Source organism: Coloeus monedula (assembly GCF_965178545.1).
Source record: "Coloeus monedula genome assembly, chromosome: 2".
Classification (NCBI taxonomy): Eukaryota; Metazoa; Chordata; class Aves; order Passeriformes; family Corvidae; genus Coloeus; species Coloeus monedula.
The window spans coordinates 90,716,185-91,216,478 of NC_138782.1; the positions used below are offsets into that span (position 1 = coordinate 90,716,185).

At 36.7% G+C, this 500,294-nt stretch overlaps 1 protein-coding gene across 1 annotated transcript; it reads right to left on the reverse strand.

Moving 5' to 3' along the window:
* Window positions 1–1,552: 1,552 nt before the first annotated feature.
* On the reverse strand, window positions 1,553–448,856 carry ADGRB3 (adhesion G protein-coupled receptor B3; the record flags this gene model as incomplete). Its single annotated transcript, XM_082302615.1, has 30 exons — window positions 1,553–1,741; window positions 3,682–3,786; window positions 12,033–12,068; window positions 21,199–21,842; window positions 24,391–24,430; window positions 25,763–25,858; window positions 32,733–32,904; window positions 33,226–33,324; window positions 36,789–36,874; window positions 38,995–39,061; window positions 43,840–43,909; window positions 44,473–44,623; window positions 92,790–92,892; window positions 95,625–95,728; window positions 97,341–97,467; window positions 176,268–176,311; window positions 182,160–182,262; window positions 191,024–191,099; window positions 191,834–191,980; window positions 219,674–219,782; window positions 224,298–224,366; window positions 230,856–231,050; window positions 245,864–245,970; window positions 246,559–246,660; window positions 252,954–253,118; window positions 254,004–254,168; window positions 257,653–257,817; window positions 265,050–265,211; window positions 270,416–270,526; window positions 448,103–448,856. The coding sequence occupies 30 exons, from the start codon at window positions 448,854–448,856 to the stop codon at window positions 1,553–1,555; spliced, it is 4,563 nt and encodes a 1,520-aa protein (XP_082158741.1).
* Window positions 448,857–500,294: the final 51,438 nt, after the last annotated feature.

A 500,294-nucleotide genomic window follows, 5' to 3' on the forward strand; every position in this document is an offset into this window, starting at 1 on the left:
GCCTGGAGAAAAGATTGTCAAACTGAAACACTTTCCTGAAGGTTGGTCCTAAGGTTGATCCTAACTACTTTTCTCTTAACAGATGGATGCTGATCTTCCTCTTCCAACGCTCTGGGTTAAGTTTGCACTGGCAAGCCTCTATTCTTGTCTTTTTTCTTCCTAGGCAGATTGGTGGTCATGTTTTCTTCCTCTCTAAGATTTCTCCAGCTAGTAGGCTGCACCATATTCAGTTTTGTAAAGCAGGAACCAAAATAGTTTTTGAAACTTTTTTCTAGAACTATGACTTCTGAAGATTTGAGATATCCTTCATCTATGTCCCTTACAGCTATGCTGTAGATGAGAGTCTTGAAGACTGGCTTTGATTCTGTGCATGGAAAAGGAGATTTAATCTTCCTTTTCCTAATTGTTTAACTGTATTTTCAATACAAATCATACTCTTCTCTTGATTTATAATGAAACTGACTAATTTTTTTGGGATTTGGTTCATTGTTTTTTTTTTTTTTTTTAATCTAAAATACTCAGGATTTTTTAAATCTTGAGATTATTTTTTGTTATACAGCAACAAGACCATGCACAAGACATAATGATTCTAAGTGTTTTCTTTGGGTGCTGTGCAATGAAACTTAACTTATTTTCTATTATTTGTCTTTCTACAACAAGATAAAATTTCTTATAAAACAGAACAATTGTAATATAATTCTGACAAGTCCAATTTATATGGTACACTGTCAGAAAAGAATACCTAAGAAAATGCAGAATGGCTACAAGCCTACTAATATGATTTAGAAACTTGCAGAAGCTACATACAACATGCTATTAAAACTGCAAATACCTATTCAATATTTGTGCTTTTAAAGAAAATTTTATAAATATTCAAATTTAAGAGAAACAGTATGGAATAAAATGCACTAGGAAACTGATATGTAGACAAAGGTTTATTTACACCATACAACATTTTAAATATTTTATACACAGCTGCAGCAGAGAAAGCTATTCTGAGCTTTCCAGAGAAAACTGCAATAATAAAGATGTGAAATATATTATTCATATAAAAGTGAGATTATTACTTTATTGCATTTAAAGCAATGAAGAATGTAGCTCAACAGACATTCATTTAATGACAAAAACTTTGCTTTTATATTATAAAGTAAAAAGTGTAGTAATGGCCAAACAGACTGTTATAAACTTTAAAAACTGCATAAATATATACATTGTGCTTCATGGTGAAGTTTTTTGAAAACTAAACCAAATGAAGCTGTTACAACATGAATCGTTGCTTGAGGTTTATCTATAAAGATTACCTTACAAATCCATTCCACGGGTACTTACAACACACGATGGTAAGAATTGTACACCTGGTTCTCCACTAGCCACACTAGTGGGAATATACTGTACGAAAAAACCACTGACATTTGGCACAGGAAGAGCCTGACATAAAGGAGTTGCAATGTTCAGACAGGAGTGTCAGGATCGTCAGGATTCCCGAAGTCTTTTTACTGTCAGTGCAATGAATTATTTTTACTTTGTTTCTGTTTTGTTCAGTTCGCTTTTGTTAAACTTCTGTTTGAAAGTCACCTTCTTGCACGTCTAAAGGCAAGTTCAGACACTTCTCCCATTCTGCTGGTCTGAGTTCTAAAGCATCTTTTGCCTCTGTGTCTAATACATTTATCGTTGTATAGTGTTGGTAGTCACCTGTGGTTTTGAAACTGTCCCATGGAGCCTTGCTCGGTCCTGAGTTCTCCTGAAGACCAAACAAAGAAGAATTAAAATCAAAGATGAAATAAAGCATTTTCCATTTATAAGGCTGATTGCTGACGTGCTCTCACGAGAGACAGAAGCTTGAGAGGGGAAATGGCTTTGCAGGGAGCCAGGCTGGCGGGTGCTCGGCACCGCTGAGACTCTTTCTTTGAGAGCAATCAACACTTTGGCAGGCTCCTCACCTGAGCTGCCAGCGAAGCCCTTTCTTTCACAAGAACCAATATACGTGAGGAATGGGCTGAGAGATCCAGTACCGATAGACATCTTTCTAACAGTGGGAGAAAAGTGGGAGAAGAGTGTAGAAAAGAGGGAGAAGAGAAAGGAAGGTAACTGAGAAGAGTTTGTTGCCTGAAATATGGAGTGATTTAAAATAGAGACTGCCAGCTGGATTTTGAATTGCGGCAGGTGCACGGCAGAACGACAGAAACCTTGAAAATGCTGTGAGAGCCACCTTGCCTTACAGGCTGATGAGCTCATGTATATTAGGATTAACAGACTGAAAGGTGGTTATTTTCTACTGAATGATTTTTTTTTTTTTTAATGCTAGGTTTTATAAGGTAAAGACTTTATGGACCAATTTAATTAGAGATTTCTGCTGTGGCATGATGGGTGGGATTTAGTTGCTAAAATCCAATATTTTTGCACCATCTAAGAGGCTGTTAGACTTTCTGGTTGATCTCCAACTATCTTTCATGAGAGGTGCAGATCTCCTTTGAGTCCTGTATCGTCACTGCCTATACTGTGCTGTAAACCAAGACCTCTGTCTAAAATAGCCTGAGATGCCTATATTTAGGTACCTGGATCACTCTCTGACTGTCTCACAAACAGACCATTCCTCTAGGCAGCTTTTATTAGCAGAGCTTTCAAAAGCACAGCACCGACGTGAAACAGAGTAAACACAACTCTTCCACTGAGATTCCCTTTGAGATTTTTAATTAATTCAAGCTTTATGTGAATAGCAAATCTCAAGTAGGGAGACAAATGAAAACTTTACATGTCAGCTGATCTCAAAAGGGGGAGTGAGTGAGAACTTGATACAAAATAACACATATCACAGATAAAGGTTCATCAAAGAATCAGGGCTAAATTTCTGCTGGATTAAGATGATGTAAATGATGTAAATCCATTGGCCTCACATCTGCTTAATACCTCTTCTTCATGTCTGAGAGCAGCTCTTCTGAAAAAGTTATACAATACAATGATTCTAGCTCAATTCCATTTAATATACAATTTTCACATTATAAAATTATATAAAATTATTTATAATCAAAATATTACCGATAAAAAATATGTCAGACTAAATTAGCTGTTTTAATTAGGCAGAATCAACTATTTCCTTGCTCTCATTATCAGATGTAGTCAGGGTGTTATGCATGTGCATATGAGTGTGTGTGGATAAATTTGAATCATGATGATAGCAGCCTCAACTCAGGATGATTTAATTTTTGCTTTTCCCATGGTAAATATTTATAAACCTATTATGGAAAAGACATGGCATTACAGAGATTTCATGTGCTTTCTGGACCATTGCATATATAGGTAAATCTATCTGGACTTGTTTGTAAGTATCTAATTTATTATCCCTTGCCTAGCTAGAGGAAAAGCCCTATTGGTCAAATTATATCAGTGAGCTGCTTTCTCTATATAAAGCCCCTTAGACACAGTAGGCACATACAGATTTGAAATGCGTTCCCTACAGTTCAATTACTTGTCATCTACAATGATGTTAGTGAGTTAGTTATGGTCTAATTGTGGAACGTAATGAGTCTCATCATAGGTTGGATTACTGAAAATAGCTTTTGTTCTCATTTCTGAGGTACCTAAAGGTGAGGTCTTCTTGGGAAATGTACTGAAGTCAAAGGGCTCTTGTTTCCTTGTTGTTTAGGATCCACCATATTTTAAATATAATAGAAGGACACTTACCATACTGCCTGATTTTGGTACATCCCGAAATCTGTCCAGAGTCTGAAATTTCTGATTTAACTCTTGAAACAATTCCATATGCCTCTTTCTTGTATGCATGACCTTCTGCAAAACGGAATATACTTGCTTATATTTATAATTGCGTCTAGGTTTTTTTTTAAGAGAAGCATTCGTTTTTCCAACATAATAAAGTAAATTGAATTTGGCAGGGCCATCTTTTCCCTATAGATTTGACCAATGGAAGTGAATTGCCCTGGCCCTTCTCTCTGCTGCGTTTAATGATCCTCCTGTGTACAAGAGACTGTTTTAACTCTACATTTATCAAGTTGCTGAAATTAGGGACCACTAGCTTGGAAGTATCCTGAAAGTAATGGCAATTTCTCAGAAGAGTATTTCTCTTGCACATCAAGAATATTTTCTAGAATTTCTCTTTTCAGCATGGATGCTTATATTTTAATTTCTACAGGAAAGCAACAGCACTTTGTAATGGTCCCTGTTGGAATAATTTTTATGAGAACGCTGAACTCGGAAATCTTGGCTCAAAATGGAAAATCCCCAAATGCTATGTCTTTTTACTTAGACGTCTTCTTGTCATTCAAATAATAAAATGCATTCATATTGAACTGCATTCATATTAGGAAAAGAAGCACATTTTTTCAATTTTACTTGCTTTCTTATTTCATGTACAAATAAATTGGAAACCACCCTCCTTCTAGCCCATGCCGAGGGCACTCTTCCACAGAAACTAATTATATGGCACTCCTGTGGAAGAGGGGGAGACCCCAAAGAGCCCCCACAATTCTCATGGCCTCAGCTATTTATCTGCCTGGGCAGATACTTGGAGAGTGAAGCCTGTTTTCAAGCCTAGATTGTAAACTATGCCCATCAGAGCTGTTTTCAAAGGAATTCATGCTCAGTTATGGATTCAGGGCAGCCTCTGGAGCAAAGCTGAAGGCTGCTTACTGTTTGACCAGTCTCTTAGTTCTGTGGTCTGGATGGTCTGGGGGTGGGAGGGTCTGAAGATGCTTCACCTCAGTCCAACAGTGGATGGGCTCGGCTTTCTCTTAAGCTTTTGTAACTGCTTGAACTTGAATTACAGCCAGGGCAGCAGCCAGGAATGCTGATAGAAGAGGTGCAGGACACAGGTCTTTGTGCAAGTCTACTAATTGTCAAGCCTGATTTTCCCTGGAGTTGTGAGTGAAACCCTGCAAACTTACATGTGTGGTGCCTGACTGTGACCCTTTCCATCAAGTAACGCTCCTGCCAAGCCTAGGTTAATACCTTTTAAAACAGACTGGCAATACCTGACTCTCAATATTCCTTTATCAATGCCATCTTTATTTTTCGTTTGCATTATGTCTTTAGAGATTTCATGAAACGTGGCTGCTCTTTTGGCCAGGCATTTCTACTGCCATGCTGTAAGAACCATATTAGTCTTAATACAGCCACACAGTATCTTGAGAACTTGTTCCTTTCTGAGAAAAGGAGTTTGGCAACATGTTTCACCAGAGAGAGATGGGACATCAGCAATTAAAGATCTATTAACTTGAGTTGTGGGGTGAATAAGGGAAAACCTTTTGCAGTATTTGGTAATAAACTCCTCACAAAAGGTAATTTAACTAGCCATAGCTGATCTAAATTTGTGAGGGGAGTTTCACTTAAGTGTCTTCCTAGGGATTCTTTTAAGATATTACTGCGATGGTAGACAGGAGTATATGGCAATTTTCATATATATAAATATAAAAAAGAAAGGTTCTACTTCAAAGATTATTATTGTCTGAAATAAGGAGACATGGTCATGGGAATAAAACATTTTTGGTGGGTTAAAACACTAGCTCTAAAGACCAGGAAATAGCATGAGGCTGTGAAACAAGTATCTCCATTTGGAAACTTTTTAGTAGAAGGCTGGGAATATAGAGAATGCTACTTTCTGATATATTTTCCTTAATCATGTACCCAAGATGTGATTAAATAGCAAATATGAATAATGCAAATGTCTTACTCAGTTCATTACATTATTCCTGAGGAGAAGCAGGTGGGAGGAGAAATAAAACACTTGCACTGGGAAGTCAGCCAGAAAAAAAAGTCTTTACATTTTATTCTTAATAGCAGCATGACTGGTATGAACATGTACCTATGGATCTTTTGGTTACTTTGTGTTTTCCTAGCTTCCATTCCATAATTCCTACCCACTGACACCCACCCCCTCCCTATTGCTTATAAAGAACAATCTGAACTGAAGGTGCAGTAACTTAAATTTCCAACTTTAACTCTCAAGTTCTAGATTTCTTTTAAATTCTTGGTTAGAAAGCACCATCTTATCTTCTTTCTAGAAAATATGCTCTGTTGGGTAACTCTTTCTCTTTTACGAGAAAAAAACCTACAAAGTATTGTAGGGTGTTATTCTGTTTCCTCTATTAAATGGGCAATGTGGACAACACCCCATTATTAATATTAGAATTAATAACTTTTAACAATACAAAGCTGGAGATCTTGACAACTAATACTAGAATGACTGCGGTAGCATCAGGATCTGAAAAGGATGGAAACTGAACTTGTGCTGCCCTTCTTTCTTTAGGTGCAGCTGCGCAGTTGCCCATTGATGTGGCATCCCTGCCAGAAGCACCAGAGTCACCCACCAGGCTCCAGACACACATCTTCTTGGGGTGTCTCCTGCAGGTTCCATAACTCCTGTGCCCCATACCCTAAAGGGGGTCAAGCTGAATCGACACCCCTTCCACATTTCTACCCCCACTCTTAAGTCAGATAGAGAGTGTGTTTTGAAAAGACTACACCTTACTCTGATGACCACCTACTCACAGAAAAGGATTCAGAGTGTGCATGGCTGTCATCAAGATGGGGAGAACTTCAAACATAACTCTGTATCCAGTTTCCTTTTTTATTTATGATAGGGCTTTAGCTGAACTCTAATTCAAGACAAATATACTCATGAATATTTCATGACACCCCACCTGGAGTACTGTATTCAGCTTTGGGGTTCCCAACATAAGATCGATATAGACCTGTTGGAGTGAGTGTAGTGGAGGGTGACAAAGGTGATCAGCAGGCTGGAGGACCTCTCATATGAATTCAGACTGAGAGAGTTGGGGCTGTTCAGCCTGGAGATGAAAAGGCTTCAGGGAGATCTTACAGCAGCCTTGCAGTACCTAAGGGGGCCTACAAGAAAGCTGGAGAAGGACTTTTTACAGTAACATATAGTGATAGGACAAGTGGTGGTGTCTTTAAGCTGAAACAGGGTAGGTTTAGATTAGATATAGAAAAAAACTTCTATGATGAGGGTGATGAGACACTGGAACAGACTAGAGAAGTTGTGGATGCCCCATTCCTGGAAGTGTTAAAGGCCAGGTTGGATGAGGCTCAACCTGGTCCAGTGGAAGGTGTTCCTGCCAGTGGCTGGGGCTTGGCTCTTGATGATCTCTAAGGCCCCTTTCAACCTAGGCTATTTTGTGATTCTATGATTTGTAGTCAATCTTATAAATAACTATATCATCATCATCATCATCATCATCATCATCATCATCATCATCGCTACAAGGTCATTTAATTTGCCTTGGAGATTTTCTACATTGTCACAGTTAAAAATGTTCTCTCTCAAATACTGTACAAAGCAGCTAAGTTAAAAGAACAGATGGGGAATGCCTTCTCAGTCCTCTAATGGAAACATGCTGTGTTTTCAAGATGTTATAGGTATGATCATTTGCCAAACTTGGGAACAGGAAAGAATTTTTCCCTGTAGGCATATTTTTTTTTTACCTTTGCTTTCAAGAGATGTCTTCAGGTTAGTAAGAGAATGATTTTAAACTTTTGTGAGTTATAATGGTATTATAATAAATAGCTATGGCAGATGAAATTCTGAAAGAATGCAGCTCCAGCAATCAGTGGTCAATTCAGCATTTTTGTTGGTAAAAGTCTACTGATCTGTGGAAAGAAGACAGTCTGGTATTCACACTTGTCCTGTGTATCCCTGCTCTCCCTCAGAGCTAGAGATGACTTGAATCCTGGGGATCAGGGTAATAAGGCACTTCTCTGAATTATTTGGCATAAACGTTGTTAACAGAGTAGATCCAATGAGTGGCTTATAGAAATGAGAGAGTGGGGTTAGTGGGGAAATCCAAAAGTCAGACTCTCTCATAGAATTTAAAGGTAATTGTGATCTTCAATCCTAAAACGCATGCCAATAGTACTGTTTAGCTCCCTCGTATGTTTTGTAATTGCCAGCATACACCTATTATAAAGCCCTCCTGGGAATTTCTACAGCATCTGTATTTCTGTTCAACATAATTAGAATGAATTTTATTTGATCTGACAGCTAACTGTTAGTGCTGAGACTCAATAAAAAAGCTACCTGTCCAGCTCTAGAGAAAAAATGACAGCAGTTGGAGGGCACTTAGCTGGGGTTAGCACAGCCTGTGGCAGCAAGGATCCAAAATGTCCAGACCAATAATTTTGCTCGTGTTTTGGACATCAAACTGCATGAATGAGTCCAAACTTATCTTTATTAATAGCAAGAAAAGAGATGTAAAGTTGTTTCATGTTGACTGTTCATTTAGCAAACTTCAAAGTTCAACTAGATTAGTCAGTGTTTTACAAAATCTGTGGACAGTATATTATGCAGCAGAAATACTTCCTGATGACAGACTAAGCCCTGTTTGTGACACTCTGTGGTTTTTTTTCTTTTTTCCTACATGAAGGGATATTTTAAGAATGTAATGGTAAATTATTTAAAAAGGAAAACAAGATACAGGTGTCCAGTTTTGAGATCCAACCCCCCTAACCAGCTTGAGATCTATAAGTGCTTGCCAATTTTGATGTCATCTTTTTCTCTCTCCCTTTTCTTTCACTGAGACACAAGTTTTCTGTAACAGAACCCATGCAGTCACAGGACTTTCATTATTTATAATCCATTGCAAAGGCCCTTAAAACTACGTCTGTACTCCTGCATGTATTGAGGATAACAGAGACAGAGTATTCTGTGGTATTGTGTAGTCTTAGTCTGGCTGTGTTCACATTACATAGCAGCTGGCTTTGAGTTTCTTCTGGGGCTCTTGGAGAAAAATGGCCTTTCTCAAGTTTATTTTTATGCATGTTTTTTCTTCATATTATTTATATTAAGGTGAATGTTCCATTGGAAGACACTAGAACAGTCTTTTCTTCTTTTCTTCTTTTCTTCTTTTCTTCTTAAGTATGGAACCATGACTCTATACTAATAAGTCAAACATGTCTGAGACTGTTCTCTGGCAACATCTAACATGGAATGTTCTCCATGAATACTAAATTCTATTAAATTCTCTTAGTTTCCCAAATAAAAAGTCTAAAACCAAATTGTCTGTTGTGAATGGTAGCCTGATTGAGTTGAGTCCCTAATGACACTCAAGAACTTTTTGGAGAGACAAGGCCAGACTAAAATAGTGAAGGTCTTTCTAAAAATTAATCCATATAAAAGCTGGTATTTTGGCACCTAGGAATATTCCCTCAAATGTCTAATTTAGTAAGATAGACATAGCCTGAGTATTTGTCTTGTATGTATATAGAGACATGTGTGAAAGGTTGAGGGTGTAGAGACTGCTGAGAGAGTGTTAAAAGGACAAGGACAGAGGTAGCCAAACTTGTCCCAGCCTTGTCCACACTGCATACTTAACATTTGTTATCTTCAGAACCACATCCATGTCATTCTGTGATTTTGCATCCTCAGAAATGTGGAAGGTCATTGTCTCAGGGAGTGCCAGCTGGCACTGGTCACAGACAAAGCAAAGAAAGTGTTAAACATTTAAGTAGTATGTTCAATCCCTTTGGCTCAATCTTACCACCAGACTGTGTTCTATTTTGCAGCGAAACTGCTTTGGGGTATCCAAAGAGAAGCATTTTGGCCATGCCACACTATCTCAACACTTTTTGGCTTTTTAATTTTATTTTACCTTAGACAGACAGCCATGCTATGTGTAAAGATACAGGAAAGCCCACAGACTTAATCAGATGGATCTTAAAGCTGGGAGGTGAGATGGGTTTAGTCTGCATCAATATTTGTAAAACACAGTAGCAACTGGCACAGTATTGCTGTTGGTCTCAGTTCCTCAGCAGTCACTCCCAGTGGCCCCATCCTTTCCTTGCTATTAAAAAATATATTTTCCTGCATTGTAATTGTAATTCTAAAAATCTTAGGCCATGGAACAGCAATATTGCAAACAAGTTAAGACAAAGGTGTAAATAAACAACAATACAAAGCTGGGAGGAGCGGCTGATACCCCAGATGGCTATGCTTCCCTTCAGAAGGACCAGGACAGGTTATAGAGAGGGGCAGAGAAGAACTGTCTGAAACTCAACAGAGGAAAGTGCAGGGTCCTGCACCTGGGGAAGAATAGTTCCCTGCACCAGGAGAGGCAGGGCACTGACCTGCTGGAAAGAGAAGGCCTGCAGAGAAGGCCCTGGGTGTCCTAGTGGACAACAAGCTCTCCATGAGCCAGCAGTGGCCAAAAGGCCAATGGTGTCCTGGGGTACCTTAGGAAGAGCACTGATAGCAGGGAGAAGGAGGTGATCCTGCCCCTCTACTCAGCCCTGGTGAGGCCACATCTGGAGTGTTGTGTCCAGTTCAGGGCTCCTCAGTAAAAGAGAGACATGGAGCTCCTGGAGTGAGTCCAGTGGCAGGCAACAAATATGATTAAGGGATTGGAGAACCTCTCTTATGAGGAAAGATTGAGGGAATTGGGCCTGTTCAGCCTTGAAAACAGACAACTGAGAGTGGACCTTATCACTGTCTGTAAGTATATAAACAGTGGTGTTGAAGAGGTTTCCAGGCTCTTCTTGGTGGTGCCAAGCAATAGGACAAGAGAAAATGGGCAGAAACTGATGCACAAGAAGTTCCACCCGAATATGAGGAAGAATTTCTTTGCTGTGCAGGTGACTGAGCACTGGAACAGATTGACCAGGGAGGTTGTAGAGTCTCCCTGACTGGAGATATTCAAGAAATGCCTGGACGCAATCCTGTGCCATGTACTCTAGGATGACCCTGTTGAGCAGGGAAGTTGGACCACATGACCCACTGTGGTCTCTTCCAACATGACCCATTCTGTGAGTCTGTGAAACCATGTGAATCAAGAGAAAATATGTAATGTGAATTGTGTTTCTTGAGATCAGAATGTGTACTGCATTGGTGTTTATTTGGTGTTGGATTATATTCCTGAGTGACAGGAAGAATGTTTTAGTATCTGTTGCCACAGAGAATGCTCTCATTGTGAACAGCACGATATTTCTTTTCAATAAAAAAATCCAGTAAAGTTTAGAATTCTTGTATCAATCTAGTTATAAAACTTCTGATTTAATTTAATTTTAGAGTTGCTTGCTCATCACAAATTTGTTATTGTTTAATGTTTTTCTTCTTCTTTTCTATGCATTTATCCTAAAGCATATTTAGGGTAATTGCAAACAGGGGAATTTTTGGCATTATGATTGATATGTGCTGATCACGGGCTTTCAAATTTTAGCCCAAGATCTATAGGTTCCATACAAATATAATTGTTCAGTTTCTTTGGAGACACTCGTAATGAATTATATCAAGCTATTTCTATGCATGAATAGACAACCCCAAATTATTGTGAAAACCCCAAATTATGAACAGCCCCTTGAAAACTAACTGCTGTATTCCTTCTGGTAGAAATCAGAGAAAAAACCCGCAAACAAATCTCTAGGAGACTTAATCATATTGACCGAGATAGAACAAAATGGTCATTAATGAACACAACTAAACCTCACTCAGCAGGATCTAAGTCGGAAATTGTGGATATCCATCCTAAAGAACCTTACATGAACTTAGTTTTTTATATAGCATGTGATCCATACGCTTTGACACTTGTAGCACTTCACCATTTGAAATTTGACACATTCATAATCACTACTTGGATGTGAAACTTGTACTTCTGTAAAGTAGTATTGAAGAAAGATTAAAAGAAATTATTGAAAATCTCTTGAACAGAGCAACCTTCTGCAATGATGTCGCCTGTCCTATACTTATTTTTCAATAAGTAGATAGCCAGCCAAAAAGAAAGAAAAAAAAAACCAAAAAAACCAAACCCAGATGAAAATGAAGAGGCAAAGAATTTAAAAACTGAAATCATGATGGTTAATACTGCAATATGACAGTTTGATCTCAGAATATTTTGCAAACAAGTTGCACCAAAGTAGTTTTAATGAATTGTTCATCATGTTCTGTACAGTACCAATTGAACAACCCTATTGCATCTACTATGCCAGAAGGCTAAAATCTGCTAAAATGAACACTTCACATTTACTTTTAGGAAAATACTTTTAATAATCAGGAATAATTCAGTAAAACTTACTTCAAAGTCAAGGTCCGAATAACGTGATTTTCTTCTCTATTAAGCAGTAAAAAAAAAGAAAAAAGAGGTTTTATTAACAAGGGGACTATTCAATTCATATTAATGAGTCTAAATAACATTCTTGTTCTCCTATCAGGTATATATTAGGTATTCTGTAGGAAGATATAGATTTTATCTTGATAATTTAAGATTAATGTATGACTTTGCATAGTTTATTAGACCAGTATCAACATATTTTCTCTGAAATAAACCAGACTTCATTTCACTGGGATGCATAATGTGCATGTTATTTGCATGCAATTGAACCTGTTGGTGTATAAAATATATCTATTTCTATACTTTCTGTGGTATTTGAAAATTATCATCATATTTATACATTTTTACACAGGTACCTATACATATCTATGTTTTAGATTTTTATAGGTTTACAGAAATTGATTCCTACATCAGGCTTACATTGGTACAACTCCATTGATTTTAATGGAATAAATGACAGCAAAATCAAGCCGAAGCCATAGTTTCAGCTTGTTTGTTTGCAATGACAATCTGAATGGAGAAAGCAATGACTTTGTTTTAAACTTATGACAAATCTGATTCAAAGCATCTGATATAAAGCAAGAATGATTTACTAGTGAAGTAATCACTTGTATAAAATGCAACAGAATATGATTGCTTAGACATGTCACAAATAATTTAGCACAGAATTTTTTAGATACCAAAAGAAACCAATTATAAAGTCAAATTATATTGAAAAGAAGCAGAACTATTAAAAAGAAGGGATAAAAATATATTTTTTCTTTTAAAGTTGGGAATTAAATGTCTTGCAATAGATTAAAGAGATGTAGAAAGAAGAAGATAGGTTGAGAGAGCTGAAAAGAATGCAAAAAACTTGAGAATGAAAATAAAAGATACATTCATCTTCAGGAAGGAGGGCTAAAGAAGGAAAGAGTACTCCCAAACCCAAAAAGGCTTGTTGCTGAAGTATAACCCTAACTTATATGATAAGGTATGATGGCTTTAAGTTGTGGCGAAGGAACCTTTTCACACTGCACTTAATTTCTTCAGTGAAGAAGAATCAAACCATTAAGTCAAGAGGAATAATGTTTCTGATTTTGATTTTACTTGGTTTAACAAATCTGCAGGTTTTAGTAAGCTGCTTTGTTTTCCTGAAATTGAAAGGAATGACTTTACAAGTCTTCCAGCTGTAAAAAGTGAAGATGTTTTGTCTTTGAGCCCTTGATTATACCACTTTGTGACATGTTGTCTGGTTTTGTAGTAAAATTTTAATGCTCCAATCCATAATAATATAAGGAATATTATTGCAACACTGTCAACACTCTGATGCCTAAAGGGCTCTGAGGCTCTATAAAAGAACAGTCTAAGTTAAAACAACCAACAAAACAAGCTTTGGAGAAGGTATCTTTAATCATCAAGGCTTGATTTAAAGAAAATCTATGCATTTGTGATTAGGAATGGTCTACTTTTAAGGTACAACTAGACCACATCTACCACTGAAAAGGCTCAGTGGTTACAAAAGGGGAAACGTACAAAGAGGTGTAGTTTACAGGAGTAGCTTTCAAAAATGTTTGAAAAAGCTATTTTTAAGCTAGAGTTCAGTAATAAACCTGATACCATTGAATCCTAAGTAAAAATAAAGCAAATTCTGGAAGAAATGTGCAGTTTTCTAGGAACTGTGGTTTGTAAAATTGAAACATTTGTATTTTGCTTTAAGTATGCTTGACTGCAGTGAAAATATTCCTGGCATAGCTGGATTATTAGGTTTTGCACCCAGACAACTCTATCACTGCTTACATGGTGAAAATATATATCTAACAGACTGCAAAATATTCCGTTGTGCTACTGTCAGAGAGAGGCAAGGATTGCAATTTTGCTGTTAGTTCACACCAGTTATAACCAAACAGGTCATATACCACAGGTTTTTCTCAGTGAGGATTTTTCTAGGGCTTAACAAGAATCTATCACAGAAACATTTATTTTAAACTTATATAGTAAAGAACATCTGCTCTGTGCTTGTGCTTCACTTTTTTCCATGGCTGCATACAATGAAATACACCACGAGTGCTGCCTGAGCATATTCTCTTAAGACACAAAATGCATGTAACTGCCAAGGGAGCAGCAAAGATCTGCAAGTTTTGAAAACCAAAGGATGCTTGTTATGAATGTGATCCTGAATCACTGAAAGTTATTTGCAATATTGTCACTAACACCACTAGGTACATGATCAGGTCCTCCTGGCTGCTACATCATTGTCCTGAAATGACTGCAGTGTTATTTTTTGAGAGAGGGAACATACTCAGAAGCATGAAATTACTGGGAAACTTATAAGGATGAAGGAGTTTTCCTTTAGTCTCAGTTGGAAGTTGACATTTTACTCAATTGTTCTTCTAGTTTCTGTATGATATATAACAGCCATGAAAATAATTACATTAATTGAGACTGCATTTATTCTTTTTTTCTCATATGAAGTTTGTTGTGTCTCTTTTGGCTGAGGAAAATGGAGTTTTCCACACATAACCTAAATGCTTTCAGAAATCAACCATCTAGCTCATTCTACACATTAAACTAGCAAAAGGCAACTGAGTGGAGTAAGGGGGGAAATTTCCTTGTGTCAAATGAGCTGCTGGACTGGTCACACCAATATGTTTCTTTTCAAAAAGCTGTTCCCTTTATGCACCTGCAAAACTGAGAATTATTTTAGCAACATAAGAGTTACAATAGAAGTTGGTGGATTTTTTCCAAGGATCAGATGGAGATTCACTTGAGTATTAATGTTAATATAAGTAATAAATAACTGTAAAGGATATTATCTATGGTTTGCCTCATTTAATATTTTGTATTTGACCAGGTTCTGCTATGATGTTTCAGGAATGATATAGACAAGGGCAAGTATAAAATGACATTTCTACTGCAACACCCTCCCTAAGTCTTCAGTAGTTTAAGAATTTCCTTGTGTTGGGAAATGTGCTGGGGTAGTGAATTCCACAATTTCAATATGTAAAATATGACAAAGGAAATTATTTTGTTCATCCCTTTGACATTTCATTTGATGTTCCTCTTTTTGGTGTTATAGGAGATACAAATAATCGTTTCCTATTCACTCCTCACTGTTCTCCAAGCCGAAGAGCCCCAAAACAGTATAAAAAACTGAAGATCCATGCAATTAGTCAGTGTCAGGAAGTTAGCTGGCATAACTCTGAAAGAAAATGAGGGGTATGGGTAAGCAGTGAACTGCAATCCATGTACAATTACAAATGCTACAGAAAAAGAGATCAATTTAAGCAGGCAAGGGTGTGATAGACCTCTTCGTGCAGCTCCAGTGACAGTTCTGCATTGGTGCTCTACTCTTCAAGAAGCCAGATCATGCCTGTAAACTGGGGAAATTTCAGAGGAGAGTAGCAGCAAAAAGTACTTTTAGGAGGAAAGGATAAAAGAGTGATGCAGATTTGTTTAACACTGTATCTGGAAGAAGCAAACACAGAAGCTTATACAGAAACCTTAGAAGGATATAAACACTGATAAACAAAACTGGTATGGGAAAAACCCAGAAACAAAATCAGAATTGGTATTGGGAAAAAAGTATGTTTATGTAACTATGCAATAATTGCTAAGAGAAACAGTGGAAGCCCTTCACTCTAGTCTTGAAAGTGAAGTTTGACTGTGTTTTAGAGAAATAGATTGTAGAAAGTGTTCTTGCACTGATAGAAAAGATGACCTAACAAGAATTTTTCCATCTCTGGTTTCTATGGCTCTTTAATCTTAATTGATAAAACCCATTTTATGTAGGAAAAAACCCCTACCCTTCATGCCAGAGCCAAAATAAATTGCTGTAGTAATTTATTTTAAATCAATTTTACTTTGTGCCAATCATGTATAGCTTCTCTGTGTAATTCCAGAACAACTTTAAACTCTGCTGAGGGACAAAAATAGAATTTTGAAGAATAATTTCCATACACCAGCACACACTAAGCCGTTGGCACCAGGAAAGAGCTGCTCCTACTAAAAGACTAATAAAATCCCTTTCCATGTCTGTAAAACGACAAATGCCTGGTTTTCTCCTTATTCTATTCTGCATTACACCACTATCTGATTAATTACATCAGATACTCCTAAAGATATATTGCATTGTGCAAAGCATAATTGAAACCAGAGATACCCTATTATAGTGAGGGCTATAACCATGCTTCCATTAATATAAAGTCTTATTATCAGCAGTTTATAATTCACTCTGAGATGACGTTTGACATACAAGATCTTAGCCTGAGGAGGATTTTTTTCCCAGAACAAAAGTAAAGAAAAATCTTTTTTGGCCCTCAGAGATTATATGAGAGATATAAAGGTGGAATGTGGATAGATGTTTTTGATTTCAAATGCCTTTTATGTGTATATAACTGGAAAACACTCCAGTTTCTGAATAGAAGATTGTTGGCTGCTAGTCCATAACATGAGCTAACATAAAGCCAGAAAATTTTCATGAAAAAGTGAATTTAATATGGGAATTTTTAAATCTTTAAAACATGCTAGAAAATTTAATACATCAACACACGGCGCAAACATAACTTCAAAGATCTCACTTTAAAAGTATTCTGACAAATTATTGTGCCCTGCTTCTCCCTTTTTTTTATAGGGCAGCCTGCATATGTATTTACTCAATCAACTAAGATCACTTGCTTTGTGTTTCTGAATGCTTTTGGGGAAAATGTAACACTTGTAAAATAGACAATTATAATATAAAGCCTGCAATATATGCTTCACTTTATAATACTAACTAAAATTTCAGTTCTTCACATCTTCAGTTACTACAATAAACTCTGCCTGATTCTACCCCCACTTCTGCATGGTAACCCGACAATAAGTTGCATCAATTTCTGAAGTCAGAGGACTCTGAGACCTACTCACTCAAGTGAAAGAAATAGAGGGTTGTTATAGGGCTAGACTTCATTTCCCTGAGAGTCACAAAATTGGCAAGAGCTGTCTCCACAGCTTATTGAAGAATGAAATGAGGAATAGGAGGGATAAAAATCTGAGATACAGAATGCCTGAAAATAAATGCAATGTGGAAATAGGATAAAGAAGAAATTCCTGTGGTGCTCGTCTCTCTATTTTGTTCTTTTTTTTACTTCTCATGTCATAAATCAAAATGACTTCACACCATTTTGCTTTTGTTCTGCCTGATGCTCTGGTATTTTATTGATGAGATTGACTATTTTAACTTTGTATTTTTTATTTTTTCTCTCCTTTCCTGGTTTGGGGATTTTATTATTATTATTTTAGAACTTGTTCCTTCCCTGCTGTTTTTATCTCATTCTTCTTAATACCTTCATTTTAAGTTTTTTCTCCATTTCTACCATATTCCCCTCCCCCTTTTTTAATGTCTTTTTTTTTTGCCTCTTTTTCTTTACCTATCTTTGCTTTTTATTTGCACTTCACTATCTCTAACATTATCTCATACTTCTTCCTCCATTTTTTTTTGCCCAATAAAAAAAGATGAATTACTTATCCTGGAGATATGTTTCCCAGATCAGCTTCTTCCTCTACCTTTAAACCTCCAAACTTTTCTCTGCATCTAATGTCTGGGAACGCAATACTTCACTTCAAAGTAATTTCATTTTAATGAGCATACGACTCAGAGTACATTTTCAAAACAAAAATCATTCCAAAAGATTGTATTGAGTGTTTTCTTCATTAAAATCAAAACACTTTGAACTGAAGGAGCATACTCCAAGCCACTTTGATGCCAAGGTAGCAAAGCAAGTTTTAATCCATGCATATAAGGGATGTGCAGGAGATTAACCGGATGTTTGATTAGTTCTCCTCAGAAACTCCGTGATGTGCTAATATGCCTGCCTGTGCCTATAATCGCATAACTACTGTTGCGTGCATACCAAATAAAATAAAAATCACCAATTTGCACATTGTGAATCTGCATATCCCTAAATTTATACTTATCTGGGCAATACTTGTATGTAAATATTATGGCATTCTCAACTATCTTTTCAAACCTGAAATTCTTCCACATGTAATAAAGCATTTAATTGTTCACATCTAAGCCTTTCCTTCAGAAAAAAAAATATAGATACAAAAGTTTTAGAAGAAACTTTGTGACACACTGTAGGATTCATCTAATTAAATTAGGACACCAACATTTTTGATGCTTGTGTTTGAACTACTCATTCTGGCTTCCTCTATGGAATCTGAAGAGACACACCTGCACTGAGGCATGTCATTTACTTCATCCTGGAGCAGATGTCTAAAAGTGGCCTAAAAATGGCTATTTGTCTTAATTGAATCTAAAGAAGAGCCAAGTGTGAAGAGCTCTTTCCATTTCAGAAGGAGAATGCCTACATTTAGATATATAATGGTAGGGGTGGTGGATCCTCCCTTCAGAAGGATAGAAGTCAGGATATACATTTATTGTGCTGATACTGTAGTTGTGTTCCAACTATAAGCTGAAAGGACAGGGAAGCTTTCTACTGCTCAGGATCTTCTCCTTTAGAACTGGCCTAGTCATGCTCTGTCAGGAGAAAGGTGGGCAGGGTGATCTTGAATGTCCTGCTGCAGGTTTTGCTGCTCCACAAGTCTGACAAAGCCCTGTCTTTTTAAAAGTCTTGCAGTCTTCTAAAAAAAAAAAAAAATCTCTTGCCCTCCCTGTTTTACTTTGTTTAATGCAGCAACAAAAGTTAATCCAGCTGGTCAGTTCTAGACAATAACATTTTGGGCTTTACCTCAACCCTTGCTTCTTACACACTGAATATGCAAAAACACAATCACATTCTTTATCTGGCTGGATCTGCTTATCAGGATTTGCCTGAGACTCTGATTTTATTCTATATACAATTTTCTTTCATTTTCCTATCTTCAATTCCGTGCAGTACATCTTCATCAAGTAATGTTGAGAAACACAAAGGCAGACACAAAAGCTGAAACAGTTCCTTTCATTTCTGACCTACCCTAATATCTGTGGTTTTTTCCCAATACATGGGATTATGCTGGGTTGGATGAGGTTTACAAATAAAACTGGCTTTCTGGATCAAAATACAGCCTGCTAAACCTAATATGTTTCCCAAGTTAGAAGGGACGAAATATTTACTATCTTATTATATTTTACTACATTTTCTACTACATACTTAGTAGTCTCTTCTGAGCATAAAACTTACATACAGAATGGTGACTGAGATTCTGTGTCTACATCCCATCTTAGAGGTAAACTTAAAATATGATACAAATACAGTTTAAAAAATAACCCTAAAGGAGCAGTATATGATTTTCAGGCCTATATTCCAAAGTGGCATCAGGAACTATAATTTTGTGTATGATGAAGTAACTATTGTTATGCTTTTTACAACTTAACTAAGATCTGCTTTTTTTTTTTTTTTCCCCCAGGTGTCCTTGATGAACTTTGTCACCAATGGAGGGAAAGAGGCATCACCAGAAATTAATTTAGAGTGGATGGTATGGTGGCATATATGTCCATCCTCTCAAAGAATTACGAAACTTCCTCACATATCTCATCCATATGTCTAATCTTAACTGGACTGTATTTAAGCCTATCTGACAAAAATGATCTTAAAGACAGTATTGTAGATAGGTGGGAGAGGATACTGCTGGAACGTGACCTTAGATATTCTGCTTTTGGGGTTGCATTAAATTTGGGAACTCCTGTGCACTACCTAAGATCTATTAACTAATATATCTGAACTGAGGGCAGGAATTTCTTTCACCACGCAGACTTGCTTTGAAAGAGCCTGTCTATTTGAGCACTGAACAGGCAAGCACTTAAACTACCTTTTAGAAACAAGTTTGAAAATTTGTTCAAGATTATACATAATCACTTTAACAACAACCAAAGCATGGGTAATTTTTGATTCATTGCAGATCCCCATGCTTCATTTTCTATTCATTTTGAAGTTAAATCGAATCTTGTAAAACTTATGCTAGTACACACAATATAAACAGCATGGAAAATACTTCGCTTTCAAAGCCTGGAAAGATATCTCTTGAAAAGAAACTAAATTCTGATCTTCTGCCCAGACTCTTCATAAAACTTCACCTACATTAAACTTCAACTCAATTTTAAAAGAAATATCCATAAGTATCCACCATTTATGAAGTATCAACTACAGCTGCATCTAAACATTGAAAAACCAGGCTGAGTCTCTGTTTCCCTACACAGACGGGTCCAAACATTGTAGAGGAATAGCTAATGGCTTCAAGTTTGCACATACAGTAGAATTTTTTTCCATGTGTAACTTCTTTCAGAGAATGAATGAGTACCATGTTTTTCCCATTTGTCTTTCTCTGTCCCACAAAATGCCATTTTTCACAACACTTGACATGCTGGTGAAATGTACTCCCAGTTCTTAAGGAGGCCCAAGTATGACATTAAGTCCAGCTCACTCCTGGCTTTCATAGGTAAAAGCTTAATAAAAACAGCAGTATTTGATGCTTAGGTCTTGAGAAATTGTTTAAATAGTCTTCACCTTGAAAATGCTTAAATCCTACAGACAGATTGTAGTAATAACTGAAAGCCTTTTAAAGGCTTTCCAGTTCACTTTTGCAATCTGACTGAAATCTATGATACTCCACACGAAGCCCACCTGTTCCTACGGCACACGTCGGTTGTACCAATGCCTGCATGCACATGCAAACAAAACTAAATCAGTAAATGGTGAACTACTGGATGGAAGAATCCAAGATTTATACCAATGAGAGCAGAATCAGACCTATCATATCTGACATAGATATGATTGTCAGCAATAAAATGGCAAATATTTTCAACTGCATGTGCTTGCAGGTAGGGCCAATGATTAGCACTTGTATCTTGCAGGAATAGCTTTTCTTCTCATAGCAACACAGAATTTTCCAGTGGACTTTACCTGGTAGGTCACGAAATCCTCGGCAGTCGTGTGGAATGTTAAATCTCCAGAACTATATTGTTTCATACAGACTGGCTCTGAAACTTTAGTCTTGTTTTCTAGGTATAAACACTTCTGATAATAAGAGAAATATGAACAGCAGTGTATGATCCCAAACAATAATTTATACTGAATTAAAACATTAGCTTCACCCCTTAGACACAAGACACAATTTATTGTCTTATCATAAAATTAGAACAACAGAGCATGCAATTTGTTTATGCATCACTGACCTCTAAAGAGCTCATTGATATTGTGGATCCAGTTTCGCTTCTTGATAATCCTGCATTGTCATCCAGCTCTGAGGCAATGAAATTCTTCACTGCTGTGCGGGGCTCAAATGGCAAATTCTGCATATGTTCTTGGGTGGGAAGATGCTGGTCTAAATTGATATTAAATTGGTCCATTACAGAGGGATTCATATTGAACTCTGGATTAACTTTGTAGTGCAACAGCCTTTCATGAGGCAAGGTATCCATGCCTATATTCATTTTGCTTTCATCTTTCAGTGATGGCTGGGTATTTACTGAGCCCCGGGGCATGACTATATAGTCGCTTTCTATCATTCGTTCTTGAGGATGGACTATGTCCATATCCGCACCTCTCAAATTATCATCAGTGCATAAATACACAGTCCTCCGCAGCTCACTGTTGTCTTTTTTCAAGCACTGATTGGCCAGTTCACTCATACTCATAGGCATGTGGAGACCTGTTGGTTGCTGGATGATGACTTTGGAGATGATGTTTCCAGGCAAGGTTGAATAGCTCATTCCTTCAGGGCTTGGTCCCTTTTCCTCTTCTTCATCATTTAGTGAAATTCTAGAAAGTGTTCCTGTTATAGTGGCTGCTCTGCAAGGTCCAATGTCTTTATGCAGAACTGTGGGTCAGAGAAGAGGATTCTTACAGCATGAAACCATGTCAACCTAGCACTGCTTTTTCTTGTGGCTTTATCTAGCAGTGCTTCCTTTACCAGTGCACCTTCTAAAATACTTTTCTTTCCACTTATTAAGTTTCATTTTATAAATATTATTTTTGCAACAGCTTTTCTGTGGTTTTGGTTTTTTGGGTTTTTTTTTCTCTTAATCTACTGTGCATAACTGATCTCTGACTAGCTTTAGTCATTTATATAAATTAAAAACACTTCTTCATTTATTCCTACTGACTTAACATAGATTTTAGGTGACTTACAGCTTAAGCAAAAGCCTGCCATGTGGAACTCATTAAGGGTTTTCCAAAAAAATACACTATGACATCTGTAGTGCCATTATTAACTCCACATAACCTCCTGGAAAATGTCAAACAGATTGTAAGGCAGAATAATTTTGTCAATCCATTGTAATGACCTACTGTAAGATTACAACTATGAGCATGTGTTCCTAAACTCCTAAATGTTCCTTTTCACTGACTTTTAAAAACTCTTCTCTGTTAAATTATGTTTTAAATTAAAGTGATGAGAGAATTACCACATTGGGAAGAAATTGCACTGGTATCAGAAAGAATATTTTGCTGCATCTGGAAAGGTTATAAAGAACATAAACATGTTTTATAGAAGAGTCATAATTCACTTTTGTTCTAGGCCTGACCTTCCTGGTCAAACTTGTAGCAACATCCAGCAATTTTTGTTGGGGTGAGTTCCACATGTAAAAGTTAATAATCCTGTCATAAAATCAAAATTTCAAGAAGAACTGAAGAATGGCTTCAAAAAAAAAAGCATCTATTCAGTCACAATTACTCATCTTAAAAAAATAAATGTAAGTCTATAATTCAACATCTGTAATGAAATAAAAAGGATAGAAAGACAAAAATTAAAGTAACCAATTACTGGGCTTGTTCCATCTGGCTGCAGGGATTTCCTGGTCCTCTTGAAAGTATTTTAATTCACACCAGTGCCATTTTATACAACAAAACCCACCTCATGGGCTAAGACAGAAAGACAACTTGAAGTATCTCAGGTATTACATCTGCATACCTTCTGGTTGCCCAAGGGCTCTGATGACCCAGATCCCCCAGTATCCCCGAGTGCCTGCCTGTCAGTTCACTGCCTTTTTCCATAGCAAGCAGCTCGTAAGACATCGGACTCTCCTTCCTCACACAAAACTAACTGCCATTTTTCCATTATGAAAAGAATAACTTAATTCTAAACAACAGTGCACAAATACTTGAATTCGGTGGCTGCTTCAATGTTTCCAGTGGCACTTGTTCAGACATTTCAAACAGTGATCTATCCTTAAACTTTTCATTATCAGAAAGTAGTTCAAATGCTTATCTAGTTAAGCCTGTTCATTACTGCATTCAAATCAATCTCCTTTAGGATGCCTCTGCCAAGGCCCTCTGTATTGCAGAGCTATGTTATCAGAGGTAAGAAGTGCAAACTACATGGATCAATGCTGGATTTTTGTCTGCATTGGATGGTGACACACATGCATTTGTGTTACAATGTACGATCCTGATTCCTTCGAAATACATGTGCATATTAAAACTGATCTGTAGGGAAGAACTAAGTCTATATTGCAAGAAATTCGGCAGTTTTTAAAGGTGGGTGACTGGAAACTGAAACTTCACCGTAATGAGATCAGCTTTCTTGGCACCTCATATAGCCAGTGAAGGGAGAGAGTGTCCTTCAGGTGGGTGATGCAGAACAGCTAAATCAGGCTTCTGCTCTGACTCACCCTGCAGAGAGGACACACTCTCTCTTTCCCCTTATTGAAAAGTGATGGTGTTTAGGAAAGACTATTTCCCTAGGAAAAACTGTCCTTTGGAAATATCTCCTAGATTAAAAAAATTCTGTAGAATTTAAATGGTCATTTATTTTACACTGCACTTTATTTAAACAAGTTTGGCAAATAAATGGCTGAAAATGCATTATCTTTAATATATGGAAACAAACATAGCTGACTGATTAAAGATCACGCTACTGAAATATCTTTTAAAAACCCACAACTTTTCTCAGTAACATGGAATGAAACTTTATTTTCTTAAGCTATTGTTGATTTCACTTTGAGTCCTAAAAATCATACCCTCTTTAAAATCAATGCAAATTGATGCATCCTTCATATAAACAGCTGTCAAGGTACACTATTTTGTATTTTTTTGTTAAAGCAAAATTATGTTTTCACATTTGCTTGTGTACTGGGGAAAGAAAGCTTAATATGTGAAGAACTATCTTCTTTCCACAACTATTTGCTTTTAAATAGACAGTCACACCTTTGACTGCTTTCCAACTGCTGAATTCTAGTTAAAGACCTTAGTAAGAAAATCATATAAATGTATTCATACAGTGGCATAATTTTTCACATTTTCTTTTGTTTAAATTCATAAATGTAACCTATAAACAGCTAAATCCCAATATTTTTCTGGTTTTCACTTCACAAGGAACTTGTACAAGACCACTTTTTGTTGGCTAAATACTCTCTCAATGTTCTTACCTGACCGACAAGCAATGTCCACATCCTTCTCAAAATCAGTCTGTAACAAGAAACAGTGAAACAGAACAGCCATTATTAATTTAAAAAAAAACCCCACAATACCTTTTTGCCAACTAGCGCTTCCAAAATGTCCTACTTACAGGGTCACAGTCTCTTAAAAGTGGTTTCTTGTTGCTGAGAAGGTGAAGTGTATTGTTTTACAACAGCAGAGCTTTACAAAGTTTCCTAAAGTATAACTGGGTGGTTTTCAAAGTATGCTGCCTGACCAGAAAAAATAAAATAAAATAGGTCGAAGTAGAGTATATAATTTTAATAAAATGATACAGTGTATAGTTTTTAATGTATATGGAAGAATAACTTCTACATCTCATCAAAGGGCCTTCTTTAAGGAAGATTTATGAAAAGAAGTATGAAAAATAGCCTGCAATACAAATTACTGTGAATAAGTGTAATCCAAGTAGTCCATCCTTTTTGAAACTTCATTAATTTGTTATGAAGTGCTTATTTGTTATAAAACATTCTGTCATTTCTTGCTACTAATGTAGTCATATAAAATTTTTGTACTCCCTGATAACAACTATTATTTATTTCATTGTGCAAAAATTAATTGTGAGAACTAAGGAAGAATTTTAACAGTTGGAAATCAAAGTACACTTTTCCTAGTTGAACAAAACTATTCTGCTAGACAATTTAGTTACTTTTTATTTTCACAATAAGTTTATTCCATGCTAAATATCCAGTGAAAGTGATCTCTTTCTTGCTTGTGAAGTCCAAACAATAAATTCATTTTTTGAGTCATCATTTTGAAGGGCATCTGCTTGCTGTACCTTGAATTTTTGTTGATCCTTGCATGTCTCTATGGCCTGATTCTGTCCCCATTATAGTCAATGACAAACTGTTGTTCAAAGTGAAGAGACCAATATGTTGTCTGAATATACTAACAGTATTATCCAAATTCACTATCTCTTATTTTAACACACTAAATAGATTCCCCTTGTAGAATGTCTAGCACTCTCTCGTTTTGTTTGAGAACACTTTTCAAGGCCTTGTGAAGGGAAATACATCAGTACTCTGCACCAACACTAGAAAAAGTCACAATATATTGTTAAATTATTTTTTATTACCTTATGTAAGAATTTTTTTGTCCCAAAGAGCACTGGTGGAAGATACTAATTCACTGTGCTCCACTAAATAATCACACCAATAATTTAAAACTAGATAAGATATTTAAGCAAGCAGATAATGACCTAAACTGTCTTTTGCTTAGGTGTTAATATTTCAGCTATGCAAACTTGTCACATACAAATCATTAATTTTTTTCTTTTTGTTAGGAACACTAAATTCATAGCCAAAGAAGAAAATAAAAGCTAACCATGATTTGAGCATGTCCATTAGGAAAAGAACTTGAAGAATCTGCATTGATTGGATCTTGGCAATTTCTTAGTCGACATCTGAATGCATCTTGAACCTGTGAAAAAAATACCTTATACTGACTCTTGTGTAACATCATATTAGAGATTAAATAAAACCATATCAAATACAATGCATGGATTTTCTTTAGCCCACTTAATAAATCAGAGGCAATAAACATAAATGCTTATTTCTGCCATTTCATACGTTTGTTATAGTTTGTGGCTGCTACAAATTCTGTCCGTCTGTGACATCAAGACCACAGAATTAGATTTATACATGGCCAGAACTAGCTACTAGACAGTGATTATATGGTATTTAAGCCAAGTCTGTCTTGGTGATAATATTTGGCTTTGTCTTCTCATTCATTTTGGTACAGGCCTGATAAAAGGATTAATAGATATACTGCTAACCACTGCAAGATAAACTGTATCTTCTTGATAAATGTATGATTCTTGAAAGACAGTTCTTTACAGTTATTGTAATAATTTCATAACAGTTATTGTAATCTCCCAATTGTACTTCAAAACATAAGTCTATTTGAACTGATTCCAGCAATAATCTTTAACTCCACGTACAGGGAATCTAGCGCATCTCTTCTAGGACTAAGCTCTTCAGATGAGAGAAATATCTTCAATGTGAGCACAAGAAGAAAAGTGGACTATTTGCACATAGATTTCTTAAAATACAAAAGGAAATTATCAGAAATTACTGTTTATTAATATGATCCATAAAGTAAATTCAAAGACTTGCCCCTAAAACACAGCATATTTGAGGAATCATTTTTCATAGGAAATGCTTTTTTTACTTTCATTTTGGACAGAGTGTATGTTTAAAGAAATACTATTATTCAGTACTTCTGTTAGAAATGTGTTTCAACAGAGAGCTACATTCAAAAGGAAAATGCAGTTCCTGTTTGTTGACAGCAGTATACAAACATATTTTACTGCTTTCTCACACAATAAGGATGGCAAGGCAACTTTAGGAATATGTTTTATAATGTGAACTCTAGTTCCAGAAATGCAAGTGTCTATATTAAATATATAATATATTCCTGATTGCAAGATTTAAAAAAAAAAAAAAAAAAAAAAAAATTTCAAACAATTTCTGGTTTCACTATAACAGTACTATGAATGAAATGCTTATAAAAAATGACATTCCATTTATTATCTGTAAAAATTACATCATATCTTATTCAGAATAATTAAAAGGGAGAAAACTGTCTTTATTCATGGAATTTTGTGAATAGCAGAAGAGGATAATTAATTAATTGTTGCTTATGAGAAGCTTTCCCCTTTAAACGTATCATATTCTATTGCTCTCACAACAGCGAAAATGAAATAAAAAAATATTGTGATTGGAAAGCATTTTTTTAAAGGGCTCAACCCTTAAATGAACAGGAGTGCTCTGCAGTCTTGATAAGTGACTGTTGCAGGTGGAGGGACCCAAATATAGGGCAGAAAGAAGAACGAAGCAAGATGGGAAGGTTTGTATTGATTTCAAAACACCGAGACTTACCACATATTGTAATTTAAAGTGTGCTGTATCAAGACTCAGATTCTGATTTTAGGCACTACACTTGCTTTGGTCTTCCATGTGTTTGATGTTAATTTAATTTGGCATCTCCCACTTGCTGCAAATTTAATCTAAGTCTTCTCTCACTTTATCAATGCTGAAGTTAGGCCACACTTCAGAGTTTTATACTCTTGGATAAGCACTGGCACAGTGATTTGACAAAAAATATAACAAAAAATACCTCCTTCAAAGCATCCCCAGCTGTGAATCTCATCTCAAGGCATATGATGATTGACCCCAAAGCATTGTTACTTCAGAACATACTGTTTATCTCACTGCACTCTGTGCAGTGGGCCTCCTCATTTTTGGGACTCTGCTCATGGAGGTTCCCCAGTTCTAATACTCCAGCGACCTTAAGAATCTCATGTCATACTTTCAGTGCCTTCTACATTAAAGCCGTGAATTTTGATCTTAGGATCCTCTTAAATGTGCATGTTTCTTACAAAGCTTCTGAGGTGCAAGCAGCATATGATTTGAACATGTTAACAGAATGTCAGATTTAGCATTATCCATGATACTGACATATGTTGCAATTTCTAGATGTCCTCACCCAAGTCAGATTCAAAATGGTTGAACTTTCTAAATACCAGCTTACTCTTCTAGACTGCTTGTTCAAAATTGTTGTTTGAGTATGTAAAGACTGTGCTGTCTTTACATTTTACTTTGAAACATAATCTTGTTTTTTCCCCCTGCCTTTTAACATCAAGTTACAAGATTTTCTTAGAGTCAGGCAGAGAAGGAGAGACAGATGTGATGAACGTGCAGATACCAGGGAAGTAGTTTCCTTAGCAACAGCAATCAGCTCCAAGCTTTTGTAACTTACCCTTGCCCTACTCATGTACTTTTTATTTTTCTCTTGCAATTCTGAAATGTGGGCTCTAGACGCCAACGATGAATTTAATCCAAATGCTCTCTGCTCCGCAGAGCACAGCTAAAGAAAAAAATACGTGTGGGTTCCTCCCATCGCCAGCATTAACCTAAGTTACTCAGTGTGATTCAGATCAGCTTTAAAGCATCTTGTGTTCAAGCAGATCAGGCAAACTGTTTTGCTGAGATAGATGAGCTTCAACACTAATCCCTTGTATCATTCTCTGTTCTGCGACACATTCATCACCATTTTCCAATGCCCAATTAGGTGTTTAAACAGCAAGGTGAGGGGAAAAAAAAGAACAACTGTGGGCTCTCTGGGCTAAGAAGGCAACACAAAGCAATAATATCTAACTACTTTGCATTTTTCTTCCAAAATTTCCAAATAGTCTTACTCTTAAAAAGTATTGTATTTATTTTAGGAGTTAGGAAATAGAAATCTAGAAAGATTTAATGTCTTTCCAAGATACACTGAATTGATGGTGGACAGAAATAGATGACATATCACTTAGTTCTCTTCCAGTTGTACATCTTAGTTGGTAAAAATCCCTGGCTTCCTAATGCAGCCCCTATCACACAAGGTCTTCCATACAGTGTGTTAGAGAAAGTAACAAATGTTTCCATCATTTATGTTTATATCAATGTAACTAAGAAGAAGAAAAGGGGCTTTTATATATAATTGTAGAAGTCTGTGTCTTTTTGTGATGTAATGACAATAAAGGCATAGTAAAACAGGGTTGTCCTCTTTGTTTGGATTTTATGGTGATATATTCCTCCCCAATTTTTTTTTCCCCTGACAGTCAGAATTATTGTTTTGCCTGTGCTGGCATGCTATAAATACTAGATCAATCTTATAGGCTATAACTGAGATAGCTTTGTAGCTGTCGTCAGGAGTGACAAATATACTGGCAGGACTTCCTTGACAGGCACTGGCAGAGCTAAATGCTTTTGCAGACAACCACAAGTACTAGACTATTCTTTCAGCTGGGAGGTACCACGTGCAGTGCAAAAACGGCATTGCCCACTCTGCATGATGGCCATTCTCTTGCCCTGTACTCACCTGAGGGTCTCTGGAGCTGGAAAGCCAGACTCTAGAGCCAGAGTGAAACATAACTCACTGGACTTACATCTCTTTCTGTGTAGTAGACAACTATGACTTTGCTGCTGCAAACTGAACCAAGTAAGTGCAGACCATACACATTTTTGAAATTAAAACTGATTTACGTGCATCAACATTTACTTCTTTGTGCTTCTTGAAGAAATTTCTATGAATTTTCTTTTCCCATATCAAAAAGATTGCCTTAATTCATTCCTCAAGAGTTTTGACCAGTTTGCAATTTAGTCTGGAGGACTAAAAAAGATTAAATGTGTTCTGTCAGATAGAGTTCAGTCAGCAATATTCCTAGACTTCTTCATCTTCCACCAACACCACTATCATCATTTTGGCTGGAGATAATCTTTTGATCAGTGAATAAGTTGTCTCTGTACATTTATTTCTGCCTAAGTTGTCATGACTGAAGATGAAACACCTCCTCCACTTTGATAAGGGAGAATCTTATCAAACCTTGGTGCTTTTTGGGCCTCACTGGGAAGTCTTCTCATGAGGTAATTTTTTAAAATACCACGTAAACAGATTATTTAGATGCTTTATAAAATGCCTATCTTCTAGAATTTTGATGTTAGAGCTGGGACGTGTAACTGCTAAGACTGACGTGCTGGAACAACTTCTGTTAGTTGTTAAACAGAGCAATGATTCTTTGCAGTTAGATTATATATATATATATATTTATAAATACATATATCTGCAATTTGCTAAAAAAGCAGTGAATAAAATAAACCATAAATAGCTGATTTCCTACACATAAACAGTTAAGATTCTAAATTCCTGTATCAACATATTCACAATCTGGTATTTTTGCATATTGCTTAAATTAGAAACAGTGAGCTAAAAGTGGTTCCCACCAAGGTACCCCACAAATTTGAAAATTGAGCTTGCACGTAGAAAAGACTAATTCCACCTTAATCACCACAGTTCTACTGGGGAGTATGGTCAGACAAGAATTTTTCTATGAGATGTTCAGCATTATTGAAGCATTCCCTGGGAATGAAGCATTGGCAGCAAAGAGCTATCATTAGAATAGGAAACCTGTCTTTAATTCAAGGCTTAGGGCATTGTTGGAAGATGAGTGTTGATTTTCATCTCTCACCAACAGTCAAAATACATTTTTTTTCCAAATAAGCTTCTGCTTTACTTGCTTTACTGCACTGATGCAGACTTTTTTTAAAAATTTTATTTTATATAGTGCTATGCTAAATTTTGTTAAGAATTTCTTAAAGATTTTGGTCTTTTTTTGACAAAATCAATGACTGGTAACCAGGTATATGGTTCAGCCTCTTTGGATCCTTACAAAAGAAACAAGAAAATGGAATTAGGACACAAGGATATGGAGTTAGAACATGAGGAAATTAAATGAATATGAGAATTCAGATTGGACATTACAAAAAGGTTCTTCGCCCTGAGGGTGGTTGGTCACTGGAACATACGTAGTCACGGCTCCAAGCCATGGCCAGAGTGCGAGGAGTGTCTGGACAACACTGAGTCATATGGTTTAGTTTTAGGTAGTTTTGTGGGGAGCAGGGAGTTGGACTCAATGATCCTTATGGGTTTCTTCCTACTGACAATATTCTATGACTTTGTGAACGATAATGCTGTTCATATTGCTTTGGTTTTGAATGTTTCACATGCAACCTTGAGCAAAAGGTATCTATTTTAAAATAAAAATGATTCCCTAGGACAGTGAGCGGGAGGTGGTGTGCCCTTTCTAGGCTAATTAATATATCCCAATGGATAAAAAAATTTCAGAGACAGGAAAACCAGGATGAAATCACAATTCTTCCTATTGAAAATAGATGCAGTGTCTTACCAGACACTGTTCTTGTAGTAACAAAAATATGTGAAATGATGGCTTTCAGATTTACAGATGAGTCTACCCTCTTTCACAGATGTAAATCATATTGGGAAAGAAACTGCTGAAGAAAATAAGGGGACTGCACAACAGTTCCACATAAAATGGATTTTTCTTGAGTATTATCTCTTACCCTGCACATATTTTTATCCTGAACAAAAGGAAAAGCCAAAGGAAGAAAAACGAAAACGTATTAAATGAGGTAAGCCCCTTCCAATATGAGAGCTGACAAACCAATAAATACAAAAGTTCATAGCCCCTAACAGTGTGATTAAAATGAGAAGGAATCAGCACAATGTAAGCTGCTGTATTCTGCAAGATACTGATTTTTTCTTTAAAAATTGAAGACTTCATTATTTGATAAGATAATCACATATGCATACTGTGAAGGACAGCGATATAAATCTCATGCAAAGTGGTACAATACTGAAAGTATTGAATAAATTATGTCACTCATAATTATTTTTCATTAATATACTGACTTTTAAAGGGTGTCAGTGGTGGGAAGGGAAACCCCTGTGTGAGATTCCTCACTCAGCATTCCTCACTCAAACCTTTCTTGAAACATCTTCCTTGGGTTTTTTTAGTCCTGAGGTGCTTTCAAATAACTTTTGTCCATCCCAGGCAAATATGCTGGGCAGTATAATTTGGTTTACTGGTGTGGTAAATATCCTGAAGTTAATAAATGACTAGCACATAGGGATGCCCATGGACCAGAAACTACTCTCCAGTCCAGCTCCACCTGCTCATTTTTGATGGAGGGCTCCATTACCACAGATCTGCCAACAAAGCTGTTATGCTACTGCTCTCAAACCCGTCTCAATAAAATGTGGGGTTAGTTAGCAGGTTAGGCAGGTTAGAGAAGCTGTCACCAGAGCCAGATTAAAGAGCACTTGTGTAGGAGCTTTGCCATCAGATTTCAGTGGTGATGAATCCTGTGGCAGGTGGCACTGAGCTGTGAAGGGCAGGCCAGGGTACTGCTTGTCCTTGCTGTTCTCACAGCACTCATCTGTCTTCATCCTTGCAGTCCCCATAATTTTCGTATGAACCTGAGTTTGTACAACGGAAATGGTAGATCTTCACCAACACAAGACATCATCTCCTTGTGTCCTCTTTCACGGACAGTATAAGCACAAAAAATGTTGTGTTTGAATCTGTTTTAGAGAGCATAAAAGTCAACAGCTTTTGGTCTTCAGAAGGGCATTCATGTTTGCATTTTCCTATACTCACTGGGAAATACTAAAACTTAGAAATAAACTGTACTTGGGATTGATAAAAAAGACACCTTGAATTAAGTTGGTAAAGTTTTATACTGATATTTTGCACTTGGAAATAACTGATCTTCCCCCTCTCTTTCACTTTTTCTCTTTTCCTCTTTCACTTGTTCCTATACATGTCACCATAAATTATTTTTCTCTTTCCATGAAATATATACCTGCAGAGCAAGCCATATATAACCCTAAAGAGCAGTTGAGAGATTAACAGGAGCACAGTCCTTAGGAAAACCAGGAAGCCATTCCTCACCTCCCTTCGGAGAATACAATGGACCATGACAATAACAAAGCCTTGTAATGAATCAAATACTGCAAAAAGTATCTGAAATAATATTGATCTTTTGTCTGTCATGGCCAGAACTGCAGACATCCAAGTCAGTGCTAGAAGTGGCAACACCACACAGGAGCTCCAAAGGGATGCCCTATTGAAAAAAAGAGAAAAGCAGCATTGTAATATTGTAAAAAAATATTAAAAGCTCACTATTAAAATAAAACATATTTAAGGATGTCACTTTATCAATTTAACTTGAAAATCATAGAAAAGAATGTAACAGTTACACTTTATGTTCTAAAGAATATCCCGTGTTCAGTTAATAAACACATTTGCAAAATTTTTTTTAAAGTATTTAAATGTGCTTAGCACTTTATACAGTGTTAGCAAACACAGTTGTCATCATCAAACTATTGTCTCACATGCACTGCATAAGATTTGTAACAAGAAGATGTAAATGATCAGGACTAACATGGCATTACTGGCGGTGGTGGCTGACAAAGCTGTTGTTGAAACTACTCCACACTTGGCACATTTGAGCGTCAAACCGCTATGAGGCTCACTCATCTGACTGCAAACAAACAGAACACCCACAAAAAGAACAAAATATTGAATCGTCACCAAAAAACGTTGCTACTGAAATTTAGCTTTTAAATATGACGTCATGCAAAAAAAGTAAGTAGACTTATTCGAGATGAATGCTCTATATTGCTGAAAACCTGTATTTTGTACCTTACATTATTGTTAGCTTTAAATGTTAATGCTATGGGGCTTAATTTCATGCAAACTGTATTTCTTCTATTTAATCTAAAAAAGGCCCCAAATGTGATCAAAACTGCTCAGTACACTGAAGTAAACATAAGCACGTGCTAGGATAGACACACAAAGTGAAATCCCTCTATTCAGACCTGATGAAAGACTGTTGGATCCAAACATGCTTGAGAAAGAGCACAGGTCACTTAAAAGAGGAGTGTGAAGTATGGATCATTACAGAGCATTAATAAGGAAGGAAACTCGCAAAATTTATTCAAGCATCAAATCAGTATATGCATACTGTATAGTCAGATTTAGCAACCTGCATGGCCCACTAATATCTGGAATGGTTTTATTCATGCCATATGAAGGTCTGAATACAGGGTTTTGAAACATATGGAATCTGATGAAATAAATATCAGTTGGTACTAAAAAAAGGGTAACCCCTTTTGCCTTTTAATAAAACACAGTACACAAGCATTAAGCTCAAAGCATTTTGTATAGACACTTGTACCTCTGCACCTGTCAGAAGAGTTAAAGGACAAAACCTGGAATTTAAGTTTTCTTTTCCATACAGCATGCATTTAGCTTCTTGAATCAACTAAATAAATTTTCCTATTTTTTCTATTCCTTCTCTTTCTGCTATCAGAACCAGGAATAACCGTAGATGACCAAGATGTGATATAGCTGACAGGACGGATGTTCTACCTATTTCCAGCTGTAAAGTGGTAAGCAGGGTGAAGATAAGTAACATTTTGGGTTTTTTCCCAGTTATTTCAACCAACTGAACTTTTTGCTATTGCCAAATCCAGCACACACTAGACTTCTAACATACTGCCCAAAACAACATTGAAATCCAGTGTTTTCCACTTTGATAAACCAAATGATGATTTTCCATTAAAAAGTGCAGTATATTTCCCATAAAAAGGCAGTTTCTTCCATAAGAAAACAGTGAGAACCATGATCTTTTATAAGACAATTTTGGGGTGAGAAAATAACTCAGTGAATCCACATCAGTTGGCATCAATTAAAAATATAGATTAAAGAATGAACTAGAGAAATGCCTTGGGTAAGTATAAACTAAGCTTGCAAAAGTACTTTCTGTCTTTTCCTGGCAGTGTTTTAGCATTATTAGACTGGATCATTCTCTTTACTTCTACAAAACTGCTGTGGATCTTGCCAATAATAATAGAACTTTATGTGTGCATAAGCCGAATGCAAATTTTCAGCCTGGGCATTTGCATATTCTTCCTCTTTTACTAGGAAAAGGATTGAGACCATGATTGAGATCCATCAACATATTTTTTACCACTTGTTGATTCTCCATATGCTTATTAAGGTGGTAAAAAGCATATGGAGTTAGTATATTTTGCCCCATTCACTTGTTTTAAATCCTAGAGCTGAACTTTTGACTGAACTTTTGACAAATATAGGTTCAATGTTTGCCAGGAAGAATGAAATTGTCTTCCTTAGCATGGCTGGCAAAAGATGCTTCAGGAATGAGCAACAATCACCTTTCTAGAGGAGATCAAACGATGAACCAATTTCTATGCCCCAAAGAATGACTCAAGAGATGTCATCTGCCAAGTAGTATCAAGGAATGCTGTTGCCAAGCCACCATCTCATAATATCACACAAGTCAAGATTGTTTCTCATTAAGGTATCTACATCTTTTCCCAAAATATCTGGATTATTTCTAACAGAACAATCTCTGATTCTTTAGCCATTTGTTTTAAAGTTAGATTATTTTAAAATAAAATACTTCTTTACTAAGTTGCACGATTAGAAAGCGAGTTATTTGTTTCATCAGGAAAATAAAGTATAAGCAAATAGATTTCTATAGCCAACAACTGAGTAGCTGGGAAAAAAAAAAAAAAAAAGGCAGTTAAATCTAAATTGAATATCCTTGCAAAATGTACAAAGCCAAACCTGTGGCTCTCCCAGCTCCATATATCACTGGAATTAGAGCATATGTGAATTTGATTTAGTGATTACTATGTCATTGCTACTTTTGAAATAATTTGGGTAGTTTTATACTATTCCAGATTTCACTAGTGCTGTTACAGAGTTAAGAATGTGATGGAGGAATGTAGACAAAAGTAAGGTAATGAAATTAATACTTTCTAATGAAAAATATGAAAACAGAAGAAATGGAATTACAGGGTTTAGAATGTTTGTCAAAATGGTGGAAGAACTGAAAACCAGAAAGACTTAATTGAATTCATATGAAATGCAAATCACACCAGCTGAAGCATAAGAGTACTCATCTAACTTATTAGAAATGCTACTGTTAGTTACATGGTAAAATAATTAAAAGTGAAACTGCAAGAAATTTACCCATAGCAGAAATACACAATAAAATTAAGATACCATCATTTATCATTGTTAGAAATTCAGATACTGGTGAAGTTAAACTACAACCTGGCCCAAAATACAATACATGAAAATATAGCTGTAAAAATCATTATTCAAAGTTTAAATATACTTTCATAAGCATTAAGAAGGTGATGATGCAGTTCTGAAATATTTTTCTCCCATATGCAATGAATCTAGGTTTGCTGCTGCAGTACTTCATTTTCACCCACTGAAAAAAGTTTCTGATACCAGCACTGTCATAATCTTTTCTTCTCATGATAATAAACAGAATTTTAATGTAAATTCAAGTAAATAATCAATAAGAAACATTTACCTTTTTCTTTTTCTTTTTTAAATCTTAAACCATGGGCGTTTTTTTACTTTGATGTTCTTTTACACTAATTTAGAAAATACACCTATGTAGATGTTATGTGGATACAAGAACAAAGGCAAATTCTTAATGTAGACAAATTGGCAGAATAACATTGACCTAAGTAAGGGACATATTGTTATAAAATATATAACAGTTAACACAAATGAATAACATTTATTGCCATAGTAATTAAATTTGACAGCTAGACAAAACCAATCAGCTCCTGCAGTGCACACAGTTCATAAAACTGTTTTCCTAGATGCAACAGCTTTACACATGTAACCATCTTGTGAAAACTCTGCTCAGATTTGTTTAAGCCTCATTCTTATTAACTTAATACTGTTGTACTTGTGTTTTATTATATTTAGTTTGTTTAGTTGCATTCCCTCAGGGTAACACAACAGCAGCTTTTGAGATTAATGGAATCTGTTAGAAACACATTACACTGATATAAAAGTTCACAGCACCATCAAAAGCTTTTTTGGTGAATATCTGTAATTGAAAATTGGTGATACAATTTTAATATGCTTTAAAATAATCCAGTGGTTGCTTACCCCGCTCTGTGTTTGAGTTTTTTATCTAGGATTCCATCTCTGGAAACAAGTTTATTAAATACCAAAATGCCAATCACCATGTTGACCTGTCAAACAGAAAACAAACAGTTGATCTTTCAGTGCCTAAAAGAAAATATTGCATCCTGGCCGTATTGTACTACAGGCCTGCAAAATGCCTCCTCTTACATTTCTGAGTATTCCTTCAGAAATCGTGTAGTGACCAAAAGGCCATATTCTCAGAAAGGTGACATATACACACCCCCTGCAATTGGCTCGGTTTTGAACCTTGAATTATGCCTGGTATCAAGCTATTTATGTGTACATGTCTGATGGCCAGAAGCTTGAGTAAGATAACTTTAATATTTCATCAGTTTTCATTGCAACAATATATCCTATTCCAGGAAAACCACCGCAATTTGAGTTCTCTGCACAGGGAAGAGCAAGTCAGAGCATAGCTCCTTTTTAAACAATTATGGTCCATGTGTGCGTTCCCACTTACGCAGAACCAGGCTGTGGTTTTCCATAACTTCCTGCACATTAATCACTGCCTATGTCATTCACCAAAATGTCAGTTTTGAGCCTTGTTTGGCTGCAATTTACTATATTTGTGGGCCAGAAGAATTCCTGGGATGTCTGTTTAGCTCCATTAAAGTAAATGGTGTTATGATCACATACATGGGTTGAAGATCTAACCGAAAAAACATTCAAGTGTTTCAGCAGTTGGACTTTGGCTCTTAATGGACATACTAATGGCATTTAATGGACAACTTAATGACTGTTATTATCCATTTGTATTATTGAACTGAACTCTACGAACCTGTCTCTTCACGGCCCTGAAAATAGGTAATACCAATTTTTGAATCTATTAAATAAATGCTCCTTTTTTTATTTATTAGGAAAGGATAATCCTTTTTTCTTTTCAAACTGGTTTTCCAATTCTTGTGCCAAAATACCTAATTGTTACTAGTCTGCCCTGCCAATTCTTTTTCAACTCTATTTTCAGCATTAACATTTTTTAGCTGATGTTATATAATTCTTTGGCTTCATATGCTTAGGCTTAAGTGGCTGCATGGAACAGCTCCTTCCACAGCTACCAGCTAATGGTAGGGCAAAATGCGACTGTGAACTTCAAACATCTCCGAACAAAGACTTGCCAATTAAACAGAGAACATACAGTTACTTCCATGTGAAAATTATAACTGGCTTTTTGTAAACATCCTTGGCTCCTCTGCCGTGACAGAGACTGTGAGTTGTACAAAAGGATCCTGGCTTGACTCCAGGCAATGATGAGACAAACTCTATGGGAGTAGTAAACATCCATTTCAGGAAAATTCACGTAGCTGAATAGCTATATCTTTGATCACTAGTAAGACTGATTCCTTTTTACAAGAGAAAATCAGAAATAACCAGTGCTGATAGAGTTATCATAGTACAAAATTTTTGGATTCAAAATCTGTAAGGGAAAAATGCTAAATAAATTGTTGTAAAACATCCATACAGACTGCAGAGCAGATGACTGATAGCTGATGGCACAGGTAGGATGTAACTCATCTTACCCTGAAGTAGACATCTGAAATACCTCTGATGGTTTGATCTCTAAAAATATGTTTTTTTCTTCACTGACAATGAAATATGGCTGGGGTAACTAGCTTAGATGCAGAAATCTACATTCCAGATGTCTACAATTAAGCAGAAATGAATCCCACACCTAAATGCATGTCCAGAGATGTGGAAGATTAATACACAAACGAGTAACATTTCCCAGCTATGACAATTTTTTTCTTTGCGTTCAAAAGCAGTAGCCATGGAGAACTCGCTGGCAGGTTCCACTCCTGTTGCTTTTGCTGGCACAGCAATCCACTGTCAAGCAGCACTCTATCAAGACTGTCACTGAGTTTCACAAGGCAGTGACAATTGCGTAGATGCTGCTGATAATAACTCAGTGATGCCTGTAACAAGTTTTCTGTGCCACTAATCAGTACATTATTCTTTCACAGCTTACTGTGTAAACATGGAGAGATAATTGGTATAAAGAAGTGATATAATCAAATGAATCATGCATTCAAAATACCAAAGGTATATTAAACAACAGTGATCTCAGTATTTACAGCAAAATGCAATGTTACTTTATAGCTAAACTTTTATAATGGAAATGGCACTTTCTATCATTTCATACAAAAATACTGGAAATTATTTTAATGTTTACCAAGACAACAGCAGCTGCAGGTCCAACGAAAGCATAAAGTAGCCCTCCTTCCAGAGACAGCCAGCAGCTGGAAAGAACATTAGAGAAGAACTAACACAAATTAAAAATCAGTATAACACATTGTCAAGAAAGCATTACTAATCACTACAGCATGTTTTTCCGATGTATGAGATTCATATGCACATACAAAAAATAATTGCTTTGTTGATATGAGGTAGAGAGCTGAAAGATATTTCCATTACCAGAGGTTAACAGTTAAAAATCTTTAATGTGAGTTATACATAAACTGAAATGCCTAAAATGTACAAAAAGCAAAAGAGAAAGTAAGTCGGCAAATATTTATTGAATCTTCTCTAACCATGTATGATGAGTTAAATGAACAGGTCTTGCCAAGTAGGTATCTAGAAACATTTCTAGCTTACCATATCTGATACTTCTATACTTCAAAGTGATGAAATGGCCAAGTACATGTAATAAAGAACTTCAGAAAAAAACAGGTTTCTGCATATCCTGTCATTTAATAATTGATACTAGAACTACACCTTAAAGATAATATTTCCCTTAGAGGAAAATAATATATGATCTAACTGTTCTGCATTCCCTGTAATATTTTGCAAACAATTTAAATGTATATTTTAAAGCATCTGAAAACTGTATTTTCTGGAGACCTCCTAATCTCAGAGTTTGTCATTCTGCATCAGGGCTTTCACTGAAAACCATCAGATTTCCAAACACAGAGCACTTACAGAATCAAATTCTAAATATTTGATATACTATGATGTAAAGCTTTTCATATCTGCAAAAGATCAGGAGCTTCACCCACTGAAGTAAATGCAGCTGTGCTATTTTCCCAGTGATTACGCATTCAAAGAACAGCATGTTTATTTGAATGCATGATCACACCTACATATAAGGAAACTCAAGTGTATACATTCAAATAATTTACTTGGATTTCACATGCAGAAACATTCACATCAGAATCACACATATCTTCTTTATTTTCCAGTACTGGGTTTTTACTTTTAAAATCCAAGTAAAACAAATGCAAGCACATCATAATATTAATGGCCTGCTAGGGCTGGTATTCTCACTGCAAAGAATAAAAGCGTTTTCCATTGCAGTGAAGCCATCTGAAAACTGTCACATGAACCCAACTGCACCAGTGTTCTAAATTCTGGAATGATAAATGGATGCAAATAGTTCCTATCTGCTTCACTGTTAAAAAGGTAATACACGCCAAGCTATTTTACATCCTACCTCAAAAATCAAATACAACACTAATGTTCAATTTATTTTTGCAATGTCAAAGAAAAATGCTTTCAAAATTTCTGCAGTTTTTCTTACTATTCTTTCAAAAGCTAGGTTATTATTGTCAGTCTGGGAAGACAGACTTCTGAGAGGGGGAAATGCATTCGTAGTGCACTTCCTCACCAGTATGAACTTTTAAACTTCGTGAAGATGACCACTCTGAGTAATTAGGACTTGTAATTAAATTTTTCATGTTTATTGGGAGACAGAAGCATCAGTTCATAAAAATAGTTGATGTATTGTAGTTTGAAAGTAATTTCAGTTACCTGTGTTGAAAAAAGGGTCAATGACAGGTTTTTTTCTTAATTAAAAAAAAATCAGTTTCTAACACAAAACTTTTTGAGACCAAGGGAGAATTGTTCCTTCCCATTTCCATGTTGTAAATGGCTGTTCAAAAGAGTGATTTCCATTTAGAGGCAGAGATGGGAAAAAAATGTAGAGGTTGTCCTTTTTTACACTTAGCCTCTTTTTTACACAACCTGAATTTTCAACAATCTGGATTTTCACCAATGTGTGACATCTTATTGCAATGTATTCAACATTTCCTAGTTGATGACTGAAATTCATTTTTCCTCAATCTTCTGTTGAAGACTTTCTGAAGATAGATTTTCAGGTGCCTTCCTACACCAAAAGGCAATTCTTTTCAATTTTTTACTATTTTTTCCTTCTCCTCTTCCTTTGTTCTGATAGCTTTTTTTTCCCCTGTGCTTTATAGTTGTTTTTATTTTGTTCTCTTGTTCTGTCTTCTTTCTCCCTGATGTGCACATAGCAGAAAACCATATAAATTGATTAGTGTTAAGAGCAGCCACTGGTGGCTTTATGGGACCATGTTACATGGTCATAAAATTCTGCTGAGTGATGAAGCATCTGTACACTTGCTCCTGTGTCCTGTACATTTTGTGAGTTTTTTGATGCTCTCCAGGAGATTGGTTCCTTCTCTTAAGAGAACATGGCAAGATCGTGACTATGACAGAGTTTTAATTTTTGCTGAGGCAATAAATTCCTAGAACTTATCCGCACTCTATGTTAACATGAGCAGTTCACACAGGTTTATTAACTATAAGTTTTAGTAGTGGTGCTTTCATAGCTCTGATTTTCTAAAAAGAGATAGCAACAATATTTATTACAGAAATGGCTGGAAAAAGCTATTAAGCTTTCAGACACACTAATCTTTTCCAGATAACCTGAAATATCTAAAAACTTGTCTCTGTGGGTTTTTTTATTATTTTTAGGAAATCCCTTCAGCTTCTGCATCTCTATCACTACAAGTATCTGGGTGAAATATTTTCCTTATGTAGTTTTAAAAATACAGCAATTGAACTGTCTAATAATTTGGACTCAGAAAAAAGACAGAAATCAGAGACTGATGATCACAGAAACGGCTCCAGTGTGAACAATTCAAGCACTCTCATCATACATATACCATACAAAATTGAGAGGTGCTGCAAAGATCCTTGGACCTTCTCCCTTTCCATGAATCTCTTCATGTGTGGGATTATGGAACTGGAATTAATTCCTTAATTTTCACTTTTAATGTTCTCCATTTAAAAGCTTCATTTTCAAAATGAGCATCTTACAGACCATGAATAGTTTGCAACAGGGCATGTTTCTGAAAGCAGCATGTGTGTAATTACTGCAGCCAAATAGGCAAAATACAGTGTAAGCAATTAAAAACCTTACACAAGTGCTTTAGTTATGGTGGGAGGAGCAGGACAGGAGCTCTGCTTTTACACTGCCCAGCAGTTGTCATGCGACACAATTCTTTACTGCCTTCTGGAGTGGGACAGCACATCAGCTGGTGATGGAGGAGGAAATCTCCATTCCTTGTCTTCACTGTTTTCCTTATGTAATTCTGATGTCAAATGCAAAGAAAACATATTTCCAAAAAGATGAGAAAGCTGAACTATGGTTCTATTTGTCCCTTGTATGCCTTCATTTGTTCTTTTCTCCCACAGTACCATATCAGCTGGATTTGGATCCTGGGAGAAGAGCTGTTACATGTATAGAAACCCGCTCTTTTTTACTTTCCAGGTTACTCTTAATGAATGATTTGTTGCTTTGTCTGAATATTTCAGAATATCCTCTTTTAAAAATGCATTCAGTCCAGGAAGGAAGCAGGAAGCAATGTTAACTAAAGCAAGTCCTCACACATGAATGAATTCAGTAGAGCAAATGTAATGGGATTAATCCTGCAAGGGACAGAGCTACATCCCCAGTGGGGTCTGGACATTGTTATTTTGTGATTTGTAATTCTCACAGACTAAATAGTTTTCCAGTTGTGGTTCAAGGACTAAATAATAAAAAAGACAGCAAGATGAGTACATAGTTGAAAAAAAAAAATCGGAAGAGTTGGTTCTCAACATAACCTTGAAAAGAGGGCTAAGACCACTGTTGCACTTGCCAGCTCTAAGTGCAATTAAGCATTTCAGTTACATAAGACATTCCTCATTAAAAAACTCAAGATGCACACTGTCACAGTTTAAAACTACAGATCTTAGTGGTTGGAGCCAGTACTCAGAAGGAGATTTGGTTTTGAATTCTTACCCACCCAGAGCTGAAGTGCCAAGATGGTGAGACATACAAGGAAGGGAGGGGGAATCCTGATCTCACCCAGTGATGATGCTAAGGAGAATAATTAAATATTCATTGAAGCGAGGACTTGACCTAACTCATCCACATCTCTGATGAATGCCCTCATTGCCAGTCTACAGAGTTATATTTCCTCTCTTTCTGTCCAGATGCATACTCAATTTCTTAGGCAACGTGAGGAGAGCTCCAAACAGCCTGCCCAGAGAAAACACACTCTTGCATACATAATGGTGGTTGGAGCACACCACTGGCAGAAGGAAGGCCCAGCTCCTTCTTCATCAGAAGACCGCAGGGCAGCCTCTCTGAGGAGTTAATTTTCCGAGGTGCTAAATACACACTGGAACCAGCTAGGTGGCTAAACAGGACCTGTATTAGTTGAGACTAAATGAAGCACACAGATTTCCTCTTTTCTGTCTCTCAAATACAGCACAGCCCAGGAAATGGGCTGGATTAGGGTGTCCAGGAGACAGAAAGGATGGATGGGGGAACTGTTTTGAGATGTTTGAAGGGCTTTGGCTCCAAGCTGCTCAGGGGCATTAAAGTTGAGGTACCTGCTTGGTGTGCAGAAACCTGGGTGCCAAAGAGACTCTTGCCAGTACAGTTTTGGACATGTTTAAAGGCTGGCAAAGGCTACCTATAACATTTAAAATTCTCTTTTGTAAATCTACATAAATGTTAGGTGTCTAAGTGTATCTAATGATCAGTGTTCCTTAAAAGTTTACTATTTCAAAATCTCAAACAAAATCTAGGATTCCTGGTGCTTTGCTGAGCTCATTCCAAGACTGGCATGCTGTTTTCTCTTTGTTCTTTTGTGGATCACTCAGTGACTCTCAGGGCAATTCCAAGTGTGAATGGATACCTGTAGAGCCTTTAGAGTGTGCTATGCAGTTGATGGATATGACAATCTTGGTAATTAAAAACATAATTTATCATTTCAGATTGACTTACTAGTGAGCTGTTCCATATCCTTTTGTCTTGGTAAAGCCTATTGATATTGCAACCACTAATGCTGGCAGTCCTGAAAAAAACCAAAACAGTAATAATCATCAGATGCTGAGTAAAATATTGTTGTTCTGCCTGGACAAAAAAATGACAGGGCAAGCTAATGCAAAATGGACAATTTTACATGGAATGAATTATTTAATGAAGCACATTGCTATTGTAGGATTTGTTTTCTGAAGCACTGGCAGGGAGGAGGACACTGTTTTCTGCCCACAGTGTACCACTTTGATGTAGCTAAATTACTGGTACATTTGACAGGTCTTAACTAGAAAGAGCTTTCATGAATATTCAGAGAGTGTTTTTTTCTTGTTTTATTTTGATTTCTTGATATTACACTACTTTGCTGAAAATCTTCTAAAATTTTGTTAAAATATATTTATAAACGAATGCTACGATACACATCAGCATACCTTGAGCCTGAGATACAGTGGAAAGGCTTCTAACCTAGTTTTCCTTTTAGTAACATTGCTGTCTACTATCTTTCAGTTTTACTGAAGAAAATGATGATATTCTTGACATTGCCACTGCATTAAATGTTTCATTCCAATGATTCTTAGGAAATTAATTTTACTGACTTACCCCATCCAAGGCACAAGAAACGCTTCCTTATGAGCCGTGTCCTAATTTTTCCAGTAACAGCCATATATGACTGCCACGCTTCTGTCAAAACCCAACAGAATGAAGCTAAGAAGAAGAAGTGTAAAAATGCGGTGGTTGTGGTGCAGATGCCCTGCAGGGAGCAAAGAGAAGCTCATGCTGAATACTTAGGGACACTCATTTCTGTTTTCAATTCAAAGAGTTGTCATATTCTATCATCTTGACCTTTATCCTTAGCATCAACTCTCCCTTTTCTCCCTTTATGATGTGGTGGCCACAAAGAGCGAGAGAAAGAAAGAGAAATGTTGATGGGGATTAGGCAGAAGAGGTTTTGACTTGTCTTCCCAAACACTGAGTGTTCTGAGCAGGGACAAAGACACAAAATAAATCATTCCAGCAGATTTTTCTCTACACATTTACTTTGACCAGGGATCATTGCAAAGACATTCTGGTAAACCAGTTACAAAATTACTGATTATAAAATCACACTGAGCTGAACAGAGAAAATGTGGGGATACAAATGCTCCTAATTGCAAGTTAAATTTTATTCCCCTCCATGAAGAAAGACCCTGATTACAAATCTAAATTTGATTTTTTGATTTTTTATTTAAATTTTATAGAACTTTAACCTCTTGGAATACACTGCCTTAGATATTTTTAGGCAGGTTTAAGTATCATAACCTTAACAATTACCCGGGATATTGTTTTTATGGGCATCAGTAATTTGTCATCTGAAAAGTATTTTGAGCACATGCAGTTGGCTTTCCTTTGTCACTGAAGCCCTTAATTAAACTTCACATTGTAGCTTACATAAATGAGCTTCCTGGCATAAATGATGATCTGCCCTCCACTTTGTTGCTTAAAATGCCAGTAGCAGGCTATAAAATGCAGTCTGCATAGCACCCCAGAACCAAAACCACACCAGTAATGTTGAGAATATCCTTAGCACAATTTATCCTTAGCACAATCTAAAGTGTCAAATTATGTTAAAATTAAAAGAAAAAACAATTCACACCCCAAACATCAATGATGTAAATTCATGAAAAAATGAAAAATGTAGATATTATTTTATGCATCATACACATGTAACGGCTACCTTACACTTAGCTTTTTATTAAGGCTAGGTAAAATTTTTTACTAAAATCCCAACTGAGCAAACTATTTAGGGAGTGAATATGTATGTTCCTACTTATATATAGGTGATTGTATATATTGATTCAAGGCTGATAGGAAGGATATGACATATATGATACCCATATATTACACCATGCATCTTTTTTAGTTCATTTTACATTCTTAATAACTTTCCAATATGTTTTGGTTTGAATTTTCCATGGTGTTAATTTTTCCAGATTCTTATCTGTAATCAGTTGTGCTGGTTAACTCCAATAGCTATCTGGAATACATATCTGATAGCTGATAGCTGATACCAGCTGATATTAGTATTAGCTGACATCAACCTCTGAACTTTCAAAAATTTATGCACTTGAAGAGTCAAACATAATGATTTCCTGCTTTGAAATTACAGATGTGACAAACACATTGTCTTCAAATCCTGAATCAAATTGTCTATTTAAATCCAGAGGAAAGGGGCTCTGTACAATTGTATACAAGAGAACTGTTAATTTAAAAAAAGCAAGTAATGTAAACTGGAAAAAAACAACAGATCTTGAAAATGCACTAGTTATTCCATCCTATGCTTTGCCATTAATTCTTATGTTTAGATGTTGCTAAGGTATATGTATTCATAAAATCTAGCCAGTTAAAGCCTGACTAGTAGCAGTATTTCCTGAATATGAAACCCCTCCACCCCACTTACTTAAAATGAAAGTTCTGCAATGAAACACACAATAAGTACAATAGAAAAATCACAAATGTCCTTTCTTTAACTGCTGCTTCATACGTTATGAATTCCTACTACGCAATTTTAATTTGCTTTCCTATCAATGTTCTTGCAAAAGCTAGAGAGTTCTGTTGGAGCAAGAATTTGACAACAAAATTACTTTTGAGGAATAGTACAGAATTTTTTATGGAGGAACTGCATAGATAAAAACATACCCTGACAAAAAAAAAGGTGAATATACAATTTCCCTTGTAAATAATGCAAATACAAACAAATCCTGAACTTTTGGTGAAAACACTGCTAACTCTTATGGTTGACTTGAGTGCATACGTAGGATTTAATTCATAATTTATCCTCTATACTGAAAAAAAGGAGAAGATGATAATCTGAGACAAATGTGGACACAGCTACTGTGGAAGAAAGAACTGTGATGAAAATGTTAATGATTGTGTTGAGCACAAAATGAGAAAACAGCAGCAAGTTTTATGAGAAGCAATCTGTGCTCTAGCTGGAATATATGACTGCTGATTATATCTAACTTCTGAGTGGCAGACAGGGGTCTTTAATGAACAACAACAGTAAGCCTGTATCACTGATATAACAGTGTATTTGCATCACATGCCATCAGAAAGATGCAAATCAGCCTCAAAACATCGCCAAACAACCGCTGTGGGATTGTGATTACAGATTCACGTGCAGGCAGTGCTTGCAGTGATCTCAGCCTCCCTCCCTGCAAGAGAGCCATGGCAAACAGAACTGCCCCCTCCCAGACACAGCCATGGGCTCAGCACAGTTGTCCAATACCCCACTGGAAATCTGGCTTTTATGTACTTCCTTATTTTTCCACTTTGATAAATAAATAGGGAAACAATGCTGCTCTGTCTGGGAAAGCACTGTATCTGGGAAGCCAATTTCCACATAGAAACAAAAATTCATTTTCACCAAAGGTTGTTATTAAATGGGCCATTGAATATGTCTAATTTTAGAAAGTACATATCAGCATTTTTTCTTTCTCACCAGGTTATGGACTACTGCCAATTGCTCCTTCCTCTCCTCTTCTTCCTTGGCCAGGGACCACCACCTCCCCTCACCTTCCTGCAGCATCACTCAAACCTTGTGGCCCATCACTCACAGAAAACCACAGTATATCAGCCTGCCTGCACCAAGAGATAGTGGCACACATCTTCCCCATTGCTTTAGGAGATGCTTTGCATTTGCTTCTAATTCTAGTTTATTAAAACTCACTGAATTAATTACCTGTGCTGAGCACCTGTCAACCTGCAACAAAATTAATTTTAACAGCCTAATTTATTCACTATTTCTTCAAGCTTCTGAAATTAATTTAACTGTTACTCTAACCTCCTCTTCCTCCCATTGCTCTTGTTCTTGGCCCCCCATATGTACTTGTAAGTGGGGGAAGGGAGTTCTTCTGTCCTCAGAATGCATAGTTTCATGAACTTTAGTTGAGTCTCAGGTGTTTAGCTACCTGGAATATCTAAGTAAGACCACTCATCCCATTTTAATAAACAATATACTATTGAAAGCAAGAACACACATCAGGTATCAAATTATTTACTTCTCTGATACTTGTAAGACACCTACTTCATATGAGTGTACCAAAGCACAGCTTAGATATGTAAAAAAAAATGCAAATTCAAAGCTATGTGTTCTAGTGATTCATATTTTTAACGTAATAATGATGAGTAAAGTAGAGAATGCATAATTTTTTATGACCTGTAAATGTAGGTCATAAATGTAACCTCAAAATAAGAATTTATCAGTATTCTTTGAGCATCTGGCTGTTATGTTTTGGGTTTTATTAACAGAACAATGGTATTTTTTTAACAGAATAATGTATGGAATTTTTTTTAATAGCAGTGTCTTCCACACAAAGGCAAAGAGAAGCAAGAACACCTGATTTGTGCTCTTGCCCCAAAACAGGTTCTTTTTCCTTCAATGAACTTGTGGGTCCTGATAAACAGTATAAGAATCAAAGGTATTTGAAAATGAACATGAAAATGAAATCTGTACTGGTGATAGAAAAATGAACAGGGCAAAAATCCACTTGGATTATTTAATGAAGTAGAAATGAGAGGTAGTAGAAAACCATTTAAATAATAAAATTTCTTAGAGATTGTAATCTTGCCCTTGACTTATCTCTGAGGAGATAAACCTAAGGAGAAAAATTAAATGGGTACTATTCTTATGATGTTCTGATCATGCACTGAGTTCACAAACAGCACTTAAAGACCACAATAATGAATAAATGAAACAAAGAACAAACAAAGCAAAGATAATGCCAAGGACACAGTAAAAAGCAGAAAAGTAATCCTATGACAAAATGTGTATATTTTATTGTCTTTTGGGGATTCTTAAGCCATGAACTCTCAAACAGTGTCTTTTTCTTCTTTAAATCAAAAATGTAAATTCACAAAAGAAAATACTGCTTAATATTCTGAATTTTATTTCTTTATTATCACTTATTTTGAAACAGATTTGGGAAATACAGTATCTTTACCTCAAGAACAGCAGACTGTCAGAATATAGGGAGACAGTATATTGGTCAGATAATATTGAATGCTAGATTAAATACTGCTTTACAGAGTAAAGTGACATTAAAATAGATGGACATTCAGAGACTGTGGGGCAAAGAAGCAAGAACTTTCTTTTCAGGAGTGGTTTTCTGGAAGAGAGATAGATTTTCAATGAGAAAAAAATATGGCAAGGGAGGCTGCCTCTTCAGTTGGAAACATATTTGAAACTCTTAGGATCTTAAATGCCTGAGAAATCATAGCTGAAATCTTTCAGGTTTTTCTTCCAGGATCATTAATGTTGCTGAGACCATAAAGCTTTGATGATACCATTTAAAAAATCCCATGTTCCTTTCTTTTTGGCAGACTCCAGTGCTGCTAACACCACTTGCTCAAGCAAAGAACCCAGGAAATCTGATACTGATATTGAAAATAGCAATATAGTGGAAATAATTGTTCTAAAATAATGTTATTTGTGTTTTCAACCAACAGCTATGAAACTCTTTAATTAACACAAAGAAAAATTTAGGGATCTTCTAAAAGTTTTTTCCATTGTCCTTAGCAGTTGCAGACTCAAGTGGTTTAACTTTATTACATTTTGTTCTGATATCTCACATGATAGCCCAGAATAATTATCATTTGACTTCATGTGCATTTGTGTGATGAGATATGCATAGTTAATCATTATATTGAAGGATTCTATATGTGGTACAAGACAATGTGACTGGGAGACTTTACCTGGATTTTTAAAGCAAGCCACTTTTTCAGTGCAACAGCAGTAATCTTAGAGTAGTTAGGCGATCTGCCTCAAAAAGATAATGAGTAGTAACTAAGGACACCCAATTTTCTGTCCTTCTACTCAATCATTTTGTTTACACACAACAAGCAAGATGCCTTTCTAGGTTCTGATAAATAGCATATAAGCTGGCTGTAAATGACCCAGCTCCTTCTACAGTTCCTTTGATTTAGTTTACAATTACACTCCCATCTTTATCAACAGCACAGCAATCTCACAGCAAATTTTTTCCAGTATCCAATTTTATTTTTCTTTTCTTTTTGGTATCATAGGCAAATTATCACAGCATTTGCTAACCTTTGGGACCATTTCATGCACCGAGTGTCAGGGTGCAATATAATTTGTTCAGCTACTTTGATTTAAGGTTTGTTTTTATTCACTTCTGGAATCTGTCCTTTTATCTGACCATATAACCACAGCGATCCTACTGCAGTAGTATAAGTGAATCCGGAAGTAAACTTACAGTTTGAATTGTATTTTTTCTCTGCATTTGTGCTTTCCATATATACTTTTAATGTCTGTCTTACTATTTTCACCTAAAGTTTCTTCAGATACTTTACTAACAAATTCAGTTTCTGCTCCTCTTTTACCTAGATTTACCTTAAAGGTATTTCTAAAAACTACTCATCTATGAGTAAAGCATTTACAATCTCTTTTCACATTTATTTATGAAGACCAGTCAGAATGTCTCACATTTTTTCCCAGGTGCAGATCCCAGCAAGAGAAGTGCTGTTTATATCTGATCCACTAGAAGTATATGGAGCCTTCTTTTTAACTTCTGCCCTTTGCAGCTACCTTTCTTCAAAGTTCTCCCTTAATAGCTGTTGCCTCTATAACTCATATCAACAACCTCTGCACTTAAATCTTTCACAGTATAGCTGTACTTTGGCATCCCTCATGTTATGTCTATAGAGAACTGCTGGGTTGTATGCAAAATAATTCCTCTGCTAGCCCCTATTCTTCTCCAGATCTTATAATACACATAGCACAAAATTCCAGCAACTAGATGTGAAGGGATAGTCTCCTGTCTTTTGGCCTGGAAAAGAATCCATTAAAATTGCTAGCTGCATGTGCAAACCTTCCTCACTCTGTCATGTGGCAGAATGTCTACACCAGTAACAGCAAAGGTATCCTTTATGCATTGGCATGCGCATAAATTGTTAGGGAATTCCTTGGCACAGTTTTGACCTGAGCCAAAAATTGTTCTCCCAGCCCAGGCGCACACAGAGACTGAAAGAGGGCCTGGGCCAGGAACCCTTCCTGACAGTCAGATTGCACTCAGTGTCCTCCTGCCCTGGAGGGCTCGGGTGTATGGGATGGAAGCCATGCTGTGCTAATTTGCCTTGGGACTACAGAAATATTTGTGGCTCGTTTTGGTGACTAGGCTGGATAGAGGCAAGAAGTCCAGCTGGATAATTCATATTATGCTGAGCTATGACTAATATATGAGACAGTAAAATTCATTCCATGTTGTTTACCACATTCTCTGGAGACTGTCAGTTCAAAGCTCAAGTTTTTATTGTTTAACTCGGGATTGCTTTCTTGGTGACATGCCTACAGTAAAAGCCAGGTGGAATACAGTTCTCATACAATTTCCTTACACTCATACTCATTTTAGTCCTCCTCCTGGTTTGGATTGTTATTGCCAGGTTATATTTAAGCAAATGAGGTCTGAACAAGCAGTATCACAGAACAGGTTACTCAGAGGCAATTTAATTTCTTCGATTACAAAACCTGGCAACAGAATCTCTTCCCTTTCTGCCTTTGTGCTGTGAAGATGTAAATTTTTCTGGGCAGGCAGGAAATGAAGGAATAGGATCCTCTATTTGTTTATAGGATTAATTCAGAAGTCAGTGGAAAGACTCCCATTAATTTAAGTGGGTTTTATACTGGGTGTTACACCTATAGAATAAGGGAGGAAAGGTGCATGAGCAGAGGCTTGTGATCTCGCTTCTCATCTTAAGTGCTTTAAATGTTTACAAAGTATTGGATGAGCATTTTTTCTGGTAAGTGAATTTGGCCTACTTCACATCATGAATTTATTGTATTGGCTTTGATGCTAAACACTTTAAACAAGGAAAACATCAGCTCTGTCAGGACAAAATAACAATATTTTAACTGTGACCTCAAATAAGTGTGTTTTGAAGTTTTTGAAGCTCAGAACAAGAGGTTTACAGGCAGATATAAAAGAAAATAAGAAGCCCTTTAAAACTCTAAGGCATAAAATCAATTTATATAAAAGTTTTTCAATTCCTTCCTGACTAATTAGTCTCAAATTGCTATCACAGTGTTGTAATAGTGATGCTTCCCTGTGCCAGAGAAGACCCTTTCCTAATTGTCTTTTTTTTCTTGGTGGTGGGTTTTTTTTTTTGGCTTTTTTCTTTTTTTTAAACAAAACAAAGTGATAATGCTCAGTTTAGGTAAAAAAGTGGAAATCACCGGTATGCTTTCTCAAAACAACTGCTTCATTACTGAGCAACTGAGGAATGAGAATTAAAAAATTAAATTGAAATTGACACTATCTTGAAAAATTGCTCTATAAAAATAGCTTTGTGAGGTTTTGCATTACCAAGTCTGAAAGATTTATTATTTAAAGAAGGATAAAATATAGATTTGTGGATAAAATATAGATTTGTTTTTTGAATTGATGGGCGAGCAAAATCAACCTGGTCTCTGAACACCATTGAAAAATTAGTTATGTTTTTGTATATCATTGCAGATAACAGCAATATAGAAGCAGAACTGAAGGTGCAGTGTGAACAGAAGAGACTGCATTCATATCGATGAATGCACAGTTTGGCCTGAAAAGTCTCTGCAACTGGGTGTGACTCAGAGGAGAAAAGAAAATGCATGCTGGCTGTCAGAGTGCTTCTACTGGGCTGTCAGAAACACTTCTATTTACTTGGGAACTATGCAAATTAAGGTATAGATTATGGATCAATAATGAAAAAGCTTCACTGATGTTATTACACTTTGGTTTTCAGGTTGTTTCTCAGGGACTGTTTCTAGGCTCTGAAAATTCCATATTCCTTTAATTTTAAAATATGGAATGTGGGGTGTGCTCTCTTAAATGAAGACAAATGTTCTTGGCAGGTTTGAAGAGATATAATAATGAGACAACTACATTAACAGTGAAGAAAAAGCTGTTTGACTGTAACATATGATGTGCTGTATAATCACTTCAGCTTACTACATAAAGATATTCAGCTTTTTAAATCTCTCTTTGGGTTTTTGCAAGTAGAAATACTTGTCTGCATTAGCTATATGGCTATACCCGTTTGGAGAAGAATAGAGAATACAAGAGCCAGTAGTCAATTAGCACGATGAGCAACTCATGTTCCAAAGGTCCTGAGTCTTCCTAGCTTTAATTTATTTAAAAGTTCGAGATGGGGGCTGTGTGAGTAGCTAGGGGCAGTGAGCCAGGATTGGTAATGAAGAGGTGGCTGAGCTGAGCACAAGGGTTACACGAGTCAGCAATGTCAGCAAAGAACAGAGTTGTTCAGAGCACAGTTGAGAGGGATCTCCCTACAGAGTTTGGAGAAAAACAGGAGGAGGTGTCGAGGCACAGACAAAGGCAAGGAATTGAAGCAGCTTCCTTGAAAAGATGGTGTAACATAAGAGGGTAGTAGAATGGATACTGATATATGAGATTTCAAATTCCCACAGGAGGATCCAAATGCAGCAGTGCCAACTGATGTCCTGGTGAAACAAATTACCAGGAAAAGCTGCCATTAGGTAGACAGAAAATACTGCCTTGTGTAGCCCCATAGTGCAACATATTCTTGTAAAAGAATTTTTTCTTCTAAGAAAATGTGGTTATCACTTGAGTATTGCTACTCTTAAATCTGATCATCTGTTTGCTCTATTTTAGATTTTTATCTTATTTGCTAACAATAAAATTGCTGTAATTTTAGGGAGCTTCCTCAGCAATCAAAATGATGCCTAGAATGAGAAGTTCAACAACAAAGCCTGCAGTTGGCTTTCAGTGAGTCTGACTGTGATGATTATAATGCTGCCATATGAAAACAGTCCATCCTCTTGTCTGGGATACTGGTGTCAGCAAAGATTCCTTCTCTGCATATCTGTAAGAGTTTCATCCCTTTACATGATTGACTGAAACCATTGAAGCGAGAGCTTTGCAATGCTATTACAAGGCCATATGTCACCTACCTTCATTCTTTTTCTGATTTTTTAAAAAATCATAGTTATATACATACGTCTTAAAAGTCTTTATATAAGAATAATAACATGAAAAGGATGATTTTGCCCCTAAGAGCATCCTCAATTTCAAGCATGCTCAGTTTTCCTCCAAGGAAAATGTCTTTTAGGATTAGCAGTATGGAGACAGTAAGAAATTGTCTTTTTGAAAGAAGTAGTTTAAGTCCAAAACAGAAAGAATCCAGGAAAGGGAGATAGTATGTACATTATTGTGGCAATCCAAAGTCTTCTCATATCACATAACTTCAGTTTATTTTTCAAAAATAACAGATAAAACAAATTTTTTAAAGATATGCTATGGTTACATATATTTGTACTTGCTAACAAAATGGGTAACAAAGCACTCACTTGTCCTGCAGCCAGCTGGAATGGTATAGAAAATGTCTATATTAGTACATTTCTTTCTACTCCAAAATAAGGTGGCCACATCCAAACTGGTCCCTTGCCAGTTCCAAGTATCCCAAGCTCAGGGAATTGACTGGGATAATGCTAGCTAGTGTGGGACAAAATCATGCCAAGAGGCATGCTAATTAATCCAGAGTATGGATGACTTTATGCCAGTGCTTGGGGTCATGCCACCCACAGAGGCATGTAGAACACTTTGACTTTGTTCTCTTATGCAGTAAAACATGAAGTGGGCTTGAGCAAATATGGTGGGCTGACCTGGGCCAGCAGCTAAGCACCCACCCAGTCACTTGATCACTCCCCCAGCAACATGGGGAAGAGAATCAGAACAGCAAAAGTGAGAAAAACCTGTGGGTCGAGATGGTTTAGATGGTTTAATAAGTGAAAGGAAAAAAAGCCTGCACCAAGTGATGCAAAAGCAGTCACTCACCACCTCCCACCAGCAGACTGTTGCCCAGCCAGTCTCCAAGCAACAGCCACCTTTAAAAGTCCAATGCTGGTTGTATTGCTGAGCATGTTGTCATACAGTATGGGATAACCCTTGGTCATTTGGGGTCAGCTATCCTGGCTCTGTTCCCTCCCAACTTCTTGCCCACCCCAGCCTACTCTCTGCCAGGGCAGCTGAGAAACAGTGAAGGTCTTGATGCTGTGTAATCACTGCTCAGCAATAGCTAAAACATCAGTGTCTTAGCAACACTCTTTATTCAGAAATCCAAAACACAGTGCCATACAGGATTCTGTGAGGAAAATTAGCTACATCCCAGCCAAATCCAGCACAGAAACCTAACAATGAGCCCAAATGGAGGCTGTGTGTGCATGTGTCCCCACACATGCCTATGAACAAAGGGTAACAGATGCTTTTGAATGTGTTCATATAATGTGTAGACATACACACACAAACAGGCACTTTTAAAAAAATTAATGCAACTGCATTTGAAAGTTGTTAATGGGATGTACATACGTATTTATGTAGTTCACCAATTTTTACTGTTCCTTTTAATTGAAAACCTAAATTTATTTTTTTATTCAGAAATAACATATTCTTTCCCTTTAGCCTTAAAATCAGAGCATATTATCACACTAGAAAAGCAAGTGGAGGTAGTGTGACCCTTGGATGGTTTGTGCATTGCAAAACAGTATTTTCAGCAGACAGAAGACAGAGGCGACTGCTTTACAGCTCTGTATCAGATCTTGTCAACCTGTGTACATGAGAGTGAATGCAGAATGAGCAGAAAGAACAGAATCTCCATTTTGGGCAACTGGCAGTGTCAATGCAAACTTATTATACAATAGCATCATGATCACATTAATTCCTCTTATGGTAATGATATTAATTTCTAATGCCTTTAATGCATTAGCCATGGGTTGTTTCAGAGGCCATCCATTATTTTGTTCATGCAGAGATACATGTAATGGTAATGAAGCTCCCTCATCCTCAGGATTAAATTTCATTTGGAAGAAAGAAATTCTTAATGAAGGGCTTTATTTAATACAAAAAATAGCTTAAAAAAAAGGTTATAAATTTATTGTCCCTCTAAATACAGAAGAGGGAAAACATTGAGTTTCTGTGGGTGGGCATGACCCCCGTGTGTTTCTAATGATATTAATGAAATCTCATAATTTTTGCTGGATGGAAGATTGTAGAGCTATGGATGCATGTGCACACTGAGGAAATCAAAGGAGTCAGTTTCTTGTCATTTTATACCATGGCTAGCAGGATGATGGAAAATTCATGGATGTTGAAAGAGAAAAGCAATAGCATCCACAACCAGAGAGAAGCAGCTGTGACCACACATGTATATGGAAGTTTGATTAAGAATGGGAAGGTGAACAATAGGTTAAAAATCAGCTAATATTTTGATATTAATTTCTATTCATTGCTTTCACAAGAAGGAAAAATGTCAAGAATTTTTTTCTTATAAAAGGTGAAAGCACTTATGCTGTTAATACTTTTGCATTGTCTTCCAGAAAGGCGGAAATTCTGTGTGGTATCACATTCATTCAATTCTCTTTATCTGATATGTTAAACCAGTAGGATAAAAGGTTTAATATTTATGACAAAGCAGTGTGGAAACTCTCATAATGATTCCTTTAGCATGATTTAAAAAATTTGTAAAGTTGTGATTATTAAAGAAGAACACTATGACAACCTGGCTGTTTTAAAGGAACAAAGAATGAAATGGTTTTCTAGAACACTCATATGCAGCGGAAGGAGTTGTAACTAATAAAAGCTCTTCCATCATGTTACTTCAAGCCAGGTTTCTTGAAAAAGGGGAATAGCAGCCTTTTTATTGGCTTTGGCTTTCATGCCTGTACTCCACTTCCCTCTTGCTTCTTCTCATAGAGCCACAGAAAAGGTTTAGCTGAGTTAGTCCATACTTATGATGTAATGTAACATGTCAGCACAATCTGGAGGAGGAATCTGGGGCATCATTACTTTTAGGACAGCACTGGTTCCTCACAGATACCAGTAGGAAGAAGGTTCTTCCTCCTGTATGTTCTAAATACATTCTCCTTATGGAAGTCACTGTAAGGAGCCTTGTGAGGACCCAAAGCTCTCTGCAAGGCCTCATATCTACTGGTTTCACTTTTGTTTAACTGCTAGGGAGTCTAAGAACATGAGCTTCCTGCTGGGAACAAAAGAGGTTTCCAAATGAGGATGGAAAAATATTGTGGAGAGAGTGCCCGGAGATTTCAGCAAGACGATTTACAGAGAACTAGCACCTAGCAACATGATAGCTTTCTTCGGGAGGGCATTATCTATGCTCAGGTAACACTTTCCAAGAAATTTGAAGAGCTTCCCATTAAAGATGCCTACAACAGTAAAAGAGTTACAGTGTCTCAGTATTTCAGGAAGCAGGAGGAAACCAGAAAGTCGACATGATCAATTTAATACAAATTAAATTCAATATAAATTTCTGAGCAGTGGACACCTAAGCAGTGACAAGAGGAAGCAGAGAGTGTAAAAATTCCCCATTATGAACACTCATTTAAAACTTATTTTATTCTTGTATCACATGAAAGAAGATGGCCTGAGATCACCATAGTTATCTGGGCTATTTAATCTGCTGCTCCACTCATAACATAATAGTGGCCACTTAAACACACAGAGAGAAGATATTAATGTTTTATAAGAAGGTGTTTTGTAGTCTTTAATAAAGTGTTTGAGATCACTGTGTGAATGAGCATATATTTTACCAGAGAGGATGGAATTACACAAGCCTACACCTTCATGGACTGTATATGCTCTGTGCCTGACTCAGGCTGCAGTCTCCTTGAGAGAGGAGGACCTGGTGCTCTCCCTCTGTGTTGGTACAGAGCCCAGCACTCCAGGACACCTGATAAACGTGATTGCCAATAACATAATCACTCAGGGCAATGCCTTGACAAAGTTTAATTCTAGTAGTGTCTGTACCCCAGGGGATTTAATATAGCTTTCGGCATTAAGTACATCAGTGAAAGTCAGGTAGTAAAAGAGCAAGTGCATTTCTTGAAGGCTTGTTTTATATATTAGTCAAAGGGCAAACAGAATTGCTCAGTTTACAAAACTGCTAATTTATCTTCACCCCACATATCTGAAGAAGGACTGATTTTGCAGTGCTACTTACCCAAATCTATCACTGCTTAATAAATTACTCATGTGTTTTTGGCTGCCTCTTGTCATTGATTTTAGTTCTAGTCAGCTTTAAGTGTGCTGCTATTTCCTTGTTCTTTCCTTCATTAATATTACCTTCTCAATCCACACTAGGAACGTAGTTTCTAAAGATAAATTGTTTTCAGCCCTTGAAGGTGGCAATGCTGTGACAGCTTTATGGTAAGTGCTTGCTACTAACTACCTTAGAACTACTGTTGAATAAACTTCATCCAGATGAAGTGGCTATTTAGCGACTTTTCTTCCTCCTCTCCTGTAAATAACTTTGCTAATTTTAGCCATTAAAAATGTTTTTTTAAATTTTTTTTTACTATTTTATTCTGCATTTTGTTGGCCAGTTGTAAGACAGCTTGCTGTCTATATGTGGCACGAAAGGATTGGTTGATATTACTGACATTCTTTTTTTAAAAAAAACTTTTCTGGTGAGAACACCCATTTTAATTACTCGATTGATCTCAATAAACTACCACCAATATATTTCAAAACTTCCTCTTAGAGTTTCTTATTCTAAATAAAAAACTATCTAATATTAAATATTCAATTAAATAAATTGCAGAGTTCATAGTATTTGTAAGAAAATTGCTGGTGCTTAAAAATATAAGCACATTCTGATGAAGCTGAAATGATGACACTTTGGCTTGTATCACAGTGCTCTGGTTTTTGCATAAAACATAACAGCCAACAGGATGCAGCCGATCAACTGCAATTTTGTCTGAGTGTTGGATACACATGAATCAGTCTCATCTGTGGTGCTTTTTAAAATTTACTTCCAGTTATTGTGAGTGACTGTAAAGACAAACAACTCTGCTCAGGATACAAATAATGTAATTTGCATTCAAATAAAATTTTAAGTGTTAGAACTAGGATGCTCAACCTATTATTTTATTTTTATGTCATTGATACACAACAAAAATTGAAATGTGGAACTCACTGCTTTAGGATTTGAAGGTAGCCAAAGAGATAAATGAGTTTAAAGTGGATTAGAGAATAGCCTGACTGATGGATGCTTTGGATGGAGTCCTAGCTCAGAAAATCTTTAAACTGCTGACTGCAAAAAGTCATGAAGTGATATCAGAGATAGGATCACTCATTCCCTGTTTCTGTAGTCCTTCCTGTATGTCGGGTTAATGTAGACAACACAGTGAATAAGGTAGATCACTGAACTGAGCGGATACTGCTGTTTTTATGTTCTAAAGCTGGCAGAGAGCAAAATTATACCAGATAATTTTAAAAATTAGGTCACTTCATGAGGGATAAGAATTCTTCCAGTGTGAAGAAAACCCCTTTCTTCTACACGGTGAAAACAAACCCTCCTCTATTGTCTGTTTACACCAAGGTCCAGATTCTCAGTAAAACTCTTCTGTGTAGGTAGCCCAGACCAGCACCAGCTGCTTTCAGTCCAGTACTGCACAGGACTATCAACCCCACTTCATCACAGCCATCACTCTTCAGTGTTAGCTTTTTTTCCTCCAAAAAATAACATAAGCTTCAGACCTACTATTCTTACATGAAACTTTGGTTTATTATAGCTAAATAGGATTTTCAGAAACAAATTTCCTCCACTTTCATAAAGATTTCTTTTTCTCTGTGAATTTAATGGCCTTTTCACGCAGTCATTTTGGCAGTTCTTGGGGAATAGTCCTATTTCCTGCTTGTTTGTGGGCATTTTTCATATAACAGCAGAAGGGAGAGGCAAGTATAGAGTGAGCCAGATATGTAAACCTGCCAAATAAGGAGAGCTCAGGTATGATGTGTAATATCAGAAACCACTTGTTAACGTACTTAGAATGTGTAAATCTGCTACTACAGACAGTGAAACTGCTAGCTGGCTGGATGACCTTGGAAAACTATTTTATTTTCCTGCCTGTATTTGCCTCCCTCAACTATAAAACAGTGATGCTGACACACACACTACCCTCATCAAACACAAACTCAAAACATTTTATGTCCATGCATGTTTGCAGTAACTGGATTGCAAGTTGAATGTATCTTTCTTTTTTCCTAGTAACTTTTCCTCAAAGAACATGAAAGAAGTTTAGTGGGATGTCTTTGAAATATCTATTTAAGGGAAAGGTCAAATATAAAGCAAACAAGCACCTACTCTTCCAAACTCGACAGGTGTTTGTATGTGGACATTGTGCTTATCTTTCTATCCATATTGGTCACTCAGCAGAATAATGCAAGAAGGGGAAGAGAGAGACAGAGATTTTTAGAAAAATCTAAATAGGTTAGAAAATGTTGCCATAGAGACCGATTCAGACACCATAAAAATAGCTTCATGTATTGTTGATATTGTCCTTTTGCCTTCTGCTATTCTATCCGACTGAAGTAGACAGCCTCAGCAAGATGCCCAGAGTCATCAAAGGCAAAATAACAAGTCCATGAAGGATCTCCCAGGTTACTTTGCATGCCTATCAGCAAATTTGGGTTTAATTACTTGATTCAAAACCTAGTAATATAGCTTCTGGAAGACAGGCCAAGAAATTTGGCTCTTTACAGCTGCTTTGTTTTATAGGAGCTTCCTGAAAATTCTATAAATTCTCTTCTTTTAAAATAAAAAACTGTATGTGCTTACATTTTGGGGTTTGGTTTACTTTTGTGAGTTGAAAACATAAGTAGCATTCTTGAAATTGAGGGCTGGTGATATTTATCTCTCATAGTCTGCATATTTTTAGCCAGTAAAAGCTATTTGGAGGTTTGGGTTTGTTTGGGTTTTTTTCGTTTGGTTGGGGTTTTTTTTGGTGTGTTTTTTGGTTTTGTGTTTTTTTGTTTGTTTGTTTGGTTGGTTGGTTTTTTGTTTTTTTTTTTTTAGCAAAAGAACAAACTGATGATAAGAACATTAATTTAGGATAAATTTTCTGTTAACAGAAATATTGGTTTCACATTCAATTTTGTCACAAGAATCATTGCCTGGTCTTTCTTGTATATGCTAGACACATTTCTTTGACACATTTTTCTAATTTAAAGATATATTTTATTTTATGTATTTTTAAAATAAGTTTTTAGGAAAGGAATGCTTCAGGCACTAAAACAGGCATCTTCAGAAAAAAATTCTTATACAAATAAAAAAGAGAAGGAATACACATTACCATGTTTGTAATAAAAATGCACAACTGAGAATAGTAGCTGCACTGCTTCCCACTCCTCCTGTGGCTTAACCCCATTAAACAGGACCAAGTGAGCACTTGTTTATTTTATCCCAGTTTATCCCATTGGACTGCTTCACCTTGTTGTAACCCCATTTTCTAGTCCCTCTTTTGAAATTGATATGACAGGCATATTTATACATCAGTTCTTCCAGAAGTGAGGGATATGAGACCTGTGCTTTGTTTTGTTAACAAAGCCACTAGAATTAATGGAATTATATCTGCCAAACCATGGTGATAAATTTTGAAGTAATCTTCCTAGGGCAACTGAAACTAAATGGGCAGGATCTTTGCTCTGTGTGTGCCTTTTTTTACGGGCAAGGGGATGGTTTGCCATAGGAAATTCCAAAGCCATAATACTGACAGATATTTCATCCCCTTTGCCTGTGTGTTTGAGGTTTGGTAAAAGGAGGTTTGCAAGGCTCATCTGGCCCTCACAGCTGGGCCTGGGTTAGAACTCCTGCTAGGTACAGATGGGTTTGAGTGCAAAGCTCACCCTGATCCACAGCTGTTGCCCATACTGTCTGGTCAAGAGATTTGTTTTGACTGTTATTTCTGACATTGGAAAATTTCAGTTTGACCACTAGAAATGAGTTGTGTCTTTGTATCAGAAGATGAAACAATGGGCTGGGCAGTGGTCTGTGCAGCTTTTTAGAGGGGAAGACTACAACATGCAAAAAGATGAGGACAGTAAGCAGAAAGAATGTCCATATTTGAGAATTTTTTCAGCTGAAGCTCAAATATTAAGCATCTTATACTAGGCCACCCATAAGGAGTGGAAAGAAGCATGCTATCCAAAGGAGGAATAAAGAAAAAGAAACCTTGCAACACCACTGCAAAGGTGAATTAACAGGAAAAGAGGAGACTTCTGAAAGAAACTCAAATCCAACTCTCTGCAGTAATGAAGCCAAGATTACAAATGTCTGTGTGATAAAGGCTACTATGAGGGCCTTGCTCTGTCTAGAGACTTCAGCAGCATCAGGGGCTTGTAATATAGTTGGCAATATCCAGGCAAACATTCTGATCCATGACACAGGTGACACTGCAGAAGACCCTATATGTCCCGTCCCAGAGAGTCACTGGAAGAAAAGGATACAACTAAATACAAGGAAGTTTTCATATTAATAAGCTAGGCAGAAAAAAAGATTTGATAATGCCAAAGCTATTGGAGGGTTCCAGGAGTAAGAGAGGGGGAAAAAAAAGAAACAGATTTTAGCTGCTGCAGTTCAGTCTTGCTGAACCCTGCAAAAACAGAACGTTAAAAGCAGACACTAATAAAAGACAAGATAGCTGATAGCATCAGAGATGCTAGTTTGCCAGCACAGCTTTATTTAGACCCAGATCTCACACCAGGAAAAGTGAGGTCTCACGAAGCCTTAAAAAATAGCAACACAGTTTACGTGTTAGCAGCAAAAGAGGGATTTTATCAGGCAATATTGAGGAAAAGAGAAAGTCACAACTGTGAAGAATTAACTGAAGCCCATCAGGGAAGCTGAGCATTTATAAGGACATGCAGACAAAACCATTTGCTGTCTGTAGCTCACTGGGCATTAAATTGAATGTCAGTGACCAAAGTGTTATCACAGTCAGATGTTAATGCAGGTTCCTGGCAAATCCACCCAGCTAAACAATCACTGTACACCTGCTGGAAAGCCCTTGTAAGGAAGCTGTGTATCTAATGGGTGTTGGTCACAGACCTTCACCACCTGAGCACCTCTAGAACAACCATTCAGGCTGTCTAACTGCTAGTGCTTGTCCCCTCCCTGTAAGCAGAACTGGTTGTGGCTCAGACATGATTTCATCTATAGTTCTAAATAGCCAAATATATGACCAGAATATGTGCATTTACAGCAGAGATGTTAACCAATATGGTACATCAGTAAATATAGATTTGAGGTCCAAAAAATGGGTATCTCTCTGACTGGAAATATGAATTAGGAAATTCATAAGTGTGACACAAATAAATAGGAAATGCAGACATTTTCAGAAAAACCTTAACTATCAAGAGTGTTTCTAATTTTAGACAATACCTGACTATGATGAATAAATGGAGAAAATCATGAAGACTATTTTTAATTTTTACATTTATAGAGTCACATACATGACTTACAAAGTTACAGGAAATGTAAAATAAAAGAGCCATTCTAAGACTATATTTTTTTACAGAGTTGTGCTATAACAACAACAATGTTGGGTACAGTATCTTGTAATCAGCATGCCATAGGAAAACACATAGAGAGAGTAGTTGGAAGAAGACCAGGCAAGAGTTATGGCCACGTGAAAAGTCTTTACAGAAAATGGAAAAGGAGATACTAGCCGTTTTTTTTTTTTTCCTATCACATTATAATATTGAAAAAAATATGAACACTCAGTGGAATTCTCTGGTTCAAAATTTTTGCATGACATTCTACATTAGACTTTAAGATTTTGACTGATTTTTTTTAGCACTGAATGCAGAGGCAAAAAACTTTTGTGACAGTGGCCACTATCCACTGCTTAAATTAAGCAGCTACCAATACAGGGAAAAAAGGCTTTAAAGAAAGATTTTCAGGTTTACATTGACCTTGTCTTGGAAACAATCCCAGCATTTTACAGTTAATTTCAGCAAATTAAGAGATTAATAATGAATGGACTAGATTTGCCAGAAACCTGTCAAATTCTGCCAAATAGGGAATTATTAGTGAAGTCAGCATTTAACAAACATACTATTGTTTGGAAAGACTGAATTGATTGCACACAACTGATAGCCAAATGTTGAAGAGACAGCACTATCTAATCCATATTGTAATTCAGGAAGGGATGTCTTCCAAAATTTGAGTGACACCAGGCTATAAGCAAAATCAGTGCACCAAGAACAATAACCTATATTGCTCTAATTGAGTTCAGACACTAGAAGAATAAAGTGATGGAAATAAGCAAACAAAAAAATATACTTTGTCGGATTCTAGAAAACTCTTTGGCAAGGGGTATGGGGAGTTTTAGACTTTGCTTTTGGACTTGTTTTGTTTGGGGTTTGGTTTGTTTGGTTTGTTTTTCCTAAGAAGAACATGGGAAAATTCCTGTAGCAGTGACTTTGCTAGATATACTAACTTGATTACAGTTTCAAGACTTCACCACATGCACACAAATCAAGTCAATATTTCCAAAATGCAGACCATAACTAGACTACCAAGCTGAGGAGGGATAGGCTATGGGTTCCAATACCTGGTAGGGGGCTATCCATATTGCTGGAATGCTGGCAAGGTCTCTGCCAAGCAATACCACTCTGTGCGATACTCATCACACTTCACTGGACAGCACAGGCCAAAAAGCTGCATGGATACAACTTGCTTCTTCTGGAAGGCAAGAGCTTTTATGGATTACCCTCAGAGCCAGAGAACAGGTCTTGGCCCATTTAATTAATTGCAGATGTATAGATAAAGCCAAAGTCTCTGAAACCCTTGTAACAAAACATGGATCTTATTTTCTCTTTCTGAAAACATTTGATTAATGCTTCCCTTATTGCCTCAAGGCTTAATTTAGACGCCAAAATTTTCAGAAAGTTTTCTATCATTTCTTTTTGCTCAAACATGCCTGGGTACTTATTATATGAAATATTACTGACAGCCCCTCTCTCCCCCTGCATTTGTGAAGTGAGAAAAATAATATTTCCCTCCACAAGGACTGTAAGGACAAATACAGTGATGAATGTGAAACTCCCAGACAGTGAATTACGAGAACTACATACCTTTCTTTGTGTCAGAGGATTTTAGGGAATTTTAAGACAAAGACGAAACTAACGCATTTCCTAATTATCACTAATATCTTCATGGAAAATGTTATAAAAACAAGACAGCTTGCTTCATCCTCTTCCAGATGCATGCTGTCAGGAAATAATTTATATTTCATTTACATACTTATTAGCTAGTTTTTATGGTAAAAGACTTATACTCTTTTCAGTTTTTTCAGATTCAGCAGTAGTAACATTTGTACTTCTCCCCTTACCTTGACTGTGTATTACCTGTGTGTGGTTCAACTAAAGCTGCAATCTTTTCAAATTTTCTACTACTTGAACTTCTCTGGCCATTGCATGTCTTCATACTTATCCTTTCTCTTCACGAATAAGCACTAAGTGCCTTTGTATTTGTATACCTATATTTTTTTTTTTCTTAACTCTTGTTTAATATGAGTTAGAAGTTGGAATACTCTTGTTCTCATTTTGTGGCACTTAGACCTGTTTTGAACAGGAATAAATGGTTTTGTGAAGACTTTGACAGTAAACATCCAAGTCTTTTATTTAAGTCTTCCAAATAACTCCAATTTTTCATAGTGTAGCACTTTCAACTAAAATGTTTTCGATGTCCGATGGCAGATTCCCATCTTTTAAACACCTCCTTTCTTTCATCCCTGCACTGCTGTGTGCGATTACTATAGAATTAAATAGGGATTTGGAATATAGCAAACCTCACAGTCCAAATTCTTACAGTTTATTGCCCTTCATAACTGCTGATGCTATGCAAAATATATTAAGGGACTAGTTCAGAGCAATTAAACTGGAATATTATGCAAAAGCACTTTCACCTTCTGTATTCAAATATTAGGTATCAATTATGCTTTTATTCACTGTAGATAAAACAAAAAGATTATATGAAAGCAGGAAAAATTTAGATCATCTAATAGGAGAAAAACTTTTGGTCATGTATTTGCATTTACATTCTACAGACAATTACAGAAAAATCCGTATTCAAAAATTGTTTCTACAGGTGAGATTCAACAATAGTAAAGTCATTCTAGGTGCAAAATGATGGATAAGATGGTGTCAAACAAAAAATTGAAGAACTGTAATTAAAGCCTTATGTAAAGTGTTGTGTGTAAAATGGTCTTAAATTCTGCAGTATTCTTGTTGTTTGAAAACTGTTCTCTATATTTGAAGTGGATGGCCAGTATCAGTATCAGCTCACAAAAAGGCAAGAGTAAGCAACTCAAAGTAGAGATGAGAAGACCAAGTCTGCATCTATAGGATGAACTTCTCACTGATGCACCTCTAAATGCCTAAGCACCAGTAATAATTTGGTCTTCTCTTTGGAAAATCCCTCCTGTATTACACATGTAAATCCCCTTCTTTCTAGAGGGCGTGTGTGTGTAAGGGTGTGGGTGTTGCTTTGGGTTTGCTACAAACTCATTTCTCATACTGGTGAATGGGTGATGGTTGTGTCAGATGGCAGATTTCTTCTGTTACAAAAGAAAAACAGGAGCATTGTTTCTTCCTCTTTTACACTAGTTGGTTTTGCTGGTCTAGCAACTTCACATTTCAAATTGTCGTGTTGTCTGTCAATACAAAAGTTTACTGTACAGTAATGGGAAACATCCTATTTATTACAAACAAGGGGCAAGATGGCTTACTCAACACTCAAAGGTACACTGATCAAAGTCACTTGCCTATTATTGCTACTGTTACCGGCTATTTTATGCAAACACAGCTTCACTGCTGCTTCACCTGATATTTGTATCTCTTATGTCTAGAATTTTATATTCTCTATTCTCCACTGCAAAAAGAAAACTACAGGTTTGCATTTGAAGACAATGAAAATTGGTATCTGGCTTTTGACAATTTTGATACTTGTATATTCCCAAGGGTGTAATAACAATTTAAAGCACTAATATAAATCTATGTGCCTTTTACATCAACATTAACTTTTTAATTGAATTTATGATTTTTTGCTGTATTTTAAATTATTTTTCCTTTAATCTTTCTAGGTTTTGTTTAACCTTTGTTGTTCTATTCTTTCCTTTATTTCTGTTACAGCTATCAATCTCCTCTGAATAGACTCTTCAGTACTGACATTCTCCTACTCTCTTCTATAGTCCTTTTAGCCTTATTTGCCCCAAGCACACTTCTCTGTCACAGAAAAACAACCTTAGTATTCCTTATGGAAATCCCAGATTCTTAACCAGTGAGGGACACAGCCAAAAAAAGGTGTATTTATCTAAAGGTTCATTCTGGAAAGATGGATTTGAAATTTATGTCCTATACAAAAAACTTATATTTTACCATACAGTTGTAACCATAAGCAATTAAGTCTTGTAACCATTAAAGAAGGACAATACCCTGTCATTCCAATACCCTGTCCAAAAAAAGCCTAAGGCTTGAAAATTCTGCTGCTAGCTTCTACTTGTTCTATGTGTGTTATTGTATTTTCTCCAGAAACCAGATTTCATGAAGGATGGACAACACATCATTGCACTGAGTGCCAAGACAGCTAGACAATGCGTTGGTACTCCTCCTGTATTAATGGTACACCCACTTTACTTTACATCATCTTCTCCACTTTCACTTGAAATGCTTGAGTGTCTCTCCTGCATTCTCACCAAATATGAGCTGCCAACTCCCTCAGATTAGAGGACTGGGCAGTCACCAGTCATATGAAGTTCAACAAGGGTAAGTGCTGGATTCTGCACCTGGGCCAGAGCAACCCTGCATGTATGGACAGACCGGGGAATGAGATGCTGGTAAGCAGTGCCACAGAAAGGGACCTGGGGGTCCTGGTCGGTGGCAAGTTGAACATGAGTCAGCAGTGCCCTGGCAGCCAGGAGGGCCAAGAGTGTCCTGGGGGGCATCAGGCACAGCATCACCAGCCGGGCAAGGCAGGGGATTGTCCCGCTCTACTCTGCACTGGAGCAGGCTCACCTCGAGTGCTGGGGGCAGTTTTGGGTGCCACAATGTAAAAAAGACATTAAACTGTTAGAGAGTGTCCAAAGGAGGGCAGCAAAGATGGTGAAGGGCCTTGAGGGGAAGCTGTGTGAGGAGCAGCTGAGGGCACTTGGTCTGTTCAGCCTGGAGAAGAGGAGACTGAGGGGAGACCTCACTGCAGTTACAACTTCCTCATGAGGGGAAGAGGAGGGACAGGCACTGATCTCCTCTCTGTGCTGACCAGTGACAGGACCCAAGGGAATGGCCTGAAGTTGTGTCAGGGGAGGTTTAGGTTGGATATTAGAGAAAGGTTCTTCACCCAGAGGGTGGCTGGGCACTGGAACAGGCTCCCCAGGGAAGTGGTCACAGCACCAAGCCTGACAGAGCTCAAGATGCATTTGGACAACACTCTTGGGCACATGGTGTGACTCCTGGGCGTTGTCCTGTGCAGGGCCAGAAGCTGGAGTCAAAGATCCTTATGGGTCCCTTCCAACTCAGTGTATCCTGTGATTCTGTCATTCTGGGATCATGCCATATTAAACTTCCTTCAATTACTATGATAACCTTCCTGCTTAAGTAGGAATTTAGGCCGCTTCTATTCATCTGGTTTTGGTTGTCTGGCTTGCCTTGTGGCTGAAATGCTAATATATGTGATGTGCTTACATTGATCAAAAATAGGAAGAAAGCATAATGGAGCCATGACCTTGCTTCACAGTGAGAGAACTTGCATAAGATATTAGAAAACTTCACAGATATAGATGGACTTTTGTCTAATCAATTAATTATACAGTTCTGAGGTTCCTTACTCTATTTGTGTAGGTTAACTGATAAATCTATACAAATACAAGAATCAGATTTTAATGGTTTTTCCAAAAGATGTCCTTGTTGAACTCTTTAGTTATACAGAATTATAACAAAATACTTAATGACCTTCTTGGTCTTAAAAACATAATACAAGTATAGCTTATTTCTTTAAAATGTTAAGGAAAAGGTTTTCTTATTGATCAGAATAGGGTTTTCTTATACAACAGTCTATACAGCATTTTGTAATGAGATCTTCAGGAAATAATGCAAGTCATATGCTGTAAGATAAATGGGGAAATGAGAAGTGAAAAAATGTAATGCACCATATCATGCTCTTTGCACAGCAACTCAGCCAAGCAAATATGAACAGGTAGAAACCTCTTGTTTTACTTTCTATGAAGAAGGTGGGGAAATAGTGTTCAGACTTGGACAAGAAGGATAAATAATATTTCACATGTTAAAATTTGGGTTTTGTGCTGTAAGGTCCTTCAGTTAGTCCTACCATTCAACTGATGACTCTAAGAAGTACTTAACATGACAAAACTTCAGAGGCAGCTACGATCAAGTCATTAAAATATTAACTGATTATGTCTTTTGCAAGAGTAAAGAACAAAAATATTGCTGCCTCTCGCCATTTGAGAAAACCCACATTCCCTTTTTAATCTTTATAAATGGTGAACTTTGAGGCTTACTTTTCCCTCACCAGATGAAACCTGAGCTAGTAAGGCCAGCCTGGAAAATCTCTTTATGTCATAATTTTCAAAAGAGTTTACAAGTTTTTACTTATCTGTTACTTATGAGAGTGATGTGAATTGTTGTAATGACAGAGATACAAGTGATATTACTTGCACAGCATGCGTGGGCAAGTAGAGAGAAAACTGCAAGTCTGATTCTTGAAATGGAAAAGCTTGTATAATATTGTCAAGATAAGGACAAAGACTGTTATAAGCAGGGATTTGTAGGTATGAGAGAGAACACAATATTCCCAGTATTGGCAGATGCTTCTCTCTGAGTGGCTGTCATTAGTCTCTAAGTATGTGAAAATAAACTGTCATTCTCTACTTTGGAAAGGATGAGTTTGGTGTAGGAAAGAAACACAGCCAAGCTGATAGTGGGATCTCATCATTAAGCTATATAATGTATAAATAAGTTAATTTTGAAGAAAAAACAACCTTAAGGCTTCAAGAAATTGTCAGCGCCTGGTGTTCATTCAGAGGGATTTGCTACGCGGTTTACTCTGCAAGACTCAATATGCTCCTATTGCAATAAGTCTTCTTTGCCAGTCGATCAAAGAGAAAATTGAGAGAGAGAGTAGCTGTAAAAAAAATTTGCCAGCAGTTGATGGAGTGTAATCGAGTGAAGCTGATAGACTACCAGTAGCTTGCTATGCATTCTTCCCTTTAAACAAGACACTGCCATGGTTCAGGCATAACAAGGAGGAGTTTCAAAACTTCATTTACTAGCAGACTTAGCCAGTAGCTTTAACAAGCTAGTGATTCTAGGTACTCTAGTGCTAGAATGGGGAATCTTATTGCATTTGGGTTTGAGGAGACTCCCTCTTCCCTGGAGGCTCCATGGGGCAGGTTCTCTCAGACAAACTGCTCTTCCTCTGCCAGGACTGTGGCCCTATCCACAGCCTGCAGCTATGTGTCTTCAGTGAATATTTCACATCTGGGTCTTTTCTCAGTGGGGAAGACTGAAAAGGGGTATTTTTTGAATGAAAGTTGAAAAGATACTTAATTGCAGCAGAGTAGCAGGCTATACACTAGCAATAAATCTCTAAATTGCTAAATAGGCATTTCTACAAGGCTTTGTATGGCATCTCTCTACTCATCAGGGCAGGTCACTAAATGAGTTTCCCCTGTTGGACTTGACAAAGGATGAAGGCAGGAAAAAAGCTCAGTGAGAGAAGCTAGTGATGTACTGAAGTCATGCTAGTGAAGTACTAAAGTCGTGTTTGTTGCATGTTCTAATTGTGTTTGATAGGACGGAAAAGGAAGGTATCTCCTGCCATTGTAATGCTGAATTAGGAAAATGGAGAAACCTTGCTGCCTATACAGAGGTGGATAATGACAACTGCCATTGCACAGGTCATTCTGAAATATTATGGTATCTGGTTGTGACTTTGCTATGTTCAGGTCTCCCATTTTTCTCAGTTAGTCAGGTAAAAATTAATAACTTCTCTCCATTATTGTGTTAGCCTATATGATAGAAGGGATGAATGCAAATAAATGCAGAAGTGTAAGCTTAATCAATTGCTGGAGACTCAGTAAAGCTTTAAAGATGTGTAGAAGATACTGGAGACTGTCCTGAAAGGAACATGTTGCCATTGATTTAATTTAGTCATAAATGGCTGCGAAGATTTGCAGTAAAAGCAATATTCTTCTTACAATTTCAGTAGTTTACACTCAGACTTGTCTTCAAGATATTTTAGAATAAACTTGACATTTATGGAAAATATTCTGGCAGTAACTGAATAATTTTGATTTTGAGAAACAGATCCTTTCATAGTTTCCCCCTTTAAATGTCAGAATGTTTTAATCTTCATTATTTTTATACTTGGAAAGGATATGAGAAACCTTAAAGAACACCATGATTGATACATTTACTGATCAACTCAGAGCGCAGGAAAACTTGAAATCAGTGTAGAAATATAAAACAGGAGATATAATACTGTGCTACCTATGAGATGGTTTTCTAGTTTTACTTTTCTCCCACGAACTTTAATGATTTAAAACAAATTTTTAGTGCAACATTTCTTGTTAATTGCTGTTGCAAGAGGGTGACTGTTTCATTCTGCTGTGACTTCTGGGAGACTATCTCAGATACTAACCAAGCTGGCTCACCTTGGCAGGGAACTTGTTAGCTCTCTCCAGAGGAGGTAGGAAAGACAATTTTTTCTCAGATTTCTGAGAATGCAGCCAAAGAAAGGGAGATGGAATGAGCTGGAGTTCATTGTTCATTTCTGATTAATTTTGTGCTAATACAAACTTCCAGTAATGGATGAATTCTGATCCAGAAAAGCCCGTGTTGAGGCCTTAAGGACCTTCTGCTCAGAATCTGAAATTATCACTACCTTTAATATATTTTATTTTTTAAAGACTTTAAATTATATTTTCCAAATAGGTTAATTGTCTTCTCTAAGGCTTTAACTCTGCATCAATCATATTCCATCAATACTAAGAGGCACCAAAAAGTCAATAATTACCATAAAACACACTGTCATTTGTTCAAAACTCGGACTCAAAATAAGATTACAATAATGTCCCCACACATTTATGAGCTGTGTGCTGTTGGTACCTGCACACTTCTGTTGCTCTGCTTGTCACCATAGTTTCAAAATGTGAAACAGTTTAATCTTATGGCCAGAACAATATCCTGACAATGCATGCCCTCTGCACCCTTATGTAGTTACGCACTTTGTAAACATCTCCCCACATTCTTTCACAAAAGGTGGAAAACTAGTGTGCATTTTCTCTCTTTCTCAGGAGTCTGCCTTGCTTTAAGAACCACAGAGCAATCTGGCCTCAGCCTATGCATCTGCTTTGAAGTCAGTGGAGTAAGCTTATTTCACGTAAGTGGAAACTCTAGCACTGTGTTTTAATTCTACTGGTCACTAGATTTCTGTGAATATTTTGTAGCCTTTACTTTATTATGCATCTAGTTAGTAAATTTCAGATGTTTCAGGACAGATCTTCATTTGTGGTGACAGTGTATAGGGCACAATTCAGGAACAGATGCAGCAGATGCACACACACACAAATCTTTCCCTGTAATAACTTTGGTGCTGGTCTACACACAGCTGTGGTTGGAACATCCCATGAATTGGTGTATTAGAAACAGGGCTGCTAGGGGTCCCACGCAGAGCCCTTGGTCACTAAGGGACAGGGGCAAGGGAGGAATGGAGAACAATGTCCCCTCTTTCTTAGTCCTATGGTCTCAGCTGGTCCAGCTGTTGGCTCTGAGATGGGTCTTATGCTACTGCAATACTGCTACACTGGGCTGAGAAGATGGTATTGAAATGATCCTACAAGGGCTGTTAGACATAGCCTTGTGACCATTTTAACTCTGCAACTTGATGATAGAGGAGTGCACCATTTCAGAAAAAAACCCCAAAAACCCCAGCATGAGCAGCCACAGTTAGTTACTAACCTAAAACTGTTAAATCAAAAGCAAAGTACATAGACTGATGGGATGTTCTTTGTCAGATGAAATGATATAAGCCAAATCTGACACTACCATAAATTGGCCCGATGCTGGCAAAGTCAATGGAATTTAGCCTGCTTAGTCCAATAATCTACTTGGCTCAGTGCCTCATGATCTTGCCTCATGAGGCACTCACAGCACTAAAAATTGCTCCATTTTAAAGAAAAGTGATGATATATACAAAAGTAGAAAATATGTATTGCTGAAAATATGTTGTCACCAAAAGGTGCAGAAAACAGAAGAAAAAATATTTACACTGGTTGGTAGTTGGTGAGATCAAACACAAACAGTCAAGGTAATTAAAAGATTTCAGTGGATTAAAATGTTGTCACAGGATAACAGTCTTCCAATGATAGACTCTGAGGATATTTACTTTCAAAGTAAGAAATATTGAACAGTAGCAAAATACTTAAACCATCAATTATTTTCTACTGTACTGAGGAATTAATCAATTAAAAAAGAAAGAGAGTAAATTAATTGGTGATGGGTTGGTGGAGTTACCAGTTAAAATAAAGATGAATTTTAAGGTTGAAAAGTCATGTTTTGTCTAATTAGAACTCAAGCCTTGCACACAGTCGTGACAAGGCAAGATGAGAGCCAGGGACAGAAATAAACGTGTGTCTTGCTCCCCCCACAAAGTGGGAGGACTGACCTGACCTTGGAAAGGGCTTTCTGTGATTTTAGAGCAAGCAGAAGTGCTAAGCTTGCAGTGGTGACCTGCAAACCTCTCCTCAATGCTTTCTCATTTTCCAGTTTAGACACTGCTGACTCAGCACACATATCTGTACACACATTTTTTCAAGACTCCCAACATTTTATACACTTTGAGCAGTGGAGTCTAGCCATCTGATGTAAGGGCACACAGATGGCATTACCTTCTATGCCTTTTCTGACTAAAAACTTCCATATTACTGAATTAATACCTACATTATTGTTGCCTGAGATAACATACTGGGCCTGAGATAACAGCTGGCTCAAACACTGCTTAATAGATATAAAAGATATGGGATTTTAGACTGCCATTGAATTAACTCAGTACAAATTAATGTGCATAACATGACAAAACATGATTCACATGACGTTTTACTTGTTTTTCTCTGTCTGTTTCTCTAATATAGTTATTTTTTCGGTTGGTCATATTTTTAAATTCTTAACTTCACTGTTGCTGTGCAAGACAGAAGTATTAAGAAGTCATATTTTTAAAGATTATAGTAGTTACACTTCACTTACGTACAAATATATATTTTACCATATAAAGGGCATATTTATATATGGCAAAAACGTGCAGAAATTTAAATAAAAATAGAATTTTGTGGTTTTGATAACTCAAATAACTTGTTTTACTGTAATGTAAACTGAAAACAGTACAAAATACACTTTTAAAAACTCTACAGACATCTTTCTTCTCTATGTCCTCACACACAAGAATAGAACTCTGAATAAGGTTCATAATAAAGTTCTGAGTCAGCAAAAATTGAAACTCTCTAGAGTCTATTCTCTGTGCTGCTAGTGCATTACCAATGGTATGCTCATTTAGCACTTAACAGACAATTGTACTTGACTCTATGGACAAAAAGCTCTAATCCTGAAAGCTTGAGTAATCTAAAACCCATCCCTGACAAGATTTCACTGCTGGAAGCCTAATTTCAAAATGTCAGCCAAGGCTGAGGAGCCATATATTGCATGTTCATTAAATGTAATAAATCCATTACAAACTTTTCAAAATCTGCTATAATCTTGCCTGCAACCCTGGAATGGGTGTGAGACCATACAAAAATGAAAAAATGTTGCCTTTCTTGCTATGTGATATATGAAAATGAGGCTAAATAAGGCTAACAGCTTTCATTTGCTTAATTGTATAGTCTTCAGCCAAGATTCATCTTTCTGTGAATTAAATGATACTTCTCAACTATTTATGTGATTGGAAATCTATAAAAGCTCTGCCTTAAAATAAAACTGTGAAAGTTCACATTTTAAAAGTGTATTTCTTTATCTCAGAGTATATCATAACTACATCACAAGAGAAAGATAATAATGACACTCCAAAATTTAGAAAGAATCCGAATGTCAACAGCTTTATCAGCCTGATTTCTTTTTCATTTAAATGAAACCTGACAGTGTGGTTAAGAATCTAAACAAATCTGACATATATGTTAAATGTACCATTTGAATGGTCATATTTTGCTGCAAAATGTGTATAGAAACCAGTGTTAGAAAATAATACTGATGAGCACGCAGACCAGTTGGTGTGAAAAACAGGGTACATACATTTAGTTCCTCCACGTGCCAGGGAGCAGTGCTGTGCACCAGTCCCAAGGCATCCCTGGATCACTGGCAGCAGTGGAGCTGTGTACAAATCTTTGACCAAGGAGCAGCCTAGCTGCTGCTGAAGGAGTGTAGCTGATGTGTATTTAGATAAGATTGAAAATTCTCTAAAGGTATGATTATATCCTACTACAATCAACCAACAGCACATTCCTGTTATGGGAAGATAATTAATATCAACACTTTCATGCATAAATGCTTATGCATTTATGTTATAATCTTCGTTTAAGAAGGTGTTACTAACAGGCAGTTTAGTTTCACACAGGATCAGAAGGGGAAAACAGTTTTAAAAATTTAAATTATCTCAAGTTATCATTTGAATTCCACAGATGCTGTTTTGTGTAAATTAGTCCGGAGCTTTACCTTCCACTGGTTTCAGAAAAGCAGGAGACTCCTAACCACATAAGAACCAAGAGCAGAGCTTCAAGGGGGAAAAAAAATGCAGTTTTAGGTATTTTTTGTTGGGAGGTTTACTCTGTCACTGCAGTTTTCGTGTGCTCTCAGAACACAGAATAAATTGGGCCCTTCAGAGCTGGTGCTTGGGAGAATATCTGGTTTCTGTAACATACATGGGTTTGGAGGCAAGCAAAATGCTGAACAGTTCAACTCCACAAAGGGGGTACATTTTGAAGCAAGTCTGAAATTGTAACCTGAAAGTCTTGAGATATAAAAAAACATATACTCAAAAAAAAAATTTAATTAAAGATGTCTGGATTTAATTTCTGAATATACTGCAGTAATTTCAAGTGTTTCAGTCCTTCCAGAAAGGGCAAAGCCATGAAGTTACTAGAGTTGGCACAGAATTTTCACTAACTTCATTAAGTCTAGACTACTGAAGTTTGAATGATATTTCACACATATCATTGGGGATATACCCTGTGAAGCATGCTTAATACTTAAAACACAAACCATTTTAAAACCTATCATCTATGCATCTGTGGTATCTTTTGCTACTATAAGTTAAGCTGCCACAACATAAGTGGGTTTCAGGGCTAGTGTGCCAGCATATTAGTATTTTCAAGAAAAGAGTAAGTAAAATCCCAGGTTAAATGCTAAGTACCATCCTAAACTCTCTAGCTAGATCAAGAAATAAATCAATTCTTTCTTCCCTAAATGTAGAGAAGGTACTGAGAATCAGGCTAAGCCCTCTATGTTACATGAACTTGTGCTTATGCATGGCAAGACCAGTAACAGAAAAGCTGCAAAGTTAAAGTTAAATCAGTTTAATATTACACTGCAAATCTATACTAATGTTTCTCCTGCTGAGATGGAGGAATCTAGAGGCATAAAGAAAGTGGCACAGTCACTTAAGAGAGCCCAACTTGTCACTTCTCTTTGTAAAAGGATTGGAACACCCACTGTCCCCTGGGAGCCTTTAGGCAAATCAGCCCCACCAGCTGCTTAAAAATGTGAATATGGCAGCCTTGTCAGTATTGTGATTGCTCACAGAAAAACTTAATAGAAAGAATAATAAATTCATCAGGATATAATGCCATGACTACTTAACATAAGACATGATTCGATTCTCAGATCACTGAAAAGCAACTGCATCACTGTGCAAAATAAGATCAATTCAAGCTGCTTGCCCACGGACCTGTAACACATTCACAGCTTCTTATTGCCATAAAAAATTGCTGATACTTCTAACAAAATTTAAAATTCCATGAATGTGAGACAAATGATGCAGGAAAACACATGATGTATGGAACCAGGTGTCAAATATGTAGAAAGATATCCAGTGTGCTGGTAGAACAAAAACTTCACCTGCCACTGTTACCCTCATTGAAAGTCTAAACATTATTTTGAACTCTGAAATATTTTTGAACTAAGGAAGGTTTATTACTAATTGAATTCTTCTATTTGGTTGATATTAACTCACCTCAAATGAGACTTAAGGAATATATAAATGACATTATGCATTCATATGCATTAGAATATTGCAATATTAAACAAAACATTTTGATTTTTTGCTATGTTTTCAAAAGAAAATAGACATTTTAATAATTTTCAAATGTATCTTCAAACAAAGGAAAAAAGGATAATAAAGCATATTATCTTTGGATTCAACAGCATATATTGTAGGTTCCCCATGTCCCTGTGTTCAGATATTTTTGTGAATTCTTTATATGTATCTAGCACATTGCCTTTGTTTTCATCATTTGCTCATATTGGAAATGCATCAGAGTTGCATTTTGACCTCAGGATTCTGTGCCTGGTTGATCTAGTCACTAATGAACTTTATTCTACTCTCCTACACACTTGTAGATCCCATCACAATCAAAGGAAGTTATGTATTTAAAAAAATATTATATATTATATGACAGACTCCTGTTTGGAAAATCCTAGACACATCAGCGTACACAGGCACACATGCACACACAAACACATGCACAAAGAAATGTTCTATAGGATTTAATGGAGTTCTTTACAATTTATTCCAAACTGCTCTGAAATTGTGTCTTTTCAAGAGATGCACCAAATATTCTCTTGAAATATAAAACAAAGATACAATAATTTTTTAAACAGTAATGGAATTACAAAACATTTCCCCTGTTGAAAGAAATATACAGGATTTTCCACAAGGGTGTTAAGTTTGTGGACCGTGAATTATTGCTCAGGAACAACTTGAAAACGAATTGGTTCACCTAGCTGGGTGATAATGGTTACTTTAGGTTTTCTTACCCTGTCACAGGCATTGCAACAAAAGACTTATCTTAAATGGAATTGTTGCACAGGTCCCAGAGCTTTGGAGGAGCAAGAATTCACTTCAGAATTAAAGTCTGATTCAGTAGTAGGTGCTACTGGCTATCAAATTCTCTTGACTCAATGCACCACTTACTAGCTTTGTATATACAAATGATTAGATCCTTCAATTTCAAATCCACTCTACAACTCAGAGTATACAGAAAACTGTCCCATAAGAAAAGATGGCTTAAAAAGAATTAAAAAACAAAAGGGATTGCAAAGAACAAGAAAACAAGTTAATACACAAGAAAACAAGTTAATACAATGTAAATATAAATTTTGCTTCTGTGTTTGATCTACCACAATTAATTTTTTATGACATTTTGTAAAAGTATAGCGAATGTGTGGTGTGCTGTTATTTTGGCAGGCATAGTAAATACAAAATGGTGTTCCTTGGATGGGTCCTATCTGGAACACCTTAGTCCTGTCCCAGCAATATTTGTGAAACTCCTGGGCCTTTCTCCACTCGTCCTCCAACTTGCTGCTGAATACATAGCCATCATCTCCAAAGCACGGCAGGGTTTTAAGCTTAATTTCGAAGCTCTGCAGGATTTCATGCTGCACAGCCCCCAGTATAATCTGGGTGTATTGTGCAGCTTAGAAAGCACTGTATGGAAAATCTGCCCCTAAATGAGAGCTGGGAGGGAATGAAACCCTTATTTGGAATTAGAGAAACCAAGAGAACAGCACCCATTCTATTACTCTGACAAGCAGCTAGAAGAAATGAAGAAGGACATATTTGCTAGTGTATTCAAGCTACTTTGTGCTGAGCCCTTGAAACAAAGCACTTGTAGACTGCTTAACTAGGCAGCAGAGGCTTTATGGCCTGTTTGCATTTTAAAAGGAATGCAAAGGAGTTGAATTAGACTTCAGGATTAATTTTCACTGTTTTTCACTTTACCTAGTGATTCATACTGATGTGTGCTGATCGTGATGGTTTTCAAGCAGCTCTGCTGTTACACTTTTCCTGTCATTTAACAAGGATTTACTGGCTGCAGGTACAAGTTAACATCCAGCCCTGTTTAACGTTCTTCAACCAGCCCATAGTTTAACACTGATTTTAAAAGGTAGATTTTAGTAAACACAGAAACATGGAAGTGACATGATGGTCTGAGCATCAATCTAATGATCTCAATCTCTGATAACACAGAGATAAAAAAAAGGCCTAAGATCAGCCTGGAAAGTGGGTGTTTAATAAACAATCTATTTATTTACTGAGTTCAATTTTGTCTCTTTAAAAACTTTCATTCTGTTAACAGATTAAAACAATACACCACAATTTTATAAAAGTAGATTTGATTTTAAAAGGTAGTATTAGCCATAAATTTAGCAAAGAATGCCTGGCCTACTTTAGAACATAACAGAGTACTTGAAGATATGAGTACTGGAAGGGAGATCGTGATGGTCAGTTTGCTAAAGAAAAAACTGCTGTATAGTGTGATTTCCCATAATAGCATAAAGCCACACAGGAACAGGACAGCCACATACCAGAATGGATGGTTTCGTGAAGGGACTTCAGAACAGGCTCTTACATCATTAGGTTATTTTGTACCTGTGCAAGAGGCAGTTTCTCAGTCCTACTCTGTGCCATGGGGCTGCAAAAGTGTCAGTGATGCATTAGATTGCTGGCTGGCTTAGGATAAAACCCCCCAGCTAAATTACTGGGGGGCAATTAAAATACTATTAAAGCACTTAATTTTGAGCGGAAGCCTCCTTAATTGATTCCACAATATGCAAAATATATACTATATATATGACATCATTGCATACTGTAATTCTATATTAAATATATAGTAATATAATCCCTGCTCCCCACTGTCTTTTAAACTATAGCTCAATAACAGAAAGAAGAACAAAACATTTCTTATGAGAAGCACTGCAATGGATAACTGCTTGCACACAATATATGTCCCTCTGGCACATGGTAAGAGTCTTACTGAGCTATCACATCTCATAACCACACTTTATTTCTCATTTTTCTATCTATGAGGCAGAGCTACTGCATTCAGTTTTTATAACTGAGCTTGAAATTTCAACTTATCCTGGCTGAGAAAGGGAATTTGGTAATTTGAAGGCAACAACAGAAGAGGATAGACATTACTCTAAAGAGATTATCTGCTGAGAAGATTGACAGTTGAGTGAAAAAGTGGACAAGAAATGTAGAGGGACAAAGCGAACAGGAAGATCTCTGCCTCTTAATTTAGAAAATTAAAGAGAGGCAGAAAAAGGGGGTGGAAATAGAACAGGCAAGGAACTTTCCTTCTTCTAACATGCAAATCCTTGAGGAAGCTGCTTCTGTCAGAGTCCAGGTTGGAGCAATGGGCAAACCCTCCAAAAGTCCAGGAATGTGATGAGCTCCTCTGTAAGAAATTATCTGGAAACAAAACATGCCCAGCTGGCCAGAGCCATTATAGACTTGAATAATGTAGTTGGATGCTGCTTCTCTTTCTTATGAGTTTCAGTTCCTAACTACCATCAGAAAAATTTTCTCCAGTGAAATACAAATACTGAAGAAAACCTATACGATCAGGAGGGAAAGCTGGTATCCCACAAGCTGTCCTTCTATTTGAAAATGGAGAAGCCCTGTGTAGAAGTCCATTAATTCCCAAATATTGGCTTTGATCATAATGTTGGATGACAAAGAAACGAAGAATTGGCATCAATGGAAAGGATGAGGAAAGCCAGACCAAAAGCAGAAGATCACAAATCATAAAAGCCAGACAACCAATTAATGAAGATGAAAGAATAAAGAATTGAAGGGAAGAAAATAAAAAGAAAGGATGACTGTTGACATCAGAGACTAATGGTAATTTTTCTTTCTTAATCTTTAATTTGAAAACAGATTATTTTTTCCACATGCAGGCCTGAAAGAGAAATCTCCAGTCACTATGAACACTCCTTGCAAGGAGTAGATAAGGATGGAAAATGCAGCCTTCAAAACTAGGATCACGCCTCAGAGCAGGGGCAGTGTAAAGTGGTGGTTGGCTGCTACCAAGACAGTTTGGCTGAAAAATTCTCTCTCCTCCTTTTTGACAGCCAATGACAGACATTATACACTGTCCAATAATCAAAAAATCATAGAATTGTTAAGGTTAGACCTCTGAGATTATCAAGTCCAATTGTCAACGTAGCACCACCACCATGCTCACAAGTTACCTGCATTTTTCACAGTAACTAGGAAATAAAATAATTTTACTGTGACACCCTTCTCCACAGTTAGAAGTACCACAGGTCTGTTTACACAAGAAGGAATTTTCCTTGGTGTTCAAGAGGAGACGAATGGGTGGCTGTCTTGTCTACTGAGCATGTTGGTCTGTTCTCCACTCAAATTCTCTATGGCCTGGAAGGCACTGCTTATAATTAAAGGCACAGTAACTGTATTGCTAGTAACACATTATCTTCGTTTCTAGTATTTTTATTCCTAATTAGAAGTCATTAGCATATATAAACATTCTTTTTCCAAAATGCTTTGAGCTCTGTTCCAATTTAGTTTTTGCTATTTGAAAGGTAAATAACGATAAAAATATTAAGCAAAATGCAACATGTCCCATAAAGCTCAAAGAAACATAGATGTTTACCATAGAGCTTCAGATGGGAAGCAAATGCTTCTGTATTGTTCTAAGAGTGTGTGAATTCAAATTGTTCCTAAGTAGCAAAATTATCATTGACTGAGCCCAGGCATTTTATTACACACAAATTATGACTTATTAAAGAATGCATTAGTAGTCTTTTAAAGGAAATAAAATCTCTTCAGTTATTTTAAGTCATTAAGCGCATGGCTAACCACATGATTAACCCCTGGCTCCATGTCTCACTGAGTCTTCTATTAAAAGTTTAATGTATATGGGATGCAAACTGTTTCCATTTAAAACAATATGTACTAAAAGACTATCTGCAGAAAAAAAAAGCGCCTCAGTGAGGGGAGATGAATTTTTATCTGGCACAGAGCTATCCATGTGGAATGCACCAAAATCAGAGAAGATCTAAGAGCAGGTAGTATCTTAGGGAAGTTAGAAATGTGCTCAACTCATTGTGACCACACATGTGGCCTTTTAACTTGTCATTCCTAACTTTTAACTTGTAAATCCCCAAAGAGGTTTATTCTGTCAGATTCCAGGTTGGAGCAACAGACAAAGCCTACAATAGTCCATGAACATGGTGGGCTCCTCTGTAAGAAATACCCAGCTGGCCAGAGCATCTAGAGATCGGAATATTCTTGTTGGATGCTGCCTCTCTTTCTTATGAGTTCCTGTGCTCTGCCATCATCACAAAATTTTCAATAGTGAAACTGAAATGCTGAAAAATCCTACATGATCAGAAGGTAAAGCTGGTATCCTGTAAGCTGTCTTCTTTATTTGAAAGTGGAAAAAGCCTGTCAGGAAGCCCCTGAACTCCAAAGTGTCAGCTTTTATCACAGTACTGTTATTTGTACACATTAGTATATAGAGTAAAAGTTGTGACCTTTCTTCTCTGCTATGTGATTCACTGGTGTATCAGCTTTTGAGGCCTAAATATTTAACCACTCTAATCTGCTCTACATGCGGAGTGCTCGGTGGGTGACACTTCCAGACCAGTCAGAAACCTCTGCTAATGAAAAAAAAATTAATTAATTCTTTGGTTCCTCTCATGTGTGACTGTAATCAATAAGAGCAAAGTTTGTCCCCTACACAGCACTACTGCTTCTAGTACAGCTTTTCCCTGTAGGCGACCCTACCCTCACTGCTGGGAGGAAACAAAGCATCTTTTTGCTCCATTTTATCTGTCAGAGTTTCATGTCCAGCCTTCTTCATAGCATCCACTGTTTCTGTGTACCAATCAACACTTCTATGGTCAAAATCCTCATTAATGGAGAGAATACAGTCTAAGTACAGCTAAATGGGTCCTCACTGTTTCTACAGGAGAGCTGGCAGATCTCAATGGGCTGACATTGAGAACAGAGTGCAAGGCTGATACATTTACTCAAGCTTTTTCCTATGGGAGGGGGAAGTATGAAATAACTTGAGGTTCTGAACGGAGGGAAATATAAAATAAAAATATTTATATCCATTAATAAATCAAATGGAAAATTTGTTGATGCTGGAAATACTCCCAGAGCCTTAATGATAGGTTTATTTTTATCAACAACAACAATAATTAATAATTAATGCTATATGTCTCTCAGATGCATCTTGGCAACTAAAAATAGCAAGTATAAAACGTTGCATTTTAAATTATATTCTTAGCAGGGATGTCTCCTACCGAATCTTCCAGACTATATAGATGTCCATCACACTCTGGATGACACAATATAGCCAAATTACCTCTGGAAAGTTTATTTGTATTCTCTCTGCTCCTCTGCAGGGAATTCCCTTACTGATGCTCTCTGATCTGCACAGATCAGATAACTCTGCCTGCAGAGCCAACCACTGCAATCATTGCCATCCTCTGAACATAGAGCAGCATATCTAAACCAACTGATACTTACAGGTTTAGAACAGTCTAGATAATGCTTTATAGTAGATCAATTCTCATGTTTTAGAAGCTCCAGAAAACAAAAGCCTCTAGCAGACCATGGTGAGAGAACTGGAGTGCCACAGGGGAGTATTCTACATATGAGCCTAACAAGAAGTTTGGAGAAGTAGGAAGCTAGGGACTGCATTGGAGGGCTACTTGTTTTGTGCATTCTTAATCATCCATTTTTATTTCCTAGTTTTCAACACCATTTAGACAAATTCCTTCCAGAAGTTTAATCTTTCATAGCACTAGGAGATTTCTGCCCATCAATTTCTAAGGGAGACAAGTGAATCCGAGTGACCTAAACCAGTCCTTCTAGATGACATATGATGACAGGTTTAAATACAGAGAACAGAAGGACCATGAGCTGAGATTAGCAAAACCCATGTGAGTTCTTATTATTTAACACTAAGAGAGTGTATCACTAACAGATAACAAGATCCAGTTGCACTGAGTGTAGCATACACGTATCTTGAATGGCAATTCTGTAAAGGGCTCCTTTGACAAAAAACCCCTGATTTGTTTCTTTGGCTCTGCTTTGCTCATCATACCTATCCACTGAAATATTGAAACTTCAATGAACTGAGATCTCCAGAGGCTCCAACACATAATGAAGTCATCATGGCATAACGAGTGTCATATGAGCTGTATCAATAACTTGTGTGCATGCTCCTAGCCATGGGAACTGCAAGGCAATGCAATTTGGCTTAGCTCTGATTCATTTCAGGCTTTGCATTTGCTACTGGAAAAATGTGTGCACTGGGATTAATGCCACAACTCAAAGTTTTGAACGCTTCCTATTTGCAATTGGCAGAAAATTTCCTACAGTTAAAAAGATATGTTTGATTGCTTAATGGCTAATGTTTAACAAGGACAGATACATTCTTTAGGTATTCGTGGACTGTGACTGAATCATCTTGCTAAGGTTTAAAAATCTGTCTAGAAAATGTTTTTACTAATGTCAGGTGTTATTGTTGAATCTTCTTTCCAAAAGGAAGAATCCTTTAGAAACGAATGGAAGTAGACACTTGATCAGGTTTAAGTCTTACATATTTGTTTCTGCAGTGATTTTATCACCTGTGGTTTCTGAATAACTACAGGAGACAAACTGAGTCTAACAACAGTCCTTGTCCATCCTTAACACAGTCTTCATACTGAGGTCTAACTATTATTCCTAGCAAAACCATTTTTCTTCCATTTTAGTACAACTACAATGCCTTGTCAGATCATTCAGTTCAGTAAAATGCTATTACTATTCTGTATTTACTTTAAAAGATAAGCAGTGTCAAAATTAAGGTTTTATAGCAATAATTAAATTGCTAACACTCAAGCCTGACCGCTGATGGACTTGACATAAGAGGATATACAATAAAAGACAGAGAATTAAAAGCCCTCTTAAATATAAGAAGTGTCAAATCTAAATGCAAATAACAACAGCTTTGCAATTAATCCCTTCTTTTTAAAACCCAGGTTTCAATAGCTGTACATTCTGACACATCAGGTTCTGCTGTCCTGTATGGCTCAGCTAAGCTTGTTAAGGCAGCCATTCTCTTTCTAATCTTTCACCTAACTTTAAGTGGTCTTTAAAGAATAATACATCCATTTAGATTTCCAGCTTAAAGAAATTATTTAGCAAATATGTGATAGGTTGCAAATGCAATTTTTCATGAAATGAAAAGCATAGAGCACAAATTATATGCCATGCTACTAATTAGAGACAGATATATAATCACTTACTAATGGAACAACATTTTGTGCCAACCTTATTCATACTTCCTTCCAACTGCTGGACTCCTTGTGCCAGATATATTTCAATTTTCTTCAGGAGAGAGAGATACTAACATGTTTTCCATCCTGTTTTTAAACCCAGAAGTCTAGTGCAAACTGAACTTTCTTGACATTACAGGAATTCTATCAGTTTTAACAGCTTGAGGCCTTTTTATTACAAACATGTACACCTCCCTGCAGGGTTCTGGAAATCTCACAATTACATTCATTAAAAATGTCCATGATTGTAGCCAAATGCATGCTTTAGAAATTTACCTTTACCATTTTCTTTCAACAATTATTTGGAGGATAATTTTCTATTAAATTCCACAAAATACCTACTTATTCATCCACAATGTCAGTTTGATATGAATTTTGACTAAACCATTAGAAGAAAAAAATACCAGAGCACATTTACTGTCAAATTTTTCAGTACCAGGCTTAATGTCTATGGCATGACTCACTGAGACTCAACAAAATAAGCATGTATGTCCATGAAAACAAGCATAAAAAGGTCATATTTCAGCAGCAGTGTAAAATTTAGAAGTAGTACATACCTTTTACATTAGCACCAAGAGGATCTCTAGGTACATAATTTTGGGTCCCTGGTCATACGTAGGAGTCCCTTTATTTGACAAGCTAGCATCCCTCTCTTGACAAAACCCTGCTGTGATCCAGAGTCTACCAACACTGGTCTCTCTCATGTCATAAATATGCTCAGATCACACTTGCCGAATGCTGACTTCATTGACTTGGGCACACAATGACCACCATTTCTTTCTCAGAAAGAAAAAGCAGGAAAGGTCAGAACTCGTGTGATCATCCTTGTCTTTCCATTTTACTGTTAGCCTCAGTCTACAACACAGATTTGCATACTGCTTGTCCCACTTCCCATGAAATTTCACTTAACATCACCTTGAAGAAAAGATAGGAAGTGGAAATGAGAATGAAACTCTGATCAGACCAGTCAGAGAATCAGATCAATCCAACATCTCACTTGATGTGATTGCAAGACATAGGGCCTAAAACCCGTGACCTGGGAGAATAAAAGGAAAAAATGCAGAACTGTACAAATGAACTTCATAGTGCATGTCAAGGTTAAAGCATACCATATGTTCCTAAAAATATGCAGACCCAACAGGGAGGTGTAGCAATGTATAAATAAAATCCAGTACAATAGGCAGACAGTATTTTGCACCAAATTTACACTATTATTTGTTATATTATAGTCCTTTAAAAGTGATTTTGTTCTCTATAGTTTCATTCTGTTATACAGAAAGAATAATGATGTAATAATTATTGTTGTAGGGCATAAGACTTACATAGCACTTATCTTAGAGTTGTGATTTTTGATGTATTATTTTACCAGCTATCTATTACAAAAAAAAATCTTACTGTGTTTCTGTATCTGTTTAGGTTTTTGTGGCAAAGGGTTTCTATGCCTAGATTCTTAGAGTAATTCACATAAGAAAATCCATTAGAAATTCAACTTTTAAATTAGAATGAAAATAACCAAGTAACTTGGTTTTGATGTTGCTGTTGTTATATTATTACTTAAACCCTTAATCTTGTGATGTCAATTGCCATGGTAACTCCATTTTTAAACAATTTACTATTGTTTAGAATCATTATTGTTTCCTCTTTCTTAAAAGTAAGATTATGTAAGTGAAAGACATGAACATTTAACTGTAGATTGATCTACTTCCCATTGACTACTTTTCTATTTCCACTGAAATTCAAAAAATAGGCAAAAGAGAGGTGTGAAAAAGGTGTGAAAAACATCTGCTTGAGTCATCAACAGATTGAAATTATTCAGAAAGGTGTTTGTTAGAGAATGAACTATTTTCCTTAGGGCTGTGGGGGTGAATTTCGGAAGAGAAAAAACTACTCTAAACAGGTCGTGAAGATCAAGGAAGAAAAACCACACAATTTTGGGAAGAGTAGGACAGCAAAGAGTTACCTCAGGAAAGTCTGAGCTAACAGCATCTAAGAGCAACCTGTCAGTGACTATAGAGAGGTCATTGACAAGATGAAGCCAGGTTCTTCAGTGATGTGTAGTGAGATGACGAGGGACAATAGGCATAAAAAGAAACAAGAGGAGGTCTATACCAGTTATATGGAAACACATTTTGACTATGAGGACAGTCAAGCAGTGGATGAAGTTTCCCAAGGAAGATGTGCCATCATGCCTGGAGGTTTTCAAGACTTGATTATGATATTAAGTCCTGAGCAACCCATTTTGACCTAACAGCTGACCCTGCCTTGAGAATGAGGTTGGACAGATTTTCCAACCTGAACAATTCTGCGATTCTAAAATAGCTCAAACAGCTTTTTAAGAGGTTCTGGGGATTGGAGACAGAGAACACATGCTCCTAATATCTAACCAATTTCTTCCCTGTAACCTGCTTACAATCAAAATGTCTGTTTTGTTTAGATATAGCAAACTGAATGACAAAGTTGATGTATTTTGAGAAACAGTCTGACAGGCACTTTTGAGAAGAATGTTACCTTCTCCTCTGAGGCAGGTAACAGTAACATGAATGACAATGTTTAGTGATCTTGGGTAAGAAAGATCTGCTCCCAGAGGTTCTCCTGAGAATCTAAAAGCAGGTAGTTAATTCAGCTGATGTTAACAGGTTTTGTCAGAATTTGGCATGGTAAAACAGCATTGCTTAAACAGACCTACTCCTGTAATAGTTATTCAGTTAAATTGGCTTTTCTCCCTTTGGTTGTTTCTGAGTTTCAAAACACAAAGCAGACAGATGCGTGTGGTGCAGTGCACTCTGACTTCTGACCTATTTACTGGTGTGTTTCTGGGATGGATGACCCATACCAGAGACTCTCTGGGTCAGCTGTTCAAAAAGCTGCTACACAAAGAAAAAGATGACAATCAGCAGAGTAGGTGCTAATTTGGAAGTTGGATACTGACAAAAATGGATGGATATATTTTCCCAGGCTTCAACTGCTTAAAAGGAAAGTATTCCCTTGAAGTTCTACAGAAAGACTTGAAATATGGAGTGCTACTGCTTGACATACTGAATTCCCTACTTCCTCATTGATTTTCTAACACAACCTTAATGCTGTGTTAGCATCACTTCTCTGTTCATTCCATCTGCTCTGAGGTCTCCCCCGCTGTTTCCTAGGAGATATATTGCCACAATGCCTGCATCTGTAAGTCAGTGGCAGATATGGGGCAAGAGCCACGTGGTTAGAGGCAGCATTAGTATCACCTGAACAGTTGCAGGTTTCTCAGGGGATCCCACCACCCACCGTCTCTCAAAACCTAAGGGAGCTCTAGTTTCGCAGTCAGCTACTTCAGAGTGCTATGGGAATGGGATGCTTGGCTTCTCAGCTTCTTTCCACTTCTATTTGTTTCTTTTAACCTAACACCTCTATTAAAAAAAATACTAAAAGTGGGTTCTTTTTGTCCAGTCAGTCTATTTAGTGCACATTCTAATCTTATTATCTACACATTTTTATGGGGTTTTGCTTATTTACAGTGTCAGGCCACTGACAGTTTATGTTAAGGTGATGAGGACAGGCCTTTTTCATATCCCTTAAGGTATGGTCTAAGAGATTAATTTCAAAATAAAATAGTAAGCATAATAAATTGAATATTGCAATTAAACATGGATGACACAAAATATCAGGGTTACTAAATCTTGCATTAACATATTCCCTGTTCTTTCCATGGCAGGCACATAGAAATCTGACTATGGCAAACAAAACGTACTGAGTCTTATGGCATTTTTAAAAATACATTTTAAAAATATTTAAAAATACGACACTTTCTCACAAGTGACCCAAACTTCAGCCATGAACCCTTAATTATAGCCAGAATCAGATTATATAGAAAATAATTAACTTTTTCTCATATGTATAAGGAATTCTACTGTTTATTTCAAATTGTATTTATCTTTGTTTACTTCACAGGAAAAATAGATATACAGGAATTGTTTATATCAAAAAGCAAATATGTTTTTGTTTAGGCAAAACTGTGAAAAAAACAGGATATTTTCTGAGTGTATACAAAAGGAAAGAGAATTTATGAAAAAAATCCACATAATATTAATCAATAACGTATGGGGGGTAGAGAATCTATTCATTAAATGGGATCAGAAGCAGAGTAAAAGTTTATAGCTTAAGTGTTAAAGGTCCACATATAGAAGAAATACAGCCATTTTTATTGATGGCAAGAAGAACATTAGGAAACATAATATAGCAAGAGTTATCATACAGTGAAAGCTACAAATCACTGATAGATATTTCCTAAAAATACCTGTCAGTCTCTTCAAAGTAAATATGTAATGCTTTTGTAGATGTTAGGGACACCTCACAGGATTTGTGAAATAACAGATTTTTGAGCAATTAGGTTATAAATGAGAAGTTTTACCTTTCCTTAATTCAGGAAACTTAATTTCAGAGTTAAAACTAAATTCAGTTGTTAAAGTGTAGCAATTGCAAATTGTCAAGATTAAATATGATTATGTGGCTAACATTTAACAGTGGAAAGAAAGAGACAAAAAGAAATACTAAAGTAAACTAATATGCTTCTCATACACAGTATAACACCAACAATATTTAAACAAGATACATAATTAATTTCATAATATTTTTTTATTTCAGCCTTCAGTGACCTGTATTTCAAAACAGGATCTGGCAAAACAGAAATCTTTTGCACAGTCTGAAACATTAAGAAAGCTTTGAATAAAGTTCTGTGTTTTGAAAGGTTTGGGGAAACATAATGAAAAAAGCAGAACATTTCTCAGCTGTGTCCTTCAAAAAAGTGTGCATGTTTTGCCAAGAAGGAACAAAGGGGCAAAGCTTTGCTGTTGACAAAAGGCTTTTTGCTATCCCAATCCAAATCTTACAAGAGAAACCCTACTCCTCTCCCTGACTTCAATCATGAACTACTCTAAAACAAGCTGAAAAGACCCTTGACCTAGACCTCTGTTCTACAGTTGGTATCCTCAGGTTACTAAAACTGGACAAAAAAGTCACGTTTAACCAGGTAATACAAGAAATGGAAAATCTATTCTAGTCTGAAAGAATGTAAATTCCTTCTACATGTCTTCAGTAAATATTTTATCCATTTATGCCCATGGGAGGTGATCTTTTCTACTGAAAAAAAGTCAGAACTTAGTTGAACCAAAGAGAATGCAATATTCAAACTCACTTAGCTTTCATTAAAAGAAGCTTTTGCAAAAACATCGATGATATACTCAGCTTTCAAAGAGCAGAGCCAAACCTAACATTTTAGAATATCTATGATTTATTTAAACCAGACAGAAAATAACAAAAAACCAGCACTTATCTAGACCAAGACACTCTGTATTTTTTTTCTTTGTCATAGATGTCAACGGGTGTACTAAAATTTCTTGGAGATTGAATAGCATTGAAGTGAATAAAAGTAGTTGGTGAAGTGTTTAATACAGATAAAGTAAACCACTAACTGCAAGCAAATCAACAATATGCTGTTTGCTATAAATACATCTTTGGTATGCTTAATTTACACACTGTTCAACTTTAAACTGGAATTCAGCTTTGACGACATTAATGAGGACCTACTCAAAAAGGAAATATACACAAATACAGATCTACAGACAATTTAAACTCAGAGCAAACCTAAAGCCTAGAAAAAAGGGATATGCTTCAGTACTGTGATATTAACATCATCATGTGGATGTTAACTAGGTGCCTCAATAATATAAGAATAGTATAAACAGAAGAATGAGAATGGAACAGAAAAAACAAACCCAAACCTGGCATATTATGTTTCTCAAATTTCTCCAATACACTAAAAAAAGAAGAAGAGCTCATCTTCTTGCCATAAAATATTACTTCAGCCTTTATTCATCAAACAATTTTTGCTGACTTGAATATTATACTGTTGTAATAAAATATTCCCAAGATTTCTCCCAAAATTTTCAAACACTAAAAACTCATATGGCTTCACTTCTAGTAAATCATGAAATCTCAGAAACAAATCAATGTAAATGTATCAAAAGCAAGATGTGGACTCAAAAAGAAGACAAATGTAGCAAGAAGTGTTCTTCTACAGTAATTTTTCAGACTGCATATTAAAAAGATAAACTTTGTGATGTGTATTTTTCTGTCAGTTATTTCCTTTGACATCTGTATTTTTGGATCTTTGGTCTCAGAAATATGCCAGTGTAATATCTCTGTATTTTGAGAAGTTCAGGAAGCAGAAGTGAGTGAGCTCAAATAGATTAAGATTAATAGAAAGGAACTGGATTAAGGGTGTGTTTTAGTTCAGAGTTCCCAGAGTAAAGCATCAGAGAAAGTCTGCCAGCATACCTAGGAAGGGGGTTATCCAACACAGTTGTTCTGATGCCCTCAAACTCTGGTTCTACAGTGGCAATGTACAAAGGAACTTGCAGCTACTGAACCATATCTATTCTTGAAATGCATAATAAAATAGTATATATGACTATGTATGTTAGTGCTGAAATTCTAGGGAGGATTAATCTTCTGTACTCTGGTACTCTGAATATGTTAGTGCATTGCTTTTTTCCCTCCTGAATAAAATCTGTGAGAGTTACATGGGTTTCTTCTGGAAATCCATATTTTGTTTATTTGTACCTCTACACACTTGAAAAACTTTAAAAGCACATTAATATCTTGACTTCAATAATTTTCTTATCTTATGTGCTGGAAATGGCTATGCTTGGTTTGGATATGTTTTACAAGGTACAGCTATGTGCCTCGCATTGAATTTATGAGACTTCTGGCAGCTAAACCGCTAAGCACTTATTTGAAAAGAAGTCATGATTAATTACAGGTGTGTTGTAGAAAAATCAGTTATCCTATAGAAGATGATGAACATTATTTTGTTCGATATCAGAAAAATTAAGATGAGCAGTGCATTAAGTAGTTTAACACAGTGGGAAAATGAACTACTTTACAAGCACTTGCTTACTCCAAAACTTAACAGCATTCTATCACATACTGCCCAGTTAACCAACTAAACACTGTTTTCTATTCCAAGCAATCCTGTAGTTAAGGTTGATTTTAAGCAACCACCTATTGCCACATGTGAGAGCTGCCTAGCATCACCAGGCATTGGGTGATTCCTCAAAACACTGGCAAGCCTGCAGTTCTACAGGAGAGGCACAAATTACAATGATGTTTGGGGAACAATTTATTAATAAATCAGCAATACCTCACTAACTAAGGTATGCAGGTTTATTACTTTCTTATAGCTACATCAGTCAGAGATCTAAAGTTCTATGGCTTGTTATTATGTCTCTTTCTGCACATTTTCAAGAGTCATACTCTAACTTCTAAGCAATTTCTATTTGCCTTTCGAGTACCAGTGTGTTAATAAAAAGACAAAAACACTGTAGCACAATCCTATTACAACTATTATAATGAACCAGAATTTGCGCTTTTGATGTTGAGCCTTTGAACTTTTTTGCTTTGAAATTTAGTTATAAAACACACAAGTCTACCACAGAGAACACAGCTTATCTAGAGGGAACAATACCAAAAGGGATTTTTGGAAGGGAAAAAAAGACTATGAGAGATGGTAAATATTTTCCCTTGTCTCTTAATATTTTACCAAAACCACCAAGTCCTATGAGTATAGGACTAAATGGATATAATTATTTTAAGCTAAAAACAAATAAAACAACAATATTAATCTTTAAGGAAAATTTAATACAATCCATCTCATACCTTGTTATGTGTCTGAGTTTGTCCAACCAGGATAAGGATATTTGATGAGATAATTGACAGGCAGAAATTGATTAGAATTATGGACCTCTCAGATCTGATGTACCTGTTCAAAAAAAACAAAGAGAACGTACAACTTATCTAAAAGGAAAACAACTAGTAAGTCACACAAAGCTTTGATTTAGTTCTTGCATTAAATATTGGAGGTACTCTGAAAGAGAGGTGCTCTCTTTCATGTGCTCAGAAAGAGTATTTAAGAGCTATTACAGTACAAACATGAGAACTACGATATTTTGATAGATATTCCACAATTTCCTCTTAGTATCTTTATATATTTTAAAAATAATCTACCAATGCTTCTTTTGAAAACCATTGCCTATTCTAACACTATACTGATAATAACGGGCTTACATGCATTCATGTCAGGAACTTCCTATGCTCTCTGCTTGTCCCTGGGAATATCCACAGCTGGCACAGGCCACTCATAATTACTAACTTCAGCAAAAATACGGTGATTTACATAAACAGAAGATCTGGTCCATGATGCATAAATAAGATGCAGGTTGGTGGATAATACTATGGCAGTGAATTTTGAAACACGTTATTGGGATAAGGATAACAATAATCTTGATGTTCCAATAGTACTGATATCTTCATAAGACTGAACGCCAAAAAATAGCCAAATGTGTACAGAAAGATTAAATTATAGCAGTGAACATCACAATGTCTGTTGCAAACGTATCATATTCATTTTACATATATATTTAAGATGAAAAAGTCAAATAGTCTTATCACATATTTCCTTTCAAGGTACAAGTGTTTCCATTTTTCTGTATACAGCCTTTTATATGCTACAGGACAGAAAGAGAATGATTATGTTTACAAGTGAAGTACCTTTCTGACCTGATTTTTAGAGCTGTTAACAGTAAATGTTGACTACTAAAATAAATGAAAGTTAAGGCTGCTCAGCTCCTCTGAAGATCATGCCATATCTTTATATATTCTATGACCTGTACTATATGCTTCTCACTGGAGTTCAGTTAATATTGCTGTCTTCTCCTGAGCTGTACACCCATACAGCTGAGGAAGTAGTAAAAAAGGCTGTTGAACCCACAAGAAATGCTGAGCTTTGGACATGGAAATAATTTTAGTCCTTTTTGCTTTCATATCAAGAGATACAGCATTACATTTTTTCAGTTAGACAGAACAAACCTGATACCACAATCCACGTTTTTCCTTAAAATATATCAACATTCTTAAGGCTAGTTCTATGTATTTGCAAACAACTACAAAAAGTCCAGTGCCTTTGTTCACACAGACAGCACACTGCTACTTTCTAACTTGTTAACTATTGATTCACCTGGGTCAATTCCCAACACTGAATGTCCATGGATTACAAAGGACCTTAGTGAGTGAGCAAATACAGTGCAAGCAGGAGCTCACAGAATTGACTAAAGCCATAACACATAACATTTTCTCTCCACTTAGAAGTTCACAGAACCATAGAAACATAGAATCACTTAGGTTGGAAGGGAACTTAAAATCATCTAGTTACAACCCCCTGCCACAGGCAGGGACACCTTCCACTAGACCAGGTTGCTCAAAACCCCATCCGAACTGGCCTTGAAAACATCCAGGGATGCAGCATCCAACTTCTATGGACAACCTGTTCCAGTGCCCCACTACACTCACAGTAAAGAATTTCTTTCTTGTATCTAATTTAAGTAATGGAGTAGACCATGCTTAGTTCCACTGAGCATGACAGTATTTCTATCCAAGTGCTAAATATATCAGGGAGTGAAAAAATAACACTATAATTCTTCAGATGGGAATTAGATCCTGAAATACTCTCATTCTTAGTTTTGACAGACAAGAACTGATAATTTTTATAGTCTTTTATCATAACTTATGTAACTAGATATTCTTAATAATTATATATATTTCTAATCCGGTGAGACTCTGTGGTACAGAAGAGTGATAGAGAAATGGGTGTAAAATTATCAAGTTACTTCTAAAAGTAAAATTTTATTGGTTGATTTTATATTACTCTAAAATTTATCGTTTCATCTCCTTGTTTCTTATTACTTTCATAGGAACCAATTTCTCTTTAATTATTGAAAAAAGTTAAATGAGAATCCATGTTGATTTTTTAAAAGTATTTATTACTTTGCATGACTTTTCATCTTACTTTTTTCTTTCTTCTGCACTTAGATATCATGCTATTTCTCATTACTTCTCAAATTAATTTACTCCATAAGTATTTATTGCACTTTTAAGTCAATATAATATTTTAATATTGTAAACTAAGGACAGAAGGAAAATCTATCATTGGAATGTACCACCACACTATTTAAGACTATTTAATTTTGTGCTCTTTATTCAAACTTACAACTGATGTGAACAAACTCAAAACCAGTTGACTGAACCTCCCCAAATGTGCCACTTTGATACGCTTATTTTATCACATAGAAGTTTTGTTTAAGAATGTAAATGGGAGAAAAGCAGTTAAAGGTACAGCCCAGAAGTCTCACATGAAATATATCATATAAAAGAATCCTGTTTTCATTCAGCACTATGAATACCCCACCAAAAGAGCAATACCATTCACACTGAAGAGGAGAAAGAGAAGAGTGGGCTATGCCATCGTCAGCAGGCCAAGACAGTAAAACTTATCAATCACATCAACAAATTTAGGCATCAAACCATGCACGACATTTTCCTCTTTTTTTTCTTTTAACTTTCCAAACAATAAATGTGGGATCTAACGCTCTCTTTAAACTGCAATTCAAATAAATATAACAATGTATTTACATTTAGCTTTCTCAACCCATTACATACCTCCATAACGCTGCATAGACAACTGCTAGAGTGATCAAGGCCAAGCAGGAAAGACCACTGCCTACTATTAAGGTCACTGAGGGTGTACCAGATGATTCCATGATCTGTAAGTTACAACAGACAACCATGAAGAAAAAACATCCTCCAGCAATTAAACCAACAAGTCACACAGAAAAAAAAAAAAAGCAGAAAAACTGTCACAGATAGTTTCAGTAATATCATTTATGAAGAAGAAATCAAATTAATTCCAAAACGGATCCCCACATAACTCTGAGATCTGCTTAATACATTCCTCAGAGGCCTCTGAGCTTTAAAATGCCTTGTAATACCTGCCCAATACTTTGAAAAATAAACTATTAATATTACCATGTAGCAGGTGACTATGATGTTAGCACAAGTTTAAATGAGTCTCCAGTTAGCATTAATTAAAATACATATTTCTCTTCAGAAGTAGCAATATTTATAACTGTGCATTAAGAAAACAGCTTGGTTTCACTCTAATATATTAAAGATCATCCAGTAATTTGTCCCAGAATTTGATTCATGCTTGTTGCAGAATGACCAAACTTTCCGACTTTTAATAACTTTGACTTCAATCCACTATTCTCACATGCTTAATTTCCTTGGGCCTATGATTGCCTAGAAGGAATGGCAGGATATCTATGGCAACAGTATCATAAGCCTTCATAAAAAAACCCCTAAAAATTCAGAATAATTTCATTTTTACTCTGTGTAATAATAAAAAATGAAAATAAATGAATGACCTTGAGAACAAACTAGCTTTCCCTGCTGTAAGGGAAACTATTACCCTCAGATATCAGGTCAGTTTTTTCCTCTGTACGTATATGTGCTCATGTTCTGAAATAGAGATGGGTTTTGCTAATACATATGGAAAAAATTTAGATCTAAAAGTTTTAAAGGATATCATGCCTGGTTTACCAAAATGTTTTTTAAGCTTCAGGGATGTATTGTAAATTACATTTATCAAGATATGTTTTGTCACCCAAATAGAATACAAGACAGATGTACTTTTAGGCCAGATCTCAGGCAGAAAGCTGTATTTTATTTCAACCACTTTTTTTCCAAATGGATTTACTTTGCTATTAAAAAGAGTCTGTTCATATGTTTCCGAAACCAGGAAAATGAAATCATGCTTTAGCAGGATAACTTCACAAATATTTGCTTTTCAGCTATTTTTACATTCAATAATATTGGGAGTGTCTGCTTATACACTTAATGTCCCCTCTTTCTTATGAAAACTTGATTATTTTTCTTACATCATATCAACAGACTACATAGAAAATCTGTGCTGAAAATGTCCAATGCAGATCTGCAATCTGTTTAACTACAGTATCTAGGATTTTCCTACCAAGAGGAATAATAGAGACCTGTACCTTCCCTTAATTGTTCAATACAAAAGTTTTCTAGACATTTGCACCACAATTACGAGGCTTTCTCTAAATATAGAGTTTGAGAGCATGCAAATTTCACTAGGATTTAGTTATATCACAGAATCTGGAATTCATTTATCTGAGACACTGTAGACACCAGGGGACTAACATTTGACTACCTGCAATATTAAACAATTCCTCAATGCAACGTCTGCAATATACCTGAGAGGAAAGCTGGACCAGCCCCCCCCCGCCCCCCCGCGCAGTACCCCCCGCATTCCCTTTTGCATTAAAACTGGATTTTTCCCCCCTCTTTGTTACTTACTATTTCTCTAGGTTGCTGAGCCAAAATGGCGAAGGTAGAGAGACGATCACATAAGCATTTCGTATGGGATGCATCGGTAAGCACAGTTTTACATCCCTGGGTGGACCAGGTTCCCAAAGAGTCGTTCCTGCAAAGGAGAGAGAGAGGAGGGGGTGGGGGAAATGGGGGTAATTACTCCTGACGGCCGGTTCCGTGAGGAGACAATGCAGTGGGACCGCGAGGAGCGCGCCGCGGAGTTCCCGGACAGCGGCGGGGACTTGTTGTGGGGCAGGGCGGGCGCGGAGCTGTCCGGGCGGCGGTGCTGAGCGTCCGGGCGCTGCTGCGCGGAGCCCCGCCAGCCGCGGCAGCAGCCGCCCCCTGCGCTGCCAGCCACCTCCGAGCCTCACCAGAGCACTGCGAAAAACTCATCGGGGGAAGAGGGGGAGGCTTTTCCTCTCTCTCTGTTTCTCCCTCTTTTTTTTTTTTTTTTTTTTTTTTTTCCCTTTTCCTACCGGCTCTGTTTCTGGCCTTTTGTGAGAAATGTGATGTTCGGTAGTTGCAGCGTCTTTTTTGGTCCCTTTCTTTTTGCACTCCCCACCCCCCTCTCCCCTCCCCCCTTTCGTGTGTGTGGCTAGGTTAAAAGCATGTGGTTCTCAAACGTCTGTCTGGGTTATGCCAGTTGGACCGGGAGATGCCGGATCTTCTGTTCTGACTGCTATTTTTGCTGAGGATTTAGGGTTTTTTTGGTTGTTTTTAGCTAGCAGCCTTAGAAATTTCACCCTGGAAACGGCAGCATCAGATGCCTCCAACTCTTGCCTTAGCTCCAGCAGAGGGGTGGATTTCAGTACAGCAGCACACATCACCAAAGAGACACACGAGTTCGCCCTCCAGACATCACTCAGTCAACTCGCCTTTCCCTGGCTCCCTCCCTACTCGGTTCTTTTTCTTGGGGTGGCAGCACCAAGCTAACCCCAAGCCAAAGCAATCGTTTGCTGGCACCTTTCACCAACCACCACTAAACAAAACAAGATGATTAACACAGCCCCCGAATTCAATTAGATATTCAATATGCTAATGCGAGGTCTGAAACCCACCCCAGCAGAACAATAAAAATGGTATCAACCCACGTTTTCTTTGTGCAAGCAAGGAGAAGGAGAGGGAGAGACAAAAAATCATCTCTCTGTTTTCCTGAACTGCAGTGGGGGGGGTGGGGGGGGTGGGGGAGAGGGGGGAACATTTTCTACAGGAAAAAGGGGTTGGTTTCAACTAAAGCAAACATATTATCTTTACATGTGTTATATTTAGAGAACAACTGGGTTTCTTTCATCTTTTTTCCTCTCCTTTCATGTCCAAGGAGCAACTGCAGTGATTCTGCTGCCAGAAGCAGCATGTGTGCTGTCAATTCCTGTCCATTTCACCTCAGGTCACTAAATGACTTAAAAAAAAAGAAAAATGAAGGTCGAAGAAACAAGGTGGGGGAATAATAATTTCCAGTCCCTGTGACCACCCTTGGTTCACCTCTTCTGCCTTGACAACACACCTCTGTAAGTGATTCTATATGCCAGGGCCCTCATGCAAAGGCAATTTGTTATCCCAAGCCTGCTCTCAGACTGCAGTTCACCCCAGGCCACCTCAGCATTTTGTGCCACTAGTTTTTGAACACACCAGATGTAACCCTTACACACTATTGTCTTCGAAACAGAATCCTATAATAAACAAAACAAACAGCGACTGAGGGAAACAATTGAGAGAAAATGACCAATTCTTCAAGCCACTAAAGCAGTTTATTAGCTTTCCCTCACGAATTGTGTCTTTCAGAGGGCCACAGGCTAAAACAACATCCACTATGAAAAATAGAGTTACATATTTTAAACTCAGAAGCCTTATCTTCTGGATAACTTAAACCAATTTATTTTATTAGCTTTCTTGTCTCTTCTCTTATTGTGACACACAGTTAAGGCCAAATGAAATGCATTTATCTTTGCTGATTAAATATTAAGGATTGATAGCTTAAGAGAAATTGACATATTTAAAAAGCAAAGGATGGTATTATTCATCCTGAGAATAAGATTTAATAAATTGAATTCACCTTATGCTGAAAAGCATTGGATGCACAATTGATCCAGTTAGCACTAAATCCTTGCTGATGGTGTCCAATGCATGAGAGTTAAACAACTTCTAATTATAAAATCACAGACACCAGTTTAGTTTAAAACAAAGCATCTGTTAAAAGTATCATTATATTTAAAGTACTATAAATCATGGGCAGTCCAGCAGGTTTAGACTGGCTCATTCAGTTCTTGAAGTCACTTGCACAAATACAACTTTCCAGTCACAGAGTAGCTGAGCCACAAATACACTACATATTTTGCGAAACTTTTTCAGTACTACCCAAAATTTTGTAAAATTTCCAAAATCAATCTGAAACGAACAAAGCAGTCTAATTGGATTCCAAAATAAGACATAATGGCAGGAGCAGAGTCAGTCAAACATGGACACTTCTAACATTTTATTGTTCATTTTTTTCAGTGATACACTTTAAGTTCTTGCTTAACAGCATTATGTTTTTATAAGTTGCAGATGAAAATTCATTAAATAAGTTTGTTCTCTCTCTTCTAATCAGTGCAGTTAAAAAGAAAAATAAATATATAAAATATATTTGTAATCTGTTGAAATTATGGCTAACAGAAGCTGCACCTAATGTTACACTAAGTCCATGAAGGAGACCAAGTAATGAACAGAACAAAAGTGTGACTGCAACTTGTTACATGAGGCTTATGTCAGCAGAACAGCAAATGCATGATTACTAATTCCCTCAGAGATGCTGGTAATTTTGACTTGCTGACATAAAGTAACAATATGGTTTTAGGTATAAAGAAAATAAGGAATGAAAATACGGAATTAAAACGGATAAATGCATTTAGTACATCTCAATGCAACACTTTTTATGAAGTCCTCCATCTATGATCTGTCCCTCATATAATGCAACTCTTCTTGTCTAATCAGAATCCATCGCCCGCTTAGAAGTTTCATTCCTTTTTGGTGTGATTTTCTTTGACTATGTGTCTAACATTTGGGGTTATTATATGAATATGCAAAAGGACACCTATTATTCCTGTGGATCTTTCTTGTTATGAAGAAAGCCATAAAGGAGTGACAGGTACTGTTAACACATGTTCTATTTATATCAAGGGAAATTATTGAATTGAAAATATGTAGCAAATATAGATGTAGGTTCATGCCCATTACTGGCAATTTTTGTACTCTTCTACTGAGCTACAGATGATTTAATCAACCTGGCAGAATTCCCATGATAGAAGCAAAGGAATTCCCAAGAAGCATAGATTCACCATTGCAGATCTTGTGTCATCCTGCAGTTGAGGCAGGGAAAAAAGCAGGGGAATTAGAGAAGTAGGGGGAGAAGTTCTAAATAGGATGTAACTTGGGCCTAAAAATCTATGGCTAATATGGCATATGCACCAAGAACACCCTCAGCTCCAATATTTATCTGTAAGGGTGCCTTTCTGTGAGTAATCTTACAGCTAGTGGAATGTTGGAGTGTCTTTTCAGTACTCTTTCAGAGTTTAAGGTGAACTTCTTAGTTCTATGCAACAAAAACGATGGCCAAATGATGTACAGAAAATTATTTGAATTGTGTATTATATAGGAGGAAAAAAAAAAGTGAGTTTTACTCTTTGATAATGTATTATACAATATTGCATAATTATGCTTACTACTGAAAACAATGTTTTTACTACCTCAGACATCAAAATTGAAATGTGGTTTATAAGACAGGACCATCTTTGTAAAACAAAAACCTCACTCATGACACAATTGCCTATCTGACAAAGACTGACAATCAGGCCACATTTCGTCACTTACTATTGATTTTTTTTATAATTAATAGTATACATCTCTTACTAATTGCATAGGTTTGTTCACTTTAACTTCCTGATGTATAAAAATCAGTTTTGACTTTGTTATCAGACTCACTTAATAAAGGACTTCACCTCATACCATACACTGTATACTTTATTAGCTTATTTTGAAGAAATGTTTTTCAAATGAAAGATTTAAATTTTTTTTTTTTTGAGATTCTGTGAGACAAAGGAAGCTAACAACACCTAAGTGAACACTTTTCCCCAGACTAGCAACTAGTGATCCAAGTAGTTGCCTGGGTTTTTATAATAAACAAAGAGTTGACATCTTGCTACACATCTATGATGGTAGCCTACTTGAGTCATTTCTTTGCTGATTGATAACTGTGTTTAAACTAGGATAAGAAAGCTTTTTGACCATTAAGTTATATTACTTAAATACAGCAAGAATCTGTTATTTAAGTATTTAATTACAGCTTTGCAGAAAGAAAACTACACAAGTTAAGAAATTATAATATTTCTGCTGAGATTATTTTAATTCTTCTTAATTCTTGTGTATGTACATTTCTATAAATTTATTTTCTGTTCAACTAGGTGCTGTTTTTCCTGTAGGACAGACTTCAGTATTCCAACTCCATTCACAGTAAAGAAATGACATATAATGATAAGAAGCACATGGAAAATGCAGACATAAAATTTCTTTAGCCTAGCAAAAGGCGAGAAAGAAGCTCATGGCCCTTATGAATAGCAGGTTATATATATCACTGTGTCTGTTCAGAAGTGCTAGCTGGCACATTAGTGAAGATAAAGTCCTTCCAACACCTGCTTGCTTCTTTACACCTGGACCTAAAGTCCCAGGGAAGTCATAGGGAAGGCTCAGCTGCAGGAGTCTCCTTTCCGTTGTGCATGTTCATACATCTGAGACATGACCTAACTCTTAGCATGCACAATTTATTCCGTGATCAGTCTTATTCCTATCAGCAGTGTATGGCAACATCTGGTTTATCGCCACAGTTTTTCCTAAAGTAAAAAAAAAAAGTAATATAAAGGAAAAAGAGAAAAGAAATAGGACAAAGAAAATGTAGAGATGAACACACTTTCCTTAATAATGTCACACATAAAATTGCAGTTTAAAAAAGTATTGTTTACCCTGAAATTGTTAATACATTTAACATTAGGTCATTATGATTTAGGGCTTTCCTTCCCCTCATATGATTAGAAAAACAATGCATGAAATTGTGGAAATGAAAATAAATAAACAAAACCAACTGCCTTATGACTATGTCTAAAATACTGCAAATGTCCAACAAAGGATGTCTGCATTTGTGTGGTATCAGAAGAATGAGCTGGGTGATGAATATATCGCAATTGGATCTCCAACCAGGTTACTATAGGGAGTTCATTTTCCTAAAGACTGAGGCCACTTTTCCAATTCAGACACTGAATTGTTCAATTGTCCTCAAAGATGTACTTGTGAATATCTTTTTTTTGTCAAAGAAAATAGAAGTCTTTGAGAATTTAATTTTCTCGCTGATCTTTATATTAAACATAAATCCTATATGAATAATTGTTTTGTAAAAAAAATGTGCATCTGGGCTGGAAACCAAATTTTATTTTAATGTGATTTAAACTAGATGAGCTATTAAACCCTAAAGAGTAGGATTTGTAACAGAGCCCTTGTAGTTATAAGCATACATTGTTAGATCAACTTTCTAATAATGTACAACTTAAAGAAAGTTCCATTGGACGGACCAAAAATTGGCTTCGTTATCTGTTTGGCTACTATAAATAAATGATTCATCAACAGGATAGTTGTGGAAGTGCGTATTAGTGCTTGTGGTATTATTTTATTACTTCCTGTATTTCCCTGTCCATACAGTTTAGGGCATGATCTAGCACACCATATGTTTGAACTGTGCTGTAATCAATAGTTGCCCTTCTATCAGACTAGTGCAAGTGTGTCAATGTGCAAAATGAAAAGAAATTCTAAATAAATTATATGACCAAACCAGGATGAAACAAATACTAGGCGTTTCCTGCCTCCTACTGCATAGTTCTTGATTAGTGGTCCTCTGTACTACTGCTACTGCACAGACTTATCATTATTTGAGTTATGGGATTCATTCATGTTTTTGAACAACACTGGAAAACCACAATCCTTCAACTCTATTTCTGTATCTTAACAAGCCTAGTGGATTGCATTTGAATAAGAACACTTTCCTCCCTTTCTCAAAATTATAGAAAAAATCTCCTAAGAAGATGAGTATCAGTGCATCAAAAAAATTGGAGGGAGACCTATCATGTTCCATAGCTTTATCTCTGTCTGCCTTTGTAGATGGTCTTGGAGAAAGTACAGTTGAAGGGCTTTGGCAGTACACGCTGCCAAAGGATGTTGGTATCTATTTAGAATTTTTGAGAACTATGTCTTCTTTCCTCATGGACCTCCAGAATGACTGGAGCAGACAAGAGGCCCCACTTCGCTTCCAAGTTATCTTGTCCCTTCCTATCTTGTCTAGGAAATCTTGTCGAGTTCTTAGAAACTATGTGAAGCAGAGTTCTTATCGAACTCAACCAGACTTATTGTGTAAAATTGGCAAACCATACTATTTGTGAATCTGTGTTCATGAAAGTTCCTATTGAACTCAATCAGGCTTACAGTGTTTGAGCAGTAAACCACATCACTTGTGAATCTGTTCATGAAAGTTCTTATTGACCTTGACCAGATTTATAGTGTTGAACTGGTAAACCACACAATTTGTGAATCTGCCATTGAGAATGATACGCACAGTACTGGTGCATCTGAGATCTCATTGAATGCAATCAGACTTACAGCACTGAATTGGTTATAATCAGAAATTAAGCCTAGCTGCACCCAACCCCTTTGATCTCTGAGGACTAGCTGGAAAGTAATAGCATTTATTTTCTGCCAAATTTCTGTACTCTTAATGCAACACACTCCTCACAAAATCAGTAAAATCTTTCATGTTCTTTTGTTTAGACTATAAATATGTATGTAGCTTTATGGCGAAGTAAGGAAAAATTGTCATGTAGTGCTTTCCAATTGATCAACCTACAAAATCTTTCATACTGTTATATTATTCACATGGACTCCTAGCAAAAAGGAACCTTGTAAATTGTCTATTGCTGGAGGCTGGGAAAGGTTAGGGGCTCAGAAGTTTGTCCTGGAAATTAAGAATGTCAAAGCCTGGATGAGGGTGGTAACTATTGTTAACATTTCTTCCAAAAGACAAGCAATAAAGCACAGTATCATTAGTTTAAGTTTCAAGGCCAGCATGACCAGCAGGGAGAGGAACAGATGTGAAACAGAACTGAGGGGAAGAAAAGAGATTTGGCTTCCATCAGTGTTACTGTTACAACATCCTGTGCTATCCTACATTATATGGGCAGATATAACTAAAACTAGTACATGTCCAACCTCTTCAGTGCATGCTTTGGATTAGGCACCAGATATATGACCATAATCTAGGAAAAAGGTTAAGCCACAAAATAAGAATGGCAGAAGCAAATATGTTAAGTGATCAGACCCTGAAATGATGCTCATTGCTCTGGTGATGCATAAGAGAGCTGAGCTCTCCTTTGGAGCTAGATGCTTACACACTACCTTTCAATATCTCAGGTTAGGTTCACCTCGAAGACGGACAGTGGATATTTTATCTCACAGCTCAATGGTTCTGAGATAGAAGAGGTGAGTTCAATTGCCTGCTGTTTTTGAGGGGTGTTGAATAGATAAATATTTGCAGCACATGACCTAACCCCAAACTACAGCATATTCTAGTGTAAGAGTACCCTCACCCCTTGTTGAAGTAGAATTATGCATTGGACCAGAAGGTAAAGCAAAGCATGGACTTTGTAGGCATATTGGGAAGGGACAGGGTTTGGCATCTGCATTCCAGTTCCTGCCCCATTCAGTGTTACCTACTCTGCAGATTGATCATTTAAATACCAGTATTACACGTTCTCTGAAGATCCTCAAGTCCTTCAGATATTTGTTTCTTCATATCTTAGCTGCATGACTAAGAACCCTCATAGTTGTCAGCATCTCCTCCCCTGTATCTTGTGATACCACCTGCTGCTCTTACACAATCCTACTGTGTATCCTACAACTGTTACCCATGGGTTCTCTGAAGAACACGTTGTGGGCTATGGCAGTTGGAGGTAAATTATTGCCTTAGTATACAATTTTTAAAGAAAGAAGTAAAGACATTTTTCTGTCTCTTTACACTTTGAAAACAAACTTAACTCAAGCCAGATTGAGATAAAACAACCAACCAATCAAAAAATAGGACACAGTTACAAATGTTTATAACTCAAAACCAAACCAAAACAAAATAAAACTGGCATTTGCTCTACTGACATGGAGATTATGTCTCCCCTTTTATCCAGCTGTTAGTGTGCAAGATTTCTTAAGAATTCAGTTTATGAAGAGTCCTATTTTCTCTATATGTTAGACCCCAGGTTATGTCCTTTTCTTGTGTAAGACACTTGCATTTTATAACAAGTCCTTTTTTGTAAATCCTTCCCAGAAGCTTAAACAGATCTAATCTCTTTTTCTTCAAATTCATTGATTTCTTTTTTATTTGGGAGATTATCTGACCACCCCTTTTAATTAAAATAAGTATTCTTTTTCTTCCTTAGAGATGTCTCTTCTTTAGATCAGATGTTATCTTTTGTACCTGACTGGCCAATTAACAACTGCTTCAATAAGAGTAATCCTTATCTCCCTATTCTCTCTTTGGTGAGTCAGCATGCATCCTGACTGAATCTGCACCAAATCTTTTACTGGTTATCAGGCTGCACATTAAAAACACATTTGATACAAATACCTCAGTAGGACGAAGGCATGTAGCTTGCTATTGGCTCTTGACTGAGACTGGACACGTAGTAATTAGCCAGTTTGAGGTGACAAGGGGTTGTAGGGACTGATACTTAACATCTCTGATTAGGTACTTTCTCTTCAGCAAAAACCTTAATTACAGAATGTAAAACAAAGTAGTCTTTCCCTTTGAGATACTCAATATTTAGTTATAATAGGAAAGAATAGGACTAATGGTGAATAGAGGGAATTAGAGTACCTTCCGTACTCCAAAATGCCTATTTCATTCTTATAGCATGGAGATTTCATTCTTACAGCACAGAGATTCATTCCTCTTGAAAATGTTCTGAATCTTGCAATGATGAGACCACACCTTGTGTCTCTCCCATCCTTGGTGAGGTTTCTAACCATGGAACTATTAGACAAAAAACCTCTTCATACATGTGCTGTCCACGTTTTATGTACCAGCCAATTTATGATTAAGTAAAGGCCACAGTCAAGACTGACAGAGAGATGACCTGCTTAAGTACCTTGATGAGAGTTGCTGCTAAGGTTCTTCTGAGCATGGTAGAAGAAAGACTTGATGGCCAAAACAGACTAACAAAGAACTCATAAGAACCTCTGGATTTAAGATTCTCCAGAGTTGTACAATGGCTGGAGAGGGGGTCTGGCAAAGCCCATGAAGGATTGAGTGGTGGGTATCTCCCTTTCTCATATAATAACTGAAAAAATTAAAATGGGGCAATGCAACAAATCTGAGCACGCAGTTGAGATGCAGTGACTTTATATATGCCCAACTAAGAGCAAATCTAATGCAGTACAGCTAAACACAAAGCTTTTTTATAGTTTTTATGATATGGTTAAAAACCAAAACCAAACAATTCAGATGTCGCTAAGCTGGTAGATGTAAGGTGTATATTGAAAACTCTATAATTCACAGACCTAATTTCTATATCATTATAAAGTAATGCATCTTTTTTGTCTTAACAATTTTCACTTTTATTTTAAGATGTGGGAATATCACTGTGGTTACAGAATCAAATAAAGCCAAGTACAGACTTAAGGAATGGAGATTCTCTTGTTAAAGAAAAAGAAGATGCAAGAGACACCTCCTTAGTGTATACTTTAGACTCTTCTAAGTTAGTCTTAGCCCTGAGGTTCTTGTCTTTTGGTCAGGTTTATTACCTCAGGACTCAATGTGTCTGCTCAGCTTCCAATCTCAAAATGGTTTGAATGTAGCCTCTTTGGAGTCAAGCCATGTGAGGTACTGCTCATCTGAATCTGAGTGTTTTTATTTACCAACCAACTGCCCAGAAAGGTAAACTACAGCTAACCGATTTGTTTTTAATACCACTTCACACCTGTGTAATGATAGTGTTGCCTAAAAAAAAAAAAAACAGCTGACGTTAATAATCTCTGGAGATAACACCTAAAGTGTTTCACTGAGGTTTTGGCTAGGAGTGCATGGGAGAAGTACATGTGCATCACACTGCACAAAACATGAAAGCAGACTCTGGGGAAAGAGTGGTGGTCTGCACTGTGCCATGTCTGAACAGTGAGCTTTATGTTCCTAGGGACTGTGGCCGCTCTATAGTAAAAGGGCATGTATTGCAGAGGAGGCCACTGTGGTCCTCAAGACCCACAAATGGATTCTGTGGACATGCTTCAAATTTAATCTGCACATGTACAATATGTTTGATGCATTCACAATGCAACAGATAATTTGCATTTGTAATGACAGTATATCTGGAAGTCTCAGAAAAATTTACTGCACTGAAAAATACAGGATTTAAGTCCTCTTACTCCTCTGGTAAATCCACTTCAGCTAGTCACATGCCAGATAGAATGTTTAGACAAATGTGACTGCTGGCATTAAAAACTGAATAAATTGGTTAAGAGATTGGACAAGTGCTTTTTTTCACAGTCTAAAAAAAGGGGATAGAGGAGGTGTTGGGGAGTATGTGCCTGAAGTAGGTGCCAAAAAAGTGCCTGTCTGAACAAATGAGTGAAGATTACTAGCCTATCCACTTCCATCTCCTGAGAAATTTTTTGTTTGTGTGTGCTTTCCTGATGGGAAACAGCATCAATACTCTGCAGGTACAAGAGCTGTAACAATGAGATTGTCTTCTGTCCACTGACAAAGCTGGCATAGTCTTCAGCCTTCAGATATGGTAGAAAAGGACTGAAAAAAGTGTCCTACAATAATCAGTGTTAATACACTAATGATTATATAGCTTTCATCTGAAAGCCTTGAGAGACAGAGAGTCATCCTGAATGTCAACATAAGGCAGAGATCAGCCCTAGGACTGAAGGCCAAAAACAAAATATGAAGGTAAATTACTTACAGGTTCAAAAGAAAATACAACCAAATACAGCGCTATACTTATTTCCTTCTATCTCCACATAGAGGTAGAGATGCTTGCAGTACTTTTGATGTTTACAACACTGTATCACTTATGATATTGAAAATATATGTATCTAAAACATATACAGCAAAATTATTCAGTTAATGTTGCTGTTTTTGCAGAGTGGAATCAACTCTCATTGTCATTACAGGCATATCACAAGATGTCTGTCTGTCTGTGGTGTGTCACACAGATGTGGCATGCTTTAGCTGAAAACTCCAAATCTGAAATGCCTTTCCCTTCAGTCAGACATAGTATTGCAAAGAGAAACTGCTACAGAGCCTTCTTACATTTTGAAGTAATTTGCATTCTGTTACGTTCTCACGCTACTTGATGTTTTAAAAGTGCAATAAATAAAGAATACAATTAATTTGGATTACACTACTTGATCTGAATTATACACAGACTACTTAGTACATGAAACTTATTAGCTAGAATATATCTCCTAGAAATTACATAATGAGAGCAGATGCAATTATTGTCTGTGCATGTATAGTATGCAGGGAATGTCATGAATCCACCTCATGTCAGTGCATGCTGTATATTGATTGGACCTGTCAACTTCAATGGATTATCCTCAGTATAACTCCCTTCAGAACCTGGCACTATATTTTGATCTCTCAGACAGCTAAATGATATCTAAAATTACATATAAGCAAACATCTTTCTATTGACTATGCACTGGAGAAAACTCGTGTATATTTTAATTCAAAGATGCTTGAGCATGTCAAGTGCATGATGTGTTCTTCAGTTATATTAGCTTTCTGCAGGGGTTTGGAAATAGCAAAACAGAAAATATGACTACACTGCTCTAAAAAAGTCTGTGGTATGCCCACATTTTGAATGCAGTACGCAGTTCTGATCTCTTCCTAACTCTAACAGATCTAGTGGAACTAGAGGGATTCTGGAGGACATGGGACAGCTTCTATAAGGTAAGTCCCTCCACTCTGGGTAAGAGGTGGTCAAGGGAGGTCTGATAATGTTTGTAAGAGTGCCATGGTGAAAGTGAACCAGAAGTGATTGTTATTTCTTGTAATATACGATCTAAAGGCATTAAATGAAGTTATTAGGTTGTATATTTAAAACAAACAATAGGAGGCTTTTTTTTTCTCACAGGGCACAGTTAAACGATGGAAATTGTCACCACAGGAGGTTATAAATGACAGAAGATTATGTGAAAAGAAAGAGCAATTAGATAAATTCACAGAGAAAAAGATCTTTTAAGGCTACAGCACACAAAGATAAAAAATATGACTGTACATCCCAAACCTGTTGGAATTTAGGATGCATACCAGGGAAATAGCTACTAAATAAGTACCTTGCTATTAAGCACTCTTCTAGGCATTTGTTAGCAGGCTCTGTAGCAGGCAGGATGTTGGGGCTAGACTAATCTTTTGCCTGTTCAGCCCAGCTTATGCTTAAATTATTATTCCTGGTTTAAAGGACTTGCTTTCAAATGAATTACATTTCAGTTTGCTGCTTGTTTCACATCGCATATAAGTCGCTGAGGTGAGCATCTCCACTGCTGGCACAAATGGCAGTGGAGCTCTCTGGCACAGTGCACAATGGGGTTTCCCAAACCAGGGGAATATCAGTGGAGCTAAGACAGCTGCCAGGAGCCCACAGCTTGTGTGGCAGTGGCTGACAAGACCTGGGCAGGGCCAGAAGCAACAGTGACCAAGCTCCATCCCCCCATAAAAGAATCTCTCAGGGAGCACTACCAGTCAGGGCATGGCATGGCAGTTGGTGCAGGGCATGCAGGAAGGGCACAGAAGCCCTGCAAACTCAGCCAGGAAGCAGTGGCATCCACCTGGCAGAAAGCTACAGGCTGTCTAAGCTCTGCACCCAGCACGACTGATGCACAGTGCTCCGGGGGGAACATGCTGACACCCAGGAGTCAGCTGCAGAGTGTGCTCTGTGGAAGGAAGGAGTGAGCACACCTGTGGGAGGTGCACCCAGGTAGAAGAACTCCCTTTGATTACTTACAGAGCATGAAAGAGAGAGAGAGAGATCACTGGAATTTCACCCTACTTTCCCTGTGGCAGGCCTGACAGGCAGACAGGATGCACAACATGGAGGATTCCCTGTCCACTTTTCCCCTGCTGAACACAGTTACTTAAGAGACAGGGAGCAATGGCAACAAGTTCCTGCCTAGAACAGCAGGCACATTTTCTATGTGGCTTTTCAGGTGAACTGGCATAATAGCATGAGGCTTTGCAAGTGGAACTGAACGACTGCAAGGACAATGGTTCATCTAGCTTGGAAGTGTCATCAAAGTCCTGAAGGGAAAAGGAGTTCAGGAAGACCAGACATTCCTCATGAAGGAAATCTTAAAGAGGGAGGAGCAGGCCATTACCATGTGCCAAAAGACAAATTGGAGGAGAAGACTGGTCTGTTTGAACAGAAAGCTGTGGCTGGAACTCAGGGTAAAAAAGGGACTGTATCACCTTTGAAAGAAGGGGTGGGCGACTCAGGAAGACTACAAGGATGTAATGAGGTTACATAAGGAGAAAATTAAAAGGGCCAAAGCCCAAGTCGAACTTATTCTGGCTACTGCTGTAAAAGACAACTAAAAAACACATCATCAAAAGATGGAATCCACTAAAGGGTACTGAAGGAGTTGGTGAAAGTGTTCACCAATATACTTACAATTATTTACCAGCATTCCTGGCTAACCAGGGTGGTGTCAGCTGACTGGAAGTTGACAAATGTGACTTCCAGCTACAAGGTGGACCAGAAGGAGGCTATAGAGAACTACCGGCCTGTCAGCATGGCCTTGGTGCTGGGAAGGTCATGGAACAGATCATCCTAAGTGCCATCACACAGCAGGTACAGGGCAACGAGGGGATGAGGCCCAGCAAACATAGGTTTGGAAAAGCCAGGTCCTGCTTAACCAACCTGATAGTTTGCAACCAGGTGACCTACCTAGTGGATAAGGAAAAGACTACAGATGTAGATTTCCTGGACATTAATAAAGCCTTTGACACTGTCTCCCACAGGATTGTCTTGAAGAAATTGGCTACTTATGGCTTGGATGGATGGACTGTTTGCTGCATAAAAACTGTCTGGATGGCTGGGCCCAGAGAGTGGTGGTCAATGGAGTCAAATCCTGTTTGCGAACAGTCACTAGTGGAGTTTCTCAGTTCTCAGTATTGGGACTGGTCCTGTTTAAAATCTTTATCAATGTTCTGGATGAGGGAATTGAACTCAATTAGTTCACAGATGACACCAGTTTGGGCAGTAGTGTTGATCTGCTGGAGGGTGGGAAGGCTGTACAGAAGATCTTGACAGACTGAATTGATGGGCTGAGAATGAGAGCATGAGGTTCAATGAGGCAAACTTCCAAATCCTTCACTTTGGTTACAACAACCACCGGCAGTGCTACGAGCTTGGGGTAGAGCGGCTGGAAAGCTGCTCAGCAGAAAGGGACCTGGGGCTGCTGAATGACAGCGGCTGAACATGAGCCAGCAGAGTGCCTGGATGGCCAAGAAGGCCCATGTCATTCTTGCCTGTACCAGTAATAGTGTGGCCAGCAGGGCCAGAGAAGTGATTGCACTCACACTGGTGAGGCCACACCTCAAATCCTGTGTCCAGGTCTGGGCCCTTCACTACCAGGAAGACATTGAGGTGATGGAGTGTGTCCAGAGAAGGGCAACAAGGCTGGCGAAGAGTCTGGAGCACAAGTCCTGTGAGGAGTGGCTGAGGAAGCTGCAGTTGTTTAGCCTGGAGAAAAGGAGCTGCTCTCTACAATTCCCTGAAAGGAGGGTGTAGTGAAGTGGGAGTCAGTCTCTTTTCCCAAGTAACAGGTGACAGGGCAAGAGGAAATGGCTTGAAGTTGCACCAGGGGAGGTTCATATTTTACATTAGGAAAGATTAGGCTAGTCAAACAATGCAATAGGATGCCCAAGGAAGTGATGGACTCACCCTTCTTGGAGTTATTTAAGATTTGTAGATGTGGCATTTAGGGACATGGTATAGTGGTGGACTTGGCAGTGATGGCTTAATAGTTGAATTTAATGATTTTAGAGGTCTTTTCCCACCTTAGTAATTCTATGATCCTATGGTTCTATAGGCATATTAAACCAAAAACATAGTGCTGAGACAGCAGTATCTTAGCTGTGTCTCAATATAAAGTTGAGGTGCTATGACATCCTAAATTGACATATTTAATTTCTTGGCATGACATAAGTGGGCATTGAACAGAATTTAATCTTTATTGCTTTGAATTAATGTTTTATCTCATATGAGAGAGAATTTCTTATGTCCTTAAATTTATAGGGTAGAATTGGGGTTTTACAAGTAAAATACTGTAATACATTTCATCCTGAAATGTATTACAGTATTCTATTGAGATATATATTTGTATATATATATACATAATAGATGTTGCAGTAGAGATATTTGTTATTGTATCTTGTCTGATTTTGATATACTTCATAAGGTCTACTTTTAGATTTACCCTATCGATGGCTTCACACTTTTTATTCTGTGCACGATCTTAACTGTTAAGCACTTGTAAAAATATTTGCTGCTTTTCTTCACAGCATTTCCTTTTTCTCTATAAAATTATACCTCCTGACCCTTAGAATGGTCAAGTTTTAATCCTAAGCCAGTAACATCTACTCTGTATTTAAAAATGTCACTGCTTTTAAGTCCAATACCTACTAGTACTGCAGGGCTAGAGGCAATAACTTGTAAAGGGAAAAATCCTCAGCTTTGCAACTGGACTCACAGACCTTGCTTCTAACCCTGCAGGCCTGTCAGCTATCAAACTTGGAAGTCATGACATTTTAAAGAAAATGTACAGAGGAGTTATTTTATAGAAACAGGAAACCATTTTTAACTTACCTCAGAAAATTTTTATTGCTCTTTCTTGCTCTATGCTTTCAATAAGTAAGATATTTAGTTTTACAGGTGGGTGCATATGAAAATAGTACTAGTAAAAGTTTTAAAGGGTAACTTGTTCTAAAGGTTATATGATAGAAACTCATGCAAATATGTTAGCACTTTTGGAAAAATGGAGGAATGAAACATTCACTCAAGGTCAGAAATACAGAAACAATGACCTCAGCTGTAACTTTTCTCGTGTTTTAATATCTAATATCTTTTTATCTTTCAGGCCATCTAACATTAAAACTAATTAAAATGATTGCAGCATCAGTTGAATTAAACCATCCTTCATTTAAAATGATATCTTAATTAATACTAATATGTAGTACAGTGAAAACTGCAATTTCCTGCAGATTCCTGTAAAAGAATTATAAGAACACTAGTACTAGTACCTCTTGATGAGATTTTTAAAAAGTTCTGCTTCAGAAAATTATTAATTCGATCACTTTAAAATTGCAAATATTTGACAGCTCCATTTTTCTGTTTCACAAATTTCCAATTTTTAACTCACTTGAACATATATTAAAAAAATCAAAATTAATAGATTTTAAACAGAATTAATTCCACTTCTACTGAACTTACTGTCTTCAAAGTCTGTGTTGTTTTTCATTTTGTCAGTTTTAACTCTGGAATAACTTTCTGTGAAGTAAAGTTCAGATTTTTAGTGTAGAAAATGGAATTCACAAATGCCATAATCCATTGCTTCTTTGAGACCATAGAACAGCATAATATTTAAATATGTCTATAACTTAATGTATCAGTGATTTCAGCAGATTTGCTCATATATAATCAAAGGTATTCATATGCTCAAGTTTCTTGTGAAATCACAGACATTTCCATCTCAGAATCACAAAATATCAATGAACTAAAATTCAAAAGTAAGGATCAGCGGTCACATATTCTAGATGGCAAAATACTATGCTGCTGTACTTGATAATTAGAGCAGATCATTCTTGAATTTTAATCCTGATGACCTTTAAAAAAATGTAAATTCAAATAAATGATCTTTATAGTATCACTATAACTTCTATTAATAATATAAATTATTATTCATGATTAAACCCAGAGTGCAGCAAATACTGTAAACAGATTTATGTTAATTTAATTGCTTTTTGCAACAATTGCAGAATTAGCAATCAATTCCAACTTGATTGTAAATAATAATGATAATCACAGAAACATGCTTCTCTATCAAAACATGCTTTAAAGGCCACTCTGTACAGGTAAAGTAATTAGTCTCCCTCAACAGCCCCTCCTCTCCAATTTCTAAAGCAAAAATGACTGATAACACATTCCAACCTTGTCATTTCCATGATCTAGAACTATTTGTCTTGATGTTTCTCAAATGCTTCAGTTCCTAAGAGAAGTCACTTGAAGTCTAGAGTACCTATACAAGATTATTAGCATGACTTGTACTGAACATCCAGGAAAAGACACCCCACCTTATTTATTTGTTGACAATATTAATAGGCAATTAAATATTTGCTAGTAGTTGCAAAAAATGTTTCCTTGTTAAGCTAAGTTCATGCTAACATTGTCCCACTTAATTGTCAGTCATTACTGTTCACTGTCATTGGAAAAGGTACATTTACTGGGAGAATACTGGTACAAGTCCTGGCAGAAGTCAGTAGATGGTAAGAGATGCTGCTCTACTTTCTACCTGGATACTGTAGTTCTTCCATGTGTGAAACCATGAGGAACTCATGTGAATTCTCACTGCCGACACGAAATGGTTTGACTGGAGGGTGTTCCATGGAAGTACCCATTAGAAAAATGAATGCTTCCATCTGAGAGAAAATATTATTGATGCAGCTGCCCCTGTGCTACCCCCAGTGTAAAAGTGAGAACTGTGGCATGAAAGGGAGGACTTATTGACAGGGTATAGCTGGGGATACAAGGATGGCAATGCAACTCAAGAAAGACCATGGCCTGGAGCAGCTATGAGGAAAAGAAACACTGCACTACTTGAGATGGGTGTCAGGAAGAAGCAAAGCTTATTGCATAATGCCTCTGTGCATATTCTGTCCAAGAAATTCTTTTATGTCTGTACATAGCAGATGGCACTTTAATTAAAAGTTCTGTAAACTTTCCTAAAACATCTTTGTGATTTCTGTGTTCAGCATGTTTATGTACCTCCCCCAGCAAATTAACAGGTTTTCAAATATCTTATCCTCATTTAACAGTGATGTATGTGAACTTCTGCTTCACGATGAAGGACAAATCCAGCACTACCTGCACGATGTTAATATAAGTTTTGCTCAAGCCTGTAGTAAATGTGGCGTGTATGAAAGGTGATGGCAAAAGTGAGGAATGGGATAAGAACATGAGGGAAAAAGTTCTTGGATGTGAGGAATAAATATTTAAGAGTTTTTGACAAATGAGGTTAATACCAATTTATGCTTGTAGTAGCATTAGAATTTAATTAGAAAAAAATAGCAAAATTCTGTGAACAGGATTTTCTCTCAAATCATGAAAAACAGGTGTGTTTTTAAGTACAATATTTTCCTCAAAACACTTAATTCCTGATTTAAAAGTAAATTGATGTAGCCTTTTAATCAACTTTGTAAAAATTACTTTAGAGAGAAATGTAAAGACTAAAAAACAAGCTGCAACATTGATTTCATTAATGCTTCAAAAATAGTCTGACATTAAATCTTTTTTTTCTCTTGAAATTAAATTGTTTATATAGTATTTTTGTTCCTTTGAATTGATAAGAGAAACCTTGATATACAGGACATCACCATTCATATAACTGAGAATCTGAGCATTCACACAGTTGTCTATGCAATGTTATACATGCAGATAGTCCCATCTTTAGATCTTTTTAAGTCCATGAAGAATCTGGTTCTAACGCTACCACGTATACAATGAAGTGGTGTTTTTGAAAGCTGAAATGCAAACGACAACAGCAACCTGATTGTTTGCTAATTCTGTGGATTGTTTCACAGAATTTATATAAGAATTTATCTGAGTATGTTCTAGTGTAGTCAGCACACAAGTCTGCTTCTTTATCTGTACTGGTGTTTAGAGATTTCCTGTGAAAATGCTGCCAGAACCTCCAAAGGTCACACGAAGGTTTTGTGAAGGTCTTTCTGGATATGTTGCTTCTGTGTCTGTGAGGCAACGTATCAAATATAGCCATAAATGCATGTACTGTAAGCACTGTTTTCTGTGACAACGAAGTCATCATATTAATGAAGGGAAGAGGCCTCCAGCTGTCGAGTGACTCCTACATTTTTTGTTTTACCAGCTTTGCGTCCTTTCACAAATGCACACCACGCATTATACACAGAGAACTAGAATAATTGTTTTAACTGTTCATTTTTTCCTTTTGGTAAATGAAAGGAGGTTGCTTCATAAAAGAAAAGACAGTATATAAAATTACCAAAGATTTCTTTTGGAAAAGCAAATTCTTCACTAACTCCCAAGGGAATTGTGTGGAAAGCTCATGCAAACAGAATGTGTATATATTTATGACTCTAGCTATGAAGTTACAGCCACATACGGTATTTCATTTTGTATTCACTATCAACCATGATTGTTCCTCTTTCCAGCTAATCTTTCATCTTTGCAGTTCCTCTTTGGAGTCTCATTAGATTAATAGGTCACCAAAACATTGTTTGATCATATTTCTCAACCACTTTTCTTCAGCTTATGAGTCAACTCTGCAACATATGAAAGCAACATCATTTTTGCACTCATTTCCTCAAACATATTTAAAAAATTTAGTGCTAAGAAAAGATCTATTTCTTCCCACCTTCTCTTCTGTGTCACAACGTAGTAGGTATTTTAATTCAAGACTAATATGAAAAATAGCGAATTACACAGATTTCAAACTCATCTGACTGAAAGATGTGCAAAATCCAACATCCAAAAGATAGGACGGTCGGAGAATATGCAGAAAAAAATTAACTCTTGAAAGACAACCAACAGCAGCCTGAACTGAATTACTGGAATCTTATCTACCAAAGTAGACCTGGGTCAACACCTGGCATTTGGTTATATATTGTTGACAAATTTTGTGATCTGATGTTTGGACTTACTGTCTTCTACTCTGCTTAGTGTCCTAAGAAATGTGAGACATGAAATATTCCCCTTCCTTTTCAAGTCCAATGAAAATAGAAATATATATGAGATGGTATGAGATGTCTACAGAATATTTTGATAGTTTAATCCTCTACTGAAACCAGGCATCAGGGCAATGTCCCATTTAACACACAATGTTTGATGAAAAGGCAAAACAATTGGAGAGAGCACAGAAAAGAGCAACATAGAAGATAAAATATCCAGAAAACATGACCTATGAGAAAAGCTGTAACAACTGGCTTATTCAATAGAGAAAAAAGGAAACCTGAGAGGAAACATGACAATAGTTTTCTCGTGTATATGGGGTTGCCAGGAAGAGAAAGAACTGTCCTGCTCTTTTCTGCCAGAGACTGGAAAAAAAGGTCTGAGCTTAGAAGTAGGAGCTCCTACTTCCCAGCTGCAGACACAGAGAAGCCTTGATCATACCACCTTGGGGAGCTGTGGAATCTCCACCATCTCTAGGTTTAAGAGCAGCCTACAGAACAGTCCACTGCGAATGGCTCAGAGGCAAGGGTCTCTTGAGTAACCTCCTTCACTATGTGCTACGAGCCCGTGATTTCCTCTAAAGGGAGCTGCCCTCCTGAAAATGCTGAAGTGACTTCCACTATCAATGATTGTAATAGGAGTGTGCTGTATCTGGTACATTTGAGCACAAAATTGGGAACTGGACAAGGTAACACTTGGCAGTTTATCCTCATGGCTTAGAAAGCTGTATGACTTTTTAAAAATGTTTTTATTGTTGTATGCTTGTTTCAGGATTTGCACAGATGTGACCTATTACATTTCAGAACTGAGCAGAACTGTTTTACAAATGCAAATGTAAGATCCAAAACCAGCTGAAGTAAGCAGAAGAGTTTCAACTGGCTTTGATGGCTTTGGAGCAGTCTGCAGTGTGTTTGTTCAAGGTCGTATATGGGCTTCTGTGTGTGTGTGTGCTGGAAGAGAAGGAAGGAGACATTTGTGTAGCCACTTACCCTGACTTTGAAGTGTTGGCTTTGTGTAATTGACTCAGGGGTGTATTTAAACTGCCTAATTTAGGAATAGAAATTACTGTGGCATTCAGGCTCAGAAGTGAAACAGCCTAATCTCTGGGGTGGACAGGCTCCCCATTTGCCAGTTAAGAGACTTAATCTCTACATTCATATGAAACACTTATTATAATCTGAATACATACTTTACAATCAAATTGAACATGTTTTTAAGCATGGGGCTTATCTTAAGTGTCTGAACAGTGCTTCAACAGGAACATAATATGGAACATAAACAAGAGTATCATGACTCACAAAAAAGGGAAGTAAAGTTTAAAAGGTCATATTTCACTTTTAGATGATCCAGAAACTATATGTTCATAACAATCAATTGGAAGCAGTTGAATTTTCTTAGTAATTTGTGGAGCTAATTAGATGACACACTGAGAAATCCAAGCTATAAAGCATACCATAGTCAAATCAATGATAATAAGAAATATTTTTTCAGTTTTATTGTTCTATGCAGGAACACAATAATATTGCAGAAAATTGATTTTCTGTGGAAAAATTCCCTTGTTAAGCATTGTATTCATCATATTGAAAAACAATGAGATTTGTAAAAGGGACTAATAAATAGTTCAAACAGTATTAACAAGCTTCTTTCAGTCACAGAGTTAAACTCAGTCTGTGAAACTGAATCATGAAGTGGGTCAGTGATCAAATGCCTAATTTTCTTACACAGTGCCCTCCTGTGAGGTACAGTGTTCTCTGGGAAGTTATTTAGAGTTGACAAGCCATATCACCTCCAAGAAGATGAATAAGGCCCTATACTACACATTTATAATCCTGAAAAAAACATTTTTTAAAAAATCATTGACTTCTGCAAGCAACTCCTGTTGAGTTAAATAGAAACTTTGTGGACCAAAGAAGATGTATGCTAATACTGTAGTATATTACATATAAACAATTAAAAAACCAAAGTGACAGGCACTTAGAAAGGATACTTTTATAAAAGTTTTATTTCCTTAACAAGTGTCAGAGCCCTGATTTCGCCAACAGGCTTTGATTATTCTGATGAGTTTCTAACTGTCTTTTTCCATAAACCTCCTCTGTGACCTCTTCTGCCCCCCATACTTCCCAGAGGCTTGGCTTCCTGTGCTCAAGGTCACTTCTGATCTGCCAGAACTGCATGCCTTTTTGACTGCTGGGGAAACACCTATGCTATAAGGAAAAAGGTGTGAAAACTAGGACCTCCAAGCACACACACTTCACCCATTGTCTCAGGGGTTGCACTGAAGCCCAGGCCCCTGCCCTTGGTTCATGTCTGTGCTATGCTGTCACTGTGATGTGCTTGGCCTTGCAGCATACCAGTCCTCACCTTGCCTTGCTGACTTGACTTCCCAGCTTGATCTCAGACCTGTCACATCACTACAATCCATCTGGTGATCAGTGGGCTATGGCTGAACCTGCACCTTTCCTCAGAGGTTTTGCTGTCAGCCCCACCTTCCTTTGTGGACCTACCCCCTCCTGATGCTCTCTGAGGTCAAGGTGCTGTACCACAATCCAAGTACATGCAGACAGGGGACATGTATAATGACTACAGCCCTGAAAAAGATCCTTATTAAGCAGCTTTAGGAAAAACTGTATTATCCAGTACAATGAGCAATATTTATGCAAATTAATACAATACATTGAACAGGGAGGACCTTGAGATGTCTTTTCCTATTGTGTTGCAAGAATGGATTACAAATATCCATTAATTAATGATACTAATCACAGCTTTTTTTTTTTTTTTTTTTTTCCCCCTGTATCACAGGAAACATTCAAGTTCTGTTAGATTCCTTCACACTTTCTTTGAAATCTTGGCTGGGCAGCAGGACAGGGTGCTGTCACACAAGGCTGATAAAGCATCCTTCCAGATTTGCATACTAACAGCACAATGAACATTTTCCAATGCATCTTATTCTATAAGCTGATCCCAGTGTAATTAAAAAAAAATTATTTGTGCTACTAAGATTTCCTTTTCTTCATTTAAGAAGAATTTTCTCTATCACTCATATTTTACATATCTATCCTGAACTCTGGTTTAAGGCAGGTCTATAAACACAGGACTCTATAATGATCCTATGTACAATGAATCCCACAGATAGCTTCAGCATTAATAGAAAAGAACTGCTTTCTTAATGGAGGTGAGATGAGCATCAGGAAATTTCTCTTTGCTCCCTGCTAAAACATGGTGGGATGCCGTGTAGATACTAGGCATCTCTGGCTTAGCCTGTTGGAAATGACTGGAGAATGCTTATTACCCTCAGTTTGCTGTGGCAGATCTAAAGCTTTTTGTTTGGGATGGGCCCCAGATGATCCAGGACTACTGGGTAGGCACTGTGTATTTATGTTGTATTGATCTCCTTAGCGCAGGAGGAAAATCAGACACAGAAAGTCATAGTTTTGGTATGTGTGAGGGATGTGGCCCTTAATATTTGCACTGGCATTAGCACAATGGGAAAAAAAATTTAAAACATCTATGTGTATTATGAAAAGGAGAGAAATTTCTCAGATTCGTGCTCTGTGAGGGGACTGAGTTACCTGTATCTCACCTCCCAGCATTGTGAGCCTTGCAGCACCAAGCTGCAAGTAGAGACCTAGGCACATTTCAGGCTGAAATGAACCATAGACAGAACACCAGAATTATGGAACCAGTAAATAAAGTAGATTATGACTGTCTGTAGAAACACAGGTATGCCCCATTCTTGCAATTTGAAACAGTCTTTGACTGTGTCCTGCTTTCAGGGCTCTGTCAGAATTGCTGATAGAGAAGACACCCAGAATGCAAACAGGATGCAAACGAGCCCAGAATCCAGAATTTTCCCCTCATTCTGTTCTCTTGGAAATCAATTTGGCTACAGAAACAGGATTTATTTAATTTGATCCCTCCACACCTAGGAAAGCTATTTTATTTTTTTCAGAATGACTCAACTTCAACAACAGTAAAAGTGGTTGTGGTTGAAACTCATCTTTGAGAAGGAAGCTCCAGAAGGAAAGCATTCAGAAGGAAAATGAGGATAGAATTATAGCTTCAAAAGCAAATACTCTTAAAGGCCATCACAGAGTTCATCATATAAAAGGCCGTCATAAAAATCCATAATCTCATAGATGCGTGCCTCATTGATCCTCTTTAATAAAAGCAGCTAGACAATTGTCCATAAACATGTAATGCCATCTACAACTGTAAAGTATTGAATTAAGCTTCACTGAGATGTCTGATTCTCCATGTCTATTTCTACTTATGTACCCAACACTGAAAAGAAAAATATTTCAGGTACCCTTCTTCAGTATTTCATACTGTCTGATGTAGTCGTCTCTCTGTCCACTGCATTGCCTCTTATGAATCACATTATGAGACAATAGTTTTCATCCTTTTCTGTTGATTTGGGTTTGGGTTTGGTTTTTTGTTTCACTTTCTCCTGTTGTTTCTGGCTTTGGTGTTGGGGTTTTTTTTTTGTTTGACAAATTAATTTCAATTTCTCTAATTTTTGCCTAAATCCTCATGTATGAGGGACTTGTTTGGGTTTTGCTCAATTGGAACAAAGCTGGTGAAGAATATCTCAAGCCTGCCTTGAAGTTCCTCTTAGCAGACAAAAAATGAAAAATGGTCTGCTGACTAACTGTGGGAAGGGTTTTCCTTTCCTTTCTCTGTAAGTTTACTGCAACATTTGATATTACAAACCGTGAAATTTTGTTTTCTACTCCTGAAACATGTCTGGGAATTACTTGTATTACACTTGAATGCTTCTAATAGATTTAACACCCTACAGACAACTTTTAATCATCCATATGGAGCCAGACTTGAGGCATCCCCAGGGCTCAATAATCAGCCCTTTGTTATCTATTATCAATGTGTAACCACTGGATATTTATCAGTCATTATACTAATTACAGCATGGGAAAATGCTTTCACTTTTGGGCATACACTTACATGGATTGATTGATTCCTCTGCTACAGTTGTAAAAACTTGAAGGTAACCTGGGAGTCCTTTCTAGCATCTGTGACAAATTGCTTTTATTATCTTAGTAACAAAGTAACCTCCTCTCAGACGTTCCTATTTTTTTGGCTAGGATTTGGTACTTTTTCTCCTCAAAACAGCAGGTGATCATGTCCTTATTACTCTTCATGTTTTTCCTGTTTCTTGTACTCAAGCTGATGGTTAAATTAAACAGTGCTTTAAACCCAAGGAAATATTCACTGTCAGGTCTCCTCAAAACCAGCTATCAATTTGATAGGATTAGATCAGAAATTGTGTGGCCAGCAGGACCAGGGAGTGATTTTTTTGCCCTGTACTCGGCACTGGTGAGGTCACGCCTCAAGTCCTGTGTCCAGTTCTGGGCCCCTCACTACACTGAGGTGCTGGAGCAAGTCCAGAGAAGGGCAAAGGAGCTGAGGAAGGATGTGGAGCACAAGTCCAGTCAGGAGTGGCTGAGGAAGCTGGGGGTGTTTAACCTGGAGAAAAGGAGGCTCTGGGGGAGTCTTATTGCTTTCTACAACTGCCTGAAAGGAGGGTGTAATGTGGTGGGAGTCAGTCTCCTTCTGCAAGTAACAAGTGACAGGGCAAGAGGAAATGGGTTCATGTTGCATTAGGGGAGGTTTAGATTGGCTATTATGAAAAACCTCTTCACAGAAAGGATTGCCAGGCATTGGAATGGGCTGCCAAGGGAAGTGGTTAAGTGAGTACCCCTAGAGGTATTTAAAAGATGTGTAGATGTGGCACTGAGGGACATGGTTTAGTGTTGGACTTGTCAGTGTTACATCAATGATTGGACCCAATGATCTTAGAGGTCTTTTGCAACCTAAATGATTCTTTGATTCTATTTGCTCTGTTAATATCCTAACTTTGGTTCAGGAAAACTTATTCATATTTGTTAGTCACTGTAAAAACTTGTATAGGACACTGAAATTAATTTTAACTTTCATTTCTCTTATAATTAGATCATTTTTGTGATAATCTGGGGCTTTTCTGCTAATTCTCTTGAATTGATAGGTGTTCATTTGCCTTCTGATGGGCACTTCCTCTTTTAGGACTAGTTTGGTTTCAGACCACAATACATTACCAAACTTTCAGCATTACAGTCACCAGCAACTCCTTGAGAATAGACACTGATTTTTTTCTAGTTAGCCTCCTACTTATAATAGCTGTCTTTGACATAAGTAGATACTCAATTCTTGTAAGAGGTCCTTTGAAGTGTTATATCTTGGTTCTACTTAATTCTATCCAAATGAGATTGTCTTACCTCCTGTGGCTTGATCAGTTCCACAAAAATTTCTCTGCAGGTGTCACACAGGTTTCTCTTCTCAAGGCCATGATTTTTAATCTGTACCTGCTTCTCTTCAATAATCTGATCTGTCAATGTGGGCCTAAATTTCATTTATATGCTGATTAAAAACAGATTGATGTTATAAAATTAGCCCTTAATATTCCTTCTGTCACATCTGTGCTGCCTGCATGCCAAGCTGATGACAAGGTTTGGACATTTATAAATTTCGTACAATTTAATGCCTCTGAAATATACAATGCTTAGGAGGAATAGACACCATTTTAAATCCTCATTATTTTCTAAATCTGTCATTGTGGGCTCACTATAAAGAATTCTGCAACAGTGAGGACCAAGAATCCAGATATCATAGCACTAAAATCATGTGTCTTTTATAAATCAAAAAGTGGTGGTAGGTGTTCCAAACCAATATGATACACACCCAATAACAATAGTGAGAATAGCCACTGGCAATTTTGAGCTGAAGAAACTGAATTTAAATTCAAGAACTATTTTGGCACAATTTTCAGAGTATCTTTTAATTTTAGGTAATTATAGATAGAGACTTTCGGAGCATGTGTTTTAAAACTTATTTGGAGAGTTGCAGTGTTCTTAAAGTGATTTTTGCACAAGTAGATTAATATTAGTAGACGGTATCAAACTCAGATGCAATCCCAGTGGACATAAAATGAAGAGTGTCTCTTCAAAAGATAGTTTCTGGTAGAGCTCTTTGAAGAGGTTACAGTAAAATCTGAAGCCATGTTAATGTTTACTGGTTTTGTGTTTTATCTGAATATCAAACACAAGGCAGAACTTTTGTCTGTTGAGTTTGACTTCCTCAACAAACAGTCACTTAGTTTTAACAAAAAGCAGAGCCTACTTTTTCAATTAGTTCATATTTAAAAGAATCAAACCAGCCAAAATCTGAGGAATTTTAGTCTAAAATTTGAAAATCAATGTTTCTGTCAATAGGGTCTGGAATTCAAGGCAGACTGAAATATTTGCATAAAATTTACACAGTCTTCATTTCCAGCTTTCTATTTCTTTGTATGTGAAATAAATTTCTAAAAACTCCCAAACAAGTCCATAAAATTAATCTCTTTTCTCTAGATGAAACGAGGTCAGCTGATTATAGGTTCTCTCTCACATGTCAGAACAGGAACAGTATGTTCAGATGGTCTGCTGTGAATAAATGCAACATGTACTTTTCATGCGACAAGTTGTTTACTCAATATGTAAGGTTCCCCCTGAGGATTTCTAGACAAGAAATTTTTAGGTATATTAAGTGATTTCCTGTTTGTCAGCATGAGAGGAATTATTTTCCTTTCTTTTCTGAAGCATGGGTATTTAAGACTTAAAATTCCTGAATATTAACCAAAATTGGCTCAAAACTCTCTAGTTATGATGTTATTGGTTTCCCTTAAACTCTATAAATTTTTATAGAAAAATGAATTTAACTACTATTCCAAAATGAAAACTTCTGTGAACATGTCTTCGGAACAAATATTTTTATTGTGAGTAGTTGTTTCTCCTGCTGCTCATCTGATTAATTTTGTTCCTCTTCTTAACTCATTTCTTTGTAAATGGAATAGGGGAAAATGACTGGAAAACATAGGGGAAAAGTAAATCCTAAAATAACTATACTGCTTGCATGTAATTTCTCACATCCCATTGCTCACCGCATTGATTTTCTCTGTGTTAAAAGCAGGGTTTCCTGTTCAAACAGAGCTGATGGTGGCAGAGAGCCAACTTGCAGCTGGGCTGGGGACTCCCACTGGCAGGTCAGTGGAGTAGGAGAGTTTAAAACAACACATCACTGCACTGCCCTTCTTTTCCTGGTGATAAGAATGGCATCTGGTTCAGGATCTCATCAGGAAGAGTCTCTGGGTCAAATCCACAGCTACGACATAATCCTTAACTGTAAGACTTTGGGTTAAAGCCAGCAGACAAAGTGAGTAATGTGGTTATTGGCTGAAGCTGGACTCGCCAGAAAAGAGAAGAGGAACTAAGAAAGTTGGGAACTATTTAATTCTATCTGCTTACAGATGTGGTGCAAAAAGAGAGCTATCTTCACTTCCAGGATAAACTGTGAGCATTTTGGAGGTGCCTTTGGTGTGAAGAAATGTCACTGGGTACCAAGTACATGCAAAAGTATTGTTCTTATGTAGCCAACCTGGACCATAAACTTTCCATGAAAACTGTAAAACCATGCATATGCATGGATATGCTTGGCATTTATTTATAACAGGAGCCTGTACCATCTTTGGCATTGAAACAAATATTTTTACACCAATTTTTGTCATCCAAGGTCTTAAGTTAGCCCCAGGCAGTTCAGAGCTGCATGGAGTTTAGGCTTGAAAGGGAGGGCAGACAGCTGAGAAAGGGGCTTCACTCCATTCTCTAAGATGAAAATATTTCACTACATTTGCATCATCATTCAGATTAAAAGTCTCAACTTTTGGTGTTTATGTTAGCATATTCTTTTAAAGGTAATGGAAAGTATATATCAATGTAAAAGAAGCTTTAACAGAAGAATGAAGAATCACTGTTCCAACTACTTATTGTTAAGAGAAGACATAGAAATCAATTTTTAGCCAGGGTCAAATAAAATTCAATACCAGGATACCTGCACATCTCCTCAATTTTTATTCTATTCGCTTAGCATTTAAACCTAATGCCTTTTTAATGTTATTCATAAAATTTTGAGCCAGTTTTGCTGGTGGACTTTGCTTTGCTTGTTTGTACCTCTTCAGTTATGCACAGCAGGCATGAACTGAGTTTATTCAGCTGATTAAGGTGATTGGCATCAATGGAGCACTGCGAGACTGAATGTACCAGGTAAGTGTGGCCCTTTAAAAAATCAATGTCAAGTTTTGAATCCCTTCTACATCTTTAGCAGGCTAAGGAGGAATATGTTGTTCCTTATTTTAAATATGAAGAAGGTCACATACTTGTTTGCATTTTTCTGTGACTATGGTAATATGTTTGTAGTTGGATGAAATTCTGGGGAATTTGACACATTTAAGGGGAAAATCATGTGTGTATATAGCAAATTCAAATGCCAACATATGAATTCAACCAAGTGTGCATTCAGATTTCACTGTTGCTCCCTCACATTTCTGAGCATTCAGACGTTTTTTTATGGAATTATACAAGTGCTATGCATAAAATTTTCCATGGGATGCTGCTCCACATTCTGCTTTACAAATGTCCAGAAAATTCTGGGTCAATGGTTTTACACAAAAAATATGCATAATAGGGCTGAGCATCCAGCAGATTTTATCTGGATAGAAGAGAAACTGTTTTCTCAGACTTTATATTTGTTTTATGCCTAAACACTGGTACACTATGTATTGGTCCTTCATAACTCAGGATAGGTTGTGGACAGACAGCAAAAATCATGCACATACATGACCAAATCTTGCATTCTAAAGCCTTAAAAGTAAAGGTTCAATATACATTCTTGCTGCTTTGCAAGACAAAAGGAAGAATTGGGGAAATAGCCAGCTCTCCAAATGTTGATCATCTTCTGCTTCTGGCTTTCCCAGCCTACCACAGGAGATCATCAGATGGTTCTGTCTATGGTAACTACAGACAAGTTTTTTGTGGGCCATATACAGAAAAACTTAACAACCTGCAAGTAGTCTGAAGTCTATACATATTGTGTGATAGAAAATGAAGAAATAGTCCCTTTCAAAAACATACTAAAGGATTCAGCTTTTCCCAACAATACTTTGACATTTGCAATAATTAAACAGAAAGTTTTTAACATGATCATGAAAAATTCAAGAGCATCAGAAACTGAACATATGATATGAGTTTATACTTATGTAGTTGGTTCAGATAAGGATTTTTTAAAATTAAGGATTTAAAATAAAAATAAATTGAAATTCTAGTCATGTATCTGTAATTTAATTCAGAATTATTTCAGCAGTTTTATAAGGTCTTCACTTTGGAAAGTTTAGAGTTTGGATCAAGAGTACACAGCAATTTAAAGTTATTGGAGCGCTTCACAAATTGGAATTCTAATTTGGAAGAATGAAGGTCTCCTAAAAATATGAAGCACACCAATAATTTAAAATTATTTTCTCATTTGCAAGCCCAGAACCCCTACCATTTAAAAGAAAGACACGTATTACAAAAAGTGAACTGCTGCAATAATTTCAGATCAGTGAGTATGGTGTAAAGCCATCCTGAGGCACTGAAGTGCTACACTTTTTTTTATGGAAGACTTCCAATCTTAAAAAAAAGCACGTCTAAGAATTTCTCCTCTGCAAAGCCAAAGACACTGAAGCTGTTTAAGATAAGCAACATCCATAATATAAAGGAGTGAGTAAACATTTCAGATGCACACAAAAACCACGTGGGTATCTGTGAATACAGTTGATAACTTAGTTTTTCCTTATTTATATTCTTATTTATAGGTGTGGTCATTTATCATCATTTGTATTATATATAAAATCAGTAGATCAGCCTTCTTTTTTAACCTCCACTAGATATTTTTCTCTCTGTGTAGAACTGTCACTATTTCCCTAGTTTTGGAAACCATACATATTTGACCTCATAATCTCTAACCTCTTCTTATGCAAACCCAGTAACCATCCTCCCTGTTCCCTGACTAGCTTTTACAACATAGATTCCTTCATTATTTTAAACTTCGTTTTCAGTCCTCACTGTACTCAGAACGTTTCTTTTACAGGTTCTTTATGATCTATCATGTGATTCTGACGATAGCTTTCTGAGGTTTTTTTTCCTTCCACTGTGATCTCTATATTATTGATCCTTCTTGAGTATCTCAAAAAGAAGGTCAATATCTACAGCTTTTTCATCTCTTAAGAGCCTCATCTAACTGTTCTTTAGGAAGCTTCTTTGGAGTTCCTGTTTTCTTTGCCCCATCAATTATGAAAATTTTGAAAGCTCTCCTCTTTTCTGCCATATCTGCATATGAGTAGCTCTGAATATCACATTTATTCAGGTCACACTGAGCTTGCAACATTTCCAGCTAATTTTCTTTTCCCTTTACAAGTTTTGAGAAAAATATTTGGAAAAAGGAACAGGGACAAAGCAGGTAAAGTGGGCCAGAGAACAAAATCAACCTGAAGAAACTGATCACTGAGTGGAGTTAGTTTCTAGCTAACTAAATAACTTGCTGTTGAAATGAATAAACACATCACCAAAGTCACTGAAAATGAGGGAAAATTAAGAGAGTTGTACAACTCTGTATCTGAAAAGAAGTTTGCAAGTGAGGTCAAAGTTATTTACATGTCAGAGGTGGTAAAGCTTTTGCACAGAAAAGAGAAGTCATTTTCCCAGGGTCATTCAGTATTGCTGGGAATATAAAGTGTGTTCCCAGCCAACTGACCTCTTTGCTTGGCAACTCTGCTACCAGTGCAATCTATCCATATCACCTGCAAAACTACAAGCTTCAGAGGAAGCAGAGACAGGATTAACACACAGTGAACAAGTATTCACTGGATCCAACAGTGCATTCCTGAGATGCTCAAGAACACCCAAGGGAAAAAACTGGAATGGTAATACCGGCTTCAGTTTTAATGTTGCTGGAGAAAACAGATTCAGAAAAGGATTGGAGTATATTAACGAAGGACTTGATAGGCACAATGAATTATGAACTTTGTACTTTGGAGAAACTCCACAGTTCACAAAGTTACATTAAAAAAACCCCATTAGATTTCCCTTATGTGTCTGTTATATTTTCAAAATGGCAAAGGCTTAGGATAAGCCCAAAGTTTTATATGTATTCTGTTTATATCTGTATTCCAGTTTCTACCTACAGTGGCTAACTCTGAACTTGCTTTTCTCTCCCTCTGCCATTCATTCAATTAACACTTCTTTTCCAGGCCTGTCCTTTCTACATATCTCATCTCTAAGTAGATGGTGTAGCCTTCACTTCTACCCCACCAATCTGGAAATGTCTCTTCATTTACTTTGAGTCGCTTCCATTTCACAGTTATGTCTCTTGTCCATGACTCTTGTACGACCTACACGAAGAAGAAAAGTATATACTTGGAGCATCTCTTGAATATATAACCAAAGAAACTCTTGGTGCTTGAAAAAGAAAAACAGTCCTGCTTCCAAAATCCTACAATATAAGAGAGAAAAAAATGCTGTCTTTGTCAATGTCTTGAAGAAATTCAATTGATACAGTTTTAACTTTGCTTACAACATGTTAATTTAGGTGTCTAACTAGCAGAGTCTGTTTTTCCACAGAAGTTCACACTTTGTTTGAATATTTTCTTTTCCTGAATACTTCCCAGTTAATTACAGTATAAGACACTTCTCCCACAGAGACAGGTTCTCAGCCTTGCCTCTAGCACACGTTGTGGTGTATCTTGTCAGCGTTTTGCTTGTTGTTTTCCATGCTGTGCCTGGAGTCAGTCCAGCCTATTGTCTTTCTTTGAGTCTGCTTTCAGCCTCACCCACCTGCTCTGTTCCTTCCCTCCTATCTGTCTGCCACTGTGAGTTGTGCTTTTATTTCTACTGACCTAAATATTGATGACTCACCTTTTCCCCCTGAGTTGTTTCTCCTTAGCTTCCACAGAAAAACACCCTTACTTTCTTTACAGTGCTTCTTATTTCTGTGTGCTTAAGATGGTTAAGATCTTTCTAAGAAGCACAACACATATATTAAAAATCCTGTACTAATAAATAGAATAATAATAATAATAATACTACAATAGAAGTAGTCAAAAATGTAGGTACAGTTTTGTCAAAATCACAGTATAATTTCAGTTAATTTTAAAAGAACAGGGTGTTTGAATACAAAGATAAAACATAGGCCTGACCTCTGTGAAGTCAGTGATAGTAACATTTGTTTACCAGAATCAGATCTTTGACCACCAGGTTATCCCTACAAGGAATTTAGGTACTCCTGAAACTTGTACTTCATTGTGTTGGAGATGCTGATTAATACTTTTGTGCTTCTACCCATTTGTCTAGTATTTCCGGGTGACCTAAACAAAATTCTGAAGGAATAAACAAAGAATAGTTTAATTTTCCTCATTTTAGTGCAGATATACAATCTGGATTCTCAAGAATTCTTTTAAATTAAACTTCTGAAGTGCAAATACAGATTCTGCCTATCTCAAAGCTGTTGTAAATTGAACTTACAGATGTATTGTAATACAAGGCAACTGAAGATCTGAACAAGATTTGACAGCAATCAGCAGTAACTTTTCCATTTGTGTCTGTAAATACCCATTTACACACATTGGTGCAAGGAAACTGTGTGCTGAAATATTGACAGTTCGGTACTCATAAAAATCAGAGTTAATTTTAAAAAAGACATTATTTTGTTTATATATATTTATAGATTACTTTTTTTTTTTATTAAGACTCCAGTTGGCTTTTGTTTAAATGTGACTCAACTTCATTTTAAGTATCCAACTTAGCCAGAGAAGAAGTGCACAGGAGATCCTATTAAGCCATGGCCTAATCAAGGAGAATTCTATTTACATAAGTAATTTTTTGTATTTATTTTGCTACCATTTTGCTATTTAAGTGAATAATCTTCTTATAATTTAAAAAAAAAAAAAATCATTAAAAAAAAAAAAACCTCCAAGAATTTCTTGTTGACTGAGGAAAAGTGTTGTTCTTCCAGACATTTTGTGTCAGAGAAGTAGGTAATGAATCTCTTTGATCTATCTTTGGAGCATTCCAGATAACTCTGAACAGGTTGAATCAGATGTCAGACAGATCAATAGCTTAGAGGTGACAGAGTCATTGGACAAGCTCAGCACTAGCAGAAGAAAAGAAATGGTCACAGGAAATGCTTATGGGGACATAGAAGTGATTTCAAAGTAACATAATAAAGGAAAATTAAAACTTTTGCTACGGATAGATTCTGTACTACTATATACACTCTCTCTCCAGTGTAAGCCACATTCCCACTAAAGATGCACAGTGATTTATATAAACAGCATTGTAACTGAGGGATAGAAACAGCTGATCACAACAAAAATACAGTAAACTGAGAGTGTTTGGAAAAAATTAAAAGTTCACATGCTGTTCATCACCTTTTTCATATTAGTCCTCACATCTTTGCATTAACTATATTGAGGCTTCCTGGATCATCTCCAGCTAAAGTATACTTTCTTAATAGTGAGCTGACCAAAATTATACCCAATAAAGTAAAAGTCTTAGAACACCAAATGCTATGCAAACACTCAGTTAGTTTCAAGTAGACTTTTCTCATGTGGCCACTACTGTACTATCTGCACAGTTCTGTGAAACAATCGGAGAGATAGGTTGTGGTTAATGATGCTTGGAGATATGAACTTAGATTAATAAACATTTTTTTTTCTTTCTTTTTATGTTGTAGTGCCTGTGAAAATATCCTGAAACTATTTGAAAATGCAGGTTGAATTTTCTGGGCAGATTTGTCTGGAAAAAGTATTGCAGAGAAAATTCACAAAAATTGTAGCCAAAGAGATGTAGTTCTCTTTTTTCCTATCCTCTGGGTTAAAGCACTGCCATAGGATATAGAAGGCCTTGGGCCCCATTCCTCTATATTTCTGGAGGAATTTGAATGCCCTACTTCTCAACAGAGTGTCTTACTCTTCTGAAAGAGAATTTTGGAGCAAAGCCTCTTAGTGCCTCAGGCTGAAGCAAAAGATATCAGCAATCAGTGAGACAGAGAACAGGCATGTTTCATTGGCACTTTTACCTAGAAGTTAGGAGGTAGGTAATTTCCCATATTAAAGGAGGGAGGTTTATAATCTATTCTCCTGTGAATCTCTAATTATAGGTATGAAACAGAGCTGTACCAATACTGACACTGAAATAATTTTCTCACTTTCATTAATTCAGTTCAGTAAGAGTTGTTTATAGTTTCAAACACATCTTTTTGCCCTTTCCATTTATATAACTAGCTCTCTTTCCTTTCTCCATCCTCAAGATGTATTCATGGTCCCAATTCAATTTACCATTGTGTAATTGTGATGTAGAGCTTTTGGGAAGCAGATTGCCGGGTTTTATGAGATCACCCACAAAGTGTGGTTATCTTAAATACAAAGGTGCTTGTTACTTCCCAGCAGCATGCTTTCCTTCATGGTACTCGTTTGCAGACGTTTTTTTTTTTTAAAAAAAAAAACCATGGTGAGATTTGTGAGCCTCTTTCCTTCACTAGAAAGATAGTGTGAAACAGAGTGAAACTATATAACAAAATAATCATGGCCTGATATCTTGACATTTCGGTTCAACACTTATAAGTGAAACAGCACTGATACATGATAACTTTGTAATACATCTATGTAACATTATAATGTATGTATCAGTAAGTTGTAACTGGGTATCACTTCGCCATGACTGGCTGCAATTTCATCCACTGAAAAAGCAGCTCTTGCAGCTCTGTGAGTCTGCAGAATTCAGACTCAGTGCAGCAGAATCCAACTTTCTGACAGTGATGTACATCTACAGAGGACACAAAGGTTTCCTTCATATAAAAGAAAAAAGAGCAAGCTATTTCACTTTTTGTCATCAGAGAAATAGCACAGTTTAAAGATATCCATATCTAAAGATGAAAACTTGTACTGATAAATTCACACAAGCTGTATTTTGGCCTTCTGTGATCTGTTGTTTTGTAATAGGAAGACAGCTTTTTATGAGCATAACCTGTCTTTAATTATAGAGACTGCTACACCAGTGTCTATAATTTATCCAAATTTTCTTGCATTCAGGATTTTTTCTTTTGTGCTCAGAATATGTTTACTGTTTCTTACCTTTGAGACCACACTCAATTTACTAGTTAAAACCACACTGTGACACAAATGAAACAGATAATGGATGGAAAGTATACATTTGATCTCTCTGACATCCCTATGGAGGGGGTATGTAAGAACCAGTTAACAGAAATTATGTGTGTGAAACTATTATTCTGCTCCTATGCAGATGGAAAATCTTAGTCATCTCCTTCTACAGCAGCTACTGATTACTGGCTTAGTTAGAAACCTGCATGGGCTTTGAGGGAGAACACAACCATACAAGTGTTGTAAGCAGCATTATGCCTGCTCCTTCAACTTTGAACACCAAGGAAATGCTTTTTGCTGAAATACACTATAAACAATGCTGCAGCAACAAACAGTTATATTTGTTAACTCCTCATTTTTTGCAATCATCTAGTTAACAAAAAGTCTTTACCTAAATGCTGTATCCATTTCTAAATTGATACTTTGACAAGCTTTTACCAGGAGATGTATTTTTAAGATTGACAGAATTCAGCATGAGTTGTCTTGATTTTAGGTTTGACTTCAATATCTTTGGGACAATTTAAACCAGCATCAGCCAAGTTTAACATGATTTCAAGGGAATTCACCATATTCTCTGGCAAAAAAAAAATTATAGTTGAAGCAACTCCAGTGATGTGTGCATTTAGTGTAACTGTGCTGACAAACTTAACAGGGCAGAATGTTAACATGAGAGTTACTTCCCCCCTATAATAATCACACTCATGTAAGTGGAGGAGCTAGTTAGGCATTTCTTAGGCTACTTCATACCATGCTATCCATTGTGGTGGTAACTCCAAGATGTGTCACTTCCTGAAATGCATAGGACTGGATAGCAGGAGTCCAGTTGCTGTTACAGGTTTTGAGGAGATAAAATTTAGAGTGTTCTCTTCTCAAGGTCATTTGACACCTGTAAAAAACAAAGTGGTTTCCATGCATCCCTGAGCATAAGGCCAACAACTTTGCCTGGATCTGACATGAAAATAACTTGTTCAGTACTGCAGTGGTCTGGAGCCAAATGCAGTATCTACATTCAAAAAGCTGAAGTTGCTCTTCAGCATTTTAAAAATGCAAATGGTTGCTGCTCAAGGGAAACCACATGAGATTCACTCTACCTGCCTTGCACAGATCTCACTGTACCAAGCAGTCGGGCTTACAGATGTTCTCCATGGCTGAGACAATGTAGCACAGCCAGAGCATACCAGTAAACTGAACCCTGAAGCTACAATTGGGGTAAATAGTTCATTTGGGTTAAGAAAGTTTATTTTATACTTGATAGTTATTCTCTTGTTGGAAGAATGGACAATAATGGGGCACAATATTTGCCTCACTCATTTTTTAAGTCTGGAAAAACTACGGCCGACCCCCAACAACAAAACCTGCTTCACTATCACCAGGAATGTAACAAGCATTTACTACACTGTTTACAGACAGGGCTAAGTGGTTAAAATATTGCAGACTAGCTTCCCTCCCTCCAAATTAAAATTGCCATTGCTCTCAAAAATTAAATGATCAAAGAATCAGCTTTTTAAAAATACTTTAATGTCATTAGGATCAAGTAAGAGTCACTATTACCATAGTGGGAAGCCCCCACCATAATCTGTTTATTTGTTTGTTATTAAGACAAAGTAATTTTGAAGTGAAAGAAAAAAGATAAAATAGTGTAGACAGGAATCACTCTGAAATGAATCCTTTACAACAGTTGTAAGAACATGATTCTACACAGTAGAGTAGAAAAATGTCTAATTTAGCTCAGCATCCTTTCTGATGTGGAAGACAGCACAGAAACAAGGTAAGCCTACGGTGATGTATCTCTGGATATCCTTTGAGATGTCAGGGACTTGGGGACTTCCTGACCTGGAGGTTCCTTTTGAACCTGCTGTACTTAATAGCATTTATAGATCTGACATATGTGAACATGCCTAGTAGGTTTTGGAATTCATTTAGATTTTTGGCTTCTAGAACATCCAGCACATTCAGCTCGACAATTTAATTACACGCTAAGTGAAAAAGTGCTTTGTTTATTTTAAACCTCTTACCTGATAATTTCATTAAGTGCCTACTCATCTTCCATTATTGCTATGTTTTCTGCCTTTGCAGTATTTGTAGTTATTCACAGTGCTCCAGAGCCACTGCCACTATCTCATTTGGTTAATTGACAACATAAGCTTAAAGTCATATTCCTTCTATTCAGGCATTAAAGTTCATTTCATAGAGATCCTATGCTACATTTTGACACAAACTTAACCCTATGTTAGATTTTAAGGTAACAGTGAACCCCGCTACTACATTACCATTATCACTCACTCACAACATTTCTTACATATTTATTATACAGAAAGCTGCAATTCAATTCTTGCATCTTACTGCTTAGGCTCCCAACATATAAAAAGAATTACTGATACCACTGGTGTTTTGCTGCCTGTTTAATTTAATCTTTTTCATTGGAATTACTTTTTTTTTTTTTGAGTAGTTCTTCACTGCTATTCTTTTTTCCTAAGACAGCTTTACCTTCACATTTGCAGGTATGTATTATTATTAAATATATGCTGTTCTATATCTAACAATTTTTCACACATTTTAACCTTCCCTATAATGTTTGCATTTGAAGTGCAAGTAGCATAACTTATTCAGACTTAGGGGAAAGTCCATGTCTTTTAGTTGGTTTTAGTCTAAATGTCTTCCCAGTCTGTATCTTCATATAGCAAATGTGCATGATTCTCTACATGTAATATGGTTTCCTATGTCTTGGGAAGGAAACTGGGAACATTTCAAGTCTTTTAACAAAGGAAATCTCACCTTTTTACATTTGGTTAGCATTTTACTTTTGGGTCTATCTTTTACTCCTTTTTATGTCCAATATCCTACACATCACAGTGAAGATGATGTCTAAATGCTTTGGATGCTCCAGCACATTTTCATTTAGTACAGAAGCCAGTCATCAATAAAAATTCAGACCTGTCTGTGTGCATTGTATCAACTGCTATTTACCTAAAAATGTTCCACTCCTCTTATCAGTGAATGCAACAAATTCATTCTGAAGGTGTTTGGGTGTTCTCTATCTCTTTGAAAATATTTTCAGAACAGCAGTCAGAAGCAAATGAAATATAAAAATGTCTTAAAACAGTTTTGGGAGAAAGGCATTAAATTTATGTCTGGTAGCACCAAAAATGCTTTAAGACAAAATAAAAATAATATTTTTTTTGTGTGTGTTCTTCCTTAGTGGTTTCAACAGGTTTGGAAGACTATCTCTTGAAACAGAGAGACGAATGATTATGTAATTTTCTTTCACTGGTATGGATTTAAAATAAACAAATTGCTTTTTTTCCTCTCTGTATGTAAGATTTTGCTTTTTTATGATCAGTAACTCTATTTCTTTCAATCATATTGAGATGCTCAAAAAGTCCAGTGCTCTGTTGGAGGCTTCATTATTACACTCCATTATTTGATAGCTGGAAGCATTAAGCATGTAGAACAAGAAAGAAAAGTAATTTTCCAAAATTTTACAACATCCTCCTAGGAGAACACTCCTAAGAATGTTGTAAGGAAGAGGCAATATATGCATTCAATTTATGCTGAGTTTGTTAATAAAAGGACTGGTTCAGATCCAACGAATTCTGACTGAGTACGACCACAAAGGCTCTAACTGAACTGCAGTGATGACTTCCCACGCAACTCAACCACCTCTAACCAGAAAGGGGGCTGCTAGGCACAGTGTGCCTGACTTCAAGGAAGAAAGTGCATATTAGGAAGAAATTAATATTCTTAGGGCTTTTTTACTACAGATATTCAGATATTTGTCTTCTTTTCTCCTTCTGTTTTTGGTTACAATCTCTCAATTTCAGTAGTTTTCACCTGTGGGCTTCCTTCAGTCATATAAATGTGTCAAGGAAGATGTTTACCTTTGAAAAGAGCATTGGGCTTTTTTAGCTGAAAATTAAAACCAGAGTATTTTTCATCATTTAAAATTTACATGGAACCACATCTGTTTAGCATCCTAAAGCCATATTGTCTTGTGAAAAGATGGCAATAATCTCTTGCACTCATACATGAAATGATTCCTAGCTATTCCTACCTGCAACTATACTTCAATAATTACAAGAGTAACAACAAAGATGAATATGAACCATAATGTTAAATAAAACCCCCACAGAAATAATGGAAATTCTTGAATTATTCCTTCTGACAAATGTGTATCTAACAGTTAAAATAAGGCTAATATAACCAAATTTTAGAGATGCATGACGGATAAGAATGAGATGGTATATGTGGCCATTTAGCTTCCTCTCTCATTTTTGCAACTCACAATTTGTATTTTAAGAATCCCAATGTCCACTGGATAGTGCATGTGATTCAAAAAAAAGCAGTGAAGAGTCAAGTTCTGTGAAGCACCAGCTCATAAATGATACTTAGGAGTGTCAGATGAGAAAACGTTGTTGTTTTCAGAGTTCATGAAAGTTGTTTTCCTTTTAGATAGTAGCATTAAACTGACTGAATAAGATGGATAGAAACATCTCTACATTCACAGGCCAGTAATGCCTCAATTTTTCTTTTGCCTTTAGTGTTTTTTCCTTAATAAAGTGGCAGCTTACTGTTCTTTATGATGTGGATTTTATAAAGCACTTTTATAAAGCATCAATTTTTTATATATATGAAGCAGATACATTTATGGAACTTAGTGACAGCACAGTATCAGTTACCACATCTTATGCAAAGTTAAGAAAGCTCTCCAAGAAGTGCTGTTATTTAGTTTGTCAGGCAGAGCAAACAGGCAGTATCTACCTGGTGACCCTGGCTGCATTGCCTTAGGCTGAATTATGGAAGGCAAAGTTTTGTGGTGATGATATTTTTCAGTAAATATGCCATTATTAGTAAGGCCACAAAGTTTGTGTTAATCTGACAGTGTGAGGACTCCCTATATTGTTTCAGTTGTGAAAGCAGCTTTATAGCAGCCTAAATGTGTGTTCGCTTATCTTTAGCTTACAGTAAATGCAAGTAGTTATTTTGTGTGTGAACTGAACTTTCTGATTGCAGAATAAAATGCACTTTGGGTGCGTGGAGACACAGGATAATGCCAGAGTTCCCACACAAGAAACACAAACTGCAGTTAATACAGCCACAAAACACAGTCACAACAAATCGCAGTCAATTAGTGGTCAGTCACTACATGCTTGTGGCTTTGTAACTCAAGTAAAGCCAGCAGTGGAGCTAACAGAGGACTGATTGATTTGGAACCAAAGAAAAGAAAGGGCATGTGAGCAGAATGTGTTAAAACACATATAAAAATAAAACCAAGCATACTCAACACCAAGGAAGCAGCAGCTTCCACCCTGAATATTGCACTTTTCCTGTGGATGCCCCAGAATGCTGGTATCTCACTGTACCCCTTCCCCCTGTTCTTCTTGAGGAATGAGACAACATCAGCTTAGGACACAGGAATATTGTACAGGGAGTCCAATACCGGAGAAAAGGTGACGATAGCAGGAATTTTTTGTATACCAATTTTACCTGTATTACTAAAGAAGTTTTTCTGCTTTAATTTGGTTTGTGATTGCTGGTAGCATTGTAGCTGAACTAATGATAGATTTTTGTCTTTTGATAAGCCTGTTAAAATTTCAATTAGATTAACCCCTTAGTTCCACATATGTTTGTTCCACATATGTTTGTTCCCTTTTGCCTGCAACAAGATTTTGAGTGTTATAATAGACACCAAAATGGCAACGGAAGAAGCTTCAAAAGTTTCTCCTGGTATTATCCACAGAGTAAATTTCAGATTATTAGTAGTACTTGCTGGGGAGAGGGACTATTCTAAGTAGCTGGCTGAAGGTAATGCATACTTCTGAGTCAGTCACACAGTATAACTGTAGAAAATGCAGAGGAGAGTAGCTTCATCGTTTTGATGTGTGGACCTTGTTTCATTTTTATTTTTTTGCAGCTATGCTATGTTTCCTTCTGAGAATGGGGCAGAACAGCTGGCAGAAATGTAACTGCTTGCTTTGTCTTAGCCATCAAAGTGGCAAGAGAGTATCTGAAGAGAAGGATGATCATTTATTGTCCAGCAGCATTTGGGCATACACAGCTATATCTTCTAAAGGTGCTACAAAGAGTGTGAAAGCTCAGATAACAGGCAGCCTGGAACAAGATTAAGGAATCTTGCAAAGACAAAAGCGGATACACAGACTCTGAAGTGACATTTTAGAAAGAACTGTTCCAGGGACCCAGCAGGAATCACAGTTTTCTGTAATGGAGCATTTGCCTTTTAAAAAATTTATTTATTGTTTATTTCTTGCATTACTTAATATCACACATGTTATTCCTCTTTTACTTTACTCCACTTGCTGATATTTAAATTTATTTAAGCACAAGATTGGTACTTGATTCACAGCTGCGCTTCCTGCATTTGCCTTTTTGAGATCCCATATTTTCTAAGAACAGTAAAACCATCCCTACAATAATAAAATGTCCTAGGCAATGTCCATTCAAGGGATGCTTTCATCACTGGAAAATACACAAAAGGTGGTAAGTTTGTCTTAAGTATGTTCAATCTATTAGTTAGAAAACTCTTCAGTGAACCAGCTGAACTCTGAGCTGTTTTAGTCACTGCTTGCACATTGTCTTAGCTTCCTTATCCTTCCTTCCTTTACCCTTTCCTGTGCATGCATCTCATTTAACAACGTCTTCCAGCTTAGTTGCATCACCTGAATTGAAACTTATTTTCATGCACATTTGGAGGAACTATTGTTACTGTCCCATAAACTCACTGTTATATATACTAATGGTAATACATCATGGAATTTTCTGATTTACCTTCTGTTTTACAAATACCAATATCCTCCAACGTATCAGTGTTTCATATTCTTACCTCAAGAGGAACAGGCTTTCATATTTCTAGGATGAATAGCATTTTTCAGTTTTACCACTGAATCTGTAATTTCTCAAAATCCTCAATCTTTTTTCTTTAATTTCTGCACCTCCTTCAAATTTAATATCATCTTCAGATTTCATTAGTGTGCTCTTTTCTTTTTCTCTCAGACTACTAATGCAGACATTAAACAAATATAACTCTTGCCAACTCTTGCTAACAAATGCCAACTCTTAGATTCCACTTCCTAATATGCTGCTGTTTATTATTTCTGATTTTTGTTCTCATTTGGGCAGGTTACAGCCTGCATGGTTATGATCTTATTGAAGGCAATACTGAATCAAATTTTAAAATTGAAAATTCTGAAGATGCCATATCAAATGCCTCACTAGAATCCAAATGTATATGATCTACTTCATTACCATTGCCCATTAATTTTGTTATTGCATCAAAATAAGAAATGATGTTTGACTGATGAATTCTAAATTCTCACTTCCTCTCTTGTCCCAGTTGTTAATGATGGAATATTTATTTCATTGCTTTACAAGGCACTCAGATAATATTTATGGCACCATAGTTGTCAGTAGCAATCTTTTATTTTTCAGGAAATATGTACCACATTTATTTTTCTCAATCTATTCAGTACATTTTCCTTCATCTATAAGTTTTTAGAAATGAGCATTTGTAGGCTTACTGAATTCTTTTGATCTAAAAGAAAGCATGTCCTTGCTTGTGTTTGGAGTATATCATCAACATCTTCAGGAACAGAGCTTTTGGAGGGCGTTCTTTCATAGGTATGTAGGTTGCAAGGTCAGCTGGTATATACTGATTATTAATCCATGGACATTGGGTCCTGTTTACAAATATATCAACACTCTCTTGAGAACAAATATGCCAATTTTCAACCTTTATTTCCACAGAATTTCTAAAATTTGATGTCTCTTCCTGAACACGAGGGTAACTAAGCATTGGGCCAGGTTGATGAGGAAGGCTGTGGAGTTTCCAGCCGTGTGGCCATTCACAACTTGACTGGACCTGAGCAACCTGCTTTAACTAGACCCATTGGAGCAGGGGATTGTACTAGATGGCCTACTGAGGTCTCTTTCAACCAATATGATTCTGTGATTTTATGAATTTAATTTCTTGAAGGCTTAATTCTCAGTCTCAAATGTTAATGAGCTGCCTGTAGTCATTTGTTCTCATGTCAGTGTTACTTGTGCATACAATGCTATTCATTCTCTGGTATTTAGCCCCCATTATAAATAAAAATATTATTTACATAAATTTCAGCATTAGTTTATATATATTTTCTGTGATAACAGGTTTTTAAAAAGGTGCTTTTTGTGTCAGTTTTTTAAGATATTATTAATTTTGTCTGTTTTCTAATGCCTTTTTCCCTCAATATTTTTATCTTAAAAACACTCTACTAATCACTTTCAGTCACTGATATTTGACTCACTCTCTAGGCTAAAAAGAACACAATATAAATATGAGTATACATCATTCAAATGTGGTAAATTGAAACTTGTCAATATTTTATATTCCCATCTAATTTTCTGCATCATTATCCACTTAGACATCTAGTGTGTGCATAAATAAGATTTGAATATACCAATTGTTTCTAAAACATATACTTAACTATATTATACATTTTGGGAGCATGACTTTGAATCAATAGCAGGCTCAGATACCTTTTTAGGGTGTGAGAAGACAAATTTGTGGCAGACTGCATCAGTTCTCAAATGAATTTCTATCCACAAAGCAAGATAATAAGCTAGAAGAAAAGCCTTTAGATACTGAGCCTTGCCCTGCCAAAGAGAAAGGCAGCTGGTCTTGTTTCCCAAGCTGACTGTAACTGCAGATGTGTAAGGCAACCAAACTCGTATTCAACAGAAACAAAGTAAGACTTCTTTACAGTGCAGCTTTTTAAATTAAATTTCATAATCTTTGTAAGTTCTACTGTTTTACACGGTTGTTCCTAGCCAGATTGTACCACCACACAGTGCAAAATTGTTCCAAGTCTTTTCACTGGAACTGACATTGAACCAGCTCTCTACTTAATATCTTGACCTTAATAACTATTCCTTAATAGCTATTATTTCTGCCTATTAACAGCTCTCAAAATTTTGACTATGTTGTAATTAGAAAACGTATCAAATGGGAGAAATTGGTTATCTCTGTCCTTTTAATTTGAAATCAGCTAATATATGTATGCTATGTTGTCAACCCAATCCTCTCGCAGCTGATTCACTATAATCTGCAGGCTGGTATCTCCTTACACTTAACTGAAACATATTGTGTTAATATAGCTCTCCATTCTTTTTCTTCTTTGTGGAGGAATAGAACTAAACAGTTGAAGACTGCTGGGCTTGAGATCCATGTATTGCAGGCATGTGCTTGATTTGAGACACTTGCACAAATTTAAATCAGAGAAGAAGGTAGCACTGTTAGCTTCATACCATGTACTCTGAGAGAAAGTCAGGCTTTCTGAAGCATACATCAGTTTCTCTTTAAGGTTTGATACCCTATTCCTTGTCCCAGCAACAGCTACTTTTATCTTTCGATATTTACCACACTTTCAAGTATATCTGCAGTTGTTTCTTTCATTTTGTAACACATTAATGAGATGTTCAAAGTCTGAGAGTAACTTTGCAATGCATGTTAGAAAAATATTTATTGCTAATCCTTTACTACTGACTTCTAATTTGTGCCTGCAAGCATCTTTGTGACATGATTTTGTGCAACTCGTTGTGAGCACAAATCATTGAATTCAGATGTAGATTTGCTTAAAATACTTTTCTAGTCAGCCAAATAGTTATGTAGTTCAGGTAGAGATTTGCAGACTGTTTAAAACTCAGCTGCGTAACCATGGATAACAGAATATATTAAAACAGCCCCTTTTGCTTATGCAGAGAATCTCTTTGTTTAACATTCAGACATGCACTTGCCATCAGACCTGTTTTGATTGGATATACAAATTAAAAGCTAGTCCTAAGAGTTACCAAAAATGTTCGCTAGAATACTTAAAGAATAAAATGTGCTTTGGTTACATTCATTAGTGGCCAAATATTTGAAACAAAATTACATGTCCATTACAGTTACATCAGGATTTGCTTGATTCATGGGAATATCACTGGAATTACAGTTATAAAAGGAGAAAGCATTAAAGGTATTGTAGTGACACAGAATCCCTGTAGCATGCCTTAAGAACTATGACAGCAGAACTATAGCTGAATATTTTCCCCAGTGCAATAATTAATTAACTGAATTCTACTGAGTGCCATCTATTTTTGGAATTTTCATATGCCTTTTCCTTAACAAGAACATAAATACTTATTATACTACAATCTGTGGAAATTTTAAGATCAGTAGAAATTTATTTTAAAATTAAAAGAAAATAACCACTTTCCCTATAGGAATATTTGTTGGATCCTCTATTAGGCACAAGAAGTCACTGGGCTTGCAGACTGAGCAAAGCTGAGATGCTAGAAACAGACCTGAAACTCTACATTATTCCATAGACTTCTTTTATTTTTTTTTCACTGCTGTGCATTTTACTACAGATGTAACTAACAGAAGTGCTTCTTGATATATGAATTTTCAGTACCTGTATGTGGAAAAAAATATGCTTCTTCAAAAGCATAAGGAGGCTTAAAAGAATGAAGCAGAATTATGCCCAAAGTTGGATCATGCATTTATTCAAAAACAAACCTATTTTTTTCCAGGCATACTTTCTATTACTCAACAAATCCCCTTTTTAGTTTATAAATAAACATAATTTCACTAAATCTGGGCAAAAGTACCAATGCTAAGAGTTTTGTGAAAATTTCTGAAAAATATATATTGTGAGGTACATTTCAAAGGCAATATTTCACACTAAAGGGTAATATTTCAAAGAAATTTATGTTTGTAAGCACAAAAGAAATTAAGAAAGCAAATTACTAAATGAATGTCCAAATAACAAAGTTCAGGTTAAAAGCAACTGATCTTTTATTAGTGAGACAAAAACTGAGTTCAGAACTATGAACTGACACTGTAGCACATAACAATTAAAAAATGTTCCCAACACTTAATCTCTACTCTGCAGCTTTCAAAATACCTGAAATGTCCAAGACATGCATACTTACATGACTGCTGACTTACTGACTTATTCAGTGCTGACTTACTGAAGGCAGTACTGAATCAAATTTTAAAACTGAAAATTCTGAAGAAGCCAGATCAAATGCCAGAGAGCTATACTCTCTGCAAGAAAAATTAGAAACCTTAAGGCCCCAGCCATCAAAAAAGAAGGATTGAGAGAGATTCTGGACATCAAATTTCTGAGAAAAATCCAGGTTGAGCCCCAGTGGTGAAGGCTGCAGTACACAAAACTGCCACGCCCCACCGGGCTGAAGTACACAAGTCCTTGAATCAGCACCTGTGCTTGGTTGTGGAGGTGAGTGTCTACATAGCCTGGTGCCTGGGCACCTTGAGGATCCAGACCGGGAACCTATTGTTTGCACCGCAGATCATTCCTGGCATTCATGTGGTTTCCACAATGAGGAGCAGAGTTAGCAGGTGTAAAAATGCTGTGTGCGTGGCCATATCCACCCTTGGGTATGGAACATGAGCTGGAAACCTGCTTGAGAAACTCTCCTGGAAACAGGTGTGAACTCAGAAGTGGTACTGCCTGCTGAAACATACCATGCACCAAAAATAGTTTAGTAAATCCTGAGCAGGAGAACTCTGCTTAAATAAGCCTTACTACTTGGCAGTTTCCTTGGCTACAGAACAAAAACGAAGCAGGGCAATACCACTGGAATAGCTTGTGATCCTCAGAACCTTTAGTTTCGACAGAGGCCATGCTGTTAAAAAAACTTGTAACTACATGCCTGCTTCCTACCTCTCTCCCACTAATTTCTTCCTGAGCTCTGAGAATTTGAACTAGAATTTGAATTTTAGCTGAAACAAACCGCAGCATATATGAAAGGTATAACATTACTGACATATGCCTCTATTCGGCAATCAAACCCAATTAGATGGCTTGACAATAAAAAAATAAATAGGTCATTTAAAATGTATGTATGTTGATTACTAGGATTGCAATTTTTTTTGTATTCTTTGTTTAATGGTTATTTCAATTTCCCTTAAAGATATGTATTAATATTATTAAGAAGTGATTAAGCACAGAATGAGAAGTTCTAAAAAGATCTTCATTTGGCATGTAGTTACACACAATAAAAATTTTTGGAAGCAACCAAGGTGAACTCAGACATAAGTGCAGAAGAAGGGTGAGGAACAAGGAGGGAAGAGGATCAGGGCAGGGGCAAAAACCTTAAGCTTTGACCTTGCCAGCTAATACCACTACATTTTTAGGCAAAGGGTGGTGTGGAAAGAAAAAAGCACTATCTTTACCTGGGGAAAACTCATTCAAATTACTAAACTGGAGGTTTTAAAAAGGAGAATTTAGTTTCTTCTACCACCTTCTTCCTGCAAGGCTCCCACTCCCCATTTCTGATTTCTGAGCAAACAGTCATTTTAGTCCTCATACTCTGTTGATTCATTTCTTCTTAACCCTTTTGGGAAGGACTGGTAGTCCTTCTTTTTTCCCCCCCTTCTATTTACTCTTGTTCAACAGTCTGTCTTCTTTTTTCCATTCTCAATTTCTCTTTCTTGCCTCCCTTTTGATACCTCTTTTCTGGATTGCACTAAGCATTATAATCTTCCAGTGTTTGCTAGACTTGTTTGTTGTAATCTGCTTCACTTATGCCAGTGAACACACTAGAAAACCACACTTCTTGGTGGGTAATGTTTACCCAAATGCTTCAGGAAGGGGGAATGCCGGAGCACTTGCAACAAAAGATGTGTAAAAGAGAAGGGGAGTGGAGAAAGAGGAAAGAAACCTGTGCAGAGCTGCAATTACTGGAAGTCTTTCTACTGATGTTGTTTGATGATGAATGTCTGAAATAGAGACCCTTCACAGTAACAGGTGTGTACAGCCACCTACACAAAGTAACTCAGATTTTTTATGTCCTTCACAAATGCTCTCAAGCTGCACTGTGGTTTGAAGGTTTGAACAACACTTACATTTACCTTTTGAAAAATGGTGTGAAGAAGAAGTATTGCCGCCACATTTACATTTTTATAGTACGGCTTGCTCTGAAACTGTTAGAGGAGATTGCCTGGCTTAAAGCCTGGCTCAATGATTCCTGGAGGATATTTTTTTCTGCAGTATCCAACTACCATATGGAGTGCCAAGAAGCATAAAAGAGATTTCAGAAGCAATTCCATGATTACAGCTACTATACATTAAAGGCACAGAAGAACTATTGTAAATTATCTCTATGGTTCTTGCATAATAAATTACTTTACTCACATCACAGGTGACAGGCTTCCATTACAGATAATTTTGTTTAAATGCATGGCAATCTTTTTAAACAAATGACTTCTAGCTTCAGAACTCCTCTGATTCTGACAGTATCTCATTCCAGACCTGCCATTAAATGTCTCCTGAGTGACCTTGAGCAAATTATTCTTCACCCCACTGTCCTGGTTGTCTCACTTCCTGTGGTCTGCCTGTATTAGGTATTCAGGTAGTAACAATCTCTGGAGTAGAGAGATAATTTTATCACTTTAAATTCTTAATGCAATGGAGCCTATACTAGTCTGTAGGAATTTCTGAAATAAATACTTAATAATGATCATTAATCACAGTAATAGGATGAATTTTGGAACACATGAGTGGCAAGAAAGAGTAAGAGTCAATTATTTCAAAGATTTGGACCTGAAGTTGAGTTGCAATGAGCAATCGTTGAGGACCATACAAGTAGCACCACCTGTGAAGGCTTTGATTGAAATGACTCAGCACAGGCAGGACAGAGGGAGGATAAGGATCCTGCTTTCCATAGCAACCTTCAACTCTCTTGGATATGAAGCTATTCTTTTCTCTGCTGAAGTTGTGTGATATTTTCTATGATCATTTCTTTGTCCATTGAAAGAGTTTCTGGCCACAGCCATTACCAAGCTCCTGAACAACACTTACTGCTCCTCTTGGCAATCAGCAGACTGTGTACTATATCCTCCTGAGAGCCTCTTGGGCTTCTTTGTTTTATATTTGTCAACTTTTGGACCCTTTCATTAATTGGACTTTAGCTCTGTAAGTTCATGAAGCCTACAAGGATTTCAGATTTTTTTCTAGGATAGCCCCAGCAAAAATGCACTCTCCAATTCCTGGAAGAAGTGATGTTCTAAACTTCTTGATTAATTTGCAGAGGATGTGTACATACTGAGAGAAGTAGGTGTCTTACAGCAAACAAGAAGTGCAAGATTATATAATTTAAAATTCCACCAAAGCACCAAATCACTGAATTAAGATTACACAGCTTTGATACTGTCATTTTCCAACTGTCTAGAACTCAAGTGGTCACATAGGTCACCCTAGGTTCTTCTACCCTAGGGTTTTTTGGTTTTATGGAGCTTCTTAGGTTTAAAAGATAAACAAGCAGGACTTCTCAACCTCTCTGTTTGAAATCCCCTTATATGTTACTGACAATCCTCTAAAGTTTAGGAATTTTGGGTTTTTTTTCCCCTCAAGTTCTGAGGGGAGTGCACACCAGTAGTCAGAGCCTTTTCACTTTAAGTGTATTTTCAGTGCACTTATTTTTCATTTCTTCTCTCCCCACTTCTGTTGCAGTCTCCCTTCCTTAAACACCTTTTACTCCCTCCCCTCTACTGTTTTAAATCTGCCCACTTGGTTTCTCTTGCCAGCATCTCTCTCTCTCTCCTACTCCTCTTGCCAGTATTCCTCCTTTACACACCCCCAAATCTTCCTCTGCACTCTCAGGCTTAGAAACTAGGCTTTTTTTTCCCTCATGCATCAAGACACAGGAGTTTTCCTCTGTTGATTTCCTATAGCCAAGCTCCACAGCAATATTTTGGTGCTTTCAGAAATCATTTTAAGAACACCTGTAATGCTTAGGACAGAGCTGATCTCCAATAAATTTAGCAATCAACCACGAATAAAACTCTACATAATACATTCTGTTATTTTTCGCAAATTCTTATCCTGGCTTCATACAGAATAATGTTTTCACTGAGGTGCCTACATGCATGTGTTTGACACTATATATCCTATGCCACAGCATATGAGACCTAAATCTTTTCAATGAGCTAAGTTTAGATACCTGGGAAGAAAACCCTGTAAATTCTACACAAAGAAATGATTGATAATTTAGCTTAAATTTTACCCCTTTTACATTTTAGGCAGAGACCAATACCTGACACACACAGAATAATTGGTCCAGTCATACTTAGACAAAGTTGTAAACAAATCATAACTAGGGATTGTATCAGGAACTAGAAGATAATTTTAAAATCAATCAATTTTAAAATTATGGGGCTACCTGTGCCCCATAATGCATAGATGTACACTGTAAGTGCTCATTCCTTCCTACATTGTGTTAATTTATGTACTTATCTGTGCAACTTTTCCCTCCTGCCCCTGCACAAACCCCTGAGAACTTCTAGGGAGCTGGAGGCTGAATCGGAGGTCAGCAGTGCTAAACAGGCCCTTCTCCTGAGTCCCCTCCAGCTACTGCAGTTTGTTGAGATATGAATTCCCATCTCTGAAGGACTGGCTTCTCTCCTTGCTGGAAAGAAACCATATCTGATGAAAAGATGTGGTAAGAACCAGGGCCCTAAGGGCACTGCCAAGACATCATGTCCATGTCCTGCTACAGTCCTGGGGCTCTCCTCACCTGCCCACAGCTCAGGACCCCACATCATTTCCTCTGGACCATCAGACTTAGTGACACCACAGAAGGGCTGGTGACCAGCCCCTCCCAGCCCTGCTCTGCCTGGCCTTGGGCCATGATGACCTGGGCTCACCCCAGGGCTCACATCCTGGCCCAGTCTCAGTCCATCCTTGTCCCCAAGGAGGTGCTGATGCCCAGGGCTGGGGCTGCCCCAGTGCCCCTTGGCTGCCCTGCTCCTGGCTGGAGCAGTGGGATGGACCCTGGCTGTCAGACCTTTCGCTGACAGATCCCTGGGGACCCTTTGCTGCTCCTGGACCACGACCCCAGGGAGCTGCTGGGTCCTGCTGCACCCTGCCACCACGAGCAGAAGCCCTGCCTGTACCCTTTGCCTTTTTGCTGAAAGTCTGAAACATTAGGGAGCAGCGAGGCCAATCTTTAACTCTGCTGGAAACAAATCAGTTTCTCAGAAAGGTAAGCAAAGCAATAGGAAAAGACAAAATCTGCCTTGTGCATTTCATATGCTGAGGAATGGTTTAGGTGATGCAAAAATAATGAGTTTACTAGGCTTGGGTGATGAAAGGGAAATATTAGAAACTCATAAGTGCAAGAAGTCATTGGAAAGTTTCTTCCAGATAATTATCATGACGTCCTTGGACATGATGTTTATTTTTCTGTTCCTGACATAAATAGAACATAATAAATAATAAGGAGAAGGTCAGTGCAATGCATCATTTAAGGTGGTTTTAATATCTGGATTTGAGGAAAAAAATAGTAGTTATAAAGCAGTCTGAATACATGTGCATTTTATGGATCTTAGTCAAAAGGGTAAAATACACCCACATATTCACACATAACACAAACACACTTTTTTTTTATAATTCCAGACTGACTTTTAAAGTACTTTTATTTAATATGGATGTAAAGGGTTTGAGTATTTTTTGTGACTTCTCTGGTATTCCAAAATTAATCTAACTGGTTTTCCTTCTAGATACACAACATCTTCTAAATGGTGACACAGAGGATTTATTGCTTTCTGGACAGGGAGAGTAGTCATGATCCTAGGGACCCTCAGGAGTGAAGCTAGCAATCAGCTGATGAGTACACAGTGAATTATTTCCTGAAAAGTCATAAGAACTGAAAAAAAATGCTAGCTTTCAAGACTTCAGGCTTAATACAAGAAATACAGATAATCTAAGCTGACTCTTGTCTGAATCACTGCAAAGAGTATGTATCTACTTGTCGTGGCAAGGAAGATGTATTTTGTTTTTTTCTGTCTACAGAATCTCACGTGGTTATTGTGGTAGCGAGAGAAAAAAGGGAAACTGAGAGAACAGAATAGCTATTTTTTCCAGCTTCCTGGTTCTGTTGTCTCAGTGCTAAGTGGTGTAAGTAACTGGGATGAAGCTGTGAACTGCATTTATAGACACAGAGGATCTGGAATCTATAGTGAGCATTTATCAGAGAAGGAGGACCAAATTAGAATTGCAGCTTGAAATATAATTTCCAAACAAAATTACAATTGCAGTCTTCAACATCCCCATGAGAGGAAGCGAAGAGGCAGGTACTGATCTTGTTACTATTCTGACAGGATTTGAGGAAATGGCATGAAGTTGATTCAGGGGAGGTTTAGGTTGGATATCAGGAAAAGTTTCTCCACCCAAAGTGTGGCTGGGCACTGGAAGAGACTCCCCAGGGAAGTGGTCACAGCACCAAGCCTGGCAGAGTTCATGAAGTATTTGGACAATGCTCTCAGGCACGTGGTGGGATTCTTCAGGTGTCCTGTGCAGGGCCAGGAGTTGGACTCAGTGATTCTGGTGGGTCCTTCCCAACTCCACATCTGATATGGTTCTATTCTATGATTCTGTGAAAATTATCAGAATTTTGCAACTACGCAATAGCAGTGCATGCCAGTCATTATCTTAGCCTAACTTACAATTATAACATGACTGCCAGTATGGTCCAACTGCTTAAGAATAACCCCAGCCAGTTAAAGTGCCTAAAGCTGCTGCCTGCCATCACAGCCAGGTTATTGCTCATTTACCCAGGGCCACAGGCAAGCGAGATATTTGCTCCTGTCTCTCAGCATAGGCTGTTTTTGCTATGAGTGGCCAATGTCACACTTTCAGGCTCCTGATTGCAGTGGAAAGATGCGCATAATAAAGTAACAGTGACAAGAGCAATAGAAATGCCACTTCCCCTTTGCAGAAATTAGGATTGGAGAACAGACTTTTAAACTTCACCAGGATTGATCATTACTGACTTTTCTGAGCTAATGAACAAGGAGAAAGAATCAAATCTATTGTAACTCAGATAGCTTTCACCTGACAAGTGAGAACCTCTAGAACTCGTAGACAAAGAGGCCACACATCTGTGAACTGAAGGAGTGTATTGTAAGGGCCTCATCTCAACACAGTATAGTTAAAAACACTCCTTCTGGTTTCAGGGAAAAAAAAACAACTTAGGGACTTTTTCCTTCTACTCCCACTCCTATTCTCCACCTCCCACTCCTGACATATTATAAGAAAAATCTCAGACACATGATGGAACAGTTGATTATTTTTTTCTATGACCCACTCAATCAGAAATAAAAGAAGCACCACTGGTAAAGCACAGTGTATAAGCAGAAGACTAAGCCTGAGTGTCTTTACCACAGTTGAGGGAGTGACTGCAAATGTATAATTCTTCTTGTCATGTTGTAGATGCTACACAAAATTCTGCACCAAAAATTTGTTTTCTTGGATTTTGTGGGAGGTGAATACTTAAAAAGGATAGAAGAAGTGGCCAGGAAGTGAATTTCTCTTCCATGAAAAATGCAGAATATAAATGTATCCTATCAGGTACACAAAGTTAAGCCATCTTTCTTTCTGCCACTTTCTCACAACAAACTATGCAAGAGAAAAAGAACATAATAATTGTCTTGTAGACAACTATACAGAAATATTAAATAATTCACTAGATTCCTCCAGAAGACCAGCAGATGATGGCAAAAGAGCAATACCTTTGCCTTTCCTCAGTGTGACAGGAAAGAAAAATATAATACACTAAATCTGGATATAGCTGTGTTTATTTTTAAATAGGAAATGAGGAACAATAATAAGAATTACTTCAGTAGGTCTCAAATATTTTGAGCATAGTTTATTGCTTTGCTTATGTTAAAAAGTATCTATACCACTAGTGTTTCTCTAAATGAAATTTAAATCCTCATTGAATGTGAAAAAAACTGAGAAAGATAAAATGTCTTGGTCAGTCTCAGTCCACATACTTCAGAATTAATGGCCATTTTCCTGCAGTTTATTTAACAGTGTAGCTCTAAATAATGGAAATTACATAGGAAAAAACCCATTAATTTAATTTAATTATAAAAAAATATTGCATTAATGCTGAGGACTTAATAGGATTTCAGCTCAAGAGAAATAAGTGCTAGGAAGTGATACAAAACTGCCATAATTTTCAGGAGGAGCTGCCACTGATGTCTACTGAAGAAATGAGTCAATGACTGCTTAATGAATCCCTGCTGTTCTACTCAGGCCAAGCCGCTGGACTTACTGGTTTGTTTCTCTTCCAACAATACAGTTTTGCTGTATAGGCAGAAACTCTTCAAGGCAGAGACCAACCTACTTGTGAAACACTGGATATGTGTTCAGGTCCTTCAACAAATCTCAATCCCTTCAGTTCCACCTAGAGGCACGAGCGCACAACAGCAGCAGGAACCACCCAGCGCGGTCGGACTTGCGCAGGGGCGGGGGAAAAAGTGAAACGTGTGAACTACGAAAACACAAATTTTATGGATTTGTGTCTTGTCTCATTCTCAGACCCAGCTGAAGTTTTCCCTGTGTTAAAAAACATTTATAAGTCTGTTTCCGGGCGGATCCTCTTGTAGTGCAAGTATCAGAGCTGACCTACTCCACTCTCATTACCTGGTCACTCGGTCATGTGAAGTCTGTAGGAAGTGACCCAACTAGCCCGGGATGGGGACATATCCAGGTGCATCCAGGTACATACTTGAGCAGAGAGGAAATCAGTATAATCAGGAATCCCATATCCTGAGGTCAGTTTAGTCAACCTGAAAGGTCCATTTGTCACAGGAAGCAAAGATGAGTATGTTAGAAGGTCTGCTAAAATACACCTTCAGATTGATTAGGTTGAGGGTGTCTTTTTTTCTGTATCTACAGAGAACTCTGGATTCTCTGATCAGGCTACTGGAAAGGAAAATGTTAAAATGATAAAGCATTTCTGTAACTTTTACACCTGTGAAAAACACTAATTTTATTTTATGACTCCTGATAGTCCTGTATTAATATCCAGACATACCATGACCACTATAATACTCTTTTGAATGTTATTTTAATGATATACAATTAAGTTATGAGCTGCCAAATATACTTGGAAATGAATACTCAAACCACACTGAAGTGCTGAAGTTCACACATATTTGATTACACTTCAGACATACTCAGCACAGAGTTTACAGGTCACACTCCCATCTGATCTGATTAACATGTACTACACTTGTCTTTCCAAAATAAAGCAGGAGAAAGTGGAAATTCAAAGCACCACTGAGAGTCTAATTGCAACATTATCATGGTGTTTCCTTACTCTGTGTCTAGCAGGATTGGGCAGGGCCACCCTACTGGAATCACTCAGAACCATAAGAAACTTTAAGCCAAATGTTTTCATTGTGGTGTGTTTTACCTACCGTAACAAACATGATTTAGCCTTGTAAAAAGGAACAGTGTATTTTTTTAGGTATTTACATTTTTCAGAGACACTGGCATTACTTGGCAGATTTCGAATTACACTTTATTTAGCTGATGAGAATGTTCCTCCGTATCTATTACAACTCATTAAGCCAAGCATTATTACTGAAGAATAGTCATTAAATACAAAAAAAAAGCAATTTCTGCATAAACCCACATCACTTATATTTGTAGTATTTCCTATCTCTTTTATTAGATACTAGTCTTCTGTAGAGCTATTTCCTGTGGAAAGGAGAAGGACAAGAGATATTTCAATATTTTTAATACTTGACTCTTCGCATTTCGGTGTTTGCACCCTCAGCAGAGGTAAAACAGCTGTTCCAGCAGCTTCTCATGCAAGGCGTCTCCCAGAGAAAATGTTTCATTTACATCTGGTCAGTTGAATAATCTTTTGGATCAGGTAAAAATTTTCCGTATCTTCAGTTTCAACTGGAGGAACTTTCAAGAATTAACTAGTCTCTCTATTTACTTTTTTTTTAAAGTCAATTTATGTTCACTAAATCCAAGGGTATTTCACATAGGTAGCTGTTTTGCAATCAGTGTGTTTACTGCTTGCCCAAATCAACTTTTGAAATGGCGACATACAGCATTTAGTTCATGAATATAAAAATTTCTATCAGCTCTGGAGTGTTGAAATAATGAGGTCCCACCATTTGTGCAGTACAGTTCTAAGTCATACTTATCTCCCTACTAACTTTAAAATAGCCTCATCGAAGGTCAAATCTGACATTTGTATTTAAGAAGCATATCTAATTCTATTTCATTAGAAGATGCTTTACCAGATTTTTCCAAATCAATTTTGACTCAAATAGATTACCACTTAATTCTTCGTCCTCCTCCACATCATTAATGTGCAATATTGAATCCATGTGCCCTACTTTTGTCACTCATGCTCAAGAACATGAATTTAGATTGAAAGTGCTGTGAAGAAAGGGTTACTAGATTTACTCTGCCCTGTCTCTTCTGAAAGAGAAGTTTAAATAACCCTAATTTGTTAAATATAGCAAAAGAAAGACTGAGAGATGTTTGAGAACAGCAGTTATATCCACCAGGAAAATAATGATGGAAAAGCGTGGTTTAACCTGGAGAACACTGGCACATGGACAAGTCACAGCCTAACAGGTTCTGTGATAGAGCTTTTATAACCAAATCTTATGATGTAATTGTCTGACAAAGCTGGCTGCAGCGACCCAGGAGGTCCTGCCCAATCCTGCTAAACACAGAGTAAGAAAACACCGTGATAGTATTGCAATTAGACTCTCAGTGGTACTTTGAATTGCCACTTTCTCCTGCTTTATTTTGGAAAGACAACTGTAGTACATGTTAATTATTTTCTGGGTTTCATTTCTTCAAATATGAAAAAATATTAATTAATGAACCATGTACAAGGGAAACTTGTTAGCAATGTACTTTGGTAAAACAAATGTTAGATGGTTCAGAGATACATCTGTATTTCTGCAGAACAGTTAACTGGATTATGCTGTTGCATATGACCTTTAAATCCAAATCAGTCTGTCCTGAAGTTTCATCTTACCATGAGTAAGGTGAAAAGTTGTTATACCCACTGCAAACATTTTATATAAAAAATAAATTAAGTTTTAAGTGTGGTGAAATTTCTTACATTGGAAATTAACATTAGGAAGAAATATTATACAATTTAAAAATAATTTATCATAGGGAAAGTCCGCTATTAGAGACTCAGAACATCTGGATACAAAATGATTCAAAATTTATTTCACTGGCACCCTTGCAACAGAAATATATATGGTATAATTTAATGTTAGGACTCTCTTCTGACACCTGAAGGTGTGTGTCATGCATAATTACATAAAAGTGTATGAAGAAAATGAAAAGTGAAAGCTGAATATTCGTCCCAGTGAAGAAATGTCTTTGGCTTCACTTTGGAAGAGATGTACATTTAATTAGAAGATATTGTATGTACTTGTAAAATTCAGAGGGTGAGTGAAAAGAAAGTGGTTCATGGAAGCATAATGCTGCCTGAGCAATTCTCCAGCAGACAGTGCCAGAGGCAGTGTTGTAAGTACCAGCATATCCACCAGAGGAGACAGCCACAGTACTGGATGTTTTCACAAGAGCTAGAAGAGACAAATACTGAATTACTGCCTTTGGGTCATGAATTTTCAGTCATGTACTGCTTGCGGATTTGACCACATGGAGAATTTTGGGGTAAGGAGCCAGTATGAAGGTCTGCTTTTCAAATCAAAGGATTACAGCATGTGATACAAGCAGACAAATCTTGATTCTACCTCAGCTTGCTTGCTAGGTATAGAAAAGATGCCTGTGTGTTTGGAAATTGGTTTAAATGCACTTAGGTAGTAATGGAGAAGGGATGGCCTACATGGAGATATTATTTGAACTTCCCAGCATGCACATGTAATACACAGATTTTCTACAACGTAGAAAGTCACCCAAGTCACATCTTACTGATTTTCAAAGGAATATTTCCTAAGTCAAATGTTTTTAGTACTCTTGTAAACAGACTTAGAACTAAAATTAATTAAAAAGAGGAGAAGAAGATTTTAGAGTAATCTAACTTATTTGCATTTTTCTGCTAACTATTTTTATTTTGGTAGTAAAAGTCCAGATAATAGTCTATCAAGCACGCACAACAGAAAATTTTTTGGAGTAGCTCACATTAAAGGTTTCCATCCATTTCTTTTACCCTCCTTTTATGTAATACATATGCCTACATCTCATCTCTGTATCTGAGAGTTTGGCATTTGGGGAGTATGGCTGGGTGGGAATAGAATATTAGGAGAAAAATGATGCTATGGATACATAGCTATCTGATTTAATAATTCCTGCATTTATAAATGGTGAATATCCCTTGACTCAAAAATATGCACTGGGTACCTTAGATATTCCATCATTTATAGAAATAGTTACATTTATTTAACTCTACCCTTCTGAGTTGGGAACTAAGCACTTTCTGCCTTAATGTTATAGGTCTACTCAAGACCTTGTAAGTTACAGTGACATTTCTGCAGTTGGTTCTCTTCCTGCAGTGCTCTCTCTCAATAACAAACTCCAAGCCCACCAGCATGATGAAGTATTTTGCCTGGTCATCTTCAATTTCTATTCTAAGTTTCCATATGGCATAACAATAGGAAAAGGAAAAACATTGCAGTATGATTGACAGCCCCAAAAAATCTTAGTTAGGAGAATATATTCAGCTACTGGAATCACTCAGAACAATAAGAAACTTTTAGCTAAATGTTTTCATTGTGGTGTCTTTTACCCACCATAACAAAAGGACATGATGTAGCCTTGCAAAAAGGAACAAAGTATTTTTTTAGGTATTTACATATTTCAGAGACTGACATTCTGATTAAATATATTATTCATCAACATGAAAAACTAATAGATGAATAATATGCTTCTCTCAGATAATAAAATGGACAGAGTTTACTGAAGTTTCAGGAATATTTAAGAATTCAAATAACTCTAACTCATTTTTAATGATAGAAAATATAGAATATTTGTTCTGAGCATCAGGGCACTGATGTTTAACACTGTCTGGTTGATATTAACACATTCTTAAACTAGATCAGAAACATAGTTCAAATATTTGAATTCTCAAAACATTACAAAGGAAAGACAATAAAAAGAAATATTAATGGTCTGTGAGTGAACACGAGGAAGACGTAAGCTAAAAAATTGCTACAGGAAAGTTAAGAAAATGAGAAATACAAACTTTCCACAGAAAAAGAAAATTACATGTAGCTACTTGAATTACAGTCTTTGAATTCTTCATGATCTGTCCTTGAATGTAAGAAAAGTATGGTATTTTTATAATCTATTAGAAAATATGGTAACACAAGCATTGTATATTGAACAAACCAGATTTAGTATATTCATATACAATACAGGGGAAAGAAGTGGCCTATGGCAATGCTCATTATATATATGTCTAGCTATATTTTTTTATAGGTTATGACTTTCAGTCAAACTGTGAAATTCAATTATAAAAATTGCTGGAGTATTGCAAGCTAAAATATATATCTAGCGAAATGAGCAGATCTGAGTGTATTTTATAGCAGAGAGATAACATAATTTTCTTGAAATTATACAGGAAGATTTAAGAAATGCAACATGAATTGAAATATCAGGAAAAAATACCGCTTACAGGAACTTTCACTGATCAGAAAAAGCAAAAGTATATTTAGTACTAGCAATGAACTTTTACAGATTACTTCTTAAAGAACTGCTGACTCAAGAAGTTTTCTGTTTTCCTATCTGAAAGTTCCTCTCTATAAAATCTCATCTGTCCAATTCCACTTAAGGTTTACTTTAGAGATTTTTTGAATGTCCACAGTATGAACATAGAAATAAACTGCAATATTAAAGAAACTTTTTTTTAACCTCCAAATTTCCCTCTGAAGCCACTGTTGATACTCTGGAAAATATTTGCTCAACATTTCCACTGATTTTATGTGGAAGACAGCGGCAAATCTGATGGTATAATAAATTTCTAACTTCTGGGTCCTAATTGGTATCAACTTTCTATAAACTGCTTCCATATCTGCTGCCCTGGATCAAAGACTAAAGGAAGGCAGGCAACTTAATTGTCCACTTGCAGCATCTTCAGTCAGATTCTTCCTTTGGTGAGCCTCACTCCTGCATTTAAACACTGACCAGGACCACTGACTTTCTGACTGGGAGACCTCCCTCCACAACAAAAGAAGGAACCCAAGTAGACAGATACCAAATGTCCAATGCGAGTGTAAAGTCTGTGCACATATAAGCACATAGTAAATTATTTGACCACTACTTAGCAAGGCAAAAGTTGCTATTCTTTCAGTGTTAAATATTGAATGAAATTAATTTCTTGAAATGTGTACTTAAATAATATTAATCACATATCATAGTCTTAATCTTATATGTCATAAGCATGTACAGTTAAGAAATTACTATGGCCCCAAAAAGTGTATTCATTTTTATTTTAGTCTAAGGAAGATTATTCCTTTGGCATGATATAGCAGTGATTTTTCTCTGAAAATAATGGCTCCCAAAATAACTTTAGTTTACAAAATCAGAGAAAACTATCCTGCTTGTGCTGAGCTGTTTCTACCACAACTAGGTATCTATCAGTATCCAAACCAGTGGCTGAAGGCAGTGTAGCTATATCCACTCCACACTGCAATACATTGCAGTGATGAGGTGTAGAAACAGTTTATGAATATTATTTTTCCCTTTGCATCTAGATGTCTTTGGACATAGCTGGCATCTGTAGTGATACTCGAAATATTGTGATCAATGTTACAGAGCACTGGATGGGAAAATCAAGGAAACTAGAAATAGCAAAATGTGGGATGCTTCTTGGTAAGTGTTATTTTGCAGTTCATCACAAGTCCAACACTGAAATGTTGCCATTAGTCACATACACTTGTTGCTGTTTTTATGCACACGAGAAAGGCTTAAAACTGAGAAAACCATCTTCCAAACTAAACAGCACCACTATAATCATCTTGATTTTAGTATCTTCCCTTCTCAAAGAGAGGGTTTTTCTCCTTACTTTCAAAACCACACAGAATAGCAAAACAACACCATATATTAAAAACAAAAAAATTACTCTGGAAGTTTGCATCTCTCTGTACACATATGGGAGGACCTGGAAGATTTGAGGACTTAAAATGGAGGACTTAAAACATTTTTTTGAAATACTTCCAGTTTAATTTTTAATAAAGCATATAAAATTTTCTAATCCCATGTTGAAGACAACTTCAATTGTACAAACCTACAGATGATGTTGAACATTGACCCCCTGTAGATTTTAGATAAGGATACATGTTTAATTGGTCTTAATCTAATACTTTGGTGAGATGTGGGTCTCAAGAGAAACTGTGAAATGGTAAAGTCACATATGAGAATTATTTCTTAGTGAACTAAAACCTCAGAATCTCTGAGTTTCATCTAATTTTTAAAAGGCACCAAATGACCAGCAGGAAAATGACTGATTTGTATCAGATTTGGACTGATTCTAGCCCAGGGAAACTGTAGCTATGGGGTAGGCATTAAAGAGCCATGTGTTTAAATAACATGGTAACCATGGCATTGAAATTTATTATTCACAAACCTGAGAGTTAGATGTCTAAGTTTCTTTGAATAGTGAATAGGGATAGTTTGGTGCTTGAGTATTTACAGCAGCTTTGAATAAAACACAGATAAATGAATCAATAGAAAACTGTAAAGTGAAATGTTAAGAATTCCACTTAGTTATTGCCTACAGGGGTCGACACCTGAAACCACTTTCTATTCACAGATAACAGTGGCATACAGATTCCCTTTTAAATGAAACTGCCACAAAGATAGGAGCAGCGTTGTCCCAAATGCCTTTTACCGCAAAGAAGGGACATCTGGATATTAGGTCATCAGACAGAAGGAGTTCACAAGCATCTTATCTCTGGGACTGGAAATTCTAGATTGAAGATCACTCTTTTTACAACCTGTTGCACTGTGCTGCAGTCTGCATATATACAATATACAAATATATAATTCATAGGGCCAGAAAAAAACAAATAGGGAGAATGATGCTAACCAAATTATGATGTCTCTTCTCTGGAAAGTTTGGGAATCCTGCTTCAGGGACTTCTTACATATTTCACATTACAGAACCCCTGAGAGTTCACACAGACTCAGAAGCTGTGGGTTCAATGTCTACTTCTGAATTCCTAGTGTTTCACCTCTGTTGAACTTAAACAAGCACATCTGGGTTTCAGATTTCTCATTTGTAAAGTGGCAATTATTTTCCTCTTTAAAATGGCACTGACAAGGGTAGCATACCAGTATCATCTTAGCAGCAGCAGTACTTCTTTTACCAACACAGACCTCTTATAGCTGGGGAGAGTGAATTAAAGAAAATGGGCAGCTTCAGTACATGAAGAATCATCTTATGGTGCACAGCTTTGGTGCATCTTTACCAGTTCTGTCAGTTCACTCCAATGGGAAGAATTATTGATCACCAGAAAGGACACCACTGAGCTTTCAGCTCTCTGACTGAGGTTTTACAGTGAGAACAGGCTGTTTGTCTGTTGTTTGTTTGTTTTTAGTCATAAACCCATCCAAAGTTAAATGGAAGTCACTGAAAGAAAATATGACACTTCATAATGCCATTCTGATGCAGACTCTTTTCAAAAAAGTGCTGTATTCTTTTGCGCTTATTAGGACAAAGGGTTTCACTGCATTAAATTCTCCCCTGTATGTGTTGATGAATTTAGGTTTTGTTCAAGGGCCTCTAGATGTCTCATCTGGACTTTTATTGAGTAAGGAAGTGTACAATTAAAACAGAAAATGAAGACTTCGATGGTCAGTTAAGAATACTACAAATATTTTTTTCCCATCAAAGCAGATCTCAGTTATAATAAAATCCAAAATTAACCTATCTCTTTTTAACCTGGGTCTACTCATGTCTGCTTAAACTACCAAACTTTTGGATGGCATCATTGTTCTCAGTCCTTACCTGAGAAATGCCTTTTAAGACAGGAGTACACTTGGTATTAAATGTATCTATTTTCTTTCTTTTAAAATTTAGCTACAGTTGTACTCTGGCCTTTAACAACCTACTGAAGTTTTCTTTCAGCAGATAAATGATAAAGGAACTTTCAGTTCAACAGAGCAGGAGCTCAAATTTAGGTAGACGAATGGCACCAACAATTTCATAGACAAGCTCACTTAATGTGCAGCTATCAAACTAAACTCACATAGACTAAAGATAATGAACCTACTTACATAACTAATTGGAATGCATGCTATATAGCATTTTGCTATATTATGGTTTGGGCTTACATTTTTCCACTAAAAATTAGCAGTAGAGGCTAATCTGCTCTTCTCATAGTTGATGGAAAAAAATTGCAAATGTCATTGACATAGTATTTGTAAAAAATTCTAAAATTTTCACCCAGTTGGAGACCAAGTTGAAAACACAGGGTATATTAGCTGCAGTATTAAAAAATTACTTTATACGTCACTATACTGAAAGATTGAAGAAAAAAGCAAATAAACTAAAATAACTTTAGATAGATATTTCTAAGTTAACTGATAGTATGCTCAAGAGCAAAATAAATAAGTATTGAATTATTTGTTAACCAGAACTTTTTTTTGTTCTCTGGAAAGAAATATGATCCTTTTTTACCACTCAACTAACTGCTTGGGAATTTCCACACGTTTCACTGATTACATTATTGTAAAGGGCAAAATATCTCTCAGACTAAAATTCCATTATTTTTACACATCCTTCTGGAAAGAATGCATAAAATGTAATAAAAATGTGATTTAATGATGATCAGAATTTATGCCCTGTACAGCATACTGAAGAAGAGACTAAAATATGAGGTTTAAGTGAGAACTGAGAGCAAGCAACCCAAACTTGACAGCATGTGGAATTACTCAGTGCATGGTTCAGAAAACCAGTTTTAGAATATTTATAAGACACAATTCATGAAAGGCTTTTTATAGTGTTTCTGATAATATTTTATTGTTAATTAGTTTTCTTGCTATGTAGTCCTGTTTGCTGACAGAGGTAATCCCTGTAACCAGGATGTTTGCACCTAAATGTGTTCTAGTTGTAGGTGTGAGTGCTAACTGTCTTGTTAAATTAATTTCAATTCACATGACAAAATAAGGGTGCCATATCAGTGGGCAGGGGAAAGGGGCGTGTGATGTCAGCCATTCAGTTCTGGCTTTTATGTTTTAGAGTACATCACACACTTCAATTAAGAAAGGTTAACAAGGTTATTTCTCAGCTTTTGGCCTTTAGGAACTGATTTGAGAGGCAATCAAAACCATTGAGATACAACTGGTATTAAAAGATCACGGGAAGTTTGTGGTCTTTATTTGTGTCACTACGCAGAATCAGACTAGATTTTCTGCTTCACAAATGTCAGACCTTCTCATTATTAAAAAATACAGCAGAGGAACCATATAGCCAGAAGTGTTTGCAGTACAAAAAAAAAAAAAAGAAAAAAAAAGAAAGAAAACAAAATGTCACATATATGAAATCCTAGGCTTGTTTTCACTTCAAGAATACAGAATATAGGACCTACACTGCTTTTAAACACATACTGGGAAGTCTGTTCAATACCAATTACAGCATTCAAAAAGTTATGCAAGATTATGGTAAATATCAGATAATTTCATTTAACAGCTGTTACAATGAGAATAATGAGAATGGATTGACTGTGTACCATCTAACCAACTTCACTGTAATCTCTGCTTCTTAACTGTGATAACATGATGGAAAGCTGATAACATATTAAAGTCCTTTCACTTAATAAATAGGTTTGTAAAGAGGGCAGAAAATGCCTCAAAATGCTTTTGGGAACATAATCAACCTTGTAGGATCACAAATATACATTTTTTTAGTATCTAGCCCAAGTGTGGAGAGAAGGTAAAATATTATTTTGTTATCCCCTGATTCTGACTACAAACTATGTTTTAGAAATTAGACATTATGTTTCAGAGCATGTCTTATTCCTGATGAGGACTAATTTCTCCTTTTATTTTATTCAAAGAAGTCTATCAAATTGATTTTATATTTCCAATATTAACCCTATTTAATGCAATTTCCTGTTCTCTGAAAAGATATAGCTATTTTGTATGTTGCCTTTGGAGGATATTTCCTTCATAAAGTTACTCATTGTCACTACGTCCTTAACACTGAATTTACTAAGTTGGAAAATGTTTATCCAAGAACTACAGACATAACATGTTCATTTACTTCCAAACCTCTTTTTTCTCTATCCAGTTTTGTGAGTTCAATGTCAATAGCATATATTTAATATTTAAAGTTATGCTTATTATTTTTACGCAGCTTCATGAGATTATTATTTGTAGTCTGATGGTGAGGGTGATCTCCTGGAAAGAAAAAGCTGTGAGAACCCCTAGTACTCCACAAAGAATTTGTCCTTGGGTTATTTTACAGAAGGTCATCCTTATCTTTTTATTAAGCATGTGTTTACTGCAAGGACATAATCTGAAAATCCATATGCTGAGGTAGAAATTGATATATAGGGCAGAATTCAGTCTGGTATTGAAATTTCTAAATTTCTAAATTTAAGTACGTATAGGTATGCAAAATATTTAAGTTTCCATTAGTCAAAGGATATCGTGTCAGTACAGTCTATAGAGCCTAGAAGACAGCTTACCTGTATACAGTACCCTGTGACAGCAGCACTTGCAGATATACACCTCTGAGTGTTGTCATTTTCTCAATTATGCAGTTGATTCTGCTGTTAGCAATTGATTTAATTTTCTACCTACAGTACTACTAGAGAAGTCTTCTGGTGTCTGTGCCTTACCCTGCTTTGAAAGGCATATTTTCTTCTATCTTCTGTACATATATTCTGAAATTGTTCTCCATGCTTGTATTAAGGTATCTAAATTGAGCCTTTAATATTAACCCTTAAATCTAGGGCCTATTCAAACACATTAACATATCCAGTGTGTAATATACCTCCTCTTAAAAAAACCTAAACAAATAGAAATCCAGAAAAGAAATTATTAAAAACATCAGCTTTATAGCTGACCACTGATGACCTATACTTCAAAGTCAAATACAAATAATATCAAACACTTACTCACATCCCCAGAATATTGACCTGGGTTTTCTTTGGTTATTTTCTCAGAAACAATTGGATTAATCAAAGCAAACTGAAAATGTAAAGATCTAGTCAAACCAAAAGGAACATTAGTTGTATAGGTTATGAAATGACATTTAGATAATAGTTTGAGCTGGCAGTAGCACGGAGAGGTTGTAACAGAAGAGTGTCTCTAAAACAGAATGCCCAGTATCTACAGAAAGCTCCATACACAGCAGAATGTGTTAACAAATACCTTCTCACCTCACTCCCAGTTCTCCCTGCTTCTTCCCCACAATTGTCTGAACAAGCAACCTCTGTGTTTTTCAGAGATTAAGATGGTTGTTGTCTGGGATTTCATCTTGTATCATCATTCTTAGATAGCTGTGCACCTACCCACTAGTGTTTCATGGTTCCTTAAAATGACACACAAGAGATGTTTCCATTTTTGCAGGAAGGTGAGAATGAAGCCAGGATCATGTGGGTCCTTTCACAAGCGCTAGACATTTTTTAGACTAAAGAAAGCTGAGTAATTTTAGTGGCTAGGTCACAGGGTTCTGGACCTAAGAGCATCTTGTTCTCTCATTTTGGCTGAAACACTGACTCATTATGATATTTAGACATCCATGTATTTATTTCCTTGGCTGTGATGAAAATTTTTCTACCTACTAGAAAAACCTCAGAGGAAAAGAATGTGTCTAATCAGAGTTTTCTTGTGTAAATCAGCTACAAAAATAAGAGAACAGAATAGTCTGCTTCAGATGAAAAAACAAAAAACCACATATTCTAGCAGTCTGTACAGGCAGAGTAACTAAGGAAAGATAGATACGTGATAGATAGCTGACAGACAAAGAGATATATAGATAGATAGACAGACAGATCGATAGATAGACAAAGATAAAACCAGGCGATTTTGTAAATTTAGCATGGTTTTTCTCTTGCATTTGCAATGAAGAAGAGGCAATATGCAAGAGGTGTTTGTTATCTAATTTAAGATCAGTATATGTTCTCCAATATAAATTACATTGAGAGCATGTAGAACCTGACATCATAAAAATTTTTCAGTATGCATTGCAGTATACAGAGCATGCTTTTCTGTGTAATAAAATAAAGAGATGGATGCTTCATATTTTCAATTGTACTTGTTGAGGGGGTGATGGTAAATATTTTTACATCCTTTACTCCTCAAAGATTTTAATCTCTGTGTATACACAAAATGATGAAGTATGTGTGTAAGTGCACGCACAGCTTGTGTACCTAAAACTTCAGATGTTTGTCCACTTACAAGAAAAAGAATGAGCTGAAGATGTGATATGCATAGAAAGAGATACTATCGACTTTCTCCTGTACATGCTACAACTTTTGGAGTATAAACTGCTTAAAAAGAGATTAGACTACTTCCTGAATGCTGCTGACTCTTGCTCTCTTTTAAGAATTTCTGTACTAGCTGCAGGGCACTATACTGGTTAAATCAGAAATTGTTCAAATGAAATAATTCTTTTTTGTTTTAAACATCTTTTGTTTGTGCTATTATCTCATATTTTATATATTTACATTTTAAGCTATTTTGATATATTAAAATCGTAGGTAATTTTTGTGAATAACCATTAAAACTGAGCAGGTATCAAAGAAGTACACACCAGCATTTAAAAAAGACATTTAATAGCTCTATATTTCAGTCAAAATAGCAATCATGAGGTAGTATAAACCTAAAGGATTTAGTTTTAAGTCTGGTCAAAATGTACTTTTTACAGGCTAAGCACGCAAATATATCAGATTCAGCATAAGCAGTGATCTTATTTTTCTAGTTCTCTATTGCTCTACATGTCAGTGTATGCAATCCCTTAATTATTGCCATTCATGTTGATGGACTGACTCCTGGATTTGTGCCAATACGTGTGGTGTGATTCCGTTCCTACTGTCCAAATCTGTTATGTTTTTTAAGCCTGGGGCCTTCTATGGATATACTGGTAAACTTGACATCAGGATCACATTCATGTTAAGTCATGAACTGACAGTCACATGATGGCATTTTAATGCATGTTTTTGATATATGCAGAGATATTTTGCTTTGCTTCCACAGTTATGGGTAGATAGAACAGAAAAGACAACTGCTAGAAATTGCATCATTAGGATAACATGTACCATCAAGAATCATAACTATAGCCTGTGAAATTTAGAATTATATTATATACTCCATTACTTTGAATAATAGCATGACTGCAGAATGTTATCCCCAGCACATGCGCTTGAATGCATATGTATATTACATTTAGTTAACTAGCTATACAAGAAATCTCTCTTACTCAATATTATCAGAGCAGACAATGATAACATTAAAAAACTATTACAAATACACCATGCTTTCAGCTAAAAATCTATTTAGCCATAATCTAGCAGTTATTCAACACAGCAGTTTTGGGTTTTTTGTGAAATTGCTTTGCTTGGAGCTCTTCATCTAGCATATTACCTTCCATTTAAACTTGCTTAAATCCTGATATACATTTGTATTATTCTCATTAAGGTTTGGCCACCCTGCATAGTTTAAACTTAATAAAAGATCTTCCATTCAAATTAAGTGATAAGTTGTACAAATATTGTCCTTGCAATCTTTCAATCATTTAGAATTTTAAGTGATAAACCCCCAAACATTATTTTTATCTTTGTTTCTGATAATTTAAGTTTTTTGGCTAATTCAATTCATATCAGATATATTCCTTTAATGAAATGTCACATTTTATCAAATGCAACATTGGCCTCAAGTGTTTCTGTTTTAAAGGAATTAAACCAGCCTAGCTCATAGTAGAGAATAGTAAGTTGAGTTGCATTCTCACTAAGTAGAAGAGAGTTGAATTAACTACAGTAAAAATATAGTATATGGTAAACCTCCTCCATTTATAATCTGTCATAAACTGTAAGATAAATACGAGTTGATATATACACGTTATGCTTTCTCTTTGCTGAAACAGAGTGCATGATGAAATAGTCTCATTTAATGACGTGATGTTCTTTTGATCTGTTTATCTGGTATACACTGAAAAACTTCTCATACAGGATGAGATTTTAAGTACCACAGAAAAAAAAAATGGAATGGAAGCATGGATAACTAAGGCAGAATCAACAAAAAGATATCAAGAAAATGGTATATTTTATCTTTGGTTTTGCAATATGATGCAAGTGCATAGCTACTATTTTAGCTATTATTTCAATGTATTTTTCTGAATATCGGGATGCTTCAAAGCCTGAAAGTCTTGAACCTGTCTTCTTTATCCACTCTGCACTGAATTTCTAATCTAGATTCAAATTCTGAAAATATGACTCATGAAAATAACTCTATATTTTAATGACAATGGCCTCTGGAAATAAACCATACAGAAATAGATTTTCTCTTTTTTTTTTTTTTTTTTTCTTTTCCAAAGGGTTATTTTTCACCAAATAAGCCTTTTTAAAATTTTTAGATTGAATACTGACCAGATTTTTTTCAGTGAGGACATACACATTGATTGACGTCATGAACAGGCACGTGAAGGTCTTTGCTTCCCTCTAGTGACTGGTCTAGGAAGAGATTTAACTGAATCTGCTCATCTTAAACCTTGGCTCAGAGATTCAGCAAAAGCTCAATTATGTGTAAAGACACCTGAGAGGTCAGTGAGATGCTGATATAGCATTAGAACATGTATATCTGTGATAGCTATAGATAACATATGGCAGATTTACACCGGACCTGTGTTTGAATGGTTTTGATGTAGTATTACAGTTTTAGCAGACAGAGAGAAAATTTCAATGTTGACATTTAAAGAACAACTGATAGAGTTGGAAGATGACCTCTAAGATGCATTTCAAAACACAATTTCAAATATTTATTTAAGGTCATTTTTGCAAAAAACACTTCTTGTAGTAAGACAGACCAGACTTCAATAAATTACATGATGTTCAATTCATCAGAGGGAATACTTATTAATTCAGGAGACTTAGATCTACACATTTTCAAGTCAAGACAAGCAAAACTACACTCTGCAAGTCCAAAAACATACATTATATTATACCACATTATATTTTCCTTATCATACTACTAAAAATAGCTATATTTATACTAGCTGTAGTTCTTTTTTGGGATTTTTTTTTGTACTGACTGCAAATAAATTTAAAAGTAGCAAATAATACGATTTACTTACAAGCAATTTTATGCACATGACCTGTACACCTATTTTCAAAGGAACAGGTGCACAGCTCTTCTTACACGGACAAGCAAATATTCCCCAGGTTATTCAACTTCTTTGGTGACACAAGCAGATTTTTATTTAAGGATGGTATAATACAAGGACCTTTAGTGCTTCCAACTTCTGTTGGACAAGCAGAGCTAAATTCTCCAAAACAGACAACAGTCATGAGATCATCAGAATGAATGAGTTAAAAAAAAGAGAAATACCATTATAAAACTATTTAAACTTCAGAGATCTGATTCATGGCAGGAGAATGATACTGGCTTTGAGAACAACTAGAGAACATTTTCATTTAAGACTCAGGAATTTTGAATTCCAACTCTACCAGGGTTTAATCAGTGACCTTGGATGAACAGTTTTGCTTTCATTATGCTCTAGTTTCGCCTAGCTGAAAACCAGGGAGGATGGTATGGACCTCTGTGTTAAATTGCTTTTTAATTTACAGGTGTAAAAACCTTTAAGAGGTACATGATATAAATGAGAAAGGTTGCTAAACTTTTGCAGCTGCAACTGTGCTATTTTGTACTTTTGGAAGCTGTATTCTATTTGGTAAACACTGTTTTCTCCTGTAAGTCAGCCCAAGGCCAGCACCCTGCTGGATTTCCAGATCTTATCTGTTGCATTTCTTGGTCAAGTTTTATTAGAGAAAACAACAACTGAATTTTATTTGACTTAGCAAGATCCATGAATTTTTCTGGAAACAGATACAAAACCAAATTATGACTGATTTTTTCTGTAGTGAAGTTTATTCAAACCGCTCAATTATCTTTTGTCCTCATTATATGCTAAAAAATCTGTCAAAAGTCCAATTATAATCTTTAAATTCGATTATGAAGATACAATCACTGGTTCTTTTTAGTTACATTTCAGAATTTTAATTGCCTGATATTACAAGAAACCACTATTTTTAGCTTGTGAAAATCTACATTTACATAACAGCAATAAATAGCAGTTGAGTTCTCAACAAATGGAGTTGATTAATCACCCAGTAAAAATTAAAAAGAAAGTGAAATTATTAGCAGGAATTAATTTGATTTCCTTTTCTTGTTATAAATTTCAGCAGGCCATGTAAGCTCTGTTCATGGCTGTGTAGGTGTTAGTGAAGAGCAGTGTTATAAAAAAAGTACTAAATTATAAATTCCTCCCATATATACTGATTCATTTTGTGTATGACTTAAGCAAAGAAGATTGTGGCCTGACTCTTTTTCACCATAAAGAAACTCCATTTATATTCTACAATATTTCAGAATTAATTTTCTGCATTACAGTATAATCTTAGCAGTTTGTGAATTTAAAAATTTTTAAATTTAGGTCTTGCATGGCTTGCATTGTTTGCCACTTGATCTGATCTGATTCAAATCAGTCAAAGTCTTTTGGTTGTCTCCAAGGGAGTTTGGATCATGTTTTTCATTCCATACTGTTTTAATGAAAAAGAACATAATTCTGTAAAGTCTTTCAAGTCTTTATGCAGGACTATCAGGAAAAAAGAATGTGTAGTGTGCTATTACACAGGTCCCACTATGGAAAGTTCTTCATAAAAACAGGCATTCCAGGAGGCACTTATCTTTTGAGTAAGTTCATTAATGAACATAAGCATAGAAACTAACATGGAAAGAGAATTTTCTGCCTTGAAAAAGGTGCCAGGAGTAAAGTCTGACTGTAAAGCTGGACCAACAAGACTGACTGCAGTCAATGGAAGAAGCAAAGCTTTAGCTGGCATGTACTTACTGTCATTCAATTTCCTCAATATCTTTCTGGGGACAAAAATAATATGACTGTAAAGTGATATAAAGTAAGGAAAAACTACTATTCATATTTCCAGAAAAAAATTCTGACTTAGGATATTCTAATGATTTGATTATCAGCTTGACACATTTTGACAAAAGTATAGAGTCTTCTTGAACATATTTTCAAAGGTTTGCAAGGCTAGGACAAAAAACCCCCAAAATTTAGTGGTCCATTGTGCTAGTTTTAAAAATCAAAGTGAAGAGGAGAGAGACATAGCAGATCTCTATCAATTTTGCCACCAGGAAACAAAATGCAAAAGTTGGCATGCATGTAAGTTTATATTGTAAAGCTGAGTTGCAGAAAATCACAATTAGCTGGTACATTCTTCTTTATTTGTATTGAAGAATTCCTTTTTGGACTATTTCTCCAGACTTGTATCCAGGAACAATGGGAGAAAAATAATTAAAAGCTGTGGGGGATAATTAAAAAAAAAAGTAATTGTAAACTTTTTTTAACCCTCTTTAATGGACGATGCTCCAATATGTCTAGAGTGTAATTGTGAAGTTATATAAATGCATGCATTTTGTCATTTTGCATGTATGGGTATTCATACTTTCATATACCTTAAGGGTAGAAAATCTAAACCACTGTCAACATAAACTTGCATAGCAATAGGGAAAAAAAATAGAGCAGATTTACCACTTGTCCTAATCTAAAACTGAACCAGGTCAAAATTCTTGCAACATCAAAAATTTCAGCTAATTGCATTGTACCTCTTCCAACTGTATAGTCAGCAGGCACAAACTATTATGAGAACACATATGGTCAAATAAAATGCTGTCATACTGTTATAACATCCTTCTGCAGCAACTGGCAGAGAAGAGCCTCAGAATACTAAAACCCTTTCCTTACCCAGTGCTGTGAGATGTCATGTTGCACTGCATACAGATGTGGAGCACACCAGCAACAACTGACTCTATCCTGTGGAGAACACATGTGCCCACATTATGTCCAACACATTTCTAAATGAACAAACACTAGCTGCATGGTTTTGCTAATCAGTTGGTGACTCTGGAAACTCTCATGTGAGAAATCACTTCCTCCCAGTGGCCCACCACATCTACCCCACCTTCCATGCCCTCATTGCAGTACTGCTAGCTGAGGGTTGCCTGTGAGGGTGGTACTTTCCAATGTTCAGTACTGTGGCACCTATTTTTTGAGCCTCTTACTGTGTTTTGAATTCTTCACCCTGGTTCAAGATTCCAGGGCTGGGTCCTCGAAGACAAATAGCTGATTTTGTCAGGCCAGACTTTCATAGATGCTGGAGACCCATTGTGCTCCTTTTGACTGGGATAGAATTAATTGTCTTCACAGTGGCTACTATGGGGTTATGTTTTGTGCTGAATACAGGGTTGATAATATAGAGATGCTTTTGTTATTGCTGAGCAAGGCTTACACAGAGCCAAGGCCTTTTCTGCTTTTCATGCTGCCATGCTGGTGAGGAGGCTGGGAGTGCTTGGGAGGCTGAGAGGAGACACAGCCCAGACAGGTGACCCAAACTGACCAAAGGGATATTCCATACTATATGACATCATGCTCAGTATATAAAGTGGGAGGAAGGAGGAAGGCTGAGGACATTTGGAGTGATGCTGTTTGTCTTCCCAAGTACCTGTAGGAGGGCCCAGCTCCCCTGGAGAGGGCTGAACACCTGCTTCCCATGGGAAGCACTGAATTAATTCCCTCTTTTGCTTTGCTTGTGTGCATTGCTTCTGCTTTCTCTATTAAAGTCTTTATCTCAACCCATGAGCTTTTACCCTTCTGATTTTCTTCCTGATCCTAATGGTGGGAAAGTGAGCAAGCGACTGCGTGGAGCTTGGCTGCTCTGGAGTTAAACCACAACATCCATACACACTGTCAGTTATGGCACCTATCATGTATGAAAGCATCAGAGATAGCAACAAAGTTCAAGAGAACTGTACAGACTGCCACAGTAAATGACATTTTTGAAATGAAAATGTATGTATGCATATAATGATTCTTTGATCCCTGGTATTACAGAGCCTTACCCATATCTACATAAAACAAAACAATACTAGGAAAAAAAACACTGATAGGGATATGGCAAGATTTAGGTTTGGCATGGTGACAAAAACATATAAACAGTGGTAAAATCAAATACAGAGGTGTTGGGAATCAGCTCTCCAACCTATGAATATTTTCCAAAATAATATGTTGGACTTTCAGCAGAACTTCTTGTGAGTAACACACTCCAGAGGAGCTGACAGCTCATTGGGCATGGACTGTTCCTGTAAGGCTGAAAAGTGCATTTCAAACTCCTTAAGTAATTTATATAAAGAAAAAATTGAAGGGCCAGTTCCTGAGGTCCCCAAGTAAATGCATCTGACCATTGGATCACTTTCTGGTTGAGACTGTTTTTGCTGTCTCCCTATTCTTTCTTGATTTCCTTTCCAGAAAGGTAGGAGGGACAAAAGAAAAGCCTTCAAGTTTTGTTTCATCTTAAAATCTTTAAAATCCCTTCTGTGGGGTAGAAAAGTCAGCCCTTGTACCTGACCAACTGCTTTTCCTTCTCTTTGTGGACTGAGACACTTGAGCTAATGTATCACAAACCGTTCCTGACAGCAAGGATTGTTTGCTCATGCCAGATAATGCAAAGCAGAAAAGACACAACTCTTTCTGAATTTTTTGGTTGGTTGGTTTAAGGAACTGAATTGTTTCTCCTTAGACTGTTAAGTACAAATATTCCAAGCATTTTCCTATGAATTAGAGGGAGAAACATTCAGTATCCTAAGACTTTACTGAAGGCAACATTTAGAATACATTTTCTGAAACAAGTAGATGAAGTTATCACTCATTTCTGAGGGGAAAAAATCACCACTTACATACAACTGATGCTCAGCTTTGTGTAGGGAAGATGGAAGTATCAAAGCAAGCACCAGAAATCATAAACAAGCCTGGTTTCCATCACCACAGACAGATGTGCTCTATATTTTGCGATAATCAACTGAAATAAAATGTTGAATTATTGGATTGAGTTTAATACATGACATACTATTTTGTTCTTTAGTTCCACTGTCTCAATATTGTACATACACTTGACTAGATGCCTCCAGAAAGGGCACAAAGCTGCCAGCTTGATAAATGGGAAACCTTGTAAAACATAATCAGAGGGCAGAGTCACAAAATCTCATAGAAAGAATGGATTTAAACTGGTTTTACCAAAGTTAGGATGACCAAATTGTCACAGATACCAATGGCAGTAGAATAAGTTTGATGATCTGGTGTGATTAAACAGCTCACAGATCCAGAACTTTCTTCAAGGCTGGATGAAAGGGAACCGTAATCATCGATCAATCTCCTGAAAAGCATGTCCAAAATCCAGGTAGACAAAGCTTTCCTTGCTGCTGGAGAAGTATTAAACTGACAAGATCAGTGGAGGGAGTATCATTTACCAAATATGAATTTCCAGTGCAGATAAAGGTGTGGGAGAAGTGGCTAAAAAGGTGGGAAAACCCATTAGAGGTTGCTGCTGGCTGGATACCAATGATAAAAGCAAACACAGTTTTAATCTAAAACCCACTTAATTTAAAACACCTGACTCCTGACAGACTATTGATTAGTTAAGCACCCCCTAAAGCAGGCTACTTTTATTTGGGTTTATTCCAAAATGCTTGGCAAGTCTTGGTTATGCAAAAATTATCCAGTTTGGAAGGACATGAGTACATCACAGCTCTGTAGGATTTGCAATATGAATTAGGCTATTAATCCATCAAATCCAGTTGCCTGCTGGTGAGGATAACTAATTCCTGAGACTTAGAAAAAGTAGAAGAAATAAAAGAAAACCAAGCCACCAAGAACCCAACATAATCATGAGCACCTAATCAATTGTATAGTCCTCTACCTATTTATTTGTTAAGATTTATAAATGATAGAAACTGACTCAGCATTATAGAGCTTTCATAATTTAAAACTCACAATGTCAGAATACAAATTCTGAAATATTCCTGACTAAATACAAATAGAAATAAAATGGTCCAAACAAAAAAGAAACAAAATAATAAAAAATACAAAAATAAATTTTGAATAAGCTAACAGTAGAGATATTGTCCAAAGGTGATGGAGAAAAAAGGAGAAGTTTGCTCTTGCTACTGCACACTGTGATAAGAGATGTCACATTCTCATAAACTATCACACATACATGTGCAAAACAAGTGACAGTGGTGTCCATGCATACTTTCCTGCTGCATCACATCTTATTGGGAATATTTCAGGGCTCATATCACTTTTAAAAATGGACACATCTCCAAGAACACCCCCAGTCTTCACACTTTCTAACATATTCAATAGCAACTACTAAATAATATGCCTAGTAAAGATATCCTTCAGAATACAAAAATGTGTGCTTCTCTCTCAAAAACCTCAGACTATTTTATGTAAGCTTTATGTAAATTTTAGATGTTTCACAAGTTTACTCTTCAGTCCAGATTCTGAAGCATATTGAAAACAGTACTTATATGTAGCACTGAACTTCTCCATAAAAAAATACTAAGAGAAATGCAAAACAAGTGGCAAGCACAAAATGCATTTGTTTGCAACTACTTCACACATTCATACCAAATACCTGAATAAAATCTTTTAATCACATTGTAAAATACATGGTGTTGGGATTTTTTTTAGCAGTCTAATTCCTTTTAAATATGACTTTGATATTCTGAACTGGAACAGTGAAATCAGAGCATGTGCTCTAAATACACAGTGCTTAAAGTAACCCGTATAAAAAATTATAAACAAAGCAATGTACCACTCCTGTATAAGCAAAACATTGTGAAGAGAAAACAAAGAATATATTCCAAATCTTTTGCAATCCATGTGCTCCTAATAATGCATAAGATCAAGTCTTTCATGTACTTCATTCCACAGATTTCACGGAAATGGAATACTATGATGTTACTGGCAAATAATGGTACTATGATTCTTTTGCAGAGGCATAAACCAAGGCACTACTTGTATTTGGAGAGATTTCTAGTATCATGTCCAAAGTTTCTCATTTCTGTACTATAAGGTTGTTTCTCAGCCATCAGTGTGCTGATGTAAATCCAAGCTCAAGGAATAAAACCACAAAATCACAGGCATGCAATTCCTAACACTGTAGATGAGTCTGTATTATAAGACATATATAATATACTTGGATAAGAAGTACAACATCATCTTTAAAAAAAAGTAACATGGAAACCATATAGAGATCCTCCTTGAAACACTTAACCTGCATCGATGCAAAGTTCACCTTAACTTTAATGGGAGATTTACTGTGAAAGATTAATGCAGCAAATTACAACTGCACAAACTTAGGATTCATTTTAAACCACAACTGATTTTACTAATTTGCTTTCTTACAGCAACACGTTCTTTTTTTCATTATAGAAGGGAAACACTGAAAAATTTACAAGAAGACTAATAGTAAGATTTCACTGCTTAGAATACAGCCATTATTTTAATAAACTTAAACGAAAATTTGAACCAACTAAAATGAAGATTGCTGTGGGGATCACACTCAAAAATTGTATTTCTCCCTGCAGTAACAGAAATGGGAGTCTTCCTTAGTTATTTGTCTCATCGCTTACCCACTTGCCTGTTGCCCAGCAACTACCATGAAGGAACTACAGTTCTTCTCCATTCCCATTTTAATCTTGAAAAAGCAGATTAAAATTACTACGTAAGCAATCTCTTTCTGGTGAGATTTTGGAATATTTCAGTTTATGTATCTGCAAAAAGGAAGCAAAGTGACTGGAGAATCCAGTACTTCCACTCTGTCAAAGGTTCACTCTCTCTCTCATATCAACCGGTTTACTGACCAACTACATAAAAATCACTAGGTACTTTGTAATATTTGAGCTATAGCAATAGAAGCAAACATCTGTCACTTACATTCTTGAATCATCCCACAGCACACAGTAGGGATTCAATGTGCCCTAAGAAGAAAACAAACAGACCTATTAGTTACCTGTATGCAAAAATATTTGTCATGCTTGACCTAAAAATTTATTTGGGTCTCCTCCTACAAGATCATCCTTATACTCTGATGAATTGATGCCACTGAAATGGCAAAAGCTTAAGGTTAATCCTTATAGGATATTTTGAAGGCACTTGAACCTCAGAACAGAGTATTTGTGCATTCTCTGCTTAGATAAGGAAAGCATAAAGTTGTCTTTTTGGTATATCCTAGTGGAAGTAAAATATGAGATAATAGCTCATCTGTTAAGAGACTTGACTGAACATTTCTGGTGTGTTTAGTAGAAGAACTTCAGACCCCTTAGGAATTTGGATGTCAAAACCAGTAATGCCTTTAAGCATATGTTGGGCAAAATGTCCAGAGGTTGGGATTTCAGGTTCACAGACCCCACATGCAATGTCCAAAGGTTTTGTAAATTAGGTCCTAAACCAGCAGAGTGTTTTGCTCAAAATATATATTTTTTTGTTTGTGGTTGAGCTTTACAATACCAGCTCCCCTGTCTTCAAAGTCAGTGGAAGATTTCCGATTTGATTTAGAACAGAATGGGAATCTAGGTTTTTTATTACAAATCAATGAACTATTGAGAACTTTTTTGGAAATTGAAAAATCTATATAATTACTCGTTTATTTTGCTGCTGAGGAAGTGTTGAGACAAAATTAAAATTCACTCAGATTGACTTAGAAGTACTTAAAACTGCTAAACTACATTCCTGTTCATCATAAGCATTAGATATTCCCAGGAGTCAGAACTACACAAACAAATTATATAAAATATAGAATAAAAATATATTTTTAAAAAATCACAAATGATTTGAAGAAACAGGAGGAATCCACTATTTTTGGATCTTAATGCTAGTGAACAGTGTAGATGCAGTAGATACAGAGGTACTTTCATATAAAAAAACACACCTTAATATTTTAGTCTCAAAAGTGATTTATTTATAGAAAAAAACATGGCAACCTGTAAAGTAAAAATCTATTAAATATTTAAATTAATCCACCTACCTCTTTGTCAAAGATAAAAAAGGTCCTTCAGGAGATGCTTGTGAGAGAGGCATTTAGGGAAATTTTGAACCTCTACTTTAGTATTTTGCTGACTGCACTGAATTTTATGAGTAGAGTATAAATATTTAAAACCAACATATACTTATGGAACTTTATATTTACATAGCACTGTACAAACATAAATAAAGGATGCTCCACTCCCTGAAGTATTTATAAGATAAAGAAGAGGAAGGGGAAGAGGGCACAGGACAAATCAGTGGATAACAGGCCAGTTGAGACTCAAGAGACCAGGCCCTGCACCACTAGCCAGGAGCTTTCAGATACATTGATGGACTAAGAGGTAGAAGGATAAAAATTAAAAGAATGTCAGTGCAGAATTAAATTTTCTTTAAAATGTAATTTTATAAGAGTATTAATTTTTATCATCAGTCTGCGTGAAGTTCTACTTGAAATCTGATACAGTTACATGCACATTAAAAAAGTACTCCTATAGCTGCATAATAACAAGGCTTTGCATCTCTCAGATCTAAGACTTGTCTTTCCTAGCAGTGGACATCATACAGTTTATGCTTGCTATTCCCAGAGTGCAAATAGAATGAATAAAAAAAACTTTCAGAAAAAATGTCCATTATAAAGAAATCTACAAAATAGAAGGAAATAAAAGCCTTTGCAGAAAACTGAAGCCTGGTAAAATTGCTCTCAGGTCACACACTTTGCTCTCTTTGAAATGTATTCAAATGAAAAGAAAGTGTATGTTTGGCCATTGCAGTCACCAATGAGAGATTAAGCAGAAACATGGGAAGCAGGATAAATATTGCTCCTGCTCCTAAAGAAAGTCTCGTGTGAGAGTTTGTTCCACCAGAAGTGGCAGATTGCAAGGGCACAGCGCCCTTTCAGAACTTCTTCCTCTTTTGATACCTGATCAAATACCCTTCAAGCACTGCAAGGACCACAAAGAGCTTGTTTCTGTATTTGCTTCTTTGCCTTTAATCTGTTAACCTTTTTCACAGCCTCTCTGGGGTACCTCTTGGCAATGTTGCAGGGCTGCTGTAGAGCTGCCTCCGATAGCCATGGCTCTCTGTGAGGGCAGTGCTCTTACCAGCTAATTACTCAGCTGCAGCTAAGGAAGCATCTACTGTGTTCATTACTGTTTACAACTGCTATGGCATTGATTTATACACTACAGCACATTTCTTGGATATCTCAAAAATGGGCATATGTGTGTGAGTGTGTATGTGTATGTATCCCTGGCATATAAAACTGAACTTTCAAGATGTGATTGGCAACTTTGACAGCCATCTAGCACAGTGCCAGCTGTTCTGCTGCCCAGGTTTTCAGTCTCACTGAACATTTCATGTCCTGTGCTACTGCTGGCTCCTTATTCTAGTGGCCCGGGAGTAAACTTCTGTGCTGTCAGAAGGTGAGAGTTCATATTCTCTCTAGAGCAAATAGGATTCTGTTTGAGTTGTGCATTTTTTTTAAAGATTGCTTTGGTGTCTCTAATCAAACTACTGGAAAAACGTGGCCATATTCATCTACATGTTCACACTTTATAAGACCAAGTATCATGTTCTCTAAATCACACATCACAGAATATTTTGAACTGAAAGGGATCCACAAGGATCATCAAGCCCAACTCTTCAGTGAATGGCTGTACGGGGGTTCAACTCACAACCTTGGAGCTATTTTTTATTAGCACAATGCTCTAACCAACTGAGCAGTGATGCATTGCAACTCACATTCCACTCTGGTCAGCTCTCTGTTATATTTGTAATTATCTACAAATCCAAATACCACGCAATATATTTCAAACAGCACATGTAATAGTGGTTTACACTTCCTCCAAAAGATAATCCTCCAGTTTTATTAATAAACTGGATAGTTTTGATATAAAATGAAGAAATTATTACAAATTTTGAATAAATTGGTATTTTAAGCCTGATTTTAATTAGCCATATTAACTTTTTTTAAACTATCCATTTGCCCATCTTTTTTTCATAATCTCTTATCTACTTAGTCAGTAGATAAGGCGGTAAAAGAACAAATGTGTGGATATACTCCTATATACTAGTAGGCAAAATGCTATATACTACAAAATGCTTAAAACATCATCATTAAATCAATTTGCAAACAAACTGTTCAAAATAAATGAACAGCATTTTCAAGAACAAAGGTTTGAAAAGAATAAATATAACACAGAAACATTAAAAAAAAATCAGATGAAAGAGAATATATTTTATTTTCTGTTTAAAAATTAATCTATTTAGCTGACATAATGTTTAATCAATGAGCCATTATCAAATATTAAAGATATATTAGCAATGGTTTTATCTTGTTGTATGTACATAAAGCCTGTCCTATGGTAATATATTGTAATAGAATAAATCCTTATTTTCAGGTGAGAAAATTATAGCAAAGAAGATTAGAATTAGATTCAGTTTAAATGAATGCTCAAACTTACAAAATATTATTTCTGTGCATCTACAGCCTTATTTCTTTAAGCCAAAGTTCCATGATGAAGGCTATGTCTTGAACACAAATGACCAAATGTTTAAAGATATTAAAATTATATAACTGATTTGTATTAATGGATTTTCCGGAGCAAGATATTGTCATTGTATCTGCCAATCCAACTTGTATACTCAGGTGGATTGAGATCCTACATAAATGGAGGATGTATGTAAGTTTAAGGGATGAAAATTTGATTCAAGCACTTGATGCTTCTCTGGATTATATTATAGGACAAAAAACTGAACCAAAAAAAAAAAGAAATGCTCTGATATGTATTGGCAAGGTTATTACCTTTCTGCTTTGTCAAGATATGATCTGATCTTTTGTAACAATGAAGTTTAATTTTCAAGATTTTCAAACTTGGCAAAAACTTGCTCTGTAAATTAATCAAAAGGACGGATTAAAAAAAGATGAAAAAAAATTCCCTCTCTAATAATTTTGTAGAATTTCAGCTTCTGGGTTTAGCAGTTCAACCTTTTATTAGTCTAGTCTTGCCTGTGTTGTGCTTGTTTTATTAGACTGTGTTTGGTCTAGAAATATTTTCAATGCTAATACATTGCTTACCAGTATTATTTTCTTATATAATTTTTAAATTTCTTTTCTTGCACGTGACCAAATTAATGAGAATAATTTTCTTACCTGCTACCCCATGTGCCCTCTTACCTGCTACTTTTTCAAGTAGTGATTTCAATTTCAAAATACAAATGTTATATTCTGCAATTTCTGTAAGTAACCCCCCAATCATTGTTAAAATAATAGATTATAAAATATAGCATTGAAAATTACCATAAATTCTTCCTAATAATGATCTTAGTAAGACCAAAACAAGTATTATATTTCAAAGCTGATTGGTTCTTCCCCTGATATATAGGATTAATTTGTGTTTACTTCAGCAAATATATCGTAATATTTTAAGTGAAATATCTGACAGAAACAAAAGTTATGTTGAAGACTGATATTTTCTCCTAATATATACAATGTAATTTAGGTTTGAAAGAAAATAAAACAAAACAGAAAATGAAATCTACATGTCATAAACCATCTTAAAAATAAACAGAAACAGAGAACCATAAAACCCCAAATCGACACAATTCTTCATCAATACACTTTCAATGTTATTGAAAAGTAAGGAATCAGCTCAGTTTATGTTCCTCTGTTCCTTTTTTTCTGCCAAACTTTCACTGAGATGTTCTTTGCATTGGCATTTTTCTGGGAACTGAATGGCTGATCATAATGCCCATTAATGTCAAGACAGTTTCTTCTAACCTTGAGTAAAATGTAATTTAAAGATCTAGAGTTCAAAAAGTTTTCTTCATACTTTTGCCCAGAGTCACTAATTCAATTTTGCAACTGACTGAAATATTTGGAACTTCTCTAGCTGAATTGTATCTATATGACCACTTGAGTAACTGTTTATAACTTCAAAATTACAGCTTTAAAGATTTTTGTATAACAATACTATTTTCAAAAGTTCCAGTAACTGTCTCTTCTAACTGACTCTTCATCTTTTTTTTATGACTTTATTCAAAGCAAACTCTAGCTCTTAGTAACATAAACAGAGAGAGTTTATAAGTTGTGCCTTCACATAAATTACCCCCATGCTTGTCACTTAATGTTATTTTCCCAATATTGTATATGACGAAAATTTTCCACAAAAGATAGATTTTATTTTCCTTGTGAGTGCTGGGAGACTGCTGAAAACAGAAAGAAAAAGTCTAAATATTTTTCATATATTTGGAAAGTCCTTTTTTTTTTCCCATTTAAAACATTTTTAATGTGAGATTAAAGCCTGAGAAATATAGAATTTAAATGACAAAAAATCTCAAACATTTATTAGGACTGTAAGCTAAATTGGAACCAGAGCATTTTTGTAGTCTGCTACGATGGGTTAAGTAAAAACCGGCTTCTATAAAATAATCAAGAAAAGAAGAAAGGGCCTGAAGAACTATTGTAGCTCTATGAAATATGCAGGGAGCAAAAGGTTAAGCAGTCAGTACAATGATACATTTTCAATTGTAACCATGAAAGCATTTAATGTAAACTCTTCAACAGAAATTGCCGTTTAACGAAAAACCTCAACATTCACAAAACAACAATTAATTTTGTTTTGTTTATACACATGCATGATCAAGTACACATTCCTTTCAAAGATTGTTACACTGTTCCTGGGATTAAATTTTAGAAGTTAAACTGCATTTTATTACCTGATATTTAAAACAACACCACTTCTTTTCTCTCATATGATTTGGCAAAAATACTTGTAAAAGCATATCAACTACCCTTGTACTTACATTAGACAGATGAGCCAGTTCTATCTCCAGGAAAGAATCTGTAGTTTTAGGCTCAGGTCGTATAGTAACAACAATGATTTTTGAGTTAACAACTGTAAAATTCCTGTAAAAAATGTAAAAATGGAAAATTTAAGTTTTTATAAGGTTAAATGAGACTTTTAATACTACATTTAAAGATGTAATGGAGTATTTTCTGTGACTTAGTTGACAAATATTAAGGGAGAAAATAATTTGTTTGAAAGTGGTGAAAACACTTATTTCAACTGTACTCAATGCATTGAAGACTGAAAAGCACCAATGGCACAGAAGTAATTCCTTAAAGTACAATTTATTAATTAAAAGAATGTATTGATGACATAAACATTCTGTGCATGTTTGAGTGTATCTCATCTACTTCTTTCAACATAGACCCACTAGGTATGTTTTATAAAATACAGTCATTTTTCTTCCACAGTGCTGTGTTGGGGTTTTTTCTGACTGTTAACTGTAAGATTGTGAAGGTGGGTGAGTACAATGGGAGACTGTACAGTTCTGTTGATTCTGTGCTCATGAAAAAAGCATACCTGTTTCCAATTCTAAAAAAATTGTATTTGGTGTATGAGTGGGCAACTTCATCAGCTAAATACTTCTTAGAATTTAAACCACAATTGTGCCCTGACTGAAATCCAGCCAAGCCAATGATTTTTTTCTCATATGGAAGATTAGATTTGGTCTTACATTATTATACTGGGTTATGCAAATTAATAACTTTCTGTCCATTTTTCTAATTCATCATCAATTTCTCTTTTCATGTAAAATGTGGATCACTATGTATCATAGCAACCTTTCTAGGACTAGCTAGTAATGCCAAGATTATGCTAATACAGGCATAAAGACATGTTGACATGATGTTCATGTATGAGATCCTTTGCTTCTTATGACCCTGTCAGGTTTAGAATGACCATCAGTTATCAGCCTGACTGCTTCCGGTGATCATTATGGTTTTACTTTGTATGTAATGCTGCTTTCCACACCTCACAGAAAGGCATATTCACAGGTGGATGTTATCAAAGACAAAACTAGGCAGTTTGGATGTAATTATAATAGACATTATAAATATTCTTTTGCTGCTGTTGTTGTTTAATTGCTTATTTTCTCTAGGGAGTTTGTATTTAGGAGAGAATTCCATTTTGCTGGATCATTGAAACAGGAATTGCCATGGCTACAGTAATAGAAACTTAGCTCAGCAGGCATTTCATTCAGCACAAGGAACGAAATTGTTCTTCTGGGGCAAGGTATGAGTTCTAGTCCAATTTTGCTCAGCCAAATCATATAATGAAAATATAATGGAACTGACTTTCTGTTTTACTTAATTCCTATTTCTTCCCTTTGGTTACACTTTGAAGTCTCACATATTATTGACAAAAATGTATCAGTCAGGCTAACATTTAATGTTTAGCAAATTTTCAGTGCATTCTGTAGAATTACAGTAGCTGAATATCTATAATTATAAAAAAACCCCAAAACCCAAACCCCCCAAACCAAATAAAACTCCAAATAAATAAAAACCTGATTTCTCTAACATATAATGACAAGTGAAAATGGTGCTTACTATCTACTAAGAGATTATTTCAATTTTGGAAATTCATGCAAACTATTGTAAATACTGCTACTTCAGTACTCTTCTACAGTCAGTCTTCGTGATCAAGAAAGTTTTCCTTGGTGTATCTCATTTTAGTGCAGTTCTGACAGTTCTATGGTGAGATCTGAAAGAACATCTAAGTGTCTAGTTTGTAACTTCAGCACATCCATTTAACCTCAGTCTCATTAAAACTCTATCAATCTACTTACATTTTCAAGAACCCCTAGCAGACTGCTTCACAAGAAAATAAATAAAACTGCCTATATCACTGAGAAATGAAAACTGTATCCCTCGTCACTGTCCTGTCTGGGCACAATGCCTATGTGCATATTTCATATTTAACTGCTTGGACAGTCCCTAGAAGAATACAATCTGGTAAGTATATTCTAAAGCATATTCTAAACTCACATAGCATATTAAGATGTCTCTAAATTAAAGCTCAAAAATTTGTAGTTGAAAAATTTTCAAAAACTTGAAAAAATCTCAAAACCACTGCTATCTCTGTTGAAGATATTTTTTTAAAACAGCAGCCTAGTTCTGAGAACACTTATCCAGGAATTTAAGTAATCAGCTTTTACAAAATGTCCTCAGACAGTTTCAGTCCCTCTCATGTTGCGAATGGCATAGAATGGGAATGATCTCTCTCACACTTCCTGGGCAAATGCATTACCTTACAGCTTTTTTATGGTGGAGAGTGACTTCACCATTAGCTCCTTCTCCTTCATCAAAAAGAATCGAAAATTCAACTGTAATGAGAAATGAAGTTGTAGAGGATGGTGCTCTGCTGACTGTCCAGAAAGATGCTCATCAGGGTTAAGTTTTGAAATAAATTATTCAAAAACAATCTATTCAATTTCTTGGAAACTATGGATAAGTCCTTGAGGATTCAAGATAGCAATGTTTGATGGAGTTAAAGCTCAAGAAATGCTTTCAGAGCTGCTGCCCTAGAGCTTTTTTCTGATCTGAGTTAATAATGATATTAATAAAATAGAGCTATTTTATTAAGCTGTTTTCCTACCAGGGTATAAATTTTGAGGGTATTCTTTTATATAAGGGAAATCATATTGATCCTATGTAGTATGAAATTCATGTTTTCTTTTCTTTTTAGAATGAATCCATGTTACTCAACAAAAATGAACTTATGAATAAGGCATGTTGCTATTGCAAGACAGTAAGATCGAAGTTATAAATGTGTAAAAGTTGTATACATTACAGAAAAACTACAAAAGCTAAAGCTGTAATGTGATGCAATAAAAGCCTGTCTGAGGTACATCCTTGGTCTAACAAAGCTGACCTGAGGAAATTTAAGGGCCTTTTTGGTTGTACAGCACCTGAAGGTCGGGGTTAGGAATGATGTTTCAAATGGGGAAAGAGAACATTTCAGTGAAGAAAATTTGAGCAGGAAATTTATGGTGGCTGTTTAAATGATGGGAAAAAAAGCTTGATATAGCAAAATCATTGATTCTTTACTTGTTCTTATTTCTTAAAGTTAAAAACTGTCTTACATTATGGCAATATGCAATGTATTGCTTCAAAGTGCTCAAGAGAGAAATTACATATAATATCTTTTAGAGGAGTATTGTACTGAGAATCAATTTTCTGTGAACTTAACAATAACATAAGTGTGCTCAGGGGTGCAAGAACTTTGGAAATAATAGTCTAGAGTTCTGAAAATATTCGATATTTCAGTATCTGCTATTAACAAATCCATAAGACAATACAAGAACAGTGTAATGCAGCAAAATATATTAGGAATCAGAGGAAGTTTATTTACTTGTGCATGGAAAAAAATTTCTTCTAGTTTTATGAGGAAGTTTTTGTTTCCCTAAACGTTCATTTAAACACTCATTGCAAAATTCTCTGAATGTACATGTACCAGTAGGATTAAACACAAGTCCAGAAACTTCTATATTAATACAGTTGCAAGTTCCCATCTCACACTGTGTTCACTTTTAATAGATACTATGCTAGTAAAACCAAGAAAAATTAAACACGTATGGTAAAATGCAGCTAATTTTGGCTGTCCTAGATAACGAAATCCTCATTTTACTCACAGAACACCTGTGATGTACCAGATGGGGATTCTGTGGTTAGGTATTTTGGAAGACTTTCCCTAAAGATATACTGAGATTTAAAAATTTTTTTTATTTATTTTTTTTAAAGCAGTTCCTTGTGATGATGCAGATTGCATACCTTCTAGTGATAAAAATAAGGAATGTATTGGAGTGCATGTCACCTTTATTCTTCTGGAAACTACAACCAAATACTTTCTTTATTCACACCCTAACTCCTGTAAAGCCAGGAACTGCAATCACATGGGAACTGGTAAACCTTTCTAGATATCTAAATGCAGCTGGTAGAAGTCACCTTTATTATCAGGTTTTTAGGGTGTAAATGATGTGGCCTTCAAATTCAACCATGTTTTACTTACTTTACCTTGGTTTAATTTTTGTTCTTCATTCCCACCCTTGATATATTTTTAACTGTCATTATACTTAGAAAAAGCATCACATAAAATACTTATCCAGAATGGTTTTTTAATTCCTGTGCTGTGCACTTCTAGGCATCATATAAAAAATAGATGATGTTACATTCCTTCTCATCCTACAGTGTTTGCTCCATAGACAACAGTAATGCAGTGACGCATTTCATTATTTTCAGCATTAATGTGGTTATTATGATAATATTTATTACAGTTAAGCAATATTAGTACAATGAGTAATTAATATTAGCACATGTAAGATGATATTTTTTCATTGCAAAATGCAAGCAAACAAGAATAAACCTTTTCCAAATGCAGTGGGATGTATAGAAACCTTCATTCATGTACCCGAACAAGTTCAAAACAATAAAACAGACCATAATAAAGATCACTTTAAAACCTGCATGTTAGTTCTAATTTCCACAGAGTAATAACAAATTCAGCACTAACCACAGTTGCAGCTTTTTTCCAATTTCAAATTACAGAATCACAGAACCACCTAGGCTGGAAAAGACATCTAAGATCATCAAATCCAACCTTCGATTGGTCACCACCTTGTCAACTAGACCATAGCACTAAGTGCCATATCCAGTAATTTCTTGAACACCTCCAGGAATAGGGACTCCAACACCTCCCTGGGAAGCCCATTCCAGTGCTTAACCACCCTTTTAGTGAAAAATTCTTCCTGATATCCAACCTGAACCTCCCATGGCAGAGCTTGAGGCCTTTTCCTCTTGTCCTGTTGTTTGTTGTCTAGGAGAAGAGCCCAACCACCACCTGGCTACAGACTCCTTTCAGGGAGTTGTAGAGAGTGAAAAGGTCCCCACTGAGCCTCCTCTTCTCCAGGCTAAATAACCCCAGCTCCCTCAGCCTCTCTTTATGGGACTTGTGCTTCAGACCCTTCACCAGCTCCATTGCCCTTCTCTGGACATTCTCCAGCACCTGAATGTCCTTTTCACAGTGAGGGGCCAAGAACTGAACACAGCATTTGAAATGTGGCCTCATCAGGGAGTGAGTCAGAGTACAACCAGACAATTACTGCCCTGATCCTGCTGGCCACACTATTGCTGATACAGGTCAGGATATCATTGGCTCATGTTCAGCTGCTGTCAACCAACACTCCCAGGTCCCTTTCCACCAGGCAGGTTTCCAGCCACTCTTCTCCCAGACTGTAATGCTGCATGGGGTTGTTGTGACCCAAGTGCAGAACCCAGCACTTTATCCTGTTGAACCTCACACCACCGGCCTCTGCCCACTGAACCAGCCTTTCCAGATCCCTCTGCAGAGCCTTCCTGGCCTCCGCAGATCAACACTCCCATTCAGCTTAGTATCATCTGCGAACTTACTGAGGGTTCACTTGATCCCTTCATCCAGATCATAAATGAAGACATTAAACAGGGCTGGCCCCAATACTGAGCCTTGGGCAACCCCACTAGAGACTATTTGCCAACCTGATGTAGTACCATTCACGACCAGTCTGGGCCTGTTCATCCAAGCTAGTTTATTACCTAGTGAAAAGAGTATCTGTCCAAGCCATGGGCTGCCAGTTTCTCCAGGAGAATGCCATGGGAGACAGTATCAAAGGTTTTGCTGATACTCTATCTGAATGAACATTAAAATATCTGAAGGTGTCAAAACGCATTCAATAGTATTGAGTATCTTCATCAATGACACGAACAAAAGGATTGAGGGCACCTTCAGCAGGTTTTCTGATGACGCCACAGTGTGGGTGACACGCTGGAGGGAAGTGATGCCATCGAGAGGGACCTTCACAGGCTTGAGAGCCAGGTCCTTGAAAAACTCAGGAAGTTCAACAAATCTGATTGAAAGGTCCTGCATCTGGGTTGAAGCAATCCCTGGTATCAATACAGTCTAGAGGATAGAAGGATTGAGAGCAGCCTGTCAAGAAATATTGGAGGACACTGGTAGATGAAATATTGAACATGAGCTGGCAATACAGGCCTGCAGCCCAGAAAGTCAATTGTACCCTGATGCTGGGCTGCATCAAAAGATGCACAGCCAGCAGGGAGAAGGAGGTGATTCTGCCCCTCTGCTCTGCTCTTGTGAAACACCACTTAGAGTGCTATGTCCATCTGTGGAATTCCCAGCACAAGAAAGGCATGAAAGAGGTCCAGGGTAGGGCCATTAAAATGATCAGAGGGCTGGAACATCTCTCCTATGAAGAAAGGTTCAGAGGGTTGGGGCTGTTCATCCTGGAGAACAGAAAGGTCCATGAAGACCTTATTGCAGGCTTTCGATTCTTAAAGGGACACTAAGATAAAGACTGAGACTTTTTACCAATACCTGTAGTGACAGGGCAAGGCACAAAGATTTTAAATAGAAACATGATAAATTTAGATTAGACATAAAGAAGAAAAAATTTTTAATGAGGGTGTTGAGACACTGGAACAGGTTGCTCAGAGAAGCTGTGGATGTCCTGTCATTACAAGTGTTCAGGGTCAGGCTGGATGGAGCTGTGAGCAGCCTGGTCTAGTGGAAAGTGTCCCTGCCCATGGAGGGAAGTTAGAATTAGATGATATTTGGAGGAAAACCTTTCAATGACACTATAATTCTATGAAAGCAGTTTGAAATTGTGACTTTTCTGAGGTACTATTTTAAGCTCATGAGATCATATTTTGAATATGATTGCCATGGGAAAAGAAATCCTGCATGATACACTTCCTGGTGAGGTAAGAGATGTAAGCTTAAAAGTTTCAGTACAGCTTCATAACAAGAAAAGTATTTCATTAAGGAAATGCAAAGTGTTATATTCCAGACAAAGAAGACACTAGAGGAATATGCGTTATATTTTTATATCACAGATTAATAATTACTTTTATTCCTCATTCACATACATAAGAGAGTAATAGTGCTAGGTTCCTTTTTACAGGCACCTGAGAATTAGATTCAAAGAATATTGAACAAATTCAGAGGCAAAGTAGGATACCTTTGTATTTGAATTTCTAAAGACTTCATTTATGAATAGATATACATAGATTATTAGACCATTTTGGTAAAGTAAGTCACAAAACCTACCTATGAACTGAACTGTACAGAGAAGTGGTTAAATTAGCAGTGCAAATCAGTAACCAGCTGAAAGCAGAACAGACAAAAGCAAAATATTTGGGAACCAAAAAGCACTTATAATCCATAGCGTTTACACTGCTATACTTTTATGTCCCTGTTCTGCCCTTATTCCTGCTACTTGGGAATAATTTTAAAAACAACAGTATTGTTTCTAGGGAAAATCTAGTAAGGCATATAAACCTCACTTTTCTAATGGATGAAATAAGGGCTCTGAAAGACTTTTCATATAAGCAAACATACAGAATTTAACATTTACACCATTTTTCTGTAAATTAAAACTACAGACCTGTGAAGGCTGAAAAGGCATGACCATAGACTGTAGTTTACAATATAAAGGTCTGAAAAGTACATAGCCACATTGATGCTTTCCTAGGACTGTCAGATTTTTATCTAAGGTCTACCAAAAAGAACTAACTCAAATAAGCCAGTTGTCACTGGTTCTTTGAGTATGGGGTAAAAAAAAAAAAAAAAAATCTTTTACAAACATCTCTTCCTTCCCGGCTAATTTCAGAAACTGGTACAACAAATGGGAAGTGCTTAGCAATACTTCAGAAGTGGATGAGCTGTCATTTATATCATGCCTTAAGCACAGATGGCCCTTGCCAGCACTTTTAGGCTTCCAGGTGTCCTGTCAGGACATCACTGTTCAAACTGTGCTCTACCTCAGAGAGATTTCTGTCCCGAACTTGCAGCTACTCATTCCACAGCACGTTGAAACTTTGCTAGGAAGTAGATTTTTAATTTTCTTAGGAATTAGTGTTTTTTTTGTTTTCAGATAGATTTTGGTAAAAACCTCTTGTTTTTCCATTCTTTGTTTCAAATCCTGATGTTTTGGCTAAATAGAGTACGGAAAGGTGATCTGGTGGCTTCCTTATTACCATCTTTTCTAATTATTGTGAATTCAGTAGGACCTATTGTGACACCATCTGCATGTGTTTCTTTTACTGTAAAAGGGCATTAGTAGACCAATGGTGCACAGGATCATATAAAGTAAGGTAGTATTAATGGACCACGAAATTATCATAACTGGTAATTAGAAAAGAAGAGGCGAAATATTTATTTCCAAATTGTCTTCTGGCAAGTACAAAAAGGAAAAAGTGAAACAAGAGGCCTCTCTGTATCTTTTTGCATGTGTATGGCCCTCAAAACTTATATACTCCAGCTGTTCAGCACATGCATGTCTTGTTTCTAAAACGGATCCTCTCTGTAGCTATGCTGTCCCTTCTGAATACAATTTGCACTGAAAAAATGTTTGGAAAACTACTGCTAGAGACTTCTGTAGAAGTTGAGCAGACAACTTTAGTATGTCAAGTTATGATGTCATTACAAGACCATTTGTACTATCTGGACAAACAGTAGATTGAAGCTCAAGTGGTCTGACCATTAAGGTACATCACTGCATATACTTCTGATCAAAAATTTCTGTAATTAAGTTTAATATAGATTACATGAAATATAAATTAAGGCAATTTGATGCAAAGGCTATTTCTATCATGCAAGTAACTAAGCATGACGGAGAGATTAATATATGCATATACATTATAAATATAATGAAAAAATAATCCAGCAGTACTAATATGCAAATAGTCTTGACTGTCTGCTTTTATCTTGATATATAGTATAGTTATGATCCTGAAATACGTCAAATCATATTGTATTTATGAAATTTCTTACCTCAAAGTGGGCAAAATGAGTTCTAAATTTTTGTATAGCACTGCTCCAAGTACAAATACAGTTGATTCATCTAGTTCTGAAAAGAATAAGGAAAAAAAAATTTAAAACTCTCTTTCGCAAGCGTTCATCAGCATAAAAATCTCTGAATATCATCTATCTTTGTAATATAAGTTTTATTTTAAATAAACCATCATAATTTTGAATTATATCCTGGAAGTCTGTCATAAAAATGTAGCACTGTCAGGAGCATATCGAAAGATTTAAACCACTGAAAATCACATTTTCAAGACATCCATCATTGTATACTGACATCCATGCTAGTTCACTTACATTTATAATTAAGCATTCTCAAAGAATGTCTGTAGAGTTTAAGGCTTAGTGAGTAAATTCTCTACTGTCAGAGACCTGCACTGCAATGATATTTGTAAATTGTACCTGAAGTTAGGCTAATTTGCCTGCTGAGCTTCCTTGGGTAAAAGTTATGTTGCAATGACTCTGTCTGCTGGAGTACAGCACCTTCAGGGGGTTCAGTGGAGCTGCACTTCAGCTCACCTCAGATCACACAGATTAAATCCTGTGCACAGTAACTAAGTAAAGCATTGTCTCTTTGCTGTAGAAAATAATGTCTAGGATTTGTGCAGCACTTTTTATCAAGGTGCTGAAATTAAGACCATTCATTTCTCTCTAGGATCAACTATGGGTAGAGGAATAAAAGAACAAATCCTATATTATACAGTGATCCCATGAGACACATGCAGAGTTTCCTTGCTAAAGGTAATAGAAAATTAACATGCTGATACGCTCTTTTACCTGTTGACATAGGAGTGAAGATATTTTTTGGAATGACAACCCTGTCCTCTGAGTTTCGTGCCCAATCAACCATTCCTTTTCTTCCTTTCATGGGGAAATTGATGTCAGTTAAAACAGATGCAGCAGGAAGCTTCTGAATGCTAGCCACTAGTAAGAAAAATCATAAAATCAAATAAAATTGTGTTTCATATGTTAAAGCATCATAGAGTGACAACAGTACTGCAATAACAAAACTTTTAATGACACATTTCAAGTAAAGCAGGAATTCATAGGACATTAACTGGCTCAGAAAGCATAATCTTCTGTTTATTATGCAGTCTACTACGGATTAATTGTGTGATATTGATCATAACATTTGTCAGCCAGATTCTGATTAAATTTCTTAACAGGGATTATTGAATGCACCATCTTATACCCTGAAATTCACACATAAGGACATTGTTGTGTCTTCAGAGCAAATTCTAAAATAATCATATGTGACAATAAAAGGAAAAAGATGCTGAAAATTGCTTTGGGAAACAAAACTTCTTGATACAGGCTAATGAAGCAGTATCAGAGCTTTTATCCTCTATACGGACACAATCTCAAGATAGATCCATTAAGGAGATTCACATATTAAAAGACCTCATATTCACACAAAGTAAAGTAATGCAGTATAGCATCTTATTGCTTTTCCTTGAAAGAATAATCTCAATTCTGAATTCTTAATTATATTTTTTCCATCTAAAAAAACTCAACACCCAAACAACATAGGTGTTATATCTGTAATAGATATAGCAAGACAGAAAAAGAAGGTATCAAATCTAAAGATAGTTTGGAAATTTGTTTACTCGTTCTGGTTTTCTCCCCATTTTCTAACTCAACTCTCATCTGGAAATCAGTTTCAGCTTTGCTGTGAAATCCAAGTACAACTCCATGGCAACACTGTCAGTGTCTAGTAAGACTCAAACTACTTTAAAGGAATTGACAAGGCTGCAAGCATGTACACACACTCAGAGAGATGACAAAAAACACATCTGGAGCACTAGCTCCATTCTTAATGTAAGCCATCTTGATAGCCATTTCCTGCGCAATGTCTTTCCTAATCAATTTATGAAGAGGCTAATGTAGTTGGAAGAGTTTGGATATCAGGACTATACTTCTATCTGCATAATGATTTCACTGCAAGGACTCTGCAAGGGGATTAAACATAAATACAATGGGGAACAGCTGTAAAAACAAGCAGAACAGAAAAGTTAAAGTAGAAAACCATTAGGTGTCTCATCAGAAGATTTTATTTGAAAGAAGACTAATTCAAATACAAGAGAAGAGCAAAATTAAGAAGTTAACAATATTAACTCCACAAATGTATTCCTTAATAACTGATTCTTATTTTCAAATTAGACTGGTTATGTATTACAGAATCACATTAATGAGGCGGTACTTGAGGTTGTTTCAGACTTTCCATTATAAAACTATCATCAGGGCTTTATAATGCTAGTTACAATCCCCTCCAGGCTGCAATGGCAAATCCATTCCCAGCACTAAGGGGATGCTTAGTCTTGTGAATTTTCAGGTGGTATGTGGAGGGAATAGAGTTCAGATGTTTCAGAATTACTGGGGCATAAAATGGATTGTGTGCCTTCACATGCAATCAATGGTTATACAGAATATATTAACATTGTAAAAATGGATTTTTTCCAGTAGTTCTTAAAATAATTTTATTTTCCACATAAATAAAATTAAACTAACAGTTATTTAGTTTTCAAAATTAAATACAGCCTGTATAAGACAATACTGGGCTTTTTTTTTTTTTTTACTTGCACAGTATTTATCTGTGCATCTATCTATCTATCTATCTATCTATCTAATTAGATAGTAGAGCCTTAATATTTCATCCACCTTTTGGCCGACAGATCCCTTTATTGAAATAGGAAATCAATGTTATTCAATGGAATTCACTCTGCAAAACAGAAAACCACTTTAGTACTGGATAAATGGTGAGGGTCTAGGATAGTACTTTCTGTACTCCATCTCCCTCTGTATTTTAAATAGGGCCATTTATCATAGTACCTAAACAATACCCAGAACCAAAACCACCAAAATACTTGTTATTATTTAGGTGATGAATAACAAAACCAAAGCATAAAACCTAAAAATCTGACTTATGTCTTATATGGAATAAATATAAATATATGTATTTATTGGGCAGTGTTTGGTTTACAGTTGGACTCAATAATCTTGAAGCTCTTTTCCAACCTAAATGATTCTATGATCCTATATATTTCCATTCATGGTTCAGATAAGGGTTTTTTTACTTACAATCAAACAAAAGTCTTGCTTTATCAAGCCTGATTTCCTTTTATGACAAGGTAACCCACCTAGCTGATCAAAGGAAGCCAGTAAACGCGATCTCTTTGGATTTCAGTCAAGCTTTTGATACTGTCTTTTATAGAATCCGTCTGGACAGAATGTCCAGCATTCATCTGGATAAACACATTGTGTGATGGGTGAGCAACTGGCTCACAGGTCAGGCACAAAGGGTTGGAGTGAATGGGGTGACATCGGACTGGTGACCTGTCACTAGAGGGTTCCACAGGGCTCCATCCTCAGCCCTGTTCTCGTCAACAACTTCATAAATGACCTGGAGGCAGGCTGGAAGGGATACTAAGCAAGTTGGTATGAAACTGGGAGGAGCTGTTGACTCCCTCAAAGGCAGGGAGGCCCTGCAGAGAGACCCTAGTAAATTAGAGGGCTGAGCAATCACCAACCATCTGAAGTTCAACACAGGTAAGTACCAGATTCTGCACGTGGGATGGGGCAGCCCTGGATGTAGACACAGACTGGCAAATGAGATGCTGGAAAGCAGTGCCATGGAAAGATATTTAGGCATCCTGGGTGACAGAAAGTTGAATATGAGTCAGTAGTGCATATTCCATGTCTTTCAAAGTCTGTTTCTTACAGATCCACAGAGATAATAAGGTCCTTGTTTAGACACATTGCCAAATGATTCCATGAGGATGTGCCTAACGGGGCTCTGATGCTCCAAGGTGTAAGATAATTTAATGGAATTTGACTGGAGGAGACAAGTTCAGGTCTATCAAGATGACCAGGTGGGTACATGAAATAGTTCCCACCTTTTCAGTACCACTGTAAACTGTATTTTATATTTTAGGAGAGCTAATATTCTTATTAAATATTAGTCTATGACTCATTTCAATGAAACTTTGGCTCATGATCAGCTGTCTTTCCACTGTGAAGTGAGGCTCTCAATCTCACTTTTAATCTGCAGCACAAAATAATTACTTATTGTGAAATGAAATCAACAAGCCTTTTAGAGGGGAATGTATATAATTCATGTGCTGGGTCATTTGTATGTCAGAAACTCAAATGCGAGTTTCTTATACACAGATGATAAGACGTCATTCGCTTTGTACTTTATTGTACTCTTTTAATGTTAGGTTTGTATTAGAAAACAATGCTTAAAATTCTGGAACCCAAATGATTCAGTTCTGCAATTGCCACACAAGGATTATGTCTTCTCATTTGAAAAAACCAAAGGTTTCTCACAGGGGTTTTCTTTGTTATTATTTTAAATTACCATATACCAAATCATCATGTCCTGAATTTGTGAGATGGAACTTGGCAAACAAGGACACTTTTAGGCATTGTGGTATGAGTATTTTTGCACAGTATTGACACACAAATTGTATACTACTGGAAAAATAGTCAAAGACAATATTAATAAGAAAAAAAATGTAAAGTAGGAAAAAAAGATGAAAAAACAGAAAAAAAAAGAAAACTAAAATGAAAATGACCTAAGCAGAAGTTGAGGAAAATCTTCATGTGTCAAGTTAAATTAAACTCTTCCAACATGGAAAATTCTCTCTTTTATTTACTTGTATCACAGCAATTCCTACAAGTCCTGTCTGCTGTTTTGGGCATCACAATATAAGACATTAAGCTACCAGAGAGTGTCCAAAGGAGGGTGAGTAGGATGGTGAAGGGTCAGGAGGGGAAGCCATGTGGGGAGTGGCTGAGGTCACTTGGTCTGTTCAGCCTGGAGGAGACTGATGAAAGACCTCACTGTGGTGTTCAACAGCCTCAAGAGGGGAAGTGGAAGGGTATGTACTGATCTCTTAACTCTGGTGACCAGAGACAGGATTCGAGGCAATGTGTCAGGGGTGGTTTAGTTGGATATCAGAAAAAGGTTCTTCACCCAGAGCAGTTGGGCACCGAAATGGCTCCCCAGGGCACTGGTCACAGCACCAGCCTGACAGAGTTCAAGAAGTGTTTGGACAAAGCTCTCAGGCACATGGTGTGATTCTTGGGGCTGTCCTGCACAGGGCCAGGAGTGGGACTCAGTGATGGGTCTGTTCCAACTCAGCATATTCTGTAATTGTATCATTCTGTGATTTAGTACAGGTGCTCACTGTGCACATCTGCAGTGCAAGCTGCATGTTGAGCTCTTGGTGGCAGAAGCCTGAGACAAGAGGCTTCTTTGAGTATTTTTTTGATGCACTTTGGTATAAACTACAAGACAATAGTTCAATTACACATAAGAATACATACATATTTGATATTTCCATAATAATTATTGATTCAGAAGAATCTGTGAAAGTAGTCTAGTCTACTCAATTTAGTGATGGCTTTGAACTGTGATGGATTATTTCTTAATATCCTTTACCAATACATCTCCTTTTCCCTTTATTTCATTTTTGTGTTGCAGTTGCAGACAACCTGTTCGATACCGTTCTACTGAAAATTTCAGAATTGGCAACTACTAACTGATCATACCACAACCAAGTAATACAAAACATTGTTGTAACTGATTAACACCAAACTTACAGGAATAGACCATTTTCCATCACTATACAAATGACCTGGTTACACACAACAATATGTGAATGATATTTAAGCAGATTATTTAGAACAGCACAAAAGTGGCTAATTAATGTGTCAAGAAAACTTAGAGTGAAAAATATAGTGTAGTTCCTGTATGAGTAGCTCTTGTAGATCATGGTCTAGAAAAGTTGAAATGTATTGCCTTGATCCCTATAACCCTGAGTGAGTTATAAGCTGCCTAGTGCAACTTCCAGTAGCTCTCTGATTGGTCTGGATTGATAACCAACAAAAAGATAAAGCAACCAAGTAAGTGTCACGAAAAAAAATTCCCTCCTCTTTAGTATTCACCCATTAGCCTCCTGTATCCAACAAAAACCGGTAAAATTTTGGAACTAGCCCCTTGAATAATAAATAAATTTGAACAGAAAATCAGATTCACTGAAAGACATGACAGATAAACAACTGGATGTTTGCTCATGAACTAAATGCAACTTTAGTTCTCACAATAGAGATTCAGGTTTTAAAATTACAACATGCACAGGATACCTACCCCAAGAGTCATACCATGTGCCGGAGAGCATTGTCCAAATGCCTGTTGAACTCTGGCAAGCTTGGTGATGTGAACACCTCCCTTAGCACTGTGATGCCTGTTCCAGTGCCCAACCACACTCTGAGTGAAGAATCTTTTCCTAATACCCAACCTAAACCCCAACAACACAGCTTCAGATCATTTCCTTGGGTCCTTTCACTGGTCACAAGAGAGAAGACTTCAGTGCCTGCCCCTCCTCTTCCCCTCATGGGGGAAGCTGTAGACCCGATTTACAGGTTGTTACAGATGTCTCCCCTTAGCTGCAATACCAGTTCTGATTCTGCTTTCTTATAAGTGATAATATTCTGGGTGTGTTGTGTTTTACAGCACAGTAACCATGTTGATCTCTAATTTGCAGTAACTTAAGATACAGAATTTGGTTGCATTTCAGTTACAGAAAACAGAAAATGTGTATATTAGCAGCATCATTTGCTATTTTCCTATCCTATTTTGACTTGCTCATTGACAGTATACTAGGTATATATTATTCAGTATTTAGTAAACTCGAGTTCATCACTTAGCACATTTTGATTTTTGAAACAGGCAATGTTTTACTGCCCTTCTGAGACAGCTCCTGCTAAATCTGTTTCTGGGTAAACTAGAATTGACATTGTCAGAGATGATTTTAACAAAGAATATGAAAGGTTTTTGTGTTGAAACACAGAATACTGAGCATTTCTGCAAAACATCTCTGTTAAGAAGAATCAATTAGAACAATATTTACACATTCTAGAATTAGTCTTTTGACCCTAAATGTAAAAAATTTGGTTTTTAGAGAATAAAGAAGCTTATTTAAGTCAGCCCATGTTGGACACATGGGGAACAAAGTCTTGCCTGGATCATCAACAAAAAACCAAATGGACATATTGAAGAAGGTATTTGTAATAGATTTTCTCTATCCACTTAAATCCCCTCATTTTAAAGACAATTTGCAACAAACACGAATGGTGAAACCCCCATTTAAAGGAGACTGATTTACGGATCTCCAGATCTGCTACAGAACTCTGCCTGTGAGCAGGCTTCATTAAAATCCTTCTCTCAGTCCAAAGATAAAATCACTTCTTACCACCTACAAGATTATGTATAACAGAAGGACTGTGGTGAAGTGGCATCCCCTTACATGAACATGAACAAAACAACAAGGTAATTTTCCTTCTGTAAATAATACTCATGAAACGTCCTCACAGTGAACCAACATCAAACTATGTTCAGCAAAATGCTCCTAAGAAAATATAACTTAACAGATCTACTACTTCTTATGACTAACCACAGAGAAGTGATAAATTCTTAAATTAAAACTTACTGCTCCATGGGCAGACAAGACAGGGATGTCCCTAGAAGCCTGCTGTGTACTTGCATTTCTGAAGCTCATCAGCCCAAAGCAGATACTGTCTCACTGTTCAAGCCTTGGGTAGCAAGACACAGTACCAATATAGGCAAAAGCAGAAGTAGTGACTTCATAGATATTTTCACTAATCAAGGATGAACTTTGCATGAATCCTTCCTTTGATGTCAAGCAAAATCTGCCTTAAATAGGCTCACTGTTTAAAGGTTAAGAATAATGCTTTGTTTAACCAAGAAGCTACCTTAACAGTGATCTCTGAATATTGTCCTTCTGTTTTCTATAGACAATGCAGTGGGAGAGCTACCCACTACCATAATATGATCAGTATGATATACAGGACAACTTAGAAAGCAGCATGGTTTCAGGCAATGATCAGGATGCATTTAATAATAACTCAGATTTTTTCTGCTACTTAACATAATTGAAAAAAAAAAATCATAGGCAGCAGGCAAGTGCTTTCTTTTGGTTGTGTGTCCTTTTGTTGCTCAGTACCAAATTCTGCATTTGAGGAAAAACTCAAGAATATACAAATTTCATAGACTCATCAACTATCACATATGCATATGCAGTCTCACAAGCGATTTCTGATTGCACATTCATTATGATAACTTTGTTCCAGGTATGGAAATAAAATCTAAAAAATTACAAGTCCAAACAATAATAATACCATTAAAAATTGTTGTTCTAGACAATAAATCTTAAAAATAATTATGGAAAATATTAAAGTTTATTCCCTGAGAAATAGTGCATGGAAATAGCTATAGCATAATAGAATTTGTATATGTTCCAGATACTATTTCTGCATGTTCCCCTGGGGGAAGGGTGGGGGGTAGAAGCTTAGCATTTTGTAATTTTTAGTAATTTTTACTATTTACTAATTAGTAATGCACACTGTAAGTTTAATATAGCTATTTGAAGATGGCAAATCTGGAATGTAAAGAATAAAATCAATTTGCTAATCTGAATAACAAGTTTGAAGAAAACCCAGTTGAACTAATGAAAATGTAAACAGTTTTTTTATGAGCAGTCAGAGGAAAATGTATTCTCGTGATAAATGGAATGCTTCCTGAAATATGTAATTATTTAGAAAAATGCTTTTAACACATGGTAGGAAGATGTACTTCATTAATTAGAAGAGAACTCCATCTTCTGGGCATTATTTTGAAGAAGATGAAGATATGAGCAGCCAAATAGACCCAGAGCAACATCAAAGGTACTCTGTTTCTGAAGGAGCTGTATTTGTTTCTGTTCGTCTTAGTATTACTGTGCATTCATGCTACTAAAGCTACAGTCTCAGGCAGCCTCTCCTGCCTTGTCATAAAACACTTCTTAAGGAAAAGAAAGACTCAGCATAAAGCAAGACAGAAGATGGAGACTGATGCAGGAGATAGAATGAATTGGCAATAAAGTGCTTGAGTTTTAATTTACAGACATGAAGTTGAAATCCATGGGCAATACTGAGGGGGCAAGGTCACCTACAACACCATTTTAGATTTACTGGGCAGGTAAGGTGCAGAAATCAAGCATTTTTCAGTCACTAAGGTGACTGGAACAAGTGTCTGAGCTGATGATTCTAGCTGATAACAACAGCAAAGAGAGTGAGACTGAAGGCAATGTTAAGGTAGTGAGCTCAGAAGGTGGGAATGATGATGAAGCAGAGAAGGGAGAAAGAAGAAAAGCTGAGACTGAGAGATCATTTACATGTTTATCTATCACGCTTGCTCATGGTTAGATATCCAATAAAAACCATTAAAAAAGATGGGGAGGACTTGACAAAGGATGAGAGATCGGTAAGGAGGCAAACAGATATGAAAATCATTAGCAGGGAATCGATACAAATATTCTATGAACGTTACATTGCTTGGGGTGATGTAGAGCAGAGCAGAATGATTACTTCCCAGAAGAAGTAAATTGAAGCAAAGAAAAGATGGCTACTGTTTTACCTCTAGGGAAGTGATAACTAAATCTATTATTCAGAAATCTATAAAGATGTGAACTAAGTTATTCAGGATATAGAAAGATGATGTAAGAAGTAAATTCACAGGCACGGAGATAGAAAATTTGATGTAGAAAAGCCACACACAGGGGAAACAAAATAAATAATGGGGATCAATATATGTTTTTAATCACAGCTTTTAGTAGCAAACTAAAACCAGATCTCTACAATATTTTATTGCTGAACAGCATTTTCATTATCATACAGAATAGCATTGTGAAGAACTTTCGGATAACACTACAAGAAAATTAAAACAGAGAACTGTAAATTACTCTGCCATAGAAATGCAGAATTACTAGTATGAAAGCAGCTAGTGAATCCTAAACAGTAAAGATCGATTAAAAGCCATATCCTGCAAAACAGTGGATATGGAGGAAATGCTTGTAGCTGGCTCCTGTTTTCACGGCAATCCACCAGGAATGTATAAGTTTCTCCATTTTCCTTTCCAGAAGCAGAAGACAGAGCTTTCTTTACACTTTAGGTCCATTAAGATTGAGAAATTAGACAGATAAATCCTTAAAAAGCTCAAGCTTTAGGTATGTTTACTAACCAGACTGGTCCCCTCTTTAAATGCATCTGAGGTTGCTTTCTATTTTAAAACCTAAGTCAGAGAAAGATCTACTGGTCTAACATTGCTAGTTAGAATACTGAGCTAATGTTTCGAGCACTTGAAGTAGGAAGATCTGCTAGCAATTAGGTCTCTGTCTGAACACAGGGTCCCCATCTGAAGGCATTATAAACCATACCTTTCTTACCTTGGATGAGAATGTCCATTAGGATTCAAGGCTATCACCATCAAAACCTATCTAGGAGGAAAAGAACACCAACCACCTATTTGAATATTCATTTGACAACTGGTACAATACATAAATCAAGGGTTCAGAAGGAAGGTGGGTTTGCTTAATTCATCCCAGATAAATATGAGATGTCTCAAATTAGTGCTTTACTAAATTCTTGACTGATAATTTAGGAGACAGAATTTAGTCACAAGCATAGCATTTCCTGGTCAGCATCAGACTACTTCTCTAGAATCTACCATTCTGAGTTTTGCATTCAACATGATGCCCAAGCTGTCAGTACCAGTGCATCCCCATTACACACACCTCTACAGCTTAAGCTGCATGTACTCAAAATCAGCTGTGAATTTATGCAACTTTGTAGCTTAGATCAAACTACAGCAAAAAGGTCTGTGAGAAATGGGGGCCCACAGCCCCTTCACTCAGGAGCTGCACTTAAGATGAATCTGTTGTGACTGTACATGGCCATGTATTTTGGTTTTCTGAAACTTGACCTGCGGATTCCATGTCAAGGTTAATGACCTTGGACCTACCTTATCACTATGGGCTCTCCTGGGAACCACTGGACCAGATCCTGACCCTGATGCTTTGATTTGATTTCTCAACTTGATGTCAGAACTGCCCCATTGTTATGGACTTGTCTGCTGATGTGGAATATTAGCTGAGTCTGGCTACCATCACAGACCCTCTCTGCACTTCTTTGGATGCTGTGGGACCTTGCCTTTGCCAGTGAGGCTGGTGTGTATGCCTTGCTGTCTCCTATTTTCTCTCACAGAGCTGCCTACTCTTGCTTGTCCCTGAACCCAGTAGCTAATAAGCATATCCTGGAACACTAAATGCCTTCTAGACAGTCTTGAGCACAGTCACACAGAAAATATGAAACAGAACTGTTAGAAACAGAGATCTCCTGTGTCTCAGTTTCATGTTGAGGCCATGACTCTAACCTTCCTCACAGGAGTTTGTAACTAGGTCTTTGTATTCTGGATGCACGTCTAATTCATCTTGAATATTTTCCATGGAGGACATAAACTGGATTAAGATTTGCTTAAGGGATTGTAAAAGGTTGTCCTGGGGCACTGTGAAATATAATTGTCAGGATAATGCACACATGCTTTATTTAGATTGTTTACATCATGCATGGCAGAACAAAACTCAGTACCTCAGTGGGACATATAGACACTATCCAATATAAGTAGTAAGTAATACTAATTAGACTGAGTTTGATTTACTTGTTCACATTGTTGAATTCTAAATTAACTTTAGTAACTCGGGAGAAATATCTCAGTGTTATTATGGTCATTTCAATAAAACAACCACACAATGAGGAGATGCTTTAAAAAAGATCTAACTAGAAAACCTGGCCTATAAAGAATGACAGAGCTTGGTTATTATGAGCTGTTATAACGCAATCATATGAATCACTATGGCATGTGGACCCTGTGCTCAGCCCTTGTTATCTAATTCTGGTCATCTCATCTCCAGCATCCCCTGCTTCTTCCCTCCCACTCCCCCCAAATGAGAAGCTTTTCATGTTTATCAAAGTTGTGGAAGGAGGGATCAAAAAAGATCCAAGCATCTAAGAAAGAAATGGAAATAAACAGTCAACTAGTCAGCTAAGTCAGATGTTCCACCATTACTGTTTCCCTTGTCAGAATTCAGGTGTCTTACATTTTCATTCATTTTGAATGATGTTGACAGAGAAAGACAGAGATGCCTAATCAGGGTTGCTTGTGTTGCCTTCTCAGGGTTTTAAAAAATCATCTGAATTTTGATGCACAGTGAGCTTAAACTGCATATAGGAATACTGGATTAACCCTTGCTTGTGCTGATGAGTACATAAAATGCACATTATTACTGAGCTCAGTGACAAAATTAAACATAGAATATTGTCCAAATAATCAACTCAAGATATAACATAGCATTATACCTGCACCAGAGAGGTTTCTAAATCTTAAAAAAGTCTATTTGGATTCAGGCAAAATTTTCAAATGCCCTTAGAGTGCCTTCAGTTTTGCTTTTACATGCAGTAGAGAATGACCACTTTGGACAGCTAATGTGTAGAAAGTGCTGTGAGTAAGAAAACATCTCAGGTTTTCCTGAGGCTTGACAGATACAGTCATAAGAAGCTGTCATTGTGCCTGGCTCTGCAACACTTGGATTCCTAACACAAGCACCTGATGGGACTCTGCTCTCTCTTTGGCACTATACCCTACCTGCAGCCTATTTTCTGTTACAGTTGTTCCAATACAAATTTGGGGGTTATTTGTATGGTTTTTCCTTCAGTTCTTTGTGCTGTTCATTGCAGTATGCTTATGAAATATTTATTCAGAATAGGAATCCCCCAAACTGGAACTATACTGCTTTGGTGAACTATCCCTTATTTTCTGGAAATATTTCCTGTAGGTAGAAGCTCCATAAAGTTAAAATGTGATTCTACATTGTGCAATATTCCAGAAAACACAATTATACCTGCGAGCTAAAGTGGAAGAGTTTGCGCATGTTACTACATAAGAAATCATAGTGAATTTTTAAAAAAAGTGATTTCATGAATACGAAATACGGAAATAAGAAGCAGGGATGGAACTTTTGTTATCTATTCATCAATAGTTTTCATGACCCACCAATACAATGAAATGGCTTCAATTAATTTCCTGTACCTGAAAGTCCTAACAAAGAGTGACTGAATGTATATGCCAGAGAAGCTGCAAATTTACTGAAAATTTTTGCAAACTCTTTTTTAAAATAATCTGTATTTTATTCTTGCAAAATTATTCAGTGTCAAGTATTTTACACCTGAGTCCAGTTCTGCTATTACTGCCATATCTTATTTGGAGTAACTGTAATTATCTCCACAGCTAGATCTAGGAGACAGCCAGAAAAAAATGAAAATATTTACTGCCTTTCAATAGTACTTGTATTAAAATCTGTAGTCAAGATGGCTTCCCTAGTACAAATCATTCCCTGGAGAACTGGACCATCAAAACATGCAATTTATATATGATCCTTCTGCACCACCATATCCTGATTATAGCATTGTTACCCAACAAATAGTATTTTACAGGATCCTGGAAAGAAAATTGCTTTTTTCCCCCCTTTAGTTATTTTTCTGTCTCTGCTCTGTGTAGTTTTTTCAGTGCTATTGCTTTTATAGAATATTTTTTATGTACTAAATGGGTTTTCTGTCTCTAATCCCAAAACATCTAAATGGTGCTTTATTGGAAACTAAACTGACTGCACTCTGGTGGCAAACACTCATAATAAAATTTCTAAACTGAACAAAAAAGGAACAAAGTTAGGGGTCAGTGTAAGGATGCTCAGTTATTTGATAATATTTCAAAGCAGTCACTTTTTTCAGAAGCACGGATGTGGTCAGCATAATCTGGACCAATCTTGATGTGAACTGTGGCTATTAGTTAAATCTTTATGATTTAAAAATCTGTGTTCTACAGTTACATTATGTTTATTGCAAAGGGACATTTGCATTGCAATGAACTATTTTCAAAAGGTGCTCAAATTCATAATTCAATGCATGTGCTGAGACAACATACTGGTTACAGTGTTTGGAGAAAGAAATTAATTTTGCATAGAGTAATTATTTTCCCCAAAACTTACACGAACAGTCACATCAGCAAGATGGGGCAGAAGGAGGATCCAGAGAACAGTAGGCCTGTCAGCTTGACCTCCATGTCAGGTAAGGTCTTGACTGAGCAGATCCTTTTGAGTGCCAGGATGGGCCATGGGCTGAACAACAAGGGAATCAGGCTGAATCAGCATGAGTTTAGGAAAGACAGGTCCTGCCTGACTGATCTGGTTACCTTCTATGACAAGGTGACCTCCTTTGTGGATGAGGGAAAGGCTGTGGATGTCGTCTACCTAGACTTTAGTAAAGCCTTTGGCACTGTCACCCTCAGCATTCTCCTGGAGAAGCTGGCAGCCCATGGCTGGGACAGGACAGGGGTACTCTTCATTAGGTTAAGAACTGTCTGGGTGGCAAGGCCCAGAGAGTGGTGGTGAATGGAGACACATCCAGCTGACAGATGGTCACTAGTGGGGTTCCCCAGTGCTCAGCATTAGGGCCAGTCTGGTTTAATGTCTTTATCCATGATCTGGGTGAGGGGATCGAGTACACCTTCAGCCACTTTGCAGATGATACCAAGTTGGGTGTGCGTGTCGGAAGCTGGAGAGTAGGAAGGCTCTGCAGAGGGATCTGGACAATCTGGACTGATGGGCCAATTAAAATGGTATGAGGTTCAATAAGAAAAAGTGCCAGGTCCTGTACATGGGTCACAACAACTCCATGCAGTGCTGCAGGCTGGGGAAAGAGCGCCTGGAAAGCTACCCGATGGAAAAGGACCTGGGGGTGCTGGTCAATAGCAGGCTGAACATGAGCCAGCGTGTGCCCAGGTGGCCAAGAAGGCCAATGGCACCTGGCCTGTATCAGCAATAGTGTGGCCAGCAGGACCAGGTTAATGATTGTCCCTCCGTACTCGGCACTGGTGAGACCATGCCTCAAATCCTGTGTCCATTTTTGGGTCTGTCACTGCAGGAAGGACACTGAGGTGCTGGAGGGAGTCCAGAGAAAAACAATGGAACTGGTGAAGGGTCAGGAGCAGAAGTCTGATGAGGAGCAGCTGAGGGAGCTGCGGTTGTTCAGCCTGGAGAAAAGGAGGCTCAGGGGGGATCTTATCACTCTTTACAACTGCCCAAAAGGAGGCTGGTAGCCAGGTGGGGCTCATTATCATCTCTTAAGTAACAAGTTATAAGACAAGAGGAGACAGTCTCAAGTTATGCCAGGGGAGATTTAGGTTAGATATTAGGAAAATTTTCCTGAATGAAAGGGTTCTGAAGCACTGGAACATTCTGCCTAGGGGAGTGGTGGAGTCCCCATCCCTGGAGTTATCTAAAGATGTGTAGATGTGGCTCCTAAAGACATAGTTTAGTGGTGAACACAGTGGTATTATGTTAATGGCTGGACTCAATGATCTTACAGGTCTTTTCCAACATTAACATTTCTTTGGTTCTATAAACACTAAAAATAGAGCTGATGAGAACTTAGTAGAAGTGACAAAAGAAGTAAATCAGTAAAGTGAAACAGCTTATTTAAGCACATTAATAAGAATAAACAAGTTTTATTATTCAACAGAGGTATAAAATACTGAGAATTATACACAGGATAGGATAAGAGGGGGATGGAAGCCTTTAAATAAAATCTGCAAGTATGTTTTAATAAGTAAATCCTTGGCCTTTTTTATAATGATGCATTACACATTTAGCTTACGTTTATGCAATTTTTTGTATCATACCTTCTTTCACTTTTTCACTCCTTCTAAAACAGATCAGTTCAACATGGGTCTGAATGATTAAACTGAGGACAAAGAAAGCTCACTTGAATAGTAACTTGACTTTGTTTTTCTCACATTCCTGGGAAAACCCTAGCCACCAACTACAGAATCATTTTCTTCTTTAGTCCAAACTTGAATATATCATAGACTGGATCTGAATGAAAAAATTCTACCTGTTTATATATTTCTACTAAATGAAACTATTTCAACATGAAATATTAAGATAGCAATATAAATATTAAGTCTTAATGTTTTGTACCACCAAGAGGTTCAAATGCTGCAAAGAAACAAAACAGTATTTTGGCAATTTAAAAATGTCTAGCTTGTCAGCCAGCCTGTGATAATTGTCTAACACAGTTGTGAGGTAACATAACTTTATTTAAGATTTTTTAATGGGAAGGTTTAGCTGTATTTCAGTGAAACTCTAAATAAAAGAAAAAATAAAAAAAAAAAAAAAAGAAAAAAGGTGCAGGTTGACCAATCTCATTTCACACCCAGATACAGCTAGGAGAGACTTTAAACCTTTCTAAAACCACTGACAATGCAGATTAATGTGCGGATTAATGTGAACATAGAGAATGCTGAGTGACAGGTAAAAATTTGGATACAGCCACTAGTGGTATCAATAGAAATTATATCTATAGGGAAAAAAGTCATTAAAATGTGCATGCGGGTCTCTAGACAGAGACTCCCTTAAACCATGTATTAAAAAGCTTATGAGTAAATGTGATGTTAGAGAATTTAAAGAATAACAAAAATATGAACAGAAGAAAATATTCTAACAAAAGCCTACAAGAAAAAAGAATTACCAGATTCTTACACACTTACTTGCCTACCCATTTTCCCAGCTTTAAAAGAGAAGTCTTAAATACATTCTTTAAGTACATTCAAAGAACCAATATGTAGTCAGCAAACTCCATCTAATATCTTGTCAAAGAAAATTAAAACCAGTATATACATAAACACTTAAAAATCCTCTGAGCTTTGCTGTTGAATACCATTTCTAAGTAGAAGAAGTAGTCCCATATTTGAATGTCTTGCCCTATTGATATGCAGTCTCTACGACTTAGCTTTAGGAGAGTTTTGGGTATCTATAATTTTAACTTCTGCAAATTATTTCTAAGTACAACCACAAATGTAAAATAGATGATGCAGTATAAAATCACCAGCCATGTCTTCCAGCAGTGGAACTATTCATCCAAGAAACAGGTATAAGTTCAATTTGGCAAAGTTAAATGACATTAATTTTGCAGAAATTAACTTTTCTTTGTGCATTGTTGACTGTGAATGGAGACCATTTTTTTTCATTGCCTAGATAGTGATGCAATTTTCAAAGCTAAATGAGCATTAAAAGCATTCATTCCGTGCTTCTGCAATGAACAATCTAAGATAGATAATGGCAAAACGAGACATTCCCTTTAATCATTATGAACATATTCTATCCTCTTGAGGTTAAAATGAGAAAGGAGGGGATAAGCTTGCTAGATTTTTTGATGAATGTTTCTCTCACAAACAGAAGTCTTGTGTGTGCAGATGCAGCAGCCTGCCTGCCTGCCAGTCCCTGAAGATGCAATCATCCTGACGACTGTCCCACTTGGGAAGGCCAGTCTCTTTTCATTCCTCTACTTTACTGGAGATGAGTTTTTGTTGCCAATATAGCGAAGAAATATGTTTCACCAAGGGGCACAATTCATACACATATGGATAGGTTTCCAAGTATTTGCCTTTGATATCAGCTCACATTCTAGTTATGCTCCTCTACAACACGACCAGAGATAGGATTTTCTGGAGAAGTGACTGTACCTATATACTATTTTCCCATAAGTGTTCTTGAAATTTCTCTCATTTCAAAATACTTGACTACCGAGTAACAGGAGATAGCATGCGGCCATAAGATTTTAATAGCAATGTGTTACAAGAAACAACATAGAGCTAACCCTACTATTAATTAAAGCAACTGGTGACCAAAGTAGAACATCTTATATGTTAGAAAAAAATTCCAAAAAATAAGTCATTAAATAACAGCATAAGCATTGAACCGCAGAATATATGAAAAATCATTCAAGCAATGAGATCAAATATCTTTTTTAGAACACCATTTCCCAAACTATATTAATAGATTTACAGAATAATGCTGCCTAGAGCTGGTTACATGTCTCCATGATTGTAGAGTGTTTATTTAAACAAAAAAAAAGAAAAAAGAAAAACAATCACAACAATATCAAGCTATTTGGCACCACTGCAGGGTGATTTAAGTATTTGTGCATGCACCTAGTGTCATTCAAACACTGCAGGCCACAGAGCTGTACCACATATTTTGAGTGAGGAAAAGTTCTTTCTCTGTCTCCTTCCCACTGTAATGGAGACTTAGAGCATGGAAAAAAGCAAACCAAATAAGGTACATTCATCCGTAGCAGAACGAACCTCTGATTTTTATCACAAATCTTATCAAAGATTTTTTATCTCTGCCTTCAGACAGAGCAGCAAACGGGGTCCTAAAACTCATACCTAAAGTCAAGGGAAAGAAAAATTTACACCATGAAATGGGTGAACTTACAGGTTCAGAAATCACAAGGCACAAAGTATACTTCAGAACTTTCAGGCCCTGTTCGTGATTTTTGCCCACCCAGTACATGGACCCTTTGGGATGCTTTGAACTGATCTTACTGACACTTAGCTCTGTTGGCATTATACAGTCTGATCTTAACAGAATGGCAGAGATAAATGTAATATCTTTGGTTTATATACTGAAGTCCAACTCTCCATATTAAAAAAAGAAATTAAAAAATTACATTTACAGAAACACAATTACTCAGAATTATAACTGCATATGTTTACATGGCTTTGAAGCTTGACCTCATTTCTTACAGTCTCACTGCCAAAATAATTATTATCATAAAAATACTGATGTTATTAGTCCACTAACACCCTCATGAAACTGACTTGAAAAGTGAAATATTTCTGTCCAGTTTGTTACCTCAATTGTTATGTTACCTTCAGGCTATGCAGCTTGAAAAAGGCAGATCTTTACCACTATTTGGAATTAAAATCTACAGTCACCACCAAGGAAATAATACTTTTTCAATACAGCAGGTTGATCTGTGTAATATTGTGAAATGAAGTTCTTCATCTCCCCTTTCTGTTTGTTTTATTGTTTGGTTGGTTGGTGAGTTGGTTGGTTTTTTTACCTTCTTTAGATTTTTTTTGTTGTTACTGTTTCTATTGGGGGGGTTTAAGGTTTTTTTTTTTTTTGGGGGGGGGGAGGTGTTGTTGTTTTATTGTTTATTTATTTGGGGTTTTTTTGTTTTTTCTTGTTTTTTCTTTCCCTACTCTCAAAAGGCCAGAAAACAAAAAAGAACTTTGGCTTGGCATAAACCATGTTAACGCCCTCTTTAAATGGAGCTTTGGGTAATAGACCTGTTTCTGACACAGCGCAGAGCTAATAGCTGGCTTTATTCCTATTTTAAATAAATTATAATTTGGGGGGGTTTACTTTAATTCCATTTAATTTTCCTTCTTTCATTTTCAGTAGAGAGTGAGTAACAAAATGCTGTAGAAATCATTAGAACTGGGGGTGAACTTTGCTATTTGCAGTACTTAGCCACACCATCTCAAGCTGATGTAGTACCCGATGATGGCTGGACACTCTTGTGGTAACTCTTTCAGGGACGATAAACGACCTGTCATAAAAGTTGATTCCTTTAGAAAACAAAAGCTTTTAATTGCTCATTTGAAAAACCTGAATGATTCAGAAAGGAGTTTATAGAGGTAGGAATTTAGAAATTATACAAGAATATGAGATACATAAATACTGTAAAGAGAAATTTCCACAAATGGGCTGTAGATATTACTTTCTTTTTCAGTTGGAGGCATTTTTTTTGTAATGAGACAAGAGCCTGGATGTCTGCATTTTTTATAGCTTCCATTTCTTCAGAATATTTTACTCCACTTAATATAAGGTAGAGAAGGGAAACACTTTTGATTATTCAAGTTTCCTATAGCACCCATTTAAAAATACTGAATGGTTAATTTACTTAGCTCTATTTTTAAGGTTACTTAATAAATTGTATACTTAAAACTAACTATGGAATTATGACTATTACTAAGAGTATAGCTAGGGAAAAAAGTTAGGCTTTAATCCAAATTTGTGAAGACTGTTTGATAAAGATTCATATGGACATTTCCTTGGTATTTGGAATTTTTAATCTTAAGTAATGGAGAGTTGTATTTTCTCAGGATCATTGAGTGTGCAGGTTTAGAAAAGAGAGAAAAAATTACTCTTTCAAGCACTGTTCACAGCAAGTGTTCAGGGAACGTGAATCATTTAATAAGCTTATTTCATATTGAGAAAGAAATATGAGCTCTTGAGCATTTACTTCAGGCATTAAGTCAGATGCTGCAATGAGCTAGACCTTCAAAGCGTGCATGAAGTCTTTCCCCTTTAATCAGTGGAGAAAGCTTGAAAGCCAACATATTGATCTGATCAAGGAATTGCTGAGACTGCTGCAAAGGAAATGATATTAATATATATATGGAGCAGAAGTATGTAAGAGTATGAAAAAATTGCAATTGACCTCTGTAGTTTCCCTATTCTTTTACCCATTTTTTTTCTTCTGGAAGCCTTTAGCTACAGATTATTACCTATGGTTTAAGCAAGTAAAGAATATGGAAACAGGAAAGTGATACTGAGAGTTTGTAAATCTTAGGACTTGAAGGAATTTTTGAGAACTGAAGAAAAAAATGTGATGGGTGTGCCCTTTCACATAAGTAGAGCATCTGCTCAACCAACAGCATACAGGTTTGGGTCAGGAAAGACTGAAGGGCTATATCTGAGTGTGAAAGAAAGAGGATGAGAAACAGGAGACAAAGTCATGCATAAAAAGAATATGTGGCAGAAGACAAAACTTAGAATTTCTCTGACCACCATGTTTGTAATCCAAGAACAAGACTGTGACCAACTGTGCACCACAGGACAAGGAGAAAAGCATAAAATCTGCCTGTGAGGACTGTTTCCTCACCTGGACTATTCCCTGAATGATTCTATGACAATGTTTGGGTAGGTGCCACGAATTTAAGAGTGTGGACAGGTGTAGGAATGTTCTGAAGCCTGCACTTTGTACTTTTTGATTCATGTTTATAAACACAGTCATAAAAGCTAGATCCTAGCCTGAAATGGGAAGATGATGGACACTGGCTCTTTTGGGATGTTTTGAGATGAAATGGAAACAGGCAAAAGTCTATGTAGAAAAATTATGTAATAAAATATAAGAAAACATTTTTACCTAATTTTTGATTACTTTGGTTTGTAGCTTATTCGTTATTCAAAAGAGAATATAAATGTTACATGAATTAAAGAGGACTTGTGCTTCTCTATCTATTAGGGATGTCTTTCAATGCAGAACCATGCAAGTTGCACTTTATTTTTCCCTTGTGAGAATTTGTTCCTGACAAAAACCACCCATAATTATATTTATCATTACAGAGGTATTTACACATGAAGTATGACACACTACAAGGAGTGATTCCTGTTCACCTTCTTAAAGCAGCAAGTGCAATTCACAAAGTGGCTTAAAGGCAAAATTTTCCTTTGTGAAAACATGGTGTACTCTGGAATGACTTGATGGAAACAGGAAAGAAATCCGAATGGCTTTTTGGAGCCACTCTACAGGATATGAATTTTTATTTGTCTGGTAGGTGCAATTTCCTTTCTATTAGGAGAAAATGTTGAAATATTAGCAGCTGAACTTTTATTAACTATAAATGCCTGCTTTAAAATTCACACTGTGCTTTAGCACTACACAGACTCAGAACAAGAAGTAATTTTATTACACAGGAATTCTGAATATCTGTGTATAAATTTATTGAAATACTTGTTTCCTGACTGAAAATTTTAGACATTTTCTTTATACCTTTGTAAAGTTAATATCAAGGCCCTGCCTTTTTTTCTGTTTTCTTCAATATATTAGAAAAAAGACCCTTTCAAAGGTTTAAATAAATTCAGTCTCGGTATATTTTAGGCCAGTATGACATTTGTGATATAAGAGTCAGAGGATCTCGAGTGCTACATTGAAGACATCACTAATTCTAATACAAAACAGATAAGCAGACTAAGGCAGATGCCATTCAGACAAGTAAACAAACCATATAATTTGGAGAAGTTTCTAGAAAGTATAACCAGGATTTACAATTTACAAGATGTAAAAGTCTTACCCTGGGATTAGGTGAATGAACCCACAATAACAGATAGGAATCCAGCTTGCTTATTTTCTAGCATTCCCAAAGATCAGCATGTGTACCATTGCTCATGTCTTGTAGCTAGAGTACATTTTCTTAAAGCTCCCTTGGTCACAAACATTTCTCAGTGTCTCTAGCTAGGACTGGAAAATTTTAAGATACACTCTATATTCCTGCAGGATTATTTAGTGTTTTTTTAAAATTTCATGGACATAAGCATAGAATGGGAGATCGAAGGTGTAACAATAAAATATGCAAAGATAGGAGACAATGGACACTTTCAAAACATTTTCTGCCATATGGCATCCTAGACTGTCTGTGAAGGCAGAAATCAGACTTTGTTCTCTGCCAATGTTTATAAAACTTATGTAAGCAGCTCAGTTTCAAGTTTGAAATGAAGTGTTAATTACTATACTGAATCAGATTACTCATCGGAGTACCAGTGTCACAGCAGCCATTTTTAAGTAGAGAGATAACAGACTGTGAACTGAAAGTTGATTTATGCATGGAAATATGGTGTACACCTCTTCATTTTTTCAAAGAATATCATAGCTAGCTCCATTTACCATGTAGAAGTACATCTACTTGTTTCTATTTTGTTCCTTGTAGGACCTTGGTCTCATGCTTACTCAAAATTAAATGTTCTACAGTAAAGTTAGGAATCTTCATTTTTTCCTGTGAGCAAGATTAAACAGAGATGTCAGCCTAGTTTCACTTTGTATTCACTTTTCAGTTGTGTACATGTAGTCCCTTTTAACAATCCGTTCTCAAACATCTGTTCTAATATTTCCACTTCTCAGTCTGATTTTTTATTATTATTCTTTATTTTTTATTATTTTGTTTTGTTCTTTTGATCATGCACTTTTGAACCTCTCTGTGTTCACAGGTTTTATTGACTCACAAAAAAGCACTCCTCTTTGGTTTAGATGACATGAATCTTTGAAACATGAGCTAGTCACCATGCTGCCTTTACAGCCAATGGCAGAACTTCCACAAGGCAACCCATGTCCTTATTTTAGATGTCTGAGATGATATGAGTTGCTCAGTACTGTCCCTTGATTTTAAAGGAAGCTTAGGGTGACTGGCAAATTTCGTGATGCTTAAAGTAAGTAAAATGAATCCAAACCATATAATTTTCAATTGAAAAGAGTGTTGGCTGTGATAGCTACTGAAAATTTTAACAAAATTCTGTATTTTCTTTAGACTGCTCATTTTGCACACTAATGCTGCTCTTTTCTCTGAATGGCTTGAACTACTTCCTCTTACATGCTCTGTGAAAACTGAATTTAATCTGCCAGTGGATATCCTCTCCTTTTCATTTTGTTGTACCTCCTGGTGATCTTCAATCTTTCCTGCCTTTGATTAGTCTAAGTAACTTTGTGATATCTGCACATTTTATAAAACTACTGATCATTCAAACATCAGTATTCATAAAATTAACATTAAAAAAACCTGGCTTTTTGCATGCTGAAAATTCTTGTTTGTTTTTTCCTTTCAGTCCTAAATAACATCCATGACAACATATTGCACTTTAAGATTATTTTTTCATTAATATAGTCTTAGATCTGTAAGCTTGAATTTTGAAAATAGAATGTCCTTTAACCTTTTTTTTTTAGCTGTTGCTCTTAAGGAAATGTATTTGACAACACCAGGAAAATTTTCCTTTACAAAAGAATCCGAATCTGCCATAGAAATACGTATCTCCTAATACTGCTCCTTATTTCCAGTTCCACATTCCACCTCTACCTTTAAAGACAGTTATGCCTATGGCATTCCAATCTTCCAGTAAGAATTTTTTTTTTAAAGTTAAAAGTTGAATATTTTTTAATAGCAGTTCACCCACCTTTGATTACATATCTTCAAAATTTTTAATGGTTTACTGTGATGAGAGCACAAATCAGCCAAAGCACTGAGATGATCTGCTCAGTCTTTTAGTGCTCAAAAAAAAAAAAAGCTATTAAAAGTCAAGATTAATTCTTTAATCTAAAATCAGGAACTCATCTTTAAAACTGACAAAATTGAAAGCTATTGGTTAACAGAGAATGGTAACATAGTTTAAAAGCTTTTGTCCCACTCCATCTTGTATCCTTGCAGGTGGGTCTGCGCTTTCAGCGAATTCAGGGACTCTGAGTGGTTGCAAAAGCTTCTGTTTGTTCACACTGTCATTTTCCTGTGCCTGCTCAGCTGGTCCGGAGGAGGAGGAGGTGGAAGAAGAAGAAGAGCAGGATGGGGAAGGAGGCTTCTACCTCATATCAGAGGCTTTTATTCCACTTAATCATTTCTTAAAGGAATATAATACAGAGTTCAAGGATAAAAGAAATACCATCTGTCCCCACCATGCATGATTAAAGCAAATTGTTGCTTTTACATTTGTTAAGTTTTTCATAGTATATTCTCTATCCTTGAGAGGAAAGCTAAGAGGAGATGGACCTTTCTTTAATGGAAATGCATTTGAATTGACTGAGCTGCCTCACTAACCCAATAAAGTACAGATATTGGATCATCTGGATTTGAAACCAGTCTTTGATGTTTTGTTAGAAGAAATGAAAAATTTGCATTAAAAGCCATCACAAAAAAAAGTTTAACAGGGGCACGGCAACTGTCCTTTTGGTCTTAGCTATTTGCAAAAGTATTATAATGTGGCTTATGATAGTCATATAGTTTCATATAGTTTCATATAGTTAATGTACCTTTCATCACTTCCCATTTGTCATGAATTGAGGATGCGCAATGGAGAGTCATTGGAGCATGGCTGTTGTGTAGTAAGCTTTTAAGCCACAGCTACTTGTTTCTGTGTCTTGAGAGAAAGAGAAAATAAAATCCTCTCTGTGGAGGATCTCAGGGGATTAGCATATCTGTGAAACACAATCAGGTGTTCAAATTTTATATCCACTACTATTCAGTAAGAAATGTCATTCAATTAGCAATGAATTTGTAAACTGAAATTAGTAGAAGGAAACCAAGAACTCAGTGCATTACTGTGAAATCTGCAACAAAACTGGATTTTTTCCTCTGACAAGAAGCAGTTCACATTTAGCTCATATTTAGTTCATATTTAGAACAATTTTTCTGAACTTTAAAGTGATTAGAAAATGAAAACACAGCAAAAAGCATTTAAAGTATGTAAAGGTGCTGAGAGAATATTTTATGGTAAATAACTACTGATTAAATAGGACCCCGGTCAGCATCACATCTGTGCCTGGAAACCTCACAGAAACTATTCTAAGGCAAATGGAGGGCAGGGAGATGATTAAAGACAGAAACACAGCTTCACCTTGGGCCTAACCAACCTAGTGGTCTTCTGTGATGGAGTGACTGCATCAGTGGACAAAGGAAACGCAAAGGATGTCCTCTGGACTTCTGTAAAACCTTTGACACGGTCTCAACAACATTCTTCTCTCTAAATTGGAGAGATAAGGATGTTTTGGGGGGACTCTTCGGTGGATTAGAATTTGTTTGGTCACATCCAGAGGGCAGTGGTTCATGGCTCAGTATCTTGATGGGCACTGATGACAAGTGGTGTCCCTCAGGAGCTCGTGCCAGGACAAATACTGTTTAATATCTTCATCAATGATGAGGGATCACTGATGCACCCTCAGCAAGTCTGTAGAGGACACCCAGCTGAGTGGTGTGGTTGACAAACCTGAATGACGGGATGTCATCCAGAGGGACCTGGACAAGCTCAAGAACTGGGCCCATGGGAACCTCAAGAGCCCAAGTGCAAGGTGCTGCACCTGGGTTGCACCCAACCCCTGGCATCAACACAGGCTGAGGGAATGAACTGATTGAGAGCAGCCCTGAAGAGAAGGACTTGGGGATACTGGGGGATCAAAAGCTGGACCTGACTCAGCAATGTGTGCTTGCAGCCCAGAAGGCTGATTATATCCTGGGCTGCATCCAAAGCAGCATGGTCAGCAGGGCCAGGGAGGGGATTCTGCCCCTCCACTCTGGTGAGACCCCACCTGCACTGCTGCATCCAGCTCTGGGAGACCCAGCACAGGAAGGACATGAATCTGCTTGAGTGGGTCCAGATGAGGGTCAGAAAAATGATCAGGGGGGCACTGTTGCTATGAAGAGAGGCTGAGAGACAGTTGGGGTTCTTCAGCCTGTACAAGACAAGGCTTCGGGTAAACCTTATTGCAGCCTTTCACTATTTGAAGGAGGCCTGTAAGAAAGATGAACAAACTTTATAGCACAGCCTGCTGCGATAGGATGAGGGGCGATGGTTTTAACCCAAAGAAGGGAAATTTAGACTAGATATAAGGAAAAGGTTTTTTACAATAAGGGTTAAACATTGAAAAATGTTTCCCAGAGAGATAGTAGAAGACACAAATTCTCTGGAAACATTCTGGGTCAGACTGGATGGGGCTCTGAGCAACCAGAGTGAGTTGAAAATGTCTCTTCTAACCCAAACCATTCTATGATTTTATTCTATGAACTACTGGATTTTTCTGTTTAAAGATGAATGTAGGTAAAATTTGGGTCTTGTTTATGCACAGTATCTTCTTCCTGCATTAAATGTGTTTGCCAACTTAAAAGAATATTGTTATAGATAAGACCTCACACATCTAGAAACTCTTATTGGTACAAAATAATTAATGTTGACCAGTCAAAAATGGCATAGTTCATTCTTCTCAGTTGAGATCAACATAAATGTTCCCTAAATTCCAAGTACATAGGCAGTCAGACAGTTATGACAATGCCCTGAGGACAACTACACTAAAACTGAATTATTCCAGATACATTCCTTCCTTGTTACTGAAAATAAGAAATTACTCTTTGCTGATAACAGCCTTCTGTCCCCATCTCAGCATGTCACCTGAGCTCAAGTATTCTGATCAATGATTTGCACAGCAGTGACCCTGTCCTTTTTTGATGCCTGACCGAGCATGGGGAGGATAAACTCATGCCAATATATCAAGGCACAGAGCTAGGTAGTCAGATTACACCTATAAATTCATTTTCATTTTTCATCATTAATTCTCAGTTTTTTTCTATTCCTTTGATGGTTTTATAGTTAAGAACAGACCTCCTGAGTGCCTAAAAATATCTTATATGTGGGAAGAGGAAGATAATCGAAAGAAAGACTGTAAAGATTCTGCAGTTATCTAAACCAGCCAGTGCACTGCACAGTTTCTGATTCAATTGGAAAGTTGTTGCTGTTTCCCATGCGAAGCCATGAATATGTAGAGACATAGATTATTTGAATGCATCTTCTTAAAGCATCTTCCCGTTTTGATTTTTTTTTCCACATTTTTCAGAGGACAAACAGATTAGAGCGTACTACAACGTGCCAAGAGCATGGACTGTGCTCTTTAAATAAGTTCATCTTTTTATTTTGTCATAAAAATGTAATGGAACCAGTATTTCAAAAAGATACTTTTCTTTATAAATTTGTGCAGGATTTAGCATAATGAAGGACTGACAATTGGAAGAAGCTTTAAGTGGTATTACAGTGCAAACAGCAGTACCACAAAAATAATAAATCACTGGTTAAAATCCTACTGCAATGTTTTAAATATTTTAAGACTGCCAGAGTTCTTTCCAGTGAGTTCTTTGACATGTCTCCAGTACAAGGTTGTGCCTTACAGAGGCTAATGTTTACAGTCCTGTCACTCAGTAATATGAACAGGAGAACAATAATAAATATTTATTATTGTAGAGCAGCAGGCTAAATATTCAGTAGGGACAACCCAACATTTTCCCTGCTTTACTCTGCCAACTAACTTCAAAATGACCATATTTTCTAACTATTTCTAATGACTTGCTGAAGAACTGACTGACATATATGTGCATTAGGATGCTAACTTAAAATCTGAAAAAATGTATTGATACCAGAGGTTTTGCTATCAGACAAACACATATTTTGGATTTATTCCTTATATACAACTTCCTAATACATTCCTGGCACTACAAACATGCAGCTATAGAGAGTTAATCAAACAACAAAGGTACTAAACAAAGACAAAAGGCTTAGAGAATAGCTTTTGAAACTAATTTTTTAGTTATTTTTTTTTAAAATGCTGCAATATTGCAGCTCATTTATGATACTAATAAATGCAATTGAGTTGCTCGGCATTTTTATATTCGATGTATATTATTATATGACTGTATTACCTGGAAAGTCTCCAGTAGCAAAAACAAAGTTTGAAAAATAAATCTGAATAAAATTTTGAAGCTGTTACACATAGAAAAACCAATGTAAGAAATTCTAGGCTTTAATTATTTTGGCAACTAATACATATTTTTTAAATTATTGCTGATTATTATCACACCATAACATGTGCAAAGACTGTTTTTTCTTTAGGAGAATGGAATAATAAAAGATAATGTCAACAAAATAAAGATTTCCTAAGATATTAAGTATACGAATATTATCTTAATTAGCACAATTTTATAAATTAACATTTGAAACACTGTGTTCTGGAAATGCTCTAAGATGTACCTACAGTTCACAGTATTCTGGCGAGTATTTTAATTTTGATTCTAAAACTTTGCATTTAGGTCTTGAGATATGATTATGAAGAAATCCAATGTGTAAGCCATTCTGCATTTGCTAAGACAGAGGGGAGATAACCACACAACAGATAATGTGGACAAGGAGGAGCAGCCCAATCTGGATTGTGATACAAGCAGCAACTCTATAGTCCATACTTGCAACTTCTGATTTTCAATAGGTCATAAATTTGATAGAAGAAATTTCTATTTCTTACCTACATTTCCAGTCATTAGGTATGAATTCTGAAAGTCCATCATTCCCATTCCAACAATGTGTATAAAATCTTCAATCACCTGCATTAACTCCACTGAGCCTGGATAGATCTAACAAAGGAAAGTCAGACATGACAATAACTATAATATCAAAATGTCTATAGGAGCAAATTCAGATAAAATCCAAACGCCATCAAAAGAAAATTGAGATGTAACAGTCAAACAGCTCTTCCCATGTTTCAATACTGAACACTTTCTCTTACTGTAAAATAACCATTTTGCTATTAAATCCTCATATAAACAGACACTACTTCCCATAAAATTGTGTGAAATCCACTTTGCACTGGAACTGTGGAAAATGTTTCCTCTAAATCACTGCACTTATCAAAAACTTAGTGGCCGTTACCTTAATTAATGGTTAAAGCACTTCATATTACAGAATAACTCTAATTAAAATATTCTTCCTTCCTCTGAAGACATCTTCAGTAACTTCGGAACTATTGATACAAACAGTAATGCAAATCTTACCTAGGCCTTGCCAGCATGATAACCTTTGTTGCATTAATCAACATGTAAGAAAGTTAATCTTTTTTGGTTATTTTTTGGTTATTTTCATTGCTGATATGGGGCAGTAGAATCATAGAATATCTGAGGTTGGAAGGGGCCAATGGAGATCATCTTGTTCAACCCTCTGTGCAAAGCAAGATCCGCTCTAGCAAGTTGCCCCGGAATACACCCAGTTGGATTCTGAATGTCTCGAGGAAGATGACCCCGGAGCTTGCCTGCGCAACATGCTCTAGCATTCAATCACTCTCGCAGCCAGTTTTTCATATAAATAAATGGCATTTTCTGTATTTTAATTTTTTCTCCTTGTTTTTTATTCTGTCACTGGACACCACTCAGACTTGGCTCAGTCTTCTTTACTCCTTCTCCCCTTCAGGAACTTTTAATATTGCCAGGATCCTCATGTTTCCAAGCAGAATAGTGTCAGCTATTTCAGCCTATCCTTGCATATCAAATGCTCTAATCCCCTCCCCTAAACAACTTCATGGTATTTTTCTGGGCTCATTCCATTATTTTGTGTCTTGTACTGAGGAGGCCAGAACTGGACACAGTAAACTAAAATAAATTGCAGTAGCCTTGCCATTGCTAATGTAGCCTCTCAATGTGGCTTTAAAAATGGTAAGAACACATTTCCAAGAAATACAATTTATTTGCAAAGCTGTAAGCTTCTAACAAAAACATTACTATTTTTATATTTAACAATAATGATTCATCAACAAAACAGCATTAGGGATTGTAACAGTTATTAATAAGACTAAAAGTTCTCTTCATAACACATACGTCAAAAAATCCTTTTTGGTTTTTATTGCCTGTTATGAACAAGACAGTTTCCAGTAAAAGAGTATCTTGCAGTAGAAAAATAATGGATGACCTGTTCATGGTTCTTTTTTCTTCCTATCAGTGAAATGTCCAAATTTCACTTTATAAGCAATATTCAACTCATTCTTTCCACTACTGGGAGTGCAGACTCTAAAAAATGCCTATAGAGACTGTAACTTCCAGCATGCTGCATTCCATCTTCATCCTGCTCTATCTGTCTAGATCCATAGTTGTTTCGTTCAGGATAGAGAATTTCACAAGGTGCTTTTTTTCTACATGGATCTTTTTATAAAAGGTAGGGCAGTAGTACTGTTTTGAAGAAGAATTTGTTGTGACAATTATGATCCTAACAGGTTGCAAATGCAGCTTCAGGTGACAGAGACAATGTCCATTTTTCTAATAATGAATTACTGAGGTAGTAAGCGTGGTTTTCTCATCCATCTCATTCAAAGTGCACACGCTCAGATTATGTACTAAGGAAAAATTTCAGTGAGAAGATTTGTTAAACCCTAGTTCTTGCTTATAAAATTTTATAGTAATAAACTGTTGAGCAGTCAGTTGAGCAGGTACTCTGCATTTTTATGTATCTGAAGTACTGGTTAATCAAAAGGATGCCAGCAGATCTTGATGAAGAATATGCAGAATAGCTCCTGTGTTTTGAAACTCCAGTATAAACTTAATCGTTGCGGATTGAAATGGCTTCCTGTGTGCAGTGCTTTACATCAGCTCTTAAAACAAGGCAAGTATTAAAGTGAGTGCTGCTTATCTGAATGCTATATAACCTGTAATTAATGGTTATCAACTGTTGGCATTTAAGCTAGAAAAACAGATGTGCTGAGGCATTGCAGCTGTATACTTGATTGAAAGTCAGCAATTTGCTGACAGCAAGATTTTCTTTCCAGCAAAGAATCTAGAAACGGGCTAAGAGATCTATGCTAACAGTAGTTGTGGAGTTTGAGAAAACTATGCAAGCTGGAAAAAAGGTTGGTTAGACTGCACCTAGGTTTGCAATGTTTTATTAGAGAAAATTCAGCTGAGTGGCTGAACCAGAAACAGAATCACCTTTAGTCACTAGTGCCTGCTCATTCCTTCCAGCTGTTATGAAGGGCTACTTGCTTCCAAAGTTTCTTTGAGCCTGCTTATATAGCTGCACAAGAACAGTAATAAGATCAGAGGCATTGGTTTTTTTTTGGGGGGTCATATCTCAGTGGTCTAAGATTTAGTGAATCCCCTAGCTTTGTCACCAGGAATCTATGGCCCCACTACTCCTGTGTTCAGCTCATCTTGGTGGTTTCTTTGGGTTTCTGCTGTACCTAGGTCTGTGAGACAATGATTTACCAGGCAGAGAGAAGGAGCTATGGAAAAGTAGAAATAACTTGTTCCCTCTCTGTTTTTCAACACTGCTCCTTCTACCAGCAACAATGAAAAGAGGGAACTGGAGATTTATAGTTGCCCCTTTGTCTTGACATTCTCAGAATTTCCTCTGAAGTGCTGTCATCACCATATCTCCAGGGTCAGGTGGCAGACATGGCATGGGTAAGCAGGCAAGATGGAGGTAGAAGACAAGGTTGATAACATAGGAGTGTTAACATGTCTGTTTATTAGTGGGGTAAAACAATTGCTTAATATTAGTTTCTTTATCTTGGCGTTGTTTATAGAAACTGCCCACACGTATGTGATTTTGCTGCTTCTATCCATCTCCACTAAAGAAAATGACACACTTCGTCTATTTTTGTATCTGGCTCTTACAGAGAGGAACAGAAAAACAGCAAAAGAAAAAATATGATTCCCAGCTGAATTGTATTGGGTCAGCTGCAGCATCATATGTATACTGCAAGGTTTGAATTAGTAGTGAAAAGTCCTGATCTTCCCTTTCTTAGTGATATCACAAACAGGAACTTACAGAACTGAGGGTAAATAGCTTCAAAGATCTTTAAACACCTTGTGATTTATTAAGAACCACACAAAAAGTGAACAAATTTCAAGTATCTATTTAACACAGTCACAATGACTGCACAAAAATATACCAAAGATCTATGTAAGCTGTTTTCTTGCCTTTGACAGTGGCAAAAAGCTGATGTCTAAGGAAGAGTATAAAGGGGCCGGAACATAGTGATACTTGGTTGGAAAGTCTTGTCCAGCCTTTATCAGTTTTTTTGCCAAAAGACTGTCTTAAGCAAAACCATGTATTTTCTTTCACAAATTTGCCTATTTACCTTTTTAACTTCTGTCCTTTCAGTGCCAAGAAGTTCTGCAAGCTAGCCTTTCACAGAATAAGTATCTTCTGCATTCATTCTGAAGCTGCCACTATTTGATGTCCTTTAGTTATTTTACAAGAAACACAAGTTAATAGATTAAGCATTCCTGCAGCACATTCTCCAAACCACTACTGATTTTAAAAGCTTGTATTGCAAATAAGTGCACTTGTTTCTTTTCCATACTGAAGTATCTTGCTTTGTTTAACCATTCTTCATAAAGAAATGTTTCCCTGCCTTTGAGCACCTCCACAATTTTTCCTCTTTACATAATTATGTTCATCCCCATTATTACTGTTATTTTTATATGACTAAATTTGACAGTATTACAGTCATGTCCATGAACACAAATATTAACATTGTCCAGTAATTTCTTGGTACAAACATGTAGAAAATTCTCATATCCAAGAAAAAAATTGGGTTTTTTAAAAATTTTTGTCTTTTATCATACATTCATGATTTTTTCTAGACTTTCCTATTTTATAAAGCGTTATCATCATATCCTAGTCCAGAAATTTGTCAGTCCTGAGGATCACAACTATTCCTCTAAATACGACCTTCTATGAAAGGTCTACTGTTTGCATTTTTGTAAGTTGTTTGTTGGTGGTGTATGAGGTCTTCAGGTGAGGTCTGATGTGTTATGTTTAACAAAAGCAGCATAGCTTCTAGCCATTAGCAGCATTTTTCAGCTTCTGTATGTACTTCATTACAATGTCCAAAGCAAAGACATAGTGAATAATCCTATGGAATGTTAATAAAAATTTGTTTACCAAGTGAAGCAAATTATATTCTAAATATAATTTCAAGGAATATAAGGAATATACTATCCTTCTAATATAAAGAATTAGCCAGTGGGTCCTGGAGTTGCTCCTTTTTGAAAAGGATCGGTTTTTTCCCAAAATAGTTTAAAGGATTTCCTTTCAACTACAAGAGGGTGCATCTTTAACCTGATTTTTGAAACCATATATTAAACTTTGTCAAATCTTACCTGTTGTGCATCTTCCCACTTCTCTTTGTTTTCTTCATCTAAGAGATTACTAATGATTTGAAAGAAGTTCTGAAAAATCAATGAAATAAAAGACTAAGTAAAATTATTTCAAAGATGTAAACTACCACATCCTTAATCTGATGTTAAGAAACCTTTCCTTTTTCTATTACAGACGCAGTTCTGCAGCCTATTTCCTATCAGTGGAAGTGATGACATGGCAAAATAACACATTAGACTGAGAAGAGGGCACATATTTTATAGTAAATTTTTAATTTTGGGCTATATAATCAGGTTCTATAGTACCACTTTGTAAAAACAAGAACCCTTTTAAACTTGCTGAACTTTTAAGTATGATGGTGTTCTATTTGCAAATTGCTCTCGTTCCAGAAACTAGACAACCAAATATTTTGCAAAAAAACAAAGTACATTTTAGAAAGCACTAGTCACAGGGTCTTTAGTTTCTATTCAAAACATGAAAATGATCCTTAATAACCATGCATAGGGCATTCAATGGCACTTCATAGGTCAATACTGTTCCAAATCAGATGCTTCTTACTTTTGTATGTCACACTTGCCTCGATCCTTTTAGGAGTTTCAACATAAAAGGAATAAGTAGTTTCTGTTTCTTTGACCTTAAGCTTTTATTTTCTTTTTCTGATTCTTCTATTCATTTAAGTATAAGGATAAAAAAGGCAGAATGGTTAGGTACAAATCATGCATTTAAAAAAATCACATTTCTCCAAATGTTTGTGGAGAAATTTCCTTTCTAATTTTGTCTGCTCTCTCTAGCAATTTGTATTCCTAACTTCTTCATCCTTAAAAGCTAAGGATTTGCGCAGTCTATTCTCATCTCTGTGTCACATATTGCACAGAATGTCAATTTTGTCTACGGCCTGCCAATTATAATTTATCTGCTCCTTCATAAAAGATACATGTAGTTTCTAGTAACCTTAGCTGAAGAGAGCAATTAAGTTCCCCACAGCCTCTGAAAATCTTTAACTGGAGTACCAACCACGTGACCCTGCTGAAACTCAGATAAATGGTCATTACCTCACCTGCACTTACTTTTTAGCCATTTTGGGGCATAAACAGGACTTAAATAAGCTTTAAGTAAGAATCGACTTTTAAGTCACTATTAATGAAAGTACAAAGCACTCAATCGCACAGTGACTGAAATTAGAGCAGAAAAAACTTCCAACCTTACTGTATGCTGGGTATGCTTGAAAAGAAATTAATTTCAAAATTGAGATATCACAGATGCTTTAGGTGATCCACAACTATATAACTAAAACATTTTAGGATGCAAAATTGAAGAAAACTTGTGAAAAAACTGGTTTTTTGCATAATAACATTTTGCCAGTCTAACCTAGTCCCAACACTAAGCACTTGACAAGCAAGAGGATCTCTCTTTGCCTAATTGTTAGGAAGTTAACTATGCTAACTATAAAATCCACATGGATAAAAATTTCTTTAACTTAAATTCATTCTAGACTGACACTTTGCTGAAGTTGAACAAAATAATCCTGTTCATTGCTGAGGCCACAACTCTTCTCTCACTGAGGTCAGTGGCAAAATACCCATAAGCTTCAGTAACACAAAAAACTTCATGAAAAGAAACAAAATGGCTCAGCAAGCTCCTGTGAAAATTTTAAGTAAGCATTTGGACAAGATGTGAATTAATGACAAGGCATAAAAGAAAAATGCGCTCATGGCTTGCTCTAATATGCAGTGATACTGAAGAAAAACTTCCAGCCAAGTTGAAGACAACAAGAGTAGATACAGTTACATACAGTTACATACTGCTTCTATACCTGGAATACACTTAATCTCTTTCAGGCATTCAGTAGCAAAATAAAGTACAATGCAAGGAGTTACATTTGGTATTTGTTTCAAAGGATTTGCCAGTTTAACCAGGTTGGCAAATCACAATTCTGTAAATGCAACTTCAGCTAGAAAAAATGTACATCTTCACTGGTCCCCCAAGGAAAATAAACTATACTGGTCAAAGCAGTTTCATGGCACTATAATCACATTTACTGTAGGTCATTGTAATTTTGGTGAAGACTTCTACTAGGTAGAGTTGGCCTTATGGAGATTTTGCCTGAGGAAACAGTTATCTAAACATGGTAGTTCTCAACTCTTCCAGTGCAATACTGTAGAAAAGCAGAGAACAGAATTTTAACTTTAATTTATTAAGGCATCAGTAGCAGTCTAGCTGCAGCAGCACGGAATTCAGTGTGGGTTCATTTATCATACTAGAGAGATCTTTCGAAGGTAGTTTTGCATTACATTGCAGACACTGATTCCCCTGCAGTCTAAGCCTTAATTGAAACAGTATCCATGTCTGTGTAATGAGATCTATGAGAGAGTCGCGTAGATTGCATGAAAAACACTCAGGAGTTTAAAATGCTTCTTGAAGATGATATATTACACGGGTTTGCTAATAATGTTATGTGATAGTTAAATTTTATGTTTATTTCAGTTACAAAAAGCATTAAAATTACCAATAATTGACAGAAATATGCATGAAAAAGTTTATAAATAATCCTACACTCAAGCTCAAACAAAAGATGAGCAATAACTTATCTAATATATATTTTTGCACTTGCCAATAAAGTATAATTTATGTATATGAACTTAGTAACAAGAATATGTTTCTGCTTGAGATCTTTTTTTCTCTATTTCTATCCCTGGTTGGTGCCATATTTATGGTAGCAGTGGAGGGTGAGGTGTGTCAAAGCGATTTTTCAAAGTAATACCAGTGCTTTGTGAATTAAACAGAGATGATCAAATGGATTTGCAGCTTCAATAATGAATAGATATGAGATGCACTTCAAAAATGTAACGGGGAAGAAGGGTTAAAATTCTTTGTCCTACTTTGACTACTGTCTTGTTTATTGCATTAATTCTGAAAGAAACAACGTTGTCCTTTAGTAATATGATTGACAGGTGTGAAGGCTAAATTTTAGAAGCATTATGGATGGGATCTGAGGGTATTACTGCAGTAAACATTGGACCTCCCTGTAGAATCAAGATTCTTTCTTTCATAACAAGGCTTACATATTTCTGAACTGGTCACTATACAAAATGTTGGGACAGTTAGAACCAAATTTTGAAGTCCTTTATTTATGCCCAGGCTTTTTTGATGATCATGCCAGTTACAGCTGGGAATGGACAATTACATTATCCTAATTTAATTTCCTTCCTTTCAGTTTTTTCTTCTGTGATACAATGGCTGCAGTTCTCTGTTCCAGTCCAAATTCTTTGACCCTCTCTGCAGGCATAAAGCTGTCATAAATCCTTTTATAGAGCTAGAGAAGAATTCCTCCCTAGGAGGAATTAATGGATAGCCTTAAGCCACCTCCACTTTTGGACTTCAGCATAGGGAATGTGTGTGTGGGAGGGGGAAGGTGGAGGGAAAAAGGATTGGACAATCCTGTTAAATCCTGACTTGCAGCAATGGTCCCTGTGGCTAATATAAAAGGGATTATACTGCTCTAACTTCTTTGGGGAGAAACCTTTTCTCCTGTTGGTTGCGGCATCGGGAGATTGTACAATTCACTTTGCCATTCTGTCCTGAAATGTAGTTATTTTCTTGCCATCCTGTCCTTAGGAGGAAGTTCAAACACTTTTAGACCAGTTCTGGATAATGTTCCAAAATGTTGCTTACATTTTGCTTATTTAAAATTTGCATTATCTTCCTGGTAGAATCATTCTCACATAATTATAGAGTCCGTCTCATAGCCTCAGTGTACCTATAGAGGGTACTTTAAAGAATTCCCATATTAAACGAAAAACCTTGCTTTCAGAGGAATTGAATGTCTCTTGTATTGCAATAATTTCTACTACTGTACTGATATTTTCAGTGACTGATGCAGGACATCTTCTTGTTTAACTGCGTCATACATGGTTATTTTTGTTCCTGACATTGTATGTGCAAGTATACATAAATATTGTTGCAAAAAAAGGTTAAAAGATGCAAAAGTAAAAAGAGCCATGTAATAAATAACTTGGCACTAGATATTCATACCTTAAAATCTTTATTTTGCTCTTGGTATTGTCTGCCTAAACAAGTGGCATTTTCTATGCAGCACATCAGGCAGCACCCCCTTCATTTTGGATAATTAGCTGGAAAATTTCAAATTTGATCTCACTTTTCTGTTCATTCATTTTGGTATGGAGTCTCTGAATCACAACTTTTGCACTATTCATGAATATTAGTACTGGATATCAACCAGAGATTATAGGCATTAGAAGGGCTATCCAGATGGATGGAATCTATAAGAAATAAATATATTTAGACATACATTTTTTTTTTCTCACTCATAATTCAAGTCTTGTTTTTGTATGGATCTTAAAAAATACTGTTGCCCATTATTTGTCATAACCTACTTTTCTGACATCACTCAAAATGATAAACCATGATGTTTAGGGATTTTAAACCTCACTCATGCTTTTCTGATAGTTTCTTTAAAATCAAAATCCACTAGCTAAGAAATTCTGTTCTTTATCTAGTTCGAAAAATAGAATGTAATTAGAACACCACACAGAGCTTCTCCATAAAGAAGAATTTCCATGCAATTTTCATTTTTACCTTTTTGTCACTTACTTTGATGATGGACTAGGAAACATGAAAATATTTCACAGTGAAAATAAATAATAAATATGATACTCCAGAGTATAGTAGAATATGACATACGCTTACATATGGGAAAATCCATGTTTCTCAGGAATTGGCAGTAAATTTTAAATTTGTATTACTGAGCCAGAATTTCATTTTATACCATCAGAAGCCAGTCAAAGGGATCTTGCTTAATATATCCCCTGGGCAAAACACTGGGCTTTATTCAGATTTCACTTACTTTCCTGAATACTGTGCATTGTTTTTTTTTATTTTACCTTTGCTTGTAATTTTTTTGTTTGTTTTTTTTTTGTTTTTTATTTTTTCTGACTTGGAGTTTGAATGCCTTTTTTAACTGGGATTTAAGAACTCTTTGTATTTAGGCATACAAATACTGAAATACAGCTATTTTTCTTTGGTTTGAGAAATCTTTCCTTATTTCCTTCAGAATATGGCTTACCACTTTTTTTTTTTTCATTTCTTCATTTCTAAATTACTAATTTAAATTTTTAAAATAATATTTAATAATGTTGTCAAGTTCTGCCAGAATACTATTAAGACTTTGGGAACAGCTCTACATTGCAGAATTAAACAGAACTTTTGGCACTGTCATCCAATTCTCTCTAATGTAAACTGCAAATGACCTGATCTGCTAGGGTCATGGACAAAATCACTTGTATAAAGCAGTTTCTCAAGACTGGTTCTAACAAAGACTTTGTAGTGCCTGTGAACCATGAAGAAGTCACACTGGGCTTTCAGATTGCTGACTGTATGAAAAATTTTCAGTGAATAACATCCTACTTAATAGTAAAACTTCATGAAAGTAGGAAAAGATACTGAGTCTAGTTCAATAAAAAAAAAAAAAAAAGGATTGTTCAGCAAACATATTTTTTGAAAAGCACTGTTTAAAAAAAAATATTATTTTCAGCTCACTACAGGCCAACACAAGAAATGTTCGTTTTATTGTGGAAGTTAATAGTTCTTTGTGCATAGAAAAACCAGAAAAGTGAAAATAAAATAGCGAGCCTCGAAAACCTAACAGTGAAAAAATGTCTTATCCAAGATATCTCCCTTCATCTGCATGCATCTATTCCAAAGTGTATTTATAATTTATGCTTACCTTTACACCAATACATATGCATGACTGGCATTAATAACTTCATTAGTAGTTTATGAGTGATCATTAAGCTCTCTTTTTCATAAATATTATACACATCTACCTTCTTAGTATTCTTTTTCAGTAATCTACAGTCTTTGAAAAGTGTCTAAAATTTTCAGATATAGATGAAACCAACATCTCGATCTAGAAGTCATGAGTAATATTTATTTCAATCAACACTATGCAATGAGTTGTGTAGCCCATTACACAGAAACAATTACAGTGGTTTTAGTGGTTTTAAAATGCTCTGACACCATTTTATGTGTCCTCTTGCACAAGACGAGTTAATCTAGCATGTGAAATAGAATATTTGTATCAAATGCACCATCCATCACTCCTGTGCACTTTTAATGAGATTTATTTATCTGAAATGAAGAAGCAATGCCAGAATGACATAACATTATGGATAGATTTTGAGCTGAAATGAACTAGTTTTGAACTGAAAGGAACTGGAACAAAGAACACCAGTGAAATGCTTAAAAAAATACCAACACCTCCTATCAATCAGACCGAACCTTTAAAGACAAAAGGTACTGAAATGTTACAAAGAAAGTATTTTACATTTTTCACCTGCTGCATTGGTTTGGATACTTGTCTTATTAAATGTATCTGAGTCTTTTTCCTATTTTACACTTGGATCTTAGTTTTATGTGAAGAATGCTTATGTCTGTCATGGAGAAGACTTTAGCTTCCTCAGTGGGCAAAACAGTTGACATGCAGTATACTGCAGTATACTGACATAAACTCCATCAATTGAAACATTACATTTTTCTCTTACCTGCACCCCATCAGACGCAGGGATATAACTTGCTCTTTTAAATGTGTCCGTAACATTTCTGAGAATTTCCACAGAAATTAGAAGGTCCCCAGCATAAAAATTTTTCCTCTGTGTTAAATCCAATAGTGTTTTGGTTACTTGGGACATGCCATCACCAGCCAACGTCCTCTGACCCTTGGCAAGATGCTCTTTAATCTGTACCAAAAGAACAAAATTAATATCAGAACCTACTTTTCTGAGAAAAATGTACGATAAATTCTAAACACAGCCAAAATATTAAATGTTAAAACTAGTAAAAAAAAATTGTCCTGTTAAAGATAAGACAAAATTTTCATGTATGATGATAGAAATATTATTTTTATCAGGGAATTGTCAATTTTATGCTGAAAGCTTCTGAATTTCTTGTGTTTCACACATTTGCTTCTCAGAACTCCATGGGCTGGACTGCAGCTTTAATCTGTTGTCATGATGCAGCAAGGAATTGCCCGTCCTCCAAGGAACAACTGTACAACCACAGTTGCCCCTCATTTAACAACTAAGTGCTCCTTCCTAGAAAGGAATAAATGTTAAAGCAGTACTTGATATAATCTAATTTTCTATAGGAAAGTAGACCTTTCATCTCTGCCAGCCCAGCTTGGCTAGTCAATGCAAGAGAGGGGGTTTAGTTGGAAGCTGGTTATGGTGCTCTCTTCTGTAGCACTAACACAAAGGTGTTAACTTGGAACAATCCTGTTTGTCTTTTCCAAGAAATGCAAATTAAATTCTGAATAGCTCCTGTGCATCCGCCAAAAGAGCATGCTTTAGCAGTAGCTCTCCCAGCAGATCTGTTCAGGGCTAGTGATCCAAAACAAATATGCTAGAAGTACCCTCCTGATAAGAAGCTGAACCTGTGGATCTGATTAATTCTCAAAGTTGACTCAGCATCCCAGGAAGATGCAGAGTGCATCACAAAGACAGGACAAAGAAGGACAAGGCCAGACAAGGCTAAAAAGAGAGGACATGGGTTAAACAACCTATTTTTAAATATACATATGTATTTATGCACAAACCCACAAGTTCTTCTGAACTTAAAACTAACTTATCATAGAATCATAGAATATCCTGTGTCGGAAGGGTTTTAGATAGAAGAGAATTACCCAAGACAGACCTCAGTCTAAGCAGGAGGGCTGAAAATACTATGCAACTGGCAACAAAAATTTTGCCACGGTCTTTAAAAATGTATCTTTAATTGCTTTTTAACTCTGCCTTATTACTGATATATAGAAGGAAAAATTACTAATGCAACATACAGTTGAACTTGATATTGAAACTCTCTTCCAACCTTGATGATTCTGTGATAATAGGGTGGTGATGTGGAAGGAAGAGTGTGAAGATACTTTTTGCAACTTCCAGGTCTCCCCAGACACTTTCTGTCAATATGGAAGCCTTTATTATATAAAATAATATATAAAAATACACTCCAGAGTAAAAGTAGCACAGTGTTTGAAAGGTTCAAAATAGCTTGCAGAAAAGAAGTTTTAAAAATACAATCATCCTCTGAAATACTAATTCTAAGCAGCAGGGGTTTTTTTCATGCTGTTGGTTCATACTGTGGTTACATTCTGAACCAGTCTTTAGATAAACTAGATATACGTAACCTAGCTGGGGCTGGGCAAAGTGGCTGCTTCAGGCTTCCTCCATGGCCTTAAGTCATCTTTAAGAGCAGCTGGGGATTGTTATGGACCACAAGTGCCTTGACAAAACCCTAGAAATGCATAAGACTTGGGAGAATACCTGCCTGCTGCAATAGTATTATTAATACTTAGAAAAAAATCAGTGAGAACTAAGACCATTAATTGGTTTCGTTGGTTGGTTGCATTTTTTTAACAAATATTTTAGAAGAAATACTTCCCTTAGTCTTCAGAACACTGCAATACCTCCCTTAGTCTTCAGAAAACAAAAATTGCAGAATATGAAATACATAATCAGGAAAGAGGCTTGCTTGCAAAAATAATTTTGTGCAGTTTCTATTACCTTTAGAAGGAGATTTTGAACATAATTGTGTAGGAAAATAATAGTGAAGAAAAAGGTGTAAGACGGGAGGAAATTAATTTCAGAAAATTCAGGAATCAGATATTGTACACGTAACATTATGAACTACTTTATTGGAAACAAGTAAAAGCAAACATGAACTTGATTTGTGCATTTTTGCTGTGAAAATTTTCTTGTGAAATGTTATTTGTCTCATCTGCTCACATATTGTGTCTCAGTAGCAAGTGAAAAGAGCATCAGCCAGCACAGTAACACTAAGGAGTAGAACTTTTGCTGTAACTCATCCACCTGTTCCTTACATCAGAACATATTTCCAGATTTTGAGGATTAACGATATTCAGTGTACCTTTAGTCAAGTCCAAAACACATACAACATAAAAGACAGTCCATAAAGCTGAACTCCCAAATCTCACATGTTCCTCAGCATGTACTGTGGGAAAGGCATCACACAACTTGAAGGCAGGGTTTAAAAGAGAAAAGAGATCTTCTTTTAATACCAGTAATAACAGCATTTGATAAGTCCTCATAAAAACTCTACTGAGCTGTTATATTTGTATAAACACTGGTAGGAAGGCTGTTGAACTATTTAGCAAGTTATTTTGTAGTGCATTATTTTGCTTCCTTTTGCTTCATCCATATGTTCACCTCCCATTTGTTTTTCCATGCTCCTGTGAGACTTTAAACTAACATTTTAAAGATGGCAGGGGCCAAACTGTTGCTGGATTTGGGACATACAAAGTACACAGAAGTCTTGGTCTCAGCTGCTTTTGGAATGCAAATAATAAATTGAAATGATCCTACTTTTGACTGCTTTTTAGACTTTCGAACAAGTAAAGCTCTGGTTCCAGTGAAAAATTTTGCCGATCTCTAACAGCAGAAACAGGAGCTGTAGCATGGCCTTTGTGCTTTTGTGCTTTCAGGAAGACATTTTGGTTGCTTTTTGGACACAGTCATAAAAAAGGTCTAGCAAGTGCCCACAATGTCACAGGACAAAGTTATTAGACCTGCTTCAAAAATACAGTTGTGATGCACATGGTTCAAAGTATCTCAGAATTACTGTCTCTTAAAACTACAGCTCCATTTTGAACTTTTTTTTTTTTTTTTTGAAATGACGTACTCAGAAAGCTCAATTTCCCAGCCCAAGTACCCTTTCTCCCTTGAGCCACACCTCTTACACACGGCTTCAAGACCGCCATTTTTTTCATCCTCTCAAGCTCCAACATGGAAGTTTGTTTCCCTGATCCTTAGCTACCCCTCCAGGCCCACAGTGCCTCGAGTTAGACTAGCAGCATACCCTTAGAAACAGGATAGCAAAACAGAAGGTTGCAATCTGTTTAGGTAAGAAAAGTGGTGAAAATTAGAGTTAATGAAGAGAATTTTTTTCTAAGACCAGTAAGCAATGTTCACGGAAAAATTAACAGCCTCTTTATTATCTGTTTATTACATAATGTATTTCCTTGTTGTAAGACAGCTTACAGCTCCTAAACACAACTTTAAAATCACAGGCCATTCACTCAGTTGATATAAACTGGCACAATACTATTAAAACCACTGAAGATGTTCAGATTCGGGTAAGTTGAAGGTAGTGAATTATTGCACAGCTATCACAATAATCTTTCTGCATGAAAATACAGAATATTCTCATCACTAATTAGTATAATGTCTTTCTCACCATACTGCGTATTTTCTGTCCTATGGTCACTGTGATATTATGCACTGCCCAAGAAAGCTATTTTGGTCACCACTCTAGGTCCTTGTAGTTCTCTGTGTGAAGGTCATGTTTTAGTGGTCTTACAGGCAGGCTCATTAAAAATAAAGTTTATGAGCCGAGAGATAGTGAAATGAAGCAGCTGTTAAACTGATACCTCAGTTGTCAGCTCAGCCTCTAGCTGCCTGCTCTATATGGCTGCATACTTCAAAAATTACTGAAATGTTTAACTGGACTTTGACTCAGGGTCCAACTGCTTTTGTCCCCCGATTTATCAGAAAGTATGATATAATAAAAATGCCTCTTTATAAAGTCAGATCTCCTAGGCCTCTGGCATTGGAGTACAAATTTATTACTGCATAGTAATTACTGCAAACTTAACAGCTAGATGTGGTTTAAAAGGACAGAAAACAATGAATCCTCAAGAAACCTATAAAAGACTGAAAAGAATTATTAATTCAACCATCAACCATTTTTCTTTACTTTTTAACACGACACTGGATTCACGGCTAGGTATTACTAATGGCGTCATTAATACATTTTGTGGTGGGGGAACTATAAGAACCCAAATTAGGAAGCCTTACACAGAAGTGAGGAAGGACAATTTGAAATAAAAATATATCCTGAAATTACTCATAATCTGCAAACCACTTTGCTTCTCAACTTCAGAAATCAAGACTAATATTTTGTAAAATATAGTGCTCTTAAGTTGCAGAAATTGTAAGAATTTTCACATCACACTTGTAATGTGATGTCATTGTGAGAAAGAGATGTCATATTTGACAAAATCCTCATCACAGGCTGTTTTTGTTCTCATAATCAACAGACAGACCTTTAACTGTTTTGGCACAGAACTTTCATTTATTTTCCCTCAATATAATAACTTATTTACAATTTATTTGTCTATTTTCAGGCTGTTTCAGTATTCAACAATATAATTTCATCCATTTTTTAAATGAAATGGAGTAAGGTCTAAAGATATGGCTATGCATATTCAGGTATGCATTCAAACATTTGTAACCTAATGTCATGAAAGAGATGTTTTCTATATATTCAGTATATTATGAAGGATATGGCTAAAGCAATACAAAGTAATTTTCCACTTTGTCATCAGTGAAATCAGTAATCTCAATTTCAATCATGATAACACACAAATAAAAATTTTGTGCAAAGAAGGCAATCATATATTCCCTTTGTGTACAGCAGAAAAGGGAAAAAGTAATTTGTGCACATTGTGTCAAGGAAGATTAAGGATATAAATAAAGGAAAATTTTACAACTGTAAAGTAAGGGATGTACCACAGTTTACCTGAACAGACTATGCAGACTTCCATATTGGAGGCCCTAGTAACAGCCAAGAAAAATAAAATGCTGGAATAACACAAGTATAGCTGATAGGACACATGTTTTGGCTGGATGACCTAATGAATTTCCTTTCAGTTCTATATATCTTTAACACATCCCTGCAAATGTTCTGAAACCCAAACTAAAGCCTCCTATACTTTACTCCAACCAGAAAAGTCAAAGTTTAAGGAGTGTTCTGAAATTGAACTTTTGCCTTCCTGCATTTATGCAGTCATGGTGTGCAATCTTCTGAACCAAGTTTTTGCTGAAACTGTGCTTCAATCTGTGCCTCTGTGCACTCAGCTGAAATGACTACAACCCAATGCTTTAAGAGACTTATTTGAAATGTATATAGATGAAAAAAAAGTAGGATCACTTCATTATACAGAAACAGTTGCTCCACTGTCATATACTTCCAAATATTTTTAAGCAAAACGTTCCTCAAAATAGTGATTTAGTTTTAGAGAAAAGGAGAAAGATTAATTACACAGAATCCTGTGCTGGTTTAGACATTAATCTCAAGCAAACTGAATATCTGCACAGATGTCAGAGAAATTGCATGTGCTCTTCTATATGTGATCAGTTTTACAGAAGAATCTTTGAAAAAAACCAATCTAGTATGTGTGGAGGTCAAAACTGTTTTTAGAAGAATGTGAACAGCTCAGAGGAATGCTTCACTCTTTCTGTACCTTTTTTCTCTGCCCTCTTTTACAACAAGACTCCTACTATGTTGTTCAAGAGATTTTTTTACCACTTTAGCCCATTACATAATTACTTTTCAATTAACATCATCATCATTGTCATCATCATCATCATCATCCTCACCATCATCATCATCATCATCATCAGTATTGTCAATTCTAATCCTTGAGCTATAGCCATTAAACAGGTAATAGAGAGAAAGTAACTATACTGTTTCAGTATTTTGATTTGTGCATGGATCCAACAAAACATTTTAATGGATATTTTGAATAGATAAGACTGCCCCCAGTAGAATAACAAATGAGTCTAGGGCTGAGGAATGAATAATTATTGAACAGATCACTTCTTTTTTTTATATATACTTATTTTTGTGTTTGTTGACCAGGATTTTTTATTATTTTATTAAGTGCTGCTTTTAAATGCTCTAATTATCTGTGATTAAATCCTGCTCACATTGGCATGTTGTGTGAGAGATCTTGTTGTTGTTATTGTTGTTTCTGTTTTTAACCAGAGGGCATGTCTTCAAGATTTGTGTTATCTATGTATAATGCAACCTGACAAGAGCAAGAGTTGAGAGGAAAAAGAGAATGACGACTCTGAGAGGGTTGTTTTCATTCTATGACAGACATAACATTGCTTGAGGTAAAGTCTCCTGGTTCTCCATACTGACTGAATGGCTGAGGCTACAGGTCACAAAGGGACGTACTACAAATGAGTTTCTTTCATTTTTTATGCTACATGGTTATCCTTGTAAGTATATGTCCCTGAACCATAAAGCTCTGACAAATGCTTCACTTTAAATGCTTATTTGATTTTAACCAATTTCTATACCAATATGATTTTGTTTCTATACAGTCATTTCCATGACACTTACTACTGTTTGCAGGACAAACCAAAATTTTTTTGCAAGGAAACTAGCATTATTGCATTTCTGCATGGGTGTGCTGCATAAAGTAATAAGCCAGAAAAAGTCCTTTGACCCTCATATAATTAATAAACCACAGTGGGGGAATGCAGCAAATGAAGTACTAGACAAAAAAAGCAAGGGAATGATTTTAAGTATAAGATGCTGTGACCACTTCTTTGTCTCCTGCTTTCAAGCCAAACTCTTGCAGTCATTCTGCAGCTAGTTCCACATTCATTTGAAGTGAAGGTTCCAGCAGTTCTGGTAGACTTTAAGGGAAAATTAGATGAAATCTTTCTTTGTTGAGTTCTTAAATGGCTTTCTATTCCTTTACCTCTGGCCATACCCTAGTGAAGTTCACCTGTGGCTGCAGGGTTGGTTGGCTGGTTTGTTGGGAATGTAAATGTGATCAGGGAACACTCAGCTGCTCACTACTGCAGCAGACAGAGAGAAGCAGCAGCAAATGCAGCAGCACATTTCATTTAACACACATATTAATCTTTGGTAAATGTGTGTGTTCCAGACATGGAAAAAGTATTATGGACCCCAAAATGATAGTGGGGTCTTTTCTTTGAATTTAACAAGTAGGATTGGTTGGCTATTAAAAAACAGATATTCAAAAGCAGAAAGGAAGGAAAGGAACTCTCCAGGTTGAATTAAGTTGTGATGAGCTTGCATAGAAAAGCAGGCAAATGTTTTGTCCTACTGTATAGTATCTCTAAGATTGATGTACATGTCTATGTTGGCAAGATCACAGAATCACAGAATTATTTACTATTTAGAATTATTTAGGTTGGAAAGGACCTTTAATATCATTGAGTCTAACTGTTATCTCAGCACTGCCAAAACCATGTCCCCAAGTGCCACTCCTATACGTCTTTTAAATACCTCCAGGGTTTGGGGCTTGACAATCTTTTCCAGGAAGAACTTTTTCTAATATCTAGTCTAAAGCTCCCCTGGTGCAACTTGAGATAATTTCCTCTTATCCTGTCACTTGGTACCTGGCAGAAGAGACCTCCTTTCAAGTAGCTGTAGAGTGCCCTCACCATCAAGACAACAGTGATACCAGTCATTAGCTTTTTTTCCCTGAAGTTTTAATTTTTGCCTGTGTAGAATGGGCAAATGTTAGTGAGGCAAGAGAAAACTGTTGCCTGCCACAATCTTTTGATTAGTTGCTCTCTGATGAGAAGAAGGTTTGTCATGCTCCAGACAAGATAACGGAAGTGACAAAACAGAGGTGCAGATTCTGGCCTTACAAGGGAAGCAAGGAAAGGAAAGCAGATCCTTACTGACACTGCTGCCTACCAAAAGCTGTGAAGGTCAAGAGGAAGAGCTGGCATATATCAATGTAAGTATAGACTGAGGAGGAAAAAAATGTCGGTTTTGAGGCCTCTGCATTCAAATCTATAAAAGTAAGCCCAGTTGCTTTGCTCTGCAGCTATATAAAAAGAAATGAAGCACTAAACTAGCGAAAAAAAAAGAGCAGTAAATTTTTTAGGAGAAAGCCTTTCATTCCCTAGAGTACAGCAGTCATTTCAGTGAGGAGTACATGGACAGGCTGATACGCTGCCCTTGTAATATAATTTGGAAAAACAAAATCATCTCTAATGAGCTGCAGCTGAGAAAATCATTATTCACCTCAGAGCTCTTTTTATCAAATTATATTTTAGCCAAGCACTTGCAAAATTGTGAATAACACTGCTGTGGAAAAAGTTGAAACAAAATTATAGTATGAGAAGAAGCAGCAAAAAATGCATTTTTATGGCTATATTATTAGTTTGGTATGTAAAGATTCACCTGCATAAGTTTCCATGCTCCTTTGTAAGTGCTAATATTTTGACATCAATGTGATAATTCATATGTAGATTTTTCCTTCCTAACTCTCAGGAGTTAAGAGATATTTCCAGAGAAAGTTTTCCAACTTTCTGATAAAAAAGCAGAACATTTTGCATGACTTCATGCTATATTAGGTGCTATATCACTAAAATTGGCACTATGTTCTGTGACCTGCAACATAAGGAAGACACAGACCTGTTGGAGTGAGTCCAGAGAAGGGCTACGGAGATGATCAGAAAGCTGGAGCACCACTCCTACAAGAAATGGCTGAGACAGCTGGGATTGTTCAGCTGGAGAGAAGGCTCCAGGAAGATCTTATAATAGCCTTCTAGTACCTTTTTACAAGAACATGTAGTGACAGGGCAAGGGGGAATGGTTCCAAACTGAAAGAGGGTAGATTTAGATTAGATATTATGGAGAAATTCTTTACTGTTAATGTGGTACAGAAGTGGAACAAGTTGCCTGGAGAAGTTGTGGATGCCCTGTCCCTGAAGGTGTTCAAGATCAGGTTGGATGGGGCTTTGAGGGACCTGATCTTCTGAAATGTTCTCTGCCCATGGCAGGGGGAATGGAGCTAGATGTTTTTTGAGATCCTTTTCAACCCAAACCATTCTGTGATTCTATGAAATTAGTACCTTATTTTTATCACAGCGACTAAATATAGAATTTCATCATCCAGGCTAGAAAACTGTGCTACACAGGTTTATAAAATGGTCTGTATTAGTAGAGATTTTCTGATACTATTGGAGGTGTCCTTCAGGAACAAAGTTTCTTGGTAGCAGGCTTTAGTCTTCGTCATTATTTATGAGTGTAGCTCAAATCTCTTCCTAACTAGAGTGTCCAAAAGAGGAAAACTCACTTTAGGCAAAAGGGCTATTTCAGTGCATGGCAAGGCAATAATATTAATACTTTTTAAGCAGATCCCTTACAAAATTATCTTCTTTTTTTTTTTTTTTTTGTAATTCAGTAAATCCTATTGCTTAATATGAATACATAACAGAGTAGAAAATAGAAATAACCTATGTATTCAAGTGTTTCCTCCCTCTTCACAAAATCAGTTTCTAATGTTCTATGGTAAGATGTTATGTATTAATGGTTTTCATTTAAAATGGTCTTAAAAGCTTCAGTACTCAATTTCTAAAAAGCTCATAAGATAGGAAATCTCACTGTTCTTCCATACCTAATTATTTTAATCTCATTTAAATTTTTTTCATTAGCTTCTATTCAAGTCTTTTGTTTCCTGGTTTTTAGATTTTGGACAGTTGGAGAGGAGGTAAGTGGTTTCTTGTTTCAGTTTGCATTTTTTGTTTTGTTTTGCTTGTTTTGCAGGGTTTTTTTCTAATTTAGGTGGCTATTATCCATAGAATGGATTAAGAATAGATGAAGAATTCTTTATCCATGCCTCTTGGAAGCAGGATAATGTAGGATACTCCTTATTCTGGTGTCTTGCTTCTTAGTCTTATTGCTTGTACCATACCAAATTCCATAGGTTTCAAGGGTGTACGAAAGCAAAATGTTTACTCTTATTTGAGGCATTTCAGTCATCTTCTTTCTTGGATAACATCTGAAATAGTCCTGTGGGCTCCTAATCACTGATTCTATTATTGGTCCTGCAGTTACTCATATCTAAAGATTTTACCCTGTTTATCCAAATAAAGTAAAAAAAACCTAAGACACACCTCAGAAGACACTAGTCCAAATTAGCCAACTACTAGGTAAAATAGACAACTCTATGTAAAACAATTAGGTGGACCATTTTCTGCTTCCAGATCAAAAGAAGATAACAAGCAATGAGTAGCATACTTCATAATATTATATAGACTAAGTTGGGGTCATTAGATCATCATCTAATCTGCCTTTTTACATGTAACAGTCCATTAGGCTAGCAACAGATACACTTTAAAGAGATTAAAACATGTTAGTTAGACTGAAGTAGTTCAGTTTTCAGAAAAGGAAAGTATATGCCAAGGGTAGAAAGAGAGAACAGGCTTCAGCAAGGTCAGTAACTTCTGCCGTAGCAGAAGTTGATTTGTAAAATGGTCTGAAAACCCAAAATAACGTCTACCCTACAGAATGGAAAAATCCTCCAAATTCTGGGAATTTAGTATGGAATTACAGAAAGGAAGGAAATTCCTCACTATTAACAAAACTCTGGTGATCAGTATGTGACTAAGAACTTTCCAGGAGGAACTGAAGAAAGGATATCCTCTGCCACTAGATTTTATTAAACCTTATGACTTCATTTCCATTCATAATAAAAAAGACACTTGAAAAGATTTCTTGTTGTAATCTCCTCTTTCTCAAGAACACATTTAAGACTGCACATCATTGGGCAAAATAGTCTTCTCAGCTACAATGTCTGGTAACAGACTCAAAACATTGTGCTTGACTAAGAACATTTTCTTTATGCAAAGCTGCAGATACTGCAAACACACTAGGACAATGCAAGAAAAGCAGAACAAAATCTGGTATATGATCTGTGATGTTTCTTTTTCTGCTCATCAAGTTAATGCTTGATCCTCTAGGTTATGATTTCAGGAGGCAAAGTATACTTATTTGTCACTTTGAATTTTCCACTTATCGTGCTATAGGAAGAATAATCCTAATTAGGTTCTTTAAATATTAAAGCTAAGCAAATAATTTCCCAAAGGTTTATTTCATGGATTTGGGCATTTTTGTCCCTTAATATGCTCAGTGAAAAAAATTTTCTTATTAGTCAACCAGCTGTACAAGCTGGTCACACAGTATTTGTTGAATTCATTTCATGATTGATTTGTACCAAATGTTGGATAAATTATTCATTATTAATTGGTTCTGTTATTCAAAGAGATCTAATTATCACCCCTAGTTTTAAAAGGAACCTGTATTCCATAGTGCACAGGGTAAAAAAAAACTAACAGAAATACAGGCTGTACATTTGTAGCATAGCTGACATGCATCCTTCTCTTAACTGCTTTTCCTCAAACTCCTATCGTATAGGACATGGTGCCCTTAAAAGACATAAATTGAGTGTTGATTTCCACAAGTCAAACGATCCCCCTCTACTATTTCATCATGTTCAAGTGTGTAGTCTCTTCAGAGGTCCTGTGGTTATCATATTTTTACCATGCCAGGGATTTTATGAGTTTTCCTATGGAGATGTAGGAACATTATAAAGGATGAGTGGCTAGGCACTAATTCAGAAGACTTGAGATAAATTTCCTGCTTAAGCGGTCTCATGTCTCCATCAACAAAAAATGGAGAGGAGTACAGATGGATCTCAAGAATATATTGAGATATATTAAGACTATGCATTACTCTGAAACTGTTGCAATAGAATATGAAGTATAATATTGACATATGTATCAAAAAGTGATCCACGATTTCAGACAACACAACTTAGCCAACAGAGAAACCCTGTTTTCTTCTGAGGTGCCATAACCTACATCTGAGGTGCTAGGGCATGCAGTAGAGGCAGTAAGTCTGCCTTGCACATTCTGTAAGTGATTGGAAAAAGAGATGCTGTTCATGGTGCTGGCGTTTATGAGCAAAGTATATTATCGTTAGCATTATGGGTGTATTTTTAGCTTTAACGACTCTCCGTCTTTACAAAAAGACTTTCAAATGGATTTTGAGATTAAAATATGGCACCATTCTAGCATGATTTACAGAGCTACCATGTTCGTCTCAATACAAGTCTTGAGTCAAACTGAAGAGCACACAGCACTAGCTGTGTTTCTGCTACTTTAATACTGCTTATTAAGGGTTGAAACTTGTCCCATGTCACTTTCAGGTGAGTAATAGAGAAAACTGTAAAAATACAAGAAGCTTTGTGCATGAGGCAGTGAATCTACAGTAGTTATACAGAGTAAGGAAACAGTCTTCAGGGGTCAATCACCTGTGGTTATGTGGTAAAATTCTACATTATATATAGCAAAGAATTGTGGTTTCCTCATGTTTAACTCTCTATCCCTCCTCTGTCCCAGAAAATCATGCTTTTATTGCCCGCTGATAGTGGCCTCTCTGCTATGCTATCCTCTAAAGGATGGTAGGCATGGTTTGGGAGACTGCTCACTGGTATGGTCTGAAATGATGTCAGGGAGCAAGCAAACAGATACACAGTTAACAGTGCAGATGACTACAAGGACGGCTTTTAAGCTAAAATTTACTAGTATAACTACAAGCTTCCGGTTCAGCACCAGTGCAGCCAGGTTAGCAGGGTCTATGGCCAAGGAAGTCTTCTCTGGCTCCCATCATATTGAACACTTTTCTTTAAATAATATTTTCTCAGGCACAGCATCATGTGAATTCTACTATGTGATTTCTGGTTCTAGATCATATGTGGCTTCTTTGGAGGGCAAAAATACAGGGATTTGTCTGTATTCTATGCTTTAATATATTAAATATTGTATTTATGTATATCAACTGCTTTAGATCAACTTCAGGAACATAATTATTTTGGAGACTATGCATCCAATTTTCTTTTATATATTTCAGATAATAAATGAAAGGGATTCAGCTCAGACTCAGATTTTATGGGAATATTCACAAAACTGAGTGATACCCACCTCTATTCCTGGTCTGAGTTGGTAAAATAACTTTATTGGTAAGTTAAGAACACTGAGACATCTCATAAATGCTTTCATAAGCACACATATTTATTATAGCAACACCGTCTGTCAGCAGCTTCCTTATAAAGCCCTATTTTCAGGGATTTATGGAACTGACATATGTATCGTGGGGGGACAAGCCTACATTTGCAGGGCGATGACCTTATAGGTCTTTACCTCTATTTTCTCTGATTCTTTAAATATGCTGAGTTGTTCACTTTGAGAAGCAGAAAGATATAAGACAAGAGCAATTTTCTTTGTGAACAGCTCCCAAATGCAAAAGTCCACTTTTCTTCTGTAATTTGTATGCACATGAACAAGACTTAAATTTTGTGCAGCAATAATATGTGTTAAGGTGCTTGAGCAATTTAAAAAAAGCTTTACCTATTTTTAAATGTTCTTTGGCAGAAAGTATATTTCACAGTGTCATTTACTCATAATTAATATTTCCAAAAAGTAAATGTAGAAAAAAAAGATAAATCTTCTCTAGGTTAGAAACATCTTCTTTTGTTCAACAAGTCAGACTTGTGGCTCCTGAAAAATTACCAGTGCCTACCAAAGCTAGGTAATTCAAACCACCAAATCGCATGAAACAGCATTTTGCATAGTTTGAATTGCAAACTAGCATAGACACAACATATGAAATTGTTGAAAAAGAAAAAAATACCAAAATTATTAAATGCAAAACTATTGCAGCCAACTTAATGTGTTTTTTGAGCTTGAACACTAAAGGGAGAGATGAACATGCAGGCAGCTGTGTAAAATAGAAAAGTTTCTGTGTCGTGGGGACAATCCCTTTGACAATCTATTCCGTCCTCCTTTAAAAATAATTCTTGCTTTGGCCTACTCTGAAACTAAATCCCACGCCTCAAATAAATTGGATCTAACAAAACAGAAATGCAGCTCAAAGGAATTAATCAAAATCTCCTCTAAGCAGCAATCCAGATTTCAGGCATGGCAGCCAGGCTACTGCTTTCCAAGCCACCAAAGAATTTTAAATGTAGTACAGAAGTGTGGCACTTGGTTGAGAGGTTGGGAAGTTATGAAGCACAGAGCTGTATTAGTGTGCCTCTGCTGAATGATAAATGGAGCACTGGCCTTTGGAAAAGGATGCAGAGTAATAAGAATGTCAGTAGAATATATCATGCAGGGAAAACCCATTGTCCATGAGAACCTTCAAAGGCTCAATTCCCACTATAGTGTTAACCTGGCTGAATAGAGGGTAATCAATATACCTAACATATACCATGGTAGCATATTTATAAAGCAATACACATAATTTATTACATCTATCTATATAAACATAATTAGATAGTACATAATTGTATAATGCCTGTGGTTTGCAAAGAAACTTTTCGTTAGGCTTTTTGAAAAAAACCCATGTAGTATTTCTTCATCTGGAGTTACTTTACCTTTTCCAAGACACTGCGATAGCTTTACCCTATAATCATTTCCTATTGTTACATTCGAAGGCGAAGTTCTAAATTTGATAGCAAAAAGACATATTCCTGGCTTCCTACTCTGCAATTAAAGAATTCACAATATTGCAAAATTCTCAGCAAGTTTCTCTTCCAGTAAATCTCATTTATTCACATCTCATTTTCTAATAAACTGTGTCTTGCCTCTGACCCCTATAAAAATTTCACACAGTGGACATGAAAGAAGGGAATCTGATTCATTTTTCTACTTCTACAGTAAGACAAGGCTTATTTCACAAACACCAGCATTATACAAGATCAAAATAATATCCATTAATATAAATTATTCTTTCTCAGATCTATTTCCCTCCTGGCATTGCTTATCAGAAACCTAAAAGTAAATAAGTAAGTTCCTTTTCACGCCAATGATTAGTAATGAATAAACAGAGCAAGTACTAAAGCTGACTTTGCACCTACTGAATGCTGCAAGTGTCTGTACTCGTTTGATATGCATCTAGCAAAGCTTGGATGTTCCCAAAAGGCCACTCCATGAACACTGAGAGAGCAGCGTCTGCTAGTGGTGCCTGTAAGACACAAAGAAGACAGACAATATTTATATAAGTGAGAGCAACTGGAAAGAATGAACCTTATTTAATCTGTATTCCATGCTATTTTAAAGGCACACACAGAAACAATTTCATGCAATGATCATCTGTATATAGAGAGTAGTACAAGATTCCGAAACATATTTCAATGTTTACTTGACTGTTTTTTAGCAGTGTTTTCTTAATTAAAAATATTTTTTATGTTTTCCCTCATTTTCATCATTTTGCCTGATTGATCCAGTCAAATGGATTTCTTGTCAGCTTTTTCTCTGTGGCTATAATGCTCTGTCTTGGGGTGACTACATGCTCATATGTATGTGTGTACATATGTATATATAGAGATATATATACACACACCACAGACCTATGCATATATGTAAGCTGTAAGAGACAGCACATGAACATGTGTATACTTGCATGCATATGCATAAGTAAATATGTGAAGTTTTTATAGATATATTCACATATATGCATATTTATATGAGTCTACTAATAATTTATCTAGGACACAATGCAAAAGATTTCTCCCCTTTTTTATCATCATAAGATTTCAAAGTAGTACTGTACCCGTGGCATTGAGAGGGCATCGATTGAATGCCATGTCCCCAGCTGGAGTCCTTTTCCACACCATTGACATCAAATAGTCTTCAGGACATATTTCATAAGGTGCTGTAATTTACAAATGACAATTTAAATAGAAAAATTAACATATTTTATATCAGAAAAATAAGCGTTCAATTTCATCCTATTTTTTCCTGAGATGTGTATGTTAACATAGATTGGGTTAATTTTAAGTTTGAAGTACAAAAATGAGAAGGCTGAAATTTTGCATATCTGTCTTTGTGATGGTAGTTATTTCATATAATCTGTGGCTTTATTCTCTCCAGCAAGCAAATACTTTTTAGGTTGTAGTTGCACATTAATAGGTTTGAATCTTTCCTTGTTGCTCTGTTTTGATCAATAACACTAAGTAACTATCAGAAGATGAGGACACAAACTGTAATAAGCTATGATGCTAATCTTAAACTAAAATTTGTAAAGATTGTTCTAAAATTGAATCTGTATATGAAAGAATCAGTTCTGAAAAGACAGCTGAAACATTAAATGTGCTAAAGGTGCTAAATGAGAGTTGTATATTCTGAAGGTTATTATAAAAGCATGTTGTTTCTTTGAAATGTGTTTCAGTACAAGTTGGTAATTAAGAAAGTATAGTCAATAACGTGGGACTGAGTGTCTATAAAACAAAATAACCTTTTACTGGTTATTGCAATACCATTTAAAGGGAAAAATATTGTCACAATTTTGTAGTAACAGAATTGCATGGGGAAAAATAAACTTCAGCAAATGCTTCATGTTTTATTTTCACATGGTCATGACTACAGATTCCTTTTGCTCTTTGTATGTTACTGTAGATCCAGTTTATGATTTTTGTGTAAATTAGATTAACACAGAAAACATCTGGCTGAAGATATCTCACAACTTACATCACTGACATGTTAGTTACTGAAATCTAATTCACTCCAAGTTCAGCAGAGAAAATCAGGTATTGTTTATTATTCTATGTATTTCCAGAAAAAAAAAGTAACCCTGCTGTATTACAGCAAAGTGGTTACAAAGCAAGAAAAAAGAAAAGAGAAAGGAAATTCATTCTAGCAGATGGTGTGATAAGGCAGAAAGCAATTCAATGATTCACCCATGGTTGCACGGAAAATCTCTAGCAGAGGCAGGAACAGACTACAGATTTTGCCCATCCCATTATCTAACCCATAAAATCGTCCATCTTCCATGTGTTGTACTTCTGCTGATAGAAGTGTGAGCAAGGGAACTGAGTAGACTTTTGCACAAAGCTGTACCCTCTCTTAGTAGAGGACAAAGAATACCTAGCAGATGGCTCAGTAATACTAATATGAATCACAGTTGGGCAGAAAAATTGCTTGCTAAATTTGCCTCACCATCAGCATTCCTGAATCGTAAATCAAGACAGTTGGTGCTGCTAAAAAAGCAAGAGATCCATTAATGGCAAAACCCAAAGAAAGTCAGTTATATTCATAATCCAGAGTACTAGCCCTACTTCAGATATGCCCACAGAGTGAATGCATCAGGACAGTGTTACACTGGGAAAAGCCAGATTTTGATAAACAGAAGCCATCTGGTGACATAAGCAAATGCAATTACCATTCTATTATGACCTTATAAACAAAAGAAATGTTCTGTTTTGGGGATTGTAAATGAACATAATAAGGAGGTAATATTATAAATTACGTAAATTTGCTAGTGCTTAGAGTTGAGAACTATATTTGTTATGCAGCTGAGGCCATCTCAAATGTGTTGTGTTCACTAATCACCACTTTAGGTGTTGATTCTCAGAACTAAAACTCTTACTTCCCTCCACATACTGAATGCTAAATGTGAGTTTTTTTCTGGAAAAAAATATATGCATGCATCTATATGCACACTTAAATACACCATATTTTCTCTTTTACATTAACAACTCACAGGTAATATCAGAGATTTCCCATCTGTTTGGAAGGATACTAGTATGCTTTTGAATTAAAGTTTATCAAGATTATACTGACTTTAACCTCGTACCGGAGATAAAGAGTGCATTTGTGTGTTGTGTTCAAAGTAAAAGGCACTCCCAAGACCTAGAGTTATCAGGAAAGAGGTGTGGAAGCAGCTGAAATTTGGAAGAAGTTTCGCTTAGCCCAGGCAAAGAAGTTTTCCTGGTCTCTGGCTGACTCTTAATGCCTTTTAATGCCTTGTACAAGAATCAAGGAATCAAGGATTGCTGCAGATAAAAACAAACTTGTTCTTCCCCAAGCTAAAACATATTTGGCAGAGCTTACTCATCAGGCATCCACCCACATTAAAGCATCTGTGAGGCTGCAACCCGTGTTGCTCATGGAGGCATTACAGTCCCACCGGAGTGGTACTATATCTGAGTTAAAAAGCTTCATTGATCCTGCTGGCTCTTCTCAGGACCAGTTCAAGTATTTCTGTAACTACAGCACAAGTAACTCATAACACGCCCACAGATAAATATGAGTTTGCTCCACAAAATCATAAAGAACTACTAGAATTTGAAAGCAAACAGCAAATACTGAGGTAAAATTTGCTATCTTTGGCAAATAAAAGACAGGCCTCTTTCACTCATTACGTGAATCAGCAGTATCTTCCCACACAGAGCAGGCACTCAAATGTAACACGTTACATCCCTGTAATGATAGGCCTGAATTCATCCCACCTAAGCACAAACACTCAACAAAGTCAATGCTCTAGAGGCACAGTCTTCTTCTGACATTACTGGAGAGAGGAGGTGCATCTCTCAGAGGCAATCAGCCCACTTGGGATCTGTGGAAGCTCTGTACAACACACAAAGCAAGAGACACACGCAGCCGCACAGAGTTTACCATCTACGCAGGCAGATAACAAATATGGGAAAGGGTAACAGAAGGGTGAGGCAAGTTAGCCTACAGCACACAGTAGCTCACATGATGGTAGAACTAAAGCTCCTCTCTTGGATCATTCAGTGCCCCAGGCAAAATTGTCATAAACAAAGGCAATAGGAAAAAAAATTTTTGAATGCCTTATAGAATAGTGTTGTAATCAGAGACAAAACAAAAACCAAAGTTTTAATTTTATTATTCAGCTGTTGCCAGTTACTTGAATCTTCTCCCTTCTCACATTCTATCTTATCTATCTAACACTGCTGTGAAAAAGACTTTTACCATCAGCAGGAAATCATTAGGTAGTCTTTGGTAGGCATTGTGCACTCTTGTCTTTCTGTTAACTAACAAGACAGTCTAGCATTGTTTTCAGTAATATTTTGGTCTAAAGGGTTCCTATATTAGGCTTTCTACTACTGAAAATATGCTGAGAATCTCTTCAGTAAAACCCAGGTAAAGCATTAATATTGGAAACATGTATAGAGTTAATATAGATTTAACTATTGGGGAATTAAGTATTTCTGGAAACCAATACTGTATTATCGGAACATGATATATTCTTAAAGCTGTCATAAGAACTTAGTCCTATTTTTATAAAGATAAATTTACAGAAGTCTTCTATCCTGAATAATGCTGCACTTTGTTTCTGATTCTCACATTTCATTTTTAGTGACACAGTTGGTGGAAATTGCCTTATTTCTCTTACACATCTTTCTACAAGTTTCTGATCATCTTGCCATGTAACTCCTTATCAGAGGCAATGTCTTTTGTTATCTAGCTGTCTCTATTACTCTTATGGGACAGACACAGTGTTCATTCATCTTGTGCAAGTTTTCTGCCATGACTCCTGAGTGACTGCTTACCAAATATAGAAGTTTTTTATTTTCTCTGATTTCTGTCCAATTTTCTGAAGTTATCCTTCACAAAAAAAGTATTTTGAGTGCAGAGTACTGCTGACATACTAGGAGTGAAATTTAACTTTAAACATTTGGGATGCAACAAAGGAGCAATAACTGAACCCAAAATATCTTCAGATCTTTGCTTTTCATTCCCAGTTCATTACACAATGGAAGGAAAAAACAACAATTTTAAAATTTATAGAGTGAATAAAAACAACTCACAAAGAAAGATATTCAAAAAATTTGTCCAGAACCAAGCTGTTTGAGAAAACAAATTTTAGATAGCAGTTCTGGGCCTGCCTCTGTTAATGCTGCTGAAAGTAATTCAATCCATGCCCCAGCCATTTGAAGAGAATCACTGATAAACTGTGAAGAAAATTTTGTATAATGTTCAGATAATGCAGAACTCAAACTACAGAATGTCCAGTCAAGATTTTCAGTTATCAAGTAAACAGCTCTGTTTGCAAAGCATCTTATTAACATCGGCCACCATAACAGAAAAAGGCTTTATTACCCTTTTGCTTCCACAGTTTAAAGCAGCTATAATTTAACTTTTTATAAGTCTATAGACCTCTGGGTAATACAAGCAGGTGCAGCTTCATACCCTTTACAAAAATATTACATGGTTCTACACACCTGAGGATCTTGTTTTATGCTAAGCAATGCTAATACAAGAAAAATGATCAACCTTTTAGCTCCTCACATTTTTCAGTGGCTTACATAGAACAAGAAACCAGTGAGACAAAAATAGGTTTTCTAAGCTATTTTAGGGATATGGAAGAAAAGCATACAAATAATGAAATTTGCTTATACTTTAAACAACTCTGTATAGCACTTTCCAATTTTACTCATGTTTATAGAATGTAAATCTGTATGTAATTTTATAAAATTTTGGTAAATTATCCACTCTCTACATTTACATCTGAGACTCTTCAGTAAATGTCAGTTGAGAGGCAAATAAATCTGTAATTCATGTCTAATTGTCTGCACAAGCATAGCGTATTAAAAGGTGCTTTAGGTTATAGTTTCTATAAGCACACTAAATCTGGAATTAATCACGTAAATAAATAAAATTACCAAATGGCAAATAATGCTCTGTGTGCATTTGACTTGTAAATACACCTGTAAAATATTTTATTAACAGCAGGTGGCAACCTTTGAAAATTGGACTGCAGCAGTATGGTTCTACTTTTAAACATAAAACGCAAATTATTTCAAGAATGGTTTTATAAGCACAACCTAGTTTATCTGACTGTCTGCTTATTGAGAAGATTCATATTAATCTTCTATTAGTGTTGTGCTTTTATAGAGGAAGTCTGCATTACCTGTGGAAATTATTTTGCTTAGGAATCCAATGCAAATACTATTTTGTACTGCTCTTGAAATAATGAAATTTTTATTAAAATTAAAGAGATCATTTAAAAAGCAAGTTAAATTCAGTTAACTTCTACAGTACAGTTATAACTTTCTAACTACAGACTTTTTGTTGCTCTTCAAATGCAATGAGATTAATTGTTCTACTGTACTGCAAATACCTTGAAAACTGTTCTTTGATAACTGTCAAGGGATAAACCTGCTACCTATGAAAAATATGGGCTTGATAACATAAAATTCACATCTGATAAATTTCTCGCTTCCTGACCCAAAGCATCCCTCCCATTTAAGTCCTTCTCTGACTACCAGAGAACACAGCCAGCGAAATGTCCAGAAGTCCGATTGCTAGATTGATTTTTTGCTGCTTCCTGGCTTGCAGTTCAGATCACATAATTTCCCAAGGGAATGGCTAAAACATCTTACCATACTAACACCTTATTTTGCTATCTTTCACCTATCCAACAATGCATTCTTTTACTTTAGGACAATGTGTGTTTACCGATAAATATTATCTGATTCACCAGATAGTCTTCTTTATTCATCATTTTTGAAGAAGCAAAAAGTACACTTTTATTAGATTTCAGTGGGAAGGACTTAAACCTGTTGGGAGGCCAAAGTAAAAAATGATACAAAGCATTTTATTAAAAAAAAAAAGTAATATTTAAGCATTATAGTAAAACAGGAAAGATGTGTCTTTCTTTTTAAATTACTTTCTTTTTTATAAAATGTTGCTCATGTGTTAATTAATTAATTAATTCATTCATTCTTTACACTACGGTAAGGCTCACTTTATCCCTTATTTTTACTGAACTGGAACTTACCCCAAATGTATTAAAGACATCACTTGTACACTGGATAAAAGGAATTCCAAATTACAAAGCCAGCCCTGATATTTCAGATACAGTGCATTCAAAGAGATTTTCTGTAGCAAATTGTTCATGCTCCAGATACTACAGGCATTCCTAGGCAATCAAATATTTTTGTGATAACTTTTTTTCCTATGGTAATTTTATTTATTCAAAACATGATGCATTGCTCATATGTCCAATAGAGCTAATTTGCACCTAGCTGCAAAAGCAGAAATCTACTGAGAAAACCAGCAGGGACTTGTCTAAAGCAAGGCTAGATATGGCTCTTCATGGCTATTGCTCTACAGTCATTGATCTTGTCTTTCCTAAAGATGCCCATTAAAGTAAGCCATATTATAGTGCATATAATAACAGCAATTATATTTTCATCTCACCAGGACACCTCTGTTCACTGCACCGTCTAACTTCCTCTCCAGTTCCTTCACACTGTTGCCCAGTCACAGCAGCACCTTGACAGATCCTTATCCGCCTCTCCCAGCCACCATCACAGGATTTGGAACAGCCACTCCAATGGCCCCACTGGTTCCACTGGCCATTCGCTGTTTGGAAAAATACAATTAGAGTGGTGACAGGATGACAGTCATAATGGAGAATTAATCTTTTTTTTAATTTACTTGTATAGTACTGTTGTACAGTAATGATATACATTTACAATATCCCTTAAAAAAAACATAAGTGAAAACATTTTTGCATGTGATATTTTAAGATCTTGGTTTTTACATCCTATGACAGAGCAAATGAGGCTTAAAGGTAAGTATATATGGAATCTACACCTGGAAGGCTGCTTTTGTACTGAGAGAGGATCATGAAGTAGTCTCAGCACAAAAGGGAATTAGTTCATATACATTTACTTTCTAGGTTAATGAAAAACTTCAAATTTTTAGGCTTCAACCATATCTGCCTAAAACTGCAGAATGTCCTTCAAACAGCAAAAAAAGCAAAAAGCTGATATGCAGCCTTCATGCAGCCTTTCAGGGCACATTCTTTAGCTTTTTACCTCATCAAGTAAATTAGAAATGAGGCCCCAGGACTCACAGAATCACAGAACGGTTCGGGCTGGAAGGGGTCTCTGCAGATCATCCAGTCCAATGCCCCTGCCAAGGCAGGGTGACCTAGAGCAGGTGACACAGGAACACCTCCAGGCAGGTTTTGAATGTCTCCAGAGAAGGAGACTCCACAACCTCCCTGGGCAGCCTGTTCAACGCTCTGTCATCTTCCATGGAAAGAGGTTCTTACTCGTGGTGACATGAAACTTCTTGTGTTGTAGTTAATGACTTCTTTTGTTTCAGCCTCCCTGTGGGTGCAGCTGCTCTGCCCCTTGCAGCCTGCTGGGGCCACACTGCCACGTACGCCCCGCTCCGGCTCGGAGCTGCTGCCAGTGCGGCCCCGGTGCCTGCCCGGCGCTGGAGCCGCTCGGTACTCACCGGTGCACTCGGGGTTGTAGCACTCCCGGCTCTCGGCCCAGGGCCCTCTGCACTCGGAGCCGCCGTGGGCCGCCGCCGTGCACTGCCTGCTTCGCTGCTGGGTGCCATTGGAGCAGGTCACCGAGCACTGGCTCCACGAGCTCCACTCCTGCCACTGTCCGTCCACTGCCGCCGCGGCCACAAAAGAGATGGACACAGCAGAGTTAGCACCGGAGCCAGGCAGGTGATCGCAGCCCCTCAGGCTGGGCCCAGCCTGCTTTCTTAGGCAATCAAATACAGAAACCAACATTATGAGCTGCTTTAAAATAATTTAAAACTGTTTTCCTTTTTCTTCAAGTAAAGAGAATTCTATCTCCTCTAAATGTAGACTGATATAAAAAAGGATTATATAATGATTTTGGTCACATACAGTTTGAATAGTCTTATTAAAAACAAGGCCTTATAAAAAAGATCAGTCTTTTTAGGCAAAAGTGAGGGCTGTTCTTGTATCATGTAAATAAGCCCTGAAAAAAATAAAGCCCATTGAAGTGATTTATAAGAACTGCAGTAATAGTTCAGATAGGTCAGATTATAAAGTTATTGGTCCTGATTGTGAAACTAGATGTCTTTAGTTGAACAGGAAAACAGGAGTGACCACTTTGCCTCACATACAGTCTCTCTTCTCTGTATTTGCAATGCTGAATATATTTTTATCATTCATTCTCCCTGTAAGGTAAACGATCCCAGTTCTTCAACATTCTTTTGAGGTAAAATGTAGCAAGCAACCACTGGCCTTCCTTCCTTTCTTCCTTCCTTATCAGATCTGCTGTTGTGTTTACATATTGCATTATCTTCTTTCTGAATTTGTGAAGTTAAATGTCTAAACAATATGGAAATGGTGGAAATCGTTCTGTATTTAGTAATTTGTATTAGCCCATGCACTTGAGTTTGCATAAATATTTTCCTGAGTAAAGGTTAATGACTGTTATTATTAATTTTGCATATCAGAAAGCTTCTTGAGGTACATGAAAATATTAAAAACCAAGATAATGAAAAATATAAACCAATTATGCTTCCATACAAGCTAAAAATTATATGGTCGATAATAATAGGACTAGACAGTATGTTTTAAAACAGGCAAGCATTATGAAACATGTTATGACTAATTGTGCTAATTCGGGATCCTGCATTCATACAGATTTCGGCAATCATCAGTTCCTCATTGCCCCTGCAGTTAAATATAATCTCAAAATGTAGGTTCTAATATAATTTTGATTAATACTCGTCCTTGAAAACCTGGTTCTATAACTACTATTGCTATATAAGCACCACCACTCCAAACAAGGAATTTCCCTTGGTGCATTTGCCAAACCCTGTTTTCAGGATTCTTCTAAAGGGGAGTTGGAATAGCAACTCCCTAAACTGATGGTGTTAATATCTAAAATAGGAAGCAGAATCTTAAAGTTAGTGATTAAACATACTGTTCTGTATGAGTGCATCACTATTCAGTGAATAATGGAGGTAAACTATTTCACTATTGTCAGACATTAACAACAGAATATTTCAAAGATACTATCCATATCCTGGGCCCAGAATCTCAGCACCAGTGAATTAAACGAAGAGATTTTCTGAGGCTTTTCCCTAAAGTTCTATATTAAATATTCTATGTAATGACTGGTTGTGAACCACTTCTCCATGCAGATGCCTCTGAAGCTATGAAGCTGTGCCCTGATAATTTATTCAGCAGAAAATGGAAATCTTTCCAAACATGGACGCTAGTTCCACTCATTAATCATAAAAGGTTTATGTGAAGAGGAAAACATTATGGAAATTACATTTCAATGCACCCTCTTCAGTTTTATTCATTGCTATATAGTATTATTTAGTGTAGGAAAGATCAAATCAATTATCATGCTGTCTTTGGAAAAAACTCATTCTGTGGCTTCTCGTATATATTTCATACATCTCTCTTATTTATCTTTAGGAGAAAATAGCGTGTGAGTTTTCTATTTCAAAAATACCCTTAAAAATAGAGAATTCAACATGAAGATTCCCTTAAAAAAAAGAACATGCAAATTGCAGCAAATCTTAATATTGAACAGAGACTTAAAGTGTTACTTTTAAATTTAACAGTATAGAACTGGCTCTGAAAGTCATTTAGGTACAAATGACTGTTCAAAATCCAGAGTTCTCAAATAATTGTTTATTTTGACAGATTAGGTGTAATATCTTTTGTGTTTCTTAGCAATACTGAAGTGAATTGTATGCATTAATTTCTTCTCTGCTGTTTTATTGGCATTTGTCTTGTTGACAGCTCTGGTCCAATATATTATCATATTAGTTACTTTGGTGTACACACATGTAAAATTGCATAGCTGCCAATTTGGCCAAAAACTGGATTAATTTAAAGTTTTTGTGGCTGCATTTAACACTAAGACCTTTCCACAAATTTTCTCCTAAACTTAGAATATGCTTTGCTGACCAGAAGAAAAGCAAAGTTCAGGTTTCATAAAACTCTCAGAAATTTAGCTTTAATACGACACTAAGTTTCATTTTTTCCTTCATTTCAGTTTTCAAAACATTAAACAACCATTTGCTAATGTGATGTCTGTCCATCAATCCTTTACAGGAAGAGTTCTGGTCATGAAGAATCTATTTGCAGCAGTGTTGTAAACTGTGAATAGTCAACAAACCCACTGCATGGGCAACCTTCACACGGTCAAACAGAACGCATGAAAGAAATTTCTCACATTATTGCTACCTGACATGGTTTTAATACCTAAGTACTAGAATCAGTTCAATAACCATAAATTATTATTATATATAATCTTCTTCATGGTAATTGAACTTTTAATACTCAGGTATTATATGCACTCATACATATGTATACATATATATATCACGTATCTATATATGTATACATGCATTTTGAAAAATTTGGTCTAAATTAATCATAATCTAAAGACAAGAAGTAAAAAATAAATTTTGAAAGAATGCTCTTTTTTCAGTTAGCTTCAGTTTTAGTGGATGGACATGAAGCCCATGCATTGTTTATTTGGTTAGTGGTAATTTTTTGAAATTGGTTTAGCACTTAACTCCCAGAAATGAGACACCTAAAATCTGTACCATAAAGACTTAACGGGGATTGAAATAATGCTCTAGCTTGTGTGAGCATTTCTGTCTGTACACATGTAAATAATATCCATTTTGAATAAATCAGCAATTTAAATATTATGGGTGGTTTCACAAATATGTTTGTCATATGATGAATAAATAATTACAGTGAACATCTAAGCAAACATAATTCATACGATATAGTGGACAAAAACTATGTGACCTCTGAATGTCTCTCTTTAAGCCACACTCAGAAAGTTGTTTGCCTTTTGGTTCTCTGAGACCCATCCTGAATCAAGATTTCCTACACAACATACTGTTCCCTACAAAGAGAGTACTTCAAAGAAACTAAAAATTGTTTGCTTATGTCTTGAACAGTTACCATCCTGACTATATACTTTAACCACTACAGTCAGAATTATGAACAGTATTATCCAATCTAGGCACTTTGGATAATGTTTTGATTTTTCCTGTGTGCAAAGGGCTGTAAAAGAAACCACAAACAACCCACATTAAACGCACTGTAACAAAGCAGAGAGTTGCTATATGAGCTCACCAGGGCAGAGTGCAATATTGCAAGGTTTGTGTTGTGTTTCAGGTCCATCACATGATCTTCCCCCATACTGGGGAGGTATACATGACCTTGTCCTAGTTCTTTGGCCTCGACCACATGTGAATGAACACAAACTCCAAGGTGACCATTCCTCCCAAACGCCATGTACTGCAACAAACCATACAGATTTTAACCAGAAACAGACACACAAGTAACAAAACGATTTCAAGATAAACAAGATCACTATTTTAAATAGGAATTATTTTTCCACCTTCAAGGAAATCAGTACATAGGTAAGCTTTATCATAGGAAAACAAGTACTTTTTAAAACTTAGTTAATTTCAATTTAATCGTATTTTCTCTTAAGTATATTTAAAAATATACTTTGAAACATTTTCTCCAATCTTTAAACTAATCTCGCTACCACAGTTTCTGTTCTTTGACGGTATTAAGCAAGATGACTTCCCTTTTCAGAAGTTAGTTATGACATCTTTGGTGCCTGACTTGACATTAATAGCCCTGATTTTCAGGAGGCTAGTTTTTGTGAAAATCAGGCATATACTTTCTGTATCAAGGCAACTCTAAAAACTAGAAGCAGTCAAAATTAAGTTTTCTTTTGAAATTATAGGAATAAATGCAATAATTTATTACTGTGTCAATATAAAAAATCGGGGCAGTAATCTTAAAAGTTTTTTCAATTTTTTAAATTGTGGTGGAAATATGGCAGCAGATGTACTTGGTTATCTTCCTCAAAAATTCGAAGACCACGTAAGTAAAAGAGATATGTACCATTTCCTTACATGAACATATTCATTGATTTAACAGACACAGTAATACAGCTTTACTCTTGGAAAAACGCTCATTCAACAGACTGCAGATACCTTCAGAGTTCACAATAAATTACAAACCAGTATTTTTATATACAAATATTTGGTAATATTTATATAAAGAATCATAGAAGAGGAATCTTTCTCTACTTTAAGCATTTTCTACTATAGGAGAAACTGATATACAGTACCCATGTGAGCTTACATACCATATGCAATCCCTTTACAGAAAAAATGCAGGGGAATTTCCAGAAAGTTCTCTAACATACTATAGTTAAGCATGTACTGGGTAAGATGATTCCACACATACATTGGTAAAACTGTTCTCTATAAATTGAATAATACTGCAAAGCAAACTTTACTTATTTTTCTTCTGCTTAAATAAGAGCAGTTGCACCAGTTTAAATTAGGCAGTGTGAGAACAGGAATGTAGTGATGAGAACTGCAGTAATGTCAAGCATTTAAGAAAAAAGACAGTACCCAGACAGAACATCTCAGTCAGTATCACATAACTCTGTTTCTGAAGCCCTGTCTGTTTGAAGGGTGTCTGGAGGGGCAAACTGTGTACAGCATCTGAGTATATCATTGGTAATGATTCACAACATTACAGAGGAAATAGATTTTCTGTTTTGTCCTCACTTTTTTTCATCACTGTGAAAGAACTTCTCATATATAGGTTTCCTTTGCCCTGAAGGCACGTATCACCTGCCCAGTTTCTACAAATGCAACCCTTTTCTTGCAGGGATCAGAATAACATTTCCTGAGGTGAAATTCAGTTGCAAGGCTGTGGAAGGAAATTCAACACCCTGGCATATTATTTCAAATTCATCACTAAGATCAAGGGGAATTCTGCAAGTAGGTAAGTTCCATTGCCTTTCATTAAAAATAAGAAAAATTGTCATTTTAGATACTATGTTGAGATTAAAAAGTTTCTTATCTAACTTCAGAGGAATTGTTTCTGACAGAAAATGTCAAGCTTTATTCAGGGAAGATTTTAACCCACTGGACAACAGCTCAATCGATGAAAGGTTTTCATTTGGTCACGTAAAAGTGGTCAAAAAGACCACATCCTACATCCTTATTATCTTACTCTAAATATCAAATCCACCTGCATTATATTAAAAAAATAACCCTTAGAAACAGTCCAAATTAATGTTAAAGTGACGGATTTTAGTCTAGTTAGTTTAGAAACCTTGATTAATTGCGACATTTTTGTCAAAACCAGAAAGCCTAGCACTTCTAAAAATAGTAAATTTATAACTATAGCTGCATATAACTCTTTTAGTTTCATCAGTTCTCAACAAGTACTATACTTCTACAGATATTTTGATTCAGCTATATAATCCAAAGAATTTTTTTCTCATTGGCAATGTATTAGATTACGAATCCAGACACATTATGATTCCCAATTTTTATATGAGGAAAATTAAGGAGAAAACAGTTTGTCAGTTCAGATTCCAAACAATAACCAGTAGTAACAATAACATAATTTCATCTCCTGATACCACAATGGCTGATTAAAATGTTCAGATGCAACAAAATTTAAAACTTAGCTAAACAAAACTAACCCAAATTCTAAAAATATTATTCTCTGGGAAAAATGATAAATTGGAAAGTTCTTGACTCTATGTAGACACATGGTGGGGTTTTTCAGGGCACATATAAGTTCAAGTCTATTGCTTAATTTGGAATTTTGATTCTATGCTGTCAAAATGTTCTAAGTTAGTTGTCTTTATTTGAAAATTTAAAAAATCTTTGAAAATTAAAAAAATGTTCTGAGTGACTCTTTAAAGGTACTGTCTCTAACCAAAAGGATGTATATTTCTTCTGGCAAGAGTTGACTGCATGTTAGCAGCAACACAGAACAATTATTTTGTTATTTTGGAACTAAACATAAGCCAAGACAAAATGTCTCATCTTGGGTGCACTCAAAGCAGCCTCTATCTGTTTGTGGCTTAAATTAAGCTGTGCCGAAAATTATCTTCCACAACAAATTTTAGCTCATTAAGTAAAAAATTCACATCAGCTTCTTGCATTTATAGATTTTTATATCTGAAACTAGTAGATCAATACTAAAGTCAAGGATGGAATAGGCATAACTGTAAAAAACAACCAATTTCAGCAAAACAACTATCAAGAAGAATTAATCTGTTCAACGCATTACAGAAGTGCCCAGTGTTATCCAGATTCTCTTTATAAGAATATCTTAAAACTTTAAAGTTTCTTACCCTTGATTTTTCTTTCTGATATTTTATTTACATCTTCTTTCTTTAATACCATTTTCTAAATGCAAAAAAATCCCCTATAGCATCTGATGAATTATAGCCAGATGAGCTATGCCAAATTACACCAGATGGAGAGCTGGCCCGCAGAGGAGTTACTGTTTTCTATAACACAGTTTCAGATGCAAGATTCATTATTTGGGACAAAAATATTCAGATTATTGCCAGCTTCTCTGTCAAAAACATTGCTAGCACAACAAGTTTGGATGACTGCAGAGCATCTTTCCCATCTCTCTGCCACTCTGTGAACCTAATCATGTTGAAGTGAACACCCACAGTGCTCACAACATGCAACTGCTGTGAAGTGGGAGGAGGTGTTAGGCCATGCTGGCCTTCATCCTACAAACATATTTTGTGAGATTTTTATTGGGGTTTAAATGCTTTTGATTTGTTCAGCTTTAAATTGAACAGATATTGAAAAACTATTACGGCCGTTGATGTTTCATTACAAGTGGTGCTGGTCCAGTACTGTTTAATATCTTCATCAATGGCATAGACAGTGGGATTGAGTGCACCCTCAGAAAGTCTGCAGACAACACTGAGCTGAGTGGCATGATTGACAAACCTGAAAGACAGGATGCCATCCAGAGAGATCTGGACAAGCTCAAGAAGCAGGCTCATGTGAATGCTATTATGTTCAACAAGGTCCTGCACATGACTTGGGGGCAACCTCGTTTCAACACAGGATGAGAGATAAAGGGATTGGGAGCAGCCCTGCAAAGAAGTACTTCAGGGTGCTTGTCACTGAGGTGTTGGACCTGGGCCGGCACTGTGCATTTGCAGCCCAGAAGCCACACACAACTGCATCAAAAGCAGTGTGGCCAGCAGGGCGAGGGAGGGGATTCCGCTCCTCTACTCCACCTGGAGTGTTGCATCCAGCTCTGGGATCCTCAGTATAAAAGACATGAACCTGTTGGAGCTGGTCCAGAGCACTGCAACAGAGATGATCAGAGGGATGGAACATCTTTCCTATGAAGACAGGATAGAAGAGTTTGGGTTGTTCAGCCTGGAAAAGAGGTCTCTGTGGAGACCTTATTGTGGCCTTCCACTACATAAAGGGGGCCTCTAAGAAAGATACAGACAAGCGTTTCGGCAGGCCCTGTTGCAACAGGACAAGGGAGAGAAAAAAGGGAGGTAAATAAAACTACCTTAGCATATAACACCAGCCGAAGTATAGCATTTGGGCATAAAAATGTTTGAAATGGCTTAGTGTATTCCTGCTCCTGCCACGTCTTGCTTTACCCATAAGCCTGAAAATGCTAATCTTCAGCTAAATTTTGTGGTAAAAGGTGTTGAAGCCAATAGAGAAGGAGAAATAGAAGCTGAGATAATCTGCAGGCATGGAAATCCCATGTTCTTTCCTCTTAAGTTTTAGCTGTGTTAGAAAGCATTCACTAAACTGAAAAGAATCAGTAGCGCTGCAGGAATGGATCCTGAGGTGTCCCCACTCACAAAAGAACCAGTGATGACAAAAATTACCTGAGCTGTGTTTTGTTGTCTACTATGCTGCACTTCTCTAGAATAGTATTGGTCTGAAATAAATACAAATAACCCAAAAATTATATAAATAGTGGTTCCTTCATTATTTTGCTTGAACTCTCAGTAATACTATTCTGAAATTTAAAGTTCTATTCCAATACATACATATATATGAAGGTGGTGAATCCCATTTTCAAATTTTTCCAGGACATTGAGATCACAGAGAAATATGCTCCCTAACATTCCAGTGAGTATCTTGGATATTATGTTTAATATGTAAAGTGTTTATAAAGAATATATAAAGGCAAGAGAAAAAATAGTCTGAAAGCTTTGCATTAGTATTTGCAAGTTTAACAGGTTCCTCTGAAGCCTATGGATAGATGCATGAAGTATAGTACAGTAGGCCATTCTGCATATTTTTTGATGTTGAAGGGGCAACTTTTTGATTAGGAAACATTCCAGCTCTCACAATTCCCCCCCCCCCCCCCCCCTTTTACTAATCATTTTGTCAAACGTCTGTTTTAAATAAACTACTGTAAAGACTATGTATTTTTTTTATGCATGGACCAGGGATAATCCTGAACTATGTAACTTTCTGACTCAGGATACATAACAGAATGAGGACAGAGGATATTTAGGCTAATAATTAAAGGGATGTTTAGAAAATTAATGGAGTTGTGCCTAGGAAAATCACATTTCTAAATTGCTGATCTTGTACACTGCTACATAGTAGTGATTCTGTCATTAGACAGAGAACAACATAAATTAATACAATTATTGTAACTGTATGGAACAACATGCAAGATTAAGCCAGAAGACTAATTATTTAGGAAAGGTAACTCAAGATACATAGAGATTATCAGAATCAGCTGTGGTGAGCTGAAAAAGAAAATATCTTGGCAGTGTAGAAACTAAGAATTGGTAGCCTTTGCTCATACTGGGTATGTGGAAACAAAAGCTGTATCCTGAAGTGTGAAGATAAAAGGGAACTGCTCCTCTGTTGACCTGAGAAATCTTTTTGGGTAGCAGTCTTTTGGGTGGCATTGTTTAAAGTTTGTGTGACAACATCATATCTAAGAATTAACTTTTTTCCAGTTTAAATCTGACAGCAAATTAATTACCTTGACTTCTGCATTACCTGGATTTTTTTGTTTTGTTTTGCTTTGTTTTGGTGTGAAAACTTCGTATCCCTTCCTGGAGAGAATGAAGATAAAATTCTGAAAATTACGTAATTTAATCCTCTTTCTTCTTCTTAGTTAATACTAATTAGCAAGAAATCAGGCAGAACTCATTGTGAGAGATGGACTGTGTTTTCATGTTCATTCTTCACATAATTTCAAATGAATATTTATATCTATATTGATTGTTTGCAATGTTTGTTCATTTATTTTATAGTTCTCTTCTTTCATTTTTTCTTTTTGTACTTGAGAGTTCTCTTGCAGTATTTCCCACCTCTGGCACAATCTAAGCTACTCTAACTGTTTTAGAAATAGCTGCCATTTTTGTATGGAAACATTTCCATGCGTTAAAGTTTTAACACTTCTAAAGTATTAAAATTCAGCTCTAACTAGGCATTTCTACTCTAAAATATTAGGAAATTTCATGTGAATCACTCACCTAAAGCACAATAGAAAAGCATTAGGTGTTGAGAGCAATTCTTGTTACCATCATGCTTTATCTAGAGACAATCTTGTAAGTTGCTTTCCATTACAGAGGCTCCCTAAATGCTTAGAATGCTGATACACAAACTTGGATGGGATCACATATGCACTGCCCATTGGCTACAGTAGCAGCATCAGAGTTTGATTCAACATATTACTGTTCATTGAGATAAAGTCCAAGAGTTCTCTGTGTATGACAGTTTACTTCAAAAATGTACTGAGCTTCTCCTAGAAGCTGAAGATGTCTCATCACCCTCTTGGGTTCAAATGTTACAGAGTGAGGAATTTGTACATCTGAAGGATAGTATATAGTCTTTTTTTTTGCATTTCACTCACAGCAGAGGAAAATTAATGTAGTCACGGGGCATATGCCTTCCCTCTTGCTTCCCATCATAGATTAATCAGATCCACAGGTAGAGTTTAAAGAAAGATGTGCCCTTTCAGCAACTCACTTGAATATGCCTGTCTCTTCTCCTTAGCGTATAACTACTGCTGAACTCCAACAATGTCCATAACTCTCAGACAAAAGGAGTAGGAAAACTGTGATGCAAGATACTGATGACCTTTACTGTGTGTCAGATGTAAGAGAGTTACTTTTGTCTGATCTTTTTTTCTTTGATAGGTAGCTGTTGCCCTTTCTTGCCAGAACAATGTAAAGGGAAGTCCATGAAGACATAACTGTGCATGGAACATTGTCTGGCCCATTGCCTAGAAGAGAGTATTCTAAATGGCAAAACAATTGCAGGGTCAAATAATATATGTTAACCCACCCTGTTAATTAGTCTCTGCTCCTTAATGTATTCATGATCTGGATTTCTTCCCTAGTTTGTCTTTGTACTCATGCTACCTTCTCTTTTCTGAGTGAAAATAAGAGAATATAGACTTTTTGAAAAAAAAATGAAACTGTCAGAAAAAAGGTGCTCTTGTTCCATATCTTGACTGTTCTGAAAATAATAACCGACATGAAAAAAATTCACAGGTGAACAGAATTACAATTCTCTGCTTTAACAGAAATGCCCCTAGGAAACCCATGATAATAATAATAATAATAATAATAATGATAATGATAATAATAATAATATCATTTCAAGTTCTTATCATTATACAGTTCAAAAACATCCACAATTTTATTTATTGGCTGCTAACACTACCTGGACAGAGGGCAGTGTTATTGCAAACCCTTGATTCTCTTAAAGGGCCGCTGCAGTGTGTCCCGTAAGGTGATACACAAGTTCTGGTTCGCACCTGCGACCCTTGACCACAAGTAACTGAACACGTACTCCACTGGGCCCACTCTTCAACACCAGATTCACCTGTATTCGAGACAACAAACAAACATGAATATAGACATAAGTATTAATGACACAGTTTTTTTTTTTTTTTCTGAAGCTCATTATCATCTGCTCTTATAAATCAAAGAAAAAAGGTACAACACCAAAATAAATATTTAAAAGTTTATGGAGTAAAGCGGCTGTGAAAATGTGCAATGAATAGAAAACAAAGACACCTACAATGCTGCAATCACATAACACCTGTCAGAGGGGAACACTTTGATGTCTTAGCATAATTTACAACTTTGTGAGAGCTACTGCCCTTCAACACTTCATTAACAACACTGCCCTCAGGATTCTAAAAGTACATAGACAACACTTTTAGTATAATAGAAAAGGATTTATCTTTGATATTTTTACTTATCCCTCTAGAATTAATGCTCAGTAACAGTTTAAGGAACCTTACCAGTAAGGGAATTCCAATGGAAAAACCCCAGACAAACCAACCCCCTAATGTCTTATATTTTCTTCAGCAGAGTCATATAGCATTTGAAAGAAGTTCCCTGGCAAAGAAAAACATTTTTTTAACCTGAAATTTTAACCTGAAATGTGGGATGGCAACTTTGATCATTTTCTGCACAGATATACTCCTTGCTTTTGACCTACAGGTGTGCTGAATTCTTGGGTGTGCCAGACCGCACTACTGCACATAATACATACTACTGTGCTCAAAATTGTCATATGTGATTTGTTAATGCTACATATTAGAAAAGAGGTTTTTTAAAATTTGAGAGATAGAACACTTTATTTATAATTTTTGAAAGCAAGTAATGCATAAAGTTTTCTTGCATGGATGCTCTGGAGAATGCTTGAATTTAATTCTCATGAACAGCTATACACACAATTCTGGAATTCCTTTCCCAAAGGAATTCATATTCAGAAAAATAGATCCCTTGAGTATTCTCAGAAAGCAAATGCAAAAATAATGTGAATATACCTCACTTAACAATTTGAGTAAATAACTGTGCATTGATGTTTAGCTTCTTCTGTTAAAAATCAGCATATAACGTAAAATGGCAGCTGAAACCCCTATTGCTCGCTTGATTTTTAGGTGTAAGTCCTTTTTGAAACAAATGGGATTTTCTGTTTTAAAATCAGTGGTATGATAAAATATGCAGACTTGAAGAGCTTGCTTGAAATTTCAGTTACCTCAGTATATTTCTAGTCTTCCAAAAGTTTTGATACTGATCACAGTCGAGGGGTTGTCTGCAAACCAGGAATATTCTGGTGCTACCTGCCAAGTATGCAGTAAATGACATACTCTTTCTTCAAACTGTACTTTATGGCAAGAATCTGTGAATCTCTCCAAGATGTCTTTCTGTTGTTTGTTTTTTTGGGGTTTGTTTTTTTTTTTTTCCCCCCAGAGGTCAAGCATGAAACCTTTGCAAAATGATTGTCTTTGCTAGACTTCTAAGATTCAATTCTGAGGCTTTCAGTGCTTTAAAAAAAAAAAAAAAAAAAGCTTCTTATTCCATAACATGACAGAATATATTATAATTAGCACACAAATCCCGCTGTTTTTAATAAAATTATATGCAACTCTGAAAAATTCTATGGAAAATTATGAGCTTTCTACACACAAAAATTCCCAAGTGATTTTTGTAGTCCTTTTCCTTATTTGTTAGGTGAAAAAAATGAAAAAAAAAAATCACTGGTTATTGTTTTAATAGTTTTTCTGACATGCATTTAGCACTTTGATTAGGCAGTGAGATAGCTTGGGCTCAGGTTAGATGATACAACATGCTAAATATCTTTAACATGTATGTAGACATTAACAATTATAAAATGTGTACTATAAGCCCTATATACATGATAAAAAGACTTATATTACTCTGGGTTTCTAGGCTAATATTTTTTGTCTTTTCCTACATGTTTGGAAGTTTTCTTTTTGAAGTTTGACTTTTCTTTTGTTCAAATGGTTTAGATAAAAGATCAAATGTCAGAAAAAGTCTAAACTATGTTTCTCAAGATGTTCCTCATTTTGTAAAACAGTTATATATACCCATTGTAAGTGATCCCATTATTCAACACAGACATGTTGACAGTACACATCTAATAAAATACAGAAACTAAAAACTAAAAATTTTATTTTTTTTATATCTTAAAGTGATAAAAATGTTACTCATAACCCTTGGAATATGATGGAAAATAGCAGCAACATGATTATTAGTCTGTTGTCAGATTGTTGTGTGACTGTATTGAATGAATTTTGAAATTAGTATTAATTATTGTAAGTGCTGAGCATATATGTACTGTTCATTCACAAAAGGTATAATGTCTTAATATACTTCATCATATGTAAACAAGGCTTAAACATTTTCTGGAGAAAGATCCTCCACATTAACATGCTGTACAAAGCAAAAAGAGCAAAATAAAGACAAAATAAAGAACACACATCTCACCAGCTGCTTTGCTTGCTTTTATACAATACATTATGATATTTTGGTAATTTTTTAAATCTTCAGACTATTTTGTACTGCTGTCAGGATGATTATTACTTATTTTAAAAATTTAAAAGAAGGGAAATGTCTTCACAAATCTATCACATCATTGTTAATTCACCATTTTTAAGTACATAAAGACTACTATATTTTCTAGAATAAATGTAGGTTGACTACATAATCAGCAAATATATCTTTCACTGTTTGCTTTTCTCTTATCCATTTTTGTCTTTTCTGAAATGAAAATTTTGAAAAGGCTACTTTTTATTTTCCTTCTTCTTTTCTGTTCTATGAGAACTCTTAAATTTTTGCATCACTCACATTAAATCTACCATCTCAAATTATCTCTTAGCAAGGTATCAAACTCTTATTCTCCCCTGCTGCTTGACACATAAGAGGAAACATAACTTACTGTATGGAAGGCCTCATTGATTTGTGTAAAACTTACCTGCATTATACTCTCTAAATCCCATAACACCTAAGGGAAGGATCAGTCCAAACACATAAAATGACAAATATAGAACAAGAAATTATTCACACAGTATTTTTTAATAAATGTTTTTACTGCCTTATATCACTCTCCAAAACCACAAAAATGCGCATTTTAGTAACACATTTTAAAACTCTTCCATTTCCAGCAAAATTTGGTGGATTAAGTCTACGATTCTAACAGTATTAAATGCTTTTCATAAATATTTTCCTGGATACTTCTCTATTCCTGTCTCTCTGCCTTTTAAAAACATACAAACATTTTGTTGCACTTTTGTATCTGTTTTATTATTACACAAAATAAAATATCAAGGCTTAAAATATAAAACCTCATAAACTCAGTAACCAATTACTATTAAGATTTCTTAGTGGGTAAATTAACGAGAGAGATATGTTAGGAAAAAACCTTATGAATCAGTTTAGGAAGATATCACAATCATTTTATTGCAAGAAAAATTAATGCATTACAGGTGAAGAAAATATGCAATGATCACTACAAAGGAAAAACAAAATGAAGAGATGAAAATTAGTATGTCCAGAAAGAGCACAAGTATTACTTAAAATGTGTTAACCTACAGCATGGAAAGTACAGATTTCCCCAAATTTGGGCATCTAAATTTATATGCTCATACATCTCACATGCTTTCAGAACAGGACCTTGAAAACCAATTCTGTATAATTTTGAATGTTCATCTCCCACTCCACACACACAATGTATTGGAAGGTGATGGTGTAAGTGCTGCATTTGTAATGCAGTTCTCTAACACCTATAATAGATGCACTGCAGTGCAAGACTAAAATTATCAGATACAAGATTTGTTGGAGATTATTAAAGTTTTAGGGATTTATAAGGGGAAAAAACCCAGATAATTTTACTTATTTTTTGAGTAATTGTATGAATTCAAGAAGCAGCATAAAAGCAAAAGTGTTATACTATGTAGTAAGCAACTAACATTCTATGTCTGAGCTAGGTATGCAAGTGATAAGTTCTACTTGCCTAAACAAAAATTGCATGGAGACCTAGAAAATTCTAGGCTCCCTTCTTCCACTGCATTTGCTTACAGGAGCATCTGTGAGTTAGCCATAAAAAGCAATCCTATAGATTAATAGGAGGGAAACAGACTTTTTCCCATTCTAAATTTGTTACCAAACAGATCTACACTGATTGGCTATACATGTACTCAGATTGCTTAATATATCAATTTCTGCAAATCTGTTAAGTAAAGCACCCTACCACTAAGGATGTCAAACATGCACTATAACTAGAAGCAATTATAACTCTTTTCCTGAAGTGCGTAAAAACTGGAAGCATTATGTACGACTGATGCAGGCATATATTCTAGGTTAGTAACTATGGAATACAGAGGATGTTGTTTCAAATCCATACAAAAAATTATAGGGCACAAGATTGTCAATGCAGTAACTTACTGGAATGGAGAGTGTAGGGTACCAATAGTTAGGTTTTACCAACAGATACGTGGATCATTATTGAAGTCAAAATGGGCAGTAGCTTTGGTGTATGAGAGCTTAATTCAACTCACCACTGAAATTTTATCATTGACCTCAAAGGCTGCTGTGGTAACTGTTGGTAAACAGGCTAATCAGGATTATTTTTTTTTAATTACTTCAGCTCCAGGTTTCCAATATCATCTTGGTATCTTTAGATAAAGAAGATGAAGTTGCTCAAACAAAATTAAAAAATATGTTTTAGATGAAAAACTGTTAGATAATTTGCACATCCAATTAAAAACTACTTACGGCCAATTTCATTTAGCAATTATGAATCTGGAAACTAGAGAATAGAGCGTCGTGCTGGGCCAAAGATAGTAAATGCTGAATACATGCACATTAAAGTCACCCCAGTAATTAATTAATTTGATAAATGCCTAAAGCTGGGATTAGACAGTCTATTTATTAAAAAATTCTGAAGCATGTTCTTAACATCTTTGGAAAAACATTAACATGTCACCGTGAGCTGTCCTGTGTTTCGTACATGTGAGACTGCTTTTACTACTAAAGAAATTCATACTTACACTAAATGATTCAGTATCCACATTCGCAGTGCATGTTTTTGCATGGTCTACCTAATTCTTAGCCACTTTATTTATGGACTTTAACTGGTGAAAAAAAATAAATGATTCAAAAAAAGTATCAGCTTAGAAAACTGACAAATATGCAGCAAAAGATTATGGAAACATGCAGTGGTCTTGCTAAAATTAACAACAGTAAATAGAAAAAATGTAACTGATGTATTACCAGTTTGTGCCATAAATTTAGCAGCATCAGCTTGTTCCTGAGGGACCCTTTTCTCATGAACAGATCGAGGTCGCTGACTTTTAATTGTATGATCTCCCATCATTCCAAATTCTAAAGACAGAATAAAGGTTTATGAAAGCTTGTGTGTAGACATTTCTCAAAAGTCACATACTGTCTCATGCAATATGTTCCTAAACATACCTGGAAGTTGCTGGCAAGAGTCAGGCAAGTGATCATGGCAGTTAACATCAACTTAACTTTGCTACACTCAACTTTCAATGACTACTTAAATTTATGTCTGCAGATTTTCCAATATGATTTTATTTTATGAACCAACATTCAATAGTGACACATACTATAAATCAGCTGTATGACATGGGACAAAAACAATTATTCAAATGCAGACATTCTATTCCTTTGTTTTGAATCAGTGCAACCACACCAGAAAATGACTATGACAGTGTTAGACATTGCTGTTCTGTGGCAGAGCCTGCTGCTCCTCCAGAGGACTTCTATTTCTGCACTCATCTTTCAGGCTGATGAAGCCTTCAACAGAGATAATGAGTCATCTTTGGGAATGGTGGCAATGGGAAATAATAGTAAGTTAGCCAATGAACTGTTTAATTTTTAGGCTGAATACAGCAGAACAAGTGTTCATGATCTGTTTCCTTCCTGAAACCTCTCAGTTAAAAAGACTAGATTACATCTTACTCTCCCCATTGATTTTAATAGGGAAAACCTATGAAAAATCGGAGTGTGGGAGACAAGAGTGCTTTAGTTGTTTATCCTATCACTGCTGTCATTTTCCCTCTCTTGTCCTGTACAATCCTCCTAGACTTCTATCTTAGCTCCACTTTTCATTTCTGTAATGAAATGCTGAAAGTCCTTTGCCCTTAGAGGGGGATTGCTGTGTCTTCAGCACAGTTCCCTATGATCCTCCCAGGCACACACAGCTGTCTGCAGCTCAGTGCTAAATATTCTGTTTAAAAAAAACCTGGGACTCTAATTCAGGAAGTGTGTGCTGGGAAATATGGGTTAACATTGAAACCACTTCAACTACAATCACATAAAGTTTCTGATGAGGCAGAAGGTGTCTGAAACACTAGGAACACAAACATTAAAAAATACCTTTCTGCTGGAAGGTTACCTTGCAAATGCAAAATTCAAAATTCTCCCCAATTTGTAAAGGCATGAAGATAATAAAACTTACCTTTCTGCCTCAAAAACCACCAAACATTACATGAGACGTAAATATCACTAATAAATATTATTTGCAAACACCTTGCTTTGATAAATCATTAAACACATTAAAATTTCTATTTAAAGAAACAGTTAAAGGGGAACTTATTTTTAAGAAGTCAATCAGAAGAAAGAGTTTTTTTTCCTTTCTAGTAAACTATTAATGTATTTCTCCAAATTAGTGTTTCTTTTTGTAAATATTCATTAATGGCATCACTTAAAATATAAACTTAATTATTCATTTGAAAACAGCAATGCAGTTTGCATTCTAAAGAGAATATTTGAAAATCTAATTAATAAAATATATTTTGAGGATTAAACATTCAACATTTTTAATATACCCCAGAAATAAATAGAAAAGATAATTAAATTATATATATACACACATGCAAATATATAATATATATATGTATGTGTATATATACATATGTGTGTTACAAATTTTAGAAATAAATTTTTTCAAAATACACCTCTTCTACAGCTCCTCTGATTTAAGATAGCTTTTTATTCTGTGGAAAATCTCTTATTGCAATCAATATTCTAATACAAATTATGATTAGAATATTTTTACGATTTTTACAAGGTGCAGTACAGATGACACATTTAAACTGTAATTAACAACATGGTAATGGCAGGAGACTTTACATAGCTTTCCCCCGCAGAGGCTGTCACAGCAAGGCATGTTTACTCTGAGTTTGCTGGCTGCATGATCTCTGCTTGTCAGGCAATTTAGAGGATATGGCACCATTCTTGCAGAAGAATTAGTTCTACTTTTTAAGTTACAGAGTGCAATAATGGGAGACCTTTGCTAGAGGAAGGCTTTCCAGAGGCATACAGGGAGGTAGTGAATGTTTTGGTCCCAGTCCTGCAGCATCTTGTGCTGGCTGCAGGCACATGCAGCGTCCTGCAGGACAGAAACTGCTGGTGAAGAGGCAAAGGGATGTCTGGGAGATCAGTTCTCTGGGTTGTGGAGGATACCTGATACGGCTCCAGTCATAACAATGGAGTTACAAATACCACTGAGCATGACTGTAATGCCGCAATTTTTTCACTTTTCCACTTAAGCAACAACACATTTTCAATTCATTTCAACTATTGCTGATGGTCTTTGAGATGCACTTTTCAGCTAATCTCCCTTTGATATATTAAGCATTTATACAGCAAGTATATATTAAAGATAATTTTTTCATTACACAGATAAAAATATTTTTTATAAGTTTTGTCAAAAAATGGAACCAGACTTATGCAATGCTCTCATTTTCATATTCAGCTGAAGTATTTAACTGAATGCCACATGAGAACAAAAGCAGTACCAGGAAATGCAATGTACTGGCATGGGTGAGGCCTCATTAAAATTCAGGCCTCATGGGAAAACAAAAAAATAGGGTCAAGTACATTTTTGTAATGGGATCAGAAATGTCCACTTTTTGTGTATAAGTACAAACAATGTTCTCAAAATTGTTTAATCTAAGAAACTTAACAGTAATGCATTTTTATGAAGCATTTTATAATACAATATCTTACTTAAGTTTACAATAAATACTAAATAGAATGAAACTTTCCTTAATTTTCAGATCCTAGGTAATAAACATAGAAGGTGAACCCATTATGCAGGTTTTTTCCCTCAGTACTTCACAGAGAAGCAGTATTTAAATGCTTTCTGGGATGGGAAAGCATTTTAACCCAAGTCATCCTAGAGTATGACTAAAAGGCACAGTAAATTCAAGGACCTGTTTGTGTGGGAAAGGTGGTAAGAACCATCCTAATGTAGGCAGTATCTGGCACAGAGGTGTCCTGCAAGGTCAAGTCAGCATGATTCAAGACCTGATACCTGGGACATAATATTAGATATTTGAATTGACATTCTGGGTAAAGGAATTTTTATCATTCTCACTCTTCTTACCTAGTTCTTGCTGCTGAAAATAAGTTTTCTAACCCAGAAGGTATTTTTGTAGACATTCGTTTCTGAAGAGAATTCTTTTGGTAATGTCTGTCCTAAATTTTATTTGGGTGAAACAGGACAGTTCTTCTCTGCTTTTACCTCAAACACTGATATTAATCATATTGTTTCGTTAAATACAAGGGGAAAGCAAATCCTTTCAGCAACAAACAAGTACATGGTCTAATTCAGAACTCAACAGTGACTCTAAGTTAGGCCTGGAAACATGCAAGGGTTTTAAGCCTTTTTATTACGTTGTTAATGCTATAATCTACACAGCATGAAGATAAAACTCATAAATACCTCAAAATGTAAGTAACAAATAGCATTATGGGGAATTGAATCATTTTAACCAGACCAAGACTTATAACGAATCATAACACATTCCAAACATTTGTGGTAGAAAACCTGAGGTTTAGTTATCTGATAAAAGAATTTATTCTGCTGTCAGTGGTCCTTTGGTGGCTATGGAAGTAAAAGAGATCCCTGCAATAGGATGCCTATTTTACCTATCCTCAGCTGTACATAATGGATCAATAATTCAACGTGTTTTAGTGATGCAGATATTTTTATATGGATGTGACATTTCATTTGGTTAAGTATAGGAACAGACTGCCCAGGGAGGTGGTGGAGTCACCATCTCTGGAAGCATTCAAAAATGACTGGATGTGGCACTTGGTGCTATGGTTTAGTTTTCATGGTGGTGTTTGGTCAAAGGTTGATGATCTTGGAGGGCTTTTCCAACCTAAATGATTGTATGATTCCATGATTTCATTTTCCGTATAAGCTGAGGCATGTAATATAATTCCATGCCTCCTAGGACAGAAAAACAAAATTTGCAATTCCAAAGTTTACAGTTCAGTTTTATTTACAACTCTTATCACAAGTCCCATTGGCTTTACCTTTATTTTTATGTTACGTTATGTTATGTTATGTGAATTTTTATTCCTATTGAGTAACCTTTTTAGTTTTTAAAGCAGAAGCTAAACTCTTGCGGCCAGTGTAGGTGTACATTTTTAGGAGAGAAGAGAGGTGCCATGTGCTCTCTGTAGGAATAAAGAAGAAAAAAAATCTGTTAACAGTGTAAAAATGCAAACTAAGACGACTGAGAAATACAAAAGAAAAATACCAGCTTTGCAAGGTTCTACTCACCAAGGCTAGTCTCTGCTTTTTGACAAGTGAATATTCTTAAAAATTAAGGTTTGTATCAAACAGATTTTATGCCTAGGCTGTTCTATCTTATTTGTAACATATATATATATATTTGTTGCATACATATCCTAGTCATCAGAGGACATATAAACCATGTTGGCTTGGCTTTTATGGTTATTTTTTATCACATTTCATGGGAACTTCACAGTGCAAATGTATTATGGTGTACCATCTACTGTGAATTGTGCTATTTATGGTGCAGGACACACTGGCATTAATACAAAAAGCCTTTTTCAGTATAGGAGTTGGTGATGGCATCATGAATGAACTAAAAAAAAAAAGTGACTGTGAGACCTCTAGGGTTACCCCCTTAGGATATGTACAATGTCAAGGAACTTCAGAGTTGCTGAGCGTCGTCAGCTTGTACAGAACCACCTGGAAAGTGAGAGCAGTTTCCTGAAGGCTTTTCAGAACCTTAAAAGCAAGAAGAGGCAGCCGATTCCCCAAAGTGACTGTCATTTTCTTTCACCCACAGCGCTCCGACAGTGTGATTCATACTATCCTGCCCACTCCTGAACTGTAACTAGCCAAATAAGTGTTTACATTTACTCTTGACTACAGAATGAACAGAATAGGTCTTTCAGCCAGAATGTGCAATAATAAAAACTGTCTCATGTGCAGTAGCAGGGCATCCTCTCTGTGCTAACACACAAATGTTTTTCCCAGAAATTATGCAAAATGCTGATGTAAGTGCCAGGTGAAGGGGGAGGAGAGAAATACCTAAAGAATCAGTTTGTTTAAATCAATTTTTGGACTGCAATATTAACTAATTTCAGTACATCCGATCAATTTCTGACTTCCAGGAGCTTGAAAAAGTTTTCTGCATGTTTGTTTTTAGTCCATTCTAGAGGTTCTCTAACAAAGATACACAGCAGTAGCAGTACTTGGGATTTCTTATCACATCGGCAACTGGTCAGTATAATTTCTTCTGGTCACTAGATGGCAGAATGTGTGTTCACATAGAACACAATTTTGCATTGACTTCAGAAGCTGTGACTTTCTGTTTCATTTTCACTATAAAATTATCTCTCACATATATACATAATAAATGTCACTACATTCAAAGGACTGAGGGGTTTTTGCTTTTTTTTTTTAGTTCTTCTTTTGTAGGACTGATGGTTAATAAAAACCCAACAAAACACCCAAACTGAACAAAACATGAGCTGCAGGGTTTTTGTTGCTTTTTTTTTTCCTTACAGCAAGTCCTAGGACAGAAGGAAATCAGAGGAGCATTCCCTTCCCTATCTCCAGCCCTGCTTCAATGTAGCAGGGTACCCAGGCCCCACAAGGAAGCACTTGTTCTCTAATGCTGCATTGTCAGGACACAGAGCTTCAGGGCATTAGTGAATACCATCACTCTGCAGTACAGATTTAAGCTATAGCTTTCCATGGGAACCCCTTAAAATGATATTTCCTCATGAGGCAGGCAAGTTGCCAAAAGGGTAACGTAACCATTAGCTGAATTAGATTTCCATGGGAACCTCTTCTTAGTGAATGTGGAAAACGTTCTTAAAACAGCCTTTGCTTACTTCCTACGTAGATCCTGGTCCCATAAAAAGTCCCCTTTTGGGTCTCCAAAACAGTATAGAAGAGCTTTGATCAGTTTCAAACTGAATGGAGTAATTTCTTTCACTGGAGCAAATTAAGATCTGAACTGAGCTGTATTCATGAACACAGTGAGAAAAATATGCTATTACTCATGAAAACATGGAAAGGATTTTATGATAGTGGAAATATGAAAGGCAAAAGCATTTGTACTAACACAGTATATATTTTTTAATTTTAATAAATTATTGCATTTTATCAAGTGAAAGACAGGCAAACATTTGTAGGAAATTAGATACAAGATTTCCTTTCTCTTGCACACAGAGATATCCTAATACCTATACACATGCACTCTTTCATCTCTCAAAAAATTAGGGAAAATAATTATGTATTCTAAACACAACATATTGTACAAAGGTAATTAGTTTATATTAATCTCTAGGGAGACCCATTTACTCCTAGGACATAATTTTGGATTAATACTACTGCTGGTATTTTTAATGACATAAGAAATGAAATATTGCTGAATTAAAGTATAAATGATAGCACAAATCCCGAGGAGCTAGACTTTCTCATGGCAGTGCAATCTGCTGTCTCTCTGTGCATCTCTGCAGTGACTCTCTTGGCCAGCCATTATCTTTAGTGGGATCTGAACCTGTTTATTTATGGCTACAGATTTGATCAGTGAAGAATATCATAAAGATGTAATATTTATTCACTTTTAATGTGCAGAGAATGTCGAAACTGTTCAAACTCTATTACTTGCCTTCCTGGCCCCAACTGCTCATCATCATACACCTAGGCAGGAGAAACTGAGCATAAAAATCTAGTGAAGTGACTCATACCTGTTCAAAATGAATGTAAAATGTCACCACAGCAGGTAGTGTGTTTTCACATGTGCTTTGCAGAATTATAACTAAGCAAAGAGGAAGAGGCGGGGTGGATGGAAGCCCAAACTACAGCTTTACCCCCATTTATATCTACCAAATCTGACATTTGTAATTATCATGGCCAGGTAGGCAGAAGATGCTCTGCACTTCACATTTTTCCCATTCAAATATTTCCCTGGTAATCTATCCCAAAATGTTTGTGTATAAAAATAACAATACTGATAAAAAGCACTTTACATTTTCAAGTTTAACATTTGAATCCTGTAAATTTAGCAGTATGTTTTTCTCTCCTGTTCCATACTGTTCTCTCAAAGATTCATGGACGTAATAACACATTAAAGAATGAAAATACAGGGGGTTATCTTTATATATTTTTGCTTTTTAAATGAAAGACTTTTAATGCATTCTCTTGTAGTATTCTCATCATTTTAATGTTTCTACTATAATAACTTATTAATGTGCAGCCTTTAAAAATTTAAATCATGGTATAATAATAATTCTTCACTATCTTTATTTCTTTTTTATATTTCATACTATTTTACTTCTACATTAAGTATTTTGCTTTTGTTGTGTATTTCATTAACTGAATTACTGATATGGTTAGCCAGTGCAGGAGTTATTTCAGAATGGCATCATTTTTATATAAACAGTCTCTTTTTACTGAACACTGCAGCAAGCTACATAGTTCTTACACACAGGCTAATATGTGCCCCTTTATTGTTCAATTCTGTACAATTAAAAGTCAAGAGATTATGACTGAGAATAAACTGTAATTTACTAAGCTATTCTTGAATTCAATAATTCTTACTTTCTGTCCTAGAATGACTGAAAAGTAAGTAAACTGAAAAAAGCAGGACTCACAAGGACATCTAGACTATTTCCTTGCCCTGCAACTATTTACTGCAGACATTTCTGCAGATGGTTGCCTAATCTTTTCTAAATGATAGAAGCACTCATGAAAATATGAGATGAATTATCTATGAAGTTATGACAGGGAAGTTTACACTGTGTGAAAGACTGTAAAGCTGTATGAAGAGAAGGAACAAGAATCAATATTTTAAATAACAGGTAATGCAAACTGTAATCACTAAGAACAGTTAAACTGAGTGTGAACGCTTTTTAGAATGGTAAAGCTTCTAGGTGAAGCTAAATGATATTGCATGCCTTTTTAAGAGCATTTTCTTGTCCTTGTTTAAATCTTATAAATTGCTTTTATGAGAAAATAATTAAAAATGGAAGAAGTGTTGCTGGATGTGATTTTTTTACATTACATTTTTATCATTTGTGATACCACAAAGCTCACTGTTTTGTATACAGACATGGGTGGCTGCCAAATTTTATGCAGAGAGAGAGGAATAAAAGTAAAGGACAAGAGCCTTGACTGTTGTAAAATGGCCTTGTTCCACTCAGGCAGACTAAAGTTTCTCAGCTGAGGAGATGGACTAGAAGGTGTTTACCAAAACCAGACATCTACTCTGAGTTAAAAGGTTTATACAACCAGTTCACAAGGGTATGTACCCTTGCTGTCACTTGCAGGTTAATGATCGCACACATGCAGTTTCAAACATACTGTTCCACCCAGTTCATCCTGGGAGAGCTGTGTATGGCACACTGCCCTGATAGGAAGGGTGTTACAGGGGTTTCCAAAACAGACCTGGAACCTCTTAACAGGTATCTAATGGTGCCATAAGTCCTCTCTGAACTCCTATGAGACACCTGTGGTCTTGAATATGAGTCATAAATAACCCTTCTCTAGTCAACAATGGGAAATCTTAATGGGAAAACACAACACAAATGAGAGGAAAACCAGTGATTCAAAATTTAAACCTCAGATCAAATTTTCACCATCACAGAATCATAGAGTTGTTAAGATTGGAAAAGACCTCTGTGATCACCAAATCCAACCATCATCCCAGCACCACTACAATGTTCACCTCTAAACCATGTCCTCAAATGCCATATCCACATGTTTTTTGAACATTTTCAGGGATGGTGACTCCATCCCTTCCCTGGAGAGTCTGTTCCAATGCTAAATAACTAAAACTGAATCCTAAAATAAATCTAAATCCTTCCTTCAGAAATACATGCACGGGATTTTAAATAGAAAAGCACACAAGAGATCTAACCAAAACTATCAATGAAAATCTATTGGACCTAGATCTTTCAGGATTTTTTGAAAACACATTAGGTGTTTTCACTGACTTTAGTAAAAGCACTTTTCTATGTCTTTGAAATTCAGATTTCAGGGTCACACCCAGCAATCCATTTAATGTTTTTAAGGACTCAAATATCTCACTGAGGCTAAAATCCAAAGTTCTCCTTCACTCTTACTGCATAATCCACACTTGGAAAACGTGTCTCAGTGCATCTGCTAACATGTCCTTCCTAGTTCTACGGCCAGTGTCAGAAAGTACCATGGGTTATTCTACAGGTGTTGCCCATGCAATGCTTCTGTAAAAGCAAACTAACTGTTCAGCTGCAGATCTGAGCTAAACAAAGCACAGTTTGTCAGACACCTCTTAGAGAAGTTCAGCCTGAAGCCTGCATTAAAGAATAACTGAGGTGCAGGATTTCTCACCTAATTAACACCAGACCAAATGCCCAGTGTCAAAATAAATTAAAAAAAAAAAAAATAAAGCAGAAAATTTGACCTAAGAGCAGATGTATTTGATGGGCATAATCCATCTGATCATGGTGTACTACTTTTAACACAGGAACAGCACTTTACTGGATTGAGTAAATGAATCCATTAGAATTAGTGAGACTATGATAATGATGCTCTACAGGCCTACCAAGCACATAGATTACACTGAGACCCATCGATATATTGTTTTTGCATGTTTTTGCAACATACATATTTTTTAAAAACTTTTAAAAATGCTGTTTTTCAGCCATGGCAGAGATTTCTACTCAGTCATAGAAAAGTGCCTTCTTGCCCACTTCACTGATTAAATTAGAAAGCAATAGAAAACACTGGTACTCATAGGGAATGATATGAGGGAGAAGCACGGGGATGACACTACTCAAGTGGTACATCCTCAGAGGTGGAAGAGCATGCCTGTTTTTCATCAATAAGCATCAAACAAATTGATTTTAGTATTCTTATTATTCCTACATTTTGGCATGATATTACACTTGAATCACTTAAAATTCTCATGCATGTCCTACAAATATTACTGCAACAATCTATACCTTTTGACCTCCACAATGATTAATCAAAGTGTACTCTATACAGTTTCTCCTACACATCTCAATAATAAGGATCTTTTAAAAGTGTCTATTCCATGATGGCTACACAGGATACATCTTATGTAATTCATTTCAGCTTGTCAGTATAACATGCAGTGTGGCTACCTAAAAGCTGTCTTAGCTCATCATGGTCCATCATTTGGGGAAATTATGCCAATAGTCAACATATATTAATGTCTGGAGATTGCAAGCAGGGATTTTTTCTGTGAAAATGTTTAGTTCTGGACTTAGAACTATAGAGTTTGCAATACTCATTACTCTGGGAGCTCTAACTGTAACTCACACAAATGTATTCTCAGAATTACCTCTTGTTTATGGACATACAAAAACTAATATATTCTGGAGAATTCTGCAGTTTGTTGTGTTTTACTTAGTGCAAACAGACTTCCCCTTAACAGCTAGAGACCTGCAACTGGGATGTGTATCGTGGCTCTCTAAGAGGCTTATGACTTTAATCTCATCCTGCTGCTCCTAACTATGAACCTTTTTTTTGAATCATCTGCAGTGCTGCTTATACATCTTCCCACAGACAGCCTATAAATCTCTCCAAATGCCTCTATTCTGGTGCCTAGAAAGGGCTGGAAAAGAATTCACTACAGAGCTCAATAAAATAGCTTCTATACAAAGCTATTTTCAAATAAAAAATTGAATTTGTCTCAAATTAGGCTTTTGCCTCTTTTGTTTTGGCTCTCTGAAAATATCCTAAATAATTACTTGAAAGAAGTTTACTGTAGGTATGTATAATGGAATATTTACATTAAAAAATATTCTGAATCAGTAAATTAAATTATGCTCACTAGAGACTTATTTTGATTGTCCAACCAATAATCAGAACTACAGGTATGTACTTAGATGACCATGACTCCAACGATACTACCATAATGAACAGATTAGGCATATTTCATATTCTTTTCAGTGATTAACAGATAACTTCAAAAAGATAAGGCAGAGGAGATCGTAAGAAAATTCAGAAAAAAACCCAATATCTTGACCACAAAAGTTATACAGCATGTATTATTTGCTTCAGTCAAGAGCATGTCATAAAGAGCATGTTAAGTAGGCTGAAAAGATTATGTTGAAGCTCATAAGGTACCAGTTCTCAGAAGACCGGAAAAGAAATCCTAGATTTAGACCTAATACAGACTGCTCATTCTGCACTGATCTTGTGGAATATTTTTTACATTTCCCAAATATATTTAAGTTTGATCTGTTTTTATTTCTAGAAGTTACTTCAACTTGATATTCATTCACATCTCAGAACAAATAAAGTGCTTCTAAAGACTATAGTCTTATGATTTTAGCAACAACTTTCAGCAAATGGAAATACCTTTTTGGTTCTTAAAAATCATTATTTGTTTGATATATAAGTAGAAAACTCAACTAAAGTCTGTTTAAGAAATACTAGGTTATAAAAGTAATGTTCCATTAGTTTTAATGAAGGTTTTGAAAATAATGCAGCAATAGGTCTGCAAAGCCTGAGTGAACTGGAGTGCTCTGTGGCAGAACTGACTCTGGAGCCCCAAGGTACTTACATCTGCAGTCAGAGGAGTTTATTTCCCAGGATGACAGCAGAACCCATTGATGCAAGATGTGGTTATACAAATGCCCACATGCTAACATATGTAAAACATCTCCAAAGGATAGCCTGGGTGCACAAGATCTAGCTCTGGGAAAAGGGCTTGGTGCCATATAACTGCACATGTATGAGTCTAGACCATAGAACAGGTGTTTCCATTTTGCCCTTTCATGCAATTTCTGATTTTCAAAAATCATTACAAGTTCCCAAAAGACATGAAGAAGCAATTTTTTTATGTAACAGATTCTGTCCAAAAATAAGTCATTAGTGCTCATATACAGCCCTCTATATTTGTAATCATAGTAAGCACAGATATAATTTTGATCATTTTATGGTACATTTCAATTACTTCCCACTATCAAAAGAACAAACAAGTCTCATTCTACCTCATGTTGTGGTTTTAATACATTAGAGTAACATCACCTACAAATGACAGTACTTTGACCTCCACCAGTGTAAATCAAAAGTAATGAAATAACAGAATTAAATGTGCATATAACTGCTGTGTGAGCAGAACTGGCTCCAGACAGATTAATTTCTCTGGTTTTGAGCAGAACACAGGACTGCCAGACCAAGAATAATGATTTTCTAGCTTCTAACTCTGTTAGATCATGTGGATTCTTCTGCACATCCATACTATTTAATGCTTTAGATTATAGGAACAATTGCAGCTAGTTAAAGAGCGATTTCACTAAATCCTTATTCATGATGAGGTCAGCTTGGATTTGCTGCTAAGCAGCAGTTTTTAAAAATGTAATCACAATAAATTATTCCCAGTATTAAAAATGAGATGGTGCAATAATCCAGGCGAAAAAGTGCTAGTTGGGAGAATGATTTTTCTTATTGTTGCTGTTCTCCTATTACCTCAAGGCCCACCACTATTACTGACTTGAAATGTTATGGTTGTATTCACTGGGTGTGTACTAAACTGCAGATAGGAATATCTGCCACTACATCTTTTAAACATTCCTGTGGCAGAGCCTGGGCAGCCTGCTAAAAAAAGCATAGGAATTTATTAAAATAGTAAAACATTTGTGCCAAGTAAAATTATTATACTTGATCAATGGACAACTGGTGGTCTTCTGAACAAACGTCTGTAGCAATAAAGAAGTACACAAATTTTAGTCTGAAAAGAAGGTGCTATTCAAAGTACATAAAAAAAACCTTAAAAAAAAATCTCACTCTAGAGACAAATCTTTTTTTGTGTAAGGAAGGATAAATCCCTTACCTGGTATTTAGAGTTGAAGCAAATTTTAAATCCCACACCAGTTTCACAAACTAACTGTAGATCCAGACTTGAGACTAACAGTTGGAGAGGTGCATTATTGCCATGGTCATTTAATTACCTAACTCTGGTAGTCAAAACATAGCTTAGGAATTCTGAGTTAAAAGACTTATCAGTTGGGGATCTGGGGAATGTTTATGACTAATTTGTAAAGAGTCTGCATAAATACCACTCCCTTAAGATGGAAATTGTTGGCATCGAGTTCCTTCTCTATGGTAAGGTTTCTCTCTTTACATCTGCAAGGAGTAGATTCTCTTGCAGGTCTTGGAAATCTTGAAACTAGAAATTTACCTGTTGGACACAGAATTTGGTATAGCAGAAAGGAGACTTCTGCAGGCTTCAGAACATCAGGGGAAAGTAGCAGTCCTATGATTAACTATCTAAAGAAGAAAATCAGCCAAGCAGAAAAATGGATGAAGGAAAAAAAAAAAGTTAAAGAAAAAAACCCAGGCCAAACAAACAAAAAAAACCAACCAAAAAAAACATACAAAAAAAATCAAAGGCACGTCTCTACAGAAGCAAAAATATCACATAGCTTACATGTCTGACCTGTCTGACCAGGGTAAGTCTGGCTCTGCTCAACCCAGGAAGACTATAGGGCTGAGGAAGACAGGTTAACTTTATCATCAGGGCTTCTGTTTTCATTGACTGTTTATGAACTTAGTTCAGAGCATCCTCAAGGTATATAAGATGAATGGTGCTGGTTTTTAACTGCTCTGGTTTTAACCAAAATGTTAAAATATATATATATACACACACACATTTAATTTTATTTACGTCATTGTTTACTATTCTTTCTAAGTGAAATAACAGCTATTAAAAAAGAAAATTGCACTCTATTATATTGATTCATTGTAACATGATACAGTAAAGGAACAGGTAAATATTAAATCTAATTCAGAAGAGACTGTACAAATAAGGAATTCCACTGGGCATTAAGTGTTATTTTTCATATAAAGAACTTATTTCATAAAAAAAAGCTGCTTCAAGGCCAGACTTACTGGTTAATCTAAACTAAGCTAAGAGTTTCAAACAAAAGGGAAGAAAGGAGAAGGCAAGAAGAACATTTTGAAAAAGTTGAAATAGCTTTATTTCTACTGTTTTTATTATTTCTATTATAGCTACAATTTGAATTTTAGTTCTAATTAAAACAAAATCCCTTTTTCAGTTACACATTTAAAGTCAGCCCCAAATATATTTGTGTCATGAAGCAAAAAATCAGTTATTCCAGAACTTATATCTGTGAATGAATTTGGAAAAATACAAATTAGAAAAAATATCTTACATCTATTCAAGCACTCTAGGATTTACAATAAAAGTAAAATATTACTTCCTACATTAGGATTCTTCATAATAAAAAATAATAGCAACTTTACTTAGTGGAAAAAGAAATGGAAGAATTATAATTTTATGGAATGTAATCCAAGAATCATAATTACACTGAGCATGTAGAGGGATAAAATGTTAAAAGACAATAACCAAAGGATAAGCAGCTTCGAACCTGCTCATCCGATCCTTTAAGGTTTTTAAGAAATTAACAATTCTCAATTTATAACAAGTAGGAAATAGTAGCGAAGAATCTTTGAAACCTATGTATCTCTTCATAGTTCCTATTCTATATAATCATGTACTGATGGAGAAGTTGTTGATAATTTCTGCACATGTTGAGGATGAATAAACATCCACCAGAAAAGTGAGTACCTAAACCCAGTCATCTTACTCAGCTTCAGATCTGGCATTCTGCTTCATGGCTGTGAATTCTTATCATGTTCAATCTATTGATGATGCTGCTTGTCAGCCACAGTTCTCATTAGGAAAAAGGAATTTCAGCTGACGGTAAGGTTTGTAGGAGTTCATAAATATTCTGCAACTGTTCAAAACTGCTACAATGAACTAAAAGCAGACATATAGACATATTTTTGATCCCACATGAAACCTAAGCTATTAGATATAAAGCATGATCATTCAATGTGTTAATTAAAGAATAAAGCCTATCACATTAAATATGTGTATTTCTTCTGACCTGGTCCATGGCAAAACAGCAATTTGGTTCTTCAGTTTTTGCTTCTAGTCAGATGCTCCACATTTTCGTAACCCTTTCAAAGGGATCTCTCTGCATACTGTTTTTGGAATGGCTTTATAGCAGAAGGTGTGAACAGTGCAGGTTTGCTCCACTGCTAATGCTTTCTTTGGTGACTTGAGCGGAGAGTTGACCTGTGATCCTGTGAGGCCACGGGACTTAGCACAGCGCTCTGCACAGGGAGACTGAAGGCTGAGTGCCAGGCTGCCCTCAAGGAGCTTGTTCTGAGGCCACTGACAGCCTGGAAGGACATATCCCTTGATGATCACTATCATGTTCCCTAAGCATCTTCTGCTTGTACATCATTCTAAGGTCACTTTGATATAAATAACCAGTGACAGATGAGGCCTGTGGGGTGCTTGTTAGAGAGCCAGGGGTAGATATTTTATTCTAAGTCTGATCAATCATGGCACAGCAAGGTTCTGGAGATCTGTACGTGCTACTGTAGAACCATAATAATGCCTTTTCTTCTTCAACCACTGAGTCTGCAAGCTGTGAACAGGGGCTTGTACTCCTGCTTACAGAGAGTTTGGTGAATCCAGTGGTCTTCACCTAGAGACAGCAAGACTGCCCAAGCTTGGCAGGAGAGCACTGTCTCCCCTGTGAATGAGAACAATCTCATTTGGACCAAGATGACTAAAGATAGGGAGGCAGATCTGATGGTGAAAATGGGAGCAGTGTCCTCTCTTCTCTCGAGGCAGTCAGCGTGGCTGCCAAAAGAACCCGGATACCCCCTGCACCAGGACAACAAAGAGGCCCTCCTCCAGTAATGCTGACGTCTGCAGAAAGCTTCCACTGCATTGGCTCTTGGCTATTAGGAAGGACAAAATATAAAGCTGTTCAATGCTGTTTGCTACAAGTCAACAAACACAAGGGAATATTAGTTTGGCACATGGAAGAGAAACTGGACCTCAGGAAAAGAAAGAATAAAAGAGAATTTTTTAAAAAATAGTTTTTTGTTTGGGTTTTTTTCTTAAAAACAAGAGGTGGCCTGTTTTCTTCTACTTACGTTTTTATTATTCTCTTTTAGAAGATGATCATACCAGCAGTACTGCTTGAGATTTTTTTGTGTCATTTAGAAATCTTTCCTTTTAATAAATATAACACATGTATTCATGTGATTGTTTCATTGGAAAATTTTTGCCCAGCCAACTCAGGCAGTGTAGACTAAATTCTGGGAAACAGAAGACCCTAATTTAATATTTGAATTCCTCAGTTTTACTTTCCCATTTATATCTGTTTCATTCTTTACTGTTATAGTTTTCTATAATCACTTAGTTTCAGAGACTTTTCTCTGCATCCTCTCCAGTTGTCTATTATAAGTAAGAGCCTCTGAGCAATAAAGAGATATATTGTTACCAGTTATGGCCATGAAAATACCTCATGTCCTCTAGCTCAGACTCTCTTATCAGCCCCCTAACTTGTTTGTACACTTAAAATCTCTTTCTCCCCCTTCATGTACCGGCACCACACTGCGTTCACATTAATGTACCTAAATCGCTCTATTAACCTATTAAAATCTGTGAATTCTCAGGCACATCTACAAGAAAGGGGCAAGATTAGATTAGTAAAGCACACACCAAGATACTGAAGTCATCCAGACAGACCGCTCCATTCTTAGAATTACTTGTTTTGGTTAGCTGTGGCTTTATATTTACCCCTTCTCAAATACTGGAAAGACTCGGACGTGGTACTGAACAGTGTGAAAACCCAATGTTAATCATACTGCTTTAAGAACTGCTGGTGGCCCAAGTTGTGTTTCATTTAACTTTAATGTATGTATTTCTCAACAACATGTAAAATAACTCAAGATCTATAACTGCAAAAGTAAAAGTTTTGCATCTCATTTTCTGTTTCTTAAATGGCAATGGCTCTATTCTTGCACAGAAAGAAGTATTAAAAACTCCAAAGTAAAAAAGTTATTTCTATATTTATCATGGGAAATATGTACTGTGTTTCAGAAACATGCCCAGATAGACACTTTGGATTATTGAAACTTGGTTGGCAAACTATGGAAAATTTGAAGAAAAAAGGAGTCATATAAAAGTCCTTTTTTTGTCAGAATTTTTAGACATTTTCTTTAATAATTCTTCTTTGAAACTTTTTTTTTAACTGAAGGTCTTTTAATATCTTGCTAAGATATAAATCAGGATTAGAATAAAGTATTAGGTTGAAATTACACTTTATACTGTAATTAAAAACTCACATGAAAAATACCAAAATTACTTTAGGTAGGAGTGATTATGCAAAGTCTAAACATTTAAGTTTGCACAGTGTGTTAAAAAGTATAAACTATTTTTTCTGTTAGAAAACTACTAAAATGCAAGAAATGAGCCGGTTGGAATGAACAGGCTATCTGAAAAGAATGGGAAATGGCACTGTACTACAGCAGCAAATGGAGAAAGACCAATTGTGTATTTACTGACTACTTTGATCATGTAAGAAGAGGAGGAAAAGCAATGTTCAGTATCAATATGAGGGAAAAGGAAGGAATGAAAGTATGTTATTTTTATTGTATATGCACATACAATTAGTCTTTGCTAGAATTCATGAAATACAGTTCTGACCCAAGTTACTACTTATAACAGAAATGTTATACTAACAGTGGTAGCATTTTCAGTGTAATTTTCAATGATAAGAGTTTCTCATCTAGCAATCTATAAAAAAGAGTTAGGACACACCCTCATTAGACACTAAGGCAAAATTGATTCTTGGTCTGTCAGTTCCATTTCCACAAAGGCTTTCTGCAATCTCCTTCTAGGGAAAGGAGCTGATGGTTGCTTGCCCACCTAACTTCATTAGGCCTCAAAAAAGTAAAGGAAAGTTCCACATCTGTGTTTAGCACACAGCACATAGACCTTAGTGACAGCAAATCGTTCTTGTAAACTTTCAAAAACCATATATCCATACATTTTAAAGAGCCCTAGGTTTCTACTAAGATCAACACATCCTGTATCTACAGCACATATTCAGGGGATTCTTTCTTTTTTTGAAACCAAATTTTATTTCTTTTTTAAAAATTTGTTTTATTCATTTTTATATATATTAAACAATCCTGCTTAGTCAATCAAGATAAATCCTTTATATACTACAGAGCAACTTTGTACAGTAATGTAGATCAAAAATAGCCAGAAATAGAAAACCAATCAGCAGAGAAAAGTTAGACAGAGCTGTAACTTTCCTTTCAGCTGCCCAATAACTAAAACATACACATACTGAAGCACATACACATGATCATAAGCAACCTATGAGATAGAAGCACACCTCAGATGGGAAGAACTGAATTTTTGGAGTATTTCCTCCTCAATTGGTTTAGAGCAAAAAAAGTGAGATGACAAAATGGAGAACAGGAAATTCTTATGAAGCAGACAAGGAGCTGTAAAAGGTGGTCAATGAGGATGAATTTGAAACCCTAAAAGAAATGCAAATCATTTTCTATTAAAGTTGCAGTCATCTTGCCCCATATAGGCCAGTTAAAGTGAATAAATGCAGTTGGTTGGAATGAAACACTGACAGCTCCGTAACTCTTTATCTTCTCTTTTCTGTTGCCCAGTTTCAACCTGCCTTAGTCAAGATGATTATACCAAGATGACTAAAAGAAAAGGGAACAATGTAATGGGAGCAATACTGTCAGTTTACAAAGACGATATATATTTTTGAGTTTTCCTTAGGTTTTCTCTTCATGAGCCTCTATTTGCATTTGCTCACTCACGTCTCTTTCACACAAAACCACTGTGTGTTTATATTTGGGAAGCATATAAGCAGTTCTTACCACTTCAAATTACATGTATTTTGTTCCTGTTCTGTAAAATTAAAGTACACCTATGAGAAATTTTATCTACTTTTTTCTTTTTCATAGTATGTTTCTTCCATGATCATAGTCTTTTTTATTGTAGTATTACAGAGAAATATGCCTAAGATGATATTAAAAAATAAACTCCTCTTTCCAATGGTATATCAGCTCAGGACTTCGATTTTAAGAACATGATGTTACAGATCATTAAATACATTAATTATTTAAGACTACTCAAAATATACTTGCCACAATGTGAGCCGGAGCTGATAGATTAACAAATACTACAGAACGGCAGCTGTGTAGGTGATGAGCACAGAACATTCAGTTGCCTTGAAAAAATATGAGTGATTTTTCCTTCATGTACTGCAAATGTCTCTCACACTACTGTATCATCCACTGAAGTCATGGTAGAAACATATTTAAGACTTCTACAGCTGAATCACGGCTTTATTTACATAACTATTGCTTCAGACCTGGCAGATGTTTGCCTATAAACACATAAATTTTCAGGACAAATTCCTTAAGCCTTTTGAATAATTCTATGCTTTGAACAAGGAGATCCTAGGATACTTTCTATAAAAATAATAAAAACTAAGACATAGCAATAAACGCAAGGACATTAACCCATTATGCATGGTCCTATATCATAGTTGTCAGCATGGCTGCATTGATTCCAGTGATGCCAGACCTGACTGACAGTGTTATAAATGTGTAAGTAATCAAGAGAAATGCAAACACTGCAGCTACATTATCTAGCAACATGTACTACTTCATAGGAGAGTTTCCCATCTTTACCTGATGTTACTGTCTTTAAAATTGCCAGAGAAGTTTAGACAATGCTTATTCTACATGACAATGAAGCCATCAATGTCAATCTCATTCTCTGAACAGCTATCATCTAAATTAAAGGGAAAACAACTAATATGCATATTAATATACTTCTGGTGCATCTCAGTGCGACCAAATGGGTAAAAAGGTTCTGTGTTGTCGTTCCAATATGTATGCAGCTCTGATCTTCCTTGTCTCACTACTTCTTCACATAACTCCATCTGACTTAGCATCCCAACTTTCTAAACATATAATTATGTGTTCTCTTGTAGTAACAATGTATGGTGATTCACAGTATGAAGTTAGAGAGAAAGCAAAGTACTATATTTAATGGCATAAAATGTTGGGTTTTAAACCTGTATAAATTATTCATTTGTGGACAGCAGGTTTCTCAATGCATGTTAGACTTGGTTCATTAAGTACATATCTGGGATATCATAGATTAACCATTGGTGGGAAAAATGTAATTCAGAAGAGATAACTTTTCAACTTCATTTAGATTGCTTTTTGTGGTTGCAAATGCAAATGAAAGGGACAAGTACGCTGCCTCTTGCTGCCTAAAGTTACTGTCCATTAAACAGCCTAGATGCTAGGCTTGGGTTAGCTCATGAATAACTACCAAAGCATTTCACTTAAATTGGCGGACTAAATTATTCATTCAGAATTAAAATGGCCCTAATTCATTTTAGCTTACTTGGTAAATTAAGTTAAAAAGAATTAAAGCCACTCTAACTCTGAATGAGACTTGTCCACAAAGTAGAATAAGTAATTTATTTCAGGGTCACACCTTCAGCTGATTCTGAATTTTCTATGGCATTCACATGAAGACAAGTCTGGAATCTCTCTCCCTATCTCACTGCATGCAGTCCTTATTTATTCCAACTAGACATCTGGTTTTTTTTAATGTTTTGTACTAGTACATTTAGATGTGGACATCTAAAAAACAGAATTAAATTTCTATGATTTGCAAAGCAGTAACAGCCGTAGACATCCAATAACTAGTAGGGAACCTGCCTATGTCTAATTTATTTTTCTTCCATGCAACCTTGTGTTCTGTTGTGATCAAACTGCTGCAGCATTTTGATACAGGTCTCAAAAGAATACAAATCTAAATGCCTATCTTTAACCTTCCCTTTGTTTCAGTAGCAGGTTCCCATGTAGAATGGGGAATTGGAGTTAGGAGAAAGAAAAAATTAATCAAACTTTGAGTGTATCAATCATTATTTTGTCATGGTCACAAAATTTCTTTTCTGATCCTTTCAACATGACCAAGCATAACAAAGCCACCAAGACAGAAAATATTATTTAGGCAAAAAGTATGATGAAACCAAGTCTGTTTTCAGCCTTTGTCTTTTGAGTCAAAGTATATCAACGGAACAGATTGAAACAATACTAGCTCAAGTTTATCAGGTTGAATTTTTCTTTTTTTTTATTTTTTGATACTAACAGATTGACCTGGCTCTCCTCTTCTCCTGTTCCTACGTGGAATATACATGTAGCTCTCATCAGAAAAATTCTACTATTTGGCCAGTGATGTTCTACATATTGTGAAGCAGATCCTCAAAATCATGTTAGGTTTTTTTTCCTTTGTGCATGCAGTTCAGTCAGCAAATTCTAGCATAGAGGCATGTAGCTCATCAATTTGTTACAGCCTATGTAGCCTAAATTACAGTTATGTAGTCTGGTTTCTGACTTTCACCATTTGCAGAATTATTTGCAAATGTGATTAATTTGAATACTGCATGGTTATGTTGTGATCACGTGGTCCTTCAAGTAACATGACAAAGAAGCAATTTAATGAATTTAAGCTTAAAACAAGTCAGATTTAGGGTAGATATTGGGAAGAAATACTGGAATAGAAGTTATCTTCTACTAGTGTAGGGACACAAAATTTCTCTCTTATATTTATTAGAGATTATATCTATTGAATGAAATGTAGCAGTACAGATGTTCCCACCATATCTGTCCACCGCACACGGACACCCCAATCTCCATAAAGGCAAGGATGTATTTTTTTGACTACCTATTGCCATGAGATACAATGCATTTGAGAAAGGATCCATAAATCTTGTAGATATAAGGAATACACAACCTGACATGAGATAAACACTGGTCATTTAGTTTTCAGTGAATTAAAATAGAGAAAAGTTTTGTGTATGTTTTAAAAATATCCTGCTGATCACATCATATTCAGGAAAATGTGATTTAGGCATCCGAAAGTTACTGAAAGATAACTGAAAAGAAGGCTAAGTTCAAGATCCTTTATTTCTCATTTCTTTCTTAGATAATAACTGCTTTCTAGGAAAAAAGAATAAAAAATTAAAAAAGAAAGAAAGATAGAGAGAAAGAAAGAAAGAGAAAGAGAGAGAAAGAGAGAGAAATAGAAGGAAGGAAGGAAGGAATTTGGAAGGAATTCGGAAGGAATTCGGAAGGAAGGAATTCGGAAGGAAGGAATTTGGAAGGAAGGAATTCGGAAGGAATTCGGAAGGAATTCGGAAGGAAGGAAGGAATTCGGAAGGAAGGAAGGAAGGAATTCGGAAGGAAGGAAGGAAGGAAGGAAGGAATTCGGAAGGAATTCGGAAGGAATTCGGAAGGAAGGAATTCGGAAGGAATTCGGAAGGAATTCGGAAGGAATTCGGAAGGAAGGAAGGAATTCGGAAGGAAGGAAGGAAGGAAGGAAGGAAGGAAGGAAGGAAGGAAGGAAGGAAGGAAGGAAGGAAGGAATTCGGAAGGAAGGAATTCGGAAGGAAGGAAGGAAGGAAGGAATTCGGAAGGAATTAGGAAGGAAGGAATTCGGAAGGAATTCGGAAGGAAGGAAGGAATTCGGAAGGAATTCGGAAGGAAGGAATTCGGAAGGAAGGAAGGAAGGAAGGAAGGAAGGAAGGAAGGAAGGAAGGAAGGAAGGAAGGAAGGAAGGAAGGAATTTGGAAGGAAGGAAGGAAGGAATTCGGAAGGAAGGAATTCGGAAGGAAGGAAGGAAGGAATTCGGAAGGAAGGAAGGAATTCGGAAGGAAGGAATTCGGAAGGAAGGAATTCGGAAGGAAGGAATTCGGAAGGAAGGAAGGAAGGAATTCGGAAGGAAGGAAGGAATTCGGAAGGAAGGAATTCGGAAGGAAGGAATTCGGAAGGAAGGAAGGAATTCGGAAGGAATTCGGAAGGAAGGAAGGAAGGAAGGAAGGAAGGAAGGAAGGAAGGAAGGAAGGAAGGAATTCGGAAGGAAGGAAGGAAGGGGATAAAGGATTTCACATTTAGTAAAACAGAAAAATTTCCATTTTTATTCAAAGCATTTTGAAAAGCTATGTATAGATATATAAGCATCGGTAGAAATACACTTCTATATAAAAAATATGTAAGTTAGAGCAGAAGTGTTAAGAACGAAATGGTCATGTACGAGCATATTTTTTAACATTTTGAATGGTTCTATATAAGCTTTGCTGCGTCTTTGCTGCGAATTGCATATTGAACAGAGCACCTACATGCCTGGTCCTATCTATTTATAATTCTTGCCCACAAATGGCGTTCTAGATGGTAGCCAGCCCTCAACTACAACTGTTCTCAAATGCTGCCACCTACAGGCTAAACCGAAGAACAGGTAGAAAGAAAACAACCCAAACGGGCAAAAACGAGAAAATGGGAAAAGGTTCGCGAGTGTTCAATAGTGGAAGTAATCTACAACATTGCAGTTGCTGCCTGTATATCACGTACCAAATGCATTTGTGTTTAATACTGTGTGCAGTATTTCCTGAAAATACTTTGGGGATATAGTTATAGAAATATTAAGTATATAATCACTAGATTTTGTGTAAAAGGAGGAGAACTAGATTTTCTGTTTGGAGGAAATGAATGAATGAGAAGTCTGAAAGTGCAGAGTTCATGTACCATTGTAGCCCTCGTGGTTTTAGAACAAAAGCAAACCAAGTTCTGCAGATAGACAATATCTCCTATTATACCAATTAATGAAGGTAGAAAAAATAAATACTACTCTGAGCTTTCGCACAGAACAAACCTCCCCAACCCCTCCCATCCCCCTTTTTTAAATTGCCTTGATACCGTCCCTGCAAATCCATGATGCATCTACTGCTGAGAATAAATTTTAGACCAGAGTAGTTGGCATTCATAGTTGTATCTTCCCAGTCCAGACCGACATCCCTACATGTCAGCATCCTATTTCACAGTGGGACACTTGGCTATGTTCAAGGCAAGATAAAATCTGATGGAAACAAAATAAGCTGTTGAGGTGTTTGGCTTTTTTTAAATTGTGACCAGCAATCACCCAGTTGCATTGGTATTGAAGACTTTTTCACATATGTCCAATTTTACCACTTCCATTGCCAGTTTTCTGATATGCAAAAATTCAGTTTAGGAATAAGAGTATCAAGATTTATTTACTTGTGGGCTAAAATGAAATTTGAATTTAATTTTGTATGAAGAAAGGCTGATACAAAATTTTGCTGGTTATGCTTCTTTATTTTCTTGCTGATTTTAGCAGGTTATTTCCAATAAGTACTTCAAAACAATAGTTAATGCCCCCAAAAGATGTGTCATGCAGCCAATGAACGGAAAACAAAGAATTTAATGAAAAGTTATGAAAAACCTTATTCATTAGGAGAAAACATTAATATTTTCGTATATCTAAGTAAAAATCACCGCAGTGATGACAGCCTCTACAGGACTGCCATTCTGTACGTGAATACCCCAATGTCCTTCATGTACCAAGGAATATGTGTTTTATTTTTATTTCAGTTCTAATTTCCTCTCCTAGGGCAATGGCTACTACTCCTCACCAAAAGAAACCGGTAGGTTTGGATATTGTCCTTTCAGGTAGTTGATGGGACCTGTCCCCAATGCTGTTGACATGACTGATGATAAGGTAGGCATGGCAGGACACCCAAGGAAAACTCTAGTCTCTGGCAGTTCCTGCCTGGAAAGCCTCTGTACTTCCTTCTGGCCTGTGCTGCCCCCCGCGGTGGGGGTGGGTTGTAGACAGCGGACAAATCTGGACACAGGATGTCCAATCTGCTTCCAAGGTCTGATAGTTTGGATATTTATTTATTGCAATAAAGAAAAATGAACTTCAGCAACTTGGGAAAAAAAGCAGATTTTTAACAGCATTATTCAGAGAAATTAATGTTACATGATGTTTCCTAGAACATTGGATTTTTTAGCACTTGGTCTAGATAAGAAAAGTTTTCATCATGTATGATGGTCATTATTAATATTAATGGAAAGATCTTCCATTGTTTACATTTGGCCAGAATTTCTTTCAAGATTCTTAGTAACGGTCATTGATAATGCTGTACAGGAATTTCTAGAGTCTGTAACAGTGTGCACCACACAGATCCTCAGTGTAACAGCAGCCCAGCTCAGTGAGCTGGCACACGACAACACAGCTGCACACACATACAGTAGGGTGGGTCTAGACTTAAAAAAATTTTGTCTCTGGAAGACTTAGTTAGGGTGCCTTATGAATGCTACTCTACTGATTCTGATACTGAGGGTGTTCAGGAAGAATTATCTGGATACTTCTGCACACAGCACAGCCATTAGCATAGATCACAGAACACAGATTTCAGAGTATGTGCTGCGTGTAGACGTATTTAATGGAAAGAATAAGAAGGCCTAATCTCTTCTTTGGGCAATGTACCATTGAAATAGTTCTGATTTGATCCTTCTCATGATAACCACTGTGAGATTTGAGGTGTTTCAAAGTCCTACAGGTAACAGAGGACTGATGGAAACAAAGCAAAACTAAAAAGTAAGTGTTCTCCGCTACATTGCAGTTGGAGATATTATCCCATAAGCTTTTTTTTCTGTACAACCCGGATTGTTTTCATAGTATACTGTGAAAGACTGATAAGCAATCTTGTAGCCTTATTCTGCAACCCTCCTTCTGGCTTAGAAGGGATGTCCTCTAGGTCCTTAGAACTAACCACGAGCTTCTCTCTGATTTCTGTGGATGTATTTCAAACACTTCTTTCAAGTGTCACATGGTACCTTTCTAATTATGTTTTGTGGGGAACATGCTTATACTGTTGATTAATTTTTTTCTACTTATTAGCCATTTCCATCACAAAGAAGAAACAACAGAAAGCTTAGTTAATTGCATAAGAGGCCAATTCAGGACAAGTACAATGTTTTCCCATCACATCCCATCACACAAGGTTGCCATTTCTCCACTTCTTAAATGTCTATCCCTTGCTGCTAACACACAAAATTGAACACTGCCTGTGGCATTTACTGTACCTTCATCTGCTGGATTTAATGTTGTCTCAGCTGCTCTACTCTGTCCCTCAGGGACCAAACACGATACCATTCAGAATACTCTCAGCAGCAGAAACAGAACACCAATCTCTCATCCAAACTAACACCATAATGGTGATAGCTCACTACAATACTAGCCTATTCACCTTTTCTCTCATTCTTTTTTATGTTTTCCTCATAGTTTATAGCCTTTTTGGTATCAAGCAGGGACCTGAAAGATGAACCACTCTTTACAATTCTTGACCACATTTTATTAGAAATGAGACAGAAACCAGATCTGCTGCTGGGCAGAGCTGTGTCAAGGATGGAAATTTTATTTCACATAGGATTAACAGACGTGCAGCCTAAGAAGACAGGGCAATGGCTCAGTGATCCAAGAAATGTTTCTGGTAAGATGAAACCTTTTCATCTTACAGTACTACTCCAGAGATTTCAAAGTCTGACTTGATTCAAAGTCATAATAGACAGCAACAAATTTCCAAGTTCCCCATTGAGAAAAAAAATGCTTTCAAGTGTTTTAGTTGAAACTGCTTCTTGTGTAATTTGATGAAAGAATCATTTTGGGAATTGGCTTTGGACATCTTTCAGTTGCCTCACTGATTTCTACCCCATGTAATTCTGAAAAAAAGCAACTGGATTTCATCCCAGTTAAGACAGAGGAGCTTACTCCAGTAGTATACAATAGTGGTCAAATTTCCAGAGGAGTTTTGCAAAAATGTAAGTGTGGAGAAAAGCAGTAGCATTTTAATAAACCAAATTAAACTCTGCAACCAGATATTGCAGTGGTGCTGAGAACAACATTGAAACTCTGTGACTTGAATTCCTCTCGAGCTGTTGTATTGTGGGAAGTCAAACTGGAACAAGCTATTGACAACATATACAGAATCACCTTATTTCATCTGAAAATTTTTAAAGAGTAAAGTTTCTATGAAAGCATGCAAACAAAAGAAAGCTATTTGTAAAATTCTAAAATCTGTGCTTTTTCTTTTAAGATGTTTCCTTTTTATTTACCATTCTGAAAAAAATCCATATATTTACCAAAATATTTCCCATCTCATCATTAAATGTATCAAAAAGACTGCCAGAGTTGGTTACCTCATAGCAGGGCCTTGGAAAACTTCCAAAATAACAGTATCTTTAAAGGAGTCTCTGTAAGTGTATGAAGAGTTACTCAGTTGGGTCTTCTAACCATGAAAGCAGATGTTCTCATTTTTGGAATATAACTTTTAGTATTCAGTAGCAGACGGAAATTTAGTAAGTATTAAGCACTGTGAAATAAGAGAGTGGAGAGATGTTCTCTCTTCTTCATAGTCCCAGAATATCATCATATTATAGAATGTGGTCCCTGGCAACTAAGTTGAGAATTACAGAGTACAGAAGGCCAACATAAGAGTGATTTTCTAATGTCAAAAATTTCTCTGCTTATTATATCTGCCATAGGCATTACCCAAATACCTTGCTCAGGTATTCACCTATTCCTGAATGATAAGCAATTCAAAAGAAAATACAGAGCATGCAGAAAATTCTGCATACAATTTCAGTTTAACTTGGAACTTCTGAACTTCATTAAACTTCAATTAACTTTTTAAAATTATCATCTGTCTTTCATCTTACTAATTTCAACCACTACCTAAAGCAAGAAAAAAAACCATGAGGAAAACTATGCTGATCATGGAGAACATTGGAAACATTACAAAGAAATCTACTCTCATTACACTTCAATACTGTTTCAGAACCAAAAACCTTGACATGAGCATCATAAAAACCTTCAATATACAAATAACAAAGGAACTGAAATCGCCGAAACACGAGGACTAGATTTTGCCTCTCCCCATATAATTACCTACTGATTCACATAATAGACATGAATCAACACATTCTCAGAGGAGTTCAGACCCTGACCCCCTTCACTGTGTAGATTTCTGGTTGATTTTGGTTTTTTTCCAAAGCTGATGCAGTTGAAAGCAGAAGTACAAGTGGCACAACCTTGCAAACAGCCACTCACATTTTTGGACAGGAATCCTATTATGAAGTCCTACAGACAGTACACGTATGTGATGTCTGCTGTCTACCCTCATATCCATCTCAACTTCAAAGCACAATGCTTGTTTACAAGTTCATCAAACCCTTGCCCGGGGATATAGGTGTCAACCAATGAAAGGTGACTGCTTAGAAGCCAGTGAATGATTGTTTAGAAAGGAAACATTTCCAAAATGGTGAACAAGAACTGAAGAGTTTCTCATCTGCTGTATTAGTTTAAGTTTGTAATTATGACAGTTCTCCAAAACATATAACCAGTTTCTATATTCATTATTATTTTATACATAGATGGTATTCGAACACTGTTTAGGTAAAATTTCCAAAAAGTTTTTGTTGCTCTTTTACATTTTCTCCTCAACTTTGAATAACTTTGTGTGAAGTGTACGTGCTGATTATCTTCTACTTCTGAACACCTAAATTTGGTTTATCTTCTGAGGTTCTGTTGAATTCATTAGACTATCATTAGAAAAAAACCCTTCACCATTATCTCTCACCTCTCCATTTCTCCCTTAACTTTCCCTGTCCTTTCTCAATATGCTATAGTTCTCAGCTTCTCTCTGACATTTCACACGTTATTCATTTCTTATTCTCCTCTCCCCTCTTCATTCAATAATTCCTTATGAAGCCCAGTCACCCTCACTTCTCATCCACCTTTTTTCCTCTTGCCAGCTGGAATGTGGCTTTTTTTTTTTCACTTGCTCTATTATGAAACTGTTCTCACCATATTTCATGAAAATAACATCAGAGTGTTCCAGCAGTTTTCTTCTTATTTCTCAGATTCTGGTTGAGTGGGAAGGGTAAGAGCAGAAGGAAGAGTCTGATTCTAACGAGAAACTACTGCTAACCATAAAATTTATCAGCTTCTTCAGAAATAGTCCTTTTAAGGACTTGTGCAAGCTTTTACCCATCATCACTGCATGCTCCCTATCATGGATAATCACACCTGTTGATAGAGTACCTGCCAAAAATCAGTAACATAAGAAAGTGAAATCTGGATTTCATACACTTTTGAGAATGCCAATATAGCAGACTGATTTACAGCAGGTGCCTTAGTGACTCATGACAGCCACCTGACTGCCAAAAATGTATTTAGCATGGCATCCTTTGTGGAAGCATCCTTCCTGCCGACAACGATACCAGCTGCTGACATGCACTGCAAAGGAGTAAATCTAGCAGACTTCAGTTTACAACTTTTTACTGTTTAAAAAAGTTCAGTAGCAGAGGGGAAGCTGGCTGCTTAGAACTACAGTAAAATACCCAACTTCAAATGGATCATAATTTTGCATTTTAACAATTCTCAGGTAGGATGAAGTTGCATCTTGCAACATCACCTCTCCCCCTTCCTACAGGGCTTCAGGAAACAAGTAAATGAAGTCCACACTAAACAAATTTAGAAGTTCAAGTGCCAAATGTGTTGAACTTGTAAGGATGCATAAAAGGGTAGAAAGCGGAACCTGCCTGAATGTGGTAAAAGCACAGCTGGCTTTAAAAGGGAAAATCCACGTACAGCCTTCTTGAATAACTGCACAGTGCCTTGCATAATGGGGTTTGAATATGTTGTCCCTAGGCACTACCACAAACCACTTGATTAATAATTAATCGTTAGCAATGCACATGTTAGACTCACTTTATAGCTGCCCAAGTAATTCTGATTTAGTGGAGCAGCGTTGGAAATAGAAACACTACAGTACACACTAGCCTAAGGATGCTAGTGAGACTTAGACCAGAGAGCAAGTGTAGCAGGTTATTGTCTGGGACGGCATTAAACAGACCTGTTAGCTCAGAGGCAGCAGAAAGGCAACCCTGGTATTTTGTCTTTTTAATTATGATCAGCTATGGAGATATTGTCAAAGCTACCTTTGGGTGCCTATTTTTGATGTGTTACTGATTTTAAGAGTACAGATGTAGTTATTGGTATGGAAGTATGACCTTGTATGACAGACTAGTTAGACTGGGGAATTCTAGACAGCCTCTGTATAATATTTTGTGTATTTGATCAGCACCAAGTGTGACCTCTTGGAATGTTTATGTAATTTAAATTTATAGTTGTTCTAAAATAACTCTTATGCTGCAAATTGCAAATATCTGTAACTCTAAAGCTGGGAATTTAAACTAATTCTGAAAAATACATAGAGCTTCTTTCTTCTTACAGGTGTTGAATTAATAGTAACTTGAATGACCAAGAACTAACTCCTCTACTTCAGGGTTATCTTGCCTGCAATCAGCCAAAGTAATTGCTAGAACATAGTACCGTTGCCCTCTTTGGTCTTTACTGTAGATATTTTATTCAGATTTGGTACCACAGCAGTGGATTTTTAATCAAATTCTGTGGGAGGTATGCTTGTACACAGGTGTAGAACATGTACATGTCCTTAGCAGCTTTTGGTACTAACAATTACTAAATGTGGATTTGCATTACAGTTCAATACTTAAGTTTGCTTTACAAATAAACCTCAAATGAAATAATATTTATATGAAAGAACAGTATAAAATGGCCTTCATAGACCAGTGGGAGAAAAAAAAAAGAACTAAATTCTGAAGGAGATCTTTCTTTAAAAATGCCATGAGCTTTCCCTCTCATTTGCAATATTTATAAATTAGTTATTAAATTGTTTTTGCTATGTAAATATTGTTTACTCCTTGTCACTGTCACCCTTCAGTAGCTACCACCATGTGCTGAGCACTTAAAATCAAGCTTTGAAGCTTCTGAACAAATGTTAAAAATGTTTTCCACCCTAGAAAATCCAGGGCTCCGCACTACTAATTAGTGCTTCTAATACGTTTGTGGCTTTTTTCTTTTTCAAACAGTGCTTGAAAAACATTTGGAAGTGCCTCATATATTTCACCAATCAGAATTATCATGTGTATTATCTTTTTGTATCTTTGATCAAAAGCACTATTATACAAATAAAACCAGCACCCATCAAGCAAATTTAATTTAGAAACCAGCTGTAGCAGGCACTATATCAACATGTAAAGATACAGTTAGTCTTCACCAGAAAAATAAAAATAAAACCCAAACCTCTGGAACAGTTTTCATATTCCTCTTTTCCATTTTTATATAAATGTGCTAAAAATGGGAACCAGGTAACTTATTCCTCTGACAAAACGAATTCTGGACTAATAGAATTGCAAACTTCCTAAAACTGCTCTCTTCCTGATATGCTTCTGCTCCAGCACACTCATTTATTCACAGAAAGCTCCACTGGCAGGTAGGTATACTTCTTGTGGCTTCAATTGTTTCTGTTTTATGGTCAAAAAAAGACTATGTGCCACCTTGAAAAATGCACATGAATTGAGTCATGAAGTGGGTATACAATGCATAAAGATGTTCTTCAATGGACTCACTAATGTTAGTGGTTTGTGCTTGTAATTTGGGAGCAGTCTGTCGAAGCTAGTGGATCCTCACAGGACTGGTCTTTCAATGGCTTAATACTTTCTAAGCTATTTCCACCTGGACAAAGTGAGTATAGAAAACATGGAAACAAGAATTCTCTATTCATTGCCAATTCATACTCACTTGCCATGTTTATGAGAAAAGGATATGAGGAGCAGAACAGTGGAAAAACAGACCCAGTGTACTTTGATTTTCTGTTTTCTCCTGAACCATGTACCAGCAAAAACCTGATTAGAAAGAAAAATTTGTTCTGCCTAATAGGAGTTAGCAAGGAACATATGGCATGACATAGATTGTACACATTGAGATATCAGTCAACATGGCAAGAAGATGAAGCAACATCCACAAATTACAAACTTAATTGCTAAAAATAATTAAACAGATTGGCAGACATTTTAAAAATCACATATGAGCATCCAGTAGCCATGGAAAGTGAGTAGGACTTGGTGATGTAAATAGTGATGTCATTTATAATTTTAAATGTTTTACCTATTATTTAAAATATCTGTATCTGTATGTGAGAATCTGAAAAACATTCAAGTCCTGTTATGCCCAAGGTTGACTGGGATAATCTTCCCTAATGCACAAAGTAATTTTAACTCATTTCTTTCTCTCACTGTATTTCTACATACTGTATTCTGATTTTAAATCAGTTGGATATTTATGTTGTTCCAAGTTTTCCAAAGTATTATGTGTCACAGAAGTCTGTAAACATGCAAAGTACTGTAATTTTTAGAGGAAAGAAAAAAGAAGAATTTTTTCTGAAAGTAAAGGTAAAATCAAAAGTTATTTTTATTAACTCTCAGGAAATTAAAACCCCAAATGGAGCTTCTAAACTGGTTTTTTCCCAACTATAGCCCAATGAACACTGATTTTTAAGGAAAATGGACAAAGTTCTGATCAAATCTTTTCATTGTATCTTTCAGCGGAAAGTGAACACATGTAAAGAAGAAGGAATTATATGCATTTTTTAAAAAAATTATTTGTTTAAATAATTGTCTCAGTCACAGATTGAAGGAACTATGGGCAATTGTATGTACATGCTTCCCTGAAAAGACAGTATAGTGTTACACATATAACAGCTGAGTCTAGATAAAGACACACTGATAATTTACTAAAAAAAGGTAAATACCTAAGATCCAGCTTTCCAGTAAACTTTATCATTGCTGAATTAAATGTGAATGTCATTACAAGCGAAAAAAATAGAGTTGCATGACAACAGCAAAACTGAATGCCTCCCTATTTCTTTGCTAAGAAACCCCGCCAAATTAGACTTGTCCATATTCATGACCTCTTTTTCCTCCAGTTCTTCATGAATATTCAGTAAACAACTTTTCTTCAACAGAATATTCATGGTTACGAAAAATCTCTGCAAACCAGTATATGTAGGAGTATTCGCACTAGTATGCTGGCATATTGAAGAGCTCTTTTATTATTTGCACAATAAACTCATTAACTGATTAAGAACATTCAGTTCAATTAAAAAATAGAAGGACTCCTCTCCTACTTGGAAAGCTTAGGTCATGCAGCCAGGGAGAGCAACTGTGCCACACGGCTCAGAAATCAGTCTCAGAAATAAATAATACAAACTAAATGATCGGGGTTAGCACACAATCTAAAACACTTCTGTGGGATCCATCTACCGAGCCACTCAGAGGTATTTGATTAAAAAAAAAAAAAACCAAACAAAAATAACCACAACAACCAACAAACTGCAACCTGCCCACGGAGGATTCGGGCACAGACAGGCAAGGGCTTGCTTGGCTCCTTAGGAAGCAGCCGTCGCCAGCTCTGCCACAAAGCTGGAGCCGCGACCGGGGGCGGAACCGCAGCGCTCCCGCAGCGCTCCCGCAGCCCGGCCCGGCCCGGCCCGGCCGCCGCTAGTGGGAGCCGGGAGACCGCGCACGGCCGCCGCCCGCCCAGGCGGTGAGACTGACCCTGCCCCGCCTGCCCCGCCTGCCCGCCTCGGGGAAGGCGGCATCCCTCCCTCCCACTGCTTTTGGAGCACTCGTTGCTGTAACTGTTGGAGAGCAAATTCCTGTATGCTGTTTCATAATTAGAGGGTTATAGCCTGAAAAAATCACAACTGGATTTTTTGATATGAGCTAAGTCATCGTGTTCTAGTGATTTCTAGATGTTTCTCTTCCTAGCCTCGCTTCAGTTTCAGAGCATCCCAGTGCTCCAGCGTCACAACTTCAGTCTGAGTGACAGCAGGCCTGGTAAGGATTGGTTTGGTTTCTGTGTGGAGGCTCTGGTGGTGTCCTCACTGCAGAATCTGGCCCACTGTTAATTTAACACTTCGTTAACTTTCAAAGTGTTAATAGGATGACAGCTGATGTTTACGAAGGATACTGAAAGGAAATTCAGAACTAAATGTAGTTCTTAGTATGTGCAAAGGGTTTTGTTAATTTATACTGTTCCTTGTTCCCAAAACTCTTACATGATTTTATGGAGGTGTTGGAAAAAAAACCTGTAACTTAAAAGCCCATATGACCACCAGACAGAGCTGTCTGAGTATAACTGCTCAATAACAATTTTAATACCATTTCTGAGATAAAATTTACAATCATAAAAATAAAAGCTGGATTTCAGGTGCCTTGTTCTAATTGTGTATTTTAGAAATTTAATTTACTAACTGCAGCACTTTATGTAAGCATGTTTGTGAGAAATATTACCTTAAAATCATATTCAATTATTTACCTCATTATTGTGGTTGCCAGCAATAAAAAATGTTTAAAGGTAATAATGAAAGATACTTATTCCCAATTTTCATGTGCATATGGCTAGTAAGGAAGGGCTCTATTTATTATTATTATTATTATTATTATTATTAGAGATTCTCTTAAAGAATGATCAGAGCTGGGGATGAATTAAGGAATAACAGAGCTAGAAAGATGACAGAAGACACAAATTCAGTACAAAGGAATGTTGAAATGGAGCTGGTGAGATTAGAGAAGAAAGCTGTCACAGTCTCTGATAATTTTTCCCTGAGAGAAAATCAGACACCTGTGGTGAGAATACTTCACTGTTACCTTGTACCCCTGAAACACAGTACTGCTATCACTAGTATGAGACCATAAGCTTTGTACTGAGTTTGCAAGGCCTTGGTCTTGCCCTGTCTGAACTCTTCCTGGCTTGCCTGAAGCGGGGTTTTTTCCTACGGATTTTTTTTTGGTAGGAGAAGGATAGATCAGGAGCCTATGGCAAATTACAAGTTACTCCCTTTACATAGACACCCTGCTGAAGATACTGGCTTTAAGACCCAGAAGATGAGTGGAAGGATGAACTTGGGAATTTGCACACCACACATAGCTGGATCTGAAATACTGATCACTAGGTCTGACAAGTTTCCTCTAGTACAGGGCTGTGGTCTCACTTGTCGTTAGATCTGTTCTTGGATAAAACTGCATCTAAAGCAACTAAGGCAAGGGAAAAGTGGGATGAAAACAGTTACTCCACTATAGCAACATTGTTCTAGATATAAAGGTACTACCAAGATATAAATGTGTTAGTTATGCTACACCAGGATTTGCAGCTGCCAGGATTTATTGGAGGCTATCCTAATCGAGGAAAATGGGCCAAAGCACAGGATGAAGTACTGTCCTGTACAGTCAATGCTTGACGTGTCTGTGACCACAGTTCGATTGTGCTATCCCAGTCCCCTCCTGGGCATGGCTGCAAGAATAACATGGGTGTCAAGGGGAAACCAGGCACCAGCTGCAGAATTTTACTTCAGTTAATCAATTGCTAACCAAAACAAATTACTGATTACTCTTCTAAGTACTGGGAAAGAGAGGAGCACAAACAACTAAGCAAACACATAAACATCTATCCTCCCCCATCCACAAACTCAGCTTCCTATATTTTCTCCACTGGGTACATCCAGTTCTCCAGAATTTCACTGGAGGGGGGACAGACAGTGGGGAAGCTGAGCTGATATGCATGTAGTTTATTGCTGCCCTAAGCAGAATATTTTACTACTGCCCTTTGGTCCATGGCTCGATCTCACACATACACCTGAGCAGGGCCACAAGCTCCTCAGTCTCAATGGTTGTTTGATGCCTGGGGGGATTTCCTACTGCTTTTCCAAAGTTTTCAAGGGAGGAGCACTTACCCAGTGAATGAAAACTTTTGTGCAACGTTCCCTCAGGGTCAGGGCAAACCCTGATCTTTCCAGTTTACTAGTACAGACACAGTCATGGTGACTGGCTAGTATATTCTAAATACTTTGACTGCATATTCTAAAATCTTGCTACTTAAATTTATGTTAGCTGGAAAGGCTTATGTAATGGGTTCAAAACAAGTATTTTCCCTCTTCAGGCATGCCCAAGGAGTTAGGTCATTGCTATAAAAATAAATGTTCCTATGTACATAGAAATATACATATTACATAAGAAGAACCCAGTGTCTTGGAAACATTCATTAAGTGTTGAGACAGCTGGGCACTGATCAAGAAAACAACCAACCCAGGCAGATGTCTGACAGTCAGCCTTCTTTGGGGGGTGTGACACAAGGATCCTTCGTGCCTGCTTCTGTTATTCGATACGTACATGAAACAGGCTGCTTAGGTGGTATGGGCTGCTTTTTCACACACAGCTTAACCCTCATTCATAAACACTACCTCATAGCTCTGAGTAAATTAAAGCTGAAACAGATCTTTGTTTATATTTCCTTTATGACTTGTTCAGATTTTTATTTCTGTACAAAGTGATGTGAGACCAAATAAAACAGGATATAATCAAACTGTCAAAGGTTATATACCCCTAGGGTGATGTTCAGTTTCATAATGATGAGTTGTATTTATTTTTCCCAAGATTAAAATAAAAACCCTACTTTTTTCAGTCTAACAAACAAAATGTCCAGGTATTTCAGTGAAGAGTTCAAGACTACAAATTATGAAATATTATTCTTCTCTTACCCATGTTGCTGATGATACTTAAGAATGCATTGCTATGCATAATAGTACATTCACTCAGTCTCCTGCACTGTACAGTACTAGGTCTTGACCTTCATGTTGCAGACAGTTTCAGTAATTTTGCTTTGTATTCACCTAATATTTTATTTTTTACTTCTCCTTGGACTATCATCCTGTTAAGACTTTTCCAAATTTTATAAAAAATTGGTACATAATTGATCTTTCTCATTATAAAGATCCTTTCGAAGTCTTCCGTTATAACTGTATTGTGTTTTATGACTTTGACTCCTTTTACTTATCCTCTTAATTTTTCTTTATTACAAAATTTGTTTTATCAAACATTCAATAAAAAATATTCTTTCAGATTTAATGAAATGGCAGCAATTAAGTTTATATTTTTGGTATTCGAAGAACCCACTCTGCCTTCCCAGACTTCTGGTGCATACAGAATGACTCATTCGTGTATGGTTTTTCTCACCTTATTAATTATTCAACAGACCTGACGTTGTGAGATTTCCATTTGCTATTTAATACTGTAAGTTAGAAGTATATGTATTTGTTCCTGGTGTAGAAACTGTAGTAGTTTATTTTTTTCCTTGATGTGTATAGCCGAAGAACCTATCAAGTGGAAAACAGAAGTCACATATCTACTTAGAGAAAAATAGAACACAGTTATAAAAAGCAACTGAAAAAGTCATTTTTCTGTCTATCCTAGTGACCTAAATAATTCCTGACAGGTATTCGTCTAACCTTTTCTTAAAAACATCCAGTAACAGAAATTCTACATCACTGCACTCCATTCAAAACTTGATCAATCTTTCCTTTAGAATGGTTTTCCCTGTGTCCTGTGCCGCCCTTGAAGCCTGTTATTTAAGAGCAATATATCTATTTTCTCATCATAGCATCTATTTACTTATTCAAAGACTACTATGATATCTTCTTCCCTTTTTTTCCAAGACTTAACAACCTCAAATACTTTCCTCAGTGGCCATAATTTACCAGACCTATGGCCAATTTCATTGCTTTTCTCTGGACTCTGTAATTGCTTTATGTCTTTCCTGAAGCTTGATGGAGTACTTGAGCTGAAACCGTACTTCTGCATTAAGCAGGATAGAAGGATTACTCCTACAGGTTATATTCCTGTTGAAAAATCCCAGTAGGATATTTGCCTTGTTTGCAGCAGCTTAATAACATTGAGTCACACAGAATTTGCCATCCACTCCAAATCTGAAATCTTTTCCTGCAGAACTTCTACCCACTTAGTTGTTTCCTTTCTTGCACTAAATAGATGATGAGTCCTGCAAACATGCAGAACTTCATGTTCGTCTTTGCTGAACTGCATCCACTACATCCGTCAGATTTATTGACAAGAGGTATACACTTCTGATTTTGGTGTCTGTAGACACTCACTGGGGAGTAAACATTATAATAAAATTCTATCATGAAAGCACAGTTTTCAATTTCATTGCTTATGCTGATACCAATAGAGCTTTAAGGTACTGAAAAAAAAAGAATGGAAAATCAGTTAATAAATCTGGAAGGGAACACCATTTAGGTTAGAAGGCTCAGTGTTGAGATTTTTTATTTTCTTTTTATTTCACAGAAAATTGCTGAACTGACAGCCTTGGGCAGCTAAGTCTTCTTATTCATCTACAGAAAAATTCTGCCTGAACAGTGGGAACATACACTTCTCCACTAATGTGTTTCGAATCTTGACCCCAGAGAAACAACTCCTTGTAGTACTAAGTCAATTCATTTTCCATATCCACTCAGTTCCTGGTCAGTCTGTCAGGACTGCCTGTGGCAAGGATTTTGGAATATGGACAGTGGTTCTGTAAGGAGCACATTAAATGAACAAGACTATGCATTTTTAGGGCTCGTGTGCACAGAAACCTTGCACTGTTTTGACTGTACTGATGCAGTTGAACTGTTGTGACTTTTTAGTATGGACTCACTGTATTTTTACCATCAATAGAGCCAAAATGCAAGGCAGCAGGGATACTCTCTTGATTTAATCCTACATTTTTACCTTCAGTACTTGCATGATCAATACAGTTTAAGGGGTTTCAACTCCCCTGCCTCTGTGAATTCCCCCAGCACTTCTCTGCACCCCTTTGTATTTCCCCACCCTCCTTTACCATGATGTAACCTTTTTGGAACTGCATTGCAAAGCACATCAGTGCTAAAATCAGAGGAGGTAATAGTACCAGGTTTTGGAGGGCCCCACTGCTCCTATCTGCAGCCCAGCCATGCAAGAGTTGCCAAGACAGAACTGAAAAGGGGTAACTTGGAATGCCTGGTGAGAAAACACGGCTAAACGAGGCAAGTCGTGATAACCTTCTAAAACACATTCCCTACTGCAAAACTTTTAATATCATGCTGCTGACTGACTCTCTAATCCACCTGTTAAACTGCACAGCTGGGGGGATGGAAATCAGGATCAAAGTTTTACTTCAATGAATAGTTAATTGTGCAAGAAGAAGCAGCAGTAAAAATGACAGGGACTGAAAAAAGATGACCCCCACAGAACTGAATCGTTCAGCTGCCTGGTGGCTGCAAACCTGTTTGAAATCACACCAGTGAACCATTTGAAAACTGCCATCTTTTACCAGTGGGTACAACAGGTAGGAACTTTCTCGTTCTCAGGAAAGACGTGATCAGGCTTTCATGCATAATCCAAAAGCCCTGAGCAGAGGCACATGCCTTACTCTGACCTTCAAAGGGCAGAGTTTATCCCCACTTCCTTTCATGGTGTTTTCTATAGAGCGGTTCAATCAGGTCCTTACTCAGAACCACGTTGAGTTTCATCAGACCTATTGTCAGTATCTGGCTTTACTGCAGAGTCTGACAGTGCTGTGTGAAGATATCAAAGTCCATTTTAAATGCTTCCTACTGCAGGGAGCCTATATTCCCAAGGTACATTAGTCTGCACAACATGCTGTACAGTGGACTGTTTCAGTACCCAAGCTAGGTATTTCTACACTGAAAATCTGAAGGACAAAAACGTAACACAAACATACCTTTTCCCCAGGAGCCTCTCCCCTGTGAGGCATTGAACAGGGACTGTGGACATCTAATTCAGTTGAAATGATTTTATTCTGTTAACCAGTGAGATACCTAAAAATGTAAAATTACACGAACTTTCTTGCAGAATTAAACTTTCTTTTTATGGAACACAGGGGTATTTAAGAATCTAAGTCCCATGCTTTTCAATAAGATTTAGCATCCTAGAACTGTGATACTTAAAGGTAGATGGTGAATTTCTACTGAACAAGTGAGAGACTAATATTCTAACAGAGCTATACTTTTGAGATCTGGGTTTTATAGATGACATTGAAATAAGGGCATAGGCATCTAAAGTGGGACATATCCAGGATTTAGGATCTGAAATACAAAACACAGATGCCTGAAATATCTAATTTGCTGCTGCCTACTCATGTCTGAAATCTGCAGAGCTCTAAGTTGCCCAAATTAAAGCTCTCATGGTACCTGAAGTTCTACTTTGGGATTTGCTAACAAGTGAAGCACTGTTCTTAGACTAAGTCGTATCAGGCTTCACAAACTAGATTATTCTCTACTATGTTTGCAGAAAGAACTCAGCCTCTTAAACTCTACCAGAGCAAACCTATTGTACTCTGTTTTTCTAATGAAGCTGATATGCAGAGTGGGATTTGAAGAGTTAAAGCACTCAGTCCCAATAGAGGCTACAGAAGCTTTCCTTCCCATACCTGTCAGAGGGAATTTTAACTCTTATCTTCTGGAAAGCATTTTACACAAGAGCTATACATTAAGGTGTGGTCAGGGTGGGAGTTGGGGAGAGAAAAAAAAGAATCATCCCATTATTGCTGAGGCTATGCCACTTTGCATATAGTAAGTTGTGAGTACAGAAGAACACATGAAGTATAAACAGTGGCTTAAAAAACAGAACTTGCAAAACACTAAAGTATCAAAATATTTAGATGAGAGAAATGAAGCTTTCCTGTATCCCAAGCTAACCTATAACCACTAGAACACTCTATACACTAGTGAAACCATCTACATTCAGCTTTGTTGGTAAAATTTATTTTAGAATTACAGATTGTTTTTAATAAATTGTTCAATAATCATTAAAAAAATATGAGTACTCTTGAGTATGGGCTCCATGGTTTTCTATAGCAAAAGAGTCTGTTATCTGCTAAGGCAAAAGGTGTAACTTTAAAGCAATCTGGACAACAATTAAAATATAGGTTAAAAGTTACGAAAATGAGTGCCCTCATTTTCCTGGTGCTTTCACCTCTGGTTGTGCTCTCATCCACAGCTCCCAGTGGAGTTAACAGAAGGACTGAGTGTGTTCTGCACAGAGGGGGAGGAATTAAAGGACCTGGTGAGAGGGCACCTTTACCATTTCTGACTGGCAGTGATAGCTGGTCAGTAGTGGGAAAACCCAATTTTATTACAGCGTTCAAGCACATGATTTCTTGTAGTGAAAGAGGCTAGGATTGAAACATGTCTGAAACTAACTACATTAAGTATGTTTCTAAATAGGCCATGTTGACACCTGAAACTTGATAACCAGGTCAGTAAAACCAGTTTTAAACAGCCACTCTCCTGAGAGGTCTAATGTTTCAACTGGCAAAGTGAATTATTTTCTCTCACATGATAATCTTTCAAGGGGAAGGCTGAGATGCCATACTAGAGAAGTTCATCATCATTTGCATTGCTGTGCAGCCTGTTGCAAGGACAAACACAAGTCTTCCATTTCCAATGCTGTCTATATCACAGCTTGCCTTGATGCTAAACACACTTGAAATAAATCATGCCTTCATATATATTAAGGAATTAGTTTTTTCTTCATTGACATTTACTGTGGCAAGAATGAAAACTAAAAATTACCACCTCCTTCTTCCCAATTTCCAAAGAAATCTCTTAGTCTGTCATTTTGAAGAGTTAAGAATAGTTTGTTTGGCTCATTACTTCCAATTATAACACATTGCTGCTGCAAATACAATGACAAACTCTTAAGCAGTTGTGCGTTGTAAGGTGAAATTCAACTTTAATGAAGGAGACAGGTTTCTAAGAAACAGCAAGCTCTACTGGAAACATGGCTGCATGCTTCATCTTTTTTTACTTAGCTACATTTATATAAGAACATTAAAAAATTGCAAGTTACTTACTGCACCTGAGGGCTCCCAGAAAACCAGAAGGAACAGTGAGAAACAACAAATCAAGAAAGTGATAGCAGTAAGCCACACAAATGCAAGCATCCAAACTGCTTAAACTCATGTATTTGACCTCTTTTTTAGTTGGGACTTTTTTTAACGTCTGAAGTAATTTACTGAGCAAACATCCCAGTGATGAAAAAACGTCTGATCAACCGAGTATGTTGATGCTTTAACCAAGATGTACTAGCACAATACATTACTTTTTTATCTTGAAAGAGTAGCAATCATTTGATTAAATGTGGATTACTTATACAAAGTCAATATTTATAAAAGAGCTACCCGACTAGACTAATTTTATGATCAGTGAAGGGAAACATGCACTTTTAGGGTCTGATTCACCTTGTGATTCATTTTGTGTTGAGGAAAGCAAGCCACATATCATCAAAAAAAACCTGCTGGAGGCCTTAAGTGTAAATCTAAATTCTAGCACATTGACAACTGACATATGTTATAGATTATTATGTTTACATAGATGTATATGTCACTGTTTTACTTGAAGCCTATTAGACTGTAATAATATTTACAGTACCACATAGCTTCTTCTACTCTGTTACTGTAATTCTGTAAAAACCAAGATGTGTTAAAACCATTAGCAAGGAAGGAACAATTTTTCTAACCTATAAGCTATTGAGTACAAAGAGAAACACCAGCTTCATTCATTTGGATATCTTTTTTTTCTGTTGGATTTTTTTCTGTGAATCAGCTGTAGTTTACAGATGACTATAAACAATACATTTTTCAAATAAACTATTAGGAAAAAAACCCAACCAAACAAGACACCAGTTTAGTCTTACATAAATTAAATTGAATCTGCTGCAGTTTAATTACCTTTTTATCTAAAATTAATTTTATATGCTTTGCAATTATACAGTGCTCTAAGGAACTTCAAAGAAATCACTATATGAAACTACACACTATTTTAGCATTTAAAAAGTCCCTAGGAGTTTTCTTAAACTTTGTCATGATACATGGATTATGCTACAGTTTTAATGACTGTATTTAGATAGTAAGTTAATAGAATTGCAATAATTTTACAGAGACACTTCCTGCCATTCTCTTATTTACGTGCTAAGGTTTCTGGTGCCCCAAATTAAATCCAAAGTCCTTCAGTGGTTCCTCTGACACCTACCCTTACTGACCTTGCTGTCCCAGTGTGGTGGATGAGCACAACCATTAGCAGCCAAAGTTGCAAGAACAGCACTACATGCAGAGTAATATTTTGAAGGACCAGGTTGTTTACCTAGAACGTGAGTTACCATTTACCTACATAAAACCAGTCAGATGATGTCATAAATACAAATTTGCTGTCCTTTCTTTGTTTCTTTTTGTTATATGAAACTTTCTACTTTCAATTTCGCCATCTTCTGAAATACTGTCATTTTTCACATTGCTAAGTAGTACCAGAAATATTGCCAGTATTCATAAAAAAGGATGTGACAGTAAAATCTGGAGTAGCATTTGGTATTGAAAAAGCCAGTCTGTGTAAAAATGAGGTTTTAAGGGCTAAACTGAAAAATACACAGAACATTTTTGCAGATGAAAATGCTTAATAAATGATGATTTGAATGCACATTTTCATCATAAATATTACCTCTCCAGCAGAGAAAACCTGCCCCATGCTTGCTGCTGCTACACTATTCACAGGACAACAGACAACAGAAAATAAACCAATTAAGGACTTGTCTGGCTGCTACATTAGAGAGCTACCGGTAGTACTCATGAATAAGGAGTGTCTTCATGCAAATTGGAGACCTACCACAAAATATTAGTGACAGTCTAGTGAGTATGTCTAAGGTTCCATGAAGCAGCATGCAAAAATTTACGGAAATATGGACTTCTTCCTCATTAAATTTTGCTAATGCACTACAAATTTTAATCCTGATGAGTATGTTCACTCTTTCCCACACAGGACTGAACAGTGAGAGCAAAACACCCCACCAAGGTTGTCACTTTATATTCCAGTCACACTGGGGCCATGGCTTCCCAGTCCTGGCATTTCAGCCTGTTGAGTCTAAAGAAGTAACTGTTATTATTCTGCACTCAAAGCCAACATTTTCCACTTGAGACACAATTCCAAAAAAATTAGTGTCAGATGAGAAAAGCAGTAATTCGTTTTCCAAGTAAATTGGTTATCTAATTTTTTACAACTTGTATTGTTTCTGTGTGAAATGCTGTAGGCAAGAGAACTCTTAAAAGGAAAAAAAAAAAAGAGGGGAGGAGAGATATTTTGCTACTGAAATATGACAGAGAGCATTATTGACAGAGCAGGCTACTTTAAAAAAATGTCACAGTTCCTTTTTTGGCACTGGCTCTAGCACAAGTGGATTATATCTGCATTTCAGATTTTATTAAAAAAAAAAAAAATCCGTATCTCTCAGTTATGAGGAAGGCTTAAGTATATTTATTTAACTCCATTGAAAAGTAATTCTGATAGGTATTGTGTGATTCTTTTGTCAACCACATGACAAATTAATTTGCTTTCTCTCATAAAACATTACCCCCAACTACAGCAAAATTTGAGAAACAATGGATACAGAGACCATATCTGAAATGAATTCTAGCTTCATCACTTCACCTAAGTAATTTTATATGTATACATTTCCTTCCACATAAGCCAAATATCACTTGCAACTTTTTACTGAGTGTCTTCATAAAGTATTTTCAAGTGTTCTTTTGTTCATTGCTTAAAGGACTCCTGTAATGAATCAAATTATTTCTTTTGTCTCATATGAATATGACTGTTGTGTATATTGCACAAATAAGACATTATTAAAAAAGAAATCAAAACAACAAAACTGGTGATTAAAAGATCTTCACTGCTGGTTTACAATTCCAGCTATTTTTCAAATACTTTATACAGAAGGAGGAAAATTCCAACTAGTGAGTCCATTATAAAAGTATCAAATATAAAGTTAGCATGTAGCAATAACTTCCTGAGCTGGAAACATAAGGCTATCTGGAAAGTAAAATTATAGTGCTCCCACTAGAAGATATAGTTATGAAACCAGTGAATTTACCAGGTAATTCACTTTAAAAAAGGCTTTCCCAAACTCTCCCAAAAAAACCAAAACCCCAAACCTCAACCCTCCCCTTAAACCACAAAACAAAGAAACAAAAAAAGGTAAACCAAAACCCTTACAGTTCTTATTACATTTTATACTACTGAATTTCAGTAAATTCAGTGAAAAAAATCAAGACAACACAAGACGTAACTAAAGATATAGATTTTTTTTAGATTACATAGGTTACTCTGGAGTAACCTATGTAATCTAAATAAAATTTTTATACAAATTATTTTTACCTACATTTTCTCATTGTGTGTTATGAACAAAGCAGCTGCAGTGGTAGAATATGAAGAAAAATAAATGTGTTAGTATTTTTATCTGTAGATTCATACTTAATAATACACCTAGATGCCAGAATTTTATATCATATGTGACATGCATATGGTTTATGTGAAATGAAGCCAAGTTATGGGAAAACAAATGTCCTTTATTACAATTCCGTATGTGTTTTTCACAAGAATAGAAGTGTAATTCATGGAGTCTTGACTAAACTCTAATATGGGAACATCTGCAAATCTAATTTTGTCCTGTTATTTGAATAATGCAATTTTTATTTCTCTGAAAGAATTATTAAACTGTTGGAGATGGGCACAGGAGAATTCATGCTTACATTTCAGTGTTGGCTAATTAATCAGATCCCTAAACATTCCTTTATAGTGACTATTCCAGTATTTAGATACGGAAACTGATATAAAGGGGTAATTGACTTATTTGAAGAGATCAAATATTTTAATAGCAATACAGCACTAATAAAATTAAAAACTGAGCTTCCAGTTTCTCAAATTAAAAGAAGCTGCTAGTTATAGCCCTTTACTAAAAGGATATTGCTGGAATCATGTCAGAAGCAAAGTTCAATCTGAACTGTAAGCTAGTGAGAGCCAGTATTGTAACAGTTCGCAGAAAGAAGAAAACAACCTTTGTTATTCCCACAAATACAGGAAACTATCTCCCATTATAGCAGCAACCTGGCCAGCTCATGGGCAGCTCATTGACACATGCTGAAAGCAAAATCATAATTTACTCTTCTATTTAATTTCCTGTGGATCTGATAGTGTAGGAGGGTTTAATGGACAATATCTTTCATATGAGTTGTGTGTCAGGTCTATTAGATGAGAAATACAGCATTTTTTTTTTCTAGTTTATGGTCACTGTGCCATATACTATTCACAGGCTTCCAGTTTTGGAGTACCTGGTCATGAAAGCATTTTGCAAGCCCCAAATTGTGGCAAGTTATTGTTTCCAGCTGATCCAACATGAGACACTATTGATTGCAGACAAATTCTGTGCATATTTCCCAGTTCTCCTATGTCTATTGACTTCATTAGCCATGTTCCAACTAAATGATGGAATGAGACATCAGTATGCACCAATGCTCCTGCTCTCCTAGGCTCTCCCAGGAAGGGAGAAACAAACTTTGAAGAAAATGACAAGCATTGCCTGACCTGAATAACCAAGAGCTCAGGACTATAGAGGCTGGAAAATATGTCTTCCCTGATATGTGGTTATATCCACAGATGCTATCAGGAGGATAAATATATTACTTAAAATCATTTCAGTAACTTTAGTCCAGAAAGAATTGCAACTGTTTCATTTCCAAGTGTTAAGAAGCATAACAACACTTAGTAATGTAGGCCTTGCATCAAATAAAAATACCACTATTCTTTAAAACGAATATGAAAAAAAAAATCAGGTTTTGACACAATGTATACCTTTGGCAAGATTCCAAAGTAGACTAGTGTCCTCCAAAATTGAAATATATTTATAAGCTCAATTCATGGGCTAAGTGAGCCTTTCAGGATCTGAAACTTCATACAGCCTGCTAGCTACTGCTCTCTCATGCTGGTTAGACATATCAAAACTTCTCTGGGTCTGAACTCAAGGACACCTTGTTGTCCCAGTCCCCAACATATGTAAGCTAAAGCCTCTGACAGGAGGAGCAAACTTGGGGTAATTACATCACTGCCTGAAATTATAATTGGAGAATTAACCCTGATATGCAAATGGACCAAACTTATAAAAGTGTGAAAAGCCCGTGACCCAGTGTCCATCTTGGGCAGAGGTTTTTGACTGCCCAGGGTGTACCTTTGAGGGCCCTTCAAATAAATACCTGCTTTTATTCTCTTAATCTTGTCTAGCCTCTGTCTTCTGGTAGCCACTTCAAGGCATCAGTTCATTCCAGAGCCTCTTTCCAAGCACAACATTCAAGTCAGTTTCATATTTGATGACCAGCAGATGATGTGAATACCTGGGGGCAACTGTTGTGTATCCATGGTCCCCCAGCTGGTTCATTAAATAGATTTTCAGTCTAGTAAAGACCATTGTTTAGTCTAAGTTCTGCAGACCTTCCCTGAAAAAATACCATCCCATATTTGGGAACACAAGAAAGGAGAAAATTAAGCCTGAAAAATAGACTATGCATCTGATTTCTCCCTTTCTAAGTCATGGGTTCTTCTGTTCCTGGTGATGGACACATCTCATGCAGCTGCATGTTTTTCTTTTAAATCTGAAACTCTGAATTTAGTTTATGGAGGCTTAAAATAACTGATCAAAAGCTCTTACAGTCTGATTTTAGAAGATCACAAATAGCGTTACCACTTAGTTTACCTGTAGGTGTTTGTACACTTATCTAGGGCAGTGATGAGCTATATGAATTAATTATACAGAAAAGATGGTCACGGTTATTCACTGCGGTGAGACTATACATTATTAATGAGGCTGATATGCAAACAAATCAGTCAGTACAAAAAGTATATGAACTCTTTGCCAAAAATTTGATGCAAATCAACATCTGGTTCAGTCATGGAGGAGAGGCAGTCCCATCTGGCTGAAAGTAAACCATCAGATTTTAAAAAAACTTAAAAATAAAAATGGAGTCTATAATTCCAATCTTTCCTATAAGGCAATCAGTCCTGAGGAGCAAAATATTATGATGTTAAGGCTTGAACCATTTAAACTAAAATATTGTTATTAAAAAACAAAGAGAAAAAAGAAACTAGTATAACATTGTGGCCTGCTGGAAATGTTGTTGAAACTATTGAAGTTGAAAAACTCAGCTGTGCTTCCATGGGTAGGTTCATTATGATGAGCCGCTTGATCCCTGAGCTAAAATCCTTTACAGCTGATTGAAGATATGTGGAAGGGGAAAAAAAAAGCAATTATAAGGCACCTCTGATAGAAAGAGTTAATTTTTTAAAGCATTCTGTGATTCCCAGTCCCTCTTTCCTTTTCTCAAGAACCAGATATTTGTCTGATTGGAACCCCCGAATAGCCCATGTTTTCACAACAGGAATCCTTTTCACCTCACTTCCAGTTAAACAGCTCACACAAACATTTTGTTGCCTCCTGAGCTTGATTATGGTTCTCAGCACACATTTAACTTTCATCAATAATGCCGGACAGAAATCCATAGTATTTTCTTCTCAGATTCCCCACAGGTTTCAATGATTCCCTTCTCCTTTACTGGAGAGACAAATCAGAGACCTGGGCCCTGGTGCTCTCAATATTCTCCTATTGATGGACTGGTAAATGTCTAGACAGTTGTTGTGCATCTGTACTGCATTACAACACAGACAAGATATATCTTGTATATGTTGATGGAAAGTGACTCATTTAGCTGTATCTTGACTCTTGAAGAGAAAAGTGAATAATGAAGAAATATCTCTGTGCTCACATTTTTAATTCTAATGTGCTTCCTATATATGAAATGCTAACTTTTAATTTCAAAATGCAGTAGTAAGGAGAAGTCATGCATTGTAATAATTTTTCCAAGAAGCATCTACAGCATTATTTACAATAATTTTTATTATAAACTTCTATTTTCATTTGCAGTACAGAAAGGTTTCTATTTATGTCTTCAAAGATGCATAACCTTAATATGTTTCTATTTAAAAAAATATATTTTGGAAAACATTTGGTATTCCACAAGCAAAAAATTAAATTAGGAAGATAGGAAATATTACAGAATTATGCAATAGTGTAAAGTGATTCAATTTCTTTTGAAAAATCATTCTTCTAATAACTTCTATCTCTAAAAAATCACTGCTTTCAGGTAAGTGACTGGCCTCATATGTCAAGATTGCAGACTGTGATGCAAAGGACAGTGTCAAACAGGAAGGGGCTTTTCCAACAATACTACGATATAACTTTTAGATATTGTGCAAATAATTTAAAATAAATTATCTCTTTCATGTAGCAAGGCTGTAGTCCTAGCCTATACACAGAGGTAACTTTCATTTGCTAGGTCAGAATCAGTGTTCATGGTCCTGATGTTAGTAAATCAAGTATGTTCCCATGTTATATGGATTGTTAACCTTTAATGCTGGAGGCCTACAGAAAGTAAAAATCTCTTCTTAATAATACCCCTAATAATTTAGCAAAACTAAATGCCTAAGATCACTAAACACCATACAAATATGAATGTTTCTAGATTTTCTGCAGACTTCATTATCACATTTTAAATATGGGTAGTGAAAAACAACATATCCAATTAAGTAACTTTGATTCAGACAAAAAAAAAAAAAATCATTTGTATAATTTTCTATAGCACTATCTTTAAAGCCTGAGCACAAAGTGGTTATATGATTAAACAAAGAATATAACTCAAGCCTATGACAATGGATTAGAAAGCATTGGTACATAGCTGTATCACACCAACTACATTGATCCCACAGTTGTTGCAGTATTTAAATACCAAATTAGCATCATTAATTTATTTTTCTCCACTACCCCTTCCAGAAAAAACATTATCACCAAAACAGAAATGAGCAGGCCTTGATGAAAAATAGATGACAAATGCCACTTCAAAATGGATGGAGGCAATTTCCTGTACAGGTAAATCCATACCCAAACACTTCAGCTCTGCCTGATATTTCAAAAGAATATCTCATGTTGATTAGCTCTAGCAATTGTTTAAGAATTGAAAGCAATAAGTTAAAATTCAAGTAATTTATGCAGGAAATACATTGAATGTGTTCACCTGAGCAAATCTATCTGCTTCTGTAAAAGTCTGCGTAGTAAAGATTTTTTTCTCCTCTGCTACAGGGAATGTGCAGTATGCTTTATCTAAACATAAGCATTTCCTATTCTATAGTAGTGTCACTATAATATTTTCAACACCACACATGAAAGGTAGGTTATTACCATACTTTACAATAAGTTCTCATAACACAGAGTGATTTTTATAGGGACATATTTAACTCATTGTCTTATCTCCAAGGCATTTACATTTGCTTTGCCCTGGACACATGAATGAATAATTTTTGATATGAAAAATTTATTTCAGAAAAGGAGAAAAGAGCCAATCCAAAGTAGAAAGGCTTACCTTCTTAGCCCGTAATTTAGCATGTAATCAGAAGTTCAAAGACTTCTCAGACTGTAGTTTCTTTCCATTTTAAGGAAGGAGAGAAAATCCTCATAAAATATTATAGGAGGATGGCAAAAGAAATAAATTATATCATGTTGATACATTAGAAACATCTGTTGTTTTCAGATGGACCTGTCTGTGCATATTCATTATGCATCCCACAAATGCATATTCTATTGGTTATATAACTATATGACTTAGGAATTCACATTTTTCTCTGGTAATGTTTTCCCCCAACCCATCTAAAATGTACAATCCTGTATTTTTCTGATTAACTCCTCACCTACCTAATGTCATCACCTCTTCTCTAGTTTTGCTAATGGCTACGTATGTTTAATATATCCTCCATCTATGAAATTAATTATTTTCAGTAGAAAGAAGTCTAATCAAAGCATCACTTAAATTATTGGAATACTGATATGTCCTTAGGATAACTACATTTACATTCAGTAAATATTTTTAACCACTAATTTTCACTGTCTTTTGACAACTACTCTGGAAAAAAAAGTGGTTCAGCAGCTTTCAGAACAAGATTTTAATTTCAATTGCTTGCTATGAACTATAGGTAAAGAGAATAAAAAGACAGTAAGTATGCTGTTATAGTTCTGCATTGAGTCTATCTACTGCATAATTATTTTGTACACATGCAGTATGCCTTATATTAAACAAGCTATAAAAATAGATATATCTCTATTACTATAGAGAGGTCATTGTTTTCAGTCAGCTTGAACTCCCAGTCAAGGCAAATTCATAGTCCTTAATCCTGTCACCATACCTCTGCTTGCACTCAAAAGATGTGAGCAACCTCACACAAGTGCCAAGTTTGCAGGGCCACAGGTCCATATTTTCGTGTTTTCCAAGCTGAGATGCCATGGCAGTGGAAGACTGATTTCCCTCCTGTTATTTCAAGCATGTATATAACTTATGTACAGTGTACAGAGTACAGTAATATTACTTCTGTGAATCTAATTACTTTAAAATAAGTGAAACATTAATAAAACAAAGTTAATTATAGGACATATTTAACTCATTTTCTTGGCTCCCGAGTATTTATATTTACTTTGCCCTGGACACATGAATAAATAATTTCTGATATGAAAAATTAATTTCAGAAAAGAAGAAAAACCCATTCCAAAGTAGAAAGGTTTACCTTCTTAACCCCGTAATTTGACATGTAATCACAACAAGATTAAAGACATCACAGAGCATGACAGCTTTCTAATGTTCATATCCTAACATGAAGCAGAATCTGGCAATGGTGGCTGCTCTGACATTCTTCTCCCAGGTTTAGTCTTTCATGACACATCTGGAACAAGATAGCCGCTTTTCCAATTTTCAGGATGAAACACTTCAAATTAATTTGATTGAGATTTTTTTTAATGTGATGGTCTATATTACTGTCCATTCCACTTCACCAGAAAGACACTTTGCTATTACAACCACACCTACAAACCTGAACACTTTGGAAACTGCAGGGTATAAAGTCCAGGTATCACCCTCTGCCTGTAACCAGGTTTGATCCACAAGCCTGATGGAGATGAAGGGGAAACTCATGGCCATGCTGTGCATTAGAGAGCTCCCATGGGAACTTCAATGGGAAGTTCCATTGTATTAGAGATTTGTTTGGCTTGTGAAACATCTTTTAAGAACAAGAATCTTTTTGCAACTGCAAAATCCCACGAAGGTTTCCCAGGAAAGCAGAAGCATGGGAATCTCATTCTGGCACTGGAAAGCAAGAATATGGCAATATTCTGTAAGTCTCAAGGAAAGAATAGGCAGAAGTCAGTCAAAAGTGGCTCTGTTCCTAATGAAGAGATGGAAAAGATGAAAATAGATGGAGCAAAAAAGCGTTGTCTTCCTCTGCCTCCTAAGTGCTACACAGTGAAGATTCTGTGAATACAAATGCAAAAAAAGAGGCTTTTAATATTCTCTTAAAAAAAAAACATATAAGGAAATCTCCATTTGCTGTCAGCTCTCAGATTTATAGCAGGTCAGCATGAAGCACTTTCTTTAAAGTTTCAGTCTAACACTTCAGGTATTACTACTACAAAAGGGACCTGCTGTTCTACTGTTTGCCTTTCTTTAGGAGTGCCTCCACATTGGCCCTGTACTTGAACGCATTGCCTGCTGTGCTAATTCTTGAGGAGGACTTTATTTAAAAATAAATAAATGTACTTCTTTATTATATCACCCAAACTGTGTTCAAAAATTGAAAATGGGAATAAAATTAATGTCAATGATAAGACCAAAGTTGATGTCATCATATGAGAGTCACCTATAGATTTGTCTACCCAGCTACAGGAAGACCTACTTTAATTACTGTGTATCTATTACCTGCACATGCACTGTGCACTCTGTTTACGTGAACCATCATTCCACAGCTAAACTAGGCCACATTTAAAAATACATATTTTTTATGTGTATGCATTTACACACCTATTTGAGCATGTGTATACAAGGTTGCAAAGAAGGTGTGAGTCCAGACATAGCACCTAAAGCAGTGTAAAATGCAACAAAATACCTGCTTTGGCAACTGCATCTGTTTTATGTCTCAACCTTGTAACCATTTTCTTAGGGCCAATGTAAAGTACCTTGGTAAAACATTTGTTTTTTATTAGCAATTTAGAAAACAGAGGTTCTGTAGATCTCACCTCAATTACAGTCAGGGTTGTGCCAAGCTGAGTGCCAAAGGCTAGAACTAGTGCCAGGAATCAAAGTTTTCCTATTAGGAAGCCTTCAGCAGTCAGGATACCCATCCGTAGGGTGCTGATGTAAAGTCATAGCAGTACAGCCAAACTCAGCTTCTATAGTACTGTTTTTTACATGTTTTCTGGTTTACAGTATTTGTAAATTGTACTATGTACAATATGTATATTGTACTAGTACTTCATTCACTGTGCTGATGCTACATTAAATGGAAGAAAAGAGGATCTTTTCCTAACTGGACAGTGGCTGGAGATGGTCCACATTTTAGGGAAAGATTGTAAGTGACAATAAAAGAAAAAAGAACTGAGTTATAGATGTTAATTTTTATTTGCTCCATTTTGTTCAATTTGTGCCACCTTTCTAACGCTTTCTTTAAAACACAGGTATACGTTATTTTACCAAAATATGAAAAAAATCATTAATTTGTTTTAATCTTCTAATTTACTTTGTTAAAATTGTGGTTACTGTACTCCATGAGATGTCTGTAAATTTCAGCTGTGTCCCTGGTACATAGGTAGGGGTATGCTGATGGAGCTTCATCTTATTCACCACAGGAATCATTGATACATATGTCCACCAAAGGAAATCTGCTAGTTCAATCAGGTCATATTTTGGACGAATGTGCCACATCAGCTTGCATTCCAAAAGTGCATATTATCTATACAAACATCTTTTCATAATGTATTAAGTCAATACTATCATCCTTAAGATACAGGAAACACAAAATGCATTTTACATAGAGAAGGCTATAGAGACCAAGAAGTGCAAAAATGAGTACTCTATCAGGAAATTGTTTCTTACTTGTCCTTTGTTACCAGATACTCACATGATAATAAGATATGGCATCATCAGATTCACAGTGTAAGGGAGTACTGCACCTAGCAGTAGCCAGCTGGTTTTCAGGCAAGATGTGCATTTGGCAGATGCTAGAAATGAGTTTGCCCAGAAAGCACAATTTCCTATTCCTTAATGGCAAAAGCAGTATAATCATATTTAGGAATAAACAGACTTACCTGTCAATGAATGGAAACTATTATGTAGGGAAGGTGGAATATGGAAGAAAAAGCTGAAGAAGGAGGAATATGAGATTTTGTATGATAATGGTACAGCGGTCTGAAATCTGAACCCTTCTAAATCCTTTCAGGTACAGTTTGGAAGGGGATGGTAAGAGTAATTCAATTTTACTTTTAAATTATTGTAATTTCTGTCAGTAATTATGTTCATCTGGCAAACTGAACAGCTAGGAACAGAGAGAACAATAAACAGAAATGACTAGCAGCATCTTTCTGAAAGAGAAGTTCTGAGAAACTGAGAAAAGAACGTATGTGGTTTCCTGGCTGTATTTATTTTCTGTGAGCTTGTGCTCTCTGAAACAGTCTGCTGATCAGCAAGCCATTCAGAAGGTAGTTCAGATATTTTACTTTGAAAATGAATGATGATTTCACGCTACCTCTACAGCACAAACTCCAGCTAACATGTCCATTAGACCAGCTGTTCCATGTCACTTCTTGTCATTCTGTCTGACAGGGTGGTCCCTTATACACTATTTCAGTTCAAACCATTCTTATTTAGTGACAGAATTTAGAGGGATAAAAAAATAAAAGGAAGGAATTTTTGTGTCTTTGTGCAGGAAAGGACAAGTAGTTCTGTCTTCAGACATTTAAAAATTTTATAGAAAGACTGGTCCCCTATCCATCAGGTTTGTATCCAGTTCCCAGAGAGTCTTGAACCCAAACCAGCTCATTTTCAATATTAGAAAAGCTTCCCAATTGAGGCATCAGGGAGTATGCTTGAAGCCCAAGAGCCATTTGGAGAAGTCTTAAATATTGCAAGACTCTGGGAGCATGGCTTTAAGAGATATTGGACTTGGCAGTGAAGTTTGACAAACATATTCATGTTTCTGTGTTACATCTTGCCCCAGTCTTCTTTTCATGCTCCAGTGATTGAAGTTTCTTCTTCCATATTTGTACAGTTATTTCTGGAGCTGTGCCACAACCTGCATCACTAGAATGATACAGGCTACAATCAATTTATTTTGGAGAGGTAATTCTTTACAGTAGCTTTTGCCCAATTACACTTTTCTTTTTCCCTTTAGAAGTAGGCAGCAGATTGGGAAAGACATGACTGTGTCTCTGGGGTTAATTTTTAATTTATGCTGTCTGGAGAGGTCTCTGTATATTTGAGTGATGCTGCATTCTACACAGGCCTGACAATTCTTTTTGTGTAATGTCATCGTGAAATATAAAGGAAATGAGAACTGAAGTTGCAGTTTACCACTGTGAAAAGTCCTGCTCTTTGTGATAAAGTATTTACCATGAGAGAAGATAAAGGCAAATCTTTGCTTCTACAGTCTGTTAAGACACATTGCAGGGTTTTCTCAGCTAGAATTTAACAGATTCTATATTCAATTTCCAATACAAATTTTCCCTTAAGTGAACATTTCTCCCTTCCCTTCCCCATTGAAAGTCCAGGATGTTCTGAAAAAGTTCTATGCAAGCTAACAGATAAATAAATAAATTTGTACAAGTATGATGAGTATGAAATCTTTCTTCACAATATCTCTTTGATGCCACACCAGGAGACTAGTGTGATTTGGTCAGGAAAATGTAGTATACATGCTGGAGGAAATTTTGTCAATTAACCTATGAATGTTGTTACATGTTTGTTTGGTTTTTTCTTTTTAATTTTCTAGCTCTTTAAGATAAAAAATGGTTCCTTTTAATATTCTTTTACTCTCTCCAGCAAAATCACCTCTGACAACCCAATCTAGTAATTGTACCATATTTGCTAATGGAGTTGCAAGTGTCCAATATGGTACAAGATTCTGCACACATTTATGGCTTTGGAAATAGAGAAGTAGCAGCAAGCAGATGAAGAAGAAAGAATTTATGACATCTTTGTCGTAAGTAAATGGTTATAACTTTGCAATACTCAGACTGTATCCATCTTTTGTAGTACAAATTACCTGTATTAAGAGGATAGGCAAAGAAAGGCAGAGAAGCATAGTTCTATTCAATTTATCAGCTGAGGTACTCAATTACTCCTTACATGAAAAAAGAAAGGTACAGACCCATCAGCTTTCATTACTGCCTTTTTGTCTGAGTGGGCAGACCAACCTGAACTCTAACTTTTGTATTTCACTTTTTACATTTTAACACTGTCATCCAATTGGGGAAAAGTGTGACTGGACTATAAACTGGGAGCTGACAGTCTTAAAGAGAGAGAGACTTGCCTTGACCTGTATAAAACCAAGGGAGGATACAAACCCTGAAGAACTCAGCATGTACTGTTTTAGAAATCAAAGTGACCAGCGGCAGTTGGCACGTGGCACATAGTTACACACCTGAGCTGCCATGCAGAGAAAAATTGTATCTTAAAGGCCATTAGCTAAGTTTGAGTAAGCACAGTTTACAGAATTGTACTGACAGGGCTGGTCTTTACACGGAACGTTGGTGTGAATCGCTGTGGTTATAACACCAAATGATAAAAACTGTAACAGCTTAACCCCAGACAGTAACGTTCACTCACCTCCCCCAACCCAGTGGAATGGGGAGATGAATCAAAAGTAAAACTTTCAAGTAGGATAAGAACAGTTTAATAATTGAAACAAAAGTAAAATTAATAATTATAGTAAATTATAATAATAATAAGGAAAAGGAAAAAAAGAAAAAAAAAACTAAAGGGAAAAAAAAGTGATGCACAGCACAACTGTTCACCACCTGCTGACTGATGCCAGACCCTGTTCTTGCATCTCCATCCACCCCCCTTCTGTGTTACTCCCCCACTTTTTATCCTGGACATGATGTTCTATGCTGTGGAGTATCTCTTTGGCCAGTTTGGGTCACCTGTCCTGGCTTTGCTCCCTGATGGCTTTTTTTTTTTTTTCATCTCTTCACTGGCAGAGCATGAGACAGAAAAAAAGTCCTTGGCTTAGGATAAACACTACTTAGCAGGAACCAAAACATCAGTGTGTTATCAGCATTGTTCTTATACTGAATCCAAAACACATCACTGTAAAAGCTCCTGAGGAGAAATTAACTCTATCTCAGCCAAACCCAGGACAGAACTGCAGTGGTTATAACACCAAATAATATAAAACTGCTTTAAGAGGAAGTACATTTAAAGTTAATCAATTTGTTTATTAAATAACTTATCATAAATACTTTTCATTTGGTATTTTGTTCTTCCAAAGGCAGCAAAGGGAAAGGTCTTTCCTTTATGTGTTGAAACTAGGCTAAGTCTAGAAACGTCAAAAATAATATTTGTCAGTGAAGGCTGCTAACTGATGCTGATTATGATAATACAGCTGATACATAAAAAGATGAAGCTTTTTGTTTTAAAGAAAAGCATCATCTGCCACTATTCTTTTTGAAGGTCAGCATTTTTGTACTTTTAAACACAGCTATTTCTTCAGTGTGCTTCTTGGCACTTACTGTAGTGCTTATTTCTTGACCTTCTGCAAAGTAAATTTTTTTCCCAAGTGTTTTTATACTTTGGATGAAGTGTAATAGAACTTTTTGTTCCATTCTAATTAAAGACATGGAGCAGTATTACTTCCAACGTAGTGTTGCCTCAGCTTTCACTTATGGTCAATCTCATAAGGAGGTTCTGTCTTTTTAAAAAATTAGATCAGTTTCATCACCCATGAGTTGCATTTGATCATATAAAAGAAATATGAAGGACAGCATGAATCCTTCTACAATAGATTCTTTTTGCAGGTCCAGCCTAAAATTGTGCTTGTGGTTCCCCCAAAATGCAAAGAAGATCACAAATGGACTTGCAACTTTCTGCTCTAAGTAGGGGAAAAAAAACCCAATCCCAAAAAACCCCTTTGACATTCTGAACTTGCCTTCAGTAACATCAACACATATGTATCAAAAAAAGCATTATATATATTGCAGATGCGTATGCATATATGACAAAAAACCATTAAAACCAGCATTGAATATTCTACAGAAATACCAAGTGTCAGAATGTATTCAACATGCAACAGCTTATTGGAAGATGCTAACAATATGATGCATCTGGCATAGGAATTTTCATATAAAGTGTAAATCAAGAAAAGAGATGCTCAATTACATTTTATGCCTTAATTTCACTGAAAAGTTATTACAGGGGTAAATTGTTCAATGTAATTTTGACCGTATCTGAAAATTAAAGTAGCCTAATACTTTTCTCATCATTTTTCTTCAGCTTGTTTATACAGAAACTGCTGCCATGAGTCATGCTGCCTGTGTGTAGAAGGCAGTGTGGAATGCTTTATAAAAAGTGTTTTTTCTACATTATCACTATTTGATGTTAACACCATATTAAGGAGGAGGAAAAAAGTGTTTTTTTCTTATTCTTTCTCTTAAAAAAAAACCTTGAAAGAGAGAGAAATTTAACAGTACATTCTCTTTGAAATAAGTGCTCTTCTTTTTTTAATTACCTGCCTTATTCTAATACACATAAATATAAAAAAATCATCTTCGTTCACAGATATGAATATCATTGCCTACGTTTTAAGCGTATCACAATGAAAATTTCTTTTCCCTATGAAAATGTTTATTTTTTTCAGTTAAAAACAAATTGTATCACAATTAACTAATTTGTTTTCATACCTGAGTACCTCATTCTCCTATTTAGTCCTTAAAAGGATGCTTAGAGACATAATTTGCCTCCCTTGGTTCATAAACAATGATGTACATTAGTATCTGAATAAGTATGAGTTATTCCAGGATCTCACATACATCTGGAGAGCCTTAAAGCAGATGGGTCAGGGATGCTGTGGAACATCAGTTCTTGAAGAATGTGAAAAGCTGACAGGATAAGACCCTGAACAACCTGATGTAGCTTTGAAGCTGGCCTTGCTTGGAGATAGCAATTGAATTCGACAGTCTCAAGGTTCCTTCCAACCCTTTTTTCGCACAGTAATCATCCTCCCTTCAATAGATTAGCTACTTTTTGGTTTAGTTCTCATTCATCCTGAATTTATGATTTGGGATTTCTGGGTGAACACACACTCTAAAAAGCAGGGGTTACAGCACTTGGCTACAGCTGTACATGAGTTCTCAACCCATCTAATGGTTTTGGAAAAGTGTACTAAGGTTCAGAAGCAGCAAGGTAAGACATTATCTGCCTAGATTGCACATTCTGTTCAGAAAACAATTCTATTAAGCACTGTTTTTGGTCTCAGACATATGGACAAAGACCTAAGAAATTTCTTTCTACCTCAGCAAATCACTGTATTGAAAAAAATACGCATACCACTGTATGAGTACTTCTCTGCAGCCCAGTAGGAATTTTGATCATAACAATACTGCATACTAGCCAGACAAACAGTGCTCTGATTCCACATTTCCAATCCATACCTGAGAAGCATGCACAAAAAGGTACTGTGAGAAATTATCACTTAGGCTGTAATACAGCTTTGTACCGTCAGACCAATGATGGATACATTCATTTTTAAGAGAACTAGGATAGCCTTTCAGATTAAATGTATTGAGTCTTCTTATGGCATCCATAACATTAATTTATAATTACAGTGTTCTGAAACAGGACTGAGACAACTAATAACATAAGGAATTGCTTTCATATCACTGCTGCACTGGTTTGGAAGGATGAAAAAGTATTGAAAAAAAGAAGATAGTTATTTGCAGTTGTCCCTGCTAAAAGCTCTGTGTGCCATATCTGTGCAATATCCATGCCTACACCAATAACTTAACCAGGGCTCAAACTCTGTAATACAGCCATCCCTGCTTTTAAATCTCTAGCACACTCTCTGGCACAGATGTGACTTGGGTCAGCTAGAAGAACTCTTCAGTCCTGAGTCCAGAGCAAGGCTTGAGAGTCACCATGCGATAAGGCTCATTTCCAACAGGAAGTTTAGATGTGACTGCTCTGTTTTGGTGGTAAAACCAACTGTAGAGATTTAAGCTGTGCTTTACCAGCCAGAGAGTGGTCTCTTGCCCATTTCATCTACTGGCAGACACATAGTCAAGGAAATGAAAGTACTTAAAAAATCCACTATTCTTAGATCAGTTATTTTCCCCAATAAAATCAGCAACTAGTAAAGAGGACAATGACAAAATATTTTCTGATGTCTACTTAAAATATATATGTGGTTAGTTATTTTCTCCAAGTAGATCTTAAAATTTGCTGAAATTTCTTGCTGGATCAAAAAATATGGGCTTTTTAGTTTGTTATGTTTTGTTTTGTTCTGTAAGTGCTGAGAAAATCCCAACAGATATAAGAATGTTGCTGTTACTTTAAGATACAGATTAAGAAAAAAATCAAAATGCCTACAAAATAGAATTTTTTCCTGATTTAGAGGTAAGTTGCTGCAATTTCATTAAGGAGCCTGAGGGTACTGCTACCATGTCAGCTCCAGGAGGACCATGAGAGAAAGGTTAAGGAAGCAGAAGAAACTCACAACTTGCTGGCAGATCAGGCAGAGATAAATAAAGTTATCAGTTTCAAAATTTAGAAAATCACTTAATGAATCAAGCATTTGAAATAAAGAATACCTGAGAGGTTTGGAGAAACAGTAACATCCTTGGAGAGCAGGGATTCTAGTACAGATTAGCAATGGCATTTATAGATTAAAAACATATTAAATGAAATTTCTCAGAATTTGTCACTGACTTTGCTGAATGGGCCTTCAATAAATCTGGCCAGGTTTATAGTATATAATACACAATTTACTCCATCTGGTTTCAGCCTTTCCCCTTCTCTCCCTCCCCAGTCCCATCACTTTTTAAATTCCATAATCAGATAATTCATACTTTGGCACCTAAGAAATGGCAACACAGAGAGTAAAGTGCTCAGAAACCTGAATGTTAAGAATTGCCTCAGACCAGATAAGAGGTCCTTGTAAATTGATAGTTTGCAGCTGACAGTAACCATTTTCAGATAAGCTTTTAGAGGAGTGTCTCCAACTTTTGTGAAGAAAAATACTTGCACTTAGAGACTGCAGGCAACATCATACTTCTCTTTTCCTGTCAATCTCAGTTTTAACCTTCTCATCTCCAGCAGCCAAAAGCAAATGTCTGTGATTATATACTCTTCTCTAAAGCAGCAACCCTTCTCTTAACACTGCAGAAAATAACTTAAAACTCTATTAGCCCTTTTCTTGACCCCATGTCCCTTGGCTTCACTTTTACCTGTATGACTTGAATCTTGTTTTAAAAAAAAACATTTTGGAAGAAGTCGTTTCATTAAAAAAAGATTGAGGGTGAGTGCTACAGAGAACCGTAACAATGCAGACTGCTGTGTGCAAAGCATGAGTTTCAGCAGTAAAAGCGGAAGGCAAGAGGCAATGGGAATAGAGGAAGAGCAGCCACAGAGGACCTAGCTGAAAGTGTGGAAGCATTTACTGAAAATAAAGAGTAATTCACAAAATATATGAAAGTGATAAAAAACACACAGAATAAAGGGACTGAAAAGAAAGAAAAACATCATAAGGTTTCTGCCAGAGGTTTAAAGATTTTTTTTTTTCAAATTGGGCTAATTATTAGAGAGCAAAAATACATTTTTTTATTAATTGAAAAATTGTCTTATACATATTCTAAATATTTTGCCTATACTTTTTTTTTTCATGTAACTATGGTGTGGTACTTCAGTCACATTTCACTCAGATACGATCCTACTCTCCATGAATTATAGCTCTTAATTTCAGCTACGACATTGTAATCTGGCTACTGTAAGATGATGAAAAAAAGTTGCCAAACTTCACAGCTGCTGGTATAATAAAGTGGTTTCTGTATTTTTCTAAACAATTTATTGACTAAAATCGGAAGAATGCTACTTAGAATTTAATTACAACTTTATTTCAAAGTTCTTGCCATAATCCATTTTTTTGGGTCATTAAAATTACTAGCATATTAAAAAAGTGTACGTTTTTTCCCTATACAAGTGCATGAGCATAGGCCTCAGAGGAAACAAGTGGACAAGAGAATTGAGTTCAGCGCTTTAGTTATGCAATGGTGCAACAGCATTTTAAACTGGAAATAGGCTGCAGAGCGTCTATCCTGCAATTTGCTACTCATTGCAGGTCTCAAATCTCCTCCAAATGCTTTCAAACTATTTTTAGATTTGCAGGGTAAAATAATTCCAAGTAACACAACAACTATCTTATAGAAGGTAAGCAAAAGAAATAACAAACTTTGGCAAGGACAAAAGATAAACACAGTCCAGAAAAACAAAAGGGCATATCGTACAGCATACCAGCCAGGAAAAAAATTAATTAGTGGCCAAACACACCCCATGCCAGCACGACTAAGAGCAGTGCAAAATACAGTTATCTTTGAAACAACATTCAGCTTGATAACCTAAGTACCAAAAGAGGTCTACCCAATGCAACACAAGGTCTCCTAAATTATTATGCTCTGGTCAGAAGTGAAACCACTTGAAAAACTTGAACTGGTCAAAATTACCTCAGATAGTGCAGCCCTGGAGCTGGCACCACCACCACTGAGGTTCTGACACATCAACTGTATACAAACATAATAAAATGTATACAAACATAAATATTAAAAACCATGTAAAGGACAGACATGTAAATGGTTGCACTCAACTCAAAAGATGTTACCTGAAGAATCAGCCTTCCATTTAACAGCTACTCTGCTAATATGACAGAAATCACATATGACTGAGGTTGGAAAGGAGCCCTGGAGGTCAACCTGGTCCAACCTGATAGATGAAACAGTTGCCCAGGACCATCTCCAGATGGCTCCCAAGGAGGGAGAATCCACAGCCTCTTTGGACAATCTGAGCCAGGGCTCATCACCCTCCCTGTGAAAAAGTGTTTCCTGATTTCCAGAGGGAATCTCCTGTGTTTCAGTTTTGTGCCCATTGTCTTGGCCCGTCACCAGTCACCACTGAAAAATCCTGGCCCTGTCTTCTTTGCACCTCCTTTTAGGCATATATATATATAAATTGGTAAGATGCTCCCTGAGCCTTCTCATCTTCAGACTGAACAGTTCCAGATGTCTCAGCCTTTCCTCACAGGAGAGGTGCTTCAGACCCTAAGTTATGTTTGTGGCCTCTCCGTGGACTAGGTGCTCCTCTCTAATCTAGAGCAAATATGTTCTCTGGAGGTGATGCAGTTGTCAGGTACTGCAGATGGGCAGCACAATGAGGGGTTCCTGGGCAAGAGAAGGGCTTTTTCTGTACCTACTGAACACTCAGAATGCCCTTCTGCTCTGCTCCCACCTTCTACCTTCATACACAGAGAGAACCTTCATCTGCATATGTGTTCCACACAGAGATGTGTGTAAAATATACTCACAATTATATCTTTGCACGCTTATCTCTGTCTCACTCCCAACCTCATTAATAGATCATGCAATGCAATGTCACGCAAGCAGTGATTCTGCTAATGGACAGGATTCCATTATGGAAAGCAATTTTTCTTTTTAAGTGTTGTATCTAGCATCTAAAATCTTTACCTTTGGGGACATAAAAGTGTACTACATTAGCTGGTTCATGCTGTTGCAGCTTATGTAGTCAGGAAACTGTATTAGTAAACTGGATGAAGCTGTACTCTGAGAACTCCTTGCTGCAGGCTGCTATGGATAGTTCATGCTCAACCTACTTTAGAACATATGACATCTGTGAATGGCAAATGTTACCACCTTTCTTTTGAGGTATACTTTGAAGTCTGTGATGCAAGTTATGCTAAGAGTTGCCAAAATTAAACAACTTTGCTACCTGCTACTACCATTCTGTTTGAGACAGCTGTGTAATTTCCTAACTAGGGTGTGATCAGCTTGGATATGAAAAGTACCCTTAAGAAGAAGGAATATATTGTTGTACATTAGAAACAGTTTCTTAAAAGTACCAAGGATGAAGTTCTTCGTAAGAAGAGCTGAAGCCAGCCGGCTAGAAACATGTTCAAAAGCGCATGAAAAGACATGACACAACAATCACACTTTATCTGGTCTACTCCACTTTTTCTGGGCTTCCTTCTTCTTGCTGAGCATTTTGCATTAAAACTAGATTTAACAGCTACCTCTTCCACAGAAGCAAGTGAGCCAAGCAGCCTGGGACTATGGAGATAGTATGTTTAAATCTCAGGGGCTTTTAGAAAAAAATGGACAAAGTGTTTCTAAGCAGCCAAAATTAGCTTGAGGCAGCTGTATCTCAGTGCAAAGCTGTGGAGCCTGGAAACAACTCTTCTCTTTCCTATCAAAGAAAGCAGAGACGAAGAAAACATCTGATCTGTACACCTCTCAAACACAGAAGTGTGAACAAAAAGTCTGCTGCGAAATTGCAAAGTAAAGAAACATAGAAAGGATTCATGCTTAGATATCAGAAGTGTGTTTCACATTTAAATACAAATGTTGTTTATTTTAGAGGGAAATCTTTCATGTGAGGATTACACCTAACTCTGTACTTGAAGAGCAATTTATTCCAGTGAGGGCCTGTGAAGATTAGGCTTTTGTGCACTATAGTAATACAGCTAAGTAATTTTTGCAGGAAAGACTGTATTGAAATTACTTAAGTTAATGAACAGGTGTTAAAACACATTTTACAAAATGAAGTGTATGTAAATTAATCATAGGGCAAAGACCTTGGGATGTTCTACAACTACTTTCTCTGTAGAGCTGGAACTAAGCAACCCTAAAGTGAGAATTTATTGGTGGTCCTGGAAGATGACGAGGGCATCTGTTCACATCCCTTGAAATTCATGGGGCCTGAGAAAAACTATATAAGCTAATAAGGGACTTAAAAAACATAGTGGTGTCTTGAAGTGCCTCTTAACTGTGTATCCTCTTCTGTGTGCTATGATCCCTCCAGCTGCAGCTAAGGAGGTGAGACAACACCAGTTAAGCCCTTCCCTAATCCACAAAAATGGAGATCCTTCCCACTCCTTTCTGGAATGTTCTTTCTTCAACCCTTATGGAAAACTTGGCAAACAGGTATGGCTTTGCAGCATATCCTGAAGGTCAGCAGTGAAGAGGAAAAAAAAAGTAAAACTTGGCATTAAAACAGCTAAATAAAGGACTGACATCTTGCCACTATTATCTATTTCCATGAGAGGTAAATGAGGTCATGCCTAACTGCATTTATATCAAGCTAAGTAGCCCAAAAGAACAGCTCAAAAAACCCTTTAGGCTTGCCAAGGTCCTAAACGGTCATTATCTTACATAGGACAAATTAAGGGACATTTATTGAGGGACTAGGAGAATCTTTAATTAAGGTGAAGAATAAATCCTGACTTGCAATCCTTATACTTGTTTGGTTCAAAATTGGAGCATAAATAAAATGGGTAGTATAAAAGAAGAAGAAAATTATTTCTTACATAGGAATCTGCATGTCTGTGAAGCTCAAGAAGACATAAAACCAGTGAAACCCTCCAAAATAACTACATTGATTTCTTAAACCAAACAAATAGAAAAGAAAAATGTCTTCTATTTAATGTTGTCCTAATTAATTCTGCAAGCATTATTCTTGTGCTCCTGTGGAGTTAATTACAAATCAGTTTAGTATAATTAGATATTAATATCCTCAGCAATATTTTCTAATAACTCTTAACAGTATCATTGCTCGACAGAGATGTTTTATAAGTGTAGGCCAGGTCCCACAATCCTGCAATCAGCATCTGATTGCTTGCTGAAGACATATTAGACAGAATTGCAGAATCCAGCCTTAAAATTTAAAGTCTTAATGCTACAACAGGATTCATCACATATCTGAAGAATTCAGTGCACAGTATTCATGTAGAATAATGCCAATCTTCTTTTCCAAAATTCAGAGCACAGTATGAATTTTCAACTCAGCATTTACAAACACATGGGAAAAGATAAACTGTAGACTGATGTTATCTAAAGCAAGATTACTGACCAATAACTAGAGTTCTTTGGGATGTGTGATCGACAGGTAGATTTGTCCCAGCCCTTATGGCCCTCTCTGGAGGCATACAGACACTTGAAGCAAAGTACGGCCACTACCACTTCAGTTTCCTCTCAAATGCAGGATATAAGAGAGAAAGTCTAACCAGAACTCTAAAAGAATTATGAGGAATTAATCAACACATGAACAACATATCTTGCAGGTGAATACAATGTCTTTTCTGTCTTTTGGCAACCATCATCCCACAGCTCTTTGAAATTCCCAGCAGTACTTCCCAAATGTTCAGTAATTATGAAGTTTCTTACTCCGTAATTACTCCTTTCTTCTAATTCTTCATGTAAGTCACAACTACAGGATCAATTTACCAAGTGCTGCATCAGCTCTGTATATTATGGACAGACATAACTCAAGGTTGGGATATAGAGAGAGCTATGAGTATCTAACAGACAAATACCAGTCTTCAAAACATTTTTAGGAAATCCATAGCCATAGCTGGAAATACAAAGAGATAAATAAATTATTTTCTTACTATATACATTTCATTACAGACTTCAGTCCATACTTGGTCTATAAGTGTTAGATAGACATCAAGAATCACTTTATTTTGAGGATGTGAACCGTCTTAGCTGAAGAAGTTCGATGAAAAAAACAGGTATGTTGATGTCTTGCTTAATGTATTATTAAAAAATCCCCCTCATGAAAAATTTTGGGTGATTTTTTAAGAATTTCCTATCTTTAGATAACTGTTTTCAGGCATAGGATTGGTATTTCTGTCATCTTTTTGGCAGCAGTAACTGCAACCAAAAAGGAGACCATCAGTGGGAAGACTAACAAGAACCAAGTACCAGCAACTCAAAAAAGGACATGCTGGAAGTTCTGGAGGCCGATGCTGCCTGAAAACAGAGTTGCTATGGGGAAACAAGTTAACCAGCACCTTTTGACACTTCAAGATGGAAATTACAACTACAGGCTCATGACAGGTGGGTATAGGAACTCTGTAAAGCAAAAAAAATCCACATTACTTTAGTGGAGAATACCAATAACTTACGGTTGTTGGGAAAGCAGTGTGGGAAGATAAGGCAAAGAACATGGCTTATTTAGCTTGGTAAACGTATGACTCTTGCTGAAACTAATTTTGACCTTTCTGCAAGAGATGGATATTCTCCTTTAGCAAGATCCATCCATATATCTACATCTGTCCTGTGCTATAGAACAAGATTAATTTTGGTAATGAAGTAGCCTGCTTTAGAAGATGTGGGAAATCGAGCTGAGTCCCTTGACTCCTGATTGATTGTCAATGGCTCAGATGGAAAAATTCTTTCAGCTGTGTAGGACTTTCTGTGCCATTTGCTGACATACTGTGACCAGGGCCTTCCGAGCCAGAGGTGTCAAAGGGAAATTAGAATTGTTTGCTTCGTCACAAAGCCAGGATCACATCTGACAAGGGCTCTCGGCACTACTTTGTGTTTGAATGGACACTAGGGTCTGAGAAAATCTCAGGCTATTTTCAAGTGCTATTTTTTAGGGCTCTACAGCTTTATCTTATGATTCTTTTATTTGAAGACAGGTACACTGCAGAGGAAAAATCTGGACAAAAAAAAAAAAGGCTTTAGTAATGGATAATAAAAAGAACAGAACAAAAGAAAAACAGGAGGAAAGAATAGCAAAGGATCATGTAACAGGATTTTTTATATGAAAAAGAAACTCTACCATGAAATATTTTTGGGTCCCCACAAGGACTGATCATGCAGAACTCTGCTTCAACCACGTGGTTGATAGGATCTGTCATTGCAGTTTGTGTGCTTGGCTTAAATTGTTCAGGCTGCGAGCTTGAGGAAGTAAGGGATCCTCTACATGTATCAGAGTTAAAATATGAAACTTTACATTTGCATGACAAGGCAAATGAGCAGCCTCTCTGTGAACGTGTATGTGAACTTCCATGACAGAAAAATAACAAAATTTGTCACAGCTCCAAACTCAAAAAAATATCTGGGATGAAATATGGTCAAATATCAATACTTAAAATCTCATTCTAAACCATACAGAAAGTTGCCAGATTCCTTCATGGAGTGTCAATAGTGTTATCCATGACCCAATACAATCATAAAAACATTTATCTAATTTACAAAACATGAAAGAATTGAGTCATATGCCGAAGCAAGCACAAGTTTTAGTTATGCCAGGAAGACAGAGATATCATTGACCTGAAACACAAGAAAAGGGCACAGGATATATGGGCACAGAAACTGTAGGTACACAATGTCATACTGTCTGGACAAACATTCATAAGAATGTAAGCAATGAATTTAATAATCATGAAAAATCACTGTACATAAATTATGCAACATATAAAACAATAAAGTACTTGAGTGTTCATAAGAGTAATTCCAAAAAGACTCAAATAAGCAATAACCACCAACCCCCCCTCCATCCAGATTTTTATCTTTATCTTAGTATCAGATAAAACCACTCAGAATAACAGAATTGAAACGGAAATCTCCTGAAGTAATTTAGACTTACCTCTTACACAACACATTTCTAGTTCATAAATTTTGCATAGGTGGGAAATACTCTACTACATAAGTAAAGACCATCAAGCTCAGCATCTTGGGGGATAGTTTTAGAAATAAATTGTGTTATTGGTAAAGACTCCAAGTGATGAATTTACTACTTTACTCAATAAGCCATTACAATGATTAATTACTCTCACTCTAAGAAGCTGTGATTTATTACCAATTTGGCTTCAACTAAACTCTATCATCAGACATTAGAACTCATGCTTCATTCATGCAGCTCCATCTACCATGACCAAATTTCTGCTCTTTCTCTGTATTTTTTCACAATGGTTTTTCATTTTCTATACATTATTTTTAATGTGTTCAAGATCCTGTAGCAGCTTTCCAAAGTTAAAAATAGCCATCATCAGCTTCTTTCTCTTTCTCACAATATATTTTAAATATTTTGCACTTCACATTGCCTAGCATAGCTGTGTATTCTAGAAAAATATTTTGCTTCACCATCAGCTTATCTCTAAAATAAGTGATGTGGTCCTTTTGTGTGCAAGCAGCATACAAATATGAGAAGCACAAAAGTAAGTAGTAATTTGGAATATTATTTTATTTTATATACTATATTTGAAAAACTAAGTAAGAGTAAAATTTCTTCAAAATCTAACAAAAATATTTATCATCTAACTTAAAAAAAAATGTTCTGCTTTTTCTTCACTCTTTTTACACTGAGTTATGTCTACTGCTGTCTGGGGAATCTTTTCTGATTTAAATCAGACAGAGAGCTACAATACACTTCAACATTTTTGTCTTTTTACAGGTTTGCACATAATTTACTCTTTTATGTTTAGCATCATTAAGTGCAGACTCAAAGTACTGTCTGAGATCCTACCTTGGAGGTATTTTACTACATCAATGTTTAAGCAGGAAATTTGCTCAGGGCATTTTTTCTGCCACTAAGTTCAATATAAATATTAATATCGTACTAGCTTTATTTTTAGATTTTAATTTTTAGCTTGCAGATATAGTTTTAAACTTTACTACTTTAGCCTAGTAAAATCCACTGTGCTATTTATCATAATGTATTTTATGATGTTTTTATCACAATTGCAGAAACTTGAATTTCAGGGATCTAAATACTGCATTATTTTTACTTCAATCTTTTTTATGGCTTAGCCACAGATATATTGGCATAGTCTTATATATGTTTATGAAATTACATTTAATCGGCTCCTACTTTAAAAAACATACTCTGACATCTGAAAGGGAATTCAATTAAAAATAAAGATGTAATCTTTGTAACTTTTTAATAAAAATTCACAAATTTATGCATTATTTTTCAGTGAAAGGTGGAGATTCTTCACAGTCGATTATTTTTTACATTATTATTTTTCAGCCAAGCTTTTAATTATCTATTTGTCTAGGAAGGAACAAAAATATTTTTCAGTTTGTCAAATATTTTGGGTTTATACAATGGAAGGGACACCTAAACTATAAAATGTGGACTTAGGGGATTTTACAATATAATTCCATTGCAGCATATAGAAATGTGATTGTTTTTATTTCAGTGTGTCATTCCTGCTAGCAAAAATTCCAGAGATAGTTGCCTATGACTTTCCCAAACATAGTAAGGAGGTTGCTGGAGCCAAATTCATTTTGATGCCAGGGGGACAATACCAAAAAATGGATGCCTAGGAGTCTCAGGCTGGCCATTAGGAGGTAACACACACTGCCATAAATACACATTTACACACAAATACACGGAACTGACAGCCCAGAAAGGCTGTGGAACCTTAATCTTTGGCAGTTTCCAAGACTTAGGTAGATAAAGCCATAACTGATCTGACCTAGTGCAGGTACACTCCTGCTTGGGCCACATACATGAGGTGATCTTCAGAGGTCTCTTCCAAAGAGCTTTTCTATGACAGAGAGATTCTACAGTTCCATATTGCCCAAGTATACTATGAGTGCACGGAATGTGCACCTACAACTCGTAACTCATAACTTATAATATTTATAATATGCTATATTGTCCTCTCAGTCTTTAAAGTAAGAGGTACTTGAACTTGGAAGTGGACTCAGAAAAGAGAAAGAGGGGGACATAATCAGAGACTTTGTCAAGAAGACAGCAGTGATTAATCTGATGCTTTAGATGTTGGCATACGAATGCAGAAAAATTAAGGAAATGACTTAATGAAATAACAGACGATCATTTTAAAAAAAAGTGTATATAGAATATGAATAAATGAAAGTTTAAGCGGAAAGAGACCAAAGATATGGTAGCTGTATGGGTGGATATAAAGCTGACAAGGTAACCATATTCACTAAGTATCAGTGGTCTATTATGGATGTAGAAGAATATATCATAGGCTTGCTGACACGCTTTGGTGTCAATTTAGGTCTACTTTTTAAAATATTTTCATTAACAACATTTATGATGGGAAATTGAAAGTTCATATTAAGACAGCAGATGGAAACCAGGTACACAGAGATTTCAGATACACTGGAAGATAGGATTAGACCTCAGGAGTATATTGAAAATTGGAGGAATTTTTAAAAAGAGAGAAATTCATTCAAAAGAGAGAAATGCAAGATGATCTCAATGGATAAAATCAACTGTGTCACCACAAGACGCAGTAAAAGAAATGGCTAAGTAGGTCTTCTGCTGGGTCAAAACTATCACACTTCTGGGCTGCTTAGACAGGAATGCATCTTGCACACCACATAAATTCATCTTTCTGATAGTCTCCAGATGGGTAAGACCTCAAATGCAGCACCGTTTTAGGCACTGCAGTTCAAGAAAGAGACAGGTACTAGCTAAAGGATGATAACAAGAATGACCAGACCAAATGTCTTATCTGCTAACCAAGTCTGAAACAAATGAATTTGCTCAGCTGCAGAAAGAAGAGCATAGGGTAGTAATGCTCAAGGATGTAAAAAATTTGTGCCAAAAATAAAGAAGATATTTCCATAGCTGATAGAAGAAGGAACAGCTACAATAATAAGAAATCGAGTGGCAGTAAGGAGTCAAACAAAAACTAGTAAAACCTTGCAGTTTTTATTTCAGGAAACGGCTGTCAAGCGTGTCATAGCAGACTCTAGCTACAGAAGTAGACTAGATGACTTTGTATGGTCTGTTCCAGCTCTCATATTATGCATATATGAGGTTAATTTGTTAATTGTTTTGGTTTGGGAGGATTTTTTTTTTCCTTATGTACAAAACTTCAAAGACTTCAAGGATTTCTTTTCCCCAAAGTTTTATTTTTAAAGTTTGCTGGTAGGCTAAAATTGTCAACTGAATTCTTCAGCTGTAACTAAAAATAACTTCCCAGATACAAGCATGCATGCAGTTTAGAATTTCAAAACTTACTTATGTAAGTTTTCGCTAATTATGTAGGGAAAATCAAAAAGTAATTTTTAATTTTAGATTTTTTTAAGAAAGAAAGAATTTGGAATATGGATAAGACTGTTTCCTGTTGGAAACAATAGAAAGGACAGACATTTTCTCTAAAATCCTTCAGTGATCCTTTCCTTCACTTTTCTCCTTCTCTTCTTCCAGAAAGACTTACGGTGCTTTTACAACAGACTTTAAAATTTCGAACAATTTACAAACACTTTAAAATGTAATTGACAATTCACTTGGTTGATATAAGTTGCAAGAAAACTATACATGAATATTGACAGAGAGTAATGGAAGAAAAGTTGTGTTACTAAAAAAACCCATGTTGAATGGCAAAAGTCTTGAAACTAATGTCTGGAAGGAAGTGAAATCTCCTATGGCATGTGTTAATGATGACCAGACAAAATGCCCATATTCGAATGCTTCAGGCACACTACTATAAAAGAACTGAACTTTTCACTAAATAATTTATGCTAAAATATGTATTTTCTGACATTAGTTTTCACTGCTTGGAAAGAATTGACCTGATTTACATAATATTCTTATGCTGAGGATCTGACTTTTTAAAATTCCTAGCTTAATAAAATGTTTTTTAACACAATTTACCATTGAATATGTCAAGTTAAGTTTCATCCTAGAGTATTCTTCATCAACCAGTAATTATGGACAGAAGTATTAAATTATGTAAGCCCAGAAAAATTACAGAATTATGACAGTCATTTGAGATAATTAATAATAATATAATTAAAAAAAAAATTCTCCAAATGACTCTGTCAACATTTCAAACAAGGGAATCAGGAGAACAGGCTGGATTTTACTGCCAGACTTTCAGGAACTCCGTAACAATTACTGCTTGACCAAGTAAGATAGGAAAGAGTAAGGAAAAAACCTCTACCCATGTGACCAAAAACTTTTCTACATTTCTGAAGTCTTCATTGAAGCACTTTACTTAAAACAATATTCTTATTAAGTGTTTGTTCCACTCTTGTTTTCATGAGGTGAAACCATGCTTAATATCTAACACTTCTATGGCAGATCCAATCCATAGACACTAAATTACTGTAGCAAATGTTTTCCAAAATTATTCTCATTTTTTTAAAGATGGGAAGCTGAAATATTCAGTAGTCCCATTATATATCTAAAGTACCCATGTGAATCAGAGATGAAGGCAGAAATAGAAATAGAGCTTCCTGGATATTAATCCAGTACATATGATGACATGTACTAAACACTGTTTGGAAGCCGAACAATCCACATACTATTAAAATATATTTTTAATGTATATAGAAAGTGTAAATACGGGTTTTGTGCTATCATAAAAGCAAGGGCTTTATCTGGCTCCTTAATACAGGGTATGTAGGCACTGGACTGACAGACAAGCTAGCAGCACATAAAATAGATTATGCTTCCACTTGGTATCCACTGACAAGTTGATGGATGATAGTATCTCATCTTCTCTGGTTCACAATTTAATTATACTTTTGATACATTTAGAATATCTGAAAACCTGAGAAAGAAATCTAAGGAATAAGAGACACTAATGTTTATCCATTTCCATACAGACCTTAAAAAAGAAAATCAGATCAACTTCACATTTCAAAGTTGTACATAAACCTTGATAAACCTATTATATTTATGCCCATTTGGAAAAACAAAAAAAAAGTGTTGAGAAGAACAATTGGAATAAAACCACAGCAGTATAAAAATCTTAGAAGTCTGTCAGTATTCTCTAAAGTGCCTTTCTTTGTTGATCTTCAAAGAGAGCTTCTAACATCTTCCCCCAGTTGCCTGTGTATTTTGTCTGGGCTGAAAAGGTCTGATTGCCAAGGTGTCAAAGTATACAACTTTTTCAAGTATAAAAGTCAGAAATCAGTTCTGTTGAATGAAATCTTTGTCAATACAGATAAAAGGTCAGTGCAATTTTATCTACAATATAGGCTAAGGTTGACCCGTGAAGAAATGCTTTGTTGCTTTATGGGCTGCAAAACATAGTCTTTTGTCACATTAATTCTTTTCTCAGCCTTTTATCTGAAAAGACATTGGGGGATGTTATAAAAATAAGGCATTCAGTGTTATGTACCCTTTCTCTTAGGAAAGCTCAGTACCATCATTTATAATTTTATTGACTGGTTAACTTCCAGTTGGATGTTCTCCATTTCATAATCATCACTATTTCACACACCTATATTAAAATTGTAAGCTGTAAAAAGGTAGGTCAGTATTATGAAATAGGAGTTACAATTTCAAATGCTTGTAACAATCTGTGGAATTCATTTAACAAGCAAAGTAAAGTTTTCAGGCATATTTAAACATATAAATTGCTCTATGGAACACAGAAGGCTAAGGTCCATGAGTGAAGTTCTTTTACAAAACAATTATTACTTTCCCCTGCAGCTAAAGCAATACATGCAATGAAGACTGCAGTCACTCATCTAAGCAAGGTTGCTGTAAAATTGCCTACATACAAAAATATGACTAGCTCTAGGTAGGCATGTCTGAAAACACTTGCCTAAAGTGGTCTCATAAATAATAGGTGGCTAAGTGAGACTGTATTAGACCTTTAAGTACTCCTTCCTCTTCCAGGTAGGATAAGCATTTTCCAAACACACAGCTGAAAGCAAAGGGATATAGATATCATGCATGTATACCTCTCTGTGCGCACCGAGGTTTACAACTGCACTTCAAAGATGTTAGTCTTCGTGTCATATGAAACAGAATTTCAAATGATAAAAAAAAGTTTAGAAAAATTTTAGAAGAAAACAGATTATAACAAATTAATTTGTACTTAAGGTGCAAGAAAGGTAACCAAAGCTTTGGTACGTAGCCACCTTCTAAATCAGTCTTTACATTATCCATTTGTGGTATCCAAAGCTATAATTTAATGCCAGTCAAGGAAAAAAATTCTAAATTACATAATCTATGGGTGAATTATTTTTCAAAGTACAGGACTTAATGGATGTAAAGGTTTTATCGGTTTGGAGAGCATTTGCCCATGCCTTAGCACTAAAGAGTGTACACTAACCACAACTGTTAATGAGAAATTAGACACACAGCTTCTATTACTGTTAATGGAATTTTCGTGCTCCATTCTCTATGTGCCAAGTAAAAGATATAACCCTTAAAACACTTTTTATAGAAGGTGCTGCCAAATCATATGCTGCAGAACAAGATATAATTTTTGAGAGGTTATGTCTGTTCTATAAACATCAGCAGCTTATCTCGTGTATTACTACTTTAATTAACTTTAACAAAGTTGCATATATTTCACATATCTTTAAAATCCTTGTGCAGTTCTTGGGTCATCTCAGCTTGTAACTTAGCATTTGGAAAGCACTCCTGCATTAGAAGGCCTTTGTGGGCACTTCTTTCCAGATGATTTTTACTGTATGAATACAGAGGTGAGATTCTTTCTTACTGGCAAGCTGAGATACTATGGTGCTTACTTTAGGCACCTAAATCACTTATGGAGATCTTCCCTCTTCCAAATGCTCCTCAAAAGGCAAGATCCTAGATAATTGTCACCCTCGTAAATTCACTGAGGGACCATTTGATCTGTCCCACAGATACAACCCACAGTGCTCATCTGTCACTCCATTGTCACTCATTTGACCAGTGTAAAGACTGAGGTCTCATTAATAGGTACTGCAACTCCTAACTAGCTGGCATGTGCTCTTTGGGCTTCTACCTATTATGTCCATGAAATCTATGCAAAGTTCAGGCCTTCAGCAATTGCATTTGCTGCATACCCTTGAATGGATTTAACATCTGGTTTTAGTCCTGTGCTACAGCATTTGGCTGCATTGCCATCCAGAAAAAAATTACTTTGGCAATAAATCCCAGTCTTCCTTAAGCTTTGGCTATAGAAGGGAAGAAGTAAGGTTTATTTCATCTGAGAGTCATGTTTTGGGGCTTTTTACCTATGCAACACCTTTTTGTTTTTTCATTTTGTCTCAAACTATGACACTGTAACACTGATTATTTTCACAGCTATACCCATATTCTGGCCATAAATCCAGCTCATCATAGATTTTTTTGCAGTATGTATTAATGATAGGCATAACAGTTCCATGGCTGTAATTTCCCTGATACCACAAAGTTGTAAGTATTGGAAAACACTGAATTTTACATGAAAATTCATTTGTCTTTGATATTTGCACTAATCATATATTTCATTTATCCTAAATACAGAAAGCTCCTAATCTCTTTTTCTTGTATTTTGAAGTATATTGAGGCACATGTGCAATCATACTTTAAAAAAAGAAATACATCATTTGTTCAGCACTTAAATATAAACTGTCCAAATACAGTCAAATCTTTCAGTGAAACATTTTCACAGCTGCTAAATTAGGTGGTTTAACTCCATAGCTTCTGTGCAATACACTGCCAAACCATGCATTTAAAGAAGACAGTGTTGCTGAAAAAAAGCAGGCTTAGCACACTACAACTACCATCTCAGCAAAGGAAGGGGGTTTTGCTGACTTTATGCAGGATTTTTTCTCATACAAGCTGCTTAAGTGGGTCACTATATCTTATTAGTTTATTGGCCCAAGGGCAATTTAAAAATTTGACTGAATTTTATCAGTGTATATAGTGCTTTAATCTCATTCCAACATATTTATGTTACTCACAGAGGCAAGCTGAGTAATTTCTTTGTGATTAGAAACTATTGAAATTCACGAGGAAATCAATGTACCTCTGAGAGCTCTGGCACTGAGCATAACTTTTACAAATGGCATATGCACTTTGTAGGGGAGCTCTCATTGCCTCATTGGATCATGTTTATCCGTGGTTTTTTTCCTCCTTCATTCTTTCCAATTACTCCTGATAATTTAACCATAGCCATTTAGTCAGCAGTGTCATTATGGCAGCAAGTTAACTCCTTCTCAATCAATACGAACTTTTCTGTACTTTTTCATGAAAGCAGGATCAGACCACAAAAATGAACACGACTAAGAGACCCTCTGGCCAGCTGACACACCATTATAAATATGTAACTTTACAAAAACCTCTCCTGAATCTACAGCTGTCAGGGACTATTTGCTTTTGTCTTTTTTCTACAGTGTGCAAAGGAATAAATGCAGGATATATTTCTATCTCCAGACTGGAGACGTGACCAACGATGCTCTCATGCTCGAAAATAAGAACAGGGATCTGCATGAAGAATGCAATTCTTGTCAGAAGAAGTAAAATCATAATCCAATGGAAGTTAGTTGCAAATGACACTAAAGAATTTTTGGATTAAATGAAGAGTGCAGTGGCATACATGTAATTAAAACTGTAGCTATTACCTGACACAAACAACTGCATTATAAAAGTATTTTTGTGCTTTTTACTTAAAAAATGAAGTGAGACATCACTACTGTAAGGACAGACCAAATTTCTCCTGAAACTGTAAGGTACCTGTAAAGAGACTGCACTTGCTTGTATTAGCATTGAGAGGACAGTTTTCTAATCCTAGGTAATATGCAGACATAGATTTTTGTGTTTGAATAAGAAGACAGCAACAGAAAGCTGTTTACTGAATTAAAGAGCAATACTGCATGAAGGTGGAGTGGGGCTGAAATTTAGCTACAGTGTTGTCTGAGAGTCTCTATGTCCATTGATCTGAACTAAACTAGATCCTTCTCTAAACTAGTGCAGAGAAGAGTACAACTTTGGGGTGTCAACCATAATATTTTTAATAACAGAAATAACAGAAAGCACTTTTTTTTTTTTTTAATTAGGATAAATGTAATTTTTTTCACTGAGGTTCTACCATCAAAATGCCACTGCTGAAAGCTGTTAGCATTTACTTATCTTTCTGAGAAATTGTACTGATAAACAACAAAGATTATAGACCAAATAAGAACTAGTCACAAAGACAAAGCAGTGTAAAGCTTCAGAATTCAAATATTTCCACTCAAAATTAAATCTTCAAAACTATACTATTCAAAACAAGAGGATGAGCAGAAGGGAGAAAGATGAAAAGGACAAGATTTTTGCATAGCAACATATATTGTTTGCACTGAGGGGAAAAAAGAAAAAAATAAGGGAAAGATACAGTGTTCAATGAAGATGATAGTGAGATAATGAAACACATTAGAGATGATCACATCAAGACCTACATTATTGCTACATGAAGGTAGCTATTTCACTTTGTGCATGGCTATTTTTGAATTGCAAGATAACCAGTAGAGCAAGCTAAGACCTTGTGATAGCCTCCATTCAGTTTTTGAAAACTGATACTGGGATTCAGTTGTGAATTGCAACCTTTCTGAGAGTTATTGAGCTAAATGTCCAAATACATGACATGGTAGGAATATACTTTAGACAGAACGTTAAATGCAAGTTCTATCTTCTTTCACCCTTCAGGAACTAAATGATAATGTGCAAACTTAAAGGTGTCAGCTACATCTTCAAGAAATTTGTATGTGTTACCTGTTATCCTTTTTCACTATGCTGCAATGTGGAACTGGCATTAAATGACATATAATCCCAAGCAGGTGTCAAGGGCTTCCATTAAAAGTAACATAAATCAATTCCAAAATCTCTAGCACCAAACACTCAGCAAAATAAATATATTCATATGAAAATTGAATGGAATTTCTGACTGAAAGCCTAAGGTTCCTACCTCTCCTATTCACTCTGAAATAAACCTGTGGGTTTATGTAATAGCACTGATTCACTTGGGATGGAATTCATCAGGCTAAATTTAGATATCTCTAGTGGTTTACAGTTGAGAATATCTCCATAAGATTCAAATCCAGCAGTATTATGAAGTTCCTCTGACTGATTGAAAAGTCCAATCATTGTGAATAGAGTCCCTAATTGCTCAGATACAGAAATGTTGCACACTCCTAGGAAGTATATTAGAAATTGGCAGTTTGTGGTGGTACTCTTGATTCCAATCAATCTGTCCAAGAAACTGTATCAAAATAAATACTTCTAGAAGTCCTGAAAGAGGCCAGTTAGGCTGCATAATGGAAGCTTGATGCAGATGCAATTCGATGCATGTGATATATATCTCTAATTTAAGATTTTCTCCAGTTGTAGACAAAATTCCTGCAATCAGAAACCAACTGGTTTCTCATACCACTGAATATTTCAATCAGTTCAAAATTCAAGAACCTAATGAGTACAATCTTCCAATTTTACAAGAGCTTAAGAGTTTGATTTCCAGCCTTCTGTCTAGATGTAAGCAATTTGTGTGTTCCCATTTTCACATTTTTAAAATCTTGTATGAAGCAAGAGCTATTGTGCTGCTCTTGAAGAATAGAACATTAGTCATTTCTTATACGCTGGTAGTTCTGAAACAAATTGAAAGTAATTTTATCTGTAGGTTTTAGTGATAGAAAACACCTGCATTTCAAGGAGAAAAAAGGATGAATGAAAACTATAAAATCAATTATTTCCCATGTATTTGACAAGAACAAAACAGTTCAGAAACTCATTTTGCCTGATTCTTAGTCAGTTAGCAGTTTGCAGCACCCTTTTGGTCTAGATCTAAAGGGATTTTTGACTTCTGGAGAATGAATATTCAGGATAACTCATAAATATGCTGTTAAAGTATAGAAAGCATGTGTACATATATGCACTAGAATCTTCTACTTTCAAACACATTGTTTTTGCTTTTGTATTCTTTTATAATTAAGTGTCATGGTTTAACTCCAGCTGGCAACTAAGTCTCATGAAGCTGCTTGCTCACCCCCTGCCCTCACCAGTGGGATGGGGAGAAAAACTGAAAAAATCCCCCAGATATGTGGTTTGACATATGAACAGTTTAATAATTGAAATAAAATATAATAACAACAATAAAAACAATAATAATAATAATAGTAGTAGTAGTAGTATAGTAATAATGAAAAGGGGAACAATAAAGAGAAAGAGAGAAGTAAAACCCAAGAAGGACAAGTGATGCACAAAACAACTGCTCATCACCCTTTGACTGATGCCCAGCCTGTCCCTGAGCAGTGGCTGGTGCCTGCTGGCTAGCCCTTCCCCAGTTTATATACTGGGCATGGCATTCTAAGCTATGCAATATCCCTTTACCTAGCCTGGTCAGCTGTCCAGTCTCCCTCCCAGCCTCTTAAACGCTGCCTCGCTGGCAGAGCACGGGAAATGGAAAACTCCTTGACTTAGAGTAAGCACGACTTAGCAACAACTGAAGCATCAGTGTGTTATCAACATTATTGTCACTGAATCCAAACCACAGTGCTGCACCAGCTACCAGGCAGAATATTAACGCTGTCCTAGCCAAAACAGGGATATCAGGGGAACAAGCTGCAATTTATAGTTTCATATACTACATACTTCTCTTTTGTCATGTATTAGAAGAAAACATGGGTAGCAATCAAGGATTGATGCCATGATAGATAAAGGGGAGGAAGGCACCCAAGGATGCCATCTTAAAAAACAGACATAATTAAGCATTTTAGAAATCTGTGAATCTGCTTGTGAAGGCACTTAAAATGTGCCATGTGGATGTTTCCTATAGTTGACAGATGTCCTACCTGCAACATTTTCAGGCTAAAAGGAAGCATATCTTTTTCTGCATGTCCATTTATATGCACTGTATTTGCTTTATATCATCAGAAGAAAAACCTTACCTTTGCCTGCTATGACTCTGAATGAAAAGATCTACAGTGTCTGTTTTCCTTCTGTGATATCTTACACATGGTGGACAAAGGAAGAAGAGATACAAAATTTCCAAGGGAATAGACAAGCAGACAAAACACTTTTAGGTAACAGCTGTTTTCCTCCTGATAGTGCAGTCCTGACATTTTAGCTTTCCCTTTTTTTTGCTAGAGGTATGGTTTACTCTTTTACTGCTGGTTTCTTCCCAGTTGTAACAGAGCACTGAAACTTGGGAAAATTGCTCTCTGTTTTTGAAGTGACCTTCCTCATTATAAGATGGATACTTGATAACTGTGGATGCCACTTTGAATTTTTTTTTTTTAATTTTTGATTTTATCTTGCTGAGGAATTGTCTCAGTTATCAGTCATACAGATTTGGGACTTACAAGACTTCTCTCTCTTTTTTTTTTTGTGTTGTGCAATATAGAAATAAGTAGACTTTTAAAAAATCAAGTATTCTACCTAGGGATAGTCACTTTCCATATTTTACTTAATCAGAAGTTACACCTTGTTATCTCAGAGGGCTGATGGCTGGTGAGAGAGACAGCAACTGATGTGCTCAACAATTCTATTTTGAATCATTCCACACAACAGAGCCTGAGGGAGTTATTTTGCTTTAATTTTGCTATTTCATACTTAATCTATATATCTTTTAAAAGTATTTTAAAAGCATATACTCCTTCAGCTTCTAGAGTTTCACTATAGCATTTCACTATAGCATAGTGACGTAATTTTCAAGATAAAAAAATGTATAGGTAGGTAAATAAAGGTACCAACTCATTCTTAGAGTCACAATGTTAATTAAAAAAAAAGATGAAGTAACAGAAAGAAATGACAAATACAATCTAATTGTCTAACAACACAGGATTCTGATCATATCTTCCAATCCCTTCCTTCCTCATCTAAAGTTATATAATCATACAAAATCCTTGTGGGACGTTTACCTGCAGTAATTTTTTTCACGGTTAAATCTATCCTTTAGAAAAATTTGAATTAAAGATTTAGAAACATGTAAGCAATTGTGAAAACAAGTCAAAACAGTACAATATTATTGTCAAAATTAATGGCACTGAGTCACTAAATTCAAGAACAGTTTTTGTTTCACATATTTTTGTTATGCTTCATTGTGTTTGTAGCTGTATCAGTATGATGACAAATTAAATAAAAAATACAGGGTAAAATAAATAAGTAATAACTTCGTCAGGATATCTTATTTGACTATTTATACTCCAACACAGAGTGCAAAAGACTAATGACAAGCATTTAAAACTTTTTCCTAAAAAATACACATATACTAGAAATCAAAGTTCCATTTTGACCAAAATAATAAACAGAAAAAAATAACATACCAATATTATTTCTATCATGCAGCCTTTCAGTACTTAAAGGAGGCCTATAAGACAAATGGGGATAAACTTTTCAGCAGGGCCTGTTGCAGTAGGACAAGGGGTAATGGTTTTAAACTAAAATAGAGTCAATTTAGATATATGAAGAAATGTTTCACAATGAGGATGATGAAATATGGAACAGGTTTCCCAGAGAGGTGGCTTATGCTCTATCCCCAGAAATATTCTAGGTCAGGCTGGACAGGGCTCTGAGCAACCTGACTGAATTGATGGCATTCCTGCTCGTGGCAGGGGGGTTGGACTAGCTGACCTTTAAAGGCCCCTTCCAACCCAAACTATTCTATGATTCTACAATATGTTGCTTTCCTTATTTACTTTTCAGTTTAATATTTTTTGTCTTGCTAAGAAGAAACTGCCTTATCTCTGTGGGGTGATTTATTAATCACTTTATTCATAAATCTAAAGATGTAACAGATCCAGTGATACCTGTGGGAATATAGTGCACTTAGGCATTTTCACAAGAACTGTTTGTATGTGCATAAAAATTACTGAGAAAGGAGAAGAAAAAGCCTGAAGTTCTCTCCCTTCTTAAAGACAAACGAGTGAGTCTGCTAAAACTGAAGCTGCATTTTTCAGCTTCCTTTTCATCCTTGTTTTATATAATGAACACCATTTGGATGGTGATCCAAATTCACCATCTTTCCCTTTCTCCCTCTCATCCCATCAGTTTTTGCACCATCCTACATGTCTGAGGTTTAGCTGTTTAGCTGCCTGCAAACAAGAGAGCACAAGTTTGTCTTAACAAGAAAATCACTTGCTGATAAAGTGGCTAACTGGCAGCGGGAACAATTCCGTTTACTCTTCTACCCTTCCCTAAGAACAATGCAAAAGTTAAAGAAAGGACAGAGATCTATGGTTGGTAGTGCATACGGACATTTTCTTTATTATCTGTTCACAGATATCTAATGCTTTGGCAGTCTTCCAAATATGCATATATAATACAGGGAACCACTTGTAAAAAAGAAGCATTTGCTGGCACAAGTTTCAGACTTAGCTGAAAAAATCAGCAACTAAAGCTCAGCCCCGTCCCCACAATCAGGGATAAAGTGGTCTTTGTTAATCTGGCAGAGCTGAAAGGAAGAATTGAAACTTGCTCACTCCTCCCATTTGGCTTTGATTACATCAGAACTCCCTTATTAGACTTCATTTTGATTCTTCAGGTATTCTTTTCTGAAATACGAGCTTTTTTACTTTAATTATATTAGTTTGCCTAATTTTGTGTCTGAAAAAAACCTGAAACTAATGCTTCACTCAGATTTCTCAGATTTGACTGGACTGATGGTTTCATGAGTAATAATCAAAAGTTGTTGCTTATTAGAAGGCAATTCAGTTGTGAACCTTGATTGTGGTCTCACGCCCTAGGAAGCAGGTTTTCACAAATCACATGCAAATCCCTTGCAAGTGGTACTTGTTAGCTTCTTTCAGTTGAGAGGGTGAATGGATATGGAGATGATCAGGCTGAGGCAACATAGTCCTGTGCAAAGTTCATGCATTTATAAATATCAGACAGCTAGTGACCCAAAAATGGTCTTCCAGCCTGCCATGTAGTTTCCTTGATATCAAGCTAAACAAAACACAATGCCTGTAGAAACATGAGTCACACGGATTATTAGTGATTTTTTAATCAGGTTTTCTGTGGCTTTTTTGCATCAATTATACTTAATTCAAATTACTCCCTAATCGAATATAAATAATATTGGCTATCCCTGGAGTCCTCGAAATACGATAATTGTCTTTGAGAAAAGTACCTCAGGCAAAGAGTGGTTCCAGGTACCAAAGGTGACAGATGTGGAGGTCAGCTGCATAAACATATGCTCAGCTCTTTAACCGCATGTAAGTTTAATTGAGGCTTGCTTTTGAAACAGAACTGGCACCAAAACTAGATTGTACAATCACATTAGTTCCACTCACTGTTACCTTGGCCATGGTGAAGAGCAGCCTACGGACAACATCCTGTTGCAAACAGCAGTTTCTGCCTGGACTGCTAAATCAGTCCCTCCTCATGTTGCCTGCTCTCCAGTTTGGACTAAAATTAATACACAGTCTCATACAGGGCTAACAAAGAGAAGGCATTTACTTATGTGTTAGGCCATTGAAATATAACCACCTTGGATAACGAAGAAGCCTCAGCCACGGAGAGCTGGTTTATGAGCACAGGGGTTGCCTGGTAACAGGCATCAGTCAGGTGCCTGTTATCATTTGATGAAAGCTGATTGGGGAGTCGTGCTGAAGGAGATTGGATCATTATAAAAGAACAGTAATTTGCCCTTATGCCTCAAGTTAAGAGATCTGGTGCAGTAAGTGTCTACAAAGATAAGAGGTAACTTTTTTTTTTTTTTTCCCTCCCTCAGTGTAGAGGGAGAAAATTATCTTTTTATCTCATCTTGCAGGGAAAAGACTGAGCTAGAGCACTCTGGAGGGCTGTGCTGATCCTCCAAAGGGGTGTCTGAGTGCCTCCTGGGCTGCTCTAGGCACTACGCTGAGGCATGTTCAGTTTTCTGCTGCTGTGTCCTCTTCTGCTTTTTTCTCAAGCAAAAGCAATTATGATTTCAGAAGCTCTGCACCATACCTAAGACGCCCACCTTAATGATAAAGCATTACTCAAAAAACTCCGAACTTCACTGCAATTCAAAGGAGAGAGGGTTTAAAAAGTGGGAGATACTAGGCTAGCTTTATACACCTAAACCTGTAGGTTCCTGTACCAGAGATGTGACCGAGTATTTCAGAATTAAAGGCAATCTTGCTCACACAGGAAACTCCCAGGTGACCAGTGACTCAGTCCCACAGCAGCTATTTAACAGATAGGGTGCAGGAACTGCTCAGTCAGTTGCTAACATGAGATTCCATGTTCTAGGCTAGAGGGATGCCTTCTAAACATTGGGAGCTGTTCTGTCATCTTGCAACGGCCTTGGCAGTATGATTTACATTTTGTTACACTATAATTCAGGGGAGCTGTAAACAGAGCAAAGGACAAGACCTAAACAGCGGCTGCAGCTAAATTTAAATTTAGGCAGAATGCTTATGAAAATTATTTAAGAGGAAGAAAAAACCCCATAAATTTCCTAGGAATCTGAAATCCTTTGGCATGTGACATTAGCCACTATTTTTTACAAGTTAAAACTATATTGCTTTCTGGAAGTACTGCAACCTGGAAATCCATGTATTCCCTAAAACCAGTCAAGGTTGTGCAAGTAGGTATTCCTGCATCTGGTTAGAGAGTTGACTTACCCGACTACGTCAAGACCACAGCTGCTCTATTCTCTTCCTCGGCTGTATTTCAAGAGAAGAATAAAACTGATATAGTAACTAAGCCCTGGACAGGTTTTGACAAAAACAAGTCGATGCAGCCCTGACAGGGAAACTCCAGCTGTGAAAGACAGCATTGTGTCTCTCTGACTCACTTGGGCTATTCCCAACACACACCAGCTTGTCTTCCTACTCCTCCTGCTCTGCTCCTGGTCATGCTGCCAGACCTCCTCCCTCACAATGGCCTTGGTTTTCACTAAAGTCCATTGTTTGCTACTTCAACTCACTGAATTAAAGGAAAGCTATCCTTCTTTTCTTGCTGGCTTAGTTTTCTTACAGAATAGTGAACCAAATTAGCTCCAGGGGAGCCTGAAGAGCTACACAGCAGGTGGAAAGTGCATGTCAGGAGTGAAGAAAAGACCAGGAAAAAAGATAAATTTCCCTTTTGGCAGACATGCACTGTTTTGACTGCCTTACCTCATGTCAGGTAATTTTATTTGGAATATTTTGAGTAACAGGTCAACTCCTTAAGCTGAGTGTATTCAACTTCTGCTTTAAGTCCTCCTTAATCAGTACTCTGATTCCTATTCAAAAGGCAGATGCCTGACTTCCAAGTATATCCTTGCAACAAAATACCTTTACTACAGCTTTAAATGAATACCAGAAAGCCCCTAACAAAAATTTCTAGAGATATTCACTCATGTAATTCTGCAGTGTTGTTCAAATTTCAAGCAAATGAATTTTAGTTATAGAGATGTCAAAGAAATCACATTAGACTTGGAACCTGAGTTGTTGCACTGAATGGTGATATATTTCATATAAGACAGAAAGCAACTTGATGACAGGGTTACCAAAAGTCCTTGATGCAGAGGCACTTAAATGAGACAGTCAAGGCTCTGCCAACACCCTTCGCAGTAAGAACCACTCACCCCCACACAATACTTTGTGTGAATGTCATGACAGAAAATTAATTTCAAAGTTTTCATCCAGCCAATAACTCTTGTGGCAGCTTAGTTTTTTCTGAGAATGTGACTTTGGGAAAGACTTCTACAGTAAAAAGGAAGAATTTAAGTCACGCTTTTTTTCCCTGAAAGTGTATTTATTCCATCTTATGATACTCTTCAAAGAATTTCAAAGACCCAGTGAGTCGTTCAACCTAATTTGAGGCGTATATCTTACTTAAATTTGAGAAAAGTATTGATTTGTCTGCTTTCTGTGAGCCAAGGGAGACATTAAATTTTATTTGAAATAGTCTTCTCATATTATTCTCTCTCTAAAAATCTTTCATTTCAGTGATTGGAATGTGTCTGGTGGGTACTTAGTAAAGTCTGGAGCAGAAATCTTCCTAAATTTCTATTTTATTAACACAATAGCTTTATTTATTCTGGAATTGGTTTTCAAAGTTATTGAGGCACTTGAAAATGAAGATCAAACACAGTAGGATTGACAAATGTCCTTGAACATTCTGAATTTCTACTTTGTTGCTGAGAAATGCCTGAGAAACATGTTTATCTGAATCCTTAAGCATCTGACGCAGGGAGAGGAGTTGAACTCAGTGAGCCTAATGGGTCCCTTCCAACACAGCATATTTTGTGATTCTGTGACTTCTGTATTTCTGTAAACTACCCCCCGGTTTTAGACTTGAAGCACAATTTAAATGTAGTTTGCTCAATGTGTTTCTCAGGTAGCTGGGCACTGCTGTGCCCAATGGATGTAGCACAGTACATTTTACAAGTCTACTTGTAAATGGCACAAACAGCAGAAACTAGAGCTCATGCTGACCACAGCTCTTATGGGCAGTCGTGCTCTCTTTTTGCCAAGCTTCTGTACTGTTTTGAGTAAAAATTAATGAAAATAATATAATCAAATTATAGTTGGATTTTTTTACTTGGATATTCAACAAAAAAGAAAAAAAAAAGTAATTTAAACTATATGTTGATAAGATTTATGTGGATATACTACTCCTTTTAGGATAGGATAAAAAGTCAAACATACTTTTTTGTACCCAAAGCTACAAATTTAGGATCACCTGTTCCTACAAATCTTCTGATATTAAGTGGATACATATGATGAACTGTTCAGTATGATGAGATGTTTAACCATTTGTTCCTTCTTGAAGAAAAATATCTTTGGAAGTCCTCTTTGGCAGGGTTTTTTCTGTAATCAGGTCTGACTTTCCAAACCCCACAGACAACCCTACGATATCCCAGGAATACCAACCTAATAGGTTTCAAGAGGTTTCTTAAAGTGCTGTGTTCTTCAGCCATTCCTCAAGACAAGTCTCTATACATGTAGCTGAGGAAAAGGGGCATATACTCTCTTTTTGTCTTGAGAGCTCCATTACACACTGAAAAACTGTCAGCCAAGTTCTGCAGGAAAACCTAAAGGTTTAGGCGGGTTGTTAATCAAGCTCCTCCCTTGTTTGTACTCCTTGCCTTTGTTTGCAATAGCTGTGTATCCAAAAGATGAACAACACAGCTATTGTCAACAGCAGTTTGCACATGTTTTATGTGCTTATCTGTTTGTGTAGAATGCATCACTTTGTGTGAAACTGAAGCTGAAAGAGCAAAGGCAATAAACAGAGAGAAGAGACTACTGTATGCATAGTTGGTAAGCTCATATCTGGTATACTGTATGCTGCTCTGAGGTTTGTTCTGCTGAAAAATATTGAAAGATCAGACAGGTTTTAGAGAAATGCCACAAAAAATTACTTGGAATTAAAATATTGAGGAATGCCACCTAAAAGATTATTCAATCATGCTCTATAAAAAAATAAAGTAGAGGTCTGTGTGGTATTTGAAGGTCATGAGAGACAAATTATGCCTAGAAATTAAGTAAATACCTGGAATAGAGATTGTAGTTTATCACCTCACCATGTGATTAAGTAGGTTTTTATATCCTGAGGGATTATTAAATGAAGATGAATGATGTTGTACTTTTTTTTTTGTTTGTTTTGTTTTTTCCCCTCCAAAGCATACTCTAGTTAAACAGCTAATTATTAGATTCTGTGGAGGAGCAACAAGTAAATACTATTCCCTTTACTCTGCAAAAGTTGTGCAAAATGAACCTGTGGATCCTTTCTGAATTTGTATCAAACACTGAGAGAAATTCAGATCAACATCGGGCAAGTAGCAGGGTGTGGTGCATATATTTTTACTAAGATAAAGGATATTGTATGTTACCTTTGCAATAATCGAGAGACAAATTCTCTAATGATTTGTCAACATTCTTTTGAAAAAGAAATCCATTTGTCCAGTTTGGATTCACTGAATTAAGTTTTTCTATTCACTGGCAAAAGAAATCCTGTTTCTTTAGTATTTTATAATATTTTCATGTTAGAATGGCTATAAATATGCTACTTTTAACCAATAATGATGGAATTTTTATTTCCATACTTTTAAGTCTGAGACAACGTTTCTATTTTTTCACATAGCTTATTGTCAATATACTGAAATATATACAGGTAAAGTTAAGCAATGTAAAATAGCTAAAATGCTTTACAGTACAAAAAAAAGGAATTGGAATAGGAGAACTCCCCCTAAGAAACTCCCTCATCTCATCTTACCTGTCTCATATGCTATCAAAATAGCTACACAACTTCCTCAAGGATCTTTAGATGTGAAGGAATTTTCAGAGAGCTCAAAACCACCTATACCTGAAGCTCTGGTCCAACAAGTTCAGAGAATGTCATGTATGCTTTCTGCTAGAAGAGAATGCCTCCACTTAGGGTCTTCATGAAATACAGTTTTGAATTTCCCTCCTAAGGCACATGCTCCTCTAGTGGTCCAGCCATCATTTTTGGTGTCCAAGAAAATGCCTTGAACGTTATTATTTGGGAGGTGGGCTCAAAAGCAGACACATGAGAGATGTTTCTGTCTGAGTACATAGAGGAGAGCTGAAATAATTCCGAGCCATTACAGCATCCTCCTCTGCCTGTTTAGCAATACTGCATCATAAAGCTGTGTGCTGTAAAGCCAGTCCCGTTCTCTACAAGAGAGGTGGGTGTTTTTCAGCGATGCATGAAGTAACTCCTCTACATAGCTTATAAAGCACTTAGAGTTCCTCTGGGATAAAAAACGCTTAAAAATGTAAGGTATTAGTATTTCTTATGTGTTTAAGTTGTCAAATCTTACTTTCTTATCACTCAAATCAGCTTTAAAATTCACTTTTGCAGTGAAACGTACAAATGCTAATTCACTCCAATTAAAAACCAATTGCCTGCACTTCAGTTTTAATGGAAGCAGGTGCTTGGGAGAAACAGCCCCTCAAATTTACTCATGCAATAGGCTATAGAAGGCCAGTTTTCCCTGGCATTTCTGTCCACATGCAGGAGCAAGCAGTCCTTTTGCTGGGGTCAAAAAAACATTCAGATTTGTCTCCTTTTTCAGGATTTGCTACTGGAATTATAAGGACCATATGCAAGGGTTTGCTACACACATAGTTTCTTTCCCCTGTTCCTCTTCACTCTCCTCCCACTCTGCAAGGTTTCACTAAGCATGGGATGCCACAAATGCCAGTTTCTAATCCCTCACCCAAATGTCATTTCAGTAATTCTTACACTGCTGAAGAAAGCTTGTACAAGAATTTCTAGTTAAGTGCTTTAGTGTGATGGGACTGTGGCTGACATTTTTATCAGCACTTACTGTGATTTAAAAGGGGACAGAAGTGCTCGGGGTGGGGAGACATTAGCATACATGCCTTCATTGCAGATGTAGTAATGACGTTGGAATGGGGCTGGATATGGGTAGAGGTTGGAGCACCACAATGAAAATTATTTTCTAGACAACATTCTATGATTTTGTGAAATATTGCTCATTTTAAATTATTCTGTAAAGTCAGACTGAAAGAAGCTTATTATTACAACAACAACAAAAAAGTCAAAACAAGTTATAGTAACTAATTTTTTAATTTGGAAATTTGTGACATTCAAAACACTATGCTTCAGAAGGCAAGTATTACAGCCTAATAGCTTTTTTGACTGCTAAAACTGCAAGTCACTGTGCCTTGGAAAGCAGCTGTAACAGCATGATCTGAAGAAACATTTATCAGATCTAGCCAATGATTTGCATGTTAAGCATCCTAAGAACGTGAAACCATTTGGTCAATAATCTCTATTCTTTAAGATTCATTTCTCTTTTAATTAATACTGAAGCTTCAGCTGTAGAAAAAGAATGCCTAATGATGTACTCTGAGTCTTCTTAATGGAGGACCATCATGTGCATTACCCCGGCATAAAAAAGTGAGTTAGCAACAGAGATTTAGCTTTAACTCTGAATTTCCTGGGTTTTTCAAGCTCAAACAAGACCCTTAATGTTGCTTTAATGTAGTTTTTGGTGGTATAATTCTTCTTAATTCTGTCCATTGCAGTCCTTTGATACTTTATGAATTACTTATCTCACATTAATAAGGCTTAACATGGAGTATTAACCTCCTATACATTCCTAATTAGTTTTTAATGAATTTTAGTTTCCTTGTTAGAAAAAGAGCTAGCTAGCTAGCTACCACAAATTTAATCTCCATTACTGGAGCATAAGACAACCACCCCTGGGGATGCATGTCCTTGAGATTTTCACGTTAAACATGAAGCTTTATAAAAGAGTCAAAGAAGCTTAATATGTGTGTTTTGGCTTACTCCTCAGCTTTGATGGTGTAACAAGTCTTGTACTATTTATAACTAGTGACAAAATACACTACATAAACTTTCTGAGATTTCTATAATAGGTTAAGATACTACAAAAAATTTAACAGGCCAAACTGCTAGTCACATGACAGCTGGAGTAGGAAGGGAAGGTGAATTAAGTGTATTTTCTAATACATGATTTAGTTCAACAATAGCAACAGTCATGATATGATCTGTAATGGAAAACAGAATTTCCTTTTTTTAACATGATTATCACATTTTTTCCCCCGAATAGTTTTTTTTTTAATGTAGATTAATTTCATGAAATGTATGTATGAGCTGTTATTATTTTGTGTGTGTAGTACAAAGCAATAGGTTGTAAGTAGTTATTTTGCAAGGGAGCCACTGGAGTACAAGTCACAAAAGCTTTTTTTTCTGTTTTTGCAGTACTTAAAAAAAATATAAATGTGGATAAAATTTATGAACTAGTACATTTGGATTAGTAAAACAGAAAGAACAGCATCTTGTTATGAACTGCAGCAGTAGGTCAGGAATGAATTACAGAAGTTTTCACTGGCAGTGTGCAGGATGTTGCTGAAGCAGCACTCAGTGCTGGGATCAAGTCAGAGAAACACAAACCTTCTAAGTCCTTTGGCTCTGTTGGGACAGTGCTACAGGGAGGATGCTCTTCATCCTGGTTCTTCAGGATTGGGACTTGATTTCCTTGTTGATTTACCAAAGCCGTACAATTTTTCATTCAGAATATACTGCAGGAGCTATGTGTCAGTCCCCTGTGCACGTCCCGGGGGACTGGAAGAAGGTGTGGCTCTCTGGAGTTGGTGTAGGAGGTCTGCAGTGGAGAGTTCAGTTTCTCACACATTTAGATAGAACAATGTCTGCTCCAACATTGTTCTATCAAGTACAAAGGCCTTCTTTTATGTATGATATTTTAGAATAGGCAGGCAGCAGAAGAGCTATAATTGAGTGAACATCTATGTTAAAGTAGGCTGCATTTGCATATGTTGGACAAGTAGACATTTCCTTTCACTAACACAAATTATATTTGATTAAGTTCTTTTTGTCAGCAGTCAAGAGCAAAAAAGATATGACAATGTCCCAGACAGTGAAAACATATACATGTAAAAATACAAAATAGTAAAATATTTTAAATGCAGAGATCTAGTATGAAATTCAGAAATCCAGTACGAAATGCAACTTAAATTAATTTAAACAGTATTTTTCTGAATTCTGAAGTCCTTTCCATAGTGTTTTTCCATATTTTCAGTTGGAGAAAGTTTATAAGTATGTAATGGTCATCATTCTCAATGGGGGATAATCACCATGCTAGGAAAAACCAGATAGCTGAGTATTTTAACAGCTGAATTTCCAGACCAAAGGCATAGATGCTTGATGCATATGCCATAGATCTTACTCGGACAGAGGCCTGGCACTGTGTCTCTGCATCACTACTGAATGTCATTCATTAATCTTTTACTTACAAATAATGGTAATAAATACATGGTTATCATGCAGTCATTAATTAGACTGCACATTGCATGTTTCATGTTGAGACCCATCACTGTGTAGCAGCTGATGGGAAACAGATCAACTGAAAATGAAAGGCGATCCAAATTCTATGAAATGCTAGAGGCAACTTAATCACTGAACCTGACATACAAAGTACAGACACCATATCCAGATGTGGTTTAGCTGAGTTCACAACCTTATTAACTTAATTCTAGGGGTTAGCAAGCAATAACTTGTACAGTGCAAACCATCAATCCTCTCCATTAGAGACTGTCATCAGCCCATGACCCATCCGCGACTGGCCTCAGATAGCATAAGCCTTTCTTGCTTTCACTTTGTGCGATGGTTCGGGGGTAAGGGAGTATCCTCTTCATTAAACAAAACCAAAAAACCCCAAAAACCACACACACACGCACACAAAAAAGCAGCTATTTTAAAGCTCCTTTTTGCTATTTTTCAGCTCCTTTCAGCAGCTATATTTAGGCTTCTTTTGCCTAAATCCAGCATCAGGTGATCAGTGTAAGAAGCAAGCCAGTGCACTGGACAGCTGTTGTTGGATAGAACTATTCATTCACTTACCTGCCTTCATCAACCCTGCAGTCTTCCAGAGAGTTAAACCAGCCATATCGATCTACTTCCCGGTTTGAGAGAAATACCACTTTTTCCTCACACAGTTCTGAAGATTAATGTAGAACTACGAATATCACATGGGCTGCCTTCTGTTATGCAGAAGATTGTTACTGCTCCCTCTCTCTTCTTTTCTCCCACTGACTACATTCCTGTTCACTTGAAGAAACCATTGCTGACTTAAAAAAAATATGTTCACTCCAGTCAGTAATACTTCTTCCTGAATTTTTTTAAATACTGAATTTCCTGCCTCAGAATATTCCTGTTACAGACAGAAGATACAGACCTGCCTAGGATAAAGGTGGAAGCCAGTGAACTTTTTCAAACTCTCCTTTGCTAAGCCTTTTGCTCATCTCAGGTCTGCGCTGGCAGGAACAGACAATATTTTCAATCACAGTAATAATATTTGAGGCAAAATCTGAACCTCTTCAAAGACCCTATTTATTTTCTGTAACAGAAACATATATACACCAAGGCTAGCTTTAAATACATAAAGAAACAATGGACTGAGCAGCATACAGATTTTTTTTGACAGGAAGAACGGGAACTGCAAAAATTCTTTTCTGCACCTACACAGGTAGATGTCTATCCCTCATTCCTGTCGCTGATCACTTTCAGAGAATTTCTCCTGGAACTGACCACTAGCTTGATCAGTGGATGAGTATCTTGGGTTTCGGTCTTTATGAAATACTAACTTTCAATCTGCAAGCACATCATTCTACTGAGAGAAACCAACTTGATCCACCACTCAGTTTAATGTAACACTATTATGTTTACTCATGACTCTTTGAGATATATGCTTTATTAAATTTCAAATAAATCTTGGCAGGAATTTTGACTAGTCTTAAACATGCTATTTCTGTAAAGCACACAGAAGCTTCTACAAAAGACTGTGTTACCTTCTTGCAATGATTACTACAGTGAATTCTGATACTTCTGTGATACGACTTCTTTCCTTGACTATCACAGCTAAATTGGCCAAAGGCACAATCCTTAAGGCTATACCATATGCTCATTTTAAAAGACTAACCCAGGACTACAACTATTCACAAATTTGGGTACAACAGCACCAATAAAAATGTAAAAATGAAAAATGCTATTTTTAAAAAATAGTAGCAATAGCCTTAAGTGTTCAAATTGTCACTGCAGCTTTTTGCAAGTCTTTCAGCAAATATTGATCTTTTAAGATTTTTACAAGCTTTGAAATATGTGACAAAATATTTTGCATTTAGACAAATCGAACTTTCTTCTATTGAATACATTTCTTACTGAAAAACCTGAGAAAATTGTCTAATAACTGTTACATGAAATGATAAGAAGCAAAAGAAACATAAGTGCACACTGCCACATGAATACTCATGACTTTTAAATATAATAACACAATTTCCTATGAGACAGGAAGGCTCAGGGTATGCTATAGTCACTAGGTGTGGACTATCCATCAAAGCTCATTTTTGAGGACAGACTTAATTAAAACTTGTATTGAAGCTGATTCATTTAACTTCGATCTTAGGCTTGCTTGGAGCAGGGATGTGTGTGTCTAGGGGTGCGTGTGTTTGTGTAAAATGGATGACCTTCACAGGTGCCTTTTGACCAAAGTAATTCTATATTTCTGAAAGACTTCAAAGAGGAAGATGAAAGGAATGAGGAAGGAAAGAAGAAAAAGTAGAATATATAATAAGGTGTTGGTTTGGGGTAACAAGTTTCTCCATCAGAATGAATAGGTAGCTGGCAGGTGATAAGCATGTTCAAGGGGAAAGAATAAGAAGGAAATAGCTTGATGTCAATGATTTCCAAGGTGTGTATAGTAGTTCCTTCAGTGTCTGCTTCTGTTAGTGGAGTCTCAGCTTCAACCTTGCTTCCCACCCTAAATTTCTTTCTTCCTTGAGTTCTCAGTGTCTTCAGGGAATTTTTCTCTCATTGAGATGATTACTGTTGTTTGCAGATTCTTCTCTCAACAGTTTCAGCATGACAGGAACTATATAATGTTTTGAATGTTATTCAAATGAGTTCTTGACATGACACTGAGTCCTCAGGAGATTATTGAGGTGAAGGTTAGTGATTCAATGCTAAAATCAGCAACACTGATTCTATCCTTCAGACTGCCTGAAGATATGATTTTACCTTTTGACAAGTTTGTGGTTTTCTTTTTTTTTCCTTTGTAGCACATTATGCCTCAAGTTTCCCCCATTGGTATTTTTCTCCTCTTAATCCATGCAATCCTGTGCTGAGTTTAGCTGCATATTTGTGATTATGGCCACGCTTGTGTTCTTTAGTGAATCTGAACTACTCAAAGGTGCCATGGCCCTTTTTTTTTGCTCTGTCGCAATCACACACGCATAACTTTTGAACCACAAGTAAGAAAGGGTTTTGATTTATGAGAAAAGTCACAGCATATCCAAGATCCATAAATGCTGATGTTGATCCCAGGGGAGGAATAGATATGTGCATACTTCCAATGGTGCTTAATCTACTTCCCTGTTCTCAGTCTTCACAGTACTATCACAGCATTATTATTTAACAGATTGGAGACAGACTTCACACTGCTGAATATTCCAGTGATCTGTTTCCAAAAGTGATGAACGGAATGGAATGGTTGGAAAGGCATCCATCATGCACATCCCCAATGTGTACACTGCTCAGTTTTTTGCCAATTTTGCCAGTAGGCTCCTAAACTTTCACATCTAAAGTGTTTAAGAAAGATCTCAATTCATGTTTATTCATGCATCATTTTCAAACGGTTTTGGAGAGCATGGTCTGAAATCATAGATTCAAAACAAATGTGGATGCAGGAGTTTAGAAACTCTGGAGTTTGGTTTGGTTTATTTCATACCGATAAAAAATAAGGAAACACTAGAAATGCAAAAGTAGAACATGTGCCTAAAGAAAACAGCATGTGGATCTGTTACTAAAGCTGAATGGTTCAGTGATTGAAACCTTATAGACACTTTGCCATTGAAAAGTCTTCTTAAAATGAAAGAGTTCCAGCTCATTTTGGAATTAAAACGTAGGCCAACAGCATTATTAAAAAGGAGAAAGAGAGGAAGGAGAGAGGGACCAGTACAGAAAACACTGAAAATTTATCAACAAAAGTGCATTAAAACAACCCCTACAAAACCAAAACACAGAAAAACAACAGCAACAACAACAACAGCAACAAACTGTCTGAAAAAAATCAGGCAAAGGCTTGCCTTTTTATTTAGCATATCCAGCTTCCTGGAAAAAAGATTTATCCAATAATGTGAATTTTTAATACAGAAAACAGAGAATTATCTTCCTATATTGCTATAAAGATTTCCTAAATAGAGAGGCAGTTTTCTTCCTCCCCACCCTGACCAAATAAACAAATTAAAGTTTAAGCAGTGTACTAATTGTCCATGGAAACATCTTTATACTGGAAAACTACTGGACAATAGATCGTTGTTGCTGAACTTACAAACAGTTATTTAGTTACTGAGATATTTAACATTCTAATTTACTTGAAATCTTGTCATATGAGAAAAGGCTCTGATAATTTGTAGAGCGGAGCAATTTATGAATAAAAGGATAGTCCCAGTAATAAACAGCCACTGGAATCTGATCCATACGTAGCAAATCACAGGACAAATGTGCATGTTCCATATACCTTTTGTATTCTGCAAACAAGAATGGTAATGGATCTGTAAAATGCATTTTTTTTTTTTTTTACCCAATAATAACACAAAAAACCATGTCACATTAAATTCTTATTCAAGTCTATGGGTTGCTCTCTCTGTATTTTAAACAATTCTCACATGATCTCTTGAATATGTATCTCTTGCCTTGTTAAAGTTACTACCTGTAGTATTTATTCTCAGAGAGACCAAGAATCTGAGTCAGAGAAAAGGAATGCTCTACAGGATTCAGTGCTTTGATTAATATTTTTTCAGCTAGTGGTCTCCACTTACTGAGATACACTCATTTAGCCTAAAAAGCTTCTTCCCCTTAAAAAAAAGTTTAAGTTCTTTGCAAACCATTGCCATTATACCATAACTTGTACTGATTTTCTTCCTGTTCAGCTGTATGATAAAGTGTATTTTAAGTACAACAGGCAATCAAAGTTTGAGGTCCAATCCATCCCCATATTTAAGGGATTTTCAGATCTTTAGTGAAAAGCTGGTTCCACATCAAGTTGACCTATTGAGTCAAACTGTCAATATGATTCTTCAAAAGAAGGAAAACGAAAGAATAGCTCAAAGCAAGTGATTTCTATTCCATGAGATCTCATTAACTCAGCTTTTTCTGAGGGTGTCAGGCAGTACTGTAGTGCAGACCACTGCAGCTATTAAAACTTTCCTTAATTGCTGAATTGCAGGGTAATTTAAAGGTAAACAAATATGGGCTGAATGGAATTGTAACCTAAACACTCCCTTTAAAATTATTACGTGAAAAAATGCTCGGTCAGGCAAGAACTGTTCTTCTCACCATTTTTAATTCAGAAGAAACTGAATTGTTTATTAATTTCACATGAAACTATAGTAATTTTATTATTTTTGGAATCCAAAAATTTGCCTATCTTAATATAGCAATGGCAACCTTTGGACAAAGTCTTACATTCTTCTTTTGAAACATTCCCTGAAAAAATTAGGTGGTATCTAATTTAGCTGGCACTTCAGCTATATCTTATATTATTTGACTTGTAGTTACAAAATGAGGTATTCTGTTTACCTTATTCAGTGGTCTAAATCTAGGCAGTCAGAGAACAAATCCAAAAATGTTACAATCGTAGATTGTACAATTGTAGATTCATCAATCTCCACAGATAAGCCCATCCCACTGAAGTGAGGGGCAAGCTTACTCAAGCATACAAATAATCAACAGGAGGTTTTCCAGCCTTCTGAAGCCAAATCTGTCTGATCCAAGCCTGACCTGTGGATCTAGATGCCCTGGGGTCTGTCTACAATTGCAGATTACACAGACATCTTCAATTTTCCTTAAGTACCTAAACACAAACCCATGGTACACCACAAGCTGGCTGCATCTTAATCTAGTGGTAAGAGTAATCACCAAGGGAGCACATAATGGTCGTATCTTCTATTCTCGGGAAGGTTATACATTTTGCAACATTAAAGACAAAACAAAAACAGGCCTGGGAGAAGCATTTTCTCAGGGAATGGAGATATCAATCAAATCTTGGGATACATGCAACTCATAGCCCTGAAAATGGGGCAGATATGCTGATATCTTGGATTTTGAAGTTGTCAGCGATATTTAGGTAGATTGCATGCCAGCTAATGTCAATACAAGTTGCAGGACAAGACTAATTCAAGATCATATATTCACATTAATATCACAGATTTTTTCTTTTTTTTTTAATACCAAAACAAATATTCTATCTTCTGTGTTACAGACAATGAAAAAAACTACATGCTGCACAAAGGGAACCTGAAGGAAGAATTGAGATAAGGATAATAGAAAGGATTAGTGGGTAATATCATATCATTAGCTGATTAGAAAGTCAAAAGAACAGGGGAAGGGGTTTAGAGTTCAGGTCATGGAGAAGGAGATTAGTAAAGGGAGTAATCATTGACCTTCATTCAAAAGTAATGTCCCTTTTTTGAGGAAGAAAACTCCATACAGGCATCGATAGAAAAAGATACTAATGGTGCTATTTTCTGCACCTGATGATTAGCATGTACCAATAAAGCATGAAAGACTGAGTGGGACTATCCAATTTAATACCCGTATGGTAGTGAATAGCTGAGTTTTGATCAATCTCCCAAACGAAATAAAATTTAGAAAAGCATAACAAAGAACTTTGCCTATCACTGCAAGAAGACTTAATTTTCATTATTTATAAACTTTTTTTTAAGAGGAAAAATTTAAATCCTATGGTATAAGAAAATAATAATACTAAGGGCAACTATGTAAAAGAGTAATTTTGTATTTGAACCAATTAAAAACATGGCATACAGTCAACCCACAATTACAAATCCAGTTAATTAGGCATGGAAAGAGCACTTTTTTTCCATGTGATTTAAAGAAGGAGCTTATTTAGATGACATAATATAGCTTACGCTGACATGAATTCATATTCATTACTTCCCTTATACAAGATAAGACCATGGCAACAAAAGTAAGTCTTGAGCCTGACTGTCTAATACAGTAGGAGAAAGAAAATCTGTGCTTTGAACTTGATACTTGTTGGCTTTAATGCAATGATTTCTCTTTCATATGACTGCAAAGAGGCTAATCACAATAAAAAAAGATGCCACGAGACAGCAGAAGAGTACCCACTGCTATGTAAAGAACTGGGGTTACTTTGGACTCTAGAAAGAATCTGCAATAATGAACTAAACAGAAATGGTACCATCTAAAAAAACACATTTCCATGATTATCCATGTTGTCATGGTTATCCACACTGTCCTAATGACAGCACCAAGCCTGATACTGTTTTGGTTCAACCCAAAGAACAGTCCATCTTGGGTGAACAAGCATTCCCATTGTGTAGTGTTGACGCATCCGATACGTTTTGCAGAGTAGGAGGTTTACATGAACATGGGCAGTGACAGTCAGCCTTGGGGTCAGAGAATGGCTCCTGCTACACTTGATGGTATAGACACAGCCCTAGAAAGGAACTTTCCCTCACAGTTTGTGAAACAAGAGCTCCAACAAGTGTTACGAAGATGAACAAGTAGGCAGCGTGATGCATGGTTAGTATTGTGTCCTCTGCATCTACTGACCTTGGTAACTTTGGTCTTCAGATGCAGCAAAGCCCAATATGCCATCTAACCCTTCAGTAGTTATCTTTAAGTTGCACAAAGTGCCAAATTCATATATATGCAATATAAAGGAAAAGGCATTTGCCTCCATCCATTGTGCTATAAAAAATATCAGAGGAACCTCAGATAGCCACAGAAATCTAATGAAAAACTGTAACTCCTCTAGCCTGTGTTTCAGGATAATTTTGCACTGTCGTGATCTTTTTGGTGTCTGTGAGAACATCACAATTGACTTGAACTTGTGGTGGAATAGCAGCTTTGCCTCTTTTGTTGGACACTGAGCATCCATTTTAATTGAAATTAGTATCAAGAAGAAATTTTAAGTCAGAAGATAACATTAAAATAAAAACAATAAAGAAATCTTAACAATCATCCTTTTGTACAACTTTTTAATTCTTTAGTTTTTTTAGTTTTCTTAAAAAGCTGCAAAATGTTAAACAATTAAAAAATAATAATAATTTACATATTTATATTCTATTTTTAGCTCTCAGCTTTTTTTAAATTTGGAGGGGAATTATAAAAATACTTTTATAAACAATCCAACATACAAAAATATTGTTATTTATGTGAGCTTGTCGAAGTATAAACAATCACATAGGAGTATGTATTCTTCAGTTTGGGGTATTTGCAGTTAAGCTAAAATCCTGAGTAGTTATTGCTCCAAAGTTGTTTCTGTTAATCAATCTCATAACTTAATCTGAGGAAAAATCCAATGAAGCAATGGATTTTTAACATCAGAGGCTCAGATGGATTGATTTCCCTACTGTTTAAGCATTTTCAAGAGTAAACATCTGAACTTATGCTCTGGACTTTAGCTTCATTTTTAGCATCTTGATTCGATTTGGACTGACAGTAACTTGAAAAACTTTCCTTATTCCCTTACCTTTTATATTGGACATTTATTTTTCTATTTAATTGGTTTCAAAAAAAGGTTCTATGGCATGGTTCAAATATTACTATCAGTGTCTTTAAACTGTTCTTTATTTTAATATACTTATTTTCCACTAAATTTACTTCATCCTATAAACTTTCTAACAGAAAGTATTATCTGTAACATCATCCTTTACCCCTCTCTTGGTCCAGCTGATGGGAACCATCAGTAATATAGTTGTGACATATCAAATTAACTAAGTCACACCTGAAGAACTCTGAATGTGATAGCAACCCACTTTATACTTATTATGATGTCACTTGGCTTGTTAGTCATGCTTTAATCACTATATTTATGTGCTCTTGAATAAGAAAAGTTATGTCTTCTTATTTTCAATATGTATCATTCAATACTTACAATGTATTGAGCATTTTAGCAGGCTAAAAATATTCTTCCTAAATAATACACTGAGAGAATTTGGTAGATCCTAGCTGAAATAAATTTAGGAATCCAAAAGGAAGTGCATAAAAAAGGAAGACCCATTTCAGAAAACAGGAACATGGGAAGAGGTAGAAGAAGAAAGTATTCTTCGTAGCTAACAAAAAGAATATTCATAGAACAATGACTCCACAAAAGCACAACATAAATCTGAGTATTTCAGTCACCCAAACCACATCAGTAAGTCTCAACATCCTTTGGTCCTTACCCTGCATGACCGAGGATAGGATTTGTATTATTCCAGTTTAAATGGCCACACTGTAGATAGCTGCATGTCAGCTTTCCAACCTGGACTTTCTTTACAATCAAGGAAGAGAAACAGGCTGTTCTAAAGTGCAAATCCTCTTAACTACTGAATTAATGGCACTTTAGAATTAAAAGGTTGGACCAGATGATCTTTTGATGTTCTTTCCAACCTGGGTTCTATAAATTTACTTTTCTTCTGTAAGATATAGACAAAAAACAGGGTTCAGAAGATCAAGTCAGGTCTTTGAACTGAAAAGATGAATCTCATTCTGCATCCCAGAATTCCATATAATAGAAAAATTCTTTCACTAGCTTTCTTTCATGAATTCTTTCCAATACTTAAAAGTAGCTCTGGTATAGAAAGCCCACATTAATATGTCCAAACATCCATCATAATTTTTGGAAATTGTGATGACAAGCAGGGGCTATGCTCTGATGAAAATCACTGTTTACTAAAAATCTAGTCCCTTTATTGCTCAGTGCTTTCTGAGGCAGGAGGCTGTGGGGTATTCTTTGGAGCTTTTTGTTTATTTTGAGGTTTGGGTTTGTTTTTTCATGTTCTTCTAAAACAACTTGGAAATCACTTTACATCTTTGGTACATTTCTGCATTTTCTATGTTTACATGAAGACAGATATAACATGCAGCCTAAAATTAACAACACAGCTGCTTTTTCATTCCCCCTCAACCCCACTGCAGAGGGACAGGAGAGAAATCAGAAGACCAAAAGTGAGAAGATTCAATGGTCAAGATCGTTTAAGAGAAGAAGAAATAAAATTGAAGAAAAACCAAAAGAAAACAAAGGATGTGATGCAAAGGCAACTACTCACCATCACCCACAAATAGACTGATGCCCAGACACTCTCTGAGCAATGGCTATCCTCCTAAAAAACACCTCCCTTCAGTTTTTATTGATGAATGTAAGAAGGAATATCCCACTGGCCAGTTCAGGTCATCTCTCCTGGCTGTGTGCCCTTCCAACTTTTTGTGCACCTCCAGCCAACTTGCTGGGGTATAGAGTGGGAAAAGAAAAATCCTTGATGCCGGATAAGCACTGCTCAGCAATAGCCAAAACACTGGTGTGCTACCAATGCTGTTTTAGTCACAAATCCAAATTGCAGCAATATGGGCCTGCTATGAGGAAAATTAACTCTGTCCCAGCCAGACCCAGTAAAATATACAACGTTATAATCATTACCAGTGTGATGATTACGGACCTACCCACTCATGCATGTAATTTATTCCCAGCAAACACATGTATTTGCATGAAATTAAGTTTAAAAGTGTCAATAATTTAGAGGGAAAAAAAATATTATGCTGCAATCCCAATACCGGCCATTACAAAGTAGAATAATAATTACCCTTACAGAAATCTAAACACATCAATATACAGAAATGCATCTGAAAGATTGAAATTATTTTAATTCTGAGTGATAGTATTGTGTAGAAACTACAAGACAGTATCTGAGAAAATATTGTACTTGTATTCAGATTAAATTGCCTGTATTAAAAAAAAAAAAAACACCTGCCTTTCATAATCCTTGTTCTTTTGTGATTGAAAGAAAAAAACTTTCATTTATTTGAAAGACACCAGGAAGACTGTGGATATAGATATAATAGATACTAACATAATTATGAGATATTTTTCTTCTTTGCAAGTATGGGGAAAGAAAAAGTAATGTTTTTGGGAAAGGGACAGTTTAAAGATTTTACAGTTCATACCTAGCTGACCTTCATTTGTAGGGTTATACAGTGAAAAAAACCCAGTGATGCTATGTAAATACTCAGACCTCTTAGTGGCTTACATCTTAATGATTTTCTTGGATATGAGTACCAGAGCCAACCACTTAACATGACCATGGAAAAGCAACAAAACTGCAACTGTATGATGGAACTTCTTCCCCTTAGAATTCGCTAAGTTTTTTTTATTTCCACTGAAAAGATTCTTAACAATAAAGACAACATAGAATTATAGAATCAGAGAATAGTTTGGGATGGAAGAGATCTTTAAGAGTCAGCTAGTCCAAGCCCCCCGCTCTAGACAGGGACATCTTCGACTATATCAGGCCACGCAGGATACCCTTGAATGTTTCCAGGGAACATTTGGTGAAATAGAAATAATGCAGTTACAAATTTATATGCATCATAGTTCAATATTATGTACTATATATTGGCTCTGTCATTATTGTTGTTTATTCTCATAATCCAAATTCTTGAGAATTCAAATCAAACATCATCACTTCTAAACGCTACCAAGTTAGATGTTTTCCTTTGACAGCCACAACTAGCCATGTCACACTTATTTTTGAGGCACCCCTGATACTTTTATTGCAACTCTTGTATTCTTGAAGCCCCATGTGCTTGTCAGCGTGAACTGACACTTCTGTCAAACTGCTACAAAATGACATGAAAAAGCTAAATCAAATAAAACTAACTCTGTCTATTCAGGCGTGCCTCTCAACCAGACAAAAGCAATCTTATCCATTAAATTGTACTGATAAAACACAGTAAGACATTTTGTTTTTTCCTTGTTACTTCAAATGACTGTATTTGACAATTGCTTGCACTGCAGTAAAAGACCCAGACTGGCTCATACAAGGCCAGAGGATTCAAGAGCCTTTCAAAATCAGATGTGCCTTTTCTGTATCCCCAGGTCACAAAGAGGGGGAAAGCTGATCTGGCATTGACCTGGTTCTGGACCAATGCATAGGCTTTTATATAGAATTACATTCAATTTTTTTATCCTACTCTGATATGGTACAACAATTTTTTCAGGCTTAAAATTTCTTCTAGCTCAAGGCTAGGTGTCATACTTGAGTGGTAATGGATCAGGGGTAGCTGAATAAGTCTATCTTGGAAATGCCTCAAATGATGAAGAACAGACTTTGTCACAACCAGATGACTTTTCCAATCTTCATTTTAAGAAAATAAAAATGTCAATAACTATATTTTTCTTCCCTAGTTTAAGCTATTAGGACTCTAATTCCTTCTTCAAAAATATTTCCAGTGTTCATCCATACCATCTCTAATAGATTAAAGCTGTACATACTGAAATGAATTACTGGGTATCTAGAAAAAGATGTTTGCTAGAAAGTTAGATAGAGAATGCTGTCAGCCTGGACAACAGGAAGACGAAATGGGATGTGTCTCCTATCATCCATAACAGGAGCAGCCTGTAAGTAAAATAAGAAAATCCTTCCATGCATCATTTGTTTAACTGAGATTAGTGTATAAACATGAGTGAAATTAGACAATTAATGACAGATCTTTACTCTGAGGCATATGTCTTCACAGTGCATTTATACTCAAACAAACAAACAACAAAAGGTACAGTGCAGCTGTTGACAGTGAGGCAAAAGACAAATAAGGCCAGTAAAAGCAAGCCTTTATTTTTCCATACTAAATTGTTCGCTCCAAGTAAAGCCAAAAGTTTTCCTTTTTAAATAGCGTATGGCCACTTCACTGTGCACATCTTAAGCTTAATTTCATTTTAGTCTTGAAAGGGGTCTTCTAGAATGTCACAGGGGGAGAAGGTCCACTTAATTCTTGCTTTTTCCAGCTTGGCCAGGACCATGCATTTAGGAAAATGGTGTTTTCATGGATTATACTGACACAAGCATTAACATTTTTCATTCCTGTTCCAGCAGCCATATATAAGTTAAAAGTCTTAGATCAATGTAAAAAGGCTTTCCAGATTTCAGGACTTCGGCCCACAGATGACTCTAACTCTGAACACTGAACACTAACCTCTGAATGCCACACTGCAAACTGTGAGTAAAGGGTGCACAACACGAGGCAAGAAAAAGTACCCCAGTGGTAAATCTGTAGCCATGTGGTGGTACTGCTAATCTGCTAGGTAGGCAGCCTTCAGTAGTTTTATCATGTAAATCCTGAGGTTGCTGAATTGGTTTTACACCCCTACAGTTTTACTAGCAGGACACAAAAATACATTAAGGCATATAACTCAGCCTCTCTGATTCCTGCCCTCCTGTACTGTTATTTTACTGCTCTCTAATTTTAATCAGGCCACTAAATTTCTGAGAATTGAGCAGTATTAATTATTAAATATTAGGGTGGGGAAAGCAGGGATAGTGGCATCAGACATATCTAGACAGAGATGGAGTACCTTTTCCAAGACAATTAAGAAAGATTTTGTTTTTAAATGAAGCTTTTGACTGAGGCTAACAGGTCTAAACACATCAACACATATTCCACAAAATCACATTGCTTCAATGCTGCTTCAGTGGACCTCCCAGAAAATCCCCCTACTAATTTATGTTATTCAAAATGCTACTGTGTTTTTGCATATAGAGGCCACAGAATCATAGGCCAGCCAGGGAGCTGGCACAATTTGATGCATCCAAATCACGCCAGCAGCTATGGCCATCAAGATTTCAGTATTTCCATATTTTGAGGTTCCAGAGCAATCTGTTAAGAAATGACAATGGCTTCAAATCACATTAATACAAAGGTAGCAATAACAACTGGTACTGTCACAACTTAACAATCATCCTTTTGTACAACTTTTTAATTCTTTAGTTTTTTTAGTTTTCTTAAAAAGCTGCAAAATGTTAAACAATTAAAAAATAATAATAATTTACATATTTATATTCTATTTTTAGCTCTCAGCTTTTTTTAAATTTGGAGGGGAATTATAAAAATACTTTTATAAACAATCCAACTAATGAATAGTGAAGTACAAATAACTGGAAATAGGATGGAGAAAAGAAAGAAATTTAGGCTAGTGAAAAGAAGTAAATTACACTTTAAAGCACTGCAATGAATTTATCATTACTGACTTAATCCTCAGATTATATTATTCTGAATGTTGTTTATTATGTCTCTGTTACTAGGGAGCTTACACAATTTGAACCTCTGGCATTCTCATCTCTGAAAACTGATGGAGAATTTTTGCATTCATTAACCTTAATAAGCTTTTATCAGTCTCAGAACTGGAAACAAACAAACAAAAAAGCAGCTATATCCTGAACAGTAAGAGGTTCAGCTGCAAAAAACAAAGTCACTGAAACAAGAAGAGAAGGTGACAGTAAAAACCAGTTGATGAAATAGCTAGTGAAAGAAGACTTGAGTAGAAAGGACTGAGACTGGAATAAAGTAATCAATTACCAATGGCCAAAGGGCATTTGATATGTGAAGAGAGATTTTCTTTTTTAGCTCTTTTCCCCATATATACAGAGCATACTTTCTTATATGAATTACTGTTTTCATTTTAAGGGACAAAACTGAATTATTACAAATCAAACAAAAAAAAACCAAACAAACAAACTCCATAAGAAAAATGCTACAGACAGCTGTTTCATACCAGATAGCTTTCAAAAGGTAAAGATGCTTAAAAGGAAATATTAGATATTTCAAACTTATAAGCAAAAATTTGGTTATTTCTTGCTTCATGGGGTATTTTGAGACATTAAATTCTGAGTAACATTTTTTGCCACGTTTTTTGCATCCATGAAGCTTCATTTAGAACCCAAAGTAAAGCAATTCTGTTCATTTAAAAATCACAACAGGTAAATTGTTACTAATTTTCAAAAGTTATAAAAATATTTAAAATGAAAAATGACATTGTGAATACATAATGGACTTATAAAATGCTTACTGAGCCTCAGAAGGTCTGTGAAATGAGTCAGTAAGCTTCTGTTAGGTCTCCATAATGTGAAGTTAGTCTTTACACTTATGCAGTGGGAATTTAATGTTGCCACTCACACTGCATAGATTCTTGCTTATTTGCACATTCTGGTCTGGGACAATTATTTTCTGTGGAGAAGCCTGGGTGACAATGTTCATGCCACAGTCCAGACCTATGCACTACGAGGGTACAAGCTAGGATGTCAAACTCAGTTCAAGCACCCTTCCTGTCTTTGATAACTAGTATATTCAGTCCTAATGCAACTTATTTGAAAATTCATTTTACTGTAGCATCTCTCTGCCAACTGAGTAAGATAAGGATGCCAGAACTAAGAGGAGGAGGAAGGAGGAACAGGAGAGGCTGGTTTACAACTCAGAGGCCATTCTGGTTACTTTCTGAGAATATAAGGCATATGAAAAGAGATGCAAACCCTATTTTATAAAGTAATAATCATTTACACTTGATTTTTCGCTGAGGGAGCTCTCCGTGATTCTAATTTATAAGCTGTTCAAGACATAAATTTTGGAGGTGCACAGATGAGCCAACTGTGAGTTAAAGAAATAACATAAATAGATACATGAATTATCAAAACTTCAACGATGTGTGGCACATCAGAGTAAATGCAAGATGCCTTATTGTCATAACCATTTCTCACTTAATGACCAATTATCACACCCAGAACTCCTTTAGGAACTCAGTTCTGATTTTCATTTTCCTACTGCATGCTAGACTGAAATTATGGAAAGTATACCATAAAAAGAATGTTTTTCTGTGCTTTGAACTTTTAATATTTCATTATCAGTTTTGTAGTTTTGGAACGTGTGCTTTTATTCCTTTATATGCTTTCTACTTGGCCCTATATGCTTGGGCCACAGAAACAGTTCTAAGAAATAACCTCAGAAGAAGTAATTTTTCAAATCTTATCCTTTAGGCAGAATTGCAATTATAAAACAGTTTAAAAATTAATATTTTATTTTTTATTATAAATAATGTAGATAAAAATACTAATAAATACATACGGAAGTTTGATTGTTCACTGCGAACACATTCACTTCAGTTCCTGTTCAAAAAGGTGGAAGGCCTCAAAGTTGGATGTCTTGAGATTTTTAAGGTCCAAGAAGAAGCAGTTTCAAAGATACCTGAATCAAAAGACAACCTGCAGAGGTTTTCTACCACCCCTTTCCAATCAATGCAAGTTATTCGTATACTGCGAATAAAGGAGCACATACTCCCTGGGAGAGTCCTGTAATTTTACCTGCACTCTAAAATCTGAAATTTCAATACTCACACCATATCACAGGATAAAATAATGACACTTGACTTCAGAGAGCTCTTTCAGTCTGTTATGTATTTCATCATTTAAGGATTATCCAATTAAGCCCTCCAGTTAGTGAAAGAAATCTTTATGCTGACTCTGTCTCTAAAAACACAGTTAAATCTAATGAAAGGTTCCTGGATGTTTGAAATTGCAAAATCACTCAGACACTGAAACTGTGAAGTGTGTTTGAACATCCAAAGCCACCTGCTGAGCATCTCCACGAGTGGTAAGGGAGAGCTAACACCTTGACAAGGGTTTATTGAAAAACAACACTGTGGAGAAGACTCTCCTGCACCAGCCAGTAAAAGTGCTGACTGCAGGTGTTTGATCTCCTGCTTGTGTTCCTCCTTGTTTGTGTGCCTGACCTAGAGCAGAGAAAAGGTGTCTCTGTCTACTCAGGAGTAAATCCATTGCACTGACTTTCCACCAAGTGATTCTAAGGTTTTAGACATACAGGAGCCTTCTTTTTTCCTCTTTTTTTTTTTTTTTTTTTTTTTTTTTTTTTTTGTTTTGTTCATTTGTTTGTTTAGGGGTTTTGTTTTGTTGGAGTTTTTTTGTTAAACCTGTAGTAACGTGGTGAAAGGAATACGAAATTTGTGGCAGTAAAAAGGGAGACAAGGAAACAAAGTCTGTAGCCTTGTGCAGTATCGTGATGACCTCTCACATATACGCCATTGGTTCTAAAGAAACCAGAAGACACTCTGTAAAATTACTACAAAGAATAAAACAAATTACATCTAAGCACATATTCCCATGTAACTGGCACGTCACTGCCTTCACTTGGCTTTGATTAGAACAATTACAATTACCTGTTTAGAAATGGAAATAAAAGTGGGATTTCCTAAACAAGTACTCTCAGACATCAAAAGCAGCAGAAGACAAAATGGTCTGTGGACATTTTCAAACACGTCCTAAACCACTAGGCACACGGTCCTGTGCTTTCTCCTGTCCTCCTGCTCTCAGTAATGCTGCAGTCACTCTGGAAAGCAGCTTTGCTCTCCAGGGTGGGGGGAAACCACAGCAGAATAAGCTCCATGCTACCATGACCAGATTTCCTCTGGGATGTGTCTTCAGCCCTGGAGTCCTTCAATCACTGAAAATATTATCCTTTTACTTCAGCATGGGCATAGTTAACTCTCCTTTCTCTCTGAATCTACTTGCAACATGAAACCAGCTGCAGGTGAATTTTAAGAGGGATCCCATCATGTTGGGAGGCCAAGGAGAACAGCTGTCTTCTGCCCATCCCCTGGAGCCTGGTGAACCCGGGGTGGAAGGAGAATGTGTGGCTGTGCCTGGCACTGGTGTTTTACCAGGAGCAGAGCACTGCTGCAGACCAACTGCGGGGGACTTTTATCGCCAAGCAGAAAGCCACATAATGACTTTCAAGCGCTTCCCAGGTTAGGCAGCTGCTGAGCAGGGGGTGTTTGGATTGCCTAGATACAGCCTTAAACCTAGAGGAACTGGCTTCTAACGTGAAAGCTAATTCTCTGTGATGTCTCAATGTGCCATTTATGCTGTGCCACCAGGGAACTAAAGATGTGCTGCACTTGCCTACCTGATATGAATTCTCCTTTGATAGTTACCAGCTTGCCTATTAGTTAAAGCAGTATAAATGTAATGCATGTGGTTTCTATACCACCTGCATATTCACAGTTCTGCCATGAATTGAGATTCATAAACTGGGATAAAACTTTTACAAACATTGATTTTATGGCAAACTGCCTCTGGGAAAAATCACATCTTTTGTTAAGGCAACAGCCTTCTGCCAAATGGAAATCATGTCACTGAAAATCCCCTTCTGTATTGTCCATTTAATCTCTGCTTGTAATTTTTGCATGGTTTGGTTTTTTGGGTTTTTTTTACCCTTTTATATAAACAATAATGCTCTCAGAATCAAAAGATAATGCTGGAAGATGTCCAGCAACGCGGTATATAAAAAACAAGAAATATTAACTACTTGGGGTTTTTTCTATTTGATGTGTCTGCTCTATATGTGGTACAAGTTAAACAATCAGTCATGTAAAAAATAAGGTTAGGATTATCTATTGCAAACCACTGCAGTGTTTAGTATTACAACTTGTAAGATTTTAATTTACAAATACTATTTTATGAGGGTATGTTTTTTCTCTGGCAAAGTATAACTTGGTAACAGGAGAGGAAAACATTTTGAAACTGTTTCATCTCCTGAATGCCTGAGAGAGGAGATTTTTCTCCCCACCTTATCCCAAAATTCAGAAGATCTCATGTCCTTGGAGGTCAGATTAGGAAAGTACTGGAAAAGCCATCGTACAAAAGATTGAACTAAATTTTTAGGGTATTTATGCCCAGTACAAGAAAGGTAGCTTTGAACTTGGTAGTATATTTCTCTATGGTGTGCAGAAATCTCCAATCCCATTATGAATACAGCACCACAAACCTCAGCCCCAAATCGCAAAAAAAGAGGGGGGAAAAAAAAAAAAAAAAAAAAGAGAAAGTTTGCACTGGCACCAGTTTAAGACAGGAGCCCCTAAACCAGCAGGGAGATACTCACCAGAACTCTGGATTTATCACAGGAAAGCAGATCCGAAGAAAAAAAATAAGCAAAGTGGGTCTCCTACATTCCAGCCGTTCCCTTGGTACAGGCTGAGACTCTGGGCTCACTTTTACGCAAAAAGTAACAGCTCGGTACACAGAGCTGGCACGGCAGGACGTGCAGAGCTAACTCCAGCAGACATGCAGCTGCTGGGAGACCCTGAAAGTCTCTCAGAACTGGGGTTCAGAGAGAGCACGCTGGGCACCAGATGTGGAGATACTTACAGCTTTTTACCGGCTAGGCTCGTAGTTCAGTGCCTTAGAAAGCCTTGGGCAGCCTAGAGAGGTAGCACAGGCAATCCAGCATTTCAGTAGCTCTAAAAGCAGCAAATAGTAGCTGCAAAGCTGATACCACCAGTAGAAGCAAAGAGGGAGAAATATAGTCTTCAGCTTGCCTAAATCCCGCAATTAGAAGCTTTCAAACAGAAACAGAAACAGAAACACACAGATGTTTGCAGAAGGATTGCAAAGCCAAAGAGGGCAGGCCCCCTCTTGGGTCCTTCTTTTATTCAGAGAAGGGGAAAACTGGGGGGGTACCCGGGGTGAGCGGCCAATCAGACACTGCTAAAGAGTTTGAGTTACATTTGGTTTTGCCCGCGCTTGGAACAAAGGAGTTCAGGAGCACATGGCAAAGGCAAGTGTCTTGTGGAGGGGGAAGGGAAGTTCAGAACAGGCAGCAACAGATATGTGTGAAATAAGATGGCAAAATTACCTGACAGTGTCTTTATTAATGCTGATCAGTAGCATTAAAATTACAGTCAACAGCTAATATATGGAATACAACTTAGCTGTCCATAAATTTTAATATAACTGAATGTTGTATAAGAAAAAGGATAAAAAAAGGAAGCTGCAGTTTTTTCCTAAAGATAAATTCCCTTCCTCAAGTACAACTGCAAAATATCTTCTATTGCTTCCTCTCCTGAAAGCAGGAGCCATACACAGACATAATATGGACAAAAGGAACTGACAAATTTATGATTTATGAGATAAATTGATTGTAAAAACTTTAGATTACTGTTCTTCCATAGAGACGGCCCTGACTCTGAACCCCACATTGTTGTCTCTAAGACCTGGGGAAAAAAAGGCAGTAAATACTTCTTCCTCAGCTAGACATGATTAGTATGTTGGGTCTTGAGACAGTACAGCGGGAACAGTCTATAGTAAGTGACTTTCTCCTTGACTTTTTCTACAGTCTCAGCTACTCAAGGCAGAGGGGCATCACCATGATTATAGAAATTAAAGAAAGAGGATGAACTTTACAGCATCCTTATTTTTCTCCCTCTTCTATGCAGAAAGGGAATATACAACTGAAAAGCTACATAGGAAAATAATTAATGCATTGTAAATGATGAACAAAGTATCCAGTGGTCAATAAACTCTCATCCTATAGCCTGCAAGAGCAATTTTAATCTATCAGGTATTACACTGTTATTGGTATGCAATATTGTAATTCAGTGTGACCAATGGAAACAGTATTTAGTATGAAAGAGCAAGCAAAGCAGCAGGTCCAAACTATCTGCATCTCATTTTAGATTTAATTATTGCAATAACATCTCATTTGCTTCAAGGTATTATAATTATCTTATTTGAAATGGAGTGATATTTTAATATGAATGTAGCTAATGAGGCAATAGGTTGAAAATGTCCATAACACTGGGCTTAAAAGTAGAACAAACTGTTTTAAAAATTGATCATCACTGAAAGTTAAGAGCATTTTCATTCTGCCAAATGCAGAGTATACACTCAAGTGATTTATAGTAATTTTTACAAATTGCAGTGGTTTTAGTTAAAAATTGCTAATAAATGCAGGCATTAATTAAGAGTTCTTCTGCTGCATTCGGCCATTTAGACTGTATCAGTCTATGATTTAAAATGTAAATGCTCATTTAATTTGAGGACAAAGAAAGAAGAAAAGTCTGTCACAGCAAGCTTTCAGTTCTCTTGTACTTAATAAAATATTCTGGTACATTTGTAATTTATCTAGATGGCAAAAAACATTTCTTCAATAATGCTGTGTACAAACACTAGCATTTTATGTCTTAATTAACATCTATTGGATTATACAGCTTCAACATATATTATTTAAAAAAACACTTTTAAAATTATCTATAATTGATTTTGAGTTATAAAGTGTTCTCTGGAAAATATAAAATAAATTATTAGGAGGATGATGATGATTTGAGATTTAAAAATCCTCTAAAGCCCAAGGAGATGTTTCTGCATAACTATGTCATAATCCTGAAATGCTCATATCCATAATCCAGGATAAACTGTTCCCTAAGAAAATAATTTTTTTTATGTCATTGACAACATTTTGTCATTATTAAGTAACTTATTGCAAACACCTCATCATACACTAGTTATTTCCTTAAGGGCTACCTTGAGATGTTGAAACTGATTGCTACCATTTGCTAAACCCTTTCCGCTGCCTGTAAAAGCCTGAAATGCTCAATATTTTGCAAGCTGACAATTTCGATTCTGCCATTAGAGACTTTAAGCATTTAAAATTTTTAAAGCTTTTGTTGATTTTTGTTTTTTTTCAATCACATGTAACATGATTAAATATTCAAGACAGAGTTTAAGATGACTCAGGACTACAGCAAAAGTGCTTTGTTCCTTGATCTTCAGGGATCAGTCACAGGTGAATGATTCTAAGACTTCCCCCCCCTCCTCTCCCCCCCCCCCCCCCCAAAATAAGGCAAAGTTACCCTTAAATTATTTTAAGACTAGATTATTTTTGCTCCTGCTCTACTTACATTTTGACTTTTGACCTTCTTCCAAATACTTTCCCTTCAGAAACCTGAGGGGTTTTTCTGGTCTGACTTCCTTACTGGCATCCATTCCCCATGTTCTATTTTCAACCCAATAAAGCAAATACAAGCCAGAGAATGTTTATGAAAATATATATTTTTTTTTTTACTTCAGTTTACTTTAATGTGATTTTCTGCTGTACTGTTTCTGACTGCATGCAACATTGCTATCTGGTAACACTTCATTCTCTTCCAAACTTGCAGAATTTGTATCAAAACTAATCTATGAGGAGAGAAGCAATATGGTGATGAATTCCCAGTGATTATTTTGTCTGCATCTCATATGCCAATACCAAAATATAGCTCCCAATTCTTTTATGCAAAGCTGAGGCTTTCTCTGACCCTAAGAAAACCAAATGTTGGTAGATTGCTTGCAATCACTTCTGTGTTTCTATTAGCTATTGGCTAGATCTGCTATGCAGTTTCCTAAAACATTTAGCTGTGACAGATCCCTTTGAATCTCTAATATATTTGTCCTTTCCTGGTTTTCCCTCCTCCAACTCGACTACCATAAAGCTTTCTTTTTATTTTTTTTTTCAAAAGAATCTATCAAAAACTGATGCAGACATTCATCCTAACCTTTGTGAATCTATTAGCAGAAACTGTAAATCCCAATGGGACATATAGCCTTTTGCAGTCGCTCCTGATTAAGATGTCCCAGAAGTACACCTCTGTGTTCCAAAAATATAATACACTTTTTGCATATTCTACTCTACGTGACTTATGCCTGCTGTGATAATCAGTCATGTCAGTCAATAGCTATTTTGAGTTCTTATTGCTTATTTTTTAAAACTGAAAAATTGATTAAATCAGGATGATGCACAGTAACCTTTTTAGCAGTTTACCATTGTCCAGTAATGTTCAGGCTGTGGAGAAACTATCATAAAGACACAGGTTATCATGATATTCTATGGTAATTTGATTCTAAATCTCCCAGCACTGGGACATAGAAACATACTATATCAACAGTTTGGAGGCTTTGCCCATAGTTCTCACTAATGAACATTTGTAATTTGAGAGTTCAATTTTAACAGCAGGATAACCACTGCTAAGCTGGTAGTACCACTTCATCCCTAATGATTAAGCCAAAAGCTCTTTCTATATTTGGGTACAGTCACAGAGACATTGAATCCCACTAAAAAGTATACTCCCACAAACATCTGGCTATTCTTTTAACTTTCCTGCCATCAGTATTCTTTCCATCTTTTCAGCTGTCCATCGGGTCAGAGCAGGAATGTAATGGGATCATCCACGTATCTCTCAGTTTCAAATGCTCCATGTTATTCTGTTATTCTGTATTCTTGCCCAGATACTGATCTATATTCTCCTGCCCACAAATGAGGCCAAAATTTAGACAGGTGTCATGATATCTCTATACTGTTCTCCACTTCCACTTCTGCGGCAGGTATTATTTTTATCTGCCCTAACCCACTCGAATCAGAATTCACTTTCTTCATTATGAGAAATAGGATACCAAGTGCTGGTATCTTAAGAAGAAAGGTTCTCTAATTTTAGTTCTTTGTCCTTCCCTCTTTGTAAGTATTACCATCCTTAGCTGTTTTCTGCCTCACTGTCACAGCTTATGACATGTGCACGAAGGATGGTAGTTAAAATGTTTTCATCCCACTGAACCTCTCCTGGATGGATGTTGATATCCTCAGAAAGATACCAGAATTTTTCTTTCCCTCTGTGCTTGTGCAGAGCCATCTGTAGTGACAAAATAGCATTGCAAAGACATCAGCTTACTGAACATTTCATCCAGCTCTATGTGCAAAAACTAAATGTCAGGTGCCAGATTTATGACTCCACAGGATATAAATATTCCCTCTCTGGAAAGGTCACACAAGATTATCATCAATATATGAAGCAGACACTGACAGCACTGTCCGTTTCAGTACCTTCAGTTGTTCGTAGATCTATAATTTGCTGTACAGTTGCTTTACAACCACCATAATGATTAGTCAATATGGGGTAACATTATTTTCTGATTCTACAGTAATGGTCTTTCATGGATGTCAAATCACAGCTTTGCCAGGACAGAGCAAGTTCCTCTGAACTTGGCTTCTTATTTCTGGTTGTATAGAGCTGATTTCTTGTACTTTACGTATGGAAGTTCATGAGTGTCCTTCAATCCCTGCTTTGCAGGATTCATTCCCCATTAGAGTTCTCTAGAATTTGTTAATTACTGCTTGGCTGTTACTCACTGTAAGAAAGCTTTTTTTGTTTCATTGTTTGTTTTCCCCTTTTTTATTTAATTGATAGAGGTTTTTAAAAAAATGTACCTGGTTCTAATTCACCCTTGAAGATTCACACTGGATTGCCTTACTGATCTAACGGAGTCTTATTGTTTCTGCTTTGATTTTGATGTCAGATGTTTTCCTGCCTGGAGTATTTAATCTTTTTATGTTCTAGGACTGAGGACATTCTCTGATCCCACACCTTTTCCACATACAATTTTGGCAAAATCCTTCCTTGACTTGTTTCAATTGCATCTGATGCTACCATAGCTCTCTGCAACAAGGCACTTTCCATGCTTCCATGCCATCTGTCTCAGTAAACATAACTTCTCCAAGCATGGACTCCTGTCATTTGTACATAGTGGGAGGGAAGCTAACGCCTGACTAGTCTTGGTTACTCATCCTTCCAGGATTTTCATTCTTGCCTTTCTATGTATTTGTATGCTAAAAACGATTTAAGATTAGATTCCTCTTCCAGATTAGTCTTTCAAATGGTGTTCCCTACGCCAGTTTCCTTAGAATGCCTACATTATGTGACAATAACTGTTCACAATATACAGAGTATCTAATCCCTCATATTTGCTTTGGCTACTTTTAAGGATCTGTAAAGATATTTTAATATTTCCAATTAATATTTCCAATTCCCAACACTGAAGCAAAGGAAAGCTTTAGGGAAACACACGCTTTCCCTTGCAGTCCCCCTTTTTTTAGCACAGTGAGATCTATGACCTCAGAATCCCATGCCCACTGAATTTTCATTCTGGCTTCTGTCTCTGCTGCAAAATTCAGACATCTCAGTACTTCAGATATGCCAGTACTTCAGTGCTGCAATGAAAAGTGCTGCAGTAAGCACAACTGTAAGAAACAGAGCTTTCATGTGCATACAGCAGTCTCAGACTCGGCTGTTCCCAACTACATCAAAAACAACTTCAATTATGCCCTTAGTCCACACTAATATATGTCCTTCATGAAAACTGTTCTTTTCCAGTTCTGCTATAACCTTCGTTATCTCTCCCTGAGAAAAAAAGTCTGTTACAGCTGAGAATGCATATCAGAAACTTAAGATAAAGCACATGACAGAAAAAATATAATTGTTTCAATATCCCCAAAAGTCAATGTGAAGGTTGAACTGTAAAGAAATTCAAGTATGTTAAGGGAGAAACCCACAGCATAAACCCTATGCAATCTAAATTCTTATACTGTAGTAACACCACAAAGAAACCATTTGGTTTCTGTTAAGATTTTCAGAGCTTGTGATTCCAAATCTTGTGAAACTGATTTTTTGAACATATTGTCTTCTTTTTTCTTGCTAGTTTCACACTAGTGAAAGATAATTCACACATTTCTTTACCTTGGCACGTCTCAGAACAGAGTGAAGAATGCCAGTGTTTTAGTGAAAGTACATATTTAACCCCTCCACCACTGCTTTTCATTAGCATTTGAAAGAATTCCTTTTAAGCAATCAAAATGCAAGACAAAGTTTATAGGCAGATGATGATGATGATGATTATTATGCAAACTATTTTTTCACTATATTTAGGAGATTTGAAGGCATGTAAGCTGTGTCTGGAAACAGAGGCTGGAAGCCTAAAACTAAAATAGATGATGGGAACAAGCTACTTAAATGTATATTTGTATCAGTCTTGCAAAGAAGTTTAGTAGAAAATAATTGGTGCAATGGACTCAGTGTCTACACTATATGCATTTTAAAGACTACTTCAGATTCATTTTAGTATGGTCCAGAAAATGGAAGGCCCTAAGTATTAAAATGCACTCCTACAGCTCATCTTCTGGTTTGATTTTAGTCTGCAGGAATACATGGTATGAGTTCTGAGCTCATTCCTTGCCATGGATTAAGTACTGTGAGTGGAGATGATTTAGGGATCCTATCCAAAATTGTCCACCCAATCTACACTAAAATGATCACATAAGTGCATGCTAACTTGCCTCACTGATCGATCTAATTAGGTTGAGCTTATAGTAACACTTCCCATCTTCACTTACACGGCTCTGTATGCCTGAAAGCTCATCTCCATCTCCCCCCCCCCACTCTCCGTTCCCTCAGCTTGTACAGTAAGACATAACCTTTTCCTACAAATCATCCCACATTTCTGTACATGGACCCTCACAGCTCCAGCACTGCTATTTGCTGAATATGTGCATGTTTTTCAACCATGCAACTAAGGAAGCTGGGAACCAGATACCTACACATACTGCTCTCTCTCTAGTTAATTCACTGGTTCCTACTAAGAAAAATATGGCCAGAAATTAAAAGTGTTCTTATGAAAGCATAAATGGCACTCTTACACTAATCAGCCCATAGGTTTGGAAGTGCACGGCTATTTTGCTGCAGAAACTATTGATTTTTTTTTTTTTCCCCTAAAAGCTTCAAATTAGAGGGCAGAAATTGATTACATCATTTACTTCATACATATCAAGCTTCTTTTTTTCCCTTGTTTTTCTTCCTGAATGGGTAGAAAGATTGTACTTTGCCTTGTGGAGTATGGGCAATTTTCCCTCACAGAAGAAACCCAATGAAACAGCAAAGAAAGTGTCTGTGGGACCCATTTAGTGCCCTAGTAAACATCGGAACAGCTGAAAAGCACTAATAGGTAACTCCAGCACAAATGTACCAATGCATGAGTAGAGTACTCTCAGAGCAGGAAAGCATGGATATTTCCTGTCTGGGAAAAAGGTACTGTCCACTGTTTCCATTTCATTTTTTACACTATTTGATATTTAGCATAAAGCATTTTGGTTATCTTTGCTTCTTTTATCATATTGTACTAAGATACTTTTCCGTTGCACTTCCATTCCCCCTCCTGGCCATAGCTGTCCCATCGCTCCCGATGGAAGGAGCAGAAGGGGTGCAGCAGGCTGAGTGTGGGAAGCACGTATTTGACAGAGTTCTCTTCCGGGCTGCTCCAGCACTCCCCCTCACTGCACTGCTCTGGCTTTGTGGCTTGTTTTTTTTTATTTTTTCTGCCTTTCATGATAAACCAAATACTCTGTGTAGAAAGGCTGTGGGTGTATTGTGCTTGATCTGGCAGTATGAGTGTAGAATAAAAACAATCTAAAAGGTTTTTGTACATTTATAGGAAAGACACATTAAAATTTGTGAATCAGTGATGATGCAAGCACAGGTTAGGGGAAGTTACAAAATTACAAGGGGTGCTGAAGTAGGAGAACGAATGATGTACTTGTCTACAAAGCAGGTACATCTTACCCACTCTATAAGAAAGCCTCAAAATTTAAAAGATAAAATTTATGGCCTAAAAGTACAAAATTGTCATTTAAACAAAAATGTGATGTTAAATTTATTTTAAACAGTCTAGATTAGCTTGTTCTTAGAACTACATTAACAAAGAACAAGTATAGTTGCTGGCCTTTGTTAGCCTAACACGTCCTACCAGGCCAGGGCAATTAAGTGTCTCTCCATCTTGCACTAGTGGAGTATGTAGCGTCATCCTTCTCTAAAAACTGAAAACCAAAGACATTAATGTGAAGGGTGTGCACACCCCACTGATGACTCTCTTAAGTTGAAGCCATGAATTTCAACAGTCAAGTAATTTTTTTTTAAAGAATACAGTGTCATCTGTATTATTTGTACAGACTAGCACTAATGCAGTAGACACCTAAACCAGCTATTCAGACTTAGTTTGTTGCATTTGTAGGACTAGAGACCTGGATGAATACTGGCTCCACTTGGTCAACTAAACATACTCGCCAAGACAGGGAGATCAATAAAACAAAAAAACAACTCCAAACCAAACCAAACAAACAATCTTTTTTTTCAATTTGCAGTATTTTTGGCATCAATCAACAATAGCAAATGTAAGCTTCAGCAGATTTAAGTATTCTCTGAAAGAATTTCAAATTTGTGTATGAAACCATTTGACCAAAAAAGCATAGACCAATCAGAATAATTAAGTTCTTGGTAGTTGAATATTATTCCCAGGATCGGATTCATTTAGTATCAGCAAACTGAGCTGAAACTGGAATCTCTAAAGAGTAAAAGCTGCCATCCTGTAAGAAATCCTAGCAATCCAATATTTTGTTGAAAACAAAACTTTTTTTAAAATGACAGTATGAGTATTACAAAGTATCCTACTTTGACCTTTTTGAATGAATTTTTTTCCAATTCAAAATATTTAATTTGACCTAGTATAGACTAAAAACTCTCAAACGCCTTAGTTCTCTTTCATGCCATTAAAGGTCCTCAGACTTCCTACAACAAACAGCAAGAACCAGCAAGTTACTAACAACGATACAGAAGGAGTCTGAGAACCATTTATGCCTCTGATCTCAGCACATTTGGAAAAGAAGTGCAATAGTCGTGATGCATCACAGACAAAGCCTGCCACTAATGCATAGATGTGATACAGCCAGCTCAAAAACTGCAGTAGATTTTGACAGATAACATCCTGGGATGGAAAACACCACAGCTCTAGTTTTCATGAGATACTTGTTCAAACAGAAATAAATAACAGACCAACTGATCTAAACTAAAACATTTCAGGTATATCACGTCAAAAGATTTAACTTGCCTTCATTGTGACTTGAAGAAATTTTTAAATTACTTTTTTAAATTTAAGGAAATTAAATAGATTTTATTGTCTGAGAAACCTAGCTTTGCCTAATCAGTATTTTCTGCTTTTAAAAACCACATATGAATTTTTCAACCTGTTTAGAGTTTGACATTGCTTGAGGTTGAAAAGAAGACAGGAATACAGCCAAGAAACAAGAATATTCTTTCTTCCAGTCTCATTATTATCTACAGTTGGTATTACAGGCAGACAGAAATCAAGTTAATTTTTGGCAAAATCTAAAGGAGGCTACCTGAAACCTTGAGTTTCAAGAGGGGAAGCAGGCAGAGAACCAGTCACATGTTTCCAGACTTTAGGGGTTGCCTGCTTGCTTGGCAAAGGCAAAAAAGCTTGTTTCCAAAACACTGACAAAAACCCCCAGAATATATGCTCAGATTGTGAAGTTATGCTGGCATTTTCTTGACTATGTTTATAAGTAGTGATCACTTTACATAAAGATATGCCAAGAATCACTGGAAATTACTTGGGCAAAGTACCACAGGAACAGTTTATAATATTTTCAGAAATGTCTTTGCATCAGTTACCAGAAGCTTGCTGCAGGAAAAGAGCTCTGAAGGAAACAGGGCTTCAAGTAATGCTTTTATCACAGTCTCAAATGAGAAACAGAAGGTGACTCCATCTTATGATGCCCTGAGATACTAAGTCTGGATGGATGAGCTACAGTGTAAGCTCTAAGCAGATGTCCAGCCAGAAACAAATTAATCCTCTTCTCTCACAGGAGAGTTAAGTTTGTCTAACCTTCAACTGCGCCCAAGAGTTTGTTTCTTTACTGTTTGTATCTGGTTTTGGCCATTCTTTGGCATGTTCGTTCATACTGTTTAGTTTTCCAACTTTTCAAGAAAGGGAAAAAGCAATGAGGATGGAGAGTGATTTTTGCTTTGGAAGTCCTTACAGCTGGATGATTTAGCCAAAAATGAAATCACATCAACCTCTAAAATAGCACTGAGTGCCCTTAAGTTTACCATGCCCTCTCTGGAAGGTAGGATTTGTTTACTGCATTGACAAGTAGCCCCCGAAGTTCCATGAAATGACACAAAAGGCTGAGCTCAGCTGCCTGACAGCTCTGTTGTGAAATGCAACTCCTATTATGTTTTCTGCCACATGTGAAGCTACAGGGACATGATGAAACGAATACACAAACAAATTAAAGAGCAAAGAGTACATATCAAGTAGATAGCCCCAGCACTCAGAGCTATATTGTTTTTTCTTTGCCCTCACTCTTTCTTAAATTTGTTTTTTTTTTGCCATAACACTGAGTTATCTCCTTTGAATTCATCAGCACCCTGAGCAATTACAAAGAGATAAGCCCCTGAGCACTGCTCACCCCAAAAAGCCACATCTGTTTCAGTCACTATGCAGCCACAAATGAGCAACACAATTATAACATAGCTCATAACAAGTGAAGTTCAAAATGCTGCTTACATTGCTGCTTGCAGTGATAACAAAATTATGAGAGCAACAACAAACACTGAAACTGCTCAAGCAAAAATAGTAGAATACATGTTAGGCTTTTGTGGCAGCCACATCCTTGTGCTTTCTCCAGGCTTTCTTCTCCCTTGATGTAATTTTTCCCTTTGACCACATCTCACTTGATATCAAAAAAAAAGTCATTCTTTCTTCTAGAATGTGCAAATTGGATGTATGGTATAGATGAAGAGGGTAGAGGTAACAAGAATCCTAAACTGACAAATAAAAGAAGAACTAGAAAAGAAAGTTAACCTAAATAATCTACTCGCATGTACTCAGAAATCTTTGAAGAGCTATGTGCATATTGCAAGTTGCAGCAGGCCTGCAGGCAGCCTTAATTTGCATGAATGGCTGTAGTACAGAAGCAAAGGGCTGGATGACTGGATGACCTTGGCAGCATTCTGAGGGTCACTGAAATGCAGTTTCTTCAGTCAGGCTCAGAGGGGTTTCTTTGATAGGAGATATACCAGTGTTTTCTTCCAACACATTTTTCTTTTCTTTGACAAACATAATTACAAATGTAGTAAAGTTGTAGTATTCTCAATTGAATTTTGCTTATTTCAAAAATTTTAGTATTTTCCTCTCTGGATGTTATTTCACTGTATTCAATTAACAGAATGTATCTTGAGATATTAACAGCATTTTGGGATACTTAGCAGGCCGTTGCTACTCATCACGATGTTAGTCAACATAAGCAGTGTTTCTTACTAGATTTTAATTAATTATCATAAAAACAGCATGCCCCTTTCCCTCCCACTTCTGAGATATAACAGCAGAAAATGTGCAGGTAGTGTGCTTTAGGCAGCAAAAGTGGCAGCATCAACAGTTAGGTACCTATTTTCTAATTAATTCAGTTGATGCTCACTACCTCCTGATTAAGCCTGTTGCCATTTGGCTGCATACTATTAAACTGAACATACTTCTCACTGTGCTTTTACCATAGATAAAGAAATAAAACCATAAATGAAAATATCCTCCTAATAAAAAAATAAATAAAGATTTTAAAATACTAAGGGGACAATGCATGTCCCTGAAATTTATACACAAACAAAACAAAAGAAGTAAACTTCTCTGAAAACACCTGAATTCCTATGTTAACAATGAGGAGTTATTTCTTTTCTTGGTGATAGTTCAAGTTTGCATTTAGATCAGTGTATCTCATGGCTAGGAGAATGGGTAGGCTAAGTGCGGGAGTCAATAAAGATGATGCAATAACACAAGCTAAAATGCGAAACACACGTAGAGCTATTCAACTGTTCCAACATATTTCATCTTCTTAAAATACCTGAGCATAGCAAAGATGAGATGACAAGATGACATGATGGAGAGAAAAAGGCCCTTGTTATACTGAATTTTGCCTAATTTTCCCAACTCAGCAATATTATTTCACAGGCTGATACACTCATTCTTTGTTTGCAGATTACTGCATCTTATACTCAGAAATGGAGACAAGCTTCTTAAAAGGGTTCCATTTAGTACAAAACAGTAGAGTTTAACTGTACTACATTGTGCTTGGCAAAATGGATTGTCACAGGCATCATTTTTGCATTCTCTTTGTGCTAGTTCCTTCTGAATTCAGAGTCCAGTTCAAGGTCTGTGTCCTGCTATTCATAGCCCTAGGAAATAATTCTTTTGTGTAAGGGGCCATTCATTTTGAGTGATCTTAGCTGAAAACCACAAAAGTAGACTTGACATAAACTAATAAAATGTAACAGGAAAACCTTGATCCGTATTCATTGCTAAAAAATCTCTAAAAATTGGAATGGAAAAATAATCCCTTCCTCATATCCATCAGAAGGCATTTTTTCCTTTAGAAGTGACTGCAAAACATGCCTGATCTCAGTCCACCACAAAGGAGAACAGCAAGGCTACATCCCACATTGAAAGAGTGAATGTGTTGCAATATTTAAACTAGCAAAATATGAGTTAAAATTTCTCAGCACTTTGTGTAGGACTCAGTTACAAATTAGTATATGTAAATGTGTCTAGTTTTGAGTACTGCATCTAAACTCTGATTATAGCCCTTGGTAAGCTGGTACAGCCAGTGGAGCCTGGAGAGAGAGTCCAACACTATCCCGCTGATCATCATTTTGAAAAATCCACATGAGTAATTCTGAAACATATTCTCTTTAGCTCAGAAAATCCCCTAACAAATATAAAAGTGCTATTTATTTTGATAGATCCTCCCACCACATATTAGAGTTAGGCTATTCATTAATCCTGCTATTTCTCAAAGTCTTTCAGTTTTACAGAGTATCTCACATAATATTTTCTCCTTAAAACTCCAGTTTTTGTATTCTCTTAAAGCCATCAATGTCTTATAACTTTCTTTGAAAAAACCCCCCTGATTTAGGTATGAAAAACAACATGAAAGCATGAACAATACACAAAATAGAAGTGATAGAAAACACAGTCAATATGTAAGAGATGACATCAGCTTTGGTAAAGTTTTCAAATATCAATATTTACAACTACCAGTGCTGGTCCTCCTTAATCCCACAAGCTCCAGTTATTCAATGTGTTATGGCCACGAAAGTCCCCTGTATTTCTGAGATACCTTAGTTTACCTTCCAAGTCCACTCGACACAGATACCTTCTCAGTACTGCCTGGTTTGAGAGCGCAGCTGATCAACAATATTTTTTGTAATTACATGTATAAATTCTGATGATAGACCATTCCCTGGATTATGTGGGAGAAACTTGAATATTTGTTCTGAACATAAGTTACAGATTGTACCTAGCTCAGATTTCATGTTTGGCAAAAACTGGCAGTTTCTTTTCACCTACCCCTTTAAGACTGATATTCTACATTTGATTAGGAAGCACTTCAGCATAAACAAGCTTTGCCATCCTTTAGAATGATTACTTCTTAAACTCTTTTATCATCTCATGTACTCCTCTATATTTTTTGGTTTATATTAATTATATTTTCCATTGTGGGTTAGTAAAGAAGCAACTTCTTTTTTTATTTTTTTGTATTTTCTTTGCCTGTGTTTGCTTCATAAGGCATCAGGATTACCCTTGTTAATAAGCAATTCTCTTGACAATAATCATGATTTGCAATGTCATCACAATGTCTTCCAGAAAGAGAGAGACAAACAAAAAATTCTGAAATATTCTTTTTGAAGCATTATTTGAAACCAAACTTTTCAATTTTATTTTAATTACCTTCTGCCCAGATTTTTAACCAAGGTCAAAATACCACTGAATGTTTAAAACTGTCAAACGGTATTTTCAGTATTTTTCTTACAGAAGGTTTTTTTTTTTTTTTCTGATTTCAAAAAAACTTTAAAGTCAAGAGAAACTTAGAATCATAGCATCATAGAATATTAAGGGTTGGAAGGGACCTTAAAGGTCATTGTATTGGGTTGACCCTGAGTTGATGGACAGTCTTTAAGACCAATTACGCTTCTCACAATTTACATATTTAAACCGCACAGAAAGGCGGGACTTCCCCTTTTGGTCGGAGCTCGCTTGCTGGGAGGTGGGGGCAGCTCGGGGCCTCCCGGCCCCGCCGGGCCGGGCCTGGGCCACTGCCCCTTTCCCTCTTTCCCAACGCTGTGACACGGACCCTGGGTGGCTGGGGGGGGACTGCCTCAGAGCCACAGGCAGCTCAAACCAGCCATGGACTGCTCACAGCTAAACCAGCCATGGACTGCTCACAGCTAAACCCATCCAGCGCGGCTTCTGGGGACCGGCGGGTCCCTCTCCTCTCCATGCGGAGCCGGCGGAGTCAACGGGAGCCGGCAGAGCCTCCTGTCTGCAGCCAGCACACTTCGTGCTGAACTGAAGAAGACACCACGCAGCCAGCAGCACAAAGGGAGCGAGGCTTTCCCCACCGTAAAGGCTGAACAAGAACACCCTTCAGCATGGCGGTGTCAGTCAGAGAGAAAGAGAAGTGAGTCCCGTGGGACGGAGCTGGAAATGGCGACGGGAGAAAAGAGGGCGGTGCCGCGATTCTGGCGCACAGCTTAAAAGAAACCTTCTTGCATGCCGTGGTAAGAAACTGTAATACCACAAACTGTTTGTCTCTTTAATCCATTTGAAAAACATGGGGGGATAGAGTATCTTCGTGTGCCTGTGAAGATTGTGAAGAGTGCCGATGCCAGGCTATATAGTAGTAAGAGGCTGCTAGAGACTTGTGGCGAAGAAAAAGCTTTTGTGTGCAGGCCAAAAGAACTTATCCTTAAAAAGATGAATACCCCCATGTGATGGCCCATGTTTTGTAGTGTGAAGGAACTGTGAGATTTTTCATGGGAGAGATGTTCTACACACAGCAGATTGTTTGTTTCTGGGCGGATCTGCTGTTGGTGGCAGTTTGGGAACCACGTGCAACTGAAGGAAAAACCCTTTTTTCCCTTAAGCATAAGAGAGAGACTTTTCAAGAACTGGAACACTGACTAACATCCCATGTTCTGTTATCCCTTGTGTGAGCTAGGTAAAAGGAGAGAAGTGCTGGGGGGGGGGGGGGGATTTGCTTTAATTTTGCTTTGTTATTGTCTCTTTACTTTTAATTCTATTAGTAATAAAACTCTTTCATTGTACTGCAACTGTTTAAGGTTTGTGCCTGCTTTGCTTTTCTCCTAATTCTTATCTCACAGAAGGAAAATAAGTAAGTAATGAATGTTTTGAACCAAAACCACTACATTTAATTGGTGTTTCTGCCCGGTTTCGAACTCAACCCGCTACAGTCATCTAGTCCCAACTCCCCCTGAAATGGGCAGGAACAGCTCCCACTAAACCAGGTTGGGTTGCTCAAGGCCTTATACAACCTGGCCTTGAACTTCATGGTATCTAAGCTGTATACTCTGAAAAGCTCTGCTTTGAGGTCTGTCCAGAATATTCCTTGGCTCATACATCTTGTGTAATAGTATCTGTCATGGAAAAAATCACTGGATAAGTAAAAATCTCCCTACCCTTATATGCTACTCAAATGATCCCTTGCTAAAACTGCAAACTAAACCAAATAGTTTTGTTTGCTATTGTATTTGGTGGCAGTTATACCACCACGAGTGAACCACCTAATTATATAAACAGCCATGATATTTCTGGGTCAGTTGACAATTGCATTTCGAGGCACAGGAGTCCCAAGGAGTATCTGAAAGCCATAACTGGCAAAAGCTACATCTGCAGTATTTCTCTATTTAACTTAAGGGGCAATGATTCAGTCATTCAACATTTGTCCACCAATCAACCAAAGGCCAAGTTATTACTTTAAGCCTCTGGACTTAATATGCAGATGTGATTTTGTTCCTTCACAAATTAAGTAGCATTTTTTTCAGCCTATTCTCAGCATTTATTACACAATAGAAAGGCTTTCTGGAAAGAAGATAAAATCAGAAATTCCCAAATATATTAAAAAACCTTGCCCTTATAAAACATGAGACTTAAACAAGTAAGAAAAGTACACAGTGTGATGAGGAAAAGTTTAAGCTTTTAATGTACATATATTACTAAGTTGAACAGCTAAAATTCTGCTCTCTTTTCTCACAGACATTTCTAGTTCCTCCTTCAGAATTATTTCTCATTTGCCTCTGTTTACATGAGAAGAGAATGAGAGCCTCTTTTTTTAATTTGAGCACAATGTTCTTGCTTCAGAAGATCTACTGCAGAGATAGACTAACAATTCACCTTTTCAGAGGGGGCCTGCTGTCTGCAGGGTTACAGTATGGAAAGGGCCAGCTTTCACTCCAGTGTGAACAATGTGAAGTATCTATCAACAAAAACAGCTGAGAGTTTTAGTTTCAAGCTGGCCTTTTGTCATGCTGTTCTTTCTGCAGCTACGTTCTACTGCTACAGCCTAATCCTGTCCTTGATTTCTCCCTGTTAAGTAACACTGACAGGAATTTATGGCATTATTAGATATCAAAACCATAAGGATGGAAGATGAAATATTTTACGCAATTTTGCATTTACAGCACAGTTTATTTCACCGTTCTTACTAGGTACTAATGGCACAAACATGAAAAACCCATTAATTTGGATACAAATAATGCAGTATTTACTCATCAATCTCACTTAAAGTTTGTTTGCTTAAAGATTAAATTTAGTCCTTACACTTCAAAATAAATAGAGAACCCCCTTACGGCTTTCTGCCGTCCACTAAAAGCTTTCAGTTGTAGCACTTGGAGAAAAAGGCACATAAAGCCCATAAATGAGTCAGACCAAACTGCCACTTTAATCAAACTTGTAGCACTTGGCTGTAAAGCACTACAAAAAAAAGTAAGAAAAACTGAAACACCCTTAAGGATAATTGCACAAGCCAGGACTGCCATCATACAGAGAATAAATATTGGAAAAACAATAATCGAGGAAGGCTGATGCCGAGAGAATCAAATTAAATACCCACAGAAGTTAATTACTGGGAAAGAAAAAAGTGTATTGGAAGGATCAAAAGAGAAGATAGACAAACAAACCTGGTACCTACTAAACTTGATTCTGACTAATCCTCCTTCTATTCCCCATATAGTGTAAATTACAGCGGGTACTCTGACAGGAGCAGATTCACAGTACTTCAAAAAGAATAAAAATTTGGCCCACACTTTGTCTACTTTATTGAATTTCATCTGTGTCTGTTTATTGGAATTCTTGGTAAACACTCCAGTGTTGCAGATTAGAAAATGACAGAACTTTTCCAATTCTGTTTTTTTCTCATTTCAACACTATTCTTTGGAGAAGGCATCCAGTGCACTGACACTCCTCTCTACAGGCAGTAAAGAGACAAAAGCAGTTGTGGCATTCATTTGGTGCTCATTCCTTCTCCATACAGGCAAAACCCACCCTGCTCTGGATTATAGGTATTTATTTAGCATTTCACATACAGACAAGACAAATCTAAGATGACATGAGAGCATTCTTTAAGGAGAGGGCCAAAGAGCATAAACTGTCTGTACTTCAGCTGCAATTGATGCTTCTCCTGCTTTTGGAAGAAAGACACCTATTTCACAGCAGTAGCTGAAAGCAGCCCAAAGAACATAAAATGGAGTATGGGAGATGAAGTGAGGCTACCCAGAAGACTATCACACACTGAGGAGTTAGTGATCCATGTAACAGGCTGTGCTGTCCAGTACTACACTGCATGGACAGCACGGCCTCAGGCCTGTATTGTGTTACTTTTTCTTGTCTGCAGGATAAACTTAGATTGTAACAGAGAAAGCTGCAGGCAGCTCACACTTGGTACTGGTGATTACATCACTTATGTGACCTTGTCTTTGCCTTAAAGTGAACCTGCAAGTTCTTATGCAAAAGTCCATTTCTTTCATGGTAGAAGCTATGAACAGAAGAGTTTTCCTCCAAGAAAAGGCCAGAAGACCAATAAAGACTACAGTGCTGGCAAACTTCTGTGTGTTTTGCCCAGACCAGCAGTGCATCCTGTGACACTGCACACCTTGGAGTTCTCACATGGGAAGCACCATGCGGTTATCTATTGTCTTTTTCCTCACTCTGTTAGCTCCAATAAGTGGGATTCTCAACAATACCTTATGTAGCCTGAGTCCATTTCTTACTGGGATTATAATGAACACTGCCACTAATGGGGTCTAACACGAAAGCCATATAGACCTGAAGTCTGAACACTAAAACTCTTGCTACAATTCTGGTAATATGATAGGTGTCAGTGAAGTAGAAATATGTTTTGTTCTCCTTTAAAAAGTCAGTTAAAAAATTGATACAAATCTCAAAAATTTACAAACTTTCATTATAATTCCAATGCTCACTTGTTCTCAGAAGCATCTTAATTAAATATCGAAAGGGTATTTCTTTAAGGTCCCATTTTAAAGGATTCGAATTTAAAAAATGTGTTTTGGAGGGCTGAAATGAGCTATACAGATTTACACAGAAAACTTTAATTGACTTTCACCAAACTATTTCAGTGCAGCCCCATGCCTTCAAAACTACTGCAAGAAATACAATATTCTATCGTGCTATTGAACACAGACTGTACCATGTGATCCATGACACATGGATGGGAAAAGAGTGCATGTCCTGTGACTTGATGTTAGCAAGGCATCCTTTGACACTGTCTGCTGCAATATTGCTACAGCCAAATATTTAAATGTGGACTGGATAAGTGGGTAAAAAGAAACTGGCTGAAATGTTGACTTCATAGGGTTGCAATTACAAGCACCAAGTTCAGCTGGAAGCTGGCTGATTAGATGGATCTCTAGGATTGACAGCAGGGCAAACACCCATTTGGGTGGGCCACAGTTCACTCTTAAAATGTTTATAGACAACACCAAAGACAGAGACAGAGGGGGACAGCAGTATGAGAGACAACAGACACAAGCTACAACATAGAATCATAGATTCTGGAATGGTTTGGGTAGGCAGGGAGCTTCAAAGTTCGTCTATTTCAACTCCCCTACCATGGTCAAAGACATCTTTCACTAGATCAGGTTATTCAAAAGTCCCATCCAACCTGGCCTTGAACACTTCCATGGATGGGGCATCCGTAACTTCCCTAGGCAACCTGTCCCAAAGAAATCTGTACTTTCTCTGGGAAATTTTTCTGGACAACCAGCATGTCACCAGCATGTCAAAAATGTCTTCATTTTATCCAATCTAAATCTATCCTCTTTCAGTTTAACATCACTGTTCTTTGCCCTGCCTCTACAGGCTTTGGTAAAAAGACTTCCTCTATCTTTTTTACAAGACCCTCTTATATACTGAAAGGCTACAATAAGATCTCCCCCGAGTCTTCTAGAAGCTGAACAACTTTCAACTCTCTCAGGTCTACTTCATAGGAAACACAGATGATTCTAACTTTATGTACAAATTCACCATGAGTGTGGGCAAGCTGTATCCATATGTGCAGCAGAGATGTAACCCTGGAGATACTAAAATCTCAGCTGTAAAAGTCCTTGAGAAACTTGATGTAATCTGTCTCCCTGGGTGGAGAAACAAAAAATACTTAACATGTCTAAAATCTGAATCTTCCACAGCTTACAGCAAAACTGGAGAATGAATGCTCTTGTCATCCTATGAATGGTTCAAATATCTCAAATATATTTCCTGTCTTTTAACAGAAGGGAAAGGAGAAAATGTTTAAAATTTTACAAAACATTTTTTTTTATTTGGTCTAGGTCATTTGGTTATGACCTTTAAAAAAATTGTTTCACTAGGATTAGCTTATTTTTCAAAATGTCATTTGTTGGTGAAAAAAAGTGAGGTCTTTCATTTTGAAAAGGTCAAAAAGCTTTGACCTTTTCAAAACTCTTATAAGAAAAAAAACTGTCAAAAAAAGTTTGTTTTGTGAATAGCTGAATGTAGTTGTTACAACAAAACAAGTACAGAGCCACTGCTTATGTTAAAAACTTTGTAGCATGGTTTTCAGTAAAGACACATGATCTGACTAAAATATGTTCACTCTCACCTTTCTTCTGCCTGCTTAAAGAAAAATTTCATTTACCTTCATGAATAGCAGTAATCTACCAGGACACTACAACTACATCTCAGCAATTAACATAGTTTTACTTCCAACCATAATTGGAAATAACAATTAGTAATAAAAATGCATATAATTGCAAATATTTAAATATTTTTAATATTGCATGTTAGGTATAAAGAAAAGAAACTAAATAGTTTCTTGCTCAACAAGAGTGAGCATTCCTGTCTGACTTACAATGTTTTTCTCAGCCTGTCAGAATTGCAGCACCTCTGGGCATGACATTTCTCTTGGATGAATGTCTCCTCCACAGTTTGTTAGACATTGCATACTGATACATTCTTTCCCCAAAGGTGACATCATTACAAGAAGTGTTATCTTTTTCATATTGTCAGAAACACTGTCCAGCTTTTATTTTAAGCAATCTTCTCTTACCTTTAATTTTATTTTTCCCCCTTCATTTCACAGAGTATTTCTTTTAAGAATGGTATTTTGGACATTTATTGCCCCCTTCTCCTACTTATTCAAACACAATTTCATGTATCTTCTGATTTTGAAACGACAGGAACAAATTCTCCACATTTTAGCTAATTATATATTTTTTTTAATGTCATTTTGCTGTTTCCCCAAAAATAGGCCACAGCAACTTGCTAGTTCATGTCTCACACTAGTAAGTTACTTTGATTGTGATAGACTCCAAACTACTGAAACATCCTAAACACCCATATTCTGTCCCAGGTTGCTAATTCCATTTCTGAGTTACAGTTTCATAAGGAAAGAAAAGTAATCAATATTTAAGTAATTTCATTCCAGTTTGCAAACTGTATCTATGAAGATGAACTTCTATTCATTTGTACACTTTCAAATTCATTCTAAAGCCAGTGAACTATGCACAGGCCCATAACTCTGTTTTGGACTGCAATGTCAGGATTTAAAATCGTAAAGGATTGTCAGATAGGAAATGAATTCTTGAGAATGTCTTTGAAAAAACTGATAAGGTTTTAGCAACGTTACCTCAACAACTATCAAACTGCATGGAACACTCATAAAAGGACAAAAAGGGGCATTCACCTGGCTCACTGTAGACTGTATTAAGAGAAATTAAGAATTTGAATTCCCTGCACCCTCATACAGCAAGAAAAAAGTGCCTGTAGGAGAGCAATTAGAATACCTGAAGTTAAAGAGCATATGATATGAATACCTTTTATTTGCTTAGCAAGAAGTGGCAATACGATGTATCAGGTATATCCATATCTGATATTCATATACCCATATTTAGACAAGTACATTCTAAATTGTCCAGAATAATAGGATCAGATACAATGAATCTGATATATCCATAACTGACAAATACAAGCCTAAATTGTCCAGAATAATAGAATCAGAATGGGGTAAATCTGGAAAAAATGTCAAAAGTCAAAACTGCAAGGGGTTGTCATACTCATTTCTCTATGTTGCTGCCAATATCCCATGGTTTTGATTTACAGCTGTCCAGCAGTATCCCTCACCTGAGCAAAAGCTGTCAATTCTATCAGACTACCATATATAATTATAGTGGTATAGTGACTGCCTGACAAACAATAGACCTTTGTGTCTGCAGGCTGTGGCAAGGAAACATAAGAAGAGCTACAGATGGATGCAAGGCTGGAATGTAAGGGTCTGCAGAACTCCTCCTGGGAAAGATCTAGCTCCCTAAGGCACCCTAGCCTCTCCCTCCAGCAGAACTGCTGTTCCTGACCTTGTCACCCAGGACCACCACAGCAGCACAGAGAAAGGATAGATATTCACAAGTTCAATTGTATAATAATTTTGAGAGTATTATTCCTAGTAGAGTTGTACTGTGTTACTTGGGTATTAAACCCACTTGATTCTAGTTGAAAAAAAAAAAAACATTTTTGGTGCATTTTAGTGTGAATGTTCACTTTCTAGTCAGGCTAACAATATATCCTTGTCTCCACAGATATGTGATGTATTTTCTTCTGCCCAAGACAAGATTTTGAGCTTATAAATAATTAATTAATTGATGCAAATTTTGTGTCTTTTTTTTCATTTTTTTGTCTTAGCATACACTAGTTCTGAACGAAGTAGCTATGCAGCATCCAAAGCACCAAATCACCTCCCTAATGGTTTTCTGAGGAAAACAAGCAAAAACAAACAAGCAAAAACAAACAAGCAAAAACATCAAATGTACTGAGTGTGAATTCTGCAGAAATATTACAGCCTTTTTAAAGTCTCTCCCTTTGTATGAGATTTTTAACAATATTAGTTGTAATATTAACTGCCATGGAAACTGCAACTGTTGCTGCAGTGACATTATCAGTGGTCAAAATGGTGCTTCAGACAGAGAAATGCAAACACAAGCAGTATTCTGCTGCTCGGGGTTTGGTTTTGTTTTGTTTTTCTTGTAGAAATCTACCACATAGCTCTGGGATGTTTCAGACAGGCAGAAATCAGTATGTTGCAGCCACCAGCTGTCAGGAACTTGGCACGCTGTTATGGCTACTGCTAAAACTGTTGCAGATCCATCAGTGGGGGACCGCAGCAGCATGCACAGACCAAAACTCAGCACAGCACCTCCTTTTTTATTATAATATCTCTGAGTGTCCTGGTCCCACCTGGAGTGCTGCATCCAGCACAAGAAAGATGTAGACCCGTTGGAGCAGGTCCAAAGGAGGGACACGAAGAATATCCAAAGAGTAGAGCAACTATCCTACAAAGACAGGCTGAGAGAGCTGAGGTTGTTCAGCCTGGAGAAGAGAAGGCTTCAGGGAGACCTTATGGCTTTCCTGTACCTTGAGGGCTTATAAAAAGGAGGGAGAGCACCTTTTATATGGGCAGATACTGACAGAAAAAAGGGCAATGGTTCTAAACTGAAGAGGGCAGGTTTAGATTAGATATTAGGAAGAAATTGTTTACTTGGAGGGTGGTGAGACTTTGGAACAAGTTTCCCAGACAGGTTGTGGATGTCCTATCCCTGGAAGTGTTCAAGGCCAAGTTGGATGGAGCTTTGAGCAACTCAATCTAGTGAGAGGCATCCCTGACCATAGCAGGGATCTTGGAACTAGATAATCTTTAAGGTTCCTTCCAACCCTAACCCTTCCATGATTCTAGGACTCTATGAATTTTCATCGTATTTGCACTCCATGCTGCTTCTTTCTTCCTCCCTCCCTGCATCCCAGGGAACAACCTTCAGTACTCTGTCACCCTGCTCCCACCAGGGCTGAAAAGCCAGCCCTCACTTACAAGTTGGGCACACCTGTTCATTGCTTCCATCCTGTAAGACACAGCGGCAAACGGAAAAAGACACTGCTCGCTTCAACTACACAAACAGAAATTAACATCAATAATCTGACTGCAGGTCCTCTGTTCAAGGTAAATAATTCAGCCTTTGCCTTCATCTAGAGAAGATCCAGAAACAGGAACTAAGAGTTGTAAGAGGGTAAGGAGAATTTCTGCCCTTTTGTGTGTGTATGTGTTTTATGCCATAATTTCAATAGTTAGAAGTAAAAAGAGATACATCACAGATTTCAACCTGCTTATTGTGACTGAGACCAAGAATAACATTTGCCATTTGCCCTCTTTTTTTTTCCAAAAAGATAACTCAAGTGCAACTTCCAGCTGGGGTTTTAATGCTATGCAGGAGGCCTGATTTGCAACAGCTGCTCTCTCCTCCCAGTCCTCATGGCAGGAATGGTCATTTTATAACCAGTGAGCCATAACTCCACAAATCATGCATGAAGGTTGCTCTTGCCATAGTGCTGGAAGGAGGCAGGATGCCACAGAAGCCTGATTAACATTTCTGAGGAACATTCTTAACCTGGTGCTACCAGAGCGCCTGTCTGCACCGGAAGAGGAAGGAAAGACATGAGAGGTTTTCAAATCCTGTGAATGACTAAGCACCATACAGAAAGCCTAATATGAGGTCTAGGATTTATTGCTGCTGGAGTTTCAGTAAAGGCAGATTAAGTAGGGATCTCATTGGATACTCATTTCCTCTAAGTTATGGCCTCAATGCAGCCCACAGGAGCTATACTGTGGTTTCTGGAAAAAAACCCTAACTGAATTATCCGTATTGTATTTCTCTCAAGAAAGGGAAGCTTAAAAAAAATAACATCTGACTTTTCTTGGTAAGTAATGGGGGAACGATCCAATTTACAAATATATAGGAATAAAATTTACTTCTGGGGCTAGCAAAATTAAATTGAAATATGTTCCAAATGTTACTTTTGTCACTAATTCCATCTGTTCTACAAATTAAATCCAGAGCAGGGAATACCATAAAAAACTGAACAGGGTGCAAGCCATCAGCAGCTCATTAAAACAAGTACTTTTTAAGCACATCTTTTAAAAACGCTCTATATTTATGAAGTTGCTGTAAACCAAAACAAATGAACATGAGATATTTATGACATGGAATCAATCCCCAGCTAGTTTATGAATCAACAAAACAAAAATAAATGGAAGTCATCTATCAAACAAATTAATATAATCTAACAGGTATTGTTATCTTTCTGTTAATTTGATAGAATAAAATTAATTTCATTATTTCACTGATTTCCCACAGTCTGCTCCTATATAAAGATTCAGTAGCTGGTTTAGTGTAGCTGTTTTTGAAAGCACAATATATCCTAATGACTGACAGGATGACAGAAGAGGTTTGACCTGACTACCACTTTCATAATGAAGTTTCTCTACTCATAGAAAAATGTAATTGAAGAGTTGTATTACTTCTTTTGAAAGGAATCTTCCGTACTTTGAAACAGTGACCCCAGTAGACTTTTTTTTTCCCAAGACTACACACCAACAAGGACAAAAAGGAAATAAGCTATTTGAAAGAAATTATTTTCATGTTATAAGTTTTGTCAGAACACTGGACCAGGGATGTTTCATGAAGCTAAAGCAATAGGATTAACTTTTCAAAGCAAAAACATTCTTTATACTAAAAATACAACAGAAAACTTCTTACTTTGAGAGGACTACAAACATCATCTTGTTTGCTGGCTGAATTCTGATTGTTACTGTAACACATGCTAAAACATTTTATAAGCAACAGTATATCTTTACAAGTCAAAATGTCGACACGCCTTTTGAAAATTCATTAACATTTTTAGCTAAATTCTTAATAATAGAATTACAATTAATTGTAGTCAATGACTGCTTCTTAAACTATAAAACTGATGAAAAACTGATACTTCCTTTGAATAGATACTTCTTAAAGTATACAAATGTATTAAAAACCAATGCATTTTTGATATATGCAAGTAATTAATCATTTATGTAATTGAAATTAATGCAAAAATACTAGTAGATAAAATCTGCTTAAAATATGCTGAATCAAATTGTATTGGAAAAATGTGTGCTAAGTTATCAATTGCCATATTTTCCTCCAGCATTTCTTTAATTTCCCTTACTGAGATTAGGTCTACCTAGCTCAAGGATCATCTTTCTAACACCCTAAGATTTGAGCTATTACATTGCTCAAATATCATGGGAGGAATAAGCCACACAAAGAAAAAGTACGTTATTACATGAGTAACACACTGAGTAACAGTAAGAATATTTTCTCTTTAAAAATCACATTCTACACAGCTATAACAGATACCATGTCAAAAAAAAAAAAAAAAAAAAAAAAGCCTTAAAATTAAGCAGTATAGGTAATTGCTGAAACTCATATGTCCCCTAAAAGAAACCAAAAAGGTTTTGAGAAATGGTATTTTTGAAAACCCTTGTTGTAATTTTGTTCTATGAGCAGTGATCCAAGGTCCATCAAATGGTTTTGGCTTTAAGGTCATCCCCTGAAAGATTCACTCACTTCTTACCTAGAAAAACTTCCACTAAATTTAATGGAATTTTGCCTGGGTAAGGACCCTTAAGATTCTTGCATTAGCGTATTATGCCCCATTTGATAAGTGAGAAAGTAATGACTCAGAAAATGGTAATAATTTAGTTTGGTCTACTCACTCCTAAATGGCTGAAAATATCTTCCATTTTAAATTATACTTGTCATAAAACCTATGTCTTTAGAACTATGTTTTGACCAACATTAAAAAGGAAAACCAAGCTAAATAAGATGACAAATTCATTCTGGTTTTAGACTTGCTTACATGACGTTTTCAACTGTAATGAGAAAATCATGGGTCCTCCAGATAAAACTGCCATAGGAAAGTAACAGCTCTAAGTTCCCCTTGTTTAAAGAAGCAGTAGGAAAATACCAGCTCAATCAAAACATGAAACATCAATGACCTTGGCATAGCCAAGACCACCAGCCAGGTGGCAGAATAATGCAGCACAGCTCTCATGACAAAAAAAACCTACATTGTTTACTATTAAGGTTTATTACTGAGGCAAATTGAGGCTGAACTCTTCTTCTACAATACTCTTCATAATGTTAATGCTCCAAAGTTTCGTATTTCTAAACCCTGGAAGAAGGACATTTATAATGGAATGTGTAGTAGAAGGCATATAAGAAAGAGTGTTCCATACAGAGATCCCTTCCCTTCCCTTCCCTTCCCTTCCCTTCCCTTCCCTTCCCTTCCCTTCCCTTCCCTTCCCTTCCCTTCCCTTCCCGTTCCTTTCCTTTCTGCATAACTTGCCTAGACATTGTGACCTGCTTTCCTGTGGTCATTTTGTAAACTTCTTTCCATGAGTAAGTCAAAGTGGTGCTAAGAAAATGACTGAAGAAGTTTTAATTACCTACTGCTGATGCACAATACATTAAAAAAGAGGATGTTCTGCACACTTGGGATGCAAGAGATGAGGGGGGTTTTGTCCAGAGTCTATAGTACAAAGATTTGTATTGCACTGATTAAAAAAGAGAAAATGGAATATAAAATGGGTTTAGAAGCATTATAGGATATTTTTTCTTCTCTAGGTATCATACGGCTTTTATTATATAAAGAGTAAAAGCAGATATTGAAAAATACTGATGTTTACACTACTACTTATACAATACAGTAATGTAATCATAGATATTTAAACCTAAAGTAATGAAATGCTAGTTCATTCAGGTGACTGAAAGGTCTCAGATTGCAGATCATCTAAACCTACTGAAGTTTTTTTCTTGAACCAACAGATCTTTAATTTCTTTATGAAAAATGCAACAGTTTCATCAGGAGGGGTACCAAACAAACAATTCAGCCCCATCCCAGACACATCTATACCTGATCATTAGGCAATTCTCCTCAAAAATGGGGGCATGTTTTTGAATTCCTTTGACATTGGAACAAGCTAAACATTAGACTATTGAAGAAAAATGGGAAGTCATGAGGGTAGCTCCCAGAAAGAAAGTATTAAGACAATTTATTTATGTATTTGTGTATCTAATATACTGAAGAAACACTTAGGTCAGGAAACAACTCAGGAATGAAATCCCCAGAGCATAGTAATGCTTCCCAGTAGTGCTGAGTAAGGTGCTTAAATCTCAAGGAGATATCTAATTTAAGATGTATTTCTGTGTTCAGCATTTCCTACTGGCTAACTCAGAGTCTCCCTGCTCAGCATGGTGCTTTTTCTAAACCCTTTTCTGAGACACCAAACTCTGATACATTCTACAGGAATTCTTTTTATTATAGTAATGTAGATTTAGATATCAGCAGGTTACAAGTTAGGTGCTACAGTGCTACACAGCTATGTCTCATCCCTTTGTGACTCCACAATCTTACAAAACTCCACATTTTGATTTTTCATCTGATATAAACTTGTTCTACTATATCAAGAGAACTGTATCAGTTTACATGAGTGAAAGGCCGGTCCTGATGATGCAATTAAAATATGAGATTGTATCAGTCATAACAAGCATTCGATAACAATCCATGCATCAAAGAGATGCCAAAGTGATTACTGCCTGAAAACTGACATAAGAACCCTTGGTTCTTATGCTATTGGTTATGGCATAACCAATAGCTGATGAGTGATTTGTACAGCTTACCTCTTAGCCCAAAGGAAAGAGGCATTCTGTGAGAACAGCTCAGTTGGTAGTTGTCCTGTTACAGAATGACAAGTGATTTGATTGTGATACACAGTGTATGTGCTTTGTTCTCATGAAAAATGAACATGCTGTGGGAGACTTTTACCACTTACTCTACAGGTACCCACTGTGAAAAGCTAAGACATAATGAATATGTAATTTGGATATGTCTTTTATGAAAAAATCAAAAGAATCCAAAATAAAACTTGGGAAGAGCCCCTAGAGTTAGACATAATTTTGTCTGTTCTACCTACAGTTTTAAATGGGGTGATTTGCGGTCTCTGAGCTGTAACACCTTGTCTTCCATATACGTATGGGATTGCCATGTCATACTGTGGTATGCAGTACTGTAATAGGATAGAGAAAGTATCTGTTACATGTTATAGCTGGAATCCTATCTCTGCCACAAGAAGATTACAAAATCTTTACAAACACCGTATAATGTACATGGTATTTCTGTGGAATATTTTTCTTTTATCCTTTGCTATCTTAGCAGAAGTCTTTTTGTAGGGATGATGCCTGATAATCTAATCATCTGGGCAGGTCCTACAAATACACTGTTTCACTGACAGAGATTTACTTCTTTTTTTTTTTTTCCCAGCCTGGAATACTAACACTCAAACATACAACCAAAATAAATTTAAAAATGCCACCACACTTCAACTAAAATGCAAAAATGTACAGTAATTATTGCTTATAAAATGACAGGTTTGAAACCTTGTGATCATGGAATATCCCAACTTCAGCACAAGTTATACAATAGTTAGTTACAGTATTAAAAATGGTCATAAATTCAACTTTTAGTCTGTGGCATACAGTATTATAAACATTACATAACTTCACAATGGTTTTTATGCGTCCGTCTGAGATGTCTGCAGTTGTATGTTTGAAAACCAAGGCATCTGAAGCATTACAGGGTAACAATGGACAACAAGTAATATTTTGTGTTTGTTTTTTTTTTTAACCAATCCTATTTTTGTAAGTAACATACATAGAACACATAGAATGTGAGAAGTGCCAGGTTGTCTCTGAGTTACATATAGCTTCCTTGGTCATTAGTTCTGTAGCCACTTCCATTCAATTATACACACCCATCAAACATGCTTATCTGACGAAATACACACACATATCTACAACCTTGCATTAAATTTGAAGCACAGCAGAAGGCTTGAGCACATTTATAGCAAGAGGCGACATGGCATAATGCTATCACATTTTCCCAGGATCAACAACATTAATTTTCACTTCTCAAAAGGTCAGAAAAATAATTCTTCTTTTGTTTTCAATCACTGAACAATATTTTTGGACAGTGCCGAAATAGAGTCAATTAAAATATTTTGATACTCTCTGCTACCCTTGAAATTAAACAATTTTAAAAGAATGTAAAAGTTATTAAAGCAGCCAGATTGTCTCCTTCATGAAGCGTAAAGCAAAAGTCAAAAGCAGAGCAAATCAGAGACAGAACTAATCAGACACACTAAGAAAAAATTAGTTTTGTTCTACGTTCAGTGGATATATCTGTATTTGGAAAGTTAACAGACTCTGTCATAAACAGTTCACTGCATTTAATTGTTTTTAAACACCTCAAAAGTACTTACACTCAACAAAACAAAAAGGTACTGGAAAACCCATGGATTTAAGCAAAGGAGCCACAAAAGAAGCTCCTTTTAGGATGAATTCCGTAATCCATCCAGAATTCCTGTACTGATATATTCTATTTCCTTATGAACCAAAACATACAGAATTCAGTTCTAAAAACTCTGCAGCAAGTTCTAACTCATAAAAAAAGGCTTACCCAGTAGTGTGGGGGTGCCAGGGGTTCTACCCTGCCAGTTTTCTATTGTGCAGTGGTGTAGTACTTTTGGGTCGGAGTCAGGTACTACTTCTTTCAGGTCTAATAGTCCCAATTCACCTTTGCCCTTGTCTTATATGATCACTTAGCTAAAGAAAATATTTATTCTGAATCTGAGGAAAATTACATAGCATTTATGTCGTATTGCAGTGAAGATGATTTCCAACATTTTACAAAACCACAAATGCATATGAAGTGTTACATGATGTCTGGTCAAACTTCATTAGTTAAACAATAACCACTACTAATTTTGTGTATCTGGAACCCAGCCAACACTCAAGCAACTTCAAGTAGGAAGGGAATAAGGAGTCTCCTCTTTTTCTAAGGCCTCTGCAAATGCAATACAGAATTGCAGCAGCCCTAGCCAGCACACGAGGGAGTATATGGATTGCTGCCAAGTTCTCTACTCAAGAACAACATACAAACCAGGAAAGATAAAGAAATGAGGAACAATAGCCCTGCCATGCCCTTGCAGCGATAGCCACTGGCCTGCCGTGCTAGAGATCACTGCTACATGCCTCCCCTTTCAAGGGAAGTCACACTGCTATCATGCAAAATGTCTTCTTGTGTCACAATACAGCAGCACTGTAAATTTAGCTCATGATGATTTATGGGAGTCCTTCCAAAAGAAAATAATGGTTTTACAGCTGGGAAGAACTTTCAATAGCTTGTAAGTGCAAACCTCAAAGGCCTAGTTCTCACTGAGGTGCCTCAGTGCAACTGAAGGACATGAGAATCTAGCTAATTAGAAGTGTAGCTAGTACGGGTACCTTTAATCTACCTCTGTCTATCCACATGTTAAAGGGAACAGTAGGGTTTTTCCTTCAAATTAAAAACTGACGTTAAGAGGGCTTTTAAAATTAGTAAAAGTACATAGATAACGAAAAGTGCTGATTATAAATTACTAACTGAAAAGAAACCCATGCTCTCATACTTATCTTTAGAGTTAAAATACATACACATTATGCAAACATTCAAATGCATGAAGTAAATCAGAAGCATCACCAGTTTGAATAAGGATAAGGAAATGGCAAATTTGACATTAGTGACCCTTGCACAGGATCAACAGTGTCACTAGGCACTATGTGAGTATAAACTCAGTAAGTTACTTCACTTTTTAAAATAATTTTACCTGTTATCAAGAGTTTAGGTCCAGAGTTCTTCATTAAGGAACTGTAATGAATATGTTATATTGATATTATCTTCTGAAAAACTGTATTTTTTTATATTCACAGGACCTATTTCATATCCTAAGACACCAGCAATAGGAACTGTGTAAAAAAATCTATTTACCATTGTAGTTTTAATATGCTCAGCTACTTTTCATGAGACATATAGTATTAGAATTCAGAGGTCAGAAAACTTTTATTAAGATGAGTAATAGAAATAAAGGTTTGACAGGATATTATTATATCTCAGTATATAATTTCCAAGTATATAAGATCTCATCATCCATATAACTGCAGTTACTTTTAATCATGAAGATCAAGGATTAATCTCTGATATTCTTTCATCACATAAGCTTTTATCATATGTTAATAATATAACTTTATGTAATGTTAGATGTTGCAACTCATCAAACAGTAAAAAGATTAAAGCAAGAAAAAAAACCATATGTAGGCCACACTGAAAAAAATACAGATGGAAATAATTAGAAACTAGGAAAGTAAACAGACACAAAATGCTATGAACAAACGAATGCCATCAAAAGAAATCTAAACATAAACATGAAAATCTGTCACACACAAAATTAGAATACCCCTGGAGAGCACACATTCTTAATGACTTCATAACAAAATAATCATTTTAATTATTAGTTGAGGAGGTCCTCTTACATTGGTTTGCAAATGTACAAAATTATCCTTAAAAAAAACCCCAACCTGTTGTAAGCAGGATTTATTAATAAGTGAAACACAACAATATGTCCCTTAAGGGAAGAGGTTTTGCAAATTCCCAAACTGGTGAAGATAATGGAAGCTTTTGAATGAAGAAAAAAAAGAGACTACAGTATAAATGTGATGCTTAAATATGAGATGTGATGTGAAAACTGCAATGTGTTTGAAGTACCTCTTAATCATATCCTTGTCTAGAAGCTAATCAGTTAAAAAAACTTACCTAATTTTATTTCATAAATAAATTCTGGCGTAACCATTTCAATGTATTTGTTATTGAAAGACTAAATATAAGGACAGGAGTACATCTAATGGGAACATTGTGAATTTTAAAGTACCTCAGTGAACGCAAACTGTGAGTCTACAAAAGGGTTTTCTGTTCCAGAAGGAGGTTTCTGTCCCTGCCTGTCAGCAAGCAGCAACTGTCAACCAGAGAGAGCCCTAATCTTTTTTTTTTTCCTGAAAATGGTGATCAAAAGAGAAGATGTAACCTCCTATTGTGAATTACAAGCATGCTGCCTGGTAGTCCCGCAATTCCCCTGCTGTCTGGAGACTATCATGGCACTAAAACATCTCCTAATGTGTGATACTCTACTTAACCCCCAGCTACTTAACGAATTTGAGAGGAACAAATACAGAAGGAACAAACACCCTCTCTGCAGCCTCACACCATCCCAGTCTGTCACATCAGAGTGTGAAATCATAGTTTCATAGGAAGGGGTGAGACTCTGGACCCAAAAGAGGAACATGGGGCTGTACAAGTTGGGAGCTTGCATGCATTTGACACATTCAGCTGCTTAAAACACATCACGCTGCTCACCTCTGGAGCACTGACAAAGAGAGGATGATGATAACATGCCAGCTAAAATCTTTCTGTCTGCTTGCTTTTGTGAATGGACAGTGGCATGCTCTGCCTTAGTAAAACAGTTCTCAGAATCTGAAGGAATCAAGGGAAAAGCAGCAAAAGCATGACCATGTCTTTGAAAGTAATGCCAGATGATCTGGCAATAAACAGGTCACTGCATGTCTAACAGCTTGGTGTTTCCTTGGAATACAGTATCATGGAGTAGGACAAAGTTTCTGGGACACATATAAGTATCCCTTCAGCCCAACATTCAGAATGAAAATGTCAGAAGCTCAAAATACTCACATCTTCCTGGTTCCCTTCAGGCAGCAGTTAGCCAAAGAACTAAAGCACAAAGGCTTGTATCTCACTTTTTTTTATAACTCTGAAACACCTTATTTTTTGTGGTGGTAACCCTTAGTACAAGCTACAGATTTGGTGGGGATTTTTTCTATTCTGAGCAGATACAGATCAGAATTAGAATGCAACAAACTAAACCAGAATTCCATAGAATCGTAGCAGCATACAATCACAGCAGCATTTGGGTTAGAAAAGACCTCTAAGGTCATTGAGTTCAACCATTAAACCAGCACTGCAAAGTCCATCATTAAACCACGTCCCTAATTGTGACATCTATGCGTCTTTTAAATGCTGTCAGGGATAGTGACTTAACCACTTCCCCGTGCAGCCTGTTCCAGTGCTTTACAAGCTTTTCCATTAATAATTTTTTTCTAGTATCTAATTTATGCCTCCCCTGATTCAACGTGAGGCCATTTCATCTTGTCCTATCGCTCGTAACCTGGGAGAAGAGACTGACCTCCACATTGCTACAACCTCCTTCCAGGTAGTTGTAAAGAGCAATGAGGTGTCCCATGAGGCCACTTTTTAAGTTTCAGATTACTCCTTCCAAAATGTATTATCATGCATCTACTAACTGTCAAAGTATTTACTCAACTAGTTTGGTTCTCTCTTCCTGACTAAGCCAAGTTATTGCATCACCCGTGCCTGGAATGGAACCACACGTTTGACATAATGGCTTCATTTGAATGGCTGAGAAAAACATACTATATATGTAATACCTTCACTACCAGAGTTCAAGTTTCTGATCACAAACCATTCCTCAAGCTGGTAGACAGAGAATTGTAACCAAATCTTGTATTACAGACAGTATGTACACATATTCTAGAACTAGAAGACACACTCTTAAATTCCAAGTAATTATTGCGTGTTTGCTTCCCAAAGCCATTAAGTCCCCATTTTCTTCATGGTAAATTTAAAAAAAAAAAAAAAAAAATCTGTAGCACAGATTCATCATCACTCTTACATTAGCATGATGTCTTTCCTCTTGCAACAGCAATTACTTCAGAACTTTTCCACTGGCCTTTTACTAAACCTTTTTGTAACCCACCTCCCAGTGTTGCCTTATCTTCCCCTAAGCTCTGGCAGAAGGAGAAAGTTCCTACACTTGCACGGTTTGCAGTTCATAAACAATTACTTACTGTGGCCATGTATGCAGTCAAAGGAAGTTTACAGCAACAGCATTCCAGAAGTTAAAATATCCTAAGTGTTATCCCTTTGGATAAACTGATTTTCTCATGCCAGACACACAGGGAGTCCTTGTAACTAAATGACAATAATTGGTATAGGTGCTCTCTCTGTCCTGTTAGGAGGTAGCTCTCAATTCATCTTTCTTGTTCCTATACTGATGAGTTCTATAATAAATGAGTCTTGTCTGTATTCTTCATTCAGTGGTTCAGTAGCTGATGAGTTGAGATTTACAAGCTAAGTTAGAGACAAACAAGAAAATGTTTCATTTTTGATAATGCACCTTTGGTCTATTTTTTACATTTTCTGTGAGCTTCCCATGCTCATTGGGGAATACAAAGCTGGCAAATACATTTGGAGAGTCTCCTGGAGATAGCCAATCATATAAGGTTACTTACAGATTCATCCCTTCTCTTTTCCCGATCTCTGGCGAATAGGCTGATGATCTCAAAGCATTGTACAGCCCACCGCTCACTCGTTCTTCTTTACCCTCCCTTTTTCTATTTATCTACTTTTTGATAGACTGGCCTTACATTGGTCTTTGTCACTCACCTCACAATAGGACAGTTAAAATCCTGCAGTTCTTAGGTAGCACATAAAGACAAGAAAAGTAATTTCCATATCTGTTAAAGAAGAACATATATTTCTTGTTTCTCTGATTTTATTTTACAGTCTAGGTAGCACAGCTTGCAGTCACATCAACACAGCCAACCTCCACAATGCCAAGATGGTAATCCTATTTAAATGGACCTATTGGCTACCTTAATGGAACCATCTTTTCTTTGCTCCTCTATAGAGAGAGATGCCTTTTTTCTCAGCTCTTGGGAAAAGCCCTAAAAATTCATCTGTTTTAGAAGGTTACTTATGCTAAAAATAGCAGATAATTAGAGACTTCAATAGCGATTACTAATATCATACTAAATCTTTTTTTATTTAATAATGGTATAGGTACACAATGTACTTTCAGATTAAATTTACTGTATATCCCGATTTGCTCTAGGCACAGTAATTACCTTGTAGATCACTCTTAACACAAACTGATTTTCTCAGTTTTCTAAGAGTATGCTCAATCTCATTCCCAAATAAAACACTGTACTTAATCAGAAAGCAGAATTCAGAGGGAAAGCAAGTAAATGATAAATTAGCCAATACTTTTGGAGAGACAGGAGAATGTGCAACTGCCATCAAAGGTAATGGGAGCATTTCACTCCCCTTAGGATTTTGGATGTTAGTTATAGAAGCCTTCTAGTTGGGATTTCTCTCAGTGAAAAGATGTAAATCTGATTATAAACAATGTCTCTTAAAAAGAAATTGTAACCTCAGTTAATGGAGGCATTGCCAGTAAGATCTTGGTTACCATTTCTGGTTTGCTTTTTTTTTCTTTTCTCTCATGCTTGTCCTGACTATTTACTTCTCTGATAGAAGCTTCTGTTGTTGTGATAAGATCTAAAAGTATATAAATCACACAACTATGGCCTGTTCCTCTTTAGCTCTTTGAAACCCAGCAGCCACACACTAGGAAGAATTGCCAGGAATATCACAAAAGCCACTCAATTTCTGGCATGGATTCAAGTCTTTTTCATACATCCATTTACACTTCTACAAAAATTCAGAAGACTATTTGCAACTCAACCTTTACAGAAATACTGATATTAAAATACCACCTTCTGCTACTCTGTAACTGTTAATAGGAATAAAAAGTTCCCCAATTAAATACAGCTTTCTAATTAAGGCCACAATATTATAAACTGCTGCACTGCTTTTCCACAAGAGAAAATAGAGGATTAAAAATTATCCTGGAACAGCTTATGGGTAGTCTAAAGCTGATAAAGGGAAGAAGACAACAGTACAAAAAAAGGTTAAAATCTTTCACATAACTGCATTTCATTCTGTAAAAAGGATACTATTAAAAACCAGTGTCTACTAACAATTACTGCAGTCCAGCATCTGATATATTACTGCTACGTCTTATTTCTTTAGTAATAGAGAAAAAATTGCCAAACATTTACAGAACCCGAGGAATCACACTTAGTTTAAAGCTTAGACTATACGCAACTGGCCTGTCTTTTCAATGAATGGAAATTACTGACACCACCTAAATTAATCTTAGAACAGACTGAATAGTCAAAACAATACATTTGATCACTGAACATTTTCTTTGTATGATTATACCTTACCAAATTAGGTCACAACACTAACATTCTTACCCTCCCCAAATCTTCCATTAGTTTTGCTTAGTTTCTCTACAACCTTATCTCCTGAAAGGATTTTCACAAAGCATTTACTGAAAGTGCAGTTTTTCTATTGACTCTTGTGATTTTAGAGAAAATTAAACTGTACTGAAACCTCCCAACTGCAGATGCTTTACTCTGAGTACATTGCAATTTATAAAAATTATTAGATGTAGTAGATAAAATAATTCACAGTACTCGAAAATCTGCATACATTTTGTCATTTTCTCATAATTTATAGATTTATCAATGAGGTTTCTAAAGTCACATTAAAGTCTGGCATTAGTTTAACTTCTGATTTCCATTTTGCTCCTCTTAAAAGCTTCTTAAAAGGTAAAATGGCGCCTGTGAAAATCACCCCTTTAGTCTCTATTGCTCTGATGAATAAGCAAGGCAGAAATACCCATTTGTCCTCCAAAATACCTTTCTCTAGTCCAGAATGACTGTTTTGTTTGATGACCAGAACTGAGGACTGTGTGACAATCAGGGACAGTGACTAGGGAGGTTTCACCTGGCATTTTCGTGGGGTCTCCACGCTATTCAGCAGTCACATCCTGAATGTGGTTTACAGCAGTGGCAGAGCATAAAATACCATGATGGAAGCCGTGACAGTTCATCAGCTGACTGACAGGCAGTCCAGTATCTGTGCAGTGCAGGTGGCAAAAAGAGATGGAAGCAATAACGTCAACATCCATTAAGCTGTCCCCAGTTGTCATTCAGATCCTTAAGCAACCACTCAGCTGTCTGGATCATCCTGCACAGTATAGCCAGCATAAACCTGCCAATTTTAACATTTATCCCAGGAAAACATAAAAGAATTTTAAGTAGCCCCTCATCTAAAGTGCTCTTAGTTTCCCAGAAATTAAATTCAGGTGTGGGGAGCAGGGACAATCTGTTGCAGAATCAGGGGGCTACGATGGTGACAGAAGTGACAGCGACACAAGGTCAAAAGCTCCACTACGACACAGCCCTGCTCACCAAGCTATTGAAGAATAGCTCTGCTGAATACATTAAGAGGCTTCAGTTTTACACACAAGGCAGAGTGTATTTCATTACAGAGTTTTTGATACTTCTAGTAATATAAAGAATTTACTGAAAATGTTTTTTTTTAATATTAGACAAGAGAAATAATGTGGATTTAGGTATTAGGAAGAGGTTTATGTTGGTTATTAGCTAGTAAACAGACCAAACAAAACCAGACTGGAATAAGCAATAAAATTGAGTCATCTCCCTTCTTTTATTTCGCAGATCAGGTTCAAAAAGGTGGCAGTTATGTTAACACTTGTTCCCTAACTACTGAACAGACACTCACTTAGGGTAAATTGCATGAAAATGGAATTTTAGGGTTAAAATGGGATTTTTTCAACTTGTAAAGCAGTGCCACTAAACTTCAGTAGCACTTTACCCATCAGTTGCCATCTTGTCATGGCCTTATCCCCATGCAGCTGTGCATGGATATTTTGGTGAGCTGCTGACATGCTTGTCAGATCATCTGAGGAGGAGGAGACAGACTCTCCTGATGAAGCACAAGCTACCAAAGCTGGCTTTGACTTCTTCCACTCATTTTCTAATTTTTTTACATAGTTTTTTTCCGTGTATGAGTTCTTGAAAGAGTGACAAGGTCTTTTGTTGGTGGTGTTTTATTTTTAATTAACATAAAAAATTCAATTGAATTTATGAAACTTAAAATCTGAGGGGTTTATTTCTGAATTTTTCTTGTTTAACAGATTGATAATTCACTTTCCATAAAACCTTCAACATCCTGTACAAACTAAAAAATAATAACAATTTAGCATTATTTTCATCAAGTACACTGAAAAGATTTCAGTTACTGAAACAGGCATCTTTTCAGTCCTTTTTATAAATTCAGTGGAATGGTCCACAAATACCACTAATAATGCTGCAAACATTATTTTTTTTATAATTAGACATTCAGAAAAAAAAGAGAAAATATCAGCAACTTTAAAAACTAATTATGTTATGTAAAAATCATAGGTGAGGCCTAGGAAAAAGTACTTTTTACCTCATTTATACATGTTAGCAGCCAAAAGACGTCATATTCAGACTTTTTTTTGACTAAATTTTTTAGGGCTTTTTTTCGCTGAGATTTTACCATGATCCTTGCTTGGGTTGGCTTAGTCAGACATCTTTAACAACACCAAGGAGGATAGATACGGCTTCAAAGTATAAAGTAGTCACTTATTGCCTAATAGACATGAAAGATAGATCAGATTTAATATGCTAGCAAACTAAGCATTCATATGCTCCCCACATCCAATAAAAAGCCCCAAGAGTCTTTGCTGGAATGGTGGGCACCCAGAACAAAAGCTGGTCTCAGCTGGTCCCAGGAGACAAATCTTCAATATCATTACATTGCATCATCCATCCTATCCAGTTTGCACCAATGACAGTGACTGGCAATCAGTTTGACAACACAAATTCCTGGTTTTTCACTCCTTGCCATGGGCAGGGACATCTTCTCCTAGACCAGGTTGCCCAGGGCTCCATCCAACCTGGCTTTGAACACTCCCAAGAATGAAGGATTCACAACTTTTCCGGGAAACCGGTGCCAGTGCCTCAGCACCCTCACAGCAAAGAATTCCTCCCTAACATCTAATCTAAACCTATCTTCATGCAGTCTAAAGCCCTTATTCCTTGTCCTATCATTACATGCCCTTCTAAAAAGTCCCTCTCCATCTCTCTTTAAGCTCCCTTTAGGTACTCGGAGGCTGCTCTAAGATCTCCCTGAAGTCTTCTCTTCAGGCTGAACAAGTCCCAGCTCTCCCAGCCTTTCTTCACAGGAGAGGTGTTCCAGCCCTCTGATCACTGTCATGGTCCTCATCTGGAATTGTTCCAACAGGTCCATGCCCTCATGTTGGGGGCCTCAGAGCTGAACAAAATACTCCACACTAGGAGATAAGGGCAAAACAAATACCAAAGTGCCTTCAAGTGACCTTATAGATTTCTGTAAGTTGCTAATTCTGAAACTCAGTTTAGGTATTTCAGTTGTCAGCATTGTTGACTATCCTTACTAGAACAAGATACAGTGATGATCAAGACTGTAAGTTAGAGAAATTGCCTTGTATTTGATATCACAAGTAAGAGCACTTTAAAATACCAATATTTTCCCTTTCTACCACTACTCTAGCTCCTATAAAGAAATCAATCCCAAACAGTTTCCTTGAACAAAAAAGCACAGTCAAACCCTCATTATAACCATGCCCAGGAATATCGGTGGAGCAAAAAATCATGTTTGATTATATTCTGAATATCTATGCAGCCTGCTAAAAGAAGATTGTGTGACAAACACAAGCAAAAATGTATCTCTTGAGTGAAAATGGAAAAACATCACACTGTTCTCAGGTTTCACTTTTGTTCATAGGAATCAATTAACTTCTTTGTGCTCATTACGGTCCCGGAAATTATTTGCTCTGTTCCCAATTAGGTACTTGATATATGTGGTTCGTTACCTAAGGTCTTGTCTGTAGGGATGGATGCAGACAGAGCTCCATTCATACCCCATATAGCCAGGCATGAGCCCATTTAGGACCAGAAGTAATCTACTCGCATCAGAAAAATTGCACATTCCAGCAGAAGGGCTTCACAAAAAGGCACAGAAATTCACTTACATGAGTACATTGTTTTTGGATCAGAGCTGGCTCATATCCAGAGACTTCTGAGTATAACTACAGGAGCTCAGGTTCCCCCTCATCCATTCATGTGGATGTGCCTGAAATCATATTGTATTGCTTCTGGCCTCTGACAGTACAACTGAATTTTTTTCCCACAGGAGAGCAACTTAGGTGCAATAAAACTACTGCAGAGGGTCAATACACATCCTATACACTAACAGCTTCTAAATTATGGTATAATTTACTTAACTGAAAATAGGAATTAACTTCAAAAGCTTCAGCAAAACAAAAATTGCAGTATATTCAGGGTTATAAAACTTTTAATAAATAAATCATCTATTAATTATTACCTATCAACAGGATACTATGACAAACAGATACCCATTACATGAAAACAGACAACTAATGAGGATATTGCTCCTCTTTTAAAGTTCAAATTACATTATTAAATTGCATATTGTTACTCTCAAAAAAAAAAAAGTATGCTGTTCTGCATAATGTTTATTTCATTACATTAATTGTAAGAATGAGGAATTTAGGCATCTTCTAGAGTATTCAACAACAATTAGGAACAAAAAAAAAAAAAAAAAACCAAGCAAGCATGTAGGGAGTGATAGGACAAGGTGCAATGGCTTTAAACTGAGAGTAGGTTTAGATTAGCCATTATGAAGAAATTCTTTACTGTGAGGGTAGTGAGGCACTAGAACAGGTCGCCCAGAGAATTTGTGGATACCCCATCCCTACAAGTGTTCAAGGGCCAGTTGCATGGGGCCCTAAGCAAGCTGTTCTAGTGGGAGGTGTCCCTGCCCATTGCAGGGGGGTTGGAACTACATTATCTCTAAGGTCCCTTCCAACCCAAACCAGGATATGATTCTACGTATTAACAAAGTTGTCTTCAACATCTACAGAAAAAAAAAAAAAAATCAGTGACCTTCATTCTGGGCAAGAAAAAACAATTTGACATTCAAACCTATTTGGTATGTGCAGTCACAGCTCAATGTCAAAATGATGATCAATAACAAGTGGTGTCTTCCCGTGGTCTGTATAAGGGACCAGGTGCAGTATCTTCATTAATGACATGGGCTGTGGGATTTAGTGCACTCTCAGCAAGTTTCTGGGTAACTCAGGGGCGCAGTTGATTCACTAATGCGAATCTTGAGGGATCTTGACAGGCTTGAGGAGTGAGCCCATGCGAACCTCATGAAATTTAACAAGATCATTGCAAGGTCCTGCACCTGGGTCGAGGCAATACCCAATGTCCATACAAAATGGGGGATGACTGGACTGACAGCAGCCCTACACAGGAGGACTTGGTGATACTGTTGGATGAAAAATTAGATGTGAAGCAGCTGGGAGCACCTGCAACCTCAGAAACCAATTACACCCTAGGGTGCATAAACTCATGCATGGCCAGCAGGTTGTGGGAGGCTATTTCCCCCTCTACTCTGCTCTCATAAGACCCCACCTAGAATACTGTGTCCATCTGTGGACCCCCCAGTACACAAAGGACATGGACCTGTTAAAGCACATTTAGAGGAAGGCTACAAGGATCAGAGGGCTGGGACACCTCTCCTGCAAAGGAAGGCTGTGAGAGGTGAGGTTGTTCAGCCTGAAGGCCCTGGGGAGATCTTACTGTGGCCTTTCAATCCTTAGAGGCAGGGGCTTATAAAACAGACTGAGGGACTTTTCACCAGGGCCTGTAGTGACAGGACAAGAGGCAATCATTTTAAATTGAAAGAGTGTAGATTCAGATTGTACATAATGTTGCAGCGGGGATTACTGCGACAAGTATATTTCAAACCAGGAGTCCCGTGGAAACCGAAGTATATATGGACAGATTCGTGGTAGATGTTTCAGGGATGTTTATTTCTCCAGCCGCATGGCCGGGGCTCAGCTCAGGAACCCGCCGGTCACGGGACCCCAGGGTCCTTGGCCACACAGGGGAACACAAACCAACCCATGGGGAATGAGACTGACCAGGGGCAGGGAAACCCCGTGCCTCCCCCCCAGGGCCCATCTCCCAGGGCTCCATGGCAGGGGGAGGGACCCCAACAACCTAAGGAAGAAATTTTTTATTACGAGGGTGGTGAGACACTGGAACAGGTTTCCCAGAGAGGCTGTGGATGCCTCATGCCTGCTACTGCTCAAGGCCAGGCTGGCTGGGGCTTTGAGCAACCTGTCTGTTTGAAGGTGTCTCTGCCCATGGGTTGGAACTACATGATCATTAATGGTTCCTCCCAACCAAAACCATTCTATGATTCTGTAAATTAGCAGATGAAAGAAAAAGGTCCAGATAAAACTAACATGATAAAACAAATGCCAAACATAATGGAAAAGGTAATTAAAAGTAGTAGTATCACTTATAGTACCACTTCCGAAACAGAAAGATTTATTAAGCAGAATGCTTCAGTGTTCTGTCTGGGCTCTGGTTCTATTAGTATTTTTAATGACATGGATAACACTAAATATTACATGCAATAATTCTCAGATGGTAGGAAACAATGAGAATTCCCAAATTTCTTGGGAAAAATAAGACCAACTACAGTGTTCTTTATTTAAGCAACACCTACACAGACATTGGAGGAACAACTTACTTGGCAGCAGTTCTTAGGAGGAAATCTGGAGGTCTTTGGAATGTTAACTAAACCAGACCCAGCACTATGAAGTACTTCTCAACTTAATGTAATACTTGTCATCTGTATCATCTGAAAGACATGAGGAGTAATCTGCTTGAACTAGCAGGTGGTTGAAGCTCTGCATCTTGCTTTGAGAATTGCTCTTGCAGAAAGTGGTTTATTTGGAGGCAATCCAGAAGAGAAAAACAGGAATTATAAAGCTATAGCAAGTGATCTGCATGGAAATGCTGAATAGATTTGAGATAATTAGCCTAGAAAATGGAAGAGTTATGGATGGAAGGATTTATTTAAACACTTTTTTTTATGGTTTTGTCTAGGGTGTTTACATAAAAGGTACCTACCAAGAAGAAGGAAGTAATTTTTTGCTTATATTCACAATGATTAATAAAAGAACTGGTTAAAAATAAAAATCTTTTAGAAATCAAAACCAAGCCAAAACTTTTATTAAGGACACATAGTAAAATAGGTTGCCTGTGGTAGCTGAAAAGTCTGAGTTCGTGGCAGTGTCTAAAAAATGGGTTAGATGGACATCTCTTGGGAACCTTTTAGATCAAGTTCAGAATATTTTTGGGGGAAAGAGGAAAGATACAGTGACTTCCCAAGGTCCTCCCAACTTCTTTTGTACAATTCAGTTTAAATCAACTCTCTAAGGTAGTGAAAGCCCATCAGGTTATACAATACGAGGTACTAAATTTCAGATGTAGAAGATACACTATCTTTCGTAAAAACATAAAAACTTCAAACACACTTCTACTACACAGTCCCTTCAAAGTTAAAGTATAAAGTGTATTGCTCTATAGTGCAGTGATACCTCACCCATGTATAACAATAGCTGGTACATCAGAACTGCAAACAGGACCATTTAAAGGAAAGAAGGACAGTTTGCTCTGATATGCCATAAACATCTCTATCCTTCAACCCCTATGAAATGTAACTATTAAGCAGGATGGAGGGATAAAATATTTCACCTCATAACGTGCCTGGATGTGCTGTTTGGAAACCAACCAACAAATAAAAAATCCCAGGAATTCAGAACATAAGCATTGTAATACACCTATTATTTCCTACTCTTACTGTGAAGTCTATATACAGCATCTAAGAGATCTTGGAAAATCAAGACCTCTTATACTGAAATTATATTGATTGTGTCAGTTTCAACTGATTAGTTCAACTACCTGAGAAATGTCAATATAATGGAATCATAATCTGAATTCAGAGCATTGTGTAGACAAAGAACCAACCCAAAAGCAAAACTTTTTTTTAATTTTTTTTCCAGCTTCTACATGAGGCCAGGACAGACTTAAACATCCACAGATTTTCCATAAAAGACAGACAATACAGAATTTGCTGTGTTTGATTGTAGTACTCCAGGGCAATGTGGGAGATCACAATCACATCCCTAAATTGCTGATGTTTTTTACCGTAAGTAAGTTTCACAATTATTGGACAGTAGAGTTATTGTCTTTCCCCTTCATGTAAACTCTGTTTATAAAAGAAAATAGTTTTAACAGCAAAAATTGAAAGGAACTTACCTGAAATCTAGGGCCTTTAGGGGACAGACAAACATTACTCTGTATAGAATGACTAGGGGAGTTTCATAGGAGCAAGAGTAGAGACAGCAGTGTTGCTTTTACTGGCACTCTAAGTTCAAAGATTCAAGATACTGAAGAAAGTAAGGCATAGCGCAATTTAGTTCTACCACACTCAAGGGTAACCTCAAGACTTTCTTCTACTGCTTATTTAAAACACAGAGTCAGAGAGATGAAATGACAGCTGTGAAAATTCATGTCTCAGGATTTTCAAAGACAAGTTGCACAAACACAGAAATGAAGATTTGGGTTGTGAAATGAAAATACACTTCTCTTCTACACATATACTGCGATTCACACTTTCTCGCATTTGGGTTTTAAAGAACTTGATTGAATGATTTGATTTTAATTTTTGAACAGTTTTTAAATTATTTCAAGTAAGGAACAGAAGAAATAACATGTTAGTTATGTAAGCAATCATTGATGGGCAAATGGATCAAATCAAAGATTAAAAGATACTAAAAATAATAATACAGTATTTAGAAAATAATGCATTTAATAAAATCCTGACTGGGTCAAAAGCTTGCCTTGAGAAGGCAGGGTAAAACTTATCTATATATATATATAACTTGCTCATTAGAAAGCATTCCCTGAGTTGAGGTAATAAATATTATCTATAACAACTAAAATTATTTTATTGGCACATTAGTGCATCAAATCCTACTATCATTGCCTTCACGGGGAAGGAAAAGAGTAACAAGCAGTTTACATCAGGATTGGGATTTATTTTTAAAAGGGTTATATAATACTTCTGGAGATTGCAAAACCTTTCAGAAAAAAAAAAAAATTCATAAGTTGCCGAGAATTTTACCATAAATTGCTTATGAATCAATCCAGTGATGGCATAGGATACTTGTTTAGCAACAGATTTGATGAAAACTACAGCCAGAAATAAAATATGCTAGCACACTTAGTATTATGTAAGATTACAGTTTTTGTGCTATCTGATGATTAATTTTATTTACTGTGTTTTTAATATATGTTCTTCAATAAAAAGGCTACAAAGCCCATCTATATTCTATTGTATAAAACCTAATGACAGATTTCAGCTCTGTTTCGGAGCCTGCTTCTCTTTAACCAAGTATCATGAAGAGTAGCATAGACCGAAATCTATGCTTTTAATGTCTAGTGCATTCTAGACACTGAAATTACCATTAAAAATTAATAAATCTATTGATGTTTTCAGATTAAATGGAGCTATATGTACACATATATATAATATTTGACCTTAAGTCTTGAGCATGTTAAGGTATGAAAGTCTGTTACTCTGTTGGTTTTATGAATCTGATGGAATCTAAAGTGAAAGGCAGGATTTTACTGCAGATAAATCATTGAAGAAATGTAACTGATACTTTTACCTCAAGAGCCCAAGGTAAGATTTTATCTGAGAATAAATCAACAACGCAAAAATGGAATTCTACTTATGAAAAACCACCAAGAAAAACAGGAAAAAACCCACCTCTTATTTAATGGTATCTAAGTCTGTAAAGAACAACTTTGCTCCTTTTTCTCAAATATAATGCTGGAATTTTTTTTCTTTCTATATATGCACACCTATATTGAAATCCATGGATTTTTTTCAATTTTTCCTTGTTATCAAAGAATAAACAAAGAGCAGCCAATGCAATGTAACTTGACTTGTGCAAACAAAGAATATACACAAAATGCTGTATAAATGTTTCTCTGCTAGTCTAATGAGTTATAGATGTAAATGAGGTACTCAATACAGTATACTTTGGAAAGGGTTTTTCAATGACATCTGCTAAAAAGATGAGATCTGGTCTTTAACTGTAGCAAATACTTCAGAGAGATTTATTTTCTCCTAAATTAAGAAATTTCTACATGGTTCTTCTGTAGAGAACACAGCATGCTGGAAAAAAAAAAGGAAAAAAAAATTTTCTTGACATTTTGCAAACTCTAACACATTCCTTCAGGCACAAAGTTTATTTTTATGTCTTCCCAGCAAACTACCGTGCAAAAGACTCCAATTTTGTTTTGTTGTTTCTGTTTTTTCTTATGTCTTTCTAAAGAAAACCAGTAGTCTTTGTTTATTTCTTGGGTATAAGAACTGAAAAATATGCAGGTCTTTTGAATGACTGCAAGAATAACAAAATAGTTAAAATTTTCTACAGAAAGCAGCTCCCTGTGCTCTTAAAATATCAAAGTGTTTCCAGGACTCATACTTCCATCTTTTAGACCCCTTTCATTTCAGAGGCCATTGTGTCCTTATAAATGGCATTTCATATTCTCCCGTAGGATAAAGTAAGTATACTTTTAAAGCCATATTTTTGTGAACAAATACATGACCATAATCTATTGTAATGTGTTTTCTAATAAAGATTTCTTCTACCTTCAAATACAGCCTCACTATGCATCTGTTCAGGGGGGCCTAGGAAATACCATGTTGGATGTATGTGGATATACCCAGAAATGGGTATACCTAATTTAGTATTCTCTTACTAGAAGTGTCTCGACTAGGAATTAAATGTGTTAGAGATTTGAACTTTCTATATACTATGACATCAAGCCTTCTACATTTCAATACAACTCAACCGACATATGTCAGAATGCTAAGTTTTCTTTAGCACTGAGTTTTGGAACATATAAGAATATACCTGCTAAAGACACTTTAAATCTAAGGCAAGTCTTATGACGGTTGAAGAAATTCAAAGCAGACAAGTCTTTTCCAAACATCTAAAAAGTAATTTTCTGTGCCTTAAGAAATGAATTAAACGTCTCTCTTGTATAACTGGGGATGTTCTCTTTTATTCCTATATCTGTCTAATCCTTTTTACCAATATCTTGGTCTCAGTGAATTAATTCTTTGCTTTAGTGTGACATGCTTGGTGTATTTAGCCCTAAGACAATCTAGGGGTGACACAGGATATCACTGCAGGCTTTCCCCAGAGTATATTCTTCTCTAGTCTTTAAGGAATCAATCCTGCAATGAGAAATTGAGAAGACAAACAAGAAAAAGTGCTAGAGGCTGATTGAAAGACTGCCTTTACCTTAATAGCAGAGAAAAAAGTCCTGCAAAACCACCCTGGATTTCTGAATATCCTGTGACCCCTTAAGAATCCCTCCAGGGTGAAGTAAGCTGCTTTATAAATGAGAAAACAGTGATCCCTGGAAAGGCTAGGTTTGTTTCGCAGGCCCAGAATGTTTAATGGAGATATTTAGGATAGAATTTACCTTACAACTGAGACTCTGGAAAAACATTTATGCACAAGTTAGGTTCCATTTCAGTCTTGCTGTAAGCACTGAAATACATAGTTCTTGAGCTGTTTTTCTATTTCGAAATAAATGACAATTTAATACTCATACAACTCAATGAACAGAAAGGCTCACCCTGTGGCAATGGTGATGGTTGGTCCAATTTGCCATCCCATGAGTAATTAAGCCTTCCCACCCACACTGAGATTTGTGACATTCATGCCCATTGGTCCTTCTATCATTCATGGATCATGCTTATCTGTCATTAAGATGTCATTATCTGCACCCTGGGTTGCATCAAAAGAGGAGTGACCAGCAGGTTGAGGGAGGTGAGTCTGCCCCTCTACTCCACTCTCATGAGAACTCACCTGCAGTGCTGTGTCCAGCTCGGGGGTCCTCAGAACAGGAAGGACATGGAGCAAGTCCAGAGGAGGGCCACAAAGATGATCAGAAGAATGGAGCACCTCTCTGACTAAAACAGGCTGAGAAAGCTGAAGTTGTTCAGCCTGATAAGGGAAGGCTCCACAAAGACCTAATTGTGGTCTTCCAATACTTAAAGGGGAGAGCAGTTTTTTACACCAGCAGATAGTAATAGGACAACTGGGAATGGCTTTAAACTAGAAGGGGAGAGATTTAGATTTTATGTTAGGAAGAAATTCTTTCCTCACAGGGTACTCAAGCACTGGAGCAGGCTGCCTAGAGAATTTGTGGATGCCCATCAAGGCTAGGTTGGATGGGGTCCTAAGCAAGCTGGTCTAGCGTTAAGGTGTCCCTGCCCATGGTGGGAGGGATGGAACTAGATGATCTTTAAGGTCTCTTTCAACCCAAGTCATTCTATGATTCTATGAGGAAAAATACCAAATAAATTTAGGCACTAAATTAGCCTACTTTGCCTACAAAATTTTAATTATTTCATATTCAGAGGACAGAAACTCCCTTTTATTTTATTAATTTTTGAGATCATACAAATTCTTTACTATCTGATCATGGAGGTTTGAATGGAATTTATAATATAGACAATATATATTATAGCCTCTGAGATATACAATCAGATTCATTGATACATATCTATATATGTAGTGGGAGACATTGATAAGTTTATTTATTGAGTAAAAATGTGTAACAATAATTCCTAGGATTAGGAAAAATAGAGAAGTGTTGAATGAAACTTTACTGTATATTATACTATAATATGATTCTATAAAAATTAAAGACTTGTAAATGTATATCCAGTTCACAAACAACAATAAATTTGGCTAGACATTCTCAGTCTTTGCTTACATAGGGACCTTTTGAGTTCCAAATAACTTTTGACATCTCTTCATCTCTGTAATTATCTCCAAGTATCATTCACTACTAATGCTTTAAGGATCTTCCCTTCCCATTTTATTTCAATTTATTTATAAGACAGAGTATGACAGTATTTTACAGTATTCTAAATTATATTATCATATGTCCTCCCCATGTTTCTAACTGATATAAGCCTTCTTTCTTTTCCCACAGTCCTCACTAGTAATTGCATTTGCTCCTAATATATTGCTAAACTCCAAGTTTTACCAAGTACATTACTTTCTTTGTTAAAACACTACTGAAGATGTAGCTTCAAATACGAATTTATGCAGATGTCAGTACACCATTGATATTAATTTACAGTTTTCATATAGCCCCCAGTCTATTTTTAAATGTGTTAAAATCTAAAAAAATAGGAATTAAGTTTTATAGAAATATGAGTAATATCCGTAACTTCTCATTTAATACTTTCATTTATCCATTTTACAACTCCCCCCCCAAAAGCTGTGTAACATTTATAGTATTAGAATAAAGTTAAAACAGAAAGCCATTATAATTAATAACATTTTGTTACTTTCATATAGTGATATCCTTTCAGGTCCTTTTGATAGGTTTACTGGTCTACAAATTGGATTCTTAGAACATTGAAGTTTACTAATTTCTTGTTAAATATTAAAAGATGATTATACAATCCTGTGTTATTTATTTACTTTAATAGTCTATCATACACATTCTCTGTACCACTGCATTCCTGCATATTTGGATTTTTCACATATGACCCTATTTCTTGTTTGCCAATTTCTTCTTACTTTTTAATTGTTCTAGAATCACCCTTTATTTCTCATTCCTAAAAAGAAGCTTTTAAACTCAGATATCTTAAGTAAGATTATTATCATTCCTTTCAGTCTTTTCAGTATTTGTTTTTTCCCTATGATGTTGTTAGAAAATCCTTATTATCTTAACCCCTTTGGCTAGCGTTAATCCATTTCTCTTTTTATACTGCCTTATCTTTGCCCTACAAGCTTTAACTTCGAATATTCTTGTCTGGCTGCCTCGTCTCTTTCCCTTTTCCAGAACACTATTCAATAGTGATTCCTTATCTTGTCTTTCAGCGCCAGAAGCTACCAACAGTACAGTACAGCTGTGATACATCACAAGCAAAAGGGAAGGCACACAAACATGCCTCACTGTGTGAATGATGTAAAATACTGTAAGAAACTATTAATATTTTTTTTAATGCAACCTCTTGGCCTCACTGAACTTGACTTGATAAATATCAAACTGTTTCAAAAATCTATACATCAAGGATGACACAGCCATAATTATTTTTGGAAAACTTTCTCTAGAATATTTTATTAGCTGTTCTTCATATTAACTGTTTTGGCCATTTTGCACACTGTCATTGTAGTTTAGGTTATTTTTCTAATAATTAGAATACTACAACCTGAAGCATGATAAAGCATAACTAAAAAAAACCCATAGTCCACTACAGTGACTGACAGGAATAACAAAATTCATTGACAACATACACACTGGATTAGATTATGGGTCTGGTTATTTGCTGAATCCTGACATATGTACAAAGTATTAGGGGTCAAAATAACCTCACCATGAACCAAAGAAAAGACTGAAATAAAATATACAACTCGATTAGTTTCACCCTGAGCAAGGTATTCAACTACATGACCATCAGAACCCTTCAAACCTAAATTTACCTATGAGTCTATTTCACATAATTTCAAAAGCATTTTTTAATCTATTAATAAAATAGGTCTAAAAGTAAAATTTTAGCCTTAAGGTACCAACCTTAAGGTCTCTTCAGTTTATTATTGCATCTGGTAATATGAATACAGTGAATGATTTTCAAACATGAAAGAACCCCAAAATCTTAATATGCATTCATATATTAAAATATCTGTCATAAGACTGAAAACTTGAACTCTTGTCTTCTGTGAGTGCTCAATATCTGCATCCTGTGGACCACATCACACCAGGGGAATGCTAAAATATAACCAAATCGTGAACATGGACTCTTAACCTAAGTGATCTTCCAGGGGTTGCCATCAGTTCTAGATGCTCACTTGCAATAAAAAAAGTAGTCCAGCTATCTATTCTCACCCAGCTGATGTTGTAAATGATTCAAGCTTCCAACCTTACTTAACATTTTCCAGAGTTTACCCAATTCTAACTTTACTTTATATCCATTCAGAGCAGAATCTTAAAAAACCAAACCAAACAAAAAACTCTTAACTCCCCCCCCACAAAAATCCCTCAAAAAACCCCAAAGCAAGCAACCAAAAAAGCTCAACCCAAACCAACCAACCAACCAAACAAAAAAAAAACAAAAAACAAAACAAAAAAAACAAAACAAAAAACAAACAAACAAACAAAAAACAAAACAAAAGAAACCCAAAAAAACCCACAAAAAACCCCCCCCACAAACCTCCCCAAAAGTAAAGCTCCTCTGTTTACAAACATTTTATTTTTCTAAATGGAGAAAGAGAACTGCTGCAAAGAACACCAGCACTTTGTTAATTTATTTTATAAGCGCTGAAATGGTTGAGGGTAGCCTCAGATACCATGATTCTCTTGTACTCATAAACTTCTCAGACTTACTGGTGGAGGCATAAATTGCCTTTTGATCACTGTATATCAACAATTTAGGCAAAAAGATAGGAAAAAATCTAATGCACATATAAAGGAGTGAGACAGACAAAAAGGGAAAAGCAAATTCAGTTTAATGGCATTAGGAAATCTCTTTAAACTAACTGCATATTTCTCTGAGTTAGCATGATTTTTTTCCAGGTTACCATGGATTTGTACATTAATGGAACACAAAATTGTTGGAACTACACAGCTGAGTTCTGTGTGGCTGTGCTTATCATGTGACTAATGAAAATGAAATTTCTTGGAAAACAGAAATGTGCACTCAAAGGTTGTAGGAGACACCTGTGTGGACAAAGACATTTATGTATGATATCTGGCCAGAGTTCAAAATTCATGTTACTAAATGTTCACCTGGGAGAACTAAGACAACTTCATGGGTTGCAATGTGTCGGAGACAGGGTGACTAAAAAAAGGGAGGGGTAATTTAGAGCATTTTCTTGAATAAAAAGCAAACAACTATTCAGTAATAAAAATGAAGATTAACTGAATAAAGACAGCTCCGAGCACAAGAGTGCTCCCAGCACCATTGCCAGTCAAAAGCACATAGATCTAGCATTGCCCTGAAAAGGTCATCAGTCCATCTGTTTCTTTGGCAGAGGTGACAACCAGCCCACATGGATTACTCTCTCCTAACAGTATTTAACATTCCATAATCCTCAAACCAAACAGAGCCAATCCTATAAAAATCCAGGGGACAATCTAAAGAATTTCTATGGTATTGCCCGCAATGGGCTTGAAGGATCACAGGTATTACTCTGTGGTAAAAACCCACTGATTTCAATGGTTTGTGATCACCAAGGTCCTCCAAATTTAACTGTAAATGATGTCTCTATGTAGACAATTATTTCAATTTCTCTGAGCTTATAGTGAGGTTTATTATAAATAATTTAAAACAGAAAATGTAAAACATACATTGAAGTATGTTTTAATAATTTCATTTGTTGGCCATTTTTACTCACAAATGAAACTGTTTCCATGTTGTTTATAATTTATGTGATTTCAGAGACTTATGTCATTTAGATTAAGGTATTGTCAGATTTGAGTAGACTCCAGTGCACTTACTCACAATCAGACACATTAAAAATGAAGTAATTACTTGTGTTAGTGAAACAACTGCAGTAAGAAAAATAAAATCCTGATTAAATAACACCTGTACCTTTGTCTTACACTATGACCAACAAGCTTGTAACTGTGCTTCTATATAAACACAGAAATTAATGCTTGCTATAAAAAAAAATCTAGAAATTTCAGCAGTGAATTTCAATTTTAAGAGAGTGTGTGGTTCTTCCTAGTTCTTGTGCTTAAAATAATAAGAACCCAAAACCAGGAAACATAAAAGACTCTTTGACTAACCTTCTTCCCTTCAATCCTACTGACATCAGAAGACAATAAATACTAACACAAGCAAGGCTTGACAAACAACATCATTAAAACCCTCAAGGCTACTGCAAATGGATTAACTCACAATAGTTGCACATGGTCTAGATACCTGCTAAAAGAGACTGAGCAGAATTGAAAGCTTCATTTCAATCAAGTGGTGCCGATGACCTGAAATTAGCTCCTGAAAAGCCTGTGTGGGGACATTCCTGTTCCCAGAGGGCCTAAATAAAGGCTTCCAGGACTGCACACTGCACTTTGTTCCCTCTTTGAGCTTGGTCAGGGACCGAGGTGAACACGTAAGTCTTCTGTGTGACAGAAAAAGGTACATGACCTGCTGTTGACCAAACCTCCACATGCTCTTGTGGAATGCTATATAACTGAGAGAGTACTGAGCTGACCCCAAAGACTTTTTGCTTTTTTAAAAAAATACCAGCTACAGAAAAAGATGGAATATGCCTTTCACATATAAATATGTTACTTGAAGTAAGTATCTCTTAAGGAGGAGGAGATGCATATTCATGGTTATACTTAGCCTGAGGAAACCTAAGCCCTTGTTTTCTCTTTCCTGGGATACTGCTCTCACTAGAAGGCAAAGGGCTTGTGTTAAGTATCAGTAGTTTCTGGTATTCCTGTGAAACTACAGCACTGCAAGAAATAACAAAACAAGATTTATGGGGTCAGCAAGCCACTCAAAGGAAACTGCACTATGTACTGGTGGTTAGAGTGATTCCTGACTGAGGGAACACTAGGCTGGGGGACACATACACACTTAATTCATATCCCAGCTTAGCCCACTGCAATTTGGTTGCCTGCCTACACTCTACCATTAGAGCAGTAACAGGACTTGCAGAAATGAATGAGGCATGGGCTGGAAGGCATATCCTGCCTTTTGTGACTGCAATCTTTTTTGTGCATAAAACCAATGGAGAAAACCAGTGGAAGCAGATGGCACAGGGCAATGGGAGAAAAGAAACAGATTTGCCAAGAACCTATAACACAGAGGAATCATGCAAAGTAGAGCACAGAGGAGGAAATACTGGACACTTCAGCAACTTCAACTGGTTGTGTGACTGGAGTGATGAGGAAAAAATCAGGGTTTAAATATAGGGTTAAAAACAGGGTTTCTATGACCTTGTCCAAGCCTGTGCACTTCTCAGGCTAGCTGAAATAAGACAGGTTTTTGTTTTGTTTTCAGGGTTTATTTATTTATAATTCCTACAAATCTTCTGTGTCTGTTTACTTCACCTGTTTTATGCCCCAGATGTGATAAACTGTAAACTTAGAGTACTAATAAGACTGGAGCTCTGTGAAAGTGAAAGCTTCTGGGAAATCTGAGCGTTTAGCTAAAAGAGTAGTGCAAAGAGCTTACAACCTAGAAACAAGACAAAGCACAGAGACCAAAGGGGAAAAAAATCAAAAACCATGCTTAGAGCCAGTATAATTTCAAGGGAAGCTTAAGTATGTATAAACCTCATGTTCGGAGCTGCAAACCAAGAAGCATGCTGACTATTTAGCTGTGAACTCCATCGGGGCAATGTGACAATTTCTAACAGAGAACTACAAGTTACAAATACCAAATATGCTGAGATGGACTTTGTGGCCTGAGGGTCTGTCTTATGAGAGGAACAGTGTGTGATCATCCTTCAAGTTAGCATGCACATAATGTATTCTCTGATCAACACAGCACTTTGTGTCTTTGCCAGCACATCACTGCTACCATGAGCAATGTGTGTCTGCCAAAGGAACAAAGAAGAATACCGGGAGTCTTTTTAACTGCATGCCAAAAGGATCCCTGTCCTGAAATGGCAGAATTCCCAACTATATCACAGCACCAGACACTATCTTGGTGTCATATCGCAATAGTGTCTTTCAATAGAAGAGATTTAGCATCTCCAGTATTTTTTCCTAAAACAATCTCCAGTGTACCCTCTGTCTATCCACCATTGTTTAATTTACTTATGCATTTTGAATTAATCCATATAAAATAAAAAATACGTTCTAAATTTTCATCTTTCAGTTAATTTGAAATCTGATTTTCTCCATGTAAATATCTGCATAGACTTCAGAATATAACAGTGATTCTCGTTAAGTTGCCAAAAAAAAAGATCACCTTTCATTAACAGTATTTGCCTTTAAAATGTACAAAGACTGTAAGCAGTCATGACACATAAGCTCAGGGCTTGTAATGATAACTGAGCTGTGATGAAAGACTGGACAGGACTTCTAAATTCTTGGTTGGTATCAGACATGTAACAAAGACCTATGCTAACAGAACTATGCAATTCACAACATTCTGCGCTGCTAGCAAAATAACTTGCATTTTTTGAGATCAGTCTTACCCAGAATAATAGCAACCTGATCATTGAAAATATCCACATTGATTTTAATGTAAAATTATTTTCTATGATTTTCTACATCCAACAGTTTGAAGTGAAATACTGGGGTTGAAGTATACACACAATAGAAATCAGACCTTAGATATGTAAAAAATCATTAGAAATTATGCCACAGCATTACTGCAAGGTATTCAGTTAGGATTTTTAAAAATGGCAGCTAGTAACTTCTGAAAACTAATAACTGCTAGGCAATGTTTCGGTAGATTGTCAAAACATCCTGCATACTTGTTTTGCAGTTCTCACATCTTGACATCTGAGTAAATTATAAATTCTTTTGTTAAGATGATCTTTCTGTTGTATTTTTTGATAACCTCTACTATGTATCCTGGCATATTTTAGGGGCATATATTCTTCCACAGTTCATATTATAATAAATATTATCTTCCAATACTTCGTAATTTAATGCCTTCTTCTTCGGAAGAACTCCCTGACAGCGGCTGTCATCTCAAATGACTGTCAACTTTGTGTTCAGACACATATTCTAGAGATAAATACAATCCCAAATTTACACAAAAACAAGAAGTAGAAAGCATCTATTTCTACAGCAGTTGTGTCAGTCATAGCCAAAAATCAGCCAGCCGCTCCTAAACAGATTCTTGTTTTTATCCAGATACGTCTAGTGCGATACCATTTGTCAAATCAATAATGTGACACTACTTTTTTTTTTTTTTTTAATCTAGCAAAAAAAAAAAAAAAAAAAAAAAAAGCATGTTTTAGAATGCTAAAATTTTGCGTTTCTGGACACATTCAACAGAAAGGTGAAAAAAAGTACAATGACAATAACCACAGCCATTCTTCGTGATTCTAAATGTATTTTAGTGTAGCCCTATATCACAATAAATACAGCACTGCAATTGCCATTAAAAGGCCTCAGGACATGTCAAGTATTGTCTGAACTTGTTTTGTTCTTCCTGAAGCTTTGTTCAGCTTGCTTAATGATCAGACAGCTATTGCCTGATTTGTTTAAATTTTGCTTATCTTTGTAGAACCATATTCTTTTTATAGAGGGCAGCAACAAACAGATATTCTGTACAGAACTATGTACCTATTTTACCCCAGCACAACAATCCAGGGCAGAAGAGCACAGTGCTGACAAAGGGAATGCTTTGAGAGCAGAGGTGTCCAAGCAGGAGACAATGGGTGCAGTGCAGGCCAGCACAGATCTGGAAGGGCCAGTGAAAGGCAAAAGATGGCTTTGGGGATCCCAGAGCTAACAAATAATACACTGATGAGCAGCTAAAGCAGTGCAGATCTGGGAACTAGACAAAACTGGGTTCCAAGATAAAAAAAGCGAAGAATATTTATTGAACTTACATAAGGCAGTACATATATAGTAAATTAGTTGTTATTATTGATATTTATTGATTTGTTTGACTGCAATTTATTATTGTTGTTGGGATTAATTTCTAATAATATTTAGAGAAAATATTTTTAATAATAAAATAATGGTTTCCTGTTCTAATATTGATTAGATGTATTTCAGGAACCCACATCTTCAGTTGAGGGCATTTAGCAGCAAACCTGCTTTTAATTAAATCCCATTTACATGAATAATGATGTTGATTCATTGAGTTTATTTATGTACAAGTGAACACAAAAGCAGGAATTTAGTCATGTCTGAAAAACATTTAGATGCTACATCCTGGCACGCTTGGATACTCTGTCATGTCTTATTTATTCTAGAAATTCAGTTATTGTAAAGTTACTGTACATATAATGTTACCAGACTAAAACCTACTTTTGCAACAATTCAGACTTCACATGGACAAAAATCCATTCTCCAAAAGCTTAAAAACATGAAATAGTAGATAAATCTCATAGTCCTTCATTCTCTTCATCTCTTTATGCAAAGCAACCAATAAACTCACACCTTCACTTCAACCACCAGAAAATACTCAGAGAGAACATGGATTTGATATTCATCAGAACTATGAGGGGAAAAAAAGACTTTCTAGTTTAGCAGTAATGGCATAATCTATATATGCTAAGTAACTGGAATACTGATTGCCAAGCAAAACTTTGACATACTTAAAATATTACCAGAAGGCAAGGCAGTACTATTATAACAACACAGCAGGGAAAGGAACTGAGGCACAGAAGCATCAAAAAGCATTTACAAAGAAATCAAATAAGTTTACATGCCTCATCATCACTTTCAAGACCCCCATTCACAATGGGGACCTCCAAAATGTTCATCTGAGGGCACCCCACACCTGCTGGTATTTAAGAGCCTTCAGACAACATGAGCAAGGTGCACACAAGGGTCTGGGTGTTGCCTCACTGCGAGAAGTAGCAAACTCCTGAGCAGAGTGAATCCAAAAGGTAATCTTGGATCATACCAACTTGCCTCAGCTTTGCACAAGACACAACCAGAGAGCGCATCCTCCTTTTAAAGGGCAGCCTCCATTCATAATCTTCTGTGTCTAAACTGCCAAACCCGACCTGAATGCCCTGTAAACAGCTGCAGCACTTGGAGCAATCTGGACTCAGTGGCTCTGCTTCTCAGAAGGTTCTGTCTGGTCAAGGAACAGGAATAGTGTTGATTTTTCCCAATTATGAAGCTACTCCAATTTTCATGAAAATATTAAAAATTCAGTGAATACATAATAATTTGAACATTAATTTAAGAGACAGGAAAACACTGGTTCCAGAGCAGGCTCCAATTATTTTTAGGTACATTAAATTCTCCCAGGTCAATAACCATCAAACTTTTCTGAGTATAACTCTGCTTCAAGAGTTATAACCAGTATCTATTGCATTTATGAACCTAAATAATAGCATCATCCACTGAAGTCCTATGGACCCATACATAACTCTCACAGCTTTATCAGTTGCTGCGATTGGCTAATATCCCAGCCTTGGCACCTTCTTCCCTTCCAAGGAGAGTGAAACTTTATGATCCTCTCTGTATTATTAGTGAATTCCTAGACACTTGATGCAGACAGACCAGCTGGACAAGGCTGTGTACTCACATTACACCTGCAGTGCTGAACATTTTCCTTCCTCTCCTTTGTCAGTGTGAAGCACATCTGTCAACCTTCAAACACACCAGTACGGAGCATCTGTATGTTTGCCAGTTACTGCAGATATTGGCCAATGCCACAGAACAAACAAAACACTTCCAAGGATAAAAACACAACTCGCTACAGTTCAAGCTCAAGTGCCCAGCTTTGCAGACAACTAAAATCTTCTCTGTGTACAGTACAGAAGGGAATGAAAATAATAGGATAGAGAAGTAAACACTATAAAAAAAGCAAACCATTTAGGATTCAAAGAAATATTTCACATGAAATACTGAGACTTAAGATTTTCCAAAGGCCTTTCAGGACAAAGTATTCTTGCAGGAAGCATGGGCAATAATATTTCTCATAACCAATAAACAACATGAATTAGATTCTCTGATTTTCTAATCTGCAATTTAAACCCTTACTAACTCCACTACTGGAATGAGCTACAAAGGTTTTGCCGACTTATCCCCAAGCACTCTGTGCACACTTTCACAGAGACCTGCACCAGTCTTTAATGGCCAGTGGGAAGCCCTGGACAAACATGTATCTTGGACTCTGTTTTGAAGGATCTGCCAGTAATACTGTAATCAAACACAGTGCAACAGCCTAGAAACACGGTATTATGCAATTGGCTGCTAACATGTCCAAAAGAGCAGGCAAGGGTAACATGTATCAACCACTTTTTGATAGATCTTTTTTCCTAAGCAAATCTAAATTGTGCTGAAGCAGCATCCCTGTTCTCCCCAGCTCTTTCTTGTGCCACTTTTTGGCTCCAGTGGAGGATTAGCTGGGCCATTATAGCACACTTGCCCAACATCAAGACCATACAACTGAAGAACCCAAGGAGAGTAGTTTTCTGCTGGGCTGGTGTACTGACACAACTCAGCAAAGGGAAAGGAGTGAAGCCACAATGGGGCCTCAGATCGTCACAAGCAACTTGTTATAGCATACCTCAGTTGGTGACAATGGTTAACAAATTCCTACTTAACATAAAGTGTATCCCTACGTAACTGAAGAATGAGCTAGCAGTACATGAAGAACAACAGGTACCAGTCAGCTCCCAAAATGTTTTACATCTTCTGAAGAATTAAAGAGAGCAAAGTAGTGAAAATTGCCCAAAACAGGATGACATGTTCTCCCCATTGTCACCAACTTTCTATTGAGCTAACAAAAAGGGATGCTATTCAAATTTTGTATTTTTGTTGTGGTTTCTGTCATTTCTAGGAGATATAAATAAAATTTGAACTTAATTACTGAAAATAGCTTGCTTCCAAATTTCAGCTGCACACATTTCCAGCACCATCAAAGAAATACTAATCTGAGTGCATCATATGCCTTTTTTCCCCTCCAGATTATGGTAAAGAAACTGAAATAAAGCACACAACAACAGAATAACCAGTTAAAATGGAAAAAATCCACAAGAAGTTACACAACTGAGTTTTCTTTAAAGTACATCTGCTTCACTTCATCAAAGGTCAAGGATGGTTTGAAAAGTAAAACTACAGGGGGAATAAAAAAGAATTTATAAATAAAAATTATCAAATAATTTACTTTTGGTAGTACAAACATGTTATTACTGTTTCACACCTCTTTGGTGGGATTTAATCTAATCTGCGTTTAGACCAAATTATATTCATGGAATGGTGAATTTGTCTTGAGTAAGGACAATAATTTGGCCTTTGCAGAGCAAAGTAACAACATGGATCTCATACCCCACTATTATTGACTGTTTTTATTACTTCCAATGGTGTCTAGTCCATCAGAAAACTGTGTCAGTAATTTGACAAAAACTTTATTTATAACTTCTCTAAAAGATTAACAAAACCGAGAAGGACTTTGAAAAATTTGATTGTCTTCCTCTTGAGATTAAACTAACATCAGAAAGGGCTCAAAATCTGAAATATTCAGAGTGATGCATAATAAATAAAATCAGTGATGCATAATTTGTAAATTTGTATTTTATATCATGTACAACTTTCTCTGTCCTAAAGAGCATTTTATATTTCTTGTTAACAGTGAATGTAAATAATGCTCAATGGAATTCTGCAGTGACCTTTGTTTTATTACAATTACTGCATATTTATAAATGAACAACTAAACTCCAATTTGAGAGTTACAACAACTTTGAGTTGGAATCCTTTGATAAAACACAACTGAATAAACTTCATAAAATTAATTCCCTAAGAAGAGAAAAAGAAAGTCTCCTCCTAAAATTCCTCTGTGTATACCCACACACAAAGCAGATTTTTCCATGCTTTTGCAAGTAGAAAACTAAACGAAACAGCAATATGGAGAGATTTGAACAGCAGAGGATAAATTGCTTTAAAAAGAGCACAGAATAGATTGAATGTAAAACATTGTATAATCACTGTTTTATATAAACACATAAAATAGAAATACGTAGGTATAAACCACTGCATAACAATAAAAAAATGCAGTACCTGCTTTATGTCATAATATAATTCCATGTAATGTCACTAAGACTTAATAACTGAAATCCCACTATGTAAGAAGAATCTACATCAACTCCTGCTAATGACTGTTCTATACTGGAACACTTCCACATTTGCCAAAAAGCACAAGAAAATCAGAGGACAAGTTCTAAAACACACTAAACATACTGTGGACCTTCTCCACCCAGACAAATGGAAGAATTTGAAGACAAAAGGCACAGCTTACTGGTATGAGAAAGGCCAACAAAGAAGGCATGACCAGTCTGAAATATCTGATGGTACAGTACTCAGTACTATCAAGCACTTGTTCACTGGAGGCAGCAGCAAGGGAGTTCAAATTCTGCCCCTAATTTGGATACTTGCTTTGACTTCATTCTGAACACTTGTTTCTATACCTTGCCCATTCTTTATCACTTGTTTCTATTTATATCCTGCGCTTCATAGAGTAGTTTCTAGCAGCGTTTATGTCCAGTTGAGAGCAGGCCTTCCAATGTCTGAGTGCAATAATGTACACAAATAGAGGTTCAATTCAAGAAAAAATGACAGGTTGGGAAACTAAAATCCCAGTTTGGGTTATAACATACTATGCAACTGAAGTCATGCATGTTTCAAACAAGCAATGAGCTGATGAAAAACTGGTGTTCGAATCCTATACAGAACACCTGTGATCCCTCCGAAGGCAAACATCAGACTGAAACAGGTTGACTTTTCACAAAAAATAAATATGCCATCTCACTAGTGTGTAAGAAGTGCTTAACAAAATACTGATAGAATCTGTGATACCAAAGAAATTACCACCGAGAAAGAGAGAGAAGTGCATCTACTAATAAAGGATTTAAATAACTGGAAGCAAAGCCATTTATATAGGCTGTTTTGTAGCGTGAAGGAAATGGTCTAGGTATTTTCCTTTTTCAAAGCATCAGAGAATGCACTTACGGATTGATCCAAATCCCACTGAATTCCATACACATACATGAAGTGTTGATTAGTCTTGCACACAGACTTCTAAACTTTACGTCAAAACAAGAATTTTCATAGTTTACTGAAATAAATCAGGTGGAGATAATCAATACAGCACAAACTAAAGTACAGTCACTAGTGATAATCACATATAATAATTTAAACCAAAGGAAAGGCTTTTTGATTAAAGGAGGTGCTGATCATTAATGCTTTTTCTACAGTGCACCGCTTCAAAAAAAAGAATTTGAAATCAAACTCACATGACTTTGATAAAGCACCCTATTATGAGTGGTTCAGAATGACTCAAATATGTACTAAAAGCATAAATTTTTAGGGTGATCATTTTCTTCTAGCAAAATAAGTCAAAATAGGACATATTATGTAGCACACAGGAATCCACGGGAGATTTTAAAATATTTCCTTCCACTGAGAACCAGACTCACAAACATGATCTCTTTAATTGATTCTATGGATGTTTCTATGATGTTTTTTTGCTCCATAAGCATTTTAGCAGGAACAATATTTATGCCAAAAAAAATTTTTTTACATGAAATTATTTTTCTTTACAGTCTAGATTTTCACAGAGATCAAACTGCTCACTACAGTGTAATAACAAACTGCTTAAAACTGCTCATAAGTGGTACAGTAAGCACTTGTTTTAGTATATCAGTTTTAAGTTTTTAAACAATATTTTGTAAAACATAATGAAAAATACTCTTCACGCAAAGCTTAAAAGTGTGTTTTTCCCTTAGTGTTCATCCTCCTTTATCCCTGTGAACTCATGAATAAAAGGGCCACTGCAAGCAGAAGGCTATAAAAATTATTAAGCCTCTTTCAAGTATGTTACTGTACTCATTCAATATTTTGGACAACTGTTTTATTTATTTTTGATTTTCTAAATTTTACTTTAGTCATAAAAAATTGTTGCACACTAAATATTAAATATTCCTATAGGAGTAGGTGGTTGTTAAGACTCCATTTTGCAATTTTTGATCTTACTAGACAAATCCTTCACTGATTTAACAGTTTTAATCCTCTGATGCAGCCATGATATGACATGGTATTACTGACTATGACTTTCTGACTAGGGATGTCCAGCCTACTCACCAAGCTAGTGACCTCTGGGTATGTGATGAATATTAGGAATTCATCTCAGATGTGTGCAACAGGAAGTGGGCATTCATGGAATGGCATATAAATAAATGCATACAAGTCATGAAAGTTCTACAAAACTATTTGCATCCTACATCTTACTATTACTCAACAGTGTGGCATAAACTATTATTTTAAAGGCACATCTATCACAGTAAATCCTCTGTTAAGATCTCTGTGTTGTTTTCAGATTTGAAATCTGGAAAAAAATAAATCAGTTGCTGAATACTGAGATGCTGGTACACAGTGTGCTCTTAGAATTTCTGACAAAGTAGACCAATGCTACACTTCTAGCGTAATAAAATATCCCTACTAAGATCATTTTAGACTATCTAAACAAGAGATACAAGATTAAGCCTGGAACTCCAAATGCTGAGGTTTAATTAATGTGAACATCCCTTCTCTTCTTCTGTTGGATATAAGCCACAGGACAAAGAATTATTTCCATTGTTTTAGGAGGAACCTTGTCAGATTTGGCATTAAACACAAGGGGAAACTCTCTATAATTTCTGTCTAAGTAACTGTTATAAAACCTCACAATAATACTATGGTTTTGCAATGGCCACAATAAGAAAAAACATTTTTTGATTCTCTCTTGGATTGACTACATACATATAGTCTTTACATGTCTACTAGCTTTGGAACTGAGCCCTGTCTTACTGACAGAAAGTTTATGACATACTTCAGTCACAGCACTGAAGATCAAGGGGAAAAATTCCCCTGAGCCCTTAAATTTAGGACCCTTCCAGAGTACTCACGGAGATCTATTTGCCAATGCTTTGATCCAGGCTAAGCATCTCAAATATAAGGCCACAGAAAAGGATGTAGATACAAGGAAACTGGGACTAAGTGAAACTGTAGCAATTTTCAATATTGTTTTAATCAATGATGCCAAAGATGATCTGCCTACAGAAAAAAAGCTGAATAAACCACATATTTTCAAACCATTTTATTAGAAAGAAATAGTTACAGCTTCTTTTTTTTTGACCTAGTTCCTTTTATTGTTCAACACTTCAGCACATTTAGAAACACAATGATCCATTGTATACTTGTCACATCTTTTGTAAGATTCAACACCTCTTAAAAAGGAAAAATACCGACTTTCATCCATTTTCCTAAGCCATTTATCATATTCAAAATTGCAAAAATCTTCAAAACAGAGGTTCAAAATAGAAACAGTTGGCTTTAATCTAAATGCTCTCTATTTACATAAGGGTTCTAAAATGTGACTGGCAATAGTTTTGAGGAAAGATTTTGCACTTCATACAGTCAAGCTTGATGAAAGCAAATCCGATGGATGGGAAGGTTCGCATAATACTTAGAAACCTGTCAGGTCTTTGCAATTCCTTTCCATAAGTCATTTATAGGCAATGTCAGTACATAACCTCAAAATAATACACAAATTCATAAAACACAGTCTTAACCAAATCTAGAGCACTCTCTCAAGAATAAACTCCATTCCCCTTAAAACTCAACTTAAAACTGTAATTTCACTTGCCACTATGAACCCGAACAACCATTTCTTAGTTATTGGTCTACCTTATTTATGCTACCTATCCCAATCTAACTTGAACTAGCTTGTCTGTGAAAACAACACTTTTATTTCTTGCCTTAATGTTCGCTGACAAAAGTGATAAATTGCATCATGTTTGTAGCAAGAACAGTCTACATTTTGATCCCTCAGTAAGGCCTTGATCTGAACCACAAACCAGCTTTTTGCATACAGATACACCTGACTGATGTGTTTAATGAGTGCAACTGTATCTACAGAAAACAAAGATTCAACACACCTCTGTCACAGATTTCAGCCTTCTGAGGAAAGGGAAAAAATGCTTTAGACACTGAATGGAAGACAAAAGCTTACTGATAACTGAGAAGTACTGTAAGGCTTAATTTGCAAAGTGATTATAACTTCGAGTAAAAATCTGATGAACAATTTCAAAGTGCATTAAAGCAATTAAATATTGAAATAATTCTAATACTCTAAAAATTCTCATCAATACAAAACTTCCCCCACTAAACAGAGTGAAAAACAAGCAAATCAAACCTTCCACCTACCAAACGAAACTTCCACCCTCTCTAACAATGCCATTTCTAAAGCTAATATGCAGAAAAATCTGTAAGTAGGGGCAAGAATTAAAATACGTCTGAAATAGGAAGCAAAATATGCTGGAAACGTGTTTCAAAATTTAAGGGAAGAAAAAATCCAAATAAATGCTCGCCCTCAGCTTTCTCTGTCCTTTCAACTAAGTACATTTCTGAAACAGATGCTTTAACCTGAATACACACATCCCCTTGGAATTTAGTGTATTTTGGGGCAAGATGTGAGAGGGCCCCCGGCGGCCCGAGCATTCCCTGTGCTGGCGCTCCCTCGCCCCCCGCTCCACGAGGGAGCCGGTGCCTTAGGACGGGAATCAGAAGCAGGGGCGAGGGATGGATGCGCCTCTCGGCCGCGGTGGCCGTGCCTCCCACGGCACTGGGGCCGGGGGGGATGCGCCGCCCGCCCCTCCGCAGGGTCCCGCTGGACCCGCGCACTCCGACTGCGCTTCCTGCGCGCGTTCCGGTCTGCGGTGTTTGTGTTTTCCAGCTGGGGCCGTGGCTCCCCCGTGATTCCCATGACTCACACGGCGGAGGCTGAAGGGGCGCAAGCGGCGCCTCCCACCCAGCGCTGCGGCCGCGGACGGGCGGTGCGAGCTCCGCGCACCCGCGCAGCGCCCGGGGCTCCCGCCCGGCTCCGCCTGCTGCGGCCGGGGCTGCCTCCGCCTCCCCGGGCACTAATTAGCTCTAAACGGTGTTAAATACCATCCCTGCCACTGAACGAGCTTCTCTCGGAAATTTTTACGGCAGCCGAGCTTCCCCCGTCCGTTAGAACCGCTCTGATCCCGGGCTGCTGGGTGGCGGGAGAGGCGCGGAGCCGCAGGACACTCTAAGTGTCCCACTCGCCAGCCTTCCCCTCCCCCGGCCCTGCCCTTGGCCGCTGGCACGGCGGCAGCTGGAGCAAGTTCAGCTTTTCTTCTCCCACAGCACTGGGGCTTGGCTGCCCTTAAAGAAAATCCTCTCCTAACAACGTGTCAATGTTACATTCCTCCACAAAGCAACTTCTATTAGGGGGGCTGGGAGCTTGGCACTGCCTCGCCACAGACTGAGAGCTTTGTGGCTATGCAAAAAAACAAGGAGAGAGGGAACATTTCCTGCATTAAAATGCAATACCCCAGGCTCGATGATTTATCCTCCCCCTCCCCCCATTCCCGTACGGCAGCTCTGAAGGACCCCCTCGCCAACAGGCTGCATCCAGAGCCCCCATCTATGTTCAACCCATGCCTTCCCTGCCTCACAACCCCTCAAAGCCCTTCTAAAAATCGCCCCCGCCCCAACCTCCCCAAAATATCAGGCTAAAACAGGAGGTATGTAGCAGAGGAGCTGGGTGGAGGACTGCCATGCTACCTGCTGGACCCCTGTCTTCCCACCCTTCCAAAACACCCCCGTCCCTTTTTCCAGCAGGGACATGAAGCTGGGACTGGAGCAGCTGCTGGGAATGACACATCAACCCCCTCCTCGCTAATACTGCAATGCCTTCATCCCCAGGAGCCGAGACTGGGTGCAGCAACAGCCACTGGCCCCATCACAGAGCTTCCCAGGAGGTTAAACCAGCATGTCCTGCCTGCGCAGTGCCTCGCCTTTCCAGGCATCTCAGGCAGAGGGTTCACCCTAAGGAATTGCATTTGCTCTTGGTTTGTTTGTAGGTTGCTGAGGTCTGGCCCAGGGACCAGGTGTCCTGAACATGGTAAATCTCTTGGTCTTTTGGTCAGGTTGCCTGCATGCCTTTGGAAATGTTTTCCTTGCAAAGTCGAGGGATCATATCAAGAAGGCCAAGGTTTTGCAGTTGGGTGGTTGCTGTAAAGAGGTGGTGAGGGGAAGAGTGATTCCTGGCTCACCACCTGTGGGCATTACTGTAAGTGGGGCCTTAGAACAGATGGATCCTACTTGTGAGGAGTTTCAACAGTGCTCAGCAGAACTATATGCTGTAGGTTAGGCCCGTTTAGAAATGAAAATGCAGCCTTCCCTGCTTTGAGGGAGTGTGCACCTTCTCCAGCCCTTTCGCCTCATCTAGAGGAGAGCCAGAGTGGAGAGCAACTCAAACGAATGTGAGTATTAAGGAGAGCTGGCAGCAGGACTTACACACTGGCATGGCATTCAGCCCCCCCTCCAAGAAGCACCTACCTTCTTTTGGCGGCCGCTTGGCTTCTCTGGTGAGATTGCAGACCTGGGTGGTTTGCAGCTCCTGGGTCAGGCAGCCTTCCGTCTGCTCGTTGAGGGGCAGCACCACGTTATTGAGCAACACCAGGGACTGGTCGTCTATTCCCCACTCTCCCAAATGCTGAGGGCAGGTGCATTTTGTATACATGATCCCACAGGACTCGGTTCTCCCATTTTCGGATTTCAAGCAGCTCTCCAACCAAGTGCATAACACATGGCACCCAAACTGGCTTGGGCTCACCTTGTTCAACACCAAAAACTCAAAGAAGGATTTTTGGTCTTCTTCTTTTTTGTGTAATCCTGGGAGGTTGATAGGATAGACACGACGTATCTGAATAAAATTCTTATCATACTGCAGAAATACAAAAGCATTCTTGGAATTGCAGAGCTGCATTATAGAATGGTTATTTTTTAAAAGATCCTTTATTTTTTCATGAGAAAAATGATCAAACTGATAAGCCAAGAGGGAAAAGTTGGAGCAGCTGAAGTCCTTTTTGGAAAATTTCAGGTAAATACTATATTTGGTTGGATCTGGATTTTCCAGCGTCCAAGTGCAGTTTGTGAAGTTTTTAGGAAACATTTCACTTACAGAATACGATCCATAAATGACCCCCTTCACCAACGTGGAACACCAGAAGTCTTGGGCAGCATTAAATCCAAACATAACCAGTAGATAGGTGGAAAATATATAAATCAGCAAATTACGAACAGCCTTCATCCTATGTCATTTGGCCTGCAGGAGATGAAATGAAATAAAAATGCAAGTAGAATTCTTCACGCATAGAAAACCAAACTCCTTACAATTTTCGAGCCAGCTGTTTTCAAGCTTGCAGTTAGAGCCCCTTTCAGAAAGAAGGGCAGGTAATTTTTATTTTATAACGCAAGGGCCGGGGTTGCCGCTGTGTGCACAGCGCCATCACGTGGCCATCGCCACAGACACGTCCTCCACAGACAAATTAAAACTCAACATCTATTAGATTATTAATAGGAATGTCCTCTCCTCTCTAGGATTTAGTCATCATGGCGTGGACTAGACTGCTCAACTTAAGTAAAAACCTATATGCCTTACCTGACAGAAGAAGAGAAGAGAAATTTATTTATTAATTTATTCAAAAAGTAAATAAGTCATCTGCTGTAGTTATGTATGTGCATATACAATATGCACACGCAGAATTCCACCAGAATAGAACAAGAAAGCTGGTAGAATTTGTTGTTGCATATTATTTTTCTCTTAAGTCTGAGAAAAAACTGAATTATTATAGCTATAATTTAAAAATGCACCAATTACTATTTGTTACAGATGGAACATTATCTCCCATATGTCTACATGTCTTCACCCTGGCCGCCTGGTACACAGAGGTCTCTAAAAAGGCAGCAAATACTGAGATTAATGTATTAATAAAATTTTGACACTACTGAAGAAAGAAACAAAGACAGATGAAACTACTGCTGGTCTAACATGACCACTAAATGCCAGCTTTTTAAGATAATAATTTCAATGTGCTTCAGCCTCTAAGGTTATACAAAATGGATCACAGAATTAGTATTACAATCAGTAGCTCTATATAACTGGCTCTGCTACAGCAGGATCTCTGCACCTATTGGACTGCACTTGCCCTCTTATTACGAATATCTTGTACTGTCTGATTAGCTCCTGTGTTTTGCAGCCATGCACTTGAACAATGCAAGAAAATAATACATTTTCTCCACTAGTATCTCCAAATAAAGCTGTTTTACTGCACCTGCCAAGCCTCACAGTCTCCACATGCTCTGTTCTTTTAACAGTGGCCTAGGTTAGTACAGCAAACCTGAGTTATATTTACCTCTATAATGATATCCAAAAATTTTGGATTGAAGGTTTTCAGCATTAACCTTTGGAAAGTTGCTTATCTCTTACAAATGAGTAGCTTTTCACCTTCTGCTCTTAAATGCAAGCAGAAGGAAGTGATACCAACCTAATTTCAAAACTCTCTAGATTGCAGTCTCTTTCACTGTTGCTCTGTAAGGCACTGTTACTGAGTTTTGATGTGTGTCTTTGCCTAGCTTTTCATCTCCTCACCAAACAGCAAGGCATCTTCTGGTTCCCATTGCATAACACACAGCAAGTCACTGGATTAAACTCCCTTGAAGAGATTTTCGTATCTCCTAGATTATAATGCAAACTCTGAATCCTGAAATGGGCAAAAAGCAGCACCAACTCTAACCCTCTTTATAGCAGAGGTTTAAAAAAAAAAAAAGCAGAGCTGCTGCTGGGTCTATCCACATGGTCAGATTTTTTCCTTTCTGAGCATCCGTCTCAATGAATAAAATGGTTCTCCTTCTCCAAACAGGGCTAGTACAGCACTTAAGGTTTTAAAAAAGAGAAACTTATTGGGAATTCTGGAAACAATTTCCCCTTTGCTGAAGCACTTTGCAGGCAATGCAGTTCTGCGCAGTGTTATTCAGGATGGTGTAGGCGTTGAAAGCCAATGTGACAATAAGTGTCTAAATTAAGAATTCCACCCATGAAAAAGGATTAATTTTATAATCTGGAAAGTAGAAAGGGAGCTTATTTGCTTTTCTGTTTGAAAAGGAAAAAAAGCCTCTGACTTTTTCCCTCCTATGTAATATCTGCACTAGAAAAATAAAGACCTCTGCAGTGTCAGGCTGTTTTCTATGAAGAAATGTAATCAAATAGCCCTCATTTTAGTTGTGCATTTGTTCATGCAAGGCTATTGAAAAAGAGCACTGTCTTAATCCCTCTCTCCCTGTGTGCATTACACACGCACACATGCACACACACACGACTTGAGTGTGCCGGCAGCATTCAGTTAGTTCGCAGCATTGCTAGATGTAGAATGAACCTGCTCGCTGAAAGGATAAAGACACTCACATTAAAAAGATCTTTCTTTTCCATGAAGGAGGGAGTTAAAGAATGGCCACAGAGGCTTAAGGTTCCCCATTTGGGAAGGGGGAGAATACTCTTCTGCCGAAAAGAAACGGGCATTTAGTTTGGATATTCCCCGAACTGATTTTCTAGGTGACACTGTAGTTTAGCCGAACATAGACGGCGCCATCACTCCATTTATTTTTTTTTCCCCCAGCAGAAGACCCACTGACTTCTCTTATTTTAACTTCCTATTAACCTAACAATTCCCCCCACCCCCCATACAAATTACCCCAATCGTGCACAAACCTCAGGTTTTCTCGGTCTCGCTGGAAATTACTCTCACGGAAGCAGACCTGTCGCAAGACGGACTTCTCTAACTTTTAAACTGCAGCGCTGAAGTAAATGCGGAGATCATTTCGTATGTGCTGTCTCTCTATCCTTCAGCAACAGCCTGTCCCCCTCCTCCGCCGCCTCCTCCCCGGAATCCCAAGCTAAAAGCTCTCCAGTCGTAATCCCTGGAAACGGGAAATGGAAATGCCCCGGGCACCCTTACCTTCCACTCCGAAAGCTGTCAGGCTATTTCTCTAGAACACTAGCACCACAGGCACACGTCCCAACAACAGTGATGGAGAGATTCCCCTTCTGACGGAAGCACCGTTTCCCATTTTTCCCGGCTCAGGTTCAAAACCAAGATTTTAAAAAGCAGCAGAAGATAAAAAACGCAGCGAGAAAACCCCCGCACGCCACAAGCACACCCCACCGAGGGAAAAAAATCAGCTTTGGCTCCGGATCCACCAAATCCAACCACATGAAGGGAAAGAAAGCAGAAAAAACCCAAAAACAAAACAGGAAAAAAAAAAAAAAACCAAAAAAACAACCACCTCAAACCAGCGAGACTGCAGGGGGAAAAAAATGGAAGTGGCTGAGCAAGCGAAGGTTGTTTTGGTTTTTTTTTGTTGTTGTTGGCTTTTTTTTTTTTTTTTTTTTACTTGGAAACAAAGTCTCGGCACAGCAGCCCGATGCACGGCGAGGCCAGGCAGTCGACGGTCTGAGAGAAGGACTAAGGCGCTAGTGCGGATTTGTTGGTGGGTTTTGTTGTTGTTGTTGTTACTAATAGACTTATTCCTCCTTCCTCCCTCCTCCTCCCCCCTCAGGCACTAATGGCCGGACAGCGGCGGGGGGGTCCTTGGCTGCCGATGTCGGGGAGCGGTGCGAACGCCGGGCGCGCAGGGAGTACGGCGGGAGCGGGAGCGGGAGCGCGTCTGTGCCGCTGCGTGTGGCTCTGGCTGTGCGTGCGCGCGCGCCCGCCTGCGCGCCCGCGCGCGCGGAGCCCGCCCGCCTCCGTGGGAGCCGCGCCGTGAGTGCGCGCATGTGCGCGCCCCGCGCGCGCCCAACCCCGCGCGCCCCCGGCCGCCCGCTGGGGGGGGGGGGGCGTCTGCGCGCGCGCGCTCGGGCCCCGCTCCGCGCGTGTGCGCGGCGCCCCCCGGCGCCGGCAGGCGGGCCCGCGGTGCGGTGCGCGCGCTACGGCGGCTCGGCGCCCAGCGCGTCCCAGAAACGCCGCTCGCTGCGCCCGGGAGGCTTTCCTGGCCCCCGTTCCCAGCGCTGGGGCCGGCTGCGCCCCGGCGTCAGAAAAACCCGCGGGCGAGGAGCGAGGGAAACGGGGACGCCGGGGCGGGAAGCTCGCACTTGATCTCCTTCCTCTTGTTTTTTGTTCTAAAGCGCAACCTCCCCCTCGCCGCAGCCCTAGGAGCTGTCGGCTCGGCCCCGCGATGCAGATTAACTGATACGGGGCTCCCGGGATAAACCCTCTCAAACTGCCGCCCGCCTCTGACTCGAAACAATAGCAATTTTCTCAGCGCGGCTGCAATTAACGCCGTGTTTGGTCCCTGCCAGAGATAAGGCTGTGCCCGAGCGCGGCCGCATCCATTCCCTCGGCTGCCGGCGGCTGCCGCCTTCGCACGGGGAAGGATGGAGACCTGATGGGGCTCAGCCGGCGCGGTGCCCACTGCGGGAGCGACGCTGCCCCGGCTGAGAGCGGAGTTTGCGAGGCGACAGCGGCTGAAGCGGCACCGTCAGCAGCGGGTGGGGTCAGACGGGGGAGGTTCATGAAAGCTTTGCCACAAGCAAGGCACCCCCCTTTTTCTTTTTATTTTTTGTTTTAAATTTTGCTACAGCTGGGTATGGTTGGGTAAGCTTTTTCTCCCTCCCCTCCCGCTGTGTCACTCCTGCTCCCCAGGGCGGGTTGGGTTGTCCTCTGGCTCTTCCCGCTGGCGTGAGATACCGGGGCAGTCTGCGCGACAACAGATATCCAGTGTGAAAATTAGGAGATGACATTTTAATAAATGCTGCTGTCAGTCAGCAGCTCTCAGCCTGGCTGCCGTGCGCTCCCACTGCTGCCATTCTGCAGACAGTACAAGGCCCTGCTGAGGTCGTGGGGCAATACAGCCCCTCCATGCCTTCAAAGTTCATATGAAACATGGCTGTGTGGTTTCCAACACGACCTCCCACCCCGATTAAATGAAAATTTAAATTTCTGGGCAACATCCAAACCAATCAGTCCTTAAAGCAAACAGTTTTCTCCCCTATAGTCCTGTTCTAGCTCCTGCAAGGTTTGAATTCAGTAATACAGAGCTTTTATGGTTACAATTACACGCTGCACAAATTCTGATCAGAGGTATTGCTGGTCACAAACCACTTTTGACCACAGTAAACCAAAACACGGTTATAGCTTTTTACTGTACTTTCCATAGGTATAAGCTGTAAACCACATCCCTGCTAGCTTTTACACTCATAAATACTTTATATCCCTGTTGTCAAAATAAAACAAAAAATATCTACCCAAACCAAGGAAAATGTGAGAGATGTGCAGGATTTATGCCCAGCAAAATTGCAATGCAGTGAAAACGGAACTGTTACTGGCTTAGAGATAATCGTATTCTCTCACATTTGGTGACATTCCATACTATCTGTGGGTGATCATCATGGTGCTTAAAATACTTCAAGGGAAGTTTGGTTCATTGACAGGGTGATATGAGTAGAACAAGCCAAAGGTGTACCTACAATGCAGTATTTTAAAAACTTTTTAATTTCCTTTACATTAAACGAAGAACTCTAAGGTAAGTCATGAGACAACTTGAATGAACTCTTTTACCTGTTTCCTATGGCATTAGCAAGTTGTAGCTCCTTTAATTGTGAGTGGAAATGAAAAAATAATGAATACACAATGTATGTAAGCACTTGTCTTTAGACATCTCCTAGGTGTTCCAAGCCACTGGTTAACTTGAACTTTTAGATTTTGTGAAGACATGGCAATGCTGGAGAGGAATCTGAGAGGGAATACTCCTTACCCTCTTGTCCACAAACTGAAGGAAAGGGTGGACATTGCACAGGTCATGCTTAGGTTGACTGTGACAGCTGAGGAGCAGAGGGGTGGGAAGCAACGGGACAGGGTAGAGATGGGATGGCAGCACAGAGTATTCTGAAGATTTCTTTACAAGATTTGCTGCAATTCGACTGGAACAATTCAGGTTTTAATGACTGGAACTAAAATAAGCTATACCATTTTTCTGAGTACACAAATATCTACAATCCACTTGTAGGTGTCTTTCTACTTGAATTGAGGCCAATTTGAGAAATAATTTTATTTGCCAGGTAGGTGTCATGCAGCATTTTAGATAAAAGAAGAACCTTGTATTTTGATAGTCTAGAAGTGAGAATCAGGATGTGTTTAAGTCTTCAAAATAGAAATAAGTAGAAATGTGACAATATGTTTGTTTAATTTGGGTGTGCTCACTTGATCACTTGTGTTTGGAATGGCCCTATTTTGTGTGTGCATTTATTCCTAAGCTGCAGTCTGAAGGGCAGGGATAAAGTGAACCTATGCACATAATTGGAAATATTGAGTAGATCAATCTTGTTTGAGTACCTCTGTTAAAACCTAGGAATAATGTATTAATGCAATCCCACACTGTTTCATGGGAGGGCTGTCAGCCCTGCATGGTACATGTGGTGCCATCTGTACTACAAAGAAAGTATCAAGGCACTGAAAGAAGTGTTATGTCGCTCAGTAGTAGTGTTGTAGGGATAGGCACAACATAGTGAATGCTAAATATATAGTGCTGCTTTCTAGACTCAGTGCAATTGTTTCAGCAAGGTTGGACTTGATCCAAACTAGGAAAGAGGGAGGAAAGTAATGTTTTTAAGTAATTTCTGTATTAATGAGAAAAATGAGGCTTACCCAATTTAATATGTTGGATGGAATAAATTAAAGGGCTTGTTTAGTTGCTTTTTTTCCCCCAAATCTGCAGAAGCGCTTCAAGATCTTTGGTATCTTGGTGACACCAGCTAGACGATTTCAGTCCAGGTTTTAGTGAACATAGCACAAAATTCAACACAGTTGGAATTGAAGTGATCACTGACAGGTTTTGGTGCAGATTTGGAAAGGAAGGCCACAGTTTAAAGCAAGTGGCTTTGGAGAATGGACTGTTCTCTCGATCAATCACCAGTTACCTTTAGGGGTACTCTTTTCAAGTAAAGGTCACTGTTGCAGCCTGCAGTGTCACTCCTTTGGGAAAATAAGACAGTCTATCTCCAATACTGAAGGCACACATTTAAAAAGAAAGATCTTAGAATTGTTTTCCAAAAAGACTTTATTCTTAATTATTATTATTATTATTATCATCATCATCATCATCGTGTTTAACTGATTCCAGAGTTACTCTTAGATGTGTCCTTCTATGTACACAAGAAAGGAAACTTGTTATAGACTGAATTTACAGGTAAGAGTTGAAGGATAGTTTCACTGAGCCTTTTGGCTTATGTAGAACTGCTACTGGTCTGTTTCCCATATCCCACTTTTCTCAGATATGCAAGGCCCTTCAAAATCCCCTTCGGCAAGAATAGACTTTCTACTTTCTACTCTGCATTACATATTCTTCTGCAGAATACCAAGCTGTATTTCCCTGCTCCAAGTCCAGGAAAATGTTAAATCCAAAGCAGGCGTGACCATTTCAAGAGAAATATTACTTAATTTAGTGTGAAGCAGAGAAATAAAACGCATGATGCTGGCCATATTACAGATATTATAAAAGTCACTAAATACCTGAATATGAAGAGAAGAAAAATATTTTGTTGTTCTAACAGGTTGAGAGCAAGTGTAAATTGGAAATAAGTTGATGGATTTGTACATGTCTTCTGTTCCAGGAGGTTACGAACCATTAAGAAACAGCACATTTCTCTATTAATTTCAGATTCTAAGTGAATTTCACCAGTATTAGTTTTCTCTCTGTTGTTAAGATGGAAGATTAATTTAATAAATAATGGATTATGTTCTGCCTTTTCAATTTTAAATATACTTTGAAAGATTATATGGTTCTAATCAGTTTTATTAGAGAAGTGATTCATGTATTCATAAATAGCTAATTAATAATGCAGCACCAGTAGATGGTGCTCAAGAATATGTAGCATAACTGGGGGCATGGGTGAATAAAAAGTTCTATTTTGAAATTGAAAAATTTCAGCAAAAATACTAATTTACTTCTGGGAAGTTGATTTTTTCATCAATAATGGCACCTTCCAAATGCAATCAAACCTTTGGTTGGTTGACAGTTTTCAAGTTGAAAAAGTCAGTGATTTTTTTGCTTGTTTGTTCTCGTTCTTTGCATGACTTCTTCAGCAAAGGTTTTAACAAGTAATTTTAAATTCTACTACTAGCTTTAAGTATTTTGACGTTGTCATTCAATCCAATAAATTCAGTAATTGGGCTAGAAGCAGTGAAATTCATGCAATAGGTGACACTAAGAGTATGGGCAGAAGGGGTCTGAATCACATGTAAGGCCTGTACAGCATCCTACCACTGATGGTGGCTCTTCAAGACTCCTGAGGAAGGTGCAGAAAACTCAGAACACAATGCTTTTTGACAATCTGACTTAAAAAAATCTCACCTAGTCTCCAGTATGCAGAGATCTATTTAAGTCTCCAAATATGTTTAAGTTCCTCTGCAATACTTGTTTAGCTAGTTTAACTCCATACATTCTTGTTTTACACATAAGCACCTAATTGTTTTCAGTATTATATTTTTTTTCTATCTCAACATTATCAAATGATGAGTCCCACAGCATAAATACTAAGTGAAAACTGATGTTCTGTTAAATTTGCTACCTTTTGATTATGTGTCTCTGTATTCTTGTATTAAGGCAGGGAGAAGTGAGATTCTGGCTTACTTCTAGCAGTTATGTCACATATTTTTGCCATGCATCTATTTAATATCCTTTTAAGATATTCCAATCTGTTTCCACAAAACCCTGTTTCTGTAATTCTTGTCACTTTTCTCTTAAACACCCCATAGTTTTCTGATATCTTTCTAAGATGTAGAAACAGCACTGCAGACAGCGGTTCAGATCAGGCTGCACCTCTCATTTTTATAACATTGTTTTTCTTTATCATCTATTCTTGATTCATTTTAGTATTTTCCTTCTTCTGAGAGCTGCTACACTGAACAGAGGTTTTCAGTTTGCTGTCCATGTCTGTTCTTTTTATCAGTCTCCTGTGAGAAACTTTCTCAAGCAAGTTTAAATGAATTATGTGTATTGGTTCTCCTTTGACCACTTCAGTAGTTTACTGATGTGTTGAAAACGTTCTAGCAGATGAGTGAGGTATCATCTTCCTTTGCACAGATCTATCATCTCATGGTCTTGTGAGTGTTTTCTTATTTTTTTTTTTTTTAATTTTCTAGGTACAGATGTAAGATTTATGAATCTTTGATTCCCTGAATCATTCTAAACTCCTTTTATGATATGTGTGAAACATTTGCTGTTCTCTAACCTTCCAGTAAAGGAGTTGTTTTTCAATTAGAGATTGCATAGCTCAACTACTTGTTCAGGATTTTCAGTCTTGATGGCTTTCTGCTTTTCAAATGATTGATTTGTTCCAGCACCTCTTCATCTGATAGTACCTAATTTTTATTACCCAAGAGTAGATATCTGTCTAACATCCTCTATTGTGAAGACTGATGCAAATAATTCTTCTGTGTTCCTAGACACGTCCTTCTCCTCCTTAATTGCTGTCTTTATTCTCTGAAATTCCCAGAAGACATAGTAACTCTTAAAACACTTTCTTGTTTTTGATATATGTAAGGGGGCTCTTTTAATTTGTTTTTATATTTTTAACTGTATGCTTTTTATGAGTTACCTTTGCTATCCACTTTTTTCCTTTTTACCTCTTTGCCATTACAGTCTATAATAATTTCCCTCATTTCCTGAAAGCTGCCTTTTCAGATTATGACAATTCCCTGCTCAAGTAGCATCTCAAATCCTTTTCATTTCACTCCACCGGTTTGCAACTTACCTTTCTTGTTTATCTCCTCCCCTCCCCCATCTGTGCATTTATCAATGGAAATATTATTGGTTTTGGAAGGAACACAAATGCCACATTTCAACTAACATGCATCCTATTGAAGGCCTCTGTCCAAAGGGTAGTGTTGTGGCATTTTTTATATATCTTATGTCTTGTTAGATGCATTTAACCTCATTATTTTATGACCACTTTACATATTAGTTTGGATATTCTTAATCCTTGACTTCTTTCTGCTTATTGTGATTGAAGTATAAAAATATATCCAAACTGTTTTAATAAGAGTGTCCTGTTTATCAAGCTGAGCTCATTGATTTAAGGCTGTGTTAATGTCTTTCAAGGTGACATTCATTTCTCAGAATAGTTTTCTTTCTATTATGTGCTGTTTCAAGAACTAACTTCCTATAGTTCTGAGAAACTATATTTTTAATCTTTGCCGTTTACACATCTGTTTTGTTTCCAATTGGGTTGTATAAAATTTATTATTATCCTGTTTTGTTGCCTAGTCTTGCTCTTTTTTTTTCTTTTTCTGTGCTGCACCCTTAGTATCTTAGTTTTGACTTGCATTTTTCGACATGTGTCCTTCTGTGCCCTGGGTTTCCATTCTCAAGTACAGCCCTCTTCACTTAGAGGATTTTTCACACTCTTTATTGAATCTTTTACATACAAAGCAAAAGTCCTCACAGAACTGATTCATTCTGTTATTCTGGGGGAGTTTACAAAGCATTGTAGGTTCTTTAAAAATTATTTGTTTAAATATTTATCCAGTAATTTTCTTATGTTGCTACACTTCCATTGTGACAATAACATAAAGCCTTCTTCTACTGGAAAGCCTTCTATTTCACTTATTTTGCTTTTAATTTGTAATTTTGCATAAATACTTGAAGTTCTTTATTTTTACCAGATGTCATTCTATGGCACATTTCCTGGATTTGTGCTTCTTTGGTTGCATTTTAAATGGATACTCAGAGATATTTGTATACTTCTTCTACAAGTAGCACTTTCAGATGACTTGGTGTTCTTTGCCTTTGTTTAATTAGGTGTTTGGAAAAAAATTCTAGCCTTTCAAACTATGAAATCAATATTTTCAATATGTTATGTCTTGCATATATAATTGCTGTCATTTGATAACAAACTTGTCGCTATTTCATGTATGCACATAGTCTGGTGGTGAGATTCTAACTGTTTGTACTGGTGTATGACTATAAAGTTCTGAGAAACTCATTGCAGTCCCTACATGTGGGCTGTATAATAAACTTCAAAAAATTAACTGGAGAATATTTATGCAAAGATGAAAATAAAAATAAGGCCACAGTTTTCATGTTAATTATCTAAATGCACTGAAATCCTCTTTATACTGGGAGGAGTACAAATATTTTAAAAATGCGCTTTCATCTCTGATGTTATTAATGTGCTCTAAAATATTGCCTAGTCATTAATCAAATTGAACTGTGATAAATACAGAAAAACCCACAAACCCTGTGTCATTTTGGCTTGTTCTACTAAAAGGAACAAAATTCAGTGTTAATACTGAATCCATCTTTAATGCCCTTCATTTTGCTTATATAGTCTAGAGAAGAGTGATTTTATGTACTTTGTGTGTCATTAACATCACTAATCACAAAGAGCAGTGTTAAAAGATGATGTCTTGTGTTGAGTTTTTTCTTGAATTAGTGAAAATGAAGGACTGATAAACCTGTCTGGAGTTTAACTTTCTGCTGTAAGAGTTTAGTGTTTAAAATGGTTGTAGTTTAACCCCAGCTGCCTGCTAAGCCCCACATAACCACTCACTCACTCCAGCCTCAGTCATGTTGGGGAAAGAATCAGAAAAGTGAGAAAGCCCATGGGTTGAGATAATGATGGCTTAATAGATAAAGCAAAGTCTGTGCATGCAAGGAAAGCAAAACCAGGAATTCATTCACTACTTGCCATGGGCAGGCAGGTGTTCAGCCACATCCAGCAAAGCCGGGCTCCATTAGGTGTAATGGTTGTTTGGAAAGATAAATGCTGTCACTTCAAATGTTTCCCCTTTCTCCTACTTTCCCCAGTGTTATTTACTGAGCACAACACTATATGGTGTGGAATGTCCCTTTGGTCAGTTGGGGTCAGCTGTTCCAGAAGTGTCCCCTCAGCTCCTTGAGCACCCCCAGCCTCCTTTCTGATGGAGTGGGGTGAGGAGCAGAAAAGGCCTTTGCTGTGTGCAAGCACTGCCCATCAGTAATGAAAACGTATCTGTGTTATCAGCACTGTTTAAAGCACAAATCCAAAGCACAGCTGAACACTTTACTCCTATGAAGAAAATTAATTCTACCCCAACCAGACCTAGCACAGAACTGCACAAATTATGCTGCTTGTTCCTTCAGTTGTGATCTGTTTTAAGATGTTGATCAAGATACCCATACAGAATTTTGTTTAAATAAGTTCTTAGTGTAAGACTTGGGTTCAAATTCCTTTTTTGAGCATTTGAAACGTGAATTTTTTCCTTCTTATAACTTTCTAAGCCAGCAAAAAGGATAGCAGCATTTCTTTAAGGCTAACAACAGTTTTTGTTATTCCTCTTAGGCCTCATACAGGAAGACCCAGTCCACAGTGTTTATTCAGCACAAAACACGGAGAGAATTTTCTAAATTAGGATCCAAATCCAAGTGCCTCTTTAGTCTCTTACGTCTCTGGTTCTAGTGAGGGGAAGTGCAAAGGGTATGGTGGCACCCTTACTGCTTTACTGCCGCTGACAAAGTATGGCCTGCCTATGTCTTTAAAATAAAATTTCTGTGAATTTGAAGGGAGGGGAGGGGAGGGTTCATAACTGTGTATCCTGAGCATCCGGAAGTGGTAGTTTGAAATGAATTTTTGGGAGGTTTCAAGCAGATCCTTTGTAGCAGCATCCCCAGTTATCTGGGGCTTTAAGTTGCCCCTCACTAAGAATGATGTCTTCCTGAGACATATAGCTCTTCCCAAGAAACTTAGTGTAGCAAAAAGGTGCATCCTAGCTCAGGCTTCCAAATTCCATGCTAAGGAACAGGAATTGAAGTCTCAGCATAGTCCTCCTCCCCTGCATGCTTGTTCGATCCAAACACATACATTTTTATAAAACGTGAATTAATATGATGAGTGTTTACAGATGGTGTTTTCTCAAATACCCAAGATTTCCATGGAAAGACCATTCAAGGATTAGCTGAGTAACCAGGAAGCTTCACCCTGGGTAGGAAAAAAGGACTTGTTAGGAGACTGTGGTACTACAGGGTCAAGATTGTCAAGGAAAAACAGGCTGGGGACTGATCATTCACTATCTAGCAAAAGGAACAGCAGGCATCATAAAAAGCTGGAAGGATTCATGTTCAAAACAGAAGAGGTGATTCTCATGCAACAAGTAACTGACCTTTGAAACTCCTTGCCAAAGGATGTTGTAGATGATAAAAAATAAATAAAATATAAATTTTCATGGACTCAAGGGCAAACCGGACAAGCATATGAAAGAGAAATCCAGTGATGGTGGTGGTGGGGGGTTGTCAGTAAGTGTGCAGAATTATCAATTACTTCAGGAATTCCCCCATGCTGAAAAAAATTAGAAGTTGGGAATGTGTTATGGGAGAATCTTGCTCCTCCTTCAGCATTTATAGTTGCTTCTGAAACAGAATGGGGGGCTGGATAAAACTAGTTTGGGCTAGTATGACTGTTTTCATCTTCACTCTTTTTGGATATTTTAATACTGACAGAGAGGTAGATTTTCAGAGGTGCAGATTGGTTGGTTGGAACTGGTTGAAACTTGGAAACAAGCTCTGAACATTATTGTTCAAAATGTCAGGACATCTATTTCAGTTTTAAAACATTGGCTGAGTGCTCATAATTGCCTAAAGTGAGTGCTCACATTTAAAAATGTGAGGATATAGTCCAGATTCAGATCAAGCTGAGACCCAGGGAGGAAATTCTTGAGGTCTTTTTTCTCTATCTAAACACCATCAGTTTTGTAAACACAACATATCATTATCTGCAATTCCTCATGTCTTAAAGGAGGAAGAAGCTATGTCCTATTCTAAAATTGTCCAGTATCTAAAATTTGATTGAACGGGCAAGGCTTAGCTTAAGCAAAACAAATGTTTTCAAATTGGGAATAAATGACATACTTTATAGTTTTGGAAGAGAGTTCTTGGGAGAAGAAAAAAAATACGCTCTCTTGACCAAATCTCTTCCTTGGCTGCATGGTGAGCATCCAGAGTAAATTGTTTCATTGAAGCAGTTTGTTTAAAAGTTTATGTATATGTCAGACACACTTCTGACATCATATTGTAAAAAATTACTAAAATACCTGAAAAAGAGGAAACATCACACAGTAACAGCTGAAGGCATGAATGTCAAATGCTGCTTACTGACGTGGCAAGGATTTCTCATATGACTGTCAGTAAGGGGTTCGTGGCCCACAGTTCTGCAAGGAGGTGCTGTGAAGCTCAACTGCTTGGGAATGATACATGTGAATGTATCATTCAAATTTTAAGAAATGCAGCTTTTTGGATGTGTTTAAATATGTGTTTCAGGTCATTGTATTAGTCTTCTGGCACGGAGTTTTGGAGAAATAGCTGAGTTTACTTAATATTCTAAAGAAATGTAAAACCTGAGTTAGAGAGTTGTATGTCGGCAGTAGCTCAGCTCATATCAATGGCCTTGTATCAGTGTAAAACATATGTGAGTATAGAATCATGCTCTCGATATGTACTCTGGGCTCAAGAAGAGTGAGAGGAGAGGAACACATTTATTATACCAAAGAGCAAAATATTCTGTGACAGTGTGGGGTATTACTGTTAGGAGATGCAGGTGGCTGTCATCATTCTGAAGAGACACATTTTGACTACACTATACAAAATATGAGAGATTTCAAGAAAAGTCGTTCCCAAATTATCAGGCACAAGAAAAGAGTATTTGGAGGGTGGGGTTTTATTGTTGTTTTTAAAGATGAATAACTATGGGTGAGTGAGTGGAAGGAAATTACAGAGATGTACTAATTTATATAGCTATCTACCACTGAATCAAAAAAGGCAAATAAATAAAGGGAATTAACCCCAACACAGTATAGAGCATCTACACCAAATGTATTAGACCTGCTGCTAAGAGCCATAGGTTTTTGTCTTTCATAAATTCTGGCAATGCTCTTGGTCCTCTCCTGCCAATAGTGTCTTATTGCACTGAAATATTTTCCCCCTCTATTTCTTCCTTTCTTTCTCTCTTTTGCCTTTCTCCCTTCCTGTATGCACACTTGAATCTATTATTTCACAGTTGTTAATCAGTGAATCCTGGACCTTTTATTGAAGTGATATAACTAATAATTTCTGGTGAATGATTTATTGTTCTGTTCTTGATGAACATTGCTGACTGTTATCACAGTAAATGTAAGTAGTGTCACTGAAGTCGGCAGATCTATGCTGAATTAATCAGTATGGATTCTGGTCCTGAGAGTCATAATTGATAAAGTCGTTTATGTGCTTGAAACAAATCCTGAATGGATGGCTCAGTAAAGGTTCCTTAAAACTGGCTTAACTGTACATTTCATTAATTTTAGAGGGTATGACCTTCACACAGAGCAACTCAGCTTCAAAATATGTTTGGTCTTGGTAAAGGTATTTATAATGTGATTATTCATAAACTTTATTTTTGCTTATTAGTATTATGTTTTTTAGATTTTATATTTTATGTATTAAATACCAGGCTTTTAAAAATAAGTAGGTTACCTTGCAGAAAGAAAGCCAAAAAATGGAGATAGTTTCAAACACTACGCTAAGCTGTATGTTCAAATGTGACACAGGGTTAAAAACTGCAGCCTGTTTTCTGTAAACTGCTTAGATATGAACACATTTCTATTTTATACCCATTTTAAATATGTGAGAGAAAGAGACTGAGAAATATTTAATGATGAAACTACTAAAACGTGATATTCAAATATACTCACAAAAAGCTGTTATAATCTCTTTTCTTCCTGTCTTTTATATGCCTCCACTGGCTTCTTCTCTCTTTGTATATGTAATACAATACTTTCATCCCATTTACACAGCCTTGCCTAATTTTTTTCTTATATAATTCTTGCACTCATTTTTCTCTCCCAACCATGTATTTCTATGTCTTTCTTCTCTTCTGTGCATTCAGTATTTCTTCTCTTGCTTCCCTTACTCCTGTGCTACTGGCTTCCTCTAAGCATCTACACTGTTAGAATATTTTCCATATTCTAATTTTACAATCTATTATTGCTCTTTGAATTAGATTAGAACAGTATTGTTTCAGCTATGTGAAAATACAGATAAAAGTTTAAGGATATTGTTTATTTAAACAGCAACTTTCTTAAGTTACCAAAAACATCTGACAGTGAAGAACAAGTCCTTCCTTGACTGTTCCTACAAGATGGAAGCATTTCTCAGTCCCTTTCTCCCCAGCGTTCCTCAGAAGACTGGCCCATCAATGGAAGATGTGTTGTAATCCCTCTACCCAATTTTGGACAGACTGCACTGCTAAAATGTGGATAGATGGATGACATCTTAAATGTATATGTGTATATCTGGGCTGCTTATTCTCCTAGTGTGGTCAACAAATGGAAACAGGTGATTTTATAATGTTTTTCATTTAATCTTGCTGTGGATCCTAGAAGTAAGTTAGATGATTCATATGCTCATAGTTGCTCTTTTCCCTGTTCTGATGTGTCTGAGGTTATGTGAGATAAACCTTATTCCTGCTATCTCTTATAGTGGGCTGGTAAAGTTAACTCTTTGTTTGACTTCCCAGTTTCTTTGGGTATCGCCTTCCCTAAATCTGTTTTTGTGTCTAATTTGAATGGAAGTCAGAGCTTTTATAAAATTTCTCTTCTAGAGACCTGCCATTTGTAATAAGACATACTTGAGTTGTGCCTTTGAACCCATGGAGGAGTGTCTCTGATGCAAGATCCAGTCCTTTCAGTCTGGGGCTGAGGACATATCCTCCCAATTCCTCGTAAGCAATCATAAGAATGTCCACATCTGTCTCCATGTCTTTTCCTTTTAGCAGCATAGTTTTTCTGACCCTGTTTCCGTCTTCACTTTCTACCCTGTATCTCTTGGGTTCTCAAGTGGCCCCACACCAAGTTGGACTAGGGCATCACTGCAGCAGTGGGGTCACACTCTCATGCCCTCCTGCGAGATGCTGTCTGCATGTCTGAGGGCAGGCTGTGTTTGGACTCCTCCTGCCCCCAGGAAGCAGATGGGTGCAGGCAGGGGGTTGCATGCCAACTTCATGCCTGGCAGAAACGCAGAGGAGTGCTGAGGCTCAGGCAGGATCTCTGTGTTGCTGCAGTGCTTGCAGCTCCCCTCCTCCAGCACAGCAATGGTGCATGGCTGAAAACCACCAGCCTGTACGTAGCTGCCATCAGCCACAGGCTTGGAACAGCAAAGGGAATTCCAGTCTGTGCTCTGGGATCCTCCATGCCTGGAAACTGCCACTACAGTCCTGCTTGTAAATAACCAAAAATCAAAAGTGTGGATAACTTACCACTAATTACATGTTTGGGAGGAGGAGTTCTTATGATTTAAAGTGAATCTTGACAAACATTCCTGAATTCAGGAGGTATGTGGCACACTTAAAGTCAGGAATTCACATACCCGTTCATATGAAGGGTTCTGGTACCCACCGTACCAACTACTGCTGTAGAAAGACTTGCAGGAGTCAATGTTGGGGGGTTTTTAAATTGATATTCTGTTAAAAACAGAGATGCTATTCTGGGTTCTCCTCCTCTCTGCTTGTCTTCATTAATGCAGTGCTATTCTGCCTTTGTCTCCTTTCTTGAGTTATTGTCTTCCAACATGTCTTAACAAGTTTCTTTAAAGCTATGAACCCTTGGAGGCCAGGGACATGTCTTGTTAAAACTTAAGAAGGGGTATAGAAGCGATTTTTACCATGCTAGAACAAAATTTAAAAATAGACATGAGATATAATAAAACTCTGCACTCACATACGTGGCCACAGCTGGAAATGTCCACTTGAGAGCAGAACAAGGGGCACAGTCAGCAAAGGTCTGGCTTGCTAACTATATATTTAATAATTAGTAATAATCTTCACAGTTTAAATGTAACTGATAGAACTTTGCTATATGTTCATTTTTTTGTTTGTTTAAAAGGTTTGGTTTGTGATACAATAATGAGTACTTGTCTAAATTGCTTATTGATTAATTAACTCTTTATGATTCTGAATATACACATTTTCTTCAATCTGATCTTTATTATGCAAAACTCCATTGAGCAATTAATTTTAATGTAGTAACTGCTACTGAGAACTTAGAAATAAGGATGTAGGTGGCACGTCTTGTGAATTACCAGCTGGCATTAATTATGAAGCTGAACTTTAGCACTAAAGTCCTACTACCTCTGTGGTTTTAATATAGAAACCATGTCTCTTATGAAAACATATTTTTTAAAATGTTCATACGGATTTTTCTTCCTGTTGTATTTCTGGACACAGGATATTAGTTAGGAAACTTTTTAATTGTGGTTGGTGCAAAGAAAGAGGAATAGAGGCAAGTTTAATATATAAGAAATCTGAACTGTTTCTATAGGCTCAAAATGAAAAAAATTGTAAAGCTCAGTTATTAATCATATGCATTTTTTAAAAATAAAATTGTTAATTCTTCTACTATTAGGGGGACCTTCCACCAGACCGGGTGACTCAGAGCCCCATTTAGCCTGGCCTTGAACTCTTCCAGGGATGGGGAGTCCACAACTTCTCTAGTAAACCAGTTCCAGTGCCTCACCACCCTCTGAGTAAAGAATTTCTTCCTAACATCTAATCTAAGCCTGCCCTCTTTCAGTTTAGAACCATTGCCCCTTGTCATGTCACTGTCTACTGTATAAAAAGTCACTCTCCCTCCTTTTTAAGCCCCCTTAGGTACTGGAAAGCCGTAATAAGGTCTTCCCAAGCCTTTTCTACTCCGTGCTGAATAACCCCAACTCTCTCAGCCTTTCCTTATAGGAAAGGTGTTCCAGTCCTGTAATCAACTTAATGTCTCTCCTCTGGAGTCATTCCAACAGATCAACTACTTTCTTTTTCATTTTAAGGAAAGCATTTTCCCCATTTGTATGTTAACTTATTGTTCTGTAAGTTAAAACACTTGCTCACTTGCTTTTTATTCCAGCTGGTGGGTAATAAGGTAAACATAAATGTAAAATCTGAGAGTTTGGAATAAAGAGATGACTGTGAAACATACAGAATTTTTATGTTTCCTCACAAGTCAGATGGAGAAATAAGTGAAGAGGGAAACGGGCATGATTGCCTGAAATGAGAAGGGACATAAAGTAGTTCAAAAATATTTCACCTAAGCAGGTGTGTCAGAATTATTTTTCTCCCAACAGCATTTTGTCATTGAGAACATTGCACATTCAGCCCATGACACAAAATTCTAAGTATTGTCCTTCACTGTTTGTCTTCACAGTTGCTGCTTGACGAAGCTATAGCAATGGACAAACAAGTTGTTGACCATTGGATTAATCGAGTTCCTATAGTGAAAGACATACAAGGCAAAACACCACAGGTGTCTTTAGTCAGAAATAAAAGTAAAGGAAATTGTTGTAGTGTATTTTATAGTAACAGTTTGTAATGCACTGATGAATACACAAACATTTTTAAAGAACTGAGTATAGTTACGTACAATTAAATTATCTGGAAAGCACTGGATTAGCAGTCTTGGCAACTACTAAATATTTACCCTACTCTGATCACAGCGATGCTTGACTTCTTAAGTATTCCATGCAGCTGCAGATGCCCTGTCTTATTACAGTGTTCCTCTCTTTAGCATTTTCAAATGCAGTGCCAAAGATACCTGTGTAGGGCCTATGTACAGGAGAAAGAGGACGTTTCAGAAAACTGCAGCGCCAGGATTTTGGCTATTGGCCCCTCTTTCCCTTCCCTTTGATTTCAAAGAATCAACCAGGCCATCCTCCAGGACAATAGCCAGGTTCTTGTTCCAGACTTTTCCACCCTGGATGTTTCCATTGTTTATGTTTCTATAGCATGGAGGAAAAAAATGAAATATTCTTGGCTTTTCCTCAGCTTTATGTGTCTTCCATGTAAGATGACTCTAAGGAATGGGAATTGACAGGAATTGTCTTTGGACTGGAGTATCACAGTTAGTCTGCAACCCCCTGTATTGGTTAGTCAGTAGGTAACCGAGATGGATGTGGATTGCATTCTGCCTCAGGTACACATCTCAGATATGCACTTTTACAGACTTGTCTTGGACCAATGTCAAAGCGAAGTCCTGGGAGACCCAGCCTCATAATGGGTGAGGAGCCAAGCTACAGGACACACTGTGAGGTAAAAACCACAAATGTAGGAAAAGAACTTTAAGCATAGAGGAAGGACTTTTATTGTTTGCTTGTGCTTTTTTCCTTAAAGAAAGTAGGCAGCCCTGTGAAGTTTTCTTTTTGTGTAAAAACCTGAATGGACAAATCTTGTTTTGATTTGCAGCATTACCTTGAGGAGGAGATTAGTTTTGACATCCTTTGGTTGATTCTCTGTAAGCTTAGGGCCATATAATAGTTCTACAAATTAATTCAAAGGGTTTCTAGCAAGAAACCTGTCTCTTGATTATGTTGACTTTCTTCCAATCTTCATCTTCCCTGCTGACTTAGCAGTCCATGCTCGCTCCAGAGCTGAAGCTGGGTGAGTCGGTGGAGTCCTCTGAATGATGCCATGAGCAGCTGCTGTGAAGAGCCACAGGACACTGAGAAGCTGAGCACTAGATCCCAGGAGCTCTTTGTCAGTTCTTTGGCCACGAGCTCCATGAGTCACAGTGAAGGTATTTCACTGTGCTATATTTCAAATCCCTTGGGAAAAAAAAAAAAAAGTAGTGTCCTACACTGACACCATCAAGGAATGCCTTCATTTAAATCCTTTGCTTCCTACATATCTAGAACCATATGTGCACACTCACTTCATTCACATGACCAGTCCAGAAAAGGACTTTCTGCTTCATCATTCTTTGCTCTGCATGGTCTGTGGTATGTCTCTGGGTATCTGTAAATTGAGCCGATTTCTAGTCTTTATTCAAAAGAGACAGTGATGAAGGTAACCACAAGACATTTTGGTGTGTCTTAGTCATGAAAGGTGGGAGAGTGGAGGCTGAGCTACTGTGTTCAAGAGTTCAGGTGAGATGAATTTACAGTCTGTAGATAGAGCATATCTTCAGTTTCAGACGTCAACACCAACAGGCCTTTGGAGGACAGTGGGAAGGGAGAGGCAAAACTCACCAGCCCAGGTATCGTCCTCTGTTTCCAAATGGCTTCAAAGATTCTGGTACAAAATTAAATAGTGTCTCCCATGCAGTGATACAGGGTAGATCTGTCAGATATATCCCAGAGCGGGTTTTTACAGGCATGCTGTGAGAGCTTATGGGAGAGGTATAATGTCTGAAGACTCCTTGTATTCTGTGCTGTAGATGTGCCTGGGATATGCTGGTATGATCATGGAGGCCTGAACAGAACACACCTTATGGGGTTGAGTTTTGGAGATGGTTAAAGCATACTATCACATAGTCACAGATAATCCAGGTAATGTGCTGTTCTGTATAAAACCCTCTGTAATCATAGTGATTGTACAGGGATAGGGATAAAACACAATGGACTAGGTTGCTTGAGTAAGGAATGTATGCACACTATTTCTCTGAGAGGGTTGCTATTCAGTTTGAATTAAGTGTTCTTTTTCCTTATTTTTGCAGTATTTGGCACATCTCTACCACTGCCAACGTTAAATATCACTTTGTTCTCTCTTTCATTTGGTGTTATGATCATCTGTTTCATAGGAGTGAGGGATGGGGAGTGAAAGCAATTTACTTAAGTTTAATTTCATGAGGGAGAAAACATCCAGACACTGTGAATGAAGCAAAATGAAACATTATTTTATCCCTCCCTCTTTTCGTTGGAACTGTTTATTTTTAAATAGTTTTTCCTTCTTTCCGTTTTACTCTTCTGTCATGTAATGTATTTATGATGCTACATTGAATAATCATACCTTTTTCTGCTGTAGATTTGAAGTGTTTCAAAAGATGTCCCAGTAACTACATTCCATAGACACAAAGATGTTAAATTACTTTGCCAAGTTAACTAAGGAGAGAACAATAATAAAAATGAGAACAGAGAACCTTTTTCTTACTCTACACTTCAATGACAACCTGTTGTGCTTTTAGTGCAGAACCATGACAATGGATGCAGAAAAGCTGGGATGTGTTCACAGCTGACATTCAAGAAAATTAAAATTATCTGTAATAGAAAGGGAATGAATACCCTGACCATTTATACACATTAAATTTTATTTGTGGGAGTAATTTCTCACAACTCAATAAAGTTATTCATTTGGTATATAAAGTTAAGCATAGATTTAAGTGCCTTTAGGATGCAAACATTGTGGGTAATATTAACATTTTCAGAGTTGTTTTCTGCTTTTTTTGTGAGCCCATACTCTTGACATTTGATTGTAATTTTTTGTTTTGGTTTGGGTTTTTTGTTTTATTTTGTTATTGGCTGCCCTTCATAAGGAACTGTTACAAGATGAGGGGACAGCTAGTCCTTGTCTTCTGTGCTAGGTGATTGCAATTTGATGTGAAACAGATGAAAACAGTGAGTGAGATGAAAAATAAAATGTACTATGAAAATCCATGAATTTGGGAAAGTTACAGCATACAGTTAAAGCAAATAAGACATCAAAGCCTTTGCTGCCTTCTACTAAAGGATAAGTTTTAGTTTAAGTACACAAATACTCAGCTGTTTTACAGAGCTCTCCTTCATGTCTTTTTGCTAATTTGTCTATTTTTACTACTTTAATATATTTTGTAAGCCATTTTTCAAGGTAAAATTTGATATAACCAAATTTACCTTTGAAAAGATTAAATGTAAGTGGTTTAAAATGGGTAGTTTTAAGGGAACACCATCTGGTATGTGGTTATTAAAAAAGCCCATGAAAATACTGCATGACAAAATTAATACACAGCTAAATTAACATAAAAACCTAAATTAACAAGCCAGTTCAAAGTGCTGATTATGATTAATTTTGTATATAAGTTTGCATAATTTTGAATCTCTGTTATGACCCCTGGTGAGATGTAGAAGGGATTTTTGTAGGACAGACAATATAGCAGTATTTGTGGGGATTAGTAGTACTTGAAGAGATAAGAACCAGTAGAAGTCACTCGGCATTTTTTCTATCAGGTTACCCTATTAAAAAACATCTATAATAATGAAAGAATTGCAAAATTGGATTTTTGAGGAGGTTAAGTGAGATTTTTATACGCTCACTTTTTATGAGTGACTTAGAAGTACACTGAAATTTATGACAGATATGAAGTTAATATGCATTAATGTTTAATCTAAAATACTGATCAGAATTTCTTGGACATTGCATTTTTGTTGACATTTCATATTATTCTTGCCTTGGTCGCTGAAATCCCATTGCTCTATATCTGTGGTGAGTTATGAACAGTCCCTGTAGTATTAGGCTGATTAACTTAATAGGAAACTATGTGCAAAATAAGCAAAAATAAATAAATAAGTAAACAAAGTGCACAATCCATCCCCGTCAGCATTCCCAAGACATTAAGTGAAGGACAGTATTGCAATTTCTTAGTGTCAGCGGTTCTGGTTTTGACAAGGTGCAAACTTTGGTTTGACAGAGATAGTCTTCAAAGCAATACAACAGTTAGCAAGTACCCTTATATGTTTTGATTTCTATGAAATTGAAGGTCAGTTGTTACAAACTGCTTAGGGAGACAAGCTGACAGGAAGATAAAGGGAGAATGCTCCGGGAGCCGAAAGATGGAGGCCTTCATCCATTCTGAGAGCAGCACATTCTGGTAGAGAGGCTGAAGGTGTGTGGAATGAGACAAGGAGCTGTTACGCAATGTTCATGAAACTACTAAAATTCTTTCTTCTTACATGCCAGCTTAACCCACTGTTGTAGCACAGGCATTTTTAAGTGGTTCAGCCTTTGTGAATGTCCTGCAAAAGTATCAGTGTGACGCTGTATAGGTGAAATCCTGATAAATGGCTGATAATAGTTTTCAAAGCAAATTTTAATAAACTGGTAAATATTTGTTGTGTTCAGAAAATATGACAATGAAACCTAGATAATAAATGGTGCTGGCAATATAGAGGGTGGGAACCACCCTGGAGGACTCCAGGCAAAATTGGGTGTCTGGTGTCACTTACCCACATTCCTTTTTTTCACTGTGTCTCCCTTACATACAAGTCCTAGCACAGGATGTCTTCCTCCCTTGGGCTCCTTTTTTTTTTTTTGGCCATTCACCATAGGGCAGCCTATGGTGAACTAGTTTGGGTCTACATTTTAGATGGCTGAAATGAGGTGAGATAAACCATGCCTAAAGTTCATCAATTCTCTTTCCACAGTTTTCTCTCCTCTCCACTCTGTTTTTCTACCTATACATATATAATTTCTATGTGGACTTAAAACATAGACTTCAGCCTACAGGTGTGTGTTTATGAACATATATAGAAGCACATTTGTTATATTTTTAAAGGATGTGATTCAGCCTTTCAAAAACAACTGTTATTTATAGGTGCTATATGTCATCTGCATGTATGAGAACTTGGAATGCAAGGCATCACCTCTGTCTTTGACAAAAAATTCAAGAATTCTGTCAGCAAATGTTTTAACAGTTCCCTAAGCAGCAGCCTTTTCTCTGTTGGATCAATGGTTAACTGCTACTCAACTGCTGTAATAAAGATCTGTAGCCTATCCCCAAAGTGTCACAAGTGTTGTGATCAACACACAAAGAGTTTGCTGGATGTCTAATTAGCTGGGACTGTTTTAAGCACTGTCTTTTCCCCACAGCCCAGCTCATGAGTAAAAATATATAGCTCTAAATTAAATATACAGGTAAAATACATGAGAACATACGTAAGAAATACGTAAGAAAATATTTACAGCTCACAGGTAAAAACAAATCTCTTTCCCTTTTTCCCTTGCTCTTATTTTAATTGTCTTCTAGTGGAGACAGGACTAGGGTTGCCTAACCACTTTTGAGGAGGTGAGCACTTTTTCTAGGGTGTCCTGATGGCTGCATTTCCATTATGATTGTACAGAGGTTTAAGAGCAGGAGTGAGGCCCCCTACTTAACCACCTGGATGACATTGTTCACACAATTAAGATGAACAACAGGTTATCTATGACTGCATAGCCCATCCTCTGTACTTCAGTCTCATAAATCAAGGAAGGAATAGTGTCATGGTATAGTTACTTCCTCTGTAAAAAAACCTAAAAAAGCTCTGAACCATAATTTCCATGATTTGTTTGGGGGTAATTTTATAGCAATTTTGGCCTTGTTTAATCAAACTGTGAATTACCTTCTGGGCTTGAAGTTTAAAAAAAAAAGGCAAGTGTGGCTCCAGACTCAGTAGGAATTGGCTACCAATGCAGTGAGAAGGAGCTGAGAGCCAAGACATCTGCTTTCACATAGGTAAAATCCTGTCTTAGAGGGAGGCATGAGGCTTATAAGTGCTGAAGTCATTGGTAGCTGGAGGCGATGAATTTCTTACTCTTACAGAAATTACACACTCCTGTAAGAGGCAGAGCTTCTGGGTCCACCTGTTGAGTTCTAAACTCCACACAAACTTACAGAAGCAATGTGTTTGTCAGTTCTATAGTTTTAATTATTCTTTCCTTCTGGTGGCAGCAGGATGAAAATTCCTGTACTCAATATTGTTCCAGGGGAAGAGACAAAAGAGTATGATACAACTCCTGTAATATTAATATAAGGATTCGTAAATAGCACAATTTTATATTTCAGGTTTCAGTGACTTGACCCCAAATTCACAAAGAATCCTACTTTTTGAAATGTGTGATTTCTGGAAAAATTGAGTTCAGTTAATCCTTCCCACCTGGTCACCTCCCCATACCCATTTCTACAGTGTCTGGGATTCCTCTGTGTCTGTTTTGTTAGAGCTCTGATTTTAGCTGGGCCTCTGACAGTCCTTCCTCTCAGAAGCTTATCTCTAAGGAGGTTATTCCTGATCTCCTCCAGTTTCTTGGGCATGGTTGCAGAGCTTGATCTGCTCACATGCTGCTACTCACTGCCCAGAGCCAGTCAATAGTTTGACTTTTACATAGAAGTGAAGAAGTTAAAACAAACAGTATAATTGTATTTTCAGTAGGCTGGAGGGTTCCTTAAAGAAACTAGGTCTCATATTTTACCAGGAACAACAATTTTAAGTCCTTGAGGTCATTTCAGTTTCTTATGCTTTGAAAATAGGATACATTTGATACAATTCAGTGTATTATGTGTTAACTTTTAATATAAACCCTTGAAAATATCTGTATTAATGCAAACCTGATCCATGGACTGTTAACTTTGACAAAATAAGCAAGTGGGTCTGGTATGTTTTACAAAATTTTGGCTGGTTTCTCATTTCTTGCATGATGCACTTTTGACCCGATGAGACCTGATGGCTGCCCAAGGGAGGTGCTGTTGTGTTCACTGACAAGTTGAAAAAAGCTTTATTTTTTTAACAAATTAGTGATTCAGATAATTATTTAGCAAGGTTTACTTATTTGCAGCATCTGAGGGCTGATCTTACATACCTTTTATTGTTGATTTGCTTCTAAATGTCTCCTTTCCATTCCTTGCCTTGCCTCTTATGTTTGTTAAAACCAGTGCATAAAAGTCCTTACAATTAAAGTCTATTTTTAAAAATGTTATCAATTTTTTTTTTAAAAGATGTGTACTGCGAAGTAAGTTGTTCTCTACCAGCATATGAGTATAATTAGTATTACATCAGTGATAAACAATGCTAAGTATGAAGTATAGGGATGAAAGAGGTCCATCAGTGTATTTTTCACCAGGCATTTTAACACATAAAGCTTTTGCCTTTATGTTTAATCTGAGATTTTGAGTTGCTACAATTAGGAGATGCATAATAATTCAGCAGTACAGTTTACCAGTTCTGCCTGTTACAGTCCTATTCATATACTCACAACTCATGCTATCTTACTCTGTTCTGGAAATTAAAGAGAATATTATTAACTTTTAATGAAGTACTTAAACTTGCTAGAATTATTTTTTTTTCTGAGGTTTTGAAACATTTGTATGGCAAATATCCAGATTTTTTCTGTTACAGATGAACAAATTGCATTCATGGTTCAGTGCGATCCATTCATTGGTTCACGGATCCCAGAGTCCTTCAGGCAGTGTGACAACTCCACATAATTTCCCTGAATGCTAGGTTGTGCATGTTTTGTATCTGATTAAGTTGAAAGATATGTTAAAGAAACATATAAAAATCCTCATGTATAAAAATCCTCAGACAGCTCCCAGTAGCTACATATCTCAGAAATCTCTGGAGCATTTTGTTATTCAAAGCAAAATTGGCAGTAATTTACACTCAATAAATTGGTTCCAGATCTGCCTGTTTCAGATGATATCACAAGGACACGATTTTATGTGAGATTCCCTTACCTTTTGTCAAAGTGTGTTCTTTTTAAGAAATTTACCATGGCAATTGCAGATGATAAAGAGACTCCCTTGCCTTGCAGAGCATGAAAGAATTTGATGGATCAATAGTTCATACACAAGCTATGTTCTGATCAAATCTAATCATCCTTTTTTCCCAAGTTTTTTGAAAAAGAAGGTTCTGGATTAATGGAAAAATCATGACATATCATTCATAATGCGTTAATAAAGCCTCCATTTTCTACAAACCACACAGTCTTTGCAGAGAGGTAAAATAATTTTTGATTTGTGGCCAAAGAAAAGTGAAAATTAAGTCTTGTAGCAGTCAGGCCTTGACTCTGGAGAACTAGTCCTTTGTATAGTTTTAAGGCCATTGGTATTTAACAGCTTTACCAAATAATAGTTTGTTACAAAACTGATTATCTTGGTTCAGCATTTTTTTTAAAGGAGTAGAGGCAGCTTATCTGTCTGAAAGTTGTAAATTCATTGAAAAAAGTAGTTTAAAAAATGACAACAGAAATTATAAATGAATATGAAAGTGTGAAATGAAGAAAATGAAAATTTAGAGATAAATGGTTTTTGCATACTAAACCCAATTAGACTTGAAACTTTAAAACAAAAAATTTGAAACATTGACATAAAAAAGGAAAAAATTACAGTCCAGTGCTGGGAAAAGGATAGTTTAAATAATGTAATAGTTCTTTTATATTTGAACTTACCAGCTCTGTGATTATGAATGGCTGTAATTTTAGGAGAAAGGAAGGAAAATGTGCTTTGTTCGGATGATAGTGGTACTTTGTTGGTTGCCTATATGTGTCTGAGAGAAAAATGCTATTGTGAAGTTGCTCATATCTCTATACATTCTATTATTTGAAGGAAAAATTACTTTCAGTGGAAATGCATTAAAGAGGTCCATAGATACCCATTTCTTGACTCCAGTTTAAGCTGCAGTTGCAGGATGAGGTCAAAAACATCTTGTACCTCTGGTACAAGCATACTTCGTGACCTGAAATCAATGAAGTATTGGAAGCAGCAAACATCTCTCCTGTCCTTATCTCTTTCTATAAAGGAAAACATCAGATGGCTGATAGAGGTAGTGTTTTTATTATTTCTGTTGGCTTTGTGCCACTTGAGTAAATTCTGGTTTTCCTATCGCAATGTAAGTTTAACTGACTGTAATACCTCCACCTCTGACCTTTATTACTTGCCTTTTTTCTTTTTTTTTTTTTTTTTTTTTTTTTAATTTCAGGAAGGCTTGTGAATATGCAGGATTCAACTGTATTCCTGGATCTCGACATCTATGTACTCTATTTTCTTCCTTAATCTAGGGAAAAAGAAATGAAGTTTTCACTTTTTTCCTAGTTACTGGCAAAGATATGTTTGTAGAAGCTTTTTCAGTCACAACGTGTTGATAAGACTTACTGATACAGTATAATATTCTTGATCCTTTTTACACTCGAAAAATATTTATTTGCATGTATTTGTCTTTTTGTTCATATCACAGTGCTGCAGCTAGATCTTTAATTATTGACATGGTGCTTTATGGTGCTCCTCAGAAGTCCATCAATTCTATTAGACAGATCATTGTGTTAGACCCCTTCATCTGATACAAAGCTAATCCTACTGCTTCTTTATATGTTTACATAGGCTATCCACAGCTGTCCAAAGATATCAGCTGGAGTAACAGACCAAATGTAAGACATTTTCTATTCCATGTTCATGTAAAATATAAGAATAATGCATATTTACATGGTACCACTTTAATTTTCATTTGAGATGTTTTGTGAAAATTATAAATTAGCTTTTTCCTGGTCAAAACAGCATTTATATGCAGGTGTTTATATTTTTTTTTCTTCCTTTAAATAAATAAATAACTAAATAACACACAAACCCAAGTTCTAAATCAAAACATTAAAATAGTAGTGAAGCATTTGTTCCCTGAAAGAAATCATAATAAGTTTGTGCCCTGGTTGTTCTGAAGTACCAAACATTTTATATAGACTTATAAGGAAATAAAACCAAATACTAGCACTTTTGAATACTGAAAAAGAAACTGTTTAAAAATAGCATGCAAAAATGGTCATTTGATGAAACTTCTGGTGCATCATGTCTGATTATTCTGTCATACAACTAATTTTACAAATTCTTCTGGGCACAGTGAAAATAACTACAGTTTCTAATTTTACATATTAAAATTATTCTTTCCCAATAGAAGAAGTCCAGGCTTTCTTTAAACAACATAGTGGGTTGGCAAGGCTCTGGTAGTGGAGAGATACAGGAGTGGCTCCTGTGAGAAGCTTTATGGAGGTTTTCTCCATGTCAAATAGAGCCAGTGCCAGCCAGATCCAATACAAACCCACCGCTTTTCAAGGCAAAGTGCATCAGCAAAGGTGGTAGCACTTCCAGGGTAATGTGTTTAAGACAGGGCAAAAAAAGTTATTGCATAGGAGCAATAGAGAGAGGAGTGAGAACATATGAGAGGAACAGCTCTGCAGACACCAAGGTCAGTGCAGAAGGAGGGGCAGGAGGTGCTCCAGGTGTTGGAGCTGAGATTCTCCTGCAGCCCATGGTGCAGCCCATGGTGAGGCAGCTGTGCCTCTGCAGCCCATGGAGGACCACGGGGTGCAGAGATCCACCTGTGGCCTGTGGAGGACCCCCTGTGCCAGAACAGATGGTTGTTAAACATTGGAATGGGCTGCCCAGGGAGGTCGCAGAGTCACCATCCCTGGAGGTGTTCAGGAGACAGTTGGAGATGGCGTTTAGTGCTGTGGCAAGTTGGTGATCAATCAAAGGTTGGATCTGATGATCTCAGATGTCTCTTCAACCTAAATGATTTTGTGATTCTGTGCCATTTCAGGACCAACTTTTAGGTTGCACCATATATCTCAGCTGAGGTTTTAAAACTGTACTGCAGGCAATAGAGTCCACCACTGTCTGAAGCCAAAGTCTTGTTCCTTTCATTAGAAGGACTGGCAGAAAAAGGAGGTGACCATTAAATCAGTTTTAGTGCATTATTGTACAAAGCAGGAAAACTATACGTAGAAAAATATCTGGGATGATTTCTCATTTTTAAAAACAAACAGGATTTGCAGGATCATTGGTTCCGTGAGAAGAATTTTGGTGATTGGCAGTCTAGGCTAAATGGACACAAAAAGGACCCTTTTCTCTGACCCATTGATTTTTTTATGTTTTTACATGTCATGGAAATCAGGAGATTTATGAAAAGGACCTCACATTTCTTAACCTTTTGTTAAAGATATCCATTTATCATAGCATCCAGAAGATTTTACTAATTTGATGAAAAATATGTGTTGTAAAAAGAGCTGAAACTGAAAAATAATTTCTGAAGTGAATTGAAGCAGTGTAATATGTGAATACGTGTAATGTGTTATATAATCTCTTGTGAGATACACCTTTCAATAAAATCTCTTGTGACATACACCTTTGACCAAATACTATTAATAATGGTATGCAGGATAATATGGCATTGGTAGTAATAATTGAAAAATCACCTCTTCATTGGAAGAGGAAAACAAACAAAAAACCCAAATAATAACAGCCTGCACAATGGTGTGTAATTTTTCTTCAATTAAGTCTTTAAAGAATTTAAGATGTGAGTGTAGTCACAGAAGTTCCATCCTCCACACTGTAAATCCACAGTGAAAGAGAGCATATATAAAGAATACAATTTAACGGTCCTTTATTGTATTTTGAACAAGCTGCAAATACAATTGTAGAACTATTCTATTTTTCAAATGACCTGGTAGGAACTGCAGTTTGTATAACTCATTATGTGATGGTATTATGTCAGTGTTGTCCTCTTTTATCATTAATCTGCATAGTTATAATTAGAAGTTTGGCTTGATTAAGAAAAACCATAGTGTTAAACATTTACTCAAATAAGAACCAAACCTTTGAGGTTTTCTTTTTAAAAAAATTCTTAATAACTCTTGGTTATTTTAAAGCGTAGACAAGTGGCTTTAAAATGTATTTAAAAAACATTTTATAGAAACAATAGAGTTGTACATAGGTGTTCTATGTTCGTATCTATTCTTTCATAATTCTACTGACTTATTTTAATGTGTATAGTGATACATCATAGAGAGATGAATTAGCAATTTCGACTTGACTGGGAAACACTTAGCATATTTTTGGTAATGTAGAAACCACCTATTAAAAGCTACCTATAAACATCAATAAGGGTTGTAAATGAAAAATTTTACCTGTGGGAATTTTTAGCACATTTCAGTCAGTGGCTCATTTTTCATATTTTTTGATTTGATTGGCAACTGGCTGAAACTTCTGCTACTGCAAAATCTACTGGAGTTGTTGGGCTACTATGTGCCAATCTGAGATGGACAAAAGGGCATATATGATATATATGATATAGAGAAAGGATTAATAGTGTGATCCTACAAATATGTCCTTTTTTTCAATTCCGATATAAATTTAATGTAATGATTTTTTTTCCAGATCAAATCCATTGCCTTTAAAAGTGAGTACAAATCTGTAAAATTTTGGAGGGGTTCCCCTTTCTTATTATTTAATTAACTGAGACCTGAAATGTAGATGTACATTTTCAAGGATCTAGGCATTGAAAGATCATAGAATCAGAATGGTTTGGGTTGGAAAGGACCTTAAAGATCATCTCATTCCAGCCCATCTGTACAGGAGGGAACACCTTCCATCAGACCAGATTAATACTTATTATTTAATTCTTGTAATAAAAAAATGTCTAATGGAAAATTTATGTGTTTCCTATCTGCAAGACAAATCTAAAATGATAGCATGCATAAAATTAGAAGACAAACTGTTGCAGTGCTTACTATTTTTTTCCTTCATTTTCCATTTTCTGATTATCTTTGATGGTGATTAAATGAACTTCAGTCTTTGAATTTTTACAAAACAAAGGCTGAGTAAAGTATAATGTCTTTTTCAAAAACTCATTTCACCTTTGGTCTTCTGTCTGATTTGTAGTCGAAGACATTTCAGGAGGTGATCCAAATTATTTTTGCATCTTCTCGCAGTCTTGTTGCAGATAAGGAGCACAATACTTGAAGTTTTTTGTCTCCCAGGCTTTCCAACTCTTTAAAACATGTTTTTCAAAAATATTTCTTCCTCTTTTAAGATAATTTATCCTAAATATTTTTTCCTGGAATTTATACCTTGAATGGCAGACCCTGAAATGTAAATTTCTTAACTTCTGTGCTGAAAAATCATTCTTCATATTTTTTCTGCATTCTCTCTTTCTAAATATTTTTAAATAAGCTGTTAAACATTTCAGCATTATTATTATGATTTCTAATTCTTTCCACCCAGATGCTGTTGGAATTATTGTAACGGAGTTGAAAATGTTATGAAGTTATTGTCATGAATAAGATCATTGCCATGACTAATAACATCAGTGGAAAAGAAATGCAAGACCTACTTAGATTATGTACATACACAAAACAGTAAAATATGGAGAAAGTTGGAGAGAGTAAGTGTTAAATTATAATGGTAAGGATGAGCAGCATCAGACTTGCCCTGGAGTTGTTGGAAAATATCTTGAAAAAGATGCCTTGCTGTTTCTCATTAACCAAATTGGTTTCTAAAATGTGCATAAATTAAAATATTTCATAGAACTCTCTTTTTTATTACTCTTCATTATCCTATAAGAATGGAAAGAAATTATAGTTAACAATTTAAAAATACTGTGTCATTCAGAATGAAATCTTGCATCTACATGTAAAAAAAAAAAATATGCTTGTACATTATACTTCCTTTTTGGCAATTTATTCCTATATAGAATACATGTAGGCAAAATATTTACAGCTTCTCAGCCCACTGCTAACTAACTCCTTTTCAAAATTCTCCATATCTGTTGGGGAAGATGAAACAGGAAAGCCTTGTAAATATGATTGCCTGACAAAAGATTTTGGGAATATGAAAACTATAAGCGACATCAAAATGAAGGCCACCTTTGAGATACCAAGTCTTAGTCACTGAACAACTGGAAAACAATGGTATGGCTGACTGAAGGTAATCCCCTCTTGATTGAACAATACCCTCTGCTTGCAGGCAGGTCCAAGGGTCAGAGCAGACCCTACTAGCTCAGCAGAAGGGGTCCAAAGAGTAGTTTTTAGGAGTTAAAATGTAACACTCTATGGTAATATAATAACTCTTATAGCCTGTATGTAAATGCTGTAAGTTATGTATCTTGTACTAGATTGGCTAGTGAAAATTAGAATATTCAGTACAGAAGATGATTTATTGTATTGTAACGAGGACTTCGGCCCCTCTTACTTACTTCCTCTCCGCTCACTCTTACTCCGCTCTTACCTACTTGCTCTTTTACATTTTTGCTCTCTTGGGCCTGCTCCGAGCTGCGTCTGGCAGCTCTAAGCAGTGCCCCTGTACCCACGCCCTTTGCAATAAACCGCATGTTCCAAGATCTGACTTCAGAGATCTCTCGTCTCCGTCCGTCCTGACCGTCCAACCCACCCAAGCTCCTACAGTCTTTTTTTTTTTTTTTTTTTTTAATGTTTCAGAGATGTTTATTTCTCCAGCCACATGGCCGGGGCTCTGCTCAGGAACTCTCAGTCACGGGACCCGAGGGTCCTTGGCCATACAGGGGAACACAAACCAACCAATGGGGAATGAGACTGACCAGGGGCAGGGAAACCCCGTGCCTCCCCCCCAGGGCCCCTCTCCCAGGACTCCATGGCAGGGGGGGAGGGACCCCAACACATATCCATTAAGCTAAATGGCTAAGCCAGATAAATTACCACAAACATGAAAGAACTTACGCACATATTGCAACCCCTACTATTTACTGAGTAAATGGCGTATTTAGAATCTTAAAATTGTCTTTACAACTGACAATTAATAATGGAAAACAAAAATTCTATGCTGGACAGCTACTAGAGGTTTTCATTTTTAGTAGAGTTTTGTTGTGTGACACGGGCCACATAGGGATTGTGATTAATGGGAGAGCAGAGTTATGCAGCATCTTTCAAGCAAGGCACAATCTCACACCATCTCTGGTGAGGGTTAGGTGCTTATTACAGGTCTATCAGGGTCTTTACCAAAGACAAGGAAAGGTCTTGTTCTCCTGTCATTCTTTTATTGACTTAGAACTGAACCAGAATTACACATGAAAGAGTTTGGAGGATAGTGGCATGGGTTTGAAACTTTTGAACTCCAAAATATGTTTGAATGGGCACGTCTTACAGTCATTAAGCTGTAATACAGGAACAAAATATTATATAATTCCGTACTACTTGATTGTGTATTTTAATAGCTATGTATATTCACATGTATCGTAGTATAAAATACCAATAGGTCAAAGGTATCTCAATATGTTGAATTTCAAGACACTTTTTACTTTCCATATATTTCTTTATATTTTTTGATTTGGGCAAGGAAATCCTATTGCTTTTACTTTAAAGCTGAAAAATATGCTGACACTGAGCTGATAATTCCTGTGGAAATTCTTGGTTTAGATAACACTCGTAGGCCTTACCAAGTGTTGGCTGCAGAGAATGTGAAAATCCTTCTTTTCTGTTTACATAAAATGTAAACAAACCAACCCACCTCCCCTCTTTAGTTCTTCATTTATATCATTTTATCATTCTTATCCTTCATTTCCACCTGGAAACACTCACCAACCTAGAACTGTACTTTAAGTGTTATTAAGGTTATACGGCTCATCTCCGTGCCTCTTCCAGATCAACTTCACAATTTCACAGAAAATTTCTTCACAACAGGTCTTTGAAGGAGTATTAGAGGCCGAATCCACTTGTTAATGCTTCCCTCAAGCAATTGCTGACACTATTGCAGTCTTTGAGTTTCAGTAGCATTTGCAGTGCAGGTTAGAATGAGGATTATTTTGACATAGGGACCATGAATAATTTTTTTATGCTGAACTTAGATATGCATGGACCTGACCTCATCTAATATTACTTTTTTATTGCTTTTTTCATAAATTTTTTACAGTCTAGGAAGCTCTTATAATGAAGTAATTTTAGATATTCTTTTGTACGAAGAATCTTGTTCCTCAACTATCGTTATGTTTTTGAGAAACTAAATACAGAAGCCAGTGGTGACCATATGATATTGTCACATAAAACCAAAACCAAGCCAGAAACACTGCGTGAGGAATCTCTGACAGGATATGTTCACATCAGGGTTTTAGTTAGGATCAGAGAAGTATTTCTGAGATCAATCTTGGAGTTAGCTCCCATTCTGTGATATCGTTGGTGTCATACAGGCACATGTTGGTGTCACAGAGCATGCGCCCTGCACAGAAGTGATGAAATGAAGCTGTCTGTGTTAGGTTAGGCTCCTGGTGTGCCTGTCTCAGGCACCCTGGCTCTTAGAAGTATCTGATTTATGGGACCAAAGCAGTTTTAGAGTAATTATCTCTGAAACATGTATTTCATCAATACCAGATTCACAGCCTCAGCCGTTTAGCTCTACCAACCTATTCCTACTGTGTACCACTGCTTGCTAGGTGTAAAAGCAGTGGACTGTCATCCAGCAGTGGCTGTTGTAGCAACAGAGAAATATGCACGTCTGAAGAAGCTGCCAGCCATGTTGGTGTGCAAAAGGAGGCAGCAAATTGTTTGTTAGTGCAGCCATAGCCTAGGTACCTGGATTCCCTGAACCATGGGTCTGTGTTTCTCAATTTTACTATAAAAGTTTAGGGACCATGATCACTGGTTAAAGTGTAAGAGTTCTATTTGAATGCTGCTGCTAGTATTAAAAAAAAAAAAAAAAAAAAAAAAAATTAATTTCTCACTGGAACAATGTAGATTAGATCTAGATATTTAATTTGTAAATACAGCCCTTGAAATACCGTGAAAAACATTTTATAAGTACAAAAGAATAAGGAAATGAATATTTGCAGGTTTCTGAGAGGCTGGTACTAAATATAGTAAGTAAAGTGCATGTATTTGTTACAGCCCTCTAGTTATGTACTCTTATCAGATGACTGGCATACAAATTAGAAAATCAGAACATCTATGGGTTCATTAAGGTAATGCTTTTCTCAGGGTGTAATTCTGTCTACAAAGTGCTGTGTAGGTATTTATATAGTCCAGTTTAAAATGGCTTAAGAAAAAGTCTTCCAGATTTCACACCAGGACATTGCTTTGTAATTGAATGCATATCATTCTGAGATTGCTTTACAAGTGATTGGCACTCTTCAGAATATATTTATAACACAGCTCTGGTAAAACAAACAAGTGTACTCAAATTAGATCCTGAGGAAGCTAATTTTCTTTCCCAGACACTGCAGTACATCTGTAATTCTCCTCACTATTGACACAGTGTTGTCATGCTCAGGCATATATCTCTTAAAACCTTATAATTCAGCTGTAACCTGTGTTTTATTCTTTTCTTCTCTTAACTGCCTCTATGTAAAATCTTTATATCCAATGTGTATGTGCTTCGACTCCAGACTCAACTGCATGAGATACCGACAGAGTATTACAACTGGTGAAGATATGGAAAGAAGCATGATTTTGCGTTAAAGAAGACTTCTTTTCTGTCCAGCTTGTAGTGAAAATGCAGCCATCATTTGGGTTGATGAGATGAGCCAAGAAACTATTAGATGTTGTCTTGCCGCACAGAAGTATGCAGCAGAATTTTATTTACATTTGCAAGTTCTGCAAGGAGCAAGGATCAGGAAGAGGCATTTGAAATATTCAGGCATTAAAGTATCTTGAGGAATTTTATAGAGGTGGGTATCAAATAAATGCCTCTCTAGCATAAGTGACCACATGCGGTGGTTATGACAATGTGATCTTGCTCCTTGTTTCAACTTTTGTGTTTCAAGTGTTCCAGTTTGCATATGGGAATTCATTACATGTTCTTAATGTAAGCATGAATGAATTCTTCTCAATGACCTAGAAGCAGAAAATATTCTGTCTTTGTCAGAATTTTCTTACATCCTGCTAAAATAGCTGCTAAACTGTACATAGCAGGAGAGCACATCAGTTTTGCTGTTCCTGTAGCTTGGTATGTGCTGGAGCCAAAGACAGCAGTATGCAGAAGTCGGAATATCACAGGTGAACAGGCTAAAAGTAGTGCTGTAGGAACTCTAAGGAAAATCAAATATATTTTGTCAAAACATCTCACACAGTGACTGGATAATTAAAATAACAGAATTCTAAAGCAGCTTCACAGTCTGCTGGTAGGTTGACTTTGATGGGTTTGCGTGGCCAGGTTTTCAAAGTGGGGGGACTGCAGAGGTGTCTTCTCTGAGAAGCTACCAGAAGGTTCCCCTCATATCCAGCTGTCTTGGGGTGACTTTATGATGTGTATCCCATATTGCTGCCCTATGCCCAGAAATTAATTTTTGTGCCTTTTTATGCCTTTAAACTAGGCCTGAGAGGGGGAAGGAAAAACTGAGCAAGACTTTTTCAAAGCAGTTTGCAGCTTGTTCAAAGTCACACAGAGATAGAGACTTTTTTTCCAGCTGCGGCTGGGGAAGCGAGGAAGCACCTGGCTTGCTGCTGCCCGGTCAGCTTTTGTCCAGTTTCAGCTTCTTTTTCTCCGGAGAGAGACTGAGAGTTGAACTTTTTTTTCCTTCCCTGGAATTTCAGATTTTCTCCCTTTTCCACTGGACTGCTTCAATATCAGAGCACATCGGGAGGGCTTTCCACTGGGCACAGAGGGCCTGGCTCTGGGCCAAGCCCCAGCTCCAAGGAGACCAAAGGGAGGCCTCTAACGCTTTTCCAGGTTTTTTTCTCCACAGCAAGAGATTTTCATTATTTAGCATTATTTTCCTTTTCCCGTGTGTTTGTCAAATAAATAGTTCTTATCTCTTTCACTTTCCTTTGAGGAAAATTTATTCTTTCCTGAACCTGGTGAGGGGAGGGGTGGTGACCTGCCTTCTCTCAGAGGATATATTTCTAAATTTAGCCAAACCGGTACACCAGCAGAACCAACGCCAGCCAGGTCCAGGACAGACCCTGCTCTGGCCAAGGCTGAGCCAATCAGGATGATAGTAATGTCTCCGTGATAATGTATTAAAAGAAGGAAAAAAAGTTATTGCTCAGATGTAATTGCAGCCAGAGAAGAGCGGGCTGAGAACATGTGAGAGGAACAGCTCTGCAGACACCAAGGTCAGTGCAGAAGGAGAGGCAAGAGGTGCTCCAGGTGCCAGAACTGAGATTCCCCTGCATCCTGTGGTGCAGACCATGGCGAGGCAGTTGTGCCCCTGCAGCCCACAGAGTTTTACGGGGTGTGCAGAGATCCACCTACAACCCACAGGGGTGGAGACTCATGCTGGAACATATGAATGATTGAGAGGAGGCTGTGAACCTATGGGAAGCCCATGCTGGAGCAGACTGCTGGCAGGGACCTGCACACCTATGGACAGGGAAGCCCATTCTGGAGCATTCTTGGTAGAACTTGTAACCCTGTGGTGGACACACTCCAGCCAGGCTGTGCCTGAAGGATTTCACCCAATGGAAGAGTGACCCAAGTTGCAGCAGTCCTTAGAGAACTGTTGCCTGTGGGACAGACTCATGAGTGAGGAATTTGTGCAGGACTGTCTCTTGTGGGAGTGACCCCACAGTGGAGCAGGGGAAGGATTCCTCTCCTTGAACAGTGTCAGGAGCAATGTGTGATGAACTGATTGTAACCCCCTTTCCCTGTCTACCTGCACCGTTGGGGGTGAGAAGGCAGAGCTGGGAAGGAGAGAAGGATGGGGGAAAGGTGTTTTTAAGATTTGCTTTTACTTCTCATTGTCCTGCTCTGATTATGTTAGTAATAAATTGAATTAATATGCTTGAATTAAGTCTGTTTTGCCTGTGATGGTATTTGTTGAGTGATCTCTCCTGGTCCTTCTCTCAACTCATGAACCTTTCATTATATTTTCTCTCTTTTCCAGTTGTAGAGGGTTGGTGGGTTTTGGTGGGTAGAGGTAGAGGTTTTGGTGGGTGCTTGGCATTCAGCCAGCACCAACCCACTTCACAGCTGCCCAGAAAACCACTCTTTCATTCCCCCTTCTCAGCTTGACAGGGGAGAGAAAATAAGATGGAAAACAACTCATAGGTTGAGACAAGGCAATTTACTAAAGCAAAAGTGAAAGGTTTAACATGCCCATGGGAAGGAAATAAAACCCAAACTTTTATTCTCTACTTCCCATCAGCAAGCCATGTGTAGCCACTTCCTGGGAAGCAGGGCTTCAGCATGAGTAGCAGTTGCTCTGGAAGGCAAATACTGCAAATAAATGTCTCCCCTTCCTCTTCTTTCTCTTAGCTTTTATATCTAAGCTGATGTCCCTTGGTATAGGATATCCCTATACCTATATATATCAACTTGGGTCAGCTGTCCTAGTTGTGTCCTCTCTCAACATCTTTCCTGTCCCCAGCTCACTGATGAAGGGGTGGAATGTTGGACAGTGTTGAGGCTGAGGGAGCACTTCTCAGCAATAATCAAAACACTGGTGTATTACCAACACCCTTCTAGCTACCAATGCAAAGCACTGCACTGTGAGTGCTGCTGTGGAGAAAATTAACTTCTCAGCCAGACCCATACAGTGTCTCTGTCTTGTGCTGCAGAAACATCTGGCAAGGAGGTGTGACCATTGCCTGAGTGTAAATGCTGACTAACCAAAGCCTATTGTTGTCAGACAGAGAAGCGCTGGGAAGTCCCTGCTCTCCATTAGGACCTAAGAAATCCTGGAGCAAAAACTAGGTACACTTCAGCTGGGCTTGATTCTGGAGCTGTAGAGGGTGCAGGTGTCCTGGTGCTGACAATGGGGTGTCTGTGAAGAGAAGCCAGTGCTTCCCTGTGCTGGACATAGCTTGTTCCAGCCAGCTCCAACCCACCCACTGCAGGGCACAGCTGAGCCCACTGCTGAGGTGGGGGCACCTTGGGGGAAAGATGTTTAGGAAAGAGGTGGAAACATCACAGAGGGAGGAGAAAGGAACAGAAAAAGTGGGAAACATCAGAGTAAATGCCAAAGTGAGAGAATGAGAAGGAGGGAGGTGGGGGTGAGGGGAAGACGGTTTAGATTTTGTCTTTGTTTCTCACTATCTCACTACTCTTGTGATGGGCAAGAAATTAAATTAGTTTTCCTTAAGCTGAGTCTGCTTTGCCTGTGATGGCAATTGGTGAGTGATCTCCCTGTTCTTATCTCAACCCATGAGCTTTCTGCCTGACTTTCTCCCCAGTCTCCTGCTGAGGAGGAGAGTGATTGACAGAAAAGATGGTGGAGGTCTGCAGCCATCCAAGGTCAAACCAAAACCCACCACCCACTGTAAGTCTTCAGATGTAATCTTGGCAATTCCAAGCTCATGTATCTTGTAGTTCAGGTCCAAGAATATACCTGGGTGTGAGTAAGCATAAAGTGTTTCAGGAAGAATAGGTTGGCTACTCTGGAAACCATACCAGCTAAATGATGTATGCAGTCAAGGTCACAGAGGAAGTAGAGACTAGATGGGGGAAAGGGAAAAGGTTTACTGTAACATTATGTGTGTACATGTTATGGCACTTCAGGATTCTTTTTTAATTCATTTAAACATAAAAACTAAATCCTTTGAAGGCGCAAAATAGAAATTCTTCAGTGAAATGAAATCTCTTGCTACCTGCTGTTATAGACTAATTGCTCACAATCAATGAACTCTTATCTTTTTCATTTCAAAATTATTAGCACTACTTTGGTTATTAGTGTAATTTGGTATTATCCTTTTTACTTTCCAAATTAAAATGCGCCATGATATGCTCTAAAATGAATAAGAAGTTTAATTATTTTTCCAAGGGAAAACATTCAATTTAAGTTTATATTCAATACTCCTGTGGAACACATCAGTATTATCATAAAAAGGCAATTTTGGTGTGTGAGTAAAATTATTGAAAAGTGTGCGGGGTGTATATGGTTAAAATGCTCAGCTGACAGTAAATTGATACAAGAATTCATCAGTATCTCATAGTCTATATTCTTTCTTTTAATGAACATTCCCTGTAACTCAGCTTTCCTTTTGCTAAACCATTCCTTGCTTCTGTCTGATCCCTCAAACACTTATTTAGACATCTGGTCTCTGAATCTTATTTAGTAAATCACTGATTCCCTTTCGAATAACAGACAAGGATCCCATACTTAATAGTTTCGTCTCTATCTCTACCTACTTTTACTTTTTTACTTTGGCTTATCACAAGAATCACACGTATCTAGTTATCTGTTAGCTTCATTCAAATTCCTTCTGAACAAACAATCTTAATCTTCATTGTTCTTTGGCTGAGATTATCCAACTGCTAAGATAGCCTTTTCAAGCAAGTTTATTGAATCATTAGAGATAGTGCCATTCCTTGTCTTCATATGAGCTTTGGGATGGTCCTCTGGGCTATTTTGAATGTGACTATTGAATTTTCATAAAACATAAATCATATGGTTTTGTTGGACAGATATTCAGATTTGGTTAGAAGGCTCAAATGTAAAGATAATCTTACCTATTTGTGTATTTTTAAAAGATGACAAGACCTAATTTGTAACTTTGAATTGTCATTTTATGTTGATTTTTTAAATTATTATTATTTTAAAATTTAATGGTGATTTTCAGATTTTCTAATCTATACTACCTCACAATGCTTCCTACAGTAAAACATCTTTATTTGCTCATTTCAGTCTTGGCTGGTTTATGACAGAGAACAACCAGTCTGTATGGAAGTCAAACATCATTACACTCAATTCTAATTAGTCTGTTCTTCCATTTTCACAGGAATGTACCTCATTCATTTTCATTGTTTGACTGCATCTCACTTTCCTATTTGGTCTTTCAGGATAAAGTCTTTATGGGTGTAAGATTAAAGGACTTTTCTTGACCTCTATATTACTTCCAGATCAGCTTTCTGGTATTTCAGTCTGAACTTTGTTGGTTTTGCTTATATATACATCCAATTAGCCACCTCTGGATCCTTGTCAAAACATTGAACTTCCTGTAACAGTAATTGCAACTCCCTCTATTTACCATTTTTTTGACATTTGCATTCTATAAAATCTAAGCCAGTGAAGCACTTAAGAGCCAAGGGGTAAAATACCTCACCACCATTGTGATGCTGTACAAAATCTCATGGTTATGCAGTTTCAATTATGCATTTGGACAGTTCACTGAATTTTTCCTTCAGTACTCCCTGCAGCTATAAATTGTCTCAAAGGAGCTGGAAGGGAATCAGAAAAACTTTATTCCATAGAATTAATGGTCATGTTTGTTCAAAAATCCCTAAGTTGGAAACATCATGAACCTGAAGGTTTCTCTGCCTTATGGCTAGGCCATCATCGCTATTTCGATATGCATCTCACGATTCTGTTCCTTACACTTTGAATCATTGCTCTCTGACAACAATATCAAGGTGAGACTAATGATGTGAAGAACACAGGTTATTTAATTTGACTTGTATATATAAGCTTCAACTTCCTTGTATTTAAATATCCTTATTTCTCTAACTTAAATAATTTTTATCAGAATGGAACTAAACAGGACTTTTTTTCCAAAGTGATCTTTCTTTGACCAGAGAAGGATTTTTTTGCAAGTGAAAGAGACAAAAGGTATTTTAGGGAATGCTGATAAAATTAAGATATGGCTAGATATGTGCAAAATATAGATAAAGTTAAAAATTGTACTGACTAGGTCATTAACCATAATGAGCGTGTATAGGAAACTAGAGGAGTGTACATTATCTGCATTCCAGCTGTTTCTCAGTGAGTATGAAGGAAAATGAAGCTTCATCTGGGAAATTTTTTTTCTTTTCTCCTGTGATATGTTTAAAGCACATCTGTTACAAAGTTTAAAAGGATATTATCTCAGAATTGCCAGGAGAAAGATCTGATTGTTCTTTTAATTTTACAGTGACTGCAGGTAAAGTTAGATTCTTCAGCCTAGCTGTAAATGTGTTTTGAGAGAGAATTATATGTTCTGTTCCATTTGTTCGAAATTCTTCAGAGACTTACTGTTACAAAAGCAACCTAGAATCACAAGTACAATGAGACATAGGCAAGACATCATACTTCTCATGACTACTATAAAGAAGATCCATAATTGGAGATCTTGCTGTCCTAAGGCTGGTCTGAAAGATTATCATCAACCATAGGTTATACTCGCCTATGTACACAGGAGCTGGAAGTAGATATGGAAAATGGAAGTAGGGATGGGATACCAGGGAGGGATATACAATGGTGCTCTGATGTGCTAAAATGGAACTGAAAGTAAAAATTCAGATGGGGTTACAAATAGAAATAGGAAAGAAGATAAGTTATGAAGGAGAATAAGAAAGGCTCTTAAATTTACATCAGAAACAAAAGGAGTACCAAAGTACAATTTTGGCATGTTGGATGGAGTGGTTTGTCAATAGTGAAGGACACAGAAGAGTCTGAAGTCCTTGCTACCTTCTTCTACCCTCAGTCCCTGGGACACTATGAAGTAAATTCTCTTAGAAGCCAGTTCAAGACACATAAAGGTCACGAAGGTGGTCTGGAACAATCAGCATTGGTCTAGTAAGGGCACACTCCTGTACCAATGATTGTGCCTTCTCTGAGAAGATGGCTGGCACTAGGGAGATCAGTGAATGACATTTGCTTTATCAGTGTCTAGGCTTTTGACAGTATTTCCCATAGCATCATTGAATCTAAGCTGGGAGGGAGCTACTAGATGGGTAAATTATAAATAGGAAAAAATTTACTGTACCATTAAGGTTAATGGTTCAAGACCTAGCTGCCAACCAATTGTGAATTTTTCTTATGTTTCTTGTGTAATACTGAAGTTGGTGCAACTTAATATCGTAATCAAGTCTGCTTAGGGGACAGAATATTTCATCATTAGGTTGATGTGAGACCTTAGAATGGGAGGACTGCTTGATACACTGGATGGTAGGGTTTTCTTTCACAGAAACCTTGACGTACTAGAGACAGAGTCCAACAGGAACTCAATAATTCAGCAAAGACAAAAAGTCCTGCTATCTGAGATGGAATAAACTCATGGAACATTACAGCCTGCCAGCCAGAAAGATGCACTGCAGAAAAGGATTGTGCAGCCCTGGAAGAAAAAACACCTGCATCAATGAAAGCTAACTGCATACTGTGTTAGTAGCGGTGTAGCCAGTGAGTCAATTATTCCTTTCTCTTTGACACTCTCAGGGCATAGATATGATACTCTGCCCAGTATCATTTCTTCCTATACAAAAGAGAGATTGACAAGCTTCAGAAAGTCCAATATTTGGTTAAGAAGATAATTAGGGAATGGAGCATATGATGCAGGAGGTGAAGAAAACTGAATAGGAGTTTTTCAGGTTGGAGAAGACAAGATCAAGGAAATCTAATTGCAGTCTACTAAAAGTTAAAGGGGTTTATAGAAAAGATATAACCAGACTTCTGACAACCATTCACAGTGAAAGAACAAGAGGCAATAGACACAAATTGCAGCAAAAGACCTTCCAGGAGGATACATAAAGAAAAAAAGTCAAAAATCATAGTGAGGGTGATTAAGCATTAACAGCAGTTTTCACAGAGAGGCTGTGAGAACTCCATCCTCGGAGATATTCAGAGCTTGACTTGACAGGGCCCTGAACTGCCTGCCCTAACTTTGTTCATGATCCTGCTTTAAGAAGCATGTAGACAGAATGACTTAGAGAGATCCCTTGCAACCCAAAGCATTTTATGATTCAAAAACATTTCAGGATCATTGTCTACCATTATTTGCAGTGTAGTCAAGCTGCTTGGTTTTTTTTCCTGGACTTGAATTCATTCAGCTTACCGTCTGGACCACACTCTGAGTTACTACAAATCCTATTTCCTCCCATTTGATCTACTATTATTGCTTGACTAATGATTTCCACAGAAGTTGTTCTTGTGATAGCTGGTAAGCCTGAGTTTTGGATCATTAGATATCAATTATACCCCTGCACCCCCAGAAATAAGTGGTCTGAGTGTTGGTCTTTGAGTAACTTGTGTCTTCCCATAAATTTTCATACTGTCAAATATCTACACACCTATGTATAGGCTTCTATACTTACAGATTGAATTATGATCTGGACCGAGGCTTCGAATCAGGCTACTGATCGAATCACCCCTTCTAATCACCCCTTACTGTGCAACTGGATGAACTGGATAAAAATGTGGAATTTTGCTAACTTGTCCAGCTCTTTGCTTTTCTTCTTGCTTTCTGAAAGGCTTCTCTTGTTCACCCCCTCTAGGCCAAGCATCCTAAGGGGATACCTTCCTCTGCTTGTGGTTTTATTCTTTATGCTTTTAAAAAACTTCCTGTTTCTGAATAGGAAGATGCAACCTGCTTCCCCCACACACTGCAAAATAAGTACTGATTTTTAAATAATGCTTTTAAGCATTGAGAATAATGCTATGAATTACTATACTTATATATAATGGTATGTACAAATGCAACCTCAGATCACCCTGAATTTTGCAACATCAGTTCAGAACTAAATAAAATTAGAAAGTATAATCAATGTGTATTTATGTGAATAAAAAAAATTATTAATTTTTCTATGAATATAAATTAAAGCAGAGAGACTAAGGTTTAAATATCAGCCAGACAATAAATTACTGTAATTCCTGTATAGAACAATTCCTTGAGTTAGTACAATTAGTACTTCAGTTACATCAGTCATATGTTGTATCATTTGCATGTGTGTTTGTATCAGTGTTTAACTTTCAAATTGATGATGAATTCTAGGTACAATCCTAAACTGAGGTTTCCTTTTCACAGAATCATAGAATCATAAAATCATAAAATGGTTTGGTTTGGAAAGTGCTTTTAAAGGCCATCCAGTCTGATAGTCTTGCAATGAGCAGGGACATCTTCAACTACACCAGATTGCTCAGGTCCCCATCCAAACCCCACTTTGGATATTTCCAGGGATGGGGCATCTACTACCTCTCATATCAACTTTTTCCAGTGTTGCACCAACCTCATCATAAGAAAATTCTTCCTTGTATCTAGTCTGAATCTACCTTGTTTTGGTTTAGATCCATTATGCTTTGTCTTATAGCAACACTCCTTGACAAAAAGCCTGTCTCTAATGAGCTCTGCAGCATCTCTTGAGATCATAGAATCATAGAATATCCTGAGTTGGAAGGGATCCACAAGGATCATCCAGTCCAACTCCTGGGTCTGCACAGGGCAGCCCCAAGAATCATACCATATGACTAAGTATTGTCCAAATGCTTCTTGAACTTAGGCAGGTTTGATGCTATGACTGTTTCCCTGGGGAGCCTGTTCCAGTGCCCAACCAACCTCTGGGTGAAGAATCTTTTCCTGATATTTAACCTAAACCTTCCATGAAACAACTTCAGGCCATTCCCTTTGGTCCTGTCACTGGTCACCACAGAGAAGAGATCAGTGCCTGCCCCTCCTCTTCCCCTCATGAGGAAGCTGTAGATTGATGAGGTCTCCCCTCAGTCTCCACTTCTCCAGGCTGAACAAGTCAAGTGACCTCAGCCACTCCTTGTATTGCTTCCCCTCAAGGCTCTTCACCATTTCTGTTGCCCTCCTTTGGATGCTCTCTAGTAGTTTAAAGTCTTTTTTATATTCTGGCACCCAAGACTGCACATAGGACTCGAGATGCAGAGCAGAGCGGGACAGTCCCCTCCCTTGCCTGGCTGGAGATGCTGTGCCTGGTGCTCCCCAGGACACGGTTGGCCCTCCTGGCTGCCAGGGCACTGCTGACTCATATTCAAATTGCCGTGGACCAGGACACCCAAATCCCTTCCCACAGAACTGCTTTCCAGCATCTCATTCCCCAGTCTGTCCATACATGTAGGGTTGCTGCCTCCAAGGCGCAGAATCCAATACTTTCCCATGTTGAATTTCATATGGTTGTTGATTGCCCAGCCCTCTAATTTATTAGAGTCTCTCTGCAGGACCTCTCTGCCTTCAAGGGAGTCAACAGCTCCTCCTAGTTTAATGTCATCATTAAACTAATGCTAATACTAAGCAAACTTCCTTAGTATTCCTTTGAATCCTGCATCCAAGTCATTTATGAAGATGTTGAAGAGCACAGGACCGACGTTGGAGCGCTGTGGAACCCCACCAGTGACAGGTCACCAGTCTGATGTCACCCCATTCACTATAATGCTTTGCATCCAACCCATAAGCCAGTTGCTCACCCATCACATGATGTGTCTATCCAGCTGTGTCCTGGACATCCTGTCCAGAAGGATCCTGTGACAGAGGGTATCAAAAGCTTTTCTGAAATCCAAAATGATTACATCAACTGTCTTCCCTTGATCAGCTCAGTGGGTTACCTTGTCATAAAAGGAAATCAAGTTTGACAAGCAGGACTTTCCCCTCATGACACCATGATAGCTTTGACCAATGACTCTGTTGTCCTTCTGGTGTTTTTCAATACCTCCCAGAATAATCTTCCTAATTTTACCAATCACTGTAGTGAGACTGGCAGGTCTATACTGTCCAGGGTCATCCTTCATGCCCTTCTTGAAAACTGGGGCCTTATGAGCTAGCTTTCAGTCAACTAGGACCTCTTCAGATTCCCAAGATTGTTCAAAAATCATTGAGAGAAGCCTTGCAATGACATAAGCCAGAGCTTTGAGTCTTCTCAGATGAATCCCATTGGGCACCATAGACTCATAGGGATACACCTAGAATAGAAGTTCCTGAAAAAGTTCAGGATTGACTGAGATTTTATCATTCTCACGGCCATGGTTCCCCAGCTCAGGTCTTTGGGACCCCCATAGCCCATCACTGGTGATGAAGAGTGAAGCAAAGAAAGCATTAAACATCTCTGCCTTGTCTGTATCCCTGTTTGTGAGGTGACCATTCTCTTCAAGTAACCATTCAATCACCTAGTCCAATCACTCTACTTACAGCCAGGGTCAGCTAGAGCAAAATTGTTCTGTTTGTATTCAGTTGTTCTGAATATCTCCAAGGATGGAGACCCCCCCAATCTCTCTGGGTAACCTATTCTAGAATTCAATCATCTTCTAAAAATAAAGTTTGAGATTAATTTCTTGTATTTCAGTTTGTGCCCAGTGCCCCTTGTTCTGTCACTGGGTACCATAGAAAAGATTCTGGTTCTTTCATCTTCACTTCTTCCCAATCAGATATTTCTTTGATGAGATCCCCCATAAGACTCCTCTTCTGAAGGCTGAACAGTCCCAGCTCCTTGAGTATCTGCTCATACATCAGATGTTCCAATCCTTGATCATCTCTGACTCTTCACTAGATTTGCTTTATTATGTATGTATTTCTGTTGTACCAGGAACTCCAGAGCTGGACCCATTACTCCAGATATGAGGTGCTGAGCAGAGGAAAAGGATTGCTGGAAATGTTCTTCCTAATGCAGCCAAGGATACTGTTGACCTTTCTTCCTTCAGAGCACATTGCTGAATCATTAATTTGTTTTTACATTGGGATGCTTAGTTAAGAATTTAATTTATTTAAATATGGTGTCTTACTGATTGGTGATAAAACTCATGAACAACTTCTGGTTTTCTTCAAAATTGAAATGAGAACTCTGAGATGTATGTGTTACTGTTTACAATCAGCTGTATTTTATCTCAGGTTTTGGGGTTTTTTAAAGTTTTTTAAGGATCTGTCAGCGTCAGGGGAATTATATACCATGCATGATCTTAATGAACCATGCATGGCTCACAGGTTTTAGCTTTAATGTTTAATACGATGATCTGACAAAGTTTTTATTACTCCATCTGGCTTTTTATTGACATGCTCCTGGATAGGTACATTTACCTGCAGTGACTGTGAGGGTGGTCACATTGGTTATAATGCCATTCTTCCTTGCTGAATGAAGGCACATTGCAGACACATTTCAGAGGAGACATTTTGGATTAGACAGAGCGATATAAATTTCAAACTGATACCTTCATTCTTGTCACATAACACATCTTTCTTGCATTAAAACATTTCTTTATCCTTCACATATCAGTCTTATTTCATCACTTGGGAATTCCTTACTAACCCATTCAAGACTGAAAACTGAAGTTACTCAGCTACTTATACTAGGAAAATGTATTAAAAAAACCAAACTAATGTGCCATTATCTTTCTTTCCTGCATATAACCAATATGGAATGTTCTCTGTTTCATGAAATCTATGGATCAGAGATTTATTTTATTTTGCTTCTATTTTTTTTTAAACAGGATACAAAAAAGGAAACTCTGAGCCCGGTCTTGTCGGTATTTTACTGACAGCGTGAAATTGTCTTGCTGTCCCAGAGGTTAATAAAATATCTCTTATCAGACATCAAAGAAAATGCAGAATTATCACAACAGAAAGCAATATTCTTTCATTCTCTAATAATAAACACTGCACGTTGCTACAGGAAACAAATGTACCCAACTGAATAGATAAATCCATAAATAAGAGCTGACTTTTTGCTTTAGTTAAGAAACAAATTGAAAAATATTCTGCATGTGGCTGAAGCCAAAATCTTTAAGTAATAGTGAGATTTACTGGAAAACACATTGCTTTTAGTGGTCCTTTAGCCCTATCCACTAATACATTGTGGAAACTTATAATAGAAAGCAAACCTCTGGTTGAAGAGCTCTTCATTTTAAGACAAAAGCAACACTTAACACTGACAGACAGTATTTTCAGATTAACTTCATAACTAGAAAGAAAGCAGAAATTATTAGGATCCAATAAAAGGGTTCACACCCTTTCAGCAGGCCTTAGAGAAAATGTATTGCCTAAATCCAAAATGGTGTTGCTGAGGAACCACTCAGTTGCTACTTAGCTCTGGAATTTCATAAACTTTGCAAGCCTCTACTATCTTGGCAGTGAGAAATGAGAGGTTTCTTCTGGAAGTGTTTTGAAGGAAATGTGTGAGCCCTGATAGTGCTCAATGATCAAGGTTATAGTTCATATTTTCAGGGAAGACTTCAATGCTATGAATGCTGAGTATGTCATGTGTCTTCATGAATTTGTCTGGGTAGAGAGGCAATGTGCTGGGTGCACTCTGTTCTCAGTGTTTTCTTAGAGACCAGTCTGTTTCATATTGCATTTGGAGGGTAGCAGAATGCCTTCCCAGGCCTCTTCAATTTTGCCAAACTCCTGCTTGGGACTCAGTGCTTGCCTTTGGGCAGATGTCTAAGTGCCCAGGGTTGGGGAATCCCAAGCAGCTTGAGCAAAAGGTAACTCAAACAGAAGCCATGCAATATCTATCATCTGAACCCTAAGTCTTTGCTTTATCTTGAATCATCTGAATTCTCAATGCATATAGGCCTTAAAAAGATCTGACTTGTTTTTCTGTCATGAAAAGTCTAATAGACCTCCTTTTTGATTCAAAAATTTTATTTAATTTTAGATTTCTCATTTTGAAAATGCACTAGTACTTTCATTTGATTTTAATTTGCTGGCATTTTGCTTCTCAGTTCCATTTAGCATCAAAGAAAACACTAAACAAGCTACCAGGAATCATTCTGAACTTTCAATAATAATTGCAAAAAAAGTCTTGTAATGCCAGCAATGGGTACGACTTCACTTTAATAGTGCTAATACTTTTTTACCTTGAATGCAAATGAATCTGATCTTTTTTGTCTAGAATGGTGATATTTAACATTGTTATCACACCAAGAAATAAACAATTGTTTAAGGAAATGGTTGAGAGTTGTTCTCAGTGCTACAGTGCTGAGTCAGTCATGCAGAACTAATTTCCTGGCTGTCTCTGAATGCACATAAAGCTGCTCTGTAGCTGCTGCTGACAATGAACTAGTGACTGGAAAAAGGAATCTTAAACACAGTCACATCTCTTGACTGTTAAAATCCTTTACACAAAGCATGCTGATCTAATGTACTGTAGTAAGCAGTATCCTTTTTTTTTTTTTTTTTGGCTTGTTAGTAAAAGAAGTTTTAATACCTGAAGCTGTTGCTAAGTAACCAACTGCTTCCAAAATATATCTTTCTTGCTAATAAAACTGGTTTGTTTTTCTGCTAATTAATATAGCTACATTGGAATTTCAACTCTGGAATTGCATAATGGGAAAAATACCTTAACAACAGAAGATTGTCATGCATAACTGAGGATGTCTCATTCATGTGGGGAACATATTACAAGTCACTTAATCAGAAAATCTGTATTTGAATGCAACTGCCCATCCGTTTAGAAGCAAAATGCGAATAGAAGTAAGATGTCTGTGTGAAAAGGGTCTTCCCTCTTTCTTTAGCTACATCATATGGTGCAGAAAAAAAGAACTGATGCTGGTCCATAATATATGATATTTAGAGCAGGCTCACTGATATTTTTGCTTTCATAAATAAGTTGAACTTGTTTGAATGGTGTTCCAATGCAAAGATTCTCAGAACAAAAAGAATCCACAAACAATCCACCAAAAGAAAAAATAAATGCATTCATGTACATAGATTAACTAAGACTGCAAGAAAACAGAAGATGCCCACAAGTAGTAATCATGCTTCTAGCTTAACGTAGATCTAATGTTATTCTTCAAATAAACTTTAATGGCTGCAAGAAGAAGGTTGGAGGGAAATGCACTCAGATCCAAG